The sequence below is a fragment of the Jaculus jaculus genome, chromosome X, assembly GCF_020740685.1.
Source record: "Jaculus jaculus isolate mJacJac1 chromosome X, mJacJac1.mat.Y.cur, whole genome shotgun sequence".
NCBI classification, from domain to species: domain Eukaryota; kingdom Metazoa; phylum Chordata; class Mammalia; order Rodentia; family Dipodidae; genus Jaculus; species Jaculus jaculus.
In genome coordinates this window covers 59748739-60244762 of record NC_059125.1, presented here as the reverse complement: position 1 = coordinate 60244762, position 496024 = coordinate 59748739, and the positions used below count along the sequence as shown (strand labels likewise).

The window sequence follows — 496024 nt, the reverse complement described above, 5'->3', positions numbered from 1 at the left end:
CTAGGACAGTATAGCATTTTTGTACAGAGTGTATTGGAGCTGACTACAACCTCATTAACAGCTCTAAGCTTTGTTCCTATTGATAAATTTATATTAGCTACCTTTCTTATTGCTGTTACCAAATGCCTGACAAGAAGCAACTTAACTTAAGAAAGAATATATTTCAGCTTACAGTTTGAGGTTACAATCCATTATGGTGGAAAAAGCATGGTAGCGGGTACCTGGTCACAGTCAGTCCACAATGAGGAAGCAGAATGAATGATGTCTATGCTAAGCTTCCTTTCTCCTTTTTATTCAGTCCAGGACCCCAATCTGTGGAATGGTGCCACCCAGAGTTAAAGTAGAGCTTCCCACCTCAATTAACCTAATTGAGGTACCCTCAGGGGCATGTCCAGAGGTTCATATTTAGATGATTCTAGATCCTGCCAAGTTGATAATATAAACCATCACAAAGTGTCATCACGTCTTTTGACAGTCAATGTGGTTGTGTTCCAAGAGGAGTTACAATGGCACAGTAGAGCAGTGCCTAAAAACTCATTAATTGATGTTGTAACTGTCTTTGAACTTTAGTGTTAGGGATATTAATAATGCCTAGGAAAGAAATTGAGGTCTTTGAGAAAAATTCTTGAGAAGGCTGAGGACAGTGCACCTCAGGGGAAACTTGTTGGAAAATACATAGGTCTATACAAGAAGGTGCCTGATTTGGGAGGTTGAGCAAGTATTAAGTCTGTAATTTTTTTGAGTCTATAATTTTTACATTATATATTTACATTAATGTAAGAGTTGAGCTTTGATAAGATGTTTCTTCCTAGGAGTGAGGTAGTAACACTAAGAATGGATGTGTGAAGATATGTTTTACCTGGGGAAGAAAAGTCATCAAAAGGCTTGCCCACCTATTGTCTCTGCGTACTACAATAACAATCTTCCAGGCAAGATATGCCCACTGTGCAAAAGTAGCATGGGTATTATGGGAGTGACCAATCACTTTCTGATTGGTGTTGAGGCCTGCTCCACAGGAGAGAATTCACGCTTGGTACTATAAACCCAGTCAAAAGACCATGGCTGAGAGGTCACAGTACCTAGGGAGAAATATCCTACTGTTGTTTTGATAAATAGACATATTGTAAAAATGTCTTATAAATAGTTATGTTCATACCAATATAGTAGTGTTTTTTTCAGCTGTGGTCAGAGAGACAATTATTATTATTATTATTATTTGCAGTGAATGCCTGTTGAAGTCTCAACTTGTCAAAATGCAAAGGATAAGTGGTGTGTCCTAAATGGGACAACTATGTCACCCTTTCCAAGGCTTAGGGAATATTATGGGAAAGGGTGCAGAAAGAATGTTAACAGCTGGAGGACAGGGTGGAGTGCTGGGAATATTGTCTTCTGGACAAAACATAGTCATTACACTCATGCACTCACAGAAGCTATAGATACCTGCACAAGACCTATACAGAATTGGGCCCACTGACATTCTATCATGGATGAGAGAGGGGTTCATGAGATCCCACCCCTCCCTAAGGATCTTTGCAGCTAATCACTTTTGGAAGAGGAGGATACATGTTCTTCAGTGGTCTGGCCACTGCATGTTACCATGCTACAGTACATAGCTGCAACCCATGTTCATGCAATTAAGGTCATTGGGTGGCCCAGAAGATATAAAAGTAGAAGGGGACTAGTAGGGAAGAAGAAGGGATTTAACAGGTTTCAGAGGGACAAGAAAGGGTAATGAGAAGTGAATGTGATCAAAGTACATTGTATACATGTATTACATTGTCAAAATAAATAAAAACCATGCATTTTTCTGTGTCATATACCAGGAAGGGTATAAAGTGGCTCCATAGAAAAAGTCACCTGACAATTCCAGAGAAGTAGATTGAAGATGAAAAGGTGGGTGCAGAGAACTTAATCAAGGCAGAATAAGTGGTCCTATATCAATTAAGAATTAATTTTAGGGCTAGAGAGATGGCTTGGCAGATAAGGCACTTGCTGGCAAAGCTAAAGGACCCAGGTTGGATTCCTCAGTACCCATGCAAACCAGATGCACAAGATGGTGCATGCATCTAGAATTTTTATCTGTGGCTGAAGGCCTTGGTGTGCTCATTCTCTCTCTCTCTTTCTCTATTTCTCTCACTTTTTCTCTTTGTCTAGAGAAATGAATAGAGAAAGAAAGAACTTAATTTTACCCCCCAACAGAGACTGAGTGAGGCCCTCAGTTTCCCACAGTGAATACCAAAAAACCCACCTAGAAGGGCTGTCAAGGGAATGGGGATGGAGGAGAGGGGATTTGAGTATAAACTTTAATAAAAATAAATTTTAATTTCAAGAAAAAAATTAATTTTAGTTCTTGCCACAGTTAGGGCTACCTAAATCTCTTCCATAGGATTAGAAAATATGGAGCCAGCACATGTTCTAGGCCCTGTCAATCAAGATAAGGAGGTATACTTCCCCCATGGGAACCTCATAATACAGTAATGGGTAGAGCTAACTATTGATTCTCTGGACCATAGTAACCCTAACCCTAGGACTTTTGCTATTGGGATTACCCTCATTTTTGAATTAGAGATAGGCAGCCCCTCTTCCAATGCTACACCTGTTTGTAGTATGACCATGGACTGGGTGGTAGGAGAGGCAGATTTTGACAGTTTCATCTAATATATCCTGGTTAACCACAGTTAACAGCCCAATGAAGGTCCCTGTTGGGAGGGAAAGGAACTCTTGACTTGGGCTCTAGCATACAGGATGATTGCATACAGGGAGATGGTACCTGGAGTCACCATGGCACAGGCATGGAACTAACTGTTGGCTTCCATCTAATGGGAATGTTGCTTTCCTTCCTTTCCTTATCAGTACTTGAGGTATCCTTCATGTTATTAGATACCTTGAAAGCCACATCTAGTCAAGTGGGAGAAGGAATTTAGGGTTCCTTAACTAGTTTTTAAAGTTTTTAACTGATATCTGGGGAGGCCTGGCTGATGAAATGGACTGAGAGGATAGCAAGGTTCTTGGGGCTCAATGGGTCCAGGTTAGAATATTTATGCATAGCCTTGACCAACCTGGAGTGAAACAGGGCTGGCTTCTCAATAAAGTCCTAGGTTACTTCTCTAAGTTTGACTTAATTAACTGGTTTTATCATTGTCTTTTTCATACCTTCTACTAAACATGTGAGCATGTAATTATTGTGTTCCTTGTCTGATTCCTAGTGAGTCCACCTGTGGTCTATTTTTGGAACTACATTTTTCCCAGAAGTAGCCTCCCATAGGCTATATTCATGATCCTCATCATACCTTACTTGTCCAGTAACCAAACATGGGACTTTACCTCATGGGTACCTCAGGTAGTTAAAACAATGTATATATCCCACCAAGTTAAGTAAAAGGAGATGATGAGAACACAGAATTTTTCCCGGTGTGTATAGGTGTGTGTGGAAGCAGGTATACATGTTGGGTGTGAGTATGCATGTATGTGCATGTGTCTGGAGACCAGAGGCCAATGTCGAGTTTTATTTCTCAGGAATGTTGTCCACCCTTTTGAAACAGGGTCTTTCATTGGCCTGGAGTTTGTCAGTGAGTCCCAGGGGCCTTCCTTTCTCTGATTCCCCATCACTCAGATTATAAGTGTGTACCACATTGCTTAGCATTTTTATGTGGGTTCTGGGGGTTAGACTCAGGTCCTCATGCTTGTGAAGCAAGCACTTTACCAACTGAGCCATCTTCCCCACCTAGTACTTTTGGAGTTTGGTGTTTTAATACTAACTGCTTTTTATGGGATTGCCCTTCTATTTCTCTTTGTTTTTCAGCTTTCCCTTTGTGAAATTCCAATGATCTTCATCTCTTTAAAATAGTCATTTTACTTTAATTTTTTTAACTTCTTTGTTTTTTATTTTTATTTATTTATTTGAGAGCAACAGACAGACAGACAGACAGACAGGGAGAGAGAGAGAGAAAGAGAGAGAGAGAGAGAATGGCACGCCAGGGCTTCCAGCCACTGCAAACGAACTCCAGACACATGCACCCCCTTGTGCATCTGGCTAATGTGGGTCCTGGGGAATCGAGCCTTGAACCAGGGTTGTTAGGCTCCACAGGCAAGTGCTTAACCACCAAGCCATCTCTCCAGCCCTTACTTTAATTTTTATTTGACAATTTCATGCATTTAAATAATGTGTTTTATCATTTTCACTTATTCCCCTCTCTTGCCTTCCTCCCACTGAAACTTCTACTTCCATATCTGTCTATTTTGGGTGATCCAGTGAGTTTAATTAGGGTCACTTATATGTGCTTGGGTGAGGGATTATTTAGTGCGGCATGAACAACTTAGCTGTGGCAGCACCACTGAAGAAAAATGTCTCTTCCTTCCCGAAAAAAACATTAAGTGTCAATAAAATTGGCCCTCAGTGTTGGAAGGGACTTGTGAGACCTTCCTACTAGAGTACTCTTCTCCTTGACCACATCACACAGAGGGAGGCAGCTTACAATCTGCCATTTATCTGGAAGTAAGAATATTCCTGTAAAAAAATATCTGATTTTGGTGTTTTGTTTGTGAGAAGGTATGTATAAACTTTTCCTAAGGAGACATTCTCACCATAGATCAGGCTCTGATGATAGAAGCAAAGAAACCATTCCACTCAAGTTTGGCTTGGTTTACCAATGAGTTTAACTGGAGTTACTTGAGCATGGATGAGGGGATACTTACAGGAGCACAGACAATTATAACATTGATGGAAATTTTTCTTCCAGAAATTGTTAAATGTCTACAGATCCTTGGGGAAGGGAGAGGCCTTGTGTGCTCCTCCTCCTAGTAATGGTTAACCATAAATACCTTGGGAGGTATGTGACCTCGAGAGGCCTTTTCCTCTAGCAATGTTAGCTGGCTACAGATCCTTGGGGAAGGGTAGGGCCTGGTGAGCCCCTTCCTGCCTCCATAACAGAAAATTAATGAACTCAATCTTGTATAGGCCTTTCAGGTAATCACAGCTGCTAGCAGTTCAAGAGGACAATGACTGGGTCATGTATGGAGGGTAACATTCCACAACAGAAGTTTTGGATTGTGTATTTCATTGTTATTTTTTATTTTGTTTGTATTTTTTATTTATGATTTTTTATTTTTATTTTTATTTTTTGCTGTGCTAAATGGAACCTAGGGACACAAGTTAGGTATTCTAGAAAAACACTCTACCTTTGGGTTACATACAGCTCAAAACCCTGTTAGAAGATTTAAAATTTTGTTTCAGTTTTTTAAAATACTTTATTTATTTATTTGACAGAGAAAGAGGGAGAGAGATAGAATGGGCATGCCAGGGCCACCAGCCACTGCAAAAGAACTCCGGATGTGTGTATCCCCTTGTGCATCTGGCTAACGTGGGTCCTGGGGAATCGAACCTCGGTCCTTTGACTTTGCAAGCAAATGCCTTAACTGCTAAGCCATCTCTACACCCCTTGTTTCCTTTTAAAAAATGTTTATAGCCCTATAAACTGGAGGTACAGCTGAGTCATAGAGTTCTAGAAGACATAGTGCCTTGAGTTCAGTCCCCTGCTCCCCTCCCCATACAGTTATCAGGACCTCTTATCTTCTCTTTTTCTTTCTTTGTTTCTTTCTTCTCTCTTTCTCTTCCTTCCTTCCTTTCTTCCTTTCGACTTTTCTTCCTTCCAAAACTATGTAATGGGGTCCTGGGGTCCAGGAAATTCCTTGAACTCCAAACCCTTGGTTTGTTTTTAATTTAAGCAAAGAATTGAATAAAAAAGACTGAGAAGAATAATTGTTAAATTTTTATATTTATTTAGGGAAGTACAGAGCCAAGGAAAGGTACCCACATGGCTAGAGATCCCACATGGAGGGCATATGAAACCCATGGAAAGAAAAGCATGAGAAGAAAGTTCAAGAAGATCCTTCCAAGTGGGGAGCTAGAGGGGATAAAGAACCCATGTGGAGAGTAAGGGCTAGTGGGCCCTAACCTCAGCTCAACCCACCTGGGCCTGGGCCAAGCCAGCCCAGGCCCAGCTGAGGGAAAAACTCACCCACAGCTGAAAGTTCCCAAGTGGTCAGAGAGCCTGTCCTCCCCTTATAAAGGTATTTATAGCCTTTAAAAATATTTTATATTTATTTATTTATTTATTCATTTGACAGAGAGACAGAGAGAGAGAGAGAGAGAGAGAGAGAGAGAGAGAGGGAGAGAGAGGGAGGGAGGGAGAGAATGGGTGTGCCACAGCCTCCAGCCACTGCAAATGAACTCCAGATGTTGTACCCCCTTGTGCATCTGGCTAATGTGGATCGTGAGGAATCGAACCTGGGTTCTTTTACTTTGCAGGCAAACGCCTTAGTCGCTAAGCCATCCCTCCTGCCCTTTATAGCCTTTTATAGTAGTGGATTGTCTTCCAGCTCAGGTGAACCAGAGGGACAGCTAGATGGCTAAGGCTAGGGTCTGTCTCAGGAAGAGGCTAGACCTGACACCAAGTTCCAGGGGCTGAACTTGACCAACCATAAAGTTTAAATCCTGTGGAAGATATCCCTCTCAAGACAGGTCCTGGTTACTTGTGGAAAAACAGGACTAGGACACTAGAGCTAAGAGGTCAGATCATCCTCAATTTCTAGCAAGTATAGACATTTTACTTTAATGGGTCCAGTCACCCTAACTATACTACTTCTCAACTATATATTGAATCTAATGTGTGCATGTTAGCTAGGCAAGTGCTCTGCCACTGATCTATCCCAGCCCTGTTTTCTTTTTTAGTTTTCTGAGACTGGTCTCCCTGGGTAGTTCAGGATGACCCCATCTATTCCTTGTTTGCTAGGAATTAAATTGTTAATTACTATAAAACATTTCTAATGTTGCTAAATGTTAGAAATACATGATTTTTCTTATACTATTAAAATGTTATGTACACAGGTTTCATGACACTGAACTATCCTTCTACTTTTGAGAAAATCCATACTTTAAAAAAGCACCACTTTTTGTGGTGTTCAGAGTAAAACTCAGGTCCAGTTGTATGGTGACATACTCTACCACTGAGCTATACCTCCAGCTTCTAAATGTATGATTTCAAAACTAGCTTTGGGTTGGTTAAACTTTTTGTAGAGTTTTGTTTCTACATTCATTAGTAAATTGAGCCTATACTTTAATCTTGTATTATGATTGTATGGTTTTATCCAGACCATCATTAAATTAGCTGGGAATGTATTATGTGAACTTTTTCTGGGGAAACACGAACAAGTGACTATTCACCCCAGATATGATAATGTCTAATCACAGACCAAAGTAAACCATTCCACCCAAGTGGAGTTTGGTGAACCAATGAGTTTGTTGGGCTTATTTGCAGAAGCATGACCCATCCAAAAAGTCCTACATCACCAAAGAGTTACCCCAGCATTAGTGATAACTTTCTCATATCTGCATAGATAGGGGTTCTCCCTCTCACTTACAATATACACTATACACTATATACTCTCTAGCACTTCTCAGACCATATGCAGCTGGGGGTAGAATTGGGTACAGCCTAAGTAAAATATTCAGGAGGTCATGAATATCTGGACTCTCAGGTGAGCTTCATTAGACCTTCCCTACCCTTTCCTTCTATGAGGGAACATTAATAGGCCCAACCATGTTGAACAATATTTGTGGGTAATCACAGCTGTTGTAATTAAGACAGTTGTTCCACAAAAGTGTGTTTTGCTTCTTTAAAATATTCATTTAGTTGTGAGAGAGAGAAAGAATGAGTGAATGTGGGAACAGCAGGGCCTCTTGCTGCTGCAAATGAACTCCAGACACATGTGCCACTTTGAGCATGTAGCTTTACGTGAGTACTGGAGAGTCAAACCTGGGCTCCATGATGTGCAAAGAAGCACCTTAAACTGCTGAGCTGTCTCTCCAGCCCTTGCTTCTTTTTTGTATCACTGGAATAAGTTGTATAAGATAGGAAGTCAGCAACTGACAAAGCTTGGTAGAATTTGCAAAACAAAATGCAAAGCTAGTTATGAGATGACACAGCACACAAGAGACTGGAGTTAGGAGTATTGCTGTGTGTTTGAGGCCAGGGTAGGCCACATAACAAGACCCTGTTCTCAAAACAAAACAAAACAACACAAAATCTGTAGCTGGACATTTGTGAGAGATAATGTCTTTGCCTACCACTTTACTTTTTTTAAGGTATCTTCTTGTTAGTTTTTGTATTTTATATAGTTTTACCATTTTTATTAGTTTTGTATTCAGTGAATATGGTCAAGTTGGTATCATCATTACTCTTCTTCCTGTCCTCCCTGCTCCACAAGGACCCTCCTCATTGGGGAATATGGGTCGTGCATTGTGGGGTTAGCCATCAGTTATGGGTAAGAGGCAATGTCTCTGTGCATAATGACCCAACTTGTGGCTCTAACAATATTTCTGCCTGCCTTTCTGCAAATTTGCCTGAGCCAAGTTGGGTTCATTTCTAGTCTGCTTCAGTGATGAGGTCTTGTGAGCCTCTGTGTGTCTGGATATCTGGTTTGGTAGGAGTTGCGTGTTCTCTATGTCGATCTCCTTCACCCTTGTGCTGGTACCAGGTTCACCAAGAAAGTAGCACTCTTGCTCATTGCCCCAGTTACTCTTGGTTTCAGCTGGGGCCCTTTTGATTTGATACTTCTGTGAGGTATTTCACCTATACTTCCAAAATTATTAGTACAAAACTTTCATGGCATACTTTTATGCTTTAAACCCTGATATTTCCCTAGTGATGCTGCATTGTTCACCTTCTAGGTTTCTTTCTTTCTTCTTTTTTTTTTTTTTAACCTTCTAGGTTTCTGTTGTTGACATTTTCAGACAGTCTTCTAGTGTCACTCCTCCTGACTCAACCTCTCCAATGCTGGTGATTATAGGCATTGGATACAATGCCTAATGTTGGTCTGGGATTATAGACATGTGCAACCACACCTGGCTGAGATATATAGTTTTATTATAATTTTATTCTATTATTTCTCAATTTCCTCTGTGTTTCCTTTTTCCAGTTAGGCCTAGGCTGACAATAAATTCACTACATAGTCTCAGGTAGCCTCAAACTCATGGCGATCCTCCTACCTCTGCCTCCCATGTGCTGGGATTAAAGGCATATACCACAACACCTGGGCTGTTTCCTTTTTAAATTAAGAGTTCTTATGTTAGGTAAATGTGATAATCATTGCACTATTTGGCCTCTGCTCAAGTCATAAGTTTTAGGAGGAATACACCAGGCAGTCTAGGGAATAATTTACCTTCAAGTTGTTCTCAAGGGCACAGTATTTTCAAGTCTGGAGCTATTTTTGCTATTCTTCTTTCTTCTTGTCACAAGGCCAGGAGACTCAGAGGACCCTTTGAGACAAACCTACTTAGATCTGAGATGAGGGGCCTACTATATTCCCAGAGTCAGCTCTCATCAAGCTTGTGACAATTTGCTAATATAAGTTATATTACAGTATGATTGCATTTATATAAAATTCCAGCATAGGCCAATCTGGTTCTTATTTGTCTTTTTGGTCCTGGGAATAGCACTATACTACTGAACCATATCCATAGGCCTTTTCCTTTTATTCTTTGACACAGTGTCTTACTAAGTTGCCTAGGCAGGCTTTGGGCTTGGGAACCTCCCGCCTCATTCTGCTAATTGGCTGGAATATGCCACAAAGCCCCACTACCTAAATTTCTAAATCTCTAGAAAAAGAATGGCTACAAAAATTTCTAGAAAAATAAAATAGACTACTTGTTATTAGAGTGGGAAGGAGTTTTAGAGAATGGAACATGATAGCTAATGGGTATAGGTGTGTGTGTGTGTGTGTGTGTGTGTGTGTGTGTGTGTGTGTGTGTGTCTGTGTGTGTGTCTGTGTGTGTGTCAGGAAGTTATTAAGTTTCAGGCCAGCATGGACTACATGATGAGACTTTTTTCTTAAAAAATACAAAACTTCCTATTGATCATTAAAAAGTACATGAACAATCCAAGATGGTAGACAACACTAAGGTACAGTCAGCCTCTATAGAATAATCTAGAAAAAGCTAAAAAATAACTATAAGAAAAGCAATGGACATGCTAAACTACTGGATAAAGGTCACACTTAGCAGTAGCAGGTGAAGACAGAAAAAAAGTCACTTCTCTTGGTGTTGGGTAGTAAGCACCGGAAACTGACAGAGCAGAAGACCTCATTTTATTATTTTTAAATTTTATTTATTTATTTGAGAGATTGAGAGAGGGAAAGAAGGAGAGAGAGAGAGAGAGAGAGAGAGAGAGAGAGAGAGAGAGAGAGAGAGAGAAAGAATGTGCATGCTAGAGCCTCCAGCCACTGAAAATGAACTCCAGATGCATGCACAACCTTGTGCATCTATCTGGCTTATGTGGGTCCTAGGAAATCAGCCAGAAGTCCTTTGGTTTGCAGGCAAATGCCTTAACTGCTAAACCATCTCTAGCCTGAAAGACCCCATTTTCAAAAGAGTTTTCCTGTTGCAGTGGATGATTCTATATTATCTGATAGTATATGTTTACTTCTCTCTTTAGTCTACCTTTAGCCAAAATTCCCTCATCCTTTCCCAGATTTTTGCCTCTATAGCTCCTCATTCTATTTATGTTACTCTCTTCTACTTTTTATTGTGTTTAAAGTATATTTTATAGATTTACTTGTTTGAGAGAGGTAAAGAGGCATACAGAATATGGACACTCCAGGGCCTCCTGCCACTGTATATAAACTCCAGATGCATGCACCACTTTATACATTTAGCTTTATCTGTTTACTGGGGAAATGAACTCAGGCCATCGGGCTTTTTGCAAATAAATTTATTTGAAAGAGAGAGGAAGAGTCAGAGAGAGAGAACATGAGTATGCTGTGCCAGGGCATCCAGCCACTGCAAATGAACTCCAGACGCGTGTACCACCTTGTGCAGCTCGTTTATGTGGGTCCTGGGGAATCAAACTTGGGTTCTCTGGCTTTGCAGGCAAGCGCCTTAACTACTAAGCAATCTCTCCAGTCTCCCCAATATGGCTTTTTGATTTATATGCTACTTCATCTTATATCTAACATTTGGCTAATAATTAAAGAAGTGTGATAAAATACTAGTGTATTTATATTGCACTTTACATAATACCATTTCACTCATAGTCACATAGCATATGACATATAGGTAACATGATTACTAATATAATAAGAAAAATAACTATTTTTCCAACATGTTTCTGGACCAGGGTATGGAGACATGAAAAAGCCTTCAGACATTAGCCTAGAAAACTTCCTTTAATATATACTAAAGTAAAACCACAAAAGATAAAACATACAATTCATTCCAATTCTCTTCTTTTTAAAACAATAAAATGAAAAATGCTCAGAATAATATGTAATTTATGGCAACTTAATGTACATTTATGCTTAGAACAAATATGAAGATACAAATAAAATGTTTGAAAGTGATTAATCACTTAAATAGACCTATAACAAACATGGAGATCGGAACAGTTATCAATAATCTCCCAACTAAAAAAAGCCCAGGCCCAGATGGATTCACTGCTGAATTTTACCAGACTTTTAAGGAAGAGCTAACACCATTGCTTCTTAAGCTTTTCCAGGAAATAGAAAAAGAAGGAATTCTACCAAACTCCTTCTATGAGGCCAGCATCACCCTGATACCAAAACCAGACAAAGATAGAACAAAAAAAGAAAATTACAGACCAATCTCCCTCATGAACATAGATGCAAAAATTCTCAACAAAATATTGGCAAACAGAATACAAGAGTATATCAAAAAGATCATTCACCCTGACCAAGTAGACTTTATCCCAGAGATGCAGGGATGGTTCAATATATGCAAATCTATAAATGTAATACATTATTTAAACGGGTTGAAGGACAAAAATCACATGATCATCTCACTGGACGCAGAGAAAGCATTTGACAAAATCTAACATCCCTTCATGATAAAAGTCCTACAGAGACAGGGAATAGAAGGAACATATCTCAATATAATAAAAGCTATTTATGACAAGCCTACAGCCAACATATTACTAAATGGGGAAAAACTGGAAGCTTTTCCACGAAAATCAAGAACAAGACAAGGGTGCCCATTGTCCCCACTTTTATTTAATATAGTTTTGGAAGTCTTAGCCATAGCAATAAGGCAAGAGACACACATAAAAGGGATAAAAATTGGAAAGGAAGAGATCAAGTTATCATTATTTGCAGATGACATGATTCTATACATAAAGGACCCTAAAAACTCTACTAGCAAACTGTTAGAGCTGATCAAAACCTACAGCCATATAGCAGGATACAAAATAAATACACAGAAATCAGTAGCCTTCATATATGCTAGCAACAAACACACAGAGGATGAAATCAGAGAATCACTCCCATTCACAATTGCATCAAAAAAATAAAGTACCTTGGAATAAACCTAACCAAGGAAGTAAAGAATTTCTACAATGAGAACTTTAAAACACTCAAGCGAGAAATTGCAGAAGACACTAGAAAGTGGAGAAACATTCCCTGTTCCTGGATTGGAAGAATCAATATCGTGAAAATGGCAATCTTACCAAAAGCAATCTACACATTTAATGCAATCCCTATCAAAATTCCAAAAGCATTCTTCATGGAAATAGAAAAAACAATCCAAAAATTCATTTGGAATCACAAAAAACCTCAAATATCTAAAATAATACTGAGCAACAAAAATAAGGCTGGTGGTATCATCATACGTGATTTTAACCTATACTACAGAGCCATAGTAACCAAAACAGCGTGGTACTGGCACAAAAGCAGACATGTAGATCAGTGGAACAGAATAGAGGACCCAGATGTAAGCCCAAGTAGGTATAGCCACCTGATATTTGATAAAAATGCCCAAAATACCCATTGGAGAAAAGACAGCCTCTTCAGCAAATAGTGTTGGGAAAACTGGATATATTTCTGCAGAAGGATGAAAATATATTCTTCTCTCTCGCCATGCACAAGAATTAAGTCCAAATGGATTAAAGACCTTAACATCAGACCTGAAACTCTGAAACTGCTAGAGGAAATAGTAGGGGAAACCCTTCAATATATTGGTCTTGGCAAAGACTTTCTGAATACAACCCCAATTGCTCAGGCAATAAAACCACAGATTAATCACTGGAACCTCATGAAATTACAAAGAATTTGCACTGCAAAGGACACAGTGAAAAAAGCAAAGAGGCAACCTACAGAATGGGAAAAAATCTTCGCCAGCTATATATCTGATAGAGGATTAATATCTAGGATATACAAAGAACTCAAAAAGTTAAATAATAAGGAATCAAACAAGCCAGTCAAAAAATGGGCTATGCCAGATGCCAAAGTGGTGCATTCTTCTGGAGTTCACTTTCAGTGGCAAGAGGCCCTGGTGAAGCCATACTCACTCTCTTTCTGTCCACCTCTCTCTCTCTCTCTCTCTCTCTCTCTCTCTCTCTCTCTCAACCTATAAATAAATAAAAATATATTCTTTTTAAAAAAAATGGGCAATGGAGCTAAATAGAGCATTCTCAAAGGAAGAAATACAAATGGCATATAAGCATCTAAAAAAATGTTCTATGTCACTAGTCATCAGGGAAATGCAGATTAAAACTATATTGAGATTCCATCTCACTCCTGTCAGATTGGCCACCATCATGAAAACAAATGATCATAAATGTTGGTGGGGATGTGGAAAAAGAGGAACTCTTCTACACTGCTGGTGGGAATGCAATCTGGTCCAGCCATTGTGAAAATCAGTGTGGAGGTTCCTAAAACAACTAAAGATTGATCTACCATATGACCCAGTTATAGCACTCCTAGGCATATATCCGAAGGAATCATCTCATTTCCTTACAAGTATGTGCTCAACCATGTTTATTGCTGTTCAATTTATAATAGCTGGGAAATGGAACCAGCCTAGATGTCCCTCAACTGATGAGTGGATAATGAAGATGTGGCACATTTATACAATGGAGTTCTCCTCAGCAGTAAAGAAAAATGAAGTTATGAAATTTGCAGAAAAATGGATGGACCTGGAAAGGATTATACTAACTGAGGTAACCCAGGCCCAGAGAGCCAAGTGCCACATGTTCTCTCTCATATGTGGATCCTAGCTACAGATGACTGGGCTTCTGCGTGAGAATGAAAATACTTGGTAGCAGAGGCCAGTAGGTTAAAAAGGATACATAAAGGGAAGAGAAAGAAAGGGAGGAGGGTATTTAATAGGTTGATATTGTATATATGTAAGTACAATGATTGTGATGGGGAGGTAATATGATGGAGAATGGAATTTCAAAGGAGAAAGAGGGGGGGAGGAACGGAATTAATGTGGGATTTTTTTTATAATCATGGAAAATGTTAATAAAAATTAAAAAAATAAAATATTTGATATGATGATGCATATAATTTTATAAATATATGTAGATATGTATATAAAATCTATAATTATAGCTACTCAGGAAATAGACAGGAAGATCCAATGTTTAAGGACAGCCTAAGTAAGACCCTTTCTCAAAAGAAAAGAAAAGAGCTAGAGAGACAACTTAGTGGTTAAGGCACTTGTCTGCAAAGCCAAATGACTCAGGTTCAATTCCCTAGGACCCACTGAAGCCGGATGCACATATGTATGTTTGCAGTGCCTAGAAGCCCTGTTTCACCCATTCTTTCTCTCTCTCCTTCCTTGCAAATCCATATATAAAATCTTTTCTTAAAAATAAGATGATAAGAAAATAAGAAGGTTTGGGATGCAGCTTAGTGGTAGAAGTGCTTGTCTCACATGCATAGGGCCCTGAATTCTATCCCTAGAGCCAGAAAAAAAGGTAAAGTAAAAATCTGGGTAAGATAGCCCATGCCTGTAATTCCAGCACATGGAAATCTGAGTTGAGAAGACTATTACGAGTTTGAGAGCAGCCTGGGTACGGTACAGAGGGAGATCTTGTTTTTTAAAAAAAATAGGGCTGGAGAGATGGCTTAGCGGTTAAGCACTTGTCTGTGAAGCCTAAGGACCCCAGTTCGAGGCTCGATTCCCCAGGACCCACGTTAGCCAGATGCACAAGGGGTGCACGTGTCTGGAGTTCGTTTGCAGTGGCTGGAAGCCCTGGCACACACACACTCTCTCTCTCTCTCTCTCTCTCTCTCTCTCTCTCTCTCTCTCTCTCTCCCTCTTTTTCTCTCTGTCGATCTCATATAAATAAATAAAAATAAACTAAATTTAAAAAAAAATAACAAAGGATTCTAAAACCTTTTCAAAAAATGTCCCCTTGCGGTACCCTAGTAACTTATAAAATGGACACCATACAAAGCGGTGGACACATACCACACGGGCAGAGGGTACATACCATACAAGGCAGTGGACATTATGCACATTAGATCATTGTCTAAAGAAGGCAACAACAGCTGGGCATCTGTAATCTCAGCATTCAGGAAGTACAGACAAGAGTATCAGAAGTTCAGTGTCATCCTTTTCTACATAGTGAATTGGAGGCCAAACTGGTCTCCATGAGACTATGTCAGAAAAAAAAGAAGGCAACAGGGCTGACACTATAGCTTAATGTTAGAGCACAGGTCTAGTTTTCATGATGCCCTGGCTTCCTCCAGAGTACCAGAAGAAAAGACACAGCGTTGTAGCTATGCTGTGGCAAAGCCCCAATGCATGTCTTTCATGCATTCTGTATCACAATATTCAACCAGCATCACCAAAGAAGGAAACTACTTTCACACAGCCTTACTAAGAATGAATTGTGGGTGAATTTTTTTTATCAAAGTCTTGATTAGGTCACCAAATTATTTTTCCTAAGAGGTAGAAGCAAGAGGATCACCACAAATGTGAGGGCAGCCTCCTATCCACAGTGGGTCCCAGGCCAGCCAGGGATACATAGCATGGCCTGTCTCAAAAAATGATGTTTGGGCTGAAGAGATGGTTCAGCTGTTAAAGGCACTTGCTTGCAAAGCCTTCCTGCCCAGGTTTGATTCCCCAGTACCCATGTAAAGTCAGATGCACAAGGTGGCGCATGCATTGTGAGTTCATTTGCAGTGGCAGGAGGCCCTGGTGTACCCATACACACTCTCACTTCCTCTCTCATAAATAAAAATACAAAATTAAAAGGATTTAAGTAAATATTGTTAAATATGAGAAATAAAACAAAATATAAACATTAATCTTTGCTGTTTGAGGCATCAGATAATCTTTATAACCACTATCACTCTTTGCAGTTACATATCATTATGCCACTGTCATTCTCTATACAAGGAATCTGAAGCTTTGAAAGCTGAAACAACTTGTCCAAAGTCACACAGCATGGAAGTAAGTAGTTGCACACAAAATCAAACCTGATGGCTCCAACCAAGAACCTTATTCTTTTCTATCCACATTAGTACTGTAAGTACAAGACCTTATACATACTAGGCACTCTACCATTGAGCAATACCCTTAACTCTTTTTTAAAATTTTTATATTGATGGCTGGAGAGATGGCTTAGCGGTTATGCACTTGCCTGTGAAGCCTAAGGACCCTGGTTCAAGGCTCGATTCCCCAGGACCCACGTTAGCCAGATGCACAAAGGGGCGCACGCATCTGGAGTTCGTTTGTAGAGGCTAGATGCCCGGCGCGCCCATTCTTTCTCTCTCTCTCTGCCTCTTCTTCTCTCTGTCTGTCGCTGTCAAATAAATAAATAAAAATAAACAAAAAAAATTAAAAAAATTTTATATTGACAACTTCTACAATTATAGAAAATAGGGGAAGGAAGGGTGGCGCATGTGTGCGCAGAGCTGCTTGGGGCTGCACCGGGAGGCATGCACAGCTCTTCCATGCCCCATCATCCCTATGGAGGCTTCTACACTTGTGCACCCTCTTTGGCAGGTCACCCACCTCATCTTTGATATGCACAGATTACTACTGGCTGTGACATATGGTACCTCCCAAAAGGACCTGGGTGTGAGATTTGAGAATGCCCACTGTTCTGAAAATTGACCATGTGTCAAGGCGCATGGTTAGTTATAGGAGGGAATACTTGCTGCCTCACAAGTCTCATCTGGGGCCCTTCCTGGCAATACAAGATCCCACTCCCCTCCCCTCCTGAAGAAACCTTTAAAATCACTCAACTGTCACCTTTTACTTCAGAGACCGCAGGTGATCTTCAGCCCAAGAAACAATAGGTCTCCTGCAGTTTCTGTACTCTGGAACCCAAACCTTACAAAACAGACATGGATTCTCTAGCACGAAGATGTTCTCTTTTTTTTTTGTAAGTACTCCCAGAAGTGGGAGAGTTTGAGACTTGTTTTGTGCTAGCTATAAGGTCAGGAGAGGATACAGCCAGAATAGAAAGGCCAGGGATAGATATGGTGGCATTTAGTCATGCTGTACCTGTGCTGGTCCATGCTGACCAGCTGTGAAATGGATTTAGGGAGTAAGCGAGCACCAGTGATCATGGGCTTGTAAATGCATGGGAACGTGCATGTGCATGAGAGCCTAGACTACATTGCCTGTGCAGACAGGCATGCACACAGCTTGCTCAACATCCACACATTCTCTCTTGGGATCTGTGTCGGGTCTCCACATATCTGAAAGGAAAGAAAAAAAGCAATATTGTGGTACCATTAAAAAGAAAAGAGAAGAGCTGGAGAGATGGCTTAGCGGTTAAGCACTTGCCTGTGAAGCCTAAGGACCCCGGTTCAAGGCTCAGTTCCCCAGGTCCCACGTTAGCCAGATGCACAAGGGGGCACACGCGTCTGGAGTTCCTTTGCAGAGGCTGGAAGCCCTGGCGCGCCCATTCTCTCTCTCTCCCTCTATCTGTCTCTCTCTCTCTATGTCTGTCACTCTCAAATAAATAAATTTAAAAAAAATGTCTAAAAAAAAAAGAAAAGAAAAGAAATCATGATGATTCCCTCCTCTCCCTCACTTTCCCCTTCAGAAATCCCCCCTCCATTACATACCCTCCCTCTTTTTATTAGTCTTTCTTTTATTTGGATTTCATCATCTTTTCCTCCTATTGTGAGGGTCTGTTGAAGTTTGTAATAGATACTGTGAAGTCAAGGATATCGAGGATTTCTGCCTAGATGATTGCATTATAAGCAGCCCTACCCTTCCTTTGGCTCTTATATTCTTTCTGCCACTTCTTGCAGTATGGACCCTGAGCCTTGGAACTTGTGATAGAGATGTTTCACTGCTGAACATTCCTCTGTGACTTCTTCTCTGCACTATGGTGCTTTTTGGGTCATCCCAGTGGTAACCACCATCTGCAAAGAGAAGCTTCTTTAACCAAAAGTGAGAGTGGCATTAATATATGAGTATGAATGTTAAGAAAAGTGCTTACAGGGCAGTTTGGTGAGCATAATATATGCATTTAGGTAGACTAGAGCAGACATTACACTTCTAGGTCTCATGACATTCCCCCACCATAGGCTTTTGATTAGGTTTTCGGTACCAGGCATATACTCCCTCCCTTGAAGCAGACCTCCAGTCCAATTAGAGAGTAGTTGGTTTTCCCCATAACAGAGATGCCACTACTACACCCATTCAGTCATTTGGCCTTGCTGGCCAAACTTAAAGCTTGCAGTGTCCACTGTTCTCACTGCTGATAACTTCTTTCCCATAGGGCTCCGTGCAGGATAGCTTTTTCCAGCTTTCTGTCAAGTGGTCTATAGGGAGGGGGAAATCAGCTCCAGCTTGATTTCTCAGTGAACTTGAGCCTAAGCATGTGGAGTCTACAGCAATAGGTTCTTACCATCTATTTCTGGTAGGAAACCAAGAGCCTCGACAATGGCCTATAATGTTTTGGGGGTGTTAGGGACCTCCTTGGCCAACAACTCGCTGGAAGGTATCTCATCCCTGGCACTGAGAGAGAGCATGCAATGTTTGGCTTTCTGGGCCTGGGTTACCTCACTTAGTATAATCTTTTCAGATCCATCCATTTCCCTGCAAATTTCCATAGTTCCATTTATTTATTTATTTATTTATTTATTTATTTATTTATTTATTTAGAGAGAAAGCAAGAGAGAGAGAGAGAGAGAGAGAGAGAGAGAGATGATTGGCACGCCAGGGCCTCAGCCACTGTAATCGAACTCCAGATGCTTGTGCCAGCTACTATGAATGTGCAACCTTATGCTTGCCTCACCTTTGTGTGCCTGGCTTATGTGGGATCTGGAGGGAGATTTAACATGGGTCCTTAGGCTTCACAGGCAAATGCTTTTCACGCTAAGCTATCTCTCCAGCCCCATAATTTGATTTTTTTGTTACTGCCGAATAGAAGTCCATTGTGTAAATGTATTACATCTTCATTATCCATTCATTAGTCAAGGGACATCTAGGCTGGTGCCATTTCCTAGCTATTGTGAATAGAGCAGCAATAAACAGGATCACTGAGAGTTCAAGGCCACCCTGAAACAACATAGTGAATTCCAGGTCAGCCTGAGCTAGAGTGAGACCCTACCTTGTAAAACCAAAACAAGAAAAAAAATCCATTCTCTCTCTCTTTCCTTCCTTACTATATCCCTTTATCAATTTCTTCTTTCACCCATTCATTCTTTTCTTTCCTTCTCTTTTTTTCTTTCAACGGGGCTTCATATATTCTAGGCTGCTTTTGAACTCCCTATGTAGCCAAAGATGACCTTGAACTTCTGATCCTTCTGCATCTACCTCTTGAGTAGTAGGATTACAGACATGAGCCATGACATCTGTTTTATTCAGTGTTGGATATTGAACCCAGGGCTTTATGCATGCTAAGCAAACACTTTTCCAACTGAGCTACATCCCTAGCCCATAGCTTCAAACTCTTGATATTTCTGTTTCAACCTCTCCCATGCAGGAATTACACTGTGTACTACTCTACTGGCTATATTGCTTTCTGAGATGGTATAAAATAGGGATTGGAGCAGGCTGTGCTGAGGTGGTGGGTACTCATACTTACTTGAGTTAGAAAATAATTTAGCTTTGTTTTCACTATCGTGAAAGTCTCTTAGAATCAATGCAACTGCTGCACTTTTCAAAACTGAACATAGAAAATGGTCATAAGGAATAAGGGCCCAGCTCTTTGTCAAAAGGTAGTTTTTATATGGCTCTGCTGAATGAAAGTATGCTGAAAGTGCTGAATCCAATGAATAATGGATTTGTTAGATGGCTAGAAGCTCAGTAGTGGAATACTTGTCTGTCCCAGACAAGTTTCTGAGTTTGGTCTCCAGCACCAAAATCAATCACTCTATCAATCCCCACCAACATACACAATTTCTTGGCTATATAATAACATAATTTAAGATAGATTCGGGGTCTTACTCTGTAGTCCAGGCTGATCTTGAATTCCTGTGCTCACATGAACTTCTTGCCCAAGTCTCTCAATAAAATAGACACTTAAAAAAATTGAGACAGGCTTACATGTAGCCCAGGCTGATCTTGAACTCATTATGTAGCTGAGGGTGACCTTCAACTTCTGATCCTCATGCTTAGTGTGCTAGTATCACAGGTGTGCTCCACCACACCTGGTTTATGTGGTGTTGGAGGTAGAACCTAAGACTTTATCCATGCTGGGCAAGCATTCTATTAACTGAGGTATATCTACAACCCCAAATAGACACCTTTTTAAATCTATAAGCAGATGGCTTCTTTTTCTTCCAAGAAACACTGTAAGGAGAAATTTAAATGGGGGAGGGTAAGTGGAAAATTGGAAATACAAAGCATTATGGAAGAGGATTTTTTTCTTACTTTAAACATTTGCCACTTCCAGCTCCCAAAAGTTTTTAAAATCTTGGCTTTGCCTAAGGAAAGAAACTAGGCCAACTGCAGTCAAAGTAGAGAACAAGACAGCGCCAAGACTAGACTGGGAATGGTGCCAATAGTAGTAAAGGCTTTAGGCCAGGCTGGAACTAAAGGCAAGGATAGCACTGGGGTGGGGCTGTGTTGAAGTTTTGTACTTTATGTCCTGTGCAGTGTAAGTCTGGAAATTATAGAGAGTTGAGCATATGTAGCATGGGAGCCAGTGCTGTCACCAGCTCTTCATTTAGTTAATACTCAACCTGGGACAATTTCAAACCATTTGCTATAGTTACCAGTAAGTGTTCCTGAGCTATTTTTTCCATATTGAAGTTTGAAGTACATCCAGTCATATAAAGTAGGAGGGAATGGAGATTAGATCCATATGTGTTAGGATAAATTATAATGGCAAAATATGGCCTCTGAGTCAAACCTGGATTTAAATATCTGATACATCATTTATTCTCTGGCCACCTGAGCCAGGTAGTTCAACTTTTGATTTTCAGATGTTCATATCTAAAATGAAAGCAACAACAGAACTTTCCTCATAGATTGTTGTACAAAGAAAATTAGATTGTATTTGTAAAGTGTCTGACATGAAATAGTGTTTATCACTCTGTCCCTCCATCCTCATCTGAATTGTCACTCCAGTGTCTCTTACAGAAAAAAAACACAAAAACAAAAACAAAAACTTGATACAGGCCAGTTAACATCCTTACCTTCTTTACTGTTTTATGAAAGAAGAGTTGTAACATTTCAGGACCCGGACCTATAGGATCCTTGAAGTATAGAGATTAGGAAATATTACGTAATATATTTAGGACACATATCTTTTAAAATGCACTTAGTAGATTGCAGCATCCAAGAATAATGTCACATAGAAAATCACCTTCTTTTTCCAGCCTCTCAGACCAGTTTTTGAGAGTTCTTTCCACTTTTTATATATGGAAAAGGGTAAAAATGATGAATAAGCATTGTAAAGAAATATATTAATGAAGCTAGCTGTTGTACCAAATGGAGAAATAAAATAGAAGCTGGTATTGTAAATTAATAATGACCATTTACTTGGCTTTATTAGGCTAATCTGTTGTCTTTCCTAAATTTCATAACCACCAGCTTCTTCATTGTTTATTTTAAAGGTATGGCCTGGCTATATAGAAGACTTTGCATGGAGCGAGGGATCCCCTGCCTCAGCCTCTTGAGTGAATGCTGAGATTAGAGGCCTACACGTGTGTGTGCTCAATATCTGCTTTTTTGTTTCTCTTTCAAGTTGTGAATATATTTTGAAATTTACAGAAGGCTGATCCTGACCCTGCTGACTGCTCCATTAGGTCAAAGGGTTTGATCATTATTCCAGTATAAAGGATGACAGACAGACCCAGCAAGCTGATAAACATCAAAACCACAGCTAGATTACCCCAAGATGAAGAGCACTATTTGTAGCTATCCTGCAACTCCATTTAAGTCATCTGCTAAAATAAATGAATCTAAGATTCCAAGTTTCGTTTCTTAAGTCTTCCACTGGGAGTAGTGATAATAGGCTCTGAGAATACCCAGAAAGTTGAGATAGCATATTAAATAGATCACAAACTCTGTAGGGATTGGACCTAGGGCATGGAACATACCAAGCAAGCTTCTACCAGTGAACCCCAGGCTAGAGTTTTGTTTGAGTAAAGATGTAAATTTCTTTCAGGAGAAGCATGGTATTTAATTTTCCTATAATGATAGCGAACATGGATTACTTTGGTTTTATCTATAGGATTTTTTTCTGAGAATATTGTTGATTAAGATTTTCAATCTAGGGACTGGAGAGATTGCTTAGTGGTTAAGGCATTTGCCTGCAAAGCCAAAGGATCCCAGTTTGATTTTCCAGGACCCGTGTAAGCCAGATGCACAAGGGGGTGCTTGCGTCTGGAGTTTGTTTGCAGTTGCTGGAGGCCATGGCTTTCCCATCCTCTTTTTTTCTCTCTCTTTATCTCCTCCCCCTCTCTCAAATAAGTAAATTAAAATATATATATATATTTATATATATATCAGTCTTGGGATAGAGAGAAGGCTTAGCAGTTAAGGCACTTGTCTGTGAAGCCTAAGGAACCAGGTTTGACTCCCCAGGACACACATAAGTGGTACACATAAGTGTACAAAGTGGTACATGCATCTGGACTATGTTTGCAGTGGCTAGAGGCCCTGGTGATACCATTCTCTCCCTCTCCCTCTCTCTCTCTCTCTCTCTCTCTCTCTCCCTCTCTCTCTCTCTCAAAATTAAATAAATACAAATATCAAAAAGAAAAAAATGTTACAATCTGACTCCATTCTACCAGTAATGCTATATATCAAATAAGGAACAAGAAAGAGTGCTTGGTATAAATGCATACTAAAGAATCATTAGGGCTGGAGAGATGGCTTAGTGGTTAAGGCACTTGTCTACAAAGCCAAAGGATCCAGATTTGATTACCCAGGGTCCACATAAGCCAGATGCACAAGAGGGCACATACATCTGGGGTTCTTTTGCAACAGCTGGGGGCCCTGGTGTGCCCATTCTCTCTCTCTCTCTCCCTACCTATTTCTCTTTCTCTCAAATAAATAAAGAAAAATAAAATATTAACAAATGAATTATTATGCAGTAGACACTTCTACATACATTATCTATAAGTCAATCCCTATAATGTTTTATGTGGTGCTGAAAATGAAACGCAAGGTTTTGTGCATGTAATACATTTAATTTTTTTTAAAATATTGTTTATTTATTTTCAAGCAGAGAGGGAAAGACAGTGAGTGTGAGAGAGAATGGGCATGCTAGAGACTCTAGCTACTGCAAACTCCAGATGCAGATGCCACTTTGTGCATCCTGCTTTATGTGGGTATTGGGGAATTGAACTCAGGTCATTAGTCTTTGTAGTCAAGCATTTTAACCGCTGACCAATCTCTCCAGCCCTACATTAGAAACTATTTGAAGGAGTAATTATTCTAAGTGAGGCAAGATGAGACGATGGAACTACTTACAGAAGGAGCTAGACTTCATTTCTGGCCTATATGGCTGGCTTTAATGTCTTTTTTCCTCTAACATTTAATTATGAAAATTTTTAAACAAAATTGAAAGACTTTACTTCCATTTAAAATTTTTTTATTTATTTGAGAGACAGAGAGAGAGAGAGAAAGAGAGAGAGAGAGAGAGAGAGAGAGAGGGAGAGAGACAGAAGAGAGGGAGAGAGAGAAAAAAAAACAGACAGAAGGAGAGGGAGAGAGAGAACGGGCATTCTAGAGACTCCAGCCACTGTAAATGAACACCAGATGCATGCACTCCCTTGTGCATCTGGCTTATATGGGTCCTGGGGAATCGAACCTGGGTCCTTTGGCTTTGTAGGCAAGTGCCTTAATCGCTAAGCCATCTCTCTAGCACTTACTTCCATCTCTCTCTGTCTTTTGTGGTAAAGTCTCACGCTAGCCCAGGCTGACCTGGAATTTACTAAGTCGTCTCAGGGTGGCCTTGAACTCACAGTGATCCTCCTACCTCTGCTTCCCCAGTGCTGGGATTAAAGGTGTGTACCACCACACCTGATGGTCTCTACATTAAAAAAAAAAAAACACCACATTTATTTATTTGCAAACAGAGAGAGAGAGAAGAGATACAGAGAGAATTGGCACACCAGGGCTTTTCAGCCACTGCAAATGTACTCCAGATGTATGTGCCACTTTGTGTATCTGGCTTTAGTGGGTATGGGGAAACCAACTCATGTCGTTAGGCTTTGCAGGCAGTCACCTTAACCACTGAGAAATATCTCCAGCCCCTATCAATCCATTTTATCTTTTATGTATTTCAAAGTAAAATGAAGCTGTGTCTAGCAGTGTATGCCAATAAACTTTGAAGTTTGAGGCAGGAGTATGTCAAGTTTGAGGCCACTGTGGGCTGAGTAAGACCCTGTCTCAAAAATGGGGGTGGGAGGGCTGGAGGGATGGCTTAACAGTTAAGGCACTTGCCTGTAAAGTCAGAGGACCCAGGTTGGATTCCTCAGGACCCATGTTAGCTAGATGCACAAGGGGGCGCACCTGTCTGCAGTTCGTTTGCAGTGCCCATTCACACTTTTGCTCTCTCCCTCTCTTTCTGATTCTAATAACAAAATGGGGGTGGAAGATTACTTTTGCTTCCTTGTCTAATGGTGGCAAACTGTGCTTCCATGTATATTGACATGGATATTCCTTTTATTGCTATTTTACTTATAACCAATGGAGCCAGATAAAGCCTTTTTGCCAGATACTGGGTAGTTACTGACACTCTTTGAGCCTCCTGTTACTCATGAAATCATTGAGGAAAATGAATACTGTGGTAGTTGTCTTTACTCTGGGTTATATCTAGCCCTGGACCTATGATAGTCCATTCAGTTGGCTATTACAAAATATCATAATGGCTTATAAACAACAGAAATTTATTTATGGTTTTGGATGCCAAAAAGACAAAGATCAACACACTCATAGAATTAATGTGTGATGCATGCCCCCTTCCTTACTTGGAGACCACTGTTTTGCCTGTGTGTTCTCATGGTATAAGAGAAAATGACATTAGCTACACACATTCATGAAGAGTCTACCTTCATGACCTAATTATATCCCAAAAGCTCCACCTCTTAGTATCATCACCTTGGGTATTAGGATTTTTTTTTTATTTTTATTTATTTATTTGAGAGCGACAGACACAGAGAGAAAGACAGATAGAGGGTGAATGGGCGCGCCAGGGCTTCCAGCCTCTGCAAACGAACTCCAGACGCATGCGCCCCCTTGTGCATCTGGCTAACGTGGGACCTGGGGAACCGAGCCTCGAACCGGGGTCCTTAGGCTTCACAGGCAAGCGCTTAACCGCTAAGCCATCTCTCCAGCCCGGGTATTAGGATTTTAACTGACCACATGTATATATCTTATGGTTAATACAAATTCAGTGAGTAAAACCAGGAGAAAAGGTAGTGAAGAAACATTTCTTATTGCACTAAGTACAAGAGCACTGGGGGATACTTCCCAATGCACTGTCTTCCAGGCAAACAAAGCAAGAGGATTGTCAGGTGCCACCCCAGATAATCCCAGCACTCAAGAGACCAAGGCAGGAGAATTGCCAGTTCAAAGTAAGATGGGGCTACATAGCTAGACTCTGTCTCAATAGAGAAGATTAAAATAAATAAATAAATCAATAAAAGTATGTGGCTTTTTGGAGAAAATTCATCCATATCCATATGGGAATCCAGGAGAGATTTCTCATCACATGTACAGGCAGGTACATTCTTGAGCATGTTCAGCTAGAAGTCATGCTTCATACATGGCACACTGAAAAAAGGGTAACAAAAATGCCTAGGAGGGGCAAGAACTTAATATTACAATAAGTAAAGTTTACTCCAGGTCACCTAAAAGGGACAGTGGAAGACAAATGAGAAACCTTGGCTGGCTCCCTGTAAATTTTTCTGATGAGCCTTATTTGCACTACATAGCAACTTTAGCAACAGTTTATAGTCATTAAAGGAGAAACAGGCTTTTATGAAAACATAGGTAATTATCCTTAAAAGCACATGCCTAGTGGTTAACAATTTCAATTTTTTGTTATTGCTAATATTTGTTCCATAGCAAGTTATTCTTTCTGAGGACTGTGAGGTCACCATGGCTGAAAGGGAACCAATTTCAAATTCCCCATATTCCTTTAAAAGCATTTTCTAAAATTCATTTGCCTGACAATTCACCTCCAATTTTCCTTCCCAACTTCCCTTCCCTAATCCCTCAGAAGGAGAGGCATGGCTCTCAAAGATTGGGAGTCTTACTATAATGCCCTGGTGTAAAACCTTTGGAGCTAAACAAAGGAATCAGCATTTCAAATACTCATGGTGAAAAATAAATGAGGTTGAGAAATATTTTATTTCTTTTGTTTTCTTTTTAGAGGAAACTTCTTGAACTCCAGGCCCTTATACCTTTTCTATCCTTCCCACTAGGAGTTGCATTTCCAATCAAATTTTGCTTACTGATAATAATCACAGCATATAAGAATTTTAAAACTGTTGTTTTAGGTATTTGTGTGAATAATTGCAATTATAACTCAATTCAGGACCTATACTTGAATCCTAATGGCCATAAGGAAAAAAAAAGTCAATTTCTATTTATATTTTTGTTGCAGAGAAATTCAATATGGGAATCAATAGCAGACTTCCAAATATAAAAATACATTAAATAGAGTAAAATTCGGCGGGGACCATGTACTAGAGATTCCATTCAAAGGAGAATTTAAATGGCTGGAACAACATATATTTTCAGGGTTAAATGAGAGTTTACATTTTATTTTGCTCTGAATGGTTAAAGTTGAGTGTCAAACTAAATATCTTTAAAAGAAGCATGAGTGGTGACACACACCTGTAGTTCCAGCACCCAGGCCACAGTAGGGAAGATTTCAAGGTCAAGGCTAACCTGGGCTGAATAAATGAGTTCTGGGAAAACCTGAACTTCACTATGAGATGTTGTTTCAAATCATCCAACTAAACAGGGCTGCCAAGATAGCTCAGCAGATAAAGGCATTTTCCTCTCCCCTAGGGCCTCCATCCACGGCAAATGAACTCCAGATGCATGTGTCCCTTGTACATCTGGCTAATGTGGGTACTGGGGAATTGAACCTCGAACTGGGGTCCCTAGGCTTTACAAGGCAAGTGCTTCACTGCTAAGCCATCTCTCCAGCCAAGTTTTCTCCTTTTTTAAACAGTCTGGGATCCCAATTCCTGAAATAGTGCTGTCTATAATTAAGGTGGGTATTCCCATCCCAAATTAACTTAATCTAGATAATCCCTCATGGACATGCCCAGAGTTTCCTAGGTAATTACAGGTCTTGTCAAGTAGACATTGTAACCACTACTAACAGTACCTGTACAATAGAAACTTCCCTTTAGTACCTGTATTTCTCCGCCCTTGGTGTAAAGCTCACTTGGAATATTTTTCTATAAAAGATAACCTTTCTGTCTTTATTTCTCCATTCCTTTCTTCCTTCCTTTTTCTCTCTCCTTCCCTTCCCCTTCTCCCTCCTTTCTCTCTCCCTCCCTTCCCCCTATCTCTTTCTTAGTCCTAGAGTTCAAACCCAGGATTATAGCACAGACTTAAAATCTAACACTCTGCATGATCAGGAAGGTGGATTCCCACGATTTTAAGGCCAGTGTAAGTTATATAGCAAGACATTGTCTCAAAAAAAAAAAAAACAAACCCAAAACAAACAAAAAACTAAACAAACCAAACCAGATCCAAACAAAACACAACACCAAACAAACCAGTTCCTTGAGCATGCAGTGTGAGTGATTAACCAACTGAGTTACATTCCCAGCCCACCCTAGCTTTGAAAATAATAAAAGTAAGAAGCAAGGCTTGGGATGTATCTTAGTTGGTCAAGCACTTGCCTAGCATTAATAAGGTTCAACACTTCAAACAAACAAACAAACAAAGTAAAAAAAGTCCATTCTTGGGATGTGGATATTTCTTCATTTTTAGAGGATGTTTCCTTATTGAACTCTTTATTATTCTCTGGTGTGTTCACAATCAAGAACAGTATCTTGGGGCTGAGGAGATGAGTCAGTGAGTAAGATCCTTACTGCCTAAGCATGAGGACCTGAGTTCAGATTCCCAGTACCCACGTGAAATGTGGGAAATGGTGGCACATGCCCATGATCCCAGCACAGGGAAGAAGATAGGAGGATGTCTGAGGTTGGCTGGCTAACTAGCCCAATCAGTGAGCTCTGGATTCAGTGAGAAACCCTGTTTCAAAATAAGTTGGAAAGCAATAAAGGAAGACAGCCAATGCTGACCTCTCATATATACACACATGTGGAACCACATTAATACAAATATGTAATTACATGTGCAAGACACACACAATCTCTAGAATTAGTCAGGTTAGGTATGAATTCAGACCTAACATTTAACTACCTGTGTATCCTTGGGTGATTCAATCTCTCTCTGACTTCATTTCTCTATCTTGAATATTTTATTTTTATTTACTTATTTGATAGAGAGAGAGAGAGGGAGGGAGGGAGAGAGAATGGGTGTGCCAGGGCCTCCAGCCGCTGCAAACAAACTCCAGCTGCATGTGCCCCCTTGTGCATCTGTCTAATGAGGGTCCTGGAGAATCGAACCTGGGTCCTTTGGCTTTGCAGACAAACGCCTTAACCACTAAGCAATCTCTCTAGCCCTCATTTCTCCATCTTTAAATGAGCATAATAATATCAACCACATAGGGTTCTTTTGAGGACTCCTGAGGTAGTTTATAGAATTACAAATTAATTGCATAGCAGGTAAAAGAGTGGCTCCTCCGCAGACATAAACGTCGAAATTATTGGAGCCCATGAACATGTTATTTAAAATGAGGAAAGGGGGGATGGAGGGATGGCTTAGTGTTTGGGCCACTTGCCTGCAAAGCCAAGGGACCCAGGTTCAAGTCCCCAGGACCCACATAAGCCAGATGCACAAAGTAGTACGTGTCTGGAGTTCATTTGTAGTGGCTGGAGGCCCTGGCGTGCTCTCTCTCTCTCTCTCTACCTCTTTTTCTCTCTCAAATAAATAACTAAAAATAAAATATTAAATATGGGAAAAGGGACTTTGCAAATGTGATTAAAGATCATGAGGTGAAGCAAAGAACCTGGATTATTCTGTGGTCCCAGTGTAATTATATGGGTCCTTAAAGAGAAAAGGTGAGGCAGGAGAATCAAGATTACAGTGATGCTACACGAAAAAGACTTGACTGGCCATTGCAGGTTTTGAAGATTGAGAAATGGTACATCGAGGATGAGGGTAGTTTCCAGGAGCTGGGAAAGATCATTTCTGGCTTCTTATTTCCATAAATGTAAGATAATAAATTTATGTTAATTCAAACCACCAGGTTGTTGGTAATTTGTTACAGCAGCAATAAGACATTATCAAAGGTGGCTTAGATGTTATTACTCTATTACCAACTCCTTTCATTTCTGCCTTTTATTTCATTTATTTATCTATTTAATTTAATTTATTTATTTGAGAGAGAGAGAGAGAGAGGGAGGGGGGGAGGGAGAGACAAAGAGAATGGGCGTGCCAGGGCCTCCAGCCACCTTAAATGAACTCCAGATGCAAGCACCGATCTTGTACAGCATCTGGCTAACGTGGGTTTTGGGGAATTGAACCTGGGTCCTTTGGCCTTGCATGCAATCATCTTAACTGCTAAGCCAGCCTAGTTCTGGCTTTTCTTAACTGTCTCACAGTAATTTATTGTAAACATGTTCACAAAATGAAACAGTGCACACTGTTTTCCAGGTTTTCTGACTTGTAGCTTCTCAATCTGAAAGCAGCTGTCTTAAAGAGGAACCTCAGTTCTACAGTAGACAATGGACAAGAAACGTCTGAGATAGGCTGCAAGACCATTTATAAGCTCCTTTTAGATTCTCCATCTACATATGGAGGAAACATATTCAGGAAAAAGTTAAATCCTAACTATGCCTCTCTTTGGTAGAGAGGATTATTAGCTCAACGAAGATCTTACAGAAGGACTCAAAGCCCATGGTTATTAGTGTTTTGTACTAGGAAAGAAAAAAAAAAAAACCCAGGAAAGAAAGAAATGAGGAAAAAAGTTGGCAGGTCAAAGAAGGGTAAAAGAGGGAAGGGAAAAGCAATGTACAATGTAGTGAAATAATGGGAAGTGAGATATCATCTCTCATCATCCATTCTTTCTGGTGTTTTGCTGTAGTTACGGGAACTTCGCTGGCACCCTGGAGAGCCAGGGCCTTACACCTGCCCCTCGGAGCCGGGCGCTGCCAACGCGCCCGAGGCAGGCTCTGGAAAGCATATCCGGGAGAGCTGCCACTCCGGAGGGGCGGTGGGGAGACTTGCAGGGAGGAGTCAAGGGGCGTGCAAACGGAAAGACTACATCTCCCAGGCCGCCATGCTTTTCAGCTGGAGTCCTAGGGCGCTGACTGCTCCCCAGTTTCCGTAGGGAAGCGCCTGACTACCTCAGCTATTGTGCGTCGCGCGGCCGCCCTCCGTGGCTCTTCCAGCTTTGGTGTCTATGGAGGAAGGCAACGTTTCCTTGCCGCGGGGGCTTAACCCTTCCGGCGCCTAACCGGCCAGCAGGCCCGCTCCCTGGGCTAAGGAAGTACTCAGCAGCTGGCGGCCCCGGTACCGAAACCCTGGGACACCGCGACGCAGGTTGAAGGGGGAACCCCAGCGCTCTGCTTGGCCGGGGCGGGGCGGGGCGGGGGAGTTGGCTTTCAGAAGGGGGAGGGGACAGTAGGATCCAGTTTGCCCGCGGAGTTCGGCAAAGGAAATCTGCTGCAGGCGGGGAGCGAGCGACGAGAAGCCGGGCGGAGAGGTGGCTGCCCAGCCCAGCTCAGCTCCCTCCCGCAGACACCCTGGGCGGGCCAAAGTGCAGCCGGGATTCTTTTCTCCTGCCAACTAGTGGAGGAGATGCTTAGGAGGTATGCTGCACACTAGACAGCACCCCGTCGGAATCCAACTGCACTGGTGAGCCTTCTTGGTCACCCGAAACAGTCCGCGGACCGCGCGTCCCTCACACACCGGCTCGCGCTCCGCCGGAGTTTCATTGGAACAGGTACCTGTCCTCCAAAGGGAAGGAACCTAATTCGAGCAATCACTGCGTATACTCCATCTACTGTGCCACTGATGCTCTCGGCCTTTGTTTCCCCCCATCCCCAGTCCCCGCTATCAGAACCATGGGACATCCCCCGCTGGAGTTCAGCGACTGCTACCTAGACAGCCCCGATTTCCGCGAGAGGCTCAAGTGTTACGAACAGGAGCTGGAGAGGACCAATAAATTCATCAAAGACGTGATCAAAGACGGCAATGCGCTTATCAGCGCTATGAGAAGTAAGTGGAAGGATTCCATGAGCTGTTTTTGTGAGTCGGTGGTTCTGGCCTTTAAACCTTTCTACACGACTGGAGGAGGGAGGATTTGGTGTGACTCAACCTATGTCTGGAGGCTGATTGATTTCCAGGCTTTGGAGAGTGGGGTCATTACAAGTGAAAAGTGGTAGATACAACCAAAACTTTGGGTCTTTCCCTTTAGTGGCCTTGATCTTATAAGACATGATCTGTAGCTGTGCCAGTGACCCTCTTGCTTTGCAAGTATTCTTACTTAAAGGATGGTTATTTGAAAGGACAGTATCTCTATACTGTCAGTCATATTCAGCACCCTTTTCTGAGACAATATGACATCTATGCTGACCAAAGTATTTCTCCAGCACCTCACAAACAATTGGGAATTAAGGTCAGCAGCTTGAGTAATGATTTCATCTTAGTCTCTGGTTACTTGCAGATAAGTGCGGGGGCAGTAAAAAATTATCCATGCCAAATTCTTTTCCAAGGAGAGCACCTTTATTCCAGTGAACTTTTTTTTTTCTTTCAACTTGCTGAGCTATGACTTAGGTTAAGGTCAGTCCAAGCTCAGAATTAATTGGTTGAATTCACATTGAATTTTCCTTCATTGTGGAACAAAGACTTGTTTACTTCATGGCACTTCATGGCCCTGGGGATAAAATACAGGACTAGGGACTCAGCTGTGGGACCCTTGTTCCCTCCTCCTCTGTGTAGATTTTTATTTCTGCTGGTTGTCAGGAAGCTGGGAGAAAAAGAAAGAATAGCAAACATGCCCAATGAGAGTATAAGCAAGCTAACTCTTTGTGCCCAAGTATGGAGGGTAATGATTGAGTGGAGGGGTGATTAATGAATCTTGTTTTCTCTTCTTGGCTAAAAGGTGACTGTGAAAAGTAAAGTTGCTGGCAAAGGATCCCCTCTATGCTTAGATCTTTGTTTTGAGTGAATTTTCCCCTAAATGCTATGCTTGCATCAAGTGTGGGCTCTTGCTCAGGCTTCTGCAGCCAAGCAAGAGTAGAACCTTGGAAGCTTTGGCACCATGGGTACTTCTCAGCGAGTATTTCTTGTGTTGCTCTTCTGATTTGTCATTCATTGTCTGTCCATTTTGATCTGAATCTATGAACTGTTGAAGTTCCTGTGGGTCCTTTGATTGAGTTTAATCATTTAATGATTTGTTCTCTTTTGCTAAACTCGTGGTAGCACCCTAAAGATGGGGTATTTGAAATGCTGATCCTTACAGACTTGTAGGCAAGATTTGGAGGTGTGTCCCCACCTAATAGAGTTCATTGAAAGTTTAGTGATATGCAGATTGTGCCAAGGAAAGTCATGGGTTCATTGGAAGGAAAGGAGGGAATGTTTAGATTGTTTTCTTATGGTAAACTGTTGCAGTATTCTGAGTCAAGCAAAGCTAATTATAAAGTGCTAGGAAGGAGGTGGTTTTATGAAATGCATGGTAAGCTGACAGTGTTTGTGTTTAAAAAATGTCCAGTTAAGGCATATTAGAGAGATTACAATCTGTAAGAAAAAACCAAACCAAACAAACAAAAACAACCCCCCAACACACACACACACAATAAAAAATATAAAAACTGTTCAGTGAAACATTTAGGGAAAGGGCATTTTCTTTTCACTGCTGGTATTAAACCCAAGTCTTTGCATATACTAGTTAAGTATCCTATCATTGACTTACATCCGTAGGCCTTGGATTTTGGAAACAAGGTCTCTATATGTAGTGCAGACTGACCTTGAACTCTCTGCCTCAGTTGGGTTTATAGAGGCATTTACCACCAGGACTGGGCGGGTATTTTGTAAGGTATAGGAAAGTAGTGAGTTTAAATCTTTCCATCTTTTTTAAGACTAAAAGTAGGAAGAGTCAGCAACTTCCTTGGGATTGGATTTTTAAGACCTGGATTACAGTCTCGGCTTCCCCATTGTGGGATCTGATATAAACCACTTCACCTATCACATACAACTAATTCAAAAATTAAGAAAAAATGTATAAAGAAAGGTAAATTCCAATTTGATAGACATTGGATACCTTTACCAAATTATGACAGTGTACCCCATAAATTTGTATGATAAAAAATGATGGTGATCTGGGAATGTAGCTCAGTGGTAGAGCACCTGCTTAACTAGCACATGAAAGGCTCTGCATTCCATTTGCAGTACTAGAAAAAACAAGCCATTACTAAAACAATGGTGGTAAGTATATCCATATCATAGGACTGTTGTGAGGCCTAGGAGAATAAATAGAATCTACGTGCTTTGAGGTGTAAAGGCCTAAGAAATGTATATTGTTCATAATACATCTTTGGGTCACTAATACAGCTATTGGTGAATGTATAATTTTATTAGAGTTAAGAAGGGAAATGCATAAATGGAAGTTGCTAGAAGCAAAGCCTTTTTTGTTGTTATCATATGAGAAAATGTCACTGTGTTGGCACATTGAAGCAATGAGTTTTTTTTTTGTTTTTTTTTTTTTTTTTGGTTTTCTGAGGTAGGGGTCTTGCTCTAGCCCAGGCTGACCTGGGCTTGGTCTCAGGCTAGCCTCAAATTCAAAGTGATCCTCCTTCCTCTGCTTCTCAAGTGCTGGGATTCAAAGGTGTGTGACACCACGCCCAGATAGCAATGAGCAATGAGTTTTGTATTTATGTGTGTGTGGTTCCACCTTAGCATCTGGAGCCTGGCAAGAAAATACAGGAAAATAATTGATGCCTTTTTATTTCATTACTTTGCCAATCAAATCAAGTATCTAGTGTGTCTGCAAACCAATGAGACATGAAGCACTGTGCTGCAGAAATCAGTTGCAATTTTCCCTCAAGTTGTTAAATAAGGTGAAACTTGTTTTCCACATTTCATCCCCTTGTGTCTGGTATTATACAGAGCTCTAGGCAACTGTGTGTGATGATTAACTCATTCAGTGTGGTTCTGTGTGAATACTTAAGTTTCTTTGGCTCAGTGTTCAGAGGTAGCTGATGTTATAAATTGTAGCCAGACTGTCTCCCTTCTGGGAATGATTGAGAGTTCTCCTTTCTTCTTTTTAAATTTATTTTTATATACTTTTAAATTTTTTATTTATTTATTTATTTGAGGGAGGGAGGGAAAGAGAGAGAGAGCGAGAGAGTGAGGGAGAATATGGGTATACCAGGGCCTCTAGCCACTGTAATCAAACTCCAGACACATGTGCCACCTTGTACACCTGGCTTACATGGGTACTGAGGAATTGAACCTGGGTTCTTTGGCTTTCTTTGTACACAAGCACGTTAACCACTAAGCAATCTCTCCAGCATGTCCTTTCTTTTAAGTATGAACTATTTATAATTTTTAGAGAATTAAATGATTATAACTTAAAGTAATAGAAAATAAAGTCCCCTATCATTCTAAAAGATGACCATTGCCTATTTTCACTTTGTCCTTTGTTGTTGGGTTTGTTTGGTTTTCCCTTTTTTGTGGTGCTCCCAGGGTCTTGCACATGCTAGGAAACCACCCTACCACTGAGCTCTATTCTCACCCCATTATTATTTTTTTTTCTAGGCAGGATCTCACTCTAGCCAGGGCTGACTTAGAATTCACTTTGTAGCCCCTGGCCCACCAGGAACTCACAGTGATCCTCCTACATCAGTGTAATGATTAACATGCCCAGCTCTCCCATCCCTTTTTTCAGTTCAGTCCTTTTGATGTTATTGAATATTTCCTAAGCACTTGGGCAAGGCATTGAATAATAAATGTTATGGTTCCTTGCTTATTACCCCAGGCAAGATGAGACACCTACTATATGCTATATATAGTTCATCAAGGACATACTATTCATTCAAGAAATACTTGTGCATATACTGAGTTCAAGTAATTGTTCACGTGGCTGTAATATATGCACAGTGAGTCAATGATAGATATTGTCTTCAAGAAGTTCTGAGGCTGGTAGAAGAGACAAGACATATATAGAAATCATTGTTACATAAAGTTGTGTAAAGTAGTAAAGAACAGAGCCTTCAGAGTTTAAAAGTACAACTGAACGTGATGGTTTAAGATTAAAAGTAAGACAGTTGGACCATTGAATGTGATGTTAGAGGGAGAGCTCATTTCTAATGGGTGCCTAGGGGAAAGCGAGGGGTGAAGTAGAATTGGAGCTGGGAAGAATTAATGACACTTATTAGTTGTTAAGCTGTTCCTATATACCAAGTGTTACTTTTGTTTGTGGTTGATACAGGGTCTTATTTCATAGCCCAGGCTTGCCTGGAGCTTAGTATGTAGGTTAGGTGACTTCCAACTCTTGGAAATCTTCCTATTTCAACCTCCTGAGTGCTGCTAGTATTATACACATGAAGCACTATGTAGCCCAGGTTACCATCAAACTTGAAATCCTCTTATCTTAGCTCATGAATATAGGGGTCACACGAGTGCACTACCATGTGTGCTATAATATTTTTGATAGCGTAGGTTCAACAGACCTTTTTGCAAAGTTCCATATAGTACATATTTTAAGTTTTGATGTCATCTGGTCTCTGGCAACTAACTCATCAATTCTGCTGTTGTGAGAAAGCAGGCACAGAGGAATAAATAGAATGAATATTCCAAAACTTATTTTTTGATATTGAAATGTGATTTTGAGATACATTTTTCTTGTGTATGGGAGTATGAGTGCATGTGTGGAGGTCAAAGGGCAGTCTCAGGTGTTGGTCCTGCCTACCACCTTGTTTGAGACAGTCTTTGTTGTTTGTTGCTATGCATACCAGGAACCTGACTCACAAGCTTTCAGGGATTCTCCTGTCTCTGCCTCTCACTTTATCATAGGGGTGATGACATTTATAGACACTTATGCTATCACGTTCTGCTTTACATGGGTTCTGGAGATCTGAACTCAGGCTATCATGCTTGCATAGCAAGCCCTTTAAACTACTGAAACATCTTCCCCAATCCCAGATACTTTTTATATATCATGAAATATTATCCCATTGAATTTTCAAATATTTAAAAATATACCTGGTTATGGTAGCATGTACTTATAACCCCATTATGCTATAGCTGGGTGTAGACTGATAAAGTATTCAAAACCAGCTTGAGCTGCAGAGTGAATTGCAGGTTAGCCTTGGTTATACAGTGAGACACAGTGTCTATAAAATTTCAAACAAAAGCAAAAAACCCTAAATAAAAACATTCTTACCTCTACCTTGGGGAGGGTGACATACAAAAATAGATAGAAAGCTGGAGTTGTCTTACCAGCTATAGTTTTCAGAACTCTACTACAGTAGTTTAATCCTATAAGACCTAAGTGGACTTTTCCTGGTAAAAAGTGCATGTAAAACTCTTAGCACAACATAATGCCACATCTCACTTTTTCTAGTAACTCATTTTTGTGCACTATTATTTGTGCCTTCTCTATATTCAAGGATCTCAAATTCTATGAGAGGCCAAGGAGAAAACAGAACTCTGAAGCTGCTAGAAGTAGCTTAGTAGGTCTGGAGTTGATAGGGGAAAATATAGCAGCCTCACCATCCCCTTCGAAAGACTGAAATGCTCTTAGTTTTGAAAGTTTTCCCCCTAGATAGTCTTGCTATGCTACTTAGGATGGCCTTGAACTTTCAGCAACCCTCCTGCTTCAACCCCTTTAAAGCTAGGATAACAGATATGTGTCACAATATCCAGCCATATATTTTTAAAAATATTCTAGCTAAATAAAATTCTATTATCATTTTTTTTGCAGCTAGGAATTGAATGTAGGGTTTCACACATACTAGGCAATTGCTCTACTAGATTACCATACTTGAGCTAGATAATGTAGCTTTTCTAGTCTATGAGTCTTAGACTCCAGCTAGGAAACTGGCAGGTGAACAATCTCCAGGGAGAAATTCTTGGAAGACTTGGTACCATTTACAATTAGCAGAGGAAGAATAGTGGCACAATGCAAAAATGATAGCTGGGTATGGTGCTGGTTCTTCTATTAATGGGATCTGTGGCTTTGGTAGTCATGTTACTGTGACCTGTTTATTTTTTATTTTTTAATTTTTTTTCCGAGGTAAGTCTCACTCTAGTCCAGGCTGACCTGAAACTCACTATATAGTCTCAGGGTGGCCTCGAACTCATGGCGATCCACCTACCTCTGTCTCCCAAGTGCTGGGGCTAAAGGCATGCAACACTATGCCTGGTGATGTGACCTGTGTTTTTATAATGATTGGGAAGCAGCAGGGTTCTGTGTAGCTTGATTATGATTCCACTGCATATTGTAGCTTAACAATTTCAGAAAAGAATGTTTAGACTAATTATAGAACCCTATTTTTATTCCATCCTCAGTTACAAAGAGAGTTTAAAGTTACCCTGGGTTATATGAGACCCTGTTTCAGAAAACTAAAACTAAACTAATTAACTAAAAGAATACAGCTGGGCGGGCTGGAGAGATGGCTTAGCGGTTAAGCGCTTGCCTGTGAAGCCTAAGGACCCCGGTTCGAGGCTTGGTTCCCCAGGTCCCACGTTAGCCAGATGCACAAGGGGGCGCACGTGCCTGGAGTTTGTTTGCAGAGGCTGGAAGCCCTGGCGTGCCCATTCTCTCTCTCCCTCTATCTGTCTTTCTCTCTGTGTCTGTCACTCTCAAATAAGTAAATAAAAAATTAAAAAAAAAAAGAATACAGCTGGGGGTAATGGGGCACATAAGTAATTCCAGTACTTAAGAAATGGAGGCAGGTGGATAAAGGGTTGAAGAACATTCTCAGATTTGTAGATGATTCGAAGCCAGCCTGGGCTATATGAGACCCTGTCTCCAAAAAAATTTTTGAAAGATAAATTCTTTTTTTTTTTATTTTTAACTTTTTATTGACAACTTCCATACATATAGACAACATACCATGATCATAACCACCCCCTCTTCTCCCATCCCAAATCCTGCTCCAGTGAATCCCTTTAGAAAGATACATTCTTTATCTTTAGCTGACTAAAGGAGAATTAATATAATTCATGAGTTTATGTCATTTTAATAATATAGCCTTATACTTCAAAAAAGTCACTTTTGTACATTATATACTTTAATTTTCATATCTTTTTGTTCCTTTTTACTATAGTTGTGAATAAATAGTGAGCAAAGGCCGGGCATGGTGGTTCACGCCTTTAATCCCAGCACTCGGGAGGCAGAGGTAGGAGGATCACTGTGAGTTCAAAGCCACCCTGAGACTACCAAGTGAATTCCAGGTCAGCCTGGGCTAGAGTGAAACTCTACCTCAAAAAACAAAAAACAAAAAACAAAAACAAAACAAAACAAAACAAAAAAATAGTGAGCAGTAACCATGCCATACTTTGTCTTGAAATTTCCTCTATCATAAACATTAGTCCATTACTTTGAATTTATGCCCACTCAGGTTCTCAGGACATGGGCAGAATACAGTCACATTCTTTACAAGAATATAACTTGTATAATTTATATCCCAGTTTTTGCAATAGAGTCCTTGTTCCCCTTTGAAACCTTGTGAGCCATGCCACTACTGACTGCATTTCTGTCAATGTTGTGGTCTTTCCAACTCCCATCATAATGGCCCTTTAAGCTCTGATTATAGCATTCTAGGGCTTTCCTAGCCCATAGTTCCAAACTGTTCCCCACTCCTCCCTTGAAAATTTCCAAAGGCCTAAGAACCACATGGTCATGTTTATCAGAGCTATAGTCCAACCTTCTCAGTACCAGTGTTCTGTATTAGTTACTTTGTTATTATTTTCCCAATAAAACACTGCATAAATTGACAAGGGTGGATTTTACATGGTTAATCTCTGTTGTCCACTTGACAGGGTCTAGAATCACCTACAAGAAAAATCTCTGGGCATGTCTAGAAGGGAATTTCTAGAACCAGTTAATTGAGGGGAAAATCCACCCTTACTGGGCAGCACTATCCCACAGATTAAGGTCTGGGAATGAATAAAAAAAGAGAAAGCTAACTAAGCATCAGGATTCATCTCTCTGCTTTCTGACTGTGGATTGAATGTGACTGGCTGCTTTATACTCCTGCTACCATGATGGACTGTACTCTTAAACTTTGAGCCAAAATAAACTCTTTCTTCTTTAGGTTGCTTTCTTTCAGGTATTTTGTCCCTGCAACAGGGAAAGTTAGCCAATACAGCTATCTTTTCAGTTCTTTCTTTGTTAATTATGACACCTATCTAATGTGTGATTGCTTTCCTGAGACAATGAGTTGTCTAAAACTATGCTATTACCTAGCTGTGTGACCTTGAGTAAACTTTGTTTTGTCAACCTTCATTTTTCCATTTATAAAATCTGGGGTTTGTGAAAGCTTATGAATGGAGTGGTGACCACCAAACAAGAGACCCTGTCTCAAAATGAAGTGGAAGGTTAGAAATGACCTGAAAATTGTTCTTTGATCTCCACTCATGCACTGTGGCATGCACCTGTACTCACACACATGGACATACACAGGAACACACACACACACACACACACACACACACACACACACACACACTCACACACACACCAAATAACTAAATAAATAATTAAAAAATAAGGTTTATATATCTTGAAGGTTCTTTCTGTTTCTTTTTCAAATATTTTATTTATTTACTTACTTATTTGAGAGACAAAGAGAAAGAGGAAGATATAGAGATGGAGAATGGGCATGCCAGGGCTTCTAGCTACTGCAAATTCTAGAAGCATACACCACTGTGCATCTGGCTTACATGGGTACTGGGGACTCGAACCTGGGTGCTTAGGCTTTACAGGCAAGTGCCTTAATCACTAAGTCATCTCTCTAGCCCTCTTCCTGCTTTTATCATTGTTTTTTTTCCAGTTAACACCACCTTATTTAGATAAAACATCTGAAGTGATTCTGTCTAAATCAGGGCCAGTATAGTATGCTTTTACTGGAAGAGAGTAGGCCCAGGGAAAACTCAGCTAATTATCTAGTTAGAGTAAATGAGTTGAATCATGCTGGCTTATTATGACTCTATACTTATTGAATACTTTTAGGGGGGATGCGGGGGAAGAATTCAGCTTGATGCTTTTCAGTTCTGACATGAATAACTGTGGTGAGGAAATCCCTTTGTGGTGGATGTAATGCTATGGTGTAAATGCCAGAGTTAATGTTATTGTACATTTTCACTCGATAGGTATCTCAGTGATATTTAATCAGTGCCTTTGAGCACACAGTTATTTTATAATTCCAGAGTAACTTGATCAGTATAATGGATGTGTGGTTTAGGACTTGTGATACTTTATATTGATTGCCAATTTGACAGGACCTAGACTCACTCATGAGGGATTATCTAGATTAGATTAGCTTCTGGGCATGCCTGTGACGGATAATCTTGACTAGGGTAATTGCAGTATAAAGACACACCTTAATTGCCAGTGGCACCATTTCATAGGCCAGGGTCCTGGAGTGTATAAAAAAGAAAGAACTTGGCACATGCATCTAGAGTTTGTTTGCAGTGGCTGGAATCCCTGGGAGTGCCCATTCTCTCTCTCTAGGTTCCTCTCTCTTTCTCTCTCTCCTAAATAAATAAATAAGTAAAACATTTTAAAAAGGAAAGAACCGACCAAGTAGTAGCATTCATTGCTTTCTGTTTCCTGTGCTACCATGTATTGTGAATATCTAGCTCCATCCTGCCATACTTTCCTCACCATGGTTAAACTTTCCATTGAAATCGTAAACTGAATTAATCCCTTTTTCTCCTATAAGCTGTTTTTGCTTTCCCACCAATGAGAAAGTAACTGTTATAAGACTCATCTTAGTAAATATGAATCAGTGGGATTCAATAGGATTTAATGGAGCTGATATGGCCATATATATTAGTCACTTTCTCTTGGCTGAGACAAAACACCTAACCAGAAACAGCTTATGGGAGGAAAGGGTTTAGTTTCCAGGAGAAGTTTCATCATGGCAAGGAAAGTATGGCTGGAGCAGACAGCTGGTACCATATCTTCACATCAGCAGGGAGAAAGCAGGCAAACCAATCCTTACCAAGCAGGGCTGGATCATAATACCTCTAGGCCCTCCCCAACTGACAAACTTCCTCCAGCCAGATTCCACTTCCCAAGCTCTCTACAACCTTCTCAAATAGTGCCACCATATGGGGATTAAGGACTCAAACACATGAATCTATTGAGGATATTTTACATTAAAACTACCACATCATATTTGTCATAAGGCCTCAGAAGACTTACATGTCAAAGTAGTTGGACTGAAGGTACTGTGGGAACTATGATGGGAAGGTGAAACAAGCTAGACTTTCAGTGTGACCATTTATAAGAAACTTCATTTTAGGGATGGAAGAATGGTGGTAGATTATTGAAGACTTTAGCCTGACTTACCCACTGAATGAATATATGTATGTAAATTAATTAATTTAAAAAACATATTTTAAATTAATTAATTTATTTGAGAGAAAAAAAGAGGCAGAAAGAGAGAGAGAGAGAGAGAGAGAGACAGAAAGATAGATATATACATAGAGAGAGAGAGAGACAGAGCAAGAGTGAGTGAATGAGAATGGGCATGCCAGGGCCTTCAGATGCTCCAAACAAACTCCAAAAGTATGCACCACCATGTGCATCTGGCTTATGTGGGTCCTGGAGTGTCGAACTGGGATCCTTTGGCTTTGCAGGCAAATGCTTTAACCACTACGCCATCTCTCCAGCCCCACTGAATGAGTTATTAAATCAGACTTAAGAATGATGAAAAATACTTTTTCAGCTTCATTTGTTTAGTATTATTTTTTAAAGCATAATCAAATTCTCTTGTTTAATCTTGCATCTGTTTCTCCTATCAGTTACTGATAAGAAGCTCTTAATGATTTGAAAAGTACACACTTTTCCAGGGGAGTACCCTGGAACTCTTACGCTGATCTTTTCTGGTTGGCTAGAGGATCCTTCTGACACACTACCAGACTTATTTCCAGTGCTAGACCTTGGGCCATGTAAAGTCAATTCAGTTTAATTTAACAAGGATTTACTAATTTCATACTGTGTGACAAGTACTTTCCTGGAAGTTGAGGATATCGTGGTGAATAAGGCTGCTATATGCTCTGTTATTTTGGAACACACATTAAATATCTAATTATGCACTTAAGTAATTTCATATCAATTGCAAGAATAGCTATGAAGGGCAAGTTAAGGATAAGAAATATATTCTGTTATACCTTAGGGAGTAAGGATGTATGGGGTGAGGAAAAAAAGCTCAAGAGTGAGATGTGGTATTTATGGGAAAGAACAACCAAAAAATAAAAAATAAATAAATTAAAATATGTTTCTAGACAGGGAAACATGAATATGGTATAAATTTAAAATATATGAAACAGTAAATATCTCCCTACATTTAAAAATTTGTTGATCTGGGCGTGGTAGCACATACTTTTAATCCTAGTACTTGGGAAGTAGAGGTAGAAGGATTGCTGTGAGTTCAAAGCTACCCTGAGACTACATAGTGAATTCCAGGTCAGCCTGGGCCAGAGTGAGACCCTACCTTGAAAAACAAACAGTTACTAAGGTAACTAAGCAGAGATATTAGTGGCTATATATTATGAGGAATTCAGACACTGCAAAATTGGTCCAAGAAGAATACTAAACAAATAACAAAAATCATAGCAATGGGACCTAGGGGGCAGAATCTGACTTTAAGTATATACATTATATTGCCTGAAATGTCTCATTTTTAAGAAACTTAAAAAAGTCACACATCAGGCTGGAGAGATGTCTTAACAGTTTAGTTGCTTGCCGGCAAAACCAAAGTACCTAAGTTCCATTCCCCAGTACCCACATAAAGCCGGATATACAAGGTGATACACTAGAGTTCATTTATAGTGGCTAGAAGCTCTGGCCTGCCTGTTCTCTGTCTCTTTCTCTCCCTCTTTTTTTCTGTCTCTCTATATTTTTAAAAATATATTTTAGTCGTGTGTGGTGGCACACGCCTTTAATCCCAGCACTCAGGAGGCAGAGGTAGGAAGATCACTGTGAGTTCAAGGCCACCCTGAGATTACATAGAGAATTCCAGGTCAGCCTGAGCTAAAGTGAGACCCTACCTTGAAAAACCAAATATATATGTATGTATGCATGTATGTATGTATGTATGTATGTATGTATGTATGTATATGCACACGCACACACACACACACACACATATATATAATTTATTTATTTATTTAAGAGCAAGAAAAAGGCAGACACACACAGAGAGAGAGAGAGAGAGAGAGAGAGAGAGAGAGAGAGACAGAAAGTGGGTGTGCCAGGGCCTCCAGCCACTGCATACGAACTGCAGATGCGTGCGCCCCCTTGTACATCTGTCTTACATGGGTCCTGGAGAGTCAAACTGGGATCCTTTGGCTTTGCAGGCAAATGGCTTAATCGTTAAGCCATCTCTCCAGCCCTTTTCTGTCTCTCTTAAGTAAATAAATAAATATCTTTTCTTAAAAAAGCCACACATAAATGAAATAGGAAAGTAAGGTATATATAAAAGGCACAAAGCAATCACCAGAGACTGATGGTCTAAAGTGGTAGAATTAAAAAAAAAATTAAGCCAAGTATTATAACTGTGTTCAAATATACTTAGGTTCATGGAAGTGAAGGACACCATACCCAGAGAGAGCTAAAGGAAAGCATGGAAACAAGGTCTCAACAAGTAAACAGTCATATCCGTTACTTTCTTGTTGCTGAGACAAAATGCTCAGCCAGAAACAACTTATGGATGGAAAAAGGTTTAATTTGGCTTTACAATTCCACAGGGTAGAGTCTATTGTGGTGGAGAAGGTGTGGTAGAGCCCAGCAGACAAGAAGCAGAGAAGGAACACCTAATAACAGCCCCCAAATCCACAACAAAAGAATTAAAGTGAAGAATAGGTAATCTCAATATAGTAGTTGGCATCTTCAATGCCTTACTTTCTTTAGATCAATTAGGCCAACTTAAAAAAGGGTAGAAAGCCAGGTGTGATGGCACATGCTTTTAGTCCTAGCACATGGGACGCTGAAGTAGGAAGAGCTCTGTGAGTTTGAGGCTAGCCTAGAAGTACGGAGTGAGTTCCAGGTCAGCCTGGGCTAGAGTGAGACCCTACCTCAAAACAAAACAAAACAACAACAACAACAAAAAACCACTACAACAAACAAAAACAAATATCAAAGGATAGAAACTTTGAACAACACTGTAAGTCAATTAAACCTAGTGGACATCCATAGGACACTTCATCTAACAACAGTAGAATATATATCTTTAGGTACACATGGAAAATTATCAGGTACACATAGAAAATAACCAAGTATACATAAAATACTTCATGGTGGGGATGGGGAGATGACTCAGTGGCTAAAGATACTTGATTGCAAAACCTGCTGGCCTAGGTTCCATTTCACAGACTCATGTAAAACCAGATGCACAAAGTGGTGTAACTCTCTGGAATTTGTATGCAACAGCAAGAGGCTCTGGTGTACCCATACTCTCTCCTTGCAAATAAAATAAATAAATAATTAATTTAAAACGTTTTTATGGCTGGGGCGATTGCTCAATGGTTAAAGGTGCTTGCTTGCTAAGCCTGACAGCCCAGGTTTGATTGCCCAGTATCTATGTAAAGCCAGATGCACAAAATGGAACATGCGTTTGGAGTTCTTTTGCAGTGGCAAGAGGCCGTGGCATGTCCATTTTCTCTCTCTCTCCTTGCAAATAAATAAATAAATGAATAAATAATTTCTATTAATAATTTTTGTTAGACTGGATGATCTAAATTGTCTGATCTTAGTTAATTCACAATGCATATCTAAATAAATTTATCCAACGTATGTTTTCTAACCATAGTTGAATGACATTAGAAATCATCAGCAGAAGATTATCTAGGAAACATCACACTTCTAAATGATGTATCAAATAATATATCACAAATGATATTAGAAAATAAAATGTCAATGAATAAGTAGTGAAACAACCTGCCAAAACTTAAGGGATGCAACAAAAGCAGTACTTGGAGAAATTACAACACAAGAAAGGTCACTATTCAATAAAACTAGGAATGAGAGAGAGTGAGAGAGAGAGAGCGAGAGAGAGCAAGTGAGAGCACATGTATGTGTGTATGTGTATTAGGGTCTTTCTTGGACAGGGTCTAATGGTTACATATAGTCCATATTGACCTCAGATTTGCTGTGTAGCTGATGATGACCTTGACCTTCTGATCCTCCTGCCTCTACCTCCCATGTGCTAGTATTACAACTGTGTGCATATGACTCTAATACCCAGGCAGTCCACCCATATTATTAGGTTATAAACACTCATGTGGCACATACCTATAATCCTAGCACTTGGGAGGCTGAGGCAGGAGGATCAGAGTTTTGAGGCTAGGTTAGGCTTCCTGATGAGATTCTATCTAAAAAACAAAGACTCAAAATCAAAAAAGAAAAACAGTCAAACCAAATTAAGCTAAAATAATGAAAACAAAACACCCCAAAACCTCAAAGGAAGAAGAGAAAGGGTAAATATGATTAGACCACATTATATGCAAGATTAGAACTGTCAATGAAACAGCTTTGTTCTATTGATATATGCTAATAACAACCTAACCTGAAAACAAATGCGAAAATACACACTCAGCAAACCAGGTATAGAAGGCAGCTTTCTCAAGCTCATGGAGTGCATCCACAGCAAAGCCATAGACAATGAGGATAGACTGGGAGCTTTTTCTGTAACATCCCAGACAAGAAGAGAACCTTGGATTACACAATGATCATATGTGATATCAGACAAAGGGTAAAATAGTTAAATCTTTTTTGTGATGGAAATGATTTTATCCAGAAAATGAAAAGTGAAGTCTATTCCCATAGGATGGGAAAAACTATTTGAAAAGTACATGTTTGTTAGGAAACTTACTATCCAGAGTGTGTGTGTATGGATATTACCTAAAGAAAAACAAATAATGAAATTACAAGTGACGAAAGTGAAAAAAAATGATTATTTTTTGAGTAATCATTTTGTATTGATTTACAAGTGTCTAATAATAGTATGTGAAGATTCTCAATAACAAAATTATTACCCTTTTTATGGATATGGTTGTGCATGCCTTTAATCCTAGGCTGAGGTAGGAGGATCACTATGAATTTAAGGCTAGCTTGGGCTACATAGTGAGTTCCATGTTCGACTTGACTAGAGTGATACCTTGCCTCTAAAAACAAAACAAAACAAAACAAAAAAGCCTTCCTTTGAGACAGCCTTGCTCTGTATCCTAGGCTGGCTTCAAAATTTAGTGATCCTTCTGACTCTGTCTCCTGAGTGGTGAGATTGTAGGCAGGTGCAATAAAATTTGATTTCATTCTATTTTTTATTTTTGAGACACAGCCTTGAATTTGCTATGTAAGCTGGCCTGAAACTCATGATCCTTTTACCTCAACTTTCAAAGTGCTGTGATTGCACTCCTAAGCTGGGCTTAAAAATCATTATTTTTCAGGGAAATGCAAATCAAAACCACAAGAAAACATTATACCCTATATACCAGGATGGCTTTGATAAAAGACAAACACTTGGAGAAATTTGCAACCTTTATGTATTGCTGCTGTGAATGGAATAGGATGTAGTCATTTTGGAAAGTTTATTAGTTCTTCAAAAATGGCTAAACAGGGCTGAAGAGAAGGCTCATCAGTTAAGGTGCTTGCCTGCAAAGCCTAATTACCTGGGTTCAAGTCCCCAGTATATATATAAAGCCAGATGCACAGAGTGGTGCATGTGTCTAGAGGTCATTTGCAGTGGCGGGAGGCCGTGGATGCCCATCTCTCTGTTTGTCTCTTCTCTCTCTCTACTTGCAAATAAATGAAAAAAAAAATTAAAAATGGTTAAACATAGTTATCCTGCAAACAAGAAGTTCTACTTCTAGCTATATATCATATTATATTAATTATTATATTTGACACATACATATCTGAGAGAAATGAAAGTATATGTCCACATCCAAACTTATTCATGGATTTTCAGATCAGAATTAGCTATAATGACAAAAAGTGGAAAACAAATTTCTATTAACTGAGAAACAGATAAATAAAAGTGGTATAGCTATACAGTGGAAAGCTAGACCTAAGAGAGTACATATTGTTCATGATTCTGTTCATATGACATATCTAGAAAGCTGACCTACTGGACTATCAGGTTAGAGGGAGCCTACGGTTGGAGTGTCAGAATACATTGTGATTGGTAATGGGTGAGGAATGTCTTTAGTGGGGTTATGAAATTTTCTGTGAGTGTGATGATGTTTGTATAATGCTGTGATTATACGAAACCCAATTAATTGTACACTTTGAATGACTTTTATGGTATGGAAGTAACATTTCAAATATGTATAAACAGAATTTTATTTGGTAAAAAATAGAAGTGTTTGCCTTAGAAACTTAGATCTCTCTTTGGTTCTTTAAAGGTCCTTTGAAATGTTCACCTCTCCTCCATTGGATTTATATCCAGGAAAAAAAAAAAAAGCTAGGAAAGAGAATTAACTCCATCAGTGACTGGGAGCTGTTGTCCAAATAGGGACGAGACTAATATTTCCTGGTTTCCCATTCCAGGCACTTTTTGCATTATACTCAGAAGCAGGTACCTTGTGGTAGTTCAACCTTTCTGGATATTCGTTGGCCTGGGGTGCTTTTGTTTGAAGACCCAGTTGGCAGTGAAACACTACATTAGTGGAGCATTCTATTTCACTTTTTTGCCCTAATTGTGGCTGAGATCAGGTGATTTCCCTGATGAACCATCTTGTCACAACATAATTAGCATCAGTTGTCTTGCCCTTGTCGTTGGTGTCACACTTGCCATTTTTCGTTGCTGCCCTAAGAGTCTACAGCAGCTGGTTGGGCAGTTCCTGGGGCCTCTTCACTCCTTTGCTCATCTGTCGACACCACTTATGGCAAACAGCTGCTTTCTGTACTGCGTAGTAGATATATTGGGAAATATGTGGCATTACTAAGGGGTGATAAATGCCCCCCCCATATTATTTTTATCCGAAGGCAGCATGGAATTTCTCACAAGTGGCAAACTCCCAACACTACAGGGCCATGTTAGGAACTTCATGAAAGGCTGTTATTTGCAAAAGGTTTTCATTAAATGCTTCCAAGAAGCAGGAGGACCACAGTTCAGCTTCTAAGTCTTTTCCAGAGACAAGCTGTTGTGGAAAAGCTTTTTCCCTGTGATTGGAAAACTCTGTATTATGCATGTGGCAGTTGACAGCTGGAGAATAATCCTGAATTCATCCATCGTGAATTCATAAAATGAGGGAGGAAAATTGGTAACAATCTGTGGAGGTGTCCTATAACTGCCATGCTCAGCTTTTCTTTAGAGCAGAGCAAATGAAAATAGTCATGAAAAGAATGTTTCTCGTTTGGGCATGGTGGTACGTGCCCTAAATCCCAGTACTTGGTTGGCTGAGGCAGAAGAATCAGGAGGTCAAGGTCATCTTCACCTACGTAGTGAGTTGAAGTCCAGCCTGGATGAATGAGACTCTGTTTCAAAACACAGAGAGAGGGCTGGAGAGATGGCTTAGCGGATAAGCCACTTGCCTGCAAAGCCAAAGGACCCGGGTTTGATTCCCCAGGACCCATTTAAGCCAGATGCACAAGGTGATGCATCTGGAGTTAGTTTGCAGTGGCTGGAAGCCCTGATTTGCTGACTTTTTTCTTTCTCTCTATCTTCCACTTTCTCTCTCAGATAAATAAAACATTAAAAAATAAAACCAGAATGCTCTCTTCGGCAGCGCATATACTAACATCGGAACGATAAAGACAGAGAGAGAGAGAGAGAGAGAGAGGCTGGAGAGAGGGTTCAGCAGTTAAATGTACTTGCTTGTAAAGCCTGCTGGCTTGGGTTCAATTCCCCAGTGCACACATAAAGTCAGATGCACAAAATGTCATATGTATGTGGAGTTTGTTCATGTGGCAAGAGGTCCTGGTTCTTTCTCTCTCTCTCAAATAAATATTTTTTTCTAAAAAATAAAAGGAGATTGAGAGAGAAATAACGTGCTAAGTTTCTCTTTGGACATCTGTCCCTGCTTGCTTAGTCTGGGGAGGCCTGGTATTTTAGGAGCTGTGGGGATGATTGTTGTGTAATAGTACTAGATGGGAAAGCAAGGGGGGCAGTGTGCTAATTGGCAGACAGCTCTGCTAGGGATCTTATGGCCTAGCTGGCAGAATGGAAGGGGAGGGAGAGCTGGGATTTCTTGGCATTTTGCTTGCTTTTCTTGTGTGAAGAACAGATGTTGTTTAACCATTTCCTTTCTTTTTTATTTTCTTTTGAGATAGGAGTTTCACCATATTGCTCAGGCCATACCTTTCTCACCTCAGCCTCCTGGGACTGTAGATATGAGCAACTACACGTGGCCTGGCTTTTCTTTCCTTCTCCTTCCCATTTCCCTTCCCTTTCTTAGAGGGCCTTGCTGTGTTACCAAGGCAGGACTCAAATCTCCCTCTTTCTTCCATAGGTGTGAGCTCCTGTCCCCAAGTTTTTGAGTAATGGGATGTGTCTCATACAGTTCTGCTTAACACTTTTATATTTTAGATGAGCAAACTGATGCCCAACACCTAGTTTTGCCCATTCATAGAGTAACTCAGAGAATCAGCACTGCACCCAACATCAGTCACATCCCCATGCTCTGTGCAATGTCGCCTCCCTAAAACCGTCTCTGCCATTCACCCTTTTTTGCCGAGCCATGTTTTTGTTTTCAGAATTACTTCACTTTGTGAGAGGATAGAATTATTTTCTTTGCAGTGTCTTTTGCCAAGAACACACATTTAGTGTTGTCCTGAGTACAGCCAAGTATTTTCCAGACCTGCCCGAATGGAGGAGAAGGTTTAAGCGGTCTGAAGTTGCACCTGCAGCTTTTTCTAGGTGACTTGATGAGATAGGCTAACAGAAAATTTCCTTAATTGACATCACTCAATCTCTGGAATTTATGGAACCCATCCATTAGAAAGAAATAACTACTAACACTACATTTGAGGTTTAGGTACATTGATGTTTGTCTTGAGCAAAAGGTGAAAATGTGTATATGTAATTCTAGGTGTGGGCATTGATGTAGATTTGGGTATAAACCATTATTTGTTTGTAGTATATTTATTAAAAATACTTTTTATATATATAAGGAATTTTATATTATATTCCATTTCATAATATACAAGACACTTTAACTTGCATTCTGTGACTTAATCTGAAAAGGAAGTGTTATGTGCAATTTATAGATTAAGGAACTAATGCTTTGAGGACTTTAATCCTTCCTAAGATTGTCCCATGAGTTAGTAGCAGAGCTAATACGTAGATTTTTTTTTTCTGGGCCTTCTCACTGTCTATGAATGTTTTATATATAATCTTAAAACCAGTTTTACCCTCAGATAGATTTGTGTCTGTATTAATGATACAGACTATAATGCCTCATAAAAGTAATGACATCATAGGATAAGGGTGTAGCTCACTAGCAGAGCAGTTGCCTAGCATGTAGGAAGCCTTGTGTTTCATGATAGTACTACACAAAAGAGATAATGACAATGTATCATTCTTTGGAGTATTTTTTCATCCATCAAAGATTCATGCTTGGGGCTGGAGAGATGGCTTAGCGGTTAAGTGCTTGCCTGTGAAGCCTAAGGACCCTGGTTTGAGGCTCGATTCTCCAGGACCCACGTTAGCCAGATGCACAAGTGGGGCGCACGTGTCTGGAGTTCATTTGCAGTGGCTGGAAGCCCTGGCACGCCCATTTTCCCTCACTATCTCTCTCTCTGCCTCTTTCTTTGTAGCTCTCAAATAAATAAATAAAATAAACAAAAAAATTTAAAAAAAGATTCATGCTTGATCTCAATTTGATCTTACAACTGTGTGATCTAATCAGACAGGATCTTTTTGTATTTTTGAGGTAGGGTCTTGCTGTAGCGCAGGGTGACCTAGAATTCACTATATAGTCTCAGTGTGGCTTCAAACTCATGGCAATCCTCCTACCTCTCCCTCCCAAGTGCTGGGATTAAAGGTGTACGCCACCATGTCTAGCCAGATAGGATATTATTAACATTGTCACACAGATGAAGTAACCAAGGCCAGGCAAGTCCCCCTAGATTTTATAGTTCATGAAATTGAAATTCAGAGAAATTCAGCAATTTCTTCAAAGTTACTCATCTAGTGCAACAAATTAGGTTCCAAACTCAAATCTTCTGGCTTCTAAGAGCTGCTTTTTTTTTTTTTTTTTTCCCTGCTAGCTCATGATGTGTTATAGAAGGGGTCAGCAGTTGTGCCCTACATGGTGGATTTGAAAAGTCAGTGCCTCTGTCCTGTGTGGTGCCTTATCATTGTAGCTACCTGATTCTTCCTGATGTTTGTCCATCTCTGGCATGCCTTCATATTCAGCTTTTTGCTTCTTGAGCTGAGCCTCCTAATACTATTTCGCATGCAGCTTCCTCACTGTAAAACCTTATACATCCTCTTCAGGGTTGCCTGTTGAATGTTGCCAACAGTTCCCTCTAAGTCCTCAGGAGGCCCTCTCAAAGTCCTGGCCCTGCTATGCTTTGGATTTATATTGCCCTCCTTGCTAGTTATTTTGCTTTGACAATTCATATACCACGCTTCAAAGTGTGATTTAAAGTTTTTCAGATCTGCTTATGCCATGTCAGGCAGCGTCCATTTAGAGGTCATAAATATAGGTAAGCCATAGTGATATTTAAGATCCTTTTGCTTCCCTCATACCAATTTGTCTTTAATTAGCTTTTGCTCATCTGACAGTAGGGGGTAATTGGCATGGTTTTTGAGCAGAGTCCATTTTAGCTATTTCCATTGTAGCAGGCAACTTTGTGCTAGCAAGTCCATGTCTGATATTGTTATTAAGCAGTTGCTGCTATTGGATCAGGTCTAATAAGTCCGGCAAGACCTGGCTGATTGAAGCATTCAGTTGCCCAGTGGGCAAGGCAACACTTGCTTGGCTGGTTTTATCTCCAGGGAAGATTTTTTTTTTTTTTTGTAATGATGGTGGCCTCTCACTTTTAAAGGAGTTAACAGCTACTTTTAGAACTGGTGTTCTTAAATTGTGGCCTTCCAGTGGCTTCCAATTGTCATGAAAACTGCTGGACAATTGTGACTTTAATGTTTCTCATAGGATACTTTCTGCGCCAGGCAAGAATAAATAACATGATGTTTATTCATTTTCTTGCTTTTTAATTTTGATATAGAATAGTTCTGTTTATGGGGTAAAGTGTGATATTTCAATATTTGTATACAATGTTCTCTGAGCAAATCAAGTTAATTAGTATTTTTTAAAATATTTACTTATGCCAGGCATGGTAGTGCATGCCTTTAATCTCAGCACTTGGGAGGCAGAGGTAGGAGGATTGCCGTGAGTTCGAGGCCAGCCTGAGACTACATAGTGAATTCCAAGTCAGCCTGGGCTATAGTGAGACCCTACCTTGAAAAACCAAAAAATATTATTTATATGTGTGTATGTGCATATGTGTATGTGCATATATGTATGCCTGAGGTCAGAGTTCTGTGCTCCACCTTCTTTGAGAAAGGTTCTCTTGCTATTACAAACGAGTCTGGGCTGTGTCTTCATGTAGGTGCTGAGGAGTTGAACCTATGCTGGCAAGGTTTACAAGCAAATACCTTTAACAACTGGACAATCACCCCAGCCCCAGTAATTACTATTTTTATCTCTGTAATTTCTTTATACTTGGAGACTTTGAGCTGCTTTCTGCTAGTTCTTTATAAAATATATAATAGATTATTGTGAACTATAGTTACTCCTCTTTGCTATATAACAATAGATCTTATTCTTCTCATCTGTGTTTTGGTACCTGTTATCCAATTTTCTTTTATTTTCCTTCCTTTTGCCCCTTCTCAGTAATTAGGATTCTTCTCTATTCTGTTTGAGGTCAACTTCTTAGCTTTCGCATATGAGCAAGAGTGTGCAGTATTTGTCTGTGTGTGGCTTAGCTCCTGCATTATAATGTCCTCTAGTTCCATTCATTTTGCTGCAGATGACAGGATTTTCTATTTTATTGCTCAATAATATCCCATCTTGAATAAACACCATATTAAAAAAAAAACATGACGTTTAAAAACCAAATGTGAGCTGGGCGTGGTGGTGCATGCCTTTAATCCCAGCACTTGGGAGGCAGAGGTAGGAGGATCACCATGAGTTCGAGGCCACCCTGAGACTACATAGTGAATTCCAGGTCAGCCTGGGCTAGAATGAGACCGTACCTCAAAAAACCAAAACAAACCAAAAAAACAAATGTGGTGGTACATGCCTATGATTTCAGCACTAAGGAGGCTGAGGCAAGAGAATTGTTGCAAGTTTGAGATAAGCCTTGGATACATATTAAGTTTGAGGACAGCAAGGTTTACATAGTGAGACCATCTCTCAAATATTCCAAAACCAAAAAACACAAGAAACAACAAAAAAGGTGTTTAATAAAAAACTTGTTCCCCTCTTGGTACAACAGATAAATGTATTCTTGCTCTCTCCATTGAACTGTGAAGTTTTTTATTTTCTGATGGTGACAAGTAACTTCAATGAATTCCTATTGTAAACTGAAATGTTCTATAGCTTCTGTCTTTGAGAATAACTGACTGAAGGAAACTTCCACCTTTGTGTTCTCCTTTCTTCCTGGGGGAATTCCAGGAAAAAGGAGAGGGGATAAGGAATAGTCAGCTTATTTCCCAGAGGTCCCTTTGCTCTTGTTTGTGCTAAACTAGGGGTCCACATGATATGGCATATAGAAAAATCCTATTCACCACCTGCTTTTGCAAGTAATGTCTGCTTTTGTGGAAAGTATATTTTTAGCACATAACTTCACCTGTTTGTTTTTATATTATCTGTGGATTCTTTTGCAGTAAAATGGGCAGAGTTGCTATTGAATTAGAGAATAGAGAGTACTCAAATACTAAAATAGGTTGAGAAGTGTGAATTGCCTGGGGTTGGGTTGAGCAGGGTATTGAGTTCTTTGAATATTCTTTGGATTTTTATGGTGATGTCCATAATCAGCTGGGTTTATGCAGAAAGGTGTACAAAGAAGTGGATTTTGAAGTATCTGACTTCCTCATGTGGTACGAAGGTTTAGTATCTTGATAGTGCTCCTAGATATTTTCCTTTTTGAATGTACAGTGTCCCTCCTGAGTGGTGCATGTCTAGTTCCTAGGTTAGTGCATGGTACAGTGTCACTTCTGAGCCTTCAAAACTGTGATCCAGGAGATTCTTTTGTTTGCTATTTAAAAAAAATACTTTATTTATTTATGTATTTGAGAGAGAAGGCAGGGGTGGAGGGAAGAGTGGCATGCCAGGGCCTCCAGTCACTGCAAATGAACTTCAGATGCATGTGCCACCTTGTGCATCTGGCTTATGTGGGTCCTGGGGAATTGAACCTGGGTCCTTTGCCTTTGCAAGCAAGCACCTTAACTGCTAAGCCATCTCTGTAGCCTTGTTATGTTTTTGAGGCAGGGTCTCTTCCCTAGGTTGACTAAGAACTTACTTTATGGTCCAGGTTGGCTGTGAACTCATAGTGATCCTTCTGCTTCAGCCTTGTGAGTGCTAAGAGCCACTACACCTAGCAAGAAGGAGTTTTGTTTCCCCTATTACTGCCTACTTAGAAACACATTGGCTCTCTAGTGCAACACAGTTTTCTTTTTTCAAATTTGTTTGTTTTGTTTTGAGAGAGTTTTTTTTTTTTTTTTTTTGCTATGTAGCCCCAGGCTGGCCTGAGATTTGCAATCCTTGTTCTTTAGCATTCTTAGGGATAGGTTTACAAGCATGGCCCACAATGCCTGGCTAGTTTATTCTTTTTTTTTTTAATTTTTATTAACATTTTCCATGATTATAAAATATATCCCATGGTAATTCCCTCCCTCCCCACCCCCACACTTTCCCGTTTGAAATTCCATTCTCCATCATATTACCTCCCCATTACAATCATTGTAATTACATATATACAATATCAACCTATTAAGTATCCTCCTCCCTTCCTTTCTCCACCCTTTATGTCTCCTTTTCAACTTACTGGCCTCTGCTACTAAGTATTTTCATTCTCACACAGAAGCCCAGTCATCTGTAGCTAGGATCCACATATGAGAGAGTACATGTGGTGCTTGGCTTTCTGGGCTTGGGTTACCTGACTTAGTATAATACTTTCCAGGTCCATCCATTTTTCTGCAAATTTCATAACTTCATTTTTCTTTACCGCTGAGTAGAACTCCATTGTATAAATGTACCACATCTTCATTATCCACTCATCTGTTGAGGGACATCTAGGCTGGTTCCATTTCCCAGCTATTATAAATTGAGCAGCAATAAACATGGTTGAGCATGTACTTCTAAGGAAATGAGATGAGTCCTTTGGATATATGCCTAGAAGTGCTATAGCTGGGTCATATGGTAGATCAATCTCTAGCTGTTTTAGGAACCTCCACACTGTTTTCCACAATGGCTGGACCACATTACATTCCCACCAGCAGTGCAGAAAGGTTCCTTTTTTTCCACATCCCCGCCAACATTTATGATCATTTGTTTTCATGATGGTGGCCAATCTGACAGGAGTGAGATGAAATCTCAACGTAGTTTTAATCTGCATTTCCCTGATGACTAGTGACGTAGAACATTTTTTTAGATGCTTATATGCCATTCGTATTTCTTCCTTTGAGAACTCTCTATTTAGCTCCATAGCCCATTTTTTGATTGGCTTGTTTGATTCCTTATTATTTAACTTTTTGAGTTCTTTGTATATCCTAGATATTAATCCTCTATCAGTGGACACCCTTGTCTTGTTCCTGATTTTAGTGGAAAAGCTTCCAGTTTTTCCCCATTTAGTAATATGTTGGCTGTAGGCTTGTCATAAATAGCCTTTATTATATTGAGATATGTTCCTTCTATTCCCAGTCTCTGTAGGACTTTTATCATGAAGGGATGTTGGATTTTGTCAAATGCTTTCTCTGCATCTAATGAGATGATCATGTGATTTTTGTCCTTCAACCCGTTGATGTAATGTATTACATTTATAGATTTGCGTATGTTGAACCATCCTGTATCTCTGGGATAAAGCATACTTGGTCAGGGTGAATGATCTTTTTGATATACTCTTATATTCTGTTTGCCAATATTTTGTTGAGAATTTTTGCATCTATGTTCATGAGGGAGATTGGTCTGTAATTTTCTTTTTTTGTTCTATCTTTGCCTGGTTTTGGTATCAGGGTGATGCTGGCCTCATAGAAGGAGTTTGGTAGAATTCCTTCTTTTTCTATTTCCTGGAAAAGCTTAAGAAGCAATGGTGTTAGCTCTTCCTTAAAAGTCTGGTAAAATTCAGCAGTGAATCCATCCGGGCCTGGGCTTATTTTAGTTGGGAGATTATTGATAACTGTTCGGATCTCCATGTTTGTTATAGGTCTATTTAAGTGATTAATCTCATTTTGATTTAATTTAGGTAGGTCATATAGATCAAGGAAATCATCCATTTCTTTCAGATTTTCATACTTTGTGGAGTATATGCTTTTATAGTATGTCCCTATGATTTTTTGAATTTCTCTGGAATCTGTTGTGATGTTACCTTGTTCATCTCTGATTTTATTAATTTGTGTCTCTTCTCTCTTTCTTTTGGTCAGATTTGCTAAGGGTTTATCAATCTTGTTTATCCTTTCAAAGAACCAACTCTTTGTTTCATTAATTCTTTGGATTGTTCTTTTTGTTTCTATTTCATTAATTTCTGCCCTAATCTTTATTATTTCTTCCCGTCTACTGATTTTTGGTTTGCCTTGTTCTTCTTTTTCCAAGGCTTTAAGGCGAAGCATTAGGTCGTTTACTTGCGACCTTTCTAATTTCTTAATATAGGCACTTAAGGCTATAAATTTACCTCTTAGAACTGCCTTCATTGTGTCCCAGAGATTTTGGTATGTTGTGTTCTCATTATCATTTGACTCTATAAATTTTTTGATTTCCTTTTTGATTTCTTCATTGACCCACTCATCATTTAGTAGTGTATTGTTTAGTTTCCATGATTTTGTGTATGCTCTATAGCCTTTCTTGCTACTGATTTGTAGTTTAATTCCATTGTGGTCAGATAGAATGCAAGGAATTATTTCAATTTTCCTGAATTTGTTAAGATTTGCTTTGTGTCCTAATATATGGTCTATTTTAGAGAATGTTCCATGTGCTGCTGAGAAGAATGTATAATCTGCAGCCTTTGGATGAAATGTCCTGTATATGTCTGTTAGGTCCATTCCTTCTATGACCTCATTTAGTCCAGATGCCTCTCTGCTTATTCTTTCCCTGGATGACCTGTCAATTGATGAGAGTGGGGTGTTAAAGTCACCCACCACCACTGTGTTTGGTGTTATCTGTGACCTTAGTTCTAATAGTGTTTGTTTGACGAATTTGGGAGCCCCCATGTTAGGTGCATATATGTTTAGGATTGTAATGTCCTCCTGTTGTAGTGTGCCCTTAATCAATATAAAGTGACCTTCCTTATCTTTCTTGACTAACGTCGGACTAAAGTCTACCCTGTCTGATATTAGGATAGCAACCCCTGCTTGTTTTCTAGGCCCATTTGCTTGAAACACCGTCTTCCAACCTTTCACCCTAAGGTAATGTCTATCCTTTGTAGAAAGGTGAGTTTTTTGGAGACAACAAATTGTAGGATCCTGCTTTTTAACCCAGTCTGCAAATCTATGTCTTTTCGTTGGGGCATTGAGACCGTTGATATTAAGAGATATTATTGAAAGGTGTGTATTTATGTTTGCCATTTTTTTTTTTTGTGAGTGTGTTTCTGGTTCTACCTGTGCTCTCTTCTGTTAACTAGTATTTGAGTATAGCTTGTTTTTTCTAGGTTCCTTATATGTGTGCTTTTCCTTTTGTTCAGCATGGAGGATTCTATCAAGTATTTTCTGTAGAGCTGGTTTTGTGTTCAAATACTCCTTTAACCTGCTTTTGTCATGGAATGTCTTTATTTCTCCATCTATTTGAATGGATAACTTTGCAGGATAAAGTAACCTTGGTTGACAGTTGTTATCTTTCAGAACTTGGAATTTATCACTCCAAGCCCTTCTGGCTTTAAAAGTTTGTGTTGAATAATCTGCTGTAATCCTGATGGGCTTGCTTTTGTAGGTAACTTGATTTTTCTCTCTAACTGCTTTCAATATTTTTTCTTTGGTGTGTGTGTTTGGAAGTTTGATTATAATATGGTGAGGAGAGTTTCTTTCTGGGTTTTGTCTGGCTGGGGTTCTAAAGGCTTCCTGTATCTGTATTGGCACCTCTTTCCCAATTTGGGGGAAATTTTCCTCTATGATTTTGTTGAAGATGCCTACTATGCCTCTGGAGTGGAGTTCTTCTCCTTCTACTATGCCCTGAATTCTTATATTGGATCTTTTCATAGTGTCCCGAATATCTTGAAATTCCCACTCATACTTTTCTATAAGTTTGTCTTTCTCTTTGTTGGACTGCATTAGGTCTGCCACCTGGTCTTCTAGCTTAGATATTCTGTCCTCTCCCTCATCCATCCTACTGGTGAGATTTTCTACAGAGTTTTTTATTTCATTAACTGTGTTCTTCATTGCTAGTAATTGTGACTGGTTTTTCTTTATTATTTCTATTTCCCTATTTATGTCTTGTATTGCCTTCTTTAGTTCATTAAATTGGTGTCCTGCCTCTTCTTTGATTCCTTTGATTTCCTCTTTGATTTCCTCTTTGATTGTTTTCATGTGTTCTTTGACCTCTTTGAACATATTTATAATTATTCTTTTGAACTCTTTCTCAGGCATTTCCTCTAACTCTTTCTCACTGGAGGACATTTCTGATGCATTAATACTTTTAGGTGGATTTATATCGTCTTGCTTTTTAGTGTTTCTTGTGTTATAATGTATATATTTTTGCATCTTGGATTAAGTTAATGCTTGGATTTTCTAGCTAGCTGTGTATTCTTAGCTGTATCAATTGATTTGATGCAATATATTTTCAGGGTAGGACCTTAAGGCATTAGGTGTGGCTCTTAAGACTCTCAGAGTATCTACAAAGATGTTCTTAGGGGTTGAGTTTCCCTGCTATAGGAGTATTGAAGCAGGCTGAGTGGAATAAAATGCAGGTAGATTCTAAAATTTTACTAAACACTGTACACATTCAATCAAAAACAGTCCCGAGTATGTATGCGAGAGTAGTTATTATAATGACCTGATCCTCTATCAACAAAGAGGTTTAGATTTCTGGTCTGTTGAGGGATCCAAGTCAGCTTGTGACCAAGTGAGACCCTTCCCTGGTGCAATCCCAGTTACCTTGGGTGATTTTGGTCTCAGTCAAGTTGCTGCCTGGGTCTGATTTCTGGAGCTGGGCACTTGCTTTTCCTACGGGGCAAACTGAGCCACTGCTGCTGCCTCTGCTGCTGCTGTAGCTGCCACTGCTGTAGCCACCACTGCTGCTGAAGCTGCTTCTGTTGTGTCCACTCTCGCTGCTCCCCCTGAAGCTGCTGCTGCGGGATCTGCCGCTGCTGCCGCTCCTGGGTCTGCTGCTGCTGGGGCCGCTGGTACCGGTGCCGGAGCCGCTGTTGTTGCTCCCGAACTCTGCTCCTGCTTGGGTCCCGTTGTCAGCCCAAGTTGGCATGGCCGGGTCCGGGCCGCTGCTGTGTTCGCTGGAGCTGGGTTCAGGCGGTGGGGGAGAGGAGGGAGCCGCGGCTGCTCTGGTTGTCTTGCTGCTCCATGTGTTCTTCTACCTCGCGGTCTGCTCCTCCGCTGCTCGCTGCCGCTCTCCCCTCACATCTCCTGAGCTGCGGAGAGCGCGGTGTGAGGGGAAAATCCCGCACCTGGCTTTTCCTGCGGCTCGAGCCAAGTCTGGCGGTTTTCTGCTGCGCCATGGCCGCGGCGGTTGGCCGAGCTGCCGGAGCCACTTTTCCCGCCTGTGCAGGCTCTGGATGCTCTATAACTCTTCTACTTCTCCGCTGCCACTTCAATTTCTTATACACCTCACTTTTTAGTAAAAGTGTGTATTTTGCTGAGTTTTTTTGGTCTTTTTCCCCCCTAGGCTGCTTTGGCGTGGTACCTACGCCGCCATCTTAACCGGAAGTCCTAGTTTATTCTTTTTGATTGTCTACCTTTGAGTATTTGGTCATGAACCTATTTTCTTGGAATTTTTTTTTCCTTTTTTGATTTTTTGAGGTAGGATCTCACTCTGACTCTGGCTGACCTGGAATTCACTGTGTAGTCTCAGGGTAGCCTCAAACTCATGATGATCATCTTACCTCTGCTTCCTGAGTACTGGGATTAAAGACGTGTGCTACCATGCCTGGCTTTCTCAGGATCTTTTACAACGGTCCTTTCTATGTGTCTATTGCTTTTGGTTTTAAACTTTGAACTGTTTATTAAACCCTGAGGCATGCTGTACATTTATGTAATATAATAGCATTCTGCAGCTCTGCTGGCAGGAAAACAAGGTTTCGATGTTGTGCTCTTTCATTGTCACAAGATCACAGATACATTTTCTCTCTGAAAAGTTTGATAATTTCTGGTTTATTAAAGCGGCCAGATAGCACTTCCTTTAATAGTTAACAATGATGTAATATACCAAAAAAAAGTGAAGATGACAGGAGAGTTGCCACAGAAGTCATCATAGGGCATATTGCCCAGTCAAACTTTCTGCACTTGGCAAGATAATGTTTCACTGAGTCCTAAAGAAAATAAATGTTATAAATAGGAGTACTTTTCAGATTCTCTTGTTTTTATTTATTCCTCTTGATTGATAGGTATAGTTTTTATTTCAGTATTATCATGTTGGTGTAATTAAAAAAAAGATTTTAAAGAGTATGCCAGTTGTAAGATGCAGTCTTATGTCTTATGTCATTTCTGCTACCTTTACTAAAATGGAGCGATTTTGCCTCTAATATTTAGTTTCAGAGAATAACCACAGGTTCCCCTATGTAAGCAGGACAAAGAGAATTGGAATAGTAGTGTTAGAACAGGTTCTTGGAGGTCATGAACTCAATCTTTTAAAATGTATTTTACTTATTTGAGAGAGAGGGAGAGAGAGAGAGCGAGTAAGATTATGGGTGTACCAGGTCCATCTGTTACTGCAAATGAACTCCAAATACATATCCACTTTGTGCATCTGGATTTACATGGGTACTTGGAAATTGAATCTGAATCATCAGACTTTGCAAGTGCATTTCACTGCTGAGCTATCTCCCAAGTCTCCCAGCCCAATCTTTCTTTTTCCTAACCACCTAAAGCAGGGAAGATGAATGAATGCTGAAGGAGTGAATGGTTAATGGTTTGATGGTTGCCTCGTAGATGCTTTCTCTTTGTAACTTCTGCACCTTGGGAAGCACCAGAACCTAGTTTAATAGTAGGATATGACAACTTTTGTACCATAGGGCTTTAATTAAGTTGTATTTATTGCTTTTCTCATTGCTGTGACCAAATATCTGACAGGAATCAGATTAATGGAGGAAGGATTTATTTTGGCTTGCATGACAGGGAAGGTATGGTGGCAAGAGTGGAACACTGGTTGGTCAGACTGCATCTATAGTTAGGAAGGGGAGAGTAAACAGGAAATGGGGCTGGGCTGTAAAACCTCAATCTCCACCCTCAAGTGACCCACATCTAACAGTGAGGCTAAACTTCGTAGTTTCTACAACTTTCCCATGGAAGACAGTTCACATTGAAACTACAGTATAAGTCTTTTACTTTTTTCTTTCAACCATATATACCTGAAGGACATTTGGGACTAGAGTAGTTGAAGGCATGGTGCTGGCTGAAGTTAAGTTTCTAAGCTTAGGTTTCAGTATATTTACTATCTAGGAAATTGAGCTCATTAACAAGGAATGGAATGGCCAGGCTTAACACAGTGGCTTGTTGTTGCAAGAATGAGCATTGTGGGAGGTATTACCATGGGATATTTTTTATAATTATGGAAAACGTTAATAAAAATTGTGAAAATTAAAAAAAAAAAAGAATGAGCATTGCCTTTAGAGGCCCATTGACCTAGGAGTTTGAGTAGCCTGCTCACATGAGCTTCTTAAAGTGTCCTTTTGCTTAACTATAAATGGACACAGTAATACCAAATGTGGTCATTGAATGTACATATGAGAGAATATACTTGAAAATAGTATGCTCTTTCACTGTATTTTTTAAAAATATATTTTTTTATTTATTTGAGAGAGAGAGGGAGGGAGGGAAAGAGGGAGAGAATGGGCACACCAAGGCCCCTAGGTACTGCAAACAAACTCCAGACACATGTGCCACCTTGTGCATCTGGCTTTATATGGGTATTGGAGAATTGAACCTGGGTCCTTAGGCTTTGCAGGCAAATGACTTAACCACTGAACAATCTCTCCATCACTCTTTCACTTTTTTTTAATAGTGTGTGTACACATGTGTATATACATGTTTGTGTGTGCACAGGTACGTGCGTGTGTGTGTGTGTGTGTGTGTGTGTACATTTAGAGGCCATAGGACAACCTCCGGTGTCATCTGCAGAAATTCTTTTGAACTTAACATTTTGTTTTTGTTTTTTTGAGGTATGGTCTCACTCTAGCCCAGGGTGACCTGGAATTCACTATGTAGTCTCAGGGTGGCCTTGAACTCATGGTGATCCTCCAACTTCTGCCTCCCAAGTGCTGAGATTAAAGGCATGCACCACCATACCTGGATAATTTATGTTTTTAGTATTGTATTTATTTATTTATTTGAGGGGGGGTAGTTGACACACCAGGGCTTCTATCTGCTGCAAACTTCAGACACATGCACCATCTTGTGCATTTGGCTTACATGGGTCCTGGGAATCAAACCTGGGTCCTCTGGCTTTGCAGGAAAGCACTTTAACCACTAAGCCATCTCTTGAGCCCCCACCTTTTCTTTAATTGAGAATTTTATTATATGAACATACAGTGATTTGATCATGTTCCCATCACTTTATCCTTTTTCTGTTCCCTCTTACTACTCCATCCCCTGAATACCCTCCACTTTCAAGATAGTTATCTTCTGTCAGGTTGTTTTGTTCCTTTTAAAAATATTTTATTTGATGGAGAGAGGGGTTGAGAGAGTAAGGGAAGGAGGGAAGGAGAGAGAAAGAGGGAGAGGGAGAGAAAGGGAAAGAGAGAGAGAGAGAGAATGGGTACACCAGGGCCTCTAGTCACTGCAAACAAGCTCCAGATACATGTGCCACCTTGTGCATCTGGCTTACGTGGGTCCTGCGGAATAGAACCCATGTCCTTAGGCTTTGCAGGTAAGCACCTTAACCTCTAAGCCATTTCTCCAGCCTCATTTCATTCCATTCCTTTTATCCTCCTTTATTCTTCATGTCAAAATGTTGACATGTTTAAAATGGTACAGGCCTTAAGAGGGGTATTGGCAACCACTGTGGGATCGTGAATGCACCAATCCATTCATGTCTGGAGGACAGCACCTCAAAGTATGCTTATACCTGCTGTGACTCTCTTCACCCCTCATCCACAATATTTCCTAAGCCTTGGAAGACATGGTGGAAATCTCCTTTAGAGTTGAGCTCGCAACAGCCTCTTATTTTCTACTTTGATGATGTTTGAGTCTCCTCAGACTCCATAGAGATAGTTTTCTGGCTAGCAATGAGAACAGTACTTATACTCTTTCCAAGATTACCTCTGCAACATTCTTTGAGTCATGGTGGGTGTGTTAGAGATGACTCGTGTAGTGCTAAGCCCTTGGCTTTCTATTTTTGTCATTTTGACATCTCCTTGGTATTTGCTGCCATCTGCATATGGGACTGGGACCTGTGCATTTGGAGCTTGCCACCTATGCTTTTCCAAAATGTTTCCTGGCTGGCAACCAATTGACCAGGGAGTCCCAGAGATTATCCTGTCTTTACCTCCCCAGCTGTGGTATTACAAGCATGTACCACCATGCATAGTATTTTCACATGGATTCTGGGGATTAAATTGAGGTCTTCATGCTTGTGAGGTAAGAACTTTACCAGCTGAGCTTTCTCTCTATCACCTCTTTTTTTCATATAAGAAATAACTTTATTACAAAAATATGTAGTGTACACATGGTTAATGTCTATCACTGATTACGTCTTGGCTATTTTGTAATTAAAATCTGGTACATGGTTCAAACTTCTTTAGAAATTAGTGGCATTTCTTCTTATTCTATCGTGTGCCTGGGAGGATCTGTCCCCTCTTTTTGGGAGTGCTGGAGATCAGATTCTAAGCCTTGCACTTGCTAAGCAAGTACTCTACCACCCAGCTACATTTCCAGCAGCATGATGTGCTTAAAAATCTTTAAGTATATATAAAAAATATTTGTGCCATAAACTTAAGTTGTATTAGTAGTAATTTAGTCAGAATTAGATGTGGGTAGTCCCTGAGAATTCAACAATAGATTTTAAAAAGAGAGAAGCAAAGGGGAATATGAGTGCAAGTTTCATGTTTGGGACTCTGTGGGTGACAGTAAATTACAGAATTAATCAGAAAGTGTTCTGGGATAGCACTTAAGAGCAGCTTCATTACCACATAAGGTATTTGTGTACCTTGATTTATCCTTCTTTTCCTTAGGCCCTTTGAGGAGGATGAACCTTTTTGTTTGGAGTGTCCTGGAGTGAGCTATTCTATCTCCACTCTGCTTCTACTGGCACAGAGGAAGGGGGACAAAGTGCCTAACAGTGCCTGCCCTCATTGTTCTCTTAAGCATTTTATTTGAGTGCATAATAGGACATTATTTTTCAGGAGATCAACTGAGATTCAGGACAGTTAAATGGCTTATTAGAGGATTCATACCAACGTTGGCTTTGTTAATCATGGGACTGGGTTGCCTACGTTGGTTCTTACTGCAAATCCTTCCCTTTTCATTGCAGTGTACTATAGTGAGACTTCCCTTTACTGGCTGATGATTTACTTCTACTTAAATTTGAAGAGTGGGTTAAACAAGAGGGGACAATCAATAGTGTCATATAGCAATTCAAAACACAGTGCGTTGGGCTGGAGAGACGGCTTAGTGGTTAAGGGCTTGCATGTGAAGCCTAAGGACCCCGGTTCGAGGCTCGATTCCCTAGGACCCACGTTGGCCAGATGCACAAGGGGGCACACGCATCTGGAGTTCATTTGCAGTGGCTGGAGGCCCTGGTGCGCTCATTCTCTCTCTCTCTCTCTCTGCCTCTTTCTCTCTCTGTCTGTCTCTAAAATAAATAAAATAACAACAAAAGAATGGAATTTCAAAGGAGAAAGTTGGGGGGGGGTGGGAGAGAATTAACATGGGATTTTTTTATAATCATGGAAAATGCTAATAAAAATTAAAAAATTAAAAAACCAAAACACAGCGCTTTATGTAGCACTTCTTATATATTGAAATTCCAGTTGCCTGTTTACAACTGGTATTTTAATTTTTTAAAGAAAAATCTAACAAACCAAGGAATAAGCAAAAGCAACAACAACAAAATGAAATTGCAACAAGTTTTTGCCTGATATATCAGAGCTGAAGGTGTACCAGGGGTCCTGAGGGGTAGGAGTGGGGAAGGATTGGTGGTCATGGCATGGATTTTCTAGGCAGATGGGTTTGGCTTGGAGGAAGAGCATAGTAACAGTACTGTGTGGTGTGGGTGTAGAGTTAATGAGGCCTTCCACAGCACAGCGTCCTTGAATCTGCCCACTTTCCCCTGGGATGTGAAAGTGATTAACTTGCAGTTGGTTTTCCTGATAGACAAAGCTGTAGGACAGGCTAGTATACATTAATGGTGATGTGTGGAGAACTCCTCTCACAGAATAAACAGACACTCTCTGTCTCTTGAAAGCTGGCCTCTTTGTGAACTTCTCACTATGACCCAGTTGTTATAGAGGAGTTTAGAAACTCGAGATGAGAGTCATAAACAGGGGCTATTATGTACTAGACCTAAACAAGTTGGAGAGGAATAATTTCACATTTGATGGCAGACTGTCTTGTTTGTCTTTCTGCTCCATTTGCTTCCTGCATGGCTTTGAGTCCTCCGCAAGAGCTCTTTGTGGTGGCAGGGAGCTGTGGCCAAGATAGTACTGGGACCCAAGAATGCTCATTCCTAGTACAGCATCTGGGCCATCTTTATAGTGCTTCTGATATGGATGGAAAAAGATGAAGAAATGCTTTAAAAGATTAAAATTGGACAGCAAAATAAACACTTCTAAATGAAAACCCATGCTTTCATTCTTTCCTTTTCAGCTATCTTGCATATCTGAGCTGAAAGTAGTCTCTGCCTTTTAATCTATTAAGCAAATTTTTCTCAGTTTATAAAATAGCCTTTTCATTTTTAATCTTCCTCGTGGGTGCAAGAAAGAGGCTATGTTTTTAAATACATTTTATTTATTTATTTGACCCACACAGAAAAAAAAATATATATATATAGACAGTGACAGAGAGAGAGAGAGAGAGAGAGAGAGAGAGAGAGAGAGAATGGGCACACTAGGGCCTTCAGCCACTACAAACAAACTCCAGACGCATGTGCTCTTTTGCATCTGGCTAACTTGGGTCCTGGGGAATTGAACCTGGGTCCTTTGGCTTTGCAGGCAAATGACTTGCTAAGCCATCCATCCAGTCCAGAAGTAGATATCTTCAAGAATATGATTTTTAGGTGGGACCTGGTGCATGCTTTTAATCCTAGCACTTGGGAGGCAGAGGTTGGAAGATTTCTGTGAGTTCAAAGCCAGTCTGGGGCTACAGAATGAGTTCCAAATCATCCTGAGCTAGAGACCCTATCTTGAGGAAAAAAAATGTCTTTTTTTGTTGTTTTGTTTTGTTACTTTCTTTCTTATTCCTGGGACAAAATACATGACCAGAAGCAACTTAAGGAAGAAAAGGGTTTATTTTTGGCTTCCAGTTCCAGAACATATAGTCTGTCATGTCAGGGGAAGCATAGTAGGGAGGAAATAGTGAGAGTGAGAATGGTAAGTGGGGCTAGGCTGTTACGTGTCAAGGTCCGGGGCGGGGGTGTGCTTCCTCCAGCAAGGCTCCACCCCTAAAACTTTCACAACCTTTCCAAACAGTGCCAGCAACTGTTGATTAAGTATTCAAACATATGAGCCTATGAAGTTTATTGTACACTCAAACCATCACAGTAACAAAGACTGGCCTTGAATATACCTTCCTCTTGTCTCAGTGTTCTTAGTGCAAGTATTACAGGTATGTGACAATAGACTTGGATAAAAAATTTTTAAATATATTGTCTCATCTGCATTACTTTTGTTCTTATATCAAAACAAATGGACTAAAAGTCCAAGACAAACCCAAAAGTATAATTGCTGTATCATAAGGTAATTCCATTTTAATTTTTAATATATTTTATTTTTATTATTTATTATAGATGGAGAGAAAAAAGATACAGAAATAGGCAGGTAGAGTATGTGTGTGTGAGAGAGAGAGATAAAGAGAGTGGGAGAGAGAATGGGTGCGCCAGGGCCTCCAGCCACTGTAAACAATCTCCAGATGTGTCCACCCTCTGTGCATCTGGTTTATGTGAGTCCTTGGGAATCCTTTGGCTTTGTAGGCAAGTGCCTTAACCACTAAGCAATCTGTCCAGCCCCAATTGTAATTGTTTTTAGGAATTTGCCAAATAATTTTAACCTCTTCTCCCCTCCCCTCCCCTCCCCTCCCCTCCCCTCCCCTCCCCCCCCCTCCCCTCCCCTCCCCTCCCCTCCCCTCCCCTCCCCTCCCCTCTCTTCTCCTCTCCTCTCCTCTCCTTCTCTTCTCTTTTCTTCTCTCTTTCTGAGACAGTATCTCTCTTACCACTGCTGTTTGCAGGCTTCCTGATCTGGACCCACTTCAAATTACCATAGGACCATTGGAGTTATGCTACTTTGCTTACAGATTTAGTTTCATAGGCACTGAGGAGGATCAAACTTAGGTCAACAGACTTGAAAATAAGCACCTTTAATTGCTGAATCATCTCCCCAGCCCCTCCTCAGGATTTATAGTATGTTCATGAATTGACTCATTAAAGCATTGGATATATGCTACTTAAGACTCATGCATGATCCATTCAACCAGGAGTTTTGTTTTGGACAATGGTATTAAGAAATATTTTGTGGGAAGCATGTTAACTCCCAAATTGATTAGATACTAAATAAGTCATTTTTTCCATCTTGATCCTATATTAGCTTTTCTAAATCCATCTTAAACCTATTTATAATTCTAACTGAAGTGACATGCAGTAAAGAAATTCTCCAAGTTGACAACATGAAATTATGACATTCCTTAATTTGTCTTCAAATGTTTTTATGCTGTTTGTGGTGTTTTAAAAAAATCATTTATTTATTTATTCATATTTGAGAGAGAGAGAGACTGAGAGAGGAACATATATATATATATATATATATATATATATATATATATATATATATAGAGAGAGAGAGAGAGAGAGAGAGAGAGAGAGGGGGGGGGGGGAATGGGCACCCCAGGGACTCTACCCACTGTAAACAAACTCCAGACGCATGCACCACCTTGTGCATCTGGCTTTACGTAGGTACTGGGGAATCAAACCTGGGTCCTTTGGCTTTGCTGGCAAGCACCTTAATGGCTAAGCCATTTTTTAGCCCTTAAAAATGTTTTCTTTTTTTCACTTCAAGAGGGGGGTGGAGAGAGGGGAATGGCTTAGTGGTTAATGAGTTTGCCTGCAAAGCCAAAGGACCCAGGTTTGGTTTCTCAGGACCCACATTAGCCAGATGCACAAGGGGGTGTACGTGTCTAGAGTTTGTTTGCAGTGGCTGGAGGCCCTGGTGCGCCCATTCTGTCTCTCTCTCTGTCCCTCTTTCTCTGTTAAATAAATAAATAAAAATAAAATGATTAAAAATACTTCAAGAGGATACTTCTTCAAGTTGTGTTGGTTTAGATTTGCTAAAAGTTCACATCTCCTTTGTATGATATTAAGGATTCCTGTTTTCAGATCTTAGCCCTCATATTTCCATATCAAAGAATTAGATATTCTATTAGCACTTCATTTTAAAACATGTATACCTCTTATTTGAAAGCACTCATTCTGTCTGCTTAGTACATTTCTGTCCCCTTTCTGTACCCGCTCCAGCTGTCTTAGGTCATTTTGAAAATTGTCCTCAACATTTTGTGGTATTGTTGTAGCCTATAAGAGAGGTTTTGTTCTACAAAGTTTATAATCCTCTCTCTAATAATGATGATTACCATTTTGCTGGGCCTATTGTTTTTGAAAACAATCCACATATTTTCCTTTCCAGTATTGTAGCCACTAAAATGTTCTTAGAGCATACTATGCTGTGCTTATAGAATACCCAATTCATTGTGTCTCAGCAGAATGAGCATTGGTTGAGAGTTCAAAGAACTAAGGTGCCATCTCCAAATCTTTGCTAATCATGTCATCTTAGGCACAGTTCACCTTTTAGAGCTTTGGTTTCCTTGTATGTGAAACAGGACCAAGCACTCCATTAGGGGCTGGGAATGTAGCTTAGTTGGTACATTAGTCAGTGCTTGCCTAGCCTATATGAAGCCCTGGGTTTGATCCCCAGTATCACATAAACCTTATGTGGGGCTGGAGAGATGGCTTAGTGGTTAAGCCACTTGCCTGTGAAGCTTGTGGACACAGGTTTGATCTCCCCAGTACCCATGTAAGACAGATATACAAGGTGGCTCATACATCTGGAATTCATCTGCAGTGGCTAGAGGCCGTGGTACACCCATTCTCTCTGTGTGTAACAAATCAATTAATTAAAAATGAAATGTTAATAAAACCTGGCTGGGCGTGGTGGTGCATGCCTTTAATCCCAGCACTTGGGAGGCAGAGGTAGGAGGATTGCTGTGAGTTCAAGGCCACTCTGAGACTACAGAGTGAATTTCAGGTCAGCCTGAGCTAGAGTTAAACCCTATGTCAAAAAGAAACAAGGCTGGAGGGATGGCTTAGCAGGTAAGGCACTTGTCTGCAAAGTAAAAGGACTCAGATTTGATTCAATTCCCCAGGAACCATGTTAGCCAGATGCACAAGGTGGCACATGGCGTCTGGAGTTTATTTGCAGCAGCTGGGGGCCCTGGCACACTCATTCTCTCTCTCTCTCTCTCAAATAAACAAATAAATAAAAATAAAAAAAACTACAAATACAAATAACCCCCCCCCCCCGAAGTCCCCCAAAACCTGATGTGGTGGTGCATACCTAAAATTCCAGCACTTGGGAGGCTGATGCAGGAAGATTGTCACTAGTTTAAGGCTACATAGTAAGTTTGTGGCAGGCCAGGCCTACTTAGTGAAACCCTGTCTTTCAAAAAAAGGATCCAATCAATCAACAAATAAAAACCAGAAAAAGGTACTTAATATATATAAAACAATAAGAAGCTAGGTATAGCCCAGTGTTTTAGTTATCTTCTTGTTGGAAAGATAAAGCACCTGAGCAGAATATGGGAGGAAAGTTTTTTTTTTAATTTTTATTTTGGTTGTACTATGAGGCTTCATGATGGCAGGGGGATAGGAGGCATGAGCACAGGTGGACAGTGGAAGCAGGAGAGAGAACTGAATTGTGGCAATAGGGAGCTGGCTATAACAACTCTAAGCCCTCTCTCAACAACACACCTCCTCCAGCAAAGCTCCACCTCCAAAATTGCCATCAGCTGGTGACCGAGCAGTCAAAACATAGGAGATTATGGGGGACATCTGATCCAAACCACTATATTCTATTCCTGGCCCCCATAAACTGATGACCATTCATAATTGATGACCATTCATGATGTAAGATGTGATGCATTCAGTCCAGCTTTAAAAGTCCCCATAGTTTTTTTTTCAATCCCATTACTATTAAAACATCTACCTAGTCCAAGATCTCTTCACTGTGAGCCTATACAACCAAAAATACATAATGGCACAGAGTAACCATTCATACTACAAAAGATGGCATTCCAAGGAAAGATTCAACACAGTGAAAATCAAATCCTGTAGCTCCAAGTCCAACATTTGTAACTAGTGATGAAATGAAGTCTCTGGGATCCAAGTTCTACCCTCCAGCCAGGCTCCTTATAGCCCTAGGAACAATCCATCTTGTGCTAGCAGCAGCTCTCCTTGGCAATGGTCCCATAGTACTGGCATTTCCAAAAGTCCTGAGATCTTCACTGCAATCCATGGTTCATCCTCATGGCTCCACTTGGCCTCCAAATAGGGCCTCCAACAGCCCTGCTTTACATTGTCTATAGTCATTAAAACAAAAATAACAACAACAACACATTGCATATCCAATGACCCTCTCTATCCAGAATTTGTTATACTGTAATAGAACCATGTGGGCTACCAAATTTATTAATTCACGGGGTAATAAAGCTGACTTTAAAGAACAAGAAAACTACTTTAGCATTCAGAGCCTTTATTTTCATAAGAGTCAGCATTCTTCCTGCTGTCCCAATGCAGAACAGCTGGCCCAATCTCAGTTGTAGTTATCTTTCAAACAATTGCAGCTGAATGGGGCTGCTATCCTGCCCCAAACATTTATTTCTTTCTGTGTCATATCTATCTTCTCATAGTATCCATTTATTCTAAACTCAATCCTGCTAAGTTCTCAGAATGCAGGCAGGTGCAGTATGCCTCTCACACAAACTGCTGCTAGCCTAGTCCAGGCAAAGCTCTTTCTCCCCCTCATAAGCCTAGCCTGCATAGTACACACACACACACACACACACACACACACACACACACACACACCAAAAATATTATTTAAAAATGGTAATGTGGGCTGGAGAGATGGTTTAGTGGTTAAAGCATTTGTCTGCAAAGCTTAATGACCCAGGTTTAATTCCCCAGTACCCATGTAAAACCAGATACACAAAGTGGCACATGCATCTATAGTTCATTTGCAGTGGCACTAGGCACACTCATACTTCTATACTTCTCTCTGTCTCTGTCTCCATCTCTCTCTGTCTGTCTGTATCTCTGCTTGAAAGTAAATAAATAAAATATTTTAAAAAATATTTAAAAAAACTGAGAATGTTTTGGGCCACATGTACAAAGGGACACATGCATTTGTAGTTGGTTTGCAAAGGCTGGGGGCCCTGGCATACACTGTCTCCCTCTTTCTCTTTCTCTCTGTATCTCTCTTTGCATATAAATAAATAAATAAATAAATAAATAAATAAATAAATAAATAACAGGAATGTCAAACTCCTTCTTTTCCAGTCACCTCAGGCTGCTTTCATCCACTAAACACCATCTACCACCCAGACGTGGTGAAGTAAGAATCAATCATTCTGCATCAGCTTCTTCCAACAGGGTAGGGATTTGGGCTCCTTTCCACTCTTCTGATAGCAGCTAGGAAATCCAGGGTGGGTTCAGTTCTCACCTCAGCTGTAATACTAGATTATGGCTGTGCCTAATAGAGAGCAAGTAAAATTATCTCAAAGACTATAATGTGTGGAGAACAGGGTAGATGATGGACCATCATGTACTATGTTATTTCAGAATGAATGATGTGCACTGTTTGCATCTCATACCAATTTTTTTTTTTCAAACAATGGTAAAACAACATAGTGTTAAATTTATCACTTTGACTATTTTAAGTGTGTAGTCAGTAGTATTAAGTATATTCAGATTATTGTACAATAGCTTTCCAGAACATTTTTGTTTTGCCATACTGAAGCTATACTTAGTAACACTAACTCCTCTCTCCTTCCCCCAAGTACCTTCTAGTTTCGGTTTTTATGATTTTTTTTTTACTATTTTAAGTGAGTAGAATTACATAGTATTTGTCACTCTTGGAACATCAAGGTTCAATAATGTTATAGCATATGTTGGAGTCTCATTCCTTTCTAAGACTGGACAATATTCCACTGTAAGTATATACCATATTTTGTCTCCTGACTTGTCCATCAGTGGGCATTTGGGTGCCCTCAGTTATTGTGAATGAATAGTACCACAATGAACATGAGCCTCTTTGAGATATTACTTTGAATTCCTTTGGTTATGTACCCTGAAGTGGGATTGCTGGATCATTTGGAAGTTCTATTTTTGTATTTTTATGTAAGCATAATACTGATTTTTTTCCATAATGGCTTCACCATTTTGACATCTCATGCCAATTCTTTGAAATAGGTAAGATTGTTAACATGAAACCTAATGTACAGATTAAAAAGTGAAATAGGGCTGGAGAGATGGCTTGGCAGTTAAGGTACTTGCCTGCAAGCCAAAGGACCCAGGTTCAATTCCCCACAACCCATGTAAGCCAGTTGCAGAAGGTGATGCATGTGTCTGGAGTTCATTGGCAGTGGTGGAAGGCCCTAGTGCACCCATTCTCTTGTCTCTTTCTGCCACTTTCTCTTACTGTCTTAAATAAATAAATAAATATTTTTTAAGGTGAAATAACTACTCATGCAGTTACCCAGTGTCAAAACTAGAGGGGACTTTGTACTCAGAATCTTACTCTCCAGCTTATGTTGCCCCCAGCACTTTGATTCAGCATTTTTTCTTGAGCTGTCTGCTTTGCTTCGGAAATCCCCAACTCATCAAGCACTGTTGCTTGCAATACCTGACATCGTAGAGTTCAGAATTCTAGCTCTGCTGATTAATCATTGCTCCTTTGGCATGTTCTCTCTCTTTTATTTTAAAGTTTTTATTTATTTGCAAGCAGAGAGAGATAGGAGAGAGTGAGAGCGAGAGCACTGCAGAGCCTGCAAATGAAGTCCACTTTATACATCTGGCTTCACGTGGGTACTGGGGAATCAAACCCCAGTCGCCCAGTTGTTTAGCTTTGTAGGCAAGTGACTTAACCACTAAGCCATCTATCCAACCCTGGCATGTTCTCTTGAGATTAAGACTGTGTGAAAGGTATATACATATGAGGAAGCAGCCAGTTGGTACAGCTCTGTGAGTTTCTATAGCAGTAGGCCAGTAATCTGTAGCCCAGCCTGGCCTCAAACTTGTGATGCTCCTTTTTCCAGTCTAAGTGTGGAGATAATAGGCGTGTACAACCTCACTCAGCTTATTTTACTTTTTCAAACTTGAAAGCCATATTTGCTCTTTGATTTAGTTGCTGAGTACTGAGCATCCCCTCAAGCAGATTATCATTTCATCACCAACACATTTGAAAAGAAAACATGTTTACACACATGTAAAAAATGCTGATTTGTTGGGAAGAGTAGCAATTAAAAAAGTCATGTGACTCATATTTCAATTGTAATAAGCACTACCCTTCTCTCTAGGAATGCTTTCTGCCAGGAGTTGTGGCTCCCTGATATGAGTTTGTTTTCCTTTTTCTTTCTTTCTTTTCTTTTTCCTTCCTTCCTTCCTTCCTTCCTTCCTTCCTTCCTTCCTTCCTTCCTTCCTTCCTTCCTTCCTTCCTTCCTTCTTTCCTTCCTTCCTTCTTTCTTTCTTTTCAAACATTTTAAGTATTTTATTTTTTTTTAAAATATTTATTTGACAGAGAAAGAGGGAGAGAGAGAGAATGGGCATTCCAGTGCCCCCAGCCACCTCAAACAAACTCTAGATGCGTGTGCCCCCTTGTGCATCTGGCTAATGTGGGTCCTGGGGAAGTCAAACCCCGGGTCCTTTGGCTTTTCATGCAAACGTCTTAACCACTAAGCCATCCCTCCAGCCCCTTTTCTTTCTTTTTATAAAAACAGGATCTTGCTATGTATCCCTGGCTGGCTTGGACCAGGCTGGCAATCTCCTGCCTGTAGCTCTGCTGAGATTACAGGAATGTGACATCATGCCTAGAAGAGGAAAAAAAAATTTTTTTGCACTCTATGTTATGGGACAAGAACCCAGGGCCTCCTGCATGCTAGGCAAATGCTCAGTCATTGTGGTATATCCTAAGCCTGATCTGAGAACTTAATTCAGTTTTGTTTTTTCAATGTATTTAGTGCCTCTTTTCCTTCCCTAAGGATCATCTTACAATTTTATTTTGTGCCAGTCACGGGTTTTGTACCTGGGCTCTGAGGGTTGTGCTCTGAAAACTTCCAAGACAAACTCCCCGAAACATGGATTCCTGAATAGAGAATTGCCAGCTAAAAGGTCTGTGGACTGGAAGCATTTGATAGTTGTGCCCTTTCCTGACTTAGCACACAGGGAGGGTTGGCAGCTGGTACTGGATCTTAATTCTGTCTTTGGTTTTGTTTTCTTCACCACCTCGCCACCTCACCACTTGTGATTTAGTGTTGGCATATATAAATTCTAATCATCTGGGACATTATCACTCTCTAGGCAGGTCACAGTGCTGAATTTTTGTTTCTGATGCTCCCATACAATCACAACTCAATTACAGCTATGTGAACATCCCCCTCAGTGTTTTATTTTAATTTAAGAGAGAGAAAGAGAGGGAGGGAGGGAGGGAGGAAGGGAGAGAGGGAGAGAGGGAGGGAGAGAGAGATAAAGCACATGATGTTTAATTGATTCTTAAAATTTAAAAACTACTGGTCATGAGTTGAATCTAGCATGGCTGTTTTTATTATGAAAATGTATGACGGGTGATTTGCAAACCTGCCTATGAAAGCACACTTCTAAGTATCTTGACAGAGCACATTTCTTTGGTTCCTATTTTTTCTTTTTAATTAACATGTGTGTCAATATAATAAATATGTAGTGCCACCTATAAGTCTTAAAAGGGTTGTTTGAAGAGAGCAATCATGAGGCCTTTCAACATAAGGTAGGCAATAGAACTTATCTGTACCTGGGTGTAATGATTAGCTTTGCACTGACACTTAGTCATTTCCTTTGCCTTTGAGTCAAAACCTAGCTAAGCATTTTCCGAAATCCCGCTGACTTCCTTATTTTGGTTCCTGGTATTGCTAGCTTGCCAGTCTACCAGACAGGAAACTTCAAAGACAGTTCTTGCATGTCCATTTGTCCTTACTTCCTTTATTCTGTCTGCTCTGATCCCTCACATGCAATAAATGTGCCTGGTAGGTGTCCCTCCAGCACTTTTTTCTATAATTATCTCCACTTTTCTCTTGCCCCATTTCTCCTGCCACATTTCAAACCCTGGTTCTTCTTTTTGAGGTAGGCTTTCACTTTAGCTCAGGCTGTCCTGGAATTCACTATGTAGTCTCAGGGTGGCCTCAAAGTCACAATGGTCCTCCTACCTCTGCCTCCTGAGTGCTTGGATTAAAGGTGTGCGCCACCACATTCGGGTCCCCTGGTTCCTTTTTATCTGAGCAAACACTAGTTCCTAACTATAGCCATCCCCTTTAGTTAATTCTGTACTGGAGCCCTCAACCTATTCAGCAGCACTGCATGACATCCTACACTGCTAACCTCTTCAGGAAAATGTTCGTCCTCTTCATGGTTTTCTACACTATGGCGCAGCTGTCTTTGCAGCCTTGTCTGATATCTCTACTTAAAAATTGAGCTGTTATGCCGGGTGTGGTGGTGCACGCCTTTAATCCCAGCACTCGGTAGGCAGAGGTAGGAGGCTCATGCATGAGTTTGAGGCCACCCTGAGATTCCATAGTGAATTCCAGGTCAGCCTGAGCTAGAGTGAGACCCTACCTCAAAAACCAAACAGACAAACAAAAAATTGAGCTGATAAGCTAAATTATACTTTCCAAACTTATTCTCAGGTCTGTTCATCCTCAATTCCTTTTGCCCAAGGACTTTATTTTTACTTACATATTTTTGAGATAGACTCTTGCCATGTAGCCCAGGTAGGTCTTGAACTTGTTATGTACCAGCCTCACCTCAAAACTCACGGCCCTCCTATCTCCATTTTTGGAGTGGGGTTTCTGGTCCAACTGAGTGGCGGTATAGCAGTTTTTATAAACCAGGTCCAACTGCTGAAAAATTAGTTTCTTCTTGCCTCCATCCATTTTGCTGTGTTAACATCTTCCAAACCTGTAAGGACTACATCAATCTTATCTTTTCCTTCCAATTTTTTTTTTTTTTTGGTTTTTCAAGGTAGAGTCTCACTCCCCTGTCTCTGACTACCATCTTGCCACCACTGTGCTAGTATTACAGCAACCTACCATAGCTTCTGTTTTATACATGGGGTCTTGGGATTGAAATCAGGTACTCAGTCTTGAGCAACAAGCATTTTATCCACTGGACCATACCTCCAGTCCAAAGAGTTGGCTATGAATTCTAGAGCCTAGTGCATATCAGAAAGTATTTGTGTGTTTAAGTAGTGTTTTATTTAGCTTCCTTTATTATTGCACAGTCTATCTGTAATTTATCTAGGTGCGGCCCTTGATAGCTCTTTATGTGTGTGTATGCCACACCTGCAGTCATCTGTCTTGTTATGAAGTTAGCTCTATTTGGGTGTATATCCCTCTCTTGGGGATTTTGTGATTTATCACTATATATATTGTGCCATTTAGCACAGTACCTGACTGATAATAAACATTTAGTAACTATCAGTTGAAATGTGTAACTCTTTCATTATAATTGTCCTACATTTAAATTTTTCCCACTTTATTTTATAGATAAGAAGTTCTTATGACTAGAGACATTGACAGGGTGATTAGTAAATGAAGCATCTATTCTAAGAATCACATCATTGTCATAACTATAAGTGGTGAAATTCTAATATCTGCTGACATGTAGTAGGGGCTGTGTAAACTGGAGAGAGGATGTATGCAAGGTAAAATGTTTATGACACTTAAAACTTTGTTTAAAAATCTAGAACTAACAACTATAGTAATAACATGTATCAGTGAGAATAGTGTACATTATGTTCCAGTGTCAACCATTAAGATATTAATGGGTTATAGCTGGGCATGGTGGTGCATACCTTTAATCCCAGCACTCAGGGGCCAGAGGTAGGAGGACCACCATGCCTTTGAGGCCACCCTGAGACTACATAGTGAATTCCATGTCAGCCTGGGCTAGAGTGAGATCCTACCTCAAAAAAAAGTGTTAATGGGTTATAACAACAAATTATGTATGTCCACAGAAGTTTGCCTCATCACTGATCCCAGGGGCTGAGGATGGTACAAGATCTATTTCCACACATGAGGCTTGTCACATGGCTCTTAAAACTTATACTGGAAATAATGTATATTATGTGCATATTGTTACACACATATTGCATAATATTAATTACCTTGATCAATGAAAATCACATGACCATAGTTGCCTTTGGATGAGGCAAGGCAGTGCAATACTACCAAGTGCCTTGAAGCAGGATCCAGTGTGTGTTTGCTGCACAGAATTCATATCTACCATACATGTCAAAGACTTTCTTTGAAAGAATACAATGGAAACTCAGGAGTTGCAGCTGGGGATGTAGCTGCTCAGTGGTAGAATGAATAAATTGAGCCTTGGGCCCAACCCCTCAGTGACATGCATGCACATACACACACACCAGAATTCAGATTACTAAGGAGTTCTTATTGGATACTATTTAATAATTTATTTATATTTATTTGAGAAAGGGAGGGAGGGAGGAAGAGAGACAAGAGAGAGAGAGAGAGAGAGAGAGAGAGAGAGAGAGAGAGAGAGAGAGAGAAAATGGGCATGCCAGGGCCTCCAGCCACTGCAGATGAACTCCAGATATATGTGCTCTCTTGTGCATCTAACTTATGTGGGTTCTGGGCAATCAAACCTGGTTCCTTTGACTTTTCAGGCAAATGCCTTAACCGATAAGCCATCTCCCCAGCCCTGGATGCCTTTTTATACTAAAAACTTGGATTGTATAGTCAACAAAATTAACATGATTTCTGCCTTCTATTCCAGAGGCAATTAAAAAAAAAAAACAACAACTAAGGTAAAATAATAGTAGGTTATGATAAAAATTGTGAGTAGAATAAAGAAGGCTTTAGAGAATATCAGAGGGGTTTTTCTTTAGTCAGGGAAGGCTTCTTAGTAGATGTGACATTTAACTTGAGAAGTGAATGAGAAGGCTCTAATCAGTCATATGGATGGGGATTGGGAAGAATATTCCAGGCAGAGATAATGCGTATGCAGAGTTTGAGACTGGAAAGGGGCTTGTTTTTCCCTTCCTCAAGGAACTAAAAAAGACCACTGTGGTTGGAAGGTATTGGCTACCCATGAGCCATGTTGGGGAGATACAGTGTGAACCTATCAGAGGGTTTTAAACAGCAAGATTTAAGTAATATAATTGGTATTTTGAGCTTCTTCTGGCTGCACCATGGAGAATGAGTTAAAGGAAGGCAATAGTGAATGAAGACGAGGGGGGTATGTGCAGTAGTATATGTAACAGAGGAATGATGGCCCGTGTGAGGGTGGTAATGGAAAGAAGTGTATTAAATAAATTCTTATGTGATCACATCATTAAGACCTGTTGATAGACTGCACATGGAAGGTGATGGAGATGAGATTATTGAGGGTGACTTTCATTTGTAGGTGTATCATAGGACCATATTCTGAAATGGAGAATCCTGGGGAGAACCAGTTTTCTTTCTTTCCTTCTTTCTTTCCTTCCTTCCTTCTTTCTTTCTTTCTTTCTTTCTTTCTTTCTTTCTTTCTTTCTTTCTTTCTTTCTTTCTTTCTTTCTTTCTTTCTTTCTTCTTTCTTTTTTTGAATACTGGCTGTTTGAATTTATATACACCAAGGAACCTTCCTGATTCACATAGGGACCTTAGCTCTCTGAAATGTGAAAATGTGATTCTCATGCAAGGCAGGACCACAGCAAGTGACTTCTTCACCAGCGTTATAGCCCTGTGTTCTTATGTGGTTTCTTTTCCACCATTAAATGTATCATAATGACAACGATGGAACACATCGGTGGGGTTAGAGAACATTTTGTGAGTTTGAAATTTTAAGTGAAAAATATGTTGGCTTGAAGTCTTTGGAAGCCATGTCACTGAGTCATTAGAATTGTAGCTGAAATCAGTTGATAGACTAGCAGAAGAAAACATGAAACTTCTAAGTATTATATGGAAGATGGTTCTTTATGTTTTTTTTTTTTTTTACGTGGGTTTTTCTTGCATTGGAGCTAGCAAAAGTTAAGGAAATTTTGTGCACATATAATTATATGCAAATATAAAAGTGTTTCCTACCAACTGATAGTAGCAAATAAATAGCTAGAGGATGAAGGTGGAGAGAACATGGAAAATCAAAAGCTGGCTTTAATTTCCTGGCAGCCCTTTGTGGCACAATTTGTTAATTTTTCTAAAGATCCTGTGGTCTGAAAACAGTGACCCCAGAGCTGGCTGTCAGCCTCTCCTAGTAGTCTTCTAAATTCTACTAAATAAGCTTTTTGTTAAAGTTGGCTGGGGGAAAGAGCCTGGTCTGAGAAGAAACCTTAGCAAGGCAAAGCAGTGTTCGACATGCCTGACCATTCTGACAAATCCTTAGCTACAGTCCAGGAATCAGTGCACCATCTCACTCACACCCGGCCAATGTTCCTCTCAAGCAAAATGTACAACCATGTACACTGCCCAAATATATGCCCACTGTGAAGATTTTCCTTCACCATTGTCCTTTAAGGTTGTCCCAGAAAGGGGCTGTAATTCTGTGGCTGTCCTCTTCTGTGAGGTGCGTACATAGTGTGTTAAACCTTCTATAAACCTGGCTTTAGTTTGCTCCTCAATTGATTATAGGGTATACCCCATGATGTCATAGATGCATGCTTGGGGAAAGACAGCATTGTAACTGGAGTAGGAACCATAAGGCATAAGGCCTGTAACTTACTTGTGCCTTTAGGACCTGCTCATGCCTGGTCATGTAGATGTACCACTGCCATTTGGTAATGGACTGCTATTGTGCATGCCTAACTTTACAACTTAGTGGGTCAGAGAATTCTCATCTCATTATGGGTAGCTCAGATCACATGTTAACTTTGTGTATCATTGTCAGGTGTTCAATTTTCACCAAGGCTTAGTAGCAGGCCAATGCAAGTAGAGGCCTCTGTCTCTCTAAAGAAGACTAATTGTCTGCAGATGATGGTAGGGGCTTGCTCCAAAATCCCAAGGGCCTTCACTGTGATTCACCTAATGAGGGCCTACCAAAAGCTCCAAAGAGCATTGCTGTCTGTCACTGATTCCTCTAATACTATCAGGCCTGCTGAATCATATGGTCCAAAGGACAGAGCTGTCTGCATAGCAGCCCAGTTCTGTTGTGGAGCCTTCTCCTGTTCTGTGCCCACTCAGACTTAGCAGTTTTCCATATTACTTGGTATTTGGGCTAGAGTAACATACCCAAGTGAGGAATGTACTGCCTTCAAAATCCAAACAGGCCCACTAGGCATTGTATTTACTTCTTGATGGGAAGAGTGGTTGGATGTAACAACTTATCCTTCACCTCTGAAGGAATATCTCTGCATGCACCACACCACTGGACTCCTACAAAATTTACTGAAGCATAAGGCCCTTGGACTTGGTTTGATTTGTTTCCCATCCTCCAGTGTGCATATGCTGTACCAACAAATACAAAATGGTTGGTTCACTTTGTCCACTCAGTATCATGTCATCAATATAATGGAACAACTGACATCTTGTGGAAGGTACAGGAAATTAAGATCCCTCGGAACTGAATTATGACACAGTGCCAAAGAATTAATATAACCTTGAAGCAAAACAGAAAAGATATACTGGTGGCCTTTCCAGCTAAAATCATATTGTTTCTGTTGTCCTTATGGATGCATTTAGAGAAGAAAGCATTTTCAAGATAGTAGCTGCATATCAGGTGCCAGGAGATGTGTTCATCTGCTCAAGTAAAGAAACCACATCTGGTAACAGGAGCTGCAATTGGAATCACTTCTTAAGAAGTTTATGATAATCAATTATCATTCTCCATGATCTGTCTTCTAAATAGTCCAAATATGAGATTTAAAGGGAGATGCTGTATGTATGTCCATCCTGTATCTTTCAAGTTCTTTATGGTGACACTAATGTCTACAATTCCTCTAAGAATGCAATATTGTTATTGTTTCATTCTTTTCCCTGGTAGAGGCAGCTCAAATGGCTTCCATTTGGCCTTTCCAACCATAGTAGCCCTCACTCCACAGGTCAGGGGACCAATGAGGAGATTCTTCCAATTTCTGTCTATCCCAATTATATATCCTGAGACTGGGAGAATAACCACAGGATGAGTTCAGTGACCCACTGGGTTGGACTTTGGGTAATGCTCTATTTATCATCTGAAATCCACAAGCCATTACTTTTACTGGAAGGTCACAGTGGTATTTGGGATCTCTCAGAATCAATGTCAGTTCAAAGCCAGCATCTAGTAGGCCCTGAAAGGTTGGATTATTTCCTTTTCCCCAATGTACAGTTACTCTAGTGAAAGGCTGTAGTTCCCCTTAGGGAAGAATGAGAGAAAAAGTTAATGTTAACATTTTTTAAGATTATAGTAAGATTTTTCATCAAGGGGTCTGACATCCCCTTCTTTCAAGAGGTTTGGGTCCATAAACAGTCTCAAGTCTGGAAATTGGTTAAGGGGCTATAATTCTCTGTTGCAATGATGCACAGTAGACTTTTGTTCATTTGCCCTGGAATTTTTCTATTAATACAGAATGTGCAATAGCTTAATAGGCTTCCTATCTATTTCATTTTTGGGAAAACCATGATTGTTCTCCTTCCCCAGTGTTGCCAACATTACTGTTTAAACCCTAATATCTACCTTACTGGAAACATTTCCAAGGCAAGGACAAAGGACAAAATGCTAATTTTCAAGGTCAGTTTAGGAAATCTATTTCTTCTTCTCTCATCAGTAATGTGCTTAGGTGTAGAAAACTTTTTAATTTTGGTGTTCTGTTTTTTGCTATTGTTACCTATATGTTTGGTCTCCTATCCAGTAAATCATTGCCACATCTATGTCATGATCTTCCCCATTTTTTATGCTAAGAGTTACAGTTGTACAAAAGAAGAAACAACCAGGCATGGTAGGCTCACACCTTTAATCCCAGCACTTGAGAGGCAGAGGTAGGAGGATCGTTGTGAGTTTAAGGGCACCTTGAGACTACATAGTGAATTCCAGGATAGCCTGGGCTAGAGTGAGACCCTATCTCGAAATAACTAAAAAGAAGAAGGAGAAGAAGTAGAAAACAAAGAAATGAAAAACAATAAACAGTAAGTTTTAGAGTTTTATAGCTGAGGCTGGTGGTGTGACTTAGTGGTAGAGTACCTGTCAGGGTGGTGCAGGAGACATAGCCCAGAACTACCTGAGGACTTTCCTTATTACAGTGATTCTTGACAGTACATTCTATAGCTTGATTAGATGTGAAGTAAATACATAGCCTTGTTGCAACCTTGTTATGTGATTTCACAAGTTGTGGTAGATGCTCTCAGTGGCAGTAGAGAAGCATAGCCCAGCACTGCTGCCAGGTACCTGAGGAGTTACGTTACCCTTTAGGTACCTCCTGTCAGGTAAAGATGGATACTGTACTTTACCAGTGCAGATTTTTTTCCATCAAATTTTATTTATCAATTTGTGTGTGTGTGTGTGTGTGTGTGTGTGTGTGTGTGTGTTCCAGGGTCTCTTGCCACTGCAAATGAATGCCAGATACATACACCACTTTTAAAAAAAAACTGGTCTTATGTGGGTGCTGGGTAATTGACCCTCGGCCTCCAAACTTTGCAAAAATATGGTTTTAACCACTAAGCCATCTCCTAAGTCCCAAAAGATGTTTTTAATAGGTTTAATCATAGGGGCTAATAGAAAGAAAGGTGCTTAGGGACAGAATAAGGCACACCTGAGAGCATGGATGTATAATTCTTTTTTTTTTTTTTTGGTTTTTCAAGGGTATAATTCTTAAAGGAGATTCTCATGTAAGTTTATTGAAAGCCACATCTACCATTTTCATGGCTCACATGTTAATCTCAAAGGGTTGCTAAAAAGTTTTTTTTTTTTTTTAAGTTTTGGATAAGTGAGATTATAGAGTGGCTCCAGAGGTGCCTTGGATGGGATTGCCATCTGATAAGATAAAACCATGAGCAACAAGGGTTGCACAAGTGGGTTAAGATGCCTTTAACAGTAAATGGGGTTTCTGGTGAGATTTCTGAAAAATTGCAAGTTTATAACTGAGATAGGAAAAGGCCAATTATATTCAAGCCTTATATATGATTCATTGCTTTATAAACATTCTGATTTGAAATATCTGTATACTAAAGGAATATTGTCTATATATCAGGAAACTTCATAGCAAATGTTAGTTGTGTTGGAATTCTTGACTTTCAGCTCTTGAGTGACTTCAGACTGACTCTGGGATGAGGACCTCCTTTTCCTTCCCAAAGCCCTATAATTTTTTTTTTTAAATAAGAAGTGGCATATTTTATTTGTTTGCTATTTTGCTGCATAGCTGCTGCTTCACTGTATAAAAATAGCAGCAGGAAATGCAGTATGTTGTAAAATTAAAGTAACAATTTCCGTATATCTGGGTACTGTCCTTATATCTAACATTGTAGAACAGACACTCCCCTCCACTTCCAATCACTCCAATGGGAGGATCATTAGGCCTTTTGACTGAATTTGACTAAACATAAGCATGTTACACTATTATGTAAGGCATATGATCACAATGTTATCCTGAAATTTACAATTCTTATAACTACTGCTTACCATTTATAATTCACATGGCTTAATATGTCAACTCCAGATACTGAGTCTAAGGTATTATTGTGTTCATCTGCAACCATTAGCAATGTGACAGGCTTTTCTTCCAGTGGCAGTGCTGAGAGTCACTTCTTTTCTGTGGTGTTGCTACCAGTTATTTTGTCTTCTTTGTCAGTTACTTTAAGACAGCTATGCATTATAATGGGTCTTGGTTCTTCCCCCATCCCCGGTATTCACTGCCATCTGTAAAACACAAGTTTTGTAACCAAGAAAAGAGCAGTATTGATCAAAGGGGATAAAAACATTCACTTAAAAGGGTTTTTTTGGTGGCCATAACCTCTTCATTTAAAGGATAGTGGAAGCTTCCCTTTATGATCTATGGCCTTCTAAGCTATAGGCTTTTGACTTGGTTTTCAGTACAAGACATGGATTTCCTCCCACTGAGTGGGTGTCAACAATCAAAGAGCAGTTAATTACCACATAACTTACATGTCACTGTTGTACTGATGTATACCTCTTGCCTGGCTTGTTGATTTTGTAGCTTGCAGGATCTACTGATTGTTCACAGTTGGTGACTTTTAACCCTAGCAGCTGGCACTTACCAGCACTGATAGCTAGCTGACTTCCAGCACAGTTCCAGCTTAATTTTTCAATTTTTCTGCTACCACAGTATTGTAGTTTGAATAGATGACCCCCAATATATTGAGTGTTTTATTAGTTTGTAGTTTGCATCTGCAGCCACCTGGCTGGAGGCAGTGTCACTGGGCAGATCTTAAGGTGTGGTGGTGGGTTTGAGATTTCAATCTAAAAATAGGCAAAGTGTGCCTAGCTGGAGTTCCAGAAGTGTGCTGTGCTGTGTGGCTTTTGGCTTGTGCTTCTCTGTCTGTGTTTGGTCCTGTGAAAGAAAGCCAGCTTTTTCTGACATTATGGAACTTCCCCTGGATCTGTAAACTTCAATAAATCCCTTCCTCCATAACTGTGCCTGATGTGGAAGTTTATCTCAGTGAACCTGAAGCTGTCTGCTACAGAAATTGGTACTGAGAGTGTACTAAGATGAACCTGACCAGGTGCATGTTGATCTTTTGGAACCTTTGTTTTGGAGGAATGGGCATGGACTTGTTGCTTGCAACTGAAGATGCCTCTGGAGTGTTAAACCAAGTTTTATGGATTATTCTTATCAGAGTTTGAGAATGCTAAGTGCAGACAGTATTGAACTTCGATGCTTGGCTTATGAGCTTTCTAAGGGGAAGGGAAGACTGCAGAGGACTATGTTGGAACTGGGCTATTGGCATAAGGGCTGGCTGTGTCCTGCTGCCCAGGCCCAGAGAGTTTGATCAAGGTTAAATTTGTAATGTATGATGTGCTTGGCTAAAGATAACTGGATTGAGAGATTTAAGATTTTAAAGCTGGAAAACCTCAAGCAAGTTAAAATTATAGGCACTAAGACTGGTCTTAGGTTACTGAACCTGCTACTGTCAAACACAGTAGCAATTTTAAGATGGCCCAACTTCTTTACATTAAAACAATGGAAAGATGTCTGAGGAAAGACTATCATAGAAATGTAAACTCTTTTTTTTTTTTTTTTTTTTTTTTTTTTTTTGGTTTTTCGAGGTAGGGTCTCACTCTGGTCCCGGCTGACCTGGAATTAACTCTGAAGTCTCAGGGTGGCCTTGAGCTCATGGTGATCCTCCTACCTCTGCCTCCCTAGTGCTGGGATTAAAGGCAAGCGCCACCACACCCGGCATTGAAATGCAAACTCTTGCTAGGCATGGTGGCACACGCCTTTAATCCCAGCACTTGGGAGGCTGAGGCAGGATGATTGCCGTGAGTTCAAGGCCACCCTGAGACTACAGAGTGAATTCAAGGTCAGCCTGGACCAGAGTGAGACCCTATCTCAAAAAGCCAAAAAGCAAACCAAACCAACCAACCAAACAAACAAAAAACAAGAAATACAAACTCTTTTGGAAAGAGGTGGCTGGAAAAGGAACCTGTTTTTCAAGATTACAATTTATTTAGTCCCTGTATTAAGAATATGACTGTTTCCTGCACACCTGTTACTGGTTTCAGAAGCATGAAAAATGAGAGGCATGGTCGTGAATTGCACATGGTTCCAGGAGCTGCTGCTGAGATGCAGCATGAGGCAGGGTCCTATGCCCTGATAGGCTGAAAGAGCCTTTGGAAGATGGACCATGGTTTGTATGAAGACCTAAAGACATTTTGGATATACCAGGACTATGCAAGGGCTATGATAGAGTGCACTGTTGGCCTAGGATGAAATTGTTCCCTGGCTACTCTGCCTAGATGGAGGGGCGGAATTGGAAAATCTGGAGACTGGCAGTCTCTGGTAATATTGACCTTAAACTACAGCAGGTCGATGATTGCTTGATGGTGGTTGAGTTTGCATTGTCTTAGTCTCTCCTTGCTATGCCTTATACCAGTTGAAAATGTTTACTCTGTGCCTTTATATGCTTGAAATATTTAACTTGTTTGATTTTTACAGGACTTGCTATCTTAAATTGGTCAAGACTGTGGGGACCTTTGGAACTAAACTGAGTACAATTTAAAATATGGGATTGCTATAAATGTGTTGGGGGGCAGGGGCGGAATGTGGTAGTTTGAATAGATGGCCCCCAATCTATTCAGTGTTTTATTATTTTGTACTTTGCATCTATAGCCACAGGGCTGGAGACCTTGTCACTGGGTGAATCTTAAGGTGTGGTGGTGGGTTTGAGATTTCAATCTAAAGATATGCAAAGTGTGCCTAGCTGGAGTTTCTGAAGGGTGTTGTGCTGTGCGGCTTTTGGCTTTTTGGCTTGTGCTCCTTTCTCTCTGCTTGGGCCTGTGAAAGTAGTCCAGCTTCTTCTGCCATTATGGAACTACCCCCAGATCTGTAAGCTTTAATAAATCCCTTCCTCCATAACTGTGCCTGGTCTGGAAGTTCGTCTCAGCAAACCTGAAGCCTGTGGTGTATTCAGCAGTAGGATCTTACCATCTAGTTGTGTGGGGGTAACTAAATGTTTTTGTAATGATCTGCATAGTCAGGGAAGCACATTAAAAAACCCAGTATTGGGCTGGAGAGGTGGCTTAGCGGTTAAGCGCTTGCCTGTGAAGCCTAAGGACCCCGGTTCGAGGCTCGGTTCCCCAGGTCCCACGTTAGCCAGATGCACAAGGGGGCGCATGCGTCTGGAGTTCGTTTGCAGAGGCTGGAAGCCCTGGCGCGCCCATTCTCTCTCTCTGCCTCTATCTGTCTTTCTCTCTGTGTCTGTCGCTCTCAAATAAATAAATAAATAAAAATTTAAAAAAAATTAAAAAAAAAACCCAGTATTTTTGTAATGTACCTCCCTAAGAACTTATTGTAGGGAGTGACTCAATTCTGCCATGCTTTTTATTTTATTTTATTATTATTTTTAATTTTTTAAATTTTTTTTTTTATTTTGGGGAGGGGAATTGGCATACCAGGGCCTCAGACACTGAAGTTGAACTGCAGGCACCTATGCCACCTAGTGGTCATGTCTGACCTTGCATTTGCCTTACCTTTGCGTTTGGCTTGTGTGATCTGGAGAGTAGAACATGGGTCTTTAGGCTTTAACTGCTAAGTCATCTCTCTAGCCCTGCCATGCTGTTTTTTGACCCACCAATTTAAATTAGGGTCACTTAAGTAAATCATAGGTTGAAGGTTATTTACTTTAGAATAGACAATCCTTCAGTGGCCATAGCCCTAAAGAACATGACTTCCCCTCTCCTAGCAGTCATCAGTTTTCACTATAGTTACCAAGAATAAGTGACTAGTTTGTGCTTAGCCCTCAACATGACATCTAAACCACACCTTCTAAGGTTTAGGGAACCTTATAGAAGAGAGGGAAGAAAGAATGTAAGGACAGGAGGATGGGATGTAGGTCTGCAGAATGCTGTCCTCTGAATTCAAAATGTCTACTACCCTCTTAGATTTATAACAGATAGGTTTTCCTACACATGATTGTCCCTGTTAATATCTCAACATACATGTAGGAGGGATCCCTGACACCACATACCTCCTAAAGTAAATAATGGAAACAGCATCTTGATTTTTTTTTAAATCTTTTTTTAAATTTTTTAATAATTATTTATTTATTTATTTATTTATTTTTTAATTGTTTATTTATTTGAGAGCGACAGACACAGAGAGAAAGACAGATAGAGGGAAAGAGAGAGAATGGGCGCGCCAGGGCTTCCAGCCTCTGCAAACGAACTCCAGACGCGTGCGCCCCCTTGTGCATCTGGCTAACGTGGGACCTGGGGAACTGAGCCTCGAACCGGGGTCCTTAGGCTTCACAGGCAAGTGCTTAACCGCTAAGCCATCTCTCCAGCCCAGCATCTTGATTTTTGTGATAGATTTTAAAGGACTATACAAGGTTGGGGATTCTACTTTTAATTTAAAAATGTATTTATTTGAAGTTGGGTGTGGTGGTACATGCCTTTAATCCCAGCACTCAAGAGGCAGAGGTAGGAGGATCGCCATGACTTCAAGGCCACCCTGAGACTACATAGTGAATTCCAGGTCAGCCTGGGCTAGAGTGAGACCTTACCTCGAAGAAACCCCCTCAATTGAAAGAGAGTGAGAAGGGGGCAGAAAGAAACAGCGAGAAAGTGAGTATGGGTGAACCAGGGCTTCCTGCCACTGCAAACAAACTAAAGATGCATATGCCACTTAATGTTTCTTGGATTACATGAGTACTGGGGAATTGAACTTGCATCCTTAGGCTTTGCAAGCAAGTACCTTAACTGCTGAGCCATCTCTCCAGCCCAGGGTTGAGGATTCTGAAAAAAAAAAAAAGATCATAGAATTAAGGAACAAGTTAGCTTACCATTCTTCAAATTTTGGTGGGACCTCTAAAATATGTTATTGGTTTCTTAGGTTAGAGTTTGTTGTACCATGATCATGAAGAATGATGACTGAGCCCAGCATGGTGGCGCACATCTTTAATCCCAGCACTCGGGAGGCAGAGGTAGGAGGATCGCTGTGAATTCAAGGCCATCTTGAAACTGCATAGTGAATTCCAGAGCAGCCTGGGATAGAGTGAGACCCTACCTGAAAAAAAAAAAAGGAGTGATGACCGAGTATAGTAGAAGAAGGAAAAACAAAATAAAGTTTTTAAGACAAAAGTGAAAGTAAAGGGCTAGAGAGATTGCTTAGTGGTTAAGCACTGGCCTGCGAAGCCTAAGGACCACGGTTTGAGGTTCGATTCCCCTGGATCCACTTTAGCCAGATGCACAAGGGGGCGCACACGTCTGGAGTTCATTTGCAGTGGCTGGAAGCCCTGGTGCGCCCATTCTTTCCCTCTCTCTCTTTCTCTCCTCCTCCTTCTCTCTGTCTGTTGCTCTCAAATAACTAAATAAAAAAAAATTTTAAAAAGTCAAAGTAATGTGTCAGCTCCCTGCAACAGGATGGGGTCCTGAAAGGAGTTTCCAAGTAGCACACTGGACCAGACTTTTTATATTTTCAGTATGAGGCTGATTGATTCCAGTTCATATATAAGTTTGATATCAATTTGAGATGATCCTGGCTGGATAATTAGACAGAATTTGGGGAGATCCCAACTGGTGAAGGGGTAGAATGGAAGAGTGTAGATTCAGAAAAACCCTGCCAAAAGTGCCAAGAAGGAATAAGAACCAGGAAGCCAAAAATAAATAAATAAATAAATAAATAAATAAATAAATAAATAAATAAATAAAATAAATTAAAAGGCTGGTGGTCAGAAAACATCTAAACATCTTCATGAGATAGAGCATTTATGGATTTCTGCTCCTGACCTCTTTGTTATTTGGGCTTATCACTGAATGTGTAGAATTCCTTATAAAACATCTTTGTACTTGGAGTTGACTACTGGATTTGCCATGGCATGTAGCTATTTTGTGTTTTTGATCCTGTGACCTTGACTAGCTGCCTATAGAGTAGGAGATTTCTTGCTCCTAATTCCAATGAGTAGTAGTTGTTGGTATAGGAAAGTTGGGAAAACTAGCATTTTCAACTCATAACCTTTGAATAGGGAAATCCCTATGAACTTGTGTTGCTTTTATAATAAAACAATTTTTTATTAAGTATGTAAACAGTATGTATACACTCATGTTGGTACCACTATTAGCCTCCTCCCTGTCCTCCCCCCTCCACAGGGACCCTCCTTTTTGGGGAATATGGGTCATGCATTGTGGGGGTAGCTATGAGTTGTGGGTAAGAGGCAATGTCTCTGTGCATAATGTCCCAACATGTGGCTCTAACAATCTTTCTGTCCCCTTTTCCCCAAATTTCCCTGAGCCATGTTGGGTTCGTTTTATGTCTGCTTCAGTGATGAGGTCTTGGGAGCCTCTGTGTGTCTGGGTATCTGGTTTGGTAGGAGTTGACTGTTCTCTGTGTCTATCTCCTTCACCCTTGTGCCAGTACCAGGTTCACCAAGAAAGCAGCACTCTTGCCCATCTCCCCAATTACTCTTGGTTTCAGCTGGAGCCCTGTTGAGGTACATTGGGCTGATCTTCTCATCAGGATTAATAAAACAATTTTAAACATGTTTCCTTGATTTCCAACCTGAGAGAATTAGATTTTGTAGTTCTAGGGTGGAGCCAGGAATCTATGCTGTTAAAAATATCTTCCAGATGAATCAGTAGCATTTTTCAGCTTTCTGATTACTCCGCCTCTCTCCTGGTTTTTTTTTTTTTTTTCTACTCCAGTGTACACTATTTATTTATTTTATTTTTCAGTCATGGGCATTGCAGCCTAGGATAGCCTGTAAAAAATAGTCCACCATTCCTGGTTCTAGTGCACTCTTGCCCCTGTTGTCTAGGTTACCATCCTAAAAAATAAATCTGATCAGTAAACAAATATTTTTTTAATGGACAAGTCACTTTTATCCCCTCCTTGAAAATAAAGTTGACCCCATGTCTTAGTATTAGTTATTTTTATTTGTTGCCATGTAACTGCCCTGACAGGAGTGAAGATATTCAAAAGAGAAATTTGTGCCTTTCCCTTTGGCTATCAGACTACTGAAAAATGGATCCCTCAAAACTTAAATTTCTCCCAGAATTTCATGCTTGGCAAAGAAAAAGGCTGAGCCCTTGCCACCAGCCAGAGGGGTTACTTGTCTCCTGGAAATAGATTTACATCTTGTCAGACCACCCTGTAGTAGAGAGTGGACCCCAAACAATGAGTATTGCCAGAAGCACATCTTGACTGGTGCACCTTAGCTGTGCATAAGCTCTTTATTTAAACCTAAATCTCATGTTAGGACCCTAAAGATGGATTTCGAAGAAGGGTACTTGACCTCTTTATCCCTCTTCCCAATGTTGCCACATTGAATCAATCTCCTTTTTCTGCCTTTCAGTATTACCTATTTAATTGGCTTATTTAAGACAATGACTGAACCTAGTTTGTTAGGGCTATTACGGCTCAGGTTATGGGTTATGACCCTATAACTCCAGTATCAGCTTTGGTGAATGCTTCAGGACAAATGATACATTTTAGAAGTCAGCAATTTGCAGTAATCTGACTCCAGATGAAGAGGAAAAACTGAATAGATTACTTAGCTGTGAATTCATTCCTGGGATTTTTTTCTTAACACCTCACTTCAGATGTTATCAGCTGTTTTTTTTGTTGTTGTTGTTGCTTTGAGGAGGGGTCTCACTCAAGCCCAGGCTGACCTGGAATTCATTATATAGTCTCAGGGTGGCCTTGAACCCATGGTGATACTCCTAGCTCAGCCTCCCAAGTGCTGGGATTAAAGGTGTGTGCCACCATGCCTGGCCTTATCAGCTATTTTTTAACTTCTACTGGTGAAGCAGAAAAAGGAGTATTTGGATTTTGTTTTGGACTCTTTTTTTCTTAAAAAAACATATTTATTTATTTATTTGAGAGATCAAGAGAGAAAGAGGCAGACAGAGAAGGAAAGAGAGAATGGACACGCCAGGACCTCTAGCTACTGCAAGCAAACTTCAGGTGCATGTGCTACCTTGTGCATCTGGCTTACATGGGTCCTGGGGAATTGAACTGAGGTTTTTGGCTTTGCTGGAAGTGCTAAGCCATCTCTCCAGCCCTTATTTTGGACTCTTAAGAAACTTTGGTTCATGATATATTTTTTCATAATTTGTGTATGTATCAAGTACTTTCTTGTTGCTAAGACAAAATAATGAATCAGAAGCAGCTTAAAGAAAGAATGGGTTTATTTTCATTTTATGGTACAGCATGGTGGTAAAATCATGGCAAGATCAAGAAACCAGTGTCATGTCATCACATCAGCATGGAGGAAGTAGAAAGATTGGCAAGCAGGGCTGGGCTGTAACAGCTGAGGGCCCAGCCCCAATGACATACTTGCTTTAGTAAGGCTCCGACTCCTAAATGTTCCATACCCTTACCAAATAGTACCACAAACTGAGGATTAAGTATTCAAACATGTGGGTCTAGGAGGGACATTTAACATTCAAACCATCGTAGTTCACCTGAAGCTATGTCTTTTTGGTAAGAAATTTCTTGTGCTGCTTGGATCCTTTTTGAATCATTGTTGGCAGCTAATATTTGGTGTCTGGCTTCTCTTTCAGGATTCCTCTTAGCTGTTTCAGGTCTGTATACCTACTTGTAGTTATTATGCCATTTATGTTGATGTGAGATTTTTGGAGGCCAGGAAAGGATTGGATTCCATAATGATGCAGGAGATTCGAGGCTTGTAGACCCTAACTTTTGGGTCCTTGTGCAAGTTAACAAAGAATTAAATATGTAGACTCAAAAAGGGAATCTTTTGAATTATAAGTTATATTTTAGGGAGAGTTAGGATCCAGAGGGAAAGCAAGCAAGGAAGCATGAGATAAAAGTAGTTCTTCCCCTTCCCTGCCAGGGTAGGAAGTGTGAGGAGGGATGGAGAAAATATCTCCTTACATTTCCAGGTTAGAAGCCTCTGGGGAAGGTACCCAAATCAAAAAGTCTCTCTCACATAATGGGTCAAAGAAGACTAAAAGAGAGTAAGGGGCTGAGAACTTAAAGAGGGATCACACATGTAGTAACGCAGGAAAGGACCTGAAATTATTTCGGAAAGTGTTGAACAAAAGGGGTCTTCTGGGCTGGAGGAATGGCTTAGTGGTTAAGGCATTTGCCTGCAAATCCAATGGACCCAAGTTCGATTCCCCAGGACTCATGTTAGCCAGATGCATAAGGGGTTGCACGTGTCTGGAGTTCATTTGCAGTGGCTGGAGGCCCTGGCGTACCCATTTTCTCTCTCTCTCTCTCTGTCTCTCTCTCCCTCTCTCAAATAAATAAATAAAAATAAAAATAAAAATAAAAAAATATTTTTTTCAAACCAAAGTATGGCTTTACTTAAAATAAATTCCCTTTTTCATATAAACAATTTTCTTTTATTACAATATTTTGGATTACATTGTATTCATTCCAAGTTCAATGACTTTAAATAAGAGATTTTTTAAAATATAAAACCAGACATATAATCACCCAGTGCAATCTACTGGTTAATAGATGAATCGTGGACAATACTTTTCTGTGGCGGCCTCTATGTATGCTTGCAATTTTTTTTAATATTTATTTATTTTTTGTTAGTTTTCTATTCAGCAAATACAGGCAGTTTGGTACCATTATTAGGCTCATCCGTGACCTACCCCTCCCCATTGGCCAATCCTTGTTGAGATATATAGGTCATGCACTGTGGAGTTAGTCCACAGTTATTGGTACGATAAATGTCTCTGCATATCCTGACCTAACATGTGGCTCTGACATTCTTTCCGCCCCCTCTTCCGCAAAATTTCCCTGAGCCATGTTGGGTTCATTTTTGGTCTGCTTCAGTGATGAGGTGTTGGGGGCCTCTGAGGCTCTGGCTCTCTGATTTGGTAGGAGTTGATTTTTTTTCTGTGTTGGTCTCCTTCCCCCTTGTGCTGGTATCCATTTCATCAGGAAAATAGCACCCTTGCTTGTTTCGCCAATTTTCCTTAGTTTCAGCCGGGGCCCTTTTGAGGTATGATGAGGTGGCTCTCTCCTTAGGATATACATCTATCTGAAAAAGAGAAGCAGATTCTCCAACGGAGAGTAAGTTAGCTCCAGGACAAATGAAATAACCCTTACTTTATTTTTTACAGAGAATTTAATAGGTGTAGGCCCTCTTGTAGCTCATGATTGATGGTAGCTTGATATTGGAGAGAGAGCTTATGTTTGGATATGATTCTGACTTGTTTCCCAGCCCCAGCTATGGGTCCCGTACCACTGAGGGGATCAGTTAGCCAAATCAAGAGCAGTTGGTTCCCCACCATGGCTGTGTGCCACTATTGCACTTGTGTGGGCATCACAACTGGTTATTTGTTAGTAAGTAGGTTAGACCATGAGTTGCTTGGACAGATATTGGTCATTTCCCTCAGTTGCCCATGTAGCACCTTCTGGCACTAGACATGCTGACTGTCTGGGGACTTACTGTCTCCTGGCTTCCAGCCATGTCGTTCCATTTTACGTGTCAGCTGCATATGGTGTCTTCAGCAATTGGGTCTTACCACTAACCTTTGGTGGGTCATCAAGTACTCTGACAGAAGTCTGTCATTCTTATAGGAAACTTTGTAGGTTTCTCTGATCAAAAGCTCTTTTTGGATGATAGCACCATGCTGGTACTGGGAGTTACAGGTCAGTGCCCACTAAGAAAATGAGGGAAAATATAACTAATATACAAGAGTTAGAGAGGAGAGAGAGGGAGAGGGAGAGGGAGAGAGAGAGAGAGAGAGGGAGAGGGAGAGGGAGAGAGGGAGGGAAGATGTAGAAGATTTAGGTTAGACTTGATCCTACCCTCTCCAGTGTCTTGTGTTTCAGGTGTTTCCTGTAAGGGCCTGGTGAAAGTTCAACCATTTGGCCTGCCTTTTAGGAAGTAGAATTTTATGGTACCATTGCCGTTTGGGTCTAGATTAGTGTTTCCCACCCCTTTGATGCCCTCCCTTCCCTCCCCATCCATCCTAGTGTCTAGTCCATGAGATGCTTGCTGGGTATGTAAGGTATCATGGGTAGATAGATTCAGGTTAGGTGCAAAAAATAAAAATATATATATTTTTTAAAAGGGATCTTCTTCCTTGCCAGCCGGGTTGGGAAGAGGGAGAGGAGAATGAGACTATATCCCCTTCATATAGGAAAAAAAATAAGAGCTTACCAAAAGGTCCAAGAGCCAACAACATGCAAGGGTCCAAGAGAGATTCACACATGTGCCAGGCCCATTCATAGATCAAACATCCAATTAGTATGAGCGTCATTATCAGACACAGGTGTGTAAAGCGGAGACCTGATAGAGGTTGTTGATTCAGGAAGGGCCATCCTGCAGGTGTGCAAATCCTTGGGCAACTTGAAGAAGAAAATTCTGCTGAGGAGTCATTGCTTGTAGCCATCTGGGATGAGACTGGATCAGACACAGGTTGTAGTGCCACCAGGGAAATCAAGGTAGCATACATGTTCTCCTTGGGCCTGTGTCCCTAGCTGACTACCTAGTTAAAACACATCTACCTTGTTGCTATTCTCTTGTGATGGTCTTTAAACTATTTGGGTGCCTGCCATGTGACCAAGAAAATTTTGGATCTCTATTGAATCATTGGGGTTCCTCTGCCAATGTACCAATATTTGCCAGTGCACCAATAATTTTGGGATATCCTCTTGGCGCAGGATTTTGGGGTTCAGGAAGTGCTTGTGAACCACAATTTTGGGGGGCTTATCCTACTCAACAAAGAACAGATAAAACAGACTCTGAGAAGGGTATGGTATGAATTATTAAATTTAGGGAGAAATTATGAATTAAGAGGTTTATTTAGAGAAAATTAGGATCCAGAGGGGAGACTAGCCAAAACATTCAGATCAGATGGGAATTTTTCTCTGGCTGGTGGAGAGAATCACAGAGAAACCTCTGGGTGCAAAAGTCTGTAAACACACACACACACACACACACACACACGGAAGCAAAGCATGAGTGCCAGCCTTTCACGTTCACACAGGAGGAAGGTAAGAGATTATACATAGTGAAGAATTCAGGGCTTAAAAAGAAGATAACAGAGGAAGAAAGCACCAAAGCAGGACCAGGAAATTCAGATGCCAGGATAGTTAGTAGCCATGAAAGTCAGGAGAATTATTACACATGTAGCTGATCCAGAGGTTTGAGGAAACTCATACATATAACACAGTGAAAGGCATCTGGAGACAAAATATATGTAAGAACCAGACAGAATGGTACCCAGGCAGGTATCTACCAAAAGTGCCACTGCAAGGAGAATAATGCCAAGACACAGATAATATGTGCAACAAGCCCTTTATTGTTAATTAGGATGGCCTTTCACCATCAGAATCAGGAATGTAAGGGAGAAACCTGATCAACTTGTGGATTCATGGGGCTGACCCTGAGGCTAGCCCACCTAGGTATGCTAGATTAGGCAAGAAGCAAGGTGAAAATCATGGATAAGACTGGATCAGCCCTGAGTTTTAGTTCTGCCAAGGTAGATTCTCTCTCTGGGCCTCTGTTCCTAACTAAACTGTATACAAAAGCTATGTTACTCCTATTTCTTCTTCACTTGGATTCTTATTTTAAATATTTTTTTTAATTTTATTTATTTATTTGAGAGCGACAGACACAGAGAGAAAGACAGAGAGAGGGAGAGAGAGAGAATGGGCGCGCCAGGGCTTCCAGCCTCTGCAAATGAACTCCAGACGCGTGCGTCCCCTTGTGCATCTGGCTAACGTGGGACCTGGGGAACCGAGCCTCGAACCGGGGTCCTTAGGCTTCACAGGCAAGCGCTTAACCGCTACGCCATCTCTCCAGCCCGGATTCTTATTTTAAAATCTAAAGAATTGAAATCCATAGACTAGAGGGTAAAGTTTAGAGAGACTTCATTAGATTAAGAGAAGGAAACAGCTCTCTCTCTCTGTCTCCTCTCTCTCAAATATAAAATAAAATATTTTTTTAAAAAAGAAGAAAAAGGCTGGAGAGATGCCTTAGTGGTTAAGCATTTGCCTGTAAAGCATAAGGACCCCAGTTCAAGGCTTGATTCCCCAGGATCCACATTAGCCAGATGCACAATTGTTTGCAGTGGTTGGAGGCCCTGGCACGCCCATTCTCTCTCTCTCTGTCCCTCTCAAATAAATAAATAAAAATAAAAAAGAGAAAAAAAAAGAGAAGAAAGTACAGTGAGCTTCTGCCCATGAGGAGGCAGGAGGGGGTAAAACCCACGTAGAGACCAAAATTGAGATCATTTATAGGTTCTGAATGGGACCAAGCCAGCAAGCCATGATGCAAGTTTGGGGCTGAATTTAACTCACCACAATTCCAAAATCAGGTTGACTCCTTCTAGGAGATTTAATTTTAGAAAAGGGGAACTCCTTCCTAGGTGTAGACTAAAGTTATTTATGAAAAAATAGACCTAGAAAACTCCCTTTAGGCAAAAGATAAGGAGAAGCCAGATCCTTCTCTGATATCTAGTAAAGTGGAGACTGCAAGGATAGACTCAAGGACATTCCCGCTTTCATTTTATGGGGCCTAAGTCACCCTAAGCAGTGATAGAGAAAGAGAAAACAACCAAACAAACAAACACAAGGGACTTGCAGCTGGTGTACATGATATTGTCTCAAAGGAAAGGGAAAGTTATACTTCCCATCACCTTAGTATGTCTTTAGTTGAGGAGTTAAGGGGTAGTCTCTCTCTCTCCCTCTCTCTCCCTCCCACCCACCCTCCCTCCCTCCCTCCCTCCCTCTCTCTCTCTCTCTCTCCCTCTTTCTCTCTACCAAGTTAGTAACTGACAGGCCCAATTAGATTAACTCTTAAGGGAAGGGGCAATGATATGTGTCTTTAATCTTATTTTGGGTAGGTTTGGGAATGTTTAGTCTCTATTTAGGTCCAGAGGGGAACATGGATTTTTTTTTTTTTGGTAAAGAGGAAGTGGCCTTCCCTTTAGTTAAACAAAAACTAAATGGAAGCCCCCTCCTATTTCTTTCCATATGGTATTTATAACTCTTATGTATGCACAAGTGTTTTGTTTTCCTGACCAATGTTGGGGGCAGGTAGCAGGTTGAAGGTTCTTTTTCATTGACTTCTAAGCCTGGTAATGTCTGTCTAGCTATCTATCAGTGCCAAATAATATTTTAAGTATTTTGACCTGGTAAGTAGTTTGAAAATGCTGTTGTACTTATGTTTCTCATCTCAATGTGTGTATGATTTAAGATTTCAGTAGAAATTTTATGGCAAGTAACTAACCAATTTTATAAGTTCATTTTGCTAAATTAGAATCATCAGCTAAGAAGTCTATCTGGTTGTTATATAAGAAAGCACAATATTTTTTACATCTTGGTTTTTTAAGTCTTAAAATACTTGGTTAAAAATTGAGTATAGGGCTGGGGAGATGGCTCAGCAGTGATAGGTACTTGTTTGCAAAGCCCAGGTTCAATTCCCCAGAGCCCACATAAAAGCCAGACTCACAAAGTAGCACACATACGTCAGGAGTTCATTTGCCATTCTCTCCCTCTCTCTATTAGTAAATAAAACCTCCCAAAATATTAAACAAATAATTGAGTGTAATTCAAACTGCAAGTGATGCATTATCAGAATACCTTTAAAATTTTGATTTTTCTTTCTCAGTTGTCTATTAACTGTTGTATCAACAGTGGAGAATCATGAGGATGTGGAGAAAAGTAGCTGTTCAGGTGCTTGACTTTTGAAGCATACAGTGGATGGATATAGTGGGTGGTTGAGGAATTATTTGTATATTTCATTAATTATTTGTCTGTTGGAGACCTGGGGAAATATATGGTGGTCTCTACCTACAATTAGCTGCATGTTATATTTGAACATTTTTAAACTTAGATATGTCATTTAATTTGATATTGATGTGGGATTTGGGGGTTGGGGGACCTGTGATCTCCCAAGTTATCTTATTTTCACAAATAATTGATAAAATGTACTCTGAGAAGGTTAAATTGTGATTAATGTTAATTGTTTGGGAGAAAACATGATTTATTAGGTTTATTATAGTATAGGAAGAATTAAGATCCAGGGAGGAGACTAGCTTACAGATTCAAGCCAGAGGAGAATTCTCTCCCTCGCCTGGCTGGAAAGGGAGAGGAAGACAGGTAGAATGTCCACCACAGAGAAACTTTGTGGGATAAAAAGGCTCTGGAGGGACATGCATCCATGTGTGGAAGACAAAGCATAAGAACTAAAAGATCCCCTCCAAACAAGACCAGAGAGGATTAAGAAAAAGTGAAGCCAGGGGTAGTGGTGCACGCCTTTAATCCCAGGCTCTGGTAGGAGGATCACCCTGAATTCAAGGCCACCTTGAGAATGCAGAGTGAATTCCAGAGGAGCCTGGGCTACAGTGAGACCCTATCTCCAAAAACCCAAAACAAACAAACAAACAAACAAAAGGTAAAGGACTCAGAGGTTAAAGAAAAACCATACATGTAACAAAGAGAGAAAGAAACAAGACACATGTAGGAGGCAAGTAAGAAAATAGCCAGGCCTTGCTAGGAAAGGGTGAGACAGAATTACACACTGGTGTTCAGGCATAGCCACAGGAAAAATAGAGGGCTTACACATGTCATTAGGATCCTATATATGGATCAGACATCTAATTAGGGTGAGCCTTGCTTTCAGATTCAGGTGTATAAGAACAGACCTCATGGTTCATGGATTCAAAGTGCTGACTCAGGAGGAGCCAAGACCTGATTGGCTCGTAGCTTTGAAGGGCTCACTCAGGAGGGGCCAGCCCATCTAGGTGAGCGGAGCTGAGGAAGAACCTGGAAGGTCCTGCCAGGGAGTGTCCCTTGCAGCCATCTTGGATGAGACTGGATAAGATGTGAATTTTAGTTCTTCTAGGGCAGGTGAGGTGGCTTCTCCTTGTTCCTCTTGGGCCTTGGCCATGTCTGACTGCCTATAAAAAGCTACCTTGTTCCTGTTTCTCCTTCAGTATCATTGAGTATTTCTGTACTTATCTGGAGCATTTAGTCTGTCTTGACCACACATTCAAAGACTGAAAATAATAAAAGAGAAGAATTAGTATTTCACCTCTCACCTCAAATGTAAAAAGTCTATAGTTTAAGAATTAATGAAGTAATACTCCGTAGTTTAGTTAATGGTTGGAGAGATGGTTCAGTGGTTAAAGGTGCTTGCTTACAAAGCCTGATGTCCTCAGTTTGATTCCCCAGTACCCACATAAAGCCAGATGCGCAAAGTGGCACATGCACCTGGAGTTCATTTGCAGTGACAAGAAACCTTGGTGCACCCTACTCTCTCACTCTCTCTTGCCTGCATCTGTCTCTCTCTGCCTCAAACACATAAAAATAAATATTTTAAAATACATTTTGGGGGCTGGAGAGATGGCTTAGCGGTTAAGCGCTTGCCTGTGAAGCCTAAGGACCCCGGTTCAAGGCTCGGTTCCCCAGGTCCCACGTTAGCCAGATGCACAAGGTGTCGCACGCATCTGGAGTTCGTTTGCAGAGGCTGGAAGCCCTGGCGCGCCCATTCTCTCTCTCTCCCTCTATCTGTCTTTCTCTCTGTGTCTGTCGCTCTCAAATAAATAAATAAATAAATAAATAAATACATACATACATCTTGGTATTCTTACATAAAAACATTGATGTAAAACTAGAACCTAATTCTTATGTCTATAGTAACAAAGCTTTCTTAAAGCAACAAAGCTTTCTTCTTCTAAATTAAAAAAAATTGTTTATCTTCAAGGAGAGAGAGAGGGAGGGAGAGAGAATGGACACACCAGGGCATCTTGTTGTAAACAAACTGCACACATACACCACTTTATGCATCTGGTTTTATGTGGGTACTGGGGAATTGAACCTGGGCTGTGAGGCTTTGCAGTCAAGTTCCTTAACCACTGAGCAATCTCTACAGACCAACAAAGCTTTCTTAAAGATACAGCATATTTATTTATTTATCTCTGTGTGTGTATGTGTGGCCAAGTGTGCAAGTGTCAAGTCTCTTGATGCTCCAAACACATGCCAAATCATGCACGACTTTTTGCACTTTGCTTTATGGGAGTGATGGGAAATTGAGCCTAGGATGGCAGGCTTTGCAAACAAGTACCTTTAACCACTGAGCCATCACCCTATCATTGCCTTATGTATTTTTGACTAAGAATGTATAGAGTAGGATTCATAATTTTATATATTATGCAATCATTTTCAGAGTTAAAAGCATGTCAGTTTAATGTACACAAGGTATCTGCTTTATATCAGCTGAATAACCTGCCACTTGGGCAATCCTGTTATTTGTGTGTGGTCTGTATCTGTGCTCTCACTTAGTATTTTGTTATTGTATGAATGCTTGTACATCTGAAAATATGTCTGCTTGTAATAACTAGCACTGTTCCCTAAATTTGTAAGAGGTCTAAAATTTTTTTTGTCAATGCTATATATAAATTTATCCTATTGAGCCAAAGATTCTAAATTTTGTTTCAGAAGTAGATGCTAAATTAATATATGAAAGGTTTCAGCTTTGCAAGTACTGACATTACAAGCCAGGGTTTCCATGCCTAGCATGACTATGTAGTCTTTCAGTATAATGATGCTAATTCTTGCTGGCTACTCAATATGTATATATGCCTTTTGTATTTTATATATTTTATTTATTTATTTGAGAGAGAGTGTGTCCTCCTGCCACTGCAAATGAACTCTAGACTCATGTCCCACTTTGTGCATCTGGATTTTTGTGGGTATTGATGAACATGGGTCATCAGGTTTTGCATGCAAACACTTTAAATTGCGGAACCATTCTCTAGACCGACCAAGGTTAGAAGAACACTTCACCAAGCTGGTGTCCTTTAAACTGGAAATTTATTGATGTTAACCTTGTCTAGGTCTGGTTTCAGGTGTTTCTAATTGTATCATGGCTCTTCATTCTCCTTAAACAAAGATAAATAGATGTGCTCTAATATTGCTTTCTTTCTTTCTTTTTTTTTTTTCTTTCTTCGAGTTAGGATCTCACTCTGGTCCAGGCTGACCTGGAATTAATTCTGTAGTCTCAGGGTAGCCTTGAACTCTCGGTGATCCTCCTACCTCTGACCCCCGAGTGCTGGAATTCAAGGTGTGTGCCACCACGCCCGGTTAATATTGCTTTCTAAGCAGTGTTTCCTAATAATGAAATAGGTACTGGACATTGGTCACCTAAAGCATGCATCAGTAAATGAATACTTAATTTTCAACCTAGTTTCTTTAAATATTTACTTTTTTTTTTAAATTTTATTTATTTATTTATTTATTTATTTGAGAGTGACAGACACAGAGAGAAAGACAGATAGAGGGAGAGAGAGAGAGAGAATGGGCGCACCAGGGCTTCCAGCCTCTGCAAACGAACTCCAGACGTGTGCGCCCCCTTGTGCATCTGGCTAACGTGGGACCTGGGGAACCAAGCCTCGAACCGGGGTCCTTAGGCTTCACAGGCAAGCGCTTAACCGCTAAGCCATCTCTCCAGCCCTAAATATTTACTTTTGTTGGCTGTTTTTATAAAGTTTTTTTTTTTTTTTTTCGAGGTAGGGTCTCACTCTAGCCCAGGCTGACCTGGAATTCACTATGGAGTCTCAGGGTGGACTCGAACTCATGGTGATCCTCCTACCTCTGCCTCCCAAGTGCTGGGATTAAAGGCATGCACCACCATGCCCGGCCCTGTGTTTTTATAAAGTTTTATAATTACTGTCTGTTAACATTCTGCAGAAATACAATTTATAATAAAGGAACCTAAATAATATTTTAAGATACTTAACCGCAGGAAAGACCTAATGGACTTCAGGTATACCTGCCCTAAGGATCACTCCTTCTGTACTTCTTAGCCGCTTAAACTTGGCCATAAAGGATTTATTTGCACAATATCCTTGGCATATGTCACTTACTACCCCTAACCCCAATATGGGATCACATCAGACAAAACAAGACACTAGAGATCAGTCAGTGATGTCTTTAGAGAATATTGTTTAGAGACAAGGGGGGAGCTGTCAAAATCACAATAAAGCCATTCTTGGCATGGTAGCCCTTGCCTATAATCCTAGCATTTGAGAAGCTAAAGCAGGAGGATCATAAACTTCAGTCTATTCTAGGCTTTATGGCAAGACTGTCTGAAACTAACAAGGTGGAGTGGCCTATTCCAGCCCTTCCAAAAGTAACTAAAGTCAAGAAGTTAAGGAGAAGTTGTTCTTATATAGGGTTACTTCACATTAACCATGTATTTTAACCTTGGTTCCTATCTGCATTTTGTTAGTGATATATTTTTCAGACACAGCTATATTTTACCTTAAGATCAAGATGTTCAAACAAAGATGAGGAAATACAACTATTCTGGAATGAGGGAACATATTCTGAAGATCCTTGTGCCCCTCCCTTTGGCATCTGACTGTTGAATCAATGAGCCCTAAAAATTAGAAATTTCCTCACATCATCTTGTGCTGGGAGAAAGAAAATGCAGAGGCCCTGGGATCAGTGAGAGGGAGAATTTACCTCTTAGAGTGAGATTTACACCTTGACTGACCACCCTACAGGAGAGATACCCCAGTAAGTGGTGATGGGTTGGACTATAACTTGACCAGTACTGCTTAGTTATGCATGTCTCATGCCTTCTATTTGAACATGAATTTCATGTTAGGACCTTGAAGACAAATTTGGAGGGGTCACTGGATCTATCTATCTATAACTTTTCCTAATGTGGCTGCATTGAATAAATCCCTGTTCTGCTTTTTTAAAATTACTACTGTTTTGTTCAATTGGCTTATTGAGGATAGATGGCCAAACCCGGCTTGTTAGGACTGCTAGGCCCCAAACCTTGTCCCTTTAATGCCAGTAACACTGCAGTAAAATTCTTGACAAAAGCAACTTTAAAAAAGAAGGGTATATTTATTTGGACTCAATGTTTGAGGGTACATCATGGTGGGGAAGGAAGGGTGGCAAGAGCAGATCTCTGCTGAGGCAGCAAGAGTCAAGAGGCCCCTGGTCACATTGCATGCACAGGCAGGAAGCAGAGACAGTCGAATACTAGTACTCAGCCCACTTTCTTCTTTAATTCAATGTAGGATGCCAGCCCATGGGATGGCGCTGCCTACTTTCAGGATGTCTTCCCTGCTCAGTTAAACCTCTCTGGAGACATCCTCAAAGACATCCTCACAGACACTGTAGTAGTTTCTAGATCCAGTCAAGTTTACAGTGAAGATTAACTAGCACATCTCAATTGTTTGTAAGAATATTGAGCTTGTTAAATGTATTTTATTCATTATTATTATTATTTTGCAGTATATGGGGTGAAACCCAGGACCTTGGACATTCTAGGCAAGTACTCCACAATTGAGCTGCATCTACAGACCTTAATACCAAAGGGTTTTTGTTTGCTTGTTTGTTTGTTTTGTTTTGTGATAGTGTCTTGATATATATGTAGTCCTGGCTAGCCTTATTCTCACTGTTTAACCCAGGCTGTCCTTGAACTCATGGCAGTCATACTGCTTCTGCCTCTCAAGTGCTGGAATTATAGGTATGTGCCACCACCTAGCTCATTAGTAGCAAGTATCTTTTTTTGTTTGTTTGTTTTTTGAGGTATGGTCTTGCTCTAGCCCAGGCTAACCTGGAATTTACCAAGCAGTCTCAGGCTAGCTTCACATTCACAGTAATCCTCCTACCTCTGTATCCTGAGTACTGGTATTAAAGGTGTGCACCACCATGCCAGGCTGCAAATAACTTTTAAAATTTTTATATTTTATTTATTTATTTTATTAACAACTTCCATGATTGTAAACAATATTTCATGTTAATTCCCTCCCTCCCCCCACTTCCCCCTTTGAAACTCCACTCTTATCATATCCCCTCCCCCTTTCAATGAGTCTCTCTTTTATTTTGATGTCGTCATTTTTTCTTCCTATTATGATGGTCTTGTGTAGGTAGTGTCAGGCACTGTGAGGTCATGGATATCCAGGCCATTTTTGAAAATATCTTAGTGCATACAAGATCCTTTATTGGGGCTGGGGATGTAGCTCAGTTGGTGAACAGTTGCCTAATGTACATTAGCCTCTGGATTCTGTCTCCAGCACTGAAAACAAAACAACAAAATAAAGGGCAAATGTAATTTGATTTCAGTCTATCTCTTAAAAATTACTTATTTTTAAAATATTCATTTAATTATTTGCATGTAGACAGACAGATTGAGAGAGAGAGACAGAGAGAGGACGAGAGAGACAGGGAGAAAGAGAGAGAAGCAGAAAGAGGGGAAGAAAGAGAATGGGCGTGTTAGGACTTATAGCTGTTGCAAACAAACACCAGATGCATGCGTCACTTTGTGTATCTGCCTTTATGTTGGCACTGGGGAATTTAACAAGGGTCATTAGGCTTTGTAGATGAACTCCTTAACCACTAAGCTATCTCTCCATCCTACTTAATTATTTTTTGATAATTTTATTCATGCATATAATGTATTTTGATCATAGTCTTTCCCCATTACCTTACCTAGTTATGGCCCACCACTTAACACTTCTTTTCCTCTTATATGTGTCCTCTACTTCATATGCCAAACTTCTTACTGTTTCTTGAAATATTCCTTATTCTTGTGCCCTATATCCTTACTTAAGACTCCATTCTTTGTGCTGTTCCCTTTTGTTTTATGCCTGTCGCATATTTTCTCTGTCAGGAAATTTTGGTCATTCTTCAAGCTCCAGTTTAAATAAATTTCTCGTCTAGGGAAGCTTTTTGCACCACACACAAATAAAATCAGATGATTCCTTTTCTAAACTTTCAGTACCTTCGATAATACATCAGTATTGTATTTACCACATTTTAATATAATTATCTAATGTCTTTGTCCCTCCTATGAGCCCTTCCAGGATCAGGGACCATGTTTTGTCTTTGTAATCCATGACACCTAGCACAGTTATGCTCACTAAAAGTCCCTTAATGAGCATTCATTTTTGCGTCACACTATATTTATTGAACATTACATATATGTGAGGCGTTGTGCTAGGCTTCACTGACACTACACTGAAGAGTGGTGCTGGGGAATTGGAGGAGTGTTGTCAGAGTCTGAGCAAGAAATAATGATGGTTTGGACTACACTGTTGGTAGAAGAGGTGGTGGGCAATGCATAGCATTTTAGGGTACAGTTAGAAAGTCAGTTGTGATTACTTATCAATATATGAGAGAGATTGAGCAGAGTGTGAGAAGATTTTGTCTGTCTATGCACTTGAGATATCCATATGAAGTGAGTAAAACAACGGTAGGCTTTAAGGGTTTGTCTTTGATTCCCCTTATTGTTCTCTGATACATGGTAGTGTAAGTAAGAGAAGGAAGTACTCAGATAGTTAAAATCGGTTTGCTGTGGCATTAAAGTAGCTAGAATTTCTCCATTTTTTTTATATTCTACCCTTTGAAATGTTTTAGATGGAGTTTACGTGGTGTTTACTCTTTTCCTACTAAGTTTACAAAGTAAACTGACTCATACAACTGGCTTTATTTACCTATTCATTTATTAGTACACATTAACTGTACCAAATCATGGGTTTCATGATGGCATTTTAATACATGTATATAATGCACTTTGGTTAGTTTCATCTGGCCCACTCAAGTGACTTTTAATAACAACTGTGCAGGTCCATGAAGGTTAATAAAAATTGCAGACAATTTGGCTGGATCCATCATCTCCAAATATGGATATTAGCTTTTCCAGTATATATGAGAACTTGCTGGTAGCAAAAGATTGTTAGAAATAAGACACTGCTAAGCAGTTAGGAGGACTGTGCAATGTTGGGTTTGGCCTTATTTTTGAAACATTAGACCTTACAATTTGGATATCAGCCCAGCAAGGTCACTGGCAACAGCTGCTAGTGCAGATTCAGGGTTTTTACAGTTTTGGAACTCCAGGCAATATTCTGGTAGACTCCTGCCAAGGTGGGGCTGGCCACAGAAGTCTGCCTTTTTTGCCATAAATGAATGTTTTTTTTTTTTTAAATACACCCTTAAAAGGAAATGGCTTATTCATTATAGTCTTTTGTCTAGCTTTAGGAAGGAGTTAATGTTGGCTTTGATTGACAATGAGCTTGGATATTGCCATCACAATTTGTGTCCAGAAAAAATCAGAAAAGCTATATTTTTTTCTCAAAGCCTTCTTCACAAGATTCTGTCTAGGTGTTGGTCATTCCCTTAGGCCTTAATGTCCTGTCTCTGGCTGCTGGTATTGTAAGTTAATTTCTGGTTCATAGCAGTCTGTGCTTAACTCCTTAGAAATTAAATTTGTATTTCAACTGATACCTTCAAGTTGAAAATTAACAGAAATGAACAGAAAAAAACCTCATTGATTTTAATCATTTTTTTTTCTAATTTTAATCTTTAAAGCAGAGTTCATACTACAGATTTATGGACAAAAAGAACAAGCATTAAAAACAATAAATGAAATTAATAAATAAAGCTTCCTTAGCCGCACCCTCCTGACTCTTGGGATGAGACTGATAAACAACCACTCCTGATCTTTATTGGACTGAAACAAATGGAAGTAGCAGAAGGAACATCTTGCTGTTCTCCAAACACTTTCCCAACCTTTTCTTATTTGTCCTTAACTCAGGCTTACTTGGATTTCAAATGTGAACAACAGAGTGTAATGCAATTTACTGTTGTGGATTTTTAAATGAATGTTTATTAAGGAACATCTGTTTTCATTTAATATATTTCTGAGTGAGGCAGAGATCCTAAATTGTAAGGTTTACTGCCAGGTTCAGGTCTTTTCTTACCATGCTGAGTTATATAAGGTTTTATTAACCAGGCATTTTAGGAACTGAAGTATATGGAGCATTATTCCTTTTTTCTTTATTAAGCAAAATATGATGTTTTATTTTCTTAAATTTTCTTTCCTTTTTTCTTTTACCCTCCCCTTTCTCCTTGATTTATGTCTTCTTTTTTAAAAGTACTATCACAATTTTTCTTGCTACTTTCGTTCCAGTGTTTCTTTTTAAAATATAATTTATTTATTTATTTATTTATTTATTTATTTATTTATTTATTTAAGAGAGAGAGAGAGAGAGAGAGAGAGAGAGAGAGAGAGAGAGGGAGGGAGAGAGAGAGAGAAGTTGGTGTGCTAGGGAATCTAGTCACTACAACTGAACTCCATCTTGTGTGCATGTGTTCCCTTGTAACTCTGGTTTATGTAGGTTCTGGGGAGCTGAACTTGGGTCCTTAGGTTTCACAGGCAAGTACCTTAACTGCTAAGCCATCTCTCTGACCATCATGTCCTTTCTTTTTTTTATTTTTAAATTTTTATTAACATTTTCCATGATTATAAAAAAAAATATCCCATGGTAATTCCCTCCCTCCCACCTGACACTTTCCCCTTCATGTCCTTTCTTGCAGTATGTTTTGATGAGTCTGTAAAAACATTGAAGTCCAGTGGAATAGTCAAAATTTTTGTACCCTTAGAACTTTGGGACTTGTGGGAGGGTCTTGGCTAGGCATAAGTATGTCTATATAGTAGGAATAGAATGTAATTAAATCATAATATACTCTTAGTTTTATTAATTCAAGGAATTTATTTCATATACTGTGTGGCACTATGGGAAAATGGCATCTCTCATAAGCCTTTACTCTTATTTTAGTTTATACTTTTTCAGACAAGGCTTCCCATTGTAGCCCAGGCTGCTCTGAATTTCACTATGTATCACAGTCTGGTATTGATCTCATGGCAATCCTGCCTCAGCCTCTGAATGCTCAGACTACAGGCTTTTATTTAAAAAAAAATAATAGGAATTAGATAAGATAGTCATAGGAGGAAAATTTCTTCGTGACCTGGAAGCTGACCTTTTTATTAAGTTAAGATGCATGAAATCCTTGGAATCCATTCTCTTCTCTCCTTTTTATAATTCCTTTCTAGTATTCAGTAGGGTTCAAGTATAATTGCTAGCTTCTTTATTTTAATTGTCACATTTCCCAAAAGTTATAGTTATAGATTTAGCCCAGGTCAATTTGGGAAGTACCTGGGAAATCATTCTGAGCCCACTTCTAGGGTAAGTGGAGTCTAGAGCTCAGTTTTGTTACCAGTAAGGCCCAAGTCAAAGAGGGAAACAGAGAACAGTCTTCTCTGCCATAGGGCTCCTGCCTGAGATTATAAAATGTGATCAAATCTCTCATGTATGAGAAAGCATTTGAGAGAACAAGTTGGAGCTCTCTGAAAATCCCTGGGGATGTGGCCTCTTCAGGACAGCCTGTTGTTTTCCATTTCTTCTTGTTTTTCACACTGAACTTTTCTTTAGAAGATTATCTCTACTACTGCCTGTTGAGTTTCTTTTCTTCATGATAGAGTATTATCTGAGCAGAGTTAGGTGTGCTGACTTTTATTTGGTCTGAGATAGGTGCTGTGCTTTTGTATACCCTTCAACCAGATCCTATTTGGTACCATTCAATGAAAGCTCCATGCTTAGCATGGTGATCTTCACATTCCTCCAGGGTGGTCCAAATGCAGCAAAGATCTTGCCCATCCCAACAAATGAAAGTGAACTTTGTGGATTCTATAGGTTCTGGTCAAATAGTATTTATAATTTGCCTTTGTGACTAGGCCCTTGTATTATTCAGCTTCTCATTATTTGGACAAAATGCCAATCAGAAGCAGCTTAAGGAAGGAAAGGCTTTATTTTGGCTTATAGTTTTGAGGGGAACTTTATCATAGCAGGAGCATGAAGTAGGCTCAAATTGTCACATCAGCAGGAAGAAATTAGATCCAGTGAGCCTGGGGTGTGACACCTCAAAGCCCACCCTCAGAGAGACATTTCCTCCAACAAAGCTCTACTTTCTAGAGGTTCTACAAATTCCCAAGCAGCACTACCAACATGATATTAAAAATTCAAATACATGAGTCTATAGGGCACATTTTGCATTCAACCCCCACAGCTCTTTTCTGTTCTACATTCTGTTCCAACTCGTCTGTAGATGTAAGACCTATTTTTTTTTCAAGGTAGGTTCTTTCTTTAGCCCAGGCTGACTTGGAATTCACTATGTAGTCTAAGGCTGGCCTTAAACTCACAGCGATCCTCCTACCTCTGCCTCCTGAGTGCTGGGATTAAAGTCATGCACCACCATGCCCAGCCTATAAGACCCTTTTTTTAGTTAGTGTAAGATAATTAGCTTCATTACACATTTTTGGGCATATGTCATTGTACTTTACTCATATTCATCTCATGTTTAGCCTTACTTGCCTCGCCACCAATCCTCTTCCACCTTTCAAATAGTGCCTCATTTTTTTTTTTTTTTTTTTTTTGGTTTTTCAAGGTAGGGTCTCACTGTAGCACAGGCTGACCTGTAATTCACTATGGAGTCTCAGGGTGGCCTCAAACTCATGGTGATCCTCCTACCACTGCCTCCTGAGTGCTGGGATTAAAGGCATGTGCCACGACGCCCGGCCCAAATAGTGCCTCTTTTAAAGTCATAAACATTAGATCACTTTTCCCTTCTATTTACACAGATACACAGACACACACACACACAGACACACACACACACACACACACGTTTAAATATAGATGTTGCATATGAATAAAAACATGCACTATTTGTACTTTTGAGTTTGGGTTATGTAGATTAACAGGAAAATGTGGAGGAGATGGATAAATTCCTGGACGCATATCATCTACCAAAGCTAAACTCAGAGCAGATTAATCACCTCAATGAGCCCATCACACTCATGGAGATTGAAAAAGTAATAAAAAACCTCCCCCAAAAGAAGAGTCCAGGACCAGATGGATTCCCAGCCGAATTTTATCAAACCTTCATTGAAGAACTCAAACCAATCTTCCTAAAACTGTGCTACACAATTGAAGAACAGGGAAAGCTATCCAACTCCTTCTATGAAGCTAGTATCACCCTAATCCCAAAACCAGGCAGAGATGCCACAAGAAAAGAAAACTGCCAGCCTATTTCCCTAATGAACATAGATGCAAAGATCCTGAACAAAATACTCACAAACCGAATCCAACAACACATTAACAGCATTATCCACCTTGACCAAGTGGGATTTATCCCAGGAACACAAGGGTGGTTCAACATACGAAAATCTGTCAATGTAATACACCACATAAACAAGGTTAAACATAAAAACCACATGATCATTTCCATAGATGCAGAAAAGGCCTTTGACAAGATACAACATCACTTCATGATCAAAACATTGGAGAGAATCGGCATGGCCGGTTCACATCTTAACATAATAAAGGCAATATACAAAGCTCCAAAGGCCCAAATAATACTTAATGGATAGAGACTGGAGGAATTCCCATTAAGATCAGGAACAAGACAGGGATGTCCTCCCTTACCTCTGCTTTTCAATATAGTTCTGGAAGCCCTAGCTCAAGCAATAAGGCAGGAGAAGGACATAAAAGGGATACAATTTTGAAAGGAAGAAGTTAAGTTAGCTCTATTCGCTGATGACGTGATTGTATATGTAAGAGACCCGTGAGACTCCATCCCAAAACTCCTGAAGGTGATTAACTCCTATAGCAAAGTAGCAGGATACAAAATCAATGCACAAAAATCGGTAGCATTTCTGTATGCAAATGACAAAGATACAGAAAAAGAAATAAGGGACATAGTCCCATTTTCAATAGCAAAAAATAAAATAAAATACCTTGGAATAACATTAACTAAGGAAGTAAAAGATCTATACAATGAAAATAAAAAAAAAAATCTCAAAAAAGAAATTGAGGATGACTTGAGAAGATGGAAAGACCTCCCATGCTCCTGGATAGGCATAATTAACATTGTGAAGATGACAATCCTACCAAAGGCAATATATAGATTTAACGCAATTCCAATTAAAATCCCTACAGTGTTCTTCACAAAGACAGAAAAAATGATCTCAAATTTCATATGGAAAGGCAGAAGGCCTCGTATATCCAAACATATCCTCAGCAAAAGAAATACCTCTGGGGGTATCACCATGCCTGATCTAAAGCTATACTACAAAGCCATAGTAATAAAAACAGCATGGTACTGGCATAAAAACAGGAGTATAGACCAATAGAATAGACTTGAGGACTGGATTTTGGGTCAAGCAACTATAGCTACTTGATATTCGACAAAGGCCTGAATTATATAGACTGGAAAAAAGACAGCATCTTCAACAAATGGTGCTGGACAAACTGGATAACCACACACAGGAAACTAAAACTTGATCCACACATTTCACCATGTACTACACTCAAATCCAAATGGATCAAAGACCTCAACATAAGACCAGAAACTCGAATACTACTGGAAGAAAATTTAGGAAGTACTTTCTATGATATAGGAATGGAAAAAGACTTCCTGAACAAAACCCCAGTAGCTCACGTTCTTAAGCAGTCACTCAAACAATGGGATCATATGAAGCTGAAGAGTTTCTTTACAGACAAGCATATAATAAGCAAAGCCAATAGAATACCCACAGAATGGGAGAAAATATTTGCAGGTTATCCAACTGATAGAGGCCTAATCTCTAGAATCTAGAAAGAACTCAAAATTCTAAACAATAAGAAGAAAAACACTCCATCAGTTTTCTCTAAAATGACATAAGTTCATTCTTTATGACTTTATGACTGAATAAAGAAGACTGGAGAGATGGCTGAGTGACTAAGGCACTTGCCTGCAAAGACAAAGGGCCCAGGTTTGAATCCATAGGACCCACATAAGCCAGATTCACAAGATGGACCATGCATCTGGTGTTCATATGCAGTGGCTGGATGCCCTGGCATATCCATTCTCTCTCTTTCTGTTCACCTGCCTCTTTCCCTCTCTCCTCTCTAATAAATAATATAAAAAAATCAACAACACAAAAGAATTTTTGAGACAAGGTCTTGGTATGTAACTCAGGCTAGCCTCTTTGAACTCTTGATCCTCCTGCCTTAGGCTCTTGGATGCTGGGATTATAGTCATGTGCTATCATGGCTAGATCCAAAACCCTCTTCTTTTTGAGGGATTATGATTTTACATAGTGATTCACCTACTTATAGTGTATCTTTCAATGGCTTTTTGGTATATCTCCAGAATTGTGCAACCATTAACAAAATAATTTTTGTTTGTTTGTTTATTCATTTATTTTGTGGTGCTAGGAATAGAAGTCAGGGCCTTCCTTGTTCTCTGCAAATTACTGAGTTATTGCCCCTCCTCATAATTAATTTTAAACTGTATTTATTGTCCTGATAAAAAAAAACCTATGTACTTATTACTAAGGCCTTCTTTGAAAAAAAATTTTTTTTTGATTGGTGCTAGTGATATAACCTAGGGCCTTGTGCATGCCAAGTAAGTACCCTACCAGTAGGTGAAACCTCTGGCCCTAGGCACGCCAACTTCTTATTTATTTATTTGAGAGAGAGAGAATGGGTGTACCAGGGCCTTCAGGCACTAAAAACAAACTCCATATGCATGTGCCACCTTCTGTGTCTGGCTTTACGTGGGTCCTGGGGGATTTGAACCTGGCTCCTTTGGCTATGCAGGCAGGTACCTTAAAACTGCTAAGCTATCTCTCCAACATGGAAGACCTACTTTGAAACCTAGGTCCATTTCAATAATGACAGTAAATATTTGGTGAGAGGTTGTTCTATAAACTTAGTACTTGCTAGTATTCTCCCATTTAATACTTGTAATAATCCTATGATTTAGGGACTATTATTTCCATGTTATAGATGGGGAAAATGAACCATAGAAAGGCTTAAAACTCATTATCAAGCTGATTATAAGTGGTAACCTTTGAATTCTGACTTAAGTCATCTGTCTCCATAGCTCAACAAATCATCCCACTGTCACATTTTGTTCCGTCTTCTCATTTGTACACACAGTTCCTTTTACCAGACATGCTTTTCCTTGCATCTTTAACTCACAACCCCTAGCTTTTACTAGTATCTTTCCCTTCATTGGAGTTATTGTGCTGAACCGCATTTGTTCTGTGCATCAACCTTACTAGAATCCATGTCTTCAAGCTGCTCATTCTAGTAATGCTTCTGGACTTGAAGGAAATAGAGAGGAAGACAATACAGATCTCTAAGTCATATCTAAGAAAACCTTCATGATTTGTACACTTGTGCATTTTTTAATGAACTTGTATGTTAACTAAAGGCCCACTGACTGAAGAGTGCATGGGTGAGAGTCTGTAGAATAGAGTAATAAAGCCATATAGAAAGGTGGTTACAATGTAATTGTGGAGCCAGACTGCATGTAGCTTCTATACTTCCTAGTGGTGGGAAATGGAAATAGGTCATTTCATCTTCTTGTGCCTTGGTTTTCTCATTTGTAAATTCAAGAGCAGAGTAGTCTCTGTTTCATAGAGTTGTTTTCAAAATGACAGCAGTCCTTGAGACAGTTTTTGGCACGCACTAAGTTCTCTATGAATATTTGCTTGTCTTATCTAAATGAAATTGAGTACTCAGGCATGTAGTAGTTACTTTTCTCATTGCTGTGATAAATTACCTGAGAAAAGCAACTTTAGGAGAAGGGTTTATTTGGATCATAGATTCTGAGGTGTTCATCATGGAGTGAAAGGCATGGCAGCAGGGCCATAAGGCAGCTGGTCAAGTTGTATCCCCAATCAGGAATCAGAAATAAATTCTGGTGCTCACCTTGCTTTCTTCTTCCTTTAGTTTTTACTCAGCCCAGAACCCCAAGTTTTTCTGGAGATACACTCATAGACACATCCATAGGTGTGTTGCATTGTGATTCTTTTTTTTTTTTGGTTTTTTGAGGTAGGGTCTCACTCTGGCTCAGGCTGACCTGAAATTCACTATGTAGTCTCAGGGCGGCCTCGAACTCTCGGTGATCCTCCTACCTCTGCCTCCCGAGTGCTTTTTTTTTTTTTAAATTGTGATTCTAAATCCAGTGACAGTGAAGATTAAATAACCATCTGGAGGCATATTCATGAAGGTTGTGGTTTGCATAAGTCTAATGATCTCTTTTTGCTTCATTTTGGTCTGTTTTTTTTTTTTTTTTTTTTTTTTTTTTGAGACAAGGTCTCACTCTCTAGGCCAGGCTGTACTTGTGACAATTCTTCTGCCTCAACCTCTTAAGTGCTAGGACTAAGTATGAACTTACTAGTGACTTTTTTTTGAAAAATATTTTATTATTTATTTGCAAGGAGAGAGAGAGAGAGAAAGAAAGAGAGAATATTGGCACATGAAGATGTATTTTTTGCTGCAAGTGAACTCCAGATGCATGTACCACTTTTTTGCATCTGGCTTTATGTGGATGCTGGGGAATCAAATCCAGGCCATTAGTCTTACAAGCAAATACCTTCAACCACTGACTGATCTCTTTGACCCTCTAGTGATATATTTTTAAAGTATTTCATTTATTTATTTTGAGAGAGAAAGAAAGAAGCAGATGTAAATATAGAGAATGGGTGTATCAGGGCCTCTAGCCACTGGAAATGATCTCCAGATGCATGTGCCATCTTGTGCATCTAGCTTATTCCTAGAGAATCAATCTGGGGTCCTTAGCCTTCACAGGCAAATGCCTTAACTGCTAAGCCCTCTCTCCAGCTCTCTAATGATCTTTTTTATTTAGGGTTTATTTATTTATTTATTTATTTTTGAGGTAGGGTCTCACTCTAGCCTAGACTGACTTGGAATTCACCATGTAGTCTCAGGCTGGCCTTGAACTCATGGCAGTCCTCCCACCTCTGCCTCCTGAGTGCTAGGATTAAAGGTGTGTGCCACCATGCCTAGCTCTAGTGATGTTTTTAATGTCCCTCATTATGGATAGCTAGAGAGAGAAGGAGAGGGTTGAGGGTGAGAGAGGGAGGGAGGGAGAGAGAGAAAGAGAGATTGAAGAGAGGGAGAGAGGGGAGAGTGAGAAAAGATTTTCCGGTGACTGAGCCTGAGATTTTAAGGTTTTAGTTGCATGTCATATGAGCATCTCTTCTAGAAGTTGCAACAGTTCACAGTGTAAAGAACTATTATCACTGCACATATGGCTACTGGCACTTTTATCCAACACTTACACAGACTTTCACCTGGCAATCACTGAGCTATTCTTGACCACTCTAGTTTTGATACTTCGACAATGTTATATAAATTGAATGATGTAGTGCTTGACCTTTTGAGACTAAATTTCTTTTTGCCTGAGAATAATGCACTTATGATAAATGTATGTATGTCAGTATTTTTTCCTTTTATTGCTAAGCAGTATCTCTGTGTCTGGCTATGCCACTTTGTTTATCAGTACCCAAGTTGAGGGATATTTGCCATGTTTCCAGTTTTTAATAATTATAAGCATCACTGCCCAGTTGTTCATGATTCTGGGAAGTATTAGAATGTATAGTGTGTGGAAGTTTTTTACTGATGGGGCCCCCATCTCTGCAGCTATGGGGACTTTATCAACCATGCTGGAGTGGAACTTTTTTTGATAGGGCTGCTTTGGGGGTTACCCATGCTCTTGTAAGTAACCCTAATGAACTCATTGATTCACCAGGCTTAACTTGGGGAGAATTGTTTTTCTGCTCTGTCAGTGCCTTACCTGTGATATTTAGATTACTTGTTCACATCTCACCAGGGAAATCTCATGCAACACCTACATAGGGGATTCCTTTTCAAGACAAAAACAAAAATAAACTGAGGATAATTATAGATTCTACTTTCTAGTGTTGAAGTGACAATTCCCAGCTATATATAAATACCTAGTTCACAGTAGCTACTGTTTATAGAGTTTCATATTTTGAGATTTGACTTTATAAATTATAGAATTTGATAATATATAGTATGCTGTCCGTTTTTGTCACTCTCATTGTTGTGGGGTATGGGCCAGTGCTGAGATGGAGTTCTGGCAAATGGATATAGGGATAGTGACCATAACCATTTGTCATCAGGAAAAAATAGCAATTTTCAGTTGGGAGAGGAACTGAAGCTAGGGCCAGCCAGTTTAATACAAGGGAATAATGTTCAACCAAAAAATAAAAATAAAAAGTAAGTCAAATGTCATGAACCAAAGGGGTAAAGGCATGAGAGTTCCAGACCATGACTAGGAAGACACCCAGATGCTAAGCTTCCCTTGTGCTAAATTTTGGCCCCTTTACATTGTGTTTAAGGGGTTGGCCTGACCCTTTCCCTTCAGTGTATCCTTTTATAGCTGCATTTGGAGGTCTTACCCTCCATTCTCTGGAGGAAGCCAGGCTGACTGCTTTTATTTTCTTTTTGCAAATCACTGCTTCTTTGGAGCTAGTGACCTGGTGGTGTGCCAGGTCCCCCAGAAGGAGGTTCTCTAACACGTACTGCTGAGCAGAGCTGAAAGGCTGAAGAGCCCTCTCCGGAAATTGACTGTGCCTGTGGTAGGTCTTAGTCTGGGAGCTATTTCAAAAGCTGGATGTCAGAGCCACTTTGTTGATCCTCCTTGTGCTTCCTGGCACTCCATGCCATGAAGGCTCCCTGGGAACTCCCCTTGGTCCCTGAGAGCAAGAGCTGGTAGCTGCAGTGTTGTTTTTCCTCTCCCTTTGATCAGTGTTCTGACTCCCTAGGTGAATAAGTCTTTTGTGTCAACATATGCAAAATATTCTGCTGGGAAGCATGTTATAAGGTAGAAAAAAATTATAGCCATAGCCAGTTCAAGTGAAGTGCTTTACCTGTGTGGAGCAATGTCAGTGAAAATTGGCACTGCAATTCAAATTGGTTTTGAGCTGTGAAATGCTACAAAATGTTTTATTGCACAGCATTGAAGACTAACATACATGATGTTTTTGTGTAAATCTTTAAGATAATAATAATAATAACACCCGTGTCTAACATGTTGCATATTATAAAGTCTTGTCATGTTTCCTACTTAATATGGTCAAACAACAAGGATGAGTTTAGGGCAGGGATTATTACTCATATTTAACATATATGCAGAGATGGAAGGTGATGCAGTGTTACACATAGTGGGTGATAATAGGCTTTCAGGAGACTGAGTGCCTTTGATTATTTTTATTTTGGTAAAATCTATATAACATGAAATTTGATTTGATTGTTTCCATTCATAAGTATACAACTAAATGGGATTAATTACATCCATAATTACATTACTGTTTTTAAAACTATTCCATCAACCCCAGTAGAAACTCTGCAAACAATTCTTCCTTTCCTTCTCTCCTCAGACACTAGTTTAACTTCTAATCTACTTATCTATCTTTGTAATTTTTTAATTATAGATATATAAGTAAAAGTATATTTTCCAGTTCATCCATGTTGTTGTATGTATGTGGAATGCCATTTCATTCTTTCCCCTTCCCCACCTCTTCTCTGCTCACTCCTCCTCTTCATTACTCTCTTTACATTTTCTAATATAGATTGTTTAATTTTGAATCTTGGGTCCATCTGTTACTAATTCTGCATGTCATTTACTCTATTTTCTAGTGTAAACAGTACCTATCATTGAGAATTAAATAAACATAGTTGATCCTTCTAAAACATTTAAAGTAGTATATGGTATATGTTAAGTGCTCAATAAAATATGTTTTAAATTGCACCATTAGTGTATAGCAGTAAGAATAAAATGTAAACATATGATATGATGTATTATGATTTCAGAGATGCAAGAATATGAAATATGTATAAAATCAATGAGGTATAGTAGCATCATCATGATCATTATTACTAGTTGTCATTTAATGCAGGATTTGCATTTTGCTTTCAGGCTACCTGATAATTGGTAATAGATATATATGAAGTCATTCTGTAACATAACTTCAATTCCATGTCTGAGATTCTTTTGAAAGATTTTTAAATTTTGAGACCTTAATGCAAGTATACAATGAATTTTGACTCTGTTTACCTTCTCTCTTTCTCCTCTCCCAGTAAACCTCTTCTTCCCAATAGATTCCCATTCTATTTCTATGCCCTATGTAATTTTTTGACCCACTGATTTAAAATAGGGTTGTTTGTTTAATAATAGGTGGGAGATTATTTACTGGAGAATGGGCAGTCCTCCAGTGGTTACACCACTAAAGGATATAACTTCCTCTTTCCCAGCAGTCATTAGTATTTAAGGTCACTAAGTGTTGACTTTCCCAAGGGTATATACATGGAGATATTTCCCCTAGAAGATCTCATTTTTTTAAAATTTTTTTTAAAATTTATTTGAGAGCGACAGACACAGAGAGAAAGACAGAGGGAGAGAGAGAGAATGGGCGCGCCAGGGCTTCCAGCCTCTGCAAACGAACTCCAGACACGTGTGCCCCCTTGTGTATCTGGCTAACGTGGGACCTGGGGAACCGAGCCTCGAACCGGGGTCCTTAGGCTTCACAGGCAAGCGCTTAACCGCTAAGCCATCTCTCCAGCCCGAAGATCTCATTTTGATACTTTAACTCAGGATTGGTGAATGCAGCTGGTAATTTGTGAGACTTTGATGGCTGTAGGAGAAGATAAACACATGGGGGCAGGGATTTTCCAAATAGGAGTTAATTGTTGGCCTTGAGGGGCATCTCTGTATGTTTTAATTAGCAAGAATAAAGATTTATCTTGTTTTTACAATGAATTCAGTAGTCCCTTAATACATATTCTTTAATAGCCCATTGGAATTCATTGAATCTGTGGGAAAGTTGGACTCGAGAGTGGGCTTCCTCATCTGGGAATAGATCTGAACATAGAAAAGATCATCCATGAAGCACCTCCAAAGGGTTGAAGTGGAGTGCTGAATGAGGGCTTCTACAGACTTAATGGAGGGCTATTGGAAATACTATTCTAAGGGTAAGTGAGACTGCTAGCAGAGCTTTTAAATGGATAATGTCAAGGTCTAATTTGCATGTTCCACTTTTATGTAGGACACAAATCTCAAAGAGAATGAAAATAATATTTACTTCTCAGATATTGGTAGCTATAGACAGAGTGAACTGGGAAGCCAAGAAAAGGTCATTATAGCTTTGAAGAAATCTTTGGTAGTCAATTTGAAGTGTCATTTTAATGGCCAGCATTGGGATGTAGCAGGGTAACTGGCAAGGAGTGAAAAAGCCCATAATGGAGGAATTTACTGATTAGGGATTAAAGTCTTACTTGAGTTTCAGGTTTCAGGCAAAAGAAAATAGTGTTTTTAAAATTCTTTTTTTAATTTTTATTTATTTGAGAGAGAGAGAGAGAGAGAGAGAGAGAGAGAGAGAGAGAGAGAGAGAGAGAGAGAGAGACAGACAGACAGACAGAGACAGACAGGCAGACAGGCAGACAGGATGGTTGCATCAGGGCCTCCAGTCACTGAAGACAAATTCCAAATGAACACACCACCTTGTGCATCTGGTTTACATGGGTTCTGGGGAATCAAACCTGGGTGCCTTTGTAGGGAAGTGCCTTAACTGCTAAGCCATCTCTCCAGCCTAAAAATGGCGTTTTCTGTTAGAAAAAAAAAAAAAAAAACACAACTGAGAGTCCCTACTTGATTGTTAATGGGGACTGAATCATTGTTTGTCCCTTCAGGAGAGGTGATCATATTCACTTTGTATGATTTTGTAGGGTGTTGGAGTTACCTTCATGTTGCTGGTACAAAAGATTTGACCAAAAGAAGCTAATGGGAAGAAAGGGTTTATTTTGGCTTACAGTCTTGGCTTTGCCTTACAGTTTCATCATGGCAGGAAAGCAGGGTAGACCAGAGGATGGACATCACATCTTGCTACAGCAGCTGACCAGAGGCTGCAAGAGTGAGCTATGCTCTTGCAAGCTAGGGGTTAATAACCCTAATTAAGGTCTACCCTAAACATCGTGCCTCCCCCAGCAAGGCTCTACCTCCCAAATTGTCCCACATGGAGACCAAGTATTCAAAACACATGAGTCTATGGGGGCCATCTCATTCAAATCACCACATAGGGATTAAGATAATTTGTGTTGCCATTTTTGCTAATAGGTCTCTGCTTAGTAAAGGAAAAGGATATTCAGGCATTACTATAAAAGTATGAGTAAAGAGTATTCTGTAGAGAGCATAAAGGAAAAGTAAAATGTTTGGCTAAGGGCATTGATGCATATTACTTGATATGAGTCCAAAGCCTGTTATGTAGAATATGTGTTAAGAATAGAGTAGGATGTCCCACTATCAAGGAAAAGTCTTATTGTCCTACCCTTGATTTTAAGATTTACCTGAAGCTTTATTTCATTGATGATGATAGTTGAGTTGGAGGCCAGCTGGATCTGAGGACTTCCTCATTCCAGGGACAACATCTGGGGTTCTGACATGGGGATCCTCTGATCCTTGGGGCAGTAGTCCTTTAACTTAAAGTACCTGGCATTTTAGTCAGGGTTTTCTAGAGGAACAGAACCCATATTGTGAATGATATTATAAAGGGGATTTATTGAATTAGCATATGGCAGTCCAACAATAGCAGTCTACAGGTCTGAGAGTCAAGGAACCCAGTAGCTGTTCAGTCCACATGGCTGGATGTCTCAGCAGTCTTAATCCAGCACTGAAGGTCTGCAGGCTTCTTGGAAAGCCACTGGTCTTCAGTCCCCACTGGTTTTTAGTCCACACTGATCTTTAATCCGTGTTGGCCTTTAGTGCATTCTGGAAGGCAGCAAGCAGCATCAGCAGTCAGGTGGGAGGAAGGGACTTTTTTTTTTTAATCCCAGAGTTTGTTTAGATAAAGCTCCCCTCCTAGAGGGCCATCTACTTTGGGGGAAGGGCTCACTCTGGATGAAGGACATTTTGTTTTAGTTAATCCATCTTGAAGCATCTTAAAGACCCAACCAAGAGGAATGTTGGTGAATTTCTAATCTGATCAAGTTGACAACAGAACTTAACCATTACAGGTCTACCCATTGTAAACTTGACACCAAATCACATTTCCTTATATTATTTAATTTTTAAATATAGATAGTAATAAGGTCATAATTCTGCCTAACATAAATATCCCACATACAACTGGAATCATAAAATCTTCCCCCCCACATAAAACAAAGGTTCTTTGAGGAATGGTTAGTTTTTAATATAATAAATTAAATATAAATTCAATAACACTTAACTAGTGATATAAACTCAATCAATATTAATTATATAATAGAGAAATAGAGGAAAAACAAAAGTATCTTATTGGTACATTTGTACAGACATTTAAAAAATTATTTATTTATTTGAGAGAGAGACAAAAGAGGAAGTTAGAAAGAGAGAGAATGGGTACACCAGGGCTTCTAGCCACTGCAGATGAACTCCAAATGCATGTCCCACCTTGTACATCTGGCTTTACATGGGCACAGGGGGGCTGAGTTTGTTTTTTTTTTGGCTTTGCAGGCAAGCACCTCAATTGTTAAGCCATCCCTCCAGCCCCACAAAGTAGGACAGAAAAACTCATCGCAATTACAGTCTTTTTTTTTTTTTTTTTGTAATTGGTCACATGCCCTACAATAGAACTTAACCATCATACCTGGTAACATTGTTTGTAAATATGAATTAACCTTTTTGTTTTTGAAGGCTTCTAGACTATATTCCAATCATGAAGGATAAGCTTGATAGGGAAATCAGTATGAGTCAGAGGGGAATTTCTGATCATGATGAGGATGAAGAAAATATGACCCTATTTATCTGGCGAAAACAAAAAAAACCAAAAAAAAAAAACCAAAAAAAAAATTGTTACAGCTCCCTGGTTTTTGTGTTTCAGTGAATGAATTTAGATGAGACACAGAGCATAGTATAGAAGAAAGGCAGAGTTCATTACAAAATAACATGAGGTACTCTCAAGGGTGAAAGTAAACAATGATGAAAAAGGCCATTGCAGAGGAAAACATAGAATAGATAACAAGTTACTCCAGCATCCTTTGTTGAGAAGGCCATCATTCAAGTGAATTTCCTTCCTTTCTTTGTCAAGAAAAACTTGACTATATTTGTGTAGCTCTCTACTCACTCAGTTGTTCTACTTGTGTACTTTTTCAACAAATACCATATTGTCTTGACTACTGTTGCATTGTAGTAAGTTTTGAAGTAAAGTAATATCAGTTCTCTGACTTCACTGTTCTTTTCTTTTGTGATTCTGGGTAAGGAAGCCAGGGACTTGTGCATGGTAAGCTGTTTACTATGGAGCCATACCCCCTACCCATGACTTTATTGTTCTCTTTTAATATGATGTTGAAGTTTCAGGGTCTTTTGCCTTTTCACTGACACTGAAGCATGTTAGTTTGCTGATATCCACAGAATAACTTGCTGCTATTTTACTGAAAGGGCATTGAATCTATACATCAAGTTGGGAAGAACTGACATAGTAAAAATAGAGTCTTCCTATGAATACATATATAAAACTTCTCCATTTATGTAGAGCTTTTGATTTCTTTCATCAAGGTTTTATATTTTTCTAGTATAGATCTTGCAGATATTATACACACACACACACACACACACACACACACACACACACACATATATAATCTTAGCATGTGTGAGGTGGAGGCAGGAGGATCAGGAGTTTAAGGTCATTTTTGGCTACATAGCTAATTGGAGTCCACCCTGGGCTATATAAGACTCTGTCTCAAATACCTCATAATATAAAGGATTTAGATATAAGATTTTATTATTTTGATGTTAATGTGCATACTATTATATTTATTTATTATTAATAATAATTATTTTTACATTCATTGAGATAGATTCTCTGGCCTCAAATTCTTGGTGAACTTACTGCTTTCAGTCTCCTGAATGGTAAAATTACAGATGTGAGCCACCATGCCTGCCTTGGTATTATCTTTTTAATTTCAAATTCAAATTGTTTATTATTGGCATATTATGAAACAATTGTCTCTATGTTTGTTTGTTTTGAGAGTGTATTTCACTGTGTCATCCTGGCTAGATTGAAATGAAACAACCTGTCATCTTCCTGCCTCCGCTTCAGGAGTCCTGGGATTATAGGCATGCACTAACAAACCCAATCATCAAGTGGCTTTTGCTTAACTATAGGTCTTTTTACCTTGATAAAATCAACTAGTAGTTTCAGGAGATTGTATTTTCTGATTTGCAAAGATTTTCTACATAGATAATGATAGTAATCCAATCTATGTAATTTTTATTTTTTTTACTTACTGTGTCATCTAGGATTTCCAGGCGAAAAGAAATAGTGAGAAAGAATGTAATTGTTTAGTTCCTAGAGATATTGGGAGTGGGAAGCCATCTAGTTTTTCCACTATTAAGTGGGATATTAGCTGTAGGCTTTTTGTATATGTTCTTTATAAATTTGAGAGAGTTCCCCATAGATATTATATCTAGTCAGATTGTTTTGATAGGATCATTTGCCACTGTTTAATTCTTTTACTGTTTATAGGCAGTTTTCCCAGCAAAATTTGTTACAGAGGGTGTCTTTTCTCTAATTCATATTTCTGACATTTTTGTCAAAAATCAGGTAGCTGTGGTTTCATGGGTTTATAGCTGGATTTTTATCTTTGAAGCTGGATTTTCTGTTCTATCTCATTGATTTGACTTAAATGTCTATTTTTGAAAAGAAATATATGTTTATGTATTTGAGAGAGAGAGGTAGTTAGAGAGAATGGGAGTGCTGCGGCTTCTAGCTGCTGCAAATGAATTCCAGATGCATCGGCCACCTTGTGCTTTTGGCTTATGTGAGTCCTGAGGAATTTAACCTGGGTCCTTTGGTTTTGCAGACAAATGCTTTAACCACTAAGCAATCTGTCTAGCCCTAAATTTTGTTTTGAATGTCAGTTCTATGCTATTTTGTCACTATGGTTTTTGGAACCAGGTATGGTGATTTCTGCATGTTGGACTGCCCTGCTTGTATCATGTAATCTATGAAATTCCTATATATACATATACATATACATATGTGTGTGTGTGTGTGTGTGTGTGTTCATTCATTCTATCTGTTTTGTTCTTTTAGAGAATGCTGCCTAATACAAATGGTTTTACCAGGAATGGTTCTACAGAAGCATAACTATAAGGATACATTTCTCTATGGGGCTTGGTGGTCTGGAGCTGTCTCTCAGACTTGACTAAGCCTGATAGCAAAGGGAGCCCTCATAATCTGTAGTGTGAACTATTTAAAGGACTATATAAAATAGATACATTTGATGATCCTTGCTCATCTCTTGTGAGGAACAAGGAATTTAGTGACTCTATGTTATGACTTTTGTATATTTGTGGCCAAGTAAGGAAGATAATGGTTATTTCCCCAGCTCCAGAATACAAAATTGAGGTAGATATACTTGGAATTTGGAAGAATCCCTACATTGAATGGGGCCCATAACATGAGAAGGCTCTTTAGTAGTTTCAGGCTACTGTGCAGGCTGTTCTTCTACTGAGCCATATGATCTAGCAGACCCAATAGTACTTGAGATGACATTAAGAGACAGGGATGCTCTTTGGAGCTTTTGGCAGGTTCTTATAAGTGAATCACAGTAGAGGCCCTTGGGATTTTGGAGCAAGACCCTGCTGTCATGTTCAGGCCACTGTTTTTCCTTTGAGAGATGGCTCTTGGCCTGCCACTGTGCCTTAGTGGCAACTGAGTGCTGGAAGACAAGCTACCAAAGTTACTGTGTGACATGAGCTGGGTGTTCTTTGACATACCAAGCTATAAAGTTGAATGTGCACAGCAGCAGTTCATCATCAAATGGAAGTGGTTCATACATGATCTGGACAGAGTAGGTCCTCAGGGCACAAATAAGTTGCTGAAGAAGTTATGCGAATGCTTTTGGTTCCCTTCTCCTGTTACAGTGTCTTCTGAACCCAGTCTTGCACCTATGGCTTTATAGGGTGTGGCCTATATTCAGTTCAGAAGGGCCTGGTATGCAGATGGTTCTACACTTCAAGAAATAGGTAACCACAATATTACAGCCCATTTGTGAGATAAACTTGAAGAATAGTGGTAAAGGAAAACTGAAGTCTGGTGAGGTGATATATGCTTGTAATATTAGCAGACTAGAGCCTGATGCAGAAGCATCATGGGTTTGCAGTTGCCAGGGATATACAACAAATTCCAGGCCCGCCTGAGTATATATCAAGACCCTATATATTTTTTTTTATTTATGAGAGAGAAATAGAGAGAGAGAGAGAGAGGAGGGAGAGAATGAGCACGCCAGGGCCTCCAGCCATTGCAAATGAACTCCAGACACATGTGCCACTTTGTGCATCTGGCTTACATGGGTCCTGGGGAATTGAACCAGGGTCCCTTGGCTTTGCAGGCAAATGTCTTAACCACTAAGCAATCCCTCCAGCCCCCTGTCTTTTTTTTTAAAGTATTTTTTTCAGGGACTAGCTTACAAAATCTATTAAGATGGAAATTGTTTATGAATCACATTCAATACTTTTGGTAATTTTCCAAAGTTTAAGTCTCATAAGTGGATTTTACTCACTGGATAGTTATTTGTACTCCACAGACATTTCTTTGGTAGTCATCATGAGGTTCTATGTTAGAACTAGTGATGAGAGAGCTAGAGCCGTCCCAGTGCCAGCCTACAGGTAGCACAAGGAGGAAATACGCATATTCATATCCATCCAGACTATGGTGAACTTATTTTGTGAGCCAAGTTTTAAATATATGCTGTTAATATTAGTATATATAATGCTTTTGATAACAACTAAAATGGAATGTTTTGATTTGAGAATAGTCCCTATTTTCTGAAATATGCAATACCATATACAGAATGTAGTATATTGACATTTTTTAAAAAATTTATTTATTTATTTATTTGAGAGCGACAGACACAGAGAGAAAGACAGATAGAGGGAGAGAGAGAGAATGGGCGCGCCAGGGCTTCCAGCCTCTGCAAACGAACTCCAAACGCGTGCGTCCCCTTGTGCATCTGGCTAACGTGGGACCTGGGGAACTGAGCCTCGAACCGGGGTCCTTAGGCTTCACAGGCAAGCACTTAACTGCTAAGCCATCTCTCCAGCCCAGTATATTGACATTTTGTAATTTTCTTTCTGTAGTGCTTCTGAGCATGCACTTAGGTGAGAGAAAACAAGGTTATTAATCCCCATGCTTCTGTTTTTCTTATCTCCCGACATTTTTGTCATACTGGGGATAGAATCCAAGCTTTTACAAAAGCATTCCAGGCCTGCACTCTACCACTGAGTTATGTCATCAGTTCTTGTTTTACTTTTGAGATGGGGAGTCTCACTAAGTTGCTTAGGCTGGCTTTTAATTCACTCTGTACCCCACATAGCACTAGAACTTGTGATCTCTTGCCTCAGCCTCCTGAATAACTGGGATTACAAGCCCATGCCACTGATACAGCTCCTGTCATTTTTGTGCGGGTGAAATCTAGTTGAGGGAAAGTCAAAAGATCTTCCAGAAAAATCCATTAACATACAATATGCAGTCTAAGAAATATGAGAACTTGGTAGAGACCAAAACTTGGCATACTAAAGGCATATGATTTGGTTGGTTGTTGGTTCATGAAACTTTTCACAGACTAAATATGCGACTAAATATCACAGACTAAATATTCTTTTTGAGACATTCAAAACTTTCTAGTTCTTCTATTTGTAATTCTTCTCCAGTTACTCTCCATAGCTGCCACTTGAAGCTCTGATATCATTGTTACTTTTCCCCCAGATGTCTTGTCTGTTCACCTGCTATTTCCTCTTCCTGTATTTTTGGTTTACTTTGAAAAAAATTGCAGTATATTTAAAGTGCAAATACCACCTTAGGTTTCTTATTCACACAAATTTGGACTTACACAGCACTGTAACTCAGTGATCTTTATTTCAGTATATCAGACAAGTTGGATATATATACATCTTCTGTCTTTCCGCCCTCTGTATGTAACAATCTTCTTCAAGGCTTCATGATGGAACTGCTTTCTGTGTTCTCACAGCCAGTGAGGTCAGAATAACTGCAGGTGGGCATGAAGTAAGCTTAGACCTGTGGGGTCTCTGTTCCACGCACTGTCTATTGCATCAACCTCTGTAGCTATTACTGACTCTGTGACCATAAATTATAAGTTAAAGTGAGACATAAATTAATACAATAACAAAAACTAAATCTCTGCACAACTCAGAATAACCCATCAAAATAAATAGCTGGTAAATGAGTTCTTGGTGGTGATCGCAGCCATGTTTTAGAGTAAAGCCAAGCAAAGATTCATAAGTGTTTTGCACACATGTGCTCAGGGGCCTTCTGAAGGAAAGACATTCTAGTAAAAGTGTCACTTCTTCCTTGATAGTGTTCTGCAGGGGATAGGTGTGAATGCTTGCTCACTCATATTATCCAGCACATGGGATTTAGTCACTTTTCTTTTAAAAAGTAGTTACCGCACTCTACGATTTCAGTTCAAAATTTAAAAACCAACAAACATCCTATTTTGGGAGGAACAGGCGATTTCCTTATTTACAAGTAGGGTGAGCTGACATTTGGAAAACCTACCTGATCTAAGCATCTGTAGCAATTGTACAAACCACCAGTTAGATTCTTTATTTAGTCTTAGGAGATATCTGACTGTTTCACTCAAGCTGATGAACTAACACTCTTAGGGAAAATGACAAATCTTATCCTGTCTGAACAAATTTTGCCCTCGGGGATTCCAGTTCTTCATGGATCACAGCTAAGTGACATTTATTGCTGATTTTACAGTGATAGGACAAAAAGATCAGTGGAGAGTTTTCAGGAGTGTTGAAGAAGAGTGCCAGTGCCATCAAGTATGATCAGAGATGCTCTTGAAGACCACTAGGGTTTACACTGCCTAAAGCATCCCACATTCACACCCAGCACCACACCCAGGCTGTTCTTGACTCACAGGCAGGTGCATAGGGGGCCAATAAGGGCTCTGACACCAGCCAAGCCTACTTTGTGTCCTCACTATTGTTGGACTCCCCAGAACAGCTTCTCATAATTCCACATGGGTAGGTGGTGGTGGGGAACTGTACGTTGTAACTTCCTGTTGTCTACTGAATTATCATTTTTATTCCCATTACTAAACCACTGGTAAATGGAACCTTAATCTTCCTCCCAGACATCATATAAAGGTAACTGGGTGCCTCAACACTCCAGGGTAGATGTGTTCTAGACAAGCATCCTACCACTGAGCTTACACCTTGAGCCCTATTTTTACTCATTTCTTTTGTGTTTTGAGAGTCTTATTCTGTAACCCAAGCTGGCCTCAAACTCATGACAATCTTCCTGTCTTAGCTTCTTGAGGGCTGGGAATACAGTTGTGAGTCACCACATCTGGAGTGGCCATGCTTCAACCCCACATCTCTGATTGTGAAAATAAAAAAAAAAAAAGTACCATAGAGCTGTAGAAATGGCTTAGTGATTAAGGTGCTTGCCTGCAAAACCAAAGGACCCAGGTTTGATTCTCCAGGACCCATGTAAGCCAGATGCACAAGGGGGTACATGCATCTGGAGTTTGTTTGCAAAGGCTGGAGGCCCTGGCACGCCCATTCTCTCTCTCTCAAATGAATAAATAAAAATAAAATATTTAAAAAACTACCATAAGTCTAACATTGCCCTCTAGTTTTTTTTAGATTTATTTTTTGTTTATTTTTATTTATTTATTTGAGAGCAAGAGGAAGAGAGAGGGAGAGAGAGAGAGGGAGGGAGGGAGGGAGAGAATGGGCACACCAGGGCCTCTAGCCACTGCAAACAAACTCCAGATGTGTGTGTCCCCTTGTGCATCTGGCTAATGTGGGTCCTGGGGAATCGAGCCTCAAACCATAGTCCTTAGGCTTCACAGGCAAGCACTTAACCGCTAAGGCATCTCTCCAGCTCTACCCTCCAGTTTTATAAGCTTGCCTATTAATGTTGGAGGGACAGGCATATAGACAAATTGGCTACATACATTTTCTTCTTGGCAAAGTAGGATAAAAATCTCTAAAACTCAGGCAATGATCAAAACAACGATAAGATAATAACCGAACAGATACATTTTTTTCAAAGTTACTTTGTCATTCCACATAACTCATGTACCTGTCATTTAGTGGGCATTCAGAGTATGTTTGTGCCCTCCTTGCTCCCAGCTCTTGTTCACATTAAAGAATACACAACTGGTAATTGACTGAGACTAGAGCCCAAGACTTTTGATTGCAGGCCAGTGTGTATATTTTTCCAGTTGCACTGTTAAAATGTCTGCCACTTGAAGTTCTGACATAATTGTTACTTTCCCCCACACATTCCTTGTCTATATTCCTGCTGTTTCCTCTTCCTATATTTTTTATTCCTCTGCCTCTATTTCTTTCTCATTTCAGTGCTATTACCTTTTCTTTAAAGTCACAGCCAAATGTCATTTTTATTTATTTATTTGACAGAGAAAGAGGGAGAGACAGAGAGAGATAGAATGAGCTCGCCAGGGCTTCCAATCACTGCAAAAGAACTCTAGATGCTTGTGCCCCCTTATGCATCTGGCTAATGTGGGTCCTGGGAATTGAACCTGGGTCCTTTGGCGTTGCAGGCAACCGTCTTAACCACTAAGCCATCCATCCCTCCAGCCCCAAATGTCATTTTTAAAAAATTAGTTAACTTATTTATTTTATTTGAGAGGAGAGAGAGAGAGAGAGAGAGAGAGAATGAGTGCACAAGGGCCTTTAACTACTGCAGATGGCCTCCAGACACATGTGCCACCTTGTGCAGCTGGTTTACGTGGGTCCTGGGGAATTGAACCTGGGTCCTTTGGCTTCGCAGACAAGCACCTTAACTGCTAAGCCATCTCTCCAGCCCAAATGTCTGCCATTTTTTGAAACATTTCCTATTCTACAATGTTTGTTCTCTTTGTCTTTGTAGTCCTAGTGTCTATCAGAATGCCTGATGCAAAATAAATGGTGAGCAAACAATCTGCATGAAGCTCGTTTTCCTTTTCTATTAGTAAGTAAAACATATATTGCCATGAAAATCTGTGTACTGTAGAAATGTATAAATGAGAAGATAATGATCACACACAACTGTACTCCAAACCATTTTTTTCATTTATTTCCTTCTTGTTTTTTTAAGCATATTATATTTTCTGTAGATAGTTGAGATTATTTTGATAAATACTTAATTATTATTTCTTTATGTTTTGAGACAGTCTCCTTGTATTACCTTGGCTGACCTGGAACTCTTTGACCCTCCACCTAAGCCTCTTGAACACTAGGATGAGCCTCCATGCCTCTTTGCTTTATTATCTCCACTTAATCCTGTATTTCAGGATTATAGTAATGGGCTCCATGCTCTATCCTTCATATGATTCATGCTTTTTCTGTCTCTCCCCCATCTTCTTTCACACTTGCTAGTTCCCATCCAAAACCTAGTTAGATTCTGTTCTTTCTACGAGCAGTGCTCTATACCTTTGCTAATGTTGCTTTGTAAAACTAGTAATCACAATAAGCTTTACATGGTTAAATACACCTTTTTGCCTGTGTTAATCTTCATACTGTGAAGGAGATTAAATTTGGGTATGTAATTGGGAAGAGACTGTGGGGAAACTAACCCTGTCATTTCACATAACTAATATACCTACCTGTCACTTAGTGGGCTTGTGCCCTTCTTGCTCCCAGCTCTTGTTCTCATTAAAGCTACACAACTGGTAATTGATAGGACTGGGACTAGTACCCAAGACTTATGATTCCAGGCCAGTGTGTATCTTTCACAGGATGCACTGTTAAAATGTCTGGTTGTTGAAGATAACTTTGGTTCCAGAACACAAGCTGCTTCTCTCACCAAAATTCCTTGCAAAGGAATTGTTTCCCACACTTTATTCTGACTCACTGACTGACCCAGGATAGAATAGTTTGTTGCTTTGGAATCTCTTCAGGCTCATTCCGAGAGCTTTTAAACACAGCTAGGAATAGGGTCCATAGCTTCTCACTCCTAGATTTTGGACTTGGACAATGAGGACCTGCCAGTTTCATTTGGTTTTCTGTTTTGAAATCAGATTTCACTCTATACCCAAGGTTGTCTTATAAACTCACTGTGTGCTCCAGGCTGCCCTCAAATTTATGGTGATCCTACTGATTCAGCCTCCCAAGTGCTGGGTTTGTAGGCATTATTATTTTCTTCTCCCCTTTTCTTTTTCTCTCTCTCCTTTACTTTTCCTTCCGCTCTTCTCAATAAGATATCATTGTGTAGCCCACACTGCCCTGGAATTCATTATTTAGCCCATATCAGCCTTAAACTCATAAACACACACACAGAAATATACAGAGCATAATACTTTTAATATTTATTTGCAGGGAGATGGGGGATATGAGCATACCTGAGTCTCTTGCCACTGTAAATGAACTCCAGATGCATGTGCCGTTTTATGCATCTGGCTTCATGTGGGTACTGAGGAATCAAACCCAGGCTGTCATGTTTTGCAAACAGGCACCTTTAAGAGCTGAGCTATCTCTCCACCCTCTAGAGCACAATTTTTAAATAGAAATATGAAACAAGGGGCACAAGCTTCCATTCTCTAAAGGAATATTTTGAATGATGAAATATTAATTGCCATATCGTGATTCTTTTCCAAACTCCCATGTATAATGCTTACTTGTAGGGGACTATATGTATCAGTATAGGAGAACTTTCAAGGACATCTCAGAAATAGGTATCCAGAATTTACAAGCTTGCATTCAAACAGAGGGCATTGTGGATTATGAAGCTCTTAACCATCATGATTTTAATTATTCTTTGTATGTTGTTTTTAAGGAACCTATCTGGATAATAGCACAAAAGATTTCATGAGTAGTTTGGAAAATGAGGAAAGCAGCTAATGCCTAATGTGGCAGAGGCCTAACATAAGTGAAAGAGAGAGGCTTTGGATATGAATCTGACATATTCTGGCAACTGTCATATTTCCAAATTGATTTTCTTTTACTCTTATTCTATATTGAGTATATGCATGACATATTGTCATAAGGTAGCTAAACAAGTCAGATTGTTTTCTCAGAAGAAGTCTCTTGAGGAGGAAAATTAAAATTATATTGCCAACTGTTATGATGTACAGTTTAGAAACTAGAATCTAATGGTCTGGGGACTTAAGATTTTCCTTAATAATACCATTTCCAGAATACAACACTAAGGTTGGTGGAAATAGTTCTGACCTAGTATTAAGTTTCAGTATGGCCATTCCATCTCTCTTGGCCTCATTCCATTTATGTAAAAATCAGAGATTGCATTGATTCTTCTTAACGTATTTTTCCTGTTTACCTGATAATTTTGATGGACACATGTAGTATTGTTACTTTAGCTGTTCCTCTCAGCCATTTTCTGCATTTCCTGAGAAACTCCCATTCTCTCTTTGTGTAACTCTAGACAAACTGCCTACCCTTGAGCCATATCTCCATCCCTAGAGTTTCTTGCTACAGACAGATGGATGTGCTGTGCTTTTCATTTATGCAGATGCCTTTGTTTTCTCTTGCATTTCACAGTTGTTTTTCTGTTAGTTCATTTTTCACTGGACTCTATTGTTCTTTGATCCAGACTCCTATTAATAGAGATTTGTGTTGGTCACCCCTTCCCGAGCTCATCAGTTTTGAGAACTGTGCTTTTTATTCACTGCTTAGAGGACTCCATTCCTATTTTATTGCACTTGGAATGCCTCCAAGTATAACAGTATGTGTATTTCAAGGCCCTGCTATTGTGCCTCTATGAAAACTAGCTTTTGTGGCTTCTTTAAGAAGGGCATTTATTAATTTACTATTAAAACTCTTATAATAAGAGGGTGGAGCCCGACTTGGGTTCTTAGGCCAATGTTGGCAGTGGGGACTTAAAGCTTGCTGGCCACTGTTGTCCCAGTGGTCTCTCTGCCAGTGCTGTCCCGGGCACTGTGGCCAAGAAGATGTGCAGAGGACCCAACTTCATGCAGTTGGCCACAGCTGACACACAGGCAATAGACTAAAGGTGAAGTGCCACCTTGAAGAAAAAGAAAACAGGAAGTTCTCCGTCTTTAAAGCTTTGTCTTTCAGGAGCCAGATGGTGGCCAGAGGCAACTATTTGTCAAGGATGACATTGCTGTTGATGAGTTTATGTACCTGAGGATGTTTCAAAGTCTCCCTCATGAGAACAAGGCACCCATCTTGCATACCTACCCGACCAAGAAGACCCAACACGATGAGCTAGCCTACTTCTAATTCCTCAGTATCTGTACATATGTCTAATCATTTTAATGTATCCTGTGTGCTGAAGACTTAGAAATAAATGCCATCCATCCTTTGTAACTCTGGCATGGAGAAAAGGGGATTAAGCTTTTATCTTGTGATTCCTAAAATGTTTTGTATTTTTCTCCAATTAATAGTCTTAATTTTATTTTCAAACAATATGACACAGAATCTCTCTCTCTCTCTCTCTCAAAATTAGCATACCAGGACCTCTAGCCACTGCAATTAAACTCCAGATGTGTGTGCCACCTTGTGTGCATGCATGACCTTGTATGTCTGGCTTATGTGGGTTCTGGGGAGTTGAAACTGGGTCCTTAGGCTTTGCAGACAAGTGCCCTAACTTCTAAGCCATCTCTCTAGTCCCTAACTATATATATGTATAGCTATTAATATTATTTAATTGAGACAGAGAAAGAGGCAGATAGATATAGAATGGGCACACGAGAGCCTCCAGCCACTAAAGATGCATGTGTCATCTTGTACATCTGGCTTACATGGGTCCTGGTGAATCAAACCTGGGTCCTTAGGTTTCACAGCAAGTGCCTTAACCAATAAGCCATCTCTCCAGCCCAACAAATCACTTCTTCTTCTTCTTCTTCTTCTTCTTCTTCTTTTTTTTTTTTTTTTTGGTTTTTCAAGGTAGGGTCTCCCTCTGGCTCAGGCTGACCTGGAATCCACTATGTAGTCTCAGGCTGGCCTCGAACTCTCAGCGATCCTCCTACCTCTGCCTCCCGAATGCTAGGATTAAAGGCGTGTGCCACCACGCCTGGCAGAAATCACTTCTTAATGTTATAATTCTGCCAGATATGGTGGTGTGTGTATGCAATCCCAATACTTTGGAGGCTGAGGCAAGAGGATCCTGAGTTATAGTTTCTATATATATATTGAATACTTTAATTATAATGTTATGAGTGAATTTATTGAAAGTCCTGTTAATACATTCCTAATAAACCATCTTTTCTACTATAATTTATTCACCTTGTCTTTAGGCTCTCCATGGTCTATTATATGTATAAGGCTTTCTATGAATTTTTTCAATTTGACTTATATTTTCATTTCTAGTATTTTAGATTGTTTTCTTTAATATTTATATTTACATACTCATATCTTCTATCACCTTCATTATTTCTTTCAGCTGGATTTTGTCTTCTTTCATTCCTTTGGTTCCTCTGAATATACTTATAATAATTCTTTTGAATTCCCTGTTGACATTTTGTCCAATTCACTTTCTATCAATGCTATTACTGTGGGGCTCTTAATTTATGGGGGGATTATGTTTCCCTGAATATTTTTGTGTTTCTTACTTTACTTTGTTGGAACTTTTGCATGTTGGATTATTTCATTTCTTGGATTTTCTGTTTACTTTATCAGCTCTATTTCTAGGCATGTAGTTCAGAAGTTATATCCTCAGGCTAAGAGCTCAAGGTACTTAGTATGGCTTCTGCATTACTCTCAGTGTGGAATACTAACGGCAAGGATCAGTCAAAGCTGTTGGGCATGTGAGCTATGGGAATGTTATAGTGGAGAATTAAGAATACTTGTCCAGGGGGTGGGGAGGGAGGGAATTACCATGGGATATATTTTATAATCATGAAAAATGTTAATAAAAATTTAAAAATAAATAAATAAATAAAAAAAGAATACTTGTCCATTTTTACTTTAACTGTTGGTAGATAAATGAGCAAGGTTAGTATGGACAGTACTATTATTTTAGTTATTTAGAAGTGAGAGGCATACCGGTGGGTTAGTATGGGTAATCATGTTAACTTTGAAAAGATGGATGTGGTGAAAGTATCTGGGAGAGGAAAGTTGGGATATTATTATGTTCCGCTGATGTGGGATGTTTTTGATGCTATGGAAGACTACTGTGAAGAATAAAGAAGGGACAAGGAGGAGAAAGAGTGAAACAGAGTTGGAAAGAGTAAAAGTATATGAGTCGTGCATGGGAAAAGAGAGATCACAAAAGTAAGAGTGAGTGGAGAAAAATACAGAATAATGCTAGAATCCAGAAGAGCCATATACAAATACAAACAAAAGCATCATGCAATAGATATGCAAGATTGGAGATTTTAAAAGATAGAATAGGCTGGAAAGATAGCTTAGTGGTTAAAGCACTTGCATGCAAAGCCAAAACACTTGGTTTGATTCCTCAGGACCCATGTAAGCCACCTGCACAAGATGGCATGCCCATTCTCTCTCCCTCCCCCTCTCTCTTTGCCTCTTTCTATCCCTCAAATAAATAAATAAAAATTTAAAAATTGTAAAAAGAGTCAGTAAAAGATTAAAAATTACAAAATTAACCTTATCATACAAACAATTATAAATGGCAATGTATACTAAATGTACAGCAAATCTAAAGATTCATTATTTTTTTTTGTTGGTGAGATGGGTTTTGAATTCTCTTCCTGTAATATTTCCTTTATAAATCTACCCTGATATAGAAGGTTCAATTGGCACTTCCAGGTTAGACCTATGTAATGAATTTTCAGGTATGTAGCTCCCCAGTCAAATTTAGCCCAGTTACCTTTGGGGATGAGTTTCTATCTCACTTATACTGAAGTGTGAATTCCTTGGTGCACTTTCCATTTTGTCTTGGCTGGCTGATCAGCTGTTTGTGGTCTGTGTGGGATGAGCATTGTGGAATACTTCCTGAAAGAGTTCTTGAGGATTTCAGTTTGTCACTGTCTTATTATTATTAATTTTTTTAGAGGTAGGGTGTCACTCTAGCCCAGGTTGACCTGGAATTCACTATGTAGTCTCAGGGTGGCCTCAAACTCATGGCAATCCTCCTACCTCTGTCTCCCGAGTGCTTGGATTAAAGGCGTGTGCCACCACGCCTGGCTCACTGTCCTATTATTTAGGTTCTTTTTGTTTTTTGAGGCTGGATTGATTGGAGAGAAGTCTTTATCCGCAGTTTCTAAGGTTCTTTCTGGTGCAGGCAGAACACAACTGTTGCAAGCAAGGAGAAACCCTTCCTGATGGCTGGCTAGAGCTTCCTACACATTTGATTGTAAATATTTTTTTTTTAGGAATGAAATAGGACATAAATAAACAGCTGCATGAAATACAGGAGTCAGTGTAGGCTATAAAATGGAACTCAATAAAAATACAGAAGAAAAATAATTGTATAGTATTGGATATCAGATATTCAATAACTCAAACAAAAAGCTGTGGAAAAATTCTCACCAGTAAAATAGATTCTGAGAAGGAAAAATATGTAGGCTTAGGAAGAAAATAGAGGACTTGGTACATTCAATTATAGATAATGATAAATTTAAAAATGAATGAAGAGATGAGCAAGAGGAATGGCTTAGTGGTTAAAGCACTTGCCTGCGAAGCCTAAGGACTCATGTTCAACTCTCCAGGTCCCACATAAGCCATATGCATAAAGTGACACAAGCACACAGGGTCACACATGTGTCCAAAAGGGCATAAAACATCTAGATTTCAGTGGCTATCATGCCAACTTTCTCCCTCCCTTCATCCCTCCCTCCTTCCTTCCTTCTTTCCCCCTTCTCTCTCTCGTTCTGTCTCTCTCTCTCTCTTACATAAAACTGCCGCTCTGTTGGGTTTGCCTCAAAAAAAAAAAAAAAAAAAAAAAAAGCCAGGCATGGTCATGCATGCCTTTAATCCCACCACATGGAGGCAGAGGTAGGAGGATCGCTGTGAGTTTGAGGCCACCCTGAGACAACACAGTGAATTCCAGGTCAGCTTGAGCTAGAGTGAGACCCTACCTCAGAAAACAAAAACAAAAACAACAAAAAAAAAGAAGAATAAAGAGAGCATAGATCTTTGGTGGGACACATTGCAAAGGTGATATCTGTGAATTATGGGCATTTGAAAAGAGTTCCACACAAAAAGCATAGAAAATATTTCAATACAATCATAGGAAAAAATTTCCTGAATCTAGCAAAAAAAAAAAAAAAAAATTCAGGTTCAAGAGGCATACAGAACATCAAATAAACAGAACTAGAAAAGAAACTCCACACATCATATAGTTATAAATACTAAATATGCAGAAGAATGAATGTGTATGGAAAGCCTGATTCTGTCCTATCTTGAAAACTCTTCTGCCAAATAAACAAATTAGTCTATTTCCAATGGTGAAATTCAACTTTTCCAAAGTTCTCAGGACCCCTCAAAGAATGTACCACCCTCAAAGAATGAATCAAGATCCTTGCTATAGTATCAAGTGAATCTCTCATGCCTAGTTCCTGGTAGTGTGTTTGTTCCCTTTCATAGTTCATCATCTGTGTCTCTCCAGTGTTTGCATTTCTCATGGTCTTCTAGTAGTCTTCCAAACTTTTAACAGATTGGCCTATTAAATTATGCTTACAGCATTATAGGGGATTTCTGCTCTTAAACTGTTAAGCTCCTCCACATTCTTTCCCCAAACCTGTTCCAAAAGCCTGTGAACCACATGGTCAGGCTTATCACAATCTGACCACACTTCTTGATACCAATTTTCTATATTAGTTAGCCTTTTTAAATTTTTTTTTGGTTTATTTTTATATATTTGAGAATGACCGACAGAGAAAGAGGCAGAGAGAGAGAGAGAGAGAGAATGGGCATGCCAGGGCTTCCAGCCACTGCAGATGAATTCCAGATGCATGCGCCCCCTTGTGCATCTGGCTAACATGGGTCCTGGGGAATCGAGCCTCAAACCGCGGTCCTTAGGCTTCACAGGCAAGTGCTTAACCGCTAAGCCATCTCTCCAGCCCGTAGTTAACCTTTATTATTGCTACAACAAAACACCTGAGAAAAGCAAATTAAAAAAGAAAAGTTTTATTTTGTCTTACAGTTCAGGTTACAGCCCATCATGTCACAGCCCATCATGGTGGTGAAGGTATGATGGCAGGTGCATGAACCTGGTGGTCACTTTGCATGTGTAGTATGGAGGTAGGGAGGCATGAATGCTGATGAATGAAGCTTGCTTTGTCCTTTCTATATAGTGCAGGACCACCAGCCATGGAGTTGTGCTGTACTCTTTCCACCTCAATTAACCTAATCTAGAATATCTCTCACAGACATGCCCAGAGATTTCTTTCCATAGTAGTTCTCTTCATCTCCAGTTGACAAGAGAGAGTAACTGTAATGTCCTCATAGCACTGGAAGGTGGCATGAGGCTGCTGGGAGAAGATTGTTATAACAACTCTCATTCAGCTGTGGACACTGTAATGCTACTGATTGCTAAGGAAAATTTGCCTACCGGTACAATACTGAAAAGTGTTAAGTGTTAAGGGAGTAACCAGCTACTCTCTGATTGGATTAGAAGCCTGATCCACATAAAGAATCCTTATCTGGTAGTATAAACCAAGACAAAAGTCTATGGCTGGGGATGTCACAGATCTAGTGAAGCAGCTATTGTTAAATTAAATCCCCCCCCCCTTAGTAACTTTTATTTATGCCCATCGATTAGAGTTTCCATCAGCTTTGGTCAGAGGAACTTTTTATAGTGGATAGCAGTAACTGCAGAGACTCACAATCGATCAAAGTGATGTGAGTAGGTGACAGATAAATGGGACATCTATATCAACCCCCACCCCAAGACTAACACAAGGGTAAACAATATGAAATTGTCATGAGTGGTATTGCTTGGCTTTGATGTTAAGTATGTGAGGGTTATTAAGTGTATGTTTCCTTTATGCCTATGCTAGTTTAAACTTACAGTGGTCTTATTACAATACAACCTCACTGTAGGTCAAGGATCAACCATCCTTTTAAATTTGTTGGTGGTTATATTATGTTATTTTGCATATTCTGTCCTGGGGAAGGTTCCATGTAAGTTGGAACAGAATCTTGACATGTTTTACATGGAATGTTTTATAGTCTGCTAGGTATAGTTAGATTGTAGTTTTGTTAAGTCTTCCCTTCCTTTTTGATTTTCTGCCTGTGATATCATTACTGAAAGCAAGTGAGCACAGCCTCTTTGACCTTTCACCTTTGCGATATTTGCTTTGTGAACTTCAGAACTCTGTTGATACATGTACATAGTTGTTATTGGCATATATTCTGGATAGGTTAAAAAATTTAACTTTAGTAATTTATTTATTAGTTTTTTTGTTTGTTTTTTTTTGAGGCAGGGTCTCACTCTAGTTCAGGCTGACCTGGAATTCACTATGAGTCTCAGGGTGACCTCGAACTCATGGCAATCCTCTTACCTCTGCCTCCTGAGTGCTGGGATTAAAGGCGTGCACCACCATACCCGGCTTTATTAGATTTTTTAAAGTTTCTCTCCCCAAAACTCATGTGACAGTTTAGTTTCCATTGCATCCTTATTAATAAGTTGGACTTTAAGAGGTGATTTAGTCACTAGGGAAATCTCTGTTCTCTGGAATGAATTAGGAGTTGCTCTTGCTGGGGTGGGTTGCTTACCACAGGATCTAATTCATCTTAAAAAGGATGAATTTGTGGCTGGGGTGTAGCTCAATGTTAGAATGTTTTCCTTGCACATGTGTTTCCCTGGGTTCAATCCCCAGCACTGCAAAGAAAATAAATTTGACCCTATTTCCTCTATCTTTCATGTACTTTTTTTTTTTTTTGCCAGCCAACCTTGTTATAACATAGCAAGAAAGGCCTTCCACTGATAGCTCCTCAATCTTGGAATTCCTAGTCTCCAGAATCATAATCCAAATAAACCTCCAATATTTATAATTAAAAATATAAACATATCCTTTATCATACCTAAAACAGAGAAATGTTTACTTAAGAGAACATGGAAACATATTATGGATATTCCTAGGTAGGTACTCGAGAGGCTGAAACTGCAAGACTGCTGGAGCCCATGAGTTTGAGACCATTTTGGGGAACATAGTGAGGCCCTATATCAATAACAACCACCACCACCACCACTTCCTAATATAATCAAATGAGAGTAGGCATTCTAATTTCCTGATTTGAAATACAGATTCAGAAAAGGTATATACATTTTACTGGGTTGGGATTTTTACTTCTGACTATGATGTTTCAGCCTTTCCTAAATTTTGATGTAGACAATAAAATTATACATACACACACATATTGTGAAAGTAGAACTAAAATTGTCTAGTTGCACAAGGGATTTTATGGGAAGAGGAGGGTAGGAGAAGGGAAAAAGGGAGTAAGAGGAATACGGGGAGGAAGGATAGATTATAAAGTTTTTTTCCTTCTGTCTTTTTTTGTTTTTTTGGCACACAAATCCCTGTCTTTGTTCTCTCAAAACTGAGTTTTTGCAGATGCTCTGCCAAGAAGAGCTGGAATTTTCCCTTGGGAATCACACAAAGCCCTTGTACTCAGTAAATTTGAAAAAGACAAGCTTTTCAGATGTTAATAAGTATAAACTGGACCAAGGAAGCTCTACAGTGTGGTGGGCAGATTAAAACACCCAAGTAGTATAACCTTTCTCTGGGCTGTGGCCAGATTCTGACTTGGTGATAACGTACAAAGGTGGAACACTCCCAGAGGTCACACACTTAACTTGGAATTCAGTGCAAGCTCCAAAAGTCATAGCAAGAAAGAAGCCCTGGCAGCACCAGGCACCTACTGAGTGCCAGGTTCTCTCATTTTCTTTGGCTTTCTCTCCTTGTTCCTCTCCCTGGCTGAATGCTTAATTGCCAGCCTCTGCCACAAACATCATTTAGGAAACTTGAAAGAAATGGTCTCTGTCTTGGAAAGAGCACGGGACTCACAGTGAGTAGATAACCAATTGCTTGTTTTTGTTATGACCACCATCATTATAATCTATGGAAATTTCAAAAGGCAGAGAGTTATATAATGAATACCATTGTCTCCATGATAACTACTTTAAGACATTTTTCTCCATGCTGTTCTCTCTATAAACAAAACATTACATGGGGCTGGAGAGATGGCTTAGTGATTAAGGCACTTGCATGCAAAGATAAAGGACCCAGGTTCGATTCCCCAGAATGCATGTAAGCTAGATATGCACATGGTGGCACATGCATTTGAAATTTGTTTGCAGTGGCTTGAGGCCCCACTATGCCCATTCAGAAAAAGAAAATACATAGATATGAAGTCTATTTTTATACTTTTCTTTCTTTCTTTCTTTTTTTTTGTTTTTCGAGGTAGCGTCTCACTCTAGTCCAAACTGACCTGGAATTCACTTCATTTCAGGGTGGCCTCGAACTCATGGTGATTCTCCTACCTCTGCCTCCCAAGTGCTGGGATTAAAGGTGTGTTCCACCACGTCTGGCTTATTTTTACTCTTTTCCTCAGTCCTGTTCCACCAGAGGGTAGCATGAGTTTGGTTTGTAGCCATCTTAATCATGTTTTTTATTTCATTTGTATGTGTATGTATGTTTATGATATTAATAATATGACAATATTGTAAAATATATGCAATACATATGTGATATATGTATATATATATACATACATACATACACACATATGTATGTATATCTATATGAAAACATGGTCAAGAAGGATGTATATTAAATATAGCTGTGTCAATAAATGTATCATTTATTAAATTGTTGTTGTTTTGGAGACAGTTTCATATAGCCGAGGCTTAGTTGGGGAGGGAGGACTCAGCCTGAACTTGCTGTATGCAACTGAGACTGGCCTTAAATGCCTAATGATTCTTCTGCTTCTGCCACCCAAATTTTGGGATTAAAGGTATGCCTTAACATGCCTGTCATGTTTACATATGAAATCATAACATTAATTGTGGCCAAACTTACTGAGCATCATTCCTGAGAGGGGAGAAAGAACGAGGGGGGAGGTGGGAGAGACTATTCTCATTGATATAACCAAATAATTGACCAAAAGCAAATTATGGGAGGGATGCTATGTGGGTCTTGAAATTTCCAACACCAATGAAATTAGTCAATTACTTTTGAATTCAGCCTCATTCAGGTTCACAGGACATGATAGAATGCAGGTGGATTTTTGTTTTTTGCCAGAATATCACATGAACTGCTTCTCATTTAATTCCAGATAGAGTCATGGTTTCCCTCTGAAATTTATGAGCTAGGATTTCACTGCATTTCTGTAGGCATTCTGATTTTTCATACTCCCACTAGAGTGGCCCATTAAGCTGGGCTTACTGCACTGTATGGATTGTCTAGTCTACAGGTCCAGACGCTTAAAGATTCTTCCTGTAAACCAGTTCCACTGGCCTACGAGCAACATGGTTAAGGTAGTCTTAGCAATAGTCCCTCTAACTTCTGATACCAGATTTTTTTTATAGTTCCTTTTCTTCCTACTGTGACACATACTTGACAAAAAGGAACTTGTTATTTACTTTGGGTCATAGTTCAGAGGCGTGCATGGTGTGGAGGGCATGGAAACAATGGGAACAGGGCTGTGACCCTGACCAGGAAGTAGAAAAATTGGAATGCCAGTACTCAGTTGGCTGTCTCTTTTGTCCCTTTTAATTTAGTTTAGGGACTCTGGTACATGTGATGGTACCAGCCACATTTCAGAGTGGGTCTTTCCTCCTCAGTTAAATCTTTCTGAACATACCTTCATGTATACAATCAAACATGTGCATCAATGCCCTATGTGTTTCTTAATCCAGTCAAGTTGACAATAAACATTAACTATCACAAATATAATTCCTTCTCACATTCATATTCTCTTTCCCTCTTTCTTTCTTTCTCTCCCCTCCTATCTCATTAAGTCCAGGGCCTCAGACAATCCAGATAAACATTCTACCACTGAGCTACATTTAGGCACTTTTTTGGAGATAGTGTTTCTTTTTTTAATTTTTAATTTTTTTTGTTGTTCATTTTTATTTATTTATTTTTGAAAGTGACAGACACAGAGAAAAAGGCAGATAGATAGAGAATGGGTGCGGCAGGGCCTCCAGCCAATGCAAACAAACTCCAGACATATGTGCCCCCTTGTGCATCTGGGTAACGTGGGTCCTGGGGAATCGAGCCTCGAACCAGGGTCCTTAGGCTTCACAGGCAAGTGCTTAACCGCTAAGCCATCTCTTCAGCCTGGAGATAGTGTTTCATTATGTAGCTTAGGGTAGCCTTCAACTCACTATGTGGCCTAGGCTATACTCAAACTTGTGTTCTTCCTGTCTTTATCTCCCAAGTTCTAGTATTATAGGTTTGTTCCATCTCATTAAACTTTTAAATTTTATCATTATTATTTGTTATTTTTGCTTGAGTATATGTATGCACATGCATATGAAGGCCAGAAGTTTATGTAGGATGTGTTCTTTTATTGTTTTCTACCTTATTATAATTTCTTTTTGAGATAGGATCTCTCATTGAACATAGAGTTTACCAATTCAGCTAGGCTGTTTAGCCAGTGAACCCCAGGAATCTGCCTGTCTTTGCCTCCCCAGTGCTGGGATATCAGGTGCATGCTGCCACACCTGACATTTTATTTTATTTATTTATTTATTTATTTATTTATTTATTTATTTATTTATTTATTTATTTGAGAGCGACAGACACAGAGAGAAAGACAGACAGAGGGAGAGAGAGAGAATGGGCGCGCCAGGGCTTCCAGCCTCTGCAAACGAACTCCAGATGCTTGCGCCCCCTTGTGCATCTGGCTAACGTGGGACCTGGGGAACCGAGCCTCGAACCGGGGTCCTTAGGCTTCACAGGCAAGCGCTTAACCACTAAACCATCTCTCCAGCCCCACACCTGACATTTTAAGTGGGTTTTGTACTCAGCTTCTCATGCTAGCATGGCAAAAACTTTGCCCATTGGGCAATCAATCTCCCTACCCCAAGCTCACCCAATTTTAATAGTTTTTTTTTTTTAATTTCTGTTGTGAACATTTTTGGAGAAAATGAAAAAATAAGACATTTAGGGATAGGTCTATAGCTCTGTGGTAGAGTATTTGCTTAGCATGAGTGAGGTCCTGGATTTGATCCCTAGCACCAGGAGAAAAATTCTCTTGCTAATCTCAAAAATTCCTTTCACAAATGTAGAAAAGATAATTGTTTTATTATGGGTAAGCATTAAACAGGACTGGAATATGACTCTCAGGCAGTCAACTATACAGGTTGCCAGCAAAGGAAGAAATCTGGCCCCTTTATTTAGCCAAATATATATAATTTATTGCATTATCAGGATAATGCTGATGAGGTGACTCTATGACATTGTTTGTTATACATATGTAATAAATCCAAAGTGAATGTGGTAAATGGAGTGGCCATCTGTTAGTTAATTGCCTTTATTTTATATAAAGGAAAAATTAAGATATATCTCTATGATAAGCAAGCAAATAACACTTGAAACAAGGCATCCAGAAAACATTCATCCCCCCCAAAAGGGAGCTCAGGGTGTATGTTAATGTTTATGTTTCAAAGAGATGGCTATCAGGACCTTAAGGAAAGTATTCTTAGTTTATGCTGACAAGAACTTTATTTAGCTTTTTAAGAGATTTTTGGAATGCCAGTGTGTGGCAGATACCTTTAATCCCAGCACTTGGGAGGCAGAGGTAGGATTGTTGAGAGTTTGAGGCCAGCCTGAGACTGCATAGTGAATTCCAGGTCAGCCAAATCTAGAGCAAGACCCCGTCTCAAACAAACAAAAAGATTTGTGGGAAGAAAATTGTTTGTGGGGGCTGGTAAGGTAGTTTAGTTAAAGGCTTTTGCTTGTAAGTCTTGACTGCATAATTTTCATTCCCCAGCACCCGCCTAAAGCTACTGCAAAGTGGCACATGATTCTGTGATCCCAGTGTACCTAATGGAAGTGAGAGTCAGGATAGTCTGAAGGGAGGTTGCAGGCAAGCTAGCATGGAGTTCATTTCCAGTGACAAGAGACTGTCTGAAAGAATGTGAAAGAAGAACATAGCTTGAAATTGTCCTCTGACTTCCACACATATGTCATGGCACACCTGTGCCAACACATATATCTATACACACACAATAAAATTCACCAAAAAGGATGCAGGTGTGGTGGCACATGCCTTTACTCCCAGCACTTGTGAGGAAGAGGTAGGAGGATTGCCATGAGTTCAAGGCCACCCTGAGATTACATAGGGAATTCCAGGTCAGCCTGGGCTAGAGTGAAGCCCTACCTCGAAAAACAAGACAAAACAAAAACCACATAAAAGGGTTAGAGAGGTGGCTTTGGGTAAAGGTGCTTCCATGCAAAGCCTAAGGACCCATGTTTGACTCTTCAGGTCCCATGTAAGCTAGACACACAAGGTGATGCAAGTGCTCAAGGTTGCACATGCATACAAAGTGGCACACACATCCGGAGTTTGATTATAGTAGCTGTAGACCCAGGCATGCCAATCCTCGATCTCTCTCTCTCTTGCACAAAAAAGGCCAGTCTATTGGGCTTCCTCAAAAAAAAGTTACAAAAAGTAGGTGGTCATGGTTGTGCAAGCTTTTAATCCCAGCACTCAGGAGGTATGGTTGGAGGATAGCTGTGACTTTGAGGTCAGCCTGGGCTAGTGTAAGACCTTGCCTCCAAGAACCAAAAAGTAGATAAATGATAGATAGATAGATAGATAGACTAAATAAATAATTAGATAGGCAAACATCAGATACAGAAATGTATTACATCTTACTTTATTTTTCCTTTTTGAGACAAGATCTCGTTATGTAGCCCAATTTGGCTTTGAACTCATAACCTTTTTGTACCCTTTTCCACATGCTGAGATCTTAGTAGTGTACGTACCATGCCCTACTAGGTTTATCATTACTAGTTTATGAAATGAAGTAAAATTTCCTTGGTAATTGTAGACTTGGTGAAGATGAGATGGGATAGTATATATTTCTATAGGGGTAATTTGAAATCTGAACCACTTCTAATCTCAAAAATTTTGGATAAGGATAATCAGTATATTAAAATACTTAACATAAGTCACTTACAACTATATGGGTTTCCATCTTTAATATTTCATATTTCTTGCCTAATTACAGTGGTTAATATCATCATACAATGCCAGTTAGTAAGAACCATAGAAACATTTTAAGCTTGATCCTTCATTGAGTAAGAATTCTAAAATTTCACTGTGAAATTTGATGGTAACGTTTGCTTGATAGTGGTTGTCAGGGTAATTAAATTCCTTTTTAATTCTTACATGGTACTGTGTGACTTTTCTTGGGGAGATAAATAAAGAAAAATCTATTCCCCCAGACAGATTGGGTACTGACACACCAAAGAAAGGTTTCTATCCAAGTCCAGCTTGTTGACCTGCTTGAGATTACTTACAGGAACCTGGGTGACTCACAGGCAGCTACACCACAGAAAAGTCCCATCCCAGTCCATTGTTTACTGCTTACATAGTGGTGATTGGAGTCTTGAGACAAAGGAGGCCTTCTGAGGATTTAGTAATGTCCCCCTCACAGGTTTTCTGGCCCTCTATTCCCTTCATAAAGAGGTGTTATATTAGTCTCATGAGGGTCTTATGCGAGAAGTCATAGCTGGTCTGCTTCATTTCTGTGATAGATGGCTAGTCAGGAGGAACCAACTGCAGTAAAGATGTTTTTTTTCTCCTCTTGGTAATCATGATCATGAATATGTATTGCAGAGCTGGGCATGGTGGTACACACCCCTTTTTGTCTCTTTAAGGTAGGGGCTCATGTATCCTAAGTTGTCCTTGAACTCTCTGAGGATAGCCTTGAACTTCAGATTCTTCTGCCTCCACCTCTCCCTCTCCCTTGCTGGGAGTGTGTGCCTCCATGCTCAGGATTATGCCTATCTCATGCTGTGGTGCTGAGGATTAAACCCAGGGCTTCCTGCATGCTAGGCCAATACTCTACCAAGTAAGCTACATCCTTATCCTCACTACACATTTTATCATTCTATCACTGAATAAGCATGTATTGAGTATGATGTTCCTTATACTGTTGTAGTGAGTGTTATATAGATAAAAATCCTGGCTGGGTGTGGTGGCACACACCTTCAATTCCAGCACTCAGGAGGCAGAGGTAGGAGGATCATGATGAGTTTGAGGCCACCCTAACACTACATAATGAATTCCAGGTCAATCTGGGCTAGAGTGAGACCCTACCTTGCAAAAAACAAAACAAAACAAATAAACCCTTGTACTTGTGAAATATACTCTACAAATGATAAGGCAGACTACAAACAAAATAATTATTTAGATATATAGTACATTAAATGTTGCCAAATGATAATGATGAAAATAAGTACTAATGAAGATACTGTACATTTATGTTGTGTCTAGAACAAGTTTTGCTATCAGACATAAATGAATGGCTTAGCTTTCGCTCTTTTTGGTGATACTGAGTGCGGAAAATTGTATGAGTGTATGTGTCTGTGATGATACGTGATGTGTTTATGCATGAGTGTCTATGATAATACTTGCATGTGTGGGCCTGCATATGGAGGTAGGGAACAACCTTAGGTGTTGCTCCTTACCTTCCACCCTGTTTTGAGGCAAGATGTCTTTTTTTTTTTTTAACCACTGACTTTGCCAGTTCTCCTGTGTCTGCTTCCAGTCTTGCTATAGGAACACTGGGCTTACAGATGCTCATGCTGTCACATCGGACTTTGCATGGGTTCTGGGGATCTGAATTTAAGTTCCTATATTTGCATGTCAAGTGCTGTATCTACTGAGCTCTGAACAGATGGAATTTTAGCCAAAGGCTTCATGTATTCCTAATGAGCTACATACCTAGCCCTTTTTCTCCTTCTCTTGGCAACAACTTTTTCTCCTTTTTATTATATGTTATTTTTTAAGGTAGCATACAGAGTTTTAGGGATAATTTTTGGCATTTTCAGATATAATTTGTTTTAGTTTATTCTTTCCCTATTTTCTCTCCTCCCCTCTTCGCCTTGTATCCTCTTCCCTTCTGTTTACAAGTCACACGTGTCCTTTTGCCCTTTCCCCCAACACTTTCCTTGTCATCTCTTATTACACAGTCTTCATTACCATTCTAGCTTTTTAGGTTTTATCTATGTGTTCCCCCCACCTCTACACACACACACACACACACAGCTACGATCCACACACAAAAGAGAACATATGGTTTTGGCCTTTCTGAAATTGGGTCAACTCACTTAAGATAATTATTTCCAAATTCATCCTTTTTCCTACAAACTTTATAATTTCATTTTCCTATATTGCTGAGTAAAATTCCATTGTGTATATATACTGTATTTTCATTATCCATTCACCAACTGATGGGCATATAGGCTGGTTTTATTTCCTGGCTATTTTGAATAGAGCAGTGATAAACATAGATGTGTAAATATATAAAAATACTCTATAGTGAAGTATAGAGTACTTGGCATATGTACCTAGGAGTGGCATAGCCAGGTCGTATGGCAGTTCTATTTCTAATTTTTAAAAGTATATATTTGCAAACACAGAAAGGCAGAGAGGGAGAGAAAGGTGGGGGGGAGAAAGGGCACACCAGGACCTCTTGCTGCTACAGACAAACTTTAGATGCATGAGCCACTTTATGCATCTGACCTTACAATCTGACTTTACATGGGTACTAGGGAATCAAACCTGAGTTGTCAGGCCTTGTAAGCAAGTACCTTATACTCTGACCCATCTCTCCAGTCCTATTTCTAATTTTTTGAGAAAACTTCATACTTTCCCGTCGATGGCTGTACAGTTCCACAAGTGGTAACTAATGGTTCCACTTTCCCCTCACCTATTTTTTGTTCATTTTTAATTTATTTATTTGAAAGCTGCAAATAGAGAGAGATGGGGGGGGGAATGGGCGTGCCAGGGCCTCCAGCCACTGCAAAGGAACTCCAGATGTGTGTGCCCCCTTGTACATCTGGCTAATGTGGGTCCTGGGAAATTGAACCTCGAACTGGGGTCCTTAGGCTTCACAGGCAAGCGCTTAACTGCTAAGCCATCTCTCCAGCCCTATTGTCAGTTTTTTGATCATAGCCACACTGACTTGAGTGAAGTGGCATTTCAAAGGTTTCTTTTTTAACTTTTTATTGGCAACCTCTGTACATATAAACAATATACCTTCATTACAGTCCCCTCCCACCACTTTCTTTTCTTCCTCTCTTATTTCCCCTCTATTGAATCCCTTGTTTCCCATTAGTCTCTCTTCTATTTTGATATCATCATTTATTCCACTGTGCCACTGTGAGGTCATGAATACCATGACCACTTTCTATCTGAAAGACAGTATTGAAAAGCACTTTTCCCCTTCTTTTGTCTTTTGCATTCTTTCCACCAACCCTTCTGCAATGGTCCCTGAGTCTTGGAGGGTGTGATAGAGATGTCTCAGTGTTGAACACTCCACTGTCAATTCAAAGTGGTTTTTAAATTTTTATTTCTCTAATGTCAGGGGATGTTGAACACTTTTAAAAATACTGGCCATCTGTGTTTCTCCTTTTGTAAACTATCTGTTCATTTCTTTGGACCATTTGGTGATTGGCAGCTTTACTTTTTTGGTGTGTAATTTTTTGCAGTTCTTTATAAATTCTGGATATTAGCCCCTTGTCTAAAGTATAGCTGGCAAAGATTTTCTCTAATTATGTCTATTTGCTTTACTAATGGTTTCTTTTGCTGTGGAGAAGACTTTTAATTTCATTTGTTAATTCTTGGGACTATTTCTTGTGCTATTTGGAGTCATATTTGAAAGGTTCTTGCCTATATCTTGAAATGTATATGTTATGTTTTCCTTTAGCATATTCAGTGTTTTAGGTTTTACATTAAGGTTTTTGTTCCACTTTTTAGTTGATAATTGTACAAAGTGAAAGATGCAGATCTATTCATTTTTCTGCAGGTAAATGTCCAGTTTTGCTAGCACCGTTTATTGAATAGGCTGTCTTTTTTCCATTGAATGTTTGTGGTTTGCTTTTGAAGATTAGTTGGCTCTAATCAGGGTGGGTTTACTTGTGGGTCCTTTCATCTGTTCCCTTGGTCTACACATCTGTTTTGGTGCTAGTACCATGCTGTCTTTGTCACTATCACTTAGTATAATTTGAGGTCTGTATTGTGATAGCTCTACCTGTGTCCTTCTTCTTAGGGTTTCTTTTGGCTATTTGTGATCTTTTGTGTTTTCATTTCAATTCTTGGGTTTTTTTTTCCAGTTCAGTGTGGCACTTCATTGGAATTTTGATGGAGATTGCATTAACTATGTAGATTAATTTTGGTATTGGAGCCATGTTTCCAACATTAATTTGGCCAGTATAGGAACATTGAAGGTCTTTCTAACATTTAGTATCCTTTTTGTTCCCTTTTTCAGTGCCAGGAAGATTTCATTGTACAGGTCTTTCACATCTTCAATTAGGCTTAATTCCTAGGTACTTAATTAAAAAATGTTTTTATTCATTCATTTGTAAGCAGAGGGTTGAGGAGCATGCCACTGCAAATGAACTCTAGTTGCATACTCCACTTTGTGTATCTGGTTTTATATGGGTACTGGGGACTCAAACGTAGAACTTTGGGTTTTGCAAGCAAGTGATTTAATTGATGACTCACCTCTCCAGCCGAGTGCTTATTTTTTTGCACGTGGGTGGGGGGGGATTATCCAGGTAGGGTCTCACTCTAGCCCAGACTGACCTGGAATTTTCTTTTTTTAAAAAATACATCTTGGTGTGATTTATTTATTTTTAATTTTTTTTATTAATTAGTTTTGTATTCAGCAAATACAGTCAGTTTGATACAATTATTAGGCTTATCCATGACCTACCCCCTCCCCATTGTTGAGATATATTGTTGAGATATATTGTTGAGATATATTGGTCGTGCATTGTGGAGTTAGCCCACAGTTATAGGCAAGATAAATGTCTCTGCATATTATGACCCAACATGTTTCTCTGACATTCTTTCTGCCCCCTCTTCCGCAAAATTTCCCTGAGCCATGTTGGGTTCATTTTTAGTCTGCTTCAGTGATGAGGTGTTGGGGCCTCTGAGGCTCTGGCTCTCTGATTTGGTTCATCAGGAAAATAGCACCCTTGTTTGTTTCACCAATTTTTCTTAGTTTCAGCCGGGGCCCTTCTTCTGAGGTATGGTGGGGTGGCTCTCTCCTTAGGATATACATCTATCTGAAAAAGAGAAGCAGATTCTCCAACGGAGAGTAAGTTAGCACCAGGACAAATAAGATAACCCTTACTTTTTTCTTTTTAATTTTTATTTATTTATTTATTTGAGAGCGACAGGCACAGAGAGAAAGACAGATAGAGGGAGAGAGAGAGAATGGGCGCGCCAGGGCTTCCAGCCTCTGCAACTGAACTCCAGATGCGTGCGCTCCCTTGTGCATCTAGCTAACGAGGGTCCTGGGGAACCGAGCCTCGAACCGGGGTCCTTAGGCTTCACAGGCAAGCGCTTAACCACTAAGCCATCTCTCCAGCCCAACCCTTACTTTTTTTATAGAGCATTTAGTCTCAGGGTGTCCTTAAATACATGGCAATCCTCCTACCTCTGCCTCCCAAGTGCTGGGATTAAAGGTGTATGCCAGTATAGCCAGCTATTTTTTTAAATATTTTTATTTATTTATTTGAGAGTGACAGACAGAGAAAGAGGCAGATAGAGAGAGGGAGAGAGAATGGGCGTGGCAGGGCCTTCAGCCACTGCAAACGAATTCCAGATGCGTGCACCTCTTGTGCATCTGGCTAATATGGGTCCTGGGGAGTCGAGCCTCGAACCGGGGTCCTTAGGCTTCACAGACAAGCGCTTAACTGCTAAGCCATCTCTCCAGCCCTGCCAGCTGTTTTTTTAAAATCATTTTTACATATGACAATTATTTTCCTTTAAAATTTTTTTGTTTATTATTATTTATTTATTTGAGAGCAACAGACAGAGAGAGAAAGAGGCAGATAGAGGAGAGAATGGGTGCATCAGGGCCTCCAGCCACTGCGAACTAACTCTAGATGCGTGTGCCCCCTTGTGCATCTAGCTAATGTGGGTCCTGGGGAACTGAGCCTCGAACCAGGGTCCTTAGGCTTCACAGGGAAGTGCTTAACTGCTAAGCCATTTCTCCAGCCCGACCCAGCTATTTTTGAAGTTATTGCAAATGGGATGCTTGTTAGGTTGGAACAGGCTCCCAAAATTGGAGTCACCAAGGACAGCTGGATGCCACAGAGACTTATCCACATTCCCAAAGAAACCGCCCAGCCATATCCCTTCCTTGCCTGAAAATGCCCTCCAGGTCATGATTTTCTTCCCCCTTATCTTGTAAGTCACCTGGTCACTCCTGAACCTCACTTTATTCCAGCCTTTTGTTAATGAGAAGAGACAAAGGTTAATTTTTTCATGCTGACCGTAAGGGCGATGAGATCTTATGGGAGTCCAGATCTTGGGCTTTATAGGGCTCTTTAGTTGGGGGAAGGTGAGGAACAGAAAAGTTGGAAAAAAAATGTTTCTTTAGGGGAGATCTAAGATAGCCAGGGTGTGACATTAGAACAGTGACCAGGTGACTTTCTAGATAAGGGGTCAGGAAATCATGACCTGGAGGGCATTTTCAGGCAAGGAAGGGATATGGCTGGGCGGTTTCTTGAGGAATGTGGATAAATATCTGTCCCCATCCTGCTGTCCTCAGTGACTCCATTTTTGGGAGTCTGTCCTGATTTAACAATGCTTTTCTTTTTCTCGTTTTTTTTTTTTTTTTTTTTTTTTTGGTTTTCTGAAGTAGGGTTTCACTCTAGTGCAGGCTGACCTAGAATTCACTGTGTAGTCTGAGTGGGTTCGAAGTCATGGTGATCCTCCTACCTCTGCCGCCTGAGTGCTGGGATTAAAGGTGTGCACCACCAAGCCCGGCTAACAATGCTTTTCTTGATTTTCTTCTCTGTGAGTTTATTATTGATATATATGAAAGCTACTGATTATTGCTTGTTGATTTTACATAGTGTAACTTTACTAAAAGGTATTAAATCGATGTGGGAACTATCTGGTAGCTTCTATAGTATGCTTTAAGCATAGAATCATACCATCTGCAAATAGTGACAGTTTGACTTGTTTCTTTCCTATTTTTATTCCTTTTGTCTTGTCATTTGCTCTAGCTAAAACTTCAGGCACTATGTTGAATATAAGTGATGAGACTGGGCATTCTTGTCTCATTCTTTTTTAAAAGAAGTGGTCTCAGGTTTTCCCCACTTAGTATACTGTTGGCTCTGGCTTTGTCATATATGACCTTTATGATTTTAAAGTAAATGCCTTCCATTCATACTTTTTCAGATTTTCATCAGAAAGACATGCTGAAATCGTTAATCCCTTTTCTTCATCATTTGAGATGGTCATATGATTTTTGTTCTTAAGTGTATTTGTATAGTTTGCTACATTTATTGATTTATGTGTGTTGAATCATCTCTGGCATGAAACCCTTTTGGTCATAATGGATGATTTTCCAATGTGTTCTTGAATTCAGTCTGTGAATAGTTTGTGTAGAATTTTGCATCTATGTTCATTAGGAAAATTGGTTTGTAGTTTGAGAACTTGTTATTTCGAACTAATTATAGATTCATTTCAATTATAGATTAGTTATAAAGATAGGACAGAGATGTCCTTGACTCTCCCATTCTGTTTATTACAATGATTACATTTCACCTAGTTATAAATTAGCAAATTAATATTGCTACCATATGTATGTGTTAGTGTGAATTTCAGGAACACATGTAAACTTTTTTTTGAACTCTTGATAGTGAGTCAAAGGCCTTGTACATTGTAGACAAGTGTTCTGCTACTGATTCCAACTCAGCTTCTCATGGTTTCATGACAAGCACTGTTCCCATTGAGTAACATTCTCAACCCCCTTTTTTTGAGATGGGCGTCTCCCCATTTTTTTTTCCTAGATGACCATTCTCTCATCTTTTTTTTTTGTTTATATTTTTATTTGAGAGCGACAGAGAGAGAGAGAGAGAGAGAGAGAGAGAGAGAGAGAGAGAGGGAAAGAGAGAATGGGCGCACCAGGGCTTCCAGTCACTGCAAACAAACTCCAGATGTGTATGCCCCCTTGTGGCTAACGTGTGTCCTGGGGAATCGAGCCTTGAACCAGGGTCCTTAGGCTTCACAGGCAAGCGTCCAACCACTAAGCAATCTCTCCAGCCACCCCCCCATTTTTTGAGATGGTTGTCTCCCCTATGTAGTTTAGGCTGCCCTTAAATTCAAGGTCCTTCTGCCTCCCAAGTGCTGGGATTACATTCCTGTACAACTTTTTTTTTTTTTTAAAATACAGTTTATATATTTATTTATTTATTTGCTATTTTATTTTTATTTATTTGACAGAGAAAGGGAAGGGAGAGAGAGAGAAAGAGAAAGAAAGAATGGGCACACCGGGGCTTCCGCCACTGCAAATGAACTCCAGACACGTGCACCCCCTTGTGCATCTGGTTAATGTGGGTCCTGGGGAATCGAACCTGGGCCCTTTAGCTTTGCTGGCAAACACCTTAACTGCTAAGCCATCTCTCTAGCCCTAACACTGTATTTTTTTTTAATTTTTACAGTGCTTTTTTAAAACTTTATTATTTATTTATTTATTTATTTGAGAAAGAAGGAGAGAGAATGATCATACCAGGCCCTCCAGCCACTGCAAACAAACTCCAGATGCATGTGCCCCCTTGTGCATCTGGCTTACGTGGGTCCTGGGGAATCAAACAGAGGTCCTTTGGCTTTGCAGGCAAACACCTTAACCACTAAGCAATCTCTCCAGCCCATGAGTTTAGGTATTGAAGGAGATCTTTTCTTTCTTTTTCTTTTTCAAAGGTAGGGTCTCTAGATTGGGCTAACCTGGAATTCACTATGTAGTCTCAGGGTGGCCTCAAACTCAAGGTGATCCACCTACCTCAGCCTCCCAAATGCTGAGATTAAAGGCATGCACCACCATATATATATATAATTTTTTTTTTTTTTTTTTTTGTGAGGTAGGGTCTCACTCTCACTTAGGCTGACCTGGAATTCATGATGCAGTCTCAGGGTGGTCTTGAATTCATGGTGGTCCTTCTACTACTGCCTCTCGAGTGCTGAGATTGAAGGTGTGTACCACCATGCCTGGCTTGTTTTTTGTTTTTTGGGGTAGGGTTTCACTCTCCACAGTGTTTTTTGATAAGGATTATCTTTTTAAATTTTGAGTAACAAACTTTTGTTAAATATACTTTCCATGTATAATTTTATCATTCTGTGACTTCTCATTCCAATCTAGTTATGGTGTGTTTTGTAATACAATAAGGATTATTTTAGGCTTGCATATCAATTTGAGGAGAACATGATAAGGGCCTACATTTATGTATACTTTCTTTCATCAGCATTTGGTAGCTTTCAGCATATAAATATATGTTTTGTAATATGTATATATATTGTTTGGGGAATTATTAATAGTATTGTATTTTAAATTTCAGTTTCTACACGTTGTTTTTTTTATTGTGTGGGTACATAATTCTTATTTTTTTTGGTTTTTCGAGGTAGGGTCTCACTCTAGCCCAGGTTGACCTGGAATTCACTATGGAGTCTCAGGGTGGTGTCGAACTCACAGTGATCCTCCTACCCCTGCCTCCCGAGTGCTGGGATTAAAGACGTGAGCCACCACGCCCGGCCACAATTCATTTTTGTGTGCTGATCTTGTATCAGGCCAACTTGGTGAACTTGTTAGCTCTAGGAATTTTATTGTGGATTATTTGCTTATTATTAAAAATATATATATATTTGGGTTGGAGACATGGCTTAGAGGTTAAGGTGCTTGCCTGCAAAGCCAAAGGACCCAGTTTTGATTCCCAGGTAAGCCAGATGTACAAGGGGGCACATGTGTCTGGAGTTCGTTTACAGTGGCTACAGGTCCCACTGTGCCCATTCTCTCTCTGTCTGTCTTTCTTCTCTCTATCTCTCTCACTGTCTGCTTGCAAATAAATAAATCAAAATTTAAAAAAATATTTATTTGAGACAGGGAGAGCAAGACTCTCTCTCTCTCTCTCTCTCTCTCTCTCTCTCTCTCTCTCACACACACACACACACACACACACACACACACAAGATGAGTATGGGCACTCCAGGGCCTTCTACCATTGCAGACAAACTCCAGACACATGCACTATTTTGTACATCTGGTTTCACATGTAAACTGGAAAATTTAATCTGGGCTGTCAGGCTTTATAAGCAAGTACATTTAGCAGCTGAGCTCTTTCTCCAGCCCTGCTCATTTTTTTTTTTTCAAGGCAGGGTTTCTAGCACAGGCTGACCTGAAATATACTATGTAGCCTCAGGTTGGCCTCGAACTCACAGTGGTCCTCCTATACAGAGGCCTCCCGAGTGCTGGGATTAAAGGCGTGCGCCACCACATCTGGTCTTCCCTGCTCACTTTTACATAGATCTTCAATCTATGTAAATAATACACAGTTTTAGTATATTACAACTCACTTTTATTCAGCTCCATGATTTTTTTGAGGCAAGCCCAACAGACTGGCCTTTGTGTGTGGTATGTGTGTGTGTGTGTGTGTGTGTGAGAGAGAGAGAGAGAGAGAGAGAGAGAGAGAAAGAGGGTGGGGGAGGGAGTGTGTGTTGGTGAGTCAGGGCCTCTAGTCACTGCAATTGAACTCCAGACACATGTGGCCCCTTGTACCCATGTACAGCCTTGCATGCTTGTGTCACTGGGCATCTGGCTTATGTGGGACATGGAGAGTTGATCATGAATTCTTAGGCTTTGCAGGCAAATGTCTTAAACACTACGCTGTTTTCCATCCAAGCTCCATGGATTTTTTTTTTTTTTTTTTTGGTTTTTCGAGGTAGGGTCTCCCTCTAGCCCAGGCTGACATGGAATTCCCTATGTAGTCTCAGGGTGGCCTCCAACTCACGGCGATCCTCCTACCTCTGCCTCCCGAGTGCTGGGATTAAAGGCGTGCGCCACCACGCCCGGCCTCCATGGATTTTTAATACATATGAACCTTCCTCTTTTCCCCAGAGATAATTTGGGAATGTGCTGATTAGTTTCCAAATGCTTGGAAAATGTCCTCTTCTAGTTGTTATTCATTTCTAATTGTGATGGGAGAGAATAAACTCTATAGAATTATAATTCTTTGAATGATCTAAGGTTGCCTGTATGGCTCTGAACATAGTTGTGGTAGGCAGAATATTCTTCCTCACAAGGGGGTAACATCTAAATTTCTGAAGTTTGTGAGTGCATTATATTGTATGGTAAAGGAGCATTAAGGTTATTAATGGCCTAACCTTGTGAAGGGAGAATATACTGAATTATCCAGGGTTACTCAGTGTTTTCACAGTCTATCAGTTGAGGAATTAACCTGAAATTGCTGACTTTTTTGGGGGGGTACAGAGTCTCATATATCCCAGGCTGGCTTCCAATTCACTATATAGCTGAGGATGACTTTGCATTTCTGATCCTTCTACCTCTACCTCCCAAGTGCTAAGATTATAGGCCTTCCTCACCATACAATGCACAGCTTTTTTTCTCCTTTTCTTTTTTCTTTCTCCTTTCTCCCTCCCATCTCTTACCTTGCTCTTTCTCTTTTTCTTTCTTTCATTCATTCACACATTCATTTCTGTAGTACTAGAATTGAACCTAGGACCTCATACATGCTGGAATTATGGTATTTGAAAATATAGAAATCCTTAGCCACAAGCTAAGTACATAAATAAGCCCAGTACAAATTTGTGATAGTTTGCTATGGCAGTTAGTAGAAACCTAATGCATGATCTTTAACAGTAGTATAGTAGATTCTTGAGAGCAATTAATATTCTGCTGATGTTATGTGTGGTATTCTAAAACATCTCCCCTCTCCTTCCTCTTCCTCAGCTGAGAAAAGGTATCACTGGGCATTCCTAGTTGACCTGGAGCTTACTGTGTGGACAAGAATGACCTTGAACTTATGGTGATCCTTCTGCCTCTGAACCTTGAGTGCTGGAATTATAGACATGCACTACCACACCCAGATATATACTGTGTGTGTGTGTGTGTGTGTGTGTGTGTGTGAATATACTGTGTGGAAGTCAGAGGACAACATCTGGGTATCAGGTTATGTCTTCTACTTCCTTTGAGGCAGGTTGTTATGCTGTGCACTGCTGCTTTTTGCTAGGCTATCTGTCCCCAAGCTTCCGCTGGATTTTCCTGTCTCCACCTCTCTTTTCAGCCGTAGGCATGACTGGGATTACAAATGCCTGCCATAACATCTGGCTTTTATGGGAGCACTTGCGTTCTGAACTCAGTTATTCATGCTGGTGCAGTAAGCGCTTTATCCAATGAGCCATCTTTATATCCTGATAATATTAGCTTCATTCATTCATTCCTTTAAGGACATGGATTGATTTGACCTTTCCATGTGTGAATAATATTTCCATGAACATAGGTGTACACATATTTTGAAACTTGTTGAATCTTTCTCTCTCTCTCTCTCTACACACACACACACACACACACACACACACACACACACACACATATGGAGAGAGAGAAGAGAGAGAAAGAGAGAGAGAGAGAGAGAGAGAGAGAGAGAGAGAATGGTTATGCTAGGGCCTGCAGGCACTGCAAATGAACTCCAGATGCATGTACCACCTTGTACATCTGGCTTCACATGGGTAGTGAGGAATTGAACCCAGGTCCTTAAGCTTTTCAGGAAAACATCTTAACCTCTAAGCAATCTCTTCAGCCCCAGTATCTTCCTTTATATAGCTTTTTTGGTTTTACAAGGTACAGTCTTGCTCTAGATCAGGCTTACCTGGAATTCGCTATGTAATCTCAGGCTGGCCTTTTACTCACAACGATCCTTTTACCTCAGCCTCCCAAGTGCTAGGATTAAAGGCATGTGCCACCATGCTTGGCTTCTTTATATAGACTTTTCAGGGCCTGTTCTAGACATGTTATTTGTATATATATTGTTTAAATGCATGCCTTCATATTTTTATAATTATACACAATACCTTATTATAGCCTATTGATGTCAGTATTTTGTTTCTGGTGGAGTATAGAAACATTACCCCACCCATTGGCTCCTACATTCTTTAAGCTATCTCTTCCATATAGTCCCTGAGCCAATGGAGGATGTGATAGAGATGTCTCATTTAGTATTGAACACTCAGCTGTTTTTCCGTACATTGATGAGTTGTGAGTCTCCCCAGCACTTACTGCCATCTGAAAAGCAAAGCTTCTCTAATCAAAAGTGTAAGAGATGCACTAATATGTGGGCATAAACACGAATATTTAGAGGCAATTTGGTGAGCATAATATGTCCATTTAGCCAGACAACAGTAGTAGATTTTGTCAGGGCTTAGGACCTTCTCAGCTATATAATTGAGACTAGGTTTTCAGTATCAGGCATGAATTCCCTCCAATAGTGTAGGCCTCAAATCCATCAGAGAGCAGTTCTTTCCTCCATAATAGACATACCACCATTGCACTAGTGGACACATATTGCCCCCTCCGCCCCTTCTTTTTTTTTTTCAGCCCCTTCTTTATTAGTCCTTACTTTACAACCAGTTACTCCCACATTGCTAGTTGTAGCAATGAGTAGCCTAGTCACTCCACTAAAATCAGAGTTTGAGTTGAAAGCTTGTGAGCAGGTAGTTTACTATAGGAATAAGACTGAAGATCAAAAGAGTAGAACTGTAAGAGTGAAAAAGCTCTTATTTTGGGTTATTTTGTAGCCATTAGTTCAATCATGCTAGACTAGTCAGAGGAACATTATGAAATGTGACTAAAAGGTGTCTATCAGGGAATGAAAGACAGAAGCATTTGTCTTATCTGTATGATTAGCACCTATAAAGCCCAGGGTGTGAACACCCCATGCTCCATAGAGTTGTATCAGTGTGTCTAGAGAGTTCCTATAACAAAGGATCTGTGTAGCCATGGAGCTAGAAATTAGAAGCATATGGTATAGGTTCTGATCACATTTTTGTTTTCTACAAATTTTAGCTGGTGAAACTCTTCAGAATTTCATACTCAACAACAGCAAGAAGCATGTCTCAGGCTTCTCATCTAGTTCTTCTAGGGCCAGATGCACTCCCATAGTTTCAAGAAATGTCTTTACACTAATTCCTCTAGAGCCTGTGATAGCTTCAGGCCAGAGATTTCCTGAGCTCCAGGCACTCACCTAAATCTGACATTGTACTATACATCATTTGGATATCCACTTAATCCATCAATCTTTCTCACTGTGTGGCTTTCTCTCATTGGAGACTGAGCCTGGGGCTTCACTAGCCAAGTGAATTAAAACGTGTCTGTCACATTGAGAAAACAACAATATTTGTTGATAGTAATAAAATTCACGTTTTCACAAGGTCTGATCTCTGGTACTACCATCTAAATAAGACTTTTTTTTTTTTTTTTTTTTTTTTGAGGTAGAGTCTCGCTCTAGCCCAGGCTGACCTGAAATTTACTGTGTAGTCTCAGGGTGGCCTCAAACTCATGATGATCCTCCTACCTCTGCCTCCTGAGTGCTGTGATTAAAGGCATGTGCCACCATGCCTGGCCCAAGTAAAACTTTTAAGCATAAATTGAAATAATGAAAACCATTGAATTACTACTATATGTTTCACTGCTTTTAGTGTTTAGACCTTTTTTTTTTTTATTTTCATAGGTAGGGTCTCACTTTAGCCCAGGATGACCTGGAATTCACTATGTAGTCTCAGGGTGGTCTTGAACTCTCGGGGATTCTCCTACCTCTGTCTCTCAAGGGCTGGGATTAAAAGCATATGCCATCATGTCTGGCTAAACTTTCTATGAGATTGGAAATGTGCTTCATATGTCTAATAATGAAATGTATTAAAATAAATAGGATTTAATCCGAGTGTGATGGTGCACACCTTTAATCCCAGCACTTGGAAGGCAGAGGTTGGAGGATCCCCAAGAGTTCAAGGCCACCCTGAGATTACATAATAAATCCCAGATCAGCCTGGGCTAGAGTGAGACCCTACCTCGGGAAAAAAAAAAATAGCATTTGTGTAAGTCAGTGAGCTAGTATTTACCAAGCAAAATTACATGATATTGTAAAAGATTTCATGCATGGGTATCGAGATCTATTCAAAGTACAGGATAGACTAATTTGTTGATAGAGGTATGAAAAGATCACTCATATAGTTTCAGATTTACATATTGCCACTAATATTTAAGAAATCACATTTGTTGTCTCCTATATCCTCTTAGATCCTCTTGTTTACATACATCCAGACTTTAAAAAATTTGGATCCATTATGAGAAAAAAACACACATTTTTTTCATTCTGGGAGTCGGTTTTTTTACTTAGTATATATATTTCACTTCCATCCAATTTTTTGAAAATTTTATCACTTTGTTCTTCTTTATAACTGAGTAGAATTTTATAGTGCATATGTACCACATAAAAGTGGAACAAGAGGTGATGAGAGAGTAAGGGAAGAATGAAAGGAAATATGCAGTATGAAAGCTGTATCAGCTGCTTTCTTACTGCTTTGCCAAGATAACTAATGAAAAGTAGCTTATGGAAAGAAAGGGGTTAAATTCAGTTTATAGATTGGAGGGGACATTTCATCACAGCAGAGAAGGCAGTGCAGGCTGGAGCAGGAAACCTGCTTTGCATCTCAGCACAGTGAGGAAGAGCAGTGTGTGGTTCTGGGGTATAAAACCTCAAAGCCCACTGCAATGACATACTTCCCCTCAGCAAGGCTCTTCCTCCTCAAGCTTCCATAATCTTCTCAAACAGCTGCGGACCAGGTGTTTATGCACATTAGCCTATAGGAAGCATTTTACATTCAAACCTATCACAAAAGCAGAAAGGAGGCAATGGTGGAGGGGACACAAGAGGAATAAGAGGAGAAAGAAGACAGAAGGGAAATAAAAGCCAAAATTTGTTTCCAAAATACCATAATGAAGTCCAGCTCTTTGTATGTTGATAAACAAACAAACAAACAAACAAACAAAGGTTTTGGTTGGTTTTGTTTTTCATATGCCTTGAATATGTTACTCAGAGATTCATGTGCTGGAAGCTTGGTCTTTATTCTGGCTATGTTGAAAGGTAGTAGTGGAAAGTTTAAGAGATGAGAGCCAGTTAGAAGGTAATTAAGTCATTGGTAGTATTGTCCTTAGCAGGAATTAATGTCACTCTTTCAGGACCCCAATTATTTCATACGAGAGTGGATTATGATTAAAAGATTAAGCCTGAGCTGGGTGTGGTAGAGCATACCTTTAGTCCCAGCAGAAGCAGAGGTAGGAGGATCACTGTGAGTTTGAGGCCAGCCTGGGACTACAGAGTGTGTTCTAGGTTAGCCTGGGCTAGAGTGAGATTCTACCTGGAAAAAAAAAATAACAAAAACAAAACAAACAAATAAAAGATTAAGGCCAGGTATGGTGGGGCACTCCTTTAGTTCCAGAACTTGGGAGGCAGTGGTAGGAGGCTCACCATGAGTTCAAGGCCACCCCGAGACTACATAATGAATTCAGTTCAGCCTGGGTTAGAGCGAAACCCTCCCTCAAAAAACAAACAAACCAACTAATGAATAAATAAATAAATAAAAGAATTAAGCCTGGACCCTGAAACTCTCTGAGTTCTTGTCTTGCTGTATGACAACACTGTGCCTTTTACATGTTCACCTATCATGATGTTGTCCTCAGTGTTGTGTGCTGCCAGAAAGTCCTTATTAGTGGCTGAGCAGATGAGACCACTTGATCTTGTACATTCAGTTCTAAAATAGTGAGCTGAACAAACCTGTTTTCTTATATATTCCTCAGCCTTAGGTATTTGTTGTAGTAATAGTAAATATGATAACATGCAAGATTGCTGTAATTGTCTGAGAGCTTTTGTTCTTTCCTTTTCCAACTCTATGTCTGTTTGGGGACAGAATTTCATTATATTCTCAATCAGAGTAACATGCTGCAACAAATTGAATGCACAAGCAGATATGACAGACTGTTTTCTATAAGAGTGCACATTAAGATTTACAAAAATGGAAAGTAATTTCAAATCTTAATACATTTCTTTTTAAAAATATATTTTAGTTATTTATTTGAGAGAAAGAGGCAGAGGGAGAGAGAGAGAGGGAAAGAGAATGGGTGCTCTAGGGCCTCCAGCCACTGCAAACGAACTGCAGATGCATTCGCCCCTTGTGCATCTGGCGAACGTAGGTCCTGGAGAGTTGAACCCGGGTCCTTTGACTTTTCAGGCAAATGCCTTAACCACTAAGCCATTTCTCCAGCCCCATGATACATTTTTTGTCTTACAAAATAAATTTGTTCTCATAAAATATTTATATTGGAGCTGGAGAGATGGCTTAGTGATTAAGGCATTTGCCTCTGAAGCCTAAAGACCCCAGGTTGAAGGTCCCCAGTACCCATGTAAATCAGATACCTGGGGTTTGTTTGAAGTGGCTGGAGATGTGCCCTATCTTTCTCCTCCAACCTCTCTCTATATATAAAGAAATAAAAATAAATATTAAAACATATATTATCATGCAGTTTATTGCTGTTATTTCAAATAGATACTTGAAATTGATTCAATAGCAGTAGATGTATATAAATAACACTACTTGGAGTCAATAATTAAGATTATAGGCTGGACTCTAAGATCATACAAAACAATAGCTTCTCTCTAAAGCCTTTTCTTATCTTCCATGTGTACAATCTAGATTGTTGCAATTGCAGCTTTTTTTTTTTTACCTAAATGAAATACTTTCAGATATATAGTAGCTTAAGCTATTCAGAGATCTACTCATACTGCAACTGAAAATTTCTTCAAGAAACAGATGTTTCTTCCTGCTAACTCTGTGTGCCGGCTGGGCATATTTAATGAAGGAAGAACCAAATGATTTCAGCATGAATCCTAAGTACATGCTGAGATTTTTCATCAGAAATGTTTTTACTAGAAAGTCTTACATATTTTTTTTTTGAGGTAGGGTTTCACGCTAGCCCAGGCTGACCTAGAATTGACTATGATATAGTGTCAAGGTGGTCCAAACTCGCAGAGATCTCCTGCTTCTGCCTCCTAAGTGCAAGTCTTAAATTTTTAAAAGAATGTCCTTTAGCTGGAATAATTTTATTCCTCTCCTTCCATGAGAAGGAAATATGTGATCCTTTTGTGTCTCTTTGTGGGGAAGAGAAGATGAAACTGCCTAATACTCCTAAAGGATGCTGTGTTCTAGAAGGAAAAAGTGAAGAAAAAACATTATTCCAATTTTTTTTTGTAACCTAAATGAATAAAGCACACTTTGTTACAGGAAAACAAAAATTAGTATTTCCAACAAAAATCTAGTGCTCACCATTACAGTTTTATACTTGTGTGCATATTAGTATAAAATAAGGATATTTAGATAAAAGAACTTTGTAGTTGCTTATTTCAAAGTTCCCAGTACTTCATACTTTTTGGTAATAAATAGCTTGGCTACTCCCACTCCTGCTTCCAAGCATTAGCTACAGGTGAACTTCTTTCAGCTTGTGAGGATAGATAATGGTAACTGGGAGCCCCTTGTGTCTTGCTCCAACCAGTTTCATTTTCATTGCTGGAAGCCTAGTCAATACTGTATTTTCATTTCCAAATACTTTAACATGGAATCTATCCCCTGGGCAGAGCTCCAGATATTTTTCAACATCATACACTCCCTCTCATTGGCCTGCACCAACTCTATCTTCATATTACAGTACATCAGGGTTTTGGACTCCACTAGGACAATGGCATTACATGAGGTCAGTTCCTTGATTAGAGCCATGACCTCCTGTGTGACAGACCCTGGCCAAAACACCTGGGAGACCAGGTCCTTGTCACAAGCCTCCTGTGCAGTCAGCTTCTTCCCATGGAGCAGCATTTTGTTTGCAACTGTTATGCTCATAATCTTGGGAAATGTAAAGGTTGAGCAACCATCTGGACTTTGACCAAAATTGATATAGGGTGTCTGAAACAAAACCTTTTCATTAGCCCAAACCACATCATAAAGAGGCAATATAGATGCTGCTAGCCCAATAGCTGAGCCATTTACTGCTACAAATACAGGCTTCATAAACTGAATGAAGTTATTTACAAACGTTCTGACAGAACATACCATTTTAGTGCTTTCGCATTGCCTGTTGTCTGTGAGACGCTGTTCAAAATAATTAAAGTCGAGGCCACCACAGAAGATACAGCTGCAGCTTTGTTCAGAGCACTTTGGCCCTCATTCATCACCTGTAGGTTCAGTGAGTTATTATCTGATGATTTTGTGGATAACAAGATATAAGTGAACCCGTCATGCTGATGACAATATCTCTTAATCTGTGGGCACTCTCAGTCTGCCTTAGGCTGAAATGCAACTGCTTTTCCACAGGCTTATGTCTTCTATTGCTCGTCATTTTCCTTTTCTCCTCTGTTGCTCCCGCAACCATTTGTCTGATGACTGTTAGCACATTCATGAATGGAGATGTATGTTTTGTGTTACTGGCTAAGCCCGGTGCCATGGCTGAAGTCACAGGACCAGATATTTGAGGTTCTAATGGATGCATTTGAGGTCTTCTCCCTGTCCTGATTTGCTGTGCACCTGGACCCAGCAAAGCTCCAGTGGGTTGCTCTTTGGCTACTTCCTGTGCCACCATGTCCTCAGTACCCGGCTCCACAGCATCCAGCTTCTCGGGTCTCTCATGCTGAAGGCTGCCCACCAATTTCTTCCTCTTAATGGAGCTCTTAGGTGCATATTTCTTCTTTGTATGTGATTTTATGTGGTCCATTCTTTTCTAACTGTAGATGCAGGGCTGTGGATTTCCTGCATCAATGGTTGTGAACAAATTACAGATTCATTCTTTTTTTAATTATTTTTTAATTTTTATTTATTTATTTATTTATTTTATTTGAGAGCGACAGACACAGAGAGAAAGACAGATAGAGGGAGAGAGAGAGAATGGGCGCGCCAGGGCTTCCAGCCTCTGCAAACGAACTCCAGACGTGTGCGCCCCCTTGTGCATCTGGCTAACGTGGGACCTGGGGAACCGAGCCTCGAACCGGGGTCCTTAGGCTTCACAGGCAAGCGCTTAACCGCTAAGCCATCTCTCCAGCCCTACAGATTCATTCTTTTTTACCATTAAGCTTAGTGGCTTTTGACAATCAAGAGTGACATAGGGAGAGGCGACTGTAGGCTTGCTAACCTGGAAATGGCTTCCCAGAGTTGCTTGCAAGGACACCACGTTGCTCTCTGGCCCTCTCCACTGTGTTGGCAGTTGAAATCAAGCATGTATTCATGAGCCAAGGGCTGCTTCCTGTTCCAGAGCCTTAGCCTTTGCATGAGACTAGATACTCTGGGTTTCTTTTTGTTTTGTCAACAATCTTTGAACTTGAGCTACTGGTGGAAATTCAGATAATCCATTTTACTCCTTTTTGAAATAAATTTAAGCAACTGATAACCAGCAGCTTGTACTATTTGAGACTTCTTGGCACGTTTTTAATCCCAGCACTCTCTGAATTCATCCTCTGTGTTTGTTGTTAGCATACAGGAAGGCTACTGATTTCTGTGTGTTTATTTTGTATCCTGCTACATGTTAGGTATGTAGATGTTTAGGGTTATAATGTTCTCCTGTTGGAGTATTCCTTTAATCAATATAAAGTGACCTTCCTTATCTTTCCTAACTAATGTTAGTCTGAAGTCTTTAGTAGCCTTCCTGTATTAGAATAGTGACCCCTGCTTGTTTTCTGGGCCCATTTGCTTGAAACACTGTCTTCCAACCTTTCAGGCCAGAGACTCACTCTGGGAGTAGCATGGTTCAAGAGATTTGTTGAACCTTTTGCTGAAGATAATATATATATATATATTTTAAGATCAGTAAAAATACTTTCTCTAAAATATAGGAAAAATATGTTTCAATTTCATACCATTATTGAATGTTTACAAATGAATGTTAAGAGTTCTTGTCCAAATTAAGAGCATTTTTATGGTCATGACACATTTCTTTCCCTTCATTCATTGCTTACATTACTTGGGCTCATAGTAAATATACTGTGGTCAAACTAAACATGTTCTGCTTCCAGACAGTATGCTACACCAGGCTACCCATCAGTTAATATGGAAAATGTCAAGGTGGTATCTATATTGTCATGTAATCTGCCATGGAGAGGCAGGTAAACCACATGGGGCCTAGATAAACCTCTGCCTGATAGGTCTAGGATTTTGAGCTACATGTATATAAAATGGAGCTATTTCTTTCTTTGTCAAATGCTTGTGGACTGTTGGTTCATGAGAGATGAGAAACTATGTAGATTATTGTACACAATGGAAGCTCAACAAATGCTCATGAAGACCCTTGGAGGAGTGCAATTTTAAGGGTCAGAACAAGCTAGAACTTTGAGGGTTTCTTGAACTTGCAGTTTTGTTGAGGGTAGCAGTGTTGACTATATTTGCTATCTTCTTCTTTTGCAGATTATTCCTCTGCAGTCCAGAAATTTTCCCAGACACTACAGTCATTTCAGTTTGATTTCATCGGAGACACTCTAACTGATGATGAGATTAATATTGGTAAGTCTTCAGCTGTGTGTGGCCATATACCTCTGGAAGCAGGCCTGCGATCTTGCTGCTGCCTTGGTCTGTGGAAACAGAGCAGCACCTGCACCTTTTGCTTCTTCTTTTATTTATTTATTTATTTTTTTATTTGAGAGCGACAGACACAGAGAGAAAGACAGATAGAGGGAGAGAGAGAGAATGGGTGCGCCAGGGCTTCCAGCCTCTGCAAACGAACTCCAGATGCGTGCGCCCCCTTGTGCATCTGGCTAATGTGGGACCTGGGGAACCGAGCCTCGAACCGGGGTCCATAGGCTTCATAGGCGAGCATTTAACCACTAAGCCATCTCTCCAGCCCACCTTTTGCTTCTTTTTAGTCTAGTGCAAAGCCTCTGCGTGGCTGCATAGGAAAGAAAAGGAAACTGTTCTCTGCTAGTATGATTTTGCTGTCACATAGAAGCAACCAAGACATCTTCTGAACCTACACTGAGGCCTTTGGCTCAGCTTGCAGGGGGGTATTCGTAAAGCATCTAATGTATGAAAATAGATATTTTCACAAAAGTGGATGAGTGATTTATTTTCCAAAAATGACTTTTAGTAAGAATTTTCTAAGGAACAACTTCCCTTAGAGTTTAAAAGAAGTAATGATTTAATTACATCTTTTTAGACATTAGGTTTGACATCTTCATTGGGAACTGAATCTGATAAATTGTTTTTTGTGATAGTTGAACCATCTTTGAGAATAAACATTAGAAGGATAAGGAAATATGCATTTAATTTCGTTGTTATGAAGAATGGTGATTTTATTTTATTTCATTTCTTAAAATATTCTATTTTTATTTATTTATTTGACAGAGAAAGAGGGGGGAGGGAAAGAGAGAGAGAATGAGAGAGAGAGAGAGAGAGAGAGAGAGAGAGAGAGAGAGAGAGAGAGGGGGGGGGGGGAGAATGGGTGCACCAGGGCCTCCAGTCACTGCAAACGAACTCCATACACGTGTGCCCCCTTGTATATCTGGCTAACATGGGTCTTGGGGAATTGAACCTGCATCCTTTGGCTTTGCAGGCAAACATCTTAACCACTCAGCCATCCCTCCAGCCCAAGAGTGGCGGTTTTAATGTAAATGTTCCCTATAGCATCAAGTATTTGTATTTAAGTGTCCTACTTAGTCCCTAGAAGGTGCATTCTTGCTGGAGGAAGGGTGTCACGGTGGGTGGACCTTGAATCCAGCCCTACTGGATGTTCAAAGCTAACTTGCTATTCTGTTCTCTTTCTGCTGTGGATGTGTGATGTTGTGAACCTGCTGCTTTTCTCCTCTGTGATAAAACTTCCCCTTTAAACTCTATGTCTGGAATAAGCCCTTTCTTCCTGTTTACTGCTTCTGGTCAGGTTTTTTTTTTTTTTAATTTTCCCCAGCTTTAAGAACATAACAGCAAGGGTCAACTGTCTTTTTATTTATTTATTTTATTCAAAAGAGAGAGAGAGAGAGAGAGAGAGAGAGAGAGAGAGAGAGAGAGAGAGAGAGAGGGCACGCGCGCGAGCGGGAGAGTGAGAGAGAGAGAGAGAGGGAGAATGTCCACACCAGGGCCTTCGGCAAACAAACTCCAGATGTATGCATAACCTTCTGCAACTGGCTTACATGGGTCCTGGGAAATCAAATCTGGGTCTTTTGGCTTCATAGGCAAAAAATCTTAACCTCTAAGCCATCTCTCCAGCCTGAATTGTGTCTTGAGCCAAACTCATTTCTCTATGTCTGTTTGTAAATAAAGTTTTATTAGGACACCACCACATTTACATAAATACTGCCTGTAGGTGTTTTGTATGTTACAATAGTGTTTATTACTAGTAGCAGTAGTGTGAGTGACTTGATGGTTCTTTCTAGCCAAATACGAAAGTTTACCGAGCCTTGTGATAGAGGGTTAAAAGACTTGTGAAATGAGAACATTGAACCACAGAACTTTTATGAATGATCTACTGTTACTGGAAGAAGTGACATACATAATTACAGTTATTGTCCCCATAACCAAAACATAAAGCAGTATTATTCATAAATGTTCTTTGTAGTTTGAGTAATATATAAATATTATAAAGTATACAACTGGACATGATATTCTTGTATAGTGGCAGCATATTGGGTATACTGGTATATTTAAAACCCTTTCCTGTACATGTATCCATTTTCTTTGTGTGCAGTTTAGTTTATACTAAATATATAGTTTTAGGCAGGGTAGTGTTTGCCTAGGATGCATGACACCCTGGGTTCAAAGCTCAGCAGCACATAAATCATCATGGTCGTTCATACTTATAATCCCAGCACTTGGGAGTTGAAGGCAAGAGTATTGGTAGTTCAAGGACATCCTTGGCTACATAGCAAGTTTAAGGCCAACCTGGGCTATATGAGATTTTATATATATATATAATTTTAATTATTTATTTGAGAGAGAGAGAGAGAATGGGCACACCAGGGCCTCTTAGCCACTGCAAACTAACTCCAGGTGCATGTGCCATCTTATGCATCTGGATTTATATGTGTATTGGGGAATTGCATTTGGGTCTTTATGCTTTGTAGGCAAGCACCTTAACTGCTGAGTCATCTCTCTAGCCTGATGTATGTCACTTAAAAATGTGTTTACTTATTTGTAAGCAGAGAGCAATAGAGAGACACAGAGAAAAAGGGTACACCAGACCCTCCAGCTACTGCACAAAAACTTCTTTATGTATCAGGCTTATGTAGATACTGGGGAAACAAACCCAGGTCATTAGGCTTTGGAGGCAAGCACCTTAACCACTGAGTCATCTCTCCAGCCTCTGTATCTTTTTTTTTTTTTTTTTTTTTTGGATTTTCAAGGTAGGGACTTGCTCTAGCCCAGGCTGACCTGGGTTTTACTATGGAGTCTTAGTGTGGTCTCAAACTCATGGTGATCCTCCTATCTCTGCCTCCTGAGTGCTGGGATTAAAGGCATGTGCCACCATGCCTGGCTCATATATCTTTTTTAAGGCAGTAAAAGTAGGTAAACGTTAATAGTAACAATGATCATTTAATGTAATATTTTATCATAAGCATTTTCCCATAATGTTTAAAATGTTTTGTAAGTTTCATGGAGCTGCAAGCATGTTGTTTTATTCATTGCTATTTCCCCAACACCTAAAAGAATGTCAGCCATGTAATAGAGACTCAATGCATATTTATCAAATTAAGAATAATGTATACAAGACTACATCATTATTATAGGAGTTCTAGTTCATTTTGTATTTTGCTACTTTGGGGAATTAAGGTTATTTGTATTTTGGCTGTTATAAATACAATCATAATGAACATCTTTGTGAGAATGATATTGATGTATATTTTGATTAAATATAACTATCATATAGCTATTTGTATTTGGGTTATTTCATTAACTGATTGTATTTTGTTCTACTTTGTAAAGTCTGTCCTGGTCCAGGTTTATAAGTTGATTACAATATAAGTAGCTCTGGAGGCAGACTTCTTCTCTATACATTTGTAACTTTGACAAGTGGTTTACTCTCTCTGAGTGTTAATTTTTCTCATTTGTAAAATGGGTGTACTCATTACTTTTCTTGTTGCTATAGCCAAATACTTGACAAGAAACAATTTAAAGTAGGAAGGATTTATTTTGGTTTATGGTTTGAGAACACATAGTCCTCATAGCAGGATAGGCATGGTACTGTGACTTTGAGGCAACTAGCCACATTGGGGGGAGAGAGAGAGAGAGAGAGAGACAGAGAGAGAGAGAGGGGGGGGGAGGGAGAGAGAAGGGAGAGAGGGAATGAATTCTAGTGTTTAGTTGACTTTTTCATTTTGCCCCTTTTATTCACTTGTGGACCTCAGCACATAAATGTTGCTGTCTACATTCAGGGTGGATGTTCCAGCCTCAGGTAAACCTCTTTGGAAAGTTCCTCATGGACACACCTAGGTGATTCCAAATGCAGTCAAGTTGACAGTGAAGGTTAGCCATCATAATGGGGATGAGATCATCAATGCCAAGTGTACAGAGTTCCTATATTAATGTTAGTAATTTCGACATCATTGTTAATATAAAATTAAATCCCAATAATCTCTTTCTCCCTCTTTTTTTGTAATGCTAAGGCTAGAATCCAGTCCTCACACATTCTAGGCAAATGTTAGCTCTAAGCTATATCCTGGGCCTGTTTTTCATTTTTAAGAAATATAACTTCTGCTTTGCCTGTGAGTTGGTGATGTTGAAAACTGGAAGATATAGGATATATGTAATTCCATAAATGCCTTGTTTTTCTTTCTAACATTGTACTGGTGCTCATTTACCTTAATGCCAATGAACAGACCTGGGATCTTTTCAATGCCACCCTTCCTGTTTAACATTGTGATTTAACTCACACTACTCTGAACTTTACCATAAAAGTCAACTAGAACCATGTAGGAAAATTGGGCAATGAGCTTGAATATAACAATTTTTGAAAAAAAATATTTTATTATTTTTTTATTAGAGAGAGAGGGGGGGGGAGAATGGGCGCACCAGGGCTTCTAGCCACTGCAAACGAACTCCAGATGCATGTGCCACTATGAGCATCTGGCTTATGTGGAACCTGGAGAATTGAATCTAGGTCCTTAGGCTTCGCAGGCATGCGCCTTAACCGCTAAGCCATCTCTCCAGCCCTGAATATAACAACTTATAAGTAAAAATAACTAAATAACTTACTCTCTGACTAATGGATTACTGTTTTTGTCTATGAACACCCTAAGAGCTTTTGGCTGCGACATTGGTGCTTTGTAATGTATAATTTTAATAACTCTTGAACTCACTTACCATTTGCCTGCCAACTTCAAAAACTCCTAATTATTATATGACTATTACTCAAAATAATATTGACACAATGAACTGACTTTTGCTGATGGAGACTGAGGTACAGTTTTGAGAATTCATTGGCCCATTGTGGCCACTGTTTTTGTTGAATTTGTCATTTTGAAAGCTGGAATTTGTGGGGGTACTGAGGTGGAGTACCAGTGTTCTGGCAGTTGAGACTGATGATTTTTGGAGTCTTTGAGAAAAACATCTTCAAGGTCCCTACCTGGAAGCTGTTGTTGAGAAAGAACTGTTGCTCCAGAAGCTGAGATAGTGAAGTATGTCATGTTCTTCAGTTGTCAACACTACTGGCCTTGAGTTATACATCTTCTGTTTCACTGATAAAATGACATCAGTTAGGATGGGACATGGCAGTACACTGTAACATTTTACATTACATGTGCAGAGGGCCTTTACATAATGAAGTTTTCACAGTGGTCCTGGAAGGAAACTCAGTAGTGTAGGTAGCAGTTATCTAGCAGGAAACTGATTGTAGAGTTCATGGAGAAAGTACAGGGCTTCTGTGAAGATTTCCATCCCTTAACTTAGCTCTAGGAGAGACTCAGAACAATATGTATTCAACAAGGAAAGTGGGAGGTAGTGCTTCACAGCCTACATCAAGACATTCATTGTTGCTCTAGAGTAAGACACCTATGCCTTCAGCTGGCATTGTTTGCCGCCTTCTCTGCATCTATGGATCAGAAGCCCAAAGAAATCCCAGGTGTCTATAGAATATTATGTGCACTTCAGATTTGGGTTTTACTTATTACCTGGGAATGATGACAAAGTTACATGAATGTGTTGAGCCTCTGTTTTCCTTTTCTATGAAGTAGGGAGTGTAATCTACCTCCCAAGGCTATGAAGACAAAGTAAAAAAAAATGCACATATGTCAGAGATATTCTATGTAAGTCATTTAGCTCAGTGTCTGGCATGTAGTTGGTGGTCAATAACTCAGGGCTATTATTGATTCTAGTAGGAAACTGGTAGAAGCTAATGTATGGGAAAAGGTGTTGGTTTGCAATCATATTTCCCAAATTCATTACAGAAGGAAAACTTATTTAAACTATTAGCACTAGTTGGGACCTTAACGATAATGTAGGTAAGTTTTTTTTTTTTTTTTTTTTTTTTTATGAGGTAGGGTCTCACTCTAGCCCAGGCTGACCGGGAATTCACTATGAGCCTCAAGGTGGCCTCGAACTCACGGCGATTCTCCTACCTCTGCCTCCCGAGTGCTGGGATTAAAGGTGTGTGCCACCATGCCCAGCTAGGTCAGTTATTTTTAACATGGCTTCATGTTGGAATCACCTGCTGAACTTAGTCACCCGCAGTCTCAGTATCTTAGTACAAAAGAATCAGAATCAGTGCTGGAGAGTTGGCTCAGTTGTTAAGGTGCTTGTCTGCAGAGGCTAATGACCTGAGCTTGATTCTCCAGTACCCATGTGGAGCCAGATGCACAAAGTGGTGCTTGCATCTGGAGTCTTTTTGCAGTGGCTGGAGGCTCTGGTGCACCCATTCTCACTATATCTCTTTTATCTCTCTCTGCTTACAAGTAAATAAATAAAATTAGAAAAAAATCAGAACCAGAAGCTTTTTAGTGGAACCTAGGGCCCTGACTTCCATAAACTTTGTAACATCAGTGGTTATTCAGAACCTTGGGGCAGGTATCAGAATTTTTAGGAAATTTTTGGATCCTAGGTATCTCCCATCAACCCAAGTTTAAAGGAAACCAATGCTTATATTGAGCTTTCATGTAAGAATTTATTTATTTATTTTTTAATTTAATTTATTAGTTTTCTTTTCAGTAAATACAGGCAGTTTGGTACCATTATTTAGGCTCATCTGTGATCTACCCCCTCCCATAAGACCCTCCTTGTTAATGAAAATGGGTCGTGCATTGTGGAGTTAGCCCCCAGTTGTTGGTATGATAAATGTCTCTGCATATCATGACCCAACATGTGACTCTGACATTCTTTCCGCCCCCTCTTCCGCAAAATTTCCCTGAGCCATGTTGGGTTCATTTTTGGTCTGCTTCAGTGCTGAGGTGTTGGGGGCCTCTGAGGCTCTGGCTCTCTGATTTGGTAGGAGTTGATTTTTCTCTGCGTTGATCTCCTTACCCTTTGTGCTGGTATCCGGTTCACAGGAAAACATCACCCTTGCTTATTTCGCCAGTTGTCCTTAGTTTCAGTTGGGCCCCTTTTGAGGTATGTTGGGGCAGCTCTCTTCTTAGGATCTGCATCTGTCTGGAAAAGAGAAGCAGATTCTCCAACGGAGAGTAAGTTAGCACCCAGAAAATTGAGATAACACTTACTTTTTTGATAGACAGTATGGTAGGTTTAGGCCTTCTTATACCCCGTGATTGATGGTAGCTTGATATTGTAGAGTGGGCTTGTGTTTGGGTATGGTTCTGACTTGTTTCCCAGTTCCAGCTATGGGTCTAGTACCACTGAGTGGATCAGTTAGCCAAATCAAGAGCAATTGATTCCTCACCATGGCTGTGTACCACTATTGCACTTGTGTGGGCATCACATCCGGTTATTTGTTGCTAATTAGGTTAAACAATGTGTTGCTTGGACAGATCTTGGTCATTTCCCCCAGTCGCCTATGTAGATTTTTGAGTTCCAAAAGAAAAGAAAGCCAATCATGGTGGCATATACCTGTGATCCCAGCCTTTGGGAGACAGAGGCAGGATAAACACTTCAAGTTCAACCCAACCTGTTCTGTATAGCAAGTTTCAGGCCAGGTAGGGCCACATAGTGAGACCTTGTCATAAAAATGAGTGAGGTGTGGTGGTACATGCTTGTATTCCTAGTACTGCCTGAGGGGGTGGTGGACATAGGAAGTTCAGCTATTGTGAGTAGAACATCAATAAACATGGATGTGTAAGCTTCACTATGGTAGGATGTAGAGTTATGTCTAGGAGTGCTATAGCTGGGTCATATGATAGATCAGTATTTAAGTTTTGGAGAAACCTCCACACTGACTTCTGATGTAACTATTCTAGGTTATACTTCTACCAACAGTTTATTATTGTTCCTTCTACATCCTCCCCATACACTTGTAGCTTCTTCTTCTTTTTTTTTCCTGGTGCAAGCTGACAGGCTAATGCAGAATGCAGCAGAGTTTCTCCATCTCTCTCTCTGCTTCTGTTTCTCTTTTTTCTTTTTCTCTTTTCCCTTTTTTCTCTTTTCTTTTTCTTTTTCTCTGCTCTCTGCTTCTCTGCTGCCACAGCTCGTAACCTCGGTCTTTTATTTTCTGATCATGTCATGAAAGAGTAAACTTCAAGAAAGGTACAGTTCCACAGGATTCACAGAAACTTTTTGCTATTTTTTTACATCAAACAATCCCATAATTATTTACCTCAAGTATAGTCATCAGGCCCCTATAATGATTAACTATTTTCACACTTTCCTCATGTATGTGTGGTCAAGCACTTGTGATTTCCTGAACTTCTACTTTCAATTACTATATTAAAGGTGAGAGACAGAACCACCACAAAATGGGGGTTCCTGCCATTGATCATTGATCCAATAAACCCATTTATCCCCCAACCATTTCTTTTGAACTTTCCTTTTCATGACTCTCCAATACTTAGATTTTGGTCCTCCCGATTAAACTCTTTCTGACCTTGGTTATTTTTCCTGTAAGGATTCTTGGTAAAGAGTCTTAGTTTGCTGCAATTGCCGCCATTCAGAAAAATTAGAACAATTTTTACATTGTTCCAGGAGGTTCATTGTTTCCTCCTCAGTGTACTGTACTCCATGCCTGACTTTCTTTAAGGCCTTTAAGGGAAACAATTATTTCTGACCCATGTTCTTGTTTTTCCAGCTCCATGCCAGAGCTTCTTTCAGATACATTGACCAACACTTCACTAACATCTATTTTTGCTGGAAAAGTAAACTGAGAGATTGGTGCACCAAGTGAAAGACAGAACAAGACAAACATACAGAAAACCACAGATATCTGTAGTGTAGAGAGCCAAAGATGTTTCTATAGAGGGGCCACATTGGACTCCAAGGAAGAGACAGCTGGGCTGGAACTGTGTCACCCTAGCTTCTTTTCTTTTTTTTTAAAATTTTTATTTATTTATTTATTTATATATTTGAGAGTGACAGATACAGAGAGAAAGACAGAGGGAGAGAGAGAGAATGGGCGCGCCAGGGCTTCCAGCCTCTGCAAACGAACTCCAGACGCGTGCGCCCCCTTGTGCATCTGGCTAACGTGGGACCTGGGGAACCGAGCCTCGAACCAGGGTCCTTAGGCTTCACAGGCAAGTGCTTAACCGCTAAGCCATCTCTCCAGCCCTAGCTTCTTTTCTTGATGATAGCTATTCTGACTGTGGTGAGATGGCATTTCAAAACTAGTTTTGATTTGCATTTTCCTGATGGCTGTTGAACTCATTTTACAAATATTTATTGGCCATTTGTATTTCTTTGGTGAACTACCTGTTCTATTCATTGGCCAAGTTGTTGATTGGCAGATTTATTTTTAGTATTTCATTTTTTTGCAATTCTTTTATTTTCACTTACTTATTTTTTTTTTTATTTTTTTATTTTGGTTTTCCGAGATAGGGTCTCACTCTAGCTCAGGCTGACCTGGAATTCACTATGTAGTCTCAGGGTGGCCTCAAACTCTTGGCAATCCTCCTACCTCTGCTTCCCGAGTGCTGGGCTTAAACGTGTGTGCTGCCATGCCTGGCTCTTTTTATTTTTAGTATTAATCTCCTGTCTGAAGTATAGCTGGCTAAGATTTTCTCCCATCCTGTAGGCTACCTCTTCTCTCTGCTGATAGTTTCTCTTGCTGTACACACTGTTTAAAAATTTTGTGAGACTCTATTTATTGATTATTTTACAAGTGACTAGATTCCTAGTCAAAAAGTCTTTACAGGGCTGGAGAGATGGTTTAGCGGTTAAGCGCTTGCCTGTGAAGCCTAAGGACCCCGGTTCGAGGCTCAGTTCCCCAGGTCCCACGTTAGCCAGATGCACAAGGGGGTGCATGCGTCTGGAGTTCGTTTGCAGAGGCTGGAAGCCCTGGCGTGCCCATTCTCTCTCTCCCTCTATCTGTCTTTCTCTCTGTGTCTGTCGCTCTCAAATAAATAAATAAATAAAAATTAAGAAAAGTCTTTACATATGCATATATTTTAAAGTGTTTTCCATATTTTTCTAGCAGTTTCAGAGTTTTAGGTTTTACCTTAAGGTCTTTGATCCATTTTGAGTTATCATTTGTTATTTCAAAACCTTTATTTTTATAGGACTATAATGAAGGTAAAATACAATTTACAGATTGGGAGACAAGCCATATTTCAGATAAGGGACTTATGCCCAAAATAGATAAAGTATACTCACAATTCTTCAGTAAAAACAAAGATCCCAAATAAAAGTGGGCAAAATAATTGTGTGCATATTTTTATAAAGAAGATACACAAGTGGGACTTAGGATATAGCTCAGTGGTAGCGTACTTGTCAGCATGTGTGAGGCCCTGGTTTACATACACTTACACAGCACTCGGGAGGCAGAGGTAGGAGGATTGCAGTGAGTTTGAGGCCACCCTGAGACTCCATAGTGAATTCCAGGTCTGCCTGGGCTAGAGTGAAACACTACCCCGAAAAGCCAAAAGAACCAAAAAGAAATGTTTTTCTTAGTTTTGTGAACTATTCTAGAAAATAATCAAATTCAAGTAGGGTGACTTGGGTACCTCAATTTATAGCTGGCTAGTCAGAAGTATAGATTAAAACATATGAAACGTGATTGGCATCAGAAATATGTGCATTAGCAATCTAATGGGGCTGAGCCCTTTTTCTGTAGGGTCTATACTAACTCTAGGTGGTTACTGTCATAACTGAATCATCAAATACCTTGTTGTCTTCTGGAAAGCTGAAAAATTGCTGAAAGTCAGGAAGAACCCCAGAAGTATTGTGTGTGTACAGGAATACCATTGAGTGCTTTTCTTTGCAGATGAATCTTGGTATAATGGTCTGAGCAGGGTGTGGCACTGATGTTTTCAATCTCCCCAAATCATTCTAATGTACCAGGATTGAGAATCATTGCTTTCAACCCAATAAGAAACAGAATTTAACATTTACTGAATGGTTGCCATGTATATTGAGAGTTATACATGTATTATCTTATTTAATCATCATAGCCATCCTATGACATATGAATAATTTCTGCTTACAGCAAATGGATCTCACAAAGATTCATTAACTCTCCTAAGGCTACACAGCTAATAAGTTCAGTTGAATTTCTTTTGTGATTTTTGATCAAGGTAAGTTCTCTAGCTCAGGCTGACCTGAAATTCACTGTGTAGTCTCAGGGTGGCCTCGAACTCATGGTGATACTCCTACCTCTGCCTCCCAAGTGCTGGGATTAAAGGCATGCACCACCATACCTGGATTTTGTTGTTGTTGTTTGCTTGTTTGTTTGTTGAGACAGGGACTCATGTAGCTTAGGCTGGCTTCACACTATGTACATGAAACTAGCCTTGAATGTCTGATCATCTTACCTCTACATCCCAAGTACTGGGATTATAGGTGTGAACAACACTTAGTTTTTAAAATGTGCTTTGTATGCCATCACACTGATTCCAAAATGAAGAAAAATGGGACAACACTTTATAAAACATGTTGGTAAACCATATTTACTTCTATTTCCATAAATGTTCTAAAATAATAGTTATTTTTAAATTTTTATTTATTTATTATTTATGAGGGAGAGAGAGAAGGAGAGAGAGAATGGGTGTGCCAGGGCCTTTAGTCACTGTAAATGAATTCCAAACACATGTGCCACCATATGTATCTAGCTTATGTGAGTACTGGAGAACTGAACCTGGGTCCATAAGCCTCACAGGAAAGCACCTTAATCACTAAGCCATCACTCCAGTTCTAAAATAATTATTAATATTCTCATTTATAGATGATGAAATTAAGGCATGGAAAGTTAAACTGAGAGAAATTTGTCTTGGTTGGTATGTTAGTCAGCTTTAGATCAGTATGGAAAAATATCTGTCAGCTAATCAGTTTAAAAGGAGGAAAGATTCATTTTGGCTCACAGTTTAAGAGGCTTTAGCCCATGGTTGCTTGGACCATTGCTTTGGGCCTGTTACAGAGAAGAAGATCATTGCAGATTTAGGTTATAGCAGCTGAGAATCAAAAAGGAGAGACAGGGCCTGGAGAGAGGGCTTAGAAGCTAAGTGCTTGCCTGTAAAGCCTAAGGGCCCCAGTTCAAGGCTTGATTCCCTAGGACCCACATTAGCCAGATGCACAAGGGGGTGCACATGTCTGGAGTTCGTTACAGTGGCTGGAGGCCCTGCTGTGCCCATTCTCTCTCTTTCTCTATCTACCTTTTCCTCTTTCCTCTGTCACTCTCAACTAAATAAGTAAAAATGAACAAAAGAAAATTTAAAATAAAGGAGAAACAATAAGTATCGGGCATCTCAGTAAACCTTTCTCAAGTATGCTTGCAATGACCTCACTTTCTTCCATTAGGCACAAAGCCCTAAATGTTCCATCTTTTCTTAGTAGTGCCAAGGGCTGGTGACCAAGTCTTTATTTAATACATGGATTTTTGGGTGACCACTTAAGATCCGTGTCTAGGAGGTCCAAAACTCAAATTTTGAGATCTTAGTGCTGTCAGTCTTTGTATAGTACACCCATTGTTCCTCCTATAGCACTTTTGACTGTCAATACAATGAGAGGCATCTCAGATACTACTAGGTCTGACTAGGAGAATTAAACAAAATATTAGCTCCAAGATAACTTTTTTTAAATTTTTTTTATTTTTGAGGTAGGGTCTCACAGTAGTCCAGGCTGACCTGGAATGCACTCTGTCATCTCAGGGTGGCCTTGAACTCACACCAATCCTCCTATCTCTGCCTCCGGAGTGCTGGGATTAAAAAAGGTGTGCGCCACCACGCCCGGCTTCCAAGATAACTTTTGAGTGGGGCATTGTTTTCTGGAAAATAAAGTCTAAATAAAAATAAAGAAAGAAAAAGAACAAAATCATTCAATAGGCACTGAATTCATCTTCTTGCTGGCCTTAGATTTGAGGTCTTCTCTAGTGGCCATGTGTACTTGAGGAGTTAGTCCCTACTTTCTTTCTCACTTTCTCTGTGTGTGTGCGTGTGTGTACCCGCATGTGTGTGTATGCATGTGTGCATTTGTATTTATATTTAGGAGAGAGAAGAAAGTATGGGTGCTTCAAAGCCTCTTGCTGCTGCAAATGAGCTATAGATGCATGTGCCACATTGTGTATCTGGCTTCATGTGGGTATTGGGGTATTGAACCTGGGCCAGTAGGTTTTGCAAGCAAGCATCTTTTAGTGCTAAGCCATCTCCCCAGCCCTGGCTCCTATTTTCTGTTGCCTACACACACACACACACACACACACAGACACACACACACGTGTGTGTGTGTGTATCATGATTAATTTTCTTTATCTTTTATTCTCTCCTAACAGCTGAATCATTCAAGGAATTTGCTGAATTGCTCAACGAAGTAGAAAATGAGAGGATGATGATGGTAAGTCAGTAACACTGGGCCTGGATCTGAGATCATGATTGATAGTGGGGATGATAGTGAACAGTGGACTTTTCTTATCTTCCTTGGGTGGATTGATGTCCAGCTGCTTCTTGTTCTGTTTCATGGCTTCCTCGTTCGGTATAAACAGATGAATAATAGATGTGCTTAGTCTGAAACTCGCTACCCCAAGAGTTTGGTATTGAACAGAGATAAATGTCAAAACCGCATCCCTGTTCAGATCAATGACAAAGGATTCCAGAGGGCATTGAAGTGGACTTTTGAATGTGTTCTCAAGATTGTGACCTTTAGTGTTTTTGTTTTTCAGGTAGGGTCTTGCTCAAGTCCAGACTGACCTGGAATTCACTATGTAGTCTTAGGCTGGCCTTGAACTCACAGAGATCCTCCTACCTCTGCCTCCCAAGTGCTGGAATTAAAGGTATGTGCCACCACACCCAGCCTGGCCCTTAATGTTTTTAATCAAATTGTTTATTTATTAGTCAATTTGTCTGCTATGAGAAATATTAAACAGGTTTTATATATATTTGACCAATGAATAATTTATTAAAACCCATTCAACAGTTTTTCCTTATATTCATACTCTTTAAAACAATTAAACCTGGGCACATGGTGCATGCCTTTGATCTCAGCACCCAGAGGGTAGGAAGATTGCAGAGATCGAGGCCAGCCTGAGACTACTTAGTGAATTCCAGGTCAGCCTGGGCTAGAGCAAGACCATACCTCAAACCCCCACCCCCTGTCAAAAAAAGAAACAAAATTAATAAGCTGATGTTAAAAAACCATTTATTTGTGTGTTTGCTTATTTGCATGTGTATGTGCACACCAGGGCCTATTGCCACTCCAGATGAACACTTGATACTTCTGACAGTTTTATTGTCTGACTTACATGGCTTGGGAATTGAACCCAAGCTGGCAGTCTTGGCAATCAAGTGCGTTTAACCACTGTGCAACCTTCCAAGCTCCTTACAGGTGTCTTTTGTAGAGAAGAACTATTTCATTTTTTTGAAGCCCAATTTTCTTGTTTTCTCTTTCATGGGTCATGCTTTTGTTGTTTAATCTAAAAAGTCATCATGAAACATAAGCTTATCTTGATTCATTCTGTTACCTTCTAGGAGTTATGTACTTTTAAGATTATGATACATTTTCATTTTACTTTCCTAAAGGTTTTAAGATTTCTCTTAGCTTAATTTTTACCATGTGTATATCAGTTGTCCTGGAACTATCTACTAAAAGACACTTCTGTGTCTATTGAAATGGCTTTTCTTTCTTAACAAGGAGGCTTATAGTTGGACTTTATATTTCTGTTCCATGAATATATTAGTATAGTCTTTTAAATTATTACCTTATTAGCTGGGCATTGTGGCTCATGCCTTTAATCCCAGAATTTAGGAGTCAGAGGTAGGAGGATCGCCATGAGTTTGAGGCCACCCTGAGATAACATAGTGAATTCCAGGTCATCCTGACTAGAGTGAAACCATGCCTCAAAAAAAATCACCTTATCGTGATTACTATGACTTTGTAGTAATTCTTGAAATAAGGTATACACTTCAGAATCAGTTTGTTAATATCAATAAAGTAAGTTGTCAGCACTTTGGGAATATCTATACATCAAGGTCTGACATCTTAAAATGATTCTTTGTAGTGGGGACATAGTTAATCACTTTATTTCTGTCTTATTTGGTTTGTTTCATCAGAGTTTTGAAACTTTTTCATGAAGACCTTTTACATATATTTTTAGATTTGTACATACAAATTTCATTTATTTTTAATACTAAATTTGTTTTTAAAATATTTTTTATTTATTTATTTGAGAAAGAGAGAGAGAGAGAGACAGAAAGAGGCAGACAGAAAGAGAGTGAGTATGGGTGTACCAGGACCTTTTGCTACTGCAAATAAACTCTGGATACATGTGCCACTTCATAAGTCTGGCTTTATGTGGGCACTGGGGAATCAAATATTGAACATCAGTCTTTGCAAGCAAGTGTCTCTTACTGCTGAGCCATGTCTCCACCCAGGATTTATCTTTATTTATTTATTTATTTATTTATTTATTTATTTAAGAGTGACAGACACAGAGAGAAAGACAGATAGAGGGAGAGAGAGAGAATGGGTGCGCCAGGGCTTCCAGCCTCTGCAAACGAACTCCAGATGCGTGCGCCCCCTTGTGCATCTGGCTAACGTGGGACCTGGGGAACCGAGCCTCGAACCGGAGTCCTTAGGCTTCACAGGCAAGCGCTTAACCACTAAGCCATCTCTCCAGCCCAGGATTTATCTTTTGAGATATGTTTTTCTCACCATTTTTTCTGGCTCTTTGCCACATGACTGTCTCATTTGTGTTTAACAGATTCGTATCTTTCTAAAACAAAAGTCCCAAAAAAGATTTGGAATAACAAACAGTGAGGCCATTCCTAGCCCCGGAATATGGCAATGGCCTGTGTCTAGTCATCTCCATAAATGAATATAAATTGTGGCAGGAACTGTGGAGGGAGGAAGTCTAGAGCATCCCTGCTGTGATGTTCTTCAGAGTACACTTCCAGGAGTTGTCTTGTTTCAGATGTGGCCTTTGAGCATCTGGATTGCAGACATCCTGTATAATGAAAAGGCTTGTTTGGCTGCTTTTCTTACTCAGAGGGGGTTTTGCTGGTGATATGCAAGTTCTGTCTTTGAGGACTGCTAATAATAACTTAAAGAAACCTATGCTACTTCAAACGATGTATTCTTGGGACCATCTTTTGGTAACTTGTTAACCATCAAAGATTTTGGAACAACCCTGAGATACTAGGCTGGATACTATCACTGTTCTGCTAAAGACTTTTATTCAGTATGAATTTTGTCTTTATTCAGTTGGAATCTGGTTATGTAAATTCTCAGTGTGTTTGTCTTGCTCTGACCAGCAACTCGCTATAAGGTATCGCACCCCTGGCACTGAAATTTTATTGTAACTACCTGTGACTTCTGGGTACATTATTCACTCCCATAAGGCACTTTACCCAAACTCCATCTCATATATATATACATACATACATACATATACATACATACATCATACATACATATACATATTTGTATATGTTTGTATGCATATAGGCTAGTGAAGTAGTAGATTTTCATATGGTGTATTCATAACATACTTAATTTTCAATAAATCATCTCCCACTCCTTTCCTCTATTCTCCCTGTCACCACTTACACAATTTCAACCCCAGTATTCTGTTCTTCTACTTACATATGTACTATACCCTTCCCTGAAGCCCTGTCTCCTTCATGGCCCCTTATTAGCTTCCTGACCTCTACTGCTGACTTAATCCAACTCACATACAAATCTAAGCATTTAAAGCTAGGATTTACATATGAGAGAGAACATAAGATATTTGACTTACCTGAGCCTGGGTTACCTCTCTTAGTATAACCTTTTGCATGTCTATCCATTTCCCTGAAAATTTTATAATTTCATTTTTTTCTTCACAGCTGAATAAAACTCAATTCTAAAAATGTACCTATCTTCATTATCCATTTGTCAGTTGGTCGGTATCTAGGATGGTTTCATTTCCTAGCTATTGTGAATAGAGTAGCACTTTGTAGAAAATCTGCAGTGGCATTTTATGGGATGAATTTGTGGACTTCCTTTCCTTTGGCTGATGAACACACTGAGATACTGATATTGTGGAATATAAGAAATGCAGGAAAGAGCGGGTCATTGACTTTGCAACACAGTCTTGTGTTTTGGAAATGGCCATGGGCAATGTGAAGCAGGTTTGCTGGGTGCCTGCATGGAGACCCTATGGGGCCATGAGGATGAACTGTGGATTACAGTGGAGACCCAGAGGAGATGCTGGGACCATGAGATGGCTGCTAAGGAGTTGCTGGTCCTGATGAAGTTTTCCAAGACTATGGGTAGCCTAGCTGGAAGGGCAGAATTAGAATGTAAGAGACTTGTTGCTGGTTAGAATTATTGGAGTTGGAGATTTGTCACTGACTAGAGTTGTTGGACTTGAAGCTACAGAGTTTCATGTTTGCTCTGATTGTTTTAAATCTTGTATTGGCTGAATATTTCTTTGCTTTGCGCAGTGCTATCTTTTTCAGTGTGAGTATGTATACTGTGCCATTATGGGTCTTGGGGGATTTTTTTTGGGGGGGGGTATTATGGTTTAGTTAAAAGAACTTGGATTATGGGGATGTTTGAATATCACTGGGATTGATAAAAACTATGGGGACTTGTATTTTACATCTTATATGGTTATCAGTTTATGGGGGCCAGGGGTGGAATGTGGTAGTTTGATTCAGGTGTCCCCATAAACTTAGATGTTCTGAATGCTAGGTTCCCAGCTGGTTGAGATTTGGGAATTAACGCCTCCTGGAGGGAGTGTATTGTTGGGGGTGGGCTTATGGGTGTTACAGCCAGTATCCCCATGCCAGTGTTTGGCACACTCTCCTGTTGCTATTTTCCACCTTATGTTGTCCAGGGGGTGATGTCCACTCTCTGCTCATGCCATTGTTTTCCCTGCCATTGTGGAGCCTGTAAGCCAAAATAAACCTCTTTTCCCCCACAAGCTGCTCTTGGTCAGGTGATTTCTACAAGTAATGTGAACCTGACTGCAACAGCATATCTGGCCCTTGCCTAGTTTCATATCTCCTGCTGGGTGTTGGAAGCCATGGATTGCTATTAAGAACTTCAATGTGTCTGAATATCTGTTATAACCACTGTGATTGTATGTAAAGGTTGTATTGCCTTGTTAGAAGTTTGTTTATTCAGAGTACCTGCAGCATATAGGTAAAAAATGTACACATGCCTCAAGTTTCCATGCTTCTTGGTTGTAAGTTAAAAATTACTTCTTAGTTTGGGGAATTCAGAAATGCAACCTGTTCTGAATCAGACTTGCTACTTCTAATTTTTTTCCAGTACTGAGCATAAAACCCATTATCTTGCACATACAAAATATATGCTACCACTTGGCTACATATATATACTATTACTTAGCTACCTTAGTCTTCTAGTTTTGTTATCAAGTTATATCTTTTTTAACTGATATTTTATATCTCATCCAACAAGGAAAGCAGTCCCCTTTCTCTTTCTCATTTTTAGTCAATTAAATTTAGTGCAACTGTCCCTAAAATCCAGATCTTCAGGTATGTTTTTGGAAGCCCTTCATTATAGTGGTGCTGAATCTTAGCATTGAGGATAGGGACCCCATGAGTGCTTGGACAGATGCAGTCTCTGAAGGCATTTATTGAAGAAAAAGTTTTGCATTTATTTACCTGCCTATAGAGCCAGGGATCTGCCTTTGTGTCTACATTGCCTACTACTTCCCGTGTTTGTAGTACATGAAGTGGGTATTCCTATCAGCTTCTGAATGTGTATCATTAGGTAAGATGAAGGTCCAGTCTAGTGTTGTCTGTGATGCTATAATAAAATAATGTATGTTCTGTTCTGAAGGGCATGTTCTGGTTTTGTGACATAATGGTGTAGGTATGGCTATGATGAATCTAAGATTTATCCTAATGCTAACTCCTTTTCTGCCTATGAAATGATTTGCATTTGGTGCAATTGACCTTTCCGTGTACTTGCCATTCTCCTTCTCTTCTCTGTTCCTTTATATAGTTCATGCTCCTTTGTCTTTTGCTGGGTGTGAGTCTAGATAGTTTTTGCTTAAACTCAGGTGGGACTATCATTGAAATTATAAATAAATGCCTGTTATGTTCCTCTCATTCTCTTTCAAAGCATTTGATTTTCAGGGATAATGTTTAAAGAGTTAAGAAAAGCCAACGATCTAGAAAATGAGTTAACATTCCTTTTCAGTACTAAGAATTGAACTCAGGGCTTTGGAGATGTTAAACACCTGCACTACCACCGAGCTGCACCCCAGGTCCAGTTAATTTTTTTCAGAGTGATATTAGAAAATTCTCTAGTAAATAGGAAGTTTCTATATGAACCTTGTTAACTTAAAAGTTTGTTTGTTTTTCTCTAGGTACAAAATGCTAGTGACTTGCTAATTAAACCCCTGGAAAATTTTCGGAAGGAGCAAATAGGCTTCACAAAGGTACATTTTTCATATTATACGTATAAGATTTTTTAAAATATTAATTGAATGATTGATTTGGCTACTGTTCATCACTCTATAAGGATATAATGATCATGTATGTGTGAATACACACACACACACACACACACACACACACACACACACAGGTTTGCATATGGGACTGACCACAAGATGCCAAGGTAGTCCAGATTTATATTTCTGCAGGTCCTTCCAGAGGAAATTGGCATTTGAGTTGCTGTACTAAATAAACAAAATGTACCTCAACAAAATTACTAGGTCAAATGGATCTCTGATTCTTAGTGCGCCTATGGACCCAAATTAGAATATATACTTGTAGATTTCAAGGACTTATACCTGTAAACGACCCCATTAACAGTTTTTAATCTACATATATCACATAGAAGATTGTGCTATATTAGTACCTTATAAGAAATGTTTTCCTAGATACCTCTGTCTTCCTCCCCCTCCCTTTCTTTCATACTAATACAGAAATTGAAGTTGAAATGCTGCTGTAACAAGTACAATCACTCAAGAAATTCAACAAAGGGTATACATTCTGAGAAACACATAGATGATTTTATCATTATGCAAGAATCATAGAAAATATTTATGAAAAACTAGACAGTATAGGTCAATTACTCAATGTAGTGTTGCTATAGGAAAGAAACAAAATATGAGTATGTGAAGCTGCTGACAGCAGACACAACATAATTTTTTATAACTTTTTTAAAATTTATTTATTTATTTATTTGAGAGAGACAGAGAGAAAGACAGATAGAGGGAGAGAGAGAGAATGGGCGCGCCAGGGCTTCTAGCCTCTGCAAACGAACTCCAGACGCGTGCGCCCCCTTGTGCATCTGGCTAACGTGGGACCTGGGGAACCGAGCCTCGAACTGGGGTCCTTAGGCTTCATAGGCAAGCGCTTAACCGCTAAGCCATCTCTCCAGCCCACAACATAATTTTTTAGAGAAAATGTTTTGATAAGGATTTTACTCCAAAATAGTGAGAAAAGTGAATATAAAACCTAGTAACCTAGGCAGTCAAGATGTTCTCTGCCTAGTCACACCGCACCTCCCAGGAGAAAAATGGAAGGCATTAAAGGTTCATTGTGTCTTCTAGGAGGAGCTGTCTCTTATAGACCTCCAGTGAAAGGGCAGAGATGGCAAAAAACAGAATCGGCTGATTCCCACACACTCCAGTAGTCCCCAATCCCCCCAAGCAGCTGTCCTAGCCATAGGCCTACCCACAGGTTCCTCCTGCACTAACTGCAGGCCAGAGGACCCAGGCCAGCCTAGTTACATCTGTGCTACAGTGCACAGGCGACCATTCCACTCTCCCTGCTCTGACCTCCATCCCACAACCCCCACCCCACACGACCTTTGTCCCACTCCCACTGCTGTGCCTGACTGCTGACCCACTCCCCCAGTGCTATCCCACTCCCCCCGCTGCAACCACCTCCACTCCCCCTGCCCCACATGAACTCCCTCCCACTCTTCCTGCCCCCATGTGACCACTGCTTCAGAAAGCCACCCTACTTTCTCTACTCCTCACAAACTCCATCCCATAAAAGCCATCCCACGTTCTGTGGTCCCCCATCCCATTGTGAACTCAGGAAAGCCAGATTAGCTCCACCTGCACCTCCAGGCTCCAGAATGCTATCCCACTGGCCACCACCCCCATTCCCCTGTCCACTTCAGGCCACCTGACCACACACTCCCATACCCTGAATCATAGAACAACAAGCCTGTACATCAGGTCCTTGGACCCCACCAGAGCCTCACAGATACCTTCCCTCAGAGCAGGCAGGCACAATTGCCACCAGAAAACTAGTGGAAGCAAACATAAAAGGGAATAACCACTGGACACACTACAAGGGTAGACTGTAGCTTCCTCCTAAATTACATAAGGCTCTTACACTGTGATGAGCAGACAACACAAAAGGAATAACATGAAAAATCAAATGCATGTAAAGCCAATAAGACCACCAAGTCCTACAATGGGTGTCTCTAATCAAAATATAAAAGAGACTTTAGGATCAGAACCCCAAAATGAAGTTATAAGCTACGCAACCCTAATCAGGCAAATGACAGAATGTGAAGAAAAGCAACAAAGGGCCAATTATCATATGAATGCTGTCCTTTCTAGACTAGACCTAATAGATAAGAACCTGGAAGGGGAACAAATATAGTTAAATGATGTGAAGGAGAGCCAAAAAAAAAAAAAAGAGGACTTCAGAAACCAGTTGGCTAAGCTCAATGAAGACATAAAGAAATGCAACGATGAATTCCAAGAAACATCTAGAAAATCAGAAAATGACATGAAAAGAGAACTTGGTAGGGGTTGGAAACTGTTCCTCGAAAAGTAATGGAAAATGCAAACCAAATTGAACAAGCCCAAAACTCTATAGAAGCTCTCAAGAATAGAGTCAGCCATGTGGAGGATAGAAACTCAGATCTGGAAGACAAAAACGTCTAAAAGTTTCAATAAGTTCAAAAATTTTTGTGAACAGAACATGAGCATTGTGGAATACCCTTAAACATCCCAAAATTTGGATCATGGGAGTACCAAACGGGGAAAGAAATTCAGACCAAAGGCATGGAGAACTTATTCAACAAAATTAGTGAAGAAAACTTTCTTACTCTCTCAAAAGAAAGGCCCATCAAGTTACAAGACACTGACAGAACCCCATACAGACTGGACCAAAGAAGAACTCTCCAAGACATATTGTCATGAAAGACTCTAAACATTGATACCAAAGAGAAAATCTTAAAAGCAGCTAGGGAAAAACAACAAATTACATTTAAAGGTAACTCCTTCAGAATTACTTCAGACTTCTCAATGGACATCCTGAAAGTCAGAAGGGCCTGAAATGGAACACTGCAGAGTCTAAGAACCTATGGCTTCCAACTCAAACTATTCTACCCAGCAAAAGTATCTCTCATAATATATGGCGAAAGAAAAACTTCCCATGATAAAACTCAGCTAAACCTGCAGAGAGTACTTCAGCAAATTCTCCACAGAGAAGAATCAAATAATAAACTTCAAGTGCCTACAAAAACCTCACAATAACCAAACTCAGAGAAGGCACAAAAAACTACAAAGTCCAAGAAAATGCCAAACCACATAAACCAACACGATATGGTAGGGAGCAAATCAAACTTCACAGTGATGGCCCTAAATATTAATGGCCATAATTTACCCATATGGAATGGCAGAAGGCCTCATATATCCAAGCATATCCTCAGCAAAAGAAACACCTCTGGAGGCATCACTGTACCTGATCTAAAGCTATATTACAAAGCCATAGTAATAAGAACAGCATGGTACTGGCATAAAAACTGTAGTATAGACCAATGGTACAGAATTGAGGACATGGACTTTGGGTCAATAAACTACTGCTATTTGATATTTGACAAAGGCCTTAACAATATAGGCTGGGAAAAAAAAAAAGCAGCATCTTCAACAAATGGTGCTGGACAAACTGGATATCCATATGCAGGAAGTTAAAACTTAATCCAGACATCTTGGTATGCAAAACAATCAAATCTAAATGGATCAAGGACCTAAGTATAAGACTGGAAAATAAGTTAGTACTGGTAGAAAAAAAAAAATTAACTTTCCATGATATAAGAACGAGAAAAATATTCCTGAACAAAACCTCAGTGGCACCAGATCTTAAGAAATCACTCAACCATTAGGATCTCATGAAGCTGAAAAGTTTCTTCACAGACAAACATACAATAAGCAGAGCCAATAGATTACCCACAGAATTGGAGAAAATACTTACTGGCTATCTAACTGACAGAAGCCTAATTTCTAGAATCTACAAAGAACTCAAAATTCTAACCAATAAAAGGTCAAAAATCCCACTCACAAAATGGGGCAAAGAACTGGAAAGACAGTTCTCAGATGAAGAAATACAAATGACAAATACACACTTAAGAAAATGTTCATCATCCCTAATCATCAGGGAAATACAAATTAAAACAGCTATGAGATTCTGCCTTACCCCAGTAAGGATAGCAAACATTAAAAAAAAAAAGAAGAAATGAAAATAAATGCTGGGAGGATGTAATGGAATAGGAACCCTCATCCACTATTGGTGGGAATGGAAGATGGTACAACCAGTTTGGAAAACAATATGAAGATTTCTAAAAAGGTTGACTACAGAGTTACCAGCAGACCCAGTTATTCCATTACTGGACATTTATCCTAAAAGCTCCATGCCTCAGTTCAGGTATATTTGCTAAACCATGTGTATTGCTGCTTAATTCATAATAGCTAAGAGCTGGAATCAACCCAGAAGTCCATCATTATATGAATGGATAACAAAGACATGGTATGTCTACATGATGGAATTCTACACAGCAATAAGGAAAAATGACACAATGAAATTTGAAGAAAAATGGCTGAACCTGGAACAGATCATTCTCAGTGAACTCATCCAATCATAGAAAGATAATCATAGCATAGTCTCACTCATCTGTGGCTCCTAACCTGAATCCATCCAAGTTGTTGACATACCTAATAAGCATCTCAAGGACCAGACAATAGGGTGGGTGGGATGGGAGGGAAGGGTAAGTGCGGGGGTAAGGGGGCACAAAACTGGACCCAAATGGCAATGGTACTATAAAATTCTACATCCTACAGGACAGACTAAATGTTTGAACCTTTATCAGGCCCTTAGAGGGAACTCCTGAATCACAAGGCCCTGGAGAGAATATGATGAAGACTGACCTTAATCTTCTGTTTCTCTCTCTCTCTCTCTGTCTGTCTCTCCCACTTTTCTCTCTTTTATATTACTTATCTCTTTCTTCCTTCTCTTCTTGGGCACTAACCTGTAACTCCCAGTACCAGCATGTGGCTAACATTCACAATGAGCTGTTGATCAGACAGACCTACAAAATTTCCCAAGAGAAGACAGATTTTTATCAGAGTACTTGATGACTTGATAATAACAAAGGTTAGTGGTAAGACCCTACTGCTGAAGACACCATATGCTGTTAGTATGGAACTTAGAGTGACCTGGATGGAAGCTGGAAGAGAGTCAGTCCCCAGACATCTCATCTAGTGCCAGAAGGTAATACATGAGGGACTGGGGGAAAATGACCAACATCTGTCCAAGGAAGTCGTGATGTAAGTTACTCACCAGCAAACAACCTGATGTGATGCTCACACAAGTGCAATAGTGGTGTGTAGCCATGGTGGCAAACGAACTGTTCTTGATTTGGCTAACTGATCTGCTCAGTGGAATGGAATCCATAGCTGGAGCTGGGAATTAAATCAGAACCATATCTAAAAATGAACCTGCTCTCCACTATCAAGCTCCCACCAATCGTGAGCTACAAGAGGGCCTACATCTATTAAATTGTCTCTAAAAAACAAAGGCCATCCATTTATTTGGCACTAACTTCATTCTCCGTTGGAGAATTTGCTTCTCTTTTTCAGATGGACACAGATTCTAAGGAGAGAACCAGCCCATCACACCTCAAAAGGGTCCCAGCTGAAACTAAGAGTAATTGGGGGAATGAGCAAGAGTGCTACTTCCTTGGTGTACCTGGTATCAGCACAAGGGTGATGGAGATAGATACAGTGAACACTCAACTCCTACCAAACCAGATATCCAGAGACACAGAGGCTCCCAAGACCTCATCACTGAAGTGGACCTAAAATGAATCCAACATGGCTCAGGGAAATTTGTGGAAAAAGGGGCAGAAAGAATGTCAGAGCCACATGTTGGGTCATTATGCACAGAGACATTGCCTCTCACCCATAACTGATGGCTAACCCCACAATGCATGACCCACATTCCCCATCAAGGAGGGTCTCTGCAGAGGGGGGAGGACAGGGAGGAGGCTAACGATGGTACCACCATGACTGTATATACCATGTACATAACTAATAGAAAAAAGAATGTGAAAGCAGCAAAAAACCCTAGTAACATATGTATCCATATTATGTGATACACACATAATTGTATGTGCCAAACTTTTATGACTGTTAGCACAAGTTCTGCTTATAGCAGCACCATCACAAACACATACATGATGCTTTAAGTTATGATACTGCTATGGGGTGTCAGTTCATTACTCATTGCTTTGAAAAAAAAAATACCTAACCAGAGCAACTTGAAGAAGGAAAGAATGTATTTTGGCTTGCAGTTCCAGAATACAGAGCCAATTATAGTATGAAAGTCATGGCAGGGGCATGTGCCAGGACATTACTTTGGCAGAGAGAAAGCAGATGGCAAACAGGATTTGGAACTAGACTATAATACCTCAAGTTCTATCCCCCGTGATCTCATTACTCCAACACTTTTTAGAGGTGCCACAATCTTTCCAAAGAGCAGCACCAGCTAGGGACCAAGTGTTCACACACATGAACTTATGGGGCAACATTTTACTTTCTTACTAATACCTATGGTCACAAGGTTATAAATGATCATTCAAGCCTAGTGAGTAGGCTAGATAGCCCAGTATTGAATTTCGCTACTTTCATCTGGATTCTAATTAATATTAATATGTATTGAGGATCATATACAATTGAAGGACAGAAAAAAATTAAAATTACAAGTGTGGTAGGAAAATAACTTTTAAAAAATTACTTGTAAATTATTTTAAAAGACAAAGAAAGACCATTGTGGTTTGGACCTGGTTGGAACTCGCATATAAATTGCAGATTGATCTCATGAGTGATATTGACATGGGCATTATATGGAATCATCTTTAAAGCATAGTGAGTAGGCTAGATAGCCCAGTATTGAATTTCACTACTTTCACCTGGAGTCTAATAAATGTTAATACATATGGAGGAACAGATATAATTGAAGGATAGAAGATACTTTAAAATTAGATGTGATAGGAAAATAACTTGTTAAATTGAAAATTGTTTCAAATAACAAAGGCCGTTGTGATTTGGACCTGATTGGGGCTGGCTCATGACTTATAGTAAGCAGATTCCTCTTAGGAACCCGCTTCCCTTCACCCCACACAGATGCACATGACCTGTGTTCATAGTCTTGCATTAGGATTCTCCTCTGATCCCCTAGGATCCCTCTTCCCTTCACCTTGCAGGTGCAGATGACCCATTCCAGCACTTGGAACCCTTCAGCAATCCTCCTGTCTTCACCATAGGAGCACTAATGATCTCCTGTTTGGGCTGTGGTAAGACCCAAGTGTATGTTCCAAGACAACTGTAGCCTAGTTGAGACTACTTCAGTTACCTAATCCACAAAGTAGTACAAAGTACCACCAAGACAGATCTCCAAGCACCATAAAAATGAACAATGATAAATGAACACAAAGAAACAACAAGCACAGTTCTAAGTACATGCTTAACTTAGGTGTGCCAGAAAGATCTGGTTATCTTCATGCTATCTTCAGATTGGTAAGTTTCAATGTAACATGAATGTAACATGAAAAAAAAAAGTCAATGTGTCTCCCAGAAGAAATTCCAGTCTGATAGTAGAGGATCTCCATGAGACCAACCTAGAGGAAATTCCAGACAAAGAGCTCAAAAGAATAGTGATAAACATGTACAAAAAACTCGAAGACACAGATAAATGCATGAATGAAATCCTGAATAAATTCATATTCAAAAAACCCAAATGAATTCCAAGAGAACACAAGCAAACCAGTTGAAATGAAGTCAAGCCATGATATGAAAATGGAACTCAATAAAGAGCTAGAAATTATGAAGCAAAACCAAACAGAAATAAAGCTGGAAATGAAAAATACAGAAAGTCATTAAAAAGCTTCATGACAAACCTGACTAATAGAATGGATCAAGTGGAAGATAGAATATTAGCCTTAAAGACAAGATAGAAGAAGTGGATCAGTTAGTCAAAACCAATATGAATATCAAAAAACTATATGAACAGAACATGAGAGAAATGTGCAACTCATTGCAAAGACCAAATGTTTGAGTTATGGATATGCAAGAAGGAGAACTTTTCAGGTCAATGACATAGAAAATATTTTTAATACAATATAGGGGAAAATCTCCCAAATCTAAGGAAGGAGATACCCATCCAGGTATATTTTATTTATTATTTATTGTTTTTTAAAATATTTTTATTTGAGGTAGGGTCTCACTCTAGCCCAGGCTGACCTGGAATTCACTATGTAGTCTCAGAGTGCCCTTGAATTCATGGCAATCCTCCTACCTCTGCCTCCTGAGTGCTGGGATTAAAGGCGTGAGCCACCATGCCTGGCTCTGTCCAGGTATATTTGAAAAATATAATTAACAGAAAGAAATAGTTTGGACACAGTATCCTGAAAGGGTGGAGAATACTGTGGTCAGAAGCTATAAGTAGTTATAAGAAAATCCCATCCCAGTTCCAGGGTTGGGATACCTCCCAGCGAATTGTTGGTCAGGGAGGCCCATGATACCCCACCCCCCAGACAATACAGTCTATTGCCAGTGCTCTTAGTTCCCCACCAGGAGTAGAGTGTAAGGTCCTATTGAAGACAGTGCCTACTTCTATTGCAAGACACTGAGGAATCAAGGTACAATACAGAAGGAAGCCTCTTCCCTAGTAGTTAGCTGTCATAGTCCTGGAAAGTACAATGCAGGATTCTGGGAGAGAAAGTAATCAACAGTCTTAACCAGCAGGGGACCCTGTGAGCTACACACCTGGTAAGCCAGGCAGTATGTGCACACTGATACAATATAGGCCTTAAGCCTGCTTTATTGCTATTTTAATATTCTTATTTGAAAATATTCCTCTATAAAAGAAATATTGTTCATGTTGACATTCTTCATGGTACACTGCATTAATTTTTCTGTAGTCCTTGATTTTCAACTGCAAAAGGCTTCAACCAGACTCCATAGTAGAGGGTTGCTTTCCATTTTTGTGGCTATAACTTTCCATTATTCTATCCTTCCTCAAAATACTGGATTTCATTATGACAGTTATGACATATATATCAATATACATTCTTCTTAGTCACCGTGTTACTCTTGTTACTTCCTTGCTGGTCCTCTTCTGCCTCCCAAGTAATGTCCCTTTCTGTTTTAATGTCACATGTATTCTGTTACTCTTTGTCTAACCCTTCCCTCTGTCTTAAGATCTCTTCCTTTTCTTTCATGGTCCATCTTCTAGCTTTGTATCAAAACACACACACACACACACACACACACACACACACACACACACACACACACGGGAAGGGGTAGCATTGAGAGAAAACATCCTACAATGCAAGATTAAAGGCCCATCATGGGACTAGGGAGATGCCTCAGCTTTCAAAGGTTAAAGGTGTTTGCTTGCAAATCTTGCTGGCAGGAGTTTGATTCCTCAGTACCTACATAAAGCCAGATGCACAAAGTGGCACATGCAACTAACCTGGAATTCATTTGCAGTGGCAAGAAGCCCTGGTGCACCCATTCTTTCTCTCTTGGCTCACAAATAACTAAGGTATTTTTTTTTTTTAAATAAAGGCCCTTCATGAGTAGAGCTATAATAAACCTTACTTGTCATCTTCAATCTTGGGCCAGGGGAGTGGGGAAGTTACATGGTAGGTAGAAGAGTCATTGCATTAAGAAAGTTTTTCCTAATCCAGCGTCAGCTAAAATTTATTAATGGGAGGTACTCACAAAATTGGAATGTGTTGAAACTTTCTGAGTGTGTCTTATTTCAACAAACAATAATTTCCAGTACTATCTATTGTCCAACAAATGTTATTATTTCCTTTTTCCTGATGGCACAAAATTCTATTGTATATATGTACCATTTTTTATCCATTTATCCATTAAAGAATTTCTAGGCTGGTTCTATTTCCAAAGTATTGCTGGTAGTGCAGCAATAAAACATGAATGTATCGTTATCTCTGTAGTATGCTTACTGGGATTCATTTGGGTTTGTACACAAGAGTATAATACTTGAATCACATGGTAGCTCTATTTTTAGTGTTTTTGAGAAATATCCATACTATGTACTGTTGGCTGTAGCTTTGTTGCATGTGGTCTTTATTATATTGAAATATGTTCCTTTTATTTCTAGCTTTTTAGGGCTTTTATCATGTTGAACTTTGCCAAAATTCTATTCTGAGATGATCTACTCTATTCGATTTTGAGATGATCATATGCTTTATGTATTTAAGCCAATTCATGTGTTGTATTACATTTACTGATTTGTATATGTTGAACCAACTTGACATATTTGGGAAGAAACTAATTTGGTTATAATCGTACATTTAGTTTGTAAGAATTTTATTGAGACTTTTACAGTTATGATAACTAGGGAAATTGGTCTGTGATCTTTTTCTGTTTGCAACAGGTTAATGGCTTCATGGAGTAAATTTGGTAGTGTTTTTGGTCCATTTCTATTTTGTGAAACACTCAGAAATATTACTGTTAGATCTTCCTTGAAAGTCTTACATAACATGGCAGTTAATCTATCTAGTTCAGGACTTTTCATTTAGAAAGATTTTTCTTTACTGTGTAAATGTCATTATTATGGATCCGTTTAAGTTATATATATCTTCTTGGCTTAATTTTCATTTCATATGTATCTAGAAATATATCCATTTAAAGATATTTTATTTCTTTATTTATTTGAGAGAGAAAGAGAGGAAGAGGCAGAGAGAAAGAGAGAGAATGGGCGTGTCAGGGCTTCCACCTACTGCAAATGAACTCCAGATGCATGCACCCCCTTGGGCATCTGGCTTACGTGGGTTATGGGGAATTGAACCGCGGTCCTTAGGCTTCACAGGCAAGCATCTTAACCATTAAGCCGTTTCTCCAGCCCTCCGTCAACTTTTCTCTTTAGTGGTAGGGATTGAACCCAGGGCTTTACACATGCTAGGCAAGTGCTCTGCCACTGAGTTACGTTGCCAGGTTACCCTACCACCTTTCTACTTAGTTTTGGAAATTACAGGTATTAGCACCTCTGTCTTCCTTTACCCCTTCTTAGCCCACAAGATTTTGTCAGCCACATTTTAACTTTTGTATGTTAGGATTTGTAACAGGATTAGTCTAGCCTGGAATGTCAATAAAATCCTCTTGGTAGCTATCATTAGACTTAATGGTAAAGGACAGTGGCAAGTAAATCTAGGATATGAACTCATGTTTGCTTATCCATATATTATATGTGGTTAATGAATGTATTAATTTTTAGTAACTAGGAGACATTAAGGATGATCTCATTGTAAACCTTTTTTTCTTATAATTGTGCATTAGGTTTAGAGTTCTATATCTAATTTGGTTATTTCTTGTTTTTGTGTTTGTTTTGTTCCAGATAGCATTTGCTATGTATCCCTGGTTGGCCTTTTACTCCTTGTGCACCACAAACTGGCCTTAAACTCACAGTTATCCTCCTGCCTCACCCTCCAAAGTGTGGGGATTATAGTTGTGCATGACAACACACTAACTGTTGTTTAGTTAACCCTTTGCCCTTCCACTTCCTAAAAGTCAATTCATGCCATATTTTTGTGTGCCCTGCATTTATGTATTTTTGCTGTCATGCGATTAGTGAAATAGGTCTCTTCTACCCATTATATAATTTCCTTGCCATTTCCCCTGCTCTCTGAGCTCCACAATGCAAGGATGACAAATGAAGTTTAGAAGAGCTCTTTCCATAATGGGCCTTTCATTCTGCATTGTAGAATGCTGGATTATCCAGTAGAGAAGGCAGAATAAAGACACAGTGATTCCTTCTAGGCACACAACAGGGAGAGTGTTTGTATCTTTTGATTCACATTTTTGATTCTTATCAGAGCTGCCGACAATATCATGTCTTCAATGAAATTTCAGTGATTCCCTTGACAGAGAGGAACAGCTTCTCAATCATGCCTTTGTTCAATATCTGTGAGACCAGTGCGACATTGTCTAAGACATCTGAATCTGCATTTAACCCTACTCTTTGGGAGTTGGAACTGATGTAGAAGCTATAATATAGTGTTCTCACCCAGAAGATGTCAGGCAAGAGCCCACTGACAGTTGGACCTGGGTTTGTAAGTATTACTGCTGTTTCTTTTTCATGAGCAAAAGTCATAGAAGTGACTGTAAGTAAAGGGCCTGTTCTAGATGCATATGAGGATAAAAAAAAAATTCAGAAAGTTGAACAAGGCCTAAAGCTGATATTCAGAGCAGATAATGGCAAAAACGTTAGTGTTTGCCTATTTTTCAAAGACCAGTGAATGTTCTTGAAGAGAATGGGAAGAAGCAACCACAAATTACCTTCAAAGACTTTGATGTCAGGAGTTCCTGTATGTTTGGGTACTGGACGTTACTAGAATGCATTAGTAGGAAGAGTGAAGTAGTAAATGTTTCTGAGAGCTAACTTATATGATAGCAATCTATAACTGATTTTTAGGGGATGGAGAGATGGCTTAGCAATTAAGGCATGTCTTTGAAAAGCCAAAGGATCCTGGTTTGACTCTCCAGGACCCAAATAAGCCAGATCTACTAGGGGGTGCATGCATCTGGAGTTTGTTTGCAGTGGCTGGATGCCCTGGTTTGCCAATTCTCTCTCTCTCTCCCTCTTTCTCTCAAATAAATAAATAAAATATAAAAATGGTATTTCATTATCAATTATTTTGAATTAAACAACAAATATTTTAAGTCCACACAATAGTGATTGCTACCTGCTAAGTACTTGCCATATGTCATGTCTGTTAAGTATTATTATCCACATCCTACAGGCAAGGAAGTCAAGAATTGTGGTGACCAAATAACAAAGCTTTTGACAAGAGAAGGCATCATTTAGATTTTTGTTACTCCAGAGACCATGTTCTTTCTATCACACTGCACTTTGAACTCTTTTGATGCTGCTGTGGGAGGACTAACAAAATCAGTTTACAGTTTTGAGGAGTAGTCCATCATGGTGGTGAAAGCATGACAGGAGCCAAGACACTTGTGTCACATCATCACACCAGTAATGAGAAGGGGGAGGGAAATTTTAAATGGTCAGCTAGCTTTCTCCTTTTTTATATAGCCCAGGAACCCAACAGATAGGTTGGTGCCTCCTATATTTAGGATTGATCTCAACTAATATAATCTAGAAAATCCCTCATAGATATGAAGAGAAATACATTTCCATAGTGATTCTAAATCTTGTCAAATTGACAACCAGAGTTTCCCATTATAAATTCCAACTTCTGGGTCTCTATGGCCTCTGTTATCAAGAGTACAAGTGATTTACCAATGCTATAAGACCCTTCATAGCCATCTTGTCATCTCATGGGGTGATCTTGAACTGGGGTCAGGGTACAAAATCCTGAACTTAGTGCTTCTACCAGTGCTGCCATCCATGGGCTTACAGAATCCCTTATTCAGTACCATGCTATTCCACACAGCATTATTTCTGACAAAAGAACTCAACTCACTTCAAGGCCAATGAAATTCAGCATATGAATCATTCGTAGTCATGGAATTCACTGGTTTTACCATATTCCCCACTATTCTGAAACAGCTGGCTTGGTAGAACAGTAGAATGACCTTTTAAAGAAACACTTCCAGTGGCAGCTGTGTATAGTCTGGAAGACTGGGGTAGGGTTCTCCAGAAGACTGTATGATCTGAACCAGTACCCAATATTTGGTACTGTTGCTCCTATAGTTAGGACTTACGAATCTAGGAATTCAGGGGGATAGAACCACTCACCTTAGGCTCTGGTGGACTAGATGTCTTTGTTCCAAAGGAAGGAGTGCTTCTGCAAGGAGGCACAAAAACATTGCACTGAACTAAAATCTCAGACTTCCTCTATCTACTTTGGGTTCTGATATAGTTGAGTCAGCATATGAAAGGAGTTGTAGTGCTAGCATGAGTGATTGAGAAGACTGTCAGTGTGAAATTGGATTTATCCTCCACAATGAAGGCAAGGAAGAATTTGTCTGGAGTGTAGGAGATCCTTCAGGGCATCTTTTAGTGTGACTATGTTCTATGTTCAAGTCAATGGAAAATTGTAACAGCACAATTAACGCAGGGTGATAAATGGCCCAAACTCTTCAGGAATGAAGGAAGGCTCTCTCCTCCAGTTACAGAATGAAAATCTACTGAGGTTCTTGCTAAAGGTGGAAGCAATCAAAATGGGTAGAAGAAGGAGGTAGCTATAAATACTAGCTAAGGCCACATGATTATAGAAATGTGGATTACAATTGCCATGAGTATTTCTGTGCTATTTTAGTGAGTCTGACCATATATATACATATATTAAGATTTATTTTTTTCTTTCCTCTCTTTACTATTTAACATAGATTGAGATAATATCAGTAGTTAAGTGCTATTAAACTTATATTTAAATTATTTGCTACTAGGGACTAAGCATTCATCAAGGTACTTTGCCTTGTATTTCAGGGGAAAGTCTAGTTATATATTCAGATGTATATAGGGTAGTTATATCATGTTCAGTTAATGTGGGGTTTACCTCTGTGGTAGAGCACATGCTTAGAATGTGTGAATCTTTGGATGAAATCCCCAGTGCCAAAACCCAAATTTGGGGGCTAGGCAAATAACTCACTTGGAGTGTTTGCATAGAATGCACAAAGCCCTAATTTTGAATCTAAGAACTTCATAATACCAGGTATGGTGGTACACACAGTGTGATCCCCACACTATTTCATGGAAAGTACCAAGATTTTTATCATCATCATCATCATCTTATCATCACCCTGTCATCATCAAGGACTAAATATGTGATATCATTTACCATACATTTTCTCACTTGAACTTACTACATTCCTATAACATAGTTATTACTCTTATTTTCATTTTGTGAGATGGGGGAGTAAGAATTTTATGGAAGGTGATTTGAGCCCCAGGGTAAGGTACCATATAAGAGATAGTGGAAAGTTGTTGGTAGATAGAGTTGTTTATTAATATGTATGATGATTTAATTTGGACGTTTATTTTTGTTTTTTTGTTTGTTTGTTTTACAAGGTAGGGTCTCACTCTAGTCCAGATTGACCTGGAATTCACTACATAGTTTCAGGGTAGCCTCAAACTCATGGCAATCCTCCTGCCTTTGCCTCCTGAGTGCTGGGATCAAAGGTGTGCACCACTATGCCTGGCTTATTTTTGTTCTTTATGACATTTAGCATGACTAAAAATGCTTTTGTGGGAGACCCAGAAAAACCTCACATGTTGGTTAGCTATTCTAGGATTATCATAAAGCACCTTCAGACTCAGTGGTACGCAACATAAGCATTTATTTGTAGCACATACATCTGTCCATTGGCAGGCATGACTTTGCTCGCCTTACTTAAGTTTGATAGGGCTTGGCTCAGTTTCTTTAAGTAAGAAGGAGAAATAGCATATCCTTTTCATGATGATGGTAGCCATCCACGATGGGTGAGAAGAGACATATGAAGTATTTTCAAGCTAGGCACAAATCTGTCACACTATCACTTCTTCATAAATTCAGTTGGCTGAACAAGTCACGTGGCCAAGCAAGTAATCAGAAGTGAAATAATGTCTGCATTTAGTGGGAGCAAGTACAATGTTACATAGAAAAGTACATTGATAGTGTTAGGGGTGTTTGGGAAACCAGTATCCACTCCACCATGTCATGTCTGAAAGTTAATGGTGATGAAGACTCATGGGACAGAGCTAGAAAAAATATTTCTTTTGAGATACATTCTTATATATCCCAGGCTGGCCTTGATTGAACTCCTGATTCTCCTTGCTCCACCTCCTCAGTGCTGGGATTTCAGGTGTATGTCACTACACTTGGTTTATTTGGTGCCAGGGTTTAAACCCAGGGTTTTATGCATGAAAGGCAAATACTCTAACAACTGAGCTACATCCTTAGTCCTAGAAAAGAATGTTTTTTTAAAAAAAATTTATTTATTTATTCATTTGAGAGCGACAGACACAGAGAGAAAGACATATAGAGGGAGAGAGAGAGAATGGGCGCGCCAGGGCTTCCAGCCTCTGCAAACGAACTCCAGACGCGTGCACCCCCTTGTACATCTGGCTAACATGGGACCTGGGGAACCGAGCCTCGAACTGGGGTCCTTAGGCTTCACAGGCAAGCGCTTAACCGCTAAGCCATCTCTCCAGCCCCCCCCCTTTTTAAATGGAGACCTAAAGATGCAATGAGGACTAGGGAGGTCTGGAATTGAATCCTAACCCTCATTTTTTTTTTTTCTTGTGGTGCAGACTGAACTCAGGGCCACATACATGTTAGGCAAGCATACCACATCTGAGCTATAGCTCAGGCTCCAATACAGACTTTTCTTTTTGTACTAAGTAGAATCTTTGTATGGACACATCAAATGTTGGTATCATCATTTCTCTCCTCCCTGCCTTCATTGTACTGAGGGCTCTCCTCAGTGGAATTGCTGGTATTCACCATGGAGTTGTGGGTTTTGAATTGTGAGAGCAGCAGTCAGTCATTGTGGGGGGGGGGCAATGCCTCTGGATATTCCCTCCCACCCCATGGCTCTTACACTCTTTCCCCCTCTTATGCAAAACCTTGAGCCATGGTGGGTGTGTTTTAAGTCTACTTTAATGTTGAGCTCTCAGCGTCTTCTGGATTTCTTCTTTGCTACATTTTGCATATGCTCGCTGTCTATTGCCTTTACCGTGGTGCAGGTTGTCAGGCTTGCTGTGGAAGAAGCACTCTTGTTCATCTTGCCAATTCCTCTGTAGTTTCACCTGGGCTCTAACATGTGGGAGGTGTGTGGTTCATTTACTGCCAGGGAGTCAGCTATCTTTTTGTTCTTGTTGATAGATTTTGGTTCTCCTTTGTTCTTTTTGCTTTCTGAAAAAGAAAAACAGATTCTCTAATAGAGAGTGAGACCATCATAGGTTAAAGGTGATAAGCATTGTTAATTTAGAAAGGTTTCGATGGGTGTAGCATCTCTTTTGGCCAAAGACTAGTGGGGGATTCTTGTTGGAGTTCATATCTTGGTTTCGATAGGATTCTAACTTGGTTCCCAGTTCCAGCTACGGGTTCCTATCAGCTATGGGATCTCTTAGCCAATTGGAGAACCATTCATTGATTACCCACCTAGGCTGGGTGTCATTATTGCACAGGTGTGTACATCTTGTCAGGCTGATTGCTTTCATAAAGCAGTGTCCCTTGCTTGCTCACAATATTGTTGGCCATTTTCTCCCAGCAGTTCATGCAGTGCTTTCTGGCACTATATGGGCCATCTGGGACCTGGCTTCCTTTCAGATTCCAGCCAGTTCTCTCAATGTTCTGTGCCAGTAGCATGTAGTTTCTTCAGCAATAGTGTCTTACCTTTTACCTCAGGTGCAGACCCTAACTTCTGATGTGATCTTGAATAGTTCATTTTCCTTCACTATAGTGTCTGTATGATCTTTTTATTGGCTATTTCCCTATTCTAGATAATAGTGCTGGAGCAGGGGTGGGGGGCGGTAAGAGCAGTTTAGACTAGAACCATGGATTCTTTTTTCTCAAATTGGGTCTTTATCACTACAGAGGAGGAAATATTTGGGGGTGGGGGAGGTTCTAGGTCCCTTCCTTCCTTCCTGAAATTAAAATTCTTTCCATGCAGTGTTTTGAATCTTACCACACTAATGTGTTTTTCATTTACTGCAAGGTCTAAACAAGTGATAGAACAAAACCATGCTAGGAAGGGCTGAAGTTCAAGCTAAGGAAGTATTTTCTGCATGCAATAGTGTTTAAGCACTCTAACTCATTAGGGGAAGTTGGTAGTGTTGTTGTCCCAGAGATCTTTCAAAGAGGCATCTGTTGCCACTTGACATACTAAACTGGGTTATTCCTGGAATCATTATACTGGGTTAGATATGAGTCATGCTATATCATAACTTTGAAATATTTTAAGAGTATATTTTCATGTGTTTTTCAGGTGCTCATAGTACTCATTTCATGCTAAGTATTCTATGTATTCTAGATCTGTTAGCTAATTCATCTAGCCTGCTAAATTCCTTACTCTGTGAATAAGAATTATATTCATTACTCTTTTACAGATTAAGACAAATAAATGAGTAGAACAACAGAAACCTAAGGCACAGAGAAATGTCATTTTGAGGCCAAGTACTAGAAAATAGTAGCACTGGTGCTTAAACCCAGTCTGCCTTCAGAGTCCATATTTTTAACCACTGTATAGTGCACTCATATGTGCAGACCATATCATAGTAGTAGACATGAAGTAAACTAACACTTGCTTCTTACTAATTTGTAGCATGATATTATTTTACCTCTATGCCCTTTAAGCTTTTAAGTATGGAAAATAATTATAATTGTGAGTACTAAATTTGATAGGGTCTAAAACATACTTAGCATTGAAGCATTATTTATGTTTCTATAACTACTTCTATAAAAATTAAAGTATTTTGTATGTGGTCCTTTTAACTTCTAGGTTGTAAGTTAAACTTTATTAGGCTTTAAATTCTTATTTTGATCAGCTTCTCTGTATGATATATTAATTTTTGGCATTATTGAGAAAGTGTCATGTTGAGTAGCGCAGGCTGGTCTAGAAATCACAGTTTTTCTCCCTTAGCCTCCAGAATGCCACTACGACCAGCTGACTCGTTCTTTAGTAATCTGTAAGAACTTCTTGTATTGTCTCCTCTGTCTGACCCAAGGAAGAAAGTAATGAAAGTTTCCTTCACAGTTTTGTTTTTTGAGGGTCAGTGACTTCATGTATTTTGGCTGTCTGGAAAATTGCTGAGTTGTGCCATTTCGATTATCCTATATTTATTCTTGTTTTAAAATGGTACTAAGAGTCTGAGATTATATAGCTCAGTGGGAGAGCACTTGCCCCATAGGTGTAATTCTCTGCATTGATGGAACCCAGCATCACCACCACTACCATCACCTTCACAACAAAAATATGTAGTCTGTTAACAGAGAATCTTACATTACAGTTTTCAGGTTTTTAAAAAAATTTGTTGTGGCCATTATTATTTTTTCTTCTTCTTCTTCCTCCTCCTCCTCCTCTTCTTCTTCTTTCTTCTTCTTCTTCTTCTTCTTCGTGGATTTTCAAGGTGGGGTCTCACTCTAGCTCAGGCTGACCTGACCTGGAATTCACTATGTATTCTCAGGGTGGCCTCAAACTCACAGTGATCCTCCTACCTCTGCTGGGATTGAAGGCGTGCACCACCATGCCCAGCCATCATTTCTTCTTTTTGACTTCTCTCTCTCCTTTCCTTCCCCCTCCCTCCCCTCATAACTTTTTAAATTTTATTTTTTGAGGCAAGTTCTCACTCTAACCCAAGCTGTCCTTGAATTCATGGTGATCCTTCTTCCTTACCTGCCGGAATGCATGCACTGCTGTATCTGCCTTTGGCCATCATTTCTATTAAACAGTTAACAAATCTTTATGAAGAGTATCTTTGTGGAAAAGGGCCCTAGTATGTAGTTATTTGCTGAGTACCCATTTTCTGCCAATAGCAGCATCTCTTTTCTGTACAAAGAATGATTCATTGCTCACACAGAGATTGTAGCCCTGCTTCCACACGTGGGGTGTCTTCCTCAATTGCTCTCCTCATTTTTTTTTTTTTGACAATGGGAAACTAGAACTCACCTGATTTGTCTATACTAGATAGCCAGCAAACACTTAAGGACTCTTCTGTCTTCACCACTCCAGTGTTGAGATTATAGGTATCCATCTTTTACATTGAGGTGGGGATCCAAGCTCAGGTTCTTATACCTGTACAGCAAGCACTTTACCAACTAAGCCATGTCCCCAAGCCCTGACAGTGTGTGTGTGTATTTTTTTTTTTTTTGAGGTAGGGTCTCACTCTGGCCCAGGCTGACCTGGGATTCACTATGTAGACTCAAGCTGGCCTCAAACTCATGGCAGTTCTCCTACCTCTGCCTCCCGAGTGCTGGGATTAAAGACATGCACCACCATACCCGGTCTTTCTTTTTTTCCTGTTTTTTTTTTATTAGTTATGTACATAGTGTATATAGAGCCATGTTGGTACTATCATTAGCCTCCTCCCTGTCCTCCTCTCCCATGCAGGGAACCTCCTCATTGGGGAATGTGGGTCTTCTTGATAGTGTGTCAAGAAATGCTATCATGAATAAAGTATTAACACAATACATATAATATTGTTTATAATAATGTTTATTATACTTATCTCTATCCCTCTCTTTCTATCTATCTATTCCTTTCCATCTCCTTCACATCCTTGCTTTTTTCAAAAAAAATTTGTTTGAGAGAGAGGAAGGGAGAGCTATAGAGAGAGGAACAAGCAAATAGAGAGAGAGAGAGAGAGAGAGAGAGAGAGAGAGAGAGAGAGAGAGAGAGAGAGAGAGGTGTTCCAGGGCACCCAGCTACTGCAAACAAAGTCCAAATGTATGTGCTACCTTGTGCATCTGGCTTACGTGGGTACTGTAGAATTGAACCTGGGTCCTTATGTTTTGTAGGCAAGTGCCTTAACCACTAAGCAGTCTCTCAGGTCCCATATCCTTGTCATTTTTTAAATATATAATTGTGACAGGATCTTACATAGCTCAGGTTGACCTTCACCTCCTGATCTTGCTGCATTTAACCCCCTTGTGCTGGGATTAGAGGCTTATATCATCCAACTCAATTTAATTATATGACTTTATGTACACAATGGTGAGAGAGCAGAGGAGGAACTCCTAAACCAACCCAGAAATAGGACATAGGAACTTTGAGGAAGACAGAAAAAACTCCATTGGGATAAAGGAATGGAACCTTTTTTTTTTCAGTTTTTATTACATTTTCCATGATTATAAAAAAATATCCCATGGTAATACTCTCCCTCCCCCACTTTCCCTTTTGAAATTCCATTCTCTATCATATCCTCTCCCCATATCAATCAGTCTCTCTTTTATTTTGATGTCATGATCTTTTCCTTCTCTTATGATGGTCTTGTGTAGGTAATGTCAGGCACCATGAGGTCATGGATATCCAGGCTATTTTATGTCTGGAGGGAGCACGTTGTAAGGAGTCCTACCCTTCCTTTGGCTCTTACATTTTTTCCGTCACCTCTTCCGCCGCATTAGACCCTGAGCCTTTGGAAGGTGTGATCGAGGTGTTACTCAGTACTCCAGTCACTTCTTTCCAGCACTGTGATACCTTTTGAGTCATCCCATGGTCACTGTCATCTGAAAAGAGAAGATTTTCTACCCAAAGTGAGAGTAGCATTAATATAACGGTATGAATATTAAGAGAAGTGCTTACTGGGCAGTTTGATAAGCATAGTATATACATTTATCCAGACATCAGCAGACGCTACACCCCTGGGGCTCATGACTGCCCCTGTTTTAAGTTTTCAGTATCAGGGATGTATTCCCTCCCATGGAGTGGGCCTCTAGTCCAATTGGAGGGCAGTTGGTTTCCACCATGACAAGGGAATGGAATCTTAAAGGATGAATTGGAGTTGGCCAGTGAAGTAGAAGAAGGAGTATGTCAAGTTGAAGGCAGTTTATACAGTGGCAGAAGGCTGTCAAAAGCACATTACTATCTCTCAAGGTGTGCTAACTGAATCATGCAGTCAGTACTCAAAGCTTTAAATAGTAGAACATAATAGAGTTTAAGTAGTTTGCTCCACTGTACGTAGAGCAGAGAAAAGTCACATGAGAAAAAAGTTCATGTGAGAAAGTGTGGTACCTGGGTGGTTAGAACGTAAGTGGCTCATACAAGAAGTGCAGGTGATAAGACTGTAGGACCTTCAATGGCAGGCAATCACATTTGTGACTTGTACTAAATGAAGCCTATGATAATTTCCCCATAGTTGGAATCTGTGTGGTTTCTCCAAAGTTGTTGTATATTCTTAAACTAACTCCATGTGAATACACCTCCATATATTTTATAGGTAGTGACAACCATGGAGATGGTTGGATGTTGGGAACTTGAATCAGAAAGATGATTTTTTTTCATTTATGGTAATATATAATACACATGGAAAAGACAGAATTTGAATCTGGTCTAGCATCCTTTCCATAACCTAGAGTAATGTGGGACTTGGAAACAAGATCTCTAAAGTCACATCTGAGTTTGAACTTGTCACCACCATGTCTAGCTGTGCAACTCTGGACAAGTTAGTTCTCTAGTCCTCAAGCTCATTCCTTATCTATTAAATGAGGGTAAGAAAAGTAATGTTTGGGCAGGTGGAGAAATTATTCAATGGCTAAAGGCTCTTGCTTTTTTTATTTGTTTTAGGTTTTTCGAGGCAGGGTCTTGTTCTGGCCCAGACTGACCTTGAATTCACTTTGTAGCCTCAGGGTGGTATTGAACTCATGATATTCTTCTACCTGTGCCTCCCAAGTTAATAGAATTAAAGCCGTGTACCACCATGTCTGGCAAGGCTCTTGCTTTTAAACCCAAACAGCCCTGGTTTGATTCCCCAGTACCCACATAAAGCCAGATGCACAAAATGACACTTGCATATGGAATATACTTGTAGGGTCAGGAGGCTTTGGTGTGCCTGTACTCATTTTCTCTGTCTGTCTGTCTGTCTCTCTCAAATAAATAAATAGCAAATAAAAAAATATTTAAAAAGTAACATTTGGAGGCTTGTATAAGGATTCAGGAATCATGCATTTAAAATGTTCAGCATAACAACTGTCAAATAATGTTCAGTAAGTGATAACTATTATTGATCTGGCATACAAATTAGGTGAAAATTAATGATTTTTTTCTTACAATAGTGGCCCAGAATAACAAAATGAAGGCAACAGAAGATAGTATACTTTTTAGTGGTGCAGAAGATGGAACCCAGGGCCTTGTGCATGCTGGGCAAGCACTTTACCACTAAGCTACATCTCCAGCCCTTCATGTTAGTATTTCTGTGTGGGATGGGGGAGGGTTGAGAACAGGGTCGTGTAGTCTAGGGTGGCCTAGAACTGACTATATTGCCAAGGTGTACACCACTAGGTTTGGCCTCATGTTAGCATTTCTGATGGAGTAATTTGATGTGGTTATATTTGGAGAGGAATTTAATGTGTATTCTGCAGCTGAAGTTGTGAGCCTGCTTCATGCATTCACATGCTGATTCACTCATTGAACAATTTTATTTGGACAGACTACATACCAGAGAATATTTTATATACCATGCCCAAAGACAGTGAAGTTTATATTCTAGTGGCGTGCCAAGAGGTAAATCATAAATGAATAATTGGGATGCTATTTTTTTTTCTTTTTTAAAATTTTATTTTATTTTTATTGAAAACTTACTAGAATTATAAACAAAAAACCAATAGTAATTCTACCCACATTCCCCTTTGCAACTCCACTCTCCATCATATCCCCTTCCCCCTCAACCAGTCTCTCTTTTATTTTTGATGTCATAATCTTTTCTTCCTATTATAATGGTCTTGTATAGGTAGTGTCAGGTACTGTGAGGTCATAGATATTCAGGCCAGTTTGTGTCTGGAGGAGCACATTGTAAAGAGTAGTACCCTTCCTTTGGCTCTTACATTCTTTCTACCACCTCTACCACAATGAACCCTGTGCCTTGGAAGGTGTGATAGAGATGTTTTAGTACTGAGCACTCCTCTGTCACTTCTTTTCAGCACTATCGTGCCCTCTGAGTTATTCCAAGGTCACCATCATATGAAAAGAGAAAGTTCATTAACAAAAAATGAAAGTAGCATTAATATATGGGTACAAACATTAAGAGAAGTGCTTACTGGGCACTTTGGTGAGCATAGTATATACATCTAGGCAGATACCACCAGATGTTACATTCTTAAGGCTCATGACCTCCCCCATCACAGGTTTTTAGTATTGGGCTTGTATTCCCTCCCATGGAGTAGGTCTCCAGTGCAATTAGAGAGAGCAATTGGTTTCCCCATAAGAGACATGCCACTATTACAACTGTTGGCTCATTTGGCCTGGCTGGATCAACTTAAGGCTTTCCATGTCCGCTGTTGTTTATCTCCACTGGTGAATTCCCTCTCTCCCTTGGAACTGCATACAGTGTAATTTTTTCTAGCTTTCTGTCAGTTGGTCTACATGGAGGAGGTTTTTAGATCAGCTCCAGCAGCATTTCTCAGTGACCTTATAGCCCAAGCACGTGAATTTTTAACCAATAGGTTCTTACTATGTATTCCTGGTAGAAAACCAATTTCCCTGCAATGTTTTTTTTTTTTTTTTTTTTTTTTTTTTTTGTTGGGGGGGCACCAGGGTCCTCCCTGGCCAATAACTCACTGGAAGGTATGGGATGATAATTTTATACAGTAGTAAATACTTTGATGACAATAAAATGATTCATTTGATAAGAAGTGACTGTCAGGATTGGAAGTGATTCTGGGCAACTTTAAAGAGAGTCATATTGGGATATTGCTGAAGAGGTGGTATTGTAGGTGCTACATGGACATTTAAGAGGAATCAGCCGTAAGAAGAACTGTGGAATCAGTCATGGAGAGCAGCAAGTGTAAATGCTTTAAAATGGAAACAAGCATGGAGGTAGATCAAAGTAGCTGAAAGACATACATGATGTTTGGAGTATACACGAGGGAGGAAGTAGTATAAGAGACAGTAGAAAAGTCAGCAGTGGTATATGGTAGAGAAGTATTGTTAGACCATAGTAAAATATGTAGATTTTATCCCAAGGGTGATGGAAATCCCTGAAAGACTTTAAGCTGAGGAATGTAGTATAACCAGTTTATACATTTTGATAAGAAGAATCGCTTTTGGCTAGGGATATAGCTCAGTGGTACAACTGGACTAGCATGCACAAGTCTCTGTGTTTAATATCCAGCACAGAAAAAAAATCAAGAAAAGCAAAATACAAATTAAAGAAACAATCATAATAGCTTTTGTTTATTGGACAGATACATACAGTACTAGGGACAATGAATGTGTTAAATAACAAGACATGTTGCGATTTTTATAAATTAAGAAATCTGAAAAAAAATAACAAAGTTTAGTGAAGTTAGGATTTGAGTTTTGATCTTGAGTTTGTGGGATTTTTTTTGTTTTATTTTTGCTGTGTTAAGAATATATAGAAGAATGGAGTAGGGCATGGGAAAAATATAGAGAGAGGTGAGGCAACTGTGATCTAAATACACTTGGTACATATGTAAAAATTAAATAGAAGAGGGACTAGCTGGAAAGAAGGGACTCAGTGGAGTTGGAATGTGAGAGTGAGAAAACAGAGGGTGATGGAAGGGGACTATGATCATGGTATATTGTACATTTGTATGGATGATATCAATAAAATGTTTACATATATGTATAATAAAGTTTAACATTTTAATAATTAAGTTTATACTTGAGTACTAGTTAATTATATTCAGAATTAAGTATGACCATGACAAATACATATTTCCCAATTTTTTTTAACCACCAAGCTAGGTTGTACCTTTTATGCAGTAATTTCACTCTTTTTCCTCCCTGCTGAAACTGGAAGATAATTTTTTTCATTTTAAATATTTTCCTATTCCTAGATATTTAAAGTAATACATTCATAGAATATGTACCATTTGGAGTATGATTTCTGTCACATGGCCTAATGATTTCAATTTCACTGTTCATCTATGTTGTGGCATGAATCACAACTTCCTTTTATGCTTTGAATAATGTTTCACTGTATGGATATTAAATTTCTTGTCAATTTATCTATGATGGACATTTGTGTTGTTTCCACCTTTTGGCTGTTGTATAATGAATTTTGGTAACCAGATATCTGTTTGAGCTCTTATTATTTTGAGTGTTTAGAACTCCTTTGAATGTATATCTAGAAGGGGGGGTTACTGGCTTATATGATGATTCAATATTTAAATGTTTTAAAATTTATCCTTATTTATTTGCAAGGAGAAGGGGAGAATGGGTGCACTTTCTCCATTGCAAAGGAACTCCAGACACACATGCCACTTGTGCATCTGCATCTGGCCTTATGTGGGTACTAGGGAATCCAACTTGGGTCATTAGGCTTTGCAAGCAAATGCCATAACTGCTGAGCCATCTCTCCAGACTCTATATTTAAAATTTTGAAGAAGACAAAATGATTACCCAATGCCTGTATCACTATTGTTCCTATTACCAGAGTCTCTTGATTCCTAATATCTTTCATAATACATGCTATTTTAATTTTTAAGTTATAGTAGTAGCTATCCTAATAGTGTGAATTGCCAACTCATGATTTTGATCTGTATTTCTAATGGCTGATGAAGGTTAGCATCTTTTCATATATTTATTGACTTTGTATATCTGGAGATATGAAAAAATGACTAGTCAAATTTCCCATGTTTTTACCTTATTCATGGTGAGTTGTAAGAATGCTTGTTATAACCTGGATACTAATTTCTTTTTATTTAGTTGTGTATAATGTGTATAATTTTACATAAATGGAATATGTATTCTAATTGTAACTTTTTTTAGTCAGTAAATCTCATAGATATACCTCTAGATCAATAAATATAAACATGTGCTATAATTTGCAATGGTAAATGTTGATCCGTGATATAAATAAATTATAATTTAGGCTGTTTATAGTCATTTGGTAGCTTGGCTTTTTATTATTAATAATCTAACTGACATTCTCATAACAAAATAAATGAAACTGATAAAACATCAATTGTTCTGGAACTCTCAAACCTGATGATAATAGCAAAGCAAAAGTAAGTGGCCAAGTCTTAACAATACATTAAGCTTGAGATGTTCCATGTGTATAGATTTCACTGCACTCTGAATCCAAGAAACAGAGAATATATATTTCTTCTGAGGAACATTTACAAAAATGAGGCCTCAAAATTTTCAAACAATAAATATCATTTAGACTATGTTTTGCCAATATAAAATTATAAAATTAAAGTGGCTGGAGAGATGGCTCAGCAGCTAAAGACTCTTACTTGCAAATCCTGATGGCCTGGGTTCAATTCCACAGTACCCACTTAAAGCCAGGTTCACAAAGTGGTACATGCATCTGGCGTTCGTTTGTAGTGGCTGGGGGCCCTGGTGTGCCCATTACCTTTGTCTGTCTTTCTCCTGTCTACCTCTTTCTGCTTGCCAAAAAGAAATAAAAATATTTTGGGGGGCTGGAGAGATGGCTTAGCAGTTAAGTGCTTGCCTGTGAAGCCTAAGGACCCCGATTCGAGGCTCGATTCCCCAGGACCCACATTAGCCAGATGTACAAGGGGGTGCACGCGTCTGGAGTTCATTTGCAGTGGCTGGAGGCCCTGGCCTGCCCATTCTCTCTCTCTCTATCTGTCTCTTTCTCTGTCTGTTGTTCTCATATAAATAAATAAATAAAATCTTTAAAAAATATTTTTAAAAATAAAATTTAAGTAAATGTATAAATGTGAGAAAAGATATAAATTGAGCATTATTACCAGGCTATGTAACCATGAAACTAAAATCATTATTGTCAAAAAATTTAGTCAACATAGTATATTATAAGAGCTACAAAACATCAGTACTGTTGTCAATACTTACAGCAAATAACAAACAAAATTGTCTTATTACTGTAGCTAAGACTTTAAGTATTATACTAAATAAGGGTGGATAAAGTGGTTACACTCTTGTTTCTGATTTAGTGGCAGTGTTTTAAGTATTTCTCTATTTAGCATCTTACTATAAATCATTTATAATCTTCATGATGTCGAGAAATATTCCTCCCATCCATAGTCTGTTTCAGCCATAAAGGGATGTTAGATATTGTCAAAACCCTTTTCTGCATCTATTGTGATGATGACGTGATTTCTTTCACTAAGTTCATTTTTTATCTGCATATAATGAACCATACCTTTTTCTCTCAAATGAATGCACATTAGTCATGGGGAATGCTCTTTTTGATGTATTGCTATATTCAGTTTGCAGGTATTTTATTGAGAATTTTTACATTCATGTTCATTAGAGAGATAGCCCTCTTAATTAACATTGGATGTTATGGAGCAATAGATACCTGGGTGAGGTTATAGTAAAACGAATGCTATCTAGTATGTTTGCTTGTTTCAGTCCTGGGTCTCTTGGTATCTCTTCCCATAAAACCAGAGCCTGTGTCACCCCTTGGTGTCCTGTCCCTTCTGGTCTTCCCTTGGGAGGTTATGTTATAGATGCTCCTTTTGGCTTGTGTGTAGTACATCACAGATGGAGTCTCTGATGCTAGTCTTACCATTAGTTTGTATTTCAGGGACTCAGTTTTGAGTCCTGACCTTGTCTTGTGCAATGCTTCTCATTTTCTAATGCACTCGTTGGAGTCTATGTTCCTCTGTAGACTCTAGCTTCAGCTAGGTTTTCAGCATGCTGAATACTGCATGGCTCTGATTCAAAGATCCTTTCCCACAGCCAGCCATATTTTGCTGGCCAGGTTTCAGCATGTAGTCCCGTGACACTTGCTCTGAGTTTCCAGAGAGTGTGGTTCACAGGGGTCTGGAACAGTGGGGCTGCTGACACAGCAGAAGCCTTTCTTTTTTAAACGGCATCTCTTGGCTGCTCTACTGAGTGCCTAGTGCCAAAAAGAAAGGATTCTTTTTCCCAGTGTCTCCTGCCCATGCTGCTGCCACACTGGATCCACCCTCCTTTTCTGGTCTTTTAATGTCTGTTATTGAAAGCACAGTGTAGCTTTTCTGGGCCTGTCTATCTTAAACTGTGTCTCCTGCAATATGATATTGATGCTCCAGCAGGAAGTGAGTAGCTCCTCAAATTGAGTCAGTCCCTGTAGAACTGCTTTTTAAAGCTCCTAACTTTCCAATGCTATTAAAAGCTAAAAAGATTTGGGTATCACTCACTTTTTCTGATAGCTGTTATCCAGCATTCTCTAGTTTATTCCCTAGAGTCTCTGGTAGAGTGTGCCTGAGAGTCTTCCATTATGTTCCAACTCTTCAAATTCAGTGTGTCTTAGATATGGTTCCAGAAATGGAAATATTTATTTATTTATTATTTATTTATTTCATTATTTTCAGACAGGGTCCCACTAATGCTAGTTTGGAACCCACTTATTGTTAAGGAGAAAATAAAAAGCTCGCACTTTAAAGGGAATGAGAGATGGTATATCATCAAATAGGAGAAAAAGGTGACAACATCAAAAATAAAAGAATGATTGAGAAGGGGAAGGGATATTATAGAGAGTTGTGAAAGAGAATGTGGTGAGGGAGGGAATTACCATAGTTTATTGTCTATAATTATGGAAGTTGTCAAAAATAAATTTAAAATAAATAAATTAAAAAAAAAAACGTATATTGTGGAGCCAAATATTAGTGACCAGAGCAAGGTGTGGTGGTGCATGCCTTTAATTCCAGCACTCAGGAGGCTGAGGTAGAAGGATCACTGTGACTTTGATGTCACCTTGGGTTCCATAGTGAGTTTTAGTTCAGCTTGGGCTAGAGTTAGACCCTGGTTCAGAAAAAGTATTAGTGACCATAGCTCAGCAACACAGATTCTGCTTATGTTTACACCAAAAATCTTGTTCTAACATAGTAATAGTTTTATGATATTTTTATAGTAACAGAACCAAGAATCTAATAAGTTATTTTTTTTTAAAAAAAATACATTGTTGAGGATAACAGGTAGGTGGATTATAGCAAAGTGAGGATGGCTCTATCACAGGTCTCAGATGCTATCTGATGACTTACTTAGCCTTTGGGTTAGGGGTGTGTTTGTATATTCCCTAAAGGATTTTACCTGATAGTCACAAAGACATTAGATCAAACACAGAGATGGTATGGACCACCACCTCTGGCACTTCCGATGTTACTTATGGGAATTTGTTAGTCTGTGTAAGACTTTGTTGTCTCATATGCAAAGATAGTAAAAATTTATCCCACACTCAGAAAAGAAGTTATCTGAAGAATATGATGGTGGGTACCTATATGCAGTGGGTCTGAGAGAAGGGAAACATTTTCATATTTTATACCTTGACCCTTCTGATATACTTGAACTAATTTCAGACATGTATTACTTTCATGATTTTTTTGGATTAAAAAAATATGACAAGTGCTTATGGTGTCACACACCTGTAATCCTAGTACTTGGGAAGCTAATGCAGGAGAATTGCCATGGGATTGAGACCAGCCTGGTCTGCAGAGTGAATTCCATGCTATCCTGGGCTGTGTGTGACCCTTCATCAAATAAAGAAAAAGAAATAAATGAAAACATCAAAACAAACACACAAGAAAATTCCAAAATAACTCAGACTATGAGAAAAATACTTGTAAGTGTAGTATTCAGATCATAGTTAATTAATTCTCATAAGTCAGTAATAAAAGCATAAACTCAATTTGTAGTTGTTCAATAGATATTCTCGAGAGAGAGTGGGGGGGGAAGAAACAAGCTTCCCAGTTACTTATTTATGAGCTACCCCTGAATATTATTCTTCCCAAGTTTCCTTTTTTTTTTTCCTTGAGACAGGATCTCATGTATCCCAGGCTCATCACTGATCCATCTGCCTCTCCCATAATAGTGGTGAGATTATAGGTATGTACCACCACCCCTGATTTTATGTGGTGCTGGGGTTCAAATACAGGGCTCTGTGCATGATAGACAAGAACTTTATGAACTGAGCCACCTCCCCAGTCCAAGAACGTTCATAAGTATGGAGATGGATGGATGGATCTATAGGCAGATCTATTCTGACAGGTAGATGATACAGTGGATAGAATGGGCACTTAAAAGGACCTATAACATTATTAGGAAAATGCACATGATTTTGGTGAAGATGTAGAGAAATTGGAACTCCTATTTGTTATTGCAGGGAATGTGTGCCCATTTTGGAAACATGCTTTGTTGTTCCTGAGAAGTTTAAACATAGAGTTGCACATGACCTAGCAATTGTGGTCCTGGATATATGCCCCTCGCCAAAACTTAAAAACATGGCCACACAAAATCCTGCACATGAATATTTATAGCATCATCATTAGTAATAGCTATAGATGAAATAACCCAAATGTACATAAATTGATAAATTCATCAAGAAAATGTAGTATAGCTCTACCATCCAAGCATATGAAGGAATGAAACACTGACACAGGCTGAAAGTTGTCTAAATGTTGAAAATATGCTGAGTGCAAGAAGCCAGTCCCAAAAATCCATAATGTATGATATATATTTTATGAAATATGTAAGACAAGAAAATCTTTGGAGATTAAAACTAGACTGTGGCTTCTTGAAGATGGGTGATTGTTAATGTGTCTAGGATTTCTTTTTAGTGTGAGGGAAATAGTTTTGAATTAGATAGCAGTTACATTTGCACAAATTTGTTAATATAATAAAATTTCACACTTCAAAGCAGCAGTGAATTTTACTATGTAAATTATGCGTCCCAGGTTTTAATCTAAGAACTGAAAGTGTAGTAGAATTTGGCTAACAAAATTTTCTGTGTCTCTGAACAGCAACATATTGCCTGCTATAAGAAACCATCTGTGACTGTTTTTTCACCTACTTTTTATTTTTGTGTCCTCTGTTGTGCCTTTTCTAGCACCTGGCACATTGTAGGTGCTTAGTGGGTTGGGATTTCCTATGAGACCACACAATCTGTTCACATGGGTTTTCCAGCCTGGAGCTGAGAGCATTGCAGTATCACCATCACCCTGTGACAAATGAGCATTGTTACTGTTTCTTTGGAGGCTATGCAATTTCCACCTGTGCCAAGAAGAGAACTGAATTAAATTTCATACCAAAGGAAAGTGAAGACTGAATCCTCTGTCCTCCATAATGCTAGCATTCAATCCTTGCTTTCCAGCTAAGTCTTCCAGGGTTTTTCCTCTATGAGCTTACTATGCAGCAGTGAGTGCTTAAATAGTACCTAGGAATTCATTATAAGAGGCAGCCCAGATCTTATTGTCTTGGAAATGTTCAAGATGAGTGCACTCGTGTATTCCTTCTTCCCTTTAAAAAGCAAGTGAATGATAACTGCATATGAAAAATGTAGGAGGCTAGGAAGTGTATAATCACAGAGGTCCATTTTAGTTGTCATTTTCTGAGCACCATCTCCTGGAAGCTTCAGTTCCACAGGTAGGAGCATCCCTTTCTATAGGCAGAATGTTGGGGATACAGTTAAGGGGGGGGGGAAACTAGTGAAACTGATGCAAAAGCACATTCTCCATTGGCTGGATTTGTTTTTCCTTCCCACAGCTGGAGGAATTGACCCTGTGAAGCCTTCTTTCTCTTTCCTAAGCACACAGAATTAAATGTCATTTAATCTGACTCTTCTCTCCCATGCCTAGGAGCGAAAAAAGAAATTTGAAAAGGATGGTGAGAGGTTTTACTCGTTATTGGACCGGCACTTACATCTATCATCCAAAAAGAAAGAATCTCAGTTGCAAGAGGTATGTTAACAGTGTGGCCCTGACTTCCATGAACTGCTGTGTCTTAGAAATCATGTAATTTCTGGTTGGGAGGCTTCCCCCATACCCTGGCTCAACAGTACACCTTGTGCCATAGTAGCATTTATATCAAAAAACCTGAGACTTTGGCCCAAGGCCCTTTGAGTTCTTGAGCCAGCATTTGCACTAATTCCCCATGTGGTCTCATTGTCCCTGTGCAGAAGGGAGAGATAGAGTGGTACTCAACCATCTCTGTGATGCTTTTAGTTCCAACTCTGTTTGTCTCCAATTCCAGATTCTACATGATGAGAATGTTAAGTTAGCATTATATTTGGTAGGTCAAGTACACGCTTCTTCCAGCTTTGTGTCAGCTGGTCTACATGGAGGAGGCTTTTAGCTCGGATGGCCTCAATATCCATAACATCACAATGCCTGACACTACCTACACAAGACCATCATAATGGGAGGAAAAGATCAGGACATCAAGATAAAAGACTGACTGATAGTGGGAGGGGATATGATGGAGAGTGGAGTTTCAGAGGGGAAAGTGGGGTGAGGGAGGGCATTACCATGGGATATTGTTTACAATCATGGAAGTTGTTAAATATAAAAAATAAAAATAAATAAAATAGAAATGTATATGTTAAAAAGAAGAACACATTTCTTTCCCTTCCTGGTAGGAGAAGGTGATGCTGTACCAGGACTAATGTTAGTATGTTAATGTTAATTTAATGTGTCCCTACTCTATGTGCATCATTACACTGGATGCAATAAGACTACAAAGACAGAAATGCAAAGTTCTTGACATTTGGCAGCTTGTAACTGAATGCTTAGATAAGAATGCACATTACTATCAAAGAAACAGAACTATTTATGTACTTTAACTTGTATACTAGTCTTGAGAGATTAGGGAGTAAATAATTTGAAGAATTATATTTGGATGCAGAAATTGCTTTTGTGGAAGATAACATCCCAATTTGAATTTTTTTTTTCCTAAAAAGTAAAATGTATTACAGGTATAAATAGAGACCTTTCATATGGAAACTTATTGGCTTCAAGGTTGGAAGACTTGAGGAATGTTTGTGAAATGATTTGGCCAGAATGTGTGTTACTCTATGAGGCTAGTGAAAGACAAGGTTGTATTAGGCAAGTTGAGGCCACATCATGCTGAGCTGTGAATGAGAGTTTGTATTTAATTCTGTTGGCTGTAGACAGTCATTGAAATCTTTTGGTCATACAGGCTCAGTGACTAGAATTCTGGTTCAGGCATCTTAAAACTGGCTGAAGTACTGGGATGGGTCATACTACCAAGATACTAGCAGCCTGAGAACCTGTTTAGGAAATTGTTGTAATGACAATAAGGGGAAGGGTATGAGATAGATAGTGATATTGAGGATGAGAAGAAAGGAATTACATGAATTAAAAAGGTTTTTAGTAGAAGAAGGGATCTATGTGTTGGATAAAAGAATCCAATAAAAATGGAGACATTAAAGATTCAAGTATTAAAACAGATACCTAATGGAAGTAAGATGACAGACATGAGCTGTAAAGGTTTGTCATGGTTTGGATATGGTTTCTGTGCATTCTGTAATGGTTCATGGGCTCAGTATATAGCATAGCAATGATGTGGAGAGTGTTCAAGAGGGGGCCTAGCAGACAGTGATTAGTTTATTGTGGGCTTTGCTATCAGATCATATTAATGTTCTCTGGAGACCACAGTTAGCTTTCACATGAATGAGTTGTTATAAAAACAGTAAGCCTAGCCTTTGAATCTCTTGGTTCTTGCCTTGCCTTGTGATCTCTCTCTTCTGAATGTAGCTGATTTCCTTTCTGATTTTCTATCATGTTGTGACCTATCCCTTACCAGAGGTTAAGCAGTTGGGACCACTTTATCTTGGACTTTTAGCATCCCAAACTTAATAAACCACTTTTTTAAAAAAAAATTTGTTTGTTTTATTTATTTATTTGAGAGCGACAGATAGAGAAAGAGGCAGATAGAGAGAGAGAGAGAGAGAGAGAGAGAGAGAGAGAGAGAGAGAGAGACAGAGAATGGGTGCGACAGGGCCTCCAGCCACTGCAAACAGACTCCAGACGCATTCGCCCCCTTGTGCATCTGGCTAACATGGGTCCTGGGGAATAGAGCCTCGAACTGAGGTCCTTAGGCTTCACAGGCAAGCGCTTAACCACTAAGCCATCCCTCCAGCCCAAACCCACTTTTATTTGGTGTAGTATGGTGTGTGTGTGTGTGAGGGGGTATGGACCCACTTGTACTGTGGTAGGTTATGTGGAGGTCAGAGGAGAATTTTGGGGATGTTGGTACTCTCCTTCCACTTTGTGTTGAGACAGGGTCTCTCTTGCTATTTTTGCAGCTAGTAAGGCCAGACTAGCTGACTCTTAATACTTCAGGGTTCTTTTGACTCTGTTTCCCATTGTCATAAATGCATTGAGAATACAGATACATACACCACTTTTGTTTCTGCGTTTATATGGGTGGTGGGGTTGGAAGCCTAGTTGGAAGACTCGTTAAGGAAGCATTGAGCCATCTCGCCAGCCCCTAAACTTCTTTTCTTTATAAAGGACCAATATCAGGTATTTTGCTACAGCAAGAGGAAATAGACTAATACAAGGTTCTTAGAAATGATTGTGCCAAAAGTCACACAAATTGTGACAGAACTGGGGCTCATTTTCTGATACCTCTGTGAGTTTCTATCCCATATGAGGTGTTTGAAGATGGTGCATCAAGAGCCTCAGTGTTGGATATAGTGAGTATTGGAATAGAAAAGGACTGCTTCTGTTACATAATGTAGAGTTAAGATTGGGGTCTACTACTACCACTTACCATTGCCCACTTTTGTAGTGTTCCTTTTCCATGTACTTTCTGCCAAAGTTTCTATGCAGAGGAGTTAATATAACAGGTCTGAGGTTGCTCTGCTTTGAAAGCCTGTAGATGAGATTAGCCCTTGGCTGGCAACTGGGAACCTGGTTAGAAAACAGTTCTTTACACTGATCTAAGTTTCCCTAAAGGTCTGAGTGGTTCACTTTGTATAAACTGCCTGTAAAAATAATGTGGTATATATCAAACACTTTTACTTCAGACCATCTAGATTCTAGAAGTTTGGCACATATTGGGCAGAGGGTGCCTTTGTTATCAATACCCAGTGAAAACCTTTCAATCTCCAGAGACCTCCACTGATAGAAATATGTCCTGTGTTATAGCTTACTTAAATAATTCCATGTGACCTTTGTGACATCATTAGGAGGGCTCTTGGAAGCTTATATGTCATTTCTTCTGAATTGAACCTTTCCTCTTTGACGAGTTTTCACTGAAGTAAACCTTAGGTAAGAGTATGACTACATGCTGAGTATTAACTCCTATGAGTTCCCTTACTATATGCCAATGCTCAGGATGGTCATGGTGATGTTGGAGGCTTTTGCTATGAAGGTTTCTGGAGTATTGTAGCAGTTTGGTACTGTAGATAGCTATTCTTGTTGAAATTTCCTTTTGCAGGTGGTGTTTTGAGACAGGGTCTCACTATGTAGTTCTTGCTGGTATAGAACTTGCTATGCAGACCAGGTTGGCCTTGCCCTCATAGAGATCCCCCTGCCTCTGCCTACCAAATGCTAGGATTATAGGTGGGAGCCACCACTGTTTTTAACTTTTCTGATGAGCAAGGTACAGCCTTTATACTGCTCCTTCAGAAATGAGCTAGGGAAGCCTAGGTCACTCACTTTATAAATGAAGAGATTTTATTTTTAGAGCTCTTTTGGATTTATAGAAAAATATGGCCGGATGTGGTGGCTCATGGTTATAATCCCAGCACATGGGAGGATAATGCAGGAGGACTGCTGTGAGTTCAAGCTCAGCCTAGGCTACATACCAAGTTCTAAGATAGCCAAGACTACTTAGGGAGACCACGTCTCAAAAAGAAAATAGAAAAAAATAAAAAGAAAAACTGAATGGAAAGTACAGAGATAAGGTATTGAATCCTTGGCACACATTTCCCCTGTTATTAATATCTTGTATTAGCATGATACATTTGCTACACTTGTTGAACCAATATGTTATATATATCCCATTGATATCTATTTCTTTTTCATATTTCCTTTTCAGTGCTAGGTATGTATCTCAGGGCCTTGAGCATACTAGGAAAGTGCTATAACACTGAACTACACTTCAGAGCCCTATTCTTTGTGGTTTTTTTCTTTCTTTTTTTTTTTTTTGAGGTAGAGTCTCACTCTAGTCCAGGCTGACCTGGAATTCACTATGTAGTCTCAGGGTGGCCTTGAACTCATGGCAATACTCCTACCTCTGCATCCTGAGTGCTGGGATGAAAGGCGTGCGCCACCACGCCCGGCCTTTTTGGGTTTGGATAATGTGTAATGACACATGCAGCATTATAGTATCAGAAAGTAGCTTCACTGCTCTGGGGTTCACCTATTTGTTCTTCCCTCTCTCATCTCAAATCCCTGGCAGCCACTTATCTTTTTATGGACTTCATATTTTTGCCTGCTCCAGAATTTCATATGGTTAGAATCCAACAGCATATAACCTTTATAGACTGGCTTCTTTCATTTAGCAGTATGTATATATTGTTCCTAAGAAGCTTGATTCTTTTCAGGGCTGAATAACATACCATTGTTGGATGTATCATAGTTTATTTAGCCTTTCTTCAATGGGAACATATTTTGGCTTCCTCTGAGTTTTAACAGTAATTAATATGGTTGTGATAAACATATCTGTGCAAGCTTTATTATATATCATTTTTGGAGCTATTTTGGTAAATATCATACAATACAATTGATGCATGATCTGGAAAAGGATGTTTTATTTGGTAAGAAACTGCTGTTTTCAAAAATGTACCATTTTTTTCTTCCCAAGAATATAATTCTCTGTTGCTTGTTATCCTTCTCAATATTAGGTGTAGTAAGTGTTTTGTATTCTAGCTGTTCTAACAAGCAGGGTAGTATTCTCACATTGCTGTTTTTCAATCTGAAAGCAGCAGGAGAGTGAGTAGAACTCTAACAGAGGGGAGCTAGCTCTAACACCCCTAAGCTTCCCCCCAACAACACACCTCCTTCAAGAAGGATCCACTCCCCACATTGCCATTATTTGGGGACCAAACATTCAAATACATGAGTTTATGTGAGACACCTAATTCCAACCACCACAGCTTCCTTTCTAATCACCTGACTTCCTATTCCATTTCTGTAAAATAAAGTAAAAAAAAAAAAAAAGAAGAATAGGCCATTTGTTGGTGGGTATATGCTTCTTTAGCTCTAGAATCTTTTAGCTATTTCGGTGACTATTGTGAAATTTGTTGCCTTCTTCTGCAGGCTGACCTCCAAGTTGACAAGGAAAGGCACAACTTTTTTGAGTCCTCCCTTGATTACGTTTATCAAATCCAGGAAGTTCAGGAGTTCAAGAAATTCAATATTGTGGAGCCAGTAAGTTCTATTCAGTAGTTGATGTTATAAATAATATTCCCCAAATGCCTAAGTAAATGTGGAAAACTTTGATCATAAAAGTAGAGCCTCAAAGTATGTACAGGGCAGTTATTGTTTAGTAATATGTGTCAAGAATATTGTCACACTGGCTTGTGCTTTTCTTGCTCTCACTAATATTCTCTGTCTCTTTCTCCCTTCCTTTCTCACTTATCCCATTTTCTATGACTATTTTCTTTCTTTTTTTTTCCCCCTTTGGCCTTCATTCTTTTCCTTTATTTCTCTGCAACTTTTTCCCTCAGTTACGTTGTTCCTCTGTCTTCCTTTCTCTCATGCTATCAGAAAGCTTTAAAAGTATGTGTCACATATCCAATCCTGTGCTAAGACCAGATGACCTTTATATCTAATAATGTCACCTTCTACTGTTTTCTATCTTGTATATCTGTTTCCACTATAGTTCATTTAATTATTATTGAGGGTAGTGTGCTTCAATTTGGTAAATATGCTGAATTATGATAACTGTTCTCATTATAAAATAATCAACTTACTGCAAAATGGTTAAAATGCATATGATGGGCAAAGCAAAAACAACTCTCATAATTACATAATTACCATTAGTACTTTAGTATTTTCCCTTAAAATTCTTTGTGTAATAGCATATTTCTTCCTCTGCTTATATTATGATGTATACTTATAAGTATGAATATGTATACATATGTGGAACAGGAAAGTGTTTATGTGTGTTGACATCTACATTTGTGTAATTCTATATGTATACATATATGAAAACAAATAGTATTCATTTGTTGAATAGGCATTGTTTCTGTTGTATTGTAGAAAACAGGAGTGATTAATTCTTTATGAAGACTACATGGTCATAGGGTAGACAGAAGGGCAATGAAGATTTGTGATTGAAATAATTGTCAGTTGTGGTAAATGTTATGAAAGAAAAAAATAGGTGTTGAAAATAAAGAGTGAAAATTTACATCAAAGGGTCAAGGAAGACCTTCAAAAGCTGTGGTAAAAAGGAACAAAGCTATGTGACCAGTGGAACAGTGGGGAAATATTGGATTCCAACCTAAGTTCAGTAGAAACCTAGTGAAGGATATTTAGCAGAACCCGATATAGGACATTTAGAAAAAGCTTTTAAAATATTTTAAATTACTTATTTGCAAAGAGAGAGAGAAGAGGGGATGGGCATGTCATTGTAAACAAACTGCAGACCCATGTACCACTTTGTGCATGTGGCTTTATGTGGGTAGTGGGGATTTAACTTGGGCCAACAGGCTTTGCAAGAAAGCATCCCTAATTGCTGATCCATCCTAGAGCAGTTTTCCTATCATCTATAATATCCTGCATCAGTGAACATTTTTTAAAACATTTATAATTTGATAGATGAAAATCCCCATTTTCTCTTTTTATGTATAGCTTGGATTTTATATGTATATAGTATGCCTATGTATATGTGTTCATATGTGTTTGGGCACACACATGTATTATGCATGTGCATGTATGTGAAGGCCAGAGGTCAACATCAGCTATCTCTTTCAGTTTGTCTCTACCTTATGTTTTAAGATGAGGTATCTCACTGAACCTAGAACTTACTAATTAAGCTAGAATAGATAGCTGTCTAGCCCTAGAAATCCTCCTGTCTCTGTTTCCCCAGTGCTGGGATTACAGGTATATACCACCACACCCAACTTTTATGTGGGCACTGAGGATCTGAACTCAGCTCCTTATACTTGCACAGCAATTACTTTACTCACTGATCTATCTTCACAATCCTGTATTTGGTTACAGTGGTGTTAAATGTTTTAAGCATTTAAAATATATTAATCATTTCTGTTTATTTCTGCAAAAAGCACTCTCCATGGGCCAGTTCTAAGCATATACAGATTGAATATTTGTTACCCAAAATGCTTGGGACCAGAAGTGGTTTGAATTTTGGATTTTTCTTTAATTTGGAAGTATTTACATGCATATAATGAGATATCTTGGAGGTGGGACTCAAGTCTAAGCACAGAACCTATTTATATTTCATAAATACTTTATATATATATATATATATATATATATATCCCAACGGTAATCTACACAATATTTTATAATTACACAGTATTTGTTGTGTGCCTGCATTTTGACTGTAACTTGTCACATGACATCATGTATGGATTTTTCCATTTGTGGAATCACAATGATGCTTAACTAGTTTCAGATCATTTTAGATTTCATATTTTTGGATGAGAGATGTCAGCCTATCTAGAGAAACGACACTGTCTATTCCTATAATATGTATATTATTAGTGGCTTTATATGTAAGCTAAACACAATGTAGATGAGTAAATTTGTATTTACTCTCTGAAAGTGAGTCCAGATATTATGGTAAATATATAACCTAATATCTGAAGTTATGTGTAGACCTGCCTATGTTTACATGATTGCTCTTAACACTGTACTGGGTAAACACTGTGAAGCATCTTTCCTGAATTTATAGTTATTTTGTTTGTTTAATTAGAAGGTGCTAGTGATAAAGTTTTATTTTTCCCTGCCTGTTTCTCTTAGGTCTTGGCCTTTCTTCATAGTCTCTTCATTTCTAACAGCCTGACTGTGGAACTCACACAGGATTTCCTCCCATATAAGCAACAACTCCAGCTCAGTTTGCAGAATGTGAGTTGCATGTGTGTTTCTTCACCTGTGTTTTTTTTTTTTTAAATTGAAATTTGGCTCCAGTGAAGTACAGGCTATTTCACCACAGCAATGCAAACATGCTAGTGTACTGGAATGTTCTTGTTCTTCAGTGTCAACTCTTCTCTCTTTCAGGCCACCAACACCTCCACCATTTATTAACTGGTGGTACTTTGTTGCATGTCTCCCAGACCAGAATTGAGCTATAGGCTTATTGAAACACAGGTCTTAAGCTATTTTGCCTAGTCATTTAAGACACTTTTATTGTGGGTTTTAATATTGTGAACACCCTTCTTGCCTTCTTTTTCTTACTGCTTATTACTAGAGTTAAATGGATGAATTTTCAAGGACTTTTCTATCTTCTTTCTTATATACTCATTCTTTTTTTAATTTATTAGTTTTGTACTCAGTGAATACAGTCAATTTGGTACTATTATTAGGCTCATTCATGACCTACCCCTTACCCTTGGCCCCTCCTTGTTGAGGTATATGGGTCATGCATTGTGGAGTTAGCTCACAGTTATGGGTAGGATAAATGTCTCGCATATCATGACCCAACATGTGGATCTAACATTCTTTCTGCCTCCTCTTCCGCAAAATTTCCCTGAGCCATGTTGGGTTCATTTTTGGTCTGCTTCTACTTATTCTTATAGATAAGCATAAGTACACTCTTTTTCTTCTATTGGGACATACATATTGTGACATATATTCTTTCATGTATTTACTTATTTCATTCATCTTTGATAAATCTTTATGTATCCCATGAACATATACTCTGTGCAAGGTGATGTGGAAGGTTCTGGATATGCCAGAATGAAGCATGTAGGTTTTTCTATCTTGAAGAAACATATCACTGCTTGGAGGAGAGACATACACAAAGATAAATCATAATCGCTTGTGGTAAATGCCATAGAAGAGTCAAACCAATGTTTTTCAAGAAGCACAAAGAAGTAACAATTAGATGCCCAGTAGAGTCAGAGAAGGCATCACTAAGGTCAGGTAGCATTAGACTGGGTGTTGCATGACATTCATACTTCCCATCTTCTGCTTATTTACAAATATTACTACAACCAAGTGAATCACTTGAATCTTCTGCTATATATAACTTGAAAAGTTTGGGTTTAGAATCATACCTTTGCCTGTGTACACATAGAAGCATATTGTCAGGACCATTGGGAAGAGAGGAGCAACCAAATAGGGTAGTACCCATCACCTTCTTCATTAACATCATGTCACAGTGTTGCAGTTGAGCAAGGGGGATCAATCTCTTAAACAGTCACTCAACCATTGGGATCATATGAAGCTGAAGAGTTTCTTTACAGACAAGCATATAATAAGCAAAGCCAATAGAATACCCACAGAATGGGGGAAAATATTTGCAGGTTATCCAACCGATAGAGGCCTTATCTCTAGAATTTACAAAGAACTCAAAAGTCTAAAGAATAAGAAGACAAATACCCCACTCACAAAATGGGGCACAGAGTTGAACAGGCAATTCACAGAGGAAGAGATACAAATGGCAAACACACACCTAAGAAAATGTTCATCATCCCTAATCATCAGAGAAATGCACATTAAAACAACTATGAGATTCCACCTTACGCCAATAAGGATAGCCAACATCAAAAGGTCAAATGAAAATAAATGCTGGCGAGGATGTGGAGAAGCAGGGACACTCATTCACTGTTGGTGGGAATGCAGGATGGTACAACCACTTTGGAAAGCAATATAGAGACTCCTGAAAAAGCTGACTATAGAAATACCAACAGACCCAGTTATACCATTACTGGGCATGTACCCTAAAACCTTCAAACCAAAAGCCAGAGAGATTTGCTCAACCATGTTTGTAGCAGCTCAATTCGTAATAGCTAAAAGCTGGAATCAACCCAGATGTCCATCATTAGAAGAATGGATAACAAAGATGTGGTATATCTACACAATGGAATTCTATACAGAAGTAAGAAAAAACGACATAAAGAAATTTGAGGAAAAATGGTTGAACCTGGAACAGATCATTCTCAGCGAACTTACCCAATCACAGAAAAAAAATCGACACATAGTCTCACTCATCAATCTCTAGTGATTTTCAAATTCACTTGTCAAGCTATGTCATGCCCTTGCGATCTAGTTATATACTTTTAAACAGATTCTTTGTTTTCATTGGTCATAAATATTCATAAGTATGGAAATATAACTTCTGTTTTCCTGTTGTTAAACTGGGAAATCTCATAGATTTTCTTCTGATGGCCAGAATGCAACTCAAAGTCAAGTAGGCAATAATTATATTTGGGGAAGTACTTATAAGTTGCCATGATTATATCATATTTGGGAACCTTATCTCCAGTCACCCAATTTGAAAAGATAGGGTCAGTATGGTGCTCAGAATTTTGAGTTTCCTTATTTACTGGACTCTTACATTAATCCCATTGGGAAAAAAGTATCTCCCCATTGTGGTTTTCTAAGCATACCGGAATCTTTACTCTTCTTTCCTTTCTTATATATAGTACCACTAAACTCTGTATAATTATTTTCTAGTATCTTTGCTATTCAACACATATTTTTGATATATTTTAGCAAATGCTATGATAGAGAAATGTCTGCATTGGATCTATTATGAATAGATAACTCCTTCCTGATGATGATGATTTTTTGACAGACAAGAAATCATTTCTCCAGTACCCGGGAAGAGATGGAAGAACTTAAGAAAAGGATGAAAGAAGCTCCTCAGACATGCAAACTTCCAGGACAGCCAACCATTGAAGGCTATCTCTATACGCAGGAGAAATGTATGTGGGCATGCAGGGCTGTCCACTGGGTTCCACTGCACCTATTGCTATTTGTCCTTCCTGAACCCCATTGTTCATAGACCCCCTGCTAGTTCCAACTCCTGGGAGGGCAGGATGTGGACAGTAAAAAGAAAAAAGGAACATTGAGAGAAAACTAAGGGTTGATCTTACAAAGTCACTAAGGGTTATAAGATATACACTTTCTTTTGAGATTCTGAGGAGTATTCTGCAATCCTTATGCTGAACTATTGGACAAAAGGGAAGTAGAGGAAAGGAGACAGAAAAATATCTTTATCACACCTACTGTGTGCCAGGAATGTTCCATTTAATCATGGATTATACCTTATACATATTGCAGCTGAGACTTCTGAGGCTTAGATTAGTCACCATTTGAAAGGTATCCAACCAACAGGCCCAAGATTAAGTTCAGGTTTGTGCTATACCAAAGACTGTGCTTCTTTCATGATAGGCTATACCATCCACTACCACAGGATCCTGTAGTATAGTGTGGCAGCATCCCAATCCTCACATTATGGTAATAGCACTCCTAAGGTGTCACAACCTAAAGTGTCTGTCAAGAGGCAAAAAAATAATAATAAAAAGGGTGACTGGGTAGGAGTGATCAGAGATTAGTAAATGAAAGAAGTGCTGAAATTCTACAAAAAAAGTTGCTTTTTCTTTTGTGTAGAAACTATCATAAACATTAAGGAAACAAGACAGCAATAAAGTCCTTAGCTAACTAATTGCTCAAAGGGCTGATGAAGAAGAGCTGAAGGAGACACATGTAGGAGATAGAAGGGGAGTAATCAAATGATGAATCAAATGAGAGGTTTGGGGGAAAGAGGAACAGATGGCATCCATTTCTGCTTTCTGGCATTCATGGTATCCATTTGTGGGGACATGGCAGGAAGAGTGGGTTTGAAGTGAGCAAGGAACAGATGTGGGAGGTGGTTGGTGAAGATTAACATCTGTGTGAACATGCAACTGGTATAACACTGGAGACAGAGAAAGGCAAGCCTTGCCCTGGAGCTTGTCCATAAAGAGTGAGCACAAGGACTGGGAGTTGTTGCTCACTCTTCAGTACTTGCCTAGCATTCATAGGGCCTTAGGTTCATGTCCCCGCACTAAAGAAAAAAAAGCAAGCAGTAAGTAACTTTTTAGGGAGATGAAAATTCTATTCTGCTAGTTCAATTTTCCCTGTCTTTGTAGGGGCTTTAGGGATATCCTGGGTGAAATACTACTGCCAGTATGAGAAAGAGACCAAGACACTTACCATGACACCTATGGAACAGAAGCCAGGTGCTAAGCAGGTCAGTTTTTTTTTTTTTTTCCAAGTGCTACATTTTCTGAGCTGGACCCCTGACTCCATCCCAGAAAAGAATATATGTTAAGTGTGCATCAAATAATTGTGTCCATTACTGTCATATGAAGTTATGTGTTCTCCTCAATCTTAAGTTTGGGTTGAGCCACAGCCACTGATCAGGGACTTTTTGTTTGTCTGTTGAAGTAGTCTTGCTCTGTGCCCCAGGTTGGTTTGAAACTCACTTTTTAGCCCATGTTGGCCTCAAACTTTCAGCAGTCTTCATGTTTCAGCCTCCTGAGTAATGGGAATATAGGTGTGCCATCACATTCATTTCTTACCATCAGGCCTTCTGAAGGTGCCTGTACTCTTTCAGCCTGTTATTATTATAATTGCCTATCAGTTGTACTAAGAAACTATTTGAAATACAGATGAATTTTTAAAAATGCAAGTTGTGTTAGTCAAATAACTTATCTTGGAGGAAGGAAGATGGTGTATGGTCTAGAATTTCCAAAGAACATACTGGTGAAAGCTGCTTATAACCTTTTTCAGAAGTGGTAAATGATGCCCAAATATCTCTAGCTTTAATAGCAAAGGAAAATAGGGAACTTTACAAGGTAGGAGAGAAAGTTAAGCCCAACCTGGAGGAATTGGCTTGGTTTGGGAATCCTCCCCCACTCTTCTGCCCAGTGAGAGCATCAGATGGTGGGAGCCATGGCATAAGATAGAGAAGCTCAGAAAATCTGCATTATTTTATTTATGGACATGTTGGAGGGCATAAAAAGATGAGGGAGGCAGTGAAGAGGTATGTGACAACAGTGGTAGAGAAAAGAGAGATGCCAGAAAAATCTTTTCTTATCAGCACTTGGCACTTGACCAGAGAAGCTGTGGGGTACCATGTTAAAAAGACTCTTGCTGTGTTGGAGGCTTGGCAGTTCCAGAGTCTCTGTGAAACATACTCTTGGGAAACTTGGAGCAAGTATCTATATGTTGAATATTGGCCAGCAGAATATTTCTAGACTGCTGTGAACCGGAACTGTGTATTATTCATTGAAGTATAAAGCTGTTCAGAGCCAGAGACTGCAGGGGAACTTAGATCCAGGTTCCAAGTAGTGTGCTGGGCATCAGCAAGGATGGCACAGTGGTAGGGCCAGCATTTACAACCAGATTCCAGAAGTGTCCAGAAGTGAGACAAGCATTGAAGACTATGTGTGAAGCATGGCCCACTGACTAGACTAATACATGTAACCTGATCTTCCACAGAAGGACTTAGAGGTAAGAAGAGGGCTGCTCAGGGCTGTGACTAGCATCTGTGATCCATCTTTTTTTTTTTTTTTTTTGAGGTAGGGTCTCATTCCAGCCCAGGCTGACCTGGAATTCACTATGTAATCTCAGGGTGGCCTTGAACTCAAGGAGATCCACCTACCTCTGCCTCCCAAGTGCTGGGATTAAAGGTGTGATCCATCTTGTAAAGGAATATCCCCGGGTGTGTTAGGCTTCTGGGAAACAGGGAAGGGATTCCAAGCACCTGAAGACATCCCAGTAAACAGTTATCCTCTATCCTCCCATCCAGCTCTCTGCATTCTTCCTTTATTTAATACCCAATGCAAATTTGCCAGACCAATTCTGTACTGCCTTGTTATTGTTGTGCCTCCATCTCTTGTTCTCCACACCACCCTATTGTTTCTTTTTTATTTTCTCTTCCTAATGAATGTAGGCTGTCCTGGTTTGCCAGGTCTCTGTGTCTCAGAATGCTGAGTGGAGGCTGTTCTGTTGTTATCTGGTTGGATTTCTTTACCTCTCCCTTTTCATTCTACCATTACCCAAAACCGCCTTAGCACTGTCCTTAACATTACCGTTGTATATACATCTTCCTCCTGTACTTTGTTCTGTCAGCACCACTACAAACCCATAGTTTACTCCACGTATTTGTCAATTACAGTTGTATTTCTCTTCTAAAAAACACAGATGCATCTGAATTAAAGGACATCATAGATCAAATAGACCTAACAGAAATCTAAAGAACATTCTTTCTAAACACTGCAGAATACATATCCTTCTCAGCACCACATGAAACTTTATCTAAAATAGATTATATGATAGAATATACAGCAAGTCTTAACAAATATTGAAAAAGTGAAATAATTTCTTTTTATTTTCTAAGAACAATGGAACAAATCTAGAAATTAGTTGTAAGAGAAACTACACAACATATGCAAACTCATAGAGATTGAAAAACATGCTATTAAATGATGACTGAGTCATTGATGAAAAGGTGCAAATGAAAATTTTCTAGAATCATAACGGTCAGCCTGGGCTAGAGTCAGGCCCTACTTCAGAAAACAAACAAGAAATTATAGAATTAAATGAAAATGAAAACACAATATTCCAAACCTTATAGGACACAATGAAAACAGTTCTAAGATAGAAGTTCATAGCTATAAGCGACTATACTAAAAAAAAAAAAAAAAGTCAAAGCCAGGCATGGTAGTGCCCACCTTTAATCCAGCACTTGGGAGGTGGGAGAGGTAGGAGGATTGCCATGAGTTTGAGGCCACCCTGAGACTGCATAGTGAATTTCAGGTCAGCCTGAGCTAGGTTGAGACCCCTCCTCAAAAAAAAAAAAACATAAATAAAACAAAGAACCAAACAAAAATCAGTGTTATCTTAAATAAATGATGTACTTTGGGACCTTGGAAAATAAGAACAAGTCACTTCCAAAATCAGTAGGTCGAAATGATTAAGATCATAGCATAAATTAATGAAATAAAAAGTCTGATAAATGAAATAAAGATGGGTTCTTTGAAAAGATAATCATTGTCAACAAATGCTTATACAAACCCACTCAAAAAAAGAAGTGATTCAAATTTATACAAGTAGAGATGAAAAGAGAGCTATTACAAGAGATATGATATTGAGAAAATCATTAGAATGAATCTTTTTTTAAATTTATTTGAGAGTGACAGACACAGAGAGAAAGACAGATAGAGGGAGAGAGAGAGAATGGGCATGCCAGGGCTCCCAGCCTCTGCAAACGAACTCCAGATGCATGCGCCCCTTGTGCATCTGGCTAATGTGGGACCTGGGGAACTGAGCCTCGAACCGGGGTCCTTAGGCTTCACAGGCAAGCGCTTAACCGCTAAGCCATCTCTCCAGCCCGTAGAATGAATCTTAATAACATATTCTACTAAACTGAAAAATCTAAAAGAAATGGATGAATTTCTAAATGATATGCTGTACCAAAATTAAACCAAGCTAAGAAAAACAATTTAAACAGATTAACAACAAGCATTTTCTTGTAACAACAGTTCTTCCAATTAAGCAAAATCTAGACTAAATGGATTCACTTCTCAGTAATACTAGACATTTCAAGAAGAAGTAATCTTAATTCTTCTCCAACAATTGTATAAAATAGAAAAGGGTGAAGCACTATCAAACTGGGTTTATGAAGCAGGAATTACCTGAAACCCAAACCAAGTAAGTGTACACCAAAAGAAGAAAATTAAAGACCAATGTATGTAAAGGTCATAGATACAAAAATCCTGAGTAAAATACTTAACCAAAACACATGAAAAAGTTGATTCACTATGATCCAATTAGGTTCATCCCTCAGATACAGAGATAGATCATCATTTGCAAATAAATAAATGGAATGCATCATTCTAATGGACTCTAGGATAGATCTGCCTAAAAAGGGCTTGACAAAGTTCAACATCCCTTTATGGTCAAAGCTTTTAAGAGACTAGGAATAGGGCTGGAGAGATGGCTTAGCGGTTAAGCGCTTGCCTGTGAAGCCTAAGGACCCCGGTTCGAGGCTCGGTTCCCCAGGTCCCACGTTAGCCAGATGCACAAGGGGGCGCACGTGTCTGGAGTTCGTTTGCAGAGGCTGGAAGCCCTGGCGTGCCCATTCTCTCTCTCTCCCTCTGTCTTTCTCTCTGTGTCTGTCGCTCTCAAATAAATAAATAAAAAATGAACAAAAAATATTTTAAAAAAAGAGACTAGGGGGCTGGAGAGATGGCTTAGCGGTTAAGCTCTTGCCTGTGAAGCCTAAGGACCCCGGTTCGAGGCTCGGTTCCCCAGGTCCCACGTTAGCCAGATGCACAAGGGGGCGCACACGTCTGGAGTTCGTTTGCAGAGGCTGGAAGCCCTGGCGCACCCATTCTTTCTCTCTCCCTCTATCTGTCTTTCTCTCTGTGTCTATCCCTCTCAAATAAATAAATAAATAAAATTTAAAAAAAAAGAAGGGCATATTAAAAGACTGATATAGGGTTGAGTTTTTATATTGAAAGAACATCAAAAAAGATTGACCTGGGCTGGAGAGATGGCTTAGTGCTTAAGATGTTTGCCTGTAAAGCCAAAGTATCCTAGTTTGATTCTCCAGGACTCACATAAGCCAGATGCACAAGGGGGCACATGCATCTGGAGTTTGTTGGCAGTGGATGAAGGCCCTGGCATGCCCATTCTCTCTCTATGTCTCTTTCTGTCTCTCTGTCTCTTTCTCTTCCCCTGCCTGTTTATCTCTATCAAATAAATAAATAAGTAAAATTAAAAAAAAAGATTGACTCACAAAAAGGGTGTGTAATGAGAGAGACACATGTGATCAGCCAGCAACTCTCTAGAACTAGATCTATTTGCATATGTATATTATTTTTAAATTTTTTGAATGGGGCTCTAGAGATGGCTTAGTAGTTAAAACACTTGCCTGCAAAGCCTAGTGAACTGTGTTTGATTTTCCAGTATCCCTATAAATCGAGATGCACAAAGTGGCACATGCATCTGGAGTTCATTTACAGTGGTTGGAGGCCGTGGTGCATCCCTTCTCCCCCTCTCTCTCTCTCTCTCTCTCTCTCTCTCTCTCTCTCTCTCTCTTTCTCATCTTTAAGCCCAGTACTCTGGAGGAAAATATTTTATTTAATTATTTGCAAGTAGAGATAGAAAGGGGAGGGAAGGAGAGAGAGAGAATATGGATGCGGAAGGGCTTCTACCCATTGCAAACAAACTCCAGATGCATGCACCACTCTGTGCATCTGGCTTACGTGGGTACTGGACATTTAAACCCCAGTGGTTGGGCTCTGGAGTTAAGTGCCTTAACCACTGATCCACCTCTACAGTCCCATCCCTTTAAAATATTTTAATTTTGAAAAGGCCTCGCCATATAACCAAGGCTAAGCGCTGAGTGCTGTGATAAAAAAGTCCAGGCATAAATGTACCACTATACCTCAACTGGGTCAAAATCTTAACTCTGTGATCTGTTTGCTCTTTGACCTCCACTAAATTGGTATTTGGCATAGTGCCTTGGCATAGACCTGGCATTCAAACACTGTTTATGAATTTGAGAAAGCATGTGGATAGTGCTATTTTTATTTAAGTTAAGGCTCAGAGAAGGAAGATCATTGGCTCACTAGCTAATATGTGGTATAACTAAGGCAAGACTCCAGAATTTAAGCTTCCAAATTTAGTGCTATTTGGACTTTATTAACTTGAGTAATATTAAGTAAGCCATTTACTCATGTGAGATTTAGCCACATCTAAGGTTTGGAGTGAGAGCTGATTTAAAAATACCCTGCATAGACATATAAACCAGGCTTTGTGGCAAATGCCTGTAATCCCAGAGTTGAGGAGGTAAGGCAGGAGGATCTTCAGTTTAAGTTCATCCTCAATGGTATTACAAGTTTAAGTAGGCCAGCGTGGACCACATGAGATCCAGTGTCATAAAAATCCAACATTATTCTGCTATCAACAACAAAGATAACACATCAAGACTATAGATTAGTATCCCATGAACATAAAGGCAAAGATCCTTAACAGAGGTAATGCAAACCAAACACAATAGCACATTAAAAGTATTATAAACCATGACCAAGTAGGATTTATCACAGGAACACAGGATGGTTCAATGTGAGAAAACCAATTAAGACACTTTAATAGAAGGAAAAACAAACACATAATAATATCAGCTGATGTAGAAAATGTACCTGACAATATCTAAATACCAATGTGTGATCAAAATATAAAGAGAAAAAAATAGAAAACTAGAAATAAAAAGGACTGTCCTTAGCATTATAAAGGGTATTTATGAAAAATCCACAACTAACAGCATACTTAATGGTAAAAAGACTTAAAGCAGCCAGCCATGGTGGTGCACACCTTTAATCCCAGCACTTCGGAAGCAGAGGTATGAGAATTGCAGAGAGTTTGAGGCCACCCTGAGAGACTACGTAGTGAATTCCAGGTCAGCCTGAGCTAGTGTGAGACCCTACCTCAGAAAATAAAACAACAACAACAAAAAGACTTAAAGCTTTCTTTAAAGATCAACAAAAAGACTTGGATGAATGACCATTTTTACTACTGCTCTTTAACAATATACTGAAATTCTAAATAGAATAATTAGGTAGGAACAAATAAATAAATGTATAAATATCATCCAAATTGGAATGGAAGAAGTAAAACTACTTCTGTTTATTGATTAAATGATCCTATATGTAACCCCAAGCATCTATAAAAATGTACTAGAGCTAAAAATTTCAACAAATGTTACAGCATGCAGTGTAAACATAGAAAAAAGTTTCATCCGTCTGAAAGGATTGACTCTAAATATAATCTATTAACATACATAGAGATAAATTTAAACAAGAAAAGATGGAAGACTTGAACACTGAAAAAAATGTGAAAAGATTGCTGAAAGATGCTGGACATAGGGGCACATGCCTTTAATCCCAGCACTCAGTCAGGTAGGAGGATCACCATGAGTTTGAGTCCAACTTGAGACGACTACAGAGTGAGTTTTAGGTCAGCCTGTACTAGAGTGAGACCCTACCTTAAAATAAACAGAAAAAATATTGCTGAAAGAAATTAAAGAAGACGTACATAAATGGAACTACATGGGTATAATGACTTATTAAGAGTCTCATGCTCCACAGATTGAGCTAACTGGGTTCCCTGGAATAATTATTAAGATTTTAATATTAAACAAAGTTATATACAAATTCAATGTAATTCCTACCAAAATTTCAATGACTTTTTTACATAAATGCACAAAGGTGGTACAAGTTTTATTGGGGAAGGTGAAAATATTTTTAACATGATTATAATAATGGTTATATAGATCATAAATATCTGACCACTGTACCTTTAAATAGGTAGATTATTGGTATATACATTATATCTCCTAAACTGTTAAAATATAAAAATATTCTACATAATATGTGGTTCATTATATGTGTTTTAGTCTCTGGACACAGTGGCTATTAGTGGCTTTAAGTGCCCAGAATGTTATGACAAGCCACACTATCCCACACATATCAAATATTAAAATCTACTTTGACTAATACACAATCTTGCTTATTCCCCTCAATCTTACCCCTACCTTTGGAGAGATTGATTTTATGATTATCCTCAAGAGTCTAAAGGTGGTGTAGTAGACAGCTTTGGGTTCACTGAGATGAACTTCTAGACCAGGCACAGTTATGGAAGAAGGGATATTTATTGAAGTTTACAGATCCAGGAGAAGTTCCATAATGGCAAAAGAAGCTGGCCTGTCTTCACAGTTCCAACCAGAGAGAGAGAAGCACAAGCCTTAAGCCAAAAGCCACATAGCACAGCACACTTGAGGAACTCCTGCTAGGCAAACTTTGCATATCATTAGATTGAAATCTCAAACCCATCATCACACTTTGGCCCAGTAACACTACCTTCAGCCAGGTGGCTGCAGATACAAACTACATACTAATAAGGAACTGAACATATTGGGGGCCATCTATTCAAACCACCACCGGTGGGGAACAGAAATGTTTCTATCTGCCACTTTAATGGGAGCCTCTCTCTTTTGAGAAGTATCCTTGGCTGGCCCAGAACTTATGTGGACCACCACACTGGTCTCAAAATTGCAATAATCCTCTTGCCCCTGCCTCCCAAGTGATAGGCATGAGCTGCTTAGACCTTCTTAACTCAACTTTCCTCTGACAGTCCAAGATGGTTTCAGAAAGCCACTTACCCAATTGTAGCTTTCCTACTTAGAGGCTTCATGAAATTTTTATTGTGTATACTTAATACTGTTTGAGCAATCCATAACTCATGTGCTGCCTCAAGTGATATACATTGAGCTTCCTATTGAATCTGCCATTCTTGAGAAAGTGCACTGGTCTGCCCAGAGCATTCTTGCCTGGTCTTGGCCACTGATTCTTGGAACAGGGGGAAACCACCTACCAGTGTTTTGCAAATACTGTGTGAAAGGACAAGGTTGTCAGTGAGTCTACACCTTGCTCCTGCTGTCCATGGAACCCTGAGGACACTGCAGGAGGCAAAAGAGTCTTCTGTGCTTTAAAAACAATGCCTATTAATGCTTCTCTCATATCAGGGACCCCTGGACTTGACCCTGAAGTACTGTGTGAGAAGGAAGACAGAGTCTATCGACAAGAGATTCTGTTTTGATATAGAAACTAATGAAAGGTAAGCTGTGATGCTGTGAGTTGGCAAGGTCCTCATGTGCAGGTTGCTGACGTGGGTGGGTCTTTCATTTTTTTTCTGGCATCTTCTCTGATGAAAATGAATAAGTCTGTGTAAGTCAGTGTTGGCCCTTCAGTCTGTCTGTCACAGAGTTCCTTGTTAGACTTAGCCTAGAGCTGTTTTTTATTTTATTTTTTTAAATCCTGTGTACACTTCAATCATATTTGCCTCACCTTATTTGGGCAGAAAAAGTCACTACTAGGACTTAATCGGCTGTCACATATGCAAAAGTTTGGTGTTACATTTTGTTGCAGAAAGGATGGAATAATCATGCTATTTTTGTTGAGGCAGGGACTCACTGTAGCTCAGGATGACCTGAAATGCACTCTCTTAAGTCTAGGCTAGCCCTAAATTAATGAAAATCCCTTATACCTCAGCCTCCCACATGCTGAGATTAAAGAAGTGAGCCACCAAGCCTGGTTTGTGTGTGTGTGTGTGTTTGTGTGTGTGTTTTAAAGACTATCTTAGCATGATATAATAGAAAAAGTAGATCAACACAAATTTTTAGGAAGTATAGAGTTGCTATTGGGGGTCTTTCCCCCACTTTCTGTAAAGTGGTACAAGATTTCCCCACTTTGCACCTTTTTATGGGAGCTAGAATAAAATATTAGAGCTAGTGGTTGCAAGTTTTGCACTTGGTGCATTGTCTCTTTTCATTGCCTTTCTTTATTTCTCCCAAGCCTGAAGTTTACTTGGAGGAGAATTTGATCTTTGAATTTTATTATTATTATTTTTTTTTCCTGAGGTAGAGTCTCACTGTAGCCCAAGCAGGTCTGGAATTTACTATGTAGTCTCAGGCTGGCTTTGAACTCACAGTGATCCTCCTACTTCTGCCTCCTGAGAGCTAGAATTATAGGAATGTGCGACTATGCCTGGCTGAACTTTAATATTAGTGAAAGCATTCAGCATTATTTTGAAGGAAGGCATGCTTTGTAGTTGGGAGGTCGATCCAAAAATCAGTGAATAAGTATGCTTTTCCATGTTATTTTAATCCATTCTTTCTGTATTTTAGGCAATGGCTAATAGGGTAGAAATTAGGAAAATGATCAGATTTCTAGAAAGGAGCTTAATGGATCAGTTATAGTATCATATTAGTAATACCTTTAGTGATGGTGATCATAAAGATTAGACTAAAAGATTAGGATATTTTTCAAATGAGTAACTACTTTATTTAAAGCTTGAGATATTATTACTAGATTTTCACTTTAACTTCAACACTTTAACTTGTGTATATGACTTCTAAATTAAAATAGGAGGGTCCTAATCAAGATGACTGTTATCATAAACATCATTACAATTAACCATGTAGCTGTCACTCATTTTCTTGATATTGTCAGCCCCATAGGAAGGAAAAAATAATGAATGTAGACTCTAATTTCACCATATGAGCCAGTACTGCCTCTCGTTTTATAGGATCATTACCCAAAAATAACGAAAAAATTTCCTGCCTAGTTCCATTCTGATTTCTTTTATCTGTTTAAAATTTCAGTCTACTTGCAAATAATGTTCCAACTCAAAGCAGTTTGGCCCTGAGGTGAGGGATTAGTATTATTTTATTTCTTTTTCTTCTATCATGTGCTATGAATGGATCATGATGGTTACTAAATTCAGTGTCTGTATTTAGATACAGGTCTTTCCTTATCCAGAATGCTGAGGAATTTTGAGAGTAGAACTGAGGAACTAATGTTTTGATGTGTCTGTGATTTTAGGTACCACATTTTGTGCACTTTGAAAAATATTGTTTTGTTGGGCGTGGTGGCGCACGCCTTTAATCCCAGCACTCGGGAGGCAGAGGTAGGAGGATTGCCATGAGTTCAAGGCCACCCTGAGACTACAGAGTTAATTCCAGGTCAGCCTGGACCAGAGTGAGACCCTACCTCGAAAAAAAAAAAAAGAAAAAATATTGTTGTATTTAATTCCTGAACCCCATTTTTCAGCTGAGGAGACTAAGTCAAATATATTTATCTGTGTTGCCCAACCGAAGTCACATAGTAAGACAGAGGTGAAGCCCTGATCTCTAGCCATTCCCTTTTATTTTCATTCCATTTTCTACCCCTTATCCTAAGCAGAAAAATGCTGTGGAGAAGAGCAGTCAGTATAATGATGAACAGGTGATGACATCCCTCTCTGCATGTGGAGCTCTCTATCAATCTGTCAGGATATAAGGAAGACTTAGGCCTTCCAGGAGATATCACATACCTTTACTCATGTTCTCTGGAGTGCAGAGCAAAGGACTTTCAACTGTATTTTTTTTTCTACTTCAGGGAGATTAACATTTAAAAATATTAGGGTTTCTTTCAGCATTTGAAAGAATGGGTCCATGGCTTACCAGGGTTTGAAGGGTCTTGGTAAGAATGGAAGCAAGTGCTATTACTTGCTGAGACTACCCCCCACCCCCACTTCCTTAGCCAGGCCCTGTTCTTAGTCCTTTGTGTAATTCCAAAGTCTTAGGGAGTAGGAGTTATTACCTGCAGCTCACTAAAGAAGACAAGGAGGCAGCAAACAGCTACCCAGCTTGGGTTACACAGCTCTTGAATGGAAGAGCCAGGATCCAAGTCCAGGTATTCTAACCTGAGACCATCCTCCCAACCACTGCACTCTACTGTGCATATGCCATGCATGCCTTTTTTTTTCCAGTTGGACAAGTGTGATTTTGAGGAGGGCAAATAATTTAAGGTCATAATGATCATTAGTGGGGAGCCTGAACTAGAACTTAGTGCCTTTCCACTCTCTCATCTTGTCCTTAATAATATTCTTTAAGTCTGATCTACAAATGCTTCTAGAATAGTCATGTATTTATTCTTATAGCCACTAGTATAGTTGTAAGGTCAAGAGAAGACCCACACCCATGTTTTTATTTTTTGAGTCAGGGGCTTACTCTAGCCCAGGCTAAACTGGAACTCACTTTGTATACCAATGTGGCCTAGAACTCATGGTGATCCTCCTACCTCAGCCTCCTGAGTTCTGGGATTAAAGAAGCACACTACCATTTCCAGTCCTACACCTAGTTTTCAACTTCCCAGGTAGGGAAGCTTAGTTCCAGGAGGGGGTTCATAATATATCTGGTCTGCAGTGGTTGCTTTTATGTCTCTTATTCATTTGCTTGCTCTCTTTGCCTTTGGCTTTGGGATTCAGCTGGGTAGCTCTCTTTACAAAGTTAACTAGACTTTTCATCTCCACCAGACATATCCCACAGGATGGGTGTTTCTTAGAGAAAGCTAAATTCAGTTGATTTTGTCTGTATAAGGGCTGTTTTACTGAAGAAGGTCAGTATAGCAGAAATTCCCTGATATTAGAAACTGGGAAGGACTTTACAGGGTATATGTCCCAACATTCCTTTTTTCTGTTGGGGGTGGGGTGGGTTTCGAGGTAGGGTTTCACTCCAGCCCAGGCTGACCTTGAATTTACTATGTGGTCTCAGGGCGGCTTCGAACTCACAGTGATCCTCCTACCTTTGCCTCCCAAGTGCTGGGATTAAAGGTATGTGCCACCATGCTTGGCTTCCCAACATTCACTTGAATATATATATAAAAGGAGGTCCAGAGGGGTCTAATGACTATCCCAGGGACTTTGAACTCTCATATCATTGCTATTCTATTCTGTAACTCTGAAAAAGGTCTCATGAGAGAAGGCAAGGAGCAAGATTTATATAATGATGTAGCTAGACAGAATTCAATGGTTTCATGCCCGAAGTAGTATATGGTCAACTTGTGAAAGTCTTAAAAGGTCATAGCAAGTATCTCTGGGTATACATCTTAGTCCATTAGTATTGTTACAACAGATACTGAGATTGGGCAATACATAAACTACAGACATTTTCTCACAGTTTTAGAGATTGGAAATTACTAATCCAGGTGCTTTTTGCTTTGGTGTCTCATAAAGGCCTAGTCTCTGGTTCTGAACACCTATCATAAAAGAGGTCTTAAGGTATAGTGGCTATAAGCATATGGTTTATGAAGTATATCTTATGCATGTATTAAAATGTCACAATTAAACCCATAATTTTATAAAGAATATGTGATAATTAAAAATTTTATAATATAGTTGCTGGACTAGATTTTCTGGCATTAAATCCTTCCATTACCACTGGTCTACTGTATGACTTTTGGTAAACTGTTTATCAGTTTCTATTTTCATGAAATAGGGTGATGACTGTACTAATTCATAAGGTAAGTATAAATGGTTTAACACATGAAAAAGTGTTTAGAACATAACTTGGCACCTAGTGAGCCTTTAATAAATATTACTTATTGTTTTTGGTATTTAGATTGCCTGTCAGCCAAAAGGCCCCCTTTCCACAGCATATCTAGTCTGTATGTTGACTGAACTCTTGTCAGTTGGAAATGCTTCTTGGACACTCCAGGTGGTAGGAGGAACAAAGTCATTTTCCTGACAGATGAATGTGTCTGTGATGGACACCCTTAGCCTTTAATTCCAGACCAAGTGGCTAGCTTCCAATGAGAGAGCAGCAGAGCACACCTCTGTTTGGCCCAGGAACAGTGGGACCATTTATGTGTGCATTATGGTGAGGTGTCTTGACATGGGCCTTCCTCTTTATCTGAGCATGGCATGTGATTGCCATGATAACACCTCCCTCTCATTCCACAAATTGTCTAAATCTCTCATTGCTGTCCTAGTTAAAATATATTTTGAAACCTTAGAATTGGATAGGGCTTCTGTCCCAAACTGCTCAGTGTGATACTTCCCAGGGAAGAGAAAGACCCTAGCTAATTTTCAAGTGAATTTTCCACTGTAAGATTCTCTTTGTTTCCCCCTCAGGCCAGGGACCATCACTTTGCAGGCCCTTTCAGAAGCCAATAGACGGCTATGGATGGAAGCCATGGATGGGAAAGAACCTGTAAGTTACCTTGGATGCTACTTCAGCAACATAGGTCAGTGTATGAGTGCCCTCTAGTGGTAACAGTGGGTCTAAGAAAATGAAATGGTCATAGGTTCTTCAGATTCTAAATGTTAGAGCTGGAAGGAATGGTTATTTACACAGCTCTTTTTTAAACCAGTTTGAGTTCCAAAGAGCATGAGACAATTTTCTAGCATTACCTAAAGAGAAGGCATCCAAGCTCCCTGCTCCAGTGTTAGACTATGTAGCTAGCTATACCCACAAGACCTTAAGAATGATAATTAAGTCCCCTTTGTGCAGATAATAAGATTGATATGGAAAATAATTCTCATGGTTGTAAATAAAAATTTATCTAGCTCCCGTTCAAAATGATTTTTATAACCCCTCCACCTTAGCCTTTTATGTTTTAGAATTCAGCTGGGGGAAGAGACAGAACTGTCATCCTCTGTCACAGGATCTCCATTTACAGTACTGTTAGGTACACAAATGATCACTTAAAAGAGTTACTGAATACCCTAGCTCTAGAGACCAATAGGACCATCTAGAAGTCTTTAAAAAATCATCTCTTCAGCATTTTTCTAACTGGTTTGTTAGGTGTATAATATGTGTTAGGTTTGCAAATTCCTAGCTTGGGGTCCTGATTCTGCCATTAAATTGCTATGATCTTAGCAAGACATTTCATTCCTTTGTCACTCAGTTCCCATCTTCCACTTTACCTACCTCCCAGGATTGATTTGCATAGTCAAGTAAAAGCCCTCCTATAAACACTACTGTGCTGGATTAGTGTTGGGTATACCTCCCTGTCCTGAAGGACTGGTGCAAAACTATTGAGATGCAAGAGTATTTGAATATAGCCCTTGCTGTATACAAGGAAGAAGATTATCCTAGAGGGGCAATACACCCTAGGTTTTTTCTTTCTTTGGGCCATCAGCACCCCATGGAGTAGAGAGGAATGTCACTCTCAGATTGCATTTGTAGTAGTCACATTTCTAGTAGTCAGTCAGGTAGCAGAAGTGGTATGAGGCTACTTCCTACAAACCTGGTACTTGTCCCTTCCATGTCTGTGATGTTTTCAGGAGAATGCAGAAAGTTTAGCAAAGCACTTTTTATCCATTCCCTCTCCCACACTTGTTCACCTTTCAGCTTTTTGGCTTTGTGTGGAGAATGATGCTAAATATGGACCTACTGAGTATAGATGCTCACTAGCTTGATAGTGGTAGACCAGCATACTTTTTTTTTTAGAGTAGCAACCAAAGCTGATCCACTCAGAAATGTCTCCCACTGAAATACAGATTTTTTTTTTTCTTAAAACAAAGAGACTGTTGGGCTGGAGAGATGGCTTAGCAGTTAAGCGCTTGCCTGTGAAGCCTAAGGACCCCGGTTCGAGGCTCGGTTCCCCAGGTCCCACGTTAGCCAGATGCACAAGGGGGCGCACGAGTCTGGAGTACGTTTGCAGAGGCTGGAAGCCCTGGCGCGCCCATTCTCTCTCTCTCCCTCTGTCTTTCTCCCTGTGTCTGTCGCTCTCAAATAAATTAAAAATAAAATTAAAAAAAAAAAAAACCAAAGAGACTGTTGAAACAGACTCTAGGACATAGCATTTTGAGGACTTATTTCTTGCAGCCTAATCCTACTGGTGTTGCTGCTTTTGAACACCCAAACCCACTGATCATACATGTCATGTATACATATGCCCTTGCTTAAAGAATCAGGAAAGATCATTTTGACGGAACATCAATCTCAACCCTGACCATTTTACTGATGGAAAATTTGACATTTAGAGAATGGAAAGGGCATGCCTATAGTTTCCTGAGATAGAGGCAGGCTCAAGGCTAGACTTAAAGAGTGCAGAATGTCCTTTCTGGTTTCTTACATTGCTATCACAGTATACACTTCCAAATTACTCAGAGAGATCTTCGGACATACATGAATCTCTTTGGGATGGATGTTTGCCTTTCTGAAGAGAAATACCCATTTACTATTTTACCATTAATTCTCATTATCCAGGTTTTCTTGAAAAAAAAAATCAATTCCTTTTTTTGTGTTCTTGCTCCACCACAAAAATTCTCCAAGCTTTACATAAGTAAATGTCTATGCTAATTGGCAACAACTTTAGCTATGTAAAATGTATGAAACTTTTAGGGATTCTGTTTTCTAGGATCTTGATCAGAGATGATTATATCTAGTTTATTGTTTTTGTTCCATAATCTCTAATGATTTTGATCTCTTTCTAGGGTAAAAGAGAACACAATTGTCCTACTTGTCTGTAGTGATCCACAATAGTCATTGCTCTCTGTTTCTCTTCTTTTATAGATCTACCACAGCCCTATAACAAAACAGGAAGAAAGTGAGTCATTCTAATTTCTAAAGTAGTGGCATTATAAACTATGGGCTGTTCTAGTGACAGCAGATGCTGTTGTTCATGACATGTCCTAGTGGTACAAGTCTGCATATGGATGCTTCTGTGTAAAACGAAATCCATCCTTATTTTTAATTGTGTGTTTATGAAGATAGATAGGTTGCTTCCTTGTACCTTATGGTGGGGATAGTAGTGATGATACAGAAACATATATTTTCTTTGTATTGTACACATATGAAAGAAAGTGTGATTTACAGACTAACAGTTCCTAGTTAATATTGTCTATATTTACAACAGCCATTACATAGATAGCTAAATAGAAGCATTTTTGCTATAAGATTTTACCTTGAACAAAAGGATCTATAGGTGATTGAGGATGAGAAACTAGCCTCCCAGTTCTCTGATTGTAACCACTTGGCATGACCATTAAACATTGGGTAGGAACTAATTCTGCTTTCCTTTGCTTGCTATAGTGGAACTGAATGAAGTGGGCTTCAAGTTTGTAAGGAAGTGCATCAATGTCATTGAGACCAAAGGTAAGATATGAATCATCAACTTAATTTTGATTTTATCTTAAGACATATTCTCCAAAGTTGCAATGGTTTGGACCCATCTTGAGCACACTAATGTGTTGAAACCATGTGTACATGTAAAACTTCAGCAACTTGTAAACCAGTGGTATCCAAGCATATCTGGGAAATTTGTGGTTTCAAATTTTAAAGAGAGAATTTCAAATGGTTTATAATGTATTCTGAAATAGTATCTGATAGACCTTAAGCAGTGTTGTGATGGTTCTATCCCAAATAACCAAGGGTTCAATTTCTACCACAGTGAATTCTTATTTAAAAATTGATGGGTCTGAAGCTGAAGTCAGGTATATGGGAATCGACATGCTTCCCCATTGGACATATTTCATTGTTTCCCTCTGAGGATCCTTGAATGCTTGTAGCTGTAGTGTGTCAGTTTTCTTTTCTTACTTTGAAATATCGTTTCAGCCTTTCTCCGTGCAGAAATTGACCTTTTGCTTCATATCTCCTTCAAGTCCTCTCCTCCTTTATTTCACTATTTAGGAGAAACTTGAAGATTGGTAATTTCTATTAAGTGCTAAACTTGCTAAATGGTGGCTTCTTCCCAACATGGTAGACTGCTCTCAGCTATCTGCTGCTGCCCACTGAAACATGTGCTTCTTCTCTTCCATTCACACTAATGAATGGTACAATTCAAATGGAAGCATTGCTGGTTATGGGCATTCCCAGTACTGAGGACTTTAACACTGCTCCTCTGTTACAGGGAAGGGCTGGAGAACTTGAAGAGATTAGAAAGGCCTGTTGCTGCCTGAACTAACTCCAGTATGCAAGTACATCCTTTCACAGCTTGGCCATGTAAACTAAACTGCCCTGATTTTCTTTCTCTAGGGATCAAGACTGAAGGGTTGTACCGCACAGTGGGCAGCAATATTCAGGTTCAGAAGCTGCTGAATGCCTTTTTTGGTAACAAGTTTACTTCTACATTTTAAAATTTTGTCTATCATCTGTTTGTCAATCAATCATCTATCAATCAATCTTTCTATCTCTCTATCATCTATCTATCTATCTATCATTTAATTGTAACAGGTTATACATTTATCCCCTTGCCACTGCTCCTGTTTCCCCAGTGGTCCCCCTCAGTGGGGTATGGTATTCACTGTGGGGTCATGAAAGCATCAGTCAGTCCCTGTGGGGTACTGGGGGTGGGGGGAACCGTGCCTCAGGGTACTCCTACCCACTGTGTCTCTTACAATCTCTCTCCCCCCTCTTCTGTAATGTTCCCTGAGCCATGGCAGGCCTGTTGGCAGTCTGATTTATTGTTGAGTTTTCCATAGCCTTTGGATTTCAGCTTTGATGGGTTTTGATTGATCACCATGTTTGTTACCATTGCCTTGAAGCTGGTTGTCAGGCTAGCATTAAAAGCAGCATTCATGTCACCACTTCCTCTGTAATTTCTCCTGGGCCCTGCCAGATGTGGTAGAGGTGGCACATCTCATGGTGGGCAGTTGGCTATCTTCTTGTCTTATTGATAGATCTTGGTTCTCCTCTGTTTTCTCTGCCTTCTGCTTATACATGTTTTAAAAAATTATTTTATATTTTATTTGTTTGTTTAAGAGGGGGCAGGGAGAGAGACAGAGAGAGAATGGGCATGCCAGGGCCTCCAACCACTACAAATGAACTCCAGATGCATACACCACCCTGTGCATCTGGCTTATGTGGGTCCTGTAGAATCAAACCTGCGTCCTTAATCTTTGCAGGCAAGTACCTTAATTGTTAAGCCATTTTGCCAGCCCTGCTTTTACATTTTTAACTGGGAATAATTTATGTAGAAAGCTAAAATTAAACTTAATGTTTTGTTCTTCTACCAAGCCTGCTCTTATTTTTGTGAGTAGTGGTGAGGTTTCTGGTAAGCTTAGTTTTCACAAAGTATCAGAGAACAAATTGAATGTGCAAAGCTGCAGTTTAGTTCAAGTACATATTTTCTTCTTTCCTCTGATGCATAGCTTGTTTATTCACCACAGTCCCACAGGCCTAGCAACCAACCCTGTTAGCATGTGTGGAAACTATAGTACCTAGTAATGGTAGTTGTGATTATTTTTTATGACAGATTACATCATTAGTACAGTAATATCTTTTTTATTTAATAACATTACATTACATTCTTTACTTTTTAAAATCTGTGTATATGTGTCTTTGGGTGTTCATGGTGTATGGGTGTGCATATGTGTTGGTGTGTGTGTATGGAGGCCAAAAGACAACCCCCAATGTCATCTTTAGGAACATCATTCACCTCCTTTGAGACAGACTCTTGCTCATTAGCCTGTGCTCACCAATTAGGCGAGAGCAGCTAGCCAGCGAGCCCTAGAGATACCCCTGGTCTCTGCCTTCCTAGCTCTAGGATTACAAGCAAGCACCAATATGCTTAGCATTTTATGTGATGTACTCACCTGTGGTGGCAGAAGGGGAATGTTAGGTGTCCTGCTCTATTGCTTGTCCACCAGTTTTGATCTGAGCCCATGTTTATTACCGATCCTTGAGCTTGAGATATATATGTATATATAATTTCTGTGTGCTCTGGAAATTATTGGATCTTTGCTTCCCTATGGGACTGCAGTTACAGATGTGTGTAGACACACTCAGGTGTTTATGTGGGTCCTAGGGATCAAAATCTATGAGTCTCTCAGGCTGCCTTAAGCTTGTACAGGATGTGCTTTTGATCGTGAGGTCATCTCTCCAACCCTAAAACTAGTTTCTTTACACTAGTTCGTCTACTTGAAATGGATTTGCCTTTCAGTAACCAAAGTTGATTCTATTGATAATCTTGGAGTCTTAGAGTCTCTATAACCTCCTTTTTAAGCCACAGAAGGCAAAAGAACTATGCCTGAACACCAACTATGTATTATTGATTACTTTTTATGCACCAGACATTAGGTAGTAGGAGTATAGTACTGAAAATCTGACAAAATCCATTCCCTCAAGAAGGTTAGAATGTAGAAGTAGTGATATGGTTCATGGGTAGTCATAGGTTTCCCTCTCAGAATAAACTAGGAATACTCCTGTTCTTGGGTCCTGTGTTGGCGGAATCAGTATACAAAACTATGTAAGTGAACTGGGAATGGTGGTGCATGTTTGTAAACTCGGAGCTAAGGTAAGAAGCTTGAGGCAGCCTGGGATATGTATTGAGTTTGTAACTAACTTGGACTACATACAAGTGCCGTGTCTCAAAAAACAGTAGAACAAACCAGCCAAACAAAGTAAAAATATATGCAACTAGAAAAGGAAATTAGGGGATGGAGAAATGGCTCAGCAGTTAAAGGTACTTGCTAGCAAAAGCTGATGACCTGGTTTCAATTTAGTACTCATATAAAGCCAGATGTACAAAGAGGCACATACATCTGGAGTTTTTTACTGTGGCAAGAGGTCCTGGAGTGCCCATTCTCTCTTTCTCTCCTTACAAATAAAAATTAAAAAAGAAATCAAAGTATCTCTCATGGCAAAAACCAGCTTGTTTGTTGAATTGAGATATTTTACTGTATTGATACAAAGCATTTCAGTATAAGATACTAACTTTGGGATAATGTAAAATGTAAGATTTTGTAATGTAAATAATGTAAAAAGTTTGATGTGTAGTGTATAACATTCCCTCTGTCTGAATACCATTGGTTTTCATTTTCTTTTGAGTCCTGTTGTTTATCTTCTTCCTTGACTCAACCCTATTCTCCTTTTCCTTAGACTCATCTCCCACCTTTATTCATCTCCCTTCCTGATTCACACAATGAGTATTGAATGCCTACTTCATGGTAGACGCTAGGGTTTTGGCTGCTATTGGCCTACCATCTTTTTTTCCCATCCTTAATTTAAAAAAAAAATATTATTTACTTATATGAGAGAGAGAAAAACAGACGAGAGAGAGAGAAACAGAGAGAGAGTATGGTTTTGCAAGGGCTTCCTACCACGGTAAACAAAGTCTAGATGCACGTACCACTTTGTGTTTCTAACTTTACATGGGTACTTGGGAATTGAACCAAGGCTGCCAGGCTTTGCAAGCAAGCAACTTTAACCAGTGGACAATATCTCCAGCCCTCTCATCCTTTATGTATAAGCTTTTCAGTGGCTATATTTAGCATATTTGTCTTCATGGTGACTATCAATACACTTCCATAAAATTCTCTACTATTGGCACACATTGGGATACGTCTAGGTGTAGGTAGCTGGTAAAGGTGATAAGAAATAAAAGATAAATCTTTCCTAAATCAAATAGCTGTCTTTTGTTCATTTAAAAAATATTATCTGAGAGTGACAGATAGATAGCTAGAGAGAGAGAGAGAGAGAGAGAGAAGGAAAGAATGGGCATGCCAGGGCCTCCAGTCACTTCAAACAAACTACAGACATGTGCACCCCATTGTGCATCTGGCTAATGTGGGTCCTATGGTATTGAGCCTCAAACCAGGGTCCTTAGGCTTCAGAGGCAAGCGCTTAACCACTAAGCCATCTCTCCAGCCCAAATAGCTGTCTTCTGGAAAAAAGTACTTTTACACAGTTACGAAGTACTTGGGAGGCAGAAGGAGAAGGATCACTGAGTTCAAGGCCATCCTGAGACTACATAGTAAATTCCAAGTCAGCCTGGGCTAGAAATGAGACCCACCCTACAAAATCAACAACAACAAAAGAAAATATCCCCAAAGTTGACAGTCAATGTAAACTATTACACTGGGCCTCTGGAATTTTTTCTGGCAATTAATTTAGTGCCAACACCTTATCTGATCTTCATACTAAGGATATCATTATTTATTATGATAGCAATGAGAAACCACAGAGGCATTTTATAAAGCTGATGCTTCCAAGATGCTATAAAAATAGACTGCTAATGAAGTAAATACAAATTTGTTACTTAGAGCACTAAGGAAAGCCACTACCAGGACAACACTGTCCAAGTACTTAGGAGGGGAACATCAAGGATTGAGGGTGCATATTTACAAGGCTTTTGGAATCTGGCTTAGGCAAGTCTTTGTTGGAACCTGCATAATTGGGGTTGTATAAAGTTCATGACATAATTTTGTATCAGAATTTTATCAGCTTTAGATTTAAAATTTCAATGGCTTTGAAGTAAAAATTTTGAAGAGTAAATAAGCATTTGATGAGTTAATTTGAGAGAGATTCTGAGAAGTGACTATTTATCCAAATAGGAGCTGCTTGATAATTGTTGTTCAGATAAATGGATTTCCAGGAAGTTTCATGAAATAAAGCTATTTGCAACTTCTATGTACTGGCAGGAATTTCCTGGAATAGTAATTCTAGTTAATATAGAAAATTAAACAGTTAACTCATAGTAATAGAGACAGTAAATTGTGTGGCTGATTTTCGTTGCAGTTCTTACTCTTTAGTATGGATTTTTTTAAAAAAAATTATTCAATTTTTATTTGTTCATTTGAGAGAGATAGAGAAAGAGAGAGAGAGAGAGAGAGAGAGAGAGAGAGAGAGAATATGGGTACACCAGGGCCTCTAGCCACTGCAAACAAACTCCAGACGTGTGTGCCCCCTTGTGCATCTGGCTAATGTGGGTCCTGGGGAATCGAGCCTCGAACCTTAGGCTTCACAGGCAAGCACTTAACCACTAAGCCATCTCTCCAGCCCAGTACTGATTTTTTTAGCCTGAGGTATTTTTCTAACTTTCTGTGTTCATTGCACTCATGTTTCAGTCTCAGTAATTTTCCATTGTGTTTATAATCTAAAAGAAGTTCCTAACATCTCCATTTTTAAGTAATAAAGTTCAGCCAACTTAACAAGTGTACACATTCATAGAGTGGCAATTTTTATTTTATTTCACTGAAACTTGAGATAATACAAAATTACATATAGGCTGTCAGTAAATTAAAATAATGTTCTTGAAGAAAATGTAGGTCTAGTGCTGGGGAAATAGCTCTGTAGGTTAGGTGCCTACTTTACAAACATGAGGACCTGAATTTGGGTCTCCAGCACCTTCATTAAAAACTGGGCATGGTCACAAGACCCTGTAATCCCAGCACTGGTGAGATGGAGACAGAAGGACCTCTAGGGCTCACTGCCTAGCTAGTCTAGCTTAATTGGTGAGGTCCAGATTCAGTCTCAAAAAATAAAGTGGAGGGCCAGAGAGATGGCTTAGTGGTTAAGTCACTTGCTTGCCAAGCCAGAAAACCCAGATTTGATTCCTCAGTACCCATATAAGCCAGATGCACAAGGTGGAACATGTTTCTGTAGTATGTTTGGTGTGCCTAGAGGTCCTGGAATTCCCATTATGTGTCTCTGTCTGCCTCTCTCAAATAAATAAATAATAAATATTTAAAAATAGAAAGTAGAGAGCAATTGAGGAAGACATCTGACATCAGCCTCTGGACTTTGCATGCATAAACTCATGTGTGGATGTGCTTGTATACTTCTGAGTGCCTACACATGTAAAAAATGTATACATGCACTCATCTATTACACACACATCCACACAAGGAAATACAGGTTTATTCTTTGGGTGGGTAACTGAAAACTAGTTATGCCTGTATTTTAAAATTTCAGGCCTGAAGAGATTGCTTAGTGGTTAAGCCTGCGAAGTCTAAGGACCAAGCCTCAATTCTCCAGTACCCAAGGAAGCCAGATGCACAAGGTGGTGCATCCATCTGGAGTTAGAGGCCCTAACTTTCCCATTCTCTCTCTCTCTCTCTCTCTCTCTCTCTCTCTCTCTCTCTCTCTCTCTCTCTCTCTCTCTCTCTCTCTTTCTCCCTCCCTCCCTCCCTCCCTCCCTCCCTCCCTCTCTCCCTCCCTCTCTCCCTCTCTCTCTCCCTCCCTCTCATTTAGGATTAGGCCTGCATTGAGGGAGTATTTATTTTTGTTTACTGTTTTAAACTGTGATAAAACATATTTATCATAACATTTAATGTCTTAATCACTTTTTACAGTTAAGTAATGCTAAATACATCCACATTGTTATGCAGCCAATACTCCAGAACAACTGAAAATCTATGCAACTAAATAACAATCTTTGATCTTCCCCCAGCTGCTGGCAACTGCCATTCTGTTTGTCTGTATGAGTTTGACTGCTCAAAGGAGCATCTATAAATGGAACATTTAGCACTTGTCTCTTTGTGACTGACTAGTATTACTTAGTGTAATCAGTTCATCTATGTTTTAATGTGTGTCAATATTTCAATCCTATTTAATGTTGAATAATATTCCATTGTTGCTTATATCACAGTTTGATTATTTATACATCTGTCAGTGGGCATATGGGTTTCACAACAACCTTTGGGTTGTTGTGAAAAATGGTGATCTAAAAATGGATGACAGGGCTGGAGAGACTGCTCATTGGGTAAGGCGCTTGCCTACAAAGCCCAAGGACCAGAGTTGGATTCCTCAGTACCCATGTAAAGCCAGATGCATAAAGTGGCACATATGTCTGGAGTTCATTTGCGGTGCCTAGAGACCCTGACATGCCCATTCTCTCTTTCTCTGTCTCAGATAAATCAATAAATAAATGAAGTATTTGAAAAAAATATGGATTACAAATATTCCATTAAGAATCTAGTTTTATGTCTTTTGGGCATATACTCAGAAGTGGAGTTGCTAAATCATATGGTAGTTCTACTTTGAGTTTGTCTTCTTTGAGTAGTATTGCTTTCTAAAGGAGATCTATAATTCTATATTTCAAACACCAATGTATAAAGGTTCTGATTTCTCCAAAACTTCACCATCACTTGTCTTCTTCTAAGTTTGTTTTCTGTTTTGATAGTTATCCTAATTAGCAATTGGGTAGGATATCATTGCAGTTTTGATTTGCATTTCTCTAATGATTAGTTATGTTGAACATATTGTCCTTCCTCTATCTGTTTTATCCCCCTTTCCTTTCTTTCTTCCTCCCTTTCTTTGACCTTTTTTGTTTATAAAGGAAAGTTCTCTGCTTGGATCTCCTAAGTTCTAGGACTATAACTATATGCCACTGTGTCCAGTTGTATATTTTCTTTTAAATATTTTTTTGTTTTACTTATTTATTTGAGAACGACAGAGAGAGAGAGAGAGAGAGAGAGAGAGAGAGGGGGAGGCAGGCACAGAGGGAGGGAATGGGCGTGCCAGTGCTTCTAGCCAATGCAAACAAACTCCCGACACGTGTGCCCCCTTGTGCATCTGGCTAATGTGGGTCCTGGGGAATCAAGCCTCGAACCGAGGTCCTTAGGCTTCACAGGCAAGCACTTAACCACTAAGCCATCTCTCCAGCCCCAGTTGTATATTTTCTTTTGAAAAATATCTATTCAAGTCCTTTGCCCATTTTAAATTTGTCTTTTATTGTTATTGTTGGGTTTTAGGAGTTTTTATAGATATTATTTATTGTATATTAATCCTCCATCACACACATACACACATACACACACAGTATATGTGTGTGTGATATCATATACTATATTTACACACACACACATACACACACACACATACACATATATGTGTATTGTAGGTTACATTTTCAATCGCTGATGGTGACTTGATATACAGAAGTTTTAAATCCTGAGATATTGCAGTTCATGCTGTCTTTTGTTTCTTGGATCTTTTGTTTTCTAAGAAATTATTGCAAAATCAAGTGCCATGAAGCTTTTCTCCTATGTCTTTTCCTAAGGGTTTTATAGATGTCTGTCATATAGTTCTTCAACACATTTTAAGTTCATTTTGTAGCTGGCATATGGGAAGGTACTAGCTTCATTTTTTTCTTTTTGCAAATAATGACATTTGTTAAAAAGACTTTATGAGGGCTGGAGTGATGGCTTAGCAGTAGGATACTTGCCTGAAAAGCATAAGGACCCATGTTAGACTCTCCAGATCCCACATAAACCAGACATACAAAAGATGAGGCAAGGGCAAGGTTTCACATGTCCACTAGGTGGAGCAAGCGTCTGGAGTTCGATTGCAGTGGCTCAGGCTCTAGTGCACAAGTTCTCTCTCTCTCTCTTTCTCAGTAAAGTAAAATAAAATAAAATAAAATAAAATAAAATAAAATAAAATAAAAACTTGATGAACAAACAACCCGAGGAGATATTTCTCCACTTAGGACATTAAAATGGCAATGGCCAAAGCTATATGAAAAGGTAATAAATATCACTAGTCATCAAGGAAATGCAAGTCAAAACCATCATGAAACATTTATTAAAATGGTTATCAAAAACATTATTAAAATGTTATCAAAAAGATGAGATAACGTGTTGGTAAAGACACGATGAAGAGGGAACCCTTGAACATTGTTAGTGCAAATGTAAACTCGTTCAACCATTACATAGATTGGTGTGGAAATTCCTGTAGAAATTAAAAATGGAATTGTCACGTGACCTAGAAATCAACTCTCCTTGGAATATACTCAAATAAATGTAATCACTATTTTATAAAGGTGTCTGAGTGCCCATCCATGTTCACTGGTATATTACTTATACTAAGCAAAATATGGAAACAATCTATGTTTCTATCAATGGATGACTAAATAAATATATAATCTTTTTTCAGTATCATTCAGCTGTAAATAAGATAACCTTATGTGTATTTGTGAAATGTGACCAGGATGAACCCAGAGGTTATTATTCTTAAGTGAAAAAATTGTGGCTTTTAAAGACAAATACTGTGTGATCTCACTTTCATGTGCAATCTGAAAATTTTTAATGCTTTTTTATTAAATCAGTATAATAGATAATTCTAGATATAGAACTTTAAATCATCAACATGCCCTAACTTTAATTTTAAGAACCATTTTATTTTCTTTCACTTTAGAGTCAGAACATTCAGATATCAAGATATTATTTATATTTTAATTTTATTCTTTTCATGAGAGTGCTGTGTGTCTCAAGTTCAGCCAACTGTTATTAGAAATAGCTGTAAGTCCCTAAATTCAGTTATTTAGACAAGCCTTTATTTTGCAAAGATAGATTAATGTATTAGTGGACTTTAAGAATGTGTAGCATGTTATCATTTATAGTTAGGTGTTCTAAATAACAAAATACCCTTTATCTTAAAATTATGATTAATAACCACAAAAGTTGTTTATTCAGATAAATGTATTTGAATATTTGAATAACTCCTCTACAATTTAAAATAATGCCTGTGACCCATGTGAGCCCAGTTAGATATTATATAACTTAATTAGATAACTTAATTCTGATTCTTCCAAGTTCCTTGCCGATTTAAGTAGAATAATTCCCATAGAGAGATAATCCTTCCATTTTGCTCAGTTTTCATCCTGACATTGTGTTTTATTCTCACCAATTTAAGCAAAAACTGAGTCTGTTTACTTTACAAACATAAATATTTATAATACTTCCCAGATCTATCCATTTTCCTGAAAATCTCATTTTCTTCTCTGCTGAAAAAGAAATCCCATTGTGTATATGTACCACATTTTCACTACTCAGTCATCAGTTGATAGACATCTTGGTTGACTACATTTTCTAGCTATTATGAATAGAGCATCAATAGACATGGATGTGCATGCATCTCTTTGGTAGGATGTAGATTCCGTTGGGTATATGCCCAGGCATGGTAGCTGGGTCATATGACATACTGATTTTCATAATGGCTACACTAGTTATCATTCTTACAAGTATAGTGAATAAGGTTTTCTGTTTTTCCACATCCTCACTAGTGTTTTCTGGTATCTGTTTTCTTGATGATAGACATTTTTCATGGTGGCAAATGATGACCCAGTATCAGAAAGACAAAAATCGCAAGTACTGTTTTATGCAGATCTGAATGTGAGTGTAGGTATAGGTTACACAACTAGAGAGGAGACCACAAGATGGGGAAAAAGAGGTGTTGGTGAAGGCAATGGAATATATGACATGAAAGGGAAAAGGAGGCTACAGGGGAGATACTATGAAAGTATCCACTGGGTGGGGCAGAGGATTTGGGAGAAGCTGGTGGAAGAGAATCAACAAAGACAAATTTTGTTAGAAAATTCCATGATGAAATTTTTGTATGTTAGTTACAAATAAACGAATAAAAATATTGACATATTGACTGCTCAGCTACACTTCAAAAATTCCATGGGCTGGAGAGATGGCTTAGCGGTTAAGCGCTTGCCTGTGAAGCCTAAGGACCCCGGTTCGAGGCTCGGTTCCCCAGGTCCCACGTTAGCCAGATGCACAAGGGGGCGCACGCGTCTGGATTTCGTTTGCAGAGGCTGGAAGCCCTGGCACACCCATTCTCTCTCTCCCTCTATCTGTCTTTCTGTGTCTGTCACTCTCAAATAAATAAATAAAAAAATTAAAAAAAAATTCCATATAATTATATTTGATTATTTCATTGCTAATACTTTACACTGAAATTTAGTTCATATAGTGGCCCTCAAATAACATATTTAAAGTATATGGAATGATGTAATGATTGTAAGAACTCTGCCTAAGAAAGAGGACATTGCTAAGGCATGAAAGCCCTTTAATACCTGTCCCAAATTACATTCCTTCTTTTCTCCCTAGTAGTTAAACTACTTTTGAAAATTTAGTATTTTTTCCTCCCTTACTTTTTTTAAAAATTTTTATTGGTTTGCTGTAGGTTGTAGTTAAATGAATAGCCACTGTTATTTTTCTGGTCTATAGTTAATTTATGACAATTTTATATGGCCCTGCTAAATGCACAGATGAACACCTATATACTGGCTTGTGTTATTCGAATAATGTTATGGTCCGGTATTCTCCTTCTCCTTCTCCTTCTCCTTCTCCTTCTCCTTCTCCTTCTCCTTCTCCTTCTTCCTCTTCCTCTTCTTCTTTTGTCTTTTTTTTTTGTTTTGTTTTTGAGGTAGGTTTTCGCTGTAGCTCAGGCTGACCTGGAATTCACTATGTAGTCTCAGGGTGGCCCCGAAATTATAGCAATCCTTCTACCTCTGCCTCCCAAGTGCTGGGATTAAAGGCATACACCACCATGCTCAGCCCTCTATCTTCTTTTTTTAAGTATTTTAAAATTTTGTTTATTTATTTATTTATTTGAGAGACAGAGGGATAGACGGAAGGAGGGAGGGAGAGAGATGGAGAGAGAGAGAGAGAGAGAGAGAGAGAGAGAGAGAGAGAGAGAGAGAGAGACAGACAGAATGGGCACTCCAGGGCCTCAAGCCACTGCAAACAAACTCTGGCTTATATGGGTGCTGGGCAATTAAACCTGGGTCCTTTGGCTTTGCAGGCAAGTGCCTTAACCATTCAACCATCTCTCTAGCCCTTGCTGCTCTATCTTCTAACTCACAATTATCCATTAGCAATTTGCTCTTGTTGCTGGCTTTATGTAGGTACTGGGGAATTAAACCCTGGTAATTAGGCTTTGTAGGCGAGTGTTGAACCATCTCTCCAGCCCCAAATTATTTAATTTTTTTTTAAAAAATTATTTATTTGTTTGTTTGAGAGCAACAGAGAGAGAGAGAGAGAGAGAGAGAGAGAGAGAGAGAGAGAGAGAGAATATGGGCATGTCAGGACCTCCAGCCACTGCAAACAAATTCCACATGTGTGCGCCCCCATGTGCATTTGGCTAACGTGGGTCCTGGGGAGTCGAACCTCGAACTGGGGTCCTTAGGCTTCACAGGCAAGTGCTTAACTGCTAAGCCATCTCCCCAGCACAAATTATTTTATTTTATTTTATTATTTTTTTTTATTTGGATTTTCAAGGTAGGGTCTCACTCTAGCTCAGGCTGACCTGGAATTCACTAAAGAGTCTTAGGTTGGCCTCAAACTCACGGCGATCCTCCTACCTCTTCCTCCCGAGTACTGGGATTAAAGGTGTGCACCACCACGCCTGGCCAAATTATTTTAATTTTTAAGACAGGTGTTTCAGTCAGGTTTGTATTTCTGGTAGGAGGCACTCAACTAAGAGCAGCTTGTGGAGGGGAAAAAGGTTTATTTTGGCTTACAGGCTTGAGGGGAAGCTCCACGATGGCAGGGGAAAATGATGGCATAAACAAAGGGTGGACATCACCCCCTGGCCAACATAAGATGGACAATAGCAATAGGAAAGTGTGCCAAGCACTGGCAAGGGGAAACTGGCTTAATACCCACAAGCCTGCCCCCAACAATACACTGCCTCCTGGAGGCGTTAATTCCCAAATCTCTATCAGCTGGAGACCTAGTATTCAGAACACCTGAATCAAGGACCTTTGGTCCCTGGCCCCCATAAACTAATAAACCATACATGATATAAAATACAATGTATTCATCAAACTTTAAAATTCCCCATAGTTTTTGTCAATTCTAATGGTGTTCATGCATCCCCATAGTCCAAAATCTTTTAACTGTGCCATAATATCAAAAAATAACCTCAAAAAACCCATAATGTCACAGAATGAACATTCACACTGCAAAAGATGGCATTGGACATAGCAACGAAATACTCAAGCAATACATAATTTAAACAGGGAAATCACCAAACTCTAATCACTCTAGCCAGTGACAAGTCTCTTAAGTCCAATGGTCCTAACCAACAACAAATCTCTGGAATTCCAGTTCCGCCCCTCCAGCTAGGCTACTCACAGTCCTGGAAAACTTCATCCAGGGTGGCAGCTCTCATGGGCAGCCATCTCATGGTCCTGGCGTCTTCCCGAGGTCTCCACTGTAACCTGCGGTCATCCTCATGGCCTCAGGGGGTCTCCATGCAGACATCCAGCAAACCTGCTTCACACTGCCCATGACCATTTCCAAAACACAAGACTGTGTTGTAAAGTCAATGACCCTCTCTTTCCTGCATTTCCTATACTCCATAAAACCAGATATGGTGCCAATTTGTTAATCCATGGAAGAATACAGGCTTTGAAGAACAGCACACTCCTTGAGTACTCAGGCCCCTTCAAAAGAGTCTACATTCTTCCTGTTGCCCCAGTGCAGGTCAGCTGGCCCAATCTCAAAGGTTGTAATCTCCCAATTGTAGTTTACTGGGCAGCAGTTCACCCAAATATTTTTCTTTCTGTGCCATATCCCTCTGTTCACACCAGTTTGTTTCTACACAAAGCAACCCTGCACAACTTCTCAGGACACAGGCATAACAGCAAGCTTTTCAAATAAACTGCCACTAGCCCAGCCCAAGCAAGCTCTTTCTTACCCTCATATGCCAAACCTCACAGTTCATAGTTCCTACTGCATTCAGGTCTTTCAACTCTGACCAGAATAGTACATCAAGCTGTACTTACAGCACTACAAGGCATCTCTTAGGCCAAGGTTTCAAATCCTTCCACTTTCCTCTTGAAAATCAGCTCCAAAAGGCCAGAGCCACACAGTCAGTTGTCTACCAGCAATCCCACTCCTTGGTACCACTTTACTGTTGCAGTCAGGTTCACATTGCTGGTAGAAATCACCCAACTAAGAGCAGCTTTTGGGAGAAAGGTTTATTTTGGCTTACAGACTTGAGGGAAGCTGCATGATGGCAGGGGAAAAGGATGGCATGAGCAGAGTGTGGACATCACCCCCTGGCCCACATAAAGTAGACAACAGAAGCAGGAGAGTGTGCCAAACACTGGCAAGGGAAAACTGGTTATAACATCCATAAACCTGCCTCCAACAATACACTGCCTCCAGGAAGCCTTAATGCCCAAATCTGTCAGCTGGGAACCTAGCATTCAGAATACCTAAGTTTATGGGGGACACCTGAATCAAACCACCACTTTAGGGCTTCCCTGTGCATCTCAGACTGGCTTTGAGCTTAGCCTCCTCAGGATTATGGGTGTGCAATACCATTTGTCACAGTGCTTTGAAAAGTTTGTGTGTGTGTGTGTTTTACTGAAGACTCATCCCAGCATCTCTTGCATGATAGTTGAGTACCTTGCCCCTGGAATGTTCTTAAATATATTGATTGCCCATTCATCTTTCCTCCATTGTCAAGTACCTCCTCATTCCATAGCCTGGGTTGGGTTTCAAAGAATGAATTGGGAAATAGTTTTTCCTTTTCATTGTTGGGAAGAGTTTGTGATGGATACTTGTTATTATTTTTTTCTTGATGATCGGAAGAATTCATCAAGTTAATGATTTTTTAAAATTTAATGTCTTGACTCATCATGGACCTTTTCTTTTTTTTTCCTTTCAGTCTATTTCAGTTCTTTGTATCTTTTTTTTTAAGCAATTGGACCACTTGATGTAGGTTCCATAATTTCATGTCAACCAGTTGTTCAGTAGTATTTTCCTGTCATCCTTTTAGCTTATGTATGCTTAGAAATAATAACCCTTTTGCAGGCAGATGTACATGCTCAGTAGGTGGCGCAAATGTCTGGCGTTTCGTTTCAGTAGCTGAGGCCCTGGTGTGCCAATTTTTAATCTCTCCTCTCTCTCTGTCTCTCTTTCTCTCTATTTGAGAGAGTAAGAGAGACACAGAGAGAAAGAGGCAGATATATAGAGAGAATGGATGCACCAGGGCCTCCAGTCACTGCAAACTAACTCCAGATGTATGTGTCACCTTGTGCAACTGGCTTACGTGGGTCCTGGGCAATCAAACTTGGGTCTTTTTGCCCTACAGGCTGTTGCTCTAACCACTAAGCCATTTCTCTAGCCCTACATTCCTGATTTAGTTTCTTCTGAGCTTCCTTCTTTCTTTCTTTTTCTTTTTCTTTTTTTTTTTTTTTTGAGGTAGGGTCTCACACTAGTCCAGGCTGACCTGGAATTCACTCTGTCATCTCAGGGTGGCCTTGAACTCACAGTGACCCTCCTACCTCTGCCTCCCGAGTGCTGGGATTAAAGGCGTGTGCCACCACGCCCGGCCTTCTTTCTTTTTCTCATGATCACTGTAGCTGAAGCTTTGTTGATTGTTGAGCTTGTCATGTGTGCTATGCTTCTTTAGCTATCTCGGTTGCATTTCTACTCCTTAACTGATGTCACCTTTATTCCTGCAGTCTTCTTGCATTTAGGCCTAATTTGCTCTTCTTTTGCTAATGCTTTAAATTAGAAGGTTAAATTATCTTTTTTGTTTTGTAGTACAGGCTTTTACAACAGCATTTTCTGACTAGGTACCTTTCTTAGCTTCATCATAATAATTTTTGTTATAGGTTTTGTTTGTTTGTTTGTTTGTTTGTTTGTTTGAGGTAGGGTTTCACTCTAGCTCAGGCTGACCTGGAATTCACTATGTAGTCTCAGGGTGGCCTTGAGCTCATGGTGATTCTCCTACCTCTGTCTCTGGAGTTCTGGGATTAAAGGTGTGTGCCACCACACCTGGCTTTGTTATAGTTTTAAAAATATTATGTAGGGACTGGAGAGATGGCTTAGTGGTTAAGGCACTTGCCTTTGAAGTTTAAGGACCCATGTTTGACTCTACAGGTCCCGCATTAGCCAGATACACAAAGGTGACGAGAGTTCAAAGTTGCACATGCCTATTAGGTGGCACAATCATCTGGAGTTCAATTGCAGTGGCTGAGGTCCTAGCATGCCAATTTTTTCTCTCTCTGTCTCTCTTAAAGAAAAGCAAAAAAAAAAATTATGTTTATTTAAGAGAGAGTGAGAAGGAAGGAGAGAGAGAGTTGTGAGAATGGACATCTCAAAGCCTCCTATTGCTGCAGACAAACTCCAGATGAATGTGCCACTTTGTGTATCTGGCTTTACATGGGTACTGAGAGATCAAACCCAAATGATCAGGCTTTGCTGGCAAGTGCCTTTAACTGCTGAGCCATCTCTCCAGCCCTGTTTGTTATATTTTTTATTTCCATTCATCTTAAAATATTTTCTAATTTTCAAAATGGTCTATTCTTTGATCCCTTGTTTTCTTATAGGAGTGTACTGTTTAATGTCCACATACTTGAGAATTCTCAAAATTTCTTTTGATTTATAATGTTACATGCAATATGAGAACATACTATGTACAATCCCAGGATTTTTACATTATTGTTAATTTTTAAAATTCTTTGAGACAGGCTGTCATTTACTGAGGCTTTTTAAAGGCCTGGCATATGGCATATTTGGAGACTGTTCCTATGAAGGAAGTGTACTATGCTGATGTTGATTGATGTGTTCTAGTAGACTGTGTGCATTTATAATGCTGTTCACAGTACTGGTTAAGTCTTCTATTTCTTTGTTATATCTTCTCTCTACATGTTCCCTCAATTTTCTAAAGTGAATTATTAAAGTCTGCAGTGATTATTGTTGGCATTGTCTATTTCTGCCTTCGTGCCTCTCAGGTGTACTTTCTGGATTAGTTAAGTACTCTGATGTTAGGTGTATGCGTGATTATACTAGTTATCTATTCCTGTTGAATGGACTTGTTTTATGATTATAAAATGTCTATCTTGATGTCTAGTTATGTTTCTTGGCTTAAAGTTAATGTTGTTGACATTATTATTTTTTAATTTTTTTTATTTATTTGAGAGCTACAGACACAGAGAGAAAGACAGATAGAGGGAGAGAGAATGGGCACGCCAGGGCCTCCAGCCACTGCAAACGAACTCCAGAAGCGTGCGCCCCCTTGTGCATCTGGCTAACGTGGGACCTGGGGAACCGAGCCTCGAACCGGGGTCCTTAGGCTTCACAGGCAAGCGCTTAACCGCTAAGCCATCTCTCCAGCCCTGTTGTTGACATTATTATAGCTACTCTAGCTTTGCTGTGGTAGAAGTTTGCATAGAATATGTTTCTGTCCTTTTAGACTCATACTAATATGGCTTGAATCAAATATTTTCTCCTGCAGAATGTATGTAATTGAATATTGCTTTTATCCAGTCTGAAAATATGTGGCTTTTAATTAGTTAATTAAATCAATTCTTGTTTAATGTCATTATTGATGTGAATAGCTTATGTTTGTCATTTCCCCCTTCATTCTTTCTTTGACAGATTGAAAAATATTTATTTGAGACAGAGTCAGACAGACAGAGAGAAAGAGGCAGACAGAAAGAGAATGAGTATGGGCACATCAGGGCCTCCAGCCACTGCAAATGAACTCCAGAGGCATGTGCCACTTTGTACATCTGGCTTTACGTGGAAACTGGAGAATCAAGTCAGGCTTTGCAAGCAAGCACCTTTACCACTGAACCATCACTCTGGCCCTCATTTTGTTTTTTCAGATGAGGTTTTAGTATATACCACAGTTCAGTCTTTTTTGGTTGTTTGTTTTACAGATCACTCTTGAACTTGTAATAACTCCTGCCTCAACCTCCCAAGTTCAGGAATAACTGTCATGGACCACCAAGTCCAGCATTATATCACCCTTTTTTTTACCTCTTACTGTTTAACATTAAATGAATATATTTTAGTGCAACATTTTAACCCATAAATTGTTTCACTGATATTTTTATTTTCTTAATTACTAAGGTAAGACTTAATATATATACCTCAATTTATTAGAATCCCTTTAATATCTTAGGTTCCAGTGATATATATTAGTGTTATTTCTATTTTCTCTTTTCTTCTCTGCTATTCCTTCCTTTTTGGGTGCTATTTTACAACCACACACACACACACACACACACACACACACACGTAATGTCCTCTAACTATGCTATAAATTCAAAACTACATTGTTGTAACTATTATTTTATATGATTTTAAATCTAAAGAATCTGAGAGAACAATGGAGAGTAGGTATATATTTATAAAATTTGTTATATTGTGTACATGTGGAGAATAGAGGACAACATTGGATTGTCAGTCCTTGCCTTGTACCTTGTTTTGAAACAGAGTTTCTCATTGTTTACCACTGTTTGTCAGGCTAACTGGCCTACACACTTAAAGGTGATTCTCCCATCTACCTCTCTTAGACCCTATTCTTTAAAAATAATGTATTTATTTATTTGCAAGCAGAGAAAGATGGAGGAGAAATAGAGAGAGAGAGGAAGAGAGAGAGAATATGAGCACTCCAGGGCCTCTTGTCACTGCAAATGAACTCCAGACACATGTACCACTTTTTGCATCTGGATTACATAGGTACTGGAGAGTATAATCCAGGCCATTAGGCTTTGCAAGCAAGCTACTAAAACCAGTGAGTCATATCTCCAGCACTAGACCCTATTCTTTTTTTTTTTTTTTTTTTTGAGAGCGACAGACACAGAGAGAAAGACAGGTAGAGGGAAAGAGAGAGAATGGGCGCACCAGGGCTTCCAGCCTTTGCAAACGAACTCCAGATGCGTGCGCCCCCTTGTGCATCTGGCTAACGTGGAACCTGGGGAACCGAGCCTCGAACCGGTGTCCTTAGGCTTCACAGGCAAGCGCTTAACTGCTACGCCATCTCTCTAGCCCGACCCTATTCTTTTTGATATGACATTTGTGATTGAACTTATTAGAATTTTTTGTGTTTTATAAGCTAGTTTTCTCTTGCTGCTTTCAAGATTCTTTCAAATTTTATTTATTATCATTTAATTTATTTGCTTGCAAGGGAGGAAGGGAGGTGACAGAGAGAGACACAGCATGAATGGGTGCACCAGGGCCTCTTGCCACTGCAAATGAACTCCAGACATATGTGCCATTCTATGAATTGGGCTTTATGTGGGTACTGGGGAGTTGAGCCTCCATGGGAAGGCTTTGTAATCAAGTGTCTTTGACCACTGAGCAACCTCCCCAGTCCTCAGGACTTTTGCTATAATTGTCTGGGTTTACATAGTTTTTAATTTATTGTACATAGAGTTCATTGGGTTTCTTATATATGAGTTGATAGTTTTCATGAAGTTTCCTTTAGTAGTTATTAAAATATTTCCTACTGTCACCATTTCATTATGCTTAATGGTGTCGCATTTCTGCATTATTTTTCTGTTTGTTTTTTAGATTGCATACTATTTATCTTTCTATCTTCAAGTTTGCTGATTGTTCCTTCTGCTAACTTAAATCTACTCTTCAGCAACCCCCTGGTGAATTATTTCATTTATTATACTTATGTTTCTTATTTATGGTTGTTTTGTAAATAGTGTTTCCAACTTGCTTTAGCCTCACTGGGATCTTTTTGGCTATCTCTGTCTTTGATTCTCTTGTGTAAAGGGGCAGGCCTGTGTATGTTAGAGAACACATGATGTTACCAAATTCCCCTTAATTGTTTACCACAAAATACCAGTTTGGTGTGGTGGCAACTGAGCAGGAGGATTACAGTTTGAAGTCCAGCTTAGACTACATCGTGAAACCCTGAATCAAAGAACAAACAACCATAGCAAAACTCACCATTTTGCACAAGTTAAATATACTTTAATTAATAGTCTCCTTTTTTCAACCTTTTTGTTTATTTTTTTCTTAACACAGAGTAATTGGACATACTGATGGGATTACATTGTTTCCTGAGCACTTCCTTAGGCCTAATTTTCCTCACACTGTTTCAAATGAAGTTACTTTAATTCATTCAAAGCTATGGAACTCTGATTCATATGGCCTAACTCTTACCTCTCCCCTTATATTGGAAACCTTAGTAAGGGATGGAAGGAAGGAGGGAGGGAGAAAGACAGAAACATAACAAACACGAGAGAAAACACCCTCTGTTCTTGTCTGTATTTGGCAGGAGCAGAGCTTTCCTCTTGCTGAGCAGGCAGGGAGATGGTGGGAAGGGGATTGCAGCTGAAATGCCAATGACTCCTGCTGTTCTTGACAATTCATTAAGCTGCTTCTCCTTTCAGTGTGTACCATCAGGGTACTTTCTAGAGATAATAAATGGTTGTTATTTAAAAATAATTTTCTTTAATTATTTTCAGATAAGTTTTTTTTCTAATTTGGTGAAGGCTTTAATATATCAAAAATAAGTTGTAAAGTAAGAACCTAGTAAGACTCTTTAAAGGACAGTAAGATTTTCCTTCCAAGTCTGTACTCCCTGCGCTGTGTCATGTATTTTGATTTTACACATTCACTTGCCACTACCCTCCAGTCACATTGCTGCCATACTGCTTTGTGAAACCTGCCTAGCTTGCACCTGCCACATGCTATTTGTATTAGGTGTTTCTCTTTCTTCAATGATTTTTGTCTCATATTTCCACAAGACTCACTCCATTTTTCTTCAGTTCCCTACATAAAATTTACTTTATCACAGAGATGGTCGAGCTTACTATGTCAAGAACAATTCCTCTTCTTTCTTTGCCCCTTACCTTTTTCTATGTTATCACCACTAGATAAATGTTGCATGCTTAGCTGATTTGTTTATCCTTCCTTTCCTGTCAGTAGCATCTGGGCTCCATAGGGGTTGGGTCTTTGTTGGCTTTGTATAGTGTGCTATTCCTAGAGCTTTATGCTGCCTTGCACATAGTAGCTTTTGAGTGGCTATGGTGTTCTAAATGGAACCTAGGGCCTCAAGCATGCTAAATACGTGTTTTACTACCAAGTTATAGCCCCTAGACCTCAGGGTAAACTTGTTTTTATTTTTTGAGGTAGGGTCTCGCTCTAGCCCAGGCTGACCTGGAGTTCACTATGTAGTCTCAGTGTGGCCTCAGACTCATGGTGATCCTCGTACCTGTGCTTCTCAAGTGCTGGGATTAAAGGCGTGTACCACCATGCCTGGCTAGGGTAAACTTATAATAATAAATATTTTGGAATAAATAAGTGGGTGAAGCTATGACAAATTTACATATCTCTAGATCAGCACTATTTAATTGAATTTTCTGTGATGATGGAAATGTTCTTTCTGCAATACTTAGTATGATAGCTGGGTTCTTATAGCAACTGAAGACTGAAATGATGGCTAGAGTGGCTGAGGAACTACATTTCTTGTTTTTATTTAGGTTAAAATAAACTCAAATGTAAGCATGGCTACTTGACAGCACAACTTGCTTTGCTGTGGGGTCTTTTCAAGTGTTTTTTGCATGTTTTGTGTAAGTTAATGCTGGCTTTCCCGTATTGCTGTTATTTTTGCTATGCATTGTCCATCTGCTAAGCTACTTGGGTTCTTAAGGAAACTCCATTTGGTTATATTTATTGTTGATAAATTAGCCTGGGAGTCTGACAGATTATCTACAGATGATACTATATTGTAATTTCTGCTTGATTTGAAAATGAACATCTGGTTGTTTCCTCATTACTTCTTTCATATGAATATGAAATACTTCTTTAATAATTTTGTACATATATTGAATGCAATAATTTTGTTCAATAAAAGAGTGCAACACATAGCACATAGATGAATTTTGAAAGCTAATGGAAATAAAGCAGTAGCTGATGATCACATACTGGACCAAGGATGTAGCTCAGTTGTGATGGCCTTGCCTAGTGTGCACGAAGCCCTGGGACTGATCTTCAGCACCACAAAGAGAACAAATGATATAGGAGAGCATTTGTACAAAATAGCCGTTGTTGGATAATCTATAGAGAATGTACATTAGTGATTGTTTAGGTAGTGGAAGTTAGAGAAAATGGAGTGATATTGCTAAAGGGTGTGAGTTTCTTTCCTTTTGGAATGATGAAAATGTTCTACAACTAATTACAGTCATGTGTAAAAAACATTCTATATATACTAAAGGACTCTGAATTATGATGTTAGCTAAGCTTGTTTTATGCATTTTCTTAACCTCTCCTCTTAGAAATTCCGACTCAGAAAGAATAAGGTGAGAAAATGTTCTGTTTTTATTTTGAGACTGGGTTTCATGTAGTCCAGACTGGCCTTGAACTTGCTATATGGCCAAAAATGACCTTGAAATTCTGATCTTCCTTGTTCCACATCCAAGTTCTGGGATTACAAGTGTGCACTGCATGCTGGTTGGTGGATGTGGTGCTGAAAGTTGGACCTAGCCCTCCATGCATGCTGGGCAGCACTCTACCAACTGGGCTACATCATAGCTCCAGGAAGGAATCTATCATTGCGATAGTGGTGCTGGTGTAGTGGTGTATGTATGTGTATGGGCTCACTCACATGACTTTTTAAAAAAAAAAATTGTTGTTTATTTTTATTTATTTACTTGAGAGTGACAGACAGAGAGAAGGGAGGGAGGGAGGAAGAGAAAGAGAGAGAGAGAGGGAGAGAGAGAGAGAGAGAGAGAGAGAGAGAGAGAGAGAGAGAGAGAGAGAATGGGTGCCCCAGAGCTTCCATCCACTGCAAATGAATTCCAGACGTGTGCGCCCCTTGCGCATCTGGCTAGCGTGGGTCCTGGGGAATCGAGCCTTGAACCATGGCCCTTAGGCTTCACAGGCAAGCACTTAACTACTAAGCCATCTCTCTAGCCCCATGTGACTTTTTTTGCTGTACAATGGAGTCTTTTATAGATTCTAGATCTTGCCTTGCTATTTATGAGCCCCAGCAATTCTCCTGTCTCTGCTCCTCACAGGACTTGGGTTACAGATGTGTGTGGCCATGGCCAACTGTTTATGTAGGTTCTGGAGATTCAAACTTGAGTGGTTTTAAGGTCCCCACAGGCACTCATGCTTGTGCAAGAAGTGCACATAATTAATGAGCCATCTATCCAGTTGAGAAATCTATATTTTATTTTTTTTAATTTTTTTGTTTATTTTATTTATTTATTTGAGAGCAACAGACAGAGAGAAAGATGCAGAGAGTGAAAGAGAATAGGTGCGCCAGGGCTTCCAGCCACTGCAAACGAACAGATGTATGCGCCCCCTTGTGCATCTGGCTAATGTGGATCCTGGGGAATTGAGTCTCGAACCGGGGTCCTTAGGCTTCACAGGCAAGCACTTAACTGCTAAGCCATCTCTCCAGCCACAATCTGTATTTTAAAGAACAACTTTAAGTAATTCTGATGGAAGTGCCTAAAATCCTTTGAAAAAAATGATGCCTTTAGCAAGGGTGTCATATTAGTTTTGACACATTCTTTAAGGATTTTTTTTTTTTGTAGTCAGTGAATACAGTGAAGTTGGTACCATTGTTAGCCTCCTCCCTGTCTTTCCCCTTCCACCTGGACCCTCTTTGTTGGGGTATATGGGTCATGCATTGTGTGGTTGGCCATAAAGCATAGGTAAGAGAAAATGTCTATATATCATGACCAACACATGGCTCTCATATTCTTTCTTCCCCCTCTTCCACAAATTTCCCTGAGCCATGTTGGGTTCATTTTAGGTCTGCTTCAGTGATGAGGTCTTGGGAGCCTCTGGGTCTCTGGATATCTGATTTGGTAGGAGCTGATTGTTCTCTGTGTCTGTCTCCTTCACCCTTAGTGAGGGAATGCATAGCTTTGCTCTAATCATATAGCAATAATTTGGCTTTCTTTTTTTTTTTTATAAATTTTATTTATTTATTTATTTATTTATTTATTTATTTGAGAGTGACAGACACAGAGAGAAAGACAGATAGAGGGAGAGAGAGAGAATGGGCGTGCCAGGGCTTCCAGCCTCTGCAAACGAACTCCAGACACGTGCGCCCCCTTGTGCATCTGGCTAACGTGGGACCTGGGGAACCGAGCCTCGAACCGGGGTCCTTACGCTTCACAGGCAAGCGCTTAACAGCTAAGCCATCTCTCCAGCCCTAATTTGGCTTTCTTGACATGGAAACACAGAGAGAGAGAGAGAGAGAGAGAATTGTTTGTTTCATTTGTTTTATTTTGTTTTAGAGACAGGATCTCTGTATGTTTGGCTGACCTCTAATTGACTATGTAGCTTGAACTCTTGATACTCCTGCTTCTACCTCCCAAGTGTTGGGATTACCAACTTGTCCCCACATTATATTTTATATATATTTTTAACTAAACTTTTTGGATCTTGATGATGCAGTTGTATGTCTTTACATTCTCAGTTGGCATTTCTATATATACTTCTTTTAGAAAGTAGGATTGGTATTTGTTGTAGTGCACCCTCTGCAATGTGTTCCAAAGAATGGTAAAACCTCTTTGTTTGCATTATCTCCATCTTTGTATTTTGACTTGATTTATTTATTTAAAAACAAAGTTTCACTATATATCTCGGGCTGGTTTCAAGCTCACAATGTAGCCTAGGCTAACCTTGAACTTGAAGCAATTCCCCTGACTTAGCTTCCTGAGTACTTTGGCACTACTCTTTGGTGCTTTGAAACATGCATTCCAGGCTGAATTTCTAGTTAGGTATCAGAAAAACACTCTGCATAAGGTAGCATGTGTCCATGTGTGGTGGTAAGCAATTTGTATCTGAGTCTTCTAGAGTATTTTGTAAACATTCTAAGATTTTTATCAAAATCTATGAACCAGGATGACTGTTCTCTGTGCTGAAAATTAAGAATCACCACCTTAAAAAAAAAAAAAAAAAAGAATCACCAACTTAGGTCGTGATCTTTACTTTTTCTTTTTTTTTTCTAATATTTTTTGTTCATTTTTATTTACTTATTTGAGAGTGACAGAGAGAGAGGGAGGGAGAGAGAGACAGATAGAGAGAGAATGGGCGTGCCAGGGCTTCCAGCCACTGCAAATGAACTCCAGACGCATGCGTCCCCTGGTGCATCTGGCTAACGTGGGTCCTGGGGAATCGAGCCTCGAACCGGGGTCCTTAGGCTTCACAGGCAAGCGCTTAACCGCTAAGCCATCTCTTCAGCCCTTTTTTTTTGTTTTTTTTGAGGTAGGGTCTCACTCTAGCCCAGGCTGTCCTGGAATTCACTATGTAGTCTCTGGGTGGCCTCGAACTCATGGTTATCCTCCTACCTCTGCCTCCCAAGTGCTGGGACTAAAGGCGTGCACCACCACAACTGACATGATCTTTACTTTTGATTTTATTGCATGTACATAGTATTTATGATGTGGTGTATGCATGTTGATATGATAATGTGGTTCCCGTATGCTCACCTGTGGCACCCCATGTGCTTGCTAGTGGCTGGTACAGAAGAACTTGGATGCCCCCTTCCCTTGCTAATCTACCTGTTTTTTTCTTGTGACAGAATCTCTTACTGATTCCAGAACTTGCTGTTTTTGAGCCCCAGCAGTTCTCCGGTCTCCACTTACCACAGGACTAGGGTTACAGTGACATGTGCCACTTTGTACATTTGGCTTTACCTTGGTACCAGAGAAATCAATCTCAGCTGGTAGGCTTTGCAAGCAAGTACCTTTAACAGCTGAGCCACCTCCACAACCTCCCTTTGAAGTTTTAATCCACAACTTCAGAACAGATTTCCTGTCTAAAACATAGCTTTATTGATATATAATTCACATGTCATACAGTTTACCTATTTAAGTAATTTTAATTATACAATCACAGTATTATGCAACCATCACCAAATCATTTTTAGAATATTATCATTACTTAAAATAAGAAACTTCATAATCATTAGTAGTCTTTTCCCTTCACCTTTGCCACCATGTGCCACCTATCTCCTCTTCCACCCCCACCCCCAGGAATCACCTATTTTCTGTGTCTAAATGCCTATTCTGGATACATTTTTACATATCTCTTAGCTATAATTATGCAGCCTTTGACTGCCATCTTTCCATCACCTATGTGTTCCAGACCAGTTTTAAAATTTATTCTACTTCTCCCTTAACTTGTTAATCATTTTTTTCTCTGAAGGATAGAATTTTGCTGCCTTATTTTGGAACTTTTATTTTTTTTTTCTTCTTGATATTGCTCTTCCAGTAAAATATATGCATTTGGCCAGGTGTGGTGGCACACACCTTTAATCCTAGCACTTGGGAGGCACAGGTAGGAGAATCGTTGTGAGTTCGAGGCCACCCTTAAACTACAAAGCGAATTCCAGGTCAGCCTGGGCTAGTATGCATTTAGACCCGTCCCATGATTTACATAGTTTAACTTAATTAGCATGAAATTCATCTTGTTATATGGAAAAAGCATTCACACCCTGTCTGTTCTACTGTGCCTGTTGCAAAATTTTTATTCAGTTTTGGGCTTTGAATGTCTATGTGCACCCATATAACTACAGGTATAACAATGTTAGAATTTTAAGCACATGTAACTTCTGACCTTTTATAAAAAAGGTGAAAGCATAGCTAAAATTCTGTGCCTTCTGTCTTTTCCCAGCCATCTGAGAAGTTACAGAAATTTATATCACAATTAATAAAAACACAACTACCAACTGAGTTTTCAAAATAATTCAAAATACAAAATTCACAGTCAATAAAGGTAGGCTACATATTTTCACTTCTGCTATATATATTCTGTATCAGCTATTAAGTATGACAAATGTATTCCAAAAAAAGAAAAAACAAATGAAAACAATTTTACCTGGCATAGTTTACTATCCTTTAATTAGTATATTTTTTTGGAAGCTGCCATTATGTTTTGATATACCAACCCTATGATTAACAGCTGAGCAGGTTTTTATAGCTCAGTCTCTGGATCAGAGTGCCTGCCTTCCAATCTTATTCCATTTTCCAGTCAGGCTATTAGTTTAATTAGTTGTCTAACCTGTCTGAAGCCTGCTTTTCTATTGGCAAATGGGGAAAGATAATAGTCATAGTTTTTATATTGAAGAATATATAAGATAATACGTAGTGTATTAGTTATTCTACTTGTTACTATGACCAAAGACCTAAGAAGCAACTTAAGGAAGGAAAGGGTTTATTCAGGCTCACAGTTTCAAAGGGCTACATTCCATCATGGTGGGCAAACCATGGTGACAGGAGCAGAGGCCTGGATGGTCAGATTGCACCCATAGCCAGAAATCAGAAGGAAAACAGGAATTGGGGCTAGTTTATAAACCTCCACGCCCACCCCTACTCAATAACCCATTCTTCTTGCAAGGCTCCACCTGCTGAAGGTTTTAAACTCTTGCAGAACAACACCATGAGCTGAGGATCAGATGTTCAAACATAGCCCATTGACGACATTTTGTATTCAAACCATGACATACAGAAAGCACTTAGCATGACACTTGGCACATAGGAAACACCCAGTAAATATTTGCTGCTGTTATTAGCCATCATCATTATTATCATTGGTAATGTTTTTATCTTTGTTTACAGCAGTGTGTCAGCTCTTATATACCTAAGATCTTCCTTTTGTAACATATATTTGCTGACTTCTCAAATACTGTATAACGATAATGTAAGATTTATAACCTATACATATTATAATTAAAAACAATAATATTCTTTCTTGGGGGGGTTGAGGTAGGGTCTTACTGTAGCCCAGGCTGACCTGGACTTTATATGTACTCTCAGGGTAGCCTCAGACTTATGGCACTCATCCTACCTCTGCCTTCCAAGTGCTGGGAAAAACAATAATATTCTTTAATGATGATATGAACAAAACAATAATTCCTATTACCACTTTCACATTCTTTTTTTAAAAAATTATTTATTTATTTATTTGAGAGCGACAGACACAGAGAGAAAGACAGATAGAGGGAGAGAGAGAATGGGTGCGCCAGGGCTTCCAGCCTCTGCAAACGAACTCCAGACGCGTGCGCCCCCTTGTGCATCTGGCTAATGTGGGACCTGGGGAACCGAGCCTCGAATCGGGGTCCTTAGGTTTCACAGGCAAGCGCTTAACTGCTAAGCCATCTCTCCAGCCCACTTTCACATTCTTGGATGAAATAGAAGGACTTACAAGGCTCAATTCATACTTGCATTCATGGCTGAGAGTTATTTTAGTAACTGAATGAGAAGATGCTACCAAATCACAAGAAGTAAAGTTACAGGTAGAATCTGGAAGAATTCTTTTGTAACCTTTCATGTACTCTCTCATCAGGGGGGTTTACATAGGCTACAACAATGAAAATTTAGCAAGATATATGCTGTGTTTCTGCTAAGGGAAAGTACATTAGATGGTTTCTAGGATTTTTTTTTTTCTAGAAGTGAGTGCCTCTTTCTTACCAAAATAGAAGCTTCCAACATACAAGAGGTTGTTCTACATATAAACCTCATTATATGCACATATTGGGGACAGTAATCCACCTTTATTAGTTAGCTCTTGTCTGTAACAGTTCAGTTAGGAGACATCTTCTCAGACTATAGCCTTGTAAGGTTACTGTAAGCAGGTGTAAATGAACTCCACTTTGTGCAACTGGCTTTATGTGGGCACTGGGGAATTGAACCTGGGTCGTTAGGCTTTGTAGGCAATTCACATACTATTCCTCTGTTAGCTGAATTACACACACATGTGTGTGTGTGTGTGTGTGTGTGTGTGTGTGTTGTATAATTTATATCTATGTAGTCATCCTTATTGTCTAAGAGGATTGGTTCCAGGACCCCTTGTGGATATCAAAATGTAGAGATGCTTAAATCCCTTTTATAAATATTATAGTATCTGCATATAACCTATACATTCCATCCTTTATACTTTAAATCATCTCTAGATTAGTTATACAATATGGTATAAGTTCTTTGTAATAGTAGTTCCACTGTATACTTCAGGGTGCACTGAGAAGAAGAAACGCACATACAAGTTCAACACAGGTATAATTTTCATTTATTTACTTATTTATAAATAGATGTTTATAAATATTTATAAATAAATACATATTTATTTATAAAGAAAGAGATGGAATGGGCACGTCAGAGCTTCTAGCCACTGCAAGTGATCTCCAGACACATGCACCCCTTTATGCATCTGGCTTATGTGGGTACCAGGGAATTGAAACTGGGTCCTTAGACTTCAGAGGCAAACACCTTAACCACTAAGCAATCTCTGCAGTTCTCAAATGAAATTATAACAAATATTTCTGATCTGCAGGTAATTGAATACACTTGTGTCCTTGGATAGATAGGACTGATTATATACATATGCATGCGCAGGGACATGAAGAGAAAGAGAGCGAGAGAGACTATTCATAATTCAGTATGTTTTCTACTAATATGAAATAACATATAAGAAATACTAGAATAATAAGGGACATGTATAATTGTGGGCTGGACACTAAACTGGAAGATAAGAAAAGGGATGATAAAGGATGTTTTGGAGACAGTTCACACTTTGAACGTAAACTATACATTATGTAGTAGTGTTGTTAAATTAATGCATCAGTTTCTCTGATTTTAATATTTGTGCTCATGTTATATGAGAGAATGCCCAATTTTCTAAGAAATGTACACTGACATATTTAGGTGACAGTAACAACAATATCTGCAATACATATTTAGAAAAAATATTCATGTTAGGTGTGGTAGCACTTACTATCATTTTGGGAAGCTAAGATAGGAAGAACATGAGTTTGAGGCCAGCTTGGGCTGAGTGAGACCCAGTATCAAAAACATTGTGTATGCATGCATGTGCACTTATACTGTCCAGAGAAAATGATGAAGAAAATAAGAAGAGTATATGATTTCCATATCCAGTTGAAATATATAATGGAAATTCATTGGATCTTTTTCTTAACTTTCCTGTAAATTTGAAATTATCTAAATTAAAACCAAATTTTTCTCTCTTTAATTTCTTCTTCTATTCCCACTTTTGGGTCGGGGGTTGATTTAGATGAACTACCTTTCAAATACTCCAGTTTAATCATCATTTCTTCAAAATGCTAGAACCTTTTTACTTAACTGACTCTTATCGTTTAATTGTATTTGTGAATCCATTTCATCAATCAATGTCTGGCACGTCCGAGTACACTTATCACCTATTAATGTTTTATCCACTTCAGTCATAAGTAAACAAATTGTAGTTCAAAATATCAGATACCCTTGTAAGAACTCTGTATCTTCCTTTAAATCTCCTTGATGTAAGTTAATTTTTAATGTCTTCATCATGATTGAACAAACTTTTGCAGTTGCATGCTTTTATTTACTTTTAATGGTAAACTATATAATACTTATAGGTTAAATTTGTGGGAACAGTTTGTTATTATGTTCAATTTTATCTTCTCCTATTTCTAAGTGACTTACTAGTTCATTTCTGGTTGAGGTAAAATTCACTCAATAACCATCACAAAACAAACAGTTGAGTGGCATTTAGTACCTTCAAGTGTTGTGCAACCACCAACTCTTATCTAATTTCAAAACTTTTTCATTACTCTTAAAAGGAGCTGCTATACTCTTAAGTACTTATTTCCCATTTCCCTGCCCTGGGAACCATCACAGTCTTCTTTATTTAAGTGAGAGAGAGAGAGAGAGAGAGAGAGGGAGAGGGAGGGAGGGAGGGAGGGAGGGAGGGGGGAAGAATGTGTGTGTGTGTGTGTGTGTGTGTGTTGAAACAGGCTGTTAATATCTAACCCAGGCTGGCCTTGAGCTCAGGGAAGTCCTCCTTTCTCAGCCTACCAGTTGCTAGAATTACAGGTGTGAGCTATTAACTTGGCTTACTCCCATTTTTTGTAGATCTGTTTGTTCTGAGTAGTGTATGTCCTAGTGATTCCATATGGATGGATTTATGGAATAGGTGATCCTTTATGCCATGATTCCTTCACTTAGAATAATGCTTATGAAGTTTACCTATGCGGTAGTATGTTAAGTGTTTAATATTTTTATAGCTATCTCATTATGTTATATGGACATGCTATATCTTGCCTATCCATTCATCCACTGATGAACATTTGTGCCATTTCCACCCTGTAGTGTGTGTGAATAGTGCTACTGTGAGCATGCTTGTGTGCATGTACTCAGTTGTGTCCCTGTTTACAATTCTTTTAGTACATAACTAGGAGTTGAATTTTAGGATCATATGAGATCTGCATACTTTTTGCTTTAAAAAAAATATTTATTGGAGAAAAACAGGGAGAGAGAGATGGGGGGGGGTATGAATATGGGTGTGCCAGGGCTTCCAGCCACTGGAAGTGAACTCCAAATGCATATGCCACCTTGTGCATCTGACTTATGTGGGTACTGGGGAATTGAACTTAAGTCCATCCATAGGCTTTGCAGGTGAATGCCTTAACTGCTCAGCGGTCTCTCCATCCCTATTCTGCTTTTTAAAAAAATATTACTTAGTTATCTATCTATTTATTTATGAGAGAGAGGGAGAAGGGGGGAAGAGGCAGATAGAATTGACACACCAGCCACTGCAAATGAACTCCAGACATATGCATCACCTTGTGTATCTGGCTTATGTTGGGTACCAGATAATTGAACCTGGGTTCTTAGGCTTTGCAGGCAAGCACCTTAACCACTAAGCCATCTTTCCAGCCCATAGTTTGTTTTTGGGAAACTGCTAAATGGTTTTCATAGTAGCCAGATGATTTTATATATTCACCAGTAATGTACAAGGATCACATTTTCTCTCCATCCTTATCAGCTCTTGTAATTTTCTGCCCTTTTGATCATAGCCAATCTAGTGTATGTGAAATGATATGTGATTGTGGTTTTAATTTGAATTTCTCTAAGGCTTGATAATGTTCAACATCTTTATTTATGCGTGTTGACCATTAGTATATCTTATTTCATTCTTATTTGTATTTCTATTTTTCATCACAAAATTGAGAGGAAAGGAACATATGAATGGCAGCATAACAAGAAAAATTATATTCTTGGGGAATTCTGAATACTCAGGTTAGTAGCTTCATATCTACCATGAAAAATTATACCTGGTTGTTAATTTAGTGTACATTGGCTAAAACTTTGGCAAATGTCTCATAAATTGAACTATACTCATTAGAGCCTGCCACTCAAAGATTTAATAATAGTTATTTTGACAATTTGCAAGGGATTTAGAAAGTTCAATATATGTAGTGATTCTTCTTTGTTGAATTAATTATTTAAACTGTATTAATTTTGAAGCTGAAGCTGCAGGTGCAAGGACTTATTTAGTGGTGTGAGTCTGGCAGAGACTTTAGCATACAAATCTCAACTGTGACTCTGTTATTATTTATAATGGTTATTCCTGAATTTGAGTATTATGGCAAATTAGCTGCAGGGACTTATTATGGCTTTCATGAGTGTTAGTCACTTTTATGTTCCATTGCAACTATTCCTTCATATAAATATTGAAATTTCTTCCAAAATAATTTGAAAATTTGAATTTATGAATCTATTAAATTATAGATGAATATTATATAGGCTACATTACATTCATATTTCACTGGCTTTAGAAGACATAAATACATTTCATGAAGGTTCTAAAAGTATTAGGTACTCTAGGTATTATGTCTATAGTGGATATAAGCCCTGCATGTTTGTGTGTGTGTGTGTGTGTGTGTGTGTGTGTGTGTGTGTGTGTGTGTGTATATATATATATATATATATATATATATATATATATATATATATAATGATATTCTGCAGTTATCTTTAAAGACTTCCATCATTGACTTTTGAATTTTTGACAGTTGAAATACTTGCTTTCTTTTTTGTCCATTCATATTTATTTATTTGCTTTTGTGTGTGTCATGTATGCACATGTGTGTATCCTTCCAGAGCTCCATCCACTTGTTTACAACCAGATGCACTTGCCTGCAGTGGCTGGAGCCAAGCATCAGGTGTTCCACTCCATTTTTCCATCTCTCTTCTGTCCATTCTTTTGTTTTGGCAATGTAGCTCACAGTTAAAGGGGCCACCTGTGATGGGAAATGGGAGCTGCAACTTGACCCCTGCAGCCACTTGCAGGTGTGGTGGGGGCTCAAAGGCAGCACATCATTATCATTATTATTGTTATTATTAGTGTTATTATTAAGTAGAAACTTTGTATGGATATGTTATGTGTTGGTACCATCATTTCCCTCCTCCCTTTCCCCTTCCACTGAGGGTCCTTCTCATTGGGATTGCTGGTATTCACCATGGAGTTGTGAGAGCAGCAGTTAGTCATGTGGGGAGGGCGGTGCCTCTGGGTATTCCCTCCCACCCTGTAGCTCTTACATTTTTTCCGCTCCCTCTTCTGCAAAATTTCCTGAGCCTTGGTGGGTGTGCTTTCAGTCTACTTTAGTGTTCAGCACTCAGCAGCTTCTGGATTTCTTCTTTGGTGCATTCTGAGTATCCATAGTGTCTATTTCCATCACCCTGGCACAGGTTGTCAGGCTAGTGGTAGAAGCAACATGCCTGCTCATCTCACCAATTCCTCTGTGGTTTCATCTGGATTGTAGCTGCTGTGCTAGGTATGATTCATCTCCTGCCAGGGAATTAGATATCTATTCTTGTCTTGTTTATAAATTTCGGTTGTTCTCTCTTCTCACTGGTTCCTGAAAAAGGAAAAAAAAATAGATTTTCCAATGGACAGTGAGATAGGATAGGTTAAAGGGGATAAGCATTGTTAATTTAGAGAGATTTTGATGGTTGTGGCCTTACTTTTGGCCAAAGACTAGTGGTCTCCATAGGATTTCCAATACCAACTATGGGTTCCTATCCACTAGGTGGCTCTTGTATCCAATTAGAGAGCCATTGGCTGCCCACCTAGGCTGTGTGCCACTATTGCAAGGTGTGTACATCTTAGACTACCCTCATAATTGGAGAAAATCTTCATCAGCTATGCTACTCACAGAGGACTGATATCTATAATGTACAAAGAAATCAAAAATCTATGCAATAAAAAATGAAGCAATCCACCCAAAAAATGGGGCAGAGATCTTAATGTGGAATTTTCAAAGGAAGAAATACACATGGCTATTACTCACCTAAGAAAATGTTAAATATTATTAACCATTAGGGAAATGTAAATTGAAACAATTGAGAGATTCCACCTTAATCCAGAAAGAATGGCAATCATTCAAAAAATCAAACATCAATAAATGTTGAAGATGTAGGGAAAAAGGAACCCTCATTCACTGCTGGTGGGAGAATAGACTTGTACAACCACTATGAAAATCAATATGTGTAGACTCTTTAAAAAGATGAAAATAAAGCTACTAATAACCTAGTCACTCCTCTACTGGGCATCTACCATAAAGGCTCCACTTTCCACTTTAGAGATATTTGTTCAACCATGTTTATAGCTGCTCAGTTCACAATAGCTGAGAACTGGAATCAACCCAGATGCTCATTGTTTGATGAATGTGTGTGTAGAATCTGCCTATGAGGTGATATGTGGAATTTATCTTTCTAAATTTATCTTATTTCACTTAACATGATGATCTCATGTTCCATCTATTTTCCTACAAATGACACAATTCTAGTCTTTATTATTCTATGTTGACTTCCTTAATCTCATTGCTCATTATGTGTCCTTATCTTCTATCATTGGCATTTTGGATCAATGATCCCCCTTACTCCCTTTCCATAGGCCAGTCATAGTGTTTTCTATCAGTCACCTTTAAAATGCCTGTAGTAGACAGCTTCAGGTTCGCTGAGATGAACTTCCAGACCAGGCACAGTTATGGAGAAAAGGATTTATTGAAGCTTACAGATCCAGGGGAAGTTCCATAATAGCAGAAGAAGATGGCTTGCTTTCACAGGACCAAACACATAGAGAGAAGCACAGCCAAAAAGCCAAAAGCCACATAGCCCAGCACACTTCAGGAACTCCAGCTAGGCACACTTCGCATATCTTTAGAGTGAAATCTCAAACCCATCACCACACGTTAAGATCTGTCCAGTGACACTGCCTCCAGCCAGGTGGCTGCAGATGCAAACTACAAACTAATAAAACACTGAATATATTGACGGCCATCTATTCAAACTACCACAATCCCTTTCCTTAGTCAAGTTGCTTTTACTGCCTTAAGCCTTTCTTTGTCCTCTGCCAAGACTGGAGAAAACAGTTGTCTTGGAGAACTTTAGCTTCCTTTGTTGAAGGATGGTGCTAAACACAAATCCATAAGAACTCAGTAAATTTCTTAAAGATCTTTGGTTCCAGGAATGCATGATACAAATTGTATTTAGACACTAATTTTCAAGCTAGCCATGAAGGTTGAACAAATTTATATCAAAATGAATTTTGGAATATTGGCCACTCTGGACTCTAGATGGAGTGCGACCCTGTCTCTCTCTGCCCTCAAGAAGAAAGAGAGAGATAGACAGAGACAGAGATGGGGCGAGAGTAGAGAGAGAGAAGAGAGATTGTAGCTCAGTAGAACAGGGTTTGCACAGCAGGCATACGATCCTAAATTCTGTTCACAGCACACTCTTTAAACACATTGCCTTTCTGCTGCCTGCCAACTTGTAGTTCTTTTTAGAAATGAAATTTGTCTGTGACTTTGCAAACTTTCTTCATATTTAATTTCTTGGTCTGTGCTATTGAAATTTCAGTGTTGATTCTAGTACATCACTCTCCATCATTACTGTCCATTATGGTACACCATGCCTAATCAGTTCAGTTCTCCAAAGATTAAAAAGAAATTGTATCTCTTCCTGAACAAATCCTGAAAATGTGTCAGTCATATGCTTTGATGATCTATAAATGTGCCACCAGCTCTGGTAATTAGAATGGCTCACAGGATATAGTTATATTCATGGCTATGATTTATTATTGTTGAAAGATACTAAGCAAAATGAGCAAAGAGGAAGAATGCATGGAATAAAATGTACAGGAAATGAGGACAAACTTCTGGGAGCCTTTTTGCAGTGCTGTGACTCAGGATTCACTGTCCTGTGTACTGGCTGTGCTAGCATGTGATACGTTCTATATTACAGACTGAGTGTCATCTGGGTAGAGAAGACTTAAGACCCTACTTGTTTTTCGCTTTATTTTTTTCTTGAATTTATAAATGGTTCCCCTGTGGACAACTCATAGTTTTCTGGTACTCTTGTTTGTTTGTTTGTTTGTTTGTTTGTTTGTTTGTTTGTTTTTTCCAGGTAGGATCTTGCTCTAGTGCAAGCTGACCTGGAATTCACTATGTGGCATCAAATTCATGGTGATCCTCCTACCTCTGCCTCCTGAATGCTGGGATTAAAGGCATGTGCCACCATGCCCAGCTGTTGGTACTCTTTTTATATAGCTTTGCTATGTCGAGGTTTGTTTTGTTTAAAATTTAATTTTGTTCAGGTTATACATGTATAACCACTCCTTGGCTTACAATGAGATTATATCCTAATGAACCCATTTTAAGCTGAGAATACCATAAGTCAAAGTTTATAGACTAAGCCTAACCTAATGAACAGTTATTTTTAGCAACATAGCACACTTAATAGCATGTTCCTTTCCACCACCACCACCATATGTCTGGCTGGGAGCTGTGGCTCATGGCCATTATCCAGTTTCATGAAAGAGTATATCATAGTACATATGGCTAGTGCCACAAGTTAAGCATTTAAAGAAAAAATTCTTCTGAATGTGTGCATCTTTCATATTATTTTTTTTTAGTCTTTTTTTAAATTTTTTTTTTATTTGAGAGCGACAGACACAGAGAGAAAGACAGATAGAGGGAGAGAGAGAGAATGGGCGCGCCAGGGCTTCCAGCCTCTGCAAACGAACTCCAGACGTGTGCGCCCCCTTGTGCATCTGGCTAACGTGGGACCTGGGGAACCGAGCCTCGAACCGGGGTCCTTAGGCTTCACAGGCAAGCACTTAACCACTAAGCCATCTCTCCAGCCCTCATATTATTATAATACAATGAAAATAACTCCCCCTCCAAAAAACCTTAGGATTTTTTTTTAAATTTATTTATTTGAGAGCGACAGACACAGAGAGAAAGACAGATAGAGGGAGAGAGAGAGAATGGGTGCGCCAGGGCTTCCAGCCTCTGCAAACGAACTCCAGATGCGTGCGCCCCCTTGTGCATCTGGCTAACGTGGGGCCTGGGGAACAGAGCCTCGAACCGGGGTCCTTAGGCTTCACAGGCAAGCGCTTAACCACTAAGCCATCTCTCCAGCCCAACCTTAGGATTTTTATCAGTAACATGAAAAGAAACAATAGAGTGAATAGAGAGCCAACAAGAATTCTGAGAGAAAAGTGGGTAGTCTAGGCCCATCTCATAAGGTTCAGAGAGATTCAAGGACTCTTCAATGAACTGGCATAGAGTCTCCTCATGACAAATGTTGTCAAAGAAACTGGTTGCATTCTGCCCGTGTCCTCAGAACTTAAATGACATTGAACTCAAAAGTAATAGATTCATTTGTTTGATGGGGGCAATTCCAAGGCAAGATAGCATTCAGGGTCTTGATGATAAATCATTTTTCATTGTTAAAGTGAAAAGCACCATTGAAGAGAAACCCCTTGCACTGAACTAGGATATAGGAAGGGTGTCCTGAGGGTATATCACAAGCATCCATCTTGTGAACTTTCAAATTCACTTGAAGGAAGAAAGCCTGAACTGAGGAGGTTCTTGTTTAAACATAACCACCTGAGGAAAGGTTTATCCAGGATCCCTCTGGAAAGCATACACAAAGGCCTCTACAACTGTGGTGGTGGGGGCAGGATTTATCTGAAGAAGGCAGCAAAACTTGGTATAGTTCTGTATGTATTAATGGATTTGGAGGCATGAAAGATGATGTAAGATGAAGGGGGTCTTGGAGTACTTCACAATGGTTCTAGAGAGCAACTGAGGCCCTGGGTATTATAGAGGTGCAAACCATAGGAAAAAAAAAAAAAAAAGAAGAAGAGCTTAAGGCATGGAATGGAGCTAGCCCAAGAAAGAGGGGCTCTGAGTGCTACAGACAGCAGAGCTAGAAGGGTGGGCTACCCAGGTCCTTTGGGGCCCAGATGATGCTAGACTTCAGGATTTGGAGTTTGCCTTGCTGAGTTTCAGTCTTGCTTAGGTCCTGTCATTCTTTGCTTTGCCCTCATTCTTCGCTGTTGGATTGAGACTATTTACTCTGTGCTAATTACTTATAATTTGATGTTATAGGAGCTCATAACTAAGGATTTGCCTTATTCTCAGAAGAGACTCTACTCATACTTTTAAGCAGTGTTGGAATTGCTAAAGATTATGGGGACTGTTTCAGTTAGATTAAATACATTTTGCAGTATAATATGGCCAAGAGCATATGGGGAGAAGAAGTGGAAAGTTATAATGTAAAACTATATCACTTTTGGGGGGTATGTAAAGTTGATAAGGGGTGTATTTGTGATGATTTATATTCCTTGTCAACTAGACAGGAACTAGAACTATATAGAAAACAAACTTCAGAACATGCCCATGAGGGATTATCTAGATTGAGTTATTATCTGAAAATGTCTGTGAAAAATTATTTTTATTTTTTATCTTTTGAATTTAAATTTTATTTTATTTATTTGAGAGAGATGGAAAGAAGGAGATATAGATATATATATGTGAGAGAGAAAGAGAGTGAGAGCATGGGTGCGCCTGGGCCTTTTAGCCATTATAAATGAACTCTAGACCCATGTGCTACCTTGTGCATCTGGCTTATATGGATCCTGGGGAATTTAACCTGGGTTTTTTGGCTTTGCAGGCAAACACCTTTACTGCTAAGCCATCTTTCCAGCCTGAGAGATTATTTTTTTTAATTATTTTTCCATTCATTTTTATTTATTTATTTGGGAACGACAGAGAGAGAGAGAGTGTGAGTGTGCACCAGGGCTTCCAGCCACTGCAAACAAACTCCAGACATGTGTGCCCCCTTGTGCATCTGGCTAACATGGGTCCTGAGGAATTGAGCTTTGAACAGGGGTCCTTAGGCTTCACGGGCAAGCACTGAACCACTAAGCCATCTCTTCAGCCCATGAGAGATTATTTTGAATAAGATAATTGACATGGATAGACCTACATAATTGTGGGTGACAGTATTCAACAAATTGGGGTGTTTAACTGGATAAAAAGAAGAAAGCTAGGTGATCAGGAGAATTTATCTCTCACTGCTTTCTTACTGTGGACTGAATGGACTTCCTCAAGCTCCTACTGCCATACCTTACTTGCCACGATAGTGTGTAACCTCAAATTGTAAGCCAAAATAAGCCCTTCCTTAAATTACTTCTGAGTAGGTATTTTGTCCAGCAATAAGGAAGTAACTACTACAATAAGTAACACTGGTGATAACAGCTATCCTTATTCTAAGAGAAAAACATTTGACTTTTTACTACTGAGTATGATGATAGCTGTGTGGTTGTCATATATAGAATTTATTGTGTTCATATACATTATTTCTTTGCATCTTTTTTTCTTTTTGGGGGGGTTTTTTCAAGGTAGGGTCTCATTCTAGTCCAGGCTGACCTGGAATTTACTCTGTAGTCTCAGGGTGGCCTCGAACTCATGGCAATCCTCTTACCTCTGCTTCCTGAGTGCTGGGATTTAAGGCGTGCACCACCACACCTGGCCTTTGCATCATTTTTAGTTCTTAAAATATTTATTTATGGGCTAGAGAGATGGCTTAGCGGTTAAGTGCTTGCCTGTGAAGCCTAAGGACCCCAGTTTGAGGCTTGACTCCCCAGGACCCACGTTAGCCAGATCCACAAGGGGGCGCACGCATCCGGAGTTTGTTTGCAATGGCTAGAGGTCCTGGCATGCCCATTCTCTCTCTCTCTCTCTCTTTCTCTGCCTCTTTCCCTCTGTTGCTCTCAAATAAATAAAAAAATATATTTTTTTTAAAAAGTATATTTATTTATGTCGGGCATGGTGGCGCACGCCTTTAATCGCAGCACTCGAGAGGCAGAGGTAGGAGGATTGCCATGAGTTCGAGGCCACCCTGAGACTACAGAGTAAATTCCAGGTCAGTCTGGACTAGAGTGAGACCCTACCTCAAAAAACAAACAAGAAACATATTTATTTGAGAAAAAGAGAGAAAGAGAAAGAGTTGGGGACGGGGGACAGAATGAGTACACCAGGGCCTTTAGCCACTGTAAAGGAGCTCTAGACACATGTGCCACCTTGTGCATCTGGCTTTATGAGTTTACTGTGGAATTGAACCCACATTCTTAGGCTTTGCATACAAATGCCTTAACTGCTGAGCTATCTATCCAGCCCATAGTTGGTTTTTTAGTGTGAATTAATGTTGAATTTTGTCCTTTTACTATATCTAGCAATATGATCATGTGGTTTATGTTCCTTATTTTGTTAATGTTAACATTTATTGATTTGCATATCCTTTCCATCCTTGAATCTTTTGGATGAATCTCATTTATTCACTGTATCAGTTCATTTTTTTGCATCATTTTGATCAAATAGCTAGCAAGTAGCAACTTAAGGGAGGAAATGTTTATTTTGGTTCATGGAATCAGGGATGTCATCCATTATCGGGAAAAAGACATGGTAGTGGGGATAAACTAAGGCTATTTACTCATATAACTGTGGACCAGGAATCAGAAAGAGGCCAACAAAAAGGAGGGCTGGGTTATAAATCCCAATGCCTACCCCTATAGACTTACTTCCTCCAGAGAAACCCTACCATCAGAAGTTCCACAAGCTCTCAAAGAACCTTACCATTTGAGAACCAAGAGCTCAAACATACGAAGTTTTACTTTTAATGCATAATATTCATGGTGAATGAACTTTTTAAATATATAGTTAGATTTGCTTTACTATTTTGTTGAATTTTTTTTGTATCTATGTTCATCAAAGAAATATCTAGTTTTTGTTGCTATTATTGTTGTGTTCCTACATAATTGTGGGGGTTTGATCCAGGTGTCTCCCATAAACTTAAGTATTCTGAATGCTAGTCTCCCCAGCTGATGGCAATTGGAAATTAAACCCTCATGGAAGCACTGTATTGTTGGAGGCGGGCTTATAGGTGTTATAACCAGTTTTACATGCCAGTGTTTGGCACACTCTCCTGTTGCTATTGTCCACCTATGTTCACGAGGGGGTGATAGCCACCCACTGCTCATTTTGTCATTTTCCTTTGCCACATGGAGCTTCGCCTCAAGTCTGTAAGCCAAAATAAACCTCTTTTTTTGCCCACAAGTTGCTCTTGGTTAGGTGATTTCTGCCAGCAATCGAACCTACTACAATAATATAGTTGGCACTGAAGAGTGGTGTCATTTGATGGTATAACCTGACTATGTGGCTTTGACTTTTTGGAGATGATTTTCAAGAGTAATGTGGGAGGATTTGAAACCTTGGACTAAGAGACACCTTACAGCACCGTAAGTACAGCTTGATGGACTATTCTGGTCAGAGTTGAAAGACCTGAATGCAGTAAGAACTATGGACTGAAATTTGGCTTATGAGGGTGAGAAAGTATTTTGCCTGGACTGGGGTTGAAGCAGTTTGTGTGAGAGGCTTGCTGTTATGCCCATGTCCTGAGAACTTATGCAGGGTTACTTTCCATAGAAATGGATTGGTGTGAGCAGAGAGATATGGCAGAGAAATGAAATCTTTGGGCTGAAACTTCTGCCTGTTCAGCTGTACTTATTAGAGAGATTACAACATTTAAAATTGGGCCAGCTAATGCTCGAGGAAGGTCCTGTTCTTCAAAGTCTGCTTTATTCCCCCTTGGATTAACAAATTGGCATCTTACCTGGTAATGTGGAACATAAGAAATGCAGGAAAGAGTAATTGAGTTTGTAACACCATCTGCTTCACCCCCCCATTAACAAATTGGCACCCTACCCAGTATTGTGGAGTTTAAGAAATGCAGTAAAGAGAGGGCCATTGAATTTGCAACACGGTCTTGTGTTTTGGAAACGGCCATGAGCAGTGTGAAGCAGGTTTGCTGGATGCCTAAATATAGACCCAATGGAACTGTGAGGATGAACCATGGGTTGCAGTGGAGACCCAGTGGAGATGCTGGCTGCCAAGGAGAGCTGCCGGCCCTGGGTGAAGTTTCCAGGACTGTGAGTAGCCTAGCTGGAGAGGCAGAATTGAACTCCAGAGACTTGTTGCTGACTAGGATTATATGTTCTTAGAGACTTGTCACTGGCTAGAGTGGTTGGTCTTGGAGCTACAGAGTTTGATGTTTGCCCTGGTTGTTTTAAATTCTGTATTGTTTGAATATTTCTTTGCTATGCCCAGTGCCATGTTTTGCAGTGTGACTGTTTAGTTTATGCCATTATGGGTTTTGGGGGGATGTTTTTGCTATTATTGCTCAGTTAAAAGACCTTAGATTATGGGGATGTTTGAACATCATTAGGATTGATAAAAACTATGGGGACTCTTGAAGTTGTACTAAGTGCATTGCATTTTACACCATGGGTAGTTATCAGTTTATTGGGGATAGGGGTGGAATATGATGATTTAATTCAAGTGTCCCCTATAAACTTAAGTATTCTCAATGCTAGTATCCCCAGCTGATGACAATTGGAAATTAAAGCCTCTTGGAAGCAGTGTATTGTTGGACTTATGGGTGTTATAACCAGTTTTCCCATGCTAGTATTTTATACATTCTCCTATTGGTGTTTTGTGCATCTAATATTCATGAGGGGGTGATGTCCACCCTCTGCTCAAGTCGTCATTTTTTTCCCTGCCACTGTGGAGCTTCCCCTCAAGTCTGTAAGCCAAAATATACCTCTTTTTTTTTTTTCCCACAAGCTGCTTTTAGTTGGGTGATTTCTGTCAGCAGTGACTGCAACCTGACTGCAACACTGTCTCTGAGATAAGGTTAATCCTGGCATTATAGAACATCTTCAGGAGAATTCTTTTATTTGTTTCTCTTTTATTTGTTTCTTGTTAATATAATTTAGGGAAAACTAGTATTAGTTCTGTAAAAGTCTGAACTTAGCTATGACTCCATTAGATTTTTGACTTTTCTTTGATTTAAAGTTTTTCTTTATTATTGAGTCAGTCTCTGTAGTTACTACTAGTCTGTTTTGATTTTGTGATTCTTCCTGAGTCCATTTTGTAAGGTTTCAAGACACACAAGAAGAGGTTTTGGTGGTCCAGCTTTCCTTGCAGAGATGCTGAGAATCAGAGTTTATCTCCCATTCCTGAATTCCTACATCAAGAAAATAGTCTAAGGTCAAAGCTTGAACTAGTGATCAGACTGTTTCTTCAAACCTTGGGAGATAGCTGCTAAATACGGGCAAGTTTAGAAGTCACCTTTATGGTTTTATTTCTTTCCTTCCCTTCCCTTCCCTTCCCTTCCCTTCCCTTCCCTTCCCTTCCCTTCCCTTCCCTTCCCTTCCCTTCCCTTCCCTTCCCTTCCCTTCCCTTCCCTTCCCTTCCCTTCCCTTCCCTTCCCTTCCCTTCCCTTCCCTTCCCTTCCCTTCCCTTCCCTTCCCTTCCCTTCCCTTCCCTTCCCTTCCCTTCCCTTCCCTTCCCTTCCCTTCCCTTCCCTTCCCTTCCCTTCCCTTCCCTTCCCTTCCCTTCCCTTCCCTTCCCTTCCCTTCCCTTCCCTTCCCTTCCCTTCCCTTCCCTTCCCTTCCCTTCCCTTCCCTTCCCTTCCCTTCCCTTCCCTTCCCTTCCCTTCCCTTCCCTTCCCTTCCCTTCCCTTCCCTTCCCTTCCCTTCCCTTCCCTTCCCTTCCCTTCCCTTCCCTTCCCTTCCCTTCCCTTCCCTTCCCTTCCCTTCCCTTCCCTCCCCTCCCCTCCCCTTCCCTCCCCTCCCCTTCCCTCCCCTTCCCTCCCCTTCCCTCCCCTCCCCTCCCCTCCCCTCCCCTTCCCTCCCCTTCCCTCCCCTCCCCTCCCCTCCCCTCCCCTCCCCTCCCCTCCCCTCCCCTCCCCTCCCCTCCCCTCCCCTCCCCTCCCCTCCCTCCCTCCCTCCCTCCCTCCCTCCCTCCCTTCCTTCCTTCCTTCCTTCCTTCCTTTATTTTTCTTCTTCTTTCTTTTTGGTACAAGGGGTATAATGTGTGAACCAGGGCCTTGTTACTACCAGGCAGTGTTGGTCTCTTTTCCTTTTAACACTTTAAATCCTCCACTCTCTTTGGTTTCTCTAGAGAAGTGCAATGTAGTCCTTATTTACTGTTTCTCTTCTATAGGTAAGTTTTTTTTTGCCTCTTTTTGAAATCCTTTCAATAATTTCACATTGTCATTGATAACTTTAAGTCTGATTATGATATGCTTTAGTATGTATCGGTTGGTACATACCCTACTTAGTGTGCTCTAAGCTTCCTGTATTTGTGGATTGGTATTTATAATTAGTTTTGGGAAATTCTTTATCAATCAGTTCTCCTCCCTCCCTCCCTCTCTTCCTTCCTTCTTAGTACATGGAATTAAACTAGAGCTTCCCACATGCTACATAAGCTCTAACACTGAGCTACATCTCACAACTTTCTGTCTTTCTTTTTACATCTTTCATCATTCAGGTAATTTTTATCATGTGTATATTACATAGCTTTTACATATTCCATTCTGTCTTTTTCAGTCTTGTGTCTGTTGGCATTGCAGTTTTAGAAGTGCCTGTTAGCATTTTTTCAGACTTACTTTTTTTCCCTTAACTGTATCCAGATCTTAAAGGCATTCTTCCTTCCTATTAAAATGTTTTTGATTTCTAGCATTGACTTTTGAATCTTTTTAGTTTTCATCTCTCTTCTGTATTACCCATCTTCTCTTTTATGTTGTTCACTTTTGTCTATTTTAGCCCTTAACATGTTAATCACAGGTGTTTCAAACTACTTGGCTAATAATTTTACTATCTCTGTCTCTGAGCCTGGTTCTTAACACTTTCTGGGCCTCTTCAAGCTGTACTTTCTGACTTTTCATGGGCCTTGTTTCCAGGTAGACATGATGTAACAGGTAAAGGAATTGAAGTACATGTGCCTTTAGTCTGAGTTTTTATGATTGTTTGGCTAGAGTTTGGCTGCTATTTTTCTTTTCTCTTACCTCCAATTTTGCATAGAGGCTTTGTGAATATTGTTTTGTTCTTTTAGTCATAAGGGATGCTGCTGTTATACAGAATCCCTATTGATATGGTGATAAGGTATGGGTACAGGAGAGAAAGTGTTCCCTATCTCCTGTGATTCTCTGGTTTTTAGTACACTGTAGCTTTGGCTTGTGACCTTCTCAATTTTATTTTTGCTTATCTCCAATAGGAGAGATGGGAAGCAGGCTGGGTCTGGACTGGAATACTTTGGAGGTGAATTTTCTCAGATCTCCACTGTGAGAACCTGATAGGGCCTTCAAAGTAAAACTCAGAAAAAAAAAAAAAGTTGTGTCCTTCATAGGATTGGGCCACTCAAACACCTACATATTGGATCTCAGAATGTATTTCATTTACAAATTTGGTTTTCCTTTGCTGATCCTGGCTTCCAAGCACCTGAGGTTCTGTTCCAATGTTTTGGTTCTCTGTAGTAGCATATTTGTCTCTTCCAGTTTTGGCAGCAGCAGTTTGATCCATAACCTCCACTCTGGTCAATATGTCGAGTTGGTTTTCCTTTTATTCAACTTTTTTCTTTTCATAGAGTGGCTGTAAGAGATCATTTCCAGGCTTCTTATATGCTAGAGCAGAATGCAAGGGAATTTTTAAAACACTAATGATTGCTTTTATGTGAAGTACTGATCCTTTGAAAATTTATTTGTGTAACTTTTAGTTAATACATTTCATGTTTTTCTAAATGTTGGTACAAAGTGAACTGTTTTGGAAGATAAACTTCTTTCTTGCTTAATTTTCTTACATAGATCCCAAGTGCCCAGGAGATGTTGATTTTCATAACAGTGATTGGGACATTAAGACAATCACCAGCTCATTGAAATTCTACCTCAGGTATGCCTTATTTGAATTGGGATTTTGCTTTCCATGATGGATGACATTTGTCTGGGTATACATTTGAGTTAGTGTGGTCCAAGTTTCAAGAAGTTGGATAGGATTGCACAAAAAGCAGAGTAAAGATGATTCTTCAAAGATGGAGGTACATTTGAAGACTTTATTTTGACTCAAGGTCTATTTATATAGCCTAAACTGGCCTAGAAGTAGTGATATTATCCTCCTGCATTAGCCTTCCAAATGGTAGGATTACAGGGATGTGTTTTATAAGATATTTAAAAATTTCATTTTAAAAATATTTTTATTTATTTGCAAGAGATATTATTGAAAAATGTTCTTGAAAATATATTATTTTCTGAAGATTATGCTCTTTCCATAATATATGAAGTTTTTCCAATGTTAACAGGTAGAGCTGATGATGTCATGATGGGTTCACTGGTAAAATCATTAGCTATATAACATACTTTAGTTGATTGCAAACCAGTTTGAAACCTGAGGTTAAATTTAGGGAGAAAGAGTATATGAGTATATCCTATCATCATGCTTTAATTTATATATAAGGTAGAGATTAAAACCACATAAGGAAATACAGCTGTAAGATTGTTGGAGCTAAATAAAGTGCCAGCAATAAGGAAGTACAAAGGTTAACTTACCAGCAAACTTTGGGGATACATAGTGATGTTGAATTTCCTGTTCTGTTTCCTGGCATAGATGTTTATTATGTGATTGATTATATATACATTATACCTCCATTTCATAATATGTATAAATATAATGTATTTTGACATCTTCATGCTCCCATTACCTTCTCTTGCTCTCCTCCTAATTACATTAAGCCCCTTCATCTCCCCAAATTGCCCCATCTACTTTTACATCTTCATCTGTGACCCAGTGAGTTTAATTAGGATAGCTTACATGAGCAGCTTGGGGCCAGGTATTATCAACTTACCAGTGGCTACTCGACTGAAGAAAATATTTCCCTCTCTCCTAGCAAGCCTTAGCTACCAATAGCTCCACAGTGAGGGACTCAGCTTCATTAGCTGTTCCTCTCTAACAACTTTTAGATAGCTACAAATACTCAGTGGGGTGTAAGGTGCCATTAACCCCTTTAACATCCATGAGAAAATGTTGATGGGATCAATCTTATTCAGGTCTAATACAGGCCAGAAGATAGTATTCCATGACACTATTCCTTTTCCACAAGCTCTTATATTCTTTCTGTCCCCTCTTCTACAGTGTTTCTTGAGCTTTGGAGGGGATGATGTAGATGTGCCACTTAGGGATGACCACTCAACAGTCACTTCTTCTCAACACTTTCACCAGTTATGTTTATGCACTAACCACTGCTCACTTGAAAATAAGCTTCTTTAGCCAAAATTAAGAACAACAATATTCAATAGGTATGAACATTATTTAGAAAGCAACTTGGTGAGTATATCCAATCCATTTAGCAAAATAACAACAGTATCTTGTTTTGCTAGACCTTGACCTCCATAGCCAGGGGCTTTTGACCTGATTTATAGTACCATGCATGAATTCCCTCCTGTGAAATAGTCTCAAATCCAATCATGGACCATTTGTTTACCCCCATAACAGTCAAGCTACTGTTGCACTAGTTGGTCTATTTTGCCCGTTGGATTGATTGTGTAGCATGCAGGGTCCACGACTAGACAAGACTTATTTTTTTAAAATATTTGTATCATTATATGTGTGTGTGTGTGTGTGTGTGTGTGTGTGTGTGTGTGTGTAGTATAAAATCATTTTCATTTCCCATTACTTTCTATTATACCACTCCCCTCCTGCTGAACTCTTTTTTCTTCCCCATTTGTCCCACTTCTACTTTGATGTCTTCTTTGTGACCTACTCAGTTAATTAGGGTTGCTTGCATGAATATTAGTGAGATGTCATTGTTTAGCAGAGTATGGAAAGCTTACCAGTGGTTACACCACTAAAGAAAATGTCTACCTCTACCTCAGCAACTCTCACTGCCAAAAACTCCTCATGGAGGGATGGGAGCTTCGTGTGCTCTTCTAACATAGATGATGGAATGCTAAAAATGTTAATAGGCCAAAAAATAAATGTTATGTGTTCATGAGTGAAACAGCCATGCCAAGTCCAGAGGGAGTGTTCTATAGCATGTCTCATCATCTGCTCCATACATTCTTTTGTGATATTCTCTGACCTTGGAGGGGATGATACAGATATCTTATTTAGAGCTGAGAATTCAATAGTCACTTATTCTTAGAACATTCACTACTTGAAATACATAATTTCTTTGCTTTTAAATTTTCTGTTGAGAAATCTGTTGGATTTTGTTCCAGTGGGCTTGCCTCTGCATGTAGCTGGTACATTTTTCTTTTTGCTTTCAATATAGTTTCTTTGCTCTGTATATTTAATGTTTAATTATAACACAAAGATGTTACTTTCTGGTGTTCCCTGGTAGATTTGTATTAGAATTCTCTCAATTTTTGAAGTTTGTTGAAATATTTTTACAATGTCTTTAGGCTGCAAGTCGTCTTCTTTGCCTATAATTCTAAGATTTGATCTTGTCATAGTATCTCAAATGTCTTGAAAGTCCTATTTGTATCTTATTATTTTTTTTTATTTTTTTAAAAAAATGTTTATTTATTTGAAAGTGACAGAGAGAGAAAGAGACGGACAGAGATAGAGAGAGAATGGACATGCCAGAGCCTCCAGCCACTGCAAACGAATTCCAGATGCATGTGCCCCCTTGTGAATCTGGCTAATGTGGGTCCTGGGAGCCTTGAATCATGGTCCTTAGGCTTCACAGGCAAGCACTTAACCACTAAGCCATCTCTCCAGCCCTATTTTATATTTTATCATTGTTGGAATGTCCAAATTCTTCGACCTTGAAGCAAGGTCAGATATTCTGTTTGTTTGTTTGTTTTTTGTTGTTTGTTTTGTTTTGTCTTTTTCCTTAGATTCCTTCTATTGGTTAGACTTTCTGTGGAGGTTTTTTTATTATTTGACTTATTGTAGTTTTCACTCCCAATGTTTTAGTTATTTTATTTTATTTTTGATGCAGGGTTTTCCTCTTGCCAAGCTTGACCTGGAACATATTCCCAAGGTGGCCTTAAACTCACTGAGATCCTCCTACCTTATCCTTCCAAGTGCTGGGATTATATGTGTGAGCCATGACTCCTAGCTCTCAGTTTTCATTCAGTATTTCTCTTTATTGAATTACACTTTCATATCTTATATTGACTTACTCAGTTTGGCTATTTGGGTTCTCTTGGAATTCATTGAGAAGTTTCTTTCTTTATTTATTTGACTATAATGAAAATCATTCTTTTGTAACTTTTGTCTTAGATTTTATCTAATTTACTTTCACTGAAGAGGACATTATTGTGAGATGTATCAGTTTTGGTGGAGTTACATTTCATATTTCTTATATTACTGCATTGGGATTTTTGCATCTTGGGTTATTTTATTGTTCAGATTTTAAAGAATCGTCTTTATTCTTTTAGTTGAAGAATTTGTTATTCACAAGCGAGGGTAGATTATAACAGAATTGAGATGTGTAGTTCAAAATTTTGAGCTCAACTTGTCTTGTGAAGCTTCTATGAAGAGTAGAAAATTAACTGTGGGAGCATCCACAGTTGCCAGATATGCCCACTATGTATATGTTATATGTGCCAGTTAATTACAGTGTTCTCTTTGACTTCATTAACTATTGGAGGATAAATGAACAAGAATGGCATGGAGTATTATTAGTATTTAGTTAATAATATTAAAAGTGGGAGGAAAATGTGGTGGATGAGTCTAGGCACTAGTGCTAAATCAGCTTTACAAAAGGTTGAGGAAGGAAAATATGTGGGAGGGGAAGTTGGGATATAATTAGGGTCCACAAAATTTTTAGAGATTCTTTTTTTATTGTTTTTACTTATTTGAGAGCAATAGAGAGGAAAAGAGGCAGATATATAGAGAGAATGGGCACACCAGGGCCTCCAACAACTGCAACCAAACTCCAGATGCCTATACCCCCTTGTGCATGTGGTTTACATGGGTCCTGGGGAATTGAGCATCGAACTGAGGTCCTTAGGCTTCACAGGCATGTGTTTAACTGCTAAGCCATCTCTCCAGCCCAGATTTTTAGAAATTCTTATAGCCATGAAAGGTTGGAATGGAGAAATAGCTTGAAGCACTTGCCTGTGAAGCCAACAGACCCAAGTTCATCTCTCCAGATCCCATGTAAGTCAGATGCACAAGGTGATGCAAGTATGAAAGGTTGCACATGTGCACAAGATGGTTGCAGTGACTGGAGGCCCTGGAACGTCAATTCTGTGCCCCCTTTCTCTCTCATAAAAAAATACAAAATGCTATTAAATGTTATAGTTGTGAGTTGTAAATACAGCTTGATAAGAATAAGAGAAAGAGAAAAAGAGATTGGAATCAGAGGGCAATTATTTGAGTTTTGTGTGGGAAGAGAAGCAAGAATACTCAATTTTAGACTGGGTAGAAAATCATACAGAAAATTCTTAACACCTAACTAAGCACTATATAAACCATAGCAAATCCATATTTCTTATATATATATATATATATATATATATAGAGAGAGAGAGAGAGAGAGAGAGAGAAATTAAAAATAAGCAATAACAGATAAAATATACTAAAAATAATAAAAATTAATCATGCCATACATACATGCAGTTTAAAAAGGGCAAAGCATATTAAAAGCATATTAAGCTGAGGCTGGAGAGATGGGTAACAGCACTTGCAATGCAAGCATGAAGATATGAGTTCAGTTTCCAGCACCCAACTAAACAAACAAACAAACAAACAAAAACCAGGTATGGGTGCATCATGCCTATATGATGGGGCTGGAGACAGGATGATCACTGGGTCTCCCTGGCCAGCCAATCTCACTGAAAACAGGGACATTTCAATCCCCAGCACCCAACTAAAAAAAAAAAAAATACAGGTATGGCTGCATCATGCTTGTATGTTGGTGTGGAGACAGGATGATCACTAGGTCTACCTGGCCAGCCAATTTCTCTGAAAAAAGGGACATCCATGCTCAGTGGGTGGCCCTGTGTCATGGAAATATGGTAGAAATACAGAAGTGGACACTGGATATCTGCCTCTAGCCTCTGCACACAAGTGCATTTGGTGCACACATCTGTACACACGAATACACACGACCCATACTACACCCACAAACACCAAAAAAGTGCATTAAGTTAAAAAAAATATTGTATCAGTAAGTGTTTTCCTTAATAGGATTTGTTTTGAATTATGTAGTGGTTTGATTCAGGTGTCCCCCATAAACTTAGTTGTTCTGAATGCTAGGTTCCCAGCTGATGGAGATTTGGGAATTAACGCCTCCAGGAGGCAGTGTATTGTTGAGGGCAGGCTTATGGACTTTATAGCCAGTTTCCCCTTTCCAGTGTTTGGCACACTGTCTTGTTCCTGTTGTCTACCTTATGTGGGTCAGGGGGTGATGTCCACCCTCTGCTCATGCCATCGTTTTGCCCTGCCATTGTGGGGCTTCCCCTCAAGCCTGTAAGCCAAAATAAACCTCTTTACCATAAGCTGCTCTTGGTTGGGTGATTTATACCAGCAATGGGAACCTGACTGCAACAGTAAAGTGGTACTGAGGAGTGGGATTGCTGCTAGACACCTGACTGTGTGGCTTTGGCCTTTTGGAGCTGATTTCAAGAGGAATGTGGAAGGACTTGAAACTTTGGTTAAGAGATGCCTTGAAGTACTGTAAGTACAGCTTGATGGATTATTTTGGTCATAGTTGAAAGCCTTGAGTGTAGTAAGAACTATGGACTGTAAGGTTTGGCTTATGAGGGTGAGAAAGAGCTTTGCCTGTACCATATCCCTCTGCTCATACCAGTTCATTTCTACGCAAAGCAACCTTGCACAAATTCTTGGGACTAGTTGGCTTTTGAAGTTAGTTTTCTAGGCCATTTGCACTGAGTTGAGCAGTTGTATCTGTACTTGATGTTCTCATCTCTTGTCTTGGCTCTGCTGTGTGCTGTGTAGCAGAGGGGTGAGTGGAAATCCTTGGCTTAAGCTGTAGTCTCAATTTTGCTGGTGCCAGACAGTGGGGGATGGGAAGTTGTACATGTTGTCTGGTCTGTCCCAGGAATCTCAGAATCTCAACCTCGGCTTCAGCTTTTCCTGTTCCTGTAGGGCGTGTGTGTGTGTGTGTGTGTGTGTGTGTGTGTGTGTGTGTGTGTGAGAGAGAGAGAGAGAGAGAGAGAGAGAGAGAGAGAGAGAGAGAGAGAGAGAGATAAAGCACTGCCCAGTGTCACCAGATTCTGCTCGGGTCACTGATTCACATCAGTGAATCTTGCTTCTTCATGGAGGTCTCACTTGGCTTAATAAGTTTGTTTACAGATCTTGTCTCTTGTAGGAAAGAGATTATTGTCTATTAGTGTCTTGACTGCTTTCTTTGCTGAAACTTCTTATCCACTATCTTATGGAAGTCCTCTCTGTACCATTCTTTATTTCCTACAATATGCAAAATAATATATATGCTAAAGTACTTTCTTTTCAATAATTGTGACCTTTTGACATTAAGATAGATGCTAAGCTCCAGAATATTTCATTAATCCAATATAGTTGAGTCCAGATAATGCTGTAAAATGACATTATATCGTACCTTCATCTTTATGTAATACTAGCTTTACATAAATGCAAATGCTTTCTGTAAAACATTTTTTCTGTTTCTGCCAAAGAAAAGACCTGCTATTGGAGAGTTGTTTGGGTGTCTAGGTCATATTGTAGTTGCTTATGTTGATTGCTTCATTTAAAAAAATGTTTTATTTATTTATGAGAGAAAGAGAGAGAGGGAGAGAGAGGGAGGGAGGGAGGGAATATGGGTGTTCAGGACCTCTATCCATTGAAAAAAGATTATCAGATGCACATACCACTTTATGCATCTGGCTTTACATGCGTACTGGGGAGTCAAACTCAGGCTTTCAGGCTTCAGCTGCTGACTCATCTCTCTAGCCCTTATTTTTATCCTAATAACTGTGTGCCACAGATGGTATAATACTCACTTTACAGATGAGGAGACAGGGTTGTCTGTTTTCCCTCATGAGATAACATCCACAGTCATAGCTAGTATTTTGAAGTTTCGAACTTATAAGGCCACTAGTATTGGGATACCTTCTTTTGATACCTTTTATTTCCAGGGATAATGACAATCATAGGTTTGGGGAATAGAAAGGGATTGGTAGAAATAAGCATATTTTAGAGATCTAAGAAATAAAGTTAATGAGTCAGGCCTGGTGATGCATGCCAGTAATTCTAGTTGCTTGGGAGGCTAAGGCAGGAGAATTATAAGTTCAAGACCTGCCTGGCCTTGGACAGCCTGGGTAAATCAGTGATACCTTGTCTCAAAATGAAAAAAAAAAAAAGTAGAAGGCTTGCCTAGCGTGTGTGAGGCTCTAGGTTCAATTCCCAATCCTAAATAAACAAATAATGTTAAGGCATTGGATATGAGGACTAGAGGTAGATTGGTAAAAGGGTGACTTCCATGCTTCTGTCTCAACAATCAAATGATATTCATTTGTTTACTGATTGGTGAAACACAAATAGACAACTAGATTGAGGGAGAAAACAAGTTGGGTTTTAGACATGTACCAATTGAGTGTCTTTGAAGGAATCCTGGCACTGTGTTAAGCAGGCAATTGGATACATATGGTTGAAATTCAGCTGTGAGTTCTGGGTTGGTGCTAAAACTTAAGGATCCTTGACCCTATAGATAATAATTACAGCCAGGAACTTATACATAGTAGTCTAATGAGATACTATATCTCCTCCCAGCCAGGCTTCCATAGCAAATAATATGCATGTCCTGCTTCTGCTTCTTAACCTCATAACTCTCCCGTTTACTCTGCAACCCATTGTAAGCTGACTCACCCCCACCACTTTACTGACACTGCTCTAGCCAAGGTAACCAGTGATTCCCTCAATGTTGCATACAAAGGACAGTTGTCAGTCTTTACCTTGCTTGACTTCTCTTTGGCATTTGAAGCTGGTAACAAGTCATCCTTAAAATTTTCTTATCTTTTGGATTTTATAGTATCACTCACTTTTGGTTTTTCTCTTAACTTCTTTGGCCATTTGTGGCAATCTCCTTTCTGGACATTCTACCCTGGCCATGTACCACAGGCAGTTCTTTGTATTACACTGGAAACATGGAATGCACTGTATCTAATGGGGCCCTGGAAGTGAAAACAAGTATAGTGAACTATTTTCATGTTAACTGTGTTACACATTGAAGCTGTCTTTGCCTGGCAGTACCTTTATTTTTATATAAACACCAGCTGTGTTTACTGCCACTGGATTCAGAGCTTTACATTCTTCAAGAGGGGAAATATTTTTTTTTTATATGAGCTTAATTTTCACATTTTGGTCACTGATTCAGTTCTGTTTCACTTTTTTACATTGTGTTGGACAAATAAGAATTGTCAGAAGGCCTTGTGTAGCTGCTTGCCTGCCTGTAGGCCAGCTCTTCTGGAGCAAGGGCATCTGTTTTCATGATTTTAAGCACCCTCAAGGCATCGTGAATTTTTTCATCAGCTTCTCAGAACAAGAAGTGCCCTAGTTATTTTATTTTATTATTATTTTTTAAGGTAGGGTATCATTCTGGCCCAGGTTGACCTGGAATTTACTATGTAGTCTGAAGGTGACTTCAAACTCACAGCAATCCTTCTTACTCTGCCTCCCAAGGGCTAGCATTAAAGGTATGCACCACCCTGCATGGCTATTTTTTTTTTAAGGTTATACTCTTATCTCCTCTCCCCCAACCCCAATCAACTGGGGCTCCTCCTCATTGGGGTTATTTTTTTTTTTTTTTTTGGTTTTTTGAGGGTAGGGTCTCACTCTGGCTCAGGCTGACCTGGAATTCACTATGTAGTCTCAGGGTGGCCTTGAACTCTCGGTGATCCTCCTACCTCTGCCTCCCGAGTGCTGGGATTAAAGGCGTGCGCCACCACGCCCGGCCTCATTAGGGTTATTGATATTCACTATGGTGTCATTAGTACCTCAGTCAGTCTCTGTGGGGAGGGGGATGATGCCACATGCTAATCCCACCCACCCTGATGCTCTTACACCTCTTTCCTTCCCTTCTTCTGCAATGTTCCCTGCACCTTGGCAGGAGGGTTAGAAATTTGATTTAGTGTTAAATTCTCTTTCATCTCTGGATCTCTACTTTGATAAGATTTGGGTAACCATAGTGTCTGTGGCCATCTCCCTGGAACTGGTTTTCAGGCTAGCAGTGAGAACAGTACTCTTTCTCTGTAATGAGTCCTGAGCACCAGCAGATGTAGTAGAGGTGATCCATTTCACCATAGGCAGTTGGCTATCTTTCCTTGTGGTGATGTATCCTGGATCTCCCCACCCAGTTTCCTAATTAAATTTCTCTTGACTAATCTAAATGTCCTACTAGTCTAGCAGCTCCACTTTATTCTTCATTCCTGTTCAATTTATTCACTCAACCACATTCTTCTTTCTTCACCATCACACCTTATCAGTGAAGAGATTGGGCTTTCACTCTTTTCAAAGCATTCTCCTTACTCTTCCCTCCAGTATGAACTTTTATGTAAGTTAAATCAAGCAATAACCAGTTACAGTAGGTATTAGTTAAACAAGGAATGAAAAATGGCAGAACAAAGAAAGATTTTTCTTCGAGCCTTGCCTTTTCTTTCGACATCTGTCTTTACTATTTGTTTTCCGGTCTTCATTATCCATCACCTGGTTTCCCAAAATGGTGGCAGTAAGTGTAACATAGTGATTAATAGCATGAAGTGTGGAGCCAAACTGCCTAGCTCTGTTATCAGCTGTGTACTCCTGGGTATGTGCATTCACTGCTTTAGGCTACAGTTTCCTCATCTATAGAATGGAAAGAACCACAGAGGTATTATGAGGTTAATGTGAGTTAAAAGTCAGCTTGGCATGGTGGCACATGCCTTTCATCTTAGTACTTCGAAGGTGGAGGTAGGAGAACCACGAGATCAAGGTCATTCTAAGCTATATAGCAAGGTCCAGGCCAGCCTGGACTACATGCCACCCGACCTCAATGAAAGAAGAAAGGAAGGAAGGAAGGAAGGAAGGAAGGAAGGAAGGAAGGGAGGAAGGAGTGGTGAGGCAGGTTAATTAGAACAGTGCAAAGTTTTCTATTATTATTAGTTCTTAACTTCTGATGAGCCACTCACTAAGCACTTTTATTTTATGCATTTATGCACTGCATTCAAATTTTGTAGTTGGTACTTTCTTTGACTAGGTTGTTTGCTCCTTGGAGGTTTGGATTGTTATATTCATGTATGGTCCCCAATTTCTGGCACAATGCTAGGTACAAACAGGTACCAGTCAGTAGATATTTTGGACTGAAGGGAGAAATCCATTTGAGTCTCAATTCCTTCTTCTATGTGCTGCACCATATCATAGCATCAACTGTCAGATGAAATGAGAGAACAGACATGAAAGTGGAAGTGCTTCAGATCTATTAAGTCACACTTAGAGTGGGACTGCTTTGGAACAATATAGGACTATTTTGCATTTCCTTTGACTTTGGGTATCTAACTGGAAACATTGCTTGAAATCTCAGTATATCTCAGTCTGTATTTTTTAAAGTTTTTTTTTTAATTTTACTTACTTTTTTGCAAACAGAGATCGAGAGAAGAGAGACAGACAGACAGAATGGGCACACCAGGACCTGTAGCCACTGCAAACGAACTCCAGACACATACCCCTTATATACCTGGCTTATGTGGGTCCTAGGGAATCAAACCTGGGTCCTTTGGCTTCTCAGGCAGACACCTTAACCACTAAGCCATCCCTCTAGCCCTCAGTCTATATATTTTTTTATCCCTTTTTTATTTTTTGTTTATTTTAATTTATTTGAGAGCAACAGGCAGAGAGAGAGAGAGAGAGAGAGAGAGAGAGAGAGAGAGAGAGAGAGAGAGAGATAGATAGAATGGGCATGCCAGGGCCTTCAGAGAGAGAGAGAGAGAGAGAGAGAGAATGGGCATGCCAGGGCCTTCAGCCACTGCAAACAAATTCCAAATGCCCATTCCCCCTTGTTCATCTGCTTATGTGGGTCCTGGGCAATTGAGCCTCAAACCAGGGTCCTTAGGCTTCACAAGCAAGTGCTTAACTGCTAAGCCATCTCTCCAGCCATAACCTGTTTTATTATTAGTTATGTACACAGTGTATACATTCATATGGGTACCACCCTTACCCTCCTCCCTGTCCTCTTCCCTCCACAGGGACCCTCTTCGTTGGGGAATGTGGGTCGTACATTGTGGGGTTAGCCATCAGTCATGGAAAAGAGGCAATGTCTCTGTGCATAATGTCCCAACATTTGGCTCTAAAAATCTTTCCGCCCCCTCTTCCGCAATTTGCTGAGTTCACTCTCCATTGAAGAATTTGCTTCTCTTTTTCCATCTTGTACATTTTTGTACTTCTTCTGTTAAGTTACTAGAAACTTGGTTTCCCTGACAAAGCTTTTGGTTGAAAGAGAAATGTATGTAACCATACTAAGCTGCAGGGCCTCCCTGCCTATTGTACTGAAAATCCAAGGTCAGGTTACTCCTTTCCAAAGAACTTACAGTATTTATTCATTTCAGGAATCTTTCTGAACCTGTTATGACCTATAAGCTTCACAAAGAGCTAGTCTCTGCTGCCAGTAAGTATTGATATTACTAGTTAAATTGTGTTGTCCTGATTTCTTACTAATATTTATGGCAATATGCATAGAAAATGCTTGAGGTCAAAATCCCCAAAACATATACACAGAATTTGCCTACTCCCAAATGCTAGACTCTAAAAGTGAATGATTGTTTTGGAAATCAATGTTAGTTGAATGGGTTAGAGAAAACAAGCTAATTTGAGGGATGTTACAGGTGGGAAGATTTTGATTTATTCATGCACTTCTCCTACTATCAGAACAAGAGCACTGGTTCATATTACCTAGGGTGGCAATATGATTACCATTCTACTGTTGTTTCAGCTTTTTTCCATGCTTTGCCTTTTCAAATACTTTTAAATTTTGTTGTGAATCATTGCTTGTTATCCATTAGCATTAGCATCACATTTTCTAGATGAGAAAATTGAGGGACTGGAATGAGGGGCACATGGAAAATGAGACAAAAAGAATCGTCCCAAATCTGGCAGTTGCAGAAACATAGAGAGAAGTTTGACTGAGTCTAGTGCTGTAGGACTGGCTCTACCAGCTGGACTCTCTCACCCTGCATTGCCCCATGTGGTATGCATGATAAGGGTAAAGGGAACAATATCACTTTGTGGGTCTTTGTTGAGACAAGAGTAGTTTAGTGCATGCATCTGGGCCGTCTTGGTGATTGTCATAGGAACACAGAGGCAGCAGCATACCTCACAGTACCTCACAGAAAATGGGTAGGAGTAGCCTTCCAACTGGAAGATTAATGTGTAGTTTTAGGAATCACCTACTATGACTACAATTCTGCCTGTCTCTATGACTGCTTTAATATGTTGTTTTCTCCTTCCCTCCCCTCTCCCTTTTCATAGACTTCCTTCCCCCCTCTTCCATATTCTTCATCCCTTTAGACTTAGTTTTGTTTTTCTTTTTATTCATCTCTTTGCCTTTTGTTTTGTTTTTCCCTCTTGAGTTATTTTGCTCTTTTGTTGTCATTGTTTTCTTCTCTCTTCAACTTTTTGACTCTGTGTTTCTGGTTGTGTTCTGTTACATGTGTTTTTGTATGTGTTCTTACATGTGTATATGGGCATGTGAAAATTTGCTCAACCATTTGGCCAAAAGCCAGACCATCTCTCTGTTCTCTCTGACAGAATCTGACAACCTGGATTACCGCCTGGGAGCTATTCACTCCCTCATATATAAGCTACCAGAAAAAAACTGGGAGATGCTAGAGCTTCTGATAAGACACTTGGTCAAGTAAGTAACTTCTGGGTCCTTGGGAAGAATTCCTATTTGAGGACTGGCTTCTCAAGTCATTGAATCCCAGACCCAACTGGGTGAGGTGAGTGTTCTCTGAGAAAGAACATTTTGCTCGACCCTTATATGTATCCTCCTTCAGTCATCAGGCACATGGACTGTTTTAACTGGAGGATAGCACTAATGTGGTGTGGACTGGACATGGACTTTGCTGTGAGATAAACCCAGCTTTCAATCCCAGCTCTATTACTTGTTTAGCTGTCTAATCTTTGATTTGGTTCCTATTTGAAAAACTCAGCTTTAAAAACAAACAAAAACGCCTTTTTCTTCTTTGGCATATGAAACTTGATAAAATTTGAATATGGAATAGATATCAAAAATATTTAAAAAAAATTTTATAGATGAAAATATTGTAGTTTTACTAGTCAGAGTTCTCTAGTAGAACAGAGCTGATAGAATGAATATATATTACAAAGGAGATTTATTAGATTGCTTATGTGACGTGGGCTAGGGAGTCCCAAATAACTGAGGATCCTGTAGCTGCCCAGTCCATGAGACTAGATGCCCCATCAGTCACAACCTGACACTAAAGCCCTGGAGGCATCTTGGAGAGCCATTGTTCTTCTGTCTATATTGGAACATGAAAAAACAAGCTTCCAATGTCAGTGAAGTATAGACATGACAAGACAAGGTAGATGCACTGAACATCAAGAAGCCAAGGAAGCCCAGCAGAAAGAGTGACTTTTGCCTGGAACCTCTTGAGATATGTATGTGCATATACATACATACATACATACATATATATATATTCACTCCCTCATATATAAGCTATATACATATATATATATATATATATATGTATGTATGTATGTATGTATGTATGTATGTATGTATGCATGCATGCATGCTATGCTGAAGGTCTTGCCCACTCTGGGGGAAGGTCTTCTCATCTTTAGATAATCTATGTTGAAAATGTCCTTATAGACCTGCCAAGAGACATGTTTCTTACTTGATTTTTTATTCCATCAAGTTGGAAATAGAGATTAAACATCACAGTAGTATAGTAAGGAAAATTTGCATGTTTTTTGACTATGAATGATGGGTTTTTAGGGTTAAGCAATCTATTTCAGAGACTTCAGAAATACATATAGCAAATGTGTAAAACTGTTAATTACTGAACTAATATCCAGGTGTAGGTAGTCTAAATATCCATAGTATTTATGCTAGTCAATTTTTTATCATTGTGACAAAATAACTGAGCAAAACAACTTAAAGAAAGAATGATAGATTTTGAGTCATGGTTTCAGAGGTATAGTTCATCATAACAGAGTGGGCAGATTGTACTTGGTAAATCAGCATAGCTTACATGGTGGACAGTAAGAGGTGAGGGATAGAACTCTTGGTTTAGTGGGTTTTCTTAATTTTCCCCTTACTTTATGTGTGCACCAAGCTGATGGGATGTTGTTACCCATGTTCAAAGTTGGTCCCACCCCTTAGTTAACATTCTTCAGAAACACCCTCAGAAACTCTTCCAGAGTTGTGTTAAGTTGTTAATCATCATAGTGCCTTCAATTTTTACAAAATTAAAACTATATCTTCCCTTCCCCCACCTTTCTTTTCCCTCTCCCCCACCCCTTCACTGAACCTTCACTTTTTCTTACTACTCCCCCTTCTATATTGATGCCCTTTTTAGCCTTATTCCATCATCCACAATAGTCTGTTGTGGGTCCAGTATTATGCAGGTCTTATGCAGATAGCAACAGCCACTATGAGATTGTAAATACAAGCACTTTATGTCTGAGAGACAGTACTTCAAAGCACGGTTCCCCATCCTTTGGCTGTTATGTTCTTTCCACCACCTCTTCTGCTGTAGTCCCTGAGCCATTGGAGGATATAATATAGATGTCTCATTAAGTGCTGCACAATCAACTGTCACTTCTTTTCAGCACTGTGATAAGTTTTGAGTGTCGTCAGCAGTCACTGCTATCTGAAAAATGAGATTTCTCTAACATAAAGTGAGAGCAGCATTAGTAAATATGCATAAACATAAATATTTAGAGGGTAATTTGGTGGACATAATATATCCATTTAGTCAAACAATAGTAGTAACTTTCCCCCTAGGGCTTCTGACTTTCCTAGCCATAGGCTTTTGACTAGGTTTTCAGTTATCAGATATGAATTCTCTCCCATGGAGCAGATCTCAAATCAAATCAAATTAGAGAGCAGTTGTTTACCCCCATACCAGACATGCCACCATTGCAGTGGGGACATATGCCTTGGTGGCCAGTTTTGTACCTTGTAGATCCACTGCTAGTTAAGATCATTGATGACTTACCAGCCCTATGACCACTATTCAGCAAGGAGGAGGCTTCCAGCTCACTTCTTCTAGTTCAATTTTTTAGTTTCCTGCAACTGAAGCATACAATATCTTTAGCAATAGAGTTTTACCATCTAGTTATAGTGGGCAGCCTAGAGCCTTGGCAATAGCCTGAATTGTTTTGACTCTCAGGGGCCTAACTGACTAACACCTTACTGGGAGGTATCCCAACTTATCATAGTACCACTCTTCCAACTTGTAAAATATGTTTGAAAGCCAGGTGTGGTGTTGCACATCTTTAATTCCAGCATTCGGGAGGCAGAGGTAGGAGGCTCGCCATGAGTTGAGGCTACCCTGAGACTACATAGTGAATTCCAGGTCAGCCTAGGATAAAGTGAGACTCTACCTCAAAACAAACAAACAAACAAACAAAATATGTTTGAAGATGTTTATAATCAAAAGTTGTAGGGAAATGATGTAAGAAATTTAAAATTAGAATTAATTCTGTTTAGAAAATTTACACAGCAGAAAAGGAAATTCATGTGCTTTCAAAATACCTGTAATTATCCTGCTTGCCAAATGTTGTTTTCAAAGTCTATATGGTGATTATGTGTATGCCTTTGTAATGTGTTATTGCTGCCAGCCTATTTTCTAGGCTAATCACAGTTGGAAGTAAACTGGCCTCAGCCAATTTGTGATCATCAGTTATCCAATTCTTTTTGATATCTGTAACTTCCATTACTCAGAAATAGGAGAATTGTAATGTCACCTCCTCAGAATTCTCACTACTTGTAGAGTACTACCATGGAAGCAAACTTCAGGCATAATTATACCATTCATGCATGTATTTATCAGAAAACAGACACAAAAGAGGTGTACAACCTGTTCTATAAATTCAATGAAGTCCATTTCTCTGGGCTTTCAGATACTCTGACATCTTTAATGAAAATTTCACCTTAGGCAGATGAGAAAATACAGTTACATAACTGGAGGCAAGCAATAAAATCTAGTGTGTAAATGGGAGACTCCTTCACAGTCTTGAGCTTGGGATGCTATTCTGATGGTTCAGAACTCTTTGGTTTACTGGAGTCTTCATATTTTTGTAACAACACTTCTTCAAGTTCAGAAGTAATACTGTGTATTGTAGAAATTAGAAAATGTAGAAGCAAAAAAGGCAAGTTTCTTATGCAAGCCTTTTGTAACTAATGCTGACAGTATAATATATATTGTTGCAATTATTTTCTGTGCCTGTATGTGTTTATGTATATACACACATATTTGGCTCTTTTATTTTCTGCATGTCCCTTTATTGCACACATTTCCTATAAAGTATAGGGTACTCCTAAAGGAGTGCTGGAATTAAAGGCATGTACTGCCATGCTTGGCATCAGTATATTTTGAACAGCATTCATTGCCTCTTTATATAGGATCTTTCTTTGTTGCCCAGGGTTTCCTTAAACTGTTGGACTCAAATGATCCTCTCACTTCAGTCTCCCAAGTACCTAGGACTACAGGCATAGACCACTGTGATCAAGTGACATCCCTTTTAGCTACTGCATGGCAATCAGAAGTGTGGATGTATCATGGTGTCAACCATTTCCCTCGTAAAGAATACTTAGACGGTTTGCATTACTACTGTTAATAGCAGTAAATCTTGCACATGTGTGTACATTTACTTCAAATAAGACCATTTCTTCAGGGGTCATTCTTCATTTTATTATATTGTGATCTGCAAATGTGACCTATATAATGATTCCATTTCTGGGAAATTTGTTAACAATTTCTTTATGGCTTAGCACACGACAAATTTTGTGATTGTGCTATATTTGGTTGAAAATAATATATATTATGTAGTGGATAAAAGGCATACTATTTACTAGATGAAATTTGTTACCTGTATTAGTCAAGAGGTTTCTTTTATCTTCTTGTTCTTTGTTACTTTTTAAAAATGGGTATTAAAAATATCACACATGTAAACATATATAAGTCTGGGGATGTAGTTCAGTGATAGACAACTTGCCTAGCATGCATTCTCAATACCACAAAATGTAATGTTAAAGGAGAGATAACATGTGAAAAGAAATCCCCCAAGTTTCACTTAAAGACCAAGAAGGAAGAATGTCCTAAACAGGATACCAGCAACCTCCCTCAGAACAACAGAAGATAGCTACAACATAGACTTGAAGACCATCCAGTATGTGTTTGAATACCTGCCTTGCCATGAATTGACAAATTGTGACATTTGTAAGTGCCTTTCCCTGGGTAAACCTAGCCTCAACTAGAATACTCTGCTTTTAACAGTTGTGGTGATGATTCAGTGATCTGCTGGGGCCTTGAACAAACCTTGGTTTCCTTCAAAGATCACAAAAGGAAATCCTTATTCTTGCTTGGTCACAAGTGGTTTAGCCATTCCATTTCACTTGGTGGCAGCATAGAGATACTTTTCAAGTTTAATAACTGAGCAAATTCTGTCACTAAAGAATAAAGGTTAATTGCAGAGGTATTTAAATTGTTGAAAGGGACTCATCAGCAGCCAGCAATATCAAAGGCCCTGAATGCTTGCAACTCATTACCATCTGAATGGCACCAGCCTTTGTCTAGGGCTTAACAGACTTTATTAAGATTGGTCTAAGGATTCTGTTCCCCTCAATTACCCACTTACTGTCAAGAACTTGCCTGTCGATGGGTGAGTCTTTCAGGGTCTTTGGTCTGGGTGGATATGGAACATTAGTGTTTTGAGGAGGCAGTTGGCTTGCCCTTTATTCCATCCTTCCCACTCCATCAGCCAAACTGGCCAAAGGGCTGCATGCCTGTCACTTGGCTGCCTCTGGTACTGTTTAAAAGAGCATTAGGGGAGTTCAGTTCCTTTAAAAATAATTAATTAGTACCTGCTGTGTGCCAGGAACACACTTGGAAGTTGTTTACCACCTAGTAGAAGAAGCAGATAATTAAGCAGAAAATTGCAAGTCGTTCTTCTTAACCAGTGCTGTCAGCTAAGATTAGGACAGTGGGCTGTGGTCCCCTGGAAGGAGGTATTGACTATGTAAATCTCTACGAATTAACTAGGCATTCTTTAGATATGGGGGATGGAATATTCCATGAAAAAGTATTGGCATGAGGAAAGATAGGAAGGTATATCTGAAATAACTCTGATATAGTGAGAAAACCCTAATAAAAGCAGTTTAATATAACACATCTAAGGTTAGCAGTGCTTAAAATGCAGGCTGTTGAGATAAGGTCAACAGATATTCCAGGTTAATATTACCATGCTAAAGCAATTTAGCTCCATTTATTCATTTCTTTTATTTATTTTTTTTTCTGTGTTTGTAGTAATTGTGGTGTGTCGTGTATGACTGTGTGTGATGTATGTGTACATTATGTATATATGTATGTACGCACAGGCCAATGTATGTGCCCTTGCAAATGCAGAGGCCAGAGGAGAATGATGGTTATCACCCCTCCATTGCTCATCCATGTATCTCCTTGGTATAGTCTTCTCTCTGAACCCAGAGCTGACATTTTCATGAGCTTCAGTGATTCTCTTGTCTCTGTTCCCAACAGTACTAGGGTTACAAACCTGCATAATCATGTTCAACTGTTTATGTGGGTGCCGGGGAATTGAACTTAGGTTATCTCTGGCCTTCATGCTTGCAGCAAGTGGTTTTACTCTAAGGTACCTTCCCTGCCCCTAGCTCTATTTATTCCATGACTCTAAAGTAGATGCAGTTTACACAAGTGAGAAAACTGAAACTCAAAGTTTAGAATTAACTTTTCCTAGGTTCAAATCCAGGTTCACTTTATAGTCTAGACTACCTCAGGATTAGAACTAGGGAACAAAGATACAGAAAACTTTGCTAGTTCCTTTTAAAGGGCTTTGACCCTCTCCTAAGAGTGACAGACCACCACTACTGGGAACTTAAACAAAGGAGAATGACTAGGGATCTGAAAATCTGGTGTTACAGGACTACTCTATAGCAGCTAACCGTGACTTTAGGAAGATTTCTTTCTTTTTTTAATTTTTTTTAAAATATTTTTTGTCATTTTTATTTCTTTATTTGAGAGTGACAGAGAGAGAGGGAGAGAAAGAAACAGAGAGGGAATGGGCGCGCCAGGGCTTCCAGCCACTGCAAATGAACTCCAGACGCATACGGCCCCTTGTGCATCTGGCTAACATGGGTCCTGGGGAATCGAGCCTCAAACCAGAGTCCTTAGGCTTCACAGGCAAGCGCTTAACTGCTAAGCCATCTCTCCAGCCCAGGAAGATTTCTTTCTTATGTTTTTCTTTTGTAAAATGAAGATGGTGATAAAGGGGTGATCAACCATAGAATCCTTTGAAGTTCTTTCAGGTTTTTGTTTCTTTCACTGAGGGAGGGAAGGTGCCAGATTCCTTACTGTAATGACTAGTAGGCACTCTCTCCCTGTGCTTTGATACTCTTAAAAAAAAATTGTGCTGCTAGGAAAGCACTGTACCACTGAGCTATACACCCAGCTTGCCCTGTTGTTCTTTTTTTCTCAACTTTTATTAACGTTTTCCATGATTATAAAAAATATGCTCTGTTGTTCTTTAGACGCGGTATTCCCCTGGCCTTGCGTGCATGTGGACTCCCTCCTGCCTCTTCACATCTTTTACTCCCAACACATCAGTCTCCTCACTTCTTCATTCCTGCTAGCTAATTTTATTGTCTCACTTTGGTTCCTAATGGTGTACTTTTTTGTATTGTCTGCTATTGGTTTTCATTGTAGTCTTTTCTTTCCATATATTCCTTAGGTCTCTCTTTCTACTTTTTAGCATTCCTAATGTCCTTTAGCACCTAACATAGTCTTGGTTATTGGGGAAGAGAGAATTGGGGCAAATCGTTTTTAAGCATCTTTTTTTTTTTTTTCTGGCAGTGTATGTGAGCACAGCAAAGAGAATCTTATGACCCCTTCCAACATGGGGGTGATATTTGGGCCCACCCTGATGAGAGCTCAAGAAGACACTGTGGCTGCTATGATGAACATCAAATTCCAGAATATTGTGGTAGAAATCCTGATTGAACATTTTGGCAAGGTATTCACTTCTTATTCTTACCATTTCCCCTGCAAACATGTGCCACTGTTCCCACCTATCTGTCTTAAGATGAACCTGCCTGCCTGCGTTCCTCCCTCCCTTCCTTCCTCCTCCTCTCTTTCTTTATTTTTTTCCCTCCTTTCCCCACTCTCCTGTTATTGCTTTGTGTTTTTATACAGGGTCATGCTGTGTAGCCTTTGCTGGGTCGGTACTTGTTATATAGCCCAGGCTGGCCTCAAATTTGTGACTCTCTGGACTCAACCTTGCAATGGCTAGGATTATATACATGTGCCCCCCCACACACAGCCCTGTGCATTCCTCTTAGGCTCATTGACAGTGAAGGGAAAGGAAATCCCATTGTGACACAATATATTTTTTTTTGTCTGCAGTACTGTAAATTGAAAGTAAGGCCTTGTACATATACACTACCCTGAAGTATATCTCTGGCCCACTTTTTTACTTTTTGAGACAAGGACTTGCTTAGTTTCCCATGGTGGCCTTGAACTCACACTATATCCCAGGTACACCTTAAACTTATGATGCTCCTGCCTCAGCTTCCCAAGAACTTGGTATTATAGGCCTATACCACCATGCTAAGCCACAGTGACATTCAACTATAAGTCAGACACTTGGCATTTCATAATTCAACTATCATTTGTGCATGTACTATTTCATTATCAGTATACTTAGTGCATGCTGCCTATTTTTAAGAGGCTTAAAATATAATGGGATTGACTTTTAAACAAAAGGAAATGATAGGTATGAAAGTGGTGTATGTAGCTGGACATGGAGGCTCACTCCTTTAACCCCAGAACTTGGGAGGCAGAGGTAGGATGATCATTGTGAGTTCAAGGCCACCCTGAAACCATAGTGAATTATAAGTCAGACTAGGCTAGAGCAAGACCCTGCCTCAAAAAACAAAAGAAAAAAAATGATATAGAGTAGTGTATGTACAATCAAACTACAGGACAGAAGATATATATCTTCACACTCATCACTAGGTCTGTGACTGACACCCCTGTATCAAAAGACAAATTAACAAATAAAACCATAAAACTATATATAATAAATTTTATATGACTTGGGAATGTTTCAAAATGAAAAACCTATGGAACAGGTAAACTTGTGTATTTTTTATACTAAGTTTGATGAAGTGGGTAGTCCTAGCAAAATTTTACAGGACAAAAGGGTTTGAGCTAATAGTAATAAACTGGGCAGGGGACTTGGCAAGGCCTGTTTGTTCAGATTCTTCGTGGTGTTTCTGTACCTTTGAGGATAAGGATGTTTGTTTCCTCCTAGTATCTCTGGAATTAAAATCTCATGACCTACTTTACAATCCTTTTATGGCCTGCATCAGGGAAGAAGGGCAGGAAGAGGTCTGGGAAGCCTGCTTACTTTTGCTGTTTCCTCAAATGCTAAGGTCTCATGTTTTTGAATAGTAGGTTCTGAGACCTTTCAAAACCAAAAATAAATCAATATGTTTATTTTAAGCTGCATCTCATTCCAAAACAATTCAGGATGGCATATTTAATATCTTATGGTATGGGGGTAGTATACATTACAATTTGGTCAAATGGTGAAGGTAAAACAAGGAAAGACATAGAAAAAGAACTCAAGAATGGGATTAGGACATGAACTCAGCAGATCTTGCACACTTACCACAGGTGGTCTTACATTTTTCTCTTTCAGCTACAGTGCCCTACTTGTGAAGCATTATTCAGTAAGAAATTTCTTGGGATAGATCAGGAGAGAAGGCGAGAGGACAAACAAGAACACAGTTTGATAATCTGAATACAAAAATCACTGTAGTCTGAGTGAAGCAGTGAGAAGAGTGAAAGGGAGATGAAAGCAGCAGCAGCAGGATTGATGACAATAAGCACACGATGTGGGAGAAGGAGGTTTCTGAACCCTGAATTTCTGATTTGCCTAATTGGATGCATCCATCCTCTATAATGTAAGAAATGTAGAACGAGAAAGTTGGGGCAATGAAGAACAATCTCAGTTTAGGGAAGGTTGAATTTGACATTTCAGAAGGACAATTCAGCATAGCTGGTTGTATGAATTTAAAGCAGCAGAGGAGTCAGTGGATATCTTTCTTAAATGACCATATAGTAAACATTTTAGGCATTGGATGCTACATCTCTCTGTTACAACTGGTCAACTCTCTTTATAGTAGGGAAACAGAAACGGGTGTGGACATGTTCTAGTAAAACTACTTAAAAACAGGCACTACGCTTGTGGCCTATAATTAACTCAACCCTGGTCTAAAGCCTGGATGTCATTTATGTATAAGTTGATTTATTCATGCAACTCACACACACATATCAAGCAACAAAGGGAGGGAGGGAGAGAGGGAGAGAGAGGGAGAGGGAGAGCGAGAGCGAGAGCGAGAGCGAGAGCGAGAGAGAGAGAGCACATATGCACACAAACCTGCCATGTGCCAGGTACTGTTGTGAGGCCTTATACTCTATTGGGATGATTTTGTTCTACTAAATAGAGAAGAGAAATATAGAAGGAGGACTTTCAGCATGGGTATGATATGATTTGACTTATTTTCCATAGGAGTACTCTGGCTGCTATGTGGAAAATGGTTGCAAGGAAGAGAGGGAGAAGTGAGGAGGCTCATTAAGAGGCCATTTTAATAGTGCAGTTAAGAAATGATTATACTTGGATGAGGGTGGTACCAATGAAGATGATAGGAAGTGATCAACTTCTAAATATATTTTCAAATGTAGAGCCAATAGAATTTGCTGAGGAATAACTTGTGAGTTATGGAGTGGAAAAAGAAAAGTCCTGGGTAGATCTAATGTATTTGCTTTTTGAATATGAGCAACTGGAAGGATTAAGTTATCATTTACTTGAGATAGGTAGGGCTAGGAGAGGAGAAGATTTGAAAGGAAAGAGCAGGATTCAGTTTTGGGTACATTAAGTTAGCTACACCTGTTATACATCAGAGGTCAAAGAAGAGAGCAGAATTAGGTAAGCAGGACTGGCTTTTAGTAGCCTAGAGATAGTACTTAAACTGTGTGAGTAAATATTCTTGACTAGGGGATACTTTTAGTAAAATAACACTATGCCAAGTGTTGAAAACTAGAGTGTTGTGTCAATGTTTGAAGGACCAATGGAAGAAACCATAGAACAGATTGAGAAATAATGGTCACTGACTTGAGAACAAGTAGGTATCAAAATCATGGATTCTGAAGAAAATAGAGTTTCAAGTTGCTAGAGAGATGGTCAGTGGATAAAGTGCCTTCCATTCAAGCATGAGGACCTGACTTTAGATCCCCATGATTCAAGTAAAAAGCTGGAAGCTGTGGTGGGCTTTTGTAATTCTAGCATGCCTATTGCATGATGGGAGGCTGAAACTGGGAGATTTCCCAGAAGCTCATGGACCAGCCAGACTGACAATGGAGCAGTGAACAACATGAGACCCTACCTTCAATGAGATGGAAGGTGAGGATTGATACTCAAAAGTTGAGTGCCATGGCACATATGCAACCACAGTCACACACATGGACATAAATACAAGCACATCATATACACACACACATGCATGTGTGCATGAGTACGTGTACACACACACACACACACACACAGAATTTTAAAAAGAGCCGTCTACTTTTACTTTCCCAAAATATCTCATGTAGGAGAGGAAATAAAGACTTTTTTTTTTGGTTTTGTTTTCCAAGGTAGGGTCTCACTCTAGCCCAGGCTGACCTGGAATTCACTATGTAATTTCAGGGTAGCCTTGCACTCACAGTGATCCACCTACCTCTGCCTCCCAAATGCTGGGATTAAAGGTGTGCGCCACCACGCCCGGCTGGAAACAAAGACATTTTATTAGAGGGTGCTGAGACAACTGGTCACTCATTTGGACAAAGATAAAACTAGATCCATAACACATATCATATCTAACAATAAATGCCATATGGACCAAGATCTAAATGCAACATAAACTCAGGAGTTCCAGAGTTCACAGCTGATTGAATACCTTGCCCATCTAAGAGTTGTGATGCCATATATAGTTTAAAAACTAGTGCGCTAGATGGAAGAGTCAGTCAACTCCAACACCTGGAACATCCAACCAAGCTGAGTTCATGGAAGATCCCTGAGCCCATAGCTGTGGACAGTGCTCATCCACGGAATACTCGTGGCTCAGATGACCATGTCCATGAAGCACACGAGACCCTGGGGTAGAGCAACCAGGAGAAGCCAGTGTTCCTGCATTGAGTTCCCCATAGGATATCCAACAGATATGCCTGGAGGAGTCAGATCTCTAGCTCTCTATTCCCTATGATTTAGACACATTTGTGGAACTATACAGCTTACGTAGGAAGGATGATCCTGAAGGCTTCAAAAAGTATCTCTTTTCAGGGTGGCTTGATTGAGGTAAAGTGGCTGCCACAATCTTTGGACACAGCCACAGCTCCTGAGAGAGGTCTGGGCTCTAATGCCTAGCCAGTGGTCACACATTTCCAGACCCCACCTATATGTTGACTCCAGCCTATACAGATTAGCACTGAGGGCACATTATCTTTTTGGGCAAGAAAAAAAAAAAATCACTCACCTTAAGAAATGTAAATGCAAATGCAAAATTAGAAACCATAAATTACTAGTGAATACTGTAAAAAAGACTTTCTAATTATCACTTAGGTATATACACAATAAATAAAATTTGGCAATTTGTGTTACATGAAAGTAAAAATATTTGTATGGCAGTAATACAAGTAAACATATAAAAGTTGGCAAAAACATTCTGAGTAAAATTAATAAAGTTGAAAGTATCACCATTCCTGATTTCAAGTTATATTACAGAGCTATAGTAACTAAAATAGAATGGTTCTGGCTTAAAAGCAGACTCATAGATCAATGAAACATCAGAAGATCCAGGTATAAACCCACACAGCTATAGCCACCTAACTTTTAATAAAGATGTCAAAAATACACATAGAAGCAAAGATGCCCTCTTTAACAAAAGGTGTTGGGAGAATTGGACATCCATATGTAGAAATGTGACACCAGCTCCTTAGCTTTCACCCTGCCCAAATATCAACTCTAAATGATTCAGCAACCTTCATGTGAGGCCAGAAACTCTGATACTGTTAGAAGGCTATGGGTGGGTGGGGGGAGGTAGGGATATTCTGCACTTTTTTTAAGGAGCCTGGGTGGGAACAGCAAAACAACCCAAAAGACTTTTAAATGATAACCTCTATATTCCAGTCAAACATTACAGAAAAATAGTCATAACCCTACTCCAATCCCTGTTAGCAAATGCTAAGTGGAGAGAAGTTTCAAGTTTGGCCACCTGAAGCAGGACATCTAAGTTTTCCACTGAAGTTATGTCAGAGAAGGCCAACTGGGAGCTGAGCTTTTGCTGCGGTCTGGTAGTAATGATACAGCCTCCAATAGTTATGCTGATGCTAGTAGAGCCCAGATGATGTGCCTGGACTCTTATGTCCACTTAGCACTAAAGTAGCACCTGACAAGGCCTGAGCTTTTATGACCAATTAGTATTAACAAGATCTCTACACAATAGTGACAATGGACATCATATGGCATTAGTTCAGAGACATCCTTGCCCTTCAAGTCAGGGTTACATGAGCATGGAGGGACCTAGTGAGAAGCATAAACTCTCATTCCTGCCTAGCAGTAACCCGTTCCTTTTCCCTTCTGTCTGGATGTCAGTGGAGGGTAGCTTGGGAACCTAGACTTTACCCCATACTGTCAGAAGTGAGGTAGTGCTCTTCTTCCCTGTAGTGCCAATGATTAAGCAAGCCTGCTGTCACAGGACATTGAAATAAGTTCAGGCTCTCATAATAACGACACTATGCAGGCTTCAGTTAAAAACTATTGGCCATAACAAGAACCAGGCCAATCTCAAAACAGATAAGCACAGACTATCAACAGACAGCACCACAATGGCCCAGATATTAATTATCTCACAAAAAGTTTAAAGCAACTACTATAAAATTGATTCACTGGAAAATTAGGAATTCAATTAGTAAAATTTAAAAAATGATGCCAGCAAGGCAATAGAAACATAATGAGCCAATTGAGCCAGATATGGTAGTGCACACCTATAAGCTATAAGGCTGTGGCACAAAGATTGTAAATTCAAGACCATAGTAAGACATTGTCTCCAAAAATAAAAACAATAGCAACAACAAAAGAGGAACAAAATGGAGATTATGGAATTATAGAATTGAATGATACATGAATAAAATTAGAAAAAAAAAGCAATGTATGGACTCAACTCTCTTCTGAGAAGACAGAGGAAAGAATAAGTAAACTTGAAGATAATAAAGAAGTTATACTACCAAAATAGTCAGAAGCTAAGAGAATTGTTGATAATAGACCTATTATAAGAGTGGCTAAAGGAAGTTGTCTAACATATATAAAGGACAGACTTAAAAAAAGAAATCTTGAAATGTCAGAAGAAAGAACTACAGAGAGTAAATTTATGGGTAAATTCAGCAATACACTTTCTTGTCTTGAGTTTTCTCAATTATTTGTATGGTTAAGACAAAAAGTGTAACATGATTCTATTTATTTCAAGGGTAAAAAAAAAATCAAAGGAGCGATGGTTTTTATACTTTGCTTAAATAGGTAGAATGTCAACATTAGTACCTTGTGATAAGTTGTGTACCACTAAGTATGAGAATGTAGCTCACTGCTAGCTTGCCTTGCATGCACAAAGCACTTGGTTTGATCCATAGAATGACCCTGCAAATACGATAAAATTAAAGTATAATACTAAAAGAATATTCAGGGTTATATCATAATCTTAAAGTATTCATATTGAACAACAACATTTCAAATTATGTGAAGCAAGATTTGTAGAAGTAAAAGCAGTATTTCTCTGATATCAAAACCAGAAAAAGATAGCACAGAACTAAAATAGAATCAACATCTTTCATGTACATTGATGTAAAAGTCCTTTTATTTTTTAATTAATGTCTTTTTATTAAGTATATACTTTGTTTGGACTCATCTTACAATCTTTCCACAACTTCTTCCATAAAAATTCTTATGAAATTTAAATAAATAAATTTGTGTATATGTTCATACATGTACACATATGCACCATTTATTTTATTAATACAGATTTGTTCCATATTATTTTTTAAATTTTTTTTTTAATTTATTTGAGAGCGACAGACACAGAGAGAAAGACAGATAGAGGGAGAGAGAGAGAATGGGCGCGCCAGGGCTTCCAGTCTCTGCAAACGAACTCCAGATGCGTGCGCCCCCTTGTGCATCTGGCTAACGTGGGACCTGGGGAACCGAGCCTCGAACCGGGGTCCTTAGGCTTCACAGGCAAGCGCTTAACCGCTAAGCCATCTCTCCAGCCCTTGTTCCATATTTTAAAACCAAATATTTATCTAGCATTAGTAGCCTAAGAAACAAAAACATGTAATACCAATTTTTGCAGAAAATATTAAAAATCAACACCCAAACTAGGATTGATTGCAATGTCTTCAACTTTGTTTAAAAATGATAGTATAGAATCCTAAGGCTAACATTTTACTTCATGGTGATATACTTTCCCCATAAGACTGAGAAGCAAGGGGCTGGGGAGATAGTTCAGCCGTTAAGGTGCTTGCCTGCAAAGACTAACAACCCAGGCTTGATTCCCCAGTACCCATGTCAAGCCGAATGCACAAAGCGGTACATGCGTCTGGAGTTCATTTGCAGTGGATAGAGGCCCTGGTCTGTCCATTAACATTCATATTCTCTCTTTCTTTGCAAATAAATAATTTTTTAAAAAGTCTGAGAAGCAAGGCATGGTTGCTCATTCTTACCACTGAGATTCAGCAAAGTAATATAATTTCAGTATACTTGAGGAAGAAAAGGAAATGAAATATTTGCATGAGTTAGTCTTTTTTTAATTAGGTACTATAACAAAATACTCAAGTCTGTATAATATGTATAAAAATGATCTCACAATTTTGAAGGCTGAAGAGCATGATGCCAACAGCTCAGATGCATATTGACTTGATGAGATCTATATTAGTTTATTCTTTAGGCAGTGCTCCTAGTAATCTAATTATTTCCTACTAGGCTACAGATTTTAAAGGGTTGACTGCTTCCCAATATTGTCACACTGAGGCTTCTAGTGTATTAACTCTTTGGAGATCCTCTTCAACCATATCTAAACTATGGCACATGTACAGATTAGGAAGGAAGAAATATAAACTGGGCATGGTGGCACACACCTATAATTTCAACACTTGGAAGGCTGAGGCAAGAGTATTGAGTATGTTCAAGGCCATCCTCAGCTACATAGTGATTTTGAGGTTAGTCTGGGCTACATGCTACCCTGTCTCAAGTGTGCATGTGCGTGCATGCACGGGGCATATATGCGCGCCCACACACATACACGTACACACATACCATATAAAAATTTATGTATAAAACTTCTCTTTGCATATGACACAAGTTTTTAGCTAGAAAATCCTAAGCAGTATATTTAAAAACCACTCCACAAATCTCTTAGACTTTCAGTATGATTATTACAGTTATAGGAGACAAGCTCAGTATACAATAATAATAATTGCAATGGACATATGGGGAATATAGAAACAAAAATATGTTATTTGCAGTCACTCAAAGCAAATGAAATGTTTACCTATAAGTCTAACAAAACATTTGTAGGTCTTCCATTCTAAAAACTACAGAATGCTGATAGATTTTTTTTTTTAATCTAGGTAAATTAAGTGACATATAGTGCTCATTGACTAGAACACTCAACACAGTAAAATTTTATTTTTTTCCAAATCAATCTATAAACTTAAGACATCAAAATCCAGCCAACCTTTTTCTTCAGATGAAGACAAGATTATACTAAAATAAATATGGAAAAATAAAGGACTAGAAAAGCTTATAAAATTTTGAAAAGGGACAAAGTGGGAGGCATTATTATTAATATTAATGCTTACTGTAATTCAATAACCAAGACAAGATACAGTTAGCACAAGGCTGGACACTGACCAGTAGAACAGAAGTGACAGTGCACAAATATTCCCATAGAGTTTGGCAAAATTGTTTTTCACAAAAGTTCAACAGTTGATGGAGATGTAGCTGAGTAGGAGAGTGCTTGCCTAGCATGCCTAATGACTTGAATTGAATCTTCACACTACAAAAGGATTTTAAGGAAGGCAGGACAGTCTTTTCAGCAACTTGTAATGGAGTAATTACATATCCATTGGTAGTGAAATGGAACCTGAATTTGAATCTTACAACATGTTAAAAAATCAACTCAAGTACATTATACAAAGAAATAAAATGAAAAAAAAAAAAAAAAACTCGATTATACAATTGTATGTAAACTTTACTAAGACAGATAGGAGAAGGTGTCCAGGCCACAGGACTTATTAAAGCATTCTTAGACATGATACCCAAAACACAATCTACATAGAAAAATAAACAGATGAGATTTTATCAAAATTATAAACTTGCTCTTGTTCTGTGGATGACCCTAACATGATAAGCAATGGATTAATATCTAGAATATATAAAGAGCCCTCAAAAATCACCTGCACCTGGATGATTCCAGTTCTTAGCTATTATGAATTGAGCAGCTATAAATATGATTGAGCAAATATCTCTGAACTGAGATGTGGAGCTTTTAGGGACATTACGCACAGAGGCATTGCCCCTCCCCCATAACTGACTGCTGCCACCATAATGCATGATCCACAATCCTCATGGGGTTGACCTGCATCCCCAATGAGGAAGGCCCTTTCAGAAAAGGGGCAGGGATGAGGGAAAGGATGGTAACAACATGTGTTGTTTACATACTGAATATGCTCCTGACTAATAGAAATAAATTTTAAAAAATCAACTGCAAAAGCTAATCTAATTAAAAAACTGTGCAAAATACATGTACAAAACATACAGATGGCAAATGAGCATATTAAAAGATGTTCAAGGGCTGGAGAGATGGTTTATTGGTTAAGGCACTTTCCTACAAAGCCAAAGGAACCAGGTTTGATTTCCCAGAAATCACATAAACCAGATGCACAAAGTGGCACATGCATCTGGTGTTTGTTTCCAGTGGTTAGAGGGCCTGGTGTGCCTATTCTCTCTCTCCCCCTGTCTTTCTCTCTGTTTTTTTTTCAAATAAAAATACAATATTAAAAATATTTAAAGATGTTTAAGATAACTTATCATTAGGGAAAGAAAGAGCATAATGAGATATCACTACATACTTATCAGAAAAGCTAAAATAAAAAGTAGTCATAATTCCAAATAGTGACCAAAGTACAAAGAAACTGAACTCATACACTTCAAATGGGAATATAGAATGAAACTATAATTTTTTTTTTTCTTTTTGGTTTTTCGAGGTAGGGTCTCACTCTGGTCCAGGCTGACCTGGAATTAACTCTGTAGTCTCAGGGTGGCCTTGAACTCATGGCGATACTCCTACCTCTGCATCCCGAGTGCTGGGATTAAAGGCGTGCACCACCACGCCCGGTGAAACTATAAATTTTTAAGGAGAAAGGCCAAGTTCAGTTTTAGCAGAAAACCTGATTTTTGGTGAATGACCTTAATTCCAACCTGGCTTTGTAAACGTAATTTTGCTGGTTTGGGTCATGACCACAAAGTATATTCTATCATGTGATTTGAAAGCAATTATAAGTTCTGGTTATCTGTTATTCCCTGAATCCAACAGGAGGTCATTTCTAAAACCCATGCTTGGCTGTGGAGTAAAGTTGTTTATACCTTAGTAACCTGTAAATCTGTTAATTGATTGCAGCTATGACCTTTGTATGATACCAGAGATGTACTCTGGCCATGTTTTCCAAACAACCTGGTAACCAAGGATTTTTTTTATGAATTCATGTGAAACATCTTGCATGAAGATAGTTTGAAGCTGCCGTTTTATTATGCAGTTATCAAATAGCCTGTTTTGAAAATGAACAAAATGATGTGTGGGTGAGATCGTTACAGAGATTCTGGACCTTATGCAGGTGTAGCTGCAAAGAATAATGTGGGGATTAAGAGATAATATATGTGAGAGCTGAGGCTGCTCTACGAGTCCCAGGGATTAGATGTTCCTGCCAGGGTGTTCATTTAATGGGATGTGATTTTTCATTTGACATATAATTCCAGTAATGTGTTTTTCCATTCATACTTGTTTTTTTTTTTTAAATAGAAAAATGGCTTAAACACATTGGTTTTAAGTTTCTGTCAGCCTCTCTTTGAAGGGTATCAAAAATCTGTAAATAAAATTGAAGTTCATCAGACAAATTGATAACAAAGGAGTCTATTCCTAGGTCTATCTTAATTTTTAAAAATAATTTGAACCATCTTTTCTAAATTACTTTTCTAAGATAGAGAGTAGATAAATGATGAAAGATCCCTTCGAACAATATTCTCAATTATTCTGAAGTTCTCACTTTTCCTTGCTCATGAGGCGAGTGTGTATCATGTGCCTGAAGATGATGCTGCCAGCTTGAGACACAGAGGTACTTTGAACTCAAGGGAGAAGGTTGATTTGTGAGCAAGTTGTTGTGGGGAATTGCTGGGAATGACAGGGAAAGAAAGAGAGGGGTCAGCTGTGAAGACAATTCATAGCTTTGAGAACAGAATGTTATTTCACTTATGGGCATGAAATAGGATTGATGCATTTGAATATCAGAACTAGAAAAGGACTTTAAGAACTTCTGGTCCAGACTCTTCATTTCACACAAAGCTTCTCTTCATAGGCAGTTATTTTGCTCCAACTTCCTTCCCATTCCTCTATTCTTTGGAACCTTCAGCCCTAAACTCTAATCAACTGTCTCACTTGTGCTTTGAAATACATCTTGTTAGCTACACAAGCTTTCCTCCTTTGTTATACTTGAGACCACTGTGCTATTATTAATACATATATATACATATATATATATGTATATGCATATATATATATATATACACACATACACACACATACACACATACATACATACATACATATATGTCAGCCTTTTCAAAATTAGATTTGTGTTAACAAATCTGGAATCTTCTACTCCTTACTCTGACTCTGGAATGAATGAAGTTACTGATTTCTTAGATTAGGAAACAGGTACTGCATGTTTAAGTGGCAAAACTGAAACTTAAATTTCAGTTTGTCTGGTTAAGGCTGCATCTCAGGGAATGGGGACCTGTTTGATGTGAGCTGTTAGACATGGGTGAGTTGTATTTGTCTTTGCATCACCCTTGTTAATTTCCTTAAGGTCCCTCCTCATGGCCAATCTGTGCCTTTTATAGCTCTTTTATTTTTCTTTACTTTTCTTTTCAGTGTTGGGGATAGCACTCAGGGCCTCATGCATGCTAGGCCAGATCTCTACCTCTGAGGTGTCACCCAAGTCCAATCTTTCCCTTACACTGGGTGGACAGTGGCTTTTCAATCATACAAGATGCTGCTTCACTGTCTTTAGTATAGTTTTTTTTTTGGTGGGGGGGGACAAGTAATTATTTTCAAGATAATTAAAAAATCTACTATTTATGTAGGTTAACATGGATTTCATTATCCCTAAGGGTGTATGATTAGAAATCATAGTTGAGAGAACTGTAAAACTGAATGGAACAATCTTCAGTGTAGACATTGTTCCTGTCAAGTGGGTAGAGAAAGCCATGCTGTTCTCAATATAGAATTTGTGAGTGTGTGAATGCTGCCTGTGCTCCCAAATGTCCAAACAGGAATTTATTCAGGACAAAAAATATGTTGTAGCAACATAATGAACTTCTTTTAAGACACAATTCAGATTTAGTAAGGTATTCAGAGATCCACTCTGGCAATCCTGAAATGTGGGTTCTGTGAATTTGTGTCTGCCACCAGAGGGCAGCAAGAGAAAAAAAAAAGTTCCCCTCTCACTCCATTGAGAGATATATATGTAAATACATAGATCAATTTTTAAATATAATTAAATATAAATATAAATTATACTTTTTGTATTTACTATACAAACTTATAATTTAAAGTGCATCTATCTACATTTACATATTCATATATATTAACATAGTCATATGTAAAGAGAGAACAAAAGAATCTAATTAAGTTTTTGCTTCATTACCTTTAGTTTCTGAAATGATAAGGTTAAGCTAAAAGTTATTAAAAATTACAGTTTTATTAGTCTGTGCATGTTAGGACACTTTCAGAGTCTAACATGTAGTTAGCTGGGAATTTGGCAAACATTTTTAAATGAATTTTCAGAAAAATATCTTTAAGTATGAATATTAAGATCAAAGTGTAACCTGAAGAAAAATATCATTGAACAGAGAATTATTGAGAAATTTCAGATGTGTTAATTAGTCATAGTGAATATTTGAGAACATTGTTTCAAATTTTCTACCCATCATATGTTCTTAAGAAGCCCAATTCTTTGAGCCTTTGGAGCAAGGTTAGGAGCTGTTAGAAGGGAATAAATAAGCATTACCAAGCCTGATGAGATCCATTGTGAAATACAGAGTGCGTTTGTGTGTAGAATTTGCCCCCAATATTGAGAGACCTGAAATATTCCCTACAAGTCATGGTTTCAGTTTTGGTCACCCAAAGGTCTCTCTCAAACAAAGATACAGCCAAAGGTGAGAGTACCTTCTCCTTCCTTTTTCTTTTCTCCAGCTGCTACTACAATGACCTTTTCAGCAGCCAAAATAATAGTTTCCATTTACTGAGAGCTTTCTATGTGCTAAAGAGTTGATATTCAATCTCCTATCAAGTCTTTAGAGCAACTTTATGAGGCAGTCTCCCATTTTATTTATAGGTAAACTGAGACCTGGAAAGGTTAACTTTGTTATTAATTATTAAAATAAAAAATCTGTTTTTAATTCCTTTTTTCAGATTTCTAGTTTGTGGGGTTAGAGACAGAACCAGATACAATATATAATAAGATTTTTGAGAATGTATTCAGTTTTTTGCTAGTACTAGGGTTGAAACAGGTCCTTGCACATGCTAGGCAACCACTTTACCACTGAACTACTTCCCTAGCCTTTAAGTATTTAAAATGGTTCCCAAGATTAAATAGTTCATTTGCCTCAGTGGACAATGAATAATAACATATAATATCACACACACACACACACACACATACGCATATATAATATGATAGCATAATCTATCTATCTATCTATATATATTTTTTTTGAGGTAGGGTCTTGCTTTAGCGTAGGCTGACCTGAAATTCATTAGGCAGTCTCAGGGTAACCTCGAACTCATGGCTATTTTCCTACCTCTGCCTCCCAAGTTCTGGGATTGAAGACGTGCACCACCACGCCCAGTTTTAACACAAGAATCTACATGATAGAGTCATACTGGACTCAGTAGGCTGGAGGCCAGATGGATGAACTTTGGGAGCCAGACATGAAGCCTCAAGTTTCTGCAGTCAGGCAATAATGTAAATAGGAGTTTCCGAGACCTTAAATAGGGTATTCCTTTTTGTCTCAGTGGAAGAGCCTTGTGAGATTTGTCCTTTGAGATTTGGGAATGGATTACTGGGTCAATGCTACTTTGGGGGTTATAAATTCATAGAAAGAGCCCAGAAAATGAGTAGACCACCTGTGTTAGGCTTTTCAAATATCTCCAATGGTAAGAATGTAATACAAAAAATGAAAAAATAACTTTAGAACCAGATAGCACTGGAGTCTCTAAATTCCAATTTTTTTACAAGCTGCATGGTCTTGAACAAGCCAATTTATCCCCTCAACCCTTGCTCTCCTCATGTGTAAAAGGATATTAGTCCTACCTTACTTGAGTTGTTGGGACAATTCAATGAGACAAAGGTGTCAAATATTTATAGTATTTCACACATATCCATGTCTTATGCCACCATCTAGTATTTGCAGAAGGTGAATTTGATCTTAATGGTGTAATTTTCTTGTCATTTCTTTACCTTGCTGACTTTTAAGTCATTGCAGTCAAAAAGCTTGTTTTTGAAGTCCTCAGACAATTGTTTACTTGTGATAAAGAAGCCATGTTTCTGCAACCTAAAATCATCCTATATTTAAATAAAAGGAATACTCCACTAGAAATCTATCATCCCATTCTTAGAAAATACACAATCATCCATGCCAAGTAGAGACATTCTTAGCAGGATCTGATTTCATCCCAAGGAGCCAGGAGAGTGAATAGACAATCAGAGCATGTATTGCAGACTTAGTGGAGATAATCAGTACGAGGCTACAACTCTGTTTTACATTAGGTGCTACACTTTAAAGGAAAGGGTATCAAATTGTACCTTAGAACTTGAGTTCTAATCTCAGTTCTAACGTCTACTACTTTTTGGACCTTGAGAAAGTCACATCCCTTTTGGACATCAGTTTTCTCATACATATAATGTATGGGTAGGACTAGATAGGATTCTATGATGTTACATCTAAAAAGGCCTTAAAGAGTATGTGTTGCTGAGCTGAAAAGACAGCCTTAGTGACAACCCTCTTTTAAAAAATTGGCTCTTGTTTACAACAGACGTGACAATTTCAAGTTCTGTATATACTTCATGCAAACTTGGTGACACACTTGATGTTTAAAGTAGTCTGTGCCAAGTGCTAAGAGCTCATTATTTTTGACCCCATTGCCACCTTTGTTTCTAATGTAGTTCAAAATACAGTTTTTGCTAATATAATCAGACCCCAGAAAGCTCAACATAGCATCAGCCAGAGTGTAAATGGAGACTTGGTGGAAAGCTGGGATACATCAGGGCCAAGTATTGTAGCTTTGATTTATAGAAAGGCAATATTTTTGGTACAGTCTGATATTTACAGCCCTGAAGCAGCATCTGGGGTGAATCTGGATAGTTGCTCAGTTCTGCTAAGATTTCCAAGAGTTGAGTCTGATCTCTTGGCCCTTGTCAATTGGAAATGACCATCTTATAGTTAAACTTCTCTTTCACACCTAAAGACATGGCAGAGAAGAATTTGGAAGGGGATTATTGTGTAACCAAACTTAGGCAAGCAGTTTATGAACTCCCTTTCCAGTGGAGGTAATCCCTTTCCTGGCTAAGGCCTCACAGCCCCCAAAATATTATCATGAAGATTTAGCTCTCACAAACTCAGAAGAGAAATTTCTAGGAGTGGGACACCTAACTCCCACCCTAGGCAACAGGCAAGGCCTATGAAAATAGAATAATGTTCCTTGAGCATTGAGCTCAGCTAGCATTTTACTCAGTGCTAGCCATGTCCCCCCAGATCACAAATAAGCACTTGTTTGCCCCCAGACTCTATTCTAGCCACCTTTAGGGATTTTTTTTTTTTACCATAAGAACACCCTAAGTATTCTTTTATTTTTAAAATATATTCTTTTTCATTTTATTTTTTTAAAAATTTATTTATTGACAATTTTTATACATATACATATATATATATATATATATATATATAATGTATTCTGGTCAAATTCATCTCCCATTTTGCCCTATCTTGTTCTCCAACCCCTCTTGCTATACCCCCTTTTCTTCCCAACTTCTTCCACTACTACTTTGATGTCTTCTTTTGTGGCCCACTGAGTCTAATTAGAGTTGCTTGCATGAGCATGGGTGGGGGCATTTTACAGAGCACAGACAACTTACCAGTGGCTATTCCACTGAAGAAATATGTCCCCCTTCCCCAGCAACCATTAACTGTCAGTGGCTCCTCAAGAACTACCCCGCTAGAGCCAGGCATAGTGACGCATGCCTTTAATCCCAGCACTCATGAAGGCAGAGGTAGGAGGATCACCATGAGTTTGAGGCCACCCTGAGACTCCATAGTGAATTCCAGGTCAGCCTGGGCTAGAGTGAGACCCTACCTCGAAAAAAAAAAAAAAAAAAATCCCCCACTAGCCATGACAGAATGTTGATGGACCCTATCTTCTGTAGGTCTACTATAAGTAAGGGCAGCCACTGTAAGCTCCTAAATACAATGTCAATGCCATGTCCAAAATATAGCATTTCAAACGACTCCTCCCCACCCTCCAACTCTTACATTAGTTTGGCACCTACTCTATAGTGTTTCCTGAGCTTTGAAGGGGTGATATAGCTATATGCGCCCTTTAGGGCTGATTTCTGAAAATTTACTTAAGTATTTTTTACCAGTCATGAGTCTCTACATTAACCACTGCCCACTACAAAAATAAAATAATCTTCTCTGTCCAAGCCTGGGAGTAGGAATAATGTATAGGTATAAGCATATATATGACAGTTTCATGGGCACAACATATCCATGTAATCAAACAATAGTAGTAGCTTGCCTCTTAGGGTCTACAACCTTCCCTTCCCATATACAAGCTTTTGACTAGGTTTTCAGTACCAGGCATGAATTCCCTCCCCTGTAATAAGCCTCAAATCCAGTCAAACAGTAGGTGGTTATACCCAAAATAGCCACCCCACTGTTGTATCAATGGATATATCTTGCTTGGCTAGCTGAGTTGTGTAGCTCATAGGACCCACTACTGGGTAAGACTGTTGATAAGTTTTCTTCCCCAACAGCCTGCATAGCCCCTGCTGGCACTATGACAATTAGCTAAAAGGTAAGAAGCTTCCTACTTAAGTTTCAGCTTGATTTTTTTTTTTTTTTTTTTTTTTTTTTTTTTTTTTTTTTTTTTTTGGTCTTGCAACCAAAGCATGTTGTATCTTCAATAGTACGGTCTTACCATCTGGTTCTTGTGGGCAACCAAAATCAATGACAATAGGCTGTATTGTTAAAGGGACTCCAGGGACCTCCCTGTCCAACAACTCACTGGAAGATATCTCACACCAGGCACCAGAATTCTCCTTTAAAAACCTTTGTATTCTGGGAGGAGCATTATCCACACACAGAGAGTATTAATGTTTAAACTGTTTTTGTTTTAGATTATATTTTCTAAATTAGTTAACAAAGAAGTAGGTTGCTATATAGAGTTATCATATGGCTTAGTTTTGGTTAACTCTTTTTCCCCAACCTCTCCTCTCTCCCATTCCCGTCACCTTTATTGGTGCTTAAACCTTTCCATTCCACTTTTCTATCTGTCTGCATTCATATCACATATGTTCCACTGTCACCTCCTCTAAAGCTTCCCTTACCCTCCTCTGATATCGCACAGCTCTACACAGTGTTTACTGTGTCAAGCACAGTTCTAACTGCTTTATGTGTATTAACTCAATGACTCTTCCCAAATCCTTTCCCTCTAAAGACAATTTGGGATAAAAATATGTGCTTGGTTAACTAACATACTAACTAACAGAATTAATCCCTCTTCTCACAACTTTCCCCTGTTTTTTTTTTTTTTTAAAAGGAGAGGATAGTTAGAAACATGAGTGGAAAATAAAAACATTATCTCTAGAACTTGGCAGAGAATTGGCCCTTGTTATTCTTCCTCTGGACATGGGGGTGGTTCTTATATAGCTAAGTAGATATTTTTAACCAGCAGACAGACTAGGACAACTCAGAAAAAGATTGGATAGGGGGACTTGAGGCCAAGGGCTTGGCTGGGAATAAAGAGTATGCATTGTCCAAGGTCACCTGATAATAAGTAGCAAGGCATATGAACTCAGATATGTCTGACTTCAAGGTTCTCTTCTCCCCATATAACATAAAAGGAAACATTTAATGTTTAACAAACAATCCTTTGCATGGGACCAGGCTCAAGCAGAAATTATTTTCCCATCTTCCAAACTCCAGATAAAACAGGACTAGGGATAGGGGATGAGGGAGAGGAAGGGGGAGTGTTAACCCAAACTAAAGGCCAATGAAAAAGCTATATGGCATTCTGCTTCTTTGTTAGCTATAGTTATTTTTAAATTGTTAAAGTTAAATTTAAAATTGTATTTTAATAATTTTTAAATTTTTTAAATTGTTTTAAAATTGTAAAAATACAATTTAAAAAAGAGCTTGAACAAAAACAACTCTGAGTTACAGCTTGACCTTGGTAAAAGTTCATATTACCAAAGCTGCATTTTAATCAGCCTTCTAGGTCAGTAATTAGAACCATTACCTTTTCCTACTACTGGTGTCACCTTCCCTTTATGCTGATAGCAGAGGTGCAAGGGAGCTTAGTTCTGTATCCTGTGCCATGTGTTGTTTGGCTCTACAGAAAATCTCCATGTCCTCTTGAGTTTCAGGTGTTCTTTTTTTTGTTGTTGTTCTCCTTTTTAAAAGGTAGATTCTTAGACTGGAGAGATGGCTTAGCAGTTAAGGTGCTTGCCTGTGAAGCTTAAGGACCCAGGTTTGATTCCCCAGTACCTACATAATCCAGATGCACAAGTTGTTCCATGCATCTGGAGTTTGTGTGCAGTGGATGGATTCCCTGGTGTGCCCATTCTCTCTTTCTCTCTGCTGCCTCTTCTTCTGGCGCCCCCAATAAATAAATAAATAAATAGGTAGATTCTTATCAGAACCAGCTTAACAGCTTAGGAAAAGGCCTTTTATGGACAATCAAGAAATCAGTACAGAATTAAGCAGAGTAGGAGGAATTTCTTTTATTGTATGTACTTCTGCAAATTCCTTTTATATCTATGAATATTTTCTCATTAACATTAGGCTACCAATAGTAAGTCAAGAGATCTTGGGTCTTTTCCTTCTTCTGGTACTCCTCTCTTAAAAGAAAGTATGGTATTCCACCCCCAACCCCAGAGTTTTCCTTCCCAAGCCATATGTTGTACCTATAGTTTATAGTCTTGTTCTTAAGATACTAATACTGTCCATCCATTCAATAAATATTTACTAAATTCATACTATATGCCAATCAATGTTCTAGGCATTGGGGTTATGATTATAAACAAAAGTATTTTAAAATATTTTATTTATTTATAAAGGGAGAGAATGGGCACTCCAGGGCCTCTAGCCACTGCAAACAAATTCAAGATGAATGCGTAACTTTGTCCTACTGGCTTTACGTGGGTACTGGGGAATCAAAGCTGGATTGCTATGCTCTGCAGGCAAGTGCCTTACTTAACCACTGAGAAATCTCTCTAGCCCAACAAGTCTTTTAAAAATATTTATTTCTTTCTGGAAGTATCTGAGAAAGAGAGAGAGAGAGAGAGAGAGAGAGAGAGAGGGAGGGAGGGAGGGAGGGAGGGAGGGAGGGAGGGAGGGAGGGAGGGAGGGAGGGAGAGAGAGAGAGAGAGAGAATATGCACCAGGGCCTCTAGCCAGTGTGAACAACTCTAGACACATGCACCACCTTGGGTATCTGGCTTACATGGGTCCTGAATTGACTTGGTTTCTTAGACTTCACAGGCAAATGCCTTAATCACTAAGCCATCTTTCTAGCCTCAAAAGTCTTTTAAAACTTGTCTTATATTCTATTGTGGAGAGATTATGGTAAATAATTGATATATTTATCATGATGGTAAGTACTCTGAAGAAAATAATTCGTTGAATGGATACAGGATCTGGCATAACTTATTTTTCCACCCTCCAGAGCTCCAGAAACAGCAGAACTAGGGTTGGGAGATGGGAGAGAGAAGAGGAGAGAGTTAACCAAAACTAAAGACATATTTAAAAGCCATACAGTAACCCACAAGGTAAAGGGGTTGTTATTTTGTACCAAATAGTCAGAGTAGCCATCCATCATTGTAAAATTGAGGGCAGAGTTCGGTGTAGAGTCAGTGTAGCTTAGAGAAGAGAAATTCTGGGGCTAGTGAAAACCTGAGGCAGAAGTATGCTTGGCATGTTGGACAGCAAAAGGACCAGAGTGGCTGCAGTGGAATGAGCAAAATCACCATTTGGCCCAATTCTCATTTCAAAATGAATAGAAGTACAGCATACACTGAAGAAGCTCATCATTGTTTTAAAAAGGATATGAGCCAGGAGTTGTAGTACACGTTGATAATCCTAGCACTCAGCAGGCTGAGGTATGAGAATTGCTGTGAGTTTGAGGCTATCTTTGGCCATATAGTGAGTTCCAGGCCAGCTGGAGCCACAGAGTAAAACTCTGTCTCAAAAAAAAAAATATCAAACAAAATAAAGAAGCAAACCAAAAATATGTGAAATGAGGCCTTTGTAAAGGCCCACAGAAGAGAAAGAGTGGTAAATCGGCTCTTCCTACCACAGGAATTGCCAATATTTCCACATTAAAGCTTGGCTCCATGGTTTACATCTGCAGGCCAGCTTTGGAAAGAATGTTGCAATCTCTGATGACTGCAGGGTTATGTAGGCCATATTTTAGTTTCAGAGTGGTCACACAATAGGAATTGCCCCCTCTGTTTTCCTAGATTTCTGTTATTTAAATAAAGTAATGTTTTAAGCCTACCATACCTTCTCTGAAGGCTGCCTACTGGCACATTGTCAGAGCAGGTCTCAAAAGGCTTTTGGCCACTGTCTCAATCTACTTAGAGGAGCCGACACCTGCAGAAATCTGGAACCCACATTCATTATAAGGACCGAGAGCTTCTTAAAGAAAAGCAGGCTGCAATGAAAGGCTTTTGTCAATGAGAAGTAAATAGTCTTTGGAGCTAGAGGAGGGATAAAAGATCATTTAATATAGCAGAAATCTTGAAGAGCCTCTGAGTCTACATTCCCTGATCTGCATAATCTTTCCATGATAGAATCCTTACAACCATGTTTCTCCAGTCTAGGACCCTTGAATTTATAATCTCATTCAATCACCGCAAATCTATGAGGTAGATATTATCTTCACTTCACAACTGAAACCTCACATCTCGCCCAGGGTTGCATAGCTAGTAAGTGGCAAAGCCTCAACACAGTTAAGCCTGGCTACAATCTGACTTTGTAAATTCTATGTCATGTATCCTCTTCCTTAATCCAGTTGTCGAAAGAATACATGATGGGGGGAAACCATATTATTTAATAAGTGTTAAGGGGCCTTGTAGTCATCCATTCATTCTAAAATTCTGCCCTTGAGCAGAAATCTGGTCCATTTGTCTCTATTTCAGAGAGAGAGAATGAATGAATATAGAATGGAACACAGAGTGCTACTTTATAAAAAGACTATCCCCCAATTTGCGAATATCAGTTCCATTTGTATTCTATTGTTTAAAACATAATTCCATGTTCTTACATCATAGGAGAGGCAAATAATAGTAGGTATGGCTACTTCATTAGAACTCAGTGACTTCTATTAATAAAGGATACAGGAAAGCACTAGGCATCATCTACAAGAGGATAGGTAGTTGTGGTGGTTTTGAATGTAATGGCCCATAACCTCAGGTGTTTGTGATTAAGTTTCCTACTTAGTTCCCACCTAGCCCACATAGTGGAGCATTTGAGAAGTGGAGCCCTGCTGAGAAAATGTGTCACCAGGGGCAGACCTTAGGGTTGAGGCCAGCTCTGTGAGTATGCAGAGCCAGCTTTTTGCTTTCTGGTGCTTGCTATGTTGGTGCTTGCTATGTTGTCTATGGTATAGATGTATGATGAAGTGAGCCATCTTCTTCCACCGTGGTGAAGCTTCCCTTGGAAACTGTAAGCCTGAAGTAAACATAAGCTGCTTCCGGGTGGGTGTTTGTCCCAGCAATGAGAAGGTAACTGCATCTGTGCTCTTCTAGATATAGGAGCCATGGTTACATACAGGAATGAGAGATCAAAGAACTGAAGGACCACTCAGTGGCTCAGTGGTTAATTACATTTGCTTGTAAAGCCTACTGGCCTGGGTTCAATTTCCCACCACTTATTTGCAGTAGCAAGAGACTCTACTATACACACATACACACACATAAATAAAAATATTTTAAAATCAGTAACTGAAGATATGTAAAAATATACAATAACTAACTAAGGGCATTAAGAACCAATTAAAGTGTTGAAGAGATGGCTCAGTCAGTAAAGTGTTTGCCATTCATGCATGGGGACCTAAGTGAGATCCTTATAAGCCATGCAGAAATGCCAGGCATGATGATATGCATTTGTTATCCCAACACTGAGGTAACAGAGACAGGAGAATCCCTAAGTCTCTCTGCTCACCCAGTTTAGCACACTAGGCAAGTTCTCTGGCCCAGTGAGAGATCTGTTCATAAAAGATGAACAGCACCTGAGGAGCTACACCTGAAGTTGTTTTTTGACCCTGACATACACCTACACAATATATGAATGTGTACACACACGCGCGTGTGCACGCACACACACACACAGAGAACTAATTTAGCATGGATGTAGCCTAAGGTATATGTAGGGAATATGAAGAAATAGTGACTTTTGGTAGAAGTTGTTATGATATATTGTTAAATATATGGAGGCATGCAAATGTAATGTACGTAAAATAATGTATGTGTACTTATGAGGTACAATTTTATAAACTTTGTCATATTTATACATCTTTAAAACTCTCACCACAATCAAAAGAATGTATTTATCTCTTATGAAAGTTTACTCTTGTTCCTTTGAAGTTCCTCCCCACCCTGACCAACTCATATCACTTCCACTTCAGAAAACTACTAACCAGCTTTCCATCAATACAGGTTAATTTACATTTTCTACCGTTTTGTATAAATGAGATTGTGTAGCATTACTGGGGTCTTTTGCTATTCACTGTAATTGTCTTGAGATTGATTCAAATTGTTCCATGAAGATTTCATATAAATAAAATCATGTTATAAGCACTATTTCCTAAATTCTTTATTTAGCTTAATTATTCTGAGATTAATAATTTCATGAGTTAGTAGTTTATTCCTCTTTTATTTCCAAGTAGTGTGCCTTTCCTTATAATACAATTTGTTTGTTCATGAGTTATTGAGTATTTTAGCTATTTCCAGTTTGAGGATTTACAGATAAAACTACTATGAACATTTTTGTATGTTTGTATAACTAATATGTTCTCTTTAAAGAAGTTACATGGGGGCTGGAGGGATAGCTTAGCAGTTAAGGCATTTGCTTGCAAAGCCAAAGGACTCAGGTTTGATTCTCCAGGACCCACGTTAGCTAGAAGCTCAAGGGGGCACAAGCGTCTGGAATTGAGTTGCAAGGGCTGGAGGCCATGGTGCACCCATTCCCTCTCTCTCTCTCTCTCTCTCTCTCTCTCTCTCTACCAAATAAATAATAATAGAAATATTAAAAAAGAAATCACATTGTAATATTATGTTTGACATTTTCAAAAAAGTGTCAAACTTTTCCTAAGTAATTTTCCTACTTTATTTTATGCAAAATGCTGTGAAATTCATGCTTTTTATATTTGGTACAATCCTTCACTTAAGCTATTTGGGCTTGCAGAGTTCTTGTTTAATAGTTTTAAAACTATGAATTCAGAGTTTTCAGTAGTTATAGAACTGATCAGATTATCTGTTTTATTGGGATACACACACACACACACACACACACACACACACACACGGAAAGAGAGAGAGGTGGGAGGGGAGAGAGAGAGAGAGAGAGAGTGGGCATGCAGGGCCTTCAGCTGCTGTAAATTGTATGTTTGCATCACTGTGTGTTTGGCTACCTGGGACCTGGAAATTAAAACATGAGTTCTTAGGCTTCACAGGCAAGTGTCTTTACTGTTAAGCCATCTCTCTAGCCCTGGGCTATGTTTTTAAATGTACTCTGATACTACACCATAGTGTGTGATTCTAGAGCCGGGATCCAGGGCCTTGCTCATATTAAATCAGTATTCTACCACTGAGCTGAATCTCCAGTACCCATTGTACCATTTTTATATTCCTACCAGCAATCAAAGTCCCACTTGCAGCATCATATTGGTGATAAAGCGGTGAGCATAGCTGCCTTCCAAAATACCAGTTCCTTTATACCCTTCCCCATGTAGTGTTTTCTAGTCATTTCAAAATATTTGCCTTTCTGATAAGTGTTGCAGTAGTATCTCATTGTAGTTTTAATTTGCATTTCTCTGCTAACTTAATGATACCAAACTTCTTTTTCTTTTGTCAGCCATGTGTTGTCAGTTCAAATGTTGTGCCAATTTTTCTAAGTGGTATATTTATTTTCTTACTGAGCTTCAGGAACTTTTATATATTCTTGAAAATATTTAACCCAATCTATGGTTATGTTTTTAATTCTCTTAGCAATGTTATGGAAGAAAGCACACTTTTTTAAAATTAAGAACATACTTTGTATGGATACATCATGTGTCGGCACCATCTTTTCCCTCCTCCCTTCCCCCATTCCACAGGGGTCCCGCCTCAGTGGTGTTGCTGGTATTCTCCATGGTGTCATGGGTTGTGCTTTGTGGGAGCAGCGGTCAGTTATTGGGGGTAGGCAATGCTTCTTGGAATGACACCCCAACCTGTGGCTTTAAAAATCTTTCCACCCCCTCTTCCACAAAAATTCCCTGAGCATTGATGGGTGTGTTTTAAATCTACGTTAATAATAAGCTCATAGGAGCCTCTGTATCTCTGCTTTGGTAGGTGTTGAGTGTCCTCAGTGTCTATGTCCTTCACCCTGGCACTGATTGTTAGGCTCACAATGGAAGCAGCACTCTTGCTCATCTCCCCAATACCTCTGTGGTCAGCTGGGGCTTGGCTGAAATGTGAGCGGTAGTTTATCTACCTTCTGAAAAAGAAAAATACTCTACAATGGAGAGTGAAGTCAGCATAGGTTAAATGGGATAAACATTATTAATTTAGGGAGAGTTTGATGGATGTACCCTCTCTTTTTAGCCAAAGACCAGTGGGAACTTGACACTGGAGAACATAATCTTTGTCTCCATAGGATACAGACCTGGATTACAGGTCCAGATATGAATTTCTTTACACTGAGTGGATCTCTTAACCAATCAGCAAACTATTGTTTACCCACCAAGTCTGTCTGACACCATTACACTGCTGTGTCCTTTTTATCAGACTGGTTACTTCTAACTACTTAGGAAAAAACACACATTTTTTTGGCACTTGAGTTTTTTCTACACTTTTTTGGTTCTTGTTTAAATCTCAATGAGTAAAATCAGTCCATATTGTTGTATCTAGATAGAATAAGTAGTTGTTATGGTCTTTCATGGGACCATGTAACCTAATATATCTTAAAAGTGTACTTGATTTTTAATCAACAGGTCCAAGTACTTTTGGGGTATCAGATGCAGAGCAGGGAACATGGCAGACATGCTTCCACATAGCTTAAAATAGTCAGGAGACAGACAACAAATCAAGTAAAATATATTCTAGGTTAGAACACAACAAGAGATTCTAAAAACAAAACCAAATATGAAACAGGGGGAGAGAGATAGACATTGTAGGGGAAAGGGATATGTGCCATTACTTAGACACATTAACCTCGAGGGTCTGAATGAGGAAGGCATGTTTGGAATCTTGTAAAATGGAGAAAACAAGTTATATGGTTATTTGAGCAAAGATCTGAGTTCATCAGACATAATAAACAATCAGTGAAGAGGTGCTGGTGTGGGTAAGATTTAGTAAGGATAGTTGTAACAACTGTAACAGTGCCTGAACACAACATGCTATTTCAAACAGAACCAGGAATTTGACTCAGAGCTATGTCTCTAGTACCTACATGCCTGCTAATGTTTTGTATTTTCTTTTTCTTTCAACATTCGCTGGTCTCTGGTTGTTCATGCACTGTTTGTATTCATTGTCTCACTTTCAAGCAAATGTGCCATGTGTTTCCAGTCATGCATTTTCTATAATGACCCTGGTCTGTGAGGATGTTAGCTCTGGAATTTCACTTCATGCTAACCATTGGTATAGACATTGTTATTCTCACTGTCTGCCTAATGATCCATTTCGACCCTTATCACATATGTGCATCATCTCAAAGTATGTGCATTCAAGGCAAAATTTCAATCTCTAGAGAAAGCAGAAAATCCTTGTATGCCCATGAAACACTACATAGCAATTGTAATCACAGTTTTTCCTGCCTTCCTCTAGCATTTTTTCTGGCATCCAAGGTACTTCACATCTGATTCTCAATTTTATTTCATTTCTATTTTTGAACAGGCAATATACCACAGTGTGATATTTTATAAGAACAAAATAATATAGAAGGGAAAATAATTTTCCTTCCTCTTTCCCAAGCCAGCCATCATTTTTGCCTGGAGACAATGTAACTATATCTTTCTGTGTCCTTTAAAAAAATATATATATATTACATTATATATATATATATATATATATATATATATATATATATATATATATACATATATATATATATATATATATATATATATACACATATATGTATATATTAGTTACCCTGTGCTTTTCAACCCCACCCATGAAAAGTACTTTGAGAACTCTTTTCACTTAGGTCTTATCCTACTGGGTAGGTGTTGCTATGCCCATGTGTCCAATCAGGACATATGGTGAGGCTTAGAGAAGGGAGTAAGTAGGAAATCCAGGGTTGGTGTCATAGATTTGTCTATGCTCTTTCCATTATATTGAGGTGGCCATGTGAATATCGATTATGGTAGGAGATGTTTCACTTGCTGGTAGTTAGAGGGATTAAGAAAATCCTCCCAATTCCTTTAACCACATTAGTATTCACATGGAAGACTAAATGCAATGCTGGCAGGAACTGATAGATAGCATTAGGGAAATAAAATTTTAATCTAGTTTTCTCATGGATATTTTTATTCCTTCTCTACAGATATATTTAGGTCCACCTGAGGAGAATATTGCACCCCCAGTGCCTCCACCTCGAGTGACAGCAAGAAGGCACAAACCAATCACAATATCAAAGCGCTTGCTGCGAGAAAGGACCGTTTTCTATACGTCTCCCCTGGATGAAAGTGAAGGTCAGTTCTTAGTTTCTGCATGGTCATTAGGCATGAAGAAAATATTGAAGTGGAGGTGCGACCATTTTCTCCACATGAAGGTAGACCTTTCCTAGTTCTTTGGCTTAAAAAATAGTCAGGGGAAGGAAAAATATATAGTTTGTGTTCAGAGAAGGAATTAAATATTTGGAAGTTGATAGGGTAGGGATGACTCTGCAAAGGAGGCGGCTATGTGGTTCCTTACAAGGCCAGAGGACAGTCCAAAACATTCTTAGATATGTGCTGCCAATACAATGAAATGTGTGAGTAACACACACTATGAATGTCCTGATATTTTAATGTGACTGCAGCTAATAGCTATGCACCATGTCTTGCTAGAGACATGGTGAAATTATGATTATGATATATTTCCATGGCTTCATGGAGTTAGCAAGATCAAAAGAGGTATAGATATGTGAGCATATAAACATCCAGTGAAACATAATGGATATAGGGCCCCATGCTACTCTACTGAGACCAGTTGGACCAAATTTAACTGTAATCTCCATGTGGCCAAATAACATACTCTATTGTTCTTGTAAGCTTGTGAGAAACATTTGACACAGTTAACTTTCTTTTCCTTGAGTCACTGAACTTGGCTCTTAGGACACTAAACTCCCCATATTTCTCAGTAGATATTCTCTCTTATCTTCTGCAGGTTTTATTTCTCTTCCTAACTTTGACATTTTGGAAGGTCCAAGAGAATTCTTATGCCTCTTCTCTATGCTATTTTCTTACAGGATCTCTTTAGATATTATTAAAAGGCTCCAGATGATTTCCAGGTGTTCTTTTTTTTTCTGTAAGATTGCTGTCTCCACTTTATTGTTATCTCAAACTCCCTGTTCAGCTCTTCCCTGTGGATGACTCATGGGCATCTTAAATTTGAAATGAACAAACCACAACTTTTGTGGGGGTTGCTGGGAATGGAACAAAGAACCTTGTAAATGCTAGATAAAGCTCTCTATCACTGAGCTACACCCCCAGATCAAAACATAATTTTTTGGAGGTAGGGTCTCACTCTAGCCCAGGCTGAACTGGACTTTGCACTGTAGTCCCAGGCTGGCCTCAAATTCACAGTGATCTTCCTACCTCAGCCTCCTGAATACTGAGATTAAAGGCATGTACCATCATATCTGGCAAAACATAATTCTTTTTTTTTTCTTACTCTTGAAGCTTTTTTTTATTAGTTACGTACACAGTGTGTATACAGCCATGTTGGTACCATAGTTAGCCTCCTCCCTGTCCTCCCCCTTCTGCAGGGACCCTCATTGTTGGGGAATGTGGGTCGTCCATTGTGGGGTTAGCCATCAGTTATGGGTAAGAGACTATGTCTCTGTACATAATGTCCCAATATGTGGCTCTGACAATCTTTCTACCCCATTTTCTGCAAATTTCCCTGAGCCATGTTGAGTTCATATTAGGTCTACTGCAGTGATGAGGTCTTGGGAGCCTCTGTATCTCTGGATATTTGGTTTTAGGAGTTGAGTGTTCTCTTTGTCTATCTCTTTCACCATTGTGCTGGTACTAGGTTCAACAAGAAAGTAGCACTCATGCCATGTGTGGTGGCACCTGCCTTTAATCCCAGCACTTGGGAGGCAGAGGTAGGAGGATCACTATGAGTTCAAGGCCATCCTGAAACTATATACTAAATTCCAGATCAGCATGGGCTAGAGTAAGACTCTACCTCCAACACCCCCTCAAAAAAAGTAGCACTCTTGCTCATTTTCCCATTTACTCTAGGGTTTCAGCTGGGGCTGTAGTGAGGTGCAATGCACTGATTCTCTCCTCAGGATCTGCATCCATCTGAAAAAGAGAAGAAAATTCTCCAATGGAGAGTGAAGTCAGCACCAAATAATCTCATTGGTCTTGCTATTTTTTATGAGTGCAAGGTTTACAAATGTCATCACTTCATAGAGATCATCTCTGAGTATTCTAATAAAATGGGTCCTTCTCTTCCACACTCTTCCTATCCCTTTATAATATTTTATGTTATTCACAGAACCTACTATTATTTGTTGACATTTATTATCTGCCTTTCCTTTTAGAATGATAGATCTGTTTTTATCACTAACGTGTAGAACAATTTCTGCTGTATATTATACATGTTTAGTACTAATTTATTGAGTATATTGATGGTTGAATTAGAAATAATGGGGCTGGAGAGATGGCTTAGCAGTTAAGCGCTTGCCTGTGAAGCCTAAGGACCCCGGTTCGAGGCTCAGTTCCCCAGGTCCCACATTAGCCAGATGCACAAGGGGGCGCACGCGTCTGGAGTTCGTTTGCAGAGGCTGGAAGCCCTGGCGCGCCCATTCTCTCTATCTCCCTCTATCTGTCTTTATCTCTGTGTCTGTCGCTCTCAAATAAATAAATAAATAAATAAAATTAAAAAAAAAAGAAAGAATGAAGGGAAATGTATTACCTAACTTGCAGGATCATTTTCCTAAAAAGGAAGTTAAAATAGAAAAATAAAAGAAGGGAACACTGAATGCTTATTCTGTTGTTGTACAATCTCATTTCCAGGGACTAAATTTGTTTACAATTTTGCCAAATATAAAGTCTATGCCAGCAGAAACTTTTTTATTAAGAACATATTTTGAATGGTTATATCATGTATTGGAAACTCTTTTTTTTTTTTTTTTTTTGAAGTTTTTTTTTTTTTTAAATTTAATTTATTAGTGTTCTTTTCAGTAAATACAGGCAGTTTGGTACCATTATTTAGGCTCATCTGTGATCTACCCCCTCCCATTAGACCCTCCTTATTATTGAAAATGGGTCGTGCATTGTGGAGTTAGCCCCCAGTTATTAGTATGATAAATGTCTCTGAAAATCATGACCCAACATGTAACTCTGACATTCTTTCCGCCCCCTCTTCCGCAAGATTTCCCTGAGCCATGTTGGGTTCATTTTTGGTCTGCTTCAGTGCTGAGGTGTTGGGGGCCTCTGAGGCTCTGGCTCTCTGATTTGGTAGGAGTTGATTTTTCTCTGCGTTGATCTCCTTCCCCTTTGTGCTGGTATCCAGTTCGCAGGAAAACATCACCCTTGCTTATTTCGCCAGTTGTCCTTAGTTTCAGTTGGGCCCCTTCTGAGGTATGTTGGGGCAGCTCTCTTCTTAGGATCTGCATCTATCTGGAAAAGAGAAGCAGATTCTCCAACGGAGAGTGAGTTAGCACCCAGAAAATTGAGATAACACTTACTTTTTTGATAGACAGTTTGATAGGTGTAGGCCCTCTTATACCCCGTGATTGATGGTGGAAACTCTTTTGATATACTAGCCCCAACATCAGCACAGCACCTGCTACCTAATAAATACCTAATAAATGGATGTAATAAATAAACAGACTGGGCATTAGTCAACCCAAGATCTGATTTAATTTTGTCCACTAGCCTGCTGATTAACTTGAGCTAGTCACTTCCCCTCTCTGGGGCTCCATTTGCCCCTCTGTGTGGGGAGTGCTTTATGCCAGGTATCCAGTGAGGATGCCCAGTCTACACATTTATTTTTACTTTTTTAATGGCAAATGATTCACATGTCATAAATATGTAATTTTAATTGTATAGCTCAGTGGGGTAAACATATTTTATGTAGTCATCTTAGTGCATTACCAGAAACAAGCCCCAGACCTCCCAAACTCTCCTTTTCCTCAACCCTTAGCAATCACTAATCTACTTTTTGTGCTGCCTATGCTTGATATTTCATGTAACTGGAATCATATACAATGTAGTCTTTTATAATAAATTATTTCAGTTATAATATTTTAGGTTCATCTATGCTAGAGTATGTTTGCTTTTTATTGTCAAGTCATATTCCAGTGTATGAACATACCACTTTTTGTTTATCCATTCCTTGGTGGATGAGCACTTGATTTGTATTTACTTTTTATCTATCATGAATAATATCATGTTATCTTTATTTAGAAAAAATAAGTTGTAAAATTAATCGGGGCCTGCAAGCACTTTTTGAATTACATATCCCTTTGAAAGATATCTAATGTAATGTGTAATGTTAGGATATGGTTTATTGTAGTTTACTGAATTTTGGTGGTGAAAGTGCAACTCTTAAGTTAAATTCCCTATTTGGATGGAATCTGGGACTCCACATGAATTGGGGAGGACAGAGATGGTTCTTTTGAGTGCAGAGGAGTGAATTTGGCCAAAATGATAGCAGCTTTGAAAATGAGTACAGATTTTCAAGATTAAATGTGTATGCATGTATCAAAACGAAATGATTTTAAAGGTTATAATTAATTTTCCTTTTTTGCACCAATCTTTTGCAGATGAAATCCAGCAACAAACTCCTAATGGTACTATAACTAACACCCTCGAACTCCCCAAGCTGCCACAGAACCTCAAACTACCCACACAGAGGAGTGGGGAAGCTGATCTTGGGAGGAAGTCGCTAAGCAAACCTGTTTCTGACTGTAAATCAGAACCCTCCCCTGAGGTGGATGTGGGGAAGTTGGTGTCTAGGCTACAGGATGGAGGGATTAAGGGCACCCCAAAGTCTACCAATGGACCTGTGCCAGGTTCTGGGCCCACAAAGGCCCCTTCTTTCCACATAAAGAGACCAGCTCCCCGGCCCCTGGTTCAACACAAGGAAGGTAAGTGTTTGGGAATCCTTTGGGAGCCAGAACTAACCTAATTTTTACTTTGAGAACCTTCTGAATTTGAGGATTTCCTTCTCTCTGTCCTATCCTTATTACTTCTCTCACCCTTCCTTCCCTGGGTCCTTTCCTTATTTCTTCTTTTTGAGACAGAATTTCATTATTTAGCCCAGGCTAGCCTTTTACATGGAATCCTATTGCCTTAGCTGTGATTACAGGCATGTGCACAGTGCCTAGCCAGAGATTTCTTTAAAGGGGAATCAAATTCCATTTATCACACGTTGTAATAGAGCACAGGTAGAAAGATATGGTGTAGAGTGGGAGACAGGGTAGCAAGCATAATAGAAAAAGGGCAGGAATAAAATTAGTACACACAATGTTTGTCATGAAGCCTTACACACATACTAGAATAGCATAACAGATTTGGCTCTGAAGTTTCTAAATAAAACAAGAAAGAGAACAACCACAATGGATACATAATTCCAAGTTAAGAGAAAAAGAAGCTCCTTGTCCAGGTAAGGCACAACTAGTTTTGAGGCTGGGGGAAAATTCTCCTATTGTTTGTGGCATAGAGCAACCTTAGTACATGCTGATGATATTGATTTAGGACACAGATTATTCTGTGTAGAGAGCAGTACAATGTCCACAGAGTTATTGATTCTGAATTCTCTGACATGATCTTCTGATTCTGTGCCCACAGTTATTTAGCATCTTTGCACCTTGGCAAATCTGTGTGGTAGTTTGAATGTAAAATGTCCCCCTTAGACTCATGTATTTGGATACTTAGTCTCAAGTTGGTAGCATGGTTCCAGAAGGTTGTAGAACTTTTAGGAGGTGGAGCCCAGAAGAAGTGTGTCACTGGGGGCAGGACTTCAGGTATTACAGCCCAGTCCCACTTGTCATGTCTCTCTCCCTCTCCTTCCTTCCCTTCCTCTCCTTCGTCCCTGTTGATGTGGTGGTATGATACTGACTTCCACCTCCTGCCATGCTTTCCCAACAATGACAGAGTCTACCCTCTGATACCATAACCAAAATAAGTCATTTCCTTCCTTAAGGTACTTCTGGTCAGGTATTTTGTCCCACAAATGAGAAAGTAACTAATGCAATCTGTATAATGGGAAAAAGAGCTTATCCACAGATAGTTACTAGGATTCAAAGAAATATCAAATATCTGGCATATAATAAGCAGCTTATATGTTATTAATCCCTTCCTGTACCCTGCCTTCCCACCCTACAATTTGCCTCTTCTATGGAGACATCTACTCCTGTTTTGAAGTCATGTATTGACCATCATATTAAAATGAGTAGAAAGTTGGGTAATACTTATACTTATACTTCCATGGTAAAATTTGGTCTAGCTGTTGCCCACCTTTGAGACCGGCCACATGTTCTCAGCTCAGCACACACAGTATCTCAGTCCTACATATCAATTCTGCCACCACCATCTTTGGCTATTGAATTCAATCACAGTGTAATCACCTCTGCCCCTTCCTGCATATTTTCCATATGCTGCTGGCCACAGCTGCCATGATCTCATGGTCTCAGATAATGATGTGATTTGTCCAGCTTCAGCCAGATTTTCTCTGTCTGAGATACAGCATTGCTAGATTTTGCTTTCTGCACAGTCATTTAGCAACAGGCTGACATGGTGCAGTTTTTCTCGAAAGTCCCCACCCTCCAGCCTTGGCTACAGGAAATGTAAATGACACAGTTTAGACCTAAGTGAAGATTAGACAAATGTCTGGTATAGTTGCCTCTTTAAGCCCTACCCACCTATCTTCTCGTACCTGCCTCCCTATTTTCCTCCATATTTTGTCTGGTGTTATGTGACTGATTCTTGAATACCAGAACTTTTGGTGATTTAGGAAATGCTGCAAATTGTCCTGCCCCTTGGCTATAGCTGATAGTTAGCTCCTTAAGCTGCAAAGTAGCCTGAATGGCAAGGTCAGAGGGAGTGAGCTGTCATTTCAGCCCACCCACTCTGGACCTCACAGTTATCACTCAATTACAGCTCCATTATTGAGGCTGCTTCATTGATTTAGTGATATAAATGTGTCCTGCCTGCTACCATGTTTATCTCTTTTTAGTGATCCAACATTTGGGTGGACTTAATATGATCCCTATTTTTTTTTCTCAGCAATTAAAAATAGAAAAAAACATGGCACATATCAAATTGCTTTCTTCCATGACAATCAATATCGCAATAAAACCAATAGTGTTTGCTGATGAAATTTTATCACGCAGCCTTTTCTATTCCAGACATAGAGCTGGTTCCTTTCTCTTCTTCTATTGTATGTCATCATTGTGGTAAGCCTTTAGGGTACATTTTACCTTACTCATTTCATAGATAGAAAGACTTGCCCCAAACTCCTCAGGATATAGGATGGAAAGATGGAGCTGGAACCTATACTTCTTAGGTCCAATATTACTATACTTATACCACATTCTTATTTTTGTTGCTACTTTAGTCACCTTCCCCTTTCTGTTTATTCAAAGGCACCCAGTTTTTACATGTGCAAAATTGTACAAGCCCTCCTTTCCTTCACTTTGTATTCCCTCCTCTTTTGTAAATTACTTTTTTTATATTACCATGGAAAGAGATGGGTTTCATCTCGTGGCATCTTCACACATATGTGCCATTATACTGTGTTATTTGTTTCCCTCCCTGTGCCATCCTCTGTGACCTCCCCCTTAAGATGGTTTCCTTTCTTCCCCAAGTTAGTACCCCCTTCAACTTGCTTATTACTTATATTGCAGTATTCTGTTTTCAACCTCCCTTAAGATCTTTAATCTTTCTCATTAACCTTCTCTAGTTTCTACACACACACACACACACACACACACACACACACACACACACACTTAGGCACTTAAATATAGGTTTTATACATAAAAGAAAACATGTAGTATTTGTTTTGATGTTCCTGCCTCTTACCAGTTTTGGCTTCCTGAAATGCTAGTGTGTGCCTTCGCTAATTTGTTTAGATGTGGCACTAAGCAACATGAGGCACCAAGGTAAAAGGCCACAGTCTTATCTTCCACTGAATGGTTAGGGGTGATGTTGTCACACAAGATTCTGGTACAAGCCTACTATGATCCATGTTCTTATGGAGGGGAAAGCATTCCAGTAAGAGCAAGAGGCAAGAAGCCTTTCATTCTGCCTGAGGTCCTGAAATGAAAGTGGAGAGCATATCACTCAGGACCCTGGGGCATATGAGTTTTGAAGCCCTGCTTATCTCCTTATCTTTGTCTTGAGAGAAAAGATTTCATCTTGTGGAATGCTCCTGAGTTTGGAGGAAGGATACTTACAAAGCCTTTCTCAGTCACAGGGCCATCAATCCTTCCCCAGGGTGAGTAATAATGTGAGTGGCACTTCCATCTGCTCTAAAAGTATTCAGAACAAACTTGCTCCTGCCGTAATGGGTGTTGCTGGCTATTATCCACATTTTCTTGTTTGTACTTATTATGTTTTAATAACCTACTGTTTGTTTTTTTATGCTCTGCTTTTCCTGGAGTCTAACTCCAGATTGTTCCACAAGGATAATTAATGGCTAAGGTAGAAGCAAAGCTATATGATAAGCATGGGAGAATGTAACTGAAAGCAAGAGATCATTCTAGACGTCTGAGAGTGCCTGTATGAGGAAGCAACTTCTCCCTACTCTGTTCCCTAAGGTTGGGTATAGATGGATATAAAGAAAAGTGGAAGAAGTTATTGAAGACCAAAGACTGATGATTGTTGGGTCCATAGAAATCTATAAATTCTAAGGTTATTCAGTTACCATCACTTGACAGAGGATAGAGAAGGAAGTAGACAGATTGGGCAGGAGAAAGAGATCAAATTTATAGTGAAAGCCAGGTTTTAGACAAAAATTCAAAAGAAATAAAAAGGAAGTACAATTTTATGGAAAGACCACAGGCCCAAGGGAATTTGTGGTTAAAAGTCCATCCTCCAGTCTCTTAGCATGAGCCTGAATCTTGGCTCTGTCTCTTCTGGCTATGGGACTTCGAACAAATTATAACCTCTTTGAGCTTTGTTTCCTTGTTTGTTAAATGACGGTCATAATTGTTCCTATTGGATTGCTATAATGAGAAAGGATGACACATGTGTATTTGGCCCATCCTGAGTACTATGTAAGTGGAAGTGGTTGTTTGGCTCTGATAACAGGCTATCAGTAGCTACCCAGTTGTAGTTAGGTCAGCTTCACTTCCTTGAGTCTGATTCTCCTACTGGGAAGGGGACAGTACCTCTGTTACAGGCACAGTTTTTGTAGGTATTAAATTAGATGAGGTTTACAAAGCATCTGGTAATATAGTAAAGTCTTAAGAAGTGGCAGACCCAGAAACTGGGGATTCTTGAGCCAAAGGGGAGCCTTAAACCTAAAATGCAGATGGCAAAAGGGGCTCAGAACTATGTTTACCACCCCCAACATGTCTCTAAATGAAAATAATCAAAAAGAAGCATCCTTGAGGAGGAAGGGACAAAAAAGGATACTTACCCCTTTCTCTGTATCTCATTTGACCCATGGAGTCTGCAGGCAATCCTGCTCCAAGGAACTGTACCTTACCTCACTTTTTGAGCACCAAAGTTTGGATTTTACTTACTTACTAATTCAATTTTAAGACCCTGAGGAGATTCTGTCAGATCATTTGTATATATTCCCTGTGAAAGCATGAGTTTAGGCAGAGAAACTCCCTGTATGTTGAATACTTCCCTTTAGGTTTCAGACGAACCCTGAAACTTGAGGGTTTCATGTTCGTTTGAATCATGTATAGCTCAGCTAGAGATCTAAAAAGAGATTTTTTTTTTCACTGTCCTTCTAAAAGACTGAACTACATTTTTCATTGCTCAATAAATATTTGTTGAATATCTGCCGGTTACATGTCAAGCAATTTACTTGGGTCTCTGGGGAAGACAAAGATGAATCCCACCTGTATCTGGCTCTCAAGTTGCTCCCATCCAAACAGGGAAAAGAGATAGAGAGCCATGAAAACAAAGAGCCAAAGTACAGGATTCTAGTACAAGACAGTCAGTGCCTTAAGAGCTAGAGAAAGGAACTTGGAGCATCTTACACTTCCTAATAGTCATGGCACTTAAGCTGATGCAAATTTGGGCATGTGGGAATAGGATAAAGAGCATCTTGGAAAGAGAGAATTAATTGTAAGACATGCACATAGAGCAATAAATAATACCGTTTGTCTGGACTGTAGAATATGTGAAGAAGAATGACAAAAAGTTAGATTCGAAAGAACAGCTGAGGCCAAATGGAAGAGGATAGTGAATGCCAGTTTTAACATTTTTTATTTTTTTTTAGCATTTTCTGCAAGCAGCTGAGAGCCATGAAATCTAAATGTATTTTTGAGAGGATAAGGGAAGGAGAGAAAAAGAAAGACATGTGGGCTTTCAGAATGCTCCAAAAACAGCATACAAAAGTTAGCAGAAAGAGACTGAAGTCTAGAAAATGATATAAGCAAATTTACCTGCAAAATAGACTAATCTTCACATTGTACTGATAGAGAAATGATCTGCTGTGATTTACAAGAGTTACTTTTAGTACTAAGACTAGAATATTTTTTTTCCCTTGATTTCTGGTTATGTAACTCTTCCCTCCCTGCATTGCTAGTTTGACATTGTGGCTTAACTGGGTCTGAGACGATTTAGAAACAAGAAAGAACACTGGGGTCTTTTAGCCAAGAAAATACTTTGCTGTTACTTCAAAGCCTTACTTGTAATGAATCATCAACATGGAGTTGCCTATAAAAGTCCCAGACGGATAAACAGTTAATGATGCTTGCTTTCTAGATCTTAGGTTGATGTGCATTTCAATATGACTGTAAAGGGAATGAATGGGGTTCCTATTTGGGAGATGTCACATCATTTACTCATTAAGAAAAATGACTTATAGAATGAGTGTGGCTTCAGGTAGAAATATTTTCTGGTTCTGATAGTGAGCCATATCCTTCCTGTCCAACAACCAGTAGAAGCAAGACAGCACTGTCAGCTCCGGTCACTCATGAGCTGCTTGGAAGAAGCAATAGCAAGTTCTCTGGAGGTCTTCAACGCAGGATGTATATCACAGCACAAAGGGAATATTGAAAATATTCATATGCAGGTTCCATACCAATTAAGCTAGGATCTCTGAGGTTAGGGTCCACGTACTATGTAAAATCTAAGGCCCTTTACATATTCTTAACATGTAGCTAGGGTTAAAAGCTACTACAGAACTGGTAGTTGGGACAATGTTTCAGAAAACACACGGACATGGATATATTGCTGATAAACTGAACAGTTTCTTCTCATCTTTGGAGTATCTTCTCTGTACAAAAGGCATCATATTTTCTGTAGTATTGTGGCTAGTCAGTGCATAAAGCACTGAATAAAGTGTCATACTAATTGGAACAGAAATGATATTTCCTGAAAATATAACTGTTGTCTGGGGAAATGACTCAGTGAACAAAGCATTTGCCTTGGAAGTGTGAGGACAGGAATTTGGATTTCCCAGCACCCATATAAATGCAAGGTGTGGCATGGCAGCACTCAGGAGGCAAAGATAGAGGATCCTGGTGGCAAGCTAGGGAGCTCTGTGTTCAACCAAGAGACCCTGACTCATAAATGGAGAGTGATGAAAGAAAACACCCCAGTGCCAACCACCAGCCTCCACACACATGGGCACACATGCATTCACACTTCCATACAAAAAGGGAATTTAGGGGCTGGAGAGATGGCTTAGCAGTTAAGGCACTTGCTTGTAAAGCCTAAGGACTCAGGTTCAACTCTCTATGTTCTTTGTAAACCAGAAGCACAAGATAATGCAAGCACACAAAGTCATATGTACACAAGGTGGCATACACCTCTGGAGTTTGACTACAATGACCGGAACCCCTCAAACACCAATTTCTCTCTCTCTTTCTCACTCTTTCATAAAAAATCACAAACAGGGTAGTTAGGTCGGGGGATATAGCTCAGTGATAGAGCATGTCTAGTATGTTCGAGATCTTGGGTTCAAACCCTAGTACTAAAAATACACAAAAGAAAAATAATAGATAATAACTAAAATTTTGCTTGTATTATTTATTTGTAAGTTTATATTACTACTAATAATAACACAGCAGACACTGGGGAAAGTAGTGGATATGTAATCAAATAAGGGTGTTAGTCATTACTCTATCACTATCTAACTATATTATATGGATGAGTGAGTTCACCTTTTAAAAAATTATTTATATATTTACAAGCAAAGAGACACAGAGAGAGATACAGAGAGAGAGAGAGAGAGAGAGAGAGAGAGAGAGAGAGAGAGGGAGAGAGAGAAAGAGAGAAAGAGAAGATGGGTGCACTACGGCCTCCAGCCACTTCAAACAAACTTCAGACACATGTGCTACCTTGTGCATCTGGCTTATGTGGGTACTAAGGAATTGAACCTGGGTCCTCAGGCTTCTCAAGTGCCTTGACCACTAAGCAATCTCTCTAGCTTAGGTTTGTCTTTTTGAACCTTAGTTTCTTTCTCTGCAAAATGAGAAGAATATGAACATTGTTCTTATCTCCCAAGCTTACTGTGAACATCATGTAGGAGCATGCTTTAAACAGCATATAAAGTTTGTTAGAGAAAATGGATTCTTATCACTTTGGTGTAATTCTGTATACCCAGCCTGGTGCCAGGGGGCATGGCCTGTCCAGAAATATAAAGTCTAGATTAGATTGTGATCCTGAAGCTATAGGTGTACACATGAATAATGTTTTGCTCATTCCTTCACTAATATCACCCATTCTATATTATTATCATCACTTTTCATACCTATTTGCACAGGATGGATAGGTGAATATTTTTTTTTTAATTCACAAGAACATGTCATGGGTTAGAGAGATTGCTCAATGGTTAAAGCTGTTGCCTGCAAAGCCTAATGACTCAAGTTCAGTTCCTCAGTACCCAGGTAAAGCCAAATGCACAAGGTGGCACATGTATCTAGAGTTTCTTGGCAGTGGCTAGAATTCCTGGTATATCTGATATCTTGCTCCTCTCTCTCAAATAAATAAACAAAAATATTTTTAGGGCTGGAGAGATGGCTTAGTGGTTAAGCGCTTGCCTGTGAAGCCTAAGGACCTCGGTTCAAGGCTAGATTCCCCAGGACCCACGTTAGTCAGATGCACAAGGGGGCACACGTGTCTGGAGTTCGTTTGCAGTGGCTGGAAGCCCTGGCGCACCCATTCTCTCTCTTTCTCTCTCTATCTCTTTCTCTCTCTGGCTGTTGCTCTCAAATAAATAAATACAAATTAAAAAAATATTTTTTTAAAAGAATATGTCAGCAGATGAACATCTACATGGCCAGAATACTCAGAAGTGAGTCTAGGGCTTGCTTTGATGCAGCTTTGAGGAGACCAGTTTTATAGAGTCGAACTGCTAGATAAAAGAATAGGTCCCTGGGACAGTGATTTGGCTTATGAAGAGTCTTGCAGCTGGGTATGGTGGCACACGCCTTTAATCCCAGCACTTGGGAGGCAGATGTAGGATGATTTCCATGAGTTTGAGGCTACCCTGAGACTACATAGTGAACTCCAGGTCAGCCTGAGCTAGAGGGAAACCCTACGTTGAAAAAATAAAAGAGTCTTGAATATATGTTAAGAAGTTTGAAATTTACGGTGCATGTTTTAGAGCTATTCCTCTTGAAGGAGAAAGATAACAGTATAAACTTAATTAACTCCTATCACAGTGTTATATGGAGTCAATTTAATATTGTTATTTTTGCCTTAAACAATTTGTAGAAGAATGACTAACTATCAGGATCTACTGACAAATGTTAAGTAGATGGATGTCAAGATCTACTAACACCTTGCATGGCTGTGCATGTACCTATTTCAGTATTGTCTTCATCAAGGCATGAGGCATTTCGTGCACTTTTTGTTTTTGTTTTACTTTCATTTTATGAGACAGAGTCTCACTCTGTAGTTCAGGCTGCTCTTGAACTCATGGCAATGCTCCTGTCTTAGTCTCTCACAAGGGTTGAATCATACATGTGAGCTACCATACCCAGCTTTGTGGACTTTTTTCCACTTCATATTATTCTACATATATTCTTTTACCTTGACTTTATCTAAATCTTTGTCAGTTTATACATAATATGTGTTACTTAATTGCCTCCATGGCCTCACAGTACCTGACACTACCTGCACAAGACCATCATAAGAGGAGGAAAAGATCTTGACATCAAAATTAAAAGAGAGACTGATTGAGATGGGGAGGGGATATGATGGAGAATGGAGTTTCAAAGAGGAAAGTGGGGGGGGGGGAGGGAGGGTATTACCATGGGGTATTTTTTATCATCATGGAAATTGTTAATAAAAATTTGGAAAAAAAAGAAATGAAATATTTGCTAGCTTCTGTGACTGGATCTGACTTTTTGCTGTTAAGGTGCACATTTTTGTTTCAGCTGGTTTTCCTTATTTTTTTCCTCTCTTTAATAAATTTCTTTGAGTTTTTTTTTCCAAAGTGGAATTACTTTGTCAATACATACTAATTATTGCACATGTATGATTTTGTATTTAATCTAAATTGTTCTGGAATGTTTAATGGGCATCTAGATAAAATGAATCTAGATTACAGTATAGTGAATAGTATACTTGTTTTACCATAATATTGCCTAACCATTTTATTAAAGTATATATTTATGTTTTTTCTGACTAACTTGGAAACCAGAGATGTGGAAAACGGAAGATGAGTTAGGAGAGTATTTTAATACTGAAAGTGATAAATATCTTATTGGTCATGGATTTCTCAAATTCAAATTCATCATCAAGCATTTACTAAGCACCTACTATATGCCTGAAACTGTACTAAACATATCAGTGTTAGCATACTTTTTTCTGTTTCTGTAAGATAACGTGCTACTGTTCTTGGTTGCAAAGTGAGGAAATTTACATTTAAGAATTATATGCCAAACCTAATAAGATATGTGAAGTTCTGGGCTTCAGAGGTAGACTCTGAAGGACAGCTGCTAGAAGAATTACCAAACAAAAAGAATTGTTGGTGGTCAATTTGAAATGGGAGCCAAAGAAGATGGCCCAGGTTGCCCAGTATTAGATACAAACTCATATAGAGTATTCTTGAGTATTCAAGTCCCTTGTTGTTGTTCTCTCTTCCAGGTGATGCTGACAGTTTTAGCAAAGTACGACCTCCAGGAGAAAAACAAGTAATTATCCGTCCCCCTGTGAGACCACCAGACCCTCCCTGCCGAGCTTTTACTCCACAGAAGCCAGAACCCAAGCCAGATTTGGCTGGCAATGCAGGGGATATCCCATCGTCTGTGTAAGTAGGGGTGTTCTTCAACTTGACCTAAAGTCTGTGTTAGGCCACTAGGAATTCATTCAAGATCACTATTTATGGGTCCTGAATTTATGCAGCATAGAACACTGGAATGTCATTCACTTCAGAATCTAGCGGATCCAGCTCTGTATGAAGTATTCTGTTCAACACCCAAAACTGAGCTATTTCCCAAATGTTGAAGACTTTAAGTTTTATTTCAAAGTCTGCTAGGGAAACTCCATTATTTTTATCTGCCCTAATCTTTGTCAAGGTAGCAAATTGCTTTCTGTTTTTTGTCCATTTGATTCCAGAAATTTCATTCAAATTTTTGTGTTATTGCTATTAGGTTCAAAATAATTTAATGAACACAGTTTTATTGTATTTATGCTTGGAGTCTCTGTGTGTGTGTGTATGTGTGTGTGCGCGTGCACACTTGTGCCCGCATATGGTATATATGTTTTCTTCTTTTTCTTTGCAAAGGATCAATTTTTAAAAAATCTTCCAAAATGACACAGGCTTTCTAGAGAGCCTGTCACAGAGTAAGAGGTGAGCTGACATCTAGCAGGCCTTCTGGAGGCTGGACAATAAGCCAGAAGACCAAGGAAGGAGCATCTTCTAGGGACCAGACTTGCTTATTCACAACCTGGCTGGCTATTCTATACTTAACCAGCAACCTCAACAGTTTTAGCATCTTGCCTCCTAATCTTACTTTTCCTTGTGTCTCTTGTTTTTCATAATTGTAAAATTGGGAAAGAACAAAGTTTCTATATTTTTAGCTTGTTACCAATGAATATTTACCAAATGTCAGAAATAACACTGTGAAACCAAATACTAGTTTTATTTATTACTTACTTCCCCCTCAAAAAAAAAAAATAAACCTGAATGGGCAATAAATTATTCTAAAGGAACAAGGAGCAAAGGGTCCCACTTGTAGTCTTTAGGGTGCCTATGACCTGTTGGCCATTCCCCATTCTGATATTTGACTTTCTTCCAAATCCTTTTTCCCTTTGCCAGAAAAAGTGGGGCCTACCATTGATTGGTGACCCATATAGTGCAGAGCCACCCTCTCCTTTACACTGGGGCCTCTCATTCATTGGTGACCCATATAGTGCAGAGCCCCCCTCCCCTTTACAGTGGCCCTGGGTTCTCACTTGTGTTCCAGAGCAACTCACATGACTTAGTGGCTTTTTTTTCAGGGTGGCTTCCAGGACCAGGTTCTTTGAAACAGCTTCCCGGAAAACTGGAAGGTAAGGGACACAGGCAACAGAAGAGAAATCAAATCCCTTGCTTGTAAATGCATCCTGAGCATCCCATTGGTTTTTGTTCTTCTCTTTTCCTGTTCCTCTATAGTTCCTGTGTTCTGTCTCTCTCCTTCCCTCCCTTGTTCTTCTTTTCTCTCTCTCCCCCCTCTCTCTGTCTACTTCTCCCCTTTTATCTTTTCATGTGCTTCTGTTTCTCATCTGCTTTTATGTTTTCTATCACATTTTTCTCACTTGTACTGTCATCCTCAGTATCTTTATATTACTGTTTCTCTGCCTGCATCTCTATTTCTCTTTGTGTCACTCTTCCTGTCCATTTTTCTTAACTCATGTTTCTGTATCTCTTGTCTCTTTTCTTCCCCATTTCCATCTTTTTGTCTCTTCCTCTTTCTCACAACATATGCATACACACATACTTGTATGCACATAAACACACATCCCAAACTCTATTGAAAAAGTTTTACAAGGGTTAAGAAGATCTTTCAGTAGATAAGGAGTTTGTGATACAACTATTGGAACCTAAGTTTAGAGCTCCAGACCCTATGTAAAAGCTGTAAAAACCAGAAGCTATGGAGGACTTCTATAATCCTAGTGTGCCTACAAAGACAAGGGAGGTGTAGGTAGGAGAATCTCCCAGGATGATGAACAACAAAGAAACTGCACCTAAAAATGAGGTGAGAGATAAGAACTGACCCAAAAGTTGTCCTCTGACGTCCACATGTATGCTGTTGTATGCTTGAACCCACCTTCACAACATGATCATGTACTCACAAGAAAAGAAAGAAAGGAGGAATGGAGTAAAGGAAGAATTGTGAAGAAACTAGAAAAGAAGAAAGAAAGGGTGGTAAAGAGAGAGGAAAGATAGGGAGAAGGAAGAGGGGGAAAAAAGACCTTTTGTTTGTTCTTATTTTGTTTGTTGAGACTTCATTATAATGGAAAAGGACAGCTGACAGGGATGTGTAGAGGATAACATTGTACTACCAAAATCCTCTTCAAAGAGAAGCAGTCAGCCTGGCAATGATTTTCAAACAGGCTTGGAAAACATGAAGGAATAACCCCCACAGACTCCTGGCTTATAGTCTAAAATCACTAAAACAGATATATAAAGTGGGGCATAATATCCATTTAAAAAATTGTTTATTTTTATTTATTTTAGAGTTACAGACAGAGAGAGTAAAAGGGAGATAGAAAGAGAGAATGGGCACGCCAGGTCTTCCAGCCACTGCAAATGAACTTGACATGTGCACCCCCTTGTGCATCTGCCTAACGTGGGTCCTGGGGAATCAAGCCTCAAACCAGTGTCCTTAGGCTTCACAGACAAGTGCTTAACCGCTAAGGCATCTCTCCATCCCTAAGATCCATTTTTTTTTCTCTCTCACCCACCTTCCTTCCTCACACTCTTCCATCTTTCTTTTTGTTCTTTTTTCTTTTTTTTTATTATTAGTTTTCTATTCAGCAAATACAGGCAGTTTGGTACCATTATTAAGCTCATCCGTAACCTACCCCTCACCATTTGCCCCGCCTTATTGAGGTATATGGGTTGTGCATTATGGAGTTAGCCCACAGTTATTGGTACGATAAAGGTCTCTGCATATCATGACCCAACATGTGGCTCTGACATTCTTTCCGCCCCCTCTTCCGCAAAATTTCCCTAAGCCATGTTGAGTTCATTTTTGGTCTGCTTCAGTGATGAGGTGTTGGGGGCCTCTGAGGCTCTGGCTCTCTGGTTTGGTAGGAGTTGATTTTTCTCTGTGTTGGTCTCCTTTCCCCTTGTGCTGGTACCCGGTTCATCAGGAAAAGAGCACCCTTGCTTGTCTCGCAATTTTCCTTAGTTTCAGCCAGAGCCCTTTTGAGGTATGATGGGGTGGCTCTCTCCTTAGGATCTGCATCTATCTGAAAAAGAGAAGCAGATTCTCCAACGGAGAGTAAGTTAGCACCAGATCAAATGAGATAACCCTTATTTTTTTTTTATAGAGAGTTTAATAGGTGAAGGCCCTCTTGTAGCCCATGATTGATGGTAGCTTGATATTGAAGAGTGGGCTTATGTTTCGATATGGTTCTGACTTGTTTCCCAGCTCCAGCTATGGTTCCCATACCACTGAGGGGATCAGTTAGCCAAATCAAGAGCAGTTGGTTCCCCACCATGGCTGTGTGCCACGATTGCACTTGTGTGGGCATCACAACTGGTTATTTGTTGCTAAGTAGGTTAGACCATGAGTTGCTTGGACAGATATTGGTCCTTTCCCACAGTCACCCATGTAGCACCTTCTGGCACTAGACACGCTGAATGTCTGGGGACTGACTGTCTCCTGGCTTCCAGCCATGCCGTTCTATATTACGTGTCAGCTGCATATGGTGTCTTCAGCAGTAGGGTCTTACCACTAACCTTTGGTGGGTCATCAATAACTCTGACAGAAATCGGTCATTCTTTTAGGAAACCTTGTAGGTTTCTCTAATCAAAAGCTCATTATGGATGGTAGCCCCATGCTGGTACTGTGTCAGTGCCCACTAACAAAATGAGGAAAAAGATAACTAATATACAAGAGTTAGAAAGGGGAGAGAGAGAGAGAGAGGGAGAGGGAGGGGGAGAGGGAGGGAGGGAAGATGTAGAAGATTTAGGTTAGACTTGATCCTACCCTCTCCAGTGACTTGTGGCTCAGGTGTTTTCTGTAAGGGCCTGGTGAAGGTTCAGCCATTTGGACTGCCTTTTAGGAAGTAAAATTTTATAGTACCATTGCCGTTTGGGTCTAAATTAGTGTTTCCCACCCTTTCAAAGCCCTCCCCTCCCTCCCCATCCATCCTAGTGTGTATTCCATGAGATGCTTGCTGGGTATGTAAGGTGTCTTGGGTAGATTCAGGTTAGTTGCTATAGATGAGTGAGACTATGTAGTGACTTTTTTTCTGTGATTGTCTAAGTTCACTGAGAATGATCTGTTCCAGGTTCAACCATTTTACCTCAAATTTCTTTGTATCATTTTTTTTTACTGCTGTATAGAATTCCATTGTGTAGATATACCACATCTTAGTTATCCATTCTTCTAGTGTTGGACATCTGAATTGATTCCAGCTCTTAGCTTTTACAAATTGAGCCGCTACAAAAATGGTTTAGCAAATCTCTCTGGCCTGTGGTTTGAAGGTTTTAGGGTAGATGCGCAGTAAGGGAATAACTGGGTCTGTTGTTATCTCTATAGTCAGCTTTTTCAGGAGCCTCCATTTTACTTTCCAAAGTGGTTGTACCATCCTACATACCCACCAACAGTGGATGAGTGTTCCTACTTCTCCACATCCTCACCAGCATTTATTTTCATTTGATATTTTTGATGTTTGCTATCCTTATTGGGGTAAGGTGGAATCTCATAGTTGTTTTAATTTGCATTTCTCTGATGATTAGGGATGATGAACATTTTCTTAAGTGTGTGTTTGCCATTTGTGTTTCTTTCTCTGTGAACTGCATGTTCAGCTCTTTGCCCCATTTTGTGAGTGGGGTGTTTGACTTCTTACTGTTTAGATTTTTGAGTTCTTTGTTAATTCTAGAGATTAGGCCCCTGTCAGTTAGATAACCTGCAAATATTTTCTCCCATTCTGTGGGTAATCTATTGGCTTTGGTTATTGTATGCTTGTCTGTAGAGAAACTCTTCAGCTTCATGTGATCCCATTGGTTGAGTGACTGTTTAAGATCATGAGCTACTGGGGTTTTGTTCAGGAAGTCTTTTTCCATTCCCATATCATGGAAAGTACTTCCTAAATTTTCTTCCAGTAGTATTCAAGTTTCTGGTCTTATATTGAGGTCTTTGATCCATTTGGATTTGAGTGTAGTGCATGGTGAAATGTGTGGATCAAGTTTTAGTTTCCTGTATGTGGTTATCCAGTTTGTCCCGCACCATTGTTGAAGATGCTGTCTTTTTTCCAGCCTACATTGTTCAGGCCTTTGTTGAATATCAAGTGCTATAGTTGCATGACAAAAAGTCTGGGTCCTCAAGTCTATTCCATTGGTCTATACTCCTGTTTTTATGCCAGTACCATGCTGTTTTTATTACTATGGCTTTGTAATATAGCTTTAGATCAGGTATGGTGATCCCATCAGAGGTATTTCTTTTGCTGAGGATATGTTCGGATAAGCGAGGCCTTCTGCCTTTCCATATGAAATTTGAGATCATTTTTTCTATCTGTGTGAAGAATACTGTACCGATTTTAATTGGAATTGCATTAAATCTCTATATTGCCATTGGTAGGATTGTCATTTTCAGAATGTAATTCTGCCTATCCAGGAGCATGGGAGGTCTTTCCATCTTCTCAAGTCCTCCTCAATTTCTTTTTTGAGTGTTTTTATGTTTTTGTTGTATAGATCTTTCAGTTCCTTGGTTAATGTCATTCCAAGGAATTTTTTTGTTGTTGTTGCTATTGAAAATGGGACTGTGTCCCTTATTTCTTTCTCTGTGTCTTTGTCATTGGCATATAGAAATGCTACTGATTTTTGTGCATTGATTTTGTATCCTGCTACATTGCTATAGGAGTTAATCACCTTCAAAAGTTTTGGGATGGATTCTCTCGGGTCTCTTACATATACAATCATGTCATCAGCGAATAGAGCTAACTTACCTTCTTCCTTTCCAAATTGTATTCCTTTTATATCCTTTTCCTGTCTTGTTGCTTGAGCTAGGACTTCCAGTACTATATTAAAAAGCAGAGGTGAGAGGGGACAACCCTGTCTTGTTCCTGATCTCAATGGGAATTCCTCCAGTCTCTATCCATTAAGTATTATTTGGGCCTTCAGAGCTTTATATATTGCCTTTATTATGTTAAGATATGTACAAACTATGCCAGTTCTCTCCAATGTTTTGATCATGAAGTGATGTTGTATCTTGTCAAAGGCCATTTCTGCATCTATGGAAATGATCATGTGGTTTTTATGTTTAACCTTGTTTATGTGGTGTATTACATTGGCAGATTTCCATATGTTGAACCACCCTTGTGTTCCTGGGATGAATCCCACTTGGACAGTGTGGATAATGCTTTTGATGTGTTGTTGGATTTGGTTTATGAGGATTTTGTTCAGGATCTTTGCATCTAAGTTCATTAGGGAAATAGGCCAGTATTTTCCTTTTCTTGTGGCATCTCTGCCTGGTTTTGGAATTAGCGTGATACTAGCTTCATAAAAGGAGTTGGGTAGCATTCCCTGTTCTTCCATTTTGTGGCACATTTTGAGGAAGATTGGTTTGAGTTCTTCCATGAAGGTTTGATAGAATTCAGCTGAGAAGCCATCTGGTCCTGGACTCTTCTTTTTGGGGAGGTTTTTTTTTTATTACTTTTTTAATCTCCATGAGTGTGATGGGTTCATTGAGGTGATTAATCTGCTCTGAGTTTAGCTTTGATAGATTGTATGCATCTAGGAATTTATCCATCTCCTCCACATTATCCAGTTTTGTGGAGTAGAGGTTTTTGAAATAAGTCCTGATTACTCTCCCAATTTCACTTATGTCTATTGTGATCTCTCCTTTTTCATTTTGAATTTTTTTAATTTGAAGGTTCTTGTTTTTTTTTTTTTTTTTTTTTTTTTGCTTGATCAAATTGGCCAGGGGTTTGTCAATCTTGTTTATTTTTTCAAAGAACCAGCTCTTTGTTTTGTCAATTGTCTTAATTGTTTCCTTGGTTTCCAATTCATTAACTTCTGCTCTGATTTTAATTATTTCTTTCCTTCTAGAGCTCTTTGGGTTGGATTTTTCTTGTTTTTCCAGTGCCTTTAGGTGGATGGTTAGGTTGTTGATTTGGGATCTTTCTGTCTTTTTATGAAAGCATTGAGTGCTATGAATTTTCCCCTGAGGACTGCCTTCATTGTGTCCCATAAGTTTTGGTATGATGTGTTCTCATTGTCATTCAATTCCAGAAGTTTTGCAATTTCCTTTTTTATTTCATCCACTATCCATTTGTTGTTTAAAAGTGTCCTGTTGAGTTTCCAGGTGCCATTTTGATTCTTGGTGGGTGTTTTGTTGTTGATTTCTAGCAATGTAGCATTGTGATCTGATATCATACAAGGAATTATTTCAATTTTCCTAAATATGTGGAGGCAGTCTTTGTGACCCAGTATATTGTCTATTTTAGAGAATGTTGCATGGGTTGATGAGAAGAATGTGTAGTCTGTGGATTTGGGATGGAAAGTTCTTTAGATGTCCATTAGATCTAAGTGATCTGTGGTTTTGTTGAGGTCTCGTATTTCCCTGTTGAGTTTCTGTTTGAATGATCTGTCTAGTACTAATAATGGTGTATTGAAGTCCCCAGATATGATGGTGCTGGTTATTATTTCTGTTTTCTTGTCAAGTAGGTTTTGCTTTATGAACTGTGGTGACCCTATATTTGGTGCATATAGATTTATGATTGTAATATCCTCTTGATGGATCATTCCCTTGATAAGTAGGAAGTAACCTTCTTTGTCATTTTTAATTATTTTTGGCTTGAAGTCTATTTTATCTGATATTAATATAGCTACACCTGCTTGCTTATCTTTTTATTAATTTTTTAATTTAATTTTATTAACATTTTCCATGAGTATAAAAAAAAATCCCATGGTAATACCCTCCCTCCCCGGCACACTCTTTCCCCTATGACATTCCATTCTCCATCATATAACCTCCCCATCTCAATCATTGTACTTACATATATACAATACCAACCTATCAAGTATCCTCCTCCCTTCCTTTCTCTTCCCTTTATATCTCCTTTTTAACTTACTGGCCTCTGCTACTAAGTATTTTTCTTCTCACGCAGAAGCCCAGTCATCTGTAGCTAGGATCCACATATGAGGGAGAACTTGGCTTTCTGGGACTGGGTTACCTTGCTTAGTATAATCCTTTCCAGATCCATCCATTTTTCTGCAAATTTCATAACTTCATTTTTCTTTTCCGCTGAGTAGAACTCCATTGTATAAATGTGCCACATCTTCATTATCCACTCATCAGTTGAGGGACATCTAGGCTGGTTCCTTTTCCCAGCTATTATAAATTGAGCAGCAATAAACATGATTGAGCATGTACTTCTAAGGAAATGAGATGAGTCCTTAGGATATATGCCTAGGAGTGCTATAGCTGGGTCATATGGTAGATCAATCTTTAGCTGTTTTAGGAACTTCCACTCTGATTTCCACAATGGCTGGACCAGATTGCATTCCCACCACCAGTGTAGAAGGGTTCCTCTTTTTCCACATCCCCACCAACATTTATGATCATTTGTTTTCATGATGGTGGCCAATCTGACAGGAGTGAGATGGAATCTCAATGTAGTTTTAATTTGCATTTCCCTGATGACTAGTGATGTAAAACATTTATTTAGATGCTTATATGCCATTTATAGTTCTTCCTTTCAGAATGCTCTATTTAGGTCTATAGTCCATTTTCTGATTGGCTTGTTTGATTCCTTATTATTTAACTTTTTGAGTTCTTAGCATATCCTAGATATTAATCCTTTATTAGATATATAGATGGCAAAGATTTTTTCCCATTCTATAGGTTGCTTCTTTGCTTTTTTCACTGTGTCCTTTGCAGTGCAAAATCTTTGTAATTTCTGTGGTTTTATTGCCTGAGCAATTGGGGTTGTATTCAGAAAGTCTTTGCCAAGACCAATATGTTGAAGGGTTTCCCCTACTTTTTCCTCTGGCAGTTTCAGAATTTCAGGTCTGATGTTAAGGTCTTTAATCCATTTGGACTTAATTCTTGTGCATGGAGAGAGAGAAGAATCTATTTTCATCCTTCTGCAGATATATATCCAGTTTTCCCAACACCATTTGCTGAAGAGGCTGTCTTTTTTTCAATGAGTATTTTTGGCATTTTTATCAAATATCAGGTGGCTATAGCTACCTGGGCTTATATCTGGGTCCTCTATTCTGTTCCACTGATCTACATGTCTGTTTTTGTGCCAGTACCACGCTGTTTTGGTTACTATGGCTCTGTAGTATAGGTTAAAATCAGGTATGGTGATCCCACCAGCCTTATTTTTGTTGCTCAGTATTATTTTAGATATTTGAGGGTTTTTGTGATTCCAAATGAATTTTTGGATTGTTTTTTCTACTTCCATGAAGAATACCTTTGGAATTTTGATAGGGATTGCATTAAATGTGTAGCTTGATTTTGGTAAGTTTGCCATTTTCACAATATTGATTCTTCCAATCCGGGAACAAGGGATGTTTCTCCACTTTCTAGTGTCCTGCAATTTCTCGCTTGAGTGTTTTAAAGTTCTCCCTGTAGAAATTCTTTAATTCCTTGGTTAGGTTTATTCCAAGGTACTTTATTTTTTTGATGCAATTGTGAATGGGAGTGATTCTCTGATTTCATCCTCTGTGTGTTTGTTGTTAGCATATATGAAGGCTACTGACTTCTGTGTATTTATTTTGTATCCTGCTACATGGCTGTAGGGTTTGATCAGCACTAACCGTTTGCTAGTAGAAATTTTACGGTCCTTTATGTATAGAATCATGTCATCTGCAAATAATGATAACTTGATCTCTTCCTTTCCAATTTGTATCCCTTTTATGTGTGTCTCTTGCCTTATTACTATGGCTAAGACTTCCAAAACTATGTTAAATAAAAGTGGGGCCAGTGGACACCCTTGTCTTGTTCCTGATTTTAGAGGAAAAGCTTCCAGCTTTTCCCCATTTAGTAATATGTTTGCTGTAGGCTTGTCATAAATAGCTTTTATTATATTGAGATATGTTCCTTCTATTCCCCGTCTCTGTAGGACTTTTATCATGAAAAGATGTTAGATTTTGTCAAATGCTTTCTCTGTGTCTAATGAGATGATCATGTGATTTTTGTCCTTCGACCCATTTATATAATGTATTACATTTATAGATTTGTGTGTATTGAACCATCCATGCATCTCTGGGATAAAGCCTACTTGGTCAGGGTGAATGATCTTTCTGATATACTTTTGTATTGTGTTTGCCAATATTTTGTTGAGAATTATACATCTATGTTCATGAGGGAGATTGGCCTGTAATTTTCTTTTTCTGTTCTATCTTTTCCTGGTTTCCTGCTTGTTTCTTATTCCCATTTGCTTGGAATATTGTTTTCCACCCTCTCGCCCTGAGTAGGTTTCTGTCTTTAGCAGTTAGGTGGGTTTCTTGAAGGCAACAAATTGAGGGGTCTAATTTTTTGATCCATCTTGTTAGCTTGTGTCTCTTGATGGGTGAATTAAGGCCATTAATATTTAGGGTAATGACTGTGAGATTTGATTTGATCCCTGCCATATTGTGATGGTAGATGTGTGTTGGTGTTTTCATGGGCTTTGAATTTTTTTGTGACTACTCTGAGTTTGGTTATTATGATCTGCTTCTTGTATGCATTTGAGTTTGTTTATTTGTTTCTTCTCAGTGGAAAATTTGCTGAAATACTCTCTTTGGGTTTGGTTTTGTGTTCATATTATTGTAAAGCTGAGTTTTGTCATGGAAAGTTTTTCTTTCACCATCTATTATGGGGGATACTTTTGCTGGGTAGAGTTGTTTGGGTTGGAAGCCATAGTTTCTTAGACTTTGGAGAGTTTCATTCCAGGCCCTTCTATTAGGGTTTCCATTGAGAAGTCTGAGGTAATTCTGATGGGGTTACCTTTGAAAGATGTGGCTGTTTTTCCCTAGCTGCTTTTAGGATTTTCTCTTTGGTGTCAATGTTTAGAGTCTTAATGATAATATGTCTTGGATATTTATTCCTTTGGTCCAGTCTGTTTGGAATTCTTTTGGCTTTTTGTATCTTGATTGGCCTTTATGTTAAGCGACTAGGGAAGTTTTCTTCAATTATTTTGTTAAACAATTTCTCCATGCCTTTGGTCTGAAATTCTCCTTCTGGTATTCCAATGATTCTGATATTAGGACGTTTAAGTGTATCCCACAATTCCCTCATGTTCTGTTCACAGGGACTTTTGAACTTACTGAAATTTTTGAACTCTCTAACTGTTTCTTCCATCTTCTATTCCTGATCAGAGTTTCTTTCCTCCACTTTGCTAACTCTATTCTTGAGAGCCTGTAGAGTGTTTTGGACTTACTCAATTAAATTTGAACTTTCTACTACTATTCTATGTATCATTTCCATCACTCTGTCAAGCTCCCTTTTCACATCATTTTCTGATTTTCTTAATGATTCTTGGAGTTCATCCTTGCATTTCTTTATGTCTTCATTTAATATTTCCAGCTGATTTTTAAGGTCCTCTATTTTTTCACTCTCCCTCATACTATTAACACTCTTTGAACTCCTTCCAATCTCTTATCAATTTGTTCTAGCTTAGGGATGGTAGCATCTACACGATTATTGGTCCTTTGTTGCTTTCTTGCAAGTTCTACCAGTAGGTTGGTCATGGTTGCATTGCTCATAGCTTCAATTTGATGTTCTGATCCTAATAACTCTTCTATGTTTTGGTTAGATGTATTCATTGTAGGGCGGGGTAAACTAACTGGATTTTCTTGCATTTGAGTTTTCATGTTATTTCTTTTGAAGCTGTGGTCTGCCCATGACAGTGTATGGGCAGGTAGTTGGGTGGATCAACCTGGGCTCTAGCTCAATGGGAAACCAAGGCAGCCTGGGGCAGTTGCCAAGCAGCCTGGGCTTTGGCTCCCACTTGCCAAAGCCGCCTATCTACTGCCTGACAGGGGCGCCAATGTTGCTTGAATTCTCAAGTGGTAATGCGCCAAAGCTGCCTGTGTTCAAACTTGGAGGGGCACTGAGGTACCAAGCTCTGAAGCATCCCAAACTCTGGCTGGGAACACTGGGACTTGGAAACAGTCTGTGCTTCCCTGCCACAGGAGAATGGGGGATGGCTGGCATGGCAGACAGTAGGGGAGGGCACCTGAGCTGGTGCAAGTGAGAGACACAGTCTCGGCTTGTGTGGCAGTTGCTGTGGGACTGGGCTTGCTGAAAATGCAGCAGCAGGAGCAGTAACGTGGGCAAGTGTTCAGAGCAGTTTAAGCTTCCGCACTCAGGGATCGATCAGCGCTCGATTGGCACGTGCATGATTGGCGTGCAATCGGAGCGCTGCGGCCAAGGCGGTGGGGTGTGACGGCTATTTGGTATTTGGTAGGAGGGGTGGTCTACCTGCCCACTAGGGGTTCTGCGATTCCCTGTCCCCCCATGCCCTCCCACTGACAAGAAGACCCAGAAAACCCTTAATGTCTTGCCTTTCTTTCCTCGGGATTTGCAGCACAGCTTGGTGGTCGCCATCTTGATTGGATGTCCTTCTCTACCTCTTCCATGTTTCTTTTCCTCCCTCCCATTCTTCCTTTTTGTTTTTATTTTCCTCCCTCCCATTGTTCCTTACATCTCTTTTCAATTTTATTTATTTATTTATTTATTTGAGAGAAAGAAAGAAAGAAAGAAAGAAAGAAAGAAAGAAAGAAAGAAAGAAAGAAAGAAAATGGGTTTGCCAGGGTCTCCAGCCACTGCAAATGAACTCCAGATGCATGAACCACCTTGTACATCTAGCTTAAGTGGGTCCTGGGGAATCAAACCTGGGTCTTTTGGCTTTATAGGCAAGCACCTTAACCACTAATCCATCCCTCCAGCCCTACATTTGTTTATAAAACATCTCAAGTGCTAGTACAGACTGTTCAAGAATTGGGCATTTGGGAATCTTTGGACAAGAACACCTGGAGAAATGATTGTGTAGCCTTCAGGGCATCTTCTCAGTTTGTTCCATATTGCTAATAAGAAAACTTAAAATTGTGCTTCCTAACATGGAAAATGAGTGAACCCTTTTTGGTCAGTTTAAAGCAAAACAATATGCCTTTACCAGCAGTGGGCTGGGTTAATTTTGACATCCTTTGTCAAGACCATGGGACCTGATTCACCAAGCTGTAATTCTGTAGGGCAATTTACCATAACACAGCTTAGTTAATTATAAGCTCAGCCAATTTCTTCATAAACAATAACTTAAACTTTCAAAGAAAATGAGGTTGAATCCCAGATAAAGTTTTTTTTTTGTTGTTGTTATCTAGATAGCTCACAGTGCTAGAATGCATAACTAGCATAAATGAGACCCTCCTGAGAGGAGGTGGAAGGATGTAGGTGCTAGATGGCAAAGGAGTATAGTCATGCCTAATATCCTTAATGTTACTCCCCTATGAACAGGACTACTTACTGGTAGTCCTCCATTCCTAGGATCAGAAATAAATACCAAGGAAATTGAATGAAGTAAGCTGTAATAAGTGGAATGAATTGGGGGTGTTAAAAAATACATTATTGGGCTGGAAAGATGACTTAGCTGTTAAATGCTTGCCTGTGAAGCCTAAGGACCCCAATTCAAGGCTCGATTCCCCAGGACCCAGGTTAGCCAGATGCACAAGGGGGTGCACACATCTGGAGTTCATTTGCAGTGGGTTGAAGCCCTGGCTTGCCCATTCTCTCCCTCTCTCTCTCTCTCTCTCTCTCTCTCTCCATCTGCCTTTGTCAGTCTGTCTGCCGCTCTCAAATAAATAAATAAAAATAAAACAAAAAATTTAAAAAATACATTATTATACTTTAGCTGGTGCTTGATAGATGAGTAGAAATACATAGAAAATGTGATGAGTTGGTCTTTATCTTCAGACAGGAAACAAAAGCATCAAGAAGGGAATGTGTTAAGAGGAATAAACAAAGTTCAACAGAATCCTTAGGACAGGCAGACATCCAAGAAGGAAGCCATAGCAAAATGGGTGTTGACAGCATAGAAAGATTGGTAACCACTGCCAATGGGCTGAACCCATGCTTAGAGAAAACTGAGATCAATGGCATCTTTCCCTCATTCCCTTACCCTCTTCAACAGTTAGAAAACAAAAACTCAAAAGAAAATGAGTACAGATTTATCAGGACAGGAAGGGACGAGAGCATTTAACAGATTATACAGTACCACTTGATTAGTGTTCAACTTCATCCAGCATATGGGAGTGAAAGAGTAAAGCTTAGCTGAAAGTGAGATCAGGAAAATGAACTCAGGCCAGATTGAAAAGGTCTTTTATGACATATTAAAGTGTTTGCTCTTTGTACTCTAGTCCATTGGGGGTGGGTCATAAAGTTGTTTAAGTGACAATGCACATTCTGACCTGGCTGAGTTGTAAAAAGATTGTTCTGGTGGTAAATACTAGAAGCAAGGAGACCAATTAGAAAACAAGTTGTCCTGGAGAGAGTTGTTGGAAGTCCTCAGTTAAGGCATTGCCATGGGAATGGGATAGAATGGAAAGATTGGAGATCAGTGTGACTTTGCCAAAGGAAACGCAGAGAGAGAGAGAGAGTTAGTTAGTTCTAATGGTAGTTTGGTAGATGATACAATAGTTAATTATGGAAGAGCAGGTTTGGTGAGAAATTTGCTGTGCTCTATTTTAAACAGTAACTTTGTTCATTTTTTAAAAATTTATTTATTTGAGAGTGACAGACAGAGAAAGAGGCAGAGAGAGAGAGCGAATGGGCACACCAGGGCTTCCAGCCACTGCAGACGAATGCCAGATGCATGTGCCCCCTTGTGCATCTGGCTAACGTGGGTCCTGGGGAATCGAGCCTCGAACCAGGGTCCTTAGGCTTCATAGGCAAGCAATTAATCACTAAGCCATCTCTCCAGCCCTGTTGGGGGATTTATTTGCCATGATTGTCTCCTTTCCCCTGTTATTCACAAATGAAGCTTATTTAGGACTAATGTAAGCACCTCAACAGGCTTCAAGACAAACGAGGGATTCATGTTTTACATGGTACTTCTCCTGTCTTCTTGCCCTTTTCACCATTAGCCATAATCACCAAATGCAGACTATGGTCTTGGGCCAACTTCTCTGTGATCTCCCGTAGTCTGACCTTTAAAGAATTGTTCTGTACCTGAAGGTGGCTTCATGGCTAAGTGATCAGGTTTTCTAAACCTTCATAACCCGTAAGCATGGAACTAGATACTGTAATATATCTGAGCAGAATCATTCCTCCATTTTTTCATGTGATCTTTTTGACATTAGCCAGGAAGTGTCTGCTATATTCTTGCTTTGACTTTTCAGTTCTGATTTCTGGGGTTTTATTGAAATACCTTTCTTCTTCCCACAGTTCTCAAGGAAGACTTCCTGGAGATGAAAGTTGAGTGGACAGGTATGTAGTCTCTACCCTTATTACAGAAACTTGTTCAAATAAGCCTTATTCATGGGACTGAATTTTTGAATTTTTGATGACATCATGCCTCTAATCATTACCATAAAATTACATAACCCTTAGACTTTAATTCTGAAGTTTTGTGTGATTTGAAGTCCTCTTCCTCTCCCTTTATTTCTCATCCAGGAAAACTATGAGCAGGTTGCTTTCTTAAAATATATTTTTATTTATTTAATAGCAAGATAGAGAAAAAGACAGCAAGAGAGAAAAATGAGAATGGGTGTTTCAGGACCTCTTGTTACTGCAAACAAACTGCAAACACATGTACCACTTTGTGCATCTGGCTCTGACATGGGTACTAGGGACTCAAACCAAGGCTGTTAGGCTTCATAAGTAAGCATTTTTAACTGCTGAGCCATCTTTCACCCCAGTAGATTTCTTTTTAAGGAAACTCATTAGGAATTCTAGGCTTTAGCATTTTGGAAAAATATATTTTCTTTATTGAGTCTTAGTTCTTGTTTGCAAATTTTGACATCATTTGAGTCTATAAGGAAACTAGTAACCTACCTTTTGGTTTTTTAACTTGTGCAAAATATCTGTTGAGGGACTTCATTCCATTAGACCAAATCCTTATTTCAGAACTTCCCTGAACCTTCATCTTTGGTCCTTTATATTTGTCTAGTGCAAAGGACTCTCATATCCATTATCACTTGATCCACATCACATGCCAGAGGTAAGGAGGATACTATGTGTTCTAACTCAACAAATAAAGGAACTGAAGTTCAGAAGGGATAAGTGACTTGCTAAGGTCATAGGAGACTCAGGAGTCAGGGAAATGCCTTTTTCTACGTAGGAGTTTTGATTGCTTGGCTATCAGATCTCTGGCATGACATGAACCAGTATACACGTTAATGGAATCCAAGTATCTGGAGTTTGGCTTAACATGTGCTCCTTAGCCTTCCTTTTCTTCCAGTCACTGCCAGTCCACAGTGGTCTAGGGTTAGATAAGCTTCTTATCAGCTTCCATAAAGATGAAGCCTGCCTGGTAAAAAGGAAGTTTGGAGATATTGTAGGACCATAAAGCATTGACAATGATGTGGTAATGGGGGTAGGGAAGGGGAATATCAGTCCCAGAAATGCAAGTTTCAGAGTTATTCTTTCCCCTGTGGATAGACGTGGGGAATTTGCAGTGAGGTTGATGGCAGAAAGCCTGAAGCTGTGATTATAGTACTGAGGCTTGTTTCATGGGATCTGAAGAATAAGGGTCTTTTTTGAGGTGCCATACCAATGGTAGACTTAGCTGACTAACAAAAGAGGCCCCACTGCTCAGGGGCTATTACATGCTTAACCAGGCCTAGCTAATTCTCTACTTTTTCTCTTTTTATTTTAGGTTTTAAAAAGGAGTTGGCCTTGGGGGATCTTTCTAGATTGCGAAAGGGTCTACTTCAAACCCTGTGTGCTGAGTCATTTTGGACTGATGATCAGCAGCTCCTTCCTGGTCCTGCACCTTCAGGCTCCGGGAAGCCGTAAAATAAAGGGGCACGTGTCCCAGATACATGTTTATTTCTCCTTTGTATTCTGTCTTCATCCACTTGGAAGGTCTGATGTGAGCTCCTAGGATACTAAATGGCTGGACTCCCTCAAGCCCAAACTCTGATGAAATGAAGATAACCACTGACTTCAGTTCAATAAAGGAACCTAGTTTTCCACTCTTCTCTGAACTTCCTGTTTCCTCAAGAAGCCATTGCACTCTGAAAGATTCAAGACTAAAGATCAACCACAGGGGTTTTACCTTAAGCTAAAAGCACTTGAGTGAGAGGGTCATTGTGTACCTTGTTTGGAGAGGAGTTACAAATGTTTGCCGAATATTGGAGATTGGTATCATGTCTCTTTCTGAGGATGTGGACAGTGGTGCCAAGTTGGCACCATGGCATCACATGTTGCCACAATTCTGTGGATCCAGACAGCCTGGGTGATGCCCCCACAGTACCCTCCCTCTGTGTGTACTTAGGAAGGTAGCCTTCCTACACGAGCCTATAGCATGTTTTGCATGTCAAACCTTATGTCTATTTGGATTATTCTTCCTCCTGTTTTTACCTGGTAACTTCCTTTGCAGTAGTCATGGAAAAAAGGCTAAATGCATTTCTTTAAGCAAGGATCAAATGCTAGGAAATGTTAAGATGGACTGAGGCCAAGGGCTTGTTGCTGTTGCTTCGTGTTTGTCTCTAGCTGATATGCTCTTTTATTTCATGGGGGTAAAAAAAAAATCCTAATTTAGTGTCCATGGATTTGGGAATCCCATGATGCCCCTGACATGACATGTACAATTCCATGACAGTATGCTTTTTCTTAGCAGATGTTCATAAGCTACTGAATTTCAAATGGGCATGTGACCCAATAAAGGTTAAGAATCACAGCCCTTAAGATTAAAGACTCTTTATAGCCCATAAAGGATTTGAATAGAAGGGACTTTTAATGGCCTTTAGTCTAATAGTTTAGTTTACATGCAGAGCAAGTTAGTGACCACTACAGCACAAGATCCTAGGTGCACTTCCACATTTATCCAAAAAGGAGCCTTAAGAGTGGTGGTTTTAATGGTTTATCTGTCGGAGGGATTGCCTTTTATCCGATTTTTAAGCCCCACATATTTGTCACCAGGTAGAACTCCTGAAGATGTAAGTCCCCAACCCCCTTCATTTACTATCTGTATCACTGAAAGCACACTAAAACAAAAGCAGTGCAATGGGTCAGAAATCTGACTAATAGGCATTTCTGAATCCTGTTTGTTGGAAAGAATGTGCTTGTGTTCCCATGCAGATGCCTGGGCCACAGCCTGTGTATCTTATAATGTGTGTGAGAGAAAGATCTTCCTACTTGCCCACTTCTAGCAAGATCCTGCCATTGTACTGAAAGTAGTAGAGAGAGACAGATGAGAGAGAGAGAATTTACACACTTATGTCCAGACTAACTGAGGTGCCTTGTGCGCTCATTGTTACTGAAAAGTAATAGTCACTTTCAAGACGGAATTTTGTGAATAATTGAGTGAAAACTTGGTACTATTCTCAGTCAAAACATTTCTAAATATCTTCCTTAAGCTCTGTCTTCTACACCCCAAACACTTTAAAGACCACATTTTTAAGATGCCACAAGCCAGAGTCACAAGTGGCCATTATTCTCCTTGCGTCTCATCATTGCTGAACTCTTGTTGAGCCCTTGACTCAGAGCTGTGCCCTCTCTGTTCTGTCCTTTTAAAGACTGAAAGCAGCAAGGTGTACAAAACTTGGATAAAGAGAGTAACCAATGGAGCTTGGAAGTTTTTGCAAGGTCGGGCTATCTCTTCATGTTCAGTTTACCTATTCAATAATGTTCTTTAAAAGGTGGTCTAATCTTACTTTGTGAAGTGAAAGACTTATGATATAATTTGTAATTGTGAGTTCATTGTCTTAGCCATTTTTACATTGGAAAAGGGCCTTGTGTCTTTCTGCTTTACTACTTCACAAAGCTTCATCCGGAAGACTGGTCACATACACATGTAGTTTGAGAAGCAACAATCTGTGAGCCTCTTGTGGTACTTGATGCCTTGGTGTCATATCCCTACAAAGATTTTCTGTGATGATATCAAAGATAAAGAAGTCATTTATTATTTTTGTTACTGATTTCTTAAAGGTAGGTTTCTAGCCCCGGCTGACCTAGAAATCATTATGTAGTCTTGGGCTGGCCTCGAACTCATAGTGATCCCCTACATCTGCCTCCTGAGCATTGGGATTAAAGGTGTGTGCCACCATGCCTGGGGGAGAGAGAGAGATAATGGGAATAGGTACACCAGGGCCTCCAACTACTGTAAACAAACTCCAGATTCATGTGCCACCTTGTGCATCTGGCTTTATGTGAGTACTGGGGAACTGAACTTGGGCCATTAGGCTTTTCAGACAAGCTCCTTAACCATCTCTCCAGCCTGAATTTTTACTTTAAAAGTTTAAAAAGAGATGTGAGGAGTATCCAATCAGTGAGTTACTATTACCAATAGTAATATAGGCAATATTGAGTACTTTTGAAATAATTGGCTCTCCCCTTTCAAGAGGTCTCTTGATTCTACAATAAATACAAGAAGTAAAGTAGTCGGGAAGTAGTTCTGTGACTAGTTAAAGAATTGCTTTGGGGAGAATGTAGATGAGAGATGTTACTATTAAAATATCAGCAAGCAGGGGGCTTTGACACATTAGAAGCCCAGAAAAACTTTGGAAATGATAAGAAAAAATTCAGAGAGAAGCAAAATGACTTGAAGGAAAGACTTTTTATCAAGGGTGGAAATGAAGCACTTCCTGCCAAGGACCTTAATAGAGTGCTTAATTGATTGCCTGTGTGAACTTAGCCTATGAGATTCTGGGGTCCATTCATGTGACTTTCAATAAAGTATGAAGACTATCTGGTGTTAATGGCCTCCATTTTCAGTTTTATCAGGGAAGCAATCTTTGAGCTTGTCAGGAATGATGAGCCATCCACTACCTAATGCTTGTGCTCTCTTCTACAAAACTAAGGCTATCTGGGCACAAAATTCTTCTGTCCACTTGGCAAAACAGAGTTGTCATTCTTTCAGGATTCATATCACTAGATGATAGCTGACAATTCCATCTTACTGATAAGGAAACAAGGCTTGGATATGAAATGAGTCACCCATGATCACATACTAAAGATTGACAAAAGTGCAGGACCAGAAGCTACTGGTTTGCCAAGCTGCCTCAAAGTAGTAGCAAATATTGATTCCAAATGTAAATGGAGGTGATGCCTAGAAAGTGGATTGATGAAAACCTCTGTAAGTCTTGCTACTCATCAGTCTCAGCATTAGCATTCTTCTGAGCTTGTTAGAAATGTGGATCATTGGAATTTATCTCAGACATATGGAATCAGAATCTGGATTTTAATAATTTTCAGGTGCCTTCCCCAAGAAGTTCCTGTACACATTAAAGTTTTGAAAAGCATTGGAAAATGAACTGCAAAGTGAATATGCCATACCTTTTTTCAGAGGCACAAAGGAGGCAGTAATGGATGTGGTCAAAATGGAACAGCCAAAAAAATGTGGTTTTGAGCAGCATTTTCAATTTTAGGCCTCTCGGGGCTGGACAGATTACTCAGTGGTTAAGGTGCTTGCCTACAGAGCCTCATGACCTGGTTTGATTCTCCAGTACCCATGTAAAGTCAGATGCACAAAGTGACACATGTATTTGGAGTTTGTTTGCAGTGTTTGGAGACCCTGGTGTGCCCATTCTCTCTCTCTCTTCTCTCTCTGCCTCCCTCCCTCCCTCTGTCTGTGTCTCTACTTGAAAATAAATGAATGAAAATATTTTTTAAATATATGATACTCTCCTTACTTTGATGTGTACATGTGAGGTTTCTATCATTATAACAAATAACAGAAAGTCAACTTTGTTTTGGTTCAGTTTTAGTTAGAGGCTTTAGTTTATTATCACTTGGCCTTATTGCTTTGGGCTAGCATGGTGAGAGCACATGGCAGAAGCAAACCACTTACTACATGGCCAAGCAGCAAAACAAAACAGAAGAGGAAGGAGCTGGGGTTCCAATATCTCCTTCAAGAGCACACCCTCTGTGATGGTTAATCTCTGGTTGTCAATTTGATGAAATTTAGAATCACCTTGGGAACAAGTCTTGTCATGTCTGGGAGAGATTCTTTCAACATTACGATAATTGAGATGGGAGGACATACCCTGTATGTAGGCTGTACCATTCCATGGGCTGAGGGTCCTGGACAGTATAAAAAGGAGAGCTAGCTGAGTATTTACCATTCATTGCTCATCTTCCTCACTGGTAGACTAAATTTAACCTGCTCCTTCCATGCTGCCTTTCCTGCCTTAATGGACTGTACCCTGTGGAACTGCAACCCGCATTAAACTCTTTTTCTTCCATAACTTTGTGTTTAGCTGGTTATTTTGCCCCAGCAACAAGGAAATAATTGACACACTCTGGATTAAGTGAATACCCTCCACTAGACCCATCTCCTAAAATGTCAAATACCTCCCAATAGTGTCATTCAAAAGACCAAGTCTTAACATATATGGGCCTTGGGAAGGCATTTTGGATCTAAATCATAGCACTAAGTACTAAAGTACTATTATTTTTCCAATCCTCTATAAAATGTTAATACCCAGGTTCAAGAACCACCCACCCTACCAATGGCACCTGGAAGAAACCTTGAAAAGAAGGGTTTTCTAGCATTGGAGAGCAGATCTTCACAGTGGCCTTCTTTATGCCTGCTATTTTCACTAGTACTATGAACTCTAGCTTTATTTCTCTGGTTTCTAACTCCTTGATTACCCCCACCCATGTCCCATAGTACTGGATGGCACCATCTCATTGTATTACCAAACTGTTCATGATGTGAGATAGGTTAGGGTGTGTCTATCCTCAGTCTTGACTGTCCTTTCATCTCATCCTTACACATACTACCATTGTGTGAGATTAAGACTGAATAATCACTTCCCACTGGACCTGAGACTGAGTTCTGTTCTTTGTTTTTCATAGACACTACCAGTCAGATCTTGACCTCTAATTTTTTATTCCTAGAATGAATGTGATCCCCATCACATATGCACACACATATCTGTATCTTTCTCTAGCTCTAATCTGTATCTCCTCATCTATAGAATATAACCTTTGCCTTCATCATATTCCTCTGGATTTCCATGGTTAAGAGTAAGGGGCCTAGAGACAGATTGTGTACCTCTTAGCTGCCACCTGGAAACTATTACACCATGGGGAAGTCACTTCACTCAAATATCTATGGTAGAATGATTAATAAGTACTTAATGTTTACCTGCAGTGGTGTTTGTTAATAGTTGTGGTTAGGTTTCAGTTTCTATCCATGAATGACATCTTCTCTACATCCACTCAATGACTGTTACACTTAGCTCTGCAAAACAAAAGGTTATCCTTGAATATTTTCATTTTAAATATTTTATTTGTTTATGTGCAAGCAGAGAGTGGTAGTGTGCGCACGGAACTGCCAGGGTCTCCAGCCAGTGCAAATGAATTCCAGATGCATGTTCCACTTTGTGTATCTGGTTTTATATGGGTACTGGGGAATTGAACCTGAGTCATTAGGCTTTGAAGGGAAGTGCCTTAACCACTGAGCAATTTCTCCAGCCTGCTCAGAATATTCCCTACTACCGGTTTTTTTTTTTTTAATTTTTGATTCCTTAAGGTGTTGTAACCTGCCTCAACTGGAAAATTTCAAGTTCACCAGCCCATAATTAACCACTCTGACTCAAACCTGCCAGCTGTGCCCATAACAGGATCAATTCTTTCCATCCTTTTCCCATCATTCAGTGGTTTCATGATCATAATCCATGTCTAGCTACTCATCCCTGTCCATTTGCCAACAATGAAACTTGGAGAATTCCTATTCCATAGAATCTGACTTCATCTTATGATACCACCTTCCTGGTGGTATGACTTGAGTGTTTTCACCTTTTTGATCATCCCACCTACTATACTGGGCAGCACAGTCAAGTGATCTCTTCCTCTGCTTTGCACCCTCATTATTACAGATATGTTATGATGTGCATTTATAGGCAGTAAGCCAGAGGATGGCTAGATCCTGGAGAATGGGGAGAAGAGAAGCACTAACTTGCCAGTGGTTAATTTCACCATTAATTGAAAATTAACCTTGTACTCTTAGCTGTCTAAAGTATATCACTTTATTTTTCCTGAAGTAAAGATGACATCAGAAAATGCTTTAGGAAATGAGTTTAAGTATCATTAAGATGGATTTAAAGAACTCTGGGAGAAAAGCACAGGAATCTAAATAGTTAGGCCAGGCCCACTGTGAAAAGAGGCCAAGGAGGATACAACTCTGACACATGGAAAAGGGATGAGAATAAGATTCTGAGCCTTTGAATTTGTTCTACTAGTATATAGAGTCTTGAGAGAGAAAACAAAATATGTTGTGGAGTTGGAGATCTCTGTGATCAAAAAAAAAAAAAAGGACAAATATTGCTAAATAACTCTTAATGTTCCAAGCATGGAGTGGGAGAGGCTTGAATCTTTGAGCATTCCAAGTGGCTCTGGCATTGGAAGTAGAATGGCAATTGGTAGAAAAAAATGTAGTGTCACCTACAATACACACATTATTATTTGTGTACATGCATGTGCACATGTGCCAGGGCCTCTTGCCACTGCAAAGGAATACCTATTCAGCTTTATGTGAGAGCTGGGGAATCGAACTTCATATGACAGGCTTTGCAAGCAAGCACCTTTAACCACTGTGCCATCTTCCCAACCCCACATCAATTTTAGTGCCACTTTACACATACGGAGATTGATATTCAGAATGTTTTTGATTGCTAAAAGTCACAGTGAGTAAATAATGAACACCAAAGAAGGAATGGGAGTCTGTAGTGTTCTTGAGACTATACAAAGGTTTTCATTACTGGAAACTTCCTTAATACTTGTTTTTAATACTTGTTTTAGTTACTTTTTTCATTGCTGTGACAAAATCCCTGGTGGAAAAAGAAAAGGTTTATGTTTTCTTAAAATTTAAAGGTAAAATCATGGCAGCACGAGCACATGTCACTTCACATTTTGCATCTGCTGTCAGGAAGTAGAAAGTGAATGCTCATGCTCATGCTCCATTAGCTTTATCCTTCCTATTCAGTCCAAGCCTCAGCCCAAGGAATAGGATCACCCCCAATGAAGGTAGTGTGTTCCTCCCAAGATAACCCAATCTAGAAATTCCCACAGATCACACAGATATGAACAGATGTTTGTCTCCTTACTGATTCTAGATCCTGTCCAACTGAAAACTGATATTAATCTCCATTATGTCCAAAGTCCCCCAACCAAAATACTGGGCTGATAAGAAAAAAGAAACTTTTCTTTGGGTGTGCTTATGATGGAGCATAACGGTACAGGTGTGCCCAGTACCTGATGCAAATTGAGGATGGTATATGTGTAATTTGGAATAGAAGTTCCTTGCTCGGGAAACTTTGTGGCCATATGGCAGAAAATTACAGAGTATTCAGTGTTTTTGTCTCTCCATTCCTTGCTATGCTCCTTCTTTCTTCTGGATTGGGAATGTTTTTTTTTTTTTTTCATGTATGTTGACAATATGTAATTCATTTTTTCAGTTAAGAGTTTTTTCCCCAATCTCAGAAGTGACTCTGTACTTGCATTTTTGAATACTGTTATCACTATTAAAGACTAATGGGGAGTTTGAAGTTTGACTGAAAGCTTTTGCGTTAAGAGATGGCCATGAGCTTGTGGAACAAGGGATGACGGTCGTGGCTTAAAAATTTTGTTTGGATATCAAATTGACAGGGTGCGGATTTGTGATAGTTAATCTGTGGTTGCCAATTTGACAGGATTTAAAATCACCATGGAAACAAATCTCTGGTCATATCTGTAAGATATTTTCTAGATTAGGTTAGTTGGGGTGAGAGAACCCAACCTAACTGTGGGCAATACCGATGCAATGACTGAATTCCTGGACTATAGAGCGCCAGTCTCTCTCTGCTCTCTCTCTCCTTTAACCGTGTGAATTTGCAGATGTAATGCTGACTTCCAGCCATGTTTTCCCTATGATTATAGACTTCCTCTCTCAACTGTAAGCCAAAATAAACTCTGCCTTTAATCAGATTCTGGTTGAGTATTTTGTCCCAGCAATAAGAAATTAACTGAGCTGGGCGTAGTGGCGCACGCCTTTAATCCCAGCACTCGGGAGGCAGAGGTAGGAGGATTGCTGTGAGTTTGAGGCCACCCTGAGACTACAGAGTGAATTCCAGGTCAGCCTGGGATACAGCGAGACCCTATCTTGGAAAACCAAAAAGAAAAGAAAGAAAAGAAATTAATTGATACACATGGGTTGGCATTGTGTGTGGCATTTATACCTACTATACTACATTTTTATCAGGGGAGTTGATGGTTTTCCTGTTTTGCAAAATGGAAGTCTATCAGCAATAATTAGCCATATGGTTCTGTCTTCTACAAGTTAGTAGGGAGACAAAGTCAGCAGGAGATACATTTACATGAAAATATTACATTGTTCCAAGCCAAAAAAACTCATTTATATCCTTGTACATACTGAAGAAGCCTTCTAGTCATAAGTATGCCACCATCTCTTTTTATTATCAGATAAGTCAGTGGGCTTAATTTGAGATTATTTACCTACCCCACTGATTTATTGACTCTTAGGACTTAATGATATCCTAATAGTCATATAGATTTATTCACATTCTAGCAAAATGTATTAGCTACTTTTCTCATTCTTCTGAGCAATACCTAGTAAAATCAACTTAATGGAGAGTTTATTTTGGCTCAGTTTAAAGGTATAGTCCATCGAGTGGGGAAGGGTGAACAAAAAAGGTAATTAAGGTGAATAATCATCAAAATACATTAAGTACATATATGAAAATATTCAATACAGAGTTTAAAAAGACAAGAATTTACAAATATTATTTCATCTTCTACATTGCTGGGAATGCCCAATTCTAAGACTGGAAATAGAAGAGGATAAGTAGTTGGCAGGAAAGCAGTCTTCAGGAAAGAAGAATTGCTGGTAAAGCCACTAAGGAAGAAACTCCTGGGTCATATCAAATCTATTAGCCACCATGGTCCAGATCTGGTTTCTTTTATTCTCTGTAACATTCATATGTGACCTATAATAAAAGTATACTTAAAATAACCAAGAGCACAGTATGGCCTAAAGAAGTGAAGGTAGCAGATGAAGGAAACAGATATTTTAAGTGAGTAGAAATTACATGTATTTAAAACTAGATTTACTATATGTTTCCCTGTATCTACAGTTATTTGTGCTCTGTGAAGTATTTTATTTCATGCCTGAAGTATTTAAAGGACATTATTACCTTTTAATTCTAGTTTATCTTTTGTACCAGTTTGATCCCATGTAGAGTAGCTAGGTATAAGCTGTAGGAAATATAAAAAATATACATACATATATATGTAATGCACACATAAATTTTTAGAACCATTATTTGGGGATAATAATTTGAATTATTCTATTACCTTAATAACCTACTAGCTTTAAGGTTGGGAAAGTAAATCAAAAGCCACCTTATAGAAAACTTCATGTAACAGTACAATATCACTTTAAATTCTCTTCTAACAAAATTGCCTTTTTAAATGTGCCAAGCATTCATAGTGAAAGAGATAGAAACAAAAGGTCAAACATGTCACAAATTAGGATTTATTGATTTTGTGAGCATAATAAAATGTTAATTTTCATTTTACGGTCATAATGGGAAAAAGGGACTCTACTAGGAGTCACTGTAATGTTGTTTATTTCCTTTTAATTGCCAAACCATGAATATTATTTAATTACTTTTCAATGCTGACTATAATATAGGACACCTTAGATACTCATTTAATCAAGAAACATCAGCTTTTAAGGTATAAAATACCAGAAATAGGGCTGGAGAGATGGCTTAGCAATTAAGGCACTTGTCTGCAAAGCCTAAGGACCCATGTTCAACTCTCCAGATCCCACAAAAGCCAGATACACAAAAAGGTAAGGCAAGCATAAGGTTGGTTGCACATACCCACTAGGTGGCACAAGTGTTTGTAGTTCAATTGCAGTGGTTGAGGCTCTGGCATTCTCTCTTTCTTTCTCTCACTCTGTCTCACTCTCTCTAAAAATAAATAAACATATTTAAAATACCAGGAATAATGTTATTATCAGGGAATAGCTCTTATAACCCAAACCTTTGGGTATCTCTATTAAGCATAAATTAAATTAAAGTTACTTTAAAATATACTAAAAATTTTAATATCAATACAAACATAGTATAAATATTGCTTTCTCATTGGGAGAAAATATCAGACCAGAAGCACTTAGGGAAGGAAAGAGTTTATTTCAACTTACATTTCCAGAGGAAAGAGTCCTCCATGGCAGGGCCAGCATGGTGGAAAGGGAAGCAGGTCCTAACATTTTCAAGCAGGAAGCAAGGCACAAAAACAGTAATTCTGTGAAGAAAGCCAGTTCCCAGACAGCCTGTCTAGTGCTGGAAAGTGCTACATGAGCTAGTGGGGGGAAAGTGGCCAACAGTGATCTGAGCAACAAGAAGTCTAAGCTACTCAGAAGCAAACACCCTGACAGGATGTACACGCCTGTGTAATAGTGGCACACAACCTCAGTGGGTAAGCAATAGCTTTCTGATTAGCTAAGAGATCCTGTCAGTGTAAAGGAACTCATCTGGAATTGGGAACCAGGTCAGAATCCTACTGAGACAAAGATTATGTTATCCAGTGTTAAGCTCCCACTAGTCTTTTGCTAAAAGAGGGGTTACATACATCAAATTCTCCCTAAATTAATAATATTGATCTCATTTAAACTATGCTGACTTCACTCTCTGTTGGAGAATGTGTTCTTCTTTTTCAGAAGGTAGCAAGACATGAGGAGATAAACTACCCCTCGCACTTCAGCAAAGCCACAGCTGAAACCACAGAGGAACTGGGGAGACGAGCAAGAGTGCTGTTTCCATGCTGAATCTGATAATCAAGGGTGAAGGAGATAAACACTGATGACACTCAACACTTTTCAGAGCAGAGATCCAGAGGCTCCTCAGAGCTCATCAATGAAGTAGATTTAAAACTCACCACCATGGCTCAGGGAATTTTGTGAAAGAGGGGGTGGAAAAATTGTAAGAGCCAGAGGTTGAGACATCATGCACAAAGGCATTTCCTCTCCCTCAAAATAACTGACTGCTGCTCCCACAATGCATAAGCCACAACATCACAGGGAATATATGCAACCCCACTGAAGATTGTCCCCAACAGAATGGGGGCAGGGATGAGGGAAAAGAGGGTACCAACACATGATGAATCCATATAAAACATGTTGTTAATAATAATAATAATAATAATAATAATAATAATAATAATAAAATAATCAAGAAAAAACAAACAGGAATTGGATTTTGGCTACAAAACCACAAGGCCTGCCACAGTGACCCACTTCTGAACAAGGTTCCACATACTAAAGATTATAAACCACTCCAAGCAGTGCTAAGAGCTGGGGACCAAGTAGAAGTCCTATGTGTGGCATTTTACATTCAAACCCCCACCTTTTACCTTTCAACCTCATAGACTCCATGGTTATCCCATAATGGAAAATGCATTTAGTACCATAGACTAACAATACTGTATTAGTCAGGGTTCTCTAGAGGAACAGAACTGCTAGGAAGAATTATTTACAAAGGGGATTTATTGGATAAGCTCACAGTAGTCCAATAGCAGTTGCAGGCCCGAGAATCACTGAACCTAGTAGCTTCTCAGTCCTCATGTCCAGAAGCCTCAGCAGTCCCAACCCAGCACTGCAGAGGGTGCTGGGAAGCTTGGAGGCTTCCTGAGGAGCCACTGGGTTTCGATCCACATGGGTCTTCAGTTGATGCTGGTCTTCAGTCTGCACTGGTCTTCAATCCACGCTGGAAGGTAGCGAGCAGCTCTGGCAGCCAAGTGGAAGGGAGGAGGGAAGGAAGGGACTCTTTTTACCCAGAGCTTCTTTATATCAAGTCCCTCTCTGAGCAGGGCCGCCCACTCTGGGGGAAGGGCTCACCCTGGGGGAAAGATGTCTTCCTTTAGTTGATCCTTCCTAGAAGCAATCTGTGGATTACTAAACAGATCAAGTTGACAATATCTTAACTATCACAAATACCAATACTGTTCAAAAATCCAAACTCATCTGAGACTCAAAGAAGTCTCTTAACTGTGTGCCCAATTAAATCAATAATATATAGTGTCATAGAATAAACAGTCTTATTCCAAATAGGGTAATGGAGGCATAGCAAGGAAAGATTGGACCAAAGTAAGACAAAACCTCCATAAGGCAAACACTAAATCCTGCATCTCCATGTACAGTATCTGAGGATTCATAATGAAATAATCTGGGCTCCTAAAGGCTTGTGTAGTTCTGCCCCTCCAGCTCTGCTATATGTAGCATATATTGTATTTGTCTTAGGTTGGCTTTGGTCTGATCCTACAGCTTTTCTTGGAAGATAGCCCATTGTCCTGGCATCTCCAACATCCTGGAATCTCCATTGCCACCTAGGAATCAACTTGATATCTTTCTGTGGCCTCTAAATGCTTCCTCACAAGAGCTCTGACCCTGTCATACATTGCCTAGTGTGGCGGTATGATAAGTTCTGTTATCAATTTGATCAGATTATGAATCCACAGACATTCCTCCTGCTTGGGTCTCTGAGGTTGCTATCAAAAAGGATTAACTGAAGGAAGAAGTCCTTCCTCCAGAGTGAGTCCTTCCCCCAGAGTGGGCAGCCACCCAGGAGGCAGACTTTATTTAAGGAAACTCTGGATTCTTTTTTCCTACCTGGCAGCCAGTGCTGCTTGCTGATGAGTGCTTTACTTGCATGAGCATCTTTCCTGATCGGCTATTGGAACCAAGATTCCTCAGCCTTCTAACATGGACTGAAGACCAGTGTAGACTGAAGAACAGCATTGACTGAAGACCAGCAGGTCTCCAGGAAGCCTTCAGGCCTTCAATGCTGGAATGTGACTGTTGAGGCATCCAGCAACCTGGACTGAGCAGTTACTGGGTTCCTTGACTCTCAGGCCTGCAGACTGCTATTGTTGGACTGCCATAAGCTAATTCAATAAATCCCCTTTATAGTACAATTCATTCTATCGGTTCTGTTCCGCTAGAGAACACTGACTATTACAGGTGGTTTAAATCAGATGTTCCCCATAAAATGATGTATTTTAATGCTTGGTTCCAAACAGATGGCAATTGGAGAAGTGGAATCTTGATGGAGGAGGTGTGTTATTGGGGGTGTGCTTTTGAGGTTTTATAGCCAGCTTCCTTCCCCCTGCTAGAGCTCAGCTCACTGCTGCTATTTTTCACCTGCTGTGGTAGAAGTGATGTCCAATCTCTGCTCACACCATGCCTTTCCCTGCCATTATGAAGCTTCCTCTTGAGATTAGAAGTCAAAATAAATCCTCTTCTCCCATCAGGTGCTTTTGGTTGGGTCTTTGTTCCAGCAGTGAGAAAGTAACTATATCAACTGGCTTCAGCAATTCTCTGGAATTATGGTATAATACTATAAGAAACTCTAGTGATTATTTAATGTCAAATGTCTACCATAATCTCATATATTTGTGATTAAACTCATGCTTAATCAATCCCAAACTGGTGGAGCCTTTGAGAGGTGAAACCTTGCTGGAATAGGTATGTTGCTAGGGGAAGGCCTTGGGAATGCTCTAGTCCAGCCCCATTTGATGCATGTACTGAGCTCATTCTCTCTACTTACTCCCTGTTGATGTGTGTCATATAAGTGACACCTGGTTAAATGTTTATGCCATGGTTTCCTTCCGAACTGTAAGGTTCCTTCTATAAGTGGCATCTGGTTAGCTATTTTTCCCAAAGCAACAAGAAAGTCACTGCATCAACAATTGGTACTGGGAAGTGAGTCTATTTCTATGATAAGCCTGATCCTGTAGATTCTAGTTTTGTAGAACTGGTGGAATATGGAAGGGTTTGGAACTCTGGACTAGAGAAGGTATATAAGGCTATAAGCAGAGATTCATGTTCCATTCTAATGAGAGTTTGAAACACCAAAATTCAGAAATAGGTATGGATTGTAGAGGCTTGTATTATGCAGTTTTGAGAAGGAACACAAAAAGGAATTTACAGGGAACTGGGATAGAGGCAGTTCATGTGGTATTCTGACAAAGAAGCTGACTATATTCATCCATTGTATTGAGAACCTGAGCAAAGTTAAATTTTACCAGTAATGGACTAAAATACTTGGTGGAAGAAAACCCAGAGCACAAAGATATAAGCAATATAATGCTTGGCAGAGGAATAAATATTAATAGGTTCAGGTCCCACATATACAAAATAGAATCATTTTAGCTTCAATTGTTAAAGAGATTACCACCATCAAAAATAAAAGAGGGCCTACACCTATTACATTTTCTCTAAAATATAATGGTTATCCATTTTTTTATTATTTATTTATTTATTTATTTGAGAGTGACAGACAGAGAGAGAAAGACAGATAGAGGCAGAGAAAGAGAATGGGAGCGCCAGGGCTTCCAGCCTCTGCAAACGAACTCCAGATGTGTGCGCCCCCTTGTGTATCTGGCTAACGTGGGACCTGGGGAACTGAGCCTCGAACCGGGGTCCTTAGGCTTCACAGGCAAGCGCTTAACCACTAAGCCATCTCTCCAGCCCTGGTTATCCATTTTATCTCGTGCTAACTTCCCTCTCTATCACAGAATCTGCTTCTCTTTTTCAGGTACATGCAGATGCCAAGGAGAGAACCACCCCAACATACATCAAAAGGGACCTAGCTGAAGCTAAGAGTAATTGGGGAAATGAGCAAGAGTGCTGTTTTCTTGGCAAACCTAGTACCAGCACAAGGGTGAAGGAGATAGACACAGAGAACAATCAACTCCTACCAAACCAGATATCCAGAAACACAGAGGCTCCCAAGACCTCATCACTGAAGCAGACCTAAAATGAACCCAACATGGCTCAGGAAAATTTGCAGAAGAGGGGTCAGAAAGAATGTCAGAACCACATGTTGGGTCATGATACACAGAGACATTTTCTCCCACCCATAACTGATGGCTAATCCCACAATGCATGACCCATGTACCCCAACAAGGAGGGTCCCTGTGGAGAGGGGAGGACAGGGAGGAGGCTAACAATGGTACCAACTTGACTGCATTCACTGAGTACAAAACTAATAAAAATAAATAAATTTTTAAAAATGATCCAGTTGGGCTGAAGAGTGATTAAGGCATTTTTCTGCAAAGCCAAAGATCCAGGTTCAACTCCCCAGGACCCATGTAAGCCAGATATACAAGGTGGCCCATGCATCTGTAGTTTGAGTGGGTGAGGGCACTGAAAGGCCCATTCTCACTCTCTAACTGCCACTTACACTCTCTTTCTCAAATAAATAAATAAATTAAAAAAAGGAACCAGTTGCTCTGCATTATAACAAGCAAGATTCTTAGAGTGAGAACCAACCCACTTAAGGCTAAAGCTATTAGGAATATTGATTCTTTTGAGTGGAGGGGGCATGAAGGAAGAATGCTGAAGGAGTTTTCTGCTCTTCAAGGTTGGCCTTCATATCTGGTGGGGAAAAATGGCAGTGCCACCCCCCTGGTTTTGTAATTTCAAAGATGCAGAAAATAGAGGGAATGAAGGGCATTATGGGTCTGAGGATCTGCACAGGCTGAGTAGTGTGACATAGAGCAAGGTAAAACTCACTGCAATGAGACTTTTTAGAGCCCAGAGGATTCCATCACAAGTCCCAAGTGGTGGACATGGAGCAGTAGGATTTGATATTTGTCCTGTTGGGTTTTAATCATGTAATAATCCAGTATTTCCTTGCTGTGTCCCCAGTTCTTACTTTATGCAATGAGAATCGAATGTATATTCTATACCAACATGTGTTGAAAGTATGTAACTTGTGATTTGATTTTATAAGGCTTACTGTTAAGAGACTATCTTGAGTTTCAGATGAGACCTTGGACAACGTTGAGACGGTTAAAGACTATAGGTACTTTACAAGTTGGACTGAACACATTTTTGCCATTAAATGGCCATGAGTTCTTGGAGGCCAGGGACAGAATGTGGTGTTACAAACGTAAAATGTCCCTTATAGCCTCATGTGTTTGTAATTAAGCCTTATGCTTGACACTCAGCTGGTGGAGCCTTTGAGAGGTAGACCCTTGCTGGAGTAGTTGTGTCTCTGGGGCATGGGCCTTGGGGTGCTATAGCCTATCCTGATTGATGCATTGAGTTTATTATCTTTACTTCTTCCCTGCTGATATGGAGATGTGACAACCAGTAGTCTTCTCCTGACATGTTTTCCCCATCACAATGAAACTAGAAATATGAGCTAGAAATAAATATTTTCTTTCTATAAGCTGCTTTTGGTGGTCAAGTATTTTGTCTCAGCAATGAAAAAGTAATTGATATATCCCTCAATCTTGAAGTTTTGTGCCTCCAAAACCAGTATTTGGCTAAGAAGATGATTCAGCAGTTAAAGGCACTTGTTTGCAAAGCCTGCCTGCTTGGGTTTGATTCCTAAAGCCAGATGCACAAAGTGGCACATGTGTCTTGAGTTCTTTCTAGTATACCCATACTCACCCTCTCTCTTTCCTTACAAATAAATTTAAAAAAATAAAAATATTTAAAAAGTAAAACCAGTATCACATGGACAATGCTGTGAAGTTCTACTGCCAGTTTTGGATAAAGCTTGTCTCACATGTAGCTCAGCTGTTTGATGCCTCTGTATGCCTTGGTTGCTGAATATGTTACAACAATTTGGTAGGTATGCTGTTTTTGAGAAGAAGAGAATTCCTTTAGAATTCTTCCCTCATGTTTCTCTTTTCAAAAAAAAATTATTTTCACTAGCCAAATACTTCAATGAGTTGGGTTTTGTACTCAAGGAATCTTTCCTATAGCTCTAGAGCAGAACAATAGGCGTCTGTTTAATAATGTTTATCTCTTTAAAAATTGCACTTTGGATCTACTATGGTCAACTTACCTGGAATGTTCAAATTGCTTTCATTTTTTTCCTTGCCAAACTACAATTTTCATCTTTCTGCTCTGTCTTTTGCTCTCTTTCACTATAGATCTGACACATAGAAATTGGCACAAGGTCAATATTTTTCTGTCTTGAAATCCCCTCTGCCAAACACATTAGTCCAGTACTTTAAAATTTAACCTTATTTAAGTTCTCAGGGCATGGGCAGAATACAGCTAGTCTGTTTTCCAGAATATCACAAAAATTTCCTCTAGTCCAATTCCTGATAGATTCTTTGCTCCCTTCTGAAACCCCATGAGCTGAACCTCCCACTTTGGCCTTCTGGTCTTCCCAACTTACACCCACATGGCTTATTAAACTCTGTTTACACCATTATAAGGCTTCTGTGTCCCACAGTTATAAATTTTTCCAGATTCCTTCTACAAACCAGTTCCACACATTTATGAACCATACATTGGCATTTATTACAGCAATAATCTCACTCCTTGTACCAATGTTCTGGATACAAAACCACAAGGCCCATTCTAGTGACCCACTTCCTCCAGCAAGGCTCCACATACTAAAAGTCCCACAACATTTTCAAACAGTGGTATTAGTGAGGGACCAAGTATTCAAACATATAAGGATATGTAGGGCATTTTATATTCAAACAGCTTACGTAGTAATCCCATGGGTTGGACCCAGTTAACATACTTTCCTTTTTTCTTTTAAAAATATTTTATTTTTTAAATTTTTCAAATAGAGAGATATAGACAGACACACACAGAAAGATAGGTGGAGAGAGAGAGACAGAGACAGAGAGAGACAGAGATAGAGAGCAAGAGAGGGAGTATGGGCATGCTAGAACCTCTAGGCACTACAAACAAACTCTAGATGCATGCACCATCTTGTACATCTGGCTTTACATGGGAACTGGAGAATTGAACTCAGGTCATTAGATATTGCAGGAAAATACCTTAACCGTTGAGCTATTGTTCCAGCCCTATACTTTTCTTTATTTTTATAGAAAATTGTTTATTTGTTTTTGGCTCTAAGAGTTTAGATTTAAAATGGAGTCTCTTTTGGAGTATATAACATAAGTCTCTACCAATTAAAAAACTAGTTTTTTAAAGCCAAATTATACTGAGTGAGAATAACTAAATTTGAAAATATAATGATAAAAAACTTAAGTTATTTTAAACACAAAACCTTTGTTTAAGTAAGGTAGGGGGTCTGGATAATAGTCATAACAAAAACATTAATGAAAAACAATATCATAATAATATATAGCTTTGCTAAAACCAAGATTAGCATTATTTTTATCACTGAGGAACACACCAAAGAAAAATTCAAACATGATGGACAATTTTTAAAATATTTAAATATAAAAGGATTTACAAAGTATATAAAAATTGAGAATTATAAATGATCAATTACTTGGAATACCCAGTTCTCAGATATAGCTGAAGGTGAATATCAATCAGAATTTCTGAAGTCCCTGTGGATAAGTGTTTAGATTTTGAGGTGATAAACAGAAATCTACATGCTAAGAGTTACTTTACTCATACTATGAACAAATAACTAACAGCAAACAGCTTAAATAAAGAAAAGATTTCTCCTGCCTTATGATTTTGAGAAGGTTCATTCTATCATGGAGTGGAAGGCAGGACAGCAGGATCAGAGTCCACCTGGTCACATTGCAGCCACAGTCAGGAAGTAGAGTAGGAACAGAGATTGGGTCTAGGCTATAAAACCTGAAGTTACATCCCTGGCGATCCACCTCCTAAAGGTTCCACAACCTTCCCAAACAGTATCACTAGTTAGGGATTAATTTTTCAGACACATGGGGCTATGGCAGACATTTCACATTCAAACGACAACATTCCACTGCTTTCCCCTATAGACTCACGGCCACCACATGATGCAAATTATATTGAGTTTAACTTTAGTAGTTTCCAAAGTCTTCAACATCCTGCCTCTTGAATGGTCTCCTCTCTGAGGCTATACATTTTTGGAAGATTCTCAAGGTCCTGACATCTCCATTATCCTGGAGTCTTCATTAGAACTTAGGCTTAATTTTCACTACTTCATGCAATGGCCTCTTATGGAGTCCATTGCTGCTTCACATTGGCCAGCATTAGCAGCTCTTGGAAAACATAGATCAAGATAACATCTTCCCTTCAATCTTGCATTTTTTGTGATTATAAACCCAGTACCACATGGATGATGCTGCCAAGTTCTGCTACTAGCTTTGGATAGAGGCTGGCCTCTGTGCATGTCAGTTGCAGCAGCCTCTGTGTGCTGACCCTGGGGAAAACACTTTCCTAAGCAGTTGATTTCCAAGAGCATCAGCTACCATCAGTATTCTCTTTTCAGGCCTTCTTCTTTCAAAAGATTTTGAATTCTTGGGCTGGAGAGATGGTTTAGCGGTTAAGCGCTTGCCTGTGAAGCCTAAGGACCCCGGTTCGAGGCTCGGTTCCCCAGGTCCCACGTTAGCCAGATGCACAAGGGGGTGCATGCGTCTGGAGTTTGTTTGCAGAGGCTGGAAGCCCTGGCGCGCCCATTCTCTCTCTCTCCCTCTATCTGTCTTTCTCTCTCTGTCTGTCACTCTCATAAAATAAATAAATAAATAAATAATTTTAAAAATTTAATTTAAAAAAAAAGATTTTGAATTCTCAAAAGTTATAGTTCTCAATGAGTGCTGTCTTGCCCTCATGGCCCTTTTTCTATTCCAGGAAAGAGAGTGAGGTTTCTCTTTAATTGTGTTAATCCCTTTAAATGTTTTAATTTTCTTTCTCTTGTGTACAATTACACATACTTTGTAAGCTGCAGTCCATTTATGGAGAACTTTAAACTTGCTTGTAAACCTTTCCTCTCTAAACTTCAATTTTTACCATATGATTTTGTGCTATTTCATTGTAGATCTGAATAAGTACAGTCCATGCTAGCCATGACATAGACTCAATGCTGTTCTGTCTTGAAACTTCCTTCTACAAACACATTAGTTCATTACTTTTTGATTCAGCCTTACTTGAATTCTGAAGATATGGGAAGCATGTGGAGAGATTCTTTGAAGGAATATAAAGTGAACTGTGTGTAGTCCAGTTCATGACTGAGTCCCTTTTCCCTTCAAGAGCCAGATCTCAACTGTCTGCCTTTCTCTTAGCATTTTTGCTTTCTACACTCCCATCAGAATGGCTGTGTAAGCTCTGTTTACATTGCAGGGCTTATCTAACCCAAACTTCCAAATCTTCCATGACTCTCCAGAAAAATGGCCTGTAATTGTGTGATCAAGTTTATCATAGAAATAGCCCGACTTCTCTGTACAAAATTTCTGTATTAGTTATTTCCCTAATTGCTGCCATCAAATACCTGATAGGAAGCAACATAAGGAAGCAAATGAGTTTATTCTAATTTATAGTTTTGAGAGTAGACATTCCATCATGTAGAAGAGGGACTAGCAGCAGAAGCAGGAAGCCAGATTGTCATGTTTAAACCACAATCAAGGAGCAAATCGTGTAGAGGAAGTGTGGTTGGCTTACCCCAAGTGACTCACTCCTTCCATCAAGCTCCACTTCTTAAAGGTATCACAACTTTCCAAAACAGTGTCATCACTACAGAGCAAGAGTTCGAACATATGAGCCCATGGGGTGCATTTCACATTCAAACTATAACACTAAGAGGTCGTCTGAAGTTTTGTAGTAGAGAAGTACCTGGTAGAACTGCTTCCCTACATGAAAAAGAGACTCTTGATGTAATCTATTTTTCCTTGCAGTTGATGAAATCACTGTTTTTTATTTAAATCTTGGAGCTCATTGTAGAAGTAGTATAACCATTTTTGTTATAATAATTAAATCTCTGTTATAATAATGTATGTCCTCCTTTCATAGAAATGGCTCCTGTAAGTTTTACTTATATACTTTTGTATACTTGTTTATTTTATAGGGCAATCACTATTTATTTTATTAGAAGGTGATGCATGTTTTCCAAAAGGATTTAGATTTAGAATAATTAGTGCAACTGTCTCAATCCAAGGGAGACAAATACTTCAGTTTTGAACAATTTATTAGACCCATTTGTTTATTTAACCACCAATCTCGAGGACTAAAGATCATAGGCATAAGAAAACACTTTTTGGATAGTAGACCAATTTTTGTAAATAGATTTAAATATTTTTCCATTAAAATAAATTTTATGATTTCACAATTTATTAAGAATTTTCATGGGCTGGTGAGATTGATTAGTGGTTAAGGCTCTTGCCTGCAAGGCCAAAGGACCCAGCTTTGATTCCCCAGGGCCCACATAAGCCAGATGCACAAGGTGGCACATGTGGCTAGAGTGTGTTTGCAGCAGCTAGAGGTCCTGGCACACCCATTTCTCTCTCTCTTTCTCCCCGCCCCTGCCTCTTTCTCTCTTAAATAAGTAAATAAAAATAAAAATGAATATTTTTAAAGGCTGGACATCCTTGGCTGGTGCCTGATCTGTTTTTTTTTAAAAAAAAAATAAGAAGGAATAATTCTTTTAAATAAAATTTTTCCTACTGCTAAGGCAGTGGCCATCCAAGATGTAAAGGTTTTACCCACTGGGAAAGCAAACCAACTTCATATTAGAATAAAATCTAATCATGGGTTTTAAATGTCTCATTTAATAAATGGATAAAATATAAAATACCTTTTATCTTTTTAATAAACATTGCTAAGAGCAAATCAATATTTAAGAAAACTTTATTATAAATAAAATCAGGCATGTGAATTTTTCAGGGTATTGAATTATGATCTTAGAAATTTAGATCACCTGTAATTATAACCAATTAGCTATAACTATGTCAACTGTCTTTAAGATTCACTCTCATAACTTTTATACAATATAGTTTAACATTCTAGTTTCCTCTCACCTTTTTATTTCCATTTGGAACTATACTGTTCCTTATGATAAAAAGTGTTTTATCACCCAAAACATTTTCTTTTCTTTAACCACCTTTACAAAAAATATACCTCATACTTACAACTCTCACATCTATTTTCTTTTCTTTCTTTCTTTCTCTCTTTCTTTTTTTTTTGTTTTGTTTTTTTGAGGTAGGGTTTCACTCTAGCCCAGGCTGACCTGTAATTCACTACATAGCCTCAGGGTAGCCTTGAACTCTGAACTCCTTGAACCTCTGCCTCCTGTGTGCTGTGATAAAAGGCATGTGCCACGACCCCTAGCTTCTCTTTTCTTGATAATTCCTTTTTGTCTTATTATTTTTTTACAAAATTAACAAAACATTTATTTATTAGTTAAATAATTACATTTCAAATGAACACCTCGGAATCTGTATTGGAATCCAGGCAAAACCTGCTAACAGTTTTGTAAATTATTTTTTTCTCTTACTAACAAATTTAAATTAAAATTTGTTGGACAATTCAATTCTATTATACAAGTACTTAGAAACTACTTTTTATTAAAAAGACAGACTTAAATTCAGCCTTCAATTTGGGCCTGTAAGACAATAAAAACCAGGATTAAATTCTAGAATTTTTGCCTGTTTTTTCTTTCATCTGTCTCCGGTCCTTTGAGTTACCTGAGTAGCATATAAACTCCTTGAGTTACTTGAGCAAACACACAGATCTGTCACTGTATTAGATTCTTTCTTGTTGTAATAAATATCTAACAAGAAGCAATGTAAGGAAGGAAGGGTTTATTTTGGCTTATGTTTTGAGGGTATATAGTACATCAAGGTGGGAAAAGCAGGCAGCAAAAGTGGGAGACCTGTTGGTCTCATTGCATTTGTAGGCAGGAATCAGAGAGAGATGAATACTACTGCTTAGCACAATTTCACTTAATTTATTTGAGAATGACAGACAGAAAGCGAAAAAAGGAGAGAGAGAGAGAATGGGCACACCAGGGCCTCCAGCCACTGCAAAAGAACCCCAGACGTGTGCGCCCCCTTGTGCTTCTGGCTAACGTGGGTCCTGGAGAATCAAGCCTCGAACCTGGGTCCTTAGACTTCACAGGCAAGCGCTTAACTGCTAAGCCATTTCTCTAGCCCACAATTTCTCTTTTATAGTCAGTCCAGAACCACAGTTCATTGTATGGCCCATAAGACGAGTCCTCCCACCTCAATCTAATCTAGAAAATCCTTTACAGACATTCTCAGAGATTTGTTTCCACATGGTTATTCTAAATCCTGTCAAGATGACAATCAGAGATTGTCATCACAGTTGTCATTTCAGTGCTTGGATTCCAGAACAACAAAACTAAGGTGAGAAAAATTATCCACGAAGAAAAGGCTTCACCCTGCAACAGGAGCAGTCTATTATCCCTGAAAATCAGTTTTTAGCTTTAGGCAATAGAGACCACTTGGAATATTTTGTAGAACCAGAACTGAGATAACACCTGACCAGGGCTTTCTCTGTTTTAGTTTTTTGTATTTAAACTTAAAGCTCATGTTAGTGCCCCAAACATGGATCTAGGGCCATCAGACCATTATATTTTCTTCCCCATTGTGGCTACATTGATTAAATCTCTTTTCTCTGTCTTGCCACTATTCTGTCTTTTTGATTGTTATGTTGGGACAGATGGCCAAAATGTTGGTATTTTTATCCTTAAAATTCCAGTTATACTATGAACAAAAAGGAATGTGCCCAAATATACATGAGTACTCCCTTATAAATCAATTTGGTACCAATTAAATAACATAAAATCATAAGCACATGTACACAATGCATGCATGCACATAGTCACACATAAAGATAGATTTAAAAACTCAAACATTTAAAAGCTTTCATTTAGATCTATCACTTGCTAGTTTTAAAATTAGACTGTCAATCTGGTCATTTTTATAGCATTAACAATCCTTATTCCAATATCTGAACCTTCAAAGTCAGGACTATTATAAGAGAGAAGACTTTAGATCTCAAAGACACAGAGCATAGTAGGATTATTATAATGCTATACACAGACTGGGCATGTATCAATGGCTTAGTTTTAAAATGATCACTTTGATTTTTAAGTTTCAGATTTATAGAACTATCATATCTCAGCTTCATCAAGATAAATATCTTTTACAAAAGGAAGTTGTGCTCAAAAGCATGCTGAAAATGCATATATTCACATACATATACACACACATCTTAAAATTAGGCATAGTGTTAAGTAATATTTTTAAAGCTGTACAACTGAAATGGTCACTGATTTAGTCAATTTTTTTCTTAGGACAAAAGATGATTAAAAAGTACATAAAGACATTTATCTTGAACAAACATGTTATGATTAGTTTAGTTAGCTTAGATTAGTGTGAACCCAATAAATACACACACACACACACACACACACACTCCCCAAATCAAACTAGAAGGTTTACATCTGAACCTTTTTTTAGAGATAAGAAAGTTTCATGACACAAAAGGTTCAAAGGTGAAGCTTATTGTGTAGAATCAGATTACTATTTTCCCTGTTTAAGTTTGTTACCAGGATTGCCGTTACAAATGGGGATATTAAATATAATATGGGATGTGTTATGTAGCCGAGGATGACTTTAGACATCTGACCCTCCTGCCTCCGCCTTCCAAATGCTGTGATTATGGTTTGTACCACCACACCTGGTTATATGCAGCACTGAGGATCAAACTCAGGGTTTCCGAATGTTAGATAAGCACTTTTACCAACTCAGCTACATTCCCAGCCCTAGTATGGGTTCTCTTTTTCCTCTAGGTTTTGATACTAAAGCAGACCGTAATAATCTTTTCCTTTGGAATTAAATTTATTCTTCCAGGAGAAAAAGAAGGAAGAGGCAAAGACAGGACAAGCCAGATGAGGGGAGGAGTTTGAGAATACTTAGTGATCTCAGAACTTATCTTTACTTCTAACATAATCTCTACAATTTTCTTATTGGTTTTCTATTTATGTTTAACAACTCCTATAAAAATATTTATGTTTATTTGAGAGAGAAAGAAACAGATAGAGGTAGGTAGATAGAACAAGAGAGAGAGAGAGAGAGAGAGAGAGAGAGAGAGAGAGAGAGAGAGAGAATGAATGAATGGGCACACTAGGACCTCTAGCCACTACTAGCAAATTCCAGAGGCATGTGTCACCTTGTGTATCTGGCTTGTGTGGGTACTGGACACTTTAACCACTAAGCAATCTTTCATGCTCTAACATGTCCTTTTAACTTGAATGTGCTTTGGAGCACTTATTAATTAATTTATAAATGATCAATTTTATCATTTCTCTTTCAAGATGCATTTAAATTCCAGTTAAAGTAGGTTGCCTGTTTCTAATTTTAAAAATAGGACATATAGTTTATTAAGTTAAAATAAAAACCCAGGCTGGAGAGATGGCTTAGCAGTTAAGGCACTTGCCTGCAAAGCCTAAGGATCCAGGTTCAATTCTGCAGGTCGCACATCTTATGTCAGATGTACAAGGTAGCACATGTGTCGGGAGTTTGTTTGCAGTAGCTAGAAACCCTGGTATGCCTATTCTCTCTCTCTCTCTCTCTCTCTGTCACACACACTCTCTGTCTTTCTCTCTGTGTCACAAATAAATAAATAAATAAGTAAATAAATAATAACCCAATTAGATACATTAAATGCTCCTTACTGAGGGAAACATAAAGTCAATATATCTTTGGTTATATTTTCTTTCCGTCTTTTCTTTTTTTTAAGTTAAAGCTTTTCAAAAGTTTATATTTATTTATTTATTTGATAGAGAGAAAGGGGGGAGAGAAAGAGAGAGAAGGAATGGGAGCATGGGGGCACCAGGACCTCTAATCACTGCAAAAGAACTTCAGATGCATGCACCACTTTGTGCATCTGGCTAACATAGGTACTGGGAAATCTAACCTGGGTCCTGTGGCTTTGCAGGTAAACGCCTTAACCAGTAAGCCATCGGTCCAGCCTGCCTGCCTGCTTTTCTTCCTTGCTTCCTTCCTTTTTCTTTATTTTTTTCTTTTTAAGTACTTTCAAGTTAAATAAACATAGTTATCAATAATAAAACCAGATGGAGTATCAAATGTCAATTTTCCTCCCAACATTTCCTTCTTCCTTGAATTAGATTATTGGTGATGGCAGGAGAAAAAGAGCTGATTGCTAGCAAATTACCAAACAGAGTGGGCAGAAAACAAAATGTTTTCAAAGGTCTGAAAGCAAGTAAAAAACAAACCAACCAACCAACCAACCAAACAAACAAACAAACAAACAAACAAACAAAAACTACATGGGAAGAAACCAAAATGCTTTCAAAGTAAACAAAATGTATACTTTAAACCAAGCCAAAACAAGCCACTGAACAAATAAAATTCTAAAATAAAAGTGCAGAATAAACCAATGGACCATAGAACAAAACAAAGGGAAGTCCAGGCTGCATAAAGAACTCACCAACATCCACCTGAGGAGGCAACATCCACCAGATGCTATTACATGGCATCTATCCAGATGGCTTCTCCAGGGACAGTAGCTTGTCTTTGGAGTCCTATGTTCAGATGCCATAAACTTGGCACAAATCCTACCCTAGCTCTCATCTCAAACGGAATAACATCGTTTATTCTGGAACCAAACATGAGTGATAATGTCCCAGAAACACAGATTTAAGTTACCCAAAATTCTATTTTCCAATGTATTAATAATTTTTGTGACATTTTTATAGTCACAGAACAAAAATTTCATAAACTAAAACATTTTCAAATACATTGGTGGAAACATCAGGTAGGCAGGAGACAGCAAAGTGGGAAAAGATCTGTCATAGCCCTCAGATGCTACCTGATGACATTTTTAGCTTGTGGATTGGTAGAAACAAGGTGTCTGTTCATAGTCTCTAGAGGATTTATCCAATAAGCACAGGATAGCAGATCAGATACAAGTTGGCAATAAATGACCACTTAAGAAAAATTAGCTCTGGATAAGTAATATTCTAACTCCCTGAAATTCTAAACAGCCTTGAATGCTTTACACAAGTTTTGCTTCTATCTGAGAACTTTAGATCCCAACTCAGAAATTATCATATCTAGGCATTTACCAAAAGCTTTTAAAACCAGTTTTCTCAACAAAGAAAAACTCCAGCAACCTGAAAAACTCATAACCCATTTGACAAATTAAAGGAAGAGCAAAGCTCTTTGAACCAGGCACCTACAGTTTCTACCAATTCCTGAGTGTTGTGTAGGGCTTACCTGTAGTCACTGTCCCAACCTAGGGAGCCAAATAAAGGTAATACTAGCAGCAATATGTTAGGAATGTAAAGCATCAACTCAAATAGATTTCCTGTGATGGGAGCAATATGGTTTGCATACCCTCCAGAATACATGTAGGCCCCTTGGCCCTTCCATTTAAGTAAGGATAATGACTAACAGGAAGTGGAATAGAAGTTATCATGTTAAAACATAGAAAAGGACAAGGATATCTCCTGTAAGCTGTTTTCATCGGCTATCAATATGTGCAGACTGGTAGGCTGCTCTTCCAAGACAAAGTCAAGGATTACTTCCTCAAAACTGTTCCAACTGAGAACCTTTTTCAGTACCAGGGATTAAACCTAGTGTCTTCATCCATAATGTGTAAGTGTTTTACCAGGTAAGCTAGGAACCCAGCACCCAGAAAAAAAAAAAAAAATATATATATATATATATATATGTTAGCTTAGCTGAATACGCCCCAGTTTCCAGTGCCTCTAACAACAGCTTTTATAGAGTAAGAAAAGCTTGACATGAGCTCTGCTGCTCATTTGCTGTGGGACTTGGTTGAATGATACTTGTGAATGGACTCTCATAGACTACATTGGAGAGGGAGATTAATTAAATCTGCCAAGCAGAAAGTAAAGGCTCTAGTTTAGTTAAGCAGGATTTTCTAGGTGTAGAAATGCAGTTTGCCATGCAGAATGAAGAAATCACAAATTGTTTAGTGTAGATTCAGCTGACATATAGGGTGCATGTAGGGGTGTGGAAAGAGATGACGACTTGAAGGCAATCATGATGGTGCATGTCTTCAATTGCAGCACTCAGGAGAATGAGGTAGGATTGCTGTGAGTTCAGGAACAGCCTGACACTATATAGTGAATGCCAGGGTAGTCTGGGAATGAGTGAGATCCTACCTCATAAAGCAAATAATAATAATAATAATAATAATAATAATGCTCCTCAAATACAGTCCTCCCCACAAATAATTTGCCACATTTGGTGGCAATTATCTTTAATGTAAGTACTCAGGGGGCTGAGGTAAGAGGATTGTTATGAATTCAAGGCCAGCCTGAGCCTACATAGTGAATTTTAGGTCAGCCTGAGCTAATGTGAGACTCTACCTTGAAAAATAAAAATAAAAATAAAACAAGAGACAGAGAGAGAGAGAGAGCAATGAGACTTGAGGAGAAGCTTTAAGCTTATCTCTGAAAGGCATTGAATGCTTGTAGGCTTTTAAAGCTCAAATACTAAGGAACCTATGACTATTACAGAGGAACTCTCATCACTTATTTTGGTCACAGGGCCATGTTACAGTTATTCATTTATTAAGAACCGTAAAGGATCATTGTTCCAGTGATTTATATCTATTAATTGTAGCATATTAAAAATTTAAACTATGAATTTAAAACACTGATTTTTAAATTTAAAATAATAATATTAAGCCGGGCGTGGTGGCGCACGCCTTTAATCCCAGCGCTCGGGAAGCAGAGGTAGGAGGATCGCCGTGAGTTCAAGGCCACCCTGAGACTACAGAGTGAATTCCAGGTCAGCCTGGACCAGAGTGAGACCCTACCTCGAAAAACCAAAAAAAAAAAAAAATAATAATAATAATATTAAATCAGTTACATGTTCCAAAAGCACATTTGTCATTAATAACTATATATTTTCCCTAATAAAACATAAAGAGGAATTATGTAATTTTACATTTTAAAAACTCTTATTTTTTTCTGGGTTAATAAAAGCTAATATTGGGGCTGGAGAGATGGCTTAGCAGTTAAGCACTTGCCTGTGAAGCCTAAGGACCCCGGTTTGAGGCTCGGTTCCCCAGGTCACACGTTAGCCAGATGCACAAGTGGGCACACGCGTCTGGAGTTCGTTTGCAGAGGCTGGAAGCCCTGGAGCACCCATTCTCTCTCTCTCCCTATATCTGTCTTTCTCTCTGTGTCTGTTACTCTCAAATAAATAAATAAATAAAATTTTTAAAAAAGCTAATATTGGAGCCAGGCGTGGTGGCTCACGCTTTTAATCCCAGCACTCAGGAGGCAGAGGTAGGAGGATCACTGTGAGTTCAAGACCACCCTGAGACTCCATAGTGAATTCCAGATCAGCTGGGGATAGAGTGAGACCCTACCTTGAAAAACCAAAAATAAAATAAAATAAAATAAATAAATAAATAAAATAAAATAAAAGCTAATATTGAAAATATTTTTATAATAGAGAAAACTATGAAGAAGATAAAATGTATTTAGAATCACCCATGAATTATAGCATACTAACATTTTAGAAATATCTCAACCTATGTTAATCCATGCATAAGTAATTAAAAGTAAATGTGATTAGAGTGTATGCATTTCTCAACCTTGTATTTTATCCTCAAATGACTGTCAAAGGCTTCAAAGCATAGACATTTACCAAAACTATTTAACTCTATTTTGCTTATAACTTTGGAATTAAAAATAATGCAGTGATGAACCTAAAACAACGCTAGCTGATATTTTTGTAGTTGCTTCTGCTTTTAATCTAGTTTTAAGATATTTTTATTTATTTATGAGACAGACAGAGAGAGAGAGACAGGGAGAAAGAGACAGAGAGAGAGAGAGAGAGAGAGAGAGAGATAGACAGATGGATGGATGGATAGATAGATAGATAGATAGATAGATAGATAGATAGATAGAGAACATGGGCATGATACTAGGGTCTCTTGCTGCTGCAAATGAACTCCAGACACAAGCACCACTTTGTGCACCTGGTTTTATATGGGTACTGGGGAATCAAACTCTGGCCAATAGGCTTTGCAAGAAAGTTCCTTTAACTGTGGAGTCATATCCCTATTTCTCAATTTGTTTTGGTTCCCATTAAAGGCATAGAATGCCTAGCATTTAGATGTTCTTCTTTGAGACTACACAAAAAATTTAACAACTGTAGTTTCATAAAAGTTAGTTGCGATATAGAGCCAGAAGCCACATTAATGAATTTTGCATATACTTTTACATTAAAATCCATTGATGTATTTTTCATTTTGAATGTACTTGCTAAGTCATTCATGCATTCAGTTCTGCAAAATTTGGTGCTGTTATGAATTGGTAATTTGGAAAATACTAGGACAGTGAATCATGCAGATCATGAATGTACATTTTACTATAAACATATTTTTTAAGTTGTGCAGTAATATCATTACTCTCATCTCAAAAATCAGCCCATAAGGGCTAGAGACATAGCTTAGCAGTTAAGCACTTGCCTGTGAAGCCTAAGGACCCTGGTTCGAGGCTTGATTCCCCAGGACCCACGTAAGCCAGATGCACAAGGTGGCACATACATCTGGAGTTCGTTTGCTGTGGCTGGAGGCCCTGGCACGCCCAATTCTCTCTCTCTTCCTCTTTCTCTCAGTGACTGTCGCTCTCAAATAAATAAAAATAAGGAAAAATAAAGAAAAAAAAGTTTTAAAAAATTAAGCCATAATTTTTATTTGCTATTTATCATTTATTAATTTGAAAGAGAAAGAAAGAGGCAGACATATGTGTGTGTGTGTATACACATAATGGGCATCCCAGGGCCTGTAGCCACTACAAATGATCTCCAGATGCTCGCGTCACCAACCTTGTGCATCTGGCTTTACATGGATACTGAGGACTCAAACTCTAGTCCTTAGGCTTTGCAGGCCAGCACCTTTACTGCTGAGTAATCTGTCCAGCCTAGGGTATAACTTTTATTTAAAAAAAAGAAGTTTATGCCTTCATGTATTTATTTATGCACGTGCATGTATGTGTATGTGTGTATGTGTGTGTGTGTATGTGTGTGTGTGTGTGTGTGTGTGTGTGCATACCAGAGTATCTTGGCACTACAGACACATGAGCCACTTTGCTTCTGGCTTTACATGGAAGCTAGGGACTTTGACCTAAACCAACAGGCTTTACAAGTAAGCACCTTTAATTGCTGAGCTGTCTCCCCAGCCCTAGGTGTAATTTGGGGTAGATCAATGATCCATCAATTCAACAAGAAAAGAGCCAACTGTTCACCACCCCTACCACATTTACCAGTGTCCAAAAAAAAAAAAAAAAAAACTGCAGGGGAAGCAGTGACACAAATATTGCTCCTAAAGCTAGCCAGACAACCACCTCAAGGGGAGTAGCAACAAACATGGAGATGAACTGAAACACAGTGTAACAGAAATGCAGAGGCTACAGAGAATTCAACACTAAAAACAAACTACTAATGCACCTGCCAAGGCTCAGGAATTGTTGCAGAAGGGGGGGGCTTAAAGTTTATAAGAGCCACAGTGTGGGTAGAAATATCTTGAGGCACAGCCCCTTTCCCCCAGAAACTGACACAGGCCCTAATTGCCCCACAATGGACACCAAGATCCTTACTGAGGAAAGCACTAGGGGAAATGGGTATCAGGGGCTAGATGATAGAAGACTGTATATGTAGAAATTTATTTTTCATGCTAGGTTCAGGAAAGTCCACTGTCACTGTGCCATTGTTGGTGAGAACTTCTCTTTCTTTCCAAGATGACTTCTGCATCTTATAGAGGTGACAAGTATGCTGTCTTCATTGCTCAGAATGGCAAGAATGTTCCTTTCAACATTGAACTCTTTTATATGGGTGTTAATTCCATTAACAAAGTCAGAGTCATCATGACTTAAACCTCAAAAGGCTTCACATCTTTTTTTATTTATTCAGTTTTAAATTTTTGTTTGACAATTTCATACATGCATACACCCTTTTGTTCTCCCACTCCTGTGGAACTCCTTCCTCTCCTAACTAGTCATACTCTTCCTTTCATGTCTTTTTTATTTCTTTTTGGTGACCAATGAGCTTAATTAGGTTGCTTACCTGTGCATGGGTTAGAGGTTATTTACCAGAGTATAGGCAGCTTACACCACTCAAGAAAATGTCTCCACCTCCCCTAGCAACACTTAATTGCCAAAAGCTCCTCAAGCAGAGGTACGAAATCATGAGCTCCACCCTTATTCATGATGGAATATTGACTGGCTTTGTCATATACAAGTTTTGTATAGGTATCCACAGCTGCCGTGAGTTCATGAGTACAGTAATTCATGCACACTAATGACTATAAACAGCATCCTTTTCAACCAATAATTCTTAAATCTCTACCTTCAGTCCATCCATGTCTTATATTACCAGCAGTTTTTTTTTTTTTTTTAATTTGTGTGAAGGTAGTTGTGTTTGAATGGTGCATGCATGCCATACCCCTTTACATCCAGCTTTACTTGTGAGCTGGGGAATTGAATCCAGGTTAACAGCCTTTTCAAGCCACTGCCTTTTTATGGCTGAGCTGTCACTCCAGCCTCAGAGCTCCAGGTTTATTAATCCAATTACCTAAGCAACATCTCTATTTCATTGTCTCTCCATTGCCTCAAACTTATCATGTTTAATATTGAAGCTTTAACTTGTTTCTTTCTTCACTACTCCAATTCTTCTCCCTTTTGTCTTTATCTTGGTAAGTGGTAGTTCCACCCACACAATGTCTCATGTCATTTGAGTTCCTTTCTCTTTTGTTCTGTCAACATTCTTGTTGGTTGGAAAGCCTTGTCAATTCCATATGCAAAAATGTGACCTAAATTTGTGCATCCTGTCCCTCCCCATGGCCTAATTAGTATTAAATCTAGCCTACTCCTTGTCTTTCCCTCCTTCCCCTTTCATCCCTCTCTCTTTCTCTCCCCCTCCTTCTCTCTATCTCTCTCTCTCTCTCTCTTCCCTCCCTCTCTTCTCCCCCTCTTCTACTTCTTCACTCTCCTGGGTCTAATGACATAACCAAGAATAACTCTGCTTGGCCTCAAGCACACAATCTTTCTGACTCAGTCTGTTGAGTGCTAGGATTACAATAGTATGATATTCTGCTCAGCTCTAAGCCTCTAAACCACCATCATCTCTTGCCTGGATTACTTTAATAGCCTGCTAACTGATGTCTATTTCCTATCATCTCAGGCTGCAATTAATTCATCACATGTCAGCCAGGGTGATCTTTTAAAAATATAAATCATATCACGATGCATCCTTGCTTAAATCTTTTAAAGGTTTCCCATTGCACTTGAAATCCCAAAGCCTTATTATATCTTACAAGTCTCTTGTCTCCAAGATCAATACTTGGGCTGGGAAGGTGGCTCAGTGACACTTGCTTGTAAATCCTGATGAAGAGGGTTTGATCCCCCAGTACCCAAGTAAAGCCAGATCCACAAAGTAGCACACATATCTGGAGTTTATTTGCAATGGCAAGAAGACCTGGTGCACCCATACTCTTTCTCTCATAGATAAACGAAGAAATAAGTACAATAAAAATGAGTTCTCCAGCCTCATGTGATAGTATTATTTTACTTATGCTTCCAATCCTCTAAATATATTGACCTCCAGATATATTTCCTTTCTTCTTAGCTAGTCACTTCTGTCTCCAGGCCTTGCACACATTCTTTTGATTTAGAACTTTTCCTTCCATTTCTTTGTATGGATCATTTATCTTTTGGCTCTCAGGTATATTATTAACTGTTCAGAGAATCTTTTCTTGAGGCCCAAGCAAAAGCAGGTAATTTCTTTGTTGTGACAAGTCATCTTGTTCTTGTTATTTATTTATTTATTTATGAGAGAGAGAGAGAGAGAGAGAGAGAGAGAGAGAGAGAGAGAATGGGCTCGCCAGGGCTCCAGCCACTGCAAACAAACTCCAGATGTATGTGTCCCTTGTGCATCTGGCTTATGTGGGTCCTGGAGGAACCAGGATCCTTTGGCTTTGCAGGCAAACATCTTAACCACTAAGCCATCTCTCTAGCCCCCTTGTTCTTTATTAGTACAACTTTTCATAACATATTATCAGGGTTTCCTTTTTTCATATAGGATCTTGCTATGTAATCCAGACTGGTTTTGAGCTCACTGTAGCTCAAGCTAGATTGAAACTTGTGATATTCCTCTCTTCATCTAGTGTGTACTGAAATTACAAGTGCATGCCACCTTGCCTAGTATGTTTTCACTTTTGTATTTTTTCCCCTTCTCAAAATTACTGTAAAGAGAGCTCTATGTACTTAGATGGCTTTCTCAGATTTTTCTCTGGACTTTCATACTAGTCAATGTGCTTCTTCTAGAGTCTCCCCAATCATCACTTTCTGTTCCTATAGAGAATTTATTTACCTCAGCCTATCTATTCCCTCCCTCTACTGCCAAGTGATCTTTCATTATACTAAAACATTCACAATTTATTTGGATTTCAGATATATCAGCACCGTACCTCAGTTATCAGATAACTCTGGGGCAAAGCTCTTGGATTTTTAAAATTTAACAACCGCAGCGTCAATTACTTGCTTTTGACTCCCAAACCATTGATGTTTATCAACTTGTCACTATGAAGAAAGAAATCAAATCTGATGTAATGTTGTTGATGTAAATTATTTATTGACAAATAGGTGCAGCATTCATGCCATAGCTTGCTCTGTAATCCTTTACCAGTTAGCAGAATGGTATCATTGTTAAGCATGTAGTACCTAAAGGCAGACTGCCTGAGGTTTTTCTAGCAGCAGGAGGGTGGATGATATTTGTTTTTGTTGAAATATCACATAGAGACAGCAAATCGCATAAATTGTATATAAAATGTATTGCATATACCTTGCCAAATTTCACAGAATGATCATTCTCAGGAAAGCAGCATTCATATCTAGACACAGCACCTCAGAAGTAATTTTTCTGATAACTGTACTACCCTCCAGGGGAACTGATACCCTCACTTCTAATGTCAGCAATTCTTTTTTCTTTTATTTGGTATTTTCAAGGCAAGGTCTCACTCTAGCACAGCCTGACCTGGAATTCACTATGTATTCCCAGGCTGGCCTCAAACTAACAGTGATCCTCCAACCTCTGCCTCCTGAGTGCTGGAATTAAAGGTGTGTACCATCACACCCAGCCAGCAATTTTTTTTGTGTCCATACCTATGTTCAATATATGCCTGTGACCCTTATCCACATTGTTCTACTAGTTTTACTTGGCTCATTCATATTACTGTACAGAACTTCATATATATATGACACTTTATTTATGTAATCCATTCTACAATCAGTGGGCAGTAAGTGGTTTCTAATTATTAGTAATTGTACACTGTGCTGCTATGAACATGTCTTTCCCTTTTAGTAAACCTGCACATATTTCTGTGGCGTATATACTTGGAGAAGGAACTGCTTTTGTGTACATATAATCAGGTTTAGTAAGTGCTGCTAAATGCTATTCTAAAGTGTGGGCATGATTGTCATTTCTAACATCAGTCTCTGAGAATTTCAGTTATGAATTCTCACCAGGACATGATATTTTGTGGCTTTTATTTTAGCCATTATAAAGATTATGTAGTATATAAGCTTCCATTTGCATTTACTTGGTAATTAATGAAATTGAGAACATTTCACTATATTTATTGACCATTTGCATATTTTTGTATGCCTATCTTTAGTTTTTGATTTCATTTTTAAATTTTATTTATGCATTTATTATATTTTATTTACATGTATATAATATATTTTGATCAAAATAACCTATTAACTTCTCTGTTCTCTTTCCTCTTCTCCTCCCACTGAATCACCTTCTTCCTCCCTCTTCTACTTTGAAGTTTATGTATGTGTATGTGTGTGTGTGTGTGTGTGAGAGAGAGAGAGAGGGGGGGGGGAATGAGCTTGAGTGGGAATTGGAAATTATTTTTCAGGCCACATGCAATTTACAGCAGGTAATACCACAGAAGAAAATGTATCCCCTTGTCTAGCCACTAACTGCCAATAACTCCTCAGGGAAGGATGGTGCCCTCATGCCATCTTGATCATCCACGATCAAATGCTGATGGGAAAAATATCATGGAGGTACAATGGCAGTACTATAAGGTCATGAATTCAATAACCATATCATGTCTTGAAGATATCATTCCCATCTTCTGGCTCTTTCTTCTCCCTTTCTCACATTGTTCTCTAAGTTTGGGAGGGCAATATATAGATGTCTCATTTAGCCCTGAGCATTCAATAGTCACTCATACATTTTTGTGTGTGTGTGTGTATGGTATGTATATGATATGTACACATGTGTCCAGTTGATGCTCCATGTGCTTGTATATAGTGACTTACACGTGCCTGTGGTGGCCAGAGGGGAACATCAGGGTTCCCTACTGTTTGGCTGCTGGTTTTTGCTCTTGCTTTTGGTGGTAGGTTTTCTCTTTTTTGACATTATGGAACTTCTCCTTGGATCTGTAAGCTTCAAATAAATTCCATTCCTCCCATAAATTGTGTCTGGTTTGGAGGTTCATCCCAGCAGCATAAAGTTGACTGACAGTTAGCTAAAACAATACTGACCAAAATAATAATAATAATGTTAATAACATTAATAATAATTGTTATGATTAGAAGACTGTAAGTAGCACCATATCTTCTTTCCAGGTACAGTACAGAGCCATAGTGACAAACTCAGACATGTGTAGACATGTAGATCAATGGAACAGAATAGAAGAACCAAACATAAACCTAGATAGTGACAGTCATCTAAATTTTAGAAAAATGCCCCAAATCTTCACTAGAGTAATGATATACTGTAATAAATGATGTGGTGAAATCTGCATATCTATATGTAGAGAGTAAAACTAGATCTTTATCTTTCTTCATGTGCAAAAATCAACTCCAAATGGACAAAAAGATCTTAAGATCTGAAACTCTAAAACTGTTAGAGCAGAAAATAGGGAAAACACTTCAAGGTATAGGCATAGGTAAGGACTTTCTACATAGGAACCAAGTCACTTAGGAAATAAGAACAATAATCAATAACCTCATGAAATTAGAAGCAAAGTGTACTTTTTTTTTTTTAAGCAAGCCCAACAGACTGGCCTTTTTATGAGAGAGTGAGAACAAGGTGGGGAAAGAATTGGCATGCAAAGGTCTCCAGCCACTATAATCGAACTCCAGACATGTTCTCCACCTTGTGCATAGGTCACCTTGTGCATCTGGCTTATGTGGAATCAGGGAAGTCAAACATGAGTCTTTAGGCTTCAAAGTCAAGTGCCTTAACTGCCAAACCATCTCTCCTGCCCCAAAGTGTATGTTTTATAGCAAACCTCCAAAACAAAAAACAAACAAACAAACAAAACTGTCAGTCAAGAGAAGAGGCAGCATAACAGAATGGGATGAAGTCTTTGCCCCTTGCATTTCTAACCAAAGAATATCTTAGAAATATAAACCCTAAAGCCTAAACAATATAATCAAATAACCCAATCAAAAATAAGCTATGAAACTAAACAGAGACTTCTCAAAAGAAGAAATTAAAACTACTTTGAGATGCCATCTCACACTTGTCATAATGGTTATCATCAAGAAAACAAATGACAGCAAATGCTGGTAAAGGTGAGAAGGAGGAACCTATATGTTTATGAGAGTTTAAAGTAGTGCATAAATTATGAAAATTATTGTAGAAGGTTTTTTAAAAAGCTAAAAATAGAACTGCCATATGGGACCCAGCTATATAACTACTGAGCGTATTTACCATAATAAGTCAACAATATATTGCAGATATTTGCTTAATCATATTTAATGCTATTCTATTTACAGTAGCTAGGAAATGGAATCAGTCTAGATGCCCTTTAACTCTTGAATGGATAATGATGATGTGGCACATATACAAAATGTAGTTTGATTCAGCACTGATTTGTGTGCAGGATGCGAGATAGTGATCTAGTTTCATTCAGCTTCTCCAGAATCATTTGTTGAAGAAGCTCTCTCTGTTCTCTAATGCATGATTCTGCTCCATTTCTCAAAAAAGAGATGGCTATAGCTGTGTAAGTTCATTTCTGTGTCCTGTGTTCTATTCTACTGGGATATATGTCTGTTTTTTTTTTAAACTATGACTCTGTTGTCTTGAAATCAGATATTATAATACTTCTAGCATTGTTCTTTCTGTTCAGGATTTGATTTGGTTATTTGGAGAATGCCATTGGAATTTTGATGAAGAATGCATTGAATCTGTGTATTTCTTTTGATGATAAAACTAACCATTGCCAATTCCTCTAGTCCATGAACAGGGAAGCAATCTATTTTCTGTGTCTTGTTCAACTTCTTCAGCATTTAAAAATTTTTATTGTTGAAATCTTTCCCTTCCTTTGTTAGGTTCATTCTTGGTATTTTTTCAAACTATTGTGAATGGAATGGTTTTCCTGAATTATTTCTCAGCATGTTTGCTATTGGTATGTAGGAAAACTACTCAAATTTGCATGTCAATTTGGTTTTCTATTAAATTATAGAAAGGGGAAGGTATTTTTTTCAGTTCTAAGAGTTTTCTGGTGAAATCTTTACATATAAATCATATCATCTGCAAATAGGGAAGTTTTACTTTTTCCTCTTTTATTTGCATTGCTTTTATTTCTCTTGCACTCTCTCTCTCAATCTCTCTCTCTCTCTCTCTCCCTCTTTGTTCTAGCTAAGTAAGACTTTAAGGGCTATGTTGAATATGAGTGGAGAAAATGGGCACTTTTCTTATTCCGGATGTTAGAGGAAATAATGTGTGCTTTACTCCATATTCTGTTATGGTGTGGTCCTTCTAGTCTTGGTTTCTTCAAGTCTTTTATAACAAAGAGATGCTGGACTTTGTGAAAGGGCTTTTCTATGTCTTTTGTGATGTTCCTGTATTTTTTGTCCTTAAGTTTAACTATGTGCTGTTTTATTCTTACTGATTTGCTTATGTGGAACCATATTTGAATCCCTAGAAAGAAGCCTCACTTAATCATAGTGAGCTTTTTGATGTGTTACTGAATTAAATTCGCAAGTATTTCATTGAAAAGTTTGCATCCATATTTTTCAGGGATTTTGTACTTTAATTTTTTGTTGTGTTTTTATTCTGTTTGAGTATCAGCATAATACTTCATTCATGAAATTAGTTTGGCACTCTTCATTTACTTTCTATTTTATGAAACATTTTTGGTAGTATTGGTATTAATTCCTTATTAGATGTTCGGTAGAAGTAGCTGTGAATTCTTCAGGGCCTGGACTTTTTAAAGTAGATGGACTTTTTATTCTTAGTAATGCATCAATATCATTGTCCATTATAGATCTGTTAAGTTTTTAAATATCTTTGTGTTTAATTTTGGAAGGACATATGTGTATGGAAATTTGTCTAAGTCTTCTAGTTATTTTTTTTAATTTTTATTAACATTTTCCATGATTATAAAATATATCCCATGGTAATTCCCTCCCACCCCACCCCCACACTTTCCCGTTTGAAATTCCATTCTCCATCATATTACCTCCCCATTACAATCATCGTAATTACATATATACAATATCAACCTATTAAGTATCCTCCTCCCTTCCTTTCTCCACCCTTTATGTCTCCTTTTCAACTTACTGGCCTCTGCTACTAAGTATTTTCATTCTCACGCAGAAGCCTAGTCATCTGTAGCTAGGATCCACATATGAGAGAGAACATGTGGCGCTTGGCTTTCTGGGCCTGGGTTACCTGACTTAGTATAATACTTTCCAGGTCCATCCATTTTTCTGCAAATTTCATAACTTCATTTTTCTTTACCGCTGAGTAGAACTCCATTGTATAAATGTACCACATCTTCATTATCCACTCATTTGTTGAGGGACATCTAGGGTGGTTCCATTTCCCAGCTATTATAAATTGAGCAGCAATAAACATGGTTGAGCATGTACTTCTAAGGAAATGAGATGAGTCCTTTGGATATATGCCTAGGAGCGCTATAGCTGGGTCATATGGTAGATCAATCTCTAGCTGCTTTAGGAACCTCCACACTGTTTTCCACAATGGCTGGACCAGATTGCATTCCCACCAGCAGTGCAAAAGGGTTCCTTTTTTTCCACATCCCCGCCAACATTTATGATCATTTGTTTTCATGATGGTGGCCAATCTGACAGGAGTGAGATGGAATCTCAATGTAGTTTTAATCTGCATTTCCCTGATGACTAGTGATGTAGAACATTTTTTTAGATGCTTATATGCCATTCGTATTTCTTCCTTTGAGAACTCTCTATTTAGCTCCATAGCCCATTTTTTGATTGGCTTGATTCCTTATTATTTAACTTTTTGAGTTCTTTGTATATCCTAGATATTAATCCTCTATCAGATATATAGCTGGCGAAGATTTTTTTCCCATTCTGTAGGTTGCCTCTTTGCTTTTTTCACTGTGTCCTTTGCGGTGCAAAATCTTTGTAATTTCATTAGGTCCCAGTGGTTAATCTGTGGTTTTATTGCCTGAGCAATTGGGGTTGTATTCAGAAAGTCTTTGCCAAGACCAATATGTTGAAGGGTTTCCCCTACTTTTTCCGCTAGCAGTTTCAAAGTTTCCGGTCTGATGTTAAGGTCTTTAATCCATTTGGACTTAATTCTTGTGCATGGCGAGAGAGAAGAATCTATTTTCATCCTTCTGCAGATATTTATCCAGTTTTCAAAACACCATTTGCTGAAGAGGCTGTCTCTTCTCCAATGAGTATTTTTGGCATTTTTATCGAATATCAGGTGGCTATAGCTACTTGGGCTTACATCTGGGTCCTCTATTCTGTTCTACTGATCTACATGTCTGTTTTTGTGCCAGTACCATGCTGTTTTTGTTACTATGGCTCTGTAGTATAGGTTAAAATCAGGTATGGTGATACCACCAGCCTCTTTTTTGTTGCTCAGTATTATTTTAGATATTCGAGGTTTTTTGTGATTCCAAATGAATTTTTGGATTGTTTTTTCTATTTCCATGAAGAAAGCCTTTGGAATTTTGATAGGGATTGCATTAAATGTGTAGATTGCTTTAGGTAAGATTGCCATTTTCACGGTATTGATTCTTCCAATCCAGGAACAAGGGATGTTTCTCCACTTTCTAGTGTCTTCTGCAATTTCTCGCTTGAGTGTTTTAAAGTTCTCATTGTATAGATTCTTTACTTCCTTGGTTAGGTTTATTCCAAGGTATTTTATTTTTTTTTTTGATGCAATTGTGAATGGGAGTGATTCTCTGATTTCATCCTCTGTGTGTTTGTTGTTAGCATATATGAAGGCTACTGATTTCTGTGTATTTATTTTGTATCCTGCTACATTGCTGTAGGTTTTGGTCAGCTCTAACAGCTTGCTAGTAGAGTCTTTAGGGTCTTTTATGTATAGAATCATGTCATCTGCAAATAATGATAACTTGATTTCTTCCTTTCCAATTTGTATCCCTTTTATGTGTGTCTCTTGCCTTATTGCTATGGCTAAGACTTCCAAAACTATATTAAATAAAAGTGGGGACAGTGGACACCCTTGTCTTGTTCCTGATTTTAGTGGAAAAGCTTCCAGTTTTTCCCCATTTAGTAATATGTTGGCTGTAGGCTTGTCATAAATAGCCTTTATTATATTGAGATATGTTCCTTCTATTCCCAGTCTCTGTAGGACTTTTATCATGAAGGGATGTTGGATTTTGTCAAATGCTTTCTCTGCATCTAATGAGATGATCATGTGATTTTTGTCCTTCAACCCGTTTATGTAATGTATTACATTTATAGATTTGCGTATGTTGAACCATCCCTGCATCTCTGGGATAAAGCCTACTTGGTCAGGGTGAATGATCTTTTTGATATACTCTTGTATTCTGTTTGCCAATATTTTGTTGAGAATTTTTGCATCTATGTTCATGAGGGAGGTTGGTCTGTAATTTTCTTTTTTTGTTCTATCTTTGCCTGGTTTTGGTTAGTTTTTTTTTTTTTTAATTTACTTGAATATAGAGGTACAATTTATGCCCTAATGATCATATGAATTTTATTGATATCTATTGCAATGCCTTACTTTTAATCTCTAAATTTATTAATTTGGGTCTATTCTCTCTTTCCACAGTTTGATTTGAGTGAGTTAGTCAGCTTTATTTATCTATTAAAAGAACTAACTTTTTCTCTCTTTGATTCTTTATGCTATTCTTTTTTTTCAGTTTCATTAATTTCCTCCCATATACTTATTTTGGTTTTGTCTTGTTAATTCTTTTCTAAAGTCTAGAGGTATGACATATAGATTGTTTATTTGAGATTTCTTTAATTTTATGTAGACATATATAGCTATAAACTGCCAACTAGCAGTATTTTCATTGTATCTTGCTGGTTCTAGTATTTTCTGTTTTCATTTTTATTTAATTTTAGCAATTTTTATAACTTTCCTCTTGATTTCAATGATGATTCATTCATCATTTGATAGCATGCTTTCAATATTCATAACTATGTGTGGTTTTGATAGTTTGTTTTTGCTTACTAATTTGATTCCATTGTGATTAGATAGAATATGAGAAGTTATTTCAATTTTCTTGTGTTTGTTAAGACTTGCTTTGTGTACTGAAATGTGATATATTTATTTTAGAGAAATTTCTAGCAGGTTTTTTTAAGAATATGATATGTATTTTGCAGTATTTGGATGAAATAGTATATATAGATATTTATGTCGATTTGATCTGTAGTGGGTTTTCTTGGTCTTTTTTTTTTTTTTTTTTTTTGGTCTGGATTACCTATCTCTTAGTGACAGTGGAGTAATGAAGTCAGCACAGTTACTATGTTGAGTTCAATATGTATCTGTACATCCAGTAGAGTTTTTTTTTTTAATGAAATTGGGTGCACTGGTATTTGTTATAACATAAGGTTTCTTGTAGAACTGTAGTATTCTTGATGAATTGTTTGTACAATCAATATGAAGTGATCTTAAGGCTCTCTTTGCTGGTTAGATGTATTTCATTCAAGCAACAGATATTTTTTAATCCAATCTGCTAACTTGTGTCGTTTGATAGGGGAATTGAGACTATTAACATTCAAAGTTATTATTAAAAGGCATGCATTTTTTGTGTTATTTTGTTATGATTTTTACAATGTTTTTGACTTTCCTAATCTTCATTTGCTTATTTCTTGATTTATTATCATGTATGTTCATGAATTAATTGAGTTTATATTTGTTATGGATTTTTTTCTTTCTTCTTCACTTATGAGGCATACCTTCATTCATATAATAATCTGAGTAGTTAGCTATTGTCTTTTGGATCTTGAAATACAATTGTTTTACGACCTCTTGGCATTTAGAGTTTTGTTGAGCAATCAGTTATCTTTCTGATGGGTTTGCCTTTATACCAATTCTCTTGAAGTTTTCAATCATTTCTTGTTCCTTATACTGCATGTTTTAACTATGTTGTTATATTCCTTTCTTGTATTGTCTATTTGACATTTTAAATATCCATTGCTAAAACTTTGTTGAATGTATTTTCTATTCCTTTCGCTTGCACTTCTACTCCATCTATATCTTTGTAAATTTGGTCTTTTTTTTGTATTTTTGAGGTAGGGTCTCACTCTAGCCCAGGCTGACCTGGAATTCAATATGGAGTCTCAGGGTGGCCTCAAACTCATGGTAATCCTCGTACCTCTGCCTCCCGAGTGCTGGGATTAAAAAGGGATGCCACCACACCCGTTAAATTTGGTCTTTTATAGGGTCTCATATTTCATACATTCTGTTCACAGTTTGTCTGTCTTCATTGTTATTTGATTATTCTATTTCATCTACCTTTTCTACAAGTCCAGATGTTCTGTTTTCTTTTATATTTTATTTTTATTTATTTATTTGAGAGAAAGAGACAGAGAGACATAAAAGAGAGAATAGGCATGCCATGGCTTCCAGCCTCTGCAAATGAACTACAGACACATATGCCACTTTGTGTCTCTGGCTTATGTGGGTCTTGGGGAATTGAACCCACGTTGGCTTTGTAAGCAAGCACCTTAACTGCTAAACCATCTCTCAGCCCCAGATAGTCTGTTTTATTCTTGATCTATTTCTTACATTTTCATTGAGTATTTGTAATTTGATTCATGAAATTTTCATTATTTTAATCAGTTTTTTACTTAAACTTTAATATCTTGTGTTGACATGTTTATTTCATTCAGCTACTGATTTCAGTTCATCCAGGAGCTTATTCATGTGCTCTATTATTTCCTTGTACTTTCATATAATCATTCCTTTCATTCTTTTGTCTGGGATTTCACTGAAATCATTCTCATTTAAAATCCATTCCCATGGAATTGGTGATTTTTTTGAATGAGTTATATTGTCTTGATTGTTCTCACATTTCTTATGTTTTTGCATTGGGAGTTGCTCTATGGGATTAGATTATTGGTTGGAATTTTGATCAGCTTTATAATTTTATTTGAGGCATTGTTAATATTAATATTAGATTATACTAGAGTTGAGGTAGTTTCTCATCACTAGACAGAGAGTGAAGCTCAGTAGCTCATGCCACTGGGCATAATTTCCAGCATCATTCTGAGAGTAGAATGCTAATTGCAGGAGCAAGTACAAATTGTAGATAGGTCTGATATGAAAATACAGTAACAAACAATTAAAAACAATCCATCCTTCAACTGCAATAAGTCTTGGGAGATAGATTAATATGTTCTATACTGACATATTAGTTATTAAAGTATACGGATATAAATAAAACAATCAGAATAAGACTAGCAATGAGAACTAGAACAATAGAGCGAGTAGAAGGGAGGGCAATAAAGAGAGGTAATAAAGAAGTGCTAGCTAAAGATAGAGATAAAGAAATAAAATCAAACAACTTAAAACAATTTTAGCACTAAGGAGGCTGATGCATAGACTCTTAGCCCCAGGGAAACCTTCCCACTTGGAAAAGCCTATCTCAAAAAAGTAGAGGGAAAAATAAAAAGCACAGATCAAAGACAGGTCAAATAAGATATTAAATCAGGGAAGGAAAGTATTTAAGAGAAGGAAAGAAAATGGAGCATGAGAGAGACTCTGTCTCTAGGCTATCATTCACCTAGCATATCAGAGTATGCCTTATGTGTTTAGTGCCTTGATCATAGTAACACAGTCTATCTCTCCACCTTCCTGTTTTTCTTCCATTGGTTATATGGGTTTCTATCTTGTGAATAAAGAACTTTTGTGTTACTTCTTTTTTAAAAAAAAAAAATATATATATATATATATATATATATATATATATATATATATATATTTATTTATTTATTTGAGAGAGAGAAAGAGGAAGAGACTGAGAGAGAGAGAGGATGGGTACGCCAGAGCCTCCAGCTACTGCAAACCAACTCCAGATACATGTGCCCCCATATGCATCTGGCTTACATGTGTTCTGGATAAATGAAGTGGGATCCTTTAGCTTTCCATGCAAATGTCTTAACCCTTAAGCTATCTTTCCAGCTGTGTGTTACTTCTTATATTGATTTTTGTGTTGTTTGGTAAACAACTAGATATTATTACCTTAGATGTCTTTTTGTCTCTAAGTGATGGATATTCCTATGGGAAAACTTTACACTTGTAAACCTCAGATCCTGGCACCTTTAAACTCATGCCAGTGCTTGTGCCTCTTGGAGAGCTTGTGAGTCTATGGCTCAGGCCATGTGGAACATATCAAGGTTCTAACTCAGTTTTTTTCTGTCTACACAGATGTATTCTCTAGAATGGGTGTGAGAGTATAGTCTACTGATACTTCTGAGTTCTCAGAGTGGGCCATAGAAGAAGGGACCTTTGCCTCTAATGCTGCCTAGTCCCTGACTCAATAGGGATCTTTTCAATGTTACTTCATCATACTGTATTAGTCAAATGCCAAGAAAAGAGGATTTTCCCAGTCTGTATATGACATGTGGATCCCAAGATTCCTGCCTGGTTGGACTTAAAATATGCTCAGTGATGGGTCCTGTGTTAATTGTGTGTTTGAGACTCTGTTCCTGCCCCACAATTTGGCCTTCACCCTTCCCTTTGTAGACAAGTCAACCACACAGCTCTTGTCCCTGACATAACCTTTGTTCTTTACTCTCCCTTCTCTGCTTCATTCACCCACTGATCTTTAAATTTATCAGACATTGAAGGTAGAATGTATGTGGCTCTGTGGCTTTCTTTTTTTTTTAAATATTTTTTGTTCATTTTTTATTTATTTATTTGAGAGCGACAGACACAGGGAGAAAGACAGATAGAGGGAGAGAGAGAGAATGTGGGCGCACCAGGGCTTCCAGCCTCTGCAAACGAACTCCAGACGCGTGCGCCCCCTTGTGCATCTGGCTAATGTGGGACCTGGGGAACCGAGCCTCGAACGGGGGTCCTTAGGCTTCACAGGCAAGCGCTTAACCGCTAAGCCATCTCTCCAGCCCTGTGGCTTTCTTTTTGGGGGGTTTATTTTTTAAATATTATTGACAATTTTGTGTATGTATAAAATGCATTTTGAGCATTGCCTTTTCCCAACCCTCTTAACAATTACCCATACCTCTTACACTGAACCTCTTCCTCCCTCCAACCAGTGCCTCTGCTATTTTGAAATTTTATTTTAATTTTTCCTTCTATGGCATTCTTTTTGTCTTAAGTCATGGTTCCTACTCCCTCTGCAATAGGAGGTGAGCACTCCCTGCTTGGGGCTGAGCCCATCATAATAGATACAATTATCTCTCCTACCCTGCTTCCTAAAGTTATCTGCCTTTCTTTATTACTGAAAAACATGTGTTTCCACCATCATGCATCTCATAGTATGACTGATATTTAACTGTCTCCAGTTGTTTATTCCCTATAGATATCAGCAGTTAGTGCATGGGTGCCATTCACCATCTTTTTCCTTGTTGAATTTTTCTAAAGAATAGATATGATCATATTCTTCAGTTAATGTTAGCTATTTTTTGGCTACTAGATAATTTTTATGTTCTGCTTTATAAGATGCTTTCCTTTTCAAAGTTGCCTGTGTTTGAGTATTGGCTCTATCACTTTCTAGCTATGTAATCATGGGTAAGTTCCTTAACCTTCACTATTTCATTAGATAATTACTTCCTGAAGGTATTATATAGGTTAAGGAGATAATGCACATACAAGAGCTTCACACTGCATCAAATATGCAGAAAGTAATCAATGGATTATTCATCATCCTACAGTCTTTATTAATATTTATAATTTTGGAGTTCACAATGCTTTGAGAACATTTCTTCATAAATTTTCTTATATTACATTGCAATTAATAAGTCACACTGTTCATAGTGGACATAATGTATACTTCCAGTTATTCAGAATTAAGGTAAAAATCAATATTTTGAGTTACAACAATTTTTTGGAGTGCAATGGAATGTTTAAGATGACATCCTGTATTGGCTAATGATTTTCCACTGATGTGGGCATGAAGAAGCAGAATGAAAGGATATGATTCTTAAGCACTGATTCTGCAGGATTCATAAAGCTGCTTGTTGTTGACCTGTTACACCTAGATTGAATTAAAAGGAAGGCAGGGAAAATATCTTAGCAGGAAATATGAATTTTGGAAACATTCATATATATGTAAGAGTCAAAGTCCAGGAATAAACAAATCCCTCAGAGGAAGTATATAGAAAATGTTATGGATACTATTGTTTTAGACTGTCCTGAGAGGAGAAGGCAGTGAAGTATTCAGAAAACTCAGAGGAGAGCTAAGAAAGTGTAAGATCTTAGATGACCAAGTAGGGTAGAAGAGAAAATGTGGTGGTTTGATTCAGGAGTCTCCCATAAACTTAGGTGTTTTGAATGCTTGGTTCCTAGCTGATGGAGAATTGGGAATTAATACCTCCTGTAGGTTGTATATTGTTGGGGGTGGACTTTGGGTATAATAGCCAGTTTCCCCATGCCAGTGTTTGGCATACTCTGCTGTTGCTATTGACCACTTTATGTTGGCCAGGTGGTGATGGCCACCCTCTACTCATGCCATCATTTCCTCCTGCCATCATGGAGCTTCCCCACAAATCTGTAAGCCAAAATAAATCTTTTTTCCCCCCAAACCTGCTCTTGATCAGGTGATTTCTGCCAGCAATGTGACTGCACCAGTAAGGTTGGTACTGAGGAGTGGTGTCATTTGCTGCTAGACACTTGACTATGTGGCTTTAGCCTTTTGGAGCTGATTTTCAAGAGGAATTTTGAAACCTTGGCTTAACAGATGCCTTGGATTGATGTAAGTACTGCTTGATGGACTATTCTGGTCAGAGTTGAAAGGCCTGAATGTAGTAAGAACTATGAACTGTGAGATTTTGGCTTATGAGGGTGAGAAAGAGCTTTGCCTGGACTGGGATAGAAACAGTTTGTATGAGAGGCTTGCTGTTATGCTCATGTCCTGAGAAGCTATGCAGGTTTGCATTGCCTAGAAACTGATTGATATGTGCAGAGGTATATAGCACAGAATGAAATCTCTGGGTGGAATCTTCTGCCCATTCAGCTGCAACTATATGAGAGATTACAACCTTTGATATAGGCCAGATGGTATGCATTGGGGCAACAAGAAGAACTTAGACACTTTTGAAGGGACCTGAGTGCTCAAGGAGTGCCCTGTTCTTCAAAGTCTGCTTTATTCTCCCCCTGGATTAATAAATTGGTACCCCACCTGGTATTATGGAGTGTAATAAATACAGGAAAGAGAGAGTCATTGTGTTTAGAATGCAATCTTGTGTTTTGGAAATGGCCATGGGCAGTGTGAAGAAGGTTTGTTGGATGCCTGCGTGGAGACCTGATGGAGCCGTGAGGATGGGCCATGGGTTACAGTGCATACCCAGTGGAGCTTCTGGGACCATGGGATGGCTGCTAAGGAGTGCTGCTGGCCCCAGATGAAGTCTTCTAGGACTGCGAGGAGCCAAGCTGGAAGGTTGGAATTGGAACTTCGGAGACTTGTTGCTGGTTAGAATTATTGAACTTGGAGACTTTTCACTGACTAGAATTGTTGGATTTGAAGCTATAGAGTTTCATGTTTGCCCTGTTTAAATCTTATATTGGTTGAATATTTCTTTGCTATGCCCAATGCCATCTTTTGCACTGTGAATGTTCATTCTGTGCCATTATGGGTTTTTGTTTTTTTTTGTTTTTTTTTTTTTTGTATTATGGCTCAGTTAAAAGACCTTGGTTTTTGGGGATGTTTGAACTTCATTGGGATTGATCAAAATTATGGGGACTTTTAAAGATGGACTCATTTCTTTGCATTTTATATCATGTATGGTTTTCAGTTTATGGGGGCCAGGGACAGAATGTGGTGGTTTGATTGAGGTGTCCCCCATCAACTAGGGGGTTCTGACTGCTAGGTTCCCAGCTGATGGAGAATTGATACCTCCTGCAGGTGGTGTATTTTTGGGGGCATACTTATGGGTGTTATAGTCAGTTTCTTGATGCCAGTGTTTGACACACTCTCCTGTTGCTATTGTCCACCTTATGTTGGCCAGGAGGTGATGTGCACCCTCTGCTCATGCCATCATTTCCCTTGCCATCATGGAGCTTCCCCCTCAAGCCTGTAAACCAAAATAAATCTTTTTTTTCTCCAAAGCTCCTCTGGGTCAGGTGATTTCTGCCAGCACTGTGAACCTGACTGCAACATACCTCAACAATGCAAGGAAAACTGATGAATGCAGCAATTCTATGCTCATCTTAAGTGTTGCATGTGGAAAAGACAAGCAAATTATTGGAGCTATTTTCACCAAGTATTCATTGAGCATCTACTATGTGATGGCAATCATGTTTAGCCAAAAGCTCACCAGGGACAAATTTGTTATGCTTATTACTCCTTATTATTAGGGAGAAAGAACACCATGGGGAGTCAGGGTGTAGAAGGTGCTAGCAAGTAGCTACTATAGGACTTGGGTTTTATTGGATGATTTTGGCAAGTGTTGAAAAAAGTAGAGACTTGTTCCAGATTGTATGCTGCCAGAAAGTGGGGGCAATTTTATGATCCAGTTTCAGTCTGTACTTAGATGAAATTATGAAGTGCTCTGGTTTTGTTTTATTTTATTATGGTCTTAGAGTAACCTTGTCTGAGGTTGTATTCTTGGAGCTTGTTTATGTCCAAAAGGAGAACAAAATGGCCTGGTTATGATGTTAGATCAGTTCTTAATAATTCTGACACCTGTCTGTGAATTCCAGTTCAGTTCTGGATGTCAGGGGCTGATATTTTTTTGTCAGTTTCCCCTTATGGCCAAAGACACATAAAACCAGGCTGCAAGATATTAGTGCATAGTTTTTGGATTTTTACCACCTCACACTCAGTTGAATAAGATCAGAAGACTGTCCCTTGATGTCATTTATAGCTGGACAAAAAAAGTTACTATAAAATTGCATTTAATAAACAGAATTATATGCTTTCAGGAAGTTTGTTGGTAATCTAGAAATTATAATTTAGTTTACATGTTAAGTGGAATTCTGGCACTCTAAATATTTTGTAAGTTAAATCCATAAAAATCCATAATGTTTATTGTGTTTACTAAATACAATTTCATAAATATAATTTTTGACTTTGAAGGAGCTAAGAAAATACAAAAACTTATATAACTTGTAAAACTGAAACATGGAGTATTTAAGAAGTCTGAATTATGATAAATTCCGCTAGGTTCCTGAACAAACCAAAATATTATGTTGATTTATTTTGGTAAACTAATAATTGACAAAATATGTGAAAGCTTTTATCTTGAAATTGAAGACTCTTATTTTTATTTTAAAGCTACAGTTATAAAAAGCTATTGTATAAAAATAGTTTTTATTATCCACAAAACCATAACAATAACTTGTTTCCAAGAATTTTGATGGCTTATCTGAACTAAATTTTCCTAGGATATGCACACAACAGCTGAATAATTTTTAAATTAATCTTTATAATCTTATGATAGGGGGTAAAGAAGAAATAGTAAAAAAGAAATAAGAGAGTGCCAGCTAACTGGCTAGTTATGTTAGTTAGTTGTGTTTTTTTTTCCCTCTAAAGACAGAGAAACATTCTGATGCAGAAAAATGTTTTGAGGGCTGGAGAGATGGCTTAGTGGTTAAGGCATTTGCCTGCAAAGCTAAAGAACCCTGGTTTGATTCCCCAGGACCCACGTGAGCCAGATGCTCAAGGGGGCACATGTGTCTTGAGTTCATTTGCAGTAGCTGAAGACCCTGGCACACCTATTCTCTCTCTTTCTCAGTCTATTTTTCTCTCTCTCAAATAAATGAATAAAATACATTAAAAATTAAAAAAAGTGTTTTGACATCTATGCACTTGCTAGTTACTTTCTTGTTATTGTGACCAAATATCTCACCAGAAGAATTTAAGAAAAGAGAGTTTATTTTGACTCAGAGTTTGAAGTAAGCATCCATCATGGCAGGGAGGGGATTGCAGCAGGAGTTTAAGGCAACTGATCACTTTAACAGTTCACAGTGAGGAAGCAGAGAGATTTGAATTCTGAATGCTAAGCTTTATTTCTCTTTTTTATTCAGTCTGGGACCCCAGGCCATGAAAGGGTGCAATCTCTCCTTAGATTGGGTCCCACCACTTCAATTAACCTAAACTAGAAAATCTCTCATAGACATTCCCAGAGATATGTTTTCATACTTATGCTAAATGTTGCCAAATTTATAACCAGATGTTAAGCATCAAAGTCTGTCCTTTGTCAACATGAAACTCAAACATAACACAGTTAAGCCATAACTTTCAATACCTTGTCTCCATAGACTAACAGTTCCAACAGTACTCAAAAGTGTAAGTGCAGATTCTCTTCTGAGACTACTTGTAGGGACCCCAATGCTTCCATACATTACCTGGCCTCAGCAGTTCTTTTTAACCATGATAAAATACTCCATGGCCTTCTCAATCTTGCTTCTTTCATACCTCCAAAACCAGTACCACATAGAGGATGCTTCCCAGTTTTGCTGCTAGTTTGGGATGAAGTGTGGCCCTATCAACTACAGCTAAAGTAATGTCCATTTGTTATGGTTACTAAGTATGTGAAAATACTTTTTTGTCCATGTTTCTTTTAGCATTCTTGTTTTCCATTTTCCCACCAGAATAGCCTACTAAGCTGTACTTATCATATTCAAGTGCTTTTTGAGGCTAGAGTTCCAATTTTTTTTTTTACATTCTTCCTGTAAGCTTATTCTAAAGGCATATGAATCACATGTTCAATTTTATGACAGCAAAATTCCAGCTGTTTGGTGCCAGTTTTCAGTGTTACTTTCCCATTTTTGTGACTAAACACCTGACATGAAGCAACTCGGGATGAAGGACTTTTACTTGCAGTTTGAGGTTACAGTCCATTATAGTCAGGAGGACGTGGTGGTTTGAATTATATATCCCCCCAAAACTAAAATGCAGTCCCCAGCTGGTGGCAATTAGGAGGTAAAGCCTTTCTGGAGGAGACGTGTTATTGGGGGAAGGCTTAAGGGTGTTTGTTACAGCCAGCTTCCCATTGCCAGAGCTCAGATAATTCTCATACTTGTCTTCCACCTGCTTTGGCAAGATGATGATGTCTACACTCTGCTCTAGTATGATTTTTCCTGCTATTATGAAGCTTCTGCACAAAACTATAAGCCAAAATAAACCCTTTCCTCCCATCAGCTGCATTTGGTTGTTCTAGTAACATGAACGTAATTACAGCAGAAAACAAGGTGGCAGAAGCTTCAGGCAGCTAGTTACATAATAGTTCACAAAGATGAAGCAGAGAACAATAAATTCTGAATACACACCTTACTTTATCCTTTTTTATTCAGTCTTGGACCCCTGCCCATGGAATAGTACCATCCCAAACTAGATTGGGTCTTTCCATCTCAGTTAATCTAATCTAGAAAAACCCTCACAGGCATTCCAAGATAATTGTTTCCAAGGTGACTCTAAATCCTATAAGCTGACAAATAAAAATGAATAATTACAAGGCATAAAGAAAGCATAACATAGAAATTTTGACATAATTTGGTTTCTTGGCCATTTTATCAGGATTTACAATTAAGCCATTTATTAAACCCCAAAATACAGAATAAAACATTTTTCTGTATTAGAAAATAATGTCTCTTTTAGAATATATATATATTCTTTCTAGTGTCTAAATTCTCTCCAATGGACATCTAAATGCCATCCAAGTTTTCCATTGCTTTATCTGCAATTTTAGGCTTTAATCAAAGAAAAGGTTGAGATGACATCAAATATGTTAATATCAAAGCTAATTCTAAGTACAGTCCAAAATACTGGTTAAGGAGAATACTTTGCATGTTTTGTTACCTCTAATCTAACTAAAGAATATTTTAGGAAAGTATTCAGAATCTATTTTATAACCATTAATAAAAGCAGACTATGAGCAAGGTTTTTTCTGATTGTTGTTTAAAGTTACTTTTTAAAGAATAACTAATTGATGTCCAAGTTACCCCACTGTGGCTCCTATAATACCATTTTTTTTTCTGAGTAAAGCTGTGTCAGCTGGAAAGGTTTTCATGGTCCTGCTTTCAATCAAAGTGACCCTGTAAGAGCTGTGCTATGTCCCTAAGAAATGTGCATAAATGACCTATTATTCTACAACTTTGTTATTTACCAGTAGTCATTGATCAGGGGATGGGAAAAGTTAATTTGATTCTAGAATGTTGGAAATGTAGACACCAGAAGGTCTCAAGAGCACAAAAACAATACTGAAGAAGTCCTTATTAGATTTTGAATTTGTGAACTGGGACAAAGTTCATCTAACAAACAAAATTTCCTAGATTATAGGCTAGCTGTAAGATAGACTTATTGGGTTAAGGTCCATCCATTATTTATGAACTTCTTCCTCTTATAGAAAACAACATTTTAGATTTTAGTCAAGATTGGACTTCTTCTTTTTAACCATTTTTTCTTTATTAGTTATGTACATACTCAGTGTGTAAATAGCACATGTTGGTACCATCCTTATATTCATCCATGTCCTCCACCCTCTGAAGAGCTTTTTTGCATCTATTGAAGTGATCATGTGGTTTTTGTGTTTAAGCTTATTCATGTGGTGTATTAAATTGACAGTTTTCTGTATGTTGAACCAACCCTGTTTTCTTGGGATAAAGCCCACTTGATTAAGGTGGATAATGCTTTTGATGTGTTGTTGAATTCAGGCTGCTGAGATGAATGTGTATTCTGTAGATTTGGGGTAGAATGTTCTGTAGATTTCCATTAGGTCTGTGGTGTTGTTGAGCTCTCTTACTTCCTTGTTAATTATCTGTTTGGTTGATCTATGTATTGCTGATAGTGGAGCATTGAAGTCCCCGACGATCATGATGTTGGTGTTTATTTCTGCTTTGTTGTCAAGTAGTTTTTGTTTTTTGAATAGTGGTGCACCTAAGTTTGGTACATAAAGATTGATGATTTTAATATCCTCTTATTGGATGTTTCCCTTGATAAGTAAGATGTGGCCTTCTTTGTCTTCTTTGATTACTTTTTGTTCAAAGTCTATTTTATCTGATATTAGTATAGCAAAGCCTGCTTGTTTCTTACTTCCATTTGCTTGGAATATCCTTTTCCACCCTTTCACCCTGAGGAGGTGTCTGTCTTTAGCCGTGAGGTGGGTTTCTTGAAGACAGCAGATTGAGTGGTCTAATTTTTTGATTCACCCTGTTAGCTTATTTCTCTTGATATGTGAATTAAAACCATTAGTGTTTAGGGTAATAATTCTGAGGTTTGATTTAATCCCTGCCATATTGTGGTGGTTTATGTCGTTTGGTGTTTTCATTGAATTTGAAGTTTTCTGTGCCTTCTCTGATTATTGTTATCTGCTTCTTGTAGGCATTTGAGGTTGGTTTTTTGACTCTTCTGTGTGGAGAATTCCTTGATGTACTCTCTGTAGGTCTGGCTTTGTGTACATATAGTTGTAGAGCTGACTTTTATTGTGGAAAATTTTCTTTCACCATCTACTATGAGGAATACTATTACTCAGTAGAGTAGTTTGGGTTGGAAGCCATAGGTTCTTAGACTTTGTTGTGTTCCATTCCAGGCCCTTGTGGCTTTCAGGGTTTCCACTGAGAAGTCTGAAGTAATTCTGATAGGGTAGCTTTTATATGTAATGTTTTGTTTTTCCCTAGCTGCTTTTAGTAATTTCTCTTTGGTATCAATGTTTAGCATCTAAATGGTAATATGTCTTGGAGAATTTCTTCTTTGGTCCAATCTGTTTGGAGTTCTGTTAGTTTCTGGTAACTTGATGGGACTTTCTTTTAAGAGGGTGGGAAATTTTTCTTTGAAAATTTTGTTGAATAAGTTCTCCATGCCTTTGGTCTGAACTTTTTCCTCTTCTGGTATTCCCATGATCTGAATGTTGGGACATTTAAGGATATCCCACAGTTTCCTTATGTTCTGTTCACAAAAATTTTAGAACTTATTCAAATTTTTGGACTCAAGAACTGTTTTGTCTTCCAGTTCTGAGCTTCTATCCTCCACATGATTGACTCTATTCTTGAGAGCTTCTATAGACGTTTGGACTTGTTCTATTTGGTTTGTATTTTCTGTTGCCTTTTTATTTGTAGTATCCATCTCTATGTTGTGTTCCATTTTCATGTCATTTTTTGATTTCTCTTAATGCTTTTTGGAATTCATCCTTGCATTTATTTATGTCTTCATTGAGCTTAGCCAGCTGGTTATTGATGTCCTCTCTTTTTCTTTTTTCACTATCCTTCAGATCATTTAACTGTCTTTGGAACACTTCCTGGTTCTTTTCTATTAGATCTAATCTAGTGAGGACAGCATTCATGCAATTATTGGACCTTTTTCGATTTTCTGCCAAGTTCTGCTAAGTGCTTGGCCAGGGTTACATAGCTTGGGTCTTCATTTTGGGGTTCTGATCTTATTGTCTCTTCTATAGTCTGATTAGAGACTTCCATTGTGGGACTGGGCAATCTTGTTAGATTTACTTGCATTTGATTTTTCATGTTATTCCTTTTGTGCTGTGGTCTGGACATCTCAGTGTAGGAATCTTATTTAATTTAGGAGAAAGCTGTAGTTTACCCTTGAAGTGTATTTAGTGATTATTACCTTTTATCTTTGCTTTGATTAGGTTTCTGATGGCAATGGGGCCTGTCTTCTCAGAAGGGAAGAGTTTGTGGGGCTCTGGTGTGGGCCCGAGGACGTGGTGAAGGGGCTTGTTGGTAGGTGATTCAGGGTATGGGTCTGCATGCTCAGGTGGCCCCAGGGGACAGGATAGTGGGGAATGGGGCAAACAGACTGGTGTTCTTGTGGGACAGGGGAGTGGGGAGGATGGGATTCCATGGTCCTGTTATGCGGTAGGGTAAGGGAATGGGACAATGGGGTCCACTGGGACTTCATATTAGGGAGTGGATGGGACATTGGGGTCCTATGACACAGGTGGAGAGAGGAAAGAACTACTGCAGGTCAGGTGACGGCATCGCGGGGTAAGATGAGTGTCTGTTCTGATTATGGGAAGGGGATGAAAACTGAGGGAGGGATGAGGGAATGCTAGCCTGCTGACCTGGATCCATTTAGCCTGCAGGCAGTGCAGGAGAACCTGATCCCTGCTTAGTGGGGCAGCTGCTGGGACAGCAGTCACACTGAGATCCCACTGGCAAATATACTGAGGGATGGAGGGGGGAATGCTAGCCTGTTGGTGTGGGAATGAGTAGCCTGCAGGAAGTGCAGGAGGACCAGGCTGGCACATGGCGGGCCAGCTGCTGGTATGGCCTAAGTGAGGTCATGGGAAGAGATTGAGTAAAGCAAAGGTTGAGGAAATACTAATCAAAATCTAAGAGGATATAAAAAAGTCATATGGAAGCCTAATGTTTTGGACAATGGAACACCCAGAAGCCATATATTGTTACTAGAAAATGTTCAGTACCAGGGCTGGGATACCTTCCATTGAGTTGTTTGCCAAGGAAGTCCCTGGTGCCTCCAAAACATCACAGGTCATTGACAAGGCTCTTTGTTTCCCACTAGGAATAGATGGTAAGACCCTATAGCTGAAGACTCCACATACATGGGCTGCAAGGTCACTGAGGAATCCTGCTGGAGCTGAGATGAAAACCTCCTCCATGTAGACCAGCTGACAGAAAGCTGGAGAAAGCTATGCTGCATGCAGTTCAATGGGACAAAGAGAATTCACCAGTGGAGATACTCAACAGTGGACACTGCAAGCCTTATAATTGGCCAGCCAGGCCAAATGAGCCAACAGGTTCTATAATGGCATGTCTGTTATATGGGAAAGCAACTGCTCTATAATTGGAATGTAGGCCCACTCCATGGGAAGGAATACATGCCTGACACTGAAAACCTATAATGCATAGTCATGAGCTCTAGGGATGTAACGTCTGCTGGTGTCTGGCTAAATGTATATACTATGCTGACCAAACTGCTCAGTAAGCACTTCTCATAATGTTCATACCCGTATAATAATGTTACTCTCACCTTTGGTTAGAGAAGTTCTCTTTTCAGATGATGGTGACCTCGGATCATAAGGCACCATAGTATTGAGAAGAAGTAACAGAGGTGTGCTCAGCACTGAAACATCTCTATCACACCTTTCAAAGGCTCAGGTCCCATTGTGGAAGGGGTGGCAGAAAGAATGTAAGAGCCAAAGGAAGGGTAGGACACCTTGCAACGGGCTCTTCCAGACACAAAATGGCCTGGATATCCATGACCTCACAGTGCCTGACACTACCTACACAAGACCATCATAATAAGAGGAAAGTATGATGATATCAAAATACAGACTGGTTTAGAGTGGGAATTGGTATGATGAAGAGTAGAGTTGCAAAGGGGAAAGTGGGAGGAGGGAGAGTATTACCATAGATTATTGTCTATAATTATGGAATGTGTCAATAAAAATAATTCAAAAAATGAAACAACAAAAAAAGTTGGTCAAGGGTCTAGGAGATTAATCAGTGGTTAAGGTTCTAGCTTGGAATGCCTGATGGTCCAGGGTCTATTTCACCACACCCTCATAAAGCCAGATACACAATGTGGCTCATGTGTCTGGAGTTCATTTGTAATGGCTAGAGGCCCTGGCATGCCCATTCCTCTTTTGGTCTCTCTCTTCTATCTTTCTCTTTATATTTGCAAATAAATAAATAAATATTTTAAAAAAGACTTTAGTTTAGGAGCTGGGGAGATGGCTCAGTGGTTAAAGGTGTTTGTTTTCAAAGCCTTCTGGTTCAAGTTTAGTTTTCCAGTACCTACAAAAAAGCTACATGGACAAAGTAGAAGTGGTGCATGTATCTGAATTTCATTTTCAGAGGCAAGAGGCCCTGGCATACTCACTCTCTTCCTCTCCCATCTCTCTCCTTACAAATAAATAAAAAGAAAATATAAGAAGATTTTAGACAAAAAAGTAGATAGACAAGACATTAGACAAACAAGTTTTAGAAAATCAAAAAAGTCGCCAAGGCACAGCACAATGTTTTTTCAAATAACCAATATCCCAAAGAGAAGCATATTCTCAAGAAAACAACATAAACAGAGTGCCAAAAGGCTTCACTGAAAAAGAAAGAACATATTTTAGCATTGTGTGAGCCAGATTTTTGTTGCCACAATGAAATACCTGATACATGCTGACTTTGTACGCATGATTTATTTATAACTCACATTGTGGGGTGATTCAAAATTCATGGTTGAGTGGTCTCCCTGATTTGGTGGTTGGTGAATGTAGTTGAGGACATAGCATATGATAATGCAAACTTTGTTGGAGCAAGTGGCCATATTGCAAGATAGGAATTTTAAGAAAATGTGGGAGGCATAAGGGTTGCTCCTTTTATAACAACTCTTTTTTTGAGAAGTGATGTGAAATTGCATTAGAACTAACACCCTTCTTCCTGATACAGTTTCCTACTATGTCCCAACTCTAAAAGTCTGTAACCATCCTGGGAACTAAGACTTTAATATATGGATCCTTGTGGGACATCCAAACCAAAGCAAGCATGAAATTACTGTTCAGCCAAGGACATGTGGCACTGTATGCCAACAGACACAAGAGATCTCAGATGTGTAAGTTATCATTTACTAAGATTCTCAGTTCAACACAATGGAAGTCTCCATGGAATTTTACTTGGATCTCCAATTCTTCAAAAGTCCTTAAAAAATACAAACAGGAACATTTTTACAGTTAAACAAGTTGTGTTTATTACTCACCATAGCAAGAAAGAATACACACCATGGGGAAACATGAAATGTTTCAGTAAGATGTTAAGAAAAAAATCTAGTATTTGGACTTTTTAAGCAATTTGAGAAGGGCTTTTGTTATTTACCAAGTGCTATTAAAAAGAGGGACGAATTTTATAATTGGGCATATTGTTGGTAGTATAATTACTTTGAATTTTGTCTTGATTTAGATTAAATTACGTAGGATTGTTTTGTTTCATTTTGTCATATCTGTGGTTGTTTTATCAGATTTTCTTTAGGTCCAACAGGAGAAAATAATTGACTGGCTATAAGTGCTGTAACTATGAATATCGGATTTGTTTTCGACTTCTCCTTTGCTTGCCTTCCTCCCTTACCCCCAACCTACCTCCTTCTTTTTTGGCAGTACTGGAAGTCAAACCCAGCTTCTTTTCTTGATCAGTAACATGTATTCAATATGATGGCACATAGTGCTTAAAAGTGAAGTCCTCTTCTCATCTTGTAGAGTCAAATTATAGTGGAAAGATAGGGGAAAATAAAGCTCAATAAGGATAAGAGACAATGACGAGAATGGAAAGATGTGCATGCTGAAGATAATAATAGGCAGAACACCCTAGAATGATTCAGTCAAAGACTCTAATACAGGAGGATCTTGGTGACATGAATTTTTTGCTCTGTGAGTTGTGAAATTATTTGTGTTTCTAGTTAGAGGAATAACATGATTTATGATATTGAAAGAAATGGGAATGATGTGACATTATATGCTGAATGAAAGAAATAAAGAGGAAGAAAAAACAAGGATACAGGCAGAGATAAACAGAGAGAGGGAAGGTAAATGAAGGAGAAGGAGGAAGAAAAATAAATAAGAAGGAGAAAATTTTCATAGAAGTGGATGGAATTTTCATACATGGTTTTTGTCTACTTATCTAGTTGATGAAATTCCTTTGTAGTCTAGGTTATTGAGTGTTTTTATTCATCCAAAGATGATGGATTTTTTTCAAATATTTTTCCTGCAAGTATTGAGATGGTTATGTGAGTTGTTAAAATTCTATTGGTATATTGTTATTTTAACTGAATTTTATATCAAGCAAACTTTGCATTCCAAAGATATAGTCAACTTGGTCATGTTGTATAATTTTTTGTATTTGTTAATGGATTTTTTGGATTATTAGGGTTCAGTTGAGGGATTTTTTGTGTCTGTATTCTTTTTTTTTTTTTTTTTTTTTTTTGGTTTTTCGAGGAAGGGTTTCACTTTGGTCCAGGCTGACCAAACTATGTAGTCTCAGGGTGGCCTCGAACTCACGGCAATCCTCCAACCTCTGCCTCCCGAATGCTGGGATTAAAGGCGTGCGCCACCACGCCCAGCTGTGCCTGTATTCTTAAGAAATACTGGATCTCTTGATTTCTTATCTTGTGATGTCTTACATTTTTGTATCTCTAAACATTTTGTAGAATTGATCACTGAAGCCATATGAACCTGGACTAATTATTTTGTAATTTAAATAATTATTAATAATTCAGTATCTTCACTTTTCATGGGTCTATCTAGATTGGTTTTTCTTTATAATAATTTTTCAATTCTGTAAAATCAGGTTCATGCTTTATTTTTGGTTCTTATAATGACATCTTTTTTCTTTGTTAACTTAACTAATGATTTGTTAATTTTGTTGGTCTTTATTCAAAGAACTAGCTTTTTACTTTCTGAATTATATTTTATTAACTTTTTTAAAGGACAGGTTTCTGTCAAAGCACTTGATTACCCACCTGAGGCAAAAAGTAAAACCCTATTGCTGAAGACACCATATGCTACTGACACAGAGCATGGAGCGACCTGGCTGGGATCCTGAAGAAAGGCAGTCCCCAGACAGTCAGCCTGTCTAGAGCTGAAAGCTCTACATGAACTACTGGGGGAAAGTGGCTAACAATGGACTGAGCAACCAGAGGTTTAAGCTATTGAGAAGCAAACACCCTGACAGGATGTACACGCCTGTGCAATAGTGGCACACAACCTCAGTGGGTAAACAATAGCTATCTGATTGGCTAAAAGATTCAGTCAGTGTAAAGGAACCCATATCTGGAATTGGGAACCAGGTCAAAACCCTATGGAGACAAAGATTATGTTCTCCAGTGTCAAGCTCTCACTAGTCTTTTCTTAAAAGAGGGGATACATACATCAAATTTGCCATAAATTAATGATGCTTATCCCATTTAAACTATGATGACTTCACTTTTTGTTGGAGAATATGTTCCTCTTTTTCAGAAGGTAGCCAGGACAGAGGAGATAAACTACCCCTCACACTTTAGCCAAGCCACATCTGAAACCACAGAGGAATTGGGAAGATGAGCAAGAGTGCTGCTTCCATGTCATTCCTGACAATCAGTGCCAGGGTGAAGTAGACAGACCCTGAGGATACCTAGCAAAGCAGAGATCCACCATGGCTCAGGGAATTTTGTGGAAAAAGGGGTCAGAATGATTATAACATCCACAGGTTGAGATATCATGCCCAGAGGCATTCTCTCCCTTCTAAAATAACTGACTGCTGCTCCTACAATGCATAATCCACAACCTCATAAGAATACATAACCCTAACACACTGAGGAGAGCCCCCAGCAGAATGGTGGCAGGAATGAGGGAAAAGAGGGTGCCAACTCATGATGTATCCATAAAAAATATGTTGTTAATAATAATGATAAGAAATGGAGAGCCATTGAGGAAGACAACAGACAGTGACCTCTGGCCTACAGATAACATATACACCAAAAACATGTCCTCTTCAACTTACTATCAAGAAGCCATATGCTGGACATGGTGACCACACCACCATAAAAGTAGATACTACTAAGCTATTATTGTTCCAATTCATGACCATGACCATGTATGAAGGAATACATCCCTATTGTCAATACATCCACTTCCTCAGTATTTTTAACCAAATCTAAAATACCTCTACAATGAGTTAAATTTGTATGTAAAAATCTTCTTTAATAATATTTTAGTATTAATAATACCTCAGTATGGCCAGGAACATGTTTCAGGACCCCCTTCCAGATATAAAACTTCAGACACTCATGTACCTTATGTAAAATGGTGTGGTATTTTTATTTACTGTACACACATCTTCACTTAGAGATGAAATTGTCTGTATATTACTTCTAATACCTAAAATGTAAGTGCAGTATAGTTGTACTGTGTTACTTAAAGAACGATGAGGAAAAAAACTTTAGACCAGCATCCTTAAGTTTTTTTAATCACCAGATACAGTGTTTATAATTATGAATACAGAGGGCATGGTAATTTGAAGCACTACTTTAAATAAAAATACTTAAATACCATTTTAGAGTGGACTTTAGGCCTTCGTCCAATTAAACCACATAAGTCTCTTTGTGGCATCTGCTTTTTCAAGCACACAATGCCATCTTCAACAAGATATGGAATGATTCAGTTGTTTATGTGCTAAATATAATATCACAGCCAGGTAAAGAACCACTGTCTTGTCTTTCAGAAGCTCAGATCTACAGATTTTAATATACTCAGCTCTTTGTCTTCCCTCTCACTTTACTTCTAGATTCTTATTCCACTTTCTGGGCCCACAACCACCACTGGCACAGAGTAGGCTACAACAATGGTAATGAAGTATCAGGACAGGTTTTCCTTTCCTGTAGGGGAATGGAGATACTTAATCCTAGACAAGAAGCCTATCATAAAGCTCTATACCAAACTTCCAAAAAAGGGTTCTGTGGACTGTAAATAAAAGATCTTATGCTGTTTTTAATTAAAAGTGGTATGCTGTATAGATTAATACACTTTAGTACTAAGAAAATATGTGAGTCCAAGTAATAATCCCATTTATATAGTATCCCAGTTTTAAATCAAGATTTTACTCAAATCTAGATAGATAAAAATGTCTGAAATGTAGATTTTTTTTTCAAGGTAGGGTCTTACTCCAGCCCAGGCTGACCTGGAATTCACTATGGAGTCTCAGGGTGGCCTCGAACTCACGGCAATCCTCCTACCTCTGCCTCCCGGGTGCTGGGATTAAAGGCGTGCGCCACCATGCCCGGCTTGAAATGTAGATTTTTTTAAGGTACTTGGCTTCTTACTTACCACCAATGACTTCTATTAACACAATCTTCTGGTTACCTTTGAATACCCTTGAGTGGTAGGCATTTCCCATTAATTAAACAAGGCAATAAATTCAATTTACTTGAGATGTATTTTTGGGGGGTCATTTTCCACTCCTCATGATTTGAGCTGCTAGTAATGCTGCTTCCTCTTGAAGGAGTATTCTTCTTCAAGTCTTGTTTTTTTTTTTTTTTTTCTCCTGTAGGCTGTCAAAGGACAGTTGGGTAGACAACACACAAAACTACTGTTTGTGCATGGCTAAAGACCGTGGTGATATTATAGCAACATGGATATTTCACAGCCATGAAGGAGGAAGTAAGGGTATGTACCAGGTGCTTCTTTATAAGGTTATTTCATACTGGTAAAGAAACAATCCATCAAGAGAACATTAAATTATAAACATAATCATACTAAACACAGTTTTACCTAATTTCATAAAACAAATGCTTTTAGATATAATGTCATATATTAACCCTTGCACAATAATAGTAAGTAACCTGGTGACTCAGTACCTGACATACATCAATTGACAGGTAGTCCAAGCAAAAAGAAATATAGAGAAACATCTGAATTGAATCACAAATAAAATACATTTAGCAGACATCTACAAAACAGTTCATCCAAATGCATTAGAATGCATACTCTTTTCATCAGCTCATGGAACTTTCTTTATAATATTTCATGTATTTGAATATAAAACAAGTATTAACAAACATAGAAAAAATGGGGCTGGGGGGAGCTTAGTCAGTAATGTGCTTGCCTTGATTTAACCTGAGTTCAATCCCAGAACACGTAAAAATTCCAGGCTTGGTGTCATACACTTTTAAAGCCAGTGCTGGGCAGGCATAGACAGGTGGATTCGTGGAGCTCTCTGTCTTATCAGTATTTCATAATTGGTGAGCTCCAGGCCAGAGAAAAATTTCTGAGAAAAAGATAGACAATATTCCTAAGGAATAATACCCAAGATTGTTCACTGGTATCCATGCATATTCACATGAAACTGCACAAATACACACATACATGCACCTTCCACATATGAAAATGTATGTATGTACATACAAATAAAAAATATGGAAAAATTTAACATTTTTTGTGTTCATTTGACCAAACTAGAACAAAACTAGAAAACACCAGTAAGTTGAAGCTGAAAATCTGAGTATTTTTCAGGTTATGGAACTAAAATCTATTTTTTTTGAGGTAGGGTTTTGCTCCAGCTAAGGCTGACCTGGAATTCACTATGTAGTTTTAGGGTGGCCTGGAACTCACAACAATCCTCTTACCTCTGCCTTCCAAGTGCTGGGATTAAAAACATGCACTACCATGCCTGGCCAAATCTATTTTTAATAAGAACCTACACTTATATTGTATTATACCACCTTTCAATGAACCATAGAATTTTTCTAGATGTTATTAAGTATATATTCCAAAACTCACAATATCTCCAGAAATGCCAATAAATATGAATATAGAAATTTAAAAAATAGAGAACCAACGGAATATATACAAACTCATGGATATTAAACTTCCCACTGCTGATGAATGGGTCATGAATAAATCAAGAAGAATCCTGGAATTAAATGACCATGAGACACAATATACCAAATCCTATGGAATGCATTGAAACAGTCCTAAGAGGGAAGTTTATTGCTCTAAGTGCCTATATTAAGAAACAGGATAATGGATTAAAGACCTTAACATCAGACCTTAAACTCTGAAACTGCTAGAGGAAAAAGTGAGGGAAACCCTTCAACATATTGGTCTTGGCAAAGACTTTCTGAATACAACCCTAATTGCTCAGGCAATAAAACCACAGATTAATCACTGGGACCTCATGAAATTACAAAGATTTTGCACTGCAAAGGACACAGTGAAAAAAGCAAAGAAGCAACCTACAGAATGGGAAAAAAATCTTTGCCAGCTATATATCTGATAGAGGATTACTATCTAGGATATACAAAGAACTCAAAAAGTTAAATAATAAGGAATCAAACAAGCCAATCAAAAAATGGGCTATGGAGCTAAATAGAGCATTCTCAAAGGAAGAAATACAAATGGCATATAAGCATCTAAAAAAGTGTTCTACATCACTAGTCATAAGGCAATGCAGATTAAAACCACATTGAGATTCAATCTCACTCCTGTCAGATTGGCTACCATCATGAAAACAAATGATCATAAATGCTGGTGGGGATGTGGAAAAAGAGGAACCCTTCTACACTGCTAGTGGGAATGCAATCTGGTCCAGCCATTGTGGAAATCAGTGTGGAGGTTCCTAAAACAGCTAAAGATTGATCTACCATATGACCCAGCTATAGCACTCCTAGGCATATATCCGAAGGACTCATCTCATTTCCTTAGAAGTATTTGCTCAAACATGTTTATTGCTGCTCAATTTATAATAGCTGGGAAAAGGAACCAGCCTAGATGTCCCTCAACTGATGAGTGGATAATGAAGATGTGGCACATTTATACAATGGAGTTCTACTCAGTGGTAAAGAAAAATGAAGTTATGAAATTTGCAGAAAAATGGATGGATCTGGAAAGAATTATACTAAGCAAGGTAACCCAGGCCCATAAAGCCAAGCACCACATGTTCTCCCTCATATGTGGATCCTAGCTACAGATGATTGGGCTTCTGCGTGAGAAAGAAAATACTTAGTAGCAGAGGTCAGTAAGTTAAAAAGGAGATATAAAGGGAAGAGAAAGGAAGGGAGGAGGGTACTTAATAGGTTGGTATTGTATATATGTAAGTACAATGATTAAGATAGGAAGGTAATAAGATGGAGAATGAGCCGGGCGTGGTGGCGCACGTCTTTAATCCCAGCACTCGGGAGGCAGAAGTAGGAGGATCGTCGTGAGTTTGAGGCCATCCTGAGACTACACAGTAAATCCCAGGTCAGCCTGAGCTCGGGTGAGACCCTACCTCAAAAAACCAAAAAAAAAAAAAAAAAAAAAAAAGATGGAGAATGAAATTTCAAAGGGGAAAGTGCGAGGGGGGGGGGCGGGAGGATATTACCATGGGATTTTTTTTTTAAATTAATTATTTATTTATTTGAGAGCGACAGACACAGAGAGAAAGACAGATAGAGGGAGAGAGAGAGAATGGGCGCGCCAGGGCTTCCAGCCTCTGCAAACGAACTCCAGACACGTGCGCCCCCTTGTGCATCTGGCTAACGTGGGACCTGGGGAAGCGAGCCTCGAACCGGGGTCCTTAGGCTTCACAAGCAAGAGCTTAACCGCTAAGCCATCTCTCCAGCCCACCATGGGATATTTTTTATAATCATGGAAAATGTTAATAAAAATTGTGAAAATAAAATAAAATAAAATGAATTTGAAAAAAAAAAGAAACAGGAAAGCTCAAAAACAAATAACGTAATGATACGTCTTAGGGCCTTGTAGAAACAAGAACAAGCCAAATAAAATCAGTAGTTGGAAAGAAATAATTAAGATCAGAACACAAATTAAATAAACTACAAGTGAAAAAAATAATTCAAAAAATCAACAAAACAAAGTGCTGGTTCTTTTAAAAAATCAACAAAATCAATGAACTTTTGGGCAACCTCTTGACTAAGAGAAAGAGAAATTTCAAACTAACAAAATTAGATGTGGAAAGTGATCCATTGTGACAGACAGTATGGAAAATTCAGAAAATTATTATGATATATCTTAAAAAAACTATATCTCAGTAAACTAGAAAAGTCAAAAAGAAGCAGATATATTTCTAAATGCATATGCCTTACCAAAATTAAAACAAAATGACATAAAAATTTAAACAGATCTACAGCAACCAGTGAAATAGAGTAATAAAAAATCTCCGAAAGAAAAATAATGCTCACAGCTAATGAATTCACTGTAGAATTCTACCAGATATATAAAGAAACATTAACATTCATGCTCTACACACTTACATAAAATAGAAAAGGTGAGTGTATCAGTTACATTTTTCAGCTTTTATTTTTATTTATATATTTTTATGTTTTAACCTCATTAATTGACAACTTCTATAACTATAGACAATAAACCATAATAATTCCCTCCCCTTCCACACTTTCCCCTTCACAAATATACTCTCCATCATATTCCCTCCTCCTCTCAATCAGTCTCACTTTGATTTTGATGTCATAATCTTTTCATCCTATTATGAGGGTTCTCTGTAGGTAGTACCAGGCATTGTGAGCTATTCTAGACTTCTTTTGGTTCTTACATTCTTTCTGCTACCTCTTCCCCAATGTACCCTGAACCTTGGAGGGTGTAATAGAGATGTTTCAGTGTTGACAACTCCTCTGTCACTTATTTTTAGCACTATGGTGCCTTTTGAGTTATTGCAGAGGTCACTGCCATCTGAAAAGAGAAGGTTCTCTAACCCAAAGGTGAAACTATCATTAATATATCAGTTATGAACATTAAGTGAAATGCTTACTGGACAGTATGGTGAGCACAATATACACATTTAGCCAGAAACCAGCAGGTCTTATACTCCTAGATTTCCTTGTCATAGATTTTCAGTACCAGGCATGTATTCCCTCCTATGGAGTTGCTCTGCAATCCAATTAGTGAGCAGTTAGTTTCTCCCATGACAGATGTGCCACTATTGCACCCATTAGCTCAATTGGCTTGGTTGGCCAAAATTAAGGCTTGCGGTATCCAGTGTTGTTTATCTCCACTGATGACCTCTCTCTCCCATAGTGCTACGTGCAGCATAGCTTTTACCAGATTTTTGCAAGCTTGTCTACAGGGATGAGGTTTCACCTTAGCTCCATCTTGAGTTTTCAGTGACCTTTTAGCCCAAGAATGAGGACACTTCAGCAATAAGTTCCTTTCTTTTTGCTGAGACAAAATATCTGAGTAGAAACAGTATATGGGGTCAGAGAGATGGCTCAGCTGTTAAAGAAGCTTGATTGAAAAGCCTTATGGTCCAGGTTCATTTCCCAAGAACCCACATAAAACCAGATGTATGAAGTGGTGCTTGTGCCTAGTTTGTCTGCAATAGCAGAAAGCTCTGGTGTACTCATACTTACTCACTCTGCATGTCTGCCTCTTCCTTCTTTCCTTTCTTTTTTTCTCTCCCTTTCTTCCTTTCTCTCTCTCTCTCTTTTTCTTTCTTCCTCTCTCATAAATAAGTTCATACAAATATATATACATACATATATAAAAATAAAACATTTATGGAAGGAAAATAGTATAATTTCTCTTACAGTTCTGAGAGGGAATCAGTCATAGTGGAGAAAGCATGGCAGGAGCAACAAAGCAGGAAGCTGCTATCACATCATCAGAGAAAGTGGAACAAGAGGGAAACACTAGCGGTGTGTGGCCGCACTACCCCCATTGACATTTGACCTTCAGCAAGACTTCACCTCCTAAAGATTTTACAACCTTCCAGAATAGCACCAGCAGTTAGGGATTAAGTACTTAAACACATAAGGTTATAGGGGTCGTTTTCTCTTCAAATTATCACAGCAGGAATACTACTAAACTGCTTTTTACAAAACCAGTATTACTGTTATACCAAAACCAGATAAAGACACAAGAAAGAAAGAAAATTATAAACCAATTTCCCTGACTAGCATAGATGCAAAAATTCTCAATATAATATTGAAAAAATAAAATTATATTGGGAAAACTGAATTTTAAATAGATTAAGTAATAACTCCTGCCTCATATTCTCACAGTGAGTAAGTTATATAGTAGGATTTTAATCCAGGACTATTTTACTCTAAACTCTCTGCTATCTTCTTAGTGGGCCATGGGGCCTGTCACATGTTTGACACAGCATGCATATTTGCCAATGCATGCAAGCCACAGAACAATTGCTAAATAGAGATATACACAGTATTTCCTCATGCTGTATGTGAGACAAGAACATCCTTGTCTGGCCTTAAAGAGAAAGTGAGGGAAGAGCATTCTGGTTTCTAGATGTTATTTAGGATTATTGTCTTCAGAGCTCACTATTTACAAACTTGATTAGAGGGAAAAGGAGAAAGCTGAAATAAGGCAATAATGCACATGTCAAAGAGATAGGAAAAAAAAAAAAAGGTTTTCAGTGTTTTCACCTGTTGCAGTTAGCTTTGCATTGCTGGCAGGAAGTGCCCACACAAAATCTGCTTGTCGGAGGAAAGGGTTTATTTTGGCTTACAGACATGAGGGGGAAGCTCCATGATGATGGGGAAAAATGTAACATGAGCAAAGGCTGGATATCACCTCCTGGATAACATCAAGTGGTTAACAGCAGCAGGTGAGTATGCCAACACTGAAAAGGGGAAGCTGGCTATAGCACTCATAAGCCCTCCTTGAAAAACACACCCCCTCCAGCAAGTCTCCAATTACTAAATTTCCACTAGCTGGGGATTCAGTACTCATAACACATGAGTTTATGGGGGATACCAGAATCAAACCACCACATTGCCACAAAGAAATGATAAAATATTTGAAGTCATTTAAACATTTTATAAGTTACACAACTTGAACATTATGCAATTTATACATGTATTAATACCATATGTTGTCACATTGATATGTATAATTTGTATGTTTTTATGTATACCAGCTAAAATAAATTTCTTTGAAAGAATAACTAAAAAGAAAAAAGTAGCCCTTTAGGAAAGAAGAGTTACAATCACTGGTCTCAAAGGAACATATTAGATATAGACATCCTATCACACCAGTGGTTAGCATGAGAGGACAGGTAGGTAGGGTAGTATGTGGTAGTCGCCATTTTGTTTATTTGAAAGAAATAGTGGAATGGCCTTTAAAGTTTACTTGGTGAATCCCTCTCTGGGCATTAGGATATGAGAAGTCTGTGTTGAGATTTAGGAATTTGTATTATAATGAGAATGTTCTATGAAATATCACCGCAGGGAAAAGTGTTAGAGGGTGAAAAATAAGAGACATGGATTTCAGTTCTATTTCCATTGATAATTAGCCACATAGGTTTGACTATGTTTTTTTTTCAGGATTTTTGAGATAAAATGTAGCCTAGGCTGCTCTGTAGTAAGCAATTCTCTTGCTTCAGCCTCCTGAGTGCTGTAATAACAAATGTAAGACATCATGCCTGCTTCTGAGTACATAACTTCATTGAGCTACAGAATTATCACCTACACTGTAACGATAATTACATCTGCATTTCCAATCTCACAGAGCTATCAGGAAGATAGCATGAGATCATATAAAGCAAAGCTACTTTATCACAATTACTACAATAAAATGGTTAGTGGCAGTGATGATAATGACAATGATCATACTGACAGTGGAAAAAAGATATGTAATAGACTTGTGATATAATTGTTGTGTGCTCAATTAATGAACGGATGCTTGCCCCAGTTAGAGCCTAGATCATCACAAGATACTATCTGACTAAAGAACAAGAGAAAGTAGTCCTGGAAAAGGATAGTGGAGTATCTTAGTGTTAGAGTGCTTGCCTAATATGTGTAAGGCTCTGGGTTCCTTCTTAACTGCCCCTAATGGAGGGGGGGGGATATTTCTGATGAGGGACTAATAGGAGAGGATGATGAGGGGTGAAAAGGAATGAAGTATACAGTATGTATATGTTAAGATATCATAAGAAAACCCATTATTTTGCATATTAATGTAAAACATACATGAAAGTAGCCAGAAAGAGGGTCAGTTCGAGCAATGTTAGATTGAATAATATCTAGATTAATCTATCAAAGCAAGGCATGAAGGAATTTTAACTCCAAGCTCCAACCTGCTGCTGAAATGAAGATTTCCTCTCCATTTCAGGATTGGATGAGGCAGGAAGAAGGCATTCATAGCTTCACTTTGAGGTGGCCAGGAAAGCAGAAGATAACTGCTGATAGTATTTGATTAACAAATCTTTCAAAGCATTCTATTTGCTTTAATTGTACTCACTAAGGATATCTGATCTTGATTTGCTTTCCCATGTGTATTTTCTTACTGAATAAAGAGAATAAGCTGGCATAATTTTTCAGCCTGTTCAGGAGTGATGTTGCTCATTTAAAATTAATAAATACAATCTGGTTTACAAATTTGTCTCTGGTGGTTCAGTGAATATAAATCAATTCCTTAGAGAAATTCACCCCTAGGGAAGTGGGTGAAATGGTGCTTATTAATCTGTAAAGCTTGAAACATGAAAGCTTGAAGACATCTCAGGATGGAATGGGTTGTCCAAAAGTAAAGTGATTAAAAGGAACTTCAGCAATGAACTGTAATCTTACTGACCTTAGTGGTGGACATTGCTCCAGAATTAACAAAAGAGATGCCTGAGAAGTTTTTTTTTTTTTTCAAAATAGCAAGAGCATGTAAACTTCCTGTGTAAATAAGCAGTAATCTATACATATGTATACTTGAAAATTATTTTAGTGTAAAGAATGTGCTTTCTTTTTTCTGTTGGAGACAGGGTCATGTTATTTAGCAAGACTGGTCTTGAACTTGTGGTAATCTTCCTTCCTTAGCCTCCTGAGTGTTGGGATGACAGGTTTGTATCACCATTCCTGGATAAAACATTGGTTTTGAGTGCTGGAGATATGGCTTAGTGGTTAAAGCACTTGCCTCCAAAGCCAAAGGACCCAGGTTCAATTCCCCAGTACCTATGTAAGCCAGATGCACAAAATGGTGTATGCATCTGGAGTTCGTATGCAGTGGCTGAAGGCCCTGGTGCGCCCATTCATGCTCTCTCTCTCTCTCTCTCTCACACACACTGTTTCTCTCTCTTCTTATAAATGAATAAATAAAAAATATTTTAAAATATAATTGGTTTTAAGGGAAAACTATATCTCATCATAACTATACGACCTTGAGTATATAGTTCATTTATAAAAGTATTCCGTTTTAGCCAGGAGTAGTAGAACATACCTTTAATCCCAGCACTCGGGAGGCAAAAGTAGGTGGATTGCTGTGAATTCAAAGCCACCTTGATACTACATAATGAATTCCAGGTCTGTCTGGGCTAGAGTGAGACCCTACCTCAGAAAACCAAAAATTCAAGTTTAATTAATACAATACTTCTTCCTACATAGAGAAAATATTTTTAAGACATCAACTCGTAAGTAACAATAGTAAGCACTGGGGAAAATACAATCAAATAATCACCCAAGGTTGAAGAGCATATAAAAATAGTTGTGTTGGGGCTGGAGAGATGGCTTAGTGGTTAAGCGCTTGCCTGTGAAGCCTAAGGACCCCGGTTCGAGGCTCGGTTCCCCAGGTCCCACGTTAGCCAGATGCATAAGGGGGCGCACACGTCTGGAGTTCGTTTGCAGAGGCTGGAAGCCCTGGCGCGCCCATTCTCTCTCTCCCTCTATCTGTCTTTCTCTCTGTGTCTGTCGCTCTCAAATAAATAAATAAATAAAAATTTAAAAAAAAATAGTTGTGTTTATTAGGGGAATATAAGCTCCCCTCTTTTGAGACAGGATCTCATGTAGTTCAGGCTGGCCTCAAACTTACTATGTGGCTGAGGATGACACTGAACTGTTGATCTTCCTGTTTCTACCTCCCAAGTGCTCCTTTTGTAGATATGTATTATACTGCCCAACTTGTGGAACAGTTTGAAAACAGTCTGACCTATGATCTGAGTGGTGGTTGTGATAAACCTGACGTTTAGAAATTTTTTCAGGAGGAATGTGGAAGAGTTTGGAACTCTGGTATAGGAAACCCCTTGAATTCTGGAAGCAAAGCTTGACGGGCCATTCTAGTGAGAGCTTGGAACCAATAATCCTGAGACAATTTCACACAGTAAAGGTCCAGCTCATGAGAGTTCAGAGGAGAACAAGGACTCTATTAGCAATGGGATAAGGAATTTCTTGTCATATGCTGTCAAATAAACAGGCTATATTCTGTCTGCATCCAGAAAACTTGAATGATAGTGAATTTAAATGTGATGGACTAATTTGTTTAGAAGAAGAAATCTCAAGACAGGATAATACTCAGGCTGGTGCTGGGAAAGCAGCTATAATTGTAGTTACCTTCTTATTGCCAAGACAAAGCATCTGACCATGTAGGAGGAACTCCATTATGGCAGCAGAAAATAGGGCATGAGCATAAGCTGGATATCATCTCCCCTTGCTATAGCAAGTAAATAACAACAGGAGAGTGAGCCCAATTAACACTGGCAAGGTAGATCTAATAAACCTCAAGGTCTGTCCCAGCAACACATTTCAGCAAGGCTGCACCTCCCTAGTTAACACTAGCTATGAACCAAGATTCAGAATACACAAGTTTATGGGAGTTTCTGATCCAAACAAGCATAATAGGAGATGTCTGAATCAAACTACCACATTCCACCCTTGTTCTCCACAGACTCATGACCATTTCATAATGTAAAATTCATTCAGTTTATCTTTAAATGTCTCAATAGTTTTTTTTAATCAATCTCAACATTGTTCAAAGGTTCAAAATATATTAACTGTGAGCTTATAAAATCAAAACATGTTACATATACATAATAGCATAGAATAAAATGCACCAGTACAAAATCAAAAAGTATTTCAAGGACCACTTCAAGGTCTAAAACAAGCAGGGTAAACATCTGTGGTGGTTTGATTCAGGTGTCCCCCATAAACTTAGGTGATGTGAATGCTAGCTCCCCAGCTGATGGATATTTGGGAATTAATGCCTCCTGGAGGGAGTGTATTGTTGGGGGCGGGCTTAAGGGCTTTATAGCCAGTTTCCCCATGCCAGTGTTTGGCACACCCTCCTGTTGCTGTGTCCACCTTATGTTGGCCAGGGGGTGATGTCCACCTTCTGCTCATGCCATCGTTTTCCCCTGTCATCGTGGAGCTTCCCCTCGAGCCTGTAAGCCAAAATAAATCTCTTTTTCCCAGAAGCTGCTCGTGGTTGGGTGATTTCTACCAGCAATGCGAACCGGACTGTAACAACATCAAATCTTGCAGCTTCATATCTGGCATTTAGTACCTGTCACAAAATCTTGGGAGTCCAAATTTCACCCCTTCAGCTAGGCTACTTACAGCACAAGTAAAAATCCATCTTGAGCCAGCAGGTATCTTTGGCAGACATTGTATAACCCTGACATATCAACTGCAACCACGGCTCCAGGCCATGGCTTTCCCGGGCCTTCCCACAGGGACTTCAACTACCTTGTCTCACAACCCCCAGTAGCTATCTCCAAAAAGCAGGGCAGCCCCTACCTGGTAAATTCCCCCAATGAAAAACCCCAATTAAGGCCACTAGGCTGGTTTTCACATCTCTGGGGACCTCGTCATGCCTTATTTCCTTCTCTTAGACTCTATAACAGCCTTTTTTTTTTTTTTTTTCGAGGTAGTGTCTCACTCTGGTCCAGGCTGACCAGGAATTAACTCTGTAGTCTCAGGGTGGCATCGAACTCATGGCAATCCTCCTATCTCTGCCTCCCGAGTGCTGGGATTAAAGGTGTGCGCCACCACGCCCAGCTTTATAACAGCCTTTTAAACTCTGTCCTCTATGGTTTCAGATTTCATTCATCAAATTCATAAACGAGAATCTGGAGGCCACTCACTTGATGTAAGTTTTATGTGATTGTAGCTATCTGGCACCCTAATTCCTGGACTAATGCCCAATGAAGAGCAGTAAATGACTCTATAACTCTCAAGGACATCCCAGATTCCCATATCACACATATGTATAAAATACCTTACGTCGGTAATGCATGTAAGACAGATGTGGTGGTGTAAATCCATGAGGTGGTTTGAGTGCAAAATGTCCCTCATAGGCTATGTATTTTGAATACTTTGTACCCAGCTGGTAGAGCCTTTGGGAGGGACAGCCTTGCTGAAGGGGGTGTGTCACTTGGGGAAGTCCAGCCTTACTGGGTGTTTGTTAACTCACTCACTCTTGCTGCTACCTCCCAGTTGATGTGACAAGATATGATGTCCAGCCTTTGTTCTGTTATGCTTTCCCTGTCATGATGAAACTTCCTCTCAAGATAGTAGGCCAAAATAAGCCCTTTTCTGTCATTAGCTTCCTTTGGTTGGAAGTTTTGTCCCAGCAATGAGAAGGTAACTGCAACAGCCTGTAATCGCAATACGTTATAGCCTGAAGCAAGAGCATCATGGATTTAAGACCAATATGGACTACATACTGAGAGCCTGTCTCAAAAAGTGCAAGGCATGTAGATGCATTATATTACTTATATCTATTGAATATGACATAATGAATTAAGGACTTTATGGGACAGCAAACAGATTTGGCTGCAGGATTTCTAGTTTATGTAAAGTAGAATAAAAAGGTGAAAAGTTATGCATGTGTACAGAATTCCTTAGAGTAGATTCTACAAAAATAATGCAAATAGCATAGCTAAAATGCCAACAGATAAATCAGCACAGCTAGGAAGTTCCTAAACACTAAATGTAGAGCAAGGATATGCTCTAGATATCAACCTATTTCCCATTGGTGTAGATAGATAGATAGATAGATAGATAGATAGATAGATAGATAGATAGATAGATAGATATAGAGAGAATTAAATCAGCTTATCAAAGGGATACCTGTATTCCTATATTTATTTCATCCCTGTTTACAAAGACAGATTAATGAATGGGGAAGATGCATATACACACAATGAAATAGTATTCAATGAGAAAAAAAGGGACAAAATGCCACGTTTGACAACAAGGATGAAATTGGAAGACAATAATAGCTTTGGTGAAATAAGCCACTTACTTATAGGCAAAAGCTTAAAATAAAGTTGATTTCATAAAATAAAGTTGAATAGCAGTTATTAAACTCACATGTAGACCATAGAATAGAGAATCAAATCAGATATAGCCATTTGATTTTTGACAATGGTGTCAAAAGCATATATTAGAGAAGAGGCATCCTTGTCAACAAATGGTGCTTGGAAAGCTGAATAACTACAAATAAAAGACTGAATCTTGACTGCTATCTCTCTACCTGCACAAAAATCAATTCCAAATTGGTCTAAGATCTTCATGTCAGACCTGAACTTTGAAACTAATAATGAAAAACAGGGGAAACACTTCAAGACATAGACATAGGCAAGGACTTGCTGAAGTAAGACTCTAGTAGGTCAGGAAACAATAGCAAAAAATGTTAAATGGGATTTTATGAAACTAAAATCTTCTGTTCATCAAAAGAAAAACCTTTATGAAAAAAAAAGCTATAGAAAATGGTTTGTTAACTATTTATCTGACAGAGGGTTAGCATATAGAATATATAAAGAGCTCATATAATTAAACTTTTAAGAATAAACAATCCAGTCAATAACTAGGAAAATGACCTGAACAAATACTAAAATTACAAAATACAAATGAGCAGGGGAAATGACTCAGCAGTTGCACTTGCCCTCCCTGGTTTGATTTCCCAGTACCTATGTAAAGCCAGATGCACAAAGTGGCACATGTGTCTGGAGTTTGTTTGCAGTGGCAGGAGGCCCTAGTGTACCTTCTCTCTCTCTCTCTCTCATAAGTAAATTTAGAAAATACAAATGGCCAATGAATACATTAAAGTATATCCTTAGCTACCAGGGCAATGTAAATCAAAGTTACTTGAAGATTTCATCTCACTCAGTCATAAAATATGATCAAGAAAAAAAAATCAGATGTTGGTAAGGCTACAAGAGTAAAGGGATGGAAATTAGTGCATCCACTATAGAAATCAGAATGGGGATTCCTCAAGAAACTAAAAATAGAACTACCATATAATCCAGCTACACCACTACTGGGCATGTACCTGAAGGAACACAAATTAGCATACCATAGAGATATCTTCATAGCTATGTTTTGTGGCAATATTTGCAGTGGCCACATTATGGGATCAATTATCAAAGGATTAATAGATAAATAAAATGTGATCCACATGTACTATTATTCAGCTACAAAAAGAATAAAATCATGTTATTTGTAGGAAATAGAAAAAAACTGGAAGTCATTGTGTTGAGGGAAATAAGTCAGATTCACAAAGACAAGTATCACATGCTTTCTTTTATAGGTGAAATTTTAGATAAAAAGACATAAGAAAAATGGCTCAGTGGACAAAGCAGGCTTGTTAAACAAGGATGAGAACATGAAATTGCCAGAGAGTACCTAAATTTGATACCCTTGCATCCACAAAATATGTTGGGGCTGGAGAGATGGTCAGTGATTTAAGGTGCTTGCTTATAAAAAGCCTGACAGCTCAGGCCTAGTTGGGTTTCCCCAGTACATCTGGAGTTTATTTTCAGTGGCAGAAGGCCCTACTGTTCCCATACACTCCTTTCTTGCTCTCTCTACCCTTCTTTAAAATGTATGAATAAGTAAATAAATCAACTTTTAAAGCTGGACATAGACACACATACCTGCATTCTCAGTTTTATTGAGGAAGAGACCCTATAATTGTTATGGCTTGGTAGTCAGTCAGTCTGATTGACAAAAGTAGCTCCAGGTTCAGTAAGGGACTCTGTCTCAAGGAAACAAAGTAGAACATAAAGAGAAAGAGAGGGCACAGGCAGGAAAAAGGGAGAGGGGGGGAGAGAATGGGCATGCCAGGGCCTCCAGCCACTGCAAATGAATTCCAGATGCATGTGCCACCTTGTGCATCTGGCTTTATGTGGGTACTGAGGACTTTAACCTGGGTCATTAGGCTTTGAAGGCGAGGGCCTTAACTGTTGAGCCATCTCTTCAGTCCTCTTTTATATTTTAATGGACATTATCTAATTGTTTTCTACAAAGTATGCATTGATGTATATTTTCATCAACAGAGAATGAGAGAATTTTCCCACACAGGTTTATCAGCTTTTAAAACCTTTGTCTTATGACAGGCAAAATGTCACATTTTACTGTTAGAATTTCTAAAATTATAATTGACATTTGAATATCATTCCATGTGTTTGTTGGCCATATATATTCCCTATGTGTAAATTTATTAACCCATTTGTGTGTTTTTCAAATGGATTGATTGTCTTTTTATTTTTGGTTTATGTTCTTGGTCCAGGCACTAATTTTTGGAAGATATTTTCTTCCAGTCTCTTTGTTCTTTTATTTTGCTTGTGTCTTTGCTGGAAACATTTATTCACTTTAATGTTGTCAAATTCACAAATATATTTTGCTATACTTTTAGAGTTATTGCCTGTATAAGGACTTTCAACAATCCAAATCTATGAATATTTACTTCTAATTTGTTTCTTAGATGGTTTTTTTTTTACAGATCTTGAAATAAAGTTTATTAAGTAATTTTCTTAAGTGCTATGCTACAACATTGTGACTAGTATAAACACAAACACACCTGAACCAAATTGTTATCACCTTTGAAAGTTAAGCCAAATAAAATCTCTTTTTTATGAGCTTTGCCTAAAATGTCACATATAATTTTGCACCCATGGGAAAGACAGAACTAGACAGGAAAGGAGTAAACTGTCAAAATGGGTTTGAGAAGAGGTTGACTAGGGTAGTTAAATTTGTATTCCTATCATTTGTGCAAAATGATTCTCTGTCTCAGGGTGTAAACTTACTTTCTTTGTAGAGAACACATTACTCTAAAACAAAAATAAGCATGTTACAGCCTTTTCTTATTGCTTTAAGCCATATCATATTAATCCTAGGTGTGTTTTAAATACAGTCTGTACTGAATCCCCCATTCTTGGATACTACAGCGATAAACATACTTTAACTCAAGAATATATACAGTAATAAAAATAATTTCTAAAAATTTGAGTAAATACATTATTAAGTATAACATAACAATAGTCCAGAAAGTTACTAAGATTTGGGATAGATATGTATATTTCTAAAAGTTATATATCACTTCAGTTATACGTAAAAACCTTTTGTAATTTTTTAGTGAACATCATTTTTATTAACCTCTGAGCATATAGAGAGCCATTTCTCTTTTTTTTTTAATTTAATTTATTAGTTTTCTTTTCAGTAAATACAGGCAGTTTGGTACCATTATTTAGGCTCATCTGTGATCTACCCCCTCCCATTAGACCCTCCTTGTTATTGAAAATGGGTCGTGCATTGTGGAGTTAGCCCCCAGTTATTAGTATGATAAATGTCTCTGAAAATCATGACCCAACATGTAACTCTGACATTCTTTCCGCCCCCTCTTCCGCAAGGTTTCCCTGAGCCATGCTGGGTTCATTTTTGGTCTGCTTCAGTGCTGAGAGTGCATGGGCCAAAGGGCAAAAATTTTCTTCCTCCTCAATAAAATAAAGAGGCTCTGGCTCTCTGATTTGGTAGGAGTTGATTTTTCTCTGCATTGATCTCCTTCCCCTTTGTGCTGGTATCCAGTTCACAGGAAAACATCACCCTTGCTTATTTCGCCAGTTGTCCTTAGTTTCAGTTGGGCCCCTTCTGAGGTATGTTGGGGCAGCTCTCTTCTTAGGATCTGCATCTATCTGGAAAAGAGAAGCAGATTCTCCAACGGAGAGTAAGTTATCTTAGATGGTTTTTATATTAAGCTCTTTAAGTGATGTAGAATTATTGTTATAGATAGTATAAAATAAGGATCAATTTTTACCAGTTTTACAAAAAGGATAAGCAATTATTTCCCATTTATATATTAAATTCAACCATTCTCCCTCATCTTGTATGAAATATTTTTTCTGCAATATATTAAATGACATCTGTATCAATGCTTATCTCTATTTATATTTTTTTTGTTCATTTTTTATTTATTTATTTATTTGAGAACGACAGACATAGAGAGAAAGACAGATGGAGGGGGAGAGAGAGAGAATGGGTACGCCAGGGCTTCCAGCCTCTGTAAACGAACTCCAGACGCATGTGCCCCCCTGTGCATCTGGCTAACGTGGGACCTGGGGAACCGAGCCTCGAACCGGGGTCCTTAGGCTTCACAGGCAAGCACTTAACCGCTAAGCCATCTCTCCAGCCCTCTATTTATATTTTAATTTGAGTTTCTAGAGTTTATTCCTGGTATCATCTCTTCTTTCTACATTAAATTAAAAAAATTTGTGCTGCTGGGTCTGGGTCCTACATGGACAGTGTGCAGGCAGGTGCAGCAGTATGGAGTGAGTAGGCCAACCCCTATCTCACAGCTCCTCCCAGCTTCCTTGTCTGGGTTCCCAGCATGGGCAGAGACAGTGCGCTGGCAGGCTCAGTGGTGTGGAGTGAGTAGACCAGACCCCTGTCTCCTGATACCTTCCAGCTCCTCCCAGCTCCCAGGTCTGTGTTTCCTGGCTTGTGCAGGTGTGTGGAGTGAGTAGGGAAGACCCCTGTCTCCTAGGTACTCCCAGGCCCCTAGTCCTTGTAGGTCACATTGTGCCTTGCTTGGGAAGGCCTGCTCCCTGAGTGAGCTGTGGAATTAGGCCTTTTGCTCTGTTCATCCAAGTCAGAGAGTGCATGGGCCAAAGGGCAAAAATTTTCTTCCTCCTCAATAAAATAAAGAGTATCCCTAAAATAGATAGATAATGTTGCAGAAAAAGCCAACAAAAGTCAGAAAACTAAGGGATCTCCACCAAGGATGCCTATAGAAGCTTCCATTGAAATCATAGAGAAATCAACTGAAATTCATTCCAAAAATGAAAACACAATAACCAATGAGACACTGGTCAAAAAAATTGCTGAACTAGAAGCAAAGCATCAAAGAACCAATAATTGTATCAACAAAATTGAACAGAATAGTCTCCTAGAATATTCAGCTTTAGACAGTAGGCTTAACTTGATGGAAGAAAAAGTTAGAGCCCTCCAAAGAGATATGAATAAATTGAAGATGAGTCAAGAAATGGAAACTTAATGAAGACTTGATAAAAATGATAGAATGAATTGCAGGATGCGTCAAGAAAATCAGAACTTGAATTAAAATTATACCTCTAAGAAGAGATGGACACAATGCAAAATAACACTTCAGAAAACAAAAGTAAAATAGAAATTATAAAACCTCTCTAGAACCATTCACCAACAGAGTTACTCATGTGGAAAACAGAACCTCTGACCTTGAAGACAAGACAGAAAGATATTGATCAGGTGGCCAAAAAACTTTGCTAAGTTAAAAAAATCAAGTGAGCAGAGTATGAGGGAACTGTGGGATACTGTGAAATGACCAAATACCTGGATCATGAGTATACCAGAAGAGGAAGAAATCCAGTCCAGAAGTGCAGTGAAAATATTCAACAAAATTATTGAAGAAAAATTTCTGAATCTCTCGAAAGAGAGGCCCAAGCAGACACAAGAAGTCCACAGACCAACAAACAGACAGGACCAAACAAAAAACTCTCCAAGACACATCATCGTTAAAACTCTCAACAACAACAACAACAACAAAAGAGTGTTAAAAGAACCAAGATAGAAACAACTTACAACATACAAAGACATTCCCATCAGAATTACATCAAATTTCCCAATGGAAACCCTGAAAGCTGGAAGGGCTTGGAATGGAACAAAAAAAAAAAAAAAACAAAAAACTTGTCTTGCAACCCAAGCTATTCTACCCAGCAAAGTGTCCCTCATAATACATTGTGAAAGAAAAACATTCCATGAAAAAAGTCAACTCTATGATTATATGAACACAAAGTCAAACTACAGAGAATACTTGAAGGAAAACTCCACAAAGAACTGTAAAACAACCAATCTCAAGAGCCCACAACTGGATCACAATAACAAAAATAGAGCAGGCTCAAAATAGAACAAAACACAAGAAAGCATCAAACCCTATAAAACACCTCATCATGGCAGGGATTAATTCAAACCTCACACTAAAAACCTTAAATATTAATGAATTAAACTTACTCATCAAAAGACACAGGTCATCAAGGTAGATCAAAAAACTGGACCCTTCTACCTTTCTATCTGCTGTCTCCAAGAAACCCACCTCACCACTAAAGATAGACACTTCCTCAAGGTAAATGGTTGAAAAACAATATTCCAAGCATATGGTATTAAAAACATGTGGGTGTTCCTATATTAATATCTGGTAAAATAGACTTCAAACTGAAAGTAACAAACACAAGTGCACCACAGTTTATAAAACAGAATTTACTCGACAATAAAATAGAAATGAACACCAACACCACCACAGTCAGACTTCAATACTCCACTATCATCAGTAGACAGATCATCCAAACAGAAAATCAACAGTGAAATAATAGAGCTCAACAACATCATAGATCAACTAGACCTGATGGATATCTGCAGAACTTTCTTCCCCAACTCTACAGAATATGCATTCTATTCATGAACCCATGGAACCTTCTCCAAAATTAACCATATAAGTCAGGCATGGTGACACATGCCTTTAATCCCAGGACTTGGGAGGCAAAAGTAGGAGGATTGCCATGAGTATGAGGCCACCCTGAGACTACATAGTGAATTCCAGGTCAGTGTGAGCCAGAGTGAGACCCTACCTCGAAAAATTTAAAAAAAAATTAACTATGTATTAGGCCATAAAGAGTGCCTCCATAAAGTCAGGAAAATTGAATCAGCTCCCTGTATCATGTCAGATCACAATACTTTAAAACTAGAAATTAACAACAAGAGCCACATGAAGAAATCCACCAGCTCCTGGAGACTAAACAACATACTTTTAACAATTAATGAGTTGTGGAAGAAATCCAAAAAGAAATTGTAAAATTGCTAGAATTAAACGTTAATGAAAACACAACCCACCAAAACTTATGGGACACAATGAAGGCAGTCCTAAGGGGAAAATTCATAGCCCTAAATGCCTTCATTACAAAGACAGAGAGATCCCTTTCTAATAACCTGACTGTGCACCTAAAGGCACTGTGAAAACAAAAAGAATCCAACCCAAAGAGCTAGAGATGGAAAGAAACATTCAAGATTAGAGCAGAAATTAATGAATTGGAAACTAAGAAAACAATTTTTAAAAATCAATGACATGAAGAGCTACTTCTTTGAAAAAATAAGCCAAGATTTACAATCCCCTGGCCAACTTGATCAACAAAAAAGAGAAGTCTCAAGTTAACAAGATCAGAAATGAAAAAGTAGAGATCACAACAGACATCAATGAAATTGAAAGACTCATCAGGCCATATGTTCAAAACCTCTACTTGACAAAATGGAATACTCTGGAAGAAATGGATGAATTCCTAGACCCATACCACCTACCAAAACTAAATTCAGAACAGATTAATCTTCTAAAGAAACCTATCATTATCCATGCAGATTGAAAAGTTAATCAAAAATCTTCCTTAAAAGAAAAGTCCAGGACCTAATGGCTTCTCAGTTAAATTTTATCAAGCATTCATTGAAGAGCTGAAACCAATTTTTTCTCAAACTGCTCTGCATAATCAGTGACCAGGGAATCCATTCTGACTCCTTTTATGAAGCTAGCATCACCGTAATACCAAAACCAGACAGAGATGCAACAAGGAAAGTAAACTATAGGCCAATATCCCTAATGAACTTAGATGCAAAGATCCTGAACAAAACACTTGCAAACCAAATTCAACAACACATCAAAAGCATCATCTAACTTGATCAAGTAGGCTTCATCCCTGGAATGCAGGGATTGTTTAACATATGGAAACAAGTCAGTGTAATATACCACATAAATAAAAGGAACCATATGATACACATGATCATCTCAATTGATACAGATAAGGCCTTTGACAAAATACAATGCCACTTCATGATCAAAAGGCTGGAAAGAATAGATATGGAGGGTTTATAATGCAACATAATAAAGGTTATTTATAAAGCACCTAAAACACATATAATACTTAATAGGGAAAAATTCAAGGACTTCCCAATGAGCTCAGAAACAAGACAGGGGTATTCACTCTCACCACTGCTCTTCAACATAGTACTAGAAGGACTATCCCAAGCAATAAGACAGGAGAAAGAATTTCAAATGGGAAAGTGTGGGGGTGGGGATGGAGGGAATTACCATGGGATATATTTTGTAATCATGGAAAATGTTAATAAAAATAAAAAAACATAAAAAAATAAAAAATAAATAAAAATTCCAAGCCAAAAAAAAGACAGGAGAAAGAAATAAATGGGATTAAAATTGGATAATCAGAATTCGTTAGCCCTATTTGCAGATGACATGTTCCTATATGTAAGTGACCCAAAAGGCTCCATCTCAAAACTTCAAAATATGATAAATTCCTTCAGGAAAGTGTCAGGATACAAAATCAATGCACAAAAATCAGTAGCTTTTCTATATGCAAAGGAAAATATACAGAGAAATAAATCAGTGAGGCTTTTCCATTTTCAAAAGCAACAAAAAAAAATACCTTGGAATAACAATAAGAAAGGATGTGAAAGATCTATACCATGAAAACATAAAAACACTCAAGAAAGAAATAGAGTACAATGTCAAAAGTTGGAAATTCCTCCCATGTTTCTAGATAAATAGAATTAATATTTTGAAAATGGCAATTCTACCAAATACAATATACATATTTAACATAATATCAATAAAAATATTAGTATCACTCTTCACAAAGATTGAAAAAATGATCTCAAAATTCATATGGACTGACAGAAGGCCTCACATACCCAATTACATATATAAATCTGGTGATATCACCACACCCAATCTAAAGCTATATTACACAGCCATAGTAATAAAAACAGCATGGTACTGCAATGAAAACAGAAGCATAGACCAATGGAACAAAATTGAAGCCCCAGACCTTAGGTCAAGTAATTACAGCTGCTTGATCTTTGATAAATGTTCCAATAGTGTCAATTACAGTAAGAGAGCATCTTCACCAAATGGTGTTGGACAGATTGGATGACAATATGTAGAAAAATTAAATCAGGCCATTCTTCTCACCATACACAAAAATCAAGTCCAAATGGATTAAAGACCTTAATATAAGACCTGAAACTCTTCAACTATTGGAAGAAAAAATAAGATGGACTTCCGGTTAAGATGGCGGCGTAGGTACCACGCCAAAGCAGCCTAGGGGGGAAAAAGACCAAAAAAACTCAGCAAAATACACACTTTTACTAAAAAGTGAGGTGTATAGGAAATTGAAGCGGCAGCAGTGAAGTAGAAGAGTTATAGAGCATCCAGAGCCTGCACAGGCGGGAAAAGCGGCTCTGGCAGCTCAGCCAACCGCCGGGCCCGCGGGGCAGCAGAAAGCCGCCAGACTCGGCTCGAGCCGCAGGAAAAGCCAGGTGCGGGATTTTCCCCTCACACCGCGCTCTCCGCAACTCGGGAAATGTGAGGGGAGAGCGGCAGCGAGCAGCGGAGGAGCAGACCGCAAGGTAGAAGAACACGTGGAACAGTGAGAGAACCAGAGCAGCCGCGGCTCCCTCCCCTCCCCCACCGCCTGAGCCCAGCTCCAGCGAACAGAGCAGCGGCCCGGGACCCGGCCACGTCAACTTGGGCTGACAACGGGACCCAAGCAGGAGCAGAGTTCGGCAGCAACTTCAGCGGCTCCAGCACCGGTACCAGTGGCCCCAGCAGCAGCGGACCCAGGAGCGGCAGCGGCGGCAGACTCGGCAGCAGCAGCTTCAGGGGGAGCAGCGGCAGTGGACACAGCAGCAGCAGCTTCAGCAGCAGTGGTGGCTCCAGCAACAAAAAAGAGGCTGGTGGTATCACCATACCTGATTTTAACCTATACTACAGAGCCATAGTAACAAAAACAGCATGGTACTGGCACAAAAACAGACATGTAGATCAGTGGAACAGAATAGAGGACCCAGATGTAAGCCCAAGTAGCTATAGCCACCTGATATTCGATAAAAATGCCAAAAATACTCATTGGAGAAGAGACAGCCTCTTCAGCAAATGGTGTTTTGAAAACTGGATATATATCTGCAGAAGGATGAAAATAGATTCTTCTCTCTCGCCATGCACAAGAATTAAGTCCAAATGGATTAAAGACCTTAACATCAGACCGGAAACTTTGAAACTGCTAGAGGAAAAAGTAGGGGAAACCCTTCAACATATTGGTCTTGGCAAAGACTTTCTGAATACAACCCCAATTGCTCATGCAATAAAACCACAGATTAACCACTGGGACCTAATGAAATTACAAAGATTTTGCACAGCAAAGGACACAGTGAAAAAAGCAAAGAGGCAACCTACAGAATGGGAAAAAAATCTTCGCCAGCTATATATCTGATAGAGGATTAATATCTAGGATATACAAAGAACTCAAAAAGTTAAATAATAAGGAATCAAACAAGCCAATCAAAAAATGGGCTATGGAGCTAAATAGAGAGTTCTCAAAGGAAGAAATACAAATGGCATATAAGCACCTACAAAAATGTTCTATGTCACTAGTCATCAGGGAAATGCAGATTAAAACTACACTGAGATTCCATCTCACTCCTGTCAGAATGGCCACCATCATGAAAACAAATGATCATAAATGTTGGCGGGGATGTGGAAAAAAAGGAACCCTTTTGCACTGCTGGTGGGAATGCAATCTGGTCCAGCCATTGTGGAAAACAATGTGGAGGTTCCTAAAACAGCTAGAGATTGATCTACCATATGACCCAGCTATAGCGCTCCTAGGCATATATCCAAAGGACTCATCTCATTTCCTTAGAAGTACATGCTCAACCATGTTTATTGCTGCTCAATTTATAATAGCTGGGAAATGGAACCAGCCTAGATGTCCCTCAACAGATGAGTGGATAATGAAGATGTGGCCCATTTATACAATGGAGTTCTACTCAGCGGTAAAGAAAAATGAAGTTATGAAATTTGCAGAAAAATGGATGGACCTGGAAAGTATTATACTAAGTCAGGTAACCCAGGCCCAGAAAGCCAAGCACCACATGTTCTCTCTCATATGTGGATCCTAGCTACAGATGACTGGGCTTCTGCGTGAGAATGAAAATACTTAGTAGCAGAGGCCAGTAAGTTGAAAAGGAGACATAAAGGGTGGAGAAAGGAAGGGCGGAGGATACTTAATAGGTTGATATTGTATATATGTAATTACAATGATTGTAATGGGGAGGTAATATGATGGAGAATGGAAAAAAGAAAAGAAAAAATAAGATGCACTTTCCATCATATAGGACTTGGAAAAGACTTCCTTGAACAAAACTCCAATAGATCAGGAAATTAAACAAGCACTCAATCAATGGTATCTCCTGAAGTTACAAAGATTTTGCACAAACAAACATACCATAAGCAGAGCCAATAGATTAGCCACTGAATGGGAGAAAACCTTTGCCATCTATATTGGCAGAAGCCAAATATCTAGAATCTTCAAATAACTAAAAAAACTAAAAAATAAAAAAATAAACAAACAGACCTGCTCCAAAAGTGGGGCAGAGAACTGAGTAGGGATTTTTCAGAAGAAGAATTACAAATGGCTAACACATACTTAAGAAAATGTTCAATATCCATAACCATTAGGGAAATGAAAATTTTAAAAATGTGAGATTCTTTCTTACCTTAGCAAGGATAGCAAACATTAAAAAAAAAATCAAATGAAAACAAATGTCAAGTATGCAGAAAAATAGTAACACTAATTCACTATTGGTGGCAATGTAAACTGGTATAACCACTATGGATAACAATATGGAGACTCCTCAAAAGGACAAATATAGAGGTACAAAGAGTCCCTGCACCTTACTGGACATTTACCCTAAAACTCCACATCTCAGTTCAGAGATATTTGTTTAACCATGTTTATAGATACTCAATTCATAATAGCTAAAAACTGGAATCAACCCAGATGCCCATCATTGGATAAATGTATAACCAATATGTGATAAATCTACATGATGGAATTCTATTCAGCAGTAAGAAAAATGAATAAACGAAATTTGTAGAAAATGGTCAACTTTGGAATAGATCTCTCTAAGGGAACTCACACAATCACAGAAAGATGACCATGTTCCTAACCTGGATCAGCCTGAGTTGCTGAAATACCTTAATAGTATCTAGAGGCTTGGACAATAGGGAGGGTAGGGCTTGGGGGATGGGGAAGGGTGGAGGGACACAAAATTGAACCCAAATTGACCAGGGTACCATAGAATCGTATATCTTAGGGGGAGGGTGAGATGTAGACTAACCTTAAATTTGTCCTATTGCTCATCTTCTCTGTCTTTTTCCTTTTCCTTTTACCTTGGTGCTGGCCTTTAACTCCCTGTATCAGGATGTAGTTTACACCCACAATGAGCTGTTAATCAGAGAAATCTACTAGATCTCACAAAACAAACAAGACATATTTCTGTTAGAGCACTTGATAACCCACTAGAGGTTAATGGTAAGACCCTACTGGTAAAGATGCCATATGCTATCAGTATGGATCATGGAGAAACCTGGTTGGAATCTGGAAGAGAGCCAGTCCCCAGACAATTAGCCTATCTAGTGCTGGAAGGTGCTACATGAGGTATCAGGGGAAAGTGGCCAATGTCTGTCTGAGCATCTCAAAGACTAAGTGACTCAGAATCCAACAAGGTGATGTGATGCTCACACAAGTGCAATAGTGGCACCCAGCCATGGTGGGTAACCAACTGCTCTTGGATTAGCTAACAGATCTCAGTGGAAAGATAACCAAATGTGGAACTGGGAAACAAGTCAGAATCATATGCAGATAATGATTCTTATTTGCAATGTTAGGATCCCACTAATCTTGGGCTATAAGAGGCTCTACACCCTTTAAATTCTCTGTAAATTAATAATGGTTATCTCATTTAACTGGTGCTAACTTCACTCCCTGTTGGAGAATCTGCTTCTCTTTTTGACAAGGGAGCTGGACAAGAGGAAATAAATGACCCAATGCACTCCACATTAGCCCCAGTTGAAACCACAGAGGAATTGAAGAAATAAGCAAGAGTGCTGCTTTCTTAGTGATATTAGCACAAGGGTGAAGGAGATAGACAGTGAGGACACTCAATACCTACCAAACCAGAGATCCATAGGATACTAAGGCCCATCACTGAAGTAGATTAAAAATGCTCCCAGCATGGCTCAGGAAACTTTGTGGGAGAGGGGGCAGAAAGATTGTTCCAGCTACAAGTTGGGACATTTTGCACAGAGACATTGCCTCTCCTCCCCCACAATGCATGATCCATAATCCTCATGGGATTGACCTGCATCCCCAATGAGGAAGGCCTCTTCAGAAAAAGGACACGGAGGAGGGAAAGAATGGTACCAACATGTGATATTTACATACTAAATATGTCCATATCTAATAGAAAAATAAAAAAGTACCAGCATCATTCTTCACAGAGATTGAAAAAAATGATCTCAAAATTCATATTTAATGGAAGAAGCCCTTGGATATCCAAATATATCCTCAGAAAACAAAACAAAACAAAAACCTCTGGTGGTATCTCCATACCCGATCTAAAGCTATATTACAAATCCATAATAATAAAAACAAATAACATGGCATTGGAATAAAAGCAGAAAGATAGACAAATGGAACAGAATTGAATCCCCAGACCTTAGATGAAGTAACTACAGCTGCTTGATCTTTGACAAATGTGCCAATAATGTAGACTGGAGAAAAGATAACATCTTCATCCAGTGGTATTAGATGAATTGGATGACCATATGTAGGAAAAGAAATTAGACCCACTCATTTTGCCTTACACAAAAATTAAGTTCAAATGGCTTAAAGACCTTAATATAAGACCTGAAACTCTTCAAGTACTGGAAGAAAAAAAATTGGAGTCATTCTCCATGATATAGGACTGGGAAAAGACTTCCTGAACAAAACCCTAGTAGCCCAGGAAATTAAACAAACACTTAACCAATGGGATCTTCTGAAGCTAAAAAGCTTTTGCACAGACAAATATACCATAAGCAGAGCCAATAGATTAGCCACTGAATGGGAGAAAATCTTTGCCAGCTATACCACTGACAGAAGCCTAACATTTAGAATCTACAAAGAACTAAAAAACATAAACAATAAATAACCACACAACCCACATCAAAAGTTGGGAAGAGAACGGAATAGTCAGTTCTCAGAGGAAGAACTACAAATGGCTAATACATACTCAGGAAAATGTTCGTTATCCCCAACCGTTAGAGAAATGAAAATTAAAACAACTATGAGATTTCACCAAACATAAAAAACTCAAATGAAAACAAATGCTGGTGAGGATGTGGAGAAATAGGAACACTCATTCACTGTTGGTGGGAATGCAAGCTGGTACAACCACTATGGAAATCAATATGGAGACTCCTGACTCTAAGTCTACTATCTGTGTAATTTGTTTAAACTCAGAGTAACTATTAAGTGTAACTTTCTTTACTACTCATTTCTCATCTGGATTTCTTGGTATCTACTTTGATATTTTCCCTCTTATATTTCCTCAATCCTAACCATTTACCCTCTTAAGTTCCCTGTGTAGGAAAGCACATGGCAGATGTCATGTGTGGTCCTTCTAAGTCTCCCTACATACACAACTACCTCTCCTTGTGGCTCTACCTCAGTCTTTCCTTGAAAGCCTCAGTTTAACTCCCCTCCCCATGCTTGCAGCTGTACTCCATCCCCACCCCAAATCCTCAATTTCTCTTAAATGAACCTTATAAACTGTTCAGTGCTTTCACATGAGTGCTTTTTTTCCTACTTCCCATGCATTTATGACTCTGTTCTAGCTTTTATTCCTAGATTCCAATCTCTGTTAAATAAACCCAGCAATTTGTGATTTATTTCTAAGTAAACTTAATTCATTTAACCTTTTTGAGCCCATCTTTAGCAATTCTTTGTTAAAGATAGGACAGAATCAAACTTTGGGCTTATAAATTTGGGAGACCCTCCTAAACCCTCCAAATCCAGCATAACTATGATGATTTGAGGTAGTTTAAGGGTAACAAGACACCCTGGAAGTAAAAGCAAGGAATATCCTTGAGTCTGTCCTTGCAGTTTCCACTTTGTTAGAAGTCAGAGAAGGATTTGTATTCTCCTTATCTCTTGTTGCCTAAAGGAGTTACCTAGACCTGCTTCTCTTTAAACTCAACCTGATTCCCTCCCTAGAAAGCAGTTCCTCTTAGAATTAAGATTCATTTTAGGGTTAAACCTGAACCTGGCTTCTAGCTGGTTAGTTTTTCCCCCATTCAGATATAGAAACTGGGTTCCAGGCCTAGTTACCTATGCTCTCACTCACAACCTAGAAAAGGCTCCAAGCTGTGTTTCTAGATGGACTTTACCCTGATCCTGCCCTCTCATGGGAAGGAACTCTCTGTACTCTCTCCTCTTTCCTTCTCTCAATCTAATAAAAGTTCTTTAAATTTTACTCTCTTATCTGTAGACTTCAAATCTTTGAATTCATAAGACAAGAATCTTAAGACATCCCCAAATTGTTCCATATAATATTGGTGCATTGACATATCAATTTCAGTCTGCATCTCTGGAGGATAGGGATAAAGGAACCAGGTAGTTCTTTTACAAATGTTCACTGTTCTCAGCACAGTAGACTTTGGTATTAAGTCAGGATGCATACCTACTGAACTAGCTAATCTCTATTGACTTTCTCAATTCTTATATTTGAGACCTCATCATGATTTCAATAACCCGGACTTGACATTGAGGTCATTTTTCTTTTTAGTGTTTATGACAGCCCTTCCTTGAAATAGGATATAAAAGATGCATGTAAATTGGGACTTGTGGGAGAGTAGGCCTGCAAATGATGGAATTGATGTTTTTGTGCCCAAGTTTACTAACTTTTCTGAATATGTTGATCTTAGGAAGATTTGGCTATCTCTGATCTCACTCCGTTCTTATGTCAGTTGAAATGTGTCCAAATCCTTTTCCTCTTAGGTCAGCTGTGAAAGGGTTGAACTCTTTCAAAAGGGACATTTATGAGGAAATGAAATGAAGAAAAAACAACAAAAAAAGCAAAGAGGTCACAGTGTTTATAGAGAATTTAGCTTTTAATACAAATCTAGCTGCCGAGTGGCCTGGTTGACTCACAGCTTATAAGGCACCTGGCCCCAATTCTCATTTGTTGCCTCAAAATTTAAATTAGATTTTGTTGGAGTCCAAGATATCCAGAATTTGGCCCTGGGTGGATTCAAGCAGGGTGTCGAGCCAATGCTTTGGTTCTGTGCCTAAATTTCCAGGCTGTCTCTTTTGTCTGAGATTTGTGCTATCTTTTGATCCTGCTACAACCCTAGCCCCAAGATTACTTTCCCCCTTAGGAGAAATATGTCTGTCACTGGGGGTTGAGATAGACATCTTCTACTGTCTGGATATATCTTCTTTGGTAGTAGCCCTCAAGAGCTCCATCTTTAGATATTTGATGTTGTATCTTGGGCTATAGGTTCTTGGATTCTTTTTTTTCCTGACTGTGGTGGTTTGATTCAGGTGGCTCCCATAAACTTAGGTATTCTGACTGCTAGGGTCCCAGCTGATGGAGATTTGAGAATTAACACCTCCAGGAAGCAGTGTATTGTTGAGAGTGGACTTATGGGTATTATAGCTAGTCTCCCCTTGCCAGTGTTTGTCACACTGTCTTGTTCCTGTTGTCCACCTAATGTTGGCCAGGAAGAGATGTCCACCCCCACTCATGCCATCATTTGGACCTTCCCTTTGAGTCTGTAAGCCAAAATATACCCTTTTTCCCAAAAGCTGTTCTTGGTCAGGTGATTTCTGCCCACAATATGAACCTGACTGCAACTGTAATGTTGACACTAAGAAATGGTGTCATTTGCTGCTAGATACCAGATTGTGTGGCTTTGGCCTTTTGGAGCTGATTTTTTCAAAGAAATGTGGAAGGATTTAAACCTTGGCCTGAGATATGCCTTGCAGTGCTGTAAGTACAGCTTGATAGACTATTCTTTTTTTTTTTTAATTTAATTTATTAGTTTTCTTTTCAGTAAATACAGGCAGTTTGGTACCATTATTTAGGCTCATCTGTGATCTACCCCCTCCCATTAGACCCTCCTTGTTATTGAAAATGGGTCGTGCATTGTGGAGTTAGCCCCCAGTTATTAGTATGATAAATGTCTCTGAAAATCATGACCCAACATGTAACTCTGACATTCTTTCCGCCCCCTCTTCCGCAAGGTTTCCCTGAGCCATGTTGGGTTCATTTTTGGTCTGCTTCAGTGCTGAGGTGTTGGGGGCCTCTGAGGCTCTGGCTCTCTGATTTGGTAGGAGTTGATTTTTCTCTGCATTGATCTCCTTCCCCTTTGTGCTGGTATCCAGTTCACAGGAAAACATCACCCTTGCTTATTTCGCCAGTTGTCCTTAGTTTCAGTTGGGCCCCTTCTGAGGTATGTTGGGGCAGCTCTCTTCTTAGGATCTGCATCTATCTGGAAAAGAGAAGCAGATTCTCCAACGGAGAGTAAGTTAGCACCCAGAAAATTGAGATAACACTTACTTTTTTGATAGACAGTTTGATAGGTGTAGGCCCTCTTATACCCCGTGATTGATGGTAGCTTGATATTGTAGAGTGGGCTTGTGTTTGGGTATGGTTCTGACTTGTTTCCCAGCTCCAGCTAAGGGTCTAGTACCACTGAGTGGATCAGTTAGCCAAATCAAGAGCAATTGATTCCTCACCATGGCTGTGTACCACTATTGCACTTGTGTGGGTATCACGTCCCGTTAATTGTTGCTACTTAGGTTAAACAATGTGTTGCTTGGACAGATCTTGGTCACTTCCCCCAGTCGCCTATGTAGCGCCTTCTGGCACTAGACACGCTGACTGTCTGGGGACTGACTCTCTCCTGGCTTCCAGCCATGTCATTCCATTTTACGTGTCAGCTGCGTATGGAGTCTTCAGCAATAGGGTCTTACCACTGGCCTTTGGTGGGTCATCAATTACTCTGACAGAAGTCTGTCATTGTTTTGGGAAACCTTGTAGGTTTCTCTGATCAAAAGCTCATTGTGGATTGTAGGCCCAAGCTGGAAGTGGGGGTTACAGGTCAGTGTCCACTAAGAAATTGAGGAAAAAGATAACTAATATACAAGAGTTTGAGAGGAGAGAGATAGAGGGGAGAGGGGGAGAGGGAGGGAAGGAAGATGTAGGAGATTTAGGTCAGTCTTGATCCTACCCTCTCCAGTGTCTTGTGGTTCAGGTGTTTCCTGTAAGGGACTAGTGAAGGTTCAGTCATTTGGTCTGTCTTTTAGGAAGTAGAATGTTATGGTACCATTGCCGTTTGGGTCCGGATTACTGTTTTCCACCCTTTGATTCCCTCCCCGCCCTCCCATCCATCTTATTGTCTAGTCCATGAGGTACTTGCTGGGTATGTAAGGCATCTTGGGCAAATTCAGGTTAGGTGTTGCAGATGAGTGAGACTATGTGTCGATTTTTTTTCTGTGATTGGGTAAGTTCGCTGAGAATGATCTGTTGCAGGTTCAACCATTTTTCCTCAAATTTCTTTATGTCGTTTTTTCTTACTGCTGTATAGAATTCCATTGTGTAGATATACCACATCTTTGTTATCCATTCTTCTAATGATGGACATCTGGGTTGATTCCAGCTTTTAGCTATTACGAATTGAGCTGCTACAAACATGGTTGAGCAAGTCTCTCTGGCTTTTGGTTTGAAGGTTTTAGGGTACATGCCCAGTAATGGTATAACTGGGTCTGTTGGTATTTCTATAGTCAGCTTTTTCAGGAGTCTCCATATTGCTTTCCAAAGTGGTTGTACCATCCTGCATTCCCACCAACAGTGAATGAGTGTCCCTGCTTCTCCACATCCTCGCCAGCATTTATTTTCATTTGATCTTTTGATGTTTTCTATCCTTATTGGGGTAAGGTGGAATCTCATAGTTGTTTTAATTTGCATTTCTCTGATGATTAGGGATGATGAACATTTTCTTAGGTGTGTGTTTGCCATTTGTATCTCTTCCTCTATGAATTGCCTGTTTAACTCTGTGCCCCATTTTGTGAGTGGGGTATTTGTCTTCTTATTGTTTAGACTTTTGAGTTCTTTGTAAATTCTAGAGATAAGGCCTCTATCAGTTGGATAACCAAAAGGACTATTCTTGTTAGAGGTGAAAGACCTGAATTCAGTAAGAACTATGGACAGTGAGGTTTGGCTTATGAGGCTGAGAAAGAACTTTGCCTGGACTAGGCTAGAGGCGGTTTGAGTGAGAGGCTTTCTGTTACTCCTATGTCCTGAGAAGATATGCAGGGTTGCATTGTATAGAAATGGACTGGTGTGAGCAGAGGGATATGGCACCAAGAAAATGAAATCTTTGGGCCTAAACTGCTGCTTGTCCACCTGCAATTGTTTGAGAGATTACAACCATTGAGATTGGGCCAGCTGACCTGCACTGGGGCAACAGGAAGAATGTAGACTCTTTTGAAGTGGCCTGAGTGCTCAAGGGGTGCCCTGTTCTTCAAAGTCTATTTATTACCCACCCCCTGGATTAACAAATTGGCACCTTACTTGGTATTATGGAGTATGAGAAATGCAAGAAAAGGTGGGTCATTGAATTTGCAACACAGTTTTGTGTTTTGGAAATGGCCATGGGCAATAGGAAGCAAGATTGCCTCCATGGAGACTTGATGGAGCTGTGATGATGAACCTTCAGTTGCAGTGGAGACCCAATGGAGAAGCTGGGACCACAAGATGGCTGCTAAGGAAAGCTGCCAGCCCTGGATGTGGTTTTCTAGGACTGTGAGTAGCCTAGCTGGAGGGGCGGAATTGGAGTTCCAGAGACTTGTAGTTGGCTAGAGTTGTTGGACTTGGAAGTAGAGTTTGATGTTTGCCCTGTTTAAATCTTGTATTGGTTGAATATTTCTTTGCTATGCCCAATGCCATCTTTTGCAGTGTGAATGTTTATTCTGTGTCATTAAGGGTTTTTTATTTATTTATTTATTTTTGGTATTATGGCTCAGTTAAAAGACCTTAGATTTTGGGCATGTTTGAACATCATTGGGATTGATTGAAATTATGGGGACTTTTAAAAATGGACTCAATGCATTGCATTTTATATCATGTATGGTTTTCAGTTGTGGGGGGCCAGGGATGGAATGTGGTGGTTTTATTCAGGTGTCCCCAATAAACTTATGTGTTTTGACTGCTAGGTTCCCAGCTGATGGAGAATTAACACTGCCTGTGGGTGCTGCATTTTTGGGAGCATACTTACGGGTATTATAGTCAGTTTCATGATGCCACTGTTTGGCACACTCTCTTGTTGCTATTGTCCGCCTTATGTTGGCAAGGGGTTGATAAGCACCCTCTGCTCATGCCATCGTTTTCCCCTGTCATCATGGAGCTTCTCCTTCGAGCCCATAAGCCAAAATAAACTTATTTTTCCCACAAGCTGCTCTTGGTCGGGTGATTTCTGCCAGTAAGGTGAACCTGACTGCAACAGTTATAAACATTAATTTCCTTGTTTTAGGACTCTGCTGTAGCTTTGTAAAACTGTATTACTTAATTTATTGATTGTAGCTAATGAATCTGCTTTTTATATTTTATTCATTTATTTGAAAGGGGAAGACAGAGGAGGAGACAGAAAGAATCAGAATGAGAATATGTGCACTCCAGGGTCTCCTGAAAACAAACTCCTGCTTCATGAGTCACTTTGTGTATCCAGCTTTATGTGGGTACTAGAGAACCTGTGTCATCAGGCTTTTCAATCAATTGCCTTTAACTACTGATCTATCTCTCCAGGCCAAATCTGCTTTTTCTAACATTGTAGCAAGGCTGCTTTGCATGGAAATTTATAATAACTTATCTAGAATACCCAGAAAAGACCTGGCTTGCTCAATCTAAGTCTAAATCTTCCAGTCAAAATAAGGTGAACACTTGGAAAGACCAGAAGTCAAATCTAAGAAGCCATAATCTGTAAGTCATCAAATTTGATGAATGACCACAAGCTAATGTATTATCTGTCTTTCATTGCTATGAAAAAATACTCAAGCATAGGTACTTTAAAAAAAGAAAAGATTAATTTACCTCAGTTTTTAAAGCTGGAAATCCAAACATCTTATAGGCAGCTTTGGCACGACACCAAGGACTACATTACCTCATGGTATATGGCATCATAATGGCAGCAACATACATAAAATGGAACAATCATGTCACCATACAGGTAGAAAAGTTATGATTCAGAAGTCAGGAGGAGGTTGTGTGTGTGGGTGGGAGGGCATTTATGTACTAGTGCATGTTTCATGTTTCATGTGTGAGTGAGAGTGTGAGAGTGCATACATCATGGTACATGTGTAGGAGTCAGGGGACAAATTTCAGATTAGTCCTTGCCTTTCCACTTTATTTGAGGGAGGGTTTTTCTCTCGGAATCTCTCTCTTTTGGATGCTATGAATGTTTAGAAAATTCTCTTTCATCTGTCTCCCATCTCACTGTCGGCATGCTGGTATTACAGAAACTCACCAAGGCTTGTAGAAGTTTTTATGAGAGACAGAATTGGCATGACAGGACCTCTAGCCTACAATAAAACTCCAGATATGTGTGCCCCTTGTGCACATGCATGACCTATGCATGTGTCTCCTTGTGTTTCTGGCTTACATGAGATCTGGGGACTTAAACATGGGTTATTAGGCTTTGCAGGCAAGTTCCATAACCACTGAGCAATCTCTCCAGCCCCAGCTTGTAGCATTTTATGTGGAGCCTAAGGGATGATAAAACTCAGGTACTGAGGTTTTAGTAGGAAGTATCGTATCCACTGAGCTATCTTCCCAGTCCCTAGGCACGAGATTTTATAAAACTCACTCCTATGTGAACTTACTGTTAGTCATTAGAGAACTACATTAATCCTCAATGTCCTCCATGACCTAAAAAAAAAAAAAAAAACCCTATCATTGTCATTCTGGACACAAAGCCCTCCAGTGGTTTGCATGAGGTGACACCCATAGCCTCATGTGTATTAGATACTTGGTCTCCCTAGCTGGTGGAAATTTGGGAGATGGAACCTTGCTTGAGGAGATATGCTGCTGAAGGTGGGCATTGAAGTTTATTACCTAAGCTTGGGAGTATAAGCTAGCTTCCTCTCTTTCTGCTTCCTGCTAGCTTATATGGCAAGATATGATGCCTAGCCTCTGCTCTACCATGACAGGAGAAACTTCTCCTCAAAACTATAAGCCAGAAACAAAACCTTTCATTTAATAAGCTGTTACTGGTCTGGTGTTCTGTCCCAGCAACAAGAAGGCAACTGCAACTGCCTCTAAGACAAGAGCCTTTGGTGGAGAAACTAACTAAATCATATCATCGAGAGATGAAAGGAAAGGGTAAAGATCAGATGCCAGGGATAGTCCATGAGAAAGCCACAAAGAGGTGAGGAGTAAAGTAAGAATGCAAAACAATTGCCTTGAGTGGGATTTCTGTAGTATGTAAAGTTCTTTTCATTGACTGCCTTGTGAATGGATTAACCTTTTTCTCCTTTTTATTGGTAAGATGACTTTATTTTAAAGTACAACATCTAAATTGACTGTAAAGCTTCTTTTTCACATTCTCCATCTTGCACTAGAGCTGGGAGGCTCTTGACTCTACTTGCCAAGGGCTTCTGAATTCCTATTCCAGTGAATGGTTCTGAATGATCTTGTTTTCCTTTAAGACTACCAGGTCCTCCACATCTCTCTCTAGTCAAAGCCTCATGATTCTCAGTAATAAATAATCGGCAACAATGTAAAAAAGAAGCTGAATCCTTTCTAGTTTGGAGTGGAGGGCATCATATGAGCCCTGGGTAGGAAAGTGATGATTAGAGGTCCTGGTCCTACATCTCTACGGACAGAGGTACCAACTAGTATATAAAGAAAGATAGAGCATTGGGTTTGTCAGGATGGAAGTCTGAATTTCAACATTAATCCCAGTTATGGCAGAATGATTTTAAGCATATAAAATTTAGAATTAGCTGGGCATGGTGGCACACACTGTTAATCCCAGCACTTGGGAGGCAAAGGTAGGATTGTTGTGAGTTCCAGCCTTTCATGGGACTACAGAGTGAGTTCCACGTCAGCCTGTGCTAGTGTGTGACCCTACCTCGAACAACAACAACAACAGTAACATCAACAACAAGATTTAGAATTATGCATAACATAATGTGCTGACTTAGCAAATTAGAAGCTGTGTGATCTTGGGTAAGTAACTTCATTTTTCAGATAACCTGATTTATATAGTATGTGGGCTGAGTAGATGACTCAGTGGTTAAAGGTTCTTGCTTGATTTATTATGTTAAGTGGAGATTTAAATAATGTCAATATTTTAGGGATATTGTGAGACTCAAATGATACAATGTATATAAAGTACCCAGAAAATTGCATGACTTAAGAGATGGTACTTATAGCTGTTTCTTGTTGTTGGATTTCCTTGTGATTACCGGACCTCAGTTCCTTCAGCTAAAAAGTGGGAATGATAACGTCCTGTCTGTCAATTCATGGAATTTTGCAGTAACACAGATAAAAGCACCTCACAAGCCCTGATTTACTGCTACAGTTTTGCTTTAAACAGATATAGTCAGACTGCTGAGACAAGTCAACTTTCAGCTGTGCATTTCCATGAAGACCAAATATAGAAGGAATTTTCTTCTCCATGTCTTTTCCCTGAAAAACAGCATGTACACATGTCTGAAAGTGCCTCTACCCAGAAGATATAAATCAATTGGGCTAAGTCACAGATAAATCTTGCTTCTAATGGAGAATATAAAATGTTTGAGGAGACTGAGTGAAATACTGAATGCAAATATCTTCAGCATATGACTTTTAAAAAACGGTAAATTATGGGCTGGAGAGATGGCTTAGCGGTTAAGCGCTTGCCTGTGAAGCCTAAGGACCCCGGTTCGAGGCTCGGTTCCCCAGGTCCCACGTTAGCCAGATGCACAAGGGGGCGTACGTGTCTGGAGTTCGTTTGCAGAGGCTGGAAGCCCTGGCGCGCCCATTCTCTCTCTCTCCCTCTATCTGTCTTTCTCTCTGTGTCTGTCGCTCTCAAATAAATAAATAAAAAATTTATAAAAAAAATTCTATAATAATAAAAAACGGTAAATTATAATCTTTTTTTTCCTATTGTTCTCCCTGACTTTATAAGAGATAGGTGGTTAAGTAATATCAGTCCATCCACCTTGGATGATGGCATCTCATTACAGGGCAGCTCTAGCTGGTACCCTATGGCCTTATTTTATGTCTGTCACTAGAGTTTCTGAGTAACTTCTTTTTGCATAGATATAATTTCATAAGCTCACACAAATAACCTGGAACATTTTTTGCATGTTTATGGATTAGTATTGTGGTGTGTGAGAGGGCGATAGTTAGCATTAGGGAGATGCAGTTAGATTGGAATGCACATAAGAGAAATATGAATCTTAATTCCTGTCCACCAAGAAGAGATAAAACAAAATGCGGCTGCTCAGCATCACAAATTCATCCTGCTGCCTGCAGCTGCTGTTGCTGGGCTGGAATTACTCCAGTGCCCAGGGAGTTTAGGCCTGTGGTCCCTTCCTGATGCTTCATCAAGGTGTGCTTACTTCTGAATTCAGCCCAGGACACAGGATAAAAAGCCTGGTTGTTCACGAAGCTTTGGGGTGAGCTAATTTTCTCTTTTCTGACTCCTATGCTCTTCACCTCCCAGCTCTTAACATTTTCACCACCAGTAAGGCTTTGTCCTTCCCCACCCTCACAGCTTGGCTGCTGCCAAGGTGAAAAGGATGATGTGTTATTGGCTTATTTTTTTTAAAAAACCTCTCTTTTATATTCTTTTTCACATATTTTCTAGGTCCATAAACTATTAAATGGGCCCTTAGATCACATAAATATACCCACTCCTTACCCTTTGATTTCTGGACTTTATGGAATAAAATGTAATAATTCACTACAATCCTTCTAAGTATAATTTTATTTCAATTCTCAGGTGTGGAGTTTGTGTTTGAACTCCAAAAAGTAGGTGCTATCTTTGCGTATGTGTATGCAGGTGTGTGTGTGTGTGTGTGTGTGTGTGTGTGTGTGTGTGTATGCAGATGAGCACACTCCATGTGTGAGAGAAGACCAAAGGATAATGGTTGTCTCCTATTACTCATTTACATGTTTACTTGAGACAGTGTATCTCACTGATCCCTAAGCTGTCATTTTTGGTCAGACTGGCTGACCTGTAAGCCCCAGCGATTCTCCAGTCTCTGTTCCCTAACAGAACTTAGGTTACAAGGATGTGTTATTATGCCCAGTTGTTTACATGGGTAGTGGGGAATAAACATTATGAAATCTCAGACACTTGTGCTTGCACAGCAAGTGCTCTTACCCACTGAGCCATCTTTTCAGCCCCAACTTGCACTATTTAGTAGGATATTATTACAGAATTAAAAAGTCATAGCATATTAGAATAGCAGGAGCCCTTAGACTATAAGTAAAAATTTCATTCTCCCTAGTTGGTAGATGGGTATGGTGGCATCTGAAACTTTCTACTGATTCATTTCCTCAAGAAGCACTTGTTTTGTGCTTACAACATAGCAAATACATGATAGAAACCATATATATATATATATATATATATATATATATATATATATATGACATGTAGCAAAAGCTTTGCCCTGATTGAGTTTATATTCTAGTAAGGAGGAGAGGGAGTAGACAAGGGGATAAATGAATAAATAAAATATACAACATTTGAAGTGCTGTACAAATGTATGTTGTGGTACAGAATAATGGTGTGATAGGGAAAATAAATTTATGAAGATTATTTTTAGATTATATGTTTAGGATAATCCTCAGGAAGAATTTGATTTTAAGCTGAGATCTGAAGAAAAAAGGTAAAGATTTTGGAAAATAGCATTACAGTATCACATGAGCATATACTTAAAACTAAAGCTGGAAAGAGTTCAGAGATATAAAAGCCAGTGTATTTAGAGCAGAAACAATGAAGGAAACTGATGTGAGTTTGGGTTAGAGGAATAAGGATGAATTGAGTCCTGAGTACCTTTTAAACAAATGTTTGGATTTTATCCAGAGTACAATGTGAAGTCATTATATAGTATAACACAAAGATACATTACCTAACTTATACTTTTAAAACTTACTGTGGCTATAGCATGGTAGTTAAATGCATCAGAAAAAGCAACAAAAGGAACAAGATAATGTAGGCTAAGCAAGAGTTGATGGTAGCTTAAATTAAGGTGGATGCACTGTAGATGGAGACAACAGTATGCTTGTGGGGTACATTTTAAGTATAATAAAATAGAGTTACTTATAGAAATGACAGGGAAAGCGAGAAGAGGGAGATGTATGCATTCATCAAGGATGGTTTCCATATTTTTCAGCTGACAGATAGTGGTATCATTTACAGAGATGTAAAAGATAGTAGTAACTTTGAGTGGTTACTCACACAGGTGATTAAGAGTTCAGTTTGTACTATGTTAAGATTAAGACATTTACAAGATATACAAGTGGAGGAGTTAAATAGGGAAATAGATAGTCTGCAAAGGACTTTGTGGTAGTTCAATGGTTTGAGTGTGGCTTGTCTTTTCCAAAGCTCATGATGAGATTTGATATCCAATGTAACATTGCTATTGAGTGGTGGTGCTTTTAAGATGTGATTAGGTTAGTAAGAGGTATAAATGTCTTTTTTCTTTTGTAAGACTGGATCAATTCTTGCAGGACTGAGTTAGTTATAGTAGATTTTTATAGAGCAAGACTGGCCCTTATGGATTTTTTTCCTTTTTTGTACATGCTAACTTATTTTTTTTTGTGAACTATTTCATACCACTCATGTAATTTGGCTAGATACAATCTATGCAAATAATGAATTCAACAAGGATTTGTTGAATATCTGATATGTCTTAGTCACTATTGTAGGAGCTCAGGATATATTAATGAATAAAACACTAGTCCTACATTTAAAAAGCTTGCATTTTAGTATGGTATTTGATAAAGACTTGAAAAGGAGGGAGGGAGGCAGATGGGTAGTTCACTGGAGGAAGAGGCTTTCAGGTAGAGGGAACAGTCTGTGCAAAAGGCTTAAGGCAACAACATGCCAAATGTGCTTGAGAAATAGCAAATGGACCAGTGTGGCTGGAGCAAAGTGTGCAAAGGAAGGGGAAGAAAAATAGGAAAAGAATCAAGCTCATGTAGATCATTAAGTCAGTTGGCTTTTCCTCTGCTGGATAATTTCCACTGTAGAAATGTCCTGATTTAGTTTATAAGTTGAAAGTATAACTCTTGCTATTGTGTTGAAATGATACTGTAGATTACTTTTTCTACCTATGGCCAAAGAACCCTAACTAATATATAGAGGACATAACAAGAATAAACAAAGGCATAGAAGTTGGAAATATCAAACTGCATTTGCAGAACACTTTGTCCAGGGAAGTGGCAGAGGTCAGATGGTGAATTGTGTGTTCCATATTAAGAAACTAGGTCTTAATTTTATAGGAAACTGGGAATCATGACAATTTTTAAGTCTGAGCAAAAAAAAAAAAATGGTGTAACTTGTATCTTAAAAGTGAGACTCTTCTAGTGTGTTCACTGGAGTGGGGACATCAGAGGCCAGGAGCAGTAGTCTCCTTAGACTTCCTCATTTACAAATATTTCCATGTACTTGAATTCCATCTCAGCAATTGTTTTAATCTATTTCTACTGGCTTATGGTCTGTGGAAATAAAGCTGATTGGCCTTAGCTGTACAACCAGCCTGTAGTGCCTATAAGTACCATAGGAAACAGGATGTGCCTTTGGGTGAGGCAATGAAGGGGTTTTCAACCATCCCTACCCTTTTAATGACCTAGTGTGGGCCTTGTGACATGAAAAGTTCTGTTTTGTTTGAAATGCCATAAAAAAACAATATCTTGCTTTGGAAATACCTACTGACTGATTTCATGTACAGTAGAGATTCTCCTTATTCTTATATTAATCTTACCTCATACATTTTGCTGCACAAAACTGTTGCAGTAAGCTTCACATTGCTCGCAGAAAACACCTGACCAAGAGTAGCTTGTAGGAGGAAAGGGTTTATTTAGATTTACAGACTTGAGGGGAAGCCCTGTGATAGCAGAGGAAAACAATAGCATACTCAGAAGGTGGGCATCACCTCCTGGCCAACATCAGGTGGACAACAACAGCAGTGAGTGTACCAAACACTGGCAAGTGACATCTGGCTATAACACCCATAAGCCTACGCCAACAATACAATACCTCTAGGAGGCTTCAATTCCCAAAATGCTACCAGCTGGGGACCTAAGCATTCAGAACATAAGTTTAGGGGAATCACCTGAATCAAACCACCTCATTCCTTTTTTAAATCAAACCCTATGGGGCCATGGAAAATTCTTCCTCAGTTTAAGAAGGTTACCTTCTCTTCCTCAAGTTCTCCTAAGAATCTATAAGGCTTCCACTGTATCACTGTAATATGGGTGAAAGCACTTCAGTCTTTAACCAAGCATTGCTATTGCATCTTTGTGCTTCAGGCTCACAATCACTACACCAATCTGAGTGTGGAAAACCTTAGTACAATTTGACATCAGGGAAAGGGAGATAATGGTTGTTAAAGACACTTTCTTGCAATGACTGCTGGCCCAGATTCAATTCCTTAGTAGCCACATAAACCCAGATGCAAAATGTGCACATATATCTCGAGTTTTTCTACAGTGGCAAGAGGCTCTGATGGTCCTCTTAGCCTACCAGGTGAAACTAACTAACTAAAAACATTTTTTTAAAGAACCCTCTGTTTGTCATTGTATATATGGCTCTAGCCTCTCAAACTGAATCAAGGTACTATTCCCCTATGAGGTTTTACAATGGGTATCCAAATTTTGACATTATGATGTTGTCATTTACAAATGTGTTGGGCTACATTCATATCTATCCTGGGTTTCTTGTGGCTCTAGGGCAACAGGTTAGATATACCTATTCTACAACTCTCGGACTTAAACAATAAATAAGTTTTGGAGCTTGTCTACCCAAGGGAACATAGAGTCACATCTCTTTTCTAGTCTAGGAGAACAAAATAGAGACCTATCTTGCTATTTTTATAATTGTTTACACAAGTCACTCACTTTGATGCCAATTCCCCTCAAGAAAATACTTCCCACTTCAACGACCTCAGCACTTATGATGATAAAAACCAGAAATTCTCTGCACTTATGTTTTTTTCCCCAATCTCCTTTAACACAATAGATTACATGGATCCTAATACAAACTACCAATTAACTCTAAAATCAATCTTTCTTTTACTACTTTAAATATAACTCTAAAATAAAGCTAGACACATGGATGAGAAAGGAAGGTTACATTTCTCAGCCATTTGTTCAGCTGTGTGCATATCTATGTTCACATTTTAGCCAACAAAGTAAGCACCACAGCAATTTGGGTGACCATTCGCCTCTCTATTAAAAGGAAAACATGGTCTCTTCTCAGTTCTACTACCCTTCTTGATTACTAACATGTAGGAATAAGGGTGTACATTGAAGCAACCACTAAGCAGAACTAGAGAATACCTGAAATATTGTAAGGATGATAAAATAAATCTTTAAAAAATTAATTTATTTTTTATTGACAATTTCCATAATTGTAAAAAATAACCCATGGCAATTCCCTCCCTCTACCCACTTTCTCCTTTGAAAATCTACTCTCCACCATATCCCCCCACTCTCAATCAGTCTCTCTTTTATTTTGATGTCATAATCTTTTCCTCCTATTATGATGGTCTTGTGTAGGTAGTATCAGGTACTGTGAGGCCATGAATATATAGACTATTTTGTGTCTGGAGGAGCACGTTGTAAGGAGTCCTACCCTTCCTTTGGCTCTTACATTCTTTCAACCACCTCTTACACAATGGGTCCTGAGCCTTGGAATATGTGATAGAAATGTTTCAGTGCTGAGTACTCCTCTGTCACTTCTCAATACCATGGTGCCTTCTGAGTCATTCCAAGTTCCCTGCTATCTGAAAACAGCAACTTCTTTAACCAAAAGTAAGAGTAGCATTAATATATGGGTATGATCATTAAGAGAACTGCTTAGCAGGCAGTTTGGTAAGTCTAGTATATACATTTAGCCAGACACTAGGAGACATTACAACCCCAGGGCTCATGACTACCCCTGTTGCAGGTTTTCAATATCAGAAATGTATTCTCTCCCATGGAGTAGGCCTCCAGTTCAATTAGAGAGTGGTTGGTTTCCCCATAACAGACATGCCACTATTGCACCCATTGGCTCATTTGGCCTGGTTGGCCAAATTTAAGGCTTGCAGTGTCCACTATTAAGTATCTCTACTGGTGATTTCTCTCCCTCCCATTGAACTGCATGCAACACAACTTTTTCCAGCTTTCTGAAGCTGGTCTACATGGAGGAGGTTTTCAGCTGAGCTCCACCAGGATTTCTCAGTGACCTTGCAGCCCTAGTATGTGGAGTCTTCAGCAGTAGGGTCTTACCATCTAGTTCTGGTAGGAAACCAAGGGCCTTGACAATGTCCTGTAATGTTTTGGGGGCATCAGGGACCTCCCTGGCCAACAACTCAGTGGAAGGTATTCTATCCCTGGCACTGAAAATTTTCTAGTAATAATCTATGGCTTCTGAGTATTCCATTGTCCAAAAAAGTAGGTTTCCATATGACTTATTTATACCCTCTTAGATATTGATTATCCCTCCCTCCACCTTTCCTTTATTCAAACTCTTTCCTTGACCTCACTTAGGCCTTTTCACTCCCATTAATCTGTTACTTCTATTTACATGTATATAATACCATCCTATTAAGTCCCCCTCTCCCTCCCTTCCTATTCTCTTTATATCCCCTTTCTAGCTTACTAGCCTATGCTACTGAGTTTTATTCCTACTCACATAGAAGTCCAATCATTTGTAGCTAGTATCCTCATATTAGAGAGAACATGTGACCTTTGGCTTCCTGGGCCTGGGTTACCTCACTAAGTATAATCCTTCCCAGATCCATCCATTTTCCTGAAAATTTCATAATTTCATTTTTCTTCACCACTGCGTAGATCTCCATTGTATAAGTGTGATACATCTTCATTATCCACTCATTAGTTGAGGGACATTTAGGCTGGTTTCATTTCCTAGCTACTGTGGATAGAGTAGCAATAAACATGGTTGACCAAGTATCTCTAAGGTAGTGAGACAAGTCCTTAGGATATAAGCTTAGGAGAAGTATAGCTGGGTCATATGGTAAATCTATATTTTTAAAAATAGATATATTTATTTATTTCAGAGAAAGAGGAAGAGAGAGAGGGAGGGAGGGAGGGAAAGGGCATGCCATGGCCACCAACCACTGCAAACAAACTCCAGATGCATGTACATCCTTGTACATCTGGCTTACATGGGTCCTGGAGAGTTGAATTGGGATCCTTTGGCTTTGCAGACAAACACCTTAACAACTAAGCCATCTCTTCAGCCTGATAAATCTATTTTTAGCTATCTCAGGAACCTCTACATTGATTTCTACAATGGCTGGACCAAATTGCATTCCCACCAACCATATAAAAAGGTTCCTCTTTTATCACATCCTCGCCAATATTTATGGTCATTTGTTTTCATGATGGTAGCCAATCTGAGAGGAGTGAAATGGAATCTCAATGTAGTTTTGATCTGAATTTCCCTGATGGCGAGGGTTTTAGAACATTTTCTTAGATGTATATTCCATATGTATTTCTTCTTTTGAAAACTCTCTTTTTTTAAAAAAAGTTTTTGTTTATTTTTATTTATTTATTTGAGAACAGCAGACAGAGATAGAAAGAGGCAGAGAGAGAATGGGTGTGCGAGGGTCTTCAGCCACTGCAAACAAACTCTAGACACATGCTACCCCTTGTGCATCTGGCTAATGTGGGTCTTGGGGAATTAGGCCTCGAACTCGGGAACTTAGGCTTCACAGGCAAGCGCCTGATAACCAAGTCATCTCTCTAGCCTGAGAACTCTTTATTTAGTTCCACAGCCTATTTTTTCTCTCAACTTTTATTAACATTTTCCATGATTATAAAAATTATCCCATGGTAATACACTCCCTCCCCCCCACTTTCCCCTTTGAAATTCCATTCTCCATCTTGTCCCCTCCCCATCCCAATCAGCCTCTCTTTTATTTTGATGTCATGATTTTCCCTCCTTTTATGATGGTCTTTTGTAGGTAGTGTCAGGCACTGTGAGGTCATGGATATCCAGGCCATTTTATGTCTGGAGAGAGCACCCTTCCTTAGGCTCTTACATTCTTTCCGCCACCTCCTCTGCATTAGACCCTGAGCCTTGGCACATCTATCATGGTGGAGACCAACTGCCCTCCAACTGGATTGGAGGCCTGCTCCATGGGAGGGAATACATCCCTGATACTGAAAACTTAAAACAGGGGTAGTCATGAGCCCTAGGGATGTAACATCTGCAGATGTCTGCATATATGTATATACTATGCTTATCAAACTGCTCAGTAAGCACTTCTCTTAATATTCATACCATAGCCCATTTTTAATTGGGTTGTTTGATTTCTTATTGTTTAGTTTTTTGTTTTTTTTTTTTTTTAGTTCTTTGTGTATACTAGATAACAATCCTTTGTCAGATGTATAGCTGGCAAAGATTTTCTCCCATGCTGTAGGTTGCCTCTTTGCTCTATTGACAGTAGCCTTTGCTGTACAAAAACTTTTTAATTTCATGAGGTTGTGGCTGATGATCTGTGGTTTTATTTCCTGAGCAATTGGGGTTATATTGAGAAAATCTTTACCGAGACCAATATGTTGAAGTATTCCCCTACTTTTCCCCTAGCAGTTTCAGAGTTTCAGGTCTGATAGTAAGGTCTTTGATCCATTTGGACTTAATTCATTTGCATGGAGAGAGATAAGGATCTATTTTCATCCATCTACAGATATGCATATCCAGTTTTCCCAGCACCATTTGCTGAAGAGGCTGTCTTCTCCAATGAATATTTTTGGCTTTTATTTATTTTTATTTTTTTGGTTTTTCGAGGTAGGGTCTCACTCTGGCCCAGGCTGATCTGGAATTAGCTATGTAGTGTCAGGGTGGCCTTGAACTAACAGCAATCCTCCTACCTCTGCCTCCCGAGTAGCAGGATTAAAGGTGTCCACCACCACACCAGGCCCATTTTTGGCTTTTTTTTTTTTTATCAAGGATCAGGTGGCTATAGCTACCCAGACTTACATCTGGGTCCTTTATTGTGTTCCATTGATCTACATGTCTGTATTGTGCCAGTAACATGCTATTTCTGTTACTATGGCTCTGCAATATCAGGTACGTTGATAACACCAGCCTAACTTTTTTGTTGTTGTTGTTAAAAGTTGTTATAGATATTTGAGGCTTTTTTGTGCTTCCAAATGAACTTTTGGATTGTTTTCTCTACTTACGTGAAGAATGTCATTGGAATTTTGATGGGGATTGCATTAATTGTTTAGGTTGCTTTTGGTAAGATCGCCATTTTCACAATAAGATGATAAAACAAATCTTAAAGTAAATCCTGATAAGATCAGACAGATCAGTTCATTAAATCCATGTGGCAATAAACACATATATCTGCAGTTATCTGATTTTTGACAGAGGCACCTGAATCATACACTGGAGACAAGACAAACTCTTTAACAAATGGTGCTGGGCAAAGTAGATTTCCACATTCAGTAACTTACAAATTAACTTTACCTTTTACCTAGTCCAAAAATAAATGCAAAATGGATTAAACCTTCAAATATAAGACCTGAAACTCTGAGACAAATAAAATAAAGCATAGAGGACATACATTAAAACATTAGTATAGGCAAATACTTTTCTAGGCAAGACCTCAAAAGCAATGGAAAGAAAAGCAAATATGAAAAATAAAATTATATAAAATCGATAAACTTTTGTACACCAAAGGAAAAAAAATCAAGAAAGTGAAAAGAGATCTACAGAATATGAAAAGAAATTATTTTCTAACTATTTATCTCACTGGGTTATTATACATAATAGCGAAGTAACTAACACAGTGAGTTACCTACAGCAGCATAGGTACCTTACCAGTGGGTACATTACAAAATAAATTACTTCTTTCTATCCAGTAACCAATAAATGCATACAACTCCTGAGAGATGAGTGGGGTTTCATGGGCTCTACCCCCTTCATGATAGGATGTTGACAATCTTGTGCAGGAATCACAGCTTCAATGAAAGTCAACATTCCAGAGCCGGGTGTGGTGGCACACGCCTTTAATCCCAGCACTTGGGAGGCAGAGGTAGGAGGATCACCATGAGTTCGAGGCCACCCTGAGACTATATAGTGAATTCCAGGTCAGCCTGGGCTAGAGTGAGACCCTACCTCAAAAAAACAAAAAAACAAAAAACAAAAAAAAAAAAGAAAGAAAGTCAACATTCTAACTTCCTTCTTTCCTGAAATTCTTTCTTTCCCCTCTGTGAAGTTCGCTGAGCCCTGTAGTGATGGGAGCAGGGTAAGGAAGGGTGATATAGATGTTATATTTATATCTGATCATTCAACTTCCATTTACTAAAAACACTTTGATCATTTATGAGTCACTGTCCACTGTGTAAACGTACATCTCTGATCAAGGTTGAGAGCAGCAATAATTTCTGGGCATAAACATTGTTATTTAGAAGTCTATTTGATGGGCACATCATGTCAATTTAGCAAAATAACAGTAGCAACTTCCTCCCTAGGATCTATAATATCCCCAGTTTTTGACTGAGTTTATAATACCACATGAGAATTCCCTCCTGTGGAATGTGCTTCGGATCCAGAGAGTGGTAGGTTACATTCAAAACATACTTTACATTTTGTACCAATGGGCATATCTTGTCCAGCATATCAGTAGTGTTGCATTCAAGGTCCAAAGCTGGATAAATATGTTGATGGTAAGTCTCTCCCAATAGCTCTATAGTATCTTCCAGTACTATGAGGTCTATTTAGCAGGGAATAAGCTTCAACTTCAATTCAAACTTACATTTTCTATTAATCAGAGCAATATCATTAACAATGAAGTCTTACATCTAGTTAAAGCAGGCAACAAACAACAGTGGCAATTGCTTATGGTGTTTTGGACTCTAAGGGTCCTCCTTGACCAACAACTCATGGGAGATAGACAGCCTTTGGCATTTGGATGATTATTTTATAACATATAGTTTCTGGGAGCAGTTTATCTATTGATGCAGGATACCATCACTCTAACTTAGCTAGGTATGCAACATATTTTCTTAAGTCTTTTAAAATATATTGCTAGTTGTGGATATGTTTGTTAGATTCCAGGCTATTTCACGGTGTGGGTGATACCCATCTGATACTGTAAACCCAGTCAAAACCCATGGACTGAGGATGTCATGGGCCCCAGTGAGGAATATATTGCTGTTATTTTGTTAAATGGACATGATGTGCTCATGAACTTGCCTTTAAATACTGATGGTTATACCCCTATCCTTTATCTCTCCCTTACCCTCCTTGCTTTACTCTTCCTACCTTACCATATTCCTCTTTTCACTATTATATCATATGCATTCTACTATCCTCTCTAACCTTTAAAACTTTGAGTTTCCCCTCTTAAAAGTTCCATCCTAGTTTCTTATGTTCTATACATATGCATTTCCTCATATATACACATATATTAAAATTAGAACATATAGTGTTAGTCCTTCTGCAACAGAGTAACTTCATTTAGCATATATATGATTTTCCAGTTCCATTCATTTTCTTGAAAATTTATTTATAAATGAATAAAAGTCTACTTTTCAATTTCCCATCTTCCCTTGAGATCCTCACTCATGAGGTGAGAAGGTCATGGGTAGAAGAGACTGGTGCCTTCAGCCCTTTCTTTTGTGTCCTTCCCAGAGCTCCCAGCAGTGTTGTGTTGGACCAGAACATCCAAAGGTTCACAACGTCCATAGTCCACCACAGCCACTATGAGTAGGGCCCCAGAAATACCTTGCCATTTTCAGTGGTAAACAAGTAGTGGTTACTGGCCACAATGGCTCTTTTCTTTGGATGTGGATTTTCAGCACCTTTCTTTATAATAAGACACCAATTGCTTAAGAAATAAGGATGTTTTAATTCATCCACTTAAGAGATACGAAGAATATTTAAGATGTACAATCTTAGAAATAGATCAGACTCTTAAACTCATACAAGATATTCTTTCCCTGCTATGGGAGTATTCAAGTAGGCTGAGTGGAATAAAATACAGGTAGATTCTAAAAGTTAACTAAATACTGTACCCATTCAATCAAAAACAGCCCCAAGTATATATGCCAGAGTAGTTATTATAACAGCCAGATCCTCTATCAACATAGAGGTTAAGATTTCTGGTATGTTGAGGGATCCAAGTCAGATTGTGACCAAGTGAGACCCTTCCCTGGTGCAATCCCAGTTACTTTGGATGATTTTGGCCTCAGTCAAGTTGCTGCCTGGTCATCGGGCTGCTGTTCTGATTTCTGGAGCTTGGCACTGGCTTTTCCTGTGGGGCAAGCCAAGCCTGGCAACTGTGGCCCTGCAGATCAGCACCCCCGCTGCTGGAACTGCTGCTGCTAAAGCTGCCGCTTCTGGGTCTGTAGCCACTGCTGCTGAAGCTGCTGCTGCTGGGTCCACCGCTGCTGCCGCCTCTGCTGCTGCTGCTGCTGTAGCTGCCACTTCTGGAGCCACTGCTGCTGCTGAAGCTGCTGCCGCTGGGTCTGCTGCTGCTGCCACTACTGGGTCTGCTGCTGTTGGGGCCACTGTTACCGGTGCCGGAGCTGCTGATGCTGCTGCCAGTCTCTGTTCCTGCTTGGGTCCCACTGTTGGCCCAAGTTGGCATGGCTGGGTCCTGGGACTGCTGCTCTGTTCACCGGAGCTGGGCTCAGGCAGTGGGGGAGGGGAGGAGCCACAGCTGCTCTGATTCTCTTGCTGCTCCACATGTTCTTCTACTTCGTGGTCTGCTCCTCCGTTGCTCACTGCCGCTCTCCCTTCATGTTCCCTGAGTTGCGGAGAGCACGGTATGAGTGAAAGCTCCCCGTACCAGGATTTTCCTGTGGCTGGAGCCGAGTCTGGCCGCTTTCTGGTGTGCCACCGCCGCCGTGGTTGGCGGAGCTGCGGGGCCGCTTTTGCTGTCCTGTGCGGGCTCTGGATGCTCTGGATCTCTTCTACTTCTCCGCTGCTGCTTCAATTTCCTATACACCTCACATTTTAGTAAAAGTGTGTATTTTGCTGAGGTTTTTGTTCTTTTTCCCCCCAGGCTGCTTTGGCATGGTACCTATGCTGCCATCTTAACCGGAAGTCTCCTACAAGATATTCTTGTAAATAAACTGACATAAAAAATTCTATTCTGCATATATATCACATTTTCATTATCCATTCATTGAGTGATGGACATTTAGGTGATTCCCTTTCTTTATGATTAAATAAAATAGCAATAACCATGAAGGAGCAACTGTCTTTATGATAGGATATAGAGTCCGCTGAATATATACCCAAGAGTAATATATCTGGGTCATATGATAGTTCTATACTGTTTTTTGAGAAACATCCACTGATTTCCACCATGGATACAGCAGTTTACACTTCCCATCAACAGTAAATAAAGGTTTCCCCTTTCCCATACTTTTTTTTTTCCTGCATTTGTCATTCCAGTTATTTCTTTAACATTTTATGCCTCTTTATTAAATTCCATTGCCATATCTTGGTTTGAATTACTTATTTCATTTAATTATATTCTCTTAGATTTCATTCAATATTTGTTCATGTCCTCTTTGAATTTATTCAGGTATATATGGAGTTATTTCAGTTGTTTATGTTCTGGAGGATTCAACTGACATGTTTTTTCCATGTCCTCTTTAAGATCTTTGTACATTTTTATCATTATCATGTATTGAATTCTTTTTCTGGAATTTCCTCTAATCATTCTTATGGGAGGTTTCTACTATGGGAATAGGCATTCTTGGTGAGAATATTCCACCTTGTTATTTTGTGTTACTCATTTTGCATTGGGATCTGCTAATCTAGAGGTATTCTATTGATCAAGAATTCAGTGACTCACTTGGTAGCAGTTGGGAAGGTATCGACTCACCTGCAATACCTAACAAGTTTAAAACTACTGGCACAGAGATAGGTTTTAGGTTACTGAAGCTCCTATTGTCAAACATATTACTACCATTAACTGTTTCACATTTAAACAATGGAAAGGATGCCTGAGGTAAAGTCTACCTAAGGAAGACTGAATAGGATTGCACACTTTTGAAAGGAGATGCTTGAAAAGGAAAATTCTAAAGGCTGATGGTCAAGATTTATTTCCTGTTTGGATTATCAAATGACTGTGTCCCTGAACACCTGATATTGATTTTAGAAACATGAAGAATGTGTGAAAGTGGGTCATGGAGTACACATGGTCCCAGGAGCCACTGCTAAGTTGTGACATAAGAAGCAAGATAATATTCCTGTATTAAAGGCTGGAAAGGCCAATGTATGGAACTAAAGATGGACCATGGTTTGCAATATAGAGCCAAAGTTGAATTAGATATACCAGGACTATGCAGAGGCTACCATGGAGAACTGCTGGCTTAAGATGGAAGCCTTCCCTGGCTACTCAACCCAGCTGGAGGGATGACAATTGGAAATACAGAAACTGTTGTCATTAGTTATGGATGTTAGACTTGAACTGCAGTTGTTTTATGTTTACCTGATGGTTATTGATTTTTGCATTAGGCCAGTCTTTCCTTGTAATGTCTTATAGCAATGGAAATGTTTACTCTTTCCCTTATATGTTGGAAATATGCAACCTGTTTTGATTTTATAGGACCAACAATTAAGAGACAGTCTTAAAGTTTGGTAAAGCTTATGGCACCTTTGAAGTTGGACTGAATGCAATTTGCATTGTGGTATGGTTATCACACAATGGGGACTGGGGGAGATGTGTTAGTTTGAATATCCTTCATTGACTCATGTTAAAATTAAACTTGTAACTTGGATATCCAGCCACCTGGCTGGAGGAGGTGTCACTGGAGGTGGATTAAGGAATCCAGAACCAATGAGTCACTTGGGGAAGATTTGAATTCAAGCCCAAAGGTGTAAGAGCAATTTCAGCTCTGGACAGTCCTGATTGATGCAAATTCATGCTTACTGTTTTCTGGTTTTGTTTTGCTTTTTGCTGGCTGCTGGTGGTTCTCTCTGCTTGGATTTATGAATAGGAGACAGCTTCTTTGGCCATAGGTGGAACTTCCAATGGATCTGTAAGCTTAAAATAAATCCTATTCTTCCCACAAGCCAATTGGATATTCATCCCAACATCATGGAGCTGTCTATTGCAGACACACAGATGGGAAGGGTATGGAGCCATATGAAGTCACAATGCAGCTCACATTGGACATGGAAGGGACTCATGGAGCAGGATCACATGTGTTAGTGACAGCATACTGGGTAAAGTATTGGAAGGAATCATTTGACGTGGTGTGGGGTTTCAGTGCAAATAAGAGAAGCATGCATGAAGGAGTGACTTTACAAGTGGCAGCAGAGGTGTACTATCCTTTACATTGCTGGGACAAAGAGCCAAACAAAATCAGCTAGGAGGAAAGGGTACATTTTGGCTTACAATCTCCAGGGGAAGCTTCCCCATAGCAAGAAAATAAAGGTTGAGAAGAGGCTGGGTATCACTTTATGTCACCACAGTAGGCTGAAAGCAGCCAGAAAAGAGGACGAACTCTGCAAAGGGAAGCTGTGCTATACTGCAACAAAGCCCACCCCCCAGCAGCACACCTCCTCCAGAAAGGCTTCACCTCCCAAGTTGCCACCAGTGAGGGATCAAGAATTAAAAACACATGAAACGACACTGACATTTCATTCAAACCTCCATGAGTTCAAAGATAAGGGGGTATGGGGTCCTTCAGAGTGGTGGACTGATGCAGTGGTTTGGGATGCCAGGACAAGTAAGAGAATGTTGTATGTAACAGCTTGATTTCCATGGAGAAGGAACTCAAACCTGACAGTATCAGTGCAGGGTGATAGGGTGAACTGGATTATGATTTTAAAGTATGTTCTTATTATTTTCTGGATTTCATTAGTAGCTATTGTAATGACTCCCCTTTCAACTCTAATTTCAGTAATTTGGGTTTTCTGTTTACTTTGGTTACTTTCACTAAGGGCTTATCAGTCTTATTTATGCTTTCAAAGAAGCAGGTCTTTCTTTCATTGGATTTTGTATTTTTTGTTTCTATTTCATAAATTTCTGCCCTTGTTTTTATTATTTCTTTTATCTACTTGTTTTATCAGGCTTGTTCTTTTCTCAAGGCACTAAGGTGTATCATTAGTTATTTATTTGAGATCTTTCTACTATCTTAACATAGGCACTTGGAGCTATTAATTTCCCTCTTAGTACTTCTGTCATTGCATCCCACAGGTTTTTGTGTGCTGTGTTTTCATTATCATTTGATTCTATGGATATTTGATTTCTGTTATTAGTTTCTTCAAGGACTCAGTCATTATTTAAGAATGTATTTCATTTCCATGAGATATGTATGTTCTACAGTCTCTTGTTATTGATTAGTTGTTTTATTCCAATGTTATCTGATAGAATACAAGAAATTATTTCAACTTTCTAATATTTATTAACATTTGCTTTTAGTCTACATATGATCTACTTTAGAGAAAGTTTCATGCACTGCTGAAAAATAATGTGAATTCTGCTCAGTGTTTGAATGCAATGTTCTATAGATGTTTGCTAGGTCCACTTATTCTATGATATCATTTAATTGAAATATTTCTCTGTTCATATATTTCAGGGAAGACTTGTCAGTTTGTGATGGTGGGGTCTTAAAGTGACCCACTACTATTTTTCTGGGGTTAAACTGTGACTTAATACCAGTGTTTGCTTAATGAAACTGCATTCACCTGTGTATGATGCATATATATTCATAATTGTAATGTACTCATGTTAAATTTATTTTAATCAGCATAAAATAATCCCCTTTATATCTTCTGCCAAATATTTGTTTGAAGTCTATGTGTCAGATATTAGAAGAATATCTGCTTGCTTCCTAGGCCCATTTGCTTAGAATACATATTTTTTCCTTCCTTTCACCTTTGGTGTCTATATTTTATGGCAATATGTATTTCTTGGTGACAACAAACAGAAGAATCCTGCCTTTGAATCTATTATGTTAGTGTGTGTTAAAATATATATATATATATATGTATATAAACTATAAATATATTAAATAAATACTTAATATATATATATCTAAATATATATATATATTAAATATATATATAGAGAGAAAGAGAGATAAGGAAAGAGACAGTATGGGCACTCCAGGGCCTCCTCCCTCTGCAAACAAACTCCAGAAACATGTGTCTGTTTGTACATCTGGCTTCATGTGGGTATTGGTGAATTGAACCTGGGTCATCAGGTTTTTCAAGAAAGTGCCTTTAACTGCCAATCCATCTCAACAGCCCTTGTCTGTGTCTTTTGATTATGTAACTGAGATCATTTGTTTAAAGTTAGTAGGAAATGTGCATATTAATTCATGTCATTCTTAGTTTTACAGCTTTTGGTTCTTTCTATTCTCTCTTGCATTGACTATTATTTTAGCATAGTTTATCCTATTCTATGGCCTCATGTATGTGCTTTTTCTTCCTTTCAAACTGAGAAATTCCTTTCAGTATTTTCTGTAGAACTGGCTTAGTGATCATGAATTCCTTTATCCTGCTTTCTTTTATCATGAAAAGTTCTTTCTTCTTCAATTACAACACATAGCTTTGGTGGATATGGTAGTCTGTGTTGGCATTCATTGTCTTTTAGAATTTGAAATACAACATTACAAAGACTTTTCAATTTTAAAGTTTCTGATGAGAAATTAGTTGTTATTCTGATGAGCCTGCAATTATATGAGCTTGAAGACAAAGTGTATGATTTGGAATATTCCAAAAAGGAGAAAGATAAACTAATAAGAAAGCATGAGAGCTAATTCTATGATACTCAGGACACCCATGAAGATGTCAGATCTAAAAATTGTAAGCATAGAAAAGGGGAATTTCAAGCTAAAGGAATAGAAAGTATTTTCAACAATATCATACAAGCAAATTTCCCAGAACTAGAGAAATAGATGCCAATGCACATACAGGAGGTATTTAGAACACCAAAATGCACAACTGGAAAAGATTTTCCTTGTCATATTATAATTAAAGTACTAAATATGCAGACCAAAGAAAGTACATTGAAAGCACCAAGAAAGACTCACCAAGTCATATATAATTGCCAGCAGTGTGAATCTGACTGCAATAGACAGCAATATACAATAATTCCAAATTTTATTTGTTCATTTCTTTTTTAATATTTCTTATAGATATTTTCTTTATTGTCATCATGGAAATTATTTAAGATATCTGATGGTTATAACAATCTGTTTTGAGTTAATAATACTTAACTCCCATCATGTAAAAATCTTATTTCTCTTTCACTCACATACATTGTTATCAATGTTAAGAAAAGATATACTTTTCTGCTGTGTAACAAATGAGATTTTTATAGTTCTTTATAAATTTGTTTTCACCTTATATGTAAAGATGAAATATGATTTACTCAACATTGTGGTACAATGTTGCATATTTACCTAATTATTTGCCATTACCATCAAGCTTTATTTGATCATATGATTTTCTGTTTATCTCTATTTTCTTTTGCTTCAACTAGAAATGTTCCCTTTAGCATTTATTCTGTGACAGGTATACTAATGATGAATTCTCTTAGCTTTTGTTTATAAGGAAAGTCTTATTTCTTCATTTTAAAGGATAATTTTTTTCGATATATGCTTTATATGGGCAGAATCTTTTCCTTCTATAATATAAGAAAATATCCTTCTACTCATTTCTGACCTGTAAGGTTCATGCAAATAAATTCACTGACATATTTCTCTGTGTGTCTCTTGTAACATAATGGAATTTGTTTCCTCTTATTGCCTTCCACTTTTATGTCTTATTGTCACAATTAGATCATAATTTTTCTTGCTGTGGGCCTCCTTTGGTTGATGACAGCTTATAGTTGAAGTTCTTAGAATTTACTGAATATGCATTTCATTTCCTGGATTTGGGAAGTTGTTGATCATTATTTCTTTAAATAATGCTTCTGATTATTTCTCTGTTTCCCTTTGATACTCCCATAATACATATATTAGTATGTAGGCATTACCCCATAAATTATATTGCATGATATTTCATGGACAGCTAGTAACATCTACTCAATCTAGATACAGAAACATAAAACATACCAAAGAAATGATTCTACTAATCTCGTTTGGTAAAGGATACATTTATTGGGGTTACTTACAGAAGCATGGATGAAGGCTGACTTATAGGAATATGAGTGACTCATGGCAGTGAATCACTGGAAGGCTCACATTGCATGTATGATAAATCACTAATGCTGCATTCCTGGAGCTCCTTGCCCAAATTGCAGGTAGCTCCACTGTAAATTCTCTTCTCCCCAACAATTGTTTACTGCCTTGTGAATCTTGTAAAGTTCTGAGTTTCCTGAGCTTCATAATTTTCATAAGCTTCCAGAGCCTTGTAAATTTTCTAAATAGTCTGAGTCTTTTTTAAGTTTTCCTTTCCCTGCATCCTTGCTAGCATTTGTTGTACCTTTTCTTGATAATAGCATTACATTTCCCAGATGTCTAAAGATGAAGAACACTTTAATAAAAATGATTTATTTATTTATTTATTTATTTAAGATAGAGAGAAAGAGGAAGAGTGAGAGGGAGAGACAAAGGAAGAGAGAGAGAGAGAGAGAGAAAGAGAAAGAGAGAGAGAGAGAGAGAGAATGGATGCACTAGGGCCCCCAGCCACTAAAAATGAACTCCAGATACATGTGCCACCTTGTGCATCTGGCTTACATGGGTCCTGGGGAATTGAGCCAGGGTCTATTGGCTTTGCAGGCAAGCCCCTTAACCATTAAGCCATCTTTTCAAGCCTTGAATATTCTGAGTCTTATAAACCTGTGTATTCCCTCCAGAGAGAATGTTTCAATTCAGAGGAAGTAGCTACACAACATGTCACCCAAACTGTGGCTCTTACATTCTTCTGTCCCTTTATTACAATGCTCTTTGAGCCTTGGAAAGGGTTATCTATATATCATGTAATTTTCTTTTGTTTATGGTAAAGCACTGTGTCATTATCTGTAGTAAGGCACTTATTCTTACCACTTGATTGGTTATAAGTCTGTAGTAGTCACTGCCTACTGCAAAAATCTATTTACCCAACAATACAGGATTGCAACACAGTAATTTATGGGTCTAAACATAAATGCTTGGAAGGCAATTCAACAGGTCCATCACATGTAACAAATCAATGCTAGTATCAAATAAGAGTTGTTTCCTGTGGGGTGGACCTTAAATCCAATTAGAATGCAGTTGTTTGGATCAGGAGACACATCTTACCTGACACACTGATAGTGTAGCACACAGCATCCATAAATGAGCAGGACTGTTGGTGACAATTCTAGAAGTGACAATTCATAGCACCTTCCAACACTACAGATGCCAGCTATTAAGGAGGGAACTTCCACAGCCTGATTTCCTCATTCCTGCAGCCAACACTTAAGAGGTCTTTAACATTAAAATCTTAACATCTAGTTCTGATGTGTAATGAACATCATCAACAATAGGCAAGTCTCATGGGTCAGGCCTTCCTGGCAAATAAGTCATAGGAAGGTCATTCCTCCCATACTTAGGCTTTCATTCAGCAAACTTATGGCTCTTGGGAGTGTTTTTACTCCACACTTGCATGGTACCCTTGTTTAAACTCTTTAAATGAAGTACTTGCTATTCTTCCTGTTGCTTTTACAAAACAGAAAGACAGTTGAGGATTAGCATTATATAATAAAATTAATATTTAGAGAAGGTGGGCAGGTTCTCCAAATGTTTACTGCTGTCTACTGCAATGAAGTTCCATTTGCTCTTGGAAAGTGAAGAGGTTAATAAAAAGAAAACATTAGCTAGATCTAACATGGCATGAAAAGATCCTATCACTTGATTCTATCACTTCATCAAAAAAGCAGTGTTGGATACATTGGCATGCATGGTTGACACTACCTCCACCATCTGTAGTCATTTTCATTGAGCTATTCTGCTTTCTCACCCAAGTGTGCTGCTAGAGGTCCACTTGCACCTCTTCAGTCCTGATAATCTCAGTAGGGCCTGCTTGTTTTTTTGTGACCAGCTCAGGTCCAAGGTGGAGCAATTTCACATGTCTGCTATGTCTACTGTTGGGGCTACTCTCCTGGTTCTCACTGGCCCTGGGACAGCACCATTGCTTTTGTCTTTCAATTAGTCACAATTGGCTAGTGAAAGGGTCACAGTAGGTGAAAAGCCTTCACATCCAGTATACTATCTTACAGGGGAGAAATGTACATGGCATATTCTGGAGGAATAATTATCCATCCCTAAGAAAGCTTTCCACATATGCTCCTTTATGATTTACATCTTTTGTGAACTGTTGCAGAGGCTCTAAAGCCTTCCAGAAGCTCTCTAGCGTAGCAGTTAGTGTTTCAATACTTTATGAACTTTATTTACATGCCTACCATGGGGCTCAGCTCAGCAAGAGGACAAAAGCTGCATACCCATCCAATGGTCCCTGTTGATTCAATCTCTTTTCTTAACTTTCCTGTGAATACTGTCCTATCCAGCCAAGTAAATCTGCATTTCATCAAACACTGTGTCTCTCATGCCCAATTCCTTCAGTAATCCCTGTCTTT

The 496024-nt window shown here is 39.0% G+C and overlaps 1 protein-coding gene and 2 pseudogenes across 4 annotated transcripts; 1 reads left to right on the top strand and 2 right to left on the bottom strand.

The window, feature by feature from the left end:
- Positions 1 to 30624: 30624 nt before the first annotated feature.
- On the top strand, positions 30625 to 374632 carry Ophn1 (oligophrenin 1). 4 transcript variants are annotated; one of them, XR_006634606.1, is made up of 26 exons: positions 30625 to 30829; positions 31367 to 31537; positions 168897 to 168992; positions 182266 to 182327; positions 188311 to 188382; positions 220401 to 220502; positions 225834 to 225944; positions 228504 to 228608; positions 231283 to 231412; positions 232622 to 232722; positions 241069 to 241160; positions 245997 to 246075; positions 248386 to 248419; positions 248905 to 248967; positions 249847 to 249921; positions 294884 to 294968; positions 306581 to 306639; positions 307779 to 307884; positions 315092 to 315251; positions 342689 to 342836; positions 347129 to 347452; positions 357591 to 357753; positions 358947 to 358997; positions 373034 to 373075; positions 373758 to 373808; positions 374466 to 374632. XR_006634606.1 is itself a non-coding variant. In XM_045140247.1 (25 exons), the coding sequence occupies exons 2-24, from the start codon at positions 31384 to 31386 to the stop codon at positions 373065 to 373067; spliced, it is 2406 nt and encodes an 801-aa protein (XP_044996182.1). In that variant the 5' UTR covers positions 30625 to 30859; positions 31367 to 31383; the 3' UTR covers positions 373068 to 373075; positions 374466 to 374632. The 4 variants fall into 4 exon arrangements, 1 of the variants encoding a protein (XP_044996182.1); XR_006634604.1 differs by having other exon boundaries at positions 30625 to 30859; XR_006634605.1 differs by lacking the exon at positions 30625 to 30829 and adding an exon at positions 30965 to 31262.
- Positions 166035 to 167217, bottom strand: LOC105944195 (annotated as a pseudogene).
- Positions 282102 to 282204, bottom strand: LOC123456991 (annotated as a pseudogene).
- Positions 374633 to 496024: the final 121392 nt, after the last annotated feature.

Bases quoted from the DNA above. Each gene is read 5' to 3' on its own strand.
- Ophn1 (XM_045140247.1), top strand. From the start codon at position 31,384: ATGGGACATCCCCCGCTGGAGTTCAGCGACTGCTACCTAGACAGCCCC. The intron at 315,252-342,688 runs GTATTCACTTCT...CCTTCTCTACAG, and splicing joins TGATTGAACATTTTGGCAAG to ATATATTTAGGTCCACCTGA. The intron at 357,754-358,946 runs GTAAGTAGGGGT...CTTTTTTTTCAG, and splicing joins GGGGATATCCCATCGTCTGT to GGTGGCTTCCAGGACCAGGT.